At 41.2% G+C, this 576,716-nt stretch overlaps 1 protein-coding gene across 2 annotated transcripts; it reads right to left on the reverse strand.

Moving 5' to 3' along the window:
* Positions 1-73,520: 73,520 nt before the first annotated feature.
* On the reverse strand, positions 73,521-432,607 carry LOC136862788 (ly6/PLAUR domain-containing protein 6). 2 transcript variants are annotated; one of them, XM_067139046.2, is made up of 4 exons: positions 432,414-432,607; positions 94,985-95,068; positions 87,634-87,764; positions 73,521-73,685 (listed from the first exon to the last, which is right to left on the reverse strand). In XM_067139046.2, the coding sequence occupies exons 1-4, from the start codon at positions 432,595-432,597 to the stop codon at positions 73,677-73,679; spliced, it is 408 nt and encodes a 135-aa protein (XP_066995147.1). In that variant the 5' UTR covers positions 432,598-432,607; the 3' UTR covers positions 73,521-73,676. The 2 variants fall into 2 exon arrangements, with proteins under 2 accessions (XP_066995147.1, XP_066995146.1); XM_067139045.2 differs by lacking the exon at positions 73,521-73,685 and adding an exon at positions 74,885-75,569.
* Between the last annotated feature and the right edge of the window lie 144,109 nt (positions 432,608-576,716).

The following is a 576,716-nucleotide window of genomic DNA, read 5'->3' on the forward strand; positions in this document are numbered from 1 at the left end:
AATATGAAAAATGAAATACTTTTTTTCCCCGTCTTCTTCGTGCAGAGCGCTACATTATGTCCAAATAACAACTCATCTTCTATACCAACTATCTAATTAATTTCAATCCGTATACATTTTTCCACCATCTGAAGCACATAATCTTAAACGGAAAACAGCCGAGCGCATCGTATTCAACTTCCTCGGTAAACAATAATTTAGTCTGAGCATGTGTGGGCAACTACATACTTCTGACTTACCTCCCAGAGGCAAGTCAGTGCAGGTAAGTATTCCAGAAGTCTGTGCATGTATGGGGCCCTATATAGGACAACGACATGGATTGTGATGGATGGTATGCTGCTACCCCATTTGTATGTCTTTTCATCGGAGCCCATTGCCCATAATCCCATAAATATGACCATTAACTCGGCGAACATCAAGGAGTTTGCAAACAAATCTGCTGATGTGACCAAGAGGAATTTAAAGGTCTCCTAGAACTAGCAATGGTGCCAGTTATACAGGCACGTACTAAAATTATTCTTTTGGTTGACTCCTGGGCAGTCAGTATAGATGATGAAATATACAACACTGACAGCTTTGCTGGGTGCACCACGGTAACCTCAAAGGACATTCCCCCATTAACCCATTAGTGCATAGCATCCAAAAAATTGGACGTCATAAAAAATAAAATTTTGTGATATTTATGCATGGTTTTAAGCTTGCGATACTTTCTGGTGCTTCAGAAAGGCTGTAGCTAACAACAACCAAGAATACAGCATTCTTTATCCTGGCTATTCATTGTTGAATCATACTTATTGCGAGCATGGCAGCAAGATAGTACAGAGTTTTGTGCAATAGTCGAGATTTTTATTTATGAATTAACAAATATTTCCAATAATTGCAAAGTTTGGAATGGACCATATTGTTGACACTCCTATGAATCTGCTGACACACAAAGATGTCAATTATATGTTATTATTGATGTGATAGAGGCTTCTAAATATAGCTGCTTTGAAAATCGGATGCTATGCACAGGGAGTCCTACTGTATCAGACATTTGTATTCCCTTACTAGTTTGATCGTGAGTGAAATATTGGACATTTTAGAGGAAGAACCAACATTTGGAGAGGAGCAGCACATCAAACCCCCTGATGACGGATGTGAAACGGTTGATGATAATGACATATGAGTACGAGGGTAATCTAAATTATGTTGGAAGAAATCTACTTCTGAGTAAATGTGAAGGGAAAATTGCTTCAACAAACTATGAAAAAGGCAAGGCTAGGTCCAGTGGTAGTCAAAATATTACTGAAAGTTTACAGATGGAACTGAAAAACCAGAAAACCGTGCAGAAGGAAGCTGTCATACATAAGATTGGGCCAGTACCCCTGTTTCTGATATCCCAGATAGAAAATTCAATAGCATTAGTAGGTCAAATTGTAACACAAAAGAAGCAACTCCAAAGTGGACAAAATCACAATCTAAATCTCATTTGGTGACTGACTGTTTTCCTCTCCTTCCCCTTGAGATGATGCACAAAATTGTGAAATTCTGCTAGACTTCTTTCTCTGCCAGTGGCTATAGGATACCTTTCCAAGTGTGTACAGTAATGTAAAATGAAAGGCTGAAATAATTTGGACTTGGAGAAATTTTAGTCCTACCTCTCATTGACACAGGTGGAACTGAATCAAACATGGGGCATACAATATTCTTTGACAACTACTTTACAATCCTGAAATTGGTAAGACATTTGGCTTCAAAGGGAATAAGTGCAACAGAGACATTTCAAGAAAACCAGAGAGAGAAATCCCCCTTCAAAAAAAATAAAAGGACAGGAAAAAGAAGAAGGGGATCATACGACTGCAGGAGTTTTGGTGGTGCGTTGCTGGTGCACTGGAATGACAACAGTGTTGTCACTCCTTGTATGAACTACAAACTGATAGAGATAAGCAGTGCATCAAGGTGGTCCAGCGTGAAAAAATAAGCAAAGTGCCTGTACTGAAATGAAATCTGTTCAAGCCCTATATTGGCATCTGAAGAGTGGATCAGCTTGACCAGTTTGGGCTTCACCTGAAATACTTCTGTGGATATCATAATCAGTAAATACATATCTGTAAATAGCGTATACAGTATTGGATAAGTCTTTAGTGGAAATTGTAGATCTACTTTACAGTGTAAATAGGATAAGATAATCCAACCCTCTAATGCTACCTAGCCTGCAACATTATTGTACAATATAATGCTCTAGTAACTAGTGTTGTTTTACTGACCTGAGTGCATAGCATCCAATATATTGGACGGCCTGTGAAAATAAACTTTCTGATTGGGTTAATGCCCTTATGAACGGCTACACTTGCTTTATAATACCAGGATATCCTTCAATTATTGTAACCAGAGAAGATTGTTCCTTCCATGATACGGCCGTTGACATGCCATCAACAATAACCCAGTTTTATTTGCGACAACACTGTGATATTCTCTTGTAATGTATATTTTAATATAATCAGTGGTGGGACTACCAATAGACAATGGAATTTTACATCACCTTTATTCAACACAAGTGCAGTTTTGAATTCAGCTACATCAAATTCATTTTCAAGTTTCATTAATCTTGTGATCTACTAGTTTTTATCTCAAATCCACTTGACCATTATCAAGTGTCTATTGTTTGGATTTTTAAATGTGTATATTAGTGTATTTTATGTCTTTGTATTTGTAGTTTTAACTCAGGAGGTTTAATCTCCTTTTGTTTATGATGAAACTGTGTCTTTCTAATTCCAATTTTTATGATGAATAGCTGAAGACGACCACTATGTATGGTACTGTTTGAGAATAAAACTATGTATTGATTAGGTGGAGAATAAACTGAAGTTTATGAAGTACAATAAGTCATATCCATCAGTATGGGCCTAACCATGAAATTTATTGCATATACTTTATTACTTCATCTGGATAGTGCTATCTCGCACTCAGAACTGTAATATTCTGCAGAATGTCTAAATATTGGTTCGATGTTGCACGGTATTTTATCTGATGAAGCACTCCAGCCCCATCAAATGATATCCAACCCCAACATGACACAGATATGCGGCCACTGGATGAACATTTGGTGATAGATATATCTTTTGTTGTATTGGGCTCACCGTGGCCTGTAAACAAGAACCAGCCCGACCTGTGCCAAAATGAAAAAAGTCTCGTTAGAGATCACATGAACCCAGTTAAGATTTAACTCCATCTTGGCAATGGAGAGAGACTGTTGGCAGCTTTCCTGCAATGGAGTTATGCTTCTCATAATGTTTTACTGACCATGTATGGACATCCAGGAAAATTGGTCACCTGCATGAGCTACTTAGAGTTTAAGAATGTGTTTTCCTGTGAAGTTTCAACTATCCTGTCGTCTTCTTCTCTAGTGAAAACCTGCTTTAAACAACATACATAAATGTCCCCACACCTGCCATTTCTGAGCAGCCCTAGGCACAATGCCACACTGAATTGCTGCCTCACAAATGCTAAAATTGCCATGATGGATGAGAGTCAGTGCTTGCTCTCTTCATGTGTATGAATAATGTGCCATGTCAGAATGGAGTTAAGCATTTAGCATTGAAGTTAGCTTGGTGAAAATTGGTGTATTCATTGCCTGACTTCATCATGGTGTATTTAATTGGTAAGAAAAAAAAAAAAAATGTTCACACTGGGGTTTGAACCTTGGCTGTCATGGTAGGCATGCCTACAGCTGACTCACTGTGCTATGCAGAAGCATGTGATTTGCTTATAATTTCATAATGCTGTATGCAATTGCATGTCACTAGGAGGAGAGATAAGGGAGAGGGGAGATGGTAGAGTGACAGCAAGTGACACAATGGGTGAGAACTATGGGCTATGTTGCAATATGCATCCAGCTGACTGTACAAAGCAGAACATAGCTAAAGTGGACTTTCTTATATTTCATGTCCCCAGAGAAGTGATAAAATTTGATTGTTCTTCTATACATAATGTTTCATTTTGGTATGGGCCTACCTATATGCATGTTCCAGTTTATCATCATATGATAACATAGAAAACAGACTCCTGAGAAGAGCGCCTACCGAATTCGTAATGTAAGAGGCTGTGGGGAACATTTCACTTACTGACTTGCCAGCTACAGTAAACCCAACATTTGAATAGAACTGCCTTTTTATTCTGTACGGAACTTTACATTGTCATTTCGTGCAATGCCATCCATAGATGACAATATGTAGAAAGGCACTCGATGTATTTATTTCAATAATGCTGTCATGGAAATCATAAAGAAGACAGGCAGTCTACATGATTTCACCGGTGTTGCCTAGTGTGATGAGGTCCAGCTGCTGCCCTCTAGATTCCTGACGTAGTTTCGCCACACTAGCCCCCCACGGATTCGAGGTAGTCACGGCTGAAAGTAGTCCGGGAACCTAACTCTTCGGCCGGAGCGAGTTCGAGGTGCCAAGACGCAGGATAGTGAAGCACTTTTAGGTGCCGGTGATGCTGCGGCTATGTCGTTGTGGAGAGTGTTCTCAGGGCTGATGAAATGATCCTGAGTGATATTTTGTCCAGGTAATGGTGTGTTATCAACCAGAAGGAAAGCAGGTTTTATGCGATCATTGCGGACAGGCTTGTCTTTTATCTGCACAGTCAGTGTCCTATCGCTTCGATCTAACACTCGATGTGGGCCAGCGTATGGCGGCTGTAGCGCACCACGGACCGTGTCATCACGTAGGTAGACATGAGTACAAGTGTTCAAGTCCCTGAAGATGAAGGTGGAATGTTGATCATGCCGTGATGCTGGCAAAGGACGTAGTTGACTCATTTGTTGGCGGAGTCTGACTACGAAGCTTGAAGTGTCCTCAAGGCGGTTGTCTGTCATGGCCTAAAGCATTTCTCCTGGAAGTCGAATTGGTTCTCTGTAGACTAGCTCTGCCGAGGAAGCACCAAGATCTTCTTTATACGCACTTCGGATACCAAGTAAGACAATTGGTAAGGCTTGCAGCCAAGACATATCAGGATGGCACATGATGGCTGCCTTGAGTTGACGGTAGAAACTTTCAACCATTCCATTGGCACAAGGATGCCAGCTGGTTGTTCGGGAGCGTGAGGTTCCGGTAAGAATCCCCAGGTTTCAGAACAACTGAGATTCAAACTGTCTGCCTTGGTCGGTCGTAATACGGTGTGGTGATCCAAAGCGAGAGATCCAGCATGCTACAAAAGCTTCGGCGACGTCTTTGGCTGTGATGCGTTCCAGTGGCCAGACTTCTGGCCAGCGGGTGAATCGGTCCACTGCTGTCAGACAGTATCAGTAATTTCCAGCAGGAGGGAGTGGGCCGATGATATCCAGATGGACGTGCTGGAAGCGAGCAGACGTTGGGGTAAAGTTGCCAATTGGAGCGTTGTTATGGCACGTGACCTTCGAGCGTTGACATGCCTGGCAGGCTTGTGCCCATGTACGGCAGTCTTTTTGCATGTGGGGCCATACGAAGCATTCCCCCTCGTGTGTGCTTCTACAATTGTAGGCAGATAACCTCGGTTACCCTCTTCAATTGGAAATCCTCTGCATGGTGAGGGGGACTAGTAGCCCCTTTCTTGCGATGCCAAATGGAGCCCTATTGGGTAACCATTCGGTATACAAGGAGGAGGAAGCTAAAGCACCACCCAACCCTAAGGTGTAATGCGACCTGTGCCAATGGGGTGCATGGCACATGCGAGATGTGTCTTGAATGGAGCCTTCGAGATACTTGGCGCCCTCTCGAAGTAAGTAGCCTTACCCGGGTATGCGGGGCTCTGCCTGGGAGGACATTATATTTCCCTAGCTACTCGTGGGACCTACATGAGAGCTTCTCTGGGGCCTCCGAGAGAACACCAGTTCAACAATAACCAATGGGGACTCTTCGGAGATACCCTCGGATAGTACGACCTCGACAGTAAGAGAGCTCACTGTAGAGGTGGGCAATCTTCTAGTCCAGAATAAGAAGAAGAAACAGCACTCCGGCGCTGAGAAGAGGAGGTATAAGAAGGCCTTAAAGGCCCGGGAGCATGCCAAAGAGGGCCTAACTCCTGGAGCTGAGAGGCCTTCTACCGCCACGATAGTGACGACTGTGGGGGGATCCAAGGGCACAAGAGGCGGGCCCCTGAAAAGGGCTCTGCTTCTAGGGCACAGAGGACTCCACCCACCAAGATGCCAGTGGGGAAACGACTTCTGTTGGGGGCAACCCCAGAAGAAGATCGGCAGGCCCACAAAAATCCCAAGGTGGAGTATGCCAGGATAGCTAAAGCTGGGTTCAGGATGGCCATAGTGCCTGCAGGATATCCTGACCAGGTGCTAACTGAGAAACAGGTGGAGTCTATGGAGGAGGCTATCACCAATCTGATAGGTGAGGTTCCAGAGCAGGGCCCCATTAAGCCTCAGTTCCTGGACTGCTATCTGTTGAGAGGTGCGGCCATCATTATAACAGAAAATGACAAGACTGTAGCATGGTTTTCTAGTCTTGTTACAGACATGCAACTGTGGGAAGGAGCCAGGCTCACAATTGTGGGCATGGATAAACTCCTTTCCTATAGAGAGTCATGGTCCGGATACCAGGACAACCAAAGGACAACAACGTCCTTTTGGGAAGAATGGCACACCAGAACCATGGCTTAAATCCCAACAGATGGAGAGTCTACGACCGCAAGCAGGAGAAGAGAGGTGTCTGACTTGTGGTCAGCATGGACTCCAGAGATGTGGAAAAAGTGGTAGTGAAGAAGATCTTCTGCGGGGTGCATGTTGCTACCTTCACCCTGGTGGAGGGCAAACGCGACAAGCAGAGGACCAACCTCACCACAGACAACACTGAGACTAGCAGGGGTGAAGAGTGGGAGCCTGGGTAGGAACCAGGGCCAGCCAAGCCTCAGGATTCATCACGGGAGACAGAGCTGCATGTTCCGGAGATCACATAAGGTAAAAAATTGCATGAAAGTAAGGAATACAACATACAACATTGTATAGTGGCCTCTAGTGTACTTATATGAAGTATCCAGAAAGGCAGGTTTTCGGTCGCCCTGATACAAGAACCCTGGCTTAGCCAGGGGCATATCACGGGACTAAAATGTGCAGGCTTCACTGTATTCAGTGGAGTGGCGGAGGAGAAGCCTAGAGCATGTATACTAGTTAAGGATCATAATGCTTGGGCTATACCGGGCTTCATTACTAGAGACCTTGTAGCAGTTCTAGTGAGATATGAAGAGGGCAGACAGCCAAGAGACCTGGTTGTCTGTTCTGCATATTTTCCAGGAGATTCTGAATCTCTACCCCCACCGGAGGAGTTCAAGAGACTGGTGATATACTGTAGGAAACAAGGACTTAACCTCATAGTAGGTTGTAACGCCAATGCTCATCACAGTATTTGGGGAAGTAAATACACAAACCGAAGGGGAGAGCATTTCATAGAATTTCTATGTACAACTGATCTTGAGATCATGAACATAGGTGATACCCTTACCTTCATCACTAATAGGAGTGAGGGGATCATAGATCTTTCCCTGGGTTCCATGGGAATCATACAGGAATTTAAAGACTGGAAAGTTTTGTTGGAGCCTTTCTTGTCAGATCATAGACACATTGTGTTTCATATAGAGGGCTCCTTCGAGATCCCATCTTACAGAAACCCTAGACGAACCAATTGGACGTTTTTTAGGGAGGACGTGAGGAGGGGACTGGAAGGAAGACCCTCAAATATAATTAAGAACAAAGAGGAGCTGGAGCTCAGTGTGAGTTTTCTCACACAAACACTAGTTACCTCTTATGAATTAAACTGCCCAGTCGTTAAGGCAAAAGGAGTAACAGGAAGCTTCAAGTGGAACAGTTATCTTGAACACCTGAGGAGAAACATGTGAAGGCTCTGGAATAAATACAGGGAACTTCAGGATCAAGAAAGTCTAGATTCTTATAAAAAATCACAAAGAAAGTACAAGTCAGAAGTCAAAAAGGCTTCTAAGAAATCTTGGAGACAGTTTTGTGACTCCATCGAGAGTCAACATGAAGCACCAAGGCTTCATAAAATTTTAACCTTGGATGGAAGGGCAAGGCTGGGCTCATTGGAGTCACCTTCGGGTGGATATACATCCACAGAGGGGGAGACCCTGAGCTTATTGCTTGATGCCCATTTTCCAGGTTCAGTACTCACAAATAGTGAAGCAGAATCGAGCGGATCCTTCAGACCCAATAGAAGTGGCTGGGAGATTGTTACCCCAAGAAGGGTGAAGTGGGGATTAGAATCTTTTACCCCTTATAAAAGCCCAGGAATGGATGGGATCTTCTCAGCACTTCTCCAGGAAGCAGGTGCAGTCCTTATACCATACCTGGTCAGAAATTTTAGAGCCTGTCTCACTATGGGGTACGTGTACTCCTTGTGACACCAGGCGAAGGTAGTGTATATACCTAAACCTGGGAAGGTCTTCATATATTAGACCTGAGACCCATTAGTCTAACGTCTTTTCTTCTTAAGACTTCGGAAAGACTGGTGGATAGACATATCAGGGAGAAAGTATTAAGAGACTGTCCCCTGCATCCTCATCAACATGCATACCAACCAGGGAAGTCGGTTGAGACGGCACTACACCAGCTAGTTTCTAGGCTGGAGAGCGCCTTGGATCAGCAACAACTTGCTATGGTGATATTCCTAGATATAGAAGGGGCCTTTAACTACACATCTTTGGGCTCCATAGAACTTAGTCTAGAGAGAAGAGGAGTGAGCAGGATGCTCATAAAATGGATTATGACCTCACTGCAGGGCCGTCAAGTTCTGTTTACCCTCAATGCAGTAATGTTGAGAGCTAATATATACAGGGGGTGTCCACAGGGAGGAGTATTATCACCAACATTATGGTGTCTGGTAGTGGATGAACTACTTACCAGGTTAAATGTTGGAGGAATTTACGCCCAAGGCAATGCAGATGATATTAGCCTGATGGTGGCGGGAAATTTCCCCAGTACAGTTTCAAAGCTCATACAGAGCTCCCTACGTAGGGTGGAAAGATGGTGCCACGACACGGACTTGTCGGTTAATCCCGACAATACGGAGCTCATGGTATTTACCAGGAGGAGGAGGCTAGACGGACTGTCAGAGCCTTTCCTATTTGGGAAAAAATTAGTTAAGACAACCTCAGTTGAGTACCTTGGGGTAATCCTTGAGGCAAGACTGAGTTGGAAGAAACATATAGACTATAAGGTAGATAAGGCTCACAATATTATGTGGGCCTGTCACAGGGCCATCGGAAAGACTTGGGGCCTAGGACCTAGGGTGGTCCAGTGGCTCTATATTTCTATTGTACGGTCCAAGATCACCTTTGCATCTTTGGTCTGGTGGCCAGATTCGGAGAGTAAAACTGTGACCACCAAGTTAAACAGTGTCCAAAGACTTGCGTGTCTAGGAATAACAGGGGCACTGGATACCACACCATTATGTGCAATGGAGGCCATCCTAGGTCTTCCCCCCTTACATTTATATGTTAAGGAAATAGCGGGAATGAGTGCTTACCGCCTCTGGTCACTCGGAGGATGGTCCTTCAAGAATCCGAATAGAGGTCATGCTTCTTTTCTTACAGGGCTTCACCAGACCTGCCCTATGACAATGATGATCGGGGACCTGATGAAGCCTAGTTTTAATCTGAATTATAAGTTCACAGTGGTTATACCCACAAGGGAGTAGTGGGCCGCAGATGCTGGGGCCCGTCTTAGGTCTGGGGGCTGTACATGGTACACGGATGGCTCGCAGACAGAGACGGGCACAGGCGCCGGGGTCTGGGGACCTAAGACATATTCCCATAGGTAAATATGCTACTGTTTTCCAGGCCGAAGTGTATGCAACACTGGCCTGTGTTGTATATATATGGAACATGCCTGGACATAGAAGATGCATTACCATTTGCTGTGATAGCCAGGCAGCGTTAAAGGCACTATGCACAGTTAGAACAACATCAAATATGGTATGGGAATGCCAAAGGATGCCAAAGGATGTTAGATCAGCTGTGTGAACTTAGCTCAGTTACCCTATCATGGTATCAGTGGAAATGAAGGAGCTGACAAACTAGCGAAACAAGGCTCAAAAGGTCCTTTCATAGGACCAGAGCCCTTCCTACGAGTGTCACTCCGAAGCGTGAAACTGGTAATATCCCAGTGGACAAACCACTCTCACTTAGACATTTGGAAGAGGATAACCATAGCAAGGCAGGCATGTGAACTTATCAAAGGGCCTAGCCGAAGTTATAAAAAGGTCCTGATAAATTTGAATAGGACCAGAATGCGAATGGTAGTTGGACTGTTGACAGGACACAATACCTTACAGAGACACCTACACATCATGAAAATCAGTCAGGATCCGATGTGTAGAAGATGCGGTAGGGAGGAAGAGACCTCCGTGCATGTGTTGTGTCAGCGCGAAGCTCTTGCAAGCACTAGACATCAATATCTTGGCTCACATTTTGTGAGCCTGGAAGACATGAGGAATGCCAACATCCGGACACTGGTACCCTTTATAGAAGCACTAGGGCTGGATTAGGCAAAACCATTTAAGGGACACAAAGGGTCTTCACAGACCTACATGTGGAGCCCTGCGAAGGCAGGGCTCACCCATTCTTTATCTATCTATCTATCTATCTATCTATCTATCTATCTATCTATCATACGAAACGTTTTGATGCTAAATGGGCTGTCGCTCTGGCACCAGGATGACTTAGACCGTGGAGAGAGTCAAAAGCTTGTCTGCGAAAAGGTGCAGTGTTAAATGGTCTGGGTCAACACGTTGAAGTGTCACAGAACAAAGTGGTGTTGGTTCCTGGTATCCAAAATTGCTCCAACCGAAGTGCTGATTCGCGGTTCAACAGATCAAGGAGTTCTGCATCCCCTTCCTCTGATCGTGCCAAAGCGCTGAAGTCCAATGTCCTAGTGGCAATTCTGTTGATACGAGATAGTGCATCTGTGACTACATTGGAGGAGCCTTCAATGTGCTGAATGTCCATTGTGAACTGAGTGATGAACGATAACTGCTTCAGCTGCATGGGTGTAAGTTTGTTGCTACGTTGCTGGAAGGCGTAAGTCAGGGGCTTGTGGTTTGTATAGATTGTGAACTGCTGGGCTTCCAAAATGTATCTGAAGTGCTGCACTGCTTCATAAACTGCAAGCAACTCTCCGTAGTAGGCTGGCCAATCGGTTTGCTTCGGAGACAGTTTCCTAGAGAAGAAGGCTAGAGGCTGCCAGGCATCGTCCACGTATTGCTGGAGGCTAGCTCCAATAGCGCTTTTGGATGCATCTGTGAACAATTCCAATGGTGCTTGCAGATCAGGATGCACTAGGAGGGTAGCTTGAGCGAGGCTTTCCTTACAGGCGGCAAAAATGTGTTCCATTTCTGGTGTCCAGGGTACCTGTTGAGAGCCGCATAAACTGGATACAGCAGCGTGGAGTGGAGCCTGGTACTGGGAGGCCGAGGGAAGGAATCGGCGATAGAAACTGATCATTCCCAGGAAACGTCTGAGATTATGTGCAGTTTTCGGAAGAGGAAAATTTGTAATAACAAAGTTTTTATTCTAATCCACCTGTTCAATACATAATAATGTTGTCACATTTAAAATATCTTCATTAATTGACAAGTTATTTGTGGGACATGTTTCGCTCCCTAACAGAGCATCATCAGTCAGATCTGAATCTCGAAGAATGGTTATGTTCGAAAACAATGACTCCAGAACTATTGAAACATTTTTTCACAAACTTAAATCTACTCTATTAGAATATCATAAAATACATAAACCTTGATCATGCCTTAATAACATAACAGATTTCTATCATACCTTTTTAAATCTGCAGATTTCTATCATACCTTTTTAAATCTACAATTTCAATGTATGGTCACCAATGTCAACAAGAGCTATTTATACAACAGCACTCACCGTGGTCAAATGACAACAAGTATTTAAATTTCATGAAGATCAATATTATCCTGTTACAAGTACAATTATCAAATCGACGAGATTTTTGAATCTTTATAGACTCTTATCCTTAAGGGATATAAAACTTCACCAGACATCATTGCAAAGACATTTTCAAATTTAGTTCTTAAAATTGAATTTCAAGTCTTTCTAATATGTTAGACATGCTACTTGTTTTAAGTATTTTAGAACAACTCATTCTACCGCAATTTTAATACGTCTCTCCTACTAAACCCAAATTATTAACACATGTCCCCAAAGTTTCTGGATTTTATGATACTCTAGTAAATTAAGTTTGAGTTTATGAAATAATTGTTTAATAGTTCTTGAGTCATTGTTTACAAACGTAATCATTCTTCGAGATCCAGATTTGGTTGATCCAGTCACAAGTTCATATCAAATCGACGAGATCTTTGAATCTTTATAGACTCTTATCCTTAAAGGATATAAAACTTTTTTACCAAATCTCATTACAAAGAAACTTACAAATTTAGTTCTTAAGATTGAATTTCACCTATTTCAAAGATGTTAAACATGCTAATTGTTTTACGTATTTTAGAATAACTCATTCTACTACAATTTTAATGTATATCTCCTACTAAGCCCATGTTATTAAGGGATGATCAAGGTTTATGTATTTTATGATATTCTAATAGAGTAGATTTAAGTTTGTGAAAAAATGTTTCAATAGTTCTGGAGTCATTGTTTTCGAACATAACCCTTCTTCGAGATTCAGATCTGGCTGATGATGCTCTGTAAGGGAGCAAAACATGCCGCACAAATAACTTGTCAATTAATGAAGATACTTTAAATGTGAGAACCTTATAATGTATTGAACAGGTGGATTAGAATAAAAACTTTGTTATTACAAATAACACATTTCAATACGGATTAAAACATGAGATTAGTCACTTGCAAAGAGGAAAATTCTGCAGAGCTGTGATGCTTTCCGGCAATGTTCATGTCCCTGCGGCGGAGACTTCGTATCCGAGAAAGGTGACTCTTGGAGATGCTAAGACACTCTTGGTAGCATTGATGAGGGTGCCATACTCAGAGAGGTGGTGTGAGAGAGCTCGCAGGTGGCGCCTGTGTTCTTCAGGACTCTTAGAGAAGACCAAGATGTCGTCGACATCTGCAAATGTGAAATCCAGACCTGATAGTACTTAGTCTATGAATCTTTGAAAGATTTGACCAGCATTGCGTAGTCCGAAGGTCATGAAAGGAAACTCAAACAGTCCGAAGGGTGTTATGATTGCGGTCTTTGGAATGTCACTTGGGTTCACAGAAATCTGGGTGTAGGCCTTCACTAGGTCGAAAATGGAGAAAATAGTGCATCTGCAAAGCTGATGGCTGAAATCATGGAGATGCCGAGGTGGATACTTGTCAGGGATGGCCTGTGAGTTTAAGGCACGATAATCTCCGCAGGGCCGCCAGCCTTCGTCCTTTTTCGGTACCAAATGGAGCGGTGACGACCAAAGGACCCTCAGAGTGTCGTGCTGTACCTTCCAGAAGCATGGCATCAAACTCCTTCTTAGCAATCTGGAGACAATCCGGGGTGAGATGAGGTGGTCCTGGTGTAGTGCGGATGAAATATACTGTAGAATGGCGTGCTCCTCGCGGGGCTCCAGATGGACGAGTGAGGTCAGGAATTTCCTTTAAAATTTCATGAAACGTAGTCGGTACATTGAGAGCCTTCACACTGGGTTGTAGAGAGTTAGCAGTTTGGACATTCACTGATAAGCCTGTGATGCCTTCAACCAAGCATTTTTTATGACAGTCTGGCAGAAGGTGATAATAGGCGAGGAAGTCTGATCCTATGATGGGAAGTGTGACGTCGGCAACAACAAATTTCCATGAAAGTTCTCGTTGGAGTCCGAGGTTCAGTTTCATCTGCATAGTCCCGTATGTGTGGATTGTGGAATTATTGGCAGCTGCGAGTTCATAACTGGTCTGCTGACGACGCCCCTTCAGGAATTTATGCGGGAAGCAACACAAATCCGACCCAGTATCGATCAGAAATTGATGTTTACTGCTCTTGTCCATGATAAAGAGGCGGTTTCCATCTGTTGGGCAACCATTTACTGCCGTCACTGGTTGCCGTTGGAGTTTGACGGGAAGCTACAAGGTGTTTCGCACTTCTGTGCCTTTTTGGGGAAGTGGCGATGGTACCAGCAGATACCTTGTGCACCGGCTGTCAGAGAAGACCTGCGGCTGTTGCTAGGATGGCTTGGCTGATCCCGGGAACGAGAGTGTGCGCAGAAGGAAGTTTGCAGTGCTGCCATCTGGTGTGAAAGTTCATCTATCCTCTTCGCGAGCTGGCTCACCTCACTAAATGGTGCTGTACTCACGGCGTGAACAGTGGCGTGAAACCTCAAGAATTTTGTTGGCCAAGACGGCAACCTTATCTAGCGGCATCTCACTCTGTGTTTGTAAAATGGCCTGTACTTGTGACGGCAGGTGCTGTATCCATAACTGTCTTAAGAGGTTATCTTGTACTTGTGTGCTGCCTGCGAGAAACCTAAGGTGTTGTAAGAACTGGGTTGGCTTTCGGCACCGAGCTCATCCTCCATGAGCAGTTGATGAACGCATTGCTCTTCTGATAGGGAAAGACACCGAATGAGTTTGGTACGCAGATACGCATACGCATTTGGCACCGGAGGGTTGGTAATAATATCTTCAACTTCGGCGGCATAGCGACTGTCCAGCTGGAAAACAATGTACGCGTATTTTGTTGCGTCTTGCGTGATACCAGATACATTGAACTGCGCTTCTGCCTGAGCGAACCATAGCACCGGCTTGTCTGGCCAGAAAACAGGTAATTAAACTCCAACACGATTCACTACTAACCTCTGAGGGTGGTGATTGCGGCGTTTGCTGTTGAAGTTGCTGTTGTAGGAGGCGATTTTGCTCTTGTAATTGCTGTAACTGCTGTTGTAATTGCTCCATTGCGACGGCGGTAACTAGCATGCGAATAGCACTGACTTTATGTAAAAAACTGTATCACACTATATTAATCACGTCGGGGTCACCAAATTTGGGGAACATTACACTTACTGATTGCCAGCTACAGTAAACACAACTTTTGAATAGAACTGCCTTTTTATTCTGTACAGAACTTTACATTGTCGTTTCCTACAATGCCGTCCATAGATGACAATATGTAGAAAGGCACTCGATGTTTTTTTTTCAATAATGCTGCCATGGAAATCATAAAGAATACGGGCAGTCTACACGATTTCACCGGCGTTGCCTAGTGTGACGAGGTCCAGCTGCTGCCCTCTAGATTCCTGTGGTGGAGGGATGACGTAGTTTCACCACAAGGCTTTAGGAAAACTTACAAATCTCACTTCTTTGAAAAGGAGGATTTGTCACACACTCAACTTTGAAGGACCAGGTTCTATAGGCAAGAATGCACGCACACCAACACTTTCTTGCCTGATCAGACAGCTGATCTGCGTGACAGTTACTCAAGTGCGAACTGTTGTGGAGGGAAGTTGTTACTCAAGTTTTCTTCGCTCGTTAACAATGTTGTCTAACTTTTAACTACAGACAACTATTTTCTTTTTCATGTATCCGGGGAGTGACATTTCACTGTGTCACTATCCTGCTTAACCCAGGAAGGATGGAATTTTTTGTTTTTCTCTTAACTGTTTGATTTGATCAAATCTGAAGATATTCATTGAAGGTAAGCCAAGAAAGTCTATTTTAATGTAAACTGGCTCTCTGGGTTGTCAATACCATAATTGCCGTGTACCATACATAACCACATGTCTGTTATGAAAGCAGATTTTGTTAAATTTGGTAATACACTTAAGTTACATAATTATTGAATGTTAACCCCATGTGGTCTTTTATCTGGATGAAAAATAACCTGAAAATGTATTTGCAGAAAAATATAGCCATATAAAATATAAAAAGAAGGTAGGCTGTAGGTAAGGATTCAGTCTGGAGATCATCCTGGGTTCATGTTAAGAGGACTCAAGGCATTTTTTAGGTCTTTTACTTTGCAGGAAATCCTCTTCATGGGAAACATCGCACTGTTTATCGTGTTCATGGCTGAAAACTATTTTGGTTAATGTGCGCATCTGTTGCCTTGTAAGATTGTTTGCTAATCCCTCTACATCCTCCCCTGCAGAGTGCTCGTTAGCTACATCCACTGGCTCAGTGTATATGTCCCTTATATTTTAGTCATTCTCTTCCAGGTGTCTGTAATTCTTCCTCCAAGAGCGTAGTCAGGTGGAGGGTTACTGGGGGTTAGAACACCCCCCACCCATGGAAATTTTACAAAAAGAATATAAACATAAACTAACAATAAACAATAAACTAAATAAATATTCAGAGACATAATTGTGGAACCAACAGATCTGTCAAATTTATTTTCTAAGAAGCCTCGAAAGTTGGATGTTAGATTGTAAACTGAACATGCCATTCACAGTATAATTGTTGTCCTTGATCATATTGTTCTTGTTCTGTATTTTAATGTAAGATTTTCTTGTGAACTGCAGTCTGAACATCAGCATAATTCACTTGTATCAATGTCCCTATAATGACAAGTCACGCATGCGCACACTTTATTGTGTTCTGTCGTAATTTTGTAACTGTAACTACCCAGCCATTGGCTGATCCTGGCTATGCTACTGACTTCCTCCAAGGTGAGGCCAGTGGAAAACTGGGAAACTAATTAACAACTTACCATGCTTGAATTTCTCAACACACTGCAATGCTTGAAACTCATAATAAAATCTATACAGGTTATGCTCAAACATTTGTAATAATTCACTTGGTATTATAAAAATAAAGAAGTAACAGAACAACAAGAAATGTTTCTGTAAAGGATGTGTACCCGCATATTTCTTCTCCTCCTACACAGTAGCAGCGATTGGGAATTAGAAGTGGGGTGGGGGGCAGTAAAATATACAGACAACAGAAAGTAGCCGGGTTGAGGGATATAGAGGGCAGGAGGGGGGGGGGGTTTACACACATCAAAACTGAAAAAAAAAAAGCTCCAAAATGGTCAGTTTTTGATGCTCTTTGAGCAAATTTCGACAGAGAGGTAAAGGTTGACAGTTTGCCAACTTAAGTGTGGCAATAATAGTTTTTTGAGATTTTGATTCAGTACTATACAATAAACGTTTCACCCAAGAAAGAATATTACACACGTATTACAATTAAATAGAAGTTCAGAGTGATTATAAAATTAAAATATCATTTAGTATTTGACTACACTCTAAGAAACTAACAGACAACATTAAAGAGACTGCCAGACTGACGAATGCACGCGGCAAGCAAGTGAATCGTACATCAGTGTCCATGACCTTGGCAAAAAATATACCCCTGTTACCCTTCCTCATAGCACATGCAAAGTGTTCACTACCTTCTGTGGCGCTATACAAATCGTTTAGCCGCGACGAACGACAATTTGTGCATATTTTTGATACTAATTTTGTTAATAATAACAAATTTGCACAATTTTTTAAATAATTCGTATAATTCCTAGTTTCAAATGCCTAAAATGGAATAAAAATGTAATGTTTTCTCTACAAAGTTGGGGGGAGGGGGGGTACTGCCCTCCCCCTCGCCCCGCTTAGTCGCTGCTACTGCTCCTACATCAAGCTAATGGGAAGTTGTAGTATTCATTGATATTTCTGACATTCCCTTCTTCTACTACTAACACATTTCATGTGTTCAAAATTTTGTGTCAATAATGCTACTTACTTCAGATGAGCAGTCGTTATCATTTCATATAAAGATCATGCCAAATCAGAGCACAGTTGATTAAACATGGCACACAACACAGACATGTTAATTGTACTGAATTATTCTTAAAGGATTTGTCCTCCACAACATGAGAAAATAAACACTCTCTGCCTTTCAAATGTTTTCACATGAGTTTTGAATAACAGTAAATAAGATGTTTTGTAAAATATCATGTGGTCTGTAAAACCCTATCAGAAATAATTCACTGAATCAGTATTGTAATTTCATATGAATGCTTATTTTACATTCTTAGTTTGTCTTTTAATAGTAACTAGTGATTTGTTGCCTCTGGGAGAAGATGGCACATTTCTTGCTCTATTTTCCTGGATAATATCATTGAAGTTTGAAACGGTTTTCAGTTAAAACTTCTATGTGTCATTTCTATGTGTCATTTCTGACATTTACAGTAAGATACAAAAGTTGAAAACTAGAAAAGCAGCTGGAATTGATAAGGTTTCGGGGGCAGGGGCGTATTCTCCTTGAATGCAAGGCATTCATTGCATGCGTTATGATAACACAAAGAACTGTCTGATTTACGATTTTAGGTTGTTTCAGGTCAAATATTAATGATTTCATCTCTCAGAAGTTCAAAAGGTCCGCGCAACTGTACTAGTTCCGTTGCTTGATTACGTGTGGTGCTGGTGTAGTCTCGCCGTCTACTCCACTCTCGGAAGAAAGAGACAGCAAATGCAGGAGTTAACGACGTAAGGCATTCAATCTTAAAATTGCATTCAGTGGCAGACGTAGTTCTGAAACCCTCCGAACGATGTCGCTGCAATTGAAACTTGGTCAGAATTTGTCACCCCATACCCGTGCTACCCTCTGCCATCTGTTAGCAACTTGGAGAAAGTCGACATGTTTACAGCGAACGGGACACACAGATTACCCCCTAGCGAGAACCCAACGTGACGAAACTGACCAATGCCACTGGGGTGACTTACCTCCAGTGCTTAAGTTGTGGCTAACTAGTGAGTTAATTCATTGTGTGTTTTGCTGATTAGTGAGTTCATTCTGTGTGTGCTGTTCCTGTGCTATTCGTCGTTTTTCGGTGTTTTATTATATTTTGCGCAATGTGGTATTAACGATGGATGAGTCTAAAACGGATATAATTGTAAATCAGTTTGAAAAGCCATTTACTGGCCGTTCGTTTGATGAAAAGATGCAAATAGTTAAAGCCTCTACCTTCCCTCGTAAATTTCTTCTTCTTCTTCTTCTTCTTCTTCTTCTTCTTCTTCTTCTTCTTCTTAATCTGCTTACCCTCCAGGGTTGGCTTTTCCCTCGGACTCAGCGAGGGATCCCTCCTCTACCGCCTCAAGGGCAGTGTCCTGGAGCTTCAGACTCTGGGTCGGGGGATACAACCGGGGAGGATGACCAGTACCTCGCCCAGGCTGCCTCACCTGCTATGCTGAACAGGGGCCTTGCGGGGGATGGGAATATTGGAAGGGATAGACAAGGAAGAGGGAAGGAAGCGGCCGTGACCTGAAGTTAGGCACCATCCCGGCATTTGCCTAGAGGAGAAGTGGGAAACCACGGAAAACCACTTCGAGGATGGCTAAGGTGGGAATCGAACCCACCTCTACTCAGTTGACCTCCCGAGGCTGAGCGGACCCCGTTCCAGCCCTCGTACCACTTTTCAAATTTCGTGGCAGAGCCGGGAAGCGAACCCGGGCCTCCGGGGGTGGCAGCTAATTACATTAACTACTACACCACAGAGGCGGACCCTCGTAAATTTAAAAAGAGATAACAAGAATTGTGTACGCACGTTCAATCCAGAAACTTACAGTAAAACTGTTTGGCTCGAGTTCACCTACATGTAATTAGGGTGAGTAGAATTGAAATTTACTTAATACATTGTGTTAACTGCATGGTTACTAGTTGCATGCCTCAGTGGAGATTCCAGGATACACCACTGTTCGGGGGATATACTAAAGACAATGGTTTGGGGTATAGTACCATATGTGAAGTACTTACTTGATTATTGTTTGCATGAAGGAGCTATACCAAATGAATGGAGAGTTGCTATAGTAGCCCCTGTGTATAAAGGAAAGGGTGATAGACATAAAGCTGAAAATTACAGGCCAATCAGTTTGACATGCATTGCATGTAATCTTTGGGAAAGCATTCTTTCAGATTATATAAAACATGTTTGCAAAATTAAGAACCGGTTTGATAGAAGGCAGTTTGGGTTTAGTAAAGGTTATTCCACTGAAGCTCAACTTGTAAGATTCCAGCAAGATATAGCCGATATCCTGGATTAAGGAGGTCAATTGGATTGTGTTGCGATTGACCTGTCTAAGGCATTTGATAGGGTAGATGATGGGAGACTACTGGCATAAATGAGTGCAATTAGAATTGACAAAAGAGCGACTGAATGGGTGGCTCTGTGTCTGGAAAATAGATCTCAGAGAATTAGAGTAGGCGAAGCTTTATCTGACCCTGTAATAATTAAGAGGGGAATTCCTCAAGGCAGTATTATTGGACCTTTATGTTTTCTTATATATATAAATGATATGTGTAAAGAAGTGGAATCAGAGATAAGGCTGTTTGCAGATGATGTTATATTTTACAGAGTAATAAATAAGTTACAAGATTGTGAGCAACTGCAAAATGACCTCGATAATGTTGTGAGATGGAGAGTAGGCAATGGTATGATGATAAACGGGGTTAAAAGTCAGGTTGTGAGTTTCACAAATAGGAAAAGTCCTCTCAGTTTTAATTACTGTGTTAATGGGGTGAAAGTTCCCTTTAGGGATCATTGTAAATACCTAGGTATTAATATTAGGAAAGTTCTTCATTGGGGTAATCACATAAATATGATTGTAAATAAAGGGTACAGATCTCTGCACATAATTATGAGGGTATTTAGAGGTTATAGTAAGAATGTAAAGGAGAGGGCATATAAGTCTCTGCTAAGACCCTAACCAGAGTACAGTTGCAGTGTATGGGACCCTCACCAGGATTACTTGATTCAAGAACTGGAAAAAATCCAAAGAAAAGCAGCTCGATTTGTTCTGGGTGATTTCCGACAAAAGAGTCGTTTTACAAAATTGTTGCAAAGTTTGGGCTGGGAAGACTTGGGAGAAAGGAGATGAGCTGTTTGTCTAAGTGGTATGTTCCAAGCTGTCAGTGGAGAGATGGCGTGGGAGGACATCAGTAGACGATTTAGTGTGAGTGGTGTCTTTAAAAGTAGGAAAGATCACAATATGAAGATAAAAATGGAATTCAAGCGGACAAATTGGGGCAAATATTTGTTTATAGGAAGGGGAGTTAGGGATTGGAATAACTTACCAAGGGAGATGTTCAATAAATTTCCAATTTCTTTGCGATCATTTAAGAAAAAGCTAGGGATAGGGAATCTGCCACCTGGGCGACTGCCCTAAATGCAGATCAGTAGTGATTGATTTCTTTCTTAATCCGTTTACCGTCCAGGGTTGGTTTTTACCTCGGACTCAACAAGAGATCCCACTTCTGCTGCCTCAAGGACTGTGTTCTGGAGCGTAAGACATTGGGTCGGGGGAAATAAACTGGAGAGGAGGACCAGTGTCTCGCCCAGGCGGCCTCACCTTCTATGCTGAATAGGGGCCTTGTGGGGGGATGGAAAGTTTGGAAGGGATAGACGAGGAAGAGTGAAAGAAGAGGCCGTGACCTTAAGTTAGGTACCATCCTGGCATTTGCCTGGAGGAGAAGTGGAAAAACATGGAAAACCACTTCGAGGATGGATGAAGTGGGAATTGACCCCCCCCCCCCCCTTCTACTCAGTTGACCTCCCGAGGCTGAGTGGTCACTGGTGAAAATTATATTAAAGCTGTTAAAAGCCTGAAAAATAGATTTGGTAGAGATGATCTACTTGTAGAAGTGTATGTTAGAGAATTGTTGACTTTAGTTTTGAAGAATGCTTCCTCTGTAAATGATTCCACTTCATTGTGCAGTCTCTATGACAGTCTAGAATCACAAATCAGGTCACTTGAAACTTTGGGTGTCACTTCAGATAAGTGTGCTGCTATGCTATATCCTCTGGTTGAATCGTGCTTACCTGAGGAACTGCTGAGGGTATGGCAAAGAAGCAGTACTTTTGTAACCACTGGTGGTGGTAAAGATAGGTTAGAAAACATTATGAAATTTGTGAAACTCGAAGTTGAATCTGAAGAAAGAATCAGGTTAGCAGTAGCAGGGTTTGGTATTCACGATAATGGTTACAATAATGCTCAGACAGTATTGTCATGTAATAGCCTGCCACTGCTACTGAGTTGCTAATAAACAGCAGGGTAGAAGATAAAAGACAGGGTTGCATTTTTTGTGATGGCTGGCATGAGGCTTCAAGTTGTTTTAAGGCCCAGAAGCTCAGCCTACCAGATAAACAAAGGTTACTGAAAGATAAGGGTGGTTGTTTTCGTTGTTTTAAGAAGGGTCATTGCATAAACAGATGTAAAATTGCTGTGAGATGCTTGGTTTATAGCAAGAATCACAATGTTTTAATGTGTCCTGATGTACCTAGTAACGGAAAGAAATATTCTAAAAATAGTTCTGACTCACATAGTTCAGACCACAAACATAAAGATCAAGCAAAAACAACCGCCCTAAGCAGTACCACTAACCGCCAAGTTCTTTTGCAGACCTTAATTGTAATTGTTAAGGGCCCTAGATTTTCTGTCTCAGCACGAGCTCTGATTGATTCAAGATCACAGAGATCCTATGTCAGGAAAGAGATTATGGAAAAATTGGGTTACACACCACTGAGGAATGAGACTATTAAACACAGCCCCTTTAGGGGTGTAAAAACTAACGTGAAAGAACATTTATGTTATAAAGTAGAATTATAAAGTTTGCAGGGTGAATTTCAATGTAATTTTGAAGCTCTGGATCAGTCTGTCATATGTAATGGTATTCCTTCAGTCGAAGAAGGGCCGTGGTTGACAGAGATTTCACAAGCTAGTATTTCTTTAACTGATGTAGAAGGTAGGGATAGACCAGTCGACTTACTAATTGGAGCAGATGTAGCAGGTAAATTAATGACAGGGAGGCTCAAAATGTTAGACTCGGGACTAGTGGCTATAGAAACCAAATTAGGTTGGACGGTGATGGGTAAAGTACCGTGCCAATCGGCGAACAACTCAGCAGTAGAGGTTACCTCGCTGCTCATCAATGACGTCAGTGACCTCTGGAAGTTGGATACAATTGGTATCTCAGATTCGGCCATTCAGAAGTCCAAAGAAGAGAGAGAATTTGAGATCCAAACAAGTTTTCAAACATGCATTGAAAAAACTGACGATGGACGCTATGAGGTACCTTTGCTTTGGAAGGAGGAGCATTTACCTCTTCCAAATAACCGAGATTTGGCATTGAAGAGACTTGAGTCCACGACTCGAAAACTGCATGACCAGGAATTATTTAATCTCTACGATGATGTCTTGAGTGAGTGGGAACAGCTTGGAATAATCGAAGAAGTTCCTCCTCAGGTATCTATGGTTTATGGGCACTACTTACCACACTGGGCTGTAGTGAAGGAAAATAGCACCACTAGGGTGTGTCCTGTATTTGATGCCTCTGCCAGGAAGGGAACCTCGCCCTCCCTCAATCAGTGTTTAGAAAGTGGACCTAATCTCATTGAACTCATTCCCTCTGTCTTGCTCAAATTTCGAGAAAGAAAGTTTGGTGTAACAGCACGTATAGAAAAAGCTTCCCTGCAAATTAGTATTAGAAAAGAAGACAGAGATAATGTCCGCTTCTTCTGGTGGGATAAAGAAGACCGAGAAAAGGTTAGAGTTTTTCGACACAAACGGGTGGTGTTTGGATTGAGATGTAGTCCATTCATCTTGGGAGCGGTTCTCAATTATCACATTAACGAAACAATGCAAAGCCCTCACTATAACGATGGAATCATGTTGAAACTGAAACAAAGCTTGTATGTTGACAATGTGGTCACTAGTGTTGAATGTGAGTCTGAATTAAAGCAGTTCATCAGTGAAGCCAGTGATACTATGAAACTTGGGAAATTTAATTTAAGTGGATGGCAGTCCAATCACTGCAGATTTGATTCCACTGCAAAAGTTTGGGTGTTAGGAATGTTTTGGGACACTGGTTCGGATATTCTGACTTTAAATTTAGAATGGATGGAAAATTTTGCAGTAGGTGAGGTGACAAAACGTACTATCCTTTCTGTTGCTCAAAAGATCTTCGACCCAATTGGTATAGTCAGTCCTGTATTAATAATTCCTAGGCTATGGTTGCAGAAACTTTGATGAATGGGGTGTCGTGGGACGAGGAGACTGATGCTGGTACTCAAACTGAATTTTTGACGTGGTACCAACATCTTTCACTTCTTAGGAACTTAAAGATACCACGTTGGTTCTTTTATGTAAGAAGGGACAGTAAAGTAAGTATCCACACCTTCTGTGATGCCAGTGGACTAGCCTATGGAGCGGTTGTATTTATAAGAATACAGAATAATGATGAAGTGAAGGTATGTCTTCTAGCTGCCAAAGCACGAGTAGCGCCTATTAAAGCTGTCTCCATTCCTCGATTGGAGTTGATTGCTGCGGTGGTAGAAGCCAGATTATGTAAATCTGTGCGAGATGGGCTTACATTGAAAGAGATTGACTTTTATTTCTGGACAGATTCTTCCATGGTTTTGACCTGGATCCAAAAACAAGACAATTTGACAGTGTTTGTAAACAACCGAGTTCGGGAAATACGAAGGCTGACTCTTCCCGAATCCTGGAAACACGTGCCTGGTCACCAGAATCCTGCAGATCTTGTCTCGAGAGGGTGCCGGGCAGACAAACTGTTAAGTTTGAAATGGTGGGAGGGACCGGATTGGCTGAAAGAACCTCCATGAGATTGGCCTTTGGGAGAGATAGTTGTGAATGAGCAGGTGATTCGTCAAAAAATAGACAAGTTGACACAGGTGGTGAACTGTCTTATGAAGGAATCAGTTGTCTGTGAATGGTGTCATACACCCAAGGAGACACACAACAATCAATGCAAATATCATGGTTTTAGCTGGTACTATAGGTATTTTTCAAGCTATGATAGAATCGTACGAATGATTGCGTGGATGAGGAGGTTCATCCATAACTCACAGAAAACAGGATCAATGAGGAGGGGAGAATTATCAGGTGAAGAGATTTGTATGGCGGAAAAAGTAGTAATACGTCTGACACAAAAAGAGTCGTTCATCTCAGAGGATGACAAATGCCTCGCTGCTTTAAAGGTATTTAAGGTTGATGAAGGGATTCTGAGACTTAAAACAAAACTAGTTAATAGGCAAGGTAAGGAATATTTTTGTGCCCCCATGATCCTGCCAACCTCTCATCCAGTGGTTCACCGGTTAATTATGAGTGAACACAAGAAGAACTCGCATGTCGGAGTCCAAACGCTTATTAACATTTTGAGGGAACAGTTTTGGATCTTGAAAGCCAGGAAAATCATCCGAAATGTACTCTCAAAATGTGTGGTATGTTTAAGACAGGTGGGACATAATCTGAATGCCCCTACAACATCACCGCCAATGGACCGAATTAAGGATTCAGCTGTATTTGAGGTGGTAGGAGTTGATCTTGCAGGGTCACTCTACCTGAAAGGTGCTACCAAATCCTGGATTTGTTTATTCACATGTGCTGTCTATAGGGCAGTACACCCTGAATTATTGTCTGCATTGTCAACAGAGAACTTTACGCTGGGGTTCAGACGATTCATTGCACACCGGGGGAGACCCGCAATAATGTACTCTGATAATGGTCGGAACTTTATTGGAACTTCGAATGAGCTCAGGAAGCCATTTTTACTCTCTCGCATCATGATGCGGCTTGGCCACTGCTGCCAACCCTGTGCATCCACACTTATCCCACCATAGCATATGTACATTGAAAACACAACACCTTCTGTGCTGAATAGGGGCCTTGTGGGGGGATGGAAAGTTTGGAAGGGATAGACGAGGAAGAGTGAAAGAACAGGCCGTGACCTTAAGTTAGGTACCATCCTGGCATTTGCCTGGAGGAGAAGTGGGAAAACATGGAAAACCACTTCGAGGATGGATGAAGTGGGAATTGAAACACCCCCCCCCCCCCATATTACTCAGTTGACCTCCCGAGGCTGAGTGGTCCCGTTCCAACCCTCGTACCACTTTTCAAATTTCGTTGCAGAGCCGGGAGTCGAACTCGGGCCTCCGGGGGTGGCAGATAACCACACTAACCACTACACCACAGAGGCGGATCTAAGTGCCATTTACCTCATTTAAAAAATTCATGAGGTGAAAAAAATCTCGTAACTTCTTCTTAGGACGCCTTCTCTCCTTACGAAGATTGGCGATCCAGTTGATAACGATTAGGCCTACTCGCGAAACAGCGGCTCGAAAGATATCAATAGGAGTTCGTCCATGCCACAGCATAACACCAGATAACTACCAAAAGAAGCAGGTCATTTTGGCCTACTAAACATTCCTTAAAAAAAGAAGAAAAAAAAAAACAGTGAGAGGGAAAATTACTGCAAGTGAAGAATAGTAGTGGGCGAACGTGGGGCTGTTCTTCGAAAGTTATCGTAGTCTTCAACATCATGGAACTACTCAGACATGACTCAACCTACTCACACTTCTTTTCTAGATAGTAAATCCATATTTAAAAACCAAAACAAACCCCATGGTGCAACAGCCCTGAAGGGTCTTGGCCTACCAAGCGACCGTTGCTCAACATGAAGACCTGCAGGTGTCGTGTGGTCAGCACGGCGAATCCCCTCGGCCGTTATTCTTGACTTTCTAGATCGGGGCCGCTATCTCACCTTCAGATAACTCATCAATTGTAATCACATAGCGTGAGTGGATCTCGAACCAGCCCTGAGATCCATGAACAAATCCATGACCTCGCCGGAAATCGAACCCGGAGCCTCCGGGTAAGAGGTAGGCACGATACCTGTACACCGCGGGGCCGGCGTTAATCCATATTCAAATCAGGAGATAATCAATCAAAGCTAGTAACAAGGAAAGTACCATACATACATAATGTGTAAATATAACCGACCGTTTGGCGTCGTTGAAGATGCATTGAAGGATTTGATTGATCACTTTGATATACTAACAATTTGTTGGTTGTTTTGATCCACCTTTTCAATACAAATTACAGTTTGTGTTGCTAAGTTGTAATGTTACAACACTAATTTACCGGGACATGTTTCGCTTTTATTCACAAGCAATCATCAGCCTATACAATTGCCTCAAGGTTTGTCATATTTGAATTGTTGTTACAAATTTCATTACATTGAATGCAAATCTAATTTCAGTGATAACAATATTTAAAACACAAGAATAATATACACATTAAAAATTATGACAATATGATTTGCAATGTTAAAATGGAGTAACTCTTAATTCTAAAACACATTGACGTCCAAAACACAGTTTTTACAATTTGAAAATTTGGCTAAAATTGTTTGCAATGTTGAAATAAAATTGATTAAACTATAATTTTGCATTAAAATTTGAGTCATAAATATAAATATTGGATGTTAATATATAGGAGCCATAGTTTCTGAAGTGCATTGGTTTCTAGAATACAGTAACATTTTCAAATTGTAAAAACTGTGTTTTGGACGTCAATGTGTTTTAGAATTAAGAGTTACTCCATTTTAACATTGCAAATCATATTGTCATAATTTTTGATGTGTATATTATTCTTGTGTTTTAAATATTGTTATCACTGAAATTTGATTTACATTCAATGTAATGAAATTTGTAACAACAATTCAAATATGACAAACCTTGAGGCAATTGTATAGGCTGATGATTGCTTGTGAATAAAAGCGAAACATGTCCCGGTAAATTAGTGTTGTAACATTACAACTTAGCAACACAAACTGTAATTTGTATTGAAAAGGTGGATCAAAACAACCAACAAATTGTTAGTATACAATAGCATAGTTCAATACGGGTCTAATAATGAGATTAGTTACATGTAATGATCACTTTGAACCTATATACACAATACCTACTCCTAAGCACGGAACAAATAACATAAACAAGGAACTGTGTGAAGAAGTAGAAAGAAGAGTAAAATATGAGCTTGAACATGCAGATAGCTTACCGGTACCTAATAACTTTAACATCCTGTGACGATTATCAACGTATCGCTGTTCACTTCATAGACCAGAGCTATAAACTGACGATGTTTGGAAAGGCATTCAATATTATCGCTAACGTCCACACACATCCGTATGTGCACGTACATGCCTGCACTACAATGGGCAATAATGGTGTTTTAATGCTGATCAGCAGATACGGAAGTTTCACCATCTGTAACAGGGTATGCTGGATTTAAAATAGTGATAGGTCGAGTTAGCTGAGAAAGATTCCATCCCCTGCTTTGAAGACAGGCATGGCTTGAACAATTCTGTAAGCATCATGAAAACTTGTTGTGAAGGACTACTCACTACGGTGACTGGACAAAGGCTAAACTTGCATTTCAGCATTAGGCAACTGATTAAATAATCAGTTTTGATTTTTCTGTTGTTTAATGATATTATGTACCTAAGTCTCACTTGTTGGTTCAAGGATGGTCGAGTTAGGGGTTACGTACCAGAAGCGACCGTGCCGCATGCGACCAATCTGTCAATCAGTCGCCGCTGACCTGTATTTAGGGAATCGCCGAAGTGGCAGATTGCCTATCGGTTGTTAACCTAGTTTTTCTTAAATAATTTCAGAGAATTTTGAAATTAATCGAATATTTCTTCTTCTTAATCTGTTTACTCTCCAGGGTTGGTTTTTCCCTCGGACTCAGCGAGGGATCCCTCCTCTACCGCCTCAAGGGCAGTGTCCTGGAGCGTGAGACATTGGGTCGGGGGATAGAACTGGGGAGAATGACCAGTACCTCGCCCAAGCGGCCTCACCTGCTATGATGAACAGGGGCCTTGTGAGGGGATGGGAAGATTGGAAGGGATAGACACGGAAGAGGGAAGGAAGTAGTCGTGGCCTTAAGTTAGGTACCATTCCGGCATTTGCCTGGAGGAGAAGTGGGAAACCACGGAAAACCACTTCCAGGATGGCTGAGGTGGGAATCGGACCCACATCTACTCATTTGACCTCCCGAGGCTGAGTGGACCCCGTTCCAGCCCTCGTACCACTTTTCAAATTTCGTGGCAGAGCCGGGAATCGAACCTGGGCCTCCGGGGGTGGCAGCTACTCACACTAACCACTACACCACAGAGGCGGGCCATCGAATATTTCCTTTGGTAAATTATTCCAATCCCTAACCCCCTTCCGTATAAACGAATATTTGCCTCAATTTGTCCTCTTGAATTCCAACTTCATCACTTCATATTGTGATCTTTCCTACTTTTATGAGCACCAGTCAAACTTATTCGTCCACTAATGTCATTCCACGCCATCTCTCCATTGACAGCTCGGAACATACCGCTTATTCGGGGAGCTCGTCTCCTTTCTTCCATCCCCCTGTGGGTGGGGACAGTAGAATAACACCCACTGTATCCCCTGCCTTCCATAAGAGGCGACTAAAAGGGGCCCCAGGGGCTCTGAACTTGGGATCGTGGGTTGGCAACCACGGGGCCCTGCGCTAAGTCCTGGCATTGCTTCCACTTACTTGTGCCAGGTTCTTCATTGTCATCTATCTTATCCGACCTGGCTTGGTCAATTCTTGTTCCTTTCCGACCTCGACGGTATTAGAGCACTCGAGGCCTTGGGAGTCTTTCATTTTCACGCTCTTTGTGGCCCTTGTCTTCCTTTGGCCGATTCCTTCATTTTTTGAAGTGTCGGATCCCTTCCATTTTTTCCCTCTGATTAGTGTTATATAGAGGATGGTTGCCTAGTTGTACTTCCTCTTAAAACAATAATCACCACCACCACCACTACCACCACCTCCTTTCTCCCAAGTCTTAGCGTAACGGTGCGAGCAAGAGACCTGAAAATTATAGCATTGTGACCCCCCTCCCCCATGGCACTACAGTCCTTGAAGGGCCTTGGCTTACCAAGCGACCGCTGCTCAGCCCCAAGGCCTGCAGATTACGAGGTGTCGTGTGGTCAGCAGGACGAATCCTCTCGGCCGGTATTCTTGGCTTTCTAGACTGGGGCCGCTATCTTACCGTCAGATAGCTCCTCAATTCTAATCACGTAGGCTGAGTGGACCTCGAACCAGCCCTCAGGTCCAGGTAAAAATCCTTGACCTGGCCGGGAATCGAACCCGGGGCCTCCGGGCAAGAGGCAGGCACGCTAAGCCTACACCACGGGGCCGGCTATTGTGATCCAAGATCCTGTGTTAATTTGGCGCATCAGTTACCTTCCATGGTGTATAAACTTGTAATATGTGGTTTGATTATGTAACATGATCTCACGAAACTTCAAAGTATCTGAATAAATGCTACCACTTCTTATGATTAACCTTGAACGTTTTCACATTTTTTTATCGCATCACTTTTAGTGCCGGGAGGTCCGTGGACATGTTCGTCTCGCCAGGTCTGTAGCTCCTTTCCCCGGTACACACCATGGGACTGAGCTACTTTTACTACTGTGTGAGGGTGTTGTCCGTGGGTGTAATTGTAATTGTACGGGAAGGAAGTGGTCGTGGCTATGAGAGAGGTACCGCCCCGGCATTTGGCTGGAAATAAAAATGGGAAACCACGAAAAACCATTTTCGAGGATGGCCGACGGGAGATTCGAACCTAGCCGTCTCCCGAAATAGCCGTAACAGGCAGTGCCGTAATGCACTGAGATAACTTGTTTGGTAACTTCTCCCAGACATGGAAACACAGCTCTATATATGGGCATGTTGTAGGATAAAACGTAAACGCATCACCATATGTCTCCGTTGTAAAAAAAAAAAAAAAGAAAACCAGTTTCCCGCAGTAAATTCTTCAAAAGCAACTTAGGAAGATGCTGTTCTGTCATTTTTGTTTCGCGAAAATCCAGGAACTGAACTTCATGATCCCCAAGAGCTGTGTTTATAGATAAGGTAACTGTAAAAGAAATATAATTAACGGGCTGAGTGGCTCAGGCGATTGAAGCGCTGGCCTTCTGACCCCAACTTGGCAGGTTCGATTCTGGCTCAGTCCGGTGGTATTTGAAGGTGCTCAAATACGTCAGCCTCGTGTCGGTAGATTTACTGGCACGTAAGAGAACTCATGGGGGCCTAAATTCCAGCATCTCGGCGTCCCCGAAAACCGTGAAATTACTTAGTGGGACGTAAAGCCAATAATATTATTATTATTTACAAACATAATCTTCGTTAAAATATAACTGAACGTGTGTTATTGTAGTAGTCAGTATATAATTACCTGATTGTATTTCCCCTCGCATTTATAGAGTTTTGACCTTAAAATATCTCTTGCATTATTTATGACCCATCTGTGTTTTCTCTTGGGGAGGAATATCTCTATTTATGGCATTTCAGACCATACATTGTACTGATTCAGTTTTCAACGATGAGTTCTTGAGTTGGTTTCAGATATTACCTTTGTGTGTGATATAATGTTGTTGTTATTGTTGTTTGAGCCATCAGTCCATACACTGGTTTGATGCAGCTTTCCATGCCAGCCTATCTTGCGCTAACCTTTTCATTTCTACGTAACTACAACATCCTACATGTGCTCTAATCTGCTTGTACCCACACTATTCTTACCGCCTACACTTCCTTCAAAAACTGTCTTAGGATGTGTCCTATCATTCCATCTCTTCTTCTCGTCAATTTTAGCCAAATCGCTCCTCTCACCAATTCGATTCAGTATCTCTCCATTCGTGATTCGATCTATCCATCTCACCTTCAGCATTCTTCTGCAACACTGCGATTCAAAAGCTTCTTTCTTTCTTTCTTCCTTCCTTTCTTTCTTTCTGAGCTAGTTATCGTCCATGTTTCACGTCCATAGAACCAGACTCCAGATGAAAGTCTTCAGAAATTTATTTTCTTAAGAGAGCTCTTCTTTGCTTGTGATAGTCTGCATTTTACGTCTTCCTTACTTCTGCCATCGTTAGTTATTTTACTACCGAAATAACAATATTCACCTACTTCCTTTAACACTTCATTTCCTAATCTAATATTACCAGCATCACCTGCCTTTGTTCGGCTATACTCTATTAATTTTGTTTTGGACTTATTTATATTCATCTTGTACTCCTTAGCCAATACTCCGGCCATAATATTCAGAAATTTCTCGAGATCTTCTGCAGTCTTAGATGAAATAGCACTATCAGCGGCAAAACTCAGAGTTTTGATTTCCTCTCCTTCGATTGTGATTCCCTTTCTAAATTCCTCCCTGATTTCCTTTACTGCCTGATCTCTGTAAACACTGAAAAAGAGGGGGGGGGGGCAAACTGCAGCCTTGCCTCACTCCTTTCTGGACTGTTGCTTCTTTCTCAAAGCCCTCGATTCTTATCACTGCAGAATGACTTTTGTACAGATTATAGATAATTCTTAGATCTCGGTATCTGATCCCAATCACCTTCAGAATCTCAAATAGCTAGGTCCAATCATCATTATCGAATGCCTTTTCTAAATCTACGCCATGTACGTGGGCTTGTCCTTCTTAATTCGATCGTCTAAGAACAGACGTAAAGTCAGGATTGCTCCCCGTATTTCTACAGTTCTTCCGCAGCCAAATTGATCTTCTCCCAACGCAGCTTCAAATTGTCTTTCCATTCTTCTGTAAATAATACGTATTAAAATTTTGCAGGTATGAGATACTAAACTAATGGTGCGGTAGTTTTCACACTTGTCAGCACGAATTTCTTGGGAATAGGAATAATAACATTCTGCCGAAAATCGGATGGCACTTCCCCTGTTTCATACATCTTACACACTAGATGGAATAGCCTTGCCATGCTGGTTTCTCCTAAGGTAGTCATTAATTCAGAGGGAACGTCATCAATTCCAGGTGCCTTGTTCCTATTTAGGTCTCTTATAGCTCTGTCGAACTCTGACCTCAAAATTGGATCTCCCATTTCATCAGCATCAGCAGCCTCTTCTTGTTCCAGAACCAAATCATCTAGGCCCTACGTCTTTGCCTTGATATAACTGTTGGATATGTTCCTATCATCCTTCCGCTTTGTCTTCTTTCCCTAGAAGTTGTTTCCCATCTGAGCTCTTAATATTCATAAACCTGGATTTCCTTTCTCCGAAGGTTTCCTTGATTTTCCTGTATGCAGCATCTACTTTTCCTAGTACCATATAACCTTCAACATCGAATCTCTGCCTAATAATAATGAAGTCTATTTGATACGTTCCAGTGTCTCCAGGTCTCATCCATTTATACAGCCGTCGTTTATAGTGTTCGGACCAAGTATTAGGAAGGACTAAATTATTATCAGTACAGAATTCAACTGTAGTGAATACTTGTATCTTCTGGCGCAGGGGCTCTTGCGTATACATGGGCTCTTATGGGACTAACTTGCCTGAGCTGCACTAGGCTCCTGAGGCAAGAAGGTGACTGGCCCAGGGGCTCTTGCACATACATGGGCTCTTATGGCACTTACCCGGTGAGGGTTGTGCTTTTCGCGTAGCTGCCTCGTTTAGACTTAATTAGAGGGCTCCCTCAGAGGCTCACAACTTGTAACTTATGACCTATTAGTTTTATCAACCTAACTTTCGGGGACTGAGGCAAGGGTTGCTATGCGAGATGGCTGCCATACTCTATTCGTATAGACCTAACTACAGGGCTGCCTCAGGGGATCACAACTTGTAACTTATGACCTATTAGCTGTATCATATAGGCTCTTATAGAGAACGCTGGCCTAGGGACTAATGCGCAAGATGACGTCCGCGTGCAACTTCCTAGTACTAGGGCCTCCCGAGGCAAGATGGTTGCTATACGTTATATGAGACTAACTTTAAGGAGATGGACCAGGAGGTAATGGTGATACATTGTTCTTCTAGGCCTAACTCTACAGAGATACCTCAGGGGCTCACAACTTGTAACTTATGACCTATTATTTTTATCAGCCTGACATTCGATGACTGAGGCAAGGGCTGCTGTGCTCTATTCGTATAGACCTAGCTAGAGAGCTACGTCAGAGACTTACAACTTATAACTTATAACCTATTAGTTTTATCAGCCTGACATTGGAGGCTGAGGCAAGGGCTGCTATGCAAGATGGCTACTATACTGTATTCTCATGGATCGAGCTCTAAAGAGCTACCTCAGAAGCTTACAACTTGTAACTTATGGCCCATTAGGTTTCTCGTCTAACTTTTGGGATTGCATGTGATAAATTTCATATTTGAGCCCGTATTGTAAAAAAAGGTATCAACTTGTGAAAATTTCAATTTATAATTCCACCTTTACAATACTGTAATCGTCTTTATTAATAAGACTACATTGAACTATATTAGATGATACATGTTTCGTCATCTTATGGGGCATCTTCAGTCACACATAAAATCATTGAAAATATGGTAAGGACACATTAAAATTAGTGAATAAAACGTCTGTAAATCTTGTGACGTGGTGTATTAGCGTCTTGTCAATCTTGAATCCTAAAATACCACAACATGAACATGAAGTCCAGTCATTGCACAAGTTAAAATGTCGTTACATGCGTAGAATTACACCAGTATAATACAACATGAGTGGCTATGCGTATACAATTAACCCTGTAGTTATCCTGATATTATGGAATGACGCAAGTTGAACTTGATTGTGTTGTTGATAACAAGGACCTCCTTCTCCGTTCTGCACTGTCCACTTCACATCAAGTGTTGAAGCTAACTCTTGGGAACTGAGGCAGGGGCTACTAGACAAGATAGCCGCTGTACATTGGTTATATTAGACTAACTTTAAGGAGCTGGGCTATCGCTCATCCTTCTAACCAGCTGCCCTTCATAACTTTAGTCTTACAGAAGTCTAGCCAGTACTCTACTCCCTCTGCGAATGCGTGATCACATAAAGGACAAAAGAGCTAAATGGCGAAAGGTTAAAAGGGGCTAAATGGCTGAAAGGGTCAAATGGCACAAGGGCTTATATTATTTAGGGTGCCTCTCCTCTCTTTATCCGGGCTTGAGACTGGCACTAGGGCGTGCCCTAGGGCGGAGTTAATACCCTTAGGAAAGGAAGAATGTTGGAGAAGAGTCTGTACCAGTAGAGGGCTGAAGGGCAAAAGGGTTTACATTATTTTCTAATATTTAGGGTGCCTCTCCTCTCTTTATCCGGGCTTGAGACCGGCACTAGGGCGTGTCCTAGGGCGGAGTTAACACGCTTAGGGAAGGAAGAAAGTTTGAAAAGAGTCTGTACCAGTATAGCTACTCGATCCACTATATGATACAGAAGGATAACTTAGGTGAGGGTGAGGGCTGGAAATGTAGGAAGGTGTTTAGGCTGCTGTACTGTCGAGAGAGAGTTTACAGGTAAGGTCTTCACTTTGAAGAGCTATTACTCTATAATACCTGCACGACGCAATTCTTGCTCTATTTCAAAAATATCTGCGTTATACTCTGTGTAACCAGCATCTTGGTAGGCTCTTAGCAGTTGCAAACGTTTTACGAATAGGTTGGGGTCTTTACAGTATCTTACGTCTTCATGAGGTAACAGAAGCTTGTTGTGAACGTTGAGCCTGCATGCAGACAGTTGATGTGTAGGGACTTGTTTTGGTGTAGTACTTGCTTCTGCAGTAGCGTTTCTAGGTACAAACTTAACTTGTTTTGATAGCAAAGAAGCGTTGACGTTTTCTTCTACTTCATCACATTTTTTTTACGGGGGGCCCCCGTAGCCCGCTCCCCCGGCGTGGCAGTCGACACAATTTACATTGCCTCCGACTTGCTATTAGTTCTAAGTAGAAAGAGATAGCAGGGAGAGTGGGAAGTGATACAAGGAGTATCTGCCTGTTTCCATGTTAAACACGTTACCAGGAGAGTTTGTTTTGGTAGGATGGTGTTAAGGTATGGCATTGAAGGGTCAGGGAAAAACCACATAGGCAGAAAGTAGAAAGAGCCTACATGTAAAACATGACATCTTTTGATAGCACATGCAAGGATGTGGGCTGGAAAAGTCCAGAGGTTGTGTTAGGAGCATGTGTCATGCAATCATAACCATTTACCTAGCTTTTGTCAATTATTATGGGGAATCAGTCCTTCTTGTCACTGCCTGGTGCGGCTCGGGTCCGCTGGTGTCTGGGCTTTGGGCCACAGGTTAGTCCCTTGGTCCAGCAGCCAGCAGTCCCTGGTGCCAAGTCTCCTTTTAAGGAGAAGGGGAGTAGTGCCAAGCCTTACTTATTGTAGGGGGCATCTTCTTTCTCGCCTGATGACGTCCCTTCTTTGCGGTGTTGGTGGCACACACTTGTCTCTGTAACTATATACACACATCCTGTCATATATACATTAATACTTTTCTTCTGTAGACTGCGCGCCGCTTTTCCGCTCTCGTGTCCTGTAAAACAAGTACAAGTAAATTAATAGTTAATGAGATTAGCAGGGGTGGTTTTTCCGTTCACTCCTTTGTCACTGGCGGTGGGGTTGGATTGGATCGTCTCTTATTATGGCTGTGTTGCCTTCGTCATATTGTTCTCTCAATCCTCCCTCGCTTGATTCCCTGTGGTGGCTAGATCTGCAACATAGTAATAATATAGCATAACATAATCTAGGACAAGGATATAGGTAGTAAACAGGCATGTACATATATACAGGTGTTGTGGTGTGTGTGCGTAATGTTAAGAGGTACGGTGTAGTGAGTTGGTGTCAGCTTAGGAGGGGGGAGGGGGTGGTTTTGGGCCCCGGCCTCCTAACCCTGTGGCTGAACAGAATGTGTTTCGGTGTGGGGTATTTGGTGTATAGGTCGACGTCATAGCGTCCTATTCCTCTGACTAGTGGGTTGACCTTTCTACCCCATGACTTCGTGTACATTCGGAGTGTTTATTTTCGTATATGTTGCCTTATCGAGCTGACTTTCGCAATTGCGCGTAGGTAGAGTATTGGTGTGTCATACGGGAGTATAGCCGCTGCTCGAATGCATTTGTTTTGTATTAGTTCCAGCTTATCCAGGTTCGTCATAGCAGTGTAGCCCCAGGCGGGGGCTGCGTACGTTATTATTGGCCTAATTAGGGCCTTGTACATGCTGATTGCTACTCTTTTGTTAATACTGGATCTTTTATTCAGTATAGGATAGAGCTGTGACAGTCGTGCGTGTGTTTTCCGCTGGATCTCTTTAATTTGGTATAGCATGGTTAGTTTTCTATCTAGGACTACTCCTAGATATTTGACCTTGTCGTGCCATGCTATATCTTGATTAAATAGTTTGAGCGGTTTTATATTGGCTGGCCTATGTGTGCGTCTGTTCTTCCTAATGAACATCACAGCTTGGCATTTGTCAACGTTGACCTTGATACGCCATTTGGTTAGCCACGGCTCGAGGGTTCGCAGTGCTACTTGTAGTCTCTTTCGGGTGCATGCTAGCTGAGGGTGTTGTACTGTGATAGCAGTGTCATCCGCGTAGAGGTGCGTGGTAGCGGGTTCCGCTGTCGGCGTGTCATTCGTAAATAGGATGAACAGGATTGGGCCTATTAGTGACCCCTGGGCTACGCCCACCCTGATCGGTCGCGTTCTTGACAGTGTGTTGTGGACATCTACTTGGAACTCTCGGCCTTCCAGGTATGATTTAATTAATCTTATGTACCATGGGTGGAATTCGAGGTCTATTAATTACACTAATAGGCCTTCATGCCAGACTTTATCGAATGCCTTCTGGATATCGAGGAATACCGTGCCTGTGTCCCTCCTCTTGTTTAGTCCGATGGTCGCTTGTTCTATGTCCCGTGTAAGCAGTTGCGGGGCGGAGTGGCCGTTCCCAAAACCGAATTGTTCATGTCGAATGATTCCTCTTTCCTTAATATGTGCTATTAACCTTTTCAGCATTATTTTCTCGAATACTTTGCTGAGGGCGTCCAGGAGACTGATGGACCTGTAATTATTAGGGTTAAACTTGTCCTTGCCTGGTTTGCCAAATACAAGGATTCTCGCCTTCTTCCACTGTTCCGGATAGTACTGCAATTGAAACATTGCATTGTATATTTTAGTGAGTAATGCGAGGGCTTTCGGTGTTAGCTTTTTTAGTATTATGTTCTGAATCTCATCTGGGCCGGGTGCATTCTTCGGGTTAAGGTGATCTATTATCCACTTAATTTCGTGGATATTAGTCTTCTTAACCTCAGGCTTGGGTGCGTGTGCTAGGAATTCCGCTACCGTGGCCTCTGTTTGTCTAATGAAGGAGGTATTTGACGGTTCGTCATTGGGCGTGAAGGCTGCTTCCAGTGAGTCAGCTATCACCTCGGCTTTATCATGGTTTTCGTATACTGGTCCATTAGGTCCCTTGATTGTTGGGATCACGTGTGGTTCTCGCGTGAAATATCTCGCTAAGTTCCACACCGGTCTGGTATTAGTGTCAAACGTACTCAGTTTGTTATTCCAGATCCGCGACCTATACTCCATTAGTTCGATTTCGATTCTGAGTTCATTTTTACGTATCCGGTCTTCATCGCGATGGTATCAGGCCCATTTGCGCTTGTGTTGGTTGCGCTGGCGTATTAGATCTTTAATGTGGGCCGGCATTTCAATGTTAGTGTGTTGTCTGGGTTTGTGTACCGGGATGCTCGCAGTTGTGGCTGCCCGGATCGCATTTATGAGTGTTTTTAGGGATTCATCCGTTTGGGTGGGTATGCCGATATGACATTGATAAGTGTTCCTCGCACTGGCATGGCAATTCCGCATGCCTCCAGCTCGACCAGCTCTGGTAAGTCTAGTTGCATATGTTTAATGTCCTTCCTTACCGAACTGCCACTCCTCCGACTCTGTTAGCCTTGTCGCTTCTGTGTAATTTATAGCCTCTTATGGTGAACTTCTTCCCCGGTGGGAGGAAGGTTTCTGTTAGGAGAGCTACGTGTATGGTGTTCGCGGCTAGGAAGGCTTCGAGTTCATATTTCTTAGACCTGACGCCCTGGCAGTTCCATATTAGAACTCGAAGCTCCTGCGTGTTGTGGAGAATGAGAGCATGTTGGCCATCATAACCCCGGTAGTTATGGCTGCCGTGAGGTTCAGGTTCGGAGAAGGTTTTCAGGATTTCTCCTATCCTTTTCCCGAACGCCTTTACTGCCATGTTTCCCTCTGGCTGTTGTACCTATGTTAGTGTTACAGGTGTAGGTGGTGAGATGGGTGTGACTGTTGTTGTGCGGGGGGCGGGGGTTGGGGGTGTGTGAGTCGGATGCTGGTTTATTAACGGCAGATTCCTTGCGGGGGTTGGAGATGGCCTGGGGCGGGTCCTGGGACTGCTCCGGGGCAGCGTGCGTGGGCTTAACCTGCTTTAAGTTGGGTCTTGTTGTTAGGGCCTTCTTCTTTCTGTTTTTATTTCCGGAGATATTACTTTGAACAGAGATGGGGGGTGCTTGGGCTGAGGGCCCAGGTTTGTGTGTACCCTCCGTCCTTGGGGGTTGCAAGGTTACTTTGCCTCCACCTGATGGGTCTAGTTTGCCTGATTGGCCTTGCTTTTGGCCCTTGGTGCCTGAAGGGCCTGTAGCTCCTGAAGGGTCCTTTTTGCCTGAGGGGCCAATTTTCTCTCTACGTGAAGCGTCTATGCCTGATGGGCCTGCTTGGGCTTTAGGATTGCCACGCTTGTTACCCTTTGGCCCTTGATCAATAAATTTGATCAATAAATTTGATCAATAAATTCAATTCAAATTTGCCTTGATAGGCGGCTTCGTAGTCCTTGCGGCTGGGAGATTCTCTATAATTAGCCGCGTGTTTCTCCTCGCAGTTGGCGCACTTAGAGTACGCTGGATCATTGCCGTGGGGGCAGTCGCGAGACAGGTGGGAGGCGGTGCATCTGCGACATCTGGGATCCAGCTGACATGTCGCCCCCGAATGCCCATGCCTCTGACACACCCCACATTGGAAGCCAGAGGCTTGCGGGCGGTACGGTTCGACTGTCACCAGCATGTTCTTTAGCATCCGCATTTTCCGCAGGTTATCCGCTCCTGGGGAATCCGCCACGGCAACTAGGAAGAGGCAGCCTTTGGCTGGCCTGTTTCCTGTTCGCATCCTGTATATAGTAAGAGCGTTGATACCCTGGGCTTGCATGGCTAACCAGATATCACCTGGCTCATATGTGTTATTGGGCGTTCTCACCACAAATCACTTTACTGTTGTGTTGGGCAATATCTGTACAAACTTGATATTAAGCCCTTTCAGCACTTGTATAGCGATTTCTTAGCTTTCAAAGCTGGACATATGTAGCCGGACCGCTTCATGCGCGTTTATTCTCGGCTTAGAGAAATAATAATTTTTCTGCTCATGTGTCAGTTTTTTGAGAAGCTCCATTTCAATATGCTTGATGTTGTTACTGTACACCGTAAGGGGTGGGGGTCGACCCCTTACGGGTGGCTGGTTTACTTGTTTGTGCTTGTTGAGGTCTTTTCCGTTGTGCCTGTCTCGTGTTTGTGTCTGGTGGTGGCATGATCGAGTTGAATGAGGTGTCTGTGGAGCTTTCGGCTCGGGTACTCGGTTTCCGACCCCTGCCTTGTTGGGCCTTGCGGCTCAGAGTCTTGGGGTCCTTCCCTTCCCCCTCCCCCTTTTCTCCTTCTCCCACTCTTAGCCTCCCTGAAACCGTCTTCCTGGTTTCCCGGCTGGGCGGCTGGCTCCGAGGTTTCGGTCGCCCCGCGGTTGCACGGCTCCTCTCCCTCTGAACCTTCAGTGTCGGCATCGTGGGATGTGCTTGATACATCAATCACCAGTTTTGCCTCATCCGAGTCAGAGTCCGATTTGCCGGGTTGCTTTGGTGGGGGGGGGGGGGACTTTACGTGGCGCCTTCCGCCGAGTCCGTCTTTTCTTGTCCTCTTTCCTTCCCTTGGGCGCCGCCTCATCGCTCGGGTTGGCGGAACTGGGTCCCGCTTTCCCGGCGTCCGGCTGGCTTGCCACTAGGTTGGGTTTGGGGCCAAGGTTTGTGTTGGGGGGAGAAGTAGTCTCCTGTTTGTGTTTGAGTGTCTCCCCAGTCACTGGCTCAATGGAGTCATGTGACTGTTCCTTCCCGAGTGCGAGTTCTGGCACTTCAGGGTCGAACCCGGGTTCCCGTTCACTCGCACATAACGTCAAGCCTCCTGGTTCGCTTTTCCCGCGCTGCGCGCTCCTTTCTCGGGGCTCAGCTCGAGAGCCACGCGGCCGAGTGGGCAGCAGCTGCACAGGTATATGCTTACCAGCGGCTACTGACGGGGTGGTCATGAGAGTTGTCCTGGTTGTGGTGGTGGCTGTTGTAATAGTAGTGGTGGTGAGCGCAAAGTACTGCGTGGCGCACCCCGTTACGTGAGCGTCCTGTGTCAGGTTTACTTGCACAGATTCAGTGGTGAAGTCTGTTCTGTACTCCTCTGACGCATTTCGTTCACTGCTCACCGGGGGCACGCTGTGATGGATCGCCACCGGTCCCCGCTCGGCCAGTTCCTTGGCCGTAGCGGGGGCCGTTAGCGCTGAGCTGCGCTCTGTGGGCACCCATCCAAGTACTGACCAAGGCCTATCTTGCTTAACTGCGGTGATGGGATTTTCACCGGAGTACTCAGCATAGCATGGTCGTTGGCAGCCTGTGATGGGCTCACAGGAGACATGTTAAGTACATATTCCTTCATGCAGACCTGTAGGCTCGGTATGGGGCTGATCAGCCCCACCCTTCTAGTAGTGGTTGGCGGAGGGTGCGCTGTGAGAACTGCGCTGTACCCTCCGCTGGTGGGCTGACGGCCATGGAGTGAGTAGATTGCCGTGAGGACGGCAGCCCCTCACTCTCCGTCAGTTCTTGCAGATCGTCGTCGCTGTCTGTAATGGCCCCAGACTCACTGGCAATTTGCTCTTTCCCAAGCGCATTTTTGCTCTTTTGGAGATGAGTCCGGAGCCGTGTGTTTTTGTGTGGGGGCATTCGAAATCGAGCTAGTGGACGCGGGATGATCCGTTGTTAAGCGGTTCCCTGGGCCACAGAATCCCTGCCTAACCCTAGGTACCGAGAAGCGGTAACCGGTGGGGGCAGGTAGTGTAATCTCTCGAAGGTCTCAGAAGGTCTCGGTGAGAGGAGAGAGACAGCGGAGCGAGAAGCACATACGTGTTCTCGCTAGCACAGTTAAACTCGTCCTCCTTAACACAATTTTTTTTTTCCACTTTCTCTCTCCTTGCCAGGCGCTCAGTACTTTCAAGTGCTAACCAGGCAGCTGTACTTATTAGTACGACTTCGAAAGAGCTTTTGTCTGAGCTGAGCACTTCTCAGTGCTCGCTTATTCTTATTCTCTTTCAGGAGGACCAGGATGAAGAAGACGGACGTGTGGCGATCGTCGGACTACTGCTGGGCAGCGGAGGACTTCGAGTCGCCTGCACCCGAGCCGGAGCCGCAGCAGGGGGAGCCGGATATCGAGGTGGAGACGGAGCCGTACAGGGACGGGTGCGACCCCCCTGATGGTTTTTTCTTCTCCGAAGGCCACACCGATCCGGAGTACGAGGCGCTGCTCGTATACTACAGGCCGGGGCGCCCTGTAACTTCTGAAAGGGGCCTTGTCCTGGACAGAATGCGGCGCCCTCGCCGAGGAGGCAGGATCATCTCGACAACCATGGCCATCGAGAGCTTCCTACCAGGAGGCCTCATTATCAGGCATCACGACCAGGAGCGGATGCGCGACGCAGAGAAGGAGCTTTCTACTCTGTTCCAGGTCATCCGTCTACCAGGGAGGGACGGCGTGCCAGGGATGAACACCGGCGCAGTCAGGGCCGCGACGGAGACCAGGGAGACGCCGAGGAGGCTAAGGAATAGGGCGGTTAATACCGACCTAGTCCTGGCCACCCAGCCGGCGACCAGCGACGCCATCACGGAGGTGGGGCATGACGCCCCCTGGCGCCGCGACTGTGCGACTTCAGTGGAGGAGGACGCCCCCTGGCGTTCTGAGGCTGCTGTCCAGGCCCAGCCTGACAGCACGTCTGTCGAGCTGCAGACCTCGATGTGCGCCCCACAGGACAGGGAATGCACTCAGGCGTTAGCACCGACCGACGCCGCCGCCGCCGCCAGCCAGGAGAAGGAAGAAGACGGCAACGCAGCGGAGCCATCAGCTACCCTGGGGTCACCAGGCCGGGAGGAGGGCCACCAGGACGAGGCCTCTTCCCCCGCCGAGAAGCAACCCCCGGGACCGACCGACGCCGCCGCTGCCGCCAGCCAGCCGAAAGAAGAAGATGGCGACGCAGCGCAGCCACCAGCTACCCCGGGGTCACCAGGCCGGGAGGAGGGCCACCAGGACGAGGCCTCTTCCACCGCCGAGAAGCAACCCCCGGGAAGAAGAAGAAGGCGACGCCGCACCAGGAAGCAGAAGGCGTCGCTGGCTCACCAGGAGAGGACCGCCAAGCCGCAACCCAGGACTGCTCCCAGGACAGCAGTCAACCGAGGAGCCAATCAGGAGAGGACCTCAGCGGGTAGCGGCAGTCAGGTGAGAGTAAAACGTCCCCCTCAGCAGCTCTTGCAGTGTTTCCGCTGCCTGAGGTGGGGCCACCGTCAGGTCAGCTGTGGGCTCGAGGTGAGGTGCAACCGTTGTGGTGGTGACCACCACTACACGGCCTGCGCAGCACTTAGAGACGCGTCGGTGTGCGCCAACTGCTGGGGGGGGCCACCCGGCCTCCCATCGCAGTTGCCCTGTCTACCGGGCCATGGCGCGGGCAGAGAGGAAGGAGGCCCGGCGCCATGACCCACCCCCTTCCAGGAGGCCCCCGCCTCGGCGGGCTTGGCTTCACTCTCCGGGATCGGAGACTGGGTACGAGGTACCCCAAGGAGGTGGAGTCGTGCGACAGGCCCTAGTGGTACTCGACGCATGGCTCCGCAGCCGGCAAGGACCGTGCTAGTCACAGCAGTGCCCAGACGGACTGATCCCCAGACGATGGAATGGCGAGGAATTGGTTTATGTTTTGTGCATGTTACCTGTTCCTAACTAACATAACCTCTGGTCTTTTTCCAGCCCACATCCTTGCATGTGCTATCAAAAGATGTCAGGTTTTACATGTAGGCTCTTTCTTCTTTCTGCCTATGTGGTTTTTCCCTGACCCTTCAATACCAAACTTCAACACCATATACCTAATACAATATCGCCTGGTAGCGTGTTTGACATGGAAACAGGCAGATACTCCTTGTATCACTTCCCACTCTCCCCTGCTATCTCTTTCTTCTTCTTAGAAATAATAGCATGTCGGAGGCCATGTAGATTGAGTCGTTGGTCACGCGGGGGGAGCGGGCATCGGGGGCCCCCCCGAAAAAAAAATCCTTAACACAAAATGCGTAACCTGTCTTATATACATTATACAGGGTGGGTGGGGAGATTAGAAGGGATAGTCAAGGAAGAGGGAAGGAAGCGGCCGAGGCTTGGTTCATATGGGCAATATGTTGGCATATTTCTGATGAAATCGAGTCTCCTGCGTCGATTGATACCTTCACCTCCTTACCGGTTGCCCTTCCTTACACCCGTCAAATTCGGCGGCTTAAATGCCAAGGAGTCAAATATCTCTAAACGGACAATTTTTTTGGTAGACAAAATGCCAAAGGGCCTAAGTAGCAACCGAACCGTTGGACCTATTTCGCTATAACTTATGCCATATTGTTCTAGATAGCGAGATCAGATGGGAGGTTTCGTAGTTAGGGGCCACGAGAATTGTCCCTTTTGCTTTAGAATGCACCGTTTTCGAGATATTTGACTCCTTGGCATTTAAGCACCCCAAATTTGACGCGTGTAAGGAAGGGCAACCGATAAGGTGGTGAAGGTATCAATCAACGCAGGAGACTCGATTTCATCAGAAATATACCACCATATTGCCCATATGAACCAAGCCTCGGCCGCTTCCTTCCCTCTTCCTCGACTATCCCTTCTAATCTCCCCACCCACCCTGCGTAATATATATAAGATAGGTTATACGCTCTTTGGTGTTAGTTTACTGATAACCGTCAAGCTGTTCAGATCGTGGTAAGTCCCCTCGTCCTAAAGCTACTATAGGCTACTTTTCTAATCTACACAACTTTTCTATTACATTGTATAAGTAGAGAGTATCAGGTGTCTAGTAGATTTAGTTAGTTTCTTTTAAAGAATAATGTGTTAGCAGAAGATAAAGTTCATTATGGAACAACCCATTTCTAACTATATTTGCAAAGAGTATGGCAAAAACATTTCCCCGGGGCTATCGCAAGAGACGTCATGAAATACAGTATCTTGTAGGACAATTTTTCAATGCAAACATTGTAGGAGAGAGTTCAAGAGCGCTTACAATGCCCAACGTCACGAAGCTGCGTGTAATGCAGCTTCATCGAGAAGAAAATATAAAGAGCTCAACCGCATTCAAGCAAATACTAATTTATTTTTAAAAAGCACACCCCTGCGATAGATTTTTAATTCTCCCTTGTTATCTAGGCCTGCTACAAGTTCTGTTACTAAGCACACATTTCGACATAAAGAGAAGCATGATGATGATGAGGACGAGGATGCTGATGATAATAATGATAATAAAGGAAAAGAAGAAGAAGGAGAAGAAGAAGAAAAAGAAGATCTCAATGTTTCTTTGCAGTTAGAGCTTTATGATTTTACTTCATTTTCTAAGCCTACTAAACGTCTTGTCGCCGTGCAAACATCTCCAGAAGGAGAGATGTACCAATAGTACGTCGTCCCTGGTGCCAATATGTTCCTTTCACGTAGTCTAGACCCGAGTAACTCGGCAGATTCCTTTGCAAGGCCAAGATCTCAAACGAAGTCATTTAATGCACTTTGCTCGAAGAGTCTCGGTTCCATTTCAACACATTCAGGGGAGAAATCACAGTCAGAGTTAGTGCCCACCATTTCTGCGTCAGATTCAGAAGAGGGACAATCCTGTAAATGTTCTGGACGATGTGGTACTGGTGTATCAGGGCCATGAGGATCGGGTAAAATTGCAGATCACCGAGCTCGATAGCTGCAGTCGGTTAAGTGCGGCCCGTATCCAGTATTCGGGAGATAGTGGATTCGAACCCTACTGTTGGCAGCCCTGAAGATGGTTTTCCGTGGTTTCCCATTTTCACACCAGGCAAGTGCTGGGGCTGTACCTTAATTAAGGCCACGGACGCTTCCTTCCCATTCCTAGGTCTTTCCTGTCCCATCGTCGCCATAAGATCTATCTGTGTCGGTGCGACGTAAAGCAAATTGCAAAAAAAAAAAAAAAAAAAACTACCGATAGGAGCAAATACAGTAGAGACTATACACGACACTGAGCGAGATATCGAGGGACAGCTATTGAAGCTCACTCTAGCGGATAGACCTGAACGGTATTGATTCTGTCATAAGAGCACGTGCATTTTTGGGTGAAGTTTTTGGCGTTATTTATGCGTTCTCAGTGAGTTGACATAATTAAATAGTAGCGTGTGTCATTCCTTGATATCTCCTCTCAACATGAGGGGAAAGGTATGTGCTGTGTTTGGCTGCAGTAATTACGAAGTAGAGAAAAATGCGCGGTAGTTCTTCAGGTTCCCTCGTGACAAGACCATGTAAGTAATATTGTGTTTGCATATATATTCTTCCAGTGACAGAGATTTTTATAGTACTTCATAATCTTCTGACCTGCTCGACCCATGTTTTAACGGGCTTAAAATATAATACGCATATTTTATTGTATAGTGTAGCAGTTAACCTTCAATACCGATGTGTTGTAGGTGTGATCTGTGGGTTTTGAAATGTCACAGAAGTGATTTGGATAAAGTGTACAAGAAAGAAGGGACGTTACGCTTATATAAGAATTATAAGATCTGTTCAGATCATTTCCAGGCCAGCGACTTTAAAAATCCTCGACTATACAGCCAAGGGTATGTTACATTTTTACTCTAATTGTACGTAAATATTCCTCAAAGCATCACTATCGACAACATTTTCAAACTTTTCTTTCTTTTATCCCTCTTCTCAGATTAAAGCCGGCATTTTATAGATTTTCTTTCTGTTAGTAGGCGTCATGTTAAGAGGAAAATTGTCCAGCTATTAAATGTTAATTCATTGCATCATATGTGTAAGGAATGTGCCGATATTTTTATTGACAAATGTCTTAATGTGATGATACAATGTTTTTAAATGAGGAAAAAGACAAATCCAACCGTAAGATTTCAGGCAGGTATGTTAAAGCTAAAAAAAGTAATGCATAAATGAAAGATCAAGCCATTTCACAGCAGTCCATTTCACACCTTGTTTATATGTCTAATTTCAGTCTTTAAATAATAACCTTTTAAATAATTCTTCATTCATTTATCCAGAATTGCTTTAGCAACTTCGAAGTTAATGTCTCAATACCACTTTCTTTCTAGACGTAATTTATTTATCCATTTCCGTATATACATTTCCATTGATATTTGAATTTAGCGCGATTTGTTCAGGTCAAGTCACTAGGAGCGCCACCGTCGAATTGTCTCCCATTTTAGCAAGGCGAAATCCGTATTAAGTGTCGTGTATTGTCTCTACTGTATTTGATAGGAGGCTGACGTATTTGAGCACCTTCAAATAGCACCGGACTGAGCCAGGATAGAACCTATCAAGTTGGGGTCAGAAGGCTCAACCGTCCGAGCCACTCAGCCCGGCAGCAATATGTCAGAGGACACGTAGACTCACGTCTTGAGATTGAGCATTACAGGGAAGTGTGGTTAGAGTTACATAGGCCCTATCATTGAGTCACTGAAAATAAAACTTTTAATTTATGAATTAATATTTTCAACTATAAACTATATATAAACAAATCCACTATAGACAATACTGGACACTTCCATATTTTCCTCTGCCTTACTGCGAGACCAAGGTCAGTGTAGGGAGGTCGAGACACGAATGTTGCTTACGGATCCGCCATGCTGAGTCTTTAAGTGAGCGTAAGCAAATGCAAGTGTATTCGAATATTTTTTTTTGTTGGTGGTTTTACGTCGCACCGACACAGATAGGTCTTATGGCGATGATGGGATAGGAAATGCCTAGGAGTTGGAAGGAAGCAGCCGTGGCCTTAATTAAGGTACAGAAGAAAGAAATGCATTGTGTGAATATTTGGCTACACTATTACCATTGGAATCACATGTGCCACTTTTAGATGAATGGTATAAGACTTGTGGTAATTACATGCGAACCGGTTTTTATAGGCTTACATAATATTTACCCACTGTAGGTGGGGGTCGTAGAATAACCATGTCGTCTCAGAACTCACGAGTATCAAAAATTGCAAATTCCAAGAATTGGATTAGTAAGAGTAGGTTTCTTTACCTGAGCCAGTCTCAAAACGTACGACCCAGGCCAAGTTTTTTCTTGAAGGGATAAATGGCCACCCTACCACATAACGATTGCAGATATTCGAATATTTAATCGGATCGTGTGAAAGGTCCATTGTTAGCGACAGCTCGAACTGCGTACCCTCGTGTACTTGGCAACTCTCTCATGAGGAGGTGGGTCTGTCGTGTAGCCTCGCACTAAGTATGCGGGAGATGGAGTTGAGAAAACCACGGACGCCATGGACACGCGCTGATAACTGTTCTCGGCCTTCGAAATTAAGGCCTAGTTGCATAAGCCGCTGTAAAGTTTTGTATTTTTTAATATATTTTATTTTTATATATTTTTATACTTAATATATTTTAATATGTTAGCTGATTCAATATGCTTAATTTTACTCAATTTTTTCTATTACTTACCGGCAGACGCGGATGACATTCTTTTATAACAAAACCATACTGTTTCGCCCGACTTGTTTTCTCGCTGCTCATAAAACCTATAACCGCTGTACGCTAAAGTAGTTTATCCTTTCGCGAAGTAATGAATTCCATGTTGTACACTGCTCGATGACACCAAGCAGAATAACTGAGTAAAGATCGGTGGTACACTTGGAATATTTGGTCTGTGGTAGGATGATAATTCCTTTCTGAAAGTCGGTGGACAAATATGTGTTGGAGGAAGGGCAGCGTCAGTCGCTGTGCACCTCATCCCAGACACCTGCTGTACAGCGCGGCGTCGTGAATTTTGAGATTCATTAGAATGTAAATTTAGGTACTAGTTTGTAGTTGTGTTTTGATACTATTTTCTACTAATTTTAGCCCTCAAGTTTTGAGACGTAACTAAAACAACACCCGCGGTATCCCCTGATTGTCATAAAGGGTGACTAAAAGGGCGCCCCAGGATCTCTTAACTTGGAAGCGCAGGTTGGCAACCACGGGGACCTTAGCTGAGTCCTGGCATTTCTTCCGCTTACTTGTGCAAGGCTCCTTACTTTAATTTTTCCTAAGCGACTTCCTTTGCGTAGCTAACTCGACAAGGAAACACCAGTATTATTATTATACAGTTCCTATTACCTTTGTTGCTTCTTTACAAAAATCATTGTTTGAAGGGCTTCCTAGAACATTTTGAGGACTTGGATGGATTGGGAATAGTTTTGGGATTGAATTCCACTTGAATGTTTCCGCCTGTTCTGTTGAAACTGCCATTCATCAAAATGATGTCAGTAGAAACTACATAACGGAACCTATAAACAAATCGTTCATCCTTAAAATATGCTTCTTCAGGAATAATTGAAGTGTAATAACTTACTAACTTCGAACAAGACGAAATTCTGCGTAAATTGGCATTTATCACGCCTGCAATTTTGTACCGTACCTAATGAGCTCGCCATTGCTTATCACTGGAAAGCGAAACACTCTAATCCCGACAGTCGTCTTGTTTTGACAGTTTGGCATAGGGCCTAGCGCAGTATCCCATTTTCCTTAAAAGTGTAAATATATTTCACATTATCACATCGGTCTCGCCCACATTATAACGATGCTTAAGAATCAATCAATCAATCAATCAATCAATCAATCAATCAATCAATCAATCAATCAATCAATCAATCAATCAATCAATCAATCAATCAATCAATCAATCAATCAATCAATCAATCAATCAATCAATCAATCAATACTGATCTGCATTCAGGGCAGTCGCCCAGGTGGCAGATACCCTATCTGTGTTTTCCTAGCCTTTTCTTAAATGATTTCAAAGAAATTGGAAATTTATTGAACATCTCCCTTGGTAAGTTATTCCAATCCCTAACTCCCCTTCCCATAAATGAACATTTGCCCCAATTTGTCGTCTTGAATTCCAACTTTATCTTCATATTGTGATCTTTCCTACTTTTAAAGACACCACTCAAACTTATTCTTCTACTAATGTCATTCCACACCTTCTCCCCGCTGACAGCTCGGAACATACCACTTAGTCGAGCAGCTCGTCTTCTTTCTCCCAGTTCTTCCCAGCCCAAACTTTGCAACATTTTTGTAACACTACTCTTTTGTCGGATATCACCCAGAATAAATCGAGCTGCTTTTCTTTGGAATTTTCCATTTCTTGAGTCAGGTAATCCTGGTGAGAGTCCCATACACTGGAACCATACCCTAGTTGGGGTCTTACCAGAGACTTATATGCCCTGTCCTTTACATCCTTACTACAACCCCTAAACACCCTCATAACCATGTGCAGAGGTCTGTACCCTTTATTTACAATCCCATTTATGTGATTACCCTAATTAAGATCTTTTCATATATTAACACCTAAGTACTTACAATGATCCCCAAAAGGGACTTTCACCCCATCAACGCAGTAATTAAAACTGAGAGGACTTTTCCTATTTGTGAAACTCACAACCTGACTTTTAACCCCGTTTATCAACATACCATTGCCTGCTGTACACCTCACAACATTATCGTGGTCACGTTGCAGTTGCTCACAATCTTGGAACGTATTTATTACTCTATACAGAATGACATCATCTGCAAAAAGCCTTACCTCTGATTCCACTTCTTTACTCATATCGTTTATATATATAAGAAAACATAAAGGTCCAATAATGCTGCCCTGAGGAATTCCCCTCTTAATTATTACACGGCCAGATAAAGCTTCGCCTACTCTAATTCTCTGAGATCTGTTTTCTAGAAATATAGCAACCCATTCAGTCATTCTTTTGTCTGCGGTAGTCCAATTTCACTCATTTTTGCCCGTTGTCTCCCATGATCCACCCTATCAAATGCTTTAGACAGGTCAATCGCAATACAGTCCATTTGACCTCCTGAATCGAAGATATCTGGTATCCTACATGTTGAGCTTCAGTGGAATAACTTTTCCTAAAACCGAACTGCCTTCTATCGAACCAGTTATTAATTTCACAAACATGTCTAATGTAATCAGAAAGAATGCCTTCTCAGAGCTTACATGCAACGCATGTCAAACTTACTGGCCTGTAATTTTCATCTTTACGTCTAACACCCTTTCCTTTATACACAGGGGCTACTATAGCAACTCGCCTTTCATTTGGTATAGGTCCTTCAACCAAACAATAATCAAATAAGCACTTCAGGTATGGTACTATATCTCAACCCATTGTCTTTAGTATATCCCCCGAAATCTTGTCAATTCCAGCCGCATTTCTAGTTTTCAATTTGTGTATCTTATTGTAAATATCATTGTTATCATATGTAAAGTTTAATGCTTCTTTAGTATTACTCACACCCTGTATGTGGACATTATCCTTGTAACCAACAATCTTTACATACTGCTGACTGAATACTTCTGCCTTTTGAAGATCCTCACATACACACTCCCCTTGTTCATTAATTATTCCTGGAATGTCCTTCTTGGAACCTGTTTCTGCCTTAAAATACCTACACACATCCTTCCATTTATCACTAAAAAATTTGTATGACTGCCAGTTATGCTTGCCATCATGTTATCCTTAGCTGCCTTCTTTTCTAGATTCAATTTCCTAGTAGGTTCCTTCAGTTTCTCCTTACTTCCGCAGCCATTTCGAAATCTATTTCTTTCCAATCTGCACCTCGTTCTAAGTCTCTTTATTTCTCTATTATAATAAGGTGTTTCTTTACCATTTCTTACCACCTTTAAAGGTACAAACCTCTTTTCGCATTCCTCAACAATTGCTTTAAACACATCTCAGGGCCTCTTTACATTTTTATTTACCGTTTTCCACCGATCATAGTTACTTTTTAAAGACTACCTCGTGCCTGCTCCATCAGCCATAAGGTACTGCCTAATTGTCCTACCTTTACCGAACTCGATGGCTGCAGTCGCTTAAGTGCGGCCAGTATCCAGTACTCGGGAGATAGTAGGTTGGAACCCCACTGTCGTCAGCCCTGAAAATGGTTTTCCGTGGTTTCCCATTTTCACACCAGGCAAATGCTGGGGCTGTATCTTAATTAAGGCCACGGCCGCTTCCCTCCCACTCCTAGCCCTTTCCTGTCCCATCGTTTCCGTAAGACGTATCTGTGTCGGTGCGACGTAAAGCAACATACATACATTATCATTATAGACTGTTATGCCTTTCAGCGTTCAGTATGCAAGCCTCTGAGAATTTACTAAACGTCGCCACAATCCTCGATTTGCAACTAGTGTTGTGGCCTCATTTAGTTCTATACATCTTTAAATCGTAAGAAACCGAGTCTAACCATCGTCGTCTTGGTCTCCCTCTACTTCTCTTACCCTCCATAATAGAGTCTATTATTCTCCTAGGTAACCTATCCTCATCCATTCGCCTCACATGACCCCACCACCGAAGCCGGTTTATGCGTACAGCTTCATCCATCGAGTTCATTCCTACATTAGCCTTTATCTCCTCATTCCGAGTACCATCCTGCCATTGTTCCCACCTGTTTGTACCAGCAATCATTCTTGCTACTTTCATGTCTGTTACTTCTAACTTATGAATAAGATATCCTGAGTCCTCCCAGCTTTCGCTTCCGTAAAGCAAAGTTGGTCTGAAAACAGACCGATGTAAAGATAGTTTCGTCTGGGAGCTGACTTCCTTCTTACAGAATACTGTTGATCGCAACTGCGAGCTCACTGCATTAGCTTTACTACACCTTGATTCATTCTCACTATATTACCATCCTGGGAGAACACACAACCTAAATACTTGAAATGATCGACCTGTTCTAGCTTTGTATCACCAATCTGACATTCAATTTGTTGAATTTCTTACCTACGGACATCAATTTAGTCTTCGAGAGGCTAATTTTCATACCATACTCATTGCACCTATTTTCAAGTTCCACGATATTAGACTGCAGGCTTTCGGCACAGACTGCCATTAAGACCAAGTCGTCAGCATAGGCCAAACTGCTTACTACATTTCCACCTAACTGAATCCCTCCCTGCCACTTAATACCTTTCAGCAGATGATCCATGTAAACTACGAACAGCAAAGGTGAAAGATTGCAGCCTTGTCTAACCCCTGTAAGCACCCTGAACCAAGAACTCATTCCACCATCAATTCTCACTAAAGCCCAATTGTCAACATAAATGCCTTTGATTTTAATAATCTATCTTTAATTCCATAGTCCCCCAGTATGGCGAACATCTTTTCCCTCGGTACCCTGTCATATGCTTTCTCTAGATCTACGAAACATAAACACAACTGCCTATTCCTCTCGTAGCATTTTTCAATTAACTGACGCATACTGAAAATCTGATCCTGACAGCCTCTCTGTGGTCTGAAACCACACTGGTTTTCATCCAACTTCCTCTCAACAACAGTTGGCACCCTCCCTTCTAAGATACCAGTGAATACTTTGCCTGGTATACTAATCAATGAGATACCTCGATAGTTGTTGCAATCCTTCCTGTTCCCTTGCTTATAGACAGGTGCAATTACTGCTTTTGTCCAATCTGAAGGTACCTTACCAACACCCCACGCTAATTTTACTACTCTATAAAGCCATTTCATCCCCGCCTTCCCAATATACTTCACCATTTCAGGTCTAATTTCATCTATTCCTGCTGCCTTATGACAATGGAGTTTATTTACTATCCTTTCCACTTCCTCAAGCATAATTTCACCAACATAATTTTCTTCCTCCCCATGAGCTTGGCTGTTTGCAACACCACCATGATGATTTCCTTTTACATTGAGAAGATGTTCAAAATAATCCCTCCACTTCTCCAGTGATTCCCTGGGATCTATTATGAGTTCACCTGAATTACTCAAAACACTATTCATTTCCTTTCTCCCTCCCTTCCTAAGATTCTTTATTACTGTCCAGAAAGGTTTCCCTGCTGCTTGACCTAGCCTTTCCAGGTTATTACCAAAATCTTCCCATGACTTCTTTTTGGATTCAACAACTATTTGTTTCGCTCTGTTTCTTTCATCTACGTACAAATCCCTGTCAGCCTCGGCCCTTGTTTGGAGCCATTTCTGATAAGCCTTCTTTTTACGTTTACAGGCTGCTCTCACTTCATCATTCCACCAAGATGTTCGCCTTTTCCCATCTTTACACACAGTTGTTCCTAGGCATTCCCTTGCTGTTTCTACTACAGCATCCCTGTATGCCCCCCATTCACTTTCTATATCCTGAACCTCCTTACTGTCTACTGTTCGAAACTTCTCACTAATCATATCCATGTACTTCGGTCTAATTTCCTCGTCCTGGAGATTTTCTACCCTTATTCGTTTGCAGACAGTTTTCACTTTCTCTACCTTAGGCCTAGAGATACTTAGTTCACTACAGATCAGATAGTGGTCTGTATCATCGAAAAATCCGCGAAAAACTCGTACATTCCTAACAGATTTCCTGAATTCAAAGTCTGTTAAGATATAGTCTATTATGGATATGGTAACCCTAGCCTCCCATGTGTAGCGGTGAATAGCCTTATGCTTGAAGAATGTATTCGTAACAGCTAAACCCATACTAGCACAGAAGTCCAGCAAAAGCTTCCCATTCCCATTAGCTTCCGTATCTTCCCCACATTTACCAATCACCCTTTCGTATCCTTCAGTTCTATTCCCAACTCTCGCATTGAAATCGCCCATTAGCACTATTCTATCCTTGCTGTTGACCCTGACCACGATGTCACTCAATGCTTCATAAAACTTATCAACTTCATCCTCATCTGCACCCTCACATGGTGAATATACGGACACAATTCTTGTCCTAATACCTCCCACTGACAAATCTACCCACATCATTCGCTCATTTACGTGCCTAACAGAAACTATGTTGCGTGCAATGGTATTCCTGATAAAGAGCCCTACCCCAGACTCTGCCCTTCCCTTTCTAACACCCGTCAAGTACACTTTATAATCTCCTATCTCTTCCTCATTATCTCCCCTTACCCGAATATCACTTACTCCTAGCACATCCAGATGCATCCTCTTTGCTGACTCAGCCAGTTCTACCTTCTTTCTTCCATAAGCCCCATTAATATTGATAGCTCCCCATCGAATTCCATTTCGTTCGCCAAGTTGTTTCCAAGGAGTCCCTCGCCTGTCAAATGGGAGTGGGACTCCATTACTCCCATAGGTCCGAGGCTTGCTTAAAGTGTTCTGAGCTCGGTAAATTCATGAAGCAGGATGCTGCCCTACTTGCACATAGTCCAAGTGAGGATCTCTCCTCTAACGGGTTATGGACCACCGGTGAATTGTATAGTTCTAGCCGCCTGAGCACAAGGAGGGCCACGACTCAGAATATGTCCGAGATGCCCACTCCCATTCCATAGCAACTGGTATCCCGACTCTCAGGACCACTTGCTAGGCCACTCAGCCGTTGCCCATGGTTCACGAACTAGGACGTGACTACAGTAACCCACAAACATGAACCATGACGTAAAACTACTAGCAAAAATATAAATGTCCTACTTTTAAGATCTGACCTGCCTTTCTAACACATTTATTTTTAACTACGACAAAAACATCTTCAAGATGACTAATGCCATCTATTACTTCGGTTTCTCTATAGAGCTCATCTTGTTTTACCAGCACCACATCCAGGATTTTTTCCCTCTAGTTGGTTCCATCACTTTCAGACTAAGCTGTCCTTTGTTTGCCATTTGTTGGTCATGCTTCCTGTCGGTTGCATTCCCGTCCCAATTGACAGTTGGTAAATTCAGATCTCCCGCTACAATCACATTCCTTTCCATGTCGTTTCCCACATAGTTGATTATCTTATCAAATAATTCTGAATCCGTGTCAGCACTACCCTTTCCCGTTCTGTACACTCCAAAGACATCAAGTTGCCTATTATCTTTAGAAATGAGCCTTACACCAAGAATTTCATGCTTCTCATCTTTCACTTTTTCGTAGCTTACAGATTGTTCTTTCACCAGCATGCATACTCCCCCTCCCACCATTACTATCCTATCTCTGCGATACATTCTCCAGTTCCGGGAGAAAATTTCTGCATCCATTATATAATTTCTCAGCCATGATTCAACTCCTATTACAATATCTGGTAAATATATATCTATTAAATTACTTAATTCTATTCCTTTTTTTACAATACTTCTACCGTTCAACACTAATATTTTTATGTCATCCCTGCTTGACTTACAGATCTCTGTACCCTTATCACCGCTCCCTAGACAACCCCGTTTCCCTGAATGTACCTCGCTATTACCCTTCCAAACAAATTTCCTATCTTATACGTACCACTGCGTTTTAAGCAAAGGCCACCTGAGCGCAGATCCCTATCTCCTACCCACCCATTAGGATCTAGAAATTACATTCCCAGTTTCGCACATACCCACTCTATAGTCTCATTTCAATCCCCAATCAGCCTCCAGTCAGTATCCCTCCTTCACTTAATATGGTCGTCGCCGCAAAAGATTGTGGTTTCGTGTCCAGACCTTCCTACACTGACCTTGTGAGAGGCGTGTTGATATTGGTGCATCTGGCGGCCAGACCTTGTACAACACGCGGCTGACTTGCAACTACAAAGGTTGCACGTTCATACTGATAGAAATAGTGAAACTCAATAATGATTTTTGTTTCATACGCACCGTAATGATTTTTCTTATTTTCTTCGTCAAATAACAATATATTAATACACTAAGCTTTGTCAATAATGACATCTCTAACAGTCTATCTCCCTATGTATGAAAACGCATGTCCTGACTGAGTTATCATCGCCGAGCCAAATATTCCAACGTAATTTTTTGCGTATGCATGTTCTTCTTTGCTTTAATGTTTCTTCCTCGATTCCCGTTCTTTTCTTTTCATTTTCTTCATTCATATAACATTTTATTAAAATATTCAATTCTTTGCCAATAAGCACTTACCTAGAAGTTTGACGTACGTGAGAGAGTAGCAACCACAATTTACAGTATTCTTCAGTTTTAACTTCACAGTGAGTCTACTGTCAGAAATACAGTAAATAAACAAATTTTGTTATACAATAGGTCCTATGTGTGCAGATTCATTGTGAAAAACGGAAAGCAGTTCAGTAATACCTCTCTATAACGGACACCTTCCGGGCCAATTTTTTTAGTCCGTTATGAAGGTGTGTCCGTCTGAGAGAGGGTATGAATTCGGTGCCATTAAACATAAGTTGAAACGAAATAACCCATGTATTGTATGCGTTAAAAACTCTCGCAACTAATATTGTATATAGTATTGTGCAATGTACTATACTATACTCGCATGAGAAAGTTTTAGATGCACTGCTGCAGCTGCGATGTATCAAAGAGACAAAAGCACTTCTATAGAAACATCTATTGAGCACACTGTACACTATTACCGTTCACCATATTAAAATTAAGAACAACATACGGGTTTTTGAAACTTTAAATCAATATGTACATGTAGCAATCTCTAGTAAAACATTAGCACTTTAAAAAATCCTTGCCATGTAAAGCAGATTGCTGAAACTGCTCATTAATGTTCGTTTGTTTTGTCCACTTCGGTTTATCAATATATTTTCACTATGTGTAATTAAATCCTGTGTCATATTTACACCTTTGTCATCGTCTAGTTTAAAATAGAATTTTTCAGTCGCTTAACAAAGCCACGACCTCACTGTACAAGGTTGTTGGCAGCAAATTAATTTCCATATTTTCTTCAAAGTCATCATTAACATCGCCTTCATTGCTGCTTTCTTCAGAGTCTTCATTTTTGTTCTCTTTGGATTGACTGAATAATGGCTTTCGTGTCTCCAGTCTCACACTCTTTTGGAATATCTGAATCAATTTCGATACATGTGTGCACTTCTACCCTGTAACCTTCTGCATTAGATAACTGTAATGTTGCGTCCATGTTGTCAGAAAAATCAGATTATATTTCGAGATGTCCACCACTAGCAAGAGATGCAGCTTTCAGAAAGCAGTTACGAACTATTGAAGCCGTAACGTTTTTCCATTCATTGGTTATCCAAGAAATAGCTTGGAGAACATTCAGTCGCTTTACCAGTGCTTGAAGGGTTACTTCATTCCCGTTCATTCCTGATACAATGTGCTTCAACAAACAGTTTGCATATAACCTTGAAGTTCTGGATCACTCCTTGGTCAAGCGGCTGAGAAACGTATGTTACACTTGGTGGGAAAAAGACGATCTTCACATTTTGCACCTTAATTGTATCCGGATATGATGCTGAATTAGCGAGGAATGATGACACTTTTCGCCTCTGGCATATAATTTTTCTGTCCAATTGTCTTTGCCACTCCTTCATTATTTCTCTGCTTTCCTATTCGCTTTCCACTCAGTGCCAAACCTCGTAATGTCCATGTTCTTGAAACACCTTGATTTTGCAGCTTTGCCTATCACAAGGGGTATCTCCCCTTCTTCATTCATACTTGCACATAGCTAGACCGTAAGACGTTCTTTCACAATTTTTCCACGAGTACAACGATTTCCTTTGAAACACAAAGTTTTGTCGGGTAAAACACTTTTATCGACATTCAAAATATTTTCCGGAGAAATCCCATCTATGATTGAAGGTCATTTTTGCCAGTTTTCAACAATCTCCATATTAACACTAGATAATTCTCCGCAAATCGCTCTGAAGTTGATACCATGTCGCTTTTTGCGTCTTTCTAGCCAACCCTTCGAGACTTTGAAATCTCCAATACCTAATTCTGCCGCGAATTCTAACGCTTTCACTTGTACCATTGGTCCTGACACAGGGACATTCTGACTTATTTTACCGAACCTCTCTAGCGTTGCCTTGTCGATGCGAGCTCCATTACCACTTTGAAACTGTTTAATTGGCTGTTCGTTGCAATTTAAATGCCATTCTTTCACTAGTTCCTCTTGATTTTTCACAATTGCAGCTGCCTGTGTCTTTCCGATTTTGAACACTTCTGACAGTTTACGCACACCACACTTCTCACGTTTATGATAATCTGTTATGCCTACCTTTTCCTTTAGAGTTAAAAACTTCCCCGGAGCCATATCAGATTACACCATCTTACTAACGTAAAAGTGAACACATCAAACAGTAAAAGTACGAATTCCAGCGCTGTCGAGGATCTCAGATCACACAACTTCCGAGAGTGACAGCATAGCTTAGTGTTGCCTTCCAAGAATATGTAAAACAACCACCCCAAGTTACGGTACCTGCAATTCTCCGTATAAGAGGTGTAAATTACTCATACACAACATGGGATTTAATTATGGACCTAGAAAATCGTCCGCTAGGAAGGGATGTCCGCCATTGAGAGATGTCCGTTAAGGCAGGTTTTACTGTATTTTCAAACTGCTTCAGGGCAACATGCACAGCATTCAATTTATCACTCTTTCCGGCTCCTTGGCTGAATGGTGAGCGTAATCGCCTTCGGTTCAGAGTGCCCTGGGTTCGAATCACGGCCGGGTCGGATATATTAACCTTAAATGGCTATTTCCCATGGCTCGGGGACTGGATGTTTGTACTGTCCCCCAAATTCCTCCAACTTACACAAAATGCAATCCTTCACTACAAAACCACGCAGTTCCCATACACGAAATATGTCACCCATCCTCGTTGGAGGGTCTGCCTTACAAGAGTTGCACCAGTCGAGCCGAAATTGTCCTCAGACACTCCCGCCAATAAAGCCGCGCGATAAAAAATAAACCTATCAAAGTTTACCAATCTATTTTTACATTCCTCATGAGGCAATTCTGCACATATCCAGCTGCATACATATGAATCTGCACATTGCTGAACAATATTGAGAGGGATATCACCACTTCCCGGTTCTGGATTAATTACTGAAGATGTACTGAAGATTCTGTAAACCAGACTGTAGAACTAAAAACTTAGAACGAAAGAAAGCAACATATCTAACACATAACCTATGAGTGCAACTTTTAGCCGGACTGAATAACTCGGACGGCTAAGTGCTGGTCTTATGAGCCCAACTTGGCTGGTCCGATCCTAGGTCAGTCCAGTGGTATTTGAAGGAGCTCAAATACTTCAGCCTCGTGACGGTGGATTTACTGGCACGTTAACAAACTCCTGCGGGATAAAATTCCGGCACCCTGGCGACTCCGAAACCCGCAAAAGTAGTTAGTGGGACATAAAATCAATAACGTTATTTATTATTGCAACTTGTAGGTCATTGTCTACCTTCAATTTAAAAAATAATCTAAAATAAGGCCTAATGGGATTTACTTACACTTACGTTGTTTTGTCTGGAGGAAAAGGGAGGAAAGATTTCGATAACTTCAGAAGTTCAAAGTTACTACAGCCAAAAACAGCAAAAACCTTGCAAGACATGGTTCAGTGCTTGTCTGTTTGTAATTTCAAAACATTTTTGTTCACGGATAAATTACGTTTTCACGAAATGCTTCGTCTTAACACCAGTCCAAGGACAAATTTTCGCATTACACCAGCTGATCGGTATCACTACTACACTCCGTCTTCCTAATGCAATGTCTGACCGCTAGCTGCTCTGGCAATCAATGTCTTGCGATATCTCGCAAGTTGGCACGTAATCTCTATGGTATATTTGATATAAATGACGACATAGTTACCCATTTGTCAAAATAAAATCAAACTTATTTGGAGCAATTTTAATAGCCAGTTGCCGAAGTTGCCGATTCCCGACAATGGTCCCAATTTGTCTAAAGAATTTTGTAAGATTTTAGAGACTTTACCTGTAGAATATGTCGTATGCAAATCTATCTGGGTTCTAATGCCCAAAAGTGAACGAACAGTGGAGAATTTAACCAGTTATTTTTGCGCTACTGAGAGGGCACTACGTAGCAGGAGCTCCAGTGCAACATATTTGGACCGTAAAAAGGCTCTCGCCGTTTCTAAAGGCAAGTATAAACCTAAATTTACTTGTTACTATTGTGAGAAAGAATGTCACGTAATTACGAGATGCATCAAATGGAAAAAAGGAGGATAGACCATCCAAGAATAAATCTGAAACTACTTCCGATAATAATATGGTGCTACACTGTAAGTAGTAGGGCTAGGCGGGTTCTAAGTCACTAGAGTCAGCATTTCTTTTTTTGCTATTGGCTTTACGTCGCACCGACACAGATAGGTCTTACGGCGACAATGGGACAGGAAAGGGCTAGGACTGGGAAGGAAGCGGCTGTGGCCTGTACTAAGGTACAGCTCCAGCATTTGCCTGCTGTGAAAATGGGAAACCACGGAAAACCATCTTCAGGGCTGCCAACAGTGTGGTTCGAACCCACCATCTCCCGAATACTGGCCGCACTTAAGCGACTGTAGCTATCGAGCTCGGTCGTCAGCATTTTTCTGCTGAGTCAGCAACCGCGGTTATTGACCCCGGCCAAGGTCATGGACCCCATCACGTCGTGACCACGTGACCGTGACGTCACATTGTTTGTAAACAAAGCCACTGCTTAACCACGTGCTTTTTGACAACTCTCAAGGTGACAGCTGTCATCTTGACGGACCCTAAACTCACTTTTTAGGACAATAGCACATCGCTAACCACACTGCTGCCATCTTGACGGGACTGAATCTTATTGCTGCCTATTTATGCTCGCAGGGGCAGGAAATTTAAAATCCACGTGCTTTTTGACAGCTGTCCAAAGGACCGTAACCTCACTTTTAAGGACAACAGAACATCGCTAACCTCACTGCTGCCATCTTGACGGGGCTAAACGTTATTGCTGCCACCTTATGCACGTAGTGGCGCGGAATTTAAAATCCACATGCTTTTTTGACAGCTGTCAAACGGACCCTACTTCACTTTTGTGGACAGCTGAACACTAACCTCACTGCTGCCATATTAACAGGGCCAAACCTCAATTGCTACCACCTTATGCACATAGGGGCGTGGAATTTAAAATCCACGTGCTTTTCTGACATCTGTCGAGATGACAGCTGCCATATTTTACTACTTGGGCGCGGAATTTAAAATCCAAGTGCTTTTTGACAGCTGTCAGGACCTAACCACGTACACGTGTTGAGCATGTAAACGTATCTAACCTCAGTGCTGCCATCTTAACAGAACCAAATCTCACTGCTGCCATCTTAAGCGTGTAAGGGGGCGCGGAATTTAAAATCCACATGCTTTTTGACAACTGTCAAGTCCTTTGAACACGTGGACGCGGAATTTAAACAAATGAACGTGGCTAATTTCAGTGCTACCACCTTGACAACGTCAAACCTCACTGCTACCATCTGAACTATGTGGGGAGCGCGGAATTTAAATGATCTTTACCGGACTTAGCCACGCTGCGGAATTTGTTTGAACGATCCTAAAGCCAGGTGGTCTAATCTCAGAGTTTTAAAGCTAGCTGCCCTTCTCGACATGCCTCTTCCCGTTACCATCTACGAGGGGTCTAAATTTTAAGGCAAGCTGCTCTCCTCGAAAAAACGCTTCCCGACATAGTTTTAAGGCAAGCTGCCGTTCTTGATAAGACCCTTCCCGACATAGTTTTCATGCAAGCTGCCCTTCTCGACAAGACCCTTCCCGACATACTTTTCCTGCAAGCTGCCCTTCTTGACAAGACTCTTCCGGACATAGTTTTCATGCAAGCTGCCCTTCTCGACAAGACCCTTCCCGACATAATTTTTATGCAAACTACCCTTCTCTTCAATAACCTTCCCGAGCTCCCCCTCTCGACAAGACCCTTCCCCGACATAGTTTTCATACAAACTGCCTTTCTCGACAAAACCCTTCTCCGACATAGTTTTCATGCAAGCTGCTCTTCTCGTCACTATATTAGTGGGGGCTATAGTTTTAAAGCAAGAGGCCCTTCTCGACACTATCTTGGTGTGAGGGCTCTAAGGACCAAAGTTTTTATGACAAGATGCCCTTCACGACATGACACCATCTTAGAGTGCGCTATAGTTTTATCAAGATGCTCTTCTCGACACTATCATAGAGTGCCGGCCTAAGGCCACTGAGCTAGCTAACTGCCCTTCTCGATTGTCGGAGGAAAACTCAAAACTACACCGTTGCTAGGGCTTTATGTCTCCATCCGACGCATGACCTCCTGAACAAGATAAAACATGTTGTTACAGAGGATCAGAAATGATGTAGCCGACTACCGTAGACCGTGGCCATAATTAAGGTACATCGCAGCATTTGCCTGGTGTGATAATGAGAAACTAAAAATGGAATGGCGCTATTTTGTCTATCGGGGCACATCGCTGCTGTCTTCCGCATTACTCCCTAGGCGCGCAGCTGTACCATCATACTCCGCCATGGATTTGAACGCGGAGACCCACCGAACTGAAGACTGCAACGCTGTTCATTCACCAAGATGATGGGGCAGCCCACTCTCATCGGAAGGGTCTGCTTTTTAACGCACAAAGTTGCACACAGCCCCATCTTACGCATTACTCCCTAGGCCGTCAGGGTCCGAGTTCGATTTGTGACCATTATTCCGCTATTGATTTGAACCCCGGAGACCCACTAAACTAAAGAATGCAACGCTGTCGTTTACCAAGGTGATGGGCCAGCCCACTTTCATCGGTGAGTCTGCCTTCTTAACGGTCTCAGCCTGTCAGCACAAAGTAGATGCACAAGGTGCGCATCTTGTGCGTTACTCCCTAGGCCGTCAGGATCCGAGTTCGATTTGTGACTATTATCCTGCTATGGATTTGAACCGCGGAGAGTGAAGACTGCAACGCTATTTATTTACCAAAGTAATGAGCTTGCCTACTCTTATCGCAGGATCTTCCTTTTAAAGTTCTCAGTCCGGTAGCACAAGGAAGATGCAGATGGTTGCCAACTTGCGCATTACTCCCTAGGCTGTCAGGGTTCGAGTTCGAATTGTGACTATTATCCTGCTATGGATTTGAACCGCGGAGAATGAAGACTGCAACGCTATTTATTTACCAAAGTAATGAGCTTGCCTACTCTTATCGCAGGATCTTCCTTTTAAAGTTCTCAGTCCGGTAGCACAAGGAAGATGCAGATGGTTGCCAACTTGCGCATTACTCCCTAGGCTGTCAGGGTTCGAGTTCGAATTGTGACTATTATCCCGCTATGGATTTGAACCGCGGAGAGTGAACACTGCATCGCTGTTCATTTACCAATACGACGGGACAGCCCACTTTCATCGGAGGGTCTGCATTTTTAACGGTTCAATTTCCCTTTCATATTTAAGTATTATTAATCTCAGGTAAACCGGGCGAGTTGGCCGTGCGCGTAGAGGCGCGTGGCTGTGAGCTTGCATCCGGGAGATAGTAGGTTCGAATCCCACTATCGGCAGCCCTGAAGATGGTTTTCCGTGGCTTCCCATTTTCACACCAGGCAATTGCTGGGGCTGTACCTTAATTAAGGCCACGGCCGCTTCCTTCCAACTCCTAGGCCTTTCCTATCCCATCGTCGCCATAAGACCTATCTGTGTCGGTGCGACGTAAAAGCCCCTAGCAAAAAACAAAAATCTCAGGTAAGCTAAGAAATGTGTATGCGTGCGTGTAATTTTATTATTTAAGTTTGTACTGTGCAGTGTGATAGTGGTCGTGATTACTGATTTTACCGTGAAAAAAGTTTCAACACCTCAACGCGTTCGAAAACCGATTGCATCTATGACCTCTTATCTTAGGAGCACTTGTGTATGCGTGTGTGTGTGTGTGTGTGTAATTTTATTATCTAAGTTTTTACGATGCAGATTGACAGTAGCAGTGATTATTGTTTTTACCGTGTAAAAAAATTCCAACACCACAGCGCCTTCGAAAATCGTGTAGGGGAGGAAACATAATGCCAATACTATTGCAAGTAGAAATAGAGCATCTATGAGCTCTTATCTTGAGAGCACTTCCTGCCTGTCGTTGGGCATCTTATTTTTCAAGCACCTACAGTATTCTCTGCCTGTTGTAAAAGACGACTAAAAGGAATTCGCAACTTGAGTATCCCCTACCTTTCGTAAGTGACGACTAAAAGGGGGCTCTGAACTCGTGTGTCCCTTACCTGTTGTAAGAGGTAACTAATTATCTTGGAAGTACTTCCAGCCTGTCGTAAACGACTGAAAGGGATTTTCAATTCGAGTATCCCCTGCCTGTCGTAAGTGACGACTAAAAGGGGGGCCCTGAACTTGAGTATCACCTGTCTGTTGTAAGAGGTAACTAATTATTTTGGAAGTACTTCCTGCTTATCGTAAGTGACGACTAAAAGGGGCGCTGTTATCTTGAGAGCACTTCCTGCCTGTCGTTGAGCGTCTTATCTTGCAAGCACGTACAGTATTATTTGCCTGCGGTTAAATACGACTAAAAGAGATTCTCAACGTGAGTATCCCCTGTATACCGTAAGTGATGACTACAAGGTGGCTCTGAACTTGTGTATCCCTTGCCTGTTGTAAGAGGTAACTAATTATATTGGAAGTATTTCCTGCATATCCTAAGTGACGACTAAAAGGGGCGCTCTTTCATTGAGACCTTCCTGCCTGTCGTTGAGCATCTTATCTTGCAAGTACCTACAGTACTCTCTGCCTGCTGAAAAAGACGACTAAAAGGGATTCTCAACTTGAGTATCCAGTGCCTATCGTAAGTGACGAGTATAAAGGGGTTCTGAACTTGTGTATCCCTTGTCTGGTGTAAGAGGTGACTAATTATCTTGGAAGTACTTCCTGCCTGTTATAAGTAGAAATACAACAGTCAGCAACTTATTATTTAGCTCTTCGTAAAATGTAAAACCACGGAGGACTTTGGCAACCAAGCGACTGCTGCTCAGCCTACGAATGCCTGCAGATTATGAGGTAATGTGTGGTCAGCGTACATCGCTCCTCATCACGATACGCCACATATGGCCCTGCGGTTAAGAGCTTACAGCAAATGGTAGGTCTCTAGATGACTTTGTCGCGATTGAATCCCGAGCAAATAGCTGCACGGTTTAGGTCACGTAGCTATCATCTTGAACCCCACTGTCGACAGCCGTGAAGATGGGTTTCCGTGGTTTCTCACCAGGAAAATGCTGGGGCTGTACCTTAATTACGACCACGGTCGCTTCCACTGCGCGTTGCTATTAGCTTACATTCGTCGATAGCGGGTTCGAACCCCACTGTTGTAGTCGCTAACCTACAGACTCAGCTATGTACCCTGTAGTCGTCAACTGCATGCATTTGGGCATCGATTTGCAAAGCAACAGTTTTCTTATCTTTCATTTTTGTATATGGATACAGATAGTTTTATTTATCATATTCGGAATGCAGACGTCTACGATGTCATGCGAAACCATTCTGAATACTTTGACACTTCGTCCCTTTCACCATGTAATCAGTTTAACATTAAACCACTGAACAAGAAAGTCATAGGTCTTATGAAAGATGAATGTGCTATGACTATTATGGCAGAGTTTATTGGTTTAGCACCAAAAATGTATGCCTATGAGACTGAAAATTCACAATCTGTGAAATAAAGCAAAAGGCGTACGTTCAAGCGTAGTTAGACATTTACATGTTCAACACTATTGCAATGTACTATCAACTAAAAATTCCGCTTTTCGTACGCAGAAAAGAATACAATCTCATAGACATCATGTTTTTACAATTGAGCAGAATAAATGCTCATTAATGCCATTTGATGATAAACGTGTATGGAATAGTGTACCATGGGTGTTCATCAATACATACTGTAGCTCCGTTTGTTATGCCATGTGTAAATCATATTCATTAATGTATATACTGTAATAATTATGTGCAAGAAGGGGAATCAAAAATCAGTAATAATAATGTCAATAACAATGATAAAAATAAACATTACAAAATGCTATATTGTTTTATTTCGCTAAAATAGATTATCATCACACATCTATTCCTCTTCCTTTGCCTGTCCATTTATGATTATTTGACCAAAAAGCCTGTAATTCAAAAGGTTAAAAAAGTATTACCTTCTCCTTACCGCATCCTCCTCCTATCGCTCAGACGTATTTATCAATCGAAAAGGAAAAGTGTGAATAGGGGTAAAAGAAAGTATTTCCTTCTCCTTACCGCATCCTCCTCCTACCGCTCCCTCCTCTTCTTTTATCGAATAAAAAGGAATTAAAACATTTATGCGTTAGAAGAACAAGAGGGCAGCGGTACACCATGCTTTCCCGTTTAATAATGTAAGCATATCTGGTAAAAGGTAATGTTTGTCTAATCCACTTATCCGTTATTCTTCGCATACAAGACTGTGAGATCGACATTAGTTTGCTCTTTAATTGTATTAATAACAAAATTATTATTTCTGGCAAGAACCCCTGGTATGATCTGTCAACGTACTAGCAGAAAGATTAGGATCCTTTCCTTTTTAAAACAATTCCGCGTCTGCACATGGCTAAGTCCCCTAGTAGAGTGAGGTTATAGGGATCGTTCAAAACTCCAAGTGCATGTGGTTAGGACTTGTCAGCTGTTACTTTTTGTTTTTAAATTTTACGCTCCTATGTAGTTAAGATACCAGCAGTAAGGTTAGCTTATGTAAATTTCACGGGCAGCTTTCATGAAAACTATGTCGGGAAGGGTCATGTCGAGAAGGGCAGCTCGGGGATGTATTTGCCGGGAGAGGCTGCTCGGGAAGGGTCTTGTCGAGAAGGGCAGCTTGCATAAAAACTATGTCGGGAAGGGTCTTTTCGAGGAGTTTAGCTTGCCTTAAAACTATATCGGGAAGGGTCTTGTCGAGAAGGGCAGCTTGCCTTAAAACTTAGACCCCTCCAAGATAGTAACGGGAAGGGGCATGTCGAGAAGGGGAGTTAGCCTTAAAACTCTGAGGTTAGACCGCCTGGATTTAGGATCGTTCAAAAAATTCCGCAGCGTGGCTAAGTCCTGTAAAGATCATTTAAATTCCGCGCTCCCTACATAGTTCACATGGTAGCAGTAAGGTTTTGCACTGTCAAGATGGTAGCACTGATGTTAACCACTTTCATTTGTTTAAATGCCGCGTCTACGTATTTAAAGGACTTGACATTGTCAAGAAGCATGTGAATTTTAAATTCCGCGCCCCCCTTATATGCTTAAGATGGCAGCAGTGAGGTTTGGTTCTGTTAAGATGGCAGCATTGAGGTGTGATACGTTTACTTGCTCAAAAAGTGTACGTGGTTAGGACCTGACAGCTGTCAAAAAGCACGTGGTTAAACACGTGGCTTTGTTTACAAACAATGGGACATCATGGTCACGTGGTCATGACGTCATGTGGTCAATGACCTTGGCTAGGGTCAATGACCTCGGATGCTGATTCAGCAGAAAAATTGCTGACGCCAGTGATTTATAACCCGCCCAGCCCTCCTACTACTGTATGTTACCAATAGTGAAGTATTCTCTGCTGCTTGTGACAACGAAAATTGGTACGTAGACAATGATGCTACACATCACGTATGCAACAAAAAGTCTTTATTTAAATCCATGGAACCATTCAATACACCTCATAAGGTGACAACAGCGAACGGCATCAGTGTGCCAGTCGTCGCTTTTGGCAATATAGTTGTCAAGACTTATAAAAACGCTATTCAGAGAGAACTTACATTTTCTAATATTTGGTATGTGCCAGAAATGTATAAAAATTTATTTTCTGTTTTATTTGCCCAAGATAAACAACCTGGCAGTAAGTTAATTTCTACAACCGAAAGCTGTTATTTTCAAGTTAGTAATTAAAATACATTAACTGGTCCCAAAATGAGCAATGGTGGATTATATAAGCTCAAGTTATCTAGCGTTAAGCACGTAAACTCTGTGAAAACTAATGAGAACTTTTTCAGCTTTACCACGAACGCTTTGTACACCAGAATAAGAAACACGCCAAAGATGTCATAGGACGAGAACTGGGAATAAATGTAAAGGTCGATTTTGAAATCTGTGACGGCTGCATCTATAGCAAACACCACATACTTAAGTTTGGAGAAAGGCAGAGAGCTGCTGCACCTGCTGAAGTTATTCATGGTGATGTATACGGTCCATTCGAAGCATCATTTTCAGGTTTTCGTTATTATGTATTTTTCAAAGATAACTTTACGAGATTTCGTTACATCTATTTTATTAATGAAAAATCTGAATTCTATGATACATTTTTGTTAATGCGAAAAGTATGTGAGCGTGCCGGTGATAAAGTCAAGTCATTTCTCAGCGATAAAGTTGGCCCAGTTGGACAATTCCGAAATTGAGAAAATTTTAGATCATAACGGTATCCAACCGCTTCTTACAATGCCTTGTTTTAGCGAAATGAACGGTTATATTGAACGAGACAACCGAGTGGTTATAGAGGCGGCTCGATCTATGCTACATGCCCATGGCAATTTGCCTCAGGCGTTATGAGCTAAACTTTGTAATACAGCTGTTTATATTTTAAATAGAACAGGCCCAACAACCGTTAAAATTAAGACTCCGTTCGAGCTATGGCTCGGTAAGAAACCTAGTCTTAAGCATCTTAGAATAATTGGACAAAATGCCATTAAAGGTGTGTTAGTCGGATATGACTTTGGTGGTTACAGAATATAGAATAAAACCAAACAGATTATAAGGTCTAGAGACGTTATCTTTAATGAGAAGCCCTTAACACAAAAAATCAATTTCTTTTACAGATGAAAATTAGGAACCTCAATTGCCAAATATTTCAAAGGGAGAAACAAAACAGGAATATAAAGAAAAATCTGGTAGTCACTATGTTGCAGAAAAACTTCATAATCAACCAGCCGAACCAGATGAAGATTTTTCATGAAACTGCCAATGACCTATATATGACTCTGAGAGAGAGAGAGAGATAAAGTAACATCCCTTGAGCGATACGAAGAAGTTGTGTCATTCATTAAGACAGAGATTTCTGACACTCCGGAGACTTATCAAGATGCTGTAAGTTCAAAGGATTCTAAAAACTGGCAACAAGCCATGGATGCTGAAATGAAGTCACTGTTATAGAATGAAACATGGACACTTCGAAATCCTCCTAAGATAAGAAAGCATTATCCTGTAAGTTGACTTATCCTGACGGAACTATTGAGATAAGTCGTAAAAGTTTTTGTTCCCAGGAAAAGGGCAAACTATAACGAAACATTCAATCCCGTTGTAAAGATGAGTGCAATAAGAACCATCTTAACACTGCAGCTAGCAATAAGATGTCACTTACACTATTTGATACCTCTTCTACTTTTGCCTATGGAGATCTTTATGAGGGCGAAGAGATTTACATTCAGCAACTTGGAGGATACAATTATTGAACAAACCAAGTTTGTAAACTGATGAAGAGCCAATACGGCTTGAAACAAGCTGCAAGATGCTGGTACAAGATATTTGTCGATTTTCTGAAGAAGCTCAGAGTAGTCAATCCCTGTTTATTGACAATAAATGAGGGTAAATATCAACTTATCCTAGCACTCTACGTCGACGACGGTGTTATCGCATCAACCAGTAAGACAGAATTAGATGACATTCTGGAAGCTCTGAAAGGTGAATTTAAAGTAAGTCACAAGAATCTTATTTCCTGGAATGGAAATCCCTCAAGAAGCTAGTGGTTTTACGTCGCACCGACACAGATAGGTCTTATGTCGACATTGGGATTGGAAAGGCCTAGGAGTACGAAGGAAGCGGCCGTGGCCTTAATTAAGGTACAATCCCAGCATTTGCCTGGTGTGAAAATGGGGAAAACACGGAAAACCATCTTCAGGGATGTCGACAGTGGGATTAGAACCCACCATCTCCCGGATTCAAGCTCACAACCGCGCGCATCTAACCACACGGCCAACTCGCCCGGTCACTCAAGAAGAAGATGGCACAATTAGATAGTAAACCAAAAGAATTATACAAGAAGTTTTATGAAGAGATTTGGTGTGGAGAATTGCAGACAAGTTTCAACACCCATCATCGGTTTTCCACCAGATAGTTCTGAACCACGGAGAGAAGAATAGAGATTTCCTTATCGTCAAGCAGTGGGTGCACTTATGTATTTAAGGGCATCAACAAGATCGGAGACTGTATTTGCTGTCGGGGTCGTCTCACGTTCACTGGAAAAAGCAACTGCTGAAGACATAGTTTTCGTCAAACGAGTACTTTGCTACTTAAACCGATCTGCGGAACTTGGGATTGCGTATAGACCTGAAGTAAGTGTTCTTGACACTTAGAGCGACGCAGACCTTGGTGGAGACATTAATACCGGTCGCTCTCCATCGTGGATCATAGCTGTGCGAGTGAAGATGCGTGCGAAATAGTTTGGCTAAGGAGGTTTTTGGAAGAACCTGGGAGTCTTCATGAGACTCCAGAACTCTACGTCCATAATGAAGCAGCTATGAAACTAGCTGAAAATCCCGAAATGCACTGACGGATGAAACATATTGGGCTTCGCCATTTCTACGTGAGGGAAGTTGTAGGCCTACTTGAGGGGGTGATAAGTATTGAACCTATATCGACGGACAGACAATTATCTGATATGCTAAGTAAACAGGATACAATCCTGCTTAGTCTTTCTGCAATATCACGGAAATAATAGCCACCTTCTCGTAGCCCTATCACATGGCCTCGTTCAAACTCAGTAAGCTGATGATATTGCCTTCTTTGTCCCCTTAAAGGCATGTTTGACACGCACCTATCTCATAAAGTCAACACCGGATGATGACTAACTGTCACGAAGTGAACAGCGCAAATTTAGGGCAAACTTGCCTTGCAAGGCCATAATGGCACTGCTAGCACCACTGACCTTCGACCAGCATGCAAATCTGAATAGGTGTCATCTTTCACATGCGCAAACACGCCTCCCGAATTTGATTTATCTAGCATAACTCCTTCTTGGTGCTGGGATTTCATTTTCCGCCAGTGTAGGTTTCTTAAATGAATTTGGGAACGTTGCTACAGAAGTTTTTCACTAGTATGCTTCAATTATTCCGTTAGTTCGTAGTAAGGATATATGCCCATAACTAATCACGTAAACAGTATTTTGAGCGATATATATATCAATTATGTTTATTCTATTCTTTACGCCACGATAAGTTCGTTTGTTGATGATGCAACGCACTCGGCTGTTAGTCCGGTAACTGATAAGGTTAATGCCCTCAAGTGGTGTTATATTATTCCATTTCTCTTTTACTACTGAATATACCTGAGTCATATAAATTTGTTCCTGTCACTATGGGCACTTTCCTTGTAAGTGATACTAGATCATGGAGGAATTTTTAAAAATGAATTTGCTGTACGTCTCACAAACACAGATAGGTCTTATGGCGACGATGGGATAGGAAAGAAGTAGGAGTGGGAAGGAAGCGGCCGTGACCTTAATTAGGGTACAGCCCCAGCATTTGCCTGGTGTTAAAGTGGAAATCCATGGAAAGCCGTCTTCAGTGCTGCCGACCGTGTAGTTCGAATCGAGTATCTCCCGAATGCAAGCTCACGCCTGCACGACCCTAACCGCACGGCCAACTCGTTCGGTGAGGAAATCTGAACATTTAAGGACGAAAACCTTAACAGGATCTTTGAAGTTAATTAGAAAGGATCTTGAGATGCTTTCAAATCTGTTGTTGACATTTTGTGAGGCTATTCCAATAGTTAGGTTGTAATATATCACTGAAGATCCACATTCTTCATTACTAGGGCCCGGATGTTTATGCAGTAATAGGTTAGAATGCAAACTTACTGAAGCGAGTAATAAGTAGTCTACCCACACGACGGTCATGTTATGAGGTTTGCATAAACTTTACTGGTTCGGCGTATTAGAACCCCTAGAATTTATGTTTCTCCCACTACATTACGTTAGAGCGGGCTAGTCGACATTTCCTATTAACAAAATCATTTAGTAACAAAATTACTTAATAGGAAATGTCTACTAGCCCGCTGTAAGGTAATGTAGTGGGAGTAACATAAATTCAAGGAGGTTCTATTGGGCCGAACCCCTAATGTTTATGCAAACCTTATGGCATTACCGTCTTGCGGGTAGTCTCTACTTGTTACTCGCTTCAGTAATTTTGCATTCTAACCTATTACTGCATAAGCATCCTGGCCCTATTCCTTACCATCTAGACTTCTTTTCGAGCAACAGTGTGGTGCTTTGAGTGACGAGCATGGAGAGCGCTTCCACCAAGGTATTTCAGCGATGAAAGGAAGGTACTGGGGATACTGGAACGCATCGATAATTGAGGCTATTGCTGGATTGTGATACGAAATGTCCCAGAAGTAGACTATAAAATCAAGAACAAAGAAACAAAAAACAGAAATGCTCCAGTGAATAAGTGAAGGGGCAAGAGTTTATTGTGAAGAACTCCATGCATGCATGTATACATATATATCTTGAAACCAAGAACTAATAAAAGTGTTCTGATGCCATATTCTGGTTGCTCGATACCTTTTGGTTGGTGCTAATGTTTACTGTAAAGGAAATACGCCTTTTTATTTCTTGTGGACCAGTGTAATTCATTGTCTAGTTTTATGAATACCTCGGAGAAGTTAATTGTGGAACTATATAATGTACTCACCTGAATATCCGTTATTGAGTCCCTTGGATTATGGATGGCAGTTTCTTGAGCCATTTTCTGAGGGTAATTGTAGGATATGAAAGGTATTTGAGTGGAAGTCAGGGTTTAATTTAATTCGGAAATGGTAGTGAAGTGCTTCATTTCTTCGGATCCTAAATACCATTTACATATATTTTTTAACAATTATTGTAATGTTTTTCAAGTTATTTTATAGAAACTTCTTATGTTGTTTATTAGTTTACAATACTCTGTACATAAAGGAGAAGAGGAAAATAGATGAACCCGTGAAAGTTCTTGTTAATTTTTCTGCTTTGACAAACAGAGATACAAGCTCGTGTACGCAGACCTGATGCTCTTAATTCAAAGAATACCAACAGCAGAGCCTGTCCTTTAGCAGCAAACTTCTTCTTCTCCTACTTCTTATCCAGCATATTCATCTTACAGAGGAACTGATGACTTTCTCTGATTATTTAATCTGCAAATGAGATAAGACAGGTTAAATGGAATAAATTACTGAGATGAACTACGCTTAAGGCTCAAATGAAGGAGTAAATTAAGAAATCTTGGCTGCTAACTTTAAGAACTGTGATATTTTGGCATAGTTTCTTTGAGCTGTACTTCTTGTTTCTTGTTGAAATCAAAATTTAACTCTGATACAGCTCCAGTTAAGCGTTAGGATGTAGAGTTAAATTTGAGAATATGTACTTTTGTTTAATTCCATTAGGTGGACATATGTGTCTATTTCTTCGATTGTTATCCTATAACCTTAATTGAATCACTGTAAATTAAAAATCCTCAATTCTAATGGTCGGCGGGGTTCATCAGAACGAATCGAAGCTCAATGTTTACTGCTGTTTAGTAACATCATCCTATTTTTGACCGATTCCCTTCATCACGTGTATCAAACGCTACATTACTGATATTTGTATCAGCATCTAAACTAATGAATTATATTTATAAATTTACTATACCACAATTTCATGTGGCTGAATAAAAAAATTACTGAAAATTTGTAGATGTTATGAATCTAACAATGAGGCATTCTTTCTACATTTGCAGCAATAAATGTATTTATTATCTATGAAACCTCAAGTATACCTGTGTATATTTCACTGCCGCGGAGGTTTTCTCTCCTTAAAGTCGAGCAACGGTAGAAGAGGACAAAACTCCTAAATTTCTTCACTCTTTATATGTTGAAAAAAATAGTTCCCTTCCTTTCTTTGACAAAAAGTACTCATATCTACAACTAAACTGAGATAAAAGTCAATTGCTTTTGTTCATAACACTTATTCCCTACTAACTGACAAATTAAAATGTATCTCCCCAATACTCATTCAGATATCTCTTTAAGTACTTCAGTCAGGAAGTTAAGTACATCTGATACTATTTGAGTGAGGATAAAATATTTACACGGCGGAGAAAATAACAATTACTCGTTGCAAATGCACATATTGATATATATTACCTCAAATTCTATCTTAAGTTGATAAGATAAACTGCATAATGCTGATCGTATGGGTAATAAGAATTCGCATTGTTTTCTGCACACACAATAAAGCTCTATGTTTCACAAATTATCGGAGAACATAAGAAATACAACTTGGCTCCAGGTTTGTTGAAAACATTATTTGATCAACACTTCATAGAGAATAATCAACACATACTAGGAAAGAAACTTATTTTAATGTAACATTATACATTTGTTATAGATATCTGTAGCTTCAGCGAGCCTTTATAAAGGTAATACATTGTATATAATATTCTTATTAAATCTTTTGTTACGGTAACCGAATCCAAGGGTAGATGCTTTAAAATCTTGATGTCATTTTTAAAAGAATAGTATATATGTGTTGACTCAGTAGAAAAGGGATCTGTGGAACAGGGTAAAGAGGAATGCCTAACACACAGCCACAATGAAATTCTGTGAAAGGACGAGACACACTCACATAAAGCTAGATGAATGAACACCTGAGTTGCTTGATTAAACTCCCTCGGCATAGCAGAATTAGTGACCACAAGCATGAATCTAGCAAATTAAATGTTGAAGAATTTCTCCCCGTCACAATTAAAATTAATCCAGCAGTTAATATTCTGTATATGATATTTTTGGTCTCATTGATGCCAAAAGTACAATACACCAGGAAGTTTTCTTTTAAATTGAAGCTACTGCTAGGAAAGTGGCCAGTAGTGCTGGTAGTCCATGAAGGCGATTGCTTCGGTTGCTTGCTGGAGACTTCTTTTCCGGTAGGTTCTGTTTCTGATGACGGGCGCGCGTTCTCGTGTCGGACAGAACAGCATTGCTGTGGTTAGTGGGCACGGCAACATTGCAGTACATCTCATCGCAGCATGACACGCACACCTGCAACAGGGTGTGATATATTCATTTAGAGTACTTCAAAATTATACACGAAAGAGGGAATCGCTTCTATGCAGGCAACGAACATTTTGAGCATCATTAGCCATCAAGTTTCACCTTTAGAACAATATCATAATATGTTTTGCTTAAAATGTACAGTATAAAAATGGCTATGCCTATCTCATTTCTCAGAAGGTTTTGACGTTTTCAGATTTACTCCCATTGTGTGTATTGTTTCCACTAATTAAACAAGATTCACCGACCGTTTAACTGGAGCCCGGGAAAATTTATTCCCTTTCATGAATGTAGATTAGTCAGTTATGTTGTTGAGCTGCTTAATTTCATGTTATAACTCATTCATTTTTGTAGTCCGTAGTGAAGATTTATGCCACTTCTTTTCACAATAATAATAGCAATTATGTTCCCTTTTCTTCTTCAAGGTTTCATCTATCTAGGGAGCCTATTATCTCTGTAATAATTGCTACTAAAAATATAAAGTATCAGAAGAGCTCCTGTGATGTGAAATCAAGTCATTATTATCTTTAGATATGACTCGGTAACTTCTGCTAGAAATTTGGAGAGCATATCATTAGTGTGATAATTTGACTGTTCGTAGAGATTTGAGTACATTGTCAGTGACCACATCGGATATTATGACCTCAAATATATTTTTATTTTGGACATTTCTGTTAAAAGTTCATAGATATTCTAATAACATTAGCATAATAGGGCCTAAGAGAAACTTAGTGTGCACTTAGTGTGCATTCGACGACTGGTAGTTCAGAAAGAACATTTCTAACGATACTGAGCTAACTTTTATAATGTATTTCACTCAACATTTTTGGCTTTAGAACATATTTTGTTCTCTCGTGAGGTATGAGTTAGGTATATACAAGCAATTCTTATTAAATTCGATAATATAAGGAATATGATGGGAAGTAACTGCGGAAATGGCGACAAGTGCGTTAAATCATGCTCTGTGACAGGACTAAGAGTTTCATTCGGAAATCCGAGATTCGAATCCTGGCTCTGCAAATGTCTGTCTTAAGTATGGATTTTATCAGGCCTCATCTTTGCTCATCATAGACAAAGCTTGGAAAATATCTAATTTCATGCCCTGGGCACCTATCTAAATACTTGACCAAGCTACAAAATCATGGGCTATTTTTATAGACATCACCTCAGACTTCTTTGTAGCAAATTATGAGAGAGGTTCTACACATGGAAGTGTACGAGGGATTGCCAACAACGGTTTGCCAAGACACTACCGCGAGGCAGGACCAGCACTACCAGTTCTACCACCACAACCATCACCACCACCACCAACACCACAAAAAGCATTGACTCGTCCTCTAAAGCAACATCAGCAGTGTATTCAATATTTTGAACTATTGAGTCGCAAACTAAATCTATGATGGTCAATCCGGTTCGGTGGCATACTTTTAGCATGCTGGCCTTTGATTAATGGCATCCCGGGTTCGATTCCCATCGGGGGGGGGGTAATTTAACCTTCACTGAATATTTCCTCGAGCTTGGGGACTGGGAGTTTTTGCTATCTTAAGGATTAAAATTCATCCTAGGTAGGGCCTCTTCCTTTCAGGTGCGCAGTGAAAGGGAGTAACTATGGAACTCACCCAACAGATTGCTAATAATTAATGTATTCCCGATGAGAAATGACTGTACTGTTTTGACGGAAGGTAACATTCGCACGCCAACAGAACATAAATCAATAATTCATGTGCATTTTTCATAAACGTATAAAGCATGATAAAGAATGACCTTATTATGTTGCTTGTCTGATTGGAAAATATACAGGACGTATCATTGTATAAAATGCTGTCTACTGAACTGGGAAGTAGTTCCGATTTCTGATATAAATTGAAAATCACGAACGAGGTGATTACCGAAAAACGTTCACACTTTTCATTATTAAAATAATGAAAACAAATTTTGCAGGTTCTGAAGGCTGAAACAACCAGTGTGAATTTTTCAATCCTCAAAGGCAGTGAGCGGATTTACATTTAGAGTGTTTCGGATAGCACACAAGTAGACTGATAAACCGGAAATAAATAATGGAATATATGAGAGGAACAGAGGAACAGAGTGAGGGTGGAGAATCACATTCTTGGTCAAAAACCAGCAGAAATTTTAAGTTTTGCCCGTAAGTTTAGTTATTTTATCTTCAGATGACTCGTATAAGGATGGTTTCTTAATTGGTGATCTCACGTAGCATACATTTATTGGTACAAGATTACATTCGTATTTCACCAAATATAGAGGGTTGGTTTCCTTGGGTGGACACGTGTTAATGAAACACATGGAGGACATTTAATTCTCTTGTACATGGTAAGCAATCTAATTCTCACCAATAATCACACATACACACTAAGAAGGACAAGTTCTGTGCCTCGAAATATTGCAACGATTTTCCTCCAGGTATTAGGGTGAGATGTATTCAGCTCCATTAGCATCTGATGTGTTATCAGTCGACCTACATCGATTTTCTTCTGCCGCCACTACGGCATAACAACTCTATGGCCTTGGCCTCCTCAAGGATATTCTTCCATTCATCCCTCTAGGACGCCTTCCCTTCGCCTTCTCGTTTCGTTAACCTCTCGGAGTTTATGCTAAATTCCTTGATGATCTTAAATAACAGCACTAGGTTGCCTGTAGAAGTACCTTTTATCCCAAGTATTTGACTTTCTACATCCATCACACCTAACCAGGTTCTTTTACACTATTCCGTCATCACTTAGTAAATCCCTATCCGAACACCATTGTATTTCTACCCTTCTTGTTCGTCCTCTCTCCCTCGTGCTGTTGCTACATAAAGTGATGTTATGTTAGTCTTAATATTTCAACCCTCTTATCACTTTTAGTATTACCCGATGCCTACCAACGATATATGCTCTTATATTTTCACAGACCGTCTTCGCTCTATACATTCACTTGTAAGTCCTGTAATTAGTTTGGGGAATTTATTTACCGTTGTGTCCAAAGTTTCAGTTCTCTTTTTTATTCTCCGTACTTCCACCCCGCTTGCAGCATAACATCAAATTTTAGGAACGTTATAACCATTATTAAACATTTTCCCTTTTAAAATGTTTACGTTTGTCAATGCTGCACGATTTTACTGAATAGTAATTTCAATCAATTTTAGATCAATCACTGTACTTTATTCAAAATTTTAAGCTTGCTTCTGCTTGGTCACAAGACAGGTAGAATAGCAAAATTATTCAACAATGTTCTTAGAAGGGTTTATATCTTAGTAACCTACAAGTTTTAACGTTTATAAATCAAGAACAGACAACGTATTACCAGATCTGAATTAGATGAGGTTAAGTTCACAAACGTTTTTATACTTCTTATCTATTATTTAGGTGCCGGCATTTGATAGACCGCTTATGCAAATTCTAGTATATTTTCTCTTGCTCTTTGTTATCAATACATGGAGCATTTATACATAACAAAACGTTATTTTCTGCTTACATCGGAAGTTATTGTTTATTTATGTTAGTATTTTATTACCTATGTCAGGGATTTATGTATTTACTTTGATCCGCTTTGTTCATGACTTTATGAAAAGTTTGAGATGACTCAATTATTGTGTTGTTCTTGTCGGTTCATGCTGCTGTTGTTTCAATCTCTTGACATTCTTTAATTCATTGTATACAAATTCTTCACAGGTGGTTTGCTGTAGGGAATCTCCACAATATTTAACGTTTAACGAAGGTGACTATGAAGGAATACATAAGTTTGATGTTTGTCCATTGGTCAACTGTTCTATGGCTCCGTGGCTAAACCTCGCTACTTTCCTCTCAACAATAAAAATACTGACTAGAAAGTATTTACTAAGAAAGGGGCATTTCCCAATCAAACGTTAATACTATTTTCGAATAAATCCTACTTCTCAGGAAGAAATTTGGAGCTTCTTCGTTTCACCAGTAAGTGGTTTTGCCATACAATGTCATCCCAGTTTAGAGACATTCGTTCTCTCACTGTAATAGCTAAATCTTCTGGCATGTTGAATATACTAACCCTGCATCATAATATCTTCATGAATTTAGCTTATCAGACCAGAAGTAAACTATGTAGATGTAGTAGATGAAATATATTTTGCAGCTTAAAATGTAAATTTGTTTTGATATATTTAACAGAAGTAAAATTGAAATTGGTGCTAGCAAACATTGAAGTAAGCCTTGATTAGGTTTGATCATCATTCCATACGCTTAAGATGATTTGAGATAATGCTTGCCATAATTATCTTTGCATCTGTACCTGCTGTTATAGATAGCGTCAAAGTGAGGAAACATTAATTAGTAGTTTCAGATTTAGCATAACAATAGCATTTTCAACCAGAATTATTGTCGTTTGAACGAGTGGTGAATGCCAATAATAATGAATTTCGAGTACTTGTTATTTTGGTTAAAGATGCCTGCAAGCGAGTTAACATCGAATAAGTGCAGGGATAGTGAAACATATTTGACGTGTGAACCACGCTATGTACAAAATATTTTCAGCACTTCACTCATTCTTTGTCGAAATAATAAATGCAGTTCTTAGTTCTCTCAGACCTCTCTTTAGTAATTAGTTAGGTTTCTAAGTTCAGTGGTTGAGATATGTTACTGTAACAATAAGTTGAAAATGTATAATATAAATAGCCTTTTCATTCACTTGGGGAAGGAATGGGTTTTAGAAATCTTCATGAGAGAATCGCCTATAACTGATCTCAAGATACAACAATCTTGAATGAATCTCTCAAGAGTATCTCAGGCAGCATACTGACATATCGACTTATTCAACAAGAATTCTCAGAATATATTATTATGGAGGTCTTCGAAGCGGGTATGGATCACACCGATTAGAACACACAATGACCTACGTGAACAAGCAACTGCGTGAAGACGTACATTGTCAAATAAGATATGCTGGTGGGAGCTCCCAATTTCAGACTGCAATACGATTTCCCTGGACAGTACATAATTGCATTTTCAGTGCTCTTTGATATTGAGAGTACTATTTAAATTGTTCCTCTTACAGTTTTATCGAGAAATATGAAGAAGCGGAGATTCAGTTGAGTCCATGTTAAATAAAGTAAAATAAATATTTTATATCATATAGTAAGATACGAAGAATTTTGTACATAATATTACGTGTGTATTTCTTGCCAGATATGGGCTATATCAGGGTGATGTGCTCACATATTGAGAATGCTAGGTCTCATTGGTGCGGCTTCATTAATGTTAGTCGGTTTACAGTTACCGGACAGACTGGCCGCTGGAAATATCTCACAGCTTTCCAACTATAGCCCTTGTATACATGACCTCTTCCAAAGTACTTAACTATGTAAAAGTCTCCAATTATTGTCGATATCCATGGCTGGCCTTTGGTTCAAGGGGTTCTGGGTTCGATTCGTGGCTGGATCGGGGATTTTACACATAATTGGTTAACTCCTCTGGTTCGGAGACTGGGTGTGTGTGTGTGTGTGTGTGTCTTCAACATTAGATTTAATTTCAATCATCCAGTTGCCTGAAATGGAAATGCAGTTAACGCACTTCAAATACGAATCGCTTTGCGAACACATACTATTTTTGATTCTTGTCTCGATGTAGGTTCTCCCAGACATGTTGAGCATAATGCGGACACTATACAATCTGCCGTAGCTATCACCGAATTGATACCATTGCTACCTACGTGCTCTTTAAGATACAGCACTCAAATGGTGTGTTTATGCTGCATTTTCATTATTACTATACTGTTGTACTTTCCGTGCCAAATGAGCAATTTTGTATTCACGTAGTTTCCAGCTTAGTGTTTGTAACAATTACTCCGTCTTTCGACATGTTGAAGCTTTGTTGGAAGCTATTATGTAAGTCATAAATTTATAGTCGATGTCTTCCTTGATGAAAAACAGCTGACCAAGTTTAATATTTATAAAATTTGTATCAGTTTTAAGTATTAATTTCTGTTCATGGAATTTCTGGTAGATTTTACATTGAGATATCAATGTATTCTGTGTTTTTGAAAGTTAAAAATTAATGCAATAACACCAGAATGTTATATAAGTTTATAAGATCCTCGAGTATTATTTTGTAAAGGATATTTCTTTTGTGATATTCTGTGGTCCGTTCATAACTTTGCTTGCAAGTTGGAAAGTGAGCTCACTTGATCTTCATCAAGGAATTTAACTGCTTACCCCCTGTATAATAAAGCTCTAAAGCTCTTTAGTACGAAATGTACAGATATAATTTGCGGGACCTCAGAGTTTCAATGAAGAATGTTTCAGATTAGTCTGCCGTAGGTAGGTATCACCGAATTAATACCATTGCTACCTACCTACGTAATCATTAAGATGCCATACTCAAATGGTGTTATCATACAGATAATTAAGTTATAGGAGTTATTTATTTGTGTTTCAGAAGTCTGAATAAATATTTACTTTTTATATACAAGTCGTCTTTCTGATTTCCTTACATACCGTAGTCCTTCTATATTACTCGTTTACAAAAATTTCAGGTGAAACAAACAACAAATTTTCCTCATATCTTGCTTGCAGTGGGATATAACTATTTCCCTTGCTGTTATTCTAACTACCCAAAAAACTTTGCCTTATTAGAGATATGTCCATCCATAAAGCACACTGACAGGCTCATATTTATAAGACATCGTGGTCTAATATCTCGTGTTATGACAAGAGAGATCACAAATCACATACTTAATATTTCTACCCTCTTATCACTTTTAGTATTACCCAGCGCCTACCAGCGATATATCCTCTTATATTTTCACAGATCATTTTCGCTCTATATATTCACTTGCAAGCCCTGTAATTAATTTGGGGAATTTATTTGCCGTAGTGTCCAATGTTTCAGGTCTCTTTTTTTATTCTCCGTACTTCCACCCCGCTTGCAGCATAATATAAAATTTTAGGAACGTTATTACCAATATTAAACATTTTCTTGTTAAAATGTTTACGTTCGGAACCTGTTATTATCGAGATTAGAGCAGAATTATTCAGTTTCTCGATAGTCAGTTTGCACGAATATGTTGCATTGTTCTCTGGAATTATTAGGATTTCAATTTCAAATTGTTGGCTTTGGCTTATTTAGCCATACATTTCGTAGTTCATTACGTCTTAAAATAATAATTTAACGAACTCTTGTGGGATACAAAACTCTTCGGAATATGGACTTCGAACATATAAGATACTTCGAATTTTTCGTAAGCTTCAGGAATTTCTATTTTTTCCCTAACTAGATAGAAGTGCATATACTGTTGACTTGTAGTTTAGCCTGTGTTTATGCTGCATTTCCATTACTACCATACTGTCAGTGTTACCGTGCCGGGCAAGCATTTAAGTATTTACTTAGTCTCCAGTTCAATGCTTGTAATAATCACTCTGTCCTTCGGGATGTTAGAAGGTAGGATGTAAGATATAAAGGCATATTTGATTTCTTCTTTGTTTAAAAACAGCTGATCAAGTTTAATGTTTGTAATGTTTGGATCAGTTTAAAGCAATGATTTCTGGTCATAGAATTACTTGTCATGGTTCTTTAAGAAGTACTGCTTTGTCACTGGCCTGAGTTCGATGTTATCAAATGCCCTCACATATTTCACTGTTCGTTTGAACTTGTTTCCTTCTCAAAACTCTGTGACTCCCGACTCCCATTTTCAGTTGGTTAAATTTTGATAATACGCATTTACAATTAATCTTTAAATACAGTTACAGCAGATATGGTGCATTTTCCTACAAATTATTCAAGCGATTTATTTGTACAAAATTTGCTAATTTTGATGAATAGTTGTTGGTAGATGTACACAATATGTACAATCAGAGAAAAATGTTTCAGAATGAGGCATTTAAGTTGTAGTACGACATGATCACTGAATGCAATGACCTCTTCCAGTCTGTGTAGGACCCGTAGCCCACTAGTGGATCTTCCTCTGGGGCATTTCTGTATTATGCGGCGTACTGTTTGGAGTACAGCACAGTCCTTACAGAAACTGCTTGTGCTTCAGATACTTGTACCTTCCTTGAACGGCACGGTATCAACTCACTTGTACCTATATCTATCCTTGGAAACAAGGCACTTCAGCAGATGGATTTGCTGATTCAGCGACTGATTTTTACGAACATATATCACACTCTATGTTTCACACTGTTGTTTTTGTAGTCATATCAGCGATACGTTGACGAATAAGTATACTTCAACAACTTTGGTAAAGGCCCCACTCAGCATAAATGACAGGAGATATGTCATCGTGAAGATAAATTGTTTCGCACGCAGTATAAATTATTCTATTTCCGTTGTTATTAGATCTTTGCATGGAACTGATTATAACCTGAAACTTGAGGTGTCTTACCTGTACAGTTTTTAGATTAGTTGTATTTATTTTTATATTCTTGGGAAACATAATCTTGTGCAAAATATTCCACCGATTTTCCACTTTTACCCGTCGCTTTCACTATATAATACTACTTTGTACTATGATGATGTTCAAATGTTTATCTACACCCCACACTGTAGAAATACTTGAAGCTGAACACTATGTTTTATTTGCCGACAATGTTAAGAAATCTGCTTTATTATTAACCTTTTTTTGAAGAAAGAAATACACATTTAATGATACCCAGCAGAAGCTTATGAAAATAAGTATTATTTTTCTTACGTTTTACGAGGGCTGTAAATAAAGTAATGGCAATATTGATAGAACGCAATATTTAATGAACTAACAAGTACATTTACATTACATTCCTTCAGTGTAGTCGCCCGTAAAGTCTATTACCTTTTGTCAAATGTGGGGAACCGTTGTGGACCGTTTGCAAGGTACCCTGTTGATGAATGCGACGGAGCGTTCTACTGTGCGGAGTGCAGTTGCCACGTCAGGAAACTTGCGGCCTCGGAGGGGTTCCTTCAACTTCGGAAACACGTCGAGGCACAAGGACTCATGTCTGGTGAATACGGAGAGTGATACAAGACCTCCCAGTCCCACCGTTGAAGTAAGAGCTTGACATTGTTTGCGACATGACACCGTGTGTTGTCATGGAACACGATAGGGCGATCGTCTCGCAATAAACATGGGCGTTAGCGCCGCATAGCCGGACGCTGTTGTCGCTCCAGAAATCGGCAATAGTAGTCACTGTTGACAGTTTGTCCCTCAGGCACAGCATGCGTAAGATTAACACCCTCGTATTCCTATGCCACAATCAGCATAAGCTTCACCCCACTGGCTTCCTGTCAAAATTTCTGTGAACGTGGCGAACTTGGGTGACGACATTCATTCGATTGACGCTCTAATTCAGGCTCTTAAACTCGAGCCTACGTCTCACCAGTGGCGACAATACCTGCAGAAATGCGTCTCCTTCATTGCTGTACCTGTCCAAGTGGATGCCAGCCAGTGCATATCGGTGCTATTCCTGTACGTCGGCGAGATGATGTGGAACCAACGGGACGCAGTTTTCCTCATGTTAAGACATTTCTTCAGTATGTGCCACACCGTTTGATGACTGAGACAAACCTCATTTATCATTATCATTCCCGGACTGTCCATCGATGGTCTACGGAAAGGAGACCACTCACGATGTCAATCTGATCTTGAGAAATGGCCGGCCGACCTGTGCGGGGCAAATACGAAGTCTCCTTCCGTCCCGCACGAAACGCCTTGATCCATTGTGCAACCGTCCTATACGGTAATGTATTCTCGCCACAGGCTTCAGGTAATCCTCGATAACATTCTGATGCATTTTGCCACGGGCAACCTCGATTTTAACCCCCGAACTCTGATCACCTTTTGAAAACATGCTTTAGAGCGGTGAAATAGACACTCTTCACTTCAACGCCACACAGCAACACCACTGCCACTATACATCGACAACAGCGCCACCTATTTGCGCATGCTCGATCTCCTGCGTGTGTCTGGACTACATTGCCTCTACTTTATTTAGAGCCCTCGTATATTGGGGCATCTATATGTTTAAATTTGCTATGAATATAGTACGTTGAATAATGATATAGCGTAATTTATAGATATTATGTTAATTTTATCAGGATGTATGTAATATCTTTCTTCTAACATTTAATATACTTATAAGAAATGTTGTAGAGTGGTAAGTTGCAAATATCTCAATATTACAGCGAGCCAAACCGGGAATCACAGGAGTTATGTTTGTTATGAGGGAAATGACATCTACTAAGGTTCCTCACATGTTATTTGCATGGAAAATAACTAATGAAAAGTAAAATTATAAATTGAGATTGTTTAAAGTAACGGGCATGCATGCAATATGTAACACGAGCCATTCATTTCAATGCACCCTGGACACTTGCTTTCACTCTGTATTAAATCTGAAATCATATTGACATAATCAACTGCAGTACTGTAATAACATTTTTCACATTGCGCAGTTCTAACCTGCAGTAGTTACAGTGGCAGTCACTTCCTGTTGACTCAGAAGTCTTAAAATAATTAATAAAGATACCTAGAGTTCGCTGAGATATAAACACAAACAGGTACCATTCTGAATGTTTGCTATTTGCTTTACGTCGCACCGACACAGATATGTCTTATGGCGACGATGGGATAGGAAAGGCCTAGGAAGTAGAAGGAAGCGGCCATGGCCTTAATTAAGGTACAGCCCCGGCATTTGCCTGGTGTGGAAATGGGAAACCACGGAAAACCATCTTCAGGGCTGCCGACAGTGGGGCTCGAACCCACTATCTCTCGATTACTGGATACTGGCCTCACTTAAGCGACTACAGCTATCGAGCTCGGCCATTCTGAATGAATTCTCTAACGTCATATGTTAGATATTATTCATCAATAGAATTTCAAGGGAAGTGTGTATGTTTTCACTTCCTATAAACTATGGTACTGATTCAGGATAGATAATATCGAGAGAAATACGGCTCAAAATCACTGTATTATAAATAAGAGGCGTGATCTGAGCTAAAATAATTCAGCACGGAAAATCCAAGCTTATCAACAAGTAAAAACATTCTTTGAAGGACAAAACTAGCATATAAGGGCCGAGAAAACAATCAAGCAGGATGGTTGATAGAAGTTTTATTGAAATACGAGAAATGCATTCAATTCTGTGTACGGATTTTTTGTGCAGCGATAAATGGAATTATGTTTTTACTGACTGCTAACTGGCCAACATTTATAGTAATTTTTAAATTGATGAAGGATAATATACTGAAGCTGTGGAAAGCTTCAAATTATTGAGAACTATTTGAGTGGAGAATTCATTCTAGACGGAAGATCTGAAAACCAGCACGAGGAAACAACTTAGGGCTGTCTCCTATCACAGAATTTGGTGTCTAATATGGCATAAATATGAAGTAATGAAGGTTAATGAATAATTAACAAGGCTTATTATTTCTATAATAATATGTGCTGTTGAAACCTAATCAGAGACATCGAAGGATGAACATCTGATATAGGCATCAAAAGTGAAATTTCTGAGAAGTTCTTTTGAGTGATAAAGTGAGAAATTAAGATATATGAAAGTAAATAAATGTAGAAAAGTTGAGTGATGAAAAGTGAAACAAGATGGTCTGGAATATTCAAAGACAATGAGGAAAGAGTGCTGAAATAAGCTATGGAAAAATTAATATTGAAAGGGAAGAGAAGGCCGAGAAAGACCCAGATTACGCCGGATGGAGCAGGATAGTGAAGATTACGACTTAATGGCGCACATGCAAAAAATGACTTTGTAGGATAAAATACTGGGTAATATACAGTGGTGTTCATTGGGGGTCAATCTGTGGTGCTCATTTCCGGACGAGGTCGGAGCTGCTTCCATAAGGCTTTATTTTAGGAGAATTTGTTAAAATGTCCATGATTCAAATAGAAAAATGAAACCTCATAGGTGCATTGAACTTGGTCTTTATCTAATGATCTCAAAAGTACCTTTATAAATGGGTTAAGCATATATCCTTAACTTCTTACATACATGACTACAGATACAGAAATATTATTATCAAAAGGAAAATTATTTTAAAAATTAGTTTCAATTCGTTTTAATAATGTAGTGAGGAACGTTGGAGAACAAATGATGCATCACCTTTTGAGAGTCGATGTCGAGACAGCCGACCCTCTGTGGGGAACACTCGTACTGGTCCGCACATTTCTTGTTTACTATGACGCTCTCTCCATGTGAGTCCATGATATGAAGTGTGTGGCAGAACTCCTCCCCTGGAACACACACCACATCACGTATTACCTTATTTGATGGCAAGGGGCATCATAGTCATCAGTCTGTGTTATATATCCTGTCAGATAGCCTGTTTTTTGTGTCTATGTTCATAAGTACTGTTCCAATTATTTATCCTATACCCCCCTTTCGATATTATTCAGCTATTGTACGTTTAAAATACAATTATACTCGGCAATGCCAGGAAGGACTGTTTGTTTACGTCCGGTGGTCTCACATCTGCTCTGTCGCCAGGTGCAGCCGCTCGTGATATACTGTATCAGTCAGTCGGTCAGTCTATATTGAAACAGTTGTTCCTTTTACTCTAACATCGCCAGCCCCTGAACGATCAACATGCGTTCCATTCTGAATTCATCCTATTGTTTTTGAACTTGAAAAACTCATAAATTCTTCTCTAAAATTCATCTTGTCCAATCGGTAACGCGAGACTCATGTGATGACCGTATACGTTGCTCGCCCCGCTGTCCTTTACCTACTATGATAAAAAGAACCAATAGCACCGTCTTACCCAAGTGTAAGTTAATCAAAGCGATCCATACGTCATCACACAAGTCATGTAATGTTACGGGAGGGCATTGTACGATATATGAAGCATTGTAGGTGATTGTATGTACAGTCATGCTCAGTAGTCATATCCATGATATTCCATATTTACGAAAATCTTTTTATATTTTTACACATACTCATATTTTTCTGAACCTTTTACACGATCAGTAACTAGTATGGGGAGTTTTGAGTGGTACGATTGTCACCGTATTTCAAAATTATTAGGAATTTCTGGAGATTTGTTGTCAAAAGGAAGAGAAGTAAAATGTACACAGAAGAGCTTTGTGTAAAGAGACAAAACAGATGAGTTCTTTGCAGCAGAGCTTGGAATGCATGCACCAATAAAGTTACAATTCGACAAATGTCAAAATATTTGTTTGTAAAGAACACACAAAATTCCCCATATTAGTTGCTGATTGTGCAAAAGGTTCAAAAAATAGCTGTCTGAGTAAAGATATACATATTTCCGTAAATACAGAATATTATGGAGAATACATCGCAATAGCTAATAATGCAGTTCAGTTTTTTATTTTTTATTTCTTTCGTGGCGAAACCACAAGGGCTTTCGCATTCCCACTTACAGTTTACACCCTTGAGAGCGAGTGTGAAATCTAATTTTGTTTCCATTACTGAAAGGTGGTGTACAGAAGGGAACCAGTGTATCCATTTCAAAGCATATTCAATGATAACGAATATGATTGTTGGTAACATCACTCTCAATCAATCAGTGCTTACAGTGGAAAAGCCACTTGAGTGATACAAGACCCTACCAGAACCATCGATTTCACGAATACGCCATCATTCGTATGATTAACAATGACGTTCTTTAAGGGAAGAACACAGAAATGAAATTCGAACCAGGGATTCGTGTTGATCTATAGTAGTAGTAGTAATAATAATAATAATAATAATAATAATAATAATAATAATAAGCTTATTTGTGATTTGTATATATGCCATAATTTTCGGTGTTACCTAGTTTGCGTTAATACAACTTCGTCTTTTCGGTCGTGATAAATTTTTTTTTTGCTATTTGCTTTACGTCGCACCGACACAGATGGGTCTTATGGCGACGATGGGATAGGAAAGGCCTAAGAAGTGGAAGGAAGCAGCCGTGGCCTTAATTAAGGTACAGCCCCGGCATTTACCTGGTGTGAAAATGATAAACCATGAAAACCATCTTCAGGGCTGCCGACAGTGGGGCTCGAACCCACTATCTCCCGATTACTGGATACCGGCCGCACTTAAGCGACTGCAGCTATTGGCAATTTCATTTGACTCGACGCTGTTTTTCTATTGTGTAATTGCATCACTGCACAGCGGAAAATAGCCTTACAATATTACAGTACAGTTGTTCATGCGAGTGTGGGTTAGTTCCGAGGAACAATACACGCCTGTCAAGGTGAAAACCAGGATTCGAGTCCTGCTCTATCGCTACATTTTAAAATACTTTTAGAGTGTTGTGTCAACCAAATAAGTGTTCATTTCTATTCATTGAGAAATCTGCCATTGTACTTTATGTTAGTTCCGAAAAGGATTGTTTTAGGCATGATTTAATACCTCGTCCAGTATCCATCAGCTTGAACAATTTGTCGGAGACGACGTGGCATTGACTCAGCAAGTTTCCTAAATTATTCCTCACCGAGGGCGATCTCCTCCCATGCGTCCAACATAACGTTCCACAACGCATCATGCGAACGCGGGGAGGTTGAGGCCAGAGTTTCTTTAAATGGCGTTTTAATCTTGCCCACACATGCTCAGTGGGGTTCAAGTCTGGAGCTTGAGGGACCCAAATAAGCAGTTCAATGGAGTCCTGCTCAGAAAACCAGACATGAACACGACCACTCGTGGGGATTTGAGGATTGTTTTTCATGAACTGTATTACCTCATCTGGATAGCACTCTGTCACACTCGGAACCATAATATTCTGCAGAATGTCCAAATATTGGTCCAATGTGAGACGGTGTTCTATACGATGAAGCACTCCAGCTCCATCAAAAGATATCTAGCCCGAACACGACACAGACATGTGGCAACTGGGTGAACACTCGGCTATAGGCAAATCTTTCGTCGTATCGGGCTCCCCGTGGCCTGTAAACACGAACCGATGGGACTTTTGCAGAACTGAAAGAAGTCTCGTCAGTAAAGATCACATGAGGCCAATTACGATTTCACTCCATCTTGGTATCAGAGGGAGACTCTTTATTGGCAGATTTTTTGCAGTGGATTTCGGCTTCTCGTAATCTTTTACGGACCGTGTAGAGACGCTAGGAAAATTGTCGTCTGCATGAGCTCCCTTGGGTTTGAGAACGGGTTCTCCCGCAAAGTTTCAACTAATCTGTTGTCTTCTTCCCTAGTAGAAAACCGCTTTAAACCAGTGCCCAGTAGATGTCTAATGTCCCCTGACACCCGCCACTGCTGTATCCATCTCTGAGCAGCTCTAGGTGAATTGCCACACCGAATCGTTGCCTCACGAGTGATAAAATTGCCATGTTGAACATGAGCGAGCACTTGCTCTCTTGACGTGTGTAAATAATGTGCCATGACAGAATGGAGTGAAGCATTTTGCCATTTAAGTTAGCTCAGCCAAACTTGGTGTGTTCATTGCCTGACGTATTCACGGTGTATTAATTCGGGGACAAGAAAAACACGTTCACGCTGGGATTCGGTCCTTAGCTGTAATGGTAGCCTACAGCTGACCCACTGTCCTACGTGGGAGCGTGACATGTGTTTATAATTTCACGGTGCTGAATGCAAGTCCGTGTTACGAGGAAGCATGAGAAGGTACAGGGGAGTGTGAGAATGACTGACGCAATGATGCAAAACGCCTTCAGCTGCCTGTACCAAGCCAAACGTAGCCGAATGGACTTTCTTATATTTGACGTCTCTAGAGATACGTCAAGTTTGTATTGTTCCTCTGTACGTATTGGCGTGTGGTGTGCTGTAACAACCAGAGAAAAAATATAGCCCATTTGAAAACACTGTAAATCTCTTTTTAATTTTTTTTACAATTTGCTTTACGTGGCACTGACACAGATAGGTTTATGGCGACGATGGGATAAGAAAGGCCTAGGCCTGGGAAGGAAGCGGCCATGGCCTTAATTATGGTACAGCTCCAGTATTTGCGTGGTGTGAAAATGAGAAACCACGGAAAAGCATCTTCAGGGCTGCCGAAAGTGGGGTTCGAACCCACTGTCTCCGGGTACAAACTCACAGCTGCGCACCCCTAACCACACAGCCAACTCGTCAGGTATACTTTACATCAAGGTAGGTACGCGTCACTATAGTTTTCAAGTATTTGTCCGATAATGAAAGACACGTTGCATATTTTCAAAACAATTCTGCAGCAGCACACACTACTGGGGATCCTTGAGAGTAAATTAGGTAGCCTTGTGATAACGTTAGCGCCAGAGTTATGACCACACGTTTCATCAGTCTTACCGTGTGCGAGTTGGCCGTGCGCGTAGAGGCGCGCGGCTGTGAGCTTGCATCCGGGAGATACTAGGTTCGAATCCCACTATCGGCAGCCCTGAAGATGGTTTTCCGTGGTTTCCCACTTTCACACCAGGCAAATGCTGGGGCTGTACCTTAATTAAGGCCACGGCCGCTTCCTTCCAACTCCTAGGCCTTTCCTATCCCATCGTCGCCATAAGACCTATCTGTGTCGGTGCGACGTAAAGCCCCTAGCAAAAAAAAGTCTTACCGTGAGTGACATGTACTTGTGGAGAACCGTAAGAAACAGAGCCCGCGGGGGTAACGGGGGTAACTCTAGTTTTGTATAAACATTTAAGGAAAATAGGCCAGAAATTGCAAAAAATAAATGCAAAAAGAAAAAAGGCTGTTGAGCAAAAGCAAAGTCACCTCCGTACAGGCCATGAAGGCCTTTGGAGGAGTGGAAGGTAAAGGCTTCCACCATTGTTAACCTCGGCACGTGATGGGGTAGAGTGGTTAGCTCTACCCCCGGCTGCCTTTGCCCCCTGGAATTAACCTGGTACTAATTTTTGGTGTAGGCTGAGTGAACCTCAGGGCCATATGCACCTCCGAAAGTGGAAATCTAATTTCTTAAATTTTACGACTTCGTGACGGGGATTCGAACCCACGTCCTTCCGGGCGAACCGAGCACGCCTTTACAGCCTCGGCCAGGCAGCCCCTAAAACCTTGCAGGAACACATGGTTTCAGACGTACACCACTACGAACATCTCCTTTAATTATAAATTATAATGATGAGATGTATGCAAGTGCATCTTGTTTATTCAAACTGGTGTGGCCTAGGTCCATCGTGGACTGCGTTCAGGTGTGGGCGATAGCAAGGATGACTACTTACACTGCCTTTACTATTGTAATAAAGACCAATACTAATTTTATGTAACCGGGCGAGTTGGCCGTGCGCGTAGAGGCGCGCGGCTGTGAGCTTGCATCCGGGAGATAGTAGATTCGAATCCCACTATCGGCAGCCCTGAAAATGGTTTTCCGTGGTTTCCCATTTTCACACCAGGCAAATGCTGGGGCTGTACCTTAATTAAGGCCACGGCCGCTTCCTTCCAACTCCTAGGCCTTTCCTATCCCATCGTCGCCATAAGACCTATCTGTGTCGGCGCGACGTAAAGCCCCTAGCAAAAAAAACTAATTTTATGTAAACACCTATTTAAAACATAGAAATTCACCACTCCTCTGTTGTTTTTGCTTTGAAATCAATGTTCAAGGAGGATAAACGACACTTGCACGTTTGTGACATCTGACTGACCTGATACGTTCACTAGTCTATTTAGATCCAGCCCTTACCGAGCGTACAGGACCCAGAAGCAAACACACGTTTCCTTTTACTTAAGATGCAAGGCAAACTGACAACGCACGGCTTCTTAGAACCAATCATTTACTTCTGAAGTACGGCATCTAAGTGTTGGAAAATACCAGGGTTCTGACAATCGAAACTGAAATTGAAACGTGTGAATTTTAGGCAACACACATGCAGTGAACAATCTTATTCTTCAAACTTAGGTGTACTTTGTGAATGCCATAATACAACTAGGGTTGCTAATTCCAAAATACAAAATACCTGAGATTTAAATTTTAAATAAATGTTACATCATGACACAAAGAAATATGCACTCTGAAATTGTATGCCTGAAATTTATTTTTTTACAAATAATTCAAATTAAACATGAATACAGAATATAATTAAAAATCTTACAGTGCCGCAGAATTTGACTATATCTCTAAATTATACTGTACTTGTACTACCCTCACATTCTAGGGAAGGTCTTTAGTATATTTGTCAAAATCACTGCATTGCCTGTCGAAAGTAATGACTACCAAAAGTTCAGATCTGACTAATTCAAGTTCATTCAGATTCTCACTTTTTCCACACTTGTTCCATAGTGCTAAACACTCTATCAGGGAACTCTTTGTTAGTATTGACAACATAGCCCGCACTGTACATAATAAGTTGTTCACTGAATCATACTCCTTAAAACGATGTGTCAACTGCTGTTCGACTGCCATTTCACAACTAATGTTGTGAGCTACATTTTTCAAAATCGAAAATTCTTCATACAGGTGTACTACATGAAATAATGAGCCAAGAAAATTGCCGCAATCACTAAGTCCTCAGATAAAATCAAGTTTGAAAAATGTCTGAAGAATTGTCTTCAAAATTGTTCATTTTTCCAGGTAAGTGGTACATGATGTTAAAATCGTATCTGCATTTTCTTTGAAAGATAGTTTCAAACTTCTTGAAGCCTGATTAATTTTGTATCCAAAAAACTTGTGATTGATTCGACTGCTAAGTTTCCCTCTAAAGTAATGAATTAAGTAATGTATTTCAATAACAGCTTCTAAAGTAGATACCTGTGGGTGAAAGAGAATCATCACATTGAGGAAAACCACGATAAACTTTATCTTTCTTTCTTAATCTGTTTACCTTCCAGGGTCGGTTTTTCCGTCGGATTCAGCGAGGGATTCCACCTCTATCGCTTCAAGGGCAGTGTCCTGGAGCTTCAGACTCTGGGTCGGGGGATACAACTGAGGAGAATGACCAGTACCTCGCCCAGGCGGCCTCACCTGCTATGCTGAACAGGGGCCTTGCGGGGAGATGGGATGATTGGAAGGGGTAGACAAGGAAGAGGGAAGGAAGCGACCGTGGCCTTAAGTTAGGTACCATCCCGGCATTTGCCTGGAGGAGAAGTGTGCAACCACGGAAAACCACTTCCAGGATGGCTTAGGTGGGAATCGAATCCACCTCTACTCAGTTGACCTCCCGAGGCTGAGTTGACCCCGTTCCAACCCTCGTACCACTTTTCAAATTTCGTGGCAGAGCCGGGAATCGAACCCGGGCCTCCGAGGGTGGCAGCTAATCACACTAACCACCACACCACGGAGGCGGACATAAACTTTATCTCACATCTTAAATCATCTCGTCGTAACCGGAGTTTTGGCATCCGGCTTAAATTTCGAACCAGAGACCGGAGAATTGCCCTGAAATCCAGAATATCAGGTTTAAAACCGGACAGTTGGCAACCATATATACAATACTTTTCACTTCCAACGTGAGATCTCATGGTAAGTGTATGGATTGTTGGATTAAACTTAAGGACTAAAGAGAGAAATATTTACAGTTTGTCAATGATAATAGCTCATAGTGAAGTGGAGACTTACCTTGTGGACAGGGCCTGTCGATTGCGAAGCGGTTGCAGACCAGGTTGTCCGACACATTGACACAGGTGTAGCAGGTGACGCCCGCTGTGAATCAAACAGAGCATTCACATTAACTTGAACACCTTGCTGAAGAAATGAATCATCATAATACTTCTCAAATCCTAATCAATTTGATGATTGAATTTAGACAGAATTCTATTTAATACCACATTCTCAAAGCAACAGTTGTAAGCTCTTTCCAGGTATAGTACATCCTACTTGCAGTCTGTTATTTGTCCGGTATTTCAAAAAATACACACCTCAAGCACGGATCATCTGACACTGCACATAAATCAGACTACTGTAAGGCGGGCAGGGTATCTGTGCATAGAATGATCGCTGAGGCTCCTTGACTGCATCGTCAGCGTAGTAGACGTCACATCAGAGGGCCCCAGGTTCGATTACCGGTAGGATAGGAGATTTAACTTCTGTGACTCGGGACTGGGATTTTTTAAAATCTTTTAACACATCTTTTCATGTACACGCTACACACCACACTCCAACGATCACAGAAACATGTAATAGTGAATGCAATCCTCCACATAGAATTGGTATCACAAAGGGCATCCGACCGTAAAACTGAGCCAGATCCACATGAATTACCGACACCAGGATAAAGGTGAAGGTATGATAAAGAACCCTGAAAGGGGGAGGACAATTTGACGACGATATCCCCAATTAATTTGTTTAATAATCACAATTTTCAGTTGCTGCCAGACGTAAAGACCAAATTTCCAATGGCTTCATATAATATAATAATTTTATGTGGTTATTGCTGGCCTATTGCATCCCTTGTAAGGGAGACCCTCCGAAATGTTTGGTGGCTTCTGCCGTGCACGTGAAACTGCATGCTAATGTGTAGGAGGATAGTGTTGTAAGTTTCAAGGTTATTGGGATCAACATGAATACTCAGCACCTGAGCCAAGAGAATTAAAGATTGAAGATTAAATTCCCTCGACCAAGCCAGGAATCGAACACGAGGTACAAAGGATTGTAGGCCAAGGCGCCATGGAAACGGATGATGGATTAAGGAAGTCTGACAGGATGTAAAGAGACTTGGAATGGAGAACTGGTGGACAGTTGCCAAGGACAGGGAAGTCTAGGGTAAAGTTCTGCGGTAAGCCAAGACCCATACTGAGCTGTAGAACTGCTGCTGCTGCTGATGATGATGATGATGATTATGATGACACATATCAAGTAAAAAAGATGTTAGTATCATAAGAGTATTTTGGATTTTCTGACACTGCAACGAATTCTTAGGATGTAATTTACAAGATCAAGCATATATTGTTTAGCCTTTATTTAATATTTATATTAATACGGGCGATTATAAATATGTCTCTGTGCCTAGACCTAGTGTTTACAGTGCACTACGTCTTCTGGTATGGGTTAGAGAAATTTGGTTACTTTCATTGTTCTGTCTCTGTCTTATCCTTGGCTTTGACATTATGAAAGTGACAGGTACAAGCGATGCTAGTAAAGTCATTCCATATACAGCCAGTCCCTGCTACGAATGGTGTGAAAATGTTGCTCATAGGGTCGGTTGATGCATGCATTTCAGTGGTCTTGGCAGACTGATATGTGATAGCAACTTCTGGCTCAGTGAGGACAGCAGCGGGAAACTACCTCACTCCTCATTTCCCTCGTAAGCTAATGGTGGAGCTGTTGAAGATCCAAACAGCCTTCGGGCTGAGGACAGAACATACATACATACATACATACATACATACATACATACATACATACATACATAGCTACATCAATACGGGAGTAAAATCTGGTAATCGTATTTTAAGGGAGTATTCCAAAGATTACATGAGGTTGTGTATCTATTGTAATATTAATACAGATCCCTTGTATTCAATTAGTTGTTGAACTTAAAATTAAATAAGAGAAGAAGTTTCAGCGGTTGAAAAAATAAGTGGCCTACAATATTATAAAGGTACGGTTTGTCCCAGTCTGCTATTTTTGAATGCTTGCACAGTGGAAACGGACATTAAAAACTAAGAAGTGGATCCTCAAAACGAAACATAAATGTTGTTTTTGTAAAATAGCTATTAAATGTAACGTCACATAATGTGGGGGTTCAAGTGCTCCTGCGATCACATACACGACACGCTACTGTATTCAGACAAGCATCTACAAGAGTCTGTCACATTGAATATAGTTGCTGAATCTGCTACGTAGGCGAGACCAAGGGTCTAATTTCTACCAGACTCAAAGAATACTGTATATCCGTCACACCAAGGACCAAGACACGGAAATTTCAGCAGCAGCTGAGAATTATTCCGAAACCAAATAGAACATTTAATTTGATAGAACTAAGATTTTTAGCACCTGTGCCCCGGAATCTCGAAAGAGAAATCTGCGAGGCTATAAAAATAAAGAAACACCTGAACACCACGAATTTTGAAGAGGGCTACAAAATAGCAATTCTTGGTTTCATAATTATCAGTATGCATGTCAGACCATGCGAATACAGGACGACACCCCAAGTTAGAGAATAGTGTTGGAAATTGCTCTACTGAGAACCAAGTGAGAGGTATGTACCAGATGTTCCAAAGAGAAACAATATAAGGTGAGGAACAGTGACCATCTAGGGAGTACGGGTACATCAGTAGCCGTGATAAAGAATATTGCACTGTATTCGAAACGTTGGCAACCTGCGCATAAGGTACACAGAACAACAACACTGTCAAACTAGGAGTAAACAACAATTAAAAAGGCAGATAGTATTTTGGGAGCTGGTAGTATCTAGACCCTCCTGGAATCCTCACCTCCATCTAAATCAGGGCCTCTCAAACGCCCAAAATCTCACGCGTGCAGATAGAGGCGCAAGAGCTCCGTGCACTGTGCATCGCTGCCGCTCGGCATGGCTCGGATCAACGCTTCGTCTCTGGGCTACTCGGCTAAGCTCGGCTCAACTCGCCTATACTCGGCTCAAGTCAGCCAGGATTTGAAGCGCTACGGCGCAAGTGGGGCAGAGGGAGACCAAAGACTTTAATATTACTTAGGGAGACAGGCGGAGCGAGCGAGAGAGGCGTGAGGAAAGAGAGAGTAAGCGCTATTGCTCCAAATCGAGGAGTGGGGGGTCTGCACTCTGGTCAACCAAGCCAAGTCGTCTTTTGCACCGTGCACAGTGCATGCACCACGCGCATGCACCCTGAGAGGCCCTGATCTAAATTGAGCCTTACGAGGGGTTGCCGATCCTAACCCAGATGAGCTTCGTTCACCCACAACGACGTAAATTCGATTTTCCGCCAGAGTGTCGAGAAATTGAGAAAACGAGTCAACCACTCCTAGAAAGGGTCACCAGTCTATAGTTCACCGGAAATGAGTTATAGATTAATATATTTGGGCAAAGGTGGCCAACCATAGAACTGACCACTATAATCCGTATAGTGCCGTGATTATTTCTCCCGAATCCTTAATGGCCTGTACGGAACGTAAACCCAAAATACAGTATGAGTTACAACCTGAGGCCTGACTGTTCTTCAGTTCTTCCCTGAGGCGTTCAGAATTTAGGATAAGTTCACTAGTAACAAATAACGAATTTTGTTCATGTTTTACAACAGTAGAGACAAAATCGGACGAGAACTGATGTATTCAACATGGTATGAACGTTTGTTCATTCATTTATGCATGAACACGATGCAATCATGGAACTATTCATTCGATTCAATTCATTCATTCATTGTCCAGCGCCGGGCTGAGTGGCTCAGACGGTTAAGGCGCTGGCCTTCTGACCCCAACTTGGCAGGTTCGATCCTGGCTCAGTCCGGTGGTATTTGAAGGTGCTCAAATACGTCAGCCTCGTGTCGGTAGATTTACTGGCACGTAAAAAGAACTCCTGCGGGACTAAATTCCGGCACCTCGGCGTCTCCGAAAACCGTAAAAGAGTAGTTAGTGGGACGTAAAACAAATAACATTATTATTATTATCATTGTCCAGCTCCATGGCTAAATGGTTAACGTAATGACCTTTGGTCACAGGGATCCCGGGTTCGATTCACGGCAGGGTCGGGAATTTTAACCATAATTGGTTAATCTCTCTGGAACGGGGGCTGGGTGTATGTGTCGTTTACATAATCATTTCATCCTCATCACGACGCGCAAGTCGCCTACGAGAGTCAAATCAAAAAGACCTGCATCTGGCGAGCCGAACTTGTTCTCGGACACTCCAGGCACTAAAAGCCATACGCCATTTCATTCCTTCCTTCCTTCCTTCCTTCCTTCCTTCATTCATTCATTAATTATATTCAATTCATCTATTCTTTCATGCAACTCTCTCCCACGTTGGTGATTATCTGTGACTGGGTGAGAAGAGGGTTTATTCATTCACTCATGCATGAGCACAATTCGGTCATGAAATCATTCACTCACCAGTTCATATAGACACTCGATCATTCTTTCACTCATTCAATTCATTCAAAATGTATGTTGTATAATTTTACGTAGGATAACTCTATAAAGAGACAAAAATAATCACTAATACAACTGAGGGAGGATAAAATACTAATTTGTCCTAGACTATATAACTTTGTTAACGTTTAGGACAAAACAAGTAAAAACATTAAAAAACTACAATTTGGAAACTGGATTGAAATAAATAAGTTTAATTGTAATATTTAATGTAGTAACAGGGAAAAGAATGCTTGTATCAAAACACACTTACCGAGATCGATACCCGCAGTCGCTTATGTGCGGCCAGTATCCAGTATTCGGGAGATAATGTGTTCGAACCCCACTGTCGGCAGCCCTGAAGATGTTTTTTTCAGTGGTTTCCTATTTTTAAAACGGGCAAACACCGGGGATTTACCTTAAGTAAGGACACGACCGCTTTCTTCCCACCCGTAGCCCTTTGCCGTCCCATCGTCGCTATAAGACTTACCTGTGTCGGTGCGACGTGAAGCAAAATTTTATTTAAAAGACACCACATTTTGGATTACAATAATTAATGATTAATTCACCCCCCCCCCCGGAGTTTCAGGTGATCCGAAACTGGGGGATGGGAGTATTCTGTTCTAGTGGTAAAATCAATTAAAAACAGATAACTCAAAAATGGTCGTCACTAATTTGTATTTGAGTAAAGTTTAAGAGACATATATTGCTGAACGAGTAATTTCTGGTATGCTGCACATTTCTAGTCCAGATAAAGCGCTGGGAGAAGGTGCTCGTGTATGTTTGTTTGTGTTGTGAATCGATGACTGACACCCTGGAAAGCGTATAGTCAACAGCAGGCAGGCAGAGGTGGACCCGTAATGTGGATTCGACTGGAATAATCTTGCATTTCTTATTTTTACCTGGGGTCGTGTAGTTCTCGACTTCCGGAGGTGCATATGGTCTTGAGGTTCACTCAGCCTACACCAAAATGAGTACCAGGTTAATTCCTGGGGCCAAAGGCGGCCGGGCGTGCAGCTAACCACTTTAGCACATCAAGTGCCGAGGTTACGGATAGCGGAAGCCTTTAGCTTCCACCACTCCCAGGGCCTTCATAGCCTGTACGGAGACGACTTTGCTTGACTTTACTTTCCTCACGTAGTTCACAGATTAACGAGGCTGAGGAATTTCTGTGTCTGGCAGGTGGAGCATTTCAGAAAATCGGAAGTGATACAAGAACGTCTGAGAGAATGCTGCAACAAGAATATTAAGGACGGATGCAAGAATGCTATTTTAAACTCCTGTTGTTTATCCTTTCGTATGTAACCTTTTGTAAGATTCCGAGGTGTTGAGGCAAAATAATCTGAAATACAGTACAGTTTGTTACATTTAATAAAGGTACTCTTAGCACGACGAAATACACGCCTATTTGCCACGCCAATGCTCTTGTAGTTACGCAAGGCCAAAGCAACAGTCCAATGATCATTTTAAATGGACTGTGTATGCTACTGGAATAGCAACTCAGGCATACCTAACTACCCGCTATCACTTCTGTAGAAGGGATACTACTACCTGTAACTTTGTGCTCAAGAATCATTCTCCTGTTTCTTATGAGTTATTTTCTAAAATTAAAGTCACTATTATATGGCTCCCTAATGTTATGACTATGGCTCGGAAGAAAATGCCCGTAGAAAGACCTAAAATTACCCAATATAGGACCTAAAAACGGGCAAAAAGGACGAAAAATTTGATCCAAATTCATTCATAATTTTAGTTTTAATTACATATTTAATGAAGGAATATAATGTTTTAAAATGCAAAATTACCGGGCGAGTTGGCCGTGCGGTTAGAGGCGCGCGGCTGTGAGCTTGCATCCGGGAGATAGTATGTTTGAATCCCACTATCGGCAGCCCTGAAAATGGTTTTCCGTGGTTTCCCATTTTCACACCAGGCAAATGCTGCAGCTGTACCTTAATTAAGGCCACGGCCGCTTCCTTCCAACTCCTAGGCCTTTCCTATCCCATCGTCGCCATAAGACCTATCTGTGTCGGCGCGACGTAAAGCCCCTAGCAAAAAAAAATATGCAAAATTCTGTTGGTCTGCAACATTTCTTTCTTTCTTAACCTGTTTACCTTCCAGGGTTGGATTTTCCCTCCAACTTAGCGAGGGATCCCACCTCTACCGCCGCAAGGACAGTGTCCTGGAGCGTGAGACATTGGGTCGGGGAATACAACTGGGGAGGATGGCCAGTACCTCGCCCAGGCGGCCTCACCTTCTATGCTGAACAGGGGCCTTGGTGGGGGATGGGAAGATTGGAAGGGTAGACAAGGAAGAGGGAAGGAAGCGGCCGTGGCCTTAAGTTAGGTACCATCCCGGCATTTGCCTGGAGGAGAAGTGGAAAACCACAGAAAACCACTTCCAGGATAACTGAGGTGGGAATCGAACCCACCTCTACTCATCTGAACTCCAGAGGCTGAGTGGACCCCGTTCCAACCCACTTACCACTTTTCAAATTTCGTGGCAGAGCCGGGAATCGAACCCGGGCCTCCGCGGGTGGCAGCTAATCACACTAACTACTACACCACAGAGGCGGATGGTCTGCAACATACAGTGCAAAATATATGAGCGAAATACTTCTTCTTTCAGATGTTATATAGTTTTCGATTAAGAAAATTAAAAAAGAATTCCGTGTTTGTTAAAAAATGTACTTGCAGAATTTAGAATGAAATGATTTTTCCACCTAGAATGAATTCAGCGAACCCGCAATGGACATTCTGGAGAAATAAATTAATGTTTCTTCTTCGCTATTTGCTTTACGTCGCACCGACACAGATAGGTCTTATGGCGACGGTGGGATAGGAAAGGCCTAGCAATGGCCTTAATGTACAGTCCTGGTTTGAAAATGGGAAACCACGTAAAACGATCTTCAGAGCTGCTGACAGTGGGGTTTGAACCCACTATCTCCCGATTACTGGATACTGGGCGCACTTAAGCGGCTGCAGCTATGTAGCTCGGTAAATTAAAATTAGTATTGTTCCGCGGTATCTGTGGAACAGCAGAGGTGAAAGAAGGTGCCGGGATGAATGGGTCTAACTACCAAATCAAAGTTAATTTTAAAACTTTAACAACGGTTATATTTTCTGAGTTCTAACAATTAATAACAAAAAAATCTAACAATTTTTGATTAGGTGAAGAAACAAGACTAGGAAGGATCCAAGATTTGAGAATTTAAACACCCTTGGGCTACAAGCCCCTGGTTTTACAAGTTTCAGCCCCTAGCTCCGCATTACCAAATACAAATTTGTTCAAAGGGCAGAAATCCCCTAAAACATGGAGCACCAGCTCCGTCATTTACAATATCAAGCCTCCTTGAGGCACTTTTACAACACATAAAAGAGCTGACCTGCTCTCAAATTTTCAAGCCTATTAAAGGCCATACCAGACTTTACAATTAATTGCCATAAGGCACAACTTACAAACATGACACGGGGGTATCTTGTACCCAATCTACTGGGCCTTAGCAGAAAAAGAACAGGTTAAGAAACTGGCCCGAAAAACCAAAAGGAATGGAGGCGAGTATTTGCGCTCCTACACAAGTATTCTTAAAACCCAAAAGGCACTAGGCCGATGACACAGGGGCTATTCCCAACGTATGGAGGTGACCCGTATAAGAAGGAAATTTAAACATTACGGAAGAGAAAATTTCAGTTACCAAAACGTAGTCACCTCAAACCAAAATGAAGGGGAGCTCGAGAGGGTAAATCACTCTCTATCCCCGAATTACAGTTATATATTTAATTAAGTTTTTACATAAGCCGGCAGAAAATTACATATTTAGGAAATTAGGTTACATTGTAAATGTTTCGGACCTTTCCCGCGGGTTAAACTGCTGAGCTAGCAAGAAATAAAGATGTTAAACGGCCATTACCTTACTGAAGACCTGTTGCCTGCTGAAAGAGGCGCTTCCCGCCTCCTGCTTTACGTCCACACACTTAGATGTTGATCGAGTGGCCGAGAGACGAGAAAATCCGCAGTTTATAAACCCTCGGGGAAGGTTCGAGACCTTTCATGAATGATCAAGACACACCCCCAGGTTTTATTGGCTACATTAAACAGTTATACACAAATTCGAAGAAGAAATACGGGATTGGCTGAAAAATAATTACAGAAATTATTGATTGGCTAACTTCAAAACTGGCGGAAGGAAAAGCTAAATATTGACAACCCACAAAAGAATGAACGAAATTTAGTAAAGAAACAAAATTTATGAGTACAAAATTTCTTCAAAAAAGTTCCTTCACTTCGCACCAGGGTGCATGATCATAGCTTTTCGGCAGTGACATCTATGAGAGAATGTCCAAACTTCTTGATAAATAGTAAACAAAAACAAGTCGAAATTCACACAGTGACATCTTCAGAGGAAAGGTGAAGTAGGTCCAGTTTCAAGTTCACTGTTTCTTTAAGGCGGAAGATTTAAATGTGTGACATAGAGGTGTACCACCCGGTACAAGTATAACTGGTATCGTATTTGACTTAACCACACTAGGGTTACAGAAATTGAAATTCGGAAACCTTACCTCAGTTGGCTTTGCAGTTTTTCACAAAAGTCATCTCCAGGTTCTTAAGTGTAAAGGATTATCGGTTTTCAGACAGCACGTTGCAAAACAACGGATGTTAAGGGTTCATATTTGAAGCAAATGAGAACTTTCTCTTCAAAAACACTTGCATCAAGATGTTCTCCTTTCAGTATTTCACCTATCTTGCACATGATTTGATATACTCCTGTTTTTTTTCAAGCATTTAATTCTTATTTTCATTTCATTTTCTCTCGTGCTACAGAAAAGATATTTAACATGTAATGGAGGAACTAATGGTGATTCGAATTGAGAAAGAGCAGCACAAATGTAGTCGAACGGAGGTGAAGTTGAAAAAGATGCCGTTAAGACCTAAAAAAGCTAAAAAAGGACCTATAAGCCAAAAAATGCCGAAAAGACAAAAAAGGAAAATAAAACCTACCATTTTCTGGCTTATAGTGACCCATATATAATGTTGGGCCTTGTCTTCGGACACTATCCCATTGGGATTACTTCCATAGCCAGGTCATAAAAGAGCTTCTCTAATATTCGTTAGAAAATGGGAAGTGTAAGACAAGTAAATACATATTATTTGTCCGGATTGGACCGTCCGTAATTTATGCGCATAGTGTAACTACGATACCGACGAAAAGTATACACCGTATTTAGTTAAACAGTCCGCGGAAGCATTACCGCAAGAATATAAGACAAGTATAAGCACATGTATAATTTTTAGCACTTTCTATTATTTTCCTATGTATTCACTGAATTTTTACGGCCACTTATGATGATCCACAATAGCTTTCTCATCCCATGCGGTAGAAAACCCCCTACTCGTTATGTTGTCTGTTCGTCATATCTTCCGCACAGTTTCATCAGACACATTGATGATCAAGTGTGATATTGATGAATGACCGCATGGCACTCAACCATCTGCACATTCACTTAACTATTTCTGTTCTTGCTGTTTGGAGATATCATCCACTACATTCACGGTATGCCTTTGCTGGCAGGACCTAGTCTTTACAGTGCACTATGTCTTCTGGTATGGGCTAGAGCAATATTGTTACTTCATTGATCTGTCTCTGTCTTATCCTTGGCTTTGACAATATGAAAATGACTGAGGTATGAGCGATGCTAGTATTGCCATTCCTTGTGCAGCCAGTCCCTGCTATGAATGGTGTGAAAAGGTTGCTCATAGGGTCGGTTGGTGCATGCATTTCAGTGGGCTTTGCAGACTGATATGTAACAGCGACTTCTGACCCAGTGAGGAAAGCAACGAGAGACTACCTTACTCCTCATTTCGCTAGTACGCCTCTTCAGTCATGCCTAGTCCATCTATGACAGCTGATGACAGAGCTGTCGAGGATCCAACCAGCCTTAGGGCTGAAAAGTGAACATAGTCATACACATTCACGGTCACAAGCTCTCACTCTACAGGTTCGAGAGATTCTGGCCACAGAATGCGAATGATTGAGAGCACGACCGTATTTCTCCACTTATTCAGCAACTTCGCTATTTTCCTACTAGGCTAGGTTCTGTTATGCCAGCCAGTAGGCCTACAGTTATGAGCTACCCGGCAGTGTAGCGTGTATACACATTTCAGTGGCATAATATGTGCATTTGTTTGCTGCCGTTGAATTACTATTCATGTATGGAGCTTTGGGTCTCAAATGAATACACGCCTTTTATCGGTGCGTAGGAATTTTTCTTATGACCGGAATAATTGTGGTGCCTATTCGGCTTCGTGCATTTATAGGTAATGGTCTGAAACTGGAACCAGAGCTACCGGTATCCTATTGCTATTTAGTTGGAGCTGAGGCAAGAAACCATGGAAAGGCACATTTTAAATGCCGCAGAGTGGAAATTTAATCTAATTTTTTACCAGTGTATTTCCGAGATTGTGTATGTACTGTTTCCGGCTCTTAATATTGGCTTAATTTAGAGGTAGAGCATGGAATCACGTGGGAAGACACCGTGCTAACTCCTCAACCTTCAGAACATCACGGTCCAGTAATTTCCTTTGGACAGATTCTGAGGCTCGACCCAGCCAGAAATGTACAGTTTTTGATTCGGATTATTTTCTTAAATACATTTTAACCAAATGTCACACGTTCTAGGTATCAAGTAAAACACATTTAAAATGTGCTATAAGCAATACTACTTGTATGTTACATGTTAAGATTACAAATTATGAACAATAAGTCTAGATTAAACCTGTTAACGTATTTACGCGATTAATACCCGCACCCTAATTTTAGGAAGGTTCATTTTGAAATTAAATGAACTAAAATTCCTTCCATCGAAAGGATAACGTACTCATAAACAACGCATGGGGACTGTTTCATTCCATACAAAGCATAACTGTACACTTTTGTTTCTCATTCCCGCCAGTTCTAACCATGACGTTGGGCACACCATTTTTGTTTACACTGTAATAAAGCGGCATTTCGAAGAAAATTGATATCTGGTCTGCGTTACCTTTTTTTTGAAAGTATTTAAGAGTTTTTCTTGCGTAAATTGGTCACATATTTGTGGAAATTCACAATTTTATCTTCATAATCTGTTGGAAGGCGCTGCGCGATGGTAGGTTTTCTTCGAAAGACTATAGCCATAACGATCATAAAATCGCGAAAGCCATCCACGAATAGCTTTGAATCTCGCAACACATAGTTCCTTTGCAATCGATAGGGTTTTATGTCGGCATATTTCACTCGTAACGGCATGTTTGAATTGTCACTTGTCTTCGATATACGCACATAATCTTGCTTCAGCCTCAGGAAACTTTGCTCTGTGTACACGAAATGCCCGGCGATTGCTACGGTACTAGTTTGCTGAAGCTCTAATAAATTTTTTTGCCAGTCACGAATACAGCTCTCGTCCACGTTGTATTTTCTTCCTGCTGCACGATTTCCAATTTCTTCTGCATCTTCTATTATCTGCAGCTATTCTTTAGCTGTGAGAGACCTGTAGCGTGTACCTTTATTTGCCATCTCGAACAAGTGATTCACTTCAACTGACACTCACAGATGAATGACACCACGGCCCGCGCAGATTTGCCAACTGTGTTTGGCAGAGTCTCGTTAGATGGATCTTATAAATCCGCAGTTTTTCTCCAAATACCACTAGAATTTTAAACTGCTATAGCCTACTTATTGAGAAAAGGGGCGTGGTAGAACATACGCGATCACGTATTAAATGACATGACAGTTTACATTAATTTCCAAATTATACAACATGCAAAATAGGCGCATTGCACCATTTCCAGACACTTTGACATTCTAGATGGCGTGGCCTGGAGGTTAAGGGCCGGCTGGCAGCATACCAGACTGGAAGCGCTGTCATCATCCACTGACAGGCCATCCAGATTGGGACCATATAGTATGCTTCTGACTGAGACACAGCGGCTCCCCTGTCATCTGAAGTAGAGCCGCAAAAAGCGAGACAGATGATTACACCGGAATGACTCCAATTTCCGAAATTCCTATTTTCAGCAAAATAAGAAATAAAGCCATGAGGCATCATTATGCAGACTTTTCATTAGCATTAAAATATAAAATCTTGCTTACTAATACATATTTAGGGTTGTCAGTACTATACTGATAAATAAAATGGTATTTATTATCAGTGGTATTTCCGGCTAGATTCCAGCTATTCATACGTTAGAACCCGCCAGAAAACCCGCCAGCCAATGTCGCTAACTTAAGATTAAAAGCCTCCAGATCTAGCGGGAAAACCGCTGAATATGCAACGCTTGGGCCCACCCACAACTACATACGTTTTCCATCATAGCAACCCCGTTCAGATTCGTGTATATTCGTAATAATTCGCACATTAAATACCTTTCAGTTGCCAGGCATTTGTTATCTCCTCGTTAGCGGTGAACTACAGTAATGCCGACATCGAAAAGTAGGTGAGCCAGGAGCGTCTTGCCAATAAAATAAAACCCGCACCCCAATTTCTTACTTCATTTTTTTAAAAATATGCGAGGTTATTCGCGTAAATGCGGTATATAGCCTGTATGGAGCACAAACTGACGTTCTTCTCTGGACAGGATAATTATTTTTTTCCTAACATATATTTTAAATATTCATTTCCCAATTCTAATTTAAAATTTGCTGTGATTCGTAGACGTAAGGTTACCATCTAGCTGCTTGTCATAAGATAACTCGGCAAGCCGCACAACATCTTCTCAGACGAAGGATAAGCACTGACATCGAATGATCAGTTATATTTGTTGAATACAAACTGAAATGAATTTTGATGAGTTCTCCGTTTATGAGTGAAGTTATCACCATACAGAACATGAAGGCACCCTGGAGGAAATGATGGTAAAGGTTTCTACTGCGCTTAGAGGGATAGAGTGGTTAGGCGTATGCCCTTGCTACCCTTATCTAAAGGAATTAACCTAGTACTCATTTTTGGTGGATGCTGAGTGAATCCCAGGGCCACAATCTCTCCATAAAGAAAGTTCCGTCTCTATTTTAAAAAATCCACGTCCTTCTTGGTGAGCTCACCTTTACCACCTCGGCTAGACAGACCCCACAGCTTCATAGCTTATGAGTATCAGTGAGTAAATCTTTGTCTTCAGATCTGTGTTTTTCTCCCTCCCACCCGACGACAGGGAACATATTCGTATTTGTTTCTACCCTCACTCCAACTACATATAATACATATTTTCTTGGGGACTTTTACCTGGCAGGTTCTGCATCTACTTTGTGGTCCTGTTTGGTGTTTATTGCGAAAACATCCCGTGGCTCTGTACGATTCATTCCAGAGCCCACTATCGGATCGCCGCCGTATGGTTAAGAAATCTATACCCAGCATTGCAGTGGTAGTCATAGAGTGATAGAACAGGGAAATTTACTCATATAGAAAGATGTATTAGAAATATTGTTTGTGTAAATAAGACGGGAAGAGAAATTGAGCAGATAGCAAAGTTAAGATTATTTTCTATCCAGGGGTTTAATTCTAAGTAAATAGCACTTTTTTCATTCTACACTGTGAGACTGATAAATAACTCATAATTAGTTGTCCACCAATATTCAAACAAACGTCTTGTGTTACTGGTTATCTGCCTAACTGATCAATTGAAAAGGTGTGAACTGTGAACAGAGAATCAAATCTAAAAGAGAAGTCGTGTGGTCTCATGGCTTGGTCACTGTCAAGCTCAAACCTCGCTTTCATTATTACTGAGGAATGCCAGAGGGCACAGGCTCGGAATATGGAAATGAAGGTTTGGTATTCATAATGTAGTTAGTCGGACACATTCGGAAAATGTAATTCCAGCGACAAGCATCACGAGAGTGAAGTATTACTTTGTGAATGTTGGGAGAGAGAGTCAGATTAAAAGTGGAATTTACACAGACACTCTGTTTAACAGCACAACTTAAATATAACAGCCAAAATCCTTAGAATTCACGTACTGTACTGGTTTGTAAATGAACGTTTCAAACAAGCTCAGTCCTAAATTAAGAATTGAAGGACCGGGCGAGTTGGTCGTGCGTGTAGAGGCGCGCGGCTGTGAGCTTGCATCCGGGAGATAGTAGGTTCGAATCCCACTATCGGCAGCCCTGAAGATGGTTTTCCGTGGTTTCCCATTTTCACACCAGGCAAATGCTGGGGCTGTACCTTAATTAAGGCCACGGCCGCTTCCTTCCAACTCCTAGCCCTTTCCTATCCCATCGTCGCCATAAGACCTATCTGTGTCGGTGCGACGTAAAGCCCCTAGCAAAAAAAAAAAAAGAATTGAAGGGTCCACGAGAAGAACACGTTAAATCCATTTTTTATTTTTTCCGATATTACTACCATATTGTGGCTCTATGAATGTAGTTTCAGTCCTCTGTCCAATAAAGGGAAGGAACTTGTTAAGTTCCTAGATATGAGCGATTTTTAAAGCCATACACAAGGGAAGAACATGGTGTTACAGTTTTAATTATACTCTGCTGTAAAATTAGTAAAACGTGCCTTAGCATGATCTTCCTTGGCTCATATAATTGTATTTCAGTTCTATGTCCTTAACCACTGGTGGACTCAAGAGACGGCGGACTGATGCAACATTTCTCTGGAGGGATGTTTCAGCGTGCCAGCAAATTCACTGACACATATATATCTCACATTTGAGCTCTCTTAAGTACCAGCTGACTGTACAGAAATGAATACTGGAACGAGAGAAAAAACTAATTCAGTTGAGTTACATAGAAAATCTATCAACAACATAATAACAAACGATATTTTTATAAATCGTAGTTCACGGATTGCTGTTCCTGAAGCAGGGCTTGTGCTTCATATGCTCGCTGTGTAATCGCAATAGAATACACTCCTCTTGTATGGTATCCAGATGTGACTATGATGACTTCAAATACTTCTTCTTCTTCTTTTTCAGAGCTACAGCCCTGGGTGGGTTATGACCTCCCTCACAGTAGTGTCCCATACTCCCCTCTTCTTTACATTCTCTCACCATATTTCTACCTTTATCCATTTAAGGTTTTATTGCACATCCTTCGGCCACTTATCGTAGGTCATCCTCTTTTTCTTATTCAAGTAATCCTTCCATGCACAACTTTTTTCTTTAGGCCATTCTATCTGCATGCCAGCAGAAAGAGATTTCACAATCTTACAATATCTTCTCCTATTACGATTTTATTGATTTCTCTGTTATACCTTAGGCTCCTGCTGTCTTATTCTCTCCCAGGACTGAAGATCTTCCTCAAGATTTTTCGGACGAACACATGAATGGTGTTTTCATCAGCGCCAGACATAATCAAATGAATCTTCCCCATACGTCACAACCGGTCTATCAATATTTTATAAAGCTTCAATTTGGTGATTCTGGACAACGGAGTTGATATCAATAACCACGTAAAACAGGACGTTGCTTGCCTGCTACAGTTTGTATTTAGCATGTACTGCATAACAGCAAGGATAAGAGAACCACCAGAACTACATTTTACTGTGATTTGGTGGTTAGCTGACGAGTATGGTTGTCTTCTTCAAAACTCAGTTTTTGTATGTTTTTAGATGGCTGTAGAGGCCAATCTTGGAGCCGCAGATTCTACTGCACTGTTGATATATATTTGGTCTGGTAGGAAGAACTCAGATCACTGGCCAAAAGCAATGCATTCCTACAGAATCAACATATTTTAATCTATTACTCTAATGAAATAAAATGGCGTATGGCTTTTGGCGCCGGGAGTGTCCGAGGACATGTTCGGCTCGACAGGTGCAGGTCTTTCTATTTGACACCCGTAGGCGACCTGCGCGTCGTGATGAGGATGGAATGATTATGAAGACAACAATACACCCAGCCCCCGTGCCAGCGAAATTAACCAATTATGGTTAAAGTTCCCGACCCTGACGGTAATCGAACCCGGGACCCCTGCGACCAAAAGCCAGCACGCTAACCATTTAGCCACGGAACCGATCTATTACTGTATTATCATTTTTCAACACGTTCCAGGACTAGCCACATTACAGTACCCTGGAAGATATGGAGTGAAAGCGTTTACCAATCTTCTATGTTTCATTGTGTAAGTTAGGCTATTTGTTCAGGATGCTGAGCGAGGTTTCTATGCGGTACAGAATGGCTGGCTTTCAGCTCTCAATCGGGAGATGGTGTATTCGAACTCCAAAGTCGGCAGTCCTGAAAATGGTTTTCCTTGGTTTCATGTTTTAACTGCAGGCAATTATCGGGGCTGTACTTAATTAAGGCCACCGCCACTACCTTCGCACTTCTAAACCTTTCCAATCGTATTGCCACCGAAAATAAAATTGTAGTCTACTGATGTGACGTTAATTAGTTAGTAAAAAATAATAGGACAATACGAAACGAGACTTATTGGAGGGTACTTTCATAGCCTCAGAATTGGTTTTGCTGTGGTGTCCGGGCTTGAAAATTTGAGTAGCGCATTTAAAATTACTATTTACTCTCTCAAACATAAATAGATGATATTTAAGTGAGCTAATTTCAGAGTAACAATATAAAAAAAGAGATCGTCAAATTGTAATGCAAATTTTACTTCCTAGCGTCTTTTTCGACAATCTGCTTTACGTCGCACCGTGGCCTTAATTAAGGTACAGCCCCAGCATTTGCCTGGTGTGAAAATGGGAAACCACGGAAAACATCTCAGGACTGCCGACAATGGGGTTCGAACCCACGACGCCGCGAATGCAGGCTGATAGGTGCGTGACTTAAGCCACGCTTCATTTCGGGATGTTGAGTAGAAATCTCTTTCTAACACATTTTGAAGAGTTACTGAAAGCGAAAAATAACGAGCATGCTCTTTATGATTAAATTTGAACTTCTGATTGTACTTCATGAGCCGGTCCTGCGGTCTAGGTTAGCAAGCCTGCTTGCTCGCATGGCAGGGCCATAGTTCATCCTTAAATTTGTCAAAGTGAACTTATTAAAATAGTTCAGCGAGTTATGCGATTTGCGATGAATTGAATCGGGTTGTTTATTTTCAGTAATTTTTGTTGTTGCAAGCGTGCTTTTCTGTATTTGAAGTATTTTGGACTATCAACGAAAAAGGTGTCCGGCTCCATGACTAAGTGGTTAGCATGCTGGTCTTTTGTTCAAGCGGTCCCGGCTTCGATTCTTGGCAGGGTCGGGGATTTTAACTTTTATTAGCTATTCCTTCTGGTTCGGAGTTGTGGGTGTTTGTGCCGTCTTCATTATTAGAAATCATTCTAGGAAGGGCCTCATCTTCACAGACGCGCAGGTCGCATATACGGCGTCAACTCGAGAGACCTGCACCAGGCCTCTCCCGAGGCCACACGCTATCATTACTAACGAGAAAGTTATGATTTGCCATAGTTCTGGATATAGTGCGTTCAGTAGTCTACAAAATTTACATTTGGAATGGTAGAGACGAATTTCGACTTCTTTAACGTAAGAAAACAACTCTATTACTGGAATTTAAAAGTACTTAATTGCAGAAGGCTTATGTTAATGCTTTCATCGGCGGATAAAACAACCTCCGCGGGATAAAATTGCGGCACCGCTATGTCTCTGAAGACCGCTGTAATTGGTCGAGGCATCATCTGATGTTTTACATTTTACACATCTAAGAATCCAGAAGGTGTTTTAATGAGTTTAACAACCAGTAACATTAGGATATCTATGAAACAAATCAGAATGTTTTCCTTACTTGTTACACTCTGCGATATTCAAACGACTGATTAACATTCACCATTTCATTGGTTTTCGGTACCCAGAGGTCCATCTAAATCACACCTTTACTCAAAATTACGAACAGTACGTTAAGGTGACCAAAAATATTGTAACACAAAATAGAAACGATGCGGCTCTACAACGCTGGAGGACCTTGAGCCACCTATTTGGCCTGCAGTTACTGGGGTGTCACATGGTCTGTGTGACGACTCCCTCATCTGTATTAATTGGTATTATCGAACGGGTTCATTGCTCTCATATCAGATAGCTCCTCTTTTGAGTTCATGAGACTGAGTAACCCTTATTCAAGGATTGAAATCCGTGGACTAATCGACAATTAACCCAGGCATCCAGATAAAAAGGCAGACACGCTTCGACTATACCATGGAGCTTGTAGCATTGCAACACATTACCATCAATATTATGGAAGATCTGTCATTGGTCAGCCTTCTCGCCTTATCATAACTGAATCGCATGCCATCTTGGTCTCAAGAGCAAAGACAAAGGTATGATACTTAGCAGTCATGTCAAAAAAAAAAAAAGAAACAATCCATCACTGCTACCTCAGTTAAAGATGTGTCAAGCAGTGTGTACCATTCTAACATATTAGCATTTTACACACTCAAATTTTTTACCCAATCAGGTCTGTTCAGCTGATCTAAAGGAAAAGTTAATATTAAATTCACCCACAGAATCCATGCACACTACACAGTGATCGTAAGTGCTCATAAGTGTTTACAACTTGCTCATATACAAATCACACAGGCTATAGTTAGCCCGTATTCAGTTCATATCTTTGGGTATCCATCCGATGCCAGGTTATGAAAGGCCAGTTGAGGCCATGTATAATTTATGCTAATTTAGATAAGGATAATATAACAGGGAGCAGTAAACTCCCAAATTGAGGTGTGTTCTCAGGAAACTCCTGTCGGAGCAGTTTCAATTCATAAATATCAGTGTAACTTTTATTTTATTATTTTAATTTTGGTAACTTTCAATTTAATTAAAGAAAACTTGAACACTGCTCAGAGTTACCTTATGTAACGATTACCGTATTTGACATTTAAAAAGATGAAATATAACGAAGGTTATATTTAATCAATATTGCACACCTTTGATGTCAACAATCAATTTCAAATTAATTAACCATTTTAATTGATGGTGATCTGGTAAGAGTATTTAATTAAGAGATTTATGAAGAATTGTTGCTTAAGGCATAACCTAACTGTTGGCTGCTGTTCTAAAATTTGAGTGACTTTAATGATTTTGTTGTCCATTTAAACGTTTGGGAAATTATACCAGCAGTACCGGCGATTACTAGTACAAGTAAACTATGAACAAGAGATAACTAGTATCCTAAAAATATTCTTCAAAATTATCAGTAAATACTCACCAACAAACTTGTTAGTCAACGGCTCATAACGCAGATAGTAGTTGGATCCAAAGTTAAGTTTTGGCACGGTATGAAATGAATAAAATTTTGAAAGAAAAACACCAAAATTTCTTTCTCTAAACAATTCAAATTTAATTAATAATTCATTTGCAATAACTTTACAATTGATTGAAAGAATAACCTAATTTTTCCTCCTTTTAAAAAACTTACGGTGCACCGTTTATGGCAAATTAAATTAAAAAGACAGAAATGAATTAAATAAATTAAGACTGGATAGAGTCAAAACAAGTTCCACTGAGATGAGGGACGCCCTCAAATTAAAAACCAAAATCAACATTAATGAATAAATGAATTAAAGAAGAAAAATTATCACTTGGCAGAAGCCCCTAAAATAAAGTTTTCCAGCAGATTAATTTAATTTTTTTTACAGGATTTCTTGCTTTTAATTTATTACCGGACTTAGTGATAAGAGGCCACGAGATTCCCTCCAAGAAACCAGATATCAACGGGACTGCAGGAACGGTAAAAAGAACGTAGACCGAATGCCAGTCCAAAAACCAAAAGAGGCAGCAAGGTTAACTTTAAATAGGTCACCAAGACGACCCCAAAATTCACAATACTTCACCAAAAGCACAAAGTAGCTCCAAACTAGGGGCAAAACCCGCACAAATTAATCATCAAACACTAAGATTTAAGAGTAAAACACTCAAACGCAAGGACCACGCCCACTTCAACACAATTACGTATATCGGTAATACAGAGCAAATGCACTCCAATCACTAGGGCCTCGCCCACTTTAACACAATTACATATATCATAAATACAGAGCGAATGCACTCCAATAAATTAAAAAACCAAAGGGTAAGAGAAAACAGCTAAAACTTCAGGCCACTCTCAAATTATCACTTCAATTTCTTCTTTTTAATAATTCCAACAACTCATCCCCATGGGCGACGGTTGCCATGGAGACAACCAAATAAGAGCTACAGAACCATAAAAGAAAAACATATTTTACATACGGAAAGGAAAATCAGAGAATGAAAATTAAGAGAATAAGGAGATTCAGATTTCCGGAGAAAATTGCGTGGTCTCAATCTTTACAGCGGACGACTACACATTAGCAAAACTATGTCTTTTCTTATTAATAACATATCTTTTACATGATCCGAAATATAGATAAGATTTACAATGAAGCCATTTCTCGCAGAAAAATGCAGAGACATAAACAGGTTTTGATAGAATTCTTTCTGCGGTACGGAGGTTGAAAAAGTGCAGTCTGTAAGCCGAATACTTTTCACGTTACGAAATTTCCAAGTTCATTTGAAATGAAGATCTATCAGAATTGGTGTTCGTAGGACGGAATAATATCCACTAATTTAATTAAGATTTTGAGACGAGGCAATCCAGCTCCAGGAGGAAAAGAAAATAATAATATCTTGAAGTAGATAACTTACATTTTGTCCTTGAGTATAAGCTAACGCATGGCGTCAGCCGGGATCTTATACTCACAACTATTAAAGGTAGAATTAGTAAATAAGTTGCAGACGTCCACTCCCAGAAGAATAATTAATCATCTTGAGGGCATCAGCCCCCATACTTTATGAATTACCCAGGCATGCAGTGGTATTTTGATGCTCTAGAAATGAGCCATCGCAAGACATATCCAACGTCCCTGATGGACGACAATGCACTGGCTTCACGCCAACAAGCTACGCGAAGCAGAACCTAGCTGGATAGCGAAGGAGCCTCGGGAGAGGGACTCGCTCTACAGCTGGTCCAACACTGGACCAGAAAATTACAGAGATGGGAGCAGAATACATCGTATATGAACGATGGAATATAACCCCGCGGGCGGAGAAGATGCAATTAAATTTAGCGACAGAAGTCGCACAAGAAATACAATTAAAAGCGAGTTGGAATAAAATGCCAAAGCGATACAGATTTCAATGGCAAGTTAGCCAGGCCAAAAATGTGGTCGAGAGAAGCTTAAAAAACGTGTCCCCACTGGGACAGAAATTAATTAATTTCACGATTATAATAAATTAATTAGTTAAAATTTAGTCTGACCCATTCTTATTTAGTAGCAATAGTACCCGTAGTCTTTGATTCCCCTATGCACGAACTTACGAAAAGAATCCTGTGGCCGATGACCTAGCTGTTAGGCCCCTTTAAACAACAAACAAACAGGAATCCTGAACTAAACGGTCCCAAGCAGATGAGAGTCTCCGAGCGGTAAGTATATTTTTTTACAGAGCGCCGTATTTTCTCGGTGGATGCTTGCTATGAACTTAAAGATCTGACTTTCTTCGTCTAACACAGGCTTTAGTTTTCCAGTATTCTATCCATGTTTACCCCGTCAAAAGCTTGTTTGTAATCAACGAATGCTGCATATGCATGGCTTTTGGGTTTAGCCAGGGCTTCGCTTATGAATTGGAGTACGTGTCCCACCGCTTGTAGGGTTGATCTTCCGGGAGTAAAGCCGTACTGTTCCCGAGGTATAACTGCCATTATGTTGTCATGGATCTTTTTGAGTAAGATATTGTTCATTATCTTGAATGGTGCACATTCCAGGGTTATGGCCAAATCCAATCCAAAGGAATCCAGCAAACAAACGGAGTACTCCAGGGAGATCCTATAAGCCCCATTATGTTTAACGTACTCACCCATGATGTGATACAAAGGATATAAACAGAAAAGTGAGGATGTGGTTGTACGCTGATGACATGATCCTGCTCTCAGAAAGAAGAGAGCCCCTGCAAGAAGCCATAAACAAATTGGAAGCGTGGTCCCAAGAAAATGACCTAGTTATAAATAGGGAAAATACAAAAATAATGAAATTCAGAAAAGGAGGAAATTTGGCAAACACTGACAGATTCACTTGCGGGGAAGAAGTACTAGAAATAGTCAAAAGCTACAAGTACCTAGGACTCACACTGCAAGTGACAGGACATGCCTTTTCCAAGCACATTGAAGACAGAGCTGTAAGAGCAATAAAGGCGACTTTCGAGATAAAGAAACTGAATCTACTATCCGTCACAACAGCCCTGAGACTATTCGACATAAAGATTACTCCCATTGCCTCATACGGCATACAGCTTATATGGAACCACCTCACATACTCAAATCTGAAGCGATTAGAGGGAATTAAAACAGCCTACCTGAAAAGAATGCTCTGTGTCTCAAAATACACGCAAAACAAAATAACGTATATCCTGGCAGACACAACCTTCTTTATAGAATACCTGATGAAAGCTCATAGTCTGATACCAACACCACAAAGCACCAGATTCCTAGAAGACAGGCGACAGAAAGCGAGAGACATCAATCCCGGACTCTTCACCACCCCAGCGATGACAAGCAACGAATGGAAAAAGGCCAACTACCAACTGCGCCATTTATATACGAGAGTGGCAGCCCACGGACTACATCACCGAATATGTTCAACCAAGGGATACCACAGCCCCACCGACGGATGTCAGTGCACCATATGTGGAGGACCATGCAACACGTATCATATCATTGAGTGCAAAGACAGGACATTGACTTTGTCACACTATGCTAATTATGCTATTTTCGTTTAATTAATTAATACCTTGTACACAGTGTGTTTAATAAAATTATATTATTACAGAGCGCCGTGGCAGAACTCTAGACTGGATTACCGCCGCTTCAACGTTACCAATGGTACAATATGCCACCTAAATGGTAAGAACTCCTCGTCGGCTATTCTCGTCACTTTTAAGAACATGTGACAGTGGTAAAGGCAAATATAACGGTGATGTGCAAAGAACTAACCTAAAAGTGTTTTGCAGTGATATATAATACGTATCTCCTTTATTTAGGAATACTCTACCAAAGAACAATGAGTTGTTTTGATGTAAATATACTTTTCACTTGTACGAATTCGCGAAGATAAAGGAATACTGTGATTATCGAGAAATTAGTTGCAATAACATCTTTGTAGTACTACTTGATTCTTGAGTTTATTACATGCTACCGTGAGGAACTTTTCTATCTTTTGATCACTACTCTAGACTGTATTAACTCTCTGATGTAATAATATAAGCCGAACATCACGTTCTATAAAGAAAGCACATTACAAATATTGTACATGGCAATTTTAAAGTTAAAATCCAGCATGATTATTGCAACAAAAGAACCAAGAGTAAATTGTAGATCGATTTCTAAATATACAGAAGAAATGCCTACAATTTTATGCTATCTTGAGGCATTGCTGAATATGTCAAACGAGTACAGAGACATAAAAAACATGTTTCCCATGAAATTGCTTTTGCGCACTAGAACTGAGTATCGACCGATGCGAATGGAATGCTTTGATAAAGCAAATTAAGTTCTCGGAATAAATGCTGAAAGCGAAATAGTATAGAGCGTGTTAAGGAAATATACGGAGCTTGTTAACACAGGGCTGAGGACGCAGTTATGAAAGGTTCTATGAACATCGACAAAATTTTGATGAGCATACATTGTTGTATCAGATAATTAAGAATTAAAAGTGAAATTGGGATTCAATACCAGTGGTTGCGAAATGGCTGTGCATTCAAAAAAATATATACATGAAAACTACCCCTTCTCTTGGTGGAATTGGTGGAATATATTTCTATGAATTGGTAAAATATGCTCCGTCGTTATCTGTAACATTTGCTCCTGATGGCCTAAAATTCCTCAATCATGAACGGGCGCATCTGCTGTGCAGTATGGGTTGTGAAGCTGTAAGTTTATATTCAGGAAATGGTGGATTCGAGACCCACCATCGGAAATCATGAAGATCATTTCTCGTGGTTTCCAATTTTCACAGCAGGCTGTACCTTAATTAAGACAATGGCCATTTCATTTTCAATTCCTTCGCTTCTGTATCTCATAAGCACTGAAAACATACCTGAGTTAATGTGACGTTTGAAACTAAAAATAATTATGTCTGGTCGACTGAAAGAGGACATCTTTCGGAGTGTGCAGTTTAGAGCTGAGTATTCATGTTGTGAAACTGTGATCTTTAAACGTAGTTAAAGCGAGAAGTGTCAGACATAAACTACTGTTAGAGTGCCATTGGATTATGTTATTTTATACGTGCAGCAGTGTATTGCTACTACGTGACAACGTGAGATATCTCGTACATGAAGGTGCAATGTCGTTGACAATTTAATCGCAAAAGTGTCTTGGTTTTGATCTAATATAATATGTTAGACCAGTCCGGCCCCGCGGTGTGGGGGGTAATGCGTCCGCCTTTCACCCGTCGGCCCCGGGTTCGATTCCCGGCCGGGTCAGTGGTTGTTAATTGTAAATGATTAATATCCCTGGCCTGGGGACTGGGTGTTTGTGTCGTCCTTAACGTTCCTTTCCACACATTCAATACTTAACACTTCCGCAATTACACTTAGACGCAGCTTCCTCTCATATGGTGAAAGTAGTGACAAAAGATCTCCAGAGGTCGACGCCACGAAAATATATCATTAAAAATATGGTAAGCCTATGTTAAAGTGGACAGATTTTAAGACAGGACACCTTTGTGGGCACACGGTCCATTGGCTTCCTCCTGTCGCTATTTATTACGATTTGTGAACAGCACTGTTGCTTTTTACCTGAATAATTAGTGCGGGTCTTCGTCTGAATCTAAATATGATGATGATGATATGAAAAATGTATTTTATCGATAAGATTCATCATATGTTACGCAGGTATTCGTTTTTTAATGATGAACAAATTGTGATGACTGAAATTCTTCTTCTTTATTTGCATGACTCGGACTGCGACTAAGAAGTCAGTCCAAACAATCATTATGGGCATAAATCTGGACTCACGTCAGGAATTCCCAAGTTATGATAACGATGTGCATCTCAGTCTGGCATTGCTTTCAGTTACTTGTGTGCCAGACTTCTCTTTCCGGGTCAACGTAATTAGTTTTCGGGGTTCAGAAAATACTTCATTTTCTCGCTTTCATAACATTTTCTTTCTTCAAGTTGTCGTATCTCTTCATATTTCTCGTTCGAATAATATTTTAAGGACTAATAATTTTATTTGGCCTCCTAAAACACAAATCACTTCCCTCTCAATTCCCATAAACCACAATGACAAGAAGGTCAACGACTTCCTGTGATGTACCAACAATGTACTCTCGATTTTGTTATAAGAAAACATCAGTAAATATTCGTTATCATCGATTTGTACAGCAAGTTTTCTTCTGTCTGCAATCGCCATCAAGACAACCGAGACCTGCCGCCCACTACCGTTTTTGCTACAATTTTAACGTTACATTAATGTCCTCAACGAAGGTACACGTCCGGCATTTTCCTGCTGTGAAAGTTAGCATCCGCGGAAAGCCATCCTCAGGGCTGTTGACAGCGGGGTTTGAACCCGCTATATCCCGAAGGCAAGTTTACAGGTACATATCCTGTACCGTATAGCCACCTCTGATGGTCAGAACTCACTTTAATGTTCCTGAACTACCAGTCAATCAGTCATCAATGATCTGCATTTAGGGCTGTTGCCGAGGTAGCAGACTCCCTAAGAATTGTTTACCTGGCCATTTCTTAAACGTTTTCAAAGAAATTGGAAATTTATCGAACATTTCCCGTGATAAATTATTCCAGTCCTTTACTCTTCATTCTATAAATTAATATTTACTGCAATTTGTCGTCTTGAATTCCAATTTTATTTTCATATTATGATTTCCCTACTTTTAAAATCTCCGCTGAAGCTTATGCGTCTACAATGCCATTCCACACCATCTCTCCACTGACAGCTCGGAACATACCACTTAGTCGAGCATCTCGTCTCCTTACTCCCAAGTCTTCCCAGCTCAATGTTTTCAACATTATTGTAACAGTCACTAAGAGCAAATAGTGCTTCTTTCCTTTGGATCTTTTCCAGTTTTCGTATCAAGTAGCCCTGATGTAGGTCCCATACTTTGGGAAATTTACTATAATTTGGGTCTTACCAGAGACTTATACGCACTCTGCTTTACATCCTTAATGAAAATGAAAACCTACAACCTGTTTTCCAGTCATTGATCGGGTCAGGGATGGAATAAATGAAGCAGATATAGGCTATTAGTACGATGGGGTCGCCACTCCCAAAGTGATTCATTAATGACTGATAGATGCTATGAAATGAGAATGGAGAGTGTTGCTGGAATGAAAGATGACAGGGAAAACCGGAGTACCCGGAGAGAAACCTGTCCCGCCTCCGCTTTGTCCAGCACAAATCTCACATGGAGTGACCGGGATTTGAACCACGGTATCCAGCGGTGAGAGGCCGACGCGCTGCCGTCTGAGCCACGCAGGCTCTACTTACATCCTTAATACAAACCCTCTCATAACCATATGAAGAGATCTGTAACCTTTCTTACCAACCTCGTTAATATATGATTATCCCAATTATGATCATTTCTTATATTAACACCCAGATACGTACAGTGATCCCCATGTGGTACAATCACCCCATCAACACAATAATTAAAACTGAGAGGAATTTTCCTCTTGGTGAAACTTATAACAAGACTTTTCATCCCGTTTATCATCTTACCATTTTCCACTGTTCACCTCAAAACATTGTCTAGGCCGCCTGCGGTCGTTCACAATCCTACAACTCATTTATTACTCATCATCATCATCATCTGTTTACCCTCCAGGTTCGGTTTTTCCCTCGGACTTAGCGAGGGATCCCACCTCTACCGCCTCAAGGGCAGTGTCCTGGAGCTTCAGACTCTTGGTCGGGGGATACAACTGGGGAGTATGACCAGTACCTCGCCCAGGCGGCCTCACCTGCTATGCTGAACAGGGGCCTTGTGGAGGGATGGGAAGATTGGAAGGGATAGGCAAGGAAGAGGGAAGAAAGCGGCCGTGGCCTTTAGTTAGGTACCATCCCGGCATTCGCCTGGAGGAGAAGTGGGAAACCACGGAAAACCACTTCCAGGATGGCTGAGGTGGGAATCGAACCCATCTCTACTCAGTTGACCTCCCGAGGTTGAGTGGACCCCGTTCCAGCCCTCGTACCACTTTTCAAATTTCGTGGCAGAGCCGGGAATCGAACCCGGGCCTCCGGGGGTGGCAGCTAATCACGCTAACCACTACACCACAGAGGCGGACCATTTATTACTCTCTACAGAATAACATCATCCACAAATAGCCTTACCTGTGACTCCAGTTCTTTACTCATATCATACATACAAGAATACAAAAAACATAACAGTTTGTGTGCCTGTTTTCTTTTTTTTTTGCTAGTGGCTGTATATCGCACCAACACAGATAGGTCTTATGGCGACGATGGTATAGGAAAAGCCTTGGAGTTGGAAGGAAGCGGCCGTGGCCTTAATTAAGGTACAGTCCCAGCATTTGCCTGGTGTGAAAATGGGAAACCACGGAAAACCATATTCAGGGCTGCCGACAGCGGGATTCGAACCCACTATCTCCCAGGCAAGCTCACAGCCGCGCAACCCTAACCGCACGGCTAACTCGCCCGGTGTGTGGCTGTTACCAGCCTGGTGAAGCCCTTAATCTCCAATGAAGGTGGGCAGCGTCTGCTCTATATAGGAAACTACGTGTTAGCGTGGTGGAGGAGGATAATGTTGTTTGTGGTGTGTGAGTTGCAGCAATGTCAGGAACAGCACAAATACCCTGTCCCCGGGCCAGAAAGCAGGTAAAATCCTCGGTCTGGTCCGAAGTCGAACCCAGGGTCTGTTAACCGAAAGCCAGTATGCTGACCGTTCATCCGAGGAGCTGAAGACCGGTGCAGGAGAATTCATTATTGAAACCAGTCATCATTTATCTCTATTTCCATAGAGAAAAGACTCTGCAAACTTAAGCAACAAGACTTTGAAATTCAGAAACTGAAATATGTTAATGGACCTTTGCGTTACATGCCGTTTTCCAGTTAGAAACTGTGTGTGAGAATTACAATGCAGGATGTAACAAAAAGACAGGGCCGAATTTCACGACTGGATTCTTTATATGCAGAGAATAAGATTAGATTCTGTCAATATGGGTCCGAAAATGCTTATTTTCCAATTTGGGACCGATGGGCTACATGACAGTCCCCTTTAAACAACAACCATATTCACCACAATCAATTTTCAAGTTATGTGACTTTCAAATATGCCGGGCTGAGTGGTTCAGACGGTTGAGGCTCTGGCCTTCTGACCCCAACTTGGCAGGTACGAGCCTGGCTCAGTTCTGTGGTACTGAAGGTGCTCAACACGTCAGCCTCCTGTCGGTAGATTTAGTGGCACGTAAAAGAACTCCTCTGGGACTAAATTTCAGCACCTCGGTGTCTCCGAAAACCCTCAAAGTAGTTAGTGGGACGTAAAAACCCAGAAAATTAAGATTCAAGTATGACCTTTGTGTCTCCCGATATGCTTTATTTTTTTTGGATTTATGTTACAATTTGTTATTAAATCTAGCGTTCAAAATGATCAACCTCTTTCCGAATGCAGATCTCAGTTCAGGAGGTGTTCCAACGTTTCTCTCATGTTTCCCTCATAGAGGGCTGATATTACGTCATTTAATTCAGGCGAGACAGATGTGAATTATATCACTGTCTCAGATTTTATTCCAGCTACTGATGGTTGATCAGACAACTTGATAACTCAAAAATGAGCATTTCCGGGCTATGGCCTAATTTTCTTCCCTTCATGTGAGGAATTTACTCCTGTAATTTTGCCCCATACTTTTTCTACAAGTCCGCCTCTGTGGTGTAGTGGTTAGTGTAATTAACTGCCACCCCCGGAGGCCCGAGTTCGATTCCTGGCTCTGCCATGAAATTTAAAAAAGTGGTACAAGGGCTGGAACCGTGCCCACTCAGCCTCGTGAGGTCAACTGACTAGAGAGGGATCGATTCCCTCCTCAGTCAACCTCGAAGTGGTTTTCCGTGGTTACCCACTTCTCCTCCAGGGAAATGCTGGAATGGTACCTGACGTAAGGCCACGGCCACTTGTTTCCCTCTTCCTCGTCTATCCCTTCCGAACTTCCCATCCCCCAAGAAGGCCCTTGTTCAGCGGAGCAGGTGAGGCCGCCTGGACGAGGTACTGATCCTTCTCCCCAGTTGTATCCCCCGACCTACCGAGCTCGATAGCTGCAGTCGCTTAAGTGCGGCCAGTATCCAGTATTCGGGAGATAGTAGGTTCGAACCCCACTGTCGGCAGCCCTGAAAATGGTTTTCCGTGGTTTCCCATTTTCACACCAGGCAAATGCTGGGGCTGTACCTTAATTAAGGCCACGGCCGCTTCCTCCCCACTCCTAGCCCTTCCTTGTCCCATCGTCGCCATAAGACCTATCTGTGTCGTTGCGACGTAAATCAACTAGCAAAAAAAAAAAAGTATCCCCCGACCCAAAGTCTCACGCTCCAGGACACTGCCGTTGAGGCAGTGGAGGAAAAAACGAACCCTGGATGGTATAAGCCTTTTAAGTGATTTTTAGTCTGCATCCTCAATCAGTTTTTATTGTTTTCTAATGCACTTCTTTTTATTCTTATTTTGATATGATATTTCTAGTGTTGATATAATTTCTTGTACTATAATATTTGGTCTTCATTTAATCATCTGCTTCCGAGCGAGTTGGCCGTGCGGTTAGGATCGTGCAGCTGTGAGCTTGCATTCGGGAGATAGTGGTTTCAAACTCCATTATCGGCAGCCCTGATTTCCCATTTCACACCAGGCAAATGCTCGGGCTGTAACTTAATTAAAGCCACGACCGTTTCCTTCCCACTCCTAGTCCTTTCCTATCCCATCGTTGCCATGATACCTATCTGTGTCGGTACGACGCAAAGCAAATGGTAAATAATTATCTGTTGTAGTTATGTCGTCGTTATGTAGCCTAATTTACGCTTCAATTTAATTTCGTTGTTATGCAACTGTACGTAAGCACTGTCGACGGGGTATCTCCCAATTGCAATGTATTTGTTACCACCACCACCACCACCACCACCACCACCACCACCACCACCACCACCACCACCACCACCAACAACAAAAACAACAACAACAATAATAATAATAATAATAATAATAATAATAATAATAATAATAATAATAATAATAATAATAATAATAATAATAATAATAATAAACACTGTATCTGAGGTACACACGCCTCGTGTGTTTAAAATAAGCGCCTTTTAGAAGGCCATCTATAACATAAACCCTGAAACTGCTAGTAGAATAACTTTGAACGTTTTTCGTCAGAGGTCTCTACTGTCAACCTAGGGGCTCCCTCTGATGAGAGGATGGACAAATAAATTCAAGATAAATTTGATATTCATTAGTTGGTAAAACTGAATTGTTTGTAGATTATTTTAGGTATTCTAAAGTTATCAACACTTCTATCTCTTCCCGCCAACTTAAGATTGTAACCAATAGGGATTTTTTTACATTTATTGAAGTAACCAATGAGAACATTTTTATATTTATTTGACTGTCCAATAGAAATTGTGGGTGTGTCCGGGCTTCGACCCAGAGAAATCTGGAACCTACCCCTCCGCTATGAAAGCTGGGACATTTGGGCCCATGTTGTCTTTTCGATCGCTTCAGTGAATAGGTTTAGAGTGTGTTCGTAGCGGAGGAAGGGGGAAGGAGCTGCCTCGCCCATCGCCAGGAGGTCCACCAGCCCATGGTAATGGCAGGCTCCGTTTAACCATGTAATAGTCTATGAAAGATAGTCCGAGAAGAAGGTATCAAATTTCTTTCGTAATGTAACATTTATTTCTCAATGTAAATTCTCAACCACGTCTGAAGAACTTAACCGAACTTAGGGATCAAAGAGTGCGGTACCCTTTCGTATTCCCTTTCAACTTGATATCGAGAAGACTATGACTTTTTAATCTTTAAAATCTACCTCTTAATTTTTAAATTAAAACTTTTTCTCCGCAGTAAAGGCTTAGCCTCTGTAACTTCGGGTCATAAGTCCACATAGGGTTTTAATGATGTTCTGGTGAATTGCAAAGGAGTGCAAAAGTTCGCCTCCTAACAATTTGATTTTCGACCAGCAACCTTAACATTTTGTTTTTAAATAAGGCCACGTAGAATGGGCACTTGTTACACCTGTTAAAGTCAACTTCTATTTTTTTTCATTTTGTGTCGAGGTAAATCAAACTGTTGAGTATATAAGACAGTGTTTACTGTTTGGTTTTGTTGGATGTAGGAAGGTGCCTTAATAGGCCTGGAACTTGTAATTTTAGAGTATAATCTCCTAGGAAGTAATTGTGTAGAGCAAAGACACTCGTCCTACTGCTGTAAAATTTCGAGCTCAGTCTCCTTGATTAAAGGGAGCAATGTTGCTCTTCTTAAATTGGTAACTAGGGAGCTTCAAGCTTATGTTGTTAAATTGTTGTTGATTTTTCTAATATTGTAACTCTAGTTCACGAACTGGACCTTGTACCTGATTAATTGTTATTTTCTTAGCAAAGTGTTATGTTTAAATTTTGAAAAGTAACAGTAGATCAAAGGAAGAAATATTTTTTTAAAGTTTTAAATTAATCGTGCATCTTTTCTATATCCACCCCTTCATGACCGCACCTTCTTTCACCTCTGCGTTCCACATAATCCCTGGAACTATAATACTGATAATAATAATGATAATAATAATAATAATAATAATAATAAAAAAAATAATAGTGTTCTTCCTTTACTGTTTTACCCACACGGTTATGGGAGAACGTCTGCGAACTGTGTGCTATATGTGGCCTTGGCCCTGTTTTACGGCCGAATGTCCTTCCTCACGTCAACCCTATAGCTTCTGCGGCGGTTTGTAGTGTTATGTGTTGTGTCTATATGAAGAGAAGTGTATTGGGGCAAGCAAAAATACCCAGTCCCTGATTCAGACGAATTAAGCATACGCGATTCAAATTCCCGACCCACCCGGGAATCGATCCTGGGACCCTCTCAATTGAAGACTAAATTTACTATGCTAACCATTCGGCCAAGGATAATAATAATAATAATAATAATAATAATAATAATAATAATAATAATAATAATAATAATAATAATAATAATAATAATAACAATAATAATAATAATAATAATAATAATAATAATTTCGTGGGGCTATTTCTAGCAGAATGCAGCCCTTGTAAGGCAGACCCTCCGATAAGGGTGGGCGGCATCTGCCATTTGTAGGTAACTGCATGTTATTGTGGTGGAGGGTAATGTTATGTGTTGTGTGTGAGTTGCAGGAATGTTGGGGACAGCACAAATACCCAGCCCCCGAGCCATTGGAATTAACCAATGAAGGTTGAAATCCCCGATCCGGCCGGGAATCGAATCCAGAACCCTCTGAACCGAAGGACAGTACGCTAACCATTCAGCCAACGAGCCGGACATAATAATAATAATAATAATAATAATAATAATAATAATAATAATAATAATAATAATAATACCCGTGTGGGGATTTACCGGTTACCTCCATCGGGCGCGTCCCATTGGAATTGGGGAAGCTCGCTGGCTCTGCCGCCAGCAGAGTCATAGGGTAGTAGGGAAATAAAATACCACCGTGAAAAAAAACTGGTCCCTTGCCAGGGTTACGGCGAAGACTGGTATATGACCAGAAGCCAGAAAACATCTTGAGGCAACCTCTAGGACTAACAACCCTAGTTGTAAAAGGATGGGTACCCGTCCAAAGCAAAGTCAAGTCAAAAAGCATGATGGCACAACATTTCAAGAAACATACCCCAGGGGGTAAATCTTCGGATAAATCCCTCGTCGTGAACGCCACGGCGCACGAGTCTCGTTCGGATTCTGGGGGAGACTCGACATCATGCAAGAGACGAGTCGGAGCGTCTCGGTGTACCCCGAAGAGTCAAAAACTCAGGCCAAAATCTAAAACCTCTCTAGCAACTTTCAACATAAATTCACTTACACAAACTGGCAAGCTGAAAACCCTCACCAAAGCTCTTCACGAAAATCAGATATCCATAATGGCCTTACAGGAAACAAGGTACCCAGATGAAGAGATTTTTGAATCCGAAGGCTACCGATTTTTCAAGAGCAAAGCGCAAGGAGGAATCCTCAATGGAGCTGTGATGCTTGGAACCGCGTTTGCTGTTAGAACCAAGATCCTTAAATCGGTTGCAAATTTCAAACCTGTGAATGACAGATTGTCTATACTCACAATGAAATGCGCGAACAAAACCTACGCCCTAGTTAACGCACATGCTCCTACAAACGATAAGAACAAGTCTGATCCAGACGAAGTTGATAATTTCTGGGACCTACTGGATGAAAAATTGAACAAAATCCCCAAACAGCATGTCAAGCTTCTTTTGGGTGACTTCAATACCCAACTAGGTCGTGAGCAGAAGTACAAGAAAATTATAGGAAATTACCCTGCTCACAAAAGAACCAATCCCAACGGCAAAAGACTGGTGACCATTTGCGAAAATCACAACCTGCAGGTCATGTCGACCCACTTTCGCCATCTACCCAGAAAGCAAATGACTTGGCGTTCTCCCGTCCAAGCTCTCGGAGAGCTTCAAATTGATCATGTTGCAATCTCCAGGAGAAACAGCCCTGAGATTTTGAATGTCAAGGTAAAGAAAGGCATCAATGTGGCCTCAGATCATTATATCTCTCTTATCAAATTCAAACCAATTCCCGCAAACACAAGGAAGACAACCAAACAGATCTCACGCTTCGACAATGATAAACTTCGGCAAAGGGTCGAGGAGTTCCAGGAGAATGCTAGACCAAATGACTGTGACTTTAACAACGCCAAAAGTCTCCTTGTTGAGGCCGCCAAAGACGTTGCAGAAATCAAGAGAAGCAAAAAGCATGCCTGGTGGAATAGTACCTGTGAATCAGTCCTCCAAGAAAGGCTCAATGCGTGGAAACAGTACAACTCTACGAAATCAGAAAATGATTGGGAAACCTACAAAACCCAACGTGCCCAAGCAGCTAGGGTGTTCAGAACTGAGAAACGTAAATACGAAAAATCTCTCACTGAAAAGATAGAACAAAACTTGAGGAAGAATGAAAGCAGAGAGTACTACAGAGCCTTCAGACGCAAACTCACTGGCTATAAACCACCATCTCTATGCTTTGAGCGAACGGACGGCACACTGGCGACGTCAAATGAAGAAAACTGCAGCATTCTGGCAGATTACTTCAAGAATTTACTTAATTGCTCTAAACCGCAAAGCGCCATTGAGACCAAGGAAACCTTACTCAGGTACCCAGATTCCAGACCACCCGAGAGAGATGAAATCAAGCCCCACATTGCTCGTCTCAAAAATAACAAAGCGCCGGGGGAAGACTCAGTAGTAGCAGAACTATGGAAATATGCCCCAGAAGAATCACTTGATATCTTGCAAAAGCAAATAGAAGAAATTTGGAACAAGGAGACCCTACCCGAAGATTGGAAAATAGCTTTGATCCATCCATTACACAAAAAAGGCAGCATGAAGAACATCAACAACTACAGAGGAATATCTTTGCTACCCGTGACTTACAAAATTCTATCACTTGCCATCCTGGAGCGTTTGGAAGCACAAGTCGAACATCAAATAGGTGAATACCAAGGAGGGTCCAGAAAAGGTCGCTCAACAGCTGAACAGATCCAAAATCTCAAAACGATCATCAGATATTGTACGCTAAGGTCCAAGCAGTATGTGTCTGTCTTTGTGGACTTTAAGAAAGCGTACGACTCCATTGACCGGGAAGTCCTGCTAAACATCTAAAATGAATTTTGAGTTGATTTGAAACTGCTGGCATTAATTAGAGCCACCCTGACCGATACAAAATCCAAGGTGAAGTTCCACGGATGTCTCTCGCACTCCTTTGACATCAAAACAGGAGTCCGACAAGGTCATGGGCTATCCCCGATACTCTTCAACTGTGTTCTTGAAAAGATCATCAGAACCTGGCGGGTGAGATTACAGGAAGCCAACTACAGTCCATTGAGAATAGGAACCAAATCCAAGGGGATCGCAACAGACTGATTAGCATTTGCCGATGATATTGCTGTTCTCTCAACCGACATAGAAACCGCTAGAGCTCAAGTTGAAATTTTAAAGGAAATTGCCGAACAAACTGGTTTGCAGATATCGTTTGAGAAAACAGAAGTAATGATTAACATCAAAGAGGCTCCACCAAAACTCCATACAAAATACGGGGACATCACCCGAGTAGACAAATTCAAATACCTGGGTGAGATCATCATGAAAAATGGATTGGACAAAGAAGCACTTCAGGAGCGAGTACGCAAACTGGAAATAGCCTACCACACATCCCGCACAATCTACAACAAAAAATGCCTTTCCCAAAACACCAAGATACGTCACTATGAAACAGTTCTGAAGCCAGTAGTTCTATATGCAGCCGAAACCCTGTCTCTAAATGCCAACAAAGGACTCCTTGAAGAACTGGAGAAAAGAGAACGCGAAATTGTGAGAGGAATCTTGGGATCAAAGTACAGAAATGGAATCCATCAAATGAGATCCAACAAGGAAGTCCACAGCAAAATAGAGAAAATTACCGACACAATCAGAAAAAGACGGGCACGATTTTACGGTCATCTGAAAAGAATGGACAGAAGAAAGTTAACTAAAGAAATCTTTTACTTTTTTGATTCAAACCCCAAAACCACAATTCCCTGGTTTAGAAATACCAAAGAAGACCTGCAAAAGCTACATATCTCATCTGAAGACGCCTTTAACAGAGATCTCTTCTGCAAGAAAATATTGACGAACGGGCTAAACCGAGACGAGCAACCGAAGAGAAGACACGGTGCCCCTTGGACAGAGGAGCGTAAGCAGGCCCACTCACAATGAATGAGGGAAATTTGGGCTCTAAAGAAGGCCAAGTTCAGTGTCAAATGCAACAAGACTTAACGTGGTCCTTGATGGCCCCAGCGAATTATATAATAATAATAATAATAATAATAATAATAATAATAATAATAATAATAATAATAATAATAATAATAATAATGATAATAATAATAATAATAATAATAATAATAATAATAATAATAATAATAAGTGTCTATCTAAAGATTTAAAAAAAGGCACTACACTACAGTGGTGAAACCGGAATGCTTATATACAAGTGAATGCCTCGTACTGAACTATAGATTAGATAAACTTGAGGTACTAGAAAGGAGAATCATGAGAAAAATCTTAGGCCCTGTGAAAACAACAGAAGTATGGAAATTAAGATCTAATGATGAAATATACAGGAACATAGAAAACATAACAGAAACCATAAGAGAAAGGAGATTGCAATTTTTCGGACATATTTACGGAATGGATGATTCAAGATTAACAAAAAGGATTTTCAAGTACCTTTGGGACAAAAAGGCAACAACTAGCTGGATTCAAGAATTAAAAAAAAGATTTAGAAAGAAATAGACTAACATAAGAGAAGAAGAAATTATGGACAGAGAAATTTTTAGAAAGAGGGTAGTATGAAAGGTTTCCAAGGAAGATTGAACAAGAGGCCTGGTGCGAAGTGGTCCGAGGACAGAAGGAAAGAGCATAGTGAAAGGATGAAAGAATATTGGAAGGAGCGGAAGAGAAAACAACAAAGTATGAAGAACTGAATTGAAATTGGCACGTGGTCCTTACCGGGCTTCATCGGAAAGGAGAAGAAGAATAGTTCTGTTATCTAAATTTCTGATTTTTAAATCGCACTACCCACACATTTTCCTGCATCAGTGGTATGAGTAAGCCCAAATCCATTTCTGGTGAGACATAGTATTTAAAATTCACTATGTCTTCCGGTAAGGGTGGAACAAAGTTGTTACCAATAACCTGTCTCAGTCTCACCCTCGGCTTAAGCGATATGAAAGTGACTGAGGTACGAGCGATGCTTGTAACATTATTCCTTACAGAGCCAATCCCTTTTCTGAATGGTGCGAAATTGTTTCATAGGATAGGTTGGTGTGTCCATTTCATAGGGCGTGGCAGAATGATATGCATAATAACACTTTCTGGCTCTGTGAGGAAAGCACTACATCACTCCTCATTTTCCAATTACGTCTCGTTAGTGATGTCCAGGTTATTTACGACAGCTGATGGTTGAACATTTGGGAAACCAACCAGCTTTTGGAATGAAGACTCAGCGTAAAACAATACTAGCATGATTTTAACAGTACGAATCGACACAGATAGGTCTTGCAGTGAAGATGGGATAGCAAATGTCTAGGAGTGGGAAGGAAGCGACCGTGGCCTTAATTAACATACAGCCCTAGCATTCGCCTGGTGTGAAAATAGAAAACCATGGAAAACCATCTTCAGGGCTGCCGACAGTGGGGTTCGAGCCCGATATCTCCTGAATGCAAGCTGATAGTTACGTGACCTATACCGCGTAAACACTTGTGCGGTACTAACGTATTTGCAGCTGAAAGATCCCTAAGTACTTGGGGACCATAATCGGAAGTGGGTTGTTATAATGGAAATTGTCATGATTGAAATAATATCATAAGATTAAAAACATGAGTTTCACCATAAGACCTATCTGTGTCGGTGCGACGTAAAGCAATATAGCAGCAGCAAAAACACGAGTTATGGAAGTTCTTCTTTCTTTCATAGGTTCACAACCAAAAGCAATGAATGAGTTTAGACTTTAAACTTCAACAATTGTTGGTATAATAGTAAGATTTATGACGTAACAAATATTTCATAAATTAATTACATTTTCCTTCATTCATCTTGTAGCCCAATATGGAGGACGATGTTGTTGTTGGTCCCATTACCGGTTGGTTGGCCGCACTGCAGGAAGAGTGGCGGAAGTTCAATCGAGCGCTTCCCACAACTCGCGCTGCGAGCGAGGGCTTGAGAAAACGTGCACAGGTAGTGGTTGATGCTGCTGTATACTTATAGAAAAAGAACGTTCCCCTGCACCACAAACTGTAGAAAAGTAAAATTCTTAAAATATATTGAGCTCCCAAATTGCTGGGTTTTCAATTCTCCCTCATAAATAGCAACAGTATTTGTTATGTTATTTGTTTACATCCAACTAACTATTTTCCCGGTTTGTGGGGAAACAGTATATGTTGCGTCATCTCTATGTTTTATAGCAATCCAAATCGACAAGTAGCTTTCTCAACCTGCCAAAAACAACTGTCCATTTTCGTGCTATGTAATGTATTATTAAAAAAATATATAACTAATCGTTGCGTACATATTTAACTTCTCTTCAGTAACAATAATAATAATAATAATAATAATAATAATAATAATAATAATGATAATAATAATAATAATAATAATAATAATAATAATAATGTGACGAATGGATAGGAAAGTGCTAGGAGTGGGAAGGAAGCAACCGTGGACTTAATTAAGGTACAGTTACAGCATTTGTCTGGTGTGGAAATGGGAAACCATGTAAAACCTTCGTCAGGGCCGTACCATACTCGGTAATCAACTTGTACTAGTTTTTTAAACAATGTGCTCTCCGAGCAAGCCAGGATGCCAATGGGGAAGAAATATTTAAAATCTTGTTTACTACTGGATATTCATGATACACTACTTGGCAAAAATAAGTTGAGCACCCGAAGGCGTGGTCCAATATTATCCCATTTCGGTATACATACGTACCATTAATGTATTAGTAAATGATTAGATTTACAAGGATCTGTAATGTGTAGAACGCCCATGGCACCGTCCTGTTGTTGATGAGTTGTTACCAGTCAACTGCTGTGAATCAGACTGTTAAGCAAGACGTACAGAGAGGACTACGTACAGTACGAAACACCCGCGATGCCTCGCAGACGCCTACCCACCAACTGACAGCATTTGACAGAGGCCGCATTGAGGGACTGCAGGAGGCTGGTTGGTAGTATCGTGCAATTGCCAGGCATGTGGCCATTCAGATGTCACAGTGGCCCGATGTTGGACTCAGTGGGTACATGAGGGCACCCTGTCACATCGTGCAGGTTTGGGTCGACCAAGAAACACCACCCCGTATGGTGCGCCAAGCATTGCGGGATCCCATAACTTCGGCACCCGCCATCCGCGAACATGTACTGGAGACTCAACAACATTCTGTGAGCTCCCGCACAGTGTCTCGACGATTCACATCCGTCGGATTGGTGTCGTACCGCCCCGTGCTTCCGTTGCCATTGACACCAGAACACCAACGCCTGCGTTTGGAGTGGTGCCTTGCTCGGGAGGTATGTACAGGGGACGACAGGTGTCGCATCATGTTCAGTGATGAGTCCCGCTTCTCCATAACCTCCGATGACCATCGTGTGCAGGTTTGGTGGCGTCGAGGGCAGAGGACAGATCCTGACCATATTGTGGAAAGACACACAGGCGTAATCCCTGGCATCACGGTGTGGGGAGCCATAGGATATGCGTTCAAGTCGTCTCTAATTGTGCTTCGGCAGGTTTTGACGGCACTGCGATACGTCACAGACATTCTGCGTCCGCACGTTATACCCCTTATGGCACAGCACCCTGGGACAGTGTTCCAATAAGATAATGCACGTCCACATATAGCACGTGTGTCTATGGACTGCCTAGAGCATGTTGAGGTCCTCCCGTGGCCAGCAAGTTCCCCAGACCTATCCATCATTGAACACGTGTGGGTTTACATTGGAAAGGGACTTCGTCCCAGTACCAACCTCCGGGATCTGGAGGGACAGTTGCAACAACTGTGTACGAAGTTGCCTCAGGAGAAGATCCAAAGGCTGTTGGACACCATTCCGAACCGCATAAGGGCATGCATTGCGGCCAGGTACGGGCGCAACACCCTACTGACCTGGCGCCAACATTCCACCTGTAACTGCCAACGGCCTTGTCTCTTTCATCCCATATTGTAATCATTTCATTAAAGGCATATGTTCTTTCAGTATAATTATGTAGTTTCATTCACTTTCAATAACTCCTTCTAGGTGCCTAACTTTCTTTTGTCAGGCAGTGTATTTTTTGAAATAGATTACTTATTGTGACAGCCTTAAATTTTAATTAATCGTATAATTTGAGCCTTGTTGTTTTTTGAAAATAATTTCTTGTCTTTGGAAAATCATTTAAGGCAATATTTACCGTAATGTTCCTTTCAGATGTTCTATTTCGTGTAGCCTATTATACCCGGAGGTGTTCCGTGAACAACATATCATCATTGCGCCTGCGAAAACAACTATGCGATAATATATTTGGAGAAATAAGGGCCCGCAGCACATATATTATGAAGAGCGAGAAAATGAAAACCTACAACCTGTTTTCCAGTCTTAGACCGGGTCAGGAATGTAATGAATGAAACATATATAGGCTAGTATTACAATGGGGTCGCCACTCCCAAGGTGACTATTAATGACTGATAGATGTAATGAAATGAGGATGGAGAGTGTTGCTGGAATGAAAGATGACAGGGAAAACCGGAGTACCCGGAGAAAAACCTGTCCCGCCTCCGCTTTGTCCAGCACAAATCTCACATGGAGTGACCGGGATTTGAACCACGGTATCCAGCGGTGAGAGGCCGACGCGCTGCCGTCTGAGCCACGGAGGCTGAAGAGCGAGAATTCCTTGATAATATTCGCACAATATTAAACGTTACGTGACAGAACCTTACCGGCCAAAGTCCTAAGCTAAAATATTTCACATAGCGATTTTTTCAGGCACAACGACGATATATATATATGATTATACATTGCGCTATTGTACATATTTTTCCCAAAATGCAGAATGCAATTTCCCTCTGTAGTTCAGTATAGGATGTCAGTTACTGAGCCATAAAATCTCAGGTTCAAACATAGCAGAAGCGGTTTCATCCTTGAAGGGCGAAAACAAGCCCACTCAGCGCTCATTGTCGTACGCTGTCGCCATATAAGAGATCTCTAGTCACCGAGCAAGTGTCTGCGTGGTTTGCGTCATTTAGCTATGGGCTTGCGTTCGGGAGACATTGGATTCCTATCCCACTGTCGGCAGCCCTGAAGATGGTTTTCTATGGTTTCCATTTTCACACCAGGTAAATGTCGGAACTGTATATTAATTAAGGTCACGGTCATTTCCTTCCCATTCCGAGCCCTCTCCTGTCTCGTCATCGCCATAAATTCTATCTGTTTCGGTGCGACATAAAGCAAATTGTAAAAAAAAAAGAAATACAAATTCTATACTGGCACATTCGAGGTCTACCCGCCAAGGTCAAAGAGGTCATCTCCGTACAGGCCATGAAGGCCCTTGGAGGGGTGGAAGGTAAAGGCTTCCACTATCTGTAACCTCGGCACTTGATGGAGTAGAGTGCTCAGTTCTAAACCCGGCCGCCTTTGTCCCCATGAATTAACCTGGTACTCATTTTTGGTGTACTCAAGGTCATGTACACCTCCGGAAGTGGAAATTTCGTTTCTAAAATTTCTCGAATTCCTGGCCTTATTAAAACTCAACTATAATATTATTGGGTTTAAGTACCACTAAACACTTTCACGGTTTTCAGAGATACCGAAGTGCAGAAAATTATGTTCCACTGGAGTGTCGGAGTACTTCCGAATACCACTGGACTAAACTGGGATTGAATCTGCCAACTACCATCTACAATGTGAGCCTCCCAGCTCGGAAATGGAAATTCAGAATTAGGTCACCCCTTGGATAATAATAATAATAATAATAATAATAATAATAATAATAATAATAATAATAATAATAATAATAATAATAGTTTTTACGTCTTACTAACTAGGCTACTTTTACGGTTTTCGGAGGCGCCGAAGTGCCGGAATTTATTTCCACAGGAACTCTTTTACGTGCCAGCAAATCTACCAATACGAAGCTGACGTTTTGAGCACCTTCGAATACCACTGGACTGAGCCAGGATCGAATCTGCCAAGTTGGGATCAGAAGGCCAACGCCTCAACCGTCTGAGCCACTCAGCCTGGCTCACTCCTTAGGAGTTCTAGTTTCTCAGCCATCCTTCAGAACGGAAGAAACGTCATATCAACCTGTATATGGTACATTTCACGTCAAGTCACACAAGAAAGGGCAACAAATTAACTTCGGCGTTTCTTAACTTTCAATTTGCTTTACGTCACACCGACACATGGCAACGATGGGATAGGAAATGGCTAGGATCAGGAAGGAAGCGGCCGTGGTCTTAATTAAGGTACATTCCCAGCATTTTCCTGGTGTGAAAATGGGAAACCACGGAAAAGCATCTTTAGAGCTGCCGAGAGTGGGGTTCGTCACCCAATATCTACCGAGTGCAAGCTGACAGCTACGTGAGCCAAAACACGCAGCCACTCCCTCCGTGTTCAGTGTTTCAAAAATCACGGTACGATAATTTCGAAATACATGTGGAAAGGCTTCAAAGCCAAGACAATGTAAATACTGTAAATATACGTTCCCAACTGCAACAGCGCTCATGGAAAGGTAAGGTGAATAATAATTAAATGATAATAATCATCATAAGTAAATAATTTCTGTTGTTAACGATATTATTCAGATAATCATTAATACGCTAATTTTGTTTCTATTCCACAATGGAATGAACATCTGAATTCACCAATGCTTTCAGTTTCGGCAGTTGAATAAATCTACGCTGTCAGATTTTTGTGGCTGTGAATGTACTGTATGTGTATGAAAAATCAATAAAGACTTACTCTGTATGGTAAGGTTGAGCTCCCACAGGAACCACGTAGGTACTTAACAAGCGGGTAACTATGCAGTGCATGTTCAAATGAATTCCGTAGACTGCTTTCGTTTTGGATTGCGTAAGTTCAGGCCGAGTTCCGAAAACTGGACGAATAAATTCACTTTCATACAACTACAGGAAAATCCCCAAGTTTTATGAACGCAGTCTGTTTCCTGTTTTTAAGAGGAAACCGTCCTGCGTTTCAAAATATTTTATATTGTGGGGAAAAGCTGTCAAATTTAACCATGTTTTCAGAACATGTTAATAAATAACTGAATTCCTAAGACAGTCATTATGGTATTATATGTAGTATCCGGCCTATCTTTGTAAATGAAAAATGAATGTCTTTAATAGTTTTTTTGCTAGTTGCTTTACGTTGCACCGACACAGATAAGTCTTATGGCGGCGATGGAACAGGAAAGGCCTAGGAATGGAAAGGAAGCGGCCGTGGACTCATTTAAGGTACAGCCCCAGCATTTGCCCGGTGTGAAAATGCGAAACCACGGAAAACTATCTTCAGGGCTGCCGACAGTGGGGTTCGAACCCACTATCTCCCGGATGCGAGCTCACAGATGCACGCTCCTAACCGCAGGGAATAGTTTGTTAATGACATTTCTGAGAAAAGTTGAATATCGGAAAAATGTACAAAATGAAAAGTTCTGAACGGAGGAAGCTAATATTGTGCAGAAATGAATATCTCCAACCACTTTATTATTCTAAGATATTTATTCAACATTAAAAAATACATATTTTGCTATCCAATTTCATGCGGTAGCTCTGCCCGTATTACGGTGACGCATATTACTTTATTATTATTATTATTATTATTATTATTATTATTATTATTATTATTATTATTATTATTATTATTATTATTATTACTGTGACATGAAGACGGTCCCTCCCTAGTCAGGCAGCACTTTAAACATTTATCTGTAGTGACAACTTGTGAAGATACGTTGAACTCTATCCTAGAATGCAGTTCTGAAGCCTACTGATAGATACACTTAAGAAAATGGAAATTGCAACACCATGAAGGCATTGATCGTTTGTGTTGATTTTCAAGATATAGAACGATGCCATACAGGTATATAAACTATCAAAGTTTCGGACCCATTGGATTGTTTCTATAGGTCTCCCCAAGTGATTGGTCGCGGAGGAATAAACTCCAGTATACGGACTCTGGTGTAGCGTAGTTGACTTGCAGTCTGTGCAGTGAAGTGTTCCCCGTCAAACATGCCTCGACGACAGAGAATAGCACGCTATCAACAACTGGCGCCGTTTGAGAGGGCTCGGATAATTGGGCTGTGTGAGGCTGGATTATCGCTAAGGACTGTCACTGCACGTGTTGGCCGACAGGCATCTTCGGTAAATCGTTTATGGCAGCAGTGGTCAAATGAAGGTACCCACACTCGTAGACCTGGCTCAGGCCCAGCGCGACGGACAACTGTGAGAGAGGATCGCCGCATCATTCGGATGGCCCGGATGGAACTCCATGCAACAGCAGCGCAAATTCGAGCAGCTGTGGCACCCCACGTTACACAACAAGCAGTTGGTAATCCCCTGCGTGCAGCTGGCTTACGAGCCCGTGTCCCTGCAGAAGGTGTTCCATTGATCCCACAACAGCGACGTGTAAGGCTGGCCTGGTGTCGAGAAAGATCGACGTGGGTCGACGAATGGCAAAGGGTCGTCGTTAGTGATGAATCGCGCTTCTGTCTTGCCCGCAGTGATCGCCGGAATCGTGTGCACCGATGTACCGGAGAGAGGGGCCGCCCAGATCTTATTGTCGAGAGGCACACAGGGCCAACACCAAGCATTATGGTCTGGGGAGTTATTGGCTTTAATTTGAAATCACAATTAGTGCTTGTTGAGGGCACTATGACTGCTCGACAGTACGTTGATAGGGTACTCAATCCAATGGTTGTCCCTATGATGGCGAACATTGCTAATGGGATGTTTCAGCAGGACAATGCCCGGGTTCACACTGCACGCATCTCCAGATAAGCTCTCCACGACATCACAACCTTAGAATGGCCCGCCAGATCCCCGGAACTCAGTCCTATTGAGCATGTGTGGGACATGATGGGTCGACAACAGGCCAACCGTCCTCAGCCAGCCACTACTCTGAAACAACTGACCCGTGCAGTGCAGCAAGCATGGACCACAATTCCTCAGGAAGCGATCCAGGGCCTTATTGACTCCATGCCTCGACGAATTCATCAATGTATAGCAGCTCTTGGTGGGCACATCCTGTATTGAGTGTTGTCCAAACTTATGGTCAGAGGGACCTGAAAGTGTAATCATTGAATCACAACCAAACACTCGTCCTGCTTGTTCAATTGCAGCAATGTAGCACCACTCGTTCTGGGTGTTGCAATTTCCATTTTCTTCAGTGTATACCATTGTTTGAGGTTGCCACTTAGGAGCATTCATTTAAAGAGGAATAGTTAGGGGTTGGTGCCTCCTCGTCATAGGTTAGTCCTGAGGGTTCATCCTACTGATCTTTATTCAACCAATCGTAGCCTAGTCTGCCAGTCTGTTCGCTCATCGGCTGAGGTTCACACCTCACTTAAGGCAGGTGGCGTGCTGGGACAACAAGTAAGGTAGGCTTCTTCATCCTGGACCATGTGACTCTACAAACCATCATTGGCCAACGTATTAGAATGTAAAGGTTAGGGTTTTGCCGTATCTGCTTCGGTTTTAATGTGGGGATTTTATTAACTTAATTTATTTTTGTATCATGTAGGTTCAGTCCGGTTGTATCTGAAGGTGTTCGTGTCGGTAGATTCACTGGCATGTATAAGAACTCCTGCGGGACACAATTTCGGCACCTCGGCATCTCTGAAAACTGTAAAAGTAGTTAGTGCGACGTAAAGCAAATACCATTATTATTATTATTATTATTATTATTATTATTATTATTATTATTATTATTATTATTATTATTATTATTTTCATGTAGGTTTTCTAAATTCTTCAAGCAGCGAATGTAACCGCCCTAATATGTGTTGTGTTCTAAAAGGAAGCACAAACGTTGACCCTCGCTTCCCTTTTCTGTATTTTGGTTTCTTGTGACTAGGATTTCTAAAATTTAACCGTGTCCTTCACTTTTCTGCAGTTAATTCCCTTTCCCACTACTCACAAGGTAGTATAGGGTTATCGTCTGTTTCACTGGGCCCCATGCCCCATTAGGTTTTACTCTTATGTGATACCATGGGATTGCTTGGGTGGTTTCAGCGTCCGCTTTTCTTGGTATTGACCTATTTTCTAAATTTTCTTTCTGATTCTTTTTTGAATTTAACTTGTTCTTGGCCTACATTGTTGCAAGAATTTTGCTGTTGACTAGTTGAGGATTCTTCCCGTTCATGTGTGCATTATCGTTGGCTTCCCTGATAAACGAAATGGCAACGTGTGTCAGTAGAGTTTGTGCTGCTATGTGAAGGCTTGTGGGTCTCGAAAATTGATTATGAGCTCAATTCTCCCTTGTTATTAATGAAGCTCTGAGAGCATTCGCCCTGTTATGAAGTTACGCATCTTGTTATCAATTATTATTTAAAGTGATCTATCACTCACCATTGTTATCCAATGTATTGCTTTGCTAAAGGAAGGAGAAACAAAAAGTGAAAGTAAAAGAGAGATATAGAAAATATATTAGTGTTTTTCTTTATTTAGTCATTTATTTGTCCAGCCCTACGGCCCTGCCAGCTCTTCCCCCACTCTCATGTGGACCACCGTAACAATTCTTCTACCGGGCGAGTTGGCCGTGCGCGTAGAGGCGCGCGGCTGTGAGCTCGCATCCGGGAGATAGTAGGTTCGAATCCCACTATCGGCAGCCCTGAAGATGGTTTTCCGTGGTTTCCCATTCCCACTTCCAGGAAAATGCCGGGACGGTTCCTATAGTCAACATAGGCCACATCCGATTCCTTCAACTTCCATCCACCTCCTTACACAATTTCATTCAACGTCACTCAATTCATCTTCATTAACTGCTAAGTGTGGTTGGCATCAGGAAGAGCATACGGCCGTAAAAACATGCCAATTTAATATCACCTACTCTTCGAGCCCGTACCAGGAAACGCGACTAAGGGGTAGATAGGCATATTATTATTATTATTATTATTATTATTATTATTATTATTATTATTATTCTTTATTTGATGATGATGATGATGCTAGTTTTTAAAGGGGCCTAACATCGAGGTCATCGGCCCCTATGGTATGAAATGAGACGAAATGAGATTATAATTTAAAAGTACAAAATTCATCCACTAACCAGAATTCAAAACGTGATGATGAAGAATGAATTGATGAATATGAATTTAAAACAGTCAGTGGATTTGACCCGCAATGCCTTACAATTCCAGAAACAATGTTACTGACCAAGGGACTGCTTCCAAAGCACAATCCTGAATCGATGATGCTTGTCTAAAGGGGTTCAATATCCATGTCAACGGTCCCTCATAATGGCACTTATCGCTAGTAAAGCAGAACCATAGTATTTCTCAAATTGCGGTACTAATCAAAGGTAGCGTAAACTCATGGTGTTCCAAACATCATGGTACTACTCACAAGTATTATACATCGTACAGGTAACGCAGACCTCTGGGGTTTCTCACATAATGTCGCCACTCATAGGCAACGCAAACCCATAGTGTTCCCCAACTAGGTGTACTAAATACGGGCGCCGGTATGCCCATGGTGTTCCTCACATAGTGGGTACTAAACATAGGCAACGAAGACCTACGATGTCGCTCGTATTTTGTTACTAACCGGAGGCAGCGCCCAGACCCGTGGTGTTGCTCACAAGGGTTCGATTCACGGGTACTGGGAACCCACAGTGAACCCCGTTGGACTGCTACGAATCACAAAACTATTGAGTACCTAACAGAGTGGTACTACTCACAAGTGAAAGCGACCCATGGTGTTCCCCGCGTGATGGTACTAATTACAAGTAGTTTCATGGTTCTGAGTCAATCATCCCTTGGTCGCCCCTTTTAGTCTCCTCTTACGACAGGCAGGGGATACCGTGGGTGTATTCTTCGCCTGTGTCCCCCACCCACAGGGGGTAGACAAAGAGAAAAAAGAGAAGGAAAAAGAAGGGAACCGTCACTTCGAAAAATGAAGTAACGGACGAAGAAAGGCAAGGGCCACGAAGGGCGTGAAAAGGAAAGACTCCCTAGGCCTCGAATGCACCAATACCGTCGGCGTTGAGTTGACCAAGGGAGGTCGGACAGGATAGATGAAAGTGAGGAGCCTGGCACAAGTATGTGGAAGAAATGCCAGGACTCAGCTAAGGGCCCCGCGGTCGCCAACCCACACTCCCAAGTGGAGAGCCCCTGGGGCCCCTTTTAGTCGCCTCTTACGACAAGCAGGGGATACCGTGGGTGTATTCTTCAACTGCGTCCCCCACCCACAGGGGGTTATTTTTATTTCTTAATATATTTACCCTCAAGGGTTGGTTTTCCCTCGGACTCAGCGAGGTATCCCATCTCTACCGCCTCAGGGGCAGTGTCCTGGAGCGTGAGACATTGGATCGGGGATAAAACTGGGGAGGAGGACCAGTACTTCTCCCAGACGGCCTCACCTGCTATGCTGAACAGGGGCGTTGTGTGTGTGTGTGTGGTGGTGGGGGGGAGTGGAATGGATAGACAAGGAAAAGGGAAGGAAGCGGCCGTGGGCTTGAGTTAGGTACCATCCCGTCATTTGCGTGGAGGAGAAGTCGGAAACCACGGAAAACCACTTACAGGATGGCTGAAGTGGGAATCGAACTCAGCTCTACTCAGATGACCTCCTGATGAGGAGTGGACACCGTTCCAGGCCTCATGCCACTTTTCAAATTTCGTGGCAGAGCAGGAAATCGAACCCGGGCCTCCGGGAGTGGCAGCTAATCACACTAACCACTACACCACAGAGGCGGACATTATTATTATTATTATTATTATTATTATTATTATTATTATTATTATTATTATTAATATTTGGAGAGCCTCCGTGGCTCAGACGGCAGCGCGTCGGCCTCTCACCGCTGGATACCGTGGTTCAAATCCCGGTGACACCATGTGAGATTTGTGCTGGACAAAGCGGAGGTGGGACAGGTTTTTCTCCGGGTACTCCGGTTTTCCCTGTCATATTTCATTCCAGCAACACTCTCCATTATCATTTCATCGCATTTATGACTCATTAATAAAAATCACTTTGGGAGTGGCGACCCCATTGTAATAACAGCCTATATATGTTTCATTCATTACATCCCTGACCCGGTCAATGACTGGAAAACTGGTTGTAGGTTTTCATTTTTTCATATTATTATTATTTGCTAGTGGCTTTACATCGCACCGACACAGATATGTCTTATGACGACGATGGGATAGGAAAGGCCTGGGAGTGGGAAGGATGCGGCCGTGTCCTTAATTGAGGTACAGTCCCAGCATTCGCCATGTGTGAAAATGGGAAACCACGGAAAACCATCTTCAGGGATGCCGACAGTGGGATTCGAACCCACTATCTCCCGGATACAAGTTCACAGCCGCGCGCCCCAAACCGCACGGCTAATTCGTCCGGTATTATTATTAGTATTGTTCCAAGAATGTATGGTTTGTACTTATGATTTGCCAATACTGCCATTGTTCTGACAAGAAATGTGTTTTCTTCAGACTTGATATGGTAGACTTTCAACATCGTTCCAGAGATTTAAGATCCACCACATTACAGACTTGTGTGTTGTACCGGAGAGCTTTCTGTACAGTTTATAAAGTCAATAGTCGAGATCTCCCTTCTCACCCTGCGTGACAGACAAAGGACGTCGGCCACACACAACCACAGTATCAGGGACTCTGTGAATAGCGTGTTTGTGTTGGTAAACTTTGTTGTCCTTATCTCTAGCCAAGTGCCAGAGAATCTAGTAGTTAGCCGGCTTAGACCCCAAAGGGTACAATTAACTTACGTAAATGGGAGTTTTGGCGTTCACTTACTGAGTGATGCATTAAACAAGACATGAAATGCCGAGGGCTTAGTTGTGACCCATGCTTCATATTCATGGTTCAGTGGCCACGTGGACTTCCAGACGGGAAGAAGGAACTCACCACCAAGTGCTCTTAATAGGCGGAGAGAAGTGAAATAAGGCATTTGGAATAAAGATGAAAGTGCATATTTTAGTGTATTTTTCTTTGATAGTGCATGTTTCATAGTTTTTCATGATTGCATGCATATTTCAGGATTTTATAGTGCACTAAAGTCTCGTCTTTAGTTAATACAAGCAATCAAATACATATACGTTTACAATTAGGCAGCAGTAGGAATTTATGCTAGAATAAATTCCTGATTGTGATCTTCCACTTTTATTGTTCATAGTTTACACTGATCGTCTTCTAAGAAGTATAAAGTGTTAGGGAAGAATTATGTTAGACGGTAATGTATTAAGCAGTTTGCCGACTACTTAGTCTTAATGATAGATTGTTCTGAAAGCCTGCAGACTAACATCTTGGAACTTGAAAATAGGTGCAGTGAGCATCATGTGAAAATTGGCATTTCCAAAACACAAGTGATGTCATTACCAAATAAACCTACGAAAATTGAATGTCAGATCATAAATACAAAACAGAAACAGGTATTTAGGATTTGTATTCTAATAATAATAATGTTATTTGCTTTACGTCCCACTAACTACTTCTACGGTTTTCGGAGACGCAGAAGTGTCATGCAGTGCCAGTAAATCAACCGACACGAGGCTGACACATTTGAGCACCTTCAAATACCACCGGATTGAAACAGGATCGAACATGCCTAGTTGGGCTCAGAAGGCCAGCGCTGTACCGTCCGAGATACTCAGCCCGGCGATTTGTGTTCTCCCAGGATGGTAGTATAGGGAAGTGAGATTGAATAGAGATACAGCAAAGCTAACACAGTGAGCTCGCAGTTGTGACCAACTTTATTCTGTTTGAAAGAATTCAGCTTCCGGACGAAACTATCTGTACACCAGTCTGTTTTCATCGGACTGAATTGTCTTTACGGGAATGAAACAACAACTACTACAATCACCACTGAACTGCATTTAGGACAGTCGCCCAGGTGGCAGATTACTTGTCTGTTGTTTTCCTAGCCTTTTCTTAAATGATCGCAAAGTAATTGGAAATTTATTGAACATGTCCCTTGGTAAGTTATTCCAATCCCTAACTCCCCTGTCTATAAACGAATATTTGCCCAAATTTGTCCTCCTGAATTCCGCCTTTATCTTCATATTGTGATCTTTCCTATCACATCACTCAAACATATTCGTCTACTGATGTCATTCCATGCCATCTCTCCACTGACAGCTCGGAACATACCACTTAGTCGAGCAGTTCGTCTCCTTTCTCTCAAGTCTTCCCAGCCCAAACTTTGCAACATCTATGTAACGATACTCTTCTGTCGGAAATCACCAAGAACAAATCGAGCTGCTTTTCTTCGATTTTTTCCAGTTCTTGAATCGAGTAATCCTGCTTAGGGTCCCATACACTGGAACCATACTCTAGTAGGGGTTTTACCAGATACTTATATGCCCTCTCCTTGACATCCTTACTACAACCCTTAAATACCCTCATAACCATGTGTAGAGAAAATAGCCGACCCTGTAATAATTAAGAGGGGAATTCCTCAAGGATGTATTATTGGACCTTTATGTTTTCTTATACACTGACTCACAGAGCAAATGCAACACCAAGAAGGAGTGGTCAGAACTTTATGCCAATTACAGGGTAGACTGACGTCACTGAGGTATGCTCATGATGTGAAGTGCGCCGCTGTGCTGCGCACGTAGCGAACGATAAATGGGACACGGCGTTGGCGAATGGCCCACTTCGTACCGTGATTTCTCAGCCGACAGTCATAGTAGAACGTGTTGTCGTGTGCCACAGGACACGTGTATAGCTAAGAATGCCAGGCCGCCGTCAACGGAGGCATTTCCAGCAGACAGACGACTTTACGAGGGGTATGGTGATCGGGCTGAGAAGGGCAGGTTGGTCGCTTCGTCAAATCGCAGCCGATACCCTTAGGGATGTGTCCACGGTGCAGTGCCTGTGGCGAAGATGGTTGGCGCAGGGACATGTGGCACGTGCGAGGGGTCCAGGCGCAGCCCGAGTGACGTCAGCGCGCGAAGATCGGCGCATCCGCCGCCAAGCGGTGGCAGCCCCGCACGCCACGTCAACCGCCATTCTTCAGCATGTGCAAGACACCCTGGCTGTTCCAATATCGACCAGAACAATTTCCCGTCGATTGGTTGAAGGAGGCCTGCACTCCCGGCGTCCGCTCAGAAGACTACCATTGACTCCACAGCATAGACGTGCACGCCTGGCATGGTGCCGGGCTAGAGCGACTTGGATGAGGGAATGGCGGAACGTCGTGTTCTCCGATGAGTCACGCTTCTGTTCTGTCAGTGATAGTCACCGCAGACGAGTGTGGCGTCGGCGTGGAGAAAGGTCAAATCCGGCAGTAACTGTGGAGCGCCCTACCGCTAGACAACGCGGCATCATGGTTTGGGGCGCTATTGCGTATGATTCCACGTCACCTCTAGTGCGTATTCAAGGCACGTTAAATGCCCACCGCTACGTGCAGCATGTGCTGCGGCCGGTGGCACTCCCGTACCTTCAGGGGCTGCCCAATGCTCTGTTTCAGCAGGATAATGCCCGCCCACACACTGCTCGCATCTCCCAACAGGCTCTACGAGGTGTACAGATGCTTCCGTGGCCAGCGTACTCTCCGGATCTCTCACCAATCGAACACGTGTGGGATCTCATTGGACGCCGTTTGCAAACTCTGCCCCAGCCTCGTACGGACGACCAACTGTGGCAAATGGTTGACAGAGAATGGAGAACCATCCCTCAGGACACCAGCCGCACTCTTATTGACTTTGTACCTCGACGTGTTTCTGCGTGCATCGCCGCTCGCGGTGGTCCTACATCCTACTGAGTCGATGCCGTGCGCATTGTGTAACCTGCATATCGGTTTGAAATAAACATCAATTATTCGTCCGTGCCGTCTCTGTTTTTTCCCCAACTTTCATCCCTTTCGAACCACTCCTTCTTGGTGTTGCATTTGCTCTGTCAGTCAGTGTATATACAAATGATATGAGTAAAGGAGTGGAATCAGAGATAAGGCCTTTTGCGGATTATGTTATTCTGTATAGAGTAATAAATAAGTTACAAGATTGTGAGCAACTGCAACGTAACCTCGATAATGTTGTAAGATGGACAGCAGGCAATGGTATGTTGATAAACGGGGTTAAAAGTCAGGTTGTGACTGCGTTGTTGGGGTGAAAGTTCCTTTTGGGGATCACTGTAAGTATCTACGTAGGTGATAATATAAGGAAAGCTCTTAATTGGGGTAATCACATACATAGGATTGTATATAAAGGGTACAGATCTCTGCACGTGGTTATGAGGGTGTTTAGGGGTTGTAGTAAGAATGTAAAGGAGAGGGGATATACGTATCTGGTAAGACCCCAACTAGAGTATGGTTGCAGTGTATGGGACCCTCACCAGGATTACCTGATTCAAGAACTGGAAAAAATCCAAAGAAAAGCAGCCCGATTTGTTCTGGGTGATTTCCGACAAAAGAGTAGCGTCACAAAAACGTTGCAAAGTTTGGGCTGGGAAGAATTGGGAGAAAGAAGACGAGCTGCTCGACTAAGTGGTATGTTTCGAGCTGTCAGCGGAGATATGGCGTGGAATGACATTAGTAGACTAATAAGTTTGAGTGGCGTTTATAAAAGTAGGAAAGTTCACAATATGAAGATAAAGTTGGAATTCAAGAGGACAAATTGGGGCAAATATTCATTCATAGGAAGGGGAGTTAGGGATTGGAATAACTTACCAAGGGAGACGTTCAATAAATTTCCAATTTCTTTGAAATCGTTTAAGAAAAAGTTAGTAAAACAACAGATAGGGAATCTGCCACCTGGGCGACTGCCCTAAATGCAGATCAGTATTGATTGATTGATTGATTGATTGATTGATTGATTGATTGATTGATCTGTACCCTTTATTAACAATTATATTTATGTGATCACCCCAATGAAGATCTTTCCTTAGGTGACTTCTTTGCTACATTCAATTTCCAAGTAAGTTCCTTCAATTTCTCCTTACTTCGACAGCCATAGCTAGTGGACACTGGGTATCTTCTTCATTAGACGTAACGGACATGAAAGTAGCGAGAATGATCGCTGGTTAAATCAGGTGGGAATAATAGCAGGAAGGTACTCGGAATGAGGATAAAGGGGCTATGTTTGGAACGAACTCGAAGGATGAAGTGGTACACATAAGCCGGGTTCGGTGGTGGGGTCGAATGAGGCGAATGGAGGAGGATGGGTCACTAGGAAAGTAATGGACTCGGTCATAGTGGGTAAGAGTAGTAGAGGGTAACCAAGCCGACGATGATTAGACCCAGTTTCAAATTATTTAATTATTAGAGGTACGGAATTAAACGAGGCCAAAGAGCTAGAAACAAATAGAGGATTGTAGATGTGTTCAGTTAATTCACAGAGGCTTCCGGACTGAACACTGAAAGGCGTAACAATATTCGGAATAATGAAGTATGTATTGCACCCATAAGCGAATTTACGTAATTAATTTATGAATTAAAAGTTGAATATTTCGCATATGGGATACTACAGCAGGCTGTGAGAGCTAGCAGTCACAAAGGAACATTCTGGCGCCAGTTAGTCGGCAAGGAAATCCTCGAAACTCTTCTTAGAGCACGAGCAACTTGTAAACCGCCCTGAGTACTGCATCCAATAAATTTTATGGTACCGCCTAGGAGTGGCAACTTTCTACTTGGTTCTCACGAGAAAATCACGCTTGGAGGCTTGACCTACTTAGCAGGACAAGGGAGACAACGATAACACCCACCAACCCTTGGGAGAAAATGGAAGCATCCACGCTGCGGAGAGCGCGAAAGTCTCAGCCAATCACAAAATTCCAAATTTGAATGTCCTGTCATAGCGGGAATCTACAGCCAGTATTTCGCTATTTGGAGCCCGGTGTAGTGGTGAAAAACAGTGTCCTGACTTCTTAATAATATTTGAAAATTTATCGGTGCGAAGGTGTGTTTAATTATTGGCTAATTAATAAAATTTTAACTTCACACGGAAGAGTAGTATCGCCCAGGAAATGAACTGTCATGGCGGGAAGGAATCATTCGCTGGAAGAAAATAACGCCCGTGACGCGCGCCGTCGTGTGGATTATCCCGTGATCGTTTCCCACGGCGCAGTATAACAAGTAAGTCAGACCGAATTTAGGAAGATTTTGTACATAATTTTTGAAGCTTTAACCTACGGATGTATGATAAAGCGTTCCCAAGTGCTAGATCACTACGCCACATCCCTTCCACAGAACTATTTTCAAGGTGGGGGGGGGGGAACTCATTACAAAACCAGCGAGCAGAGTGGTGAATCTTCAGTGACTGTGTGTTCAGTGTGTTTCACTGGGGTTAGTGTGTTCACTGTGTTTAGAGTGTGTCAGCTAATTCAGTTAGTCAACTTTGAACTTTACTTTTGTCTGGTAAGAAAGCGATCAGAGACACTAGATGGCATCCGAGTGAGCCATGTATTTTACTTGGGAGAGTAACATTTCAGAAATGAACACTTTAACAAACTTTACTTTACTTTGAATTTATGCAGAGATAACAGGCAATAGCTACACTTTCAACACTTGGCTTAAATGAACTCACATTACTAATCGACAGGGACAAGTCCATGTTTCAGCGTAGCTGCATAAAACCTTTCTAATCCACGTGTAGTTTGACATTTGTTGGAGAGCTATTTTATTCTTCATTTTTGGAGGATGATCAGCATAAATTTCTCCACATCATTGGAAACTGTACTTTAGATTGCTTTTACCACTTACAATAAACTGTTATGGCAAGCGAGATGTTTTCGGGGAGAAACTAGTTAAAGCAGACAGGGAGCAGAATGTCTTTTCATTAATGAAAGGCCGCAATGTTAAAGACCTTGAGCAAACTGTTATGTTCCGAAGAGGTGAACAACCGGTAAGCCACTAGGTAAACAAACTGAGAGAGCGGTGTGGAGACCAGCAGGTGTTTTTCAGCCAGGTAGCGGAGAGGAAACTTTCGACTTCACGTCGGGAGTCTATGCAGAGCTAAGTGCTAGAAAATGCGTGTGTTATGTTAATGTAAGCGTGTGTAACGCCATGATAAAAATGTATCAAGTTTGCGTGTGTGAAAATTCGGAATACCACATCAGCTTCAAGATGGAATTCTAATTCATCATGACGGAGCCCGGAGGGTGATACAAATGCCTCCAGCACCCAGGTATGAGCATCTACAAGATAATGTATAAATAAATATGTAGGACTGTGACTAGTCGATGATCAAATGTAGCTTAGACTGTTAGGTAGGATTGTAAATAATTCACATTTTAATAATAATAATAATAATAATAATAATAATAATAATAATAATAATAATAATAATAATAATAATAATAATAATAATAATCATAGTGTTTGCACTTTTAGCTAGGATTATTTTGCGCACTTTCTTTATGTAGATGTGTTGTGCATAATTATTGTGGATTATTCTGTAGTATGTCACTTTGACAGTTTAGGATGCTATATTATTTGATCTCAATGAGTGTAATGCCGATTTATAATAATAATAATAATAATAATAATAATAATAATAATAATAATAATAATAATAATAATAATAATAATAATGTTATTATGACGTTGGTTTTGAGCGATATTTCTGTTGGAGTTGTGATCTTGTAGACGCCGCCTTGTTGATTTTAATGCTTATTTTTGCTATTTTTGCGCATTCAGCTTGTTTTATGTTGTGGAATCATCATTCAGATGACCGTTTCTGGTAGTCCTTATACCGTGTATTTTTGCGACGATATTTTTTTTTCGGTGGACGCGAGTATTTATTTCTGTGTAATTGCGGTTGCACATTTTTCAATAGCTGTGTTTTGAGAGGCAATCTCGTCATTTTTAGTAAACAGTTAGTGACAGGAGGCCATTGATGAGTCAGCTCTGATATTTTGTGATATGTGAAGCAGAGAATGATCTAGAGATCGAGCTAAATGAATAATATCCCTGATGATCTACGTTGATAATGGAAATGTGATATTTGGACCATGTCATGAACTGTCGTAAGAAATAGAGATGTGCACGACAGATATTTCGCCCGCCGGATACGAGCGAGGCCGTATTATGAAGTACTACGTAGAGGATAATGATGAGTAAATAGAATTGAGAGATCAATAATTTAACCAAGAGTGTTAAATACGTAACGACATGGATTATGATTGTAGGCAGAGGCCTGTATTTTGTTTCAAATAGTTCCAGGGAAGGTAGATGCTCGGCAAATATGCTAGCCGTAGTAAATGTGAGCAGAGCGACGAATCAATGTGCGTTTTGATAGTCATGTAGAGTCATGGATGACATGGAATAGCAGTAATTATTGTCCATAAAGGTTAAATAGTGTCATGGCCAGACATTTGTCGTCTGAGGTTAGAGATTGCCGTCAAATTCACAATATTTTGCTACTCGTAGCAGGGTAAATTTTTCCGTAGACTCCGATATTTTGCGCATTTTATCCTTATTAATTTTCAGTAGGCAGCGATGTTGGGATCTAGTTTTGTTTATTTGTTATTCTTTCTGAGTGTACCTTTTATTACGTTTATTTGTGGAATGTGATCGTATGTGAATTATTTGCATTTGATTTGATGTAAATAGATAGGTGTAGCTAGGCTAGCTTTGATTGCTGTATTTTCTTTTGTTGGAGCAGTGTTTCTCCATTAACAGATTTAATTATGTAAATAAGATTTCATGTGTTAGGATAAGAGATCATCGATTAGTTCATAGTAGTAGTGGTATGCTCATACCAGGCATTCAGTAATTACCAAACCTTTAAAATCCACTACATTTTTAATTAGGAAATGAAGCGATCTTTAATAAACCAGTTGTATAAAACTGCCGCAATGAATGAGGTAAATAAGATGGGGTCTGCCTCCATCTAGTGGTGGTACCACAAATTATGAGTTCGTAATGAAATACAGTCAGCGGCAAATTAAGTAAAATTTTAATGTACAAGGATCGCTGTCATTTGAAGTGTAAACATGAGGCACTTGGCCTAATTACTTTATATTTAAAAGAAGTCTAGACTATCACAGTCATGCAGGTGAAATTTAAATAATTAAATGAGTGATTGTAACATTCAGGTTCATGTGTCAATAATTTCCTTTTCAACCACGAGTAGTTTTGAATAAGACAGTGGTTATGTGGTAAATGAAGTACGATGTTCATGGCTGTTTTCTTTGAATTATTCCTTATTTCTTACACATGGTTAGTGCAGTCCACGATTATTTTAAAGTTGGGTGTTCCCCACTGAGTCACATGTGTTATAGATTGGATAAATACCTCTGAGTCAGTGTTGATTTGATGACGTAACTAATTAATTAATTATTCAACTATACAAATTTATTTTGAGTGACATTTCTATGTAATACAATTCAGTACTTCAAATGAGGTGATATTTCTGACCAGAGTTTTAAATTTATTCACATCATCGTCTTCAAGACAGTGTCAACATAACCTGGAATATTATTAATTTTGATTGACCTTCAGTCAGTTTTATTAAGCAGATAATTGAGTTATTGTAAGGCAGATCTTTAATCTTTTTTTAACATTTCTATTTCATTACACTTTGTTTACATTTTTCACCAGTTTATTTTCATATCTTGGCACTTTGCATTTTATTCAATAAATCAGTTTGTTATTTAAATTTTAATTTAGTCTTTGGGTACCCTCATTTATAGTTAGTTTACCCCAACTTTTCATTTCCTCACTCCCTGATCGACGTGTGGCCTATCTTCGGGGATATACGGACGGTCCGCGACTGAGGAAGAAGAGTCTACATGCAGCGGTGAGTATCATTTAAATGTCATTTATTACAGGAGCAGCCGGCGCACAGAAGAAGGAAGAAATTCACCGCAGTTGTTGCCCTGAAAAGGGCACAGTATTTTTTTTACAATCTAACCCCACTGTCGGCAGCCCTGAAATTTGTTTTCGGTGGTTTCCCATTTTCACACCAGGCAAATGCTGGGGCTGTACCCTAATTAAGGCCACGGCCGCTTCCTTCCCACTCCTAGCCCTTTCCTGTCCCCTCGTCGCCGTAAGACCTATCTGTGTCGGTGCGACGTAAAACAACTAGCAAGAAGAATTTTTACCGTCTGCTTTAATTCGAACCGACACAGATAGGTTTTATGGCGACCATAGGATAGGAAATGGCTAGGAGAGGGAAGGAACCAGCCATGGCCTTAATTAAGGTACAGCGGGCGAGTTGGCCGTGCGATTAGGGGCGTGTGGCTGTGAGCTTGTATCCGGGAGATAGTGGGTTCGTTTCACTGTCGGCAGCCCTGAAGATGCTTTTCCACGTTTTCCCATTTCACACCAGGGAAATGCTGTGGCTGATCTCAATTAAGGCCACGGCCGCTTCCTTCCAATTCCTAGGCCATCCCTGTCCCATCGTCGCCATAAGACCTATCTGTGTCGGTGCGACGTAAAGAAAAAAATAAAATAAATTAAGGTACAGCCCTTACACTTGCCCGGTGTACCTTAATTAAGGCCATGGCTGCTTCCTTCTCACTCCTGCCCTGTTCTCGTTTTTAATGGCTCATCACTGCTGCCAACTAGGCTAGTTATATATTGAAATCACGAAATATAACCTTCAACAGACTAACTTCAATGTAAGTATCAAAAATGGAGGTTCAGTTACCCAAGTGAATCTTCTTCTTCTTTATCGGTTTACCCTCAAGGGTCGGTTTTTCCCACTGACTCAGCGAGGGATCCCACCTCTACCGCCTCAAGGTCAGTGTATTTGAGCTTCAGACATTGGGTCGGGGGGCCGGCCCCGTGGTGTAGGGGTAGCGTGCCTGCCTCTTACCCGGAGATCCCGGGTTCGATTCCGTGGTTTTTTACCTGGACCTGAGGGCTGGTTCACCTCAGTCTACGTGATTAGAATTGAGGAGCTATCTGAAGGTGAGATAGCGGCCCCGGTCTATAAAGCCAAGAATAACGGCCGAGAGGATTCGTCGCGTTGACCACACGACACCTCGTAATCTGCAGGCCTTCGGGCTGAGCAGCGGTCGCTTGGTAGGCCAAGGCCCTTCAAGGGCTGTAGTGCCATGGTGTTTGGGGTTTTTGGGACGGGGAATACAACTGGGGAGGATAACGAGTTTCTCGCCCAGGCGGCCTCACCTGCTATGCTGAACAGGGGCCTTGCGGGGGGACAGGACTGGAAGGGATAGATAAGGTAGAGGGAAGGAAACGGCCGTGGCCTTAAGTTAGGTACCATCCCGGCATATTTGCCTGGAGGAGAAGTGGGAAACCACGTAAAACCACTTCCAGGATGTCTGAGTTGGGAATCGAACCCACCTCTACACAGTTGACCTCCCGAGGCTGAGTGGACCCGGTTCCAGCCTTCGTTGTACCCGCTCAAAGCCTGAGTCCCAACCAGCATTTATCTCAGGAAGTGTTACGGTCCGAATCTATCGCAACTAATACACAATAAAAATATATATTGAGATATAAGATCTCAAACTAAATGTAAGGGCGCCATCCAATCAGTACTACAGGGTTGAACGGGACACTCTAATCTTTAACTTTGAGGCTCATCATAAAACACACAAATTATATATATATATTCAGATCAAAGGGAAATTATGAAGGCTCCGTCCTAGGAATGGGGACGGATATTTAAACGGTCACCAAGGGTTTACTATTCTACAAGAACAAGAACCTGGAACTGTTTCCTTGCAAATGCTAAAGGAGCATTTTATTTAAGTAAACAAATTAATTTTTACACACAATCAAAATCTGTTGACCCTTGATTTGCCGGTAATTTGGCAAATTATTCCTGAAAAATGATTACATAATATTTATTACTTTTAACCACCCTTCCATTTGGGTGGTGGAACCGTTGATATCTGAAGGTATCAGATTTACCTTCGTTAACACCATGACCATATTTGGTCGTGGACCAATTACCTGTTGGCTAAGTAGGCGCGATCACATGGACCATGTTATCGCCTCCACTTTGATAGAGATGAGACCAATCCGGGAAACTACAAACTCTCCCCGGGTTCCTAACCAAGATATGCTAATCGTTAGTTGAAGGACGCGACAAAGGGACTCTAACCTAATGGTCCAGATGTAGGGATTTGCCTTCATTTTACAACTATTAACTTAACTCATTATTCACAACAACTTGACATTATTACGTTAATTCGCCAGCTGACTTCCCTAGTATCATTCATCATCAGCCTCCGAAATAATAAATAAAAATAAAAATAATAAAAAATATTATTATTATTATTATTATCAACATTATTATTGATAGTGGGGATCGTGATTATCGTAACCCGTAATCATACTCGCTATAATACTTCAAGTTCTCGCTCTTTTTATTCTCATCTGAAATAAAAAGAGTAGCTTCCTTTTTATTCTTCTTCTCCTACTTCAAATATTCTCGTTATTATTATTATTATTAGTTAAAAATCTCAAATTTTTCATTTCAACTCCCAACATCATCATTATGTCCAAAATATAAAAGAAGTAAATTCTTCTTCTTTTTCAAATATGTATTATTATTATTATTATTATTATTATTATTATTATTATTATTATTATTATTATTATTATTATTATTATTAATTTAAAAAAATAATTTCGCTTGTTACACGGTAGTCCACTCTATATATGTTTAACGCATAGCCCCTTTTACAATTCCGATTTATTTTGGCACTAATCAATCCAGACATGATTTACTTGGAATATTATTATTATTATTAATATTATTATTCTTTCGAGAATCTTTATTTTTATTCCCCATCTTTATAACTTAGTCACATACGTTCTGTCCCAAACAGAAATCGCCAATATCTGAATTCACATCGGTCGGGACATAATAGTGTTCGAACCCGCAACCTTATTTTCGTACTGTCGTTAATTCATGGAGACCATATGCTCCTAAGACAATTCTCAAATCCCCTAACACCTCACAGTTGGGCAAATACCTCCAATCTCTGCAAGTGTTAAATTATTCTTTCCTTTTCCATTTTGAAGTCCATTTATCCATCGGAACTCTTCAAAACCTTTTCATTAATTAACCCTTGGTGTGTGGACTCTATTCTGCCACTCAATACACCTGTATAGAAATACAACCTCTATGCAGGCCTTAATATCCATCTATTTCTTCATCAACATCAGTACAATTCACTTTCATTTCGGGCTGGATTTCTGTCCCACACAACTCCAAATCTCAACTTTTGGCTCAAATCATTCTGGGCCTCAAACATAGTGTGACCATATTATCAAAATGCCTATCTCGTTTCTACCATATTTATTTATGAAAAACGTTAAATCAACAATTAATGTTAAAATCGGATTCAATGCCCAAATAAAATATTCATGCCACATAATACACTGACTGACAGAGCAAATGCAACACCAAGAAGGAGTGGTTCGAAAGGGATGAAAGTTGGGGAAAAACAGAGACGGCACGGACGAATAATTGATGTTTATTTCAAACCGATATGCAGGTTACACAATGAGCATGGCATCGACTCAGTAGGATGTAGGACCACCGCGAGCGGCGATGCACGCAGAAACACGTCGAGGTACAGAGTCAATAAGAGTGCGGCTGGTGTCCTGAGGGATGGTTCTCCATTCTCTGTCAACCATTTGCCACAGTTGGTCGTCCGTACGAGGCTGGGGCAGAGTTTGCAAACGGCGTCCAATGAGATCCCACACGTGTTCGATTGGTGAGAGATCCGGAGAGTACGCTGGCCACGAAGCATCTGTACACCTCGTAGAGCCTGTTGGGAGAAGCGAGCAGTGTGTGGGCGGGCATTATCCTGCTGACACAGAGCATTGGGCAGCCCCTGAAGGTACGGGAGTGCCACCGGCCGCAGCACATGCTGCACGTAGCGGTGGGCATTTAACGTGCCTTGAATACGCACTAGAGGTGACGTGGAATCATACGCAATAGCGCCCCAAACCATGATGCCGCGTTGTCTAGCGGTAGGGCGCTCCACAGTTACTGCCGAATTTGACCTTTCTCCACGCCGACGCCACACTCGTCTGCGGTGACTATCACTGACAGAACAGAAGCGTGACTCATCGGAGAACACGACGTTCCGCCATTCCCTCATCCAAGTCGCTCTAGCCCGGCACCATGCCAGGCGTGCACGTCTATGCTGTGGAGTCAATGGTAGTCTTCTGAGCGGACGCCGGGAGTGCAGGCCTCCTTCAACCAATCGACGGGAAATTGTTCTGGTCGATATTGGAACAGCCAGGGTGTCTTGCACATGCTGAAGAATGGCGGTTGACGTGGCGTGCGGGGCTGCCACCGCTTGGCGGCGGATGCGCCGATCCTCGCGTGCTGACGTCACTCGGGCTGCGCCTGGACCCCTCGCACGTGCCACATGTCCCTGCGCCAACCATCTTCGCCACAGGCGCTGCACCGTGGACACATCCCTATGGGTATCGGCTGCGATTTGACGAAGCGACCAACCTGCCCTTCTCAGCCCGATCACCATACCCCTCGTAAAGTCGTCTGTCTGCTGGAAATGCCTCCGTTGACGGCGGCCTGGCATTCTTAGCTATACACGTGTCCTGTGGCAGACGGCAGCATGTTCTACAATGACTGTCGGCTGAGAAATCACGGTACGAAGTGGGCCATTCGCCAACGCCGTGTCCCATTTATCGTTCGCTACGTGCGCAGCACAGCGGCGCATTTCACATCATGAGCATACCTCAGTGACGTCAGTCTACCCTGCAATTGGCATAAAGTTCTGACCAATCCTTCTTGGTGTTGCATTTGCTCTGTCAGTCAGTGTATCTCCATGTTTAAATTACTTTAATTTGCAATCATTCTATCCAACTAGGCCCGTGCCTTTATTCTCAAAGATTATTATTAAACACGCCTATACACATTACCCAATATTAATGTAATACTTCGACACTTGTACAGATTATTATTTTGTCCACTGGCGAACTTCGCGATATTTACAAACAAATCAATGGACTTCATTCCGTCCCACCGCAATTTAAATCACTTGGCAACCCTACCTCTGGATTATCTTAAACATGCCTTAATATCTATAAAATTTCCGATAACGGAAAAACACTTTGGAAGGACTTCTAAATGAATATTAACATTACGTGGAACGTGCTCCATATCATATCAAACAACTCAAGCACTTGAATGAACCAATCAACCCTACTCTACTCTATTTAATAATCAAAATTATGATGAGTGCTTGATCAAATTATGTACATATTAATTTGTCCCTTTGTCTATCTATCTTTGAATTTATAGAGCCGGAAACGGCTCGTTTCCCAATTAAGTTAAATGATAAATGAATATGATTTCCTCCCCCTAACGATAGCAATCTACAAATATTTTAAAAGGTTACTCATCTCTGCCCTTGTAGTCTGCTAAACCCAGACAAGGAGCCTAGCCCCTCCGGTTTTTAGCACTGCATTCCACTGGTATTCATGCCAGCTTGAAGAATTAATCCTTGACCCTTTTCAACTTTACATATTTTGAATAAAAAACAAATAAAATAACTGTTGCACTCTGGAATAATTTCCACCCTAAATTCTACTCACAAATTTTACACTCTCGGCCTTGTATCTAGCCCACTTAATGTAGATATACATTCTTCAATCCTTTCCCGGACACTAGGAACATGGGATACCTCGGGATCCCCTTTTCAACGGCCCGTGCGCGCACTTGATTTTCGGTCACGCGTTCACACAGCTGACCAGGTATCAGTTTATAATCGACTGTTTACTAGGTGAAATACATCAAACACTCGTGATCGTTCTCACACCACGTACTCCCTAATTTATTTAGTAGAATCTCACACTCCTATTCGTAGGTTTTAATTTAACGAGTTTTGAATATTGGAACTCTTCCTGCTAGTAGACTGTTCAAGACTGTAATATGAACCACTACATGTCACGAATTACTGTGCTACGTAACATTCTAATACTTCGAACACTTCTCCACGAGTACATATACACATGCTCCCTAGCGTAATCACGGCTCGAACAAAATATCAGAAGTTGTCACGCACTCCAGGCCTGGTATCAGCCCGAGCACTTTGTCAGAAGTAGTTGTCAGTCCTTGTCCACGACCTCATATTTATACTTGTATCCCCTCTCTTCCGAGTTCACCGGAGGTCATCTTAGGACGCGCAGTCCCGATCTCTTCATACGACACTTTGCGGTTTGGCCCGTGGCTTTAATGTATGATCCAATGATGTAATTATGTTCTCAAATGCTCTATACCAATTCTCAACTATTATCGTTCGCTGGTAATGGATATATTTGCGAATTTAGCTGCCGTATCCCGGCTCGGGATTTCGCGCTCTTTTGTGGCGTCCCTGGCCGGTAGCCAATGAACGAATAGCGTCCATGAATTCTCAGAATTACACCATGCAATCTCCCGCAATTATTAACTTTTTATAAGTTTTATAATATAGTAAGGCTCCTAAATTCCACCTTATTATAAATTAATAACTCACTTCCTTCTATCAATTTAATCCGCGGAGTTAGCCTCGCTAGTGCTTTTTACAATACGAAGTTGTCGCCTTGCTTTGGTCAAGTGAATTTTTCCATTGGTCCACACCAACAACGGGACCGGGACGGCTCATATTTTTTTTTCCAGTGCCAACCCCGCGTTCAACTCCCGCTAGTACATGGAGATACCCTGCCATCATTTCTCAGAAATTTGCACCCGGCTCTTTGCGCTGTTGCCACTACCTATTCTGCCCGGGGCTATGAAAACTTTGGCAACAAATACTCCTCTCTCTTTCCTCGTCGTCACAATTTCTGAGAATTCTAATTCTGTCACTCATTGTGTTTCTTAATCTTATTGGAAAGAACAGTCCCTGTAGGTTTCACAACATCCTCTCGACCTGGTCTGTACTTATAATATACGAAGTACGATCTTCTCGCTTCTGAAATTGAAATATATATTCCTTCATAAATAATTACAATTGCAAGACGCTTATCAAACCCCCACCAGGGCGCATTATTTCCCTCGCTACGTTTAAAAATTTTGTGCATACATGAAATTTTTAATAACTTTGGTATCACTATAGCGTCATCAATTGTTTTCTGACATCCTTCTAAACTCAATCAGTTCCTTGGCTTCTACAATCTCGTTTCGTCGTTGATGATTCTCCTTTTGAAGTGCCTCGTTCTCTTGCTCTAATTGACGAATCGTTGCTATGAACTCCAGGACGTCGCTGTGTGGGTTTCCACATTCTGAACATGGTCTGGCTATTGATGTAGGCCGGATCATTTGGACATCTACTTCCATGGCTTCTTCTTCTCCTATGGCATCTTCTTCTTCATCTCGTTCCTCCTCTTCTTCTGCCTCGTCTTCTTCGTCTTTTCCGTCTTCTCCTTCTGAATCCGCCTCGTCTCCTACTCAAAATCTCTTGTTTTTCTTCTGGCCCCTAGTTGACGTTCGTTGAAGAACCTAGGGTCATTTGGATTCAGCGAGCAACCACCTTCATTTTGAAGCATCGGTGATCTGTCCGTGCAGGACGCGTTCCTATCCCCTTTGCGAACGCCATTAGCCTCTTTACTCCAATAATTTTCAAGATACCGTTTCGATTCCTGCTCCAGCTCCTCCATGTTCTGTATGGACGCCTCTATGTAGGGTTTCTCTTTATCACGATCCCACACACTACATGGCCTGTCTTGCTTTCCGCCTTGATTCCTTATGGCACCCTTCCTTTTCCTGTTGATTTCATCAATATCTCTCCTACTCTTCTGCTGTCGATTTTCTGATTCATTATATGCATTCTGACGATCTCTATACTGGGTTGGGTTCCGTCCTGGGTACGGTTAAGGCCGACTGACATTCCTCCTTCCCTCATATCCACGGATATCCACGGTATCCCCCATCTCTCTGGAAGTTTCCCCGGTACTGCGGTCTTCCTTTCTCCTGAAATGCCCCTCAGTTGTTCCACGGTCTGTGCTGCCAATTTTGCTCATACGTTCTCCCCTTAGAAGTTGTTAGTTCACGACTAGTGTTTGTGCTCTGGTCTCTAGTGGACTCTGTTTTGGGGCTTGTGCCCATTTCAATATTGTTGACCTGCGGCTCTGACGATTTTGGTGCCTACCATTTCCGTGATGGGTCGTCTGGTCAAGTTGTCTTAACAGACTTTCCGCCTGTACTGCAGTGCGTACATTAGAAGCAATCAACATTCGCTGAATTTCGAACGGCAACTGTTTCGCAATAGCACTTATGGGCTCGGTCTCACAGACCGGATTGTCCAACTCGCGCATTTTATAAAATTGTGCGGTGAAGTACTCGGAGTACTTTGTTGGCGCAGAAGTAGAGTATCGTCTCGAGTATAACTCTAACCTGAGTTTCTGCTTGGATTCCATACTCCAATACTTCTGTAAAAAGGCTTGGCGGAACCCCATGAAGTCATCAAAGGTGTAAAGAAACGCCCTGAACCAAATCGCTGGCGCTCCGTCCAGAAATTTTTCCACTGTCCGCAGTTGTTTTTCGGCAGGTATCCTGTGCTCTTGGATGTAATTTGTGATCTCACTGATGAACCATTTTGGCGTGATTTGCCTTCGAGAATCGAATTTGGGCGGTTTGTCATCTGACATCCTAATAAAATGAATTATAGGAGACGTCGCATGGTTCGCAGAGGCCGACGATTATCCGTCTCCCATGTGGAGTTTCGAACCTGTCGAATCAGCTGCCAAGTTTTCCTCCTTCATCCTGTTCAACCCTCTTTTCTCTGGGGTCTCGAACTCCCTATACTCTAGGTTAAAATCTCGAGTACCGGACCTATCCTCGTGCGTCTTTAAAATTTCAACTTCCTTCCTCAGTTCATCTATTTTATCCGCGTTGACATCCGCAATGAACTTAGTCTTAAACTGTCTCTCCACGCACTCTTCCAGTTAACTGCCTAATTTTCATTCCAACTCTTCGGTTTCCTGCTCCCGTATTTCAAGCGCTTCGGTCGTTTTGATCAGCTTATCATTTATATCTTCACAAGCCTCCAACCTGTGATCTAAACTTTCGATCCGGACTCCTGCATCCACTAATTTGGTTGAAACCTCACGATTATTTTTGAGGGATTCAACTTCTGACTCCAGAACCGAAACCTTCGCTTCCGTACGTTGGTAGTCAGTACGTAGCGTTTCCACGTTTTCCACTATCTCGTCAGTTTTCCGTGCGGCTTGAATGATATGGCCTTGGATCTGAGACCTAATCTCCTCGCGTCCTAACCGACACTCCTCTCGAATCTTGTCATTCTGTGCCTTTGACTCATCACGATCAGCTGACATCTGGGTCGTAATTTCATTGAGTCCTGCCACGAGCCTTTCCCTGATCTCGTTACGATTCTCCAATGCTTCGGACATAACTCGCTCTACCCTCTCAGTCACTCGGATAAGTCTTGAATCGTAATGTTCTTTCACTTCCTCCTTCGTCTTATGACACGCTTCGCGTACCTGGTCTAGCCCTCGGGTAAATTCCCGTTCGTAATTTTGACACGCGGTCCGCACTTCACTTATTTGCTCCGCTAATTCCATTCTAATATTATCACAAGTGATCCGCATTTCTTCAAATTTCTGTTCCATAGACTGTTTTAAGGAATCATTATTTTGCTCCATAGACTTATTACTTTGTTCTATTGTAACAGTAAATTTGGTACTTCGGTAGAGATGAGACGCAGGGCGTGTACCAGTCGCTGAAGTGCATACAGAGGGAGAGGGTTTGTTTAAAAGAAATCTTAAAAACTTTTGTTCCAAAGTTTATTAAAAGATTGAAATTAATATCACCTCTGTACAGCGTATACAGTCGAAAATTTTCCTCGTCCTATGGCTGGCGATGTCCTTGGATTCCGGCAGCTCCATTTTCCATAGCAGCGAACCACCATTCGTCCCCCGATGGAAGTTCTAGAAGATCTATTCGGTGCTTTGTAGATCCATGGCGTCGAGGTAGTCCTTGTAAATGGTGAACATGAATGAACATCGTTCAGCTCTGGGCGAGTTAGTGCAAAGGCTGCTTCTGCACAGATGATAGAGTGTTTATAAATGCTTTTAAAAAAATTCAAACACAAATGTCTCGGTGAAATGTCACTTAACTTTAACACGTGTCAAGTGAAAGAAACATTCACAAAATAAAGTCCACTCGGAACTGATTTAAAGTTACTGAAAGTTTGTTGCACCTATTACAACGTGAAGTAAGTTCATTGAAGCACTGTTCAATTTAAATGAAATAAAGATGTTCCGCTCGTGAATCAAACTCGTTCACGTGTTGAAACCAAAAGACGAAATTAACTGAGTACTGACAGTCCTTGGTTTTGACTGTCCATAAACTAAATGTACACTGTTCATTAGAATGGAAATGCACTGTTCATTAAAATAGAGATGCGCTGTTCACACCTGCACAGTTCACAGTTCATGACCACAGTTTACGGATTGGTAAATTAAATTTGGATTAAACACAGTTTATAACTTAAAGTATCGAGTCCTCGGCAAGGAGCAATCAGATTCAAGTCCATAAAATTTCAATTCCGAACACTCGAAAATGTTTGCGGGTCTCGGACACTCGTATAGAGTAACAGTTAATAAATAATGTCCAGACGATACACAATTCACCTCACGTCCTATCGGAGTAAAAGGTTGTCACAATATAAGGAAATCTGAATAAGTCCACACTCAACGTGACTATATTAAAGTCCACGAACTTGAAACTTAGCAGCGGCTTCACGCTCGATTACCGCACCCGCGAACTGACGGTGCGAATACTACAGTCTAGTGTGCTTATAGAAATCCCGGCCACAAACTGGTATCACATTCTGCAGCGCACTGCTGCTCACTATAACATGCTGCAACACACTCACACTCACTGATCTGCTGAGCGAAGCAGCACGTATTTATATTTGATCCGAAACTCGTAGAACATTCTACATCAATCCAGGCTTCGTAGTGCAGCGAGGCATGCTGTGACGTCACCCGCTCACTACGTCACACGCGCGCAGCTGTTGCTCGCTGCATAGTCAGTTCTTCGTAAGCGGCCCGGAGCATAACACGTAAGTTTAAGATTTTTATGACGGGGACTTAGCCTGTACCGCCGTTACCGGTACATCTCCCCCTCCTCCTGGGGAAAAGAAAATTCGATAGGATTTTCTTTTAATGATATTCTCTCCTGAAATATTTCTTTAGGTTGGCTGCATTGTAAATGCCCTCGATGCTTCCATCCAGTTTATTAATTTTGTATGCCCCGTTCTCGAGAACCTCTGCAATCCTATATGGTCCTACATAAAGCGGGCAAAACTTTGCATAAATGCGAAGTTCGGGATGTGAAACAGCTGGTTTTCTTATCAAAACATAATCATTGACCCTAAGTGGTTGTCGAAACGCGCGGTTTCGGTATCGGTTCTCTCTGATTCTAGCAGCGTGTCTGAGCTTTTCCCTTGTTGCGTCCACGCGAGTCTGATGAGTAATTGCTGGATCTTGAGGTGATGGTAATACTTGGTCCCATGGCCTGTCAGGCATGACATCTCTATGTACAGTCATGGGGATGTCCTGCGTAGACTCATGAACAGTTGAATTTACACATTGCTGCATCACGGGTAAGACTTCGATCCATTTCCAGTGTTGAGTTCTGCAATACAAACGGCAAAACCTTGCAATCTCGCGCATGATTCTCTCAGCGGGATTAGCCTCTGGGTGTCGAATAGAATTCATAATGTGTCTTATACCGAGTTCTTCAAGTACTGTTTGGAACTCCATAGATGTAAATTGGGGTCCATGATCGGTGAGTAGGAACTCCGGTTTTCCCATCTCTGGAATAATGTTTTTCTTGATCCTTCGGAGGATGTTTCCAGCATTAGCCTTCTGTATGGGCAGTAGCGTCGTATACTTAGAGAAGACATCTACTGCCACCACAATGTGCCTGTTGCCGCGGTTCGCCTTGGGGAGTGGCCCGTATAGGTCTAAAGCCAATATTTCACCAGGTTTTTCGGGAAGAAGTGGCTTTGGAAACTCCCTCAACAATCTATTTCATCGGCAGGCAAAGCATCGCTCATCTTGCCTCCGGTTTCTATGAATGGGGTACCCAGGCCTTGGCACTTCAAATTATTACAGTCTACCAGCTGCAACTCTACAGAGTCGATATTAAAAAATCGTATGACGTTGGCAGGATAATCAATAATTCCCCCATACTTGGCTAGGAAATCTGACCCTAGGATGACGTTGAATTTCATCGGCGAAATGACTAGGAATATATGCTCGAACTGAACACCTTCAATGTCAAATGTAACAAAAGCTTGAAATTTACATTTGATATGCCTGTCCGGTACTATCCCTTTAATTTTAATCTGTGCGACTGGTATCAATAAAATGTCTTCTCCTCCCTTCAACATTTCAATTAACCTCTCAGACATTAATGAAGCTTGAGCTCCAGAATCGATTAAGGCAGTTACATAAAGGGTATCCAAAGTAATATTAATAACTGGAAGGCTTCGTTGGACATTCGGTGTTGTAGGAGTGGGATCTTCATACAAGAGATCTGAGTCATCCAAGTACCAGTAATTAATATTAGTGACACAAATTATTTCCCCTCTACTACGGTTTTCAGGCAATCTTATTGTTGTGTTGTCGAAGTTTTTTTTTTAATTGCGCCTGTCGATTCGAGGTTGGTCGCAGGCGTCGTGTTCTGTCTTCTGGCATGCTCTTGATATTCTAAAGAGGTAGCGCCAGGTAATCCTTCATCCCGGTTTCGATTCTGGATATATTCGCGAGTTTCTCTCCATCTTCTTTCGATCTCGGCTCTCGGCGAATCTCCATCTCGAGTAAGTGACTCGGTAGGTTTCTTCCACGTTTGATTACGTCTATAAGGCGCACTTTGCCTGTATGGACGTCTCCTGAATCGTCGGAAATGAGATAACGGATCTCTCCGTGGTTCTACTTCCTCACGGGGTTCGGGATTCGATCTCGGCGGGTTATTAACTTCGACATGGTTAGTTGCAACTTCTTTCGTCTTAGTAACCCTAGGTAGATTTTGTGTATGTGCAGTGTCAAGTTTCCTTAATAAATCATCAAGTTGTTCTAGGTCTTGAACATTGGCTGCCACAAGAATTTCTTGTACATGCGCCGGAAATTGTAAAGTTACTACCTGTATTAACTCCTGTTCTGGCAAAGGAGGATCAAAGAATTGCATCTTCTTTAATTGGGAAATGAGAAAATCTGAATATCGTGAAGAATTAATGGCTGTGTTGTATCTCCTAGAGTACAATTGTAACTTAATCAAATGTTGAATTTCCGAATTCCAAAACCTCTTCAACAAGGCTTCCTTGAATTCATCATAGGTTTTAATGTTAAATTTAAATGCTGTGTACCAATTTAGTGCTTTCCCCTCCAATAATCTAGAAGCTATCCTCAATTGATGATCGGATCGTACTTTATTCTCTTGAAAGTACTCTTCAATATTGAGAAGGAATTCTTTCGCTGTGTACTCTTCTTTTCCGGAAAGTTTTGCAGGTTTATCGTCTGACAATTTTAAGACTGTGGAAATGCTAGAAGTATCTCCACTAGACCCTTGACACTGGTGTGTAGATACCTCCTTCTCCACCTGAGAGATTCTATTACCAATCGTCTCTATTTTTCCTTGTAATTCGACCTTGATATTCTTAACTTGCCCACGGATGGAGTTTTCCACGCTCTGGACTTCCTTTTCGAGGTCCTGCTTCACTTCATTTACATCGCGGCCTATGCGAATGATTTGAGTATGTGCGCTATCTAATTGGTTTTTTACATGCTTATCTGTTTCCTCCTGCCTTGTTTTAAGTAAATTGACCTCATTACTTATTTTCTGAAAGTTAGTCTTAAAAGATTCATGGATGTTATCCTGAATAGAGGCTATTTTTGCTTGTGCCTGTGATAACTGACCATGAGATTCTTTAAATTCTGCCTTTAAGCTTTCAACTTCCTTAATCAATTGATGTGAGGTGGGAAAAGAAGCTTTTAAGTCTTCAACTATTTGTAGTTTAAGGTCCTGTTTTACTGTTTCTAAGTCACGGGTGAGGCGTTCGTTTATTTCTGTAAACTTAGAATTAATCTTCGCATTAGTTTCTGAGAATCGTTTTTCAATCTCAGAACCAGCTTTAGTAAGCCTATTTTCCAAATTAGCATTAACTTCGGTAAACTTGGTATTAATTACTTTAGTTACTTGTGTGATACGACTTTCTAAGTTGGCTGTAGTTGCGGTACTGGTCTCATTAATACGAGATTCTAAAGTGGTACCTAATTGAGCAGTTGCAGCATTGGCCTCATCAATACGAGTGTTAATCTCAGTAATACGAGATCCTAAAGTAGTACCTAATTGAGTAGTTACGGCATTGGCCTCATTAATACGAGCTTGTAAATCGGCACCTACTTGAGCAGTTGCGGCATTAGCCTCGGTAATACGAGCTTGTAAATCAGCACCTACTTGAGCATGCGATTTGGCGATACGTTCATTTAAGCTAATCTTAAGAGCTTCAATAGCAGCTAAAATGTTTTCCATTTTGATGGTAATGTATTTAACCCAAGCAACAAGAAAATCATAAATCACTTGAAAAGAATTCAGATATCACAATTATTGTCCAATGGTTAAAAGTTCATGTTCAAAGTCATTCAAAGAGAAAAATTTCCAAGACATTTAACACACAAAAATGATCCCATATCATTGATAACACTTCTTATTATAGAGAAGTTAAATCTTGTTAGAAAGTTCACTGTGATATTAATAGTTATTCCACATAAAGCACTGGAAATGTATCTGAATTAAATTACTAAGTCACACGATTTTAGTGCGATTTTGTCTATCACTGCACTTCTTAATTATTACTAGTACTTCAAAATTGAGCTTAGAATGGTTAAGTGTCAATTTAATGTCTACTGCACTCATAATTACGTTCTGATATTGCTGAAGCGCTAATTTCTAATTTTACTGCACTCCAAATCGGCCCCGATACGACTGGGGCGCCAATTTCTACCCCTCTCCTCTGTAACAGTAAATTTGGTACTTCGGTAGAGATGAGACGCAGGGCGTGTACCAGTCGCTGAAGTGCATACAGAGGGAGAGGGTTTGTTTAAAAGAAATCTTAAAAACTTTTGTTCCAAAGTTTATTAAAAGATTGAAATTAATATCACCTCTGTACAGCGTATACAGTCGAAAATTTTCCTCGTCCTATGGCTGGCGATGTCCTTGGATTCCGGCAGCTCCATTTTCCATAGCAGCGAACCACCATTCGTCCCCCGATGGAAGTTCTAGAAGATCTATTCGGTGCTTTGTAGATCCATGGCGTCGAGGTAGTCCTTGTAAATGGTGAACATGAATGAACATCGTTCAGCTCTGGGCGAGTTAGTGCAAAGGCTGCTTCTGCACAGATGATAGAGTGTTTATAAATGCTTTTAAAAAAATTCAAACACAAATGTCTCGGTGAAATGTCACTTAACTTTAACACGTGTCAAGTGAAAGAAACATTCACAAAATAAAGTCCACTCGGAACTGATTTAAAGTTACTGAAAGTTTGTTGCACCTATTACAACGTGAAGTAAGTTCATTGAAGCACTGTTCAATTTAAATGAAATAAAGATGTTCCGCTCGTGAATCAAACTCGTTCACGTGTTGAAACCAAAAGACGAAATTAACTGAGTACTGACAGTCCTTGGTTTTGACTGTCCATAAACTAAATGTACACTGTTCATTAGAATGGAAATGCACTGTTCATTAAAATAGAGATGCGCTGTTCACACCTGCACAGTTCACAGTTCATGACCACAGTTTACGGATTGGTAAATTAAATTTGGATTAAACACAGTTTATAACTTAAAGTATCGAGTCCTCGGCAAGGAGCAATCAGATTCAAGTCCATAAAATTTCAATTCCGAACACTCGAAAATGTTTGCGGGTCTCGGACACTCGTATAGAGTAACAGTTAATAAATAATGTCCAGACGATACACAATTCACCTCACGTCCTATCGGAGTAAAAGGTTGTCACAATATAAGGAAATCTGAATAAGTCCACACTCAACGTGACTATATTAAAGTCCACGAACTTGAAACTTAGCAGCGGCTTCACGCTCGATTACCGCACCCGCGAACTGACGGTGCGAATACTACAGTCTAGTGTGCTTATAGAAATCCCGGCCACAAACTGGTATCACATTCTGCAGCGCACTGCTGCTCACTATAACATGCTGCAACACACTCACACTCACTGATCTGCTGAGCGAAGCAGCACGTATTTATATTTGATCCGAAACTCGTAGAACATTCTACATCAATCCAGGCTTCGTAGTGCAGCGAGGCATGCTGTGACGTCACCCGCTCACTACGTCACACGCGCGCAGCTGTTGCTCGCTGCATAGTCAGTTCTTCGTAAGCGGCCCGGAGCATAACACGTAAGTTTAAGATTTTTATGACGGGGACTTAGCCTGTACCGCCGTTACCGGTACACTATAGACCTATTAGTTTGTTCGATAGACTGTTTTAAGGATTCATTATTTTGCTCCATAGACTGTTTTAATGAAGATTTGGACTGTTCTACCGACCTATCTAACGACTTAAGTTCAAGAGCCATAGCCCTCATCATCTCCGCCAACGTGAGCGATTCTTCCTCTCCTACATGTCCATCCTGGGATATCTCGCCCTCTACATCAGACATTATGAATTTATATAACAACAACTTAGGGCCGAACGGCTCCTCGCCCTACAGTGCTACGTTTAACAGTTGGTCAAGGTCCTATCATCTAACGGTTCAATACTCGAATTACATTTTTATTTTCTTACCACAATTTATATTTAATCACTCGCATCAATCAACGAGTAGCATAAGGACAACAAATCTTGCTTGGTTCCATCCAGATAAAATACGTGTCAGACACATATAGAAAAATAATTTTGAAACTGTAATGTCAAACACCACCTAGAAATTTTGACATAACACAGCAGTCTCGTAGCTTTAAATCTGAAATTATTAAATTCTCGTCGACACAGTTCCAGTTCTCATTCCTGTATTAACTTGGAGTTTGGTACTCAGTATAAATGTTACCATATTCTCCTTGTTCTTACAATATACTCCTACTGCCCTTTGGTGACCAAAGTGTGGAGCCTCCACATTAGCAGATAGAAAATCGCATCAGAATATTTACAAAAACATTTATTTACTAACTGATGAGCCCAACAACCTACTTCTATTGTCCTATCAGTGAGCCCCGTCCGGAAATTACTATTAGCCTATGCTATGTTAATAAATTTCTGAACACAATGACAGAATAAATAAATTAAAAACAAATGAAATGTAAACACCAAATTTAATAAAAAAAGTATTATAATAATGGGGTCATCTCGTACACTAGATGATACCATCATTATTTAGATTTACCTTCCTAGATCTGAATAAATGCTTCCCAACAACGCATAACCGTGATGCGATCTATAATTAATTCAAATACCCCGATTGGGTTTAATCATGATGTAATCAGCCTAAATGTTTAAGTCCCACGATTGGGTCTAACTATTATGCCATCCATCCCTTAGTTGTGTGACATGATGTTGTCGCTAATGCAACAAAGTTCCGTTTTTTTTACAAATGCTAAAGTCAAACACTGCTCAAGCATGATGCAATCAGCCCTTTTACGTTGGGCGCCATGATGTTCCCGCTCAAAGCCTGAGTCCCAACCAGCATTTATCTCAGGGAGTGTTACGGTCCGAATCTATCGCAACTAATACACAATAAAAATATATATTGAGATATAAGATCTCAAACTAAATGTAAGGGCGCCATCCAATCAGTACTACAGGGTTGAACGGGACACTCTAATCTTTAACTTTGAGGCTCATCATAAAACACACAAATTATATATATATTCAGATCAAAGGGAAATTATGAAGGCTCCGTCCTAGGAATGGGGACGGATATTTAAACGGTCACCAAGGGTTAACTATTCTACAAGAACAAGAACCTGGAACTGTTTCCTTGCAAATGCTAAAGGAGCATTTTATTTAAGTAAACAAATTAATTTTTACACACAATCAAAATCTGTCGACCCTTGATTTGCCGGTAATTTGGCAAATTATTCCTGAAAAATGATTACATAATATTTATTACTTTTAACCACCCTTCCATTTGGGTGGTGGAACCGTTGATATCTGAAGGTATCAGATTTACCTTCGTTAACACCATGACCATATTTGGTCGTGGACCAATTACCTGTTGGCTAAGTAGGCGCGATCACATGGACCATGTTATCGCCTCCACTTTGATAGAGATGAGACCAATCCGGGAAACTACAAACTCTCCCCGGGTTCCTAACCAAGATATGCTAATCGTTAGTTGAAGGAAACGACAAAGGGAATCTAACCTAATGGTCCAGATGTAGGGATTTGCCTTCATTTTACAACTATTAACTTATTATTCACAACAACTTGACATTATTACGTTAATTCGCCAGCTGACTTCCCTAGTATCATTCATCATCAGCCTCCGAAATAATAAATAAAAATAAAAATAATAAAAAATATTATTATTATTATTATTATTATCAACATTATTATTGATAGTGGAGATCGTGATTATCGTAACCCGTAATCATCCTCGCTATAATACTTCAAGTTCTCGCTCTTTTTATTCTCATCTGAAATAAAAAAGTATCTTCCTTTTTATTCTTCTTCTCCTACTTCAAATATTCTCATTATTATTATTATTATTATTATTAGTTAAAAATCTCAAATTTTTCATTTCAACTCCCAACATCATCATTATGTCCAAAATATAAAAGAAGTAAATTCTTCTTCTTTTTCAAATATGTATTATTATTATTATTATTATTATTATTATTATTATTAATTTAAAAAAAATAATTTCGCTTGTTACACGGTAGTCCACTCTATATATGTTTAACGCATAGCCCCTTTTACAATTCCGATTTATTTTGGCACTAATCAATCCAGACATGATTTACTTGTAATATTATTATTATTATTATTATTATTATTATTATTATTATTATTATTATTATTATTAATATTATTATTCTTTCGAGAATCTTTATTTTTATTCCCCATCTTTATAACTTAGTCACATACGTTCTCTCCCAAACAGAAATCGCCAAGATCTGAATTCACATCAGTCGGGACATAATAGTGTTCGAACCCGCAACCTTATTTTCGTACTGTCGTTAATTCATGGAGACCATATGCTCCTAAGACAATTCTCAAATCCCCTAACACCTCGCAGTTGGGCAAATACCTCCAATCTCTGCAAGTGTTAAATTATTCCTTCCTTTTCCATTTTGAAGTCCATTTATCCATCGGAACTCTTCAAAACCTTTTCATTAATTAACCCTTGGTGTGTGGACTCTATTCTGCCACTCAATACACCGGTATAGAAATACAACCTCTATGCAGGCCTTAATATCCATCTATTTCTTCATCAACATCAGTACAATTCACTTTCATTTCGGGCTGGATTTCTGTCCCACACAAATCCAAATCTCAACTTTTGGCTCAAATCATTCAGAGCCTCAAACATAGTGTGACCATATTATCAAAATGCCTATCTCGTTTCTACCAAATTTATTTATGAAAAACGTTAAATCAACAATTAATGTTAAAATCGGATTCAATGCCCAAATAAAATATTCATGCCACATAATATCTCCACGTTTAAATTACTTTAATTTGCAATCATTCTATCCAACTAGGCCCGTGCCTTTATTCTCAAAGATTATTATTAAACACGCCTATACACATTACCCAATATTAATGTAATACTTCGACACTTGTACAGATTATTATTTTGTCCACTGGCGAACTTCGCGATATTTACAAACAAATCAATGGACTTCATTCCGTCCCACCGCAATTTAAATCACTTGGCAACCCTACCTCTGGATTATCTTAACAACATGCCTTAATATCTATAAAATTTCCGATAACGGAAAAACACTTTGGAAGCACTTCTAAATGAATATTAACATTATCTTTACGTGAAACGTGCTCCATATCATATCAAACAACTCAAGCACTTGAATGAACCAATCAACCCTACTCTACTCTATTTAATAATCAAAATTATGATGAGTGCTTGATCTAATTATGTACATATTAATTTGTCCCTTTGTCTACCTATCTTTGAATTTATACGAGCCGGAAACGGCTCTTTTCCCAATTAAGTTAAATGATAAATGAATATGATTTCCTCCCCCTAACGATAGCAATCTACAAATATTTTAAAAGGTTACTCATCTCTGCCCTAGTAGTCTGCTAAACCCAGACAAGGAGCCTAGCCCCTCCGGTTTTTAGCACTGCATTCCACTGGTATTCATGCTAGCTTGAAGAATTAATCCTTGACCCTTTTCAACTTTACACATTTTGAATAAAAAACAAATAAAATAACTGTTGCACTCTGGAATAATTTCCACCCTAAATTCTACTCACAAATTTTACACTCTCGGCCTTGTATCTAGCCCACTTAATGTAGATATACATTCTTCATTCCTTTCCCGAACACTAGGAACATGGGATACCTCGGGATCCCCTTTACAACGGCCCGAGCGCGCACTTGAATTTCCGTCACGCGTTCACACAGCTGACCAGGTATCAGTTTATAATCGACTGTTTACTAGGTGAAATACATCAAACACTCGTGATCGTTCTCACACCACGTACTCCCTAATTTATTTAGTAGAATCTCACACTCCTATTCGTAGGTTTTAATTTAACGAGTTTTGAATATTGGAACTCTTCCTGCTAGTAGACTGTTCAAGACTGTAATATGAACCAGTACACGTCACGAATTACTGTGCTACGTAACATTCTAATACTTCGAACACTTCTCCACGAGTACATATACACATGCTCCCTAGCGTAATCACGGCTCGAACAAAATATCAGAAGTTGTCAAGCACCCCAGGCGTGGTATCAGCCCGAGCACTTTGTCAGAAGTAGTTGTCAGTCCTTGTCCACGACCTCATATTTATACTTGTATCCCCTCTCTTCCGAGTTCACCGGAGGTCATCTTGGGACGCGCAGTCCCGATCTCTTCATACGACACTTTGCGGTTTGGCCCGTGGCTTTATTATATGATCCAATGATGTAATTATGTTCTCAAATGCTCTATACCAATTCTCAACTATTATCGTTCGCTGGTAATGGATATATTTGCGAATTTAGCTGCCGTATCCCGGCTCGGGATTTCGCGCTCTTTTGTGGCGTCCCTGGCCGGTAGCCAATGAACGAATAGCGTCCATGAATTCTCAGAATTACACCATGCAATCTCCCGCAATTATTAACTTTTTATAAGTTTTATAATATAGTAAGGCTCCTAAATTCCACCTTATTATAAATTAATAACTCACTTCCTTCTATCAATTTAATCCGCGGAGTTAGCCTCGCTAGTGCTTTTTACAATACGAAGTTGTCGCCTTGCTTTGGTCAAGTGAATTTTTCCATTGTTCCACACCAACCACGGGACCGGGAAGTCTCATATTTTTTCTTCCAGTGCCAACCCCGCGTTCAACTCCCGCTAGTACATGGAGATACCCTGCCATCATTTCTCAGAAATTTGCACCCGGCTCTTTGCGCTGTTGCCACTACTTATTCTGCCCGGGGCTATGGAAACTTTGGCAACAAATAATCCTCTCTCTTTCCTCGTCGTCACAATTTCTGAGAATTCTAATTCTGTCACTCATTGTGTTTCTTAATCTTATTGGAGACAACAGTCCCTGTAGGTTTCGCAACATCCTCTCGACCTGGTCTGTACTTATAATATACGAAGTACGATCTTCTCGCTTCTGAAATTGAAATATATATTCCTCCATAAATAATTACAATTGCATGACGCTTATCACACCCCCACCAGGGCGCAGTACCACTTTTCAAATTTCGTGGCCGAGCCGGGAATCGAACCCTGGCCTCCGGGGGTGGCAACTAATCACACTAACCACTACACCACAGAGGCGAATCCAAGTGAATCACCAATCTAAAGATATTTATAAAGTCTGCTTTCAAGCTCAATGAGGAATTTAGGAAATACACACACTCCCTCAATGTAATGTTATATATTTCTGCCTTTATTTCCATATACGCATTACTATAATCGTATTCTTCGGTGTTTTCCTGGTGTAAATTATTCAGCTCCCTTCTTGAAATTTGCCATTACTTGTCAGACTGAAGCGAAACCAGGCTGTAATAATACACACACGCAAAATTTATTACAGTCCGCCTCTGTGGTATAGTGGTTAATGTGCTTAGCTGCCACCCCCGGAGGCCCGGGTTCGATTCGTGGCGCAGCCACGAAATTTGAAAAGTGATAGGAGGGCTGGAACGGGGTCCACTCAGCCTCGGGAGGTGAACTGAGTAGAGGTGGGTTCGATTCCCACCTCAGCCATCCTGGAAGTGGTTTTCCGTTGTTTCCCACTTGTCCTCCAGGCAATTGCCGGGATGGTACCTAACTTAAATCCACGGCCGCTTCCTTCCCTCTTCTTTTCTATCCCTTCCAATCTTCCCATTCTCCCACAAGGCTCCTGTTCAGCATAGCAGGTGAGGCCGCCTGGGCGAGGTACTAGTCATTCTCCCCAGCTGTTTCCCCGACCCAATGTCTGACGCTCCAGGACACTGCCCTTGAGGCGTTAGAGGTGGGATCCCTCGCTGAGTCCGAGGGAAAAGCCAACCCTGGAGGGTAAACAGATTTAAGAAAGAAAGAAAATATATTACATGTACTTATGCCGTAATTCAATAAGAATACACAAAGGTTAAGTTTGCAAACCGTATCAAAGTCGCGACAAGACAAGGTTGAGTTCAGTGTTGCCAACTTAGCGGATTTTCCGCTAAATTTGGCGGATTTAGAAGACTGTCGGCGGAGAAATATATAATTTAGCGGATAGCGGATTTTTCGCGGAATTCTAGATTTATTATAGCGGAATTTAGTGTTTTGTCCATTTTACATTTCTTTAAAAAAATTACTCCAATCTTTCTCCGAGCTATTCCGTATTTCTTGTCTGGAGCTAGCAGTCACATTAGGAAAACATGTTATTTGGATTTGATGTTATGAGATCAGGGTGTCATAAATTTATAACGCGTATGAAAGGGTCCTTATCTCTTAGTTGACGAATGGCGACAGATAATGAAGAAGCCACAATTCTCATAGGTCCCGGGGGACCAGTGAGGGTTTATAGCCCGTCGACCTATTTAAAGGCCTTGAGTGCTATTTCTTGGTAAATGATATCTGGGATTGAATTGATATGATAAGTTTGTGGACTATGAGAGAGTAGCATTTATATTTATGCTATCTTGGAAGACCGTTTAATGTTTTTTTTGCTAGTTGTTTTACGTCGCACCGACACAGATAGGTCTTACGGCGACGATGGGACAGGAAAGGGCTAGGAGTGGGAAGGAAGCGGCCGTGGCCTTAATTAAGGTACAGCCCCAGCATTTGCCTGGTGTGGAAATGGGAAACCACGGAAAACCATTTTCAGGGCTGCCGACAGTGGGATTCGAACCTACTATCTCCCGAATACTGGATACTGGCCGCACTTAAGCGACTGCAGCTATCGAGCTCGGTCGTTTAATGATCTAGCCTTTTAAGTGTGTGTCTCGTGAGGTAAGGGATTCACCTAATTTTCACCCGGCACTAAAACGCCTACAAGTTTTAGCTCACCGGCTCGCGGGCAGGGAGTTAATCGCAGTGAAACTCACAGATCAGGTGAGTTCAGACATTTACTATTATTATTATTATTATTGTTATTATTATTATTATTATTATTATTATTATTATTTATTCCACATTTGTATTGCCCATTATTTGAGATCAAATTTCTTAGCGGAATTTTAGCGGATTTTTTGGTACTATTTAGCGGATCTTGAAAATATAAGTTGGCAACACTGGTTGAGTTAATTTAGGTTGGTAACGAAATTTCATTCCATTTCAAATGAACTGATCTTTATAGAGGAATTAACGTTGCTTTCCATTTCGGAGGAGTTCTTGCAGTGTTTTTCTTGCCTCTTATACATTCTAATTGAATTCCATACATACGAATTAGACGAAATGAGACCGAATTAATAAAATGCTCCGTTCGTCATTTAACACCAACTACGATATGAAATGCGTTGTTCGAGCATGCCACAATTCTACTTACCTGACATTACCGGGCGTCGTTGTTGGCAAGATGTATGTTTGCTGGTATGGGCAAGAAATATGTTTGTTACTTTCATTGACCTATCTCAGTCTCACCCTTGGCTTTGACAACATGAAAGTAACCGAGGTATGAGCGATGCCAGTAATGCCATTCCTTATGCATCCAGTCCCTGTTATGAATGGTGTGAAAATGTCGCTCATAGGGTCGGTTGGCGCATGCATTTCAGTGGGCTTGGCAGACTGATATGTAATAACAACTTCTGGCTCGGTGAGGAAAGGAACGGGAAACTACCTCACTCCTCATTTCTCTAGTATGCCTCTTCAGTGTTGCCTAGGCTATATATGACAGCTGTTGGCAGTGCTGTTGAGGATCAAACCAGCCTTCGGACTGAATACTCAACATACAACATACGTACATTACCGGCTTCATGGCTAGCGTGCTGTCCGTTGGTCACAGGTGTGTCGGTTGGGTCGGGAATCTTAACCATAATTGGCTAATTCCTCTGGCACGGGGGCTCGGTATATGTGTCGTCTTTATCATAATTTCATCCTCATCACGACGCGCAGATCGCCTACGGGAGTCAAATCGAAAGACCTGCACCTGACGAGCAGAACTTGTCCTCGGACACTCCCGGTACTAAAAGCCATACGCCATTCCATTTCACCGAAACAGATTTACAATCCTACAGATAAAGAAAATATGCTTTACTTATACCTGCAAATGTAACATTTGTGATTTTCACAATACGGCAGTGGTAGTACGTATAACCTCGCAGGTCACTACCTAGTGCCAACATGGTGGATTAACTGGAAGAAGACGTCGTATCGGCAAGTAGGGTCCCTAAACTGTATGGTTAGTTACACTGAATCGAACCCAACAGTTAGATAATATCAGGTTTTCCTCTTATCGCTGGCACTAAATATTAACAGCCTTAATTCGCACACTGAGAGTAACAAAGTCACAACCCAAAAAAGCTAATTTTTACAGGAGAAAGCTCTGAATGTTTTTTTTGTAGATCAAATCAGATTGGTCATAAAGCAAAGTAACTGCTTATTAAAATTAAGCCGGTTTATACACTTGTTACTTTGGTATACATACACTTTGATTTATTCAACTGTATGTGAGGTAATCTGATTTATATTAATAAAATTTGCACTTGTGGCCTAATAATAGCAGGATGATCTATGGCTAAATGGTTAGTGTGCTGGCCTTCGGTTACAGGGGTCCCGGATTCGATTCCCGGCAGAGTCGGGAATTTTTAACCATCATTGGTTAATTTCGCTGGCACGGGGGCTGGGTGTATGTGTTGTCTTCATCATCATTTCATCCTCATCACACGACGCGCGGGTCGCCTACGTTCGTCAAATCGAATGACCTGCACCTGGCGAGCCGAACATGTCCTCGGACACTCCCGGCACTAAAAGCCATACGCCATTCCATTTACCAGGAAGCTTGTACAAGCACTAACATTATTTCGAAAATATAAGGGAAGATATGAATACCAACTTGCATAAATTGACACAAGCACTCAAGCACACTTTACACTATAACATTTACTACATAATAACTTAACCAAAACCAATTTTGTTGTATTCAGAGTACAATCATGTTATCAACATAAATCTGTTTGTCTTCTTCGTTTTGATCCTCAGCTTGTAGGCTATGAAACTCTAGGAATGACACCTGTTGAAAACAAGTCATAGACATGAATAAGCCTGTTCCGAAAGTGGCAAACTTGGACGCCCCCTTGTTTTCCTCTTACATGTACTGTTTTAAAGGCCTGTTCTTCGTAATCTGTTTTATAGAATAGAACATTTGGTGAATCCTTTAACTCGATGATTTTGAAGGAATTCAATGTAAGTAATAAGTAATAAGTAATAAGAAAATTGGATTTACATTGTAGCAACAACGACCCTCTACTCAGAAATATAAGTGTAATAAGGCCAAAACATAAGATACGTCCTTGCACAACAGTAAGTTGATACGGAATGTAAGTATGATATAGCCATATGTCAAAATGTGACTGTATTGTCCTTACTACTAAGAACAAGAAACCAAAATGTTATAAAGGAATTTTGTGTTCTCAGAGGGAAAAATAAAAATGCATGTATGGCCATTTTATGCTAAATAGAACATAAATAGATGATATTAGTACTTGAATAAAATGGATTCTTTTTGAGATGTGGCCTTATTATTCTCGCTATGCGAATTCTAAATCGACCTAGCAATCCATCGTGTGCCTGAACAGATAGCGACTTAACCCATACCACTTCTATACAGAATTTATCTGTACAGGATCACAGTATTATTATTATTATTATTATTATTATTATTATTATTATTATTATTATTATTATTATTATTATTATTATTGTACCGGTTGGTACACCCCGACCCCGCAAATTTAAATTGTGCGCCTAAAAAGTATCCCCTACAGGAGAAACTCTGAACTTTAAAATCTGTATTAAATCAAAGGTTTCTTGGAAGATGTCACTACTGTAAATTTTGAAGTGTTCTGAACTGTGTCTATTTCTATTTGTGTTTGTTTGCTCTGTAGCAAGAAGTGTGGACATTCTCTTCTAGATGTCACTACATAAAAACTATAACTGTGCACCCTGGTGCGAAGTGAACGAACTGTTTTTGAAGAAATTTTGTATCCATAAGTTTGTTCTTTGTTAAATTTCTTTCTTTTATTGTTTGGGTTGGCAATATTGATCTCTGTTTCCGCCAGTTTTAAATTCAACCAATCCTAAATTTTCTAAATTAATTTTCCACCAATCCTAGATTTCTTCTTCAGTTTTGACATGTAATCTTTAGCCGACCAATAAAAGGTAGTGGGCGGGACTGTTTTATTCACGAAAGGTCTCGAACTTTCCCCGAGCGTATGAAACTGCTGAGGTTCATGGCTCGTCGCCACTTCATCGACAACTTGCTTAGTGTGTGATTATGTAGCAGGGGGCGGGAATCGCCTCTTTCTTCGGGCAGCAGTTCATCAACAAGGTAATGGCCGTTTAAGAACTTTATTTCTTGCTAGCTCAGCAGTTTTAACCCGCGGGGAAGGTTTGAATCCTTTTTAATGTAAACCTTACTATATTCATGTAAATTAACCGCAGTTTGAGATAGAAAGTGCTTAACCATCTCGAGCTCCCACTCATGTTGTTTTGAGGTGACTGCGTTTTCATAACCGATTTTCTTCTCTTCTTAATGTAATAAATTATTCTTCTACGAGTCACCTCCCTAGTATGGTATTAGCCCCTGTATAACTGGCCGAGTGCCACCTAGGTTTTAAGAAGTTTCATGTAGGAGTGCAAGCTACGCCTCCAGTCAATTTGGTTTTTTGGGCCATTTAATTAACCCAAAGCTTTATTTTCTTCATGTGAAGGCCCTGTAGGTTGGGTACAAGATACCCCTGTTTCACTGTATGTGTGCCTTGAGGGCAGTTAGGAGTGAAGTTTGTTGTGGCTTTGATAGGCTTGTAAAATTGAGAGCGGGACTGCTCTTTCCAAATTTGATCACTGCGTGCCTCTAGGAGGCTTGACATTCTAATTAGGGGCAATTGCTCCTTGGTATGAAGGGGTTTTCTGCCCTTAGGTAATTTGTGGTTGTGAGCTGAGGGCTCAAGGAATGTAAAACGGGGCTCGAAGCCCCAAAACTTGTAACGTCTGTAATCTATAATTTCTTAATTTGTTGATTTGCTACTTGGTACCTGTTACGCTTTTTTTATTTGTTGCCATTTGTTGATTTTGAAAAGAAAATATAACTTTTGTTAACGTTTTGAATTAACATTAATTTGGTAGTTGAGACCTATTCCAGCCCGCACCTTCTTTCACCTCTGCTTTCCACGGATAACTCCGTAACAATTATTATTATTATTATTGTTACGGAGTTTTCCGTGGTAGTTAGAGGTGAAAGAAGGTGCGGGGGAGTGAACAGGTCTCAGGCTACGAAATTAAAGTGAATTCAAAATTTAACAAGGTTATATTTTCTTTTCAAAATTAAGAAATAACAAGCATGGCAGGTACAGAGTAGCATAGCCACTATTCGAGAATGTACAATTACAGAGTTACAGGATGGGCTGCGAGAGCCAAACCCACAATACATGAACAATTAGCTCAATCTTACGATATACAGAAATTCAACAAAGGGGCAGAAGACCCCAATCATGCCCCGGAGCACTTGCTCCGAATTACACAGTAAAGCCTCCTCGAGGCATACAACACTCAATTTTCGAGAAAGAGCCACTCGCTCTCAACATTAAGCCTATTAAAGGCCACACCAAACTCCACCTTCAAGTTGTCCTCTAAGGACATAGATACAGGGGTAAAATACCCAACCTACTGAGGCCTATTAAGTAAGAAAAAGGTTAATTACATGACCTCAAAAATAACCACTTGAGAGGAGGCGATCTGCGCTCCTAATACATTTGTTTAAAACCTAATCTGGCTCTAGGCCGCTAATGCAAGGGCTAATCCCATACTACAGAGGTGACTTTAGAAAAGAACAATTTACCTTACATTAAGGAAGAATCGGTTGTGAGAAATAAGTTCACCTCAAAGCAATATGAGTGGGAGCTCGAGAGAGTTAAGCACTCTCTATCCCAATATGTAGCTTTAAAAGAGAATAGGTGCTAAGAGTAGTTACATTTTAGGAAAAGGTTACATGGTGGAAACGCTTCGGACCCGCCCCGAGAGTTAAACTGCTGAGCTAGCAAGAAAAGAAGTTATTAAAAGGCCATTACCTGGTTATTGAGCTGCTGCACGAAGAAAGAGGTGCTTCCCGCCCCCTGCTACGTACTTTACACACTGAAAGATGGTACAGAAGTGGCCCAGAGACCCTAAAATCAGCAGTTTATATACTCTCGCAGAAAGTTCGAGGCGTTTCAGGAAGAAAAACACCCGCCCACAATCATTTATTGGCTAGGGTACAGCAACATATCCCCTTTGGAGAAGATACACCTGATTGGTTAGAAATTAATTTTAAAAATTCGGGATTGGCTAAATACAAAACAAGGGGAAAGAAGGGGGTATACAGCCAACTCAAACAATAACAGAAAGAAATTTAACAAGAAACAAACTTTTGAAATAAAAATTTCCCCAAAAAACAGTTCTTTCACTTCGCACCAGGGTGCACTATTATTGATCTTCAGTAGTGTCCTCTAGAAGAGAATGTTCACACTTCTTACTACAAGCAAAACAAAAATACGTCGAAAACAACACAGTTCAGAAACTTCAAAATTTCCAAGTAGTGACATCTTCAGGGTAACTTGAAAATTAACACATAAGACAAAGTTCAGACTTATTCCAGTAGGGGAGTTTCAACTGGCGCAAGGTTTGAATTAGCGGCGTGGAGGTGTACCCCCCCCCAAAAGTCCCATCCAGGGGTGACACATGAAATTCGTTAAAAACAAGGTCCAATATATGATGTTGATATGGAGATTAATTGCAGAAGTGTTTATAAAAATTTTCTAAATTTGGTCTGATCCAGTTTCAAAATTCTTGTAGTAACTGTTGAAGTAATGTCTTTATGTTTGTAGAAGTTGAATTCAGAAGTAAATCATTAGTTTTTAAAGTTGAGGAAAAATTTTCTAAGTCCACCAAATATTGCAGTAGAATTCCCAAGTGTAGTAATTGCTGATAGTAAATGTCCATGTAGTTGATTAAAGAGGATGGCCAGACCAGCCGCTGCAGTTTGTGTCCAGAGGAGGCCGCTCGGACCCCTCAAGTACCCTGAGATATCGCTCGCCCGCACTATGGGAGGAGTAGTGGTGTTGAAGCACGCCGCGCCCGCGGTAAACATATACAGGCTGCGGGCAAGTAGCAGGTCGTGCGCCGCACATCAGCCTTGGCCGGGAGGAGGGCTCCGGCTCGCCGTACACTGGTCGACCTCGCTGGAGGAGAGGGGGCCCTTCCTCTATTCCAGTAGCGGTACGGCGCCGCGCGGCTGCGGGGGCACTGAAACATTAAAGCTCGGCGGCAGAATTTCTGTTGGACCAAAATGATTTTAGGGTATATTCATTGTGGTGAGGTTGAGGGGCCAGCGGCGTGGAGATATTTATTTAATTCCCATAAGCCACTGTGTGTAGTGGAGCAGGAGACGGGAGCGTGGTAATGGCCGTGGTTAGGACAGAATGGCAGTTTAATGGTTCGGGGCAGGTTTTACAAAAATGCTTACATATAAAACAAAATATTATAGAAGGGGCAGAAAGCCTTCAAAGTGAAAACCTTCAAAAAAATATAACCTTCGTATTCCTTTCAAATTACATGAAGCAAGTTAACACAAAATTTACACCGGTTTCACCTGGGACAGGTGAACCCTAAATATCCTCTCGGTGGCTGGATTACTTAATAACAACGTAACCGGCGTAAGGAAATCGAGAATTATGCACGGCCCATGAAATCTGGGGGCAAGCTTGCCCGCGGGAACAAAATTCTTGACCATCACTTGGTCGCCTACCTTCAAATTGGTGGGTCTCCGTCCACGATCATATCTTTCCCTAACCTTTTCATGAGACACTTTAAGATTGGCTTTAGCCTTCTTCCAAAGATCTTTGATATTATCCGGATCTATTGTCTCGGGTAGAATGTCACTCAGAGACCAGAGGTTAGAGAGCGGCGTGTTGGGAACAAACTTGAACATCAAAGAGGCTGGAGTAAATTTATGTGATTCATGAACCGCCGAATTCAAAGCAAAAGCTAACCAATGCAGGGACGTGTCCCACCTGGAATGATCTTCATGATGATAGGCAATAAGCGCGGACCTGAGATTACGGTTAACCCGTTCAGCCAGAGATGGTTGAGGGTAATAAGCAGAAGTAGTCACATGAGAGATGGACAGGTCAAAGCAGAATTTACGAAATAGATTAGATGTAAACGCCTTAGCATTATCAGACACAATATATTGACACGGACCAAAAGAAGCAAAGATAGAATTTAGACAAGTAATGGTGGACTGAGCGGTAGCCAGCTTAGTCGGAAATAACCAGGAAAATCTAGTAAAACCATCTACGCATACAAAGATGAACTTGTTGGCATTTCCCTTCGACTGGGGTAAGGGTCCTACATAATCAATATACAGGCGTTCCATGGGGCGCGACGCTTGATGCGAAGACAGAAGGCCTACCTTGGTGGACATGGTTGGTTTACTAAGCAAACAAGATTTACAAGCTTTTACTAGTTCACGGATTTCACCGTCCATACCCTTCCAGATGAACATTTCACGAATCTTTTCACGGGTTTTAAAGGTTCCAAGATGCCCCCCTAATGGGGTCTCATGATAATACTTGAAGATCATAGGTACAAGAACAGCTGGAACGACAACTTTCATCATCTTATCATGCCTCGATGGGCAACATAAAACACCATTCCTCAGAACATAAGGGACGACATGTTCCCCAGAAGAAAGGGTTTCCATTATCGGAGCCAGCGTCGGATCTTCACGTTGGTATTTCTCGATATCCCTAAAGAGCATGGGAGCATCTGTTAAGATGGCATTAACATCAGATAGCATGGACTCGGGAGGTGAAGAACTATCGACCGGATCATGGGTCTCGACCTCGTTGGAAAACATACGGCTGAGTCCATCAGCAACAACATTTTCGGTACCTCGGATATGCCTAACATCAAATTGGAAGGCAGAAATACGGATGGCCCAACGGGCTATACGACCAGTACGACGCGGCCTACCTAAGACCCAGCTTAAGGCTTGATTATCTGTCTCCAGGTCGAATTTGACATGTTCCAGATAGAGACGGAACTTTTCTAAGGCAAATAAGACTGCCAAACCTTCGAGCTCATAGATGGAATACTTGGCTTCTTGAGCCGATAGAGTCCTAGATGCATAGGCGATGGGTCGCCTCCCTAGTTCAGTCTCTTGAAGAAGGACTGCAGCTACTGCTGACGACGACGCGTCAGTTTGGACGATGAATTTCTTTGAGAAATCAGGCATAGCAAGGACAGGGGCATTACAGAGAGCTAATTTAAGATCTTCAAAAGCGGCTTGTTGAGAAGGTCCCCACTCGAATTTGATGCCTTTCCTACGAAGAAGGTTCAAGGGCGCCGCTCTATTAGCGAAGTTAGGAATAAACTTCTTGAAGAAATTCACCATACCAATGAACCTGGCGATACCTTTAACGTCCTTGGGAGGTTTAAAATCACGGATGGCCTGTGTTCTGGAATGATCGACGGCAACACCATCAGGTGACACAATATGCCCTAGGAATGACATAGAGGGCTTAGCAAAGGCAACCTTGAACAACTTGACAGTTAACCCAGCCTCACGAAGGCGATTGAGAACTTCTCGCAGATGATCTAGATGTTCTTCAAAGGTCTCCGAAAATACGACGACATCATCCAAGTAGTGATATAAGTACTCAAATTTGATGTCGGAGAAGACCCTATCTAGTAGCCTAGTGAGTACAGCTGCTCCCGTGGGGAGCCCGAAAGGCACGCGGTTGTATTCATACAAATTCCAATCCGTGGCAAACGCTGTAAGATGTTTAGACTCTTACGCAAGGGGAATTTGATTGTAGGCCTGATTCAGGTCCAAGATAGTAAAGAACTTGGCCTTACGAAACCATGAAAAACAAGAATGAAGGTCAGGAAGGGGCACAGATTGTAACACCACCTTCCGATTGAGAGCCCTATAATCAATGACAGGCCTGAAGCCCCCTTGGGGTTTCGGGACTAGAAAAATAGGCGAAGAATACGCCGACTTAGAGGGCCTAATAATACCATCCTTCAACATCTGATCGATGATTTCTTTCAGAGCCTTCATCTTAGGTGGAGATAGCCTATAAGGTGGAAAACGGACAGGAATCGAATCCGTGACCTCAATTTTGTATTCAATAAGGTCAGTAACACCAAGAGTATCAGAGAACACCTCTGGAAACGACTGACACAACTTACGAATACTATCAGCCTGCTCCTCAGGTAGATGTCTAAGGTCTAACAACATCTCATCCTGGGTAGGCGAAATAGATGAACATGATGCAGAATTACATTTTAACAAGGGGATTTTACAATTGGAAGCAAATTTGAAAGTGCACGACCTACTCTGAAGATCGAGCACAAGACCAGTGTAAGAAATGAAGTCAGCTCCCAATATAATGGGGCAAGACAAGTGCTTAGCCACAAACAATTTGATTTTCCTTGTAAATTTAAAAATACGAATTTTGACATTTACAGAACCGAGAATTTCTAATGGAGATGAATTAGCCGAAACGTATTGAACAGGAGATGAGCCATAGTCAGGTAGTTTACAAACAGATTTCAATTTTGAATACCATTCAGCCGAAATAATAGAACAAACACTGCCTGAATCTAATAGAGCTGTTATAGGCTCATTATTTAACTCAATTTTGAGAAAAGGGACCGGTGCGGGGGTATCCGCCGCAATCCTAAGACACTCTTTGGGGCATTCAAAAGACGGATCTGAATTTTCGATCTGTTTACCAGGGGCTGAGCCTCGGAAAGATGGATTAGTCGACTCAGCCGAAGCCACTAGTCACTTTTTATTATTGGCATTGGTGGAATTTGCACCAGAGGTTGTGCAGGAGGGGGTGCTATTTGAATTTGGACAATTCTTGGCGATATGTGAGAAAGCCCCACATTTAAAACAGCCTTGTGATGAACCAGCTCCATTCCTTGTCCCACTAGACTTGATTGATGGACACTTATTGCGAAGGTGGTCAGGCGACTCGCAAGCATAACATTTACGAGGTATGACTGATCGGCGAGGTGGAGGCCGAGTATTACTAAAAGAAGGCGGGGGTTCTTTCGCGACACGCAAGGAATCGGCGTATCTAACTCCTTCCGCTGAGACGGCCAATGCTTCAAGTTCAGAGAAAGTTTGCGGGCACGCCGCGAAACACAAATATGACCTATAGGATGGTGAAATGCCTTCCACAATAGCTTGTACAATTTGATCCTCAGGGAAGTGAAGAGCAAACACCCTAGTATAGAATTTAATATCTTGGATGAAATCTGCCAAGTTTTCATCCAAGCGCTGTACCCGATAATAGTACTTCTGAATAAGGGAGGACCTTGCCCTAGCCGGGATGAAGTTAGCTAGCAAGTGGGCGTGGACATCCTCAATAGATGATTGCTCGGCAATGGCTCTAACTATTTTGTCTGAGAGAATACCTATTGCATAGGGATAGATGATTTACAAAATCTGACCTGGGGAAAGAGAAAAAACAAGGGCATGATCCTGAAATTCGACTAAAAACCTTAAGAAAGAAATAACTTCACTGGTAGTGTTAACCGAAAACTTCGAGATACCTCTGAGCAACATTGCCAATGGATGAGGCAAGCTGCTGAACCCAGGTGACATAATAGGTAAAGGTTTCAGTGGCAAGGACGTTAATTCAGAACGTACATTATTCAATGAGTTACGGCGTTCAGACTCGTTGTCCAATGGGGCAGAGGTTGTTTGAGCCGCAACGGTTTTCCTATTAACGTCTCCCTTAGGAGGCTCTTCCTCACTACCTCCATCCACCGTAGTGGGTTGATCAGTTTTGGGAGGAACTTCCCCAGTTAACAATTGGGTAACCTTACTGGATAATTCAGAAATACTTTCAAGCAACGTATTAGCTTCCTTCCTCTGAACGTCATTCAACTTCAGAGACAACAGATCGTTAACTCTATTTGAAAAATGAAACAGCCTGGCTTGCACACGCTTAATTTGATTAGGAGAAGGATCATTTTCGTCAAAAAACTAACTACAGATGCTAGCCCAGTAATATTCTCGAGGATCGTGGAAAGAGAGTCGTCAATTTCTTTCTGTCCCAAAGTGGGGATAGAAATGGGCAAATCAAGGGACTCTCTAAGCCTGTTTGTGTCTACTGCAACCGTGCCTCCAGATTGCACATTTCTGATAGTTAACTCATAGATCAGCTCCTCCTTGCGCAAATAGTTAAGATGGAGAACATCACGAGGGCCGGGCATGATGACAGAACAATTTTGAAAAAGGAAAATTTAAAAAATTCCAGCAACTGAGACAATTGTTAGAGTTCGAATCAAGGTAATGTTTAGCCGTCAAAAGGGGCTAAATTGAGACCCATTCAACCACGCTCTGCTACCACTTGTTACGGAGTTTTCCGTGGTAGTTAGAGGTGAAAGAAGGTGCGGGGGGGTGAACAGGTCTCAGGCTACGAAATTAAAGTGAATTTAAAATTTAACAAGGTTATATTTTCTTTTCAAAATTAAGAAATAACAAGCATGGCAGGTACAGAGTAGCAAAGCCACTATTCGAGAATGTACAATTACAGAGTTACAGGATGGGCTCCGAGAGCCAAACCCACAATACATGAACAATTAGCTCAATCTTACGATATACAGAAATTCAACAAAGGGGCAGAAGACCCCAATCATGCCCCGGAGCACTTGCTCCGAATTACACAGTAAAGCCTCCTCGAGGCATACAACACTCAATTTTCGAGAAAGAGCCACTCGCTCTCAACATTAAGCCTATTAAAGGCCACACCAAACTCCACCTTCAAGTTGTCCTCTAAGGACATAGATACAGGGGTAAAATACCCAACCTACTGAGGCCTATTAAGTAAGAAAAAGGTTAATTACATGACCTCAAAAATAACCACTTGAGAGGAGGCGATCTGCGCTCCTAATACATTTGTTTGAAACCTAATCTGGCTCTAGGCCGCTAATGCAAGGGCTAATCCCATACTACAGAGGTGACTTTAGAAAAGAACAATTTACCTTACATTAAGGAAGAATCGGTTGTGAGAAATAAGTTCACCTCAAAGCAATATGAGTGGGAGCTCGAGAGGGTTAAGCACTCTCTATCCCAATATGTAGCTTTAAAAGAGAATAGGTGCTAAGAGTAGTTACATTTTAGGAAAAGGTTACATGGTGGAAACGCTTCGGACCCGCCCTGAGAGTTAAACTGCTGAGCTAGCAAGAAAAGAAGTTATTAAAAGGCCATTACCTGGTTATTGAGCTGCTGGCCGAAGAAAGAGGCGCTTCCCGCCCCCTGCTACGTACTTTACACACTGAAAGATGGTACAGAAGTGGCCCAGAGACCCTAAAATCAGCAGTTTATATACTCTCGCAGAAAGTTCGAGGCGTTTCAGGAAGAAAAACACCCGCCCACAATCATTTATTGGCTAGGGTACAGCAACATATCCCCTTTGGAGAAGATACACCTGATTGGTTAGAAATTAATTTTAAAAATTCGGGATTGGCTAAATACAAAACAAGGGGAAAGAAGGGGGTATACAGCCAACTCAAACAATAACAGAAAGAAATTTAACAAGAAACAAACTTTTGAAATAAAAATTTCTCCAAAAAACAGTTCTTTCACTTCGCACTAGGGTGCACTATTGTTGATCTTCAGTAGTGTCCTCTAGAAGAGAATGTTCACACTTCTTACTACAAGCAAAACAAAAATACGTCGACAACAACACAGTTCAGAAACTTCAAAATTTCCAAGTAGTGACATCTTCATGGTAACTTGAAAATTAACACATAAGACAAAGTTCAGACTTATTCCAGTAGGGGAGTTTCAACTGGCGCAAGGTTTGAATTAGCGGCGTGGAGGTGTACCGACCGGTACAATTATTATTATTATTATTATTATTATTATCATCATCATCACCACCCCATCTACACTTACTTTCTAAACAGATCCAGGTGAGGAGCGCAATGAAGTGAAACGGTACTGGAATTTAATTAAGTCCCCCCACTCCAGAGGGCTGTCCTCACTGTTACATATGGACGAACATTTTTCTAGTTTCCAGTTTACAGTCGTCCTTCGCTTGTCAGCGCACTGCTGAAAGTAAGGTTATATGGAGAACGCTATTCGTGTAAACGTAGTGCGAAATTCAAAGTGCAGTGTTTGCTTGCGAACTTAAACTTTGCACGACGTGTAATACTCAAAGTATTTGCGTAATTTTTAAGTCAATACTTGATGATGATGATGATGCCTTTTGTTAAAAGGGTCCTAACATCTAGGTCATCGGCCCCTAATGGCACGAAATGGGACGAAATGTAAGGACAAATAAAAATCCATAATCCCTCACTGACCAGAATTCAAAACGTGAGGACGAAGAATGAATGGGTGGATATGAAGTTAAAACAATCAGTGGATCGACCCGCAATGCCCCACATTCCCAGAAACTAGCGTTAAACAATAGTATTACTGACCAAGGGACTGCTTCTAAAGCACAATATTGAATCGATGATGCTTGTAGTCTAAACGGGTCCAAAATCCAGGTCATCGGCCCCTCATAATGATACTTATCGCTAGGAAAGCAGAAACATGGTATTTGTCATGTTGCGGTACTAATAAAAAATAGCGTAGACTCGCGGAATTCCACACATTATGGTACTACTCACAGGTAATGTAATGCACACATGTAACACAGACCTATGGTGTTTCGCACATTGTGTCGCTATTTACAGGCAACGCAAACCTATGGTGTTCTTCACATAAGTGGACTAACCACAGGGACTCGTACTATCCCGTGGTGCTCCTCACATAGTGGGTACTAACCATAGGCAAGGCAGAACCATGGTGTCGCTCACCCATGGTGTCGCTCATATAGTGGTACGAATTACAGGTAGGCCTACTGTAAAATGCATCCTGAGCACACACTGTCGCTACTAATCGCAAACCTATTGTGTACCTAACATAGTGGTACTACGCGCAAGTAATAGCGACCCATGATGTTCCCTGCGTGGTGGTACTAATTACAAGTAGTATCATGGTTCTAATTTGATAATCCCTTGGTCGCCCCTTTTAGTCGCCTCTTAAGACAGGCAGGGGACACCGTGGGTGTATTCTTCATCTGCGTCCCCCACCTACAGGGGGTTGTGTGTTTGGTCCGCGAGAGGTATTTTATTTCCCTCAAGTCCACCGGCAAGCCGGTTAGGACCCCCCTATCCGCCACCTGGGACGCGCCACGTTGGAGTATCACCTCTCCCCCTGCTACTACGCCAGTGTAGTAGGTTCGTGGTCAATGCTTGAGGGCTTATAAATATTTGGTGTTGTGGACTTGTAATAATTTTTGTGTTATGAATTGTTATTATTTTTATAGTGCATAACTTTAACTTGCGATATCTATTACTTCGTCTGCTTAAATAATTTATAAAGTCAATACTTGAGAAGTTCAGTATTTCTGCGAGGTTAAATATTTCACTTACGTCGATTCTTACTTCGAGTGTTTAAACGATTATTAAGCCAGTGCTCGAAATTTATGCTTAAGAACGTATATTCTTTCAACAGCGTATTTTCTGCGACAAGTGTTATTTAATCTTCAAGAGAAAGCTTGGTATTCATGGATATTTCTTCGTTGTGACATTTACGAACTTGTATTTACTTTGTGGTGTTAACATCGAACTTCCGTCATTTTCTATGCCAAATGTATATTAATTTGCTCAGGTGATACTTGGAGATTCACTTTTATTTCTTCTCGCGTACATCATTAAAAAGACTCATATTTATTTTCGTGACATCAATGGACTCGTGTTCATTTCCACTGCTAGTTACTCAGTGACTTGACTTTTAATCTCCGCTGGGTGTAGAAAAACAAGTAAATTAAAATTTTTCGTTCTCATTTTTTACTTGCGGATTCTTCTGCAGACACAAATGTTTGAAATTATATTTCTTCGTTCTTATCCGTACTTGTGGACACTTCTACAGGGACAAGTGTTCCCATTTTTACGTGTGGGCTCTTCTAGTGATACGAGTGTTTAATAATTAACTTCTTCGTTCCTAATTTTATTGTGGACTCGTCTGCAGAGACAAGTGTTTAATGATTCAGTTTCATCGTTACTTGTATATTCTACTGAAAAGCGACAAGTGTAAATATATAGATTTTCAACAACAGACCTTCCGGCGAGGGATCACAACATAATTCATTCAGTGACTTGTCACAGAATTTCATTGTGCCTATGGTAACTAGTGGTGCTGAGATGACTTCATGTTACCCATGGTGATGCTGAAAGGACATTATGGTTCCCGTGGTAACTGGCGATGCTGCAAGGATTTCATGGTGCCTATGGTTATTGGTGATGCTGAGATAATATAGTATTTCCCATAGTATCCGGTGATGGTGAAAGGATATCGTAATCGCCATGGTAATTTGTGAGGCTGAGGAGATAGCATCGTTTCCATGGTAGATGGAAACACGGTGAACGTGTTCAGGGTTGTACGTATCCCTTTTTCCGCAGAAGACACCAAGAAGGTATTTCGCATATTGTATTCTGAATGTCTTGCATCTGGGAGATAGTGGGTTCGAACCCCACTGTCGGCAGCCCTGAAGATGGTTTTCCGTGGTTTCCCCATTTTCACACCAGGCAAATGCTGGGGCTGTACCTTAATGAAGGGCACGGCCGCTTCCTTCCCACTCCTAGCTCTTTCCTATCCCATCGTTGCCATAGAACCTATCTGTGTCGGTGCGACGTAAAGCAACTAGCAACAATAAAAAAATAAACTGAATGTTAATGTTCCAGAGTATACAATGGCACAAAATTCACGAACGTTGCAAAGATGATCTTAAAAGAAAAGTGAAATCACTCTTAAATTAAACTGAAATGAGCCTTCTAATTGTACGGATCATTGTATCTCCTCAGCAATCATTGTATCTCCTACACGGCTGAATAAGGCCTCAGTAATCCCAGAAGAGAGTCGGCCACAGTCTGCGATTGTCTGGCCACGATGAAAGGCACCACACTGCAGATGAGCTGGGATGCGGGTGTATACAAAGTTCTCGTAGACCGCAGGCCCACGTTCCATTGCTCTCTCTGTTACTCCAGTGAGAATTAATAAAGAAAGGACAGAATAAATCTGGGTTGTTCTGGCTCAGGATGATCAATTACAACGTAGTTGCCAAGAACATTTCGATGTAACCCGTTAATTCAATAATAATAATAATAATAATAATAATAATAATAATAATAATAATAATAATAATAATATATCCAAGTTAGAATGTGAATATCCTGACATATGCCGTCATTTAGACTGCCTGGATGTCAATTTCGACTTTCCGATTTACTGTACGAGTTGGGAGAGGAACATACATGAAGAAAACACCTGTAAAAGGGAAAATGACACACCAACGGAAAGATTCATAATGATGCTAATGAAAAGCATTTGAGACTATTTACATGAGTGACTAATTTACTAGTGTAACTGTTATTTGGTCCGTCTCTGCGGTGTAGTGGTTAGTGTGATTAGCTGCCACCCCCGGAGGCCCGGGTTCGATTCCCGGTTCTGCTACGAAAGTTGAAAAGTGGTACGAGGGCTGGAACGGGGTCCACTCAGCATCGGGAGGTCAAACGAGTAGCGGTGGGTTCGATTCCCACCTCAGCCATCCTGGAAGTGGTTTTTCGTGGTTTCCCCACTTCTCCTCCAGGCAAATGCTGGGATGGTACCTAACTTAAGGCCACGGCCGTTTCCTTCCCTCTTCCTTGTCTATCCCTTACAATCTTCCCACCCCCCACATAGCAGATGAGGCCGCCTGGGCGAGTTACTGATCATTCTCCCCAGTTGTATCCCCGACCCACAGTCTGAAACTCCAGGACACTGTCCTTGAGGCGTTAGAGGTGGGATCCCTCGCTGAGTCCGAGGGAAAAGCCAACCCTGGAGGGTAAACAGATTAAGATTCCCATTGTTAGTGAACCTTGGTTAACAAGAGACATTTTGTCGCGAAGTTAATTAAATCAGCTTTTAGGGCATGAATATAAAAACCAGTAAATGACAACTTATTGGCCACAACTCCACACTATCCTCTGGATAATAAGAAAAAAGAGCAACCTTGCAACCTTCACTTTAATATTATGGAACTAGTCTCAAGGCATATTCCGTAGCATAAGAGATCTATTTCAGAAGGCTACCTAATCATAGGTATGTTGAATACTCAGTCCGACGGCAGGTCGGATCCCCAATAGTTCCGGAATCAGCTGTCATAGGAGGCTTAGGTGACTGTGAAAACGAGCATACTAGGGAAATGCGAGAGAGGTGATTTCCTGTTACTTTTTTCACTGAGCCAGTCCACCAGTCCCTCTGTCCGACTCCATGGATGACTAGTCAGGATCTTGGCCTACGGTCCTAGGGTCCCAGGTCCTATTCCCAGCCGGGTCGAGGGTTTTTAATCGTAAGAGGTCAATTCCCCTGTCTCGTGGCTGCCCTCTAATATAGTAACCCTCAGTTTTTTATACAGGGCAGACGTCACCCACCCTGGCTGGAAGGTGATTATTGGCTTATTTATATTGCTAATGATATATTTTAGCATTTAAAAGCTAAGAATTCAGCGTGTTGAAAATTTAGCTGAGCACTTTCTAGCATGATTAATATAAGCATTCATTTATAGGAAGGGGAGTTAGGGATTGGAATAACTTACCAAGGGAGATGTTCAATAAATTTCCAATTTCTTTGAATCGTTTAAGAAAAGGCTGGGAAAACAACAGATAGGGAATCTGCCACCTGGGCGACTGCCTTAAATGCAGATCAGTCATTGATTGATTGATTGATTGATTGATTGATTGATTATTTAGCATTTTGTGGCGTTTTACGATGGAAGATATATTTTCAGCTGGAGAATTGGATGATAGATATCAATGTATCTACTGCTGAATTTCCTAGATTTTCCAGTTTAAATTCGAGAAAATTACTAAACGAACACGTAACAGTGAAGTGAAATTGTAAACACTATATAACACGTAAACTGATATGGATATGCTTACTCATAAAATAAAATGAAATATATCTACATGCTTTTAGAAATCTGTATTTAAGGAAATCCATTATTTTAATTTGGCATTTGAACACGCCCATTAAAATTTAAAACAAATTATTTCAATTTTATTTTCATTAAACTTTTTAGTCTGACATTCTTCAAAGCACTTCTCAGGCACATTCCAAATGCATGTACCTTTTTAATGACATGCCAGCCCTCCGGCCAATCTGATATTTCTGGCAGTACGGGGAACTGAACTCGAACCTCCGAGGACCGTAGCTAATATCGCTAACCGTTACAGTACGGTATTTAGTAAAAATATCACTATTCAAGGTAATGTGTGAACTTCTGTCTTTTGATCCTATGTCAGCCTTCTGATTATAAGACAATGTTGAAAGTATAATACAGACAGTTCATCATAGGGAGTAGAAGAGAAATTGTTAAGCTCGTAATTTGTTTACTATTGGCCGGTATAGGGACTTCTTGACTCGTCCACTAGAGGCAGCACCGTCGCTATTTGAGGCTTGGTATCTGTAGTTGAAATATGTTTGTGTTCAGTTTCAATAGTGTTGTTCTCTGAAGGCAAGAACCCAAGAGTCTTGTATTACTTTTAAGTGAAAATGAAGAGCGTGTGGTTCGGAGAAGACACTCCAGAACTCGGGAAACAAACTCTCAAATCATATTTTGTGTTCATGTTTGTGCCCTTATTGAAAACTGGGTTCAGACCTTTGTTGTTTATGCAAGCCGAAATTTTACAACTGGCGATTATTGTCACAAATTTGAATCCAACTGGATCAAACTGGCGCCAGAATGATTGGTTTCTTCTAAGACGGAAGTCAGTTTAATAGAAATAAACTAACCCTTTTGATGAAAGTAGGAGACCTTGGGCCTTTTAAGATGCTGTACATAAGTGTATCAAAAGGCAAGTATATTACAATAATGGAGTTGCAGACTTTAAATTCCATAGACAGGTTTTTGAAATGGATAACTGGCATAAATTTGCAAATTTGAAAGTTTGCCACGAAACTAACATCTGCACATATCGTCGCTGCACCGGCAAAACTTCGTATCCCATAATGCTCTCCCTATCCATTATTCTCCTTAAGACTGGTCACGCCTCCCAGTCACATATAGGTATGCAGAACAATTTTCATTGTGTTCATTTCCCTATGCAGACGGGTAAACGAAAATGAACCTTAAATGCATTATAGGCTACTATAGGATTGCGTAAATAAGTCATTCAAATAAAAAATCCTACAGCGCGGTACAGTAAGGTTCAATTTCCTTTACACATTGGCATACGAATATGAACACAACGAAAATTGTTCTGATGGACTGCATATCCATATGTGGCTGGGAGGCGTGACCTGTAATGGATAGGAAGTGCATTGTGGGATACAAAGTTTTGCCGGTGCAGCATCGAGATAGATTCCACTTCATTTCAACGTATGGGTGGAGACTTGCTTTTTAGTTATTTAGTAATTCTGTTGCAAATGGTATAACCTTTCTTAGACCGATAATATAAGATAGATTTTAAGACAGTGAACTGACAGAAACATGCACTCGGGAATTAAATTATCTAATAGATGTATTAAATACTACTACACTAGCAAGGGCTCTTTATAAATGTTCAATAGGGAATGAGTCATTAATTGAGGGGAGAGATATTTATTATTTATTTATTCCTCACTTACATTTGTGGCGAAGTTAGGGCTCACGGCCCTCTCTTACTCTTACCCACTTAAAACAATAACATTTAAAAATGCAAACTTAAAAGTAAAAGTGAAAGTAACATATAGTAATTCTACAAAGAAATAATACTATGGACAGACACACTAAGACTAGGCTACAAATCAGTACAACAATTAGAGTGATACTACTAATAATAACAATATAAAGAGGACATATATTAATAAAAAAGACTGAAGTGCGTAATAGATAAAAGAAACCCCATTTACACAACATACACACAACGACGCACAAAACTCAGTTACAAGTTCCCAGGAAAAAGAAAATTGGCAGGCAAACTTGAATTTATGAGAGGAAGTAACGTGCCGAATATCCGTTGGAAGTGTATTCCAAAGTCTCGATGCAGTGACTAAAAAGGAATGACTGTAAGGAATTCGTTCGATTTAGTGGAATTTCAAGAAGGGAACCAGAACGGGTACTAATTTCATGGAATGAGGAAAGGAAACGAAAATTAGAAGATAGCTGAGTAGGAGTGTTCGTCGAGAGCAGTTGGTAAACAAGTATCATTAGGTGAAAATTCCTTCGTTCATTTATGCGTAGCCATCCCACTGTTCTGAAATAAGGTGTAACATGAGCGTCATATCGCAGTTGGAAGCAGTGGCGTATTCTGGTATCAAGACGTGGGCTACCACTAGACTTAGGCTACCCCTTTTCGATAGTTGGTTTAGGGAACATCAAGCCTTAAGCATTTTGAGCTGCAGCCAACGGAGCTGCCCGCTGTGTTGTCAAGGCTGCTTCACAAGCTACTGCCCTGGCCTCTGCCACAGCTAATACTCAACAGCTGATCAATCGAGTTGGTAGCCTAAGGTTTAGCAAATTGAAGTCCAGCTTTGAGGCTAAATGGATAGAATGCTTACCTTTGGTACGACGGCCCCGGTTCAATTTTCAGAATCAACCCCCTCATACTGTTAATTCCCCTGGCTTGGGAACTGGGTGTTTATGACGTCTTCGCCATTCATTTAATCCTTATTAGGTCACCACCAAGCCTATGTAGATGCCATGCACCATTATTATTATTATTATTATTATTATTATTATTATTATTATTATTATTATTATTATTATTATTATTATCATCATCATAATCGTTAAATAACAATGTTGAATTCTACAGCGGCCGTACCCATTGTTCAATGGTTAATTATTTTCCTCGGAAGATCAGTGGTGGTATCCGACCCATGATCACGGGTTCGATTCCAACCAACAAAAGAGAACACTAAACCTGAAAGATTGCGTTTCATTTTAGCAGATCTACCAATAAAAAGAAAACTACAATAGTCCTATGACAGCAGCCCTGCAGTGTCTTCCTACAAGGATGTAGAAGTAGACGGGAGTGAAATACCAGCACTCCGTTGTCTATCTTATTTAAGACAGAAGGATGAGGTGAGGAAGTATATACGATGAGTAACGTATGGTGATAGTTAGCAGTAGCGATCTGACGGACCGAAGCCTAGCACAGCTATCCTCCGCCGGTCCCCGCACCTGTAGGCAGACAGCAGCAAGCCGCTTGAGGGGAGTCGATGGGAAGGAGCGAGAGTCTGGGCTGCAATATCAGTCTCCGAAGCCTTGCTCTCAGAAATACGTGCGACGTGTTTTCTCATTCCTTTCAAGGTTTGCAAATGGAACAATGTGTCAGATACTTACAATATAATGTGCTTCAGATTTCCATCGCTCGCATTTGTGGTTTGGGCTCTACTGATAGCCTTGGTAGCCCTCAGTATACGCCACTGGTTGGAAGGCATATCGTATGCATGAGATTTTTGCTCGTTGAAGTCGCAAAGCTTGTTCAGCATTTAGATTGACTAGTACCGTATCACAGTAGTCTCAAATCGGGAATAGTAGTGCTTCGATTAATTTTAATTTAAGGTTTTGAAGAAAAGCATTCTTGCGACGTTTCAGGGGTAAATGAAATGGCTTGTAGTGCCGCGAGTGTCCGAGGACAAGTTCGGCTCGCCAGATGCAAGCCTTTCGATTTGACGCCCGTAGGATGAGGATGAAATGAAGCGATGATGAAGACGACACATACATCCAGTCCCTGTGCCAGCGAAATTAACCAATTATGGTTAAAATTCCCGACCCTGCCGGGGATCGAACCCGGGACCCTTGTGACCAAAGGCCAGCACGCTAACCATTTAGCCATGGAGCCGGACGTTTCAGGGGTTATATGATGTCAGAAACAATAATTCTTTTCCTTCAGAAAGAACTCCTGAATCCCTAAGAGTAACACTTGAGAGCATCTGGAGGTGTCCGAGTATTTGTGGAATAATGGATACCGGTACCGATATGTGCTCACAGCAAAATTTAATCACGATCCGCTATAACAGCACTTCAGTACATTACGCTTGTTAAGTTGTGACGATCACCCTTCAACATCATATTTTCTAAATTTACAGATATTTAAATCTATTTATATTCTATCAAAACTTGCCCTGTCATCAGGTAGTTATTGTAAGCCCAAATCTGTATTGCCACTGACATCATTCGTCAAATGAGAATACTGGCTAAGTAGGCAGAAGATAATTTTTTTTTTTGCTAGTTGCTTTACGTCGCACCGACACAGATAGGTCTTATGGCGACGATGGGACAGGAAAGGGCTAGGAGTGGGAAGGAAGCGGCCGTGGCCTTAATTAAGGTACAGCCCCAGCATTTGCCTGGTGTGAAAATGGGAAACCACGGAAAACCATTTTTAGGGCTGCCGACAGTGGGATTCGAACCTACTATCTCCCGAATACCGGATACTGGCCGCACTTAAGCGACTGCAGCTATCGAGCTCGGTGAAGAGACAAATAAGGCTGCAGTACAATGAAGAGCAATCTCCAAGCAGTCCTTGAAGACCCTTGGAGGGGTGGAAGGTAAAGGCTTCCTCTATCCTGTGATGTAGTGGTAAGTGTGATTAGCTGTCACCCACGGAGGCCCGGGTTCGATTCCCAGCTCTGCCACAAAATTTGAAAAGTGGTACAAGGACTGGAATGGTGTCATCTCAGCCTCGGGAGATCAACCGAGTAGTGGGTATTCGATTCTCATCTCAGCCATCCTAGAAGTGGTTTCCCGTTTCTTCTACAGGCAAATGGCAGAATGGTACCTAACTTAAGGCCACGGCCGCTTCCTTCTCTCTTCCTTGCGTATCCCTTCAAATCTTCCCATCCCCCACAAGACCCCTGTAGAGTATAGCAGGTGAGGCCACCCGGGAGAAGTTCTGGTTCTCTTCCCCAGTTTCATCCCCGCTCCACTACACTGCCCTTGAGGCAGAAGAGGTGAGATCCCCCGCTGAGTCCGTGAGATAAACCAAACCTGAACTGTAAAATGACTGACTGACTGACTGACTGACTGACTTTAGAGTGTGTCCTGTACATATCGTCTTCTAATGTTCCCAAAGATTAAGAAAAACACAAGTCGTCTGATCGGGGGATCGAGTGAGTCATCTGTTATTACTAGTAATTATTCTATTTTCGAAATTTTCGTGAACTGCCTTACGGTGAAACGCTGGCTTGTACAGTATGTGCAGTGCCACTGGAAAAACGTAACGTCACCTTCCGTCACAGTTAATTCAGCAAAAGGGTGTCAAAATGATTGTCTGATAAAATCATCCCTTTTTCCTTTTTTAGCAATACTGTTTCAATTTTTTCTTGGCTACAGTTGCAGCGTGAGCTACCTTCTGCATCTTTTTTGCGTGTGCATGTGCGTGTGTGTGTGTGAGAGATAGAGAGAGAGAGAGAGAGAGTGTGAGAGTGAGAGTGGAGTTTTTTGTTTTGTTTTTTTAAATGCTGTTTGTTCGGGGCGTCGACCCATGTGGATTTTTGCCCTTGGGAGTGGACGTTACTGATGTAATTGTCACAACTGTCCTACTTCGAGGAGGGACTGATTACAGTTTATAAAGAGGATTTCTTTTCCGGGAAGTAGCATGGAGAAGAGTCAGATCAAAAACCAAACACTTAATTATTAGGAAATTTGACTCTCACAACATTCCACTATCGGTGTCCAAAAGTCTGCATTATCCAGGATGGTCGTCAGGGTAACATTTTTCTTTTACAATTTGCTCTTCGACGCACCGACGCATGTAGGTCTTATAGCCAAGATGGGATAGAAAAGACCTAGGAGTGGGAAGGAAGCAGCCGTGGCCTTAATTAAGGTAGAGCCCCAGCAATGCATGGTGTGAACATGGGAAACCACGGAAATCCATCTTCAGGGCTGCCGACAGCGGGGTTCGAACCTACGATCTCACGGATGCAGGCTCACAGCTGCTCGCCCCTAACCGCCCGGTGGGCAACATTTTGAAATGCAAGAAAATGAGAAGCAGCCCCAAATGACGACAACGCATAAGGAGAACAGAGTTAAATATGTTGGAAAACATGTGATGTGACCTTGAAGGGAGAATGGAAATGAGTGATCTTCAGCGATGAAACGAAATTCTATTTTGATGGTTCTGGCGGCTGGTCATACAACTACTGATATGGGGTGGATCCGATTATCGAGGTAAATAATTCTTTCTTTTCCTCAAGCTGTACAAAAGCCAAAGACTATCAGAAACTGCCTGAAGACCATCTATTACAAGTTTCGGAGGAGAGTGCCACAGAGTCCCGCGTATTCCTACAAGCTTCGATCAATCGTGTCAAGTCACCGGAAATGGTTTCAACGTAAAAGTATTAATGTAATTAATTGGACAGACCATAACCGTACTGAAAATATGTGGGGAATAATTTGCAGGACTATATATATGAAGAAGGGTAGCACTATGATAAATTCAAAGAACTGAAGCCATCTATAATTTCTGCATGGAAGAACATTTAAATTGCTGTGTTACAGAACCTTGTGGAAAGTATGACCAACCGTGTATTTTAGATAGCTGTCAAAGGACATTAATATAGTATCATTATGCAACAGTGTGTTCGACTATCCTTCCCATGTTTCCCATACTGGACGCGCCCAATTTGGCAAAATTATCAATAACACAACTTGAGCGCCCTAGTTTCTTAGCAGTTTGAAAACTGGAGACGCCCAACTCCTTTTGAGGGCGAATATTTGCTTTATACTAATTTCCTCCACTTTACAGCACTCACTTTTAGGATATACAAGTGATTTTTATGTCTAACCATGAGTTCGATTTGAAAGAATTAGTGCCACTGAAATTACAATGTTTACACAGAGGACGCTAGTGTTCATTTCTGTTTACTCGCTCCTCTCATCTATCCTTGTTCGTCTCCTTGCTCATTCTCTGGTCTTCTTTACTCCTAAGTAAGTCTCTGATTGGTTGTTCTCACCCTCATCACTGTGCACGGAACTTTCTTCCGTAATTAGAAAAAGGAAAAACAAAGCTCTGGTGGTCATGGCTGAAGTGAAAGAAAGGTACGGTTCTCTTAACTTGGGCAGATCGAGAGTGTTTGTCATGTCATGTAAATTAGCAGCTGCTTTCAACATTGCAAGTATTTATTCGGGCAAGTGTTCCACCTAACTGATTATTTTGATGTTTGTATGTTGCTTAATCAGCGTAATTTATCTTTCTACGGTTGATTTTCCAATGAGTTTTATTGATGGTTTTATTTACTTAAATTATTCCAAAATATTATTCTACATTTCTCTTGTTAAATGTTGGATGGAACACCAACCATTAATATTTGTTGAAAATTTACTTCTTGTACCATCAGATGCGTGGTTTGTTGTATTGATGGTTTTCTTCGGTTACGAGAGACGATTTTCGTTCTAGCACATTTGTTTTGAGTACTTAAGTATGCCGATTGGAATTTAGTCAGTAAAATTCATTAGATGTGTCAAAATCAGCAATTTAAAGAAAGAGAGAAAGTTCTTAAGGATTTGCTGCCCTTAGCCAAGGGATTTTTTAAATGCTATTTATTCGGGGCGTCGACCTAGAAAGATCTTTTTCCCCTACTTTGCACCATATTTTATGAACCTGCGTGTATTTGGAAATTGCGGAAGTGTAAAATGTTGAATGTGAGGAAAGGAATGTTAAGGACGAACAAACACCTAATCCCCAGGACTGGGATATTAATCATTTTCAATTAGAAACCCCTGACCCGGCCAGGAATCGAACCCGGGGCCGCCGGGTGACAGGCTGACGCGTTGCCCCCTACATCGCGGGGCCGGACTAGCCAAGTGTTACTATGATACACAGCCCTATAATTAGTTTAGTGGTAAACAATGATACAGTAAAATTTGCTTAGCTGTAAAGGAGAAATCCAAAGGCAGCAACCCTGGGGATGAAGTGCTTGATGCAGGGCCGAGTGGCTAAGACGGTTGAGGCGCTGGCCTTCTGACCCCAACCTGGCTCGGTTCGGTGGTATTTGAAGGTGCTCAAATACGTCAGCCTCGTGTCGGTAGATTTACTGGCATCTACAAGAAAACCTACGGGACTAAATTCTGGCACCTGGGCGTCTCCGAAAACCGTACAAGTAGTTAGTGGGACGTAAAGCAAAATAACATGTTTATTAAGTGTTTGATTATATTGTTCAGCACAACCGTACAGGGGATGGTGTACAATGTGCGGAGTGTATTTTAATACAATTCGGCCTGGTTCTTGTATTGTGAATGAGCATTTCAAAAATAGTAGTTGCGAACAACTTAGATGAAATGAAATATCATTTTCAAGTAGAAACGACGAATATTATGATAGTCATGGCATAAATGTCATCGTGATAGAACTCATAGTTTGATAAGAGAATTCTATTATCTGGATGTCTATCTTACAGAGAAGTGCAGAAGTGATTTCCTCGTACTTCAAGAACAACTGCTCGTCGCAACCACAAGCATTCAGGAGTAATTGCGAAACAAGTTGGATACACGTGTTTTTTGTTTTCTGTTTTATCTTGAAGAGGAATGAGAGGTATTGGGCACGAGGGAAGAAACACAAGTTGCTGGAATTTGCCGACCGAGAAATGAGCTTCTCTCCACGAGGGCTGAGGCAAGCGAAGAGCAGAACTACAAAGAAATCTTAATATCTCCTGTGACCAAAATAATATTTTCTACGGGTCCGAGTTCTGAAGGTACACTTTTATGAACTGTTGAATTAGCCGTGAATATATTTTTCCCTTGTAATATGTAATCAGCTGTTGTTTATGAGTACTTAGGTAGCATTTGTTTCAATGGAATTCGAGTATAGGGAAATTCAGATAAGGAGAGAGTACCTCGAATGTGAGAGAAGAAACTACTGGGAAAAATACTCGAATGTTCGTAGAACAAGTAACCGTTGCTCCTTATAATCACCCTTTTAACAGTCACGTGGAACCATACCTCCTCAGGTTATAATCACCATATTAACAGTCGGGTAGAACCGTAGCTCCTCAGCTTATAATCACCATATTAACAGTCACGTAGAATAATAGCGCCTCAGCTTATAATCACCATATCAACAGTCACGTAGAACCATAGCTCCTCAGGTTATAATCACCATATTAAGGTTATAATCACCATATTAAGGTTATAATCACCATATTAACAGTCGGGTAGAACCATAGCTCCTCAGCTTATAATCACCATATTACGTAGAACCATATCTCCTCAGCTTATAATCGCCATATTAACAGTCACGTAGATCCATAGCTCCTCACCTTATAATCGCCATATTAACAGTCATGTTTTGCTATTTGCTTTACGTCGCACCGACACAGATAGGTCTCATGGCGACGATGGGATAGGAAAGGCCTAGGAATGGGAAGAAAGCGGCCGTGCCTTAATTAAGGTACAGCCCCGGCATTTGCCTGGTGTGAAAATGGGAAACAACGGAAAACTATCTTCAGGGCTGCCAGCAGTAGGGTTTGAACCCACTATTTCCCGGATGCAAGCTCACAGTTGCGCTCTCCTAATCTCACGGCCTACTCGCCCGGTAAAATAGTCACGTAGAGCCATAGCTCCTCAGCATATATTTGCCATATTAACAGTCACGTAGAGCCATAGCTCCTCAGCATATATTTGCCATATTAACAGTCACGTAGAGCCATAGCTCCTTAGCTTGTAATCACCATATTAAAATCACGTAGAACCATAGCTCCTCAGCGTATAATCACCATATTAACAGTCACGTAGAGTCATAGCTCCTTAGCTTATAATCACTGTTGTATACAAGGAACTTGGTATAAAAGGCACAACATAAAAGTTTATTGCTTCAATACATTTATACAATATGTACATGAAATAGAACGAAACTTTTCTTGAAGCTTGTTGAGTCGCATACGTTTAATGTTAATATAAGGCAGTAGGCTGAGTATTATTTACATAGGTACAAATGGAGATTCCTATATACATTCAATTTTGTCTTGATGAGAGAGTCTGTTCAAATGAGAGAATGTTCTTGATAGTCGAAAACTATCGGTCATGTATAATAACAAGTGGAACTTGTAGAGAGAGTTCGTATTAGCAGAATACTAACCGGAGGCGTATAACTTGCAAGGAACTTGCGTCTAATGTTCATATATATATAGCAGAATGCTATGATTGGAGTCGGAGCACTGTAGGGGACTTGAGTGAGTAGCAGAATGCTTGCATAGGGTGCTCGACGTGGCTACGGGATGCAGGATGAATGAGGCAATGTCCAGAGGTGAAACCTCACGACCAGGAATCAGTCCACCTGTTCAGAACACATTTTTAAGAGGGTACCTCCGTGTCTGACTTGCGGTGTAGTCTGGACGTTGGACACTGTGGGAGTCCTGGAGAGGCGAGAAACGTTGCTCCTTTCATAGCGCTGGCTGACGTCACCGACGATCACGTCAGTGCACTGCAGCCTGCCTCGTGGTCTCTGGAAACGTCCATGTTCGGCGGGCTGCGGAGCTTGTAGGCGCGGAGCTTGTAGGCGCGGAGGACACACACAACAATCACCATATTAACAGTCACGTAGAGCCATAGCTCCTCAGCGTATAATCACCATATTAACAGTCACGTAGAGCCATAGCTCCTTAGCTTATAATCACCATATTAACAGCCACGTAGAGCCATAGCTCCTTAGCTTATAATCGCCATATTAACAGTCACGTAGAGCCATAACTCCTTAGTTATAGTCACCATATTAACAGTCACGTAGAGCCATAGCTCCTCAGCGTATAATCACCATATTAACAGTCACGTAGAGCCATAGCTCCTTAGCTTATAATCACCATATTAACAGTCACGTAGAGCCATAACTCCTTAGTTATAGTCACCATATTAACAGTCACGTAGAGCCATAGCTCCTCAGCGTATAATCACCATATTAACAGTCACGTAGAGCCATAGCTCCTTAGCTTATAATCACCATATTAACAGTCACGTAGAGCCATAACTCCTTAGTTATAGTCACCATATTAACAGTCACGTAGAGCCATAGCTCCTCAGCGTATAATCACCATATTAACAGTCACGTAGAGCCATAGCTCCTCAGCGTATAATCACCATATTAACAGTCACGTAGAGCCATAGCTCCTCAGCGTATAATCACCATATTAACAGTCACGTAGAGCCATAGCTCGTTAGCTTATAATCACCATATTAACAGCCACGTAGAGCCATAGCTCCTTAGCTTATAATCACCATATTAACAGTCACGTAGAGCCACAACTCCTTAGTTATAGTCACCATATTAACTGTCACGTAGAACCATAGCTCCTTAGCTTATAATAACCATATTAACAGTCATGTAGAGCCATATCTCCTTAGCTATAATCATAATATTAACAGTCACGTAGAGCCATAGCTCCTTAGCTTATAATCACCATATTAACAGCCACGTAGAGCCATAGCTCCTTAGTTTATAATCGCCATATTAACAGTCACGTAGAGCCGTAGTTCCACAGCTTATAATCACCATATTAACAGTCACGTAGAGCCATAGCTCCTTAGCTTATAGGCCTAAGCACCATATTGAATATTACGTAGAACCATAGCTCCTCGGCTTATAGTCGCCATATTAACTGTCACGTGGAATCGTAGCTCCTCAGCTTATAATCACCATATTGAAAGTCACGTAGAACCATATCTCATCAGCTTATAATCATGGCATTAAAAATTCACATGAAGCTGTGCATCTCCTGACGTCTGGTACAAGATTGACAGCCGCGTGGGAAACTTATCTTTTAAACTTATTACTATTATTAGTCACACGAAACTTCGATTTTCTGGTGTGATAGTATCGAAGTAGGAAAATAGAACTACATCCAGGATAGAAGCTGCAGTTCTAGGTTTCCAATTTCCCATTTCAAACCTATGAACAATGCATCTGCTAAAAGCTATAGTGGGAAGTGAGTAATACGTTCGGAATAATATTTTTCAAGATATTTCCAAGATAAATAGGCTGCAAAGTGTAATTTGGTGCCTTGAAAAGTGACATGGGACGTTTGTATTAACTACTTCATCTCCTTCATTAATTTGGGCTGCCGTCCTCACACACTATATTACGTGGGACCGTTCCTACACAAATTAGTTTTCATGGCACTGTTAGCGTCAGCTTCGTGTTCATGCGGTCAGCTATAAATCACGTTGTTTGCGGCCATGTGGCGAGATGGACTATACATAACATGTGTCAGCGAGATCTAATATGGGGCCAGATTCTACGCAAATAATGACGGATTATCTTTAATATCAAATATTTCAAAACAGCAGCGGCACATTGCTTTGCTCTCAATTAGGTATCCGAGTTTGAATTGGGTTTATTTTAAAACGAAATTAACTCTTATTGCTACTTGGGCACTAATTTGTCTTCGTGGTCATATGGGGAAAACAAAGTAAAATTTCATGCTATTCAGAAAACTAATGGAAAGTAGAGACGTTCGTGAGGTTCACGAAAGCCAACACTACATATTTATTTAAATATAACATACGGTGTCAAGTATATGGGAATATATACAATGCATCTGTTATGTAGTCAATACATTTCGGTATAGATTCTTCTCTTATTCTAGGAATTTTTTTAAACTTTGACTATAAAGAATTTAGTATGTTACAGACCACCGCTCTTTCAGATGTATTATAATTAGCAGATAAATTAGAATATTTGCAAGGAACGAAAAGAAAGAATGAGGAATTTACTGAAAATTTCAAATTATATGGGGCCGATGACATAGATGTTAGGCCCCTTTAAACAACAATCATTATTATCATCATCATCATCAAATTATTACACAAAATAACCTCTTTTTAGCGAGTTGTTGAACGTCGCATTAACTCAGAAAAGTTTCCGGTGACGACAGAAAAGGGTAGAACTGGGAAGTAAGTGCCAGTGTCATTAATTAAGGAATAGTACCAGCGCTTGCCAGGTGTAAAAATGGTGAACTATGGAAAACCATCTTCAGGGCTGCCCATGGTGGGGATTAAACCAACTAGCTCTGTTCGGGCGTGGTTTCACGAACATGCAGATGAATTTCAACGACTCCCCTTGCCCATGCAATCACCTGGCTTGAACAAAGATTCCGGTGCATTTTTTCTCCCCATTATCACTGACGGAGCTGAGTGCTGTACTACACGACGAATTGTACAGAATTCCTCTAGGAACAATTCAGGAGTTGCGTGCGTCCATTTCGCGACGAATCGCTGCTGTATGACAGGATAAAGATGGCCTAATGACGTATTAATAAAGTTTATTCAGGTGTTTTCATTAGTTTCATAACCATCTGTATGGACGAAGTGGACGAAAAGTCGCTTTCCCCAATATTAGTTCTTAGACTGTATACCTGTACATGTACACAGATGTGGGTTGCAACCATTTTCGTGCGTCAATTGTTTTTTGATGTAATGTTTTGGTATTGTTGTTTTTTGTTTGTTTGTTTGTGTGTGTGAGTTTTGTGTTAGGTTGCGTCCGTACGTAGTGACTGTTTCTTGGAATGAATCGCAAATCAACCACAGATCAAAGTGTACTGAACCCTTGGGCTTACCCATCCATCGTCGGTCGTATGCCTCAGCTGCTCCGGTAGAACAATCAACTCTTGAATCTTAGGGCGTTCCGGATTGTTTCTTGTCACTTCGTCGACCGGAGAGCATAACTACTTCAAATAATGGGCAAAATGTGCTTAGTAAAATGTTTAATTCATGATAAATAGTATTTAATGAACAAATAGTCTGACTCGTTGGCTGAATAGTCAGCGTACTGGCCTTCGGTTCAGAGGGTCCCGGCTTCGATTCCCGGCCGGGTCGGGGATTTTAACCTTCGTAGGTTAATTCCATTGGCCCGGGGGCTGGGTGTTTGTGCTGTCCCCAACATCCCTGCAACTCGCACACCACACATAGCACTATCCTCCACCACAATAACACGCACTTACCTACACACGGCAGATGCCGCCCACCCTTACAAGGGCTGCACTTGGCTAGAAATAGCCACACGAAATTAAAAAAAATGAAAAGGTATAAGAGAGAATTTATGTTCCTTTTTAACAAGTTACTTTACGTCGCACCAACACTGATAGGTCTTATGGCGACTCTATGTTACTTAAAGTTTGTCACAAATCATTAGGCACATCCCATGATGTATACGGTGAAAGCATCGTGAAACAAATTACAGTGGAGTTTTACAATGTTCTGAAACACCGTAAAATATACGGACAGCTAAACCAGACAGAAACGCAAACACCTGAAAATCGGGTAACAAACAATAACCCACACGATCCGTGGAAAATCTGACCTTCAAGAAATAGAATTCCTGATTTACATTTGATTAATGTTATCCACCAGTCGATTATCCTATCGGATATCGGAACATCACCCGAATGGATCCTTAATCGAACCAAATGAACTTGCAATTGCTCTAGGTCGGTTTTAAGATATTTCGTCGCTGTTCGGGCAAAAGGTCATATCTCACAATGCTCTCCCTATCCATTATTTTCCTTAGGACTGGTGACACCTCCCAGCCACATGTGGGTATGCAGCCCATCAGAACAATTTTCGTTGTGTTCATTTTCGTATGCTAACTTGTAAAGGAAAATGAACCTTAAGTATACTGTAGAAGTACGTAAATAAGTCATACAATCATACATTCCTGGACTGCTATACGGTAAGGTTCAGTTTCCTTTACACATAAGCATTGGAAATGAAGTCAATGAAAATTGTTCTGATGGACTGCATATCCGCATGTGGCTGGGAGGCGTGACCAGTATTATTGGAAATAATGGATAGGAAGAGCATTGTGAGATATGACCTTTTGCCCCTTAACAACGACGATTTTATCTCAAAGCATGGTGCTTATTACAAGTTAATAGCAATTATCAGAATATGAAATAAAATTACACCATGTGCTGTCATCTCATGACAACCTTAACTTACGATTGAACCTGGATGCTGACATGTGCATCACCCTAAACAGGTGTTTGGAGGAAACCAGCAACGCTTGACCCGGGAGGATCCGACGGTACCTGTTCAGAAGGAACAGAACTGCGAAGTGCAGAAAAATATTAATTCAATACGCGTTTACAAGAAACGCTGAACACTGAAGTTAAATAAAAAAGTGGTCAATCATTTGAAAAATTTTACTAATGAACCAACTTTAGGGTTATAAAACATTTAACGTCGTGAAGTTAATTCAAATTACAAGTTCACCTTATGCTACAAAAAAAAAAAATTATATTCCTTCCATCTACATATCTACATCTACAATTACAGTTCTGTCTACATCCACTTGTCCCCTTAAACTACGACCATAATTAATAATTGTATACCAACGTCTTATATAAGCAAAACAAAGAGCGTACGAAAATAAAATAAAATATCCGTAACAGCTGAAGAATGAAATCCGCATTCATAGTGTATAAATCGACTACAGATCAAAATACCAAGTGCCAACACAATTGCACTGCCCTAACCTATCGCACACATGAATACAAAAACCCATAAAAATAAATAGGAACATAAAAGATCGCCGAATTTGAATAACCGCGGATCAGTGGTAGTGATCAGTCTTCATTAGCTAGGCTTTCACATGGGATAGTCCGTACATTAAAGCCGCCACTGGTGCAATACTGCTTGGGAAGCACTTTACAGCTGAAACGTGGCCTGAACAACAACTGCTAATATCTTCCTTGACTGAGTCCACTACTACAGACCCTACCATCGTCCAAGCCGATCCATGAAAGCACCTAACCCGCAATACGAACTATGTACATGGCGCCCCTATCCTATCGTCTAAACGCTAAGTGTCTGCATGTCGCTAACACTATTAAATGAAATCGAAAATAACCTGTAACTTGTAATTTGAATTAACTTCACGACGTTGAATGTTTTATAACCTGAAAGTTGGTTCATTAGTAAGACTTTTGAAGTGTTAACCGATTTTTTACTAAACTCCAGTGTTTGGCGTTTCTTCAACACGCGTATTAAATTAATATTTTTCTGCACTTCGCAGATCTGTTCCTTCTGAACACGTAACGTCGGATCCTACCGGAAGGAAACTCTTGCCTAATAATTCCACAAATTTCTATTAATTATTTCCTTTTAGGCCGAAATCTCTCTAAATCCTGGTTGTTAAACATAAATGTCATTATACATTTCTGAAGTGTCCAGAAATGTCCCGTTCTTCTCGAAGTCCTAATTACAGTTTGCAACGAGAAGCAAGCAAGGAACGTGGATCTAATGTTGACTTAGGGCAAAATGGATGCACACTTCTTCCCATGTGTGACTCTACACATTCCCGCGGCGATACTTTTGAACGCGTAGGATTATGGGCTCAGAGTTTACGAGTTACAACGTTGAGGGAAGTACAGTAAGAACACAGCATTGTTAATAGTAGACGTCCATATTATTACGTGCCAGCCCCGTGGTAGCTCCCTTCGGTATTTCCAGGAAGGGACTGGTGACACATGCGACCTGGATTGTCCCAGCCGGCCTGAGGGGTGGGGCCGGCCTTTCCATGTATTGTTCTCGGCGGCCGGCTTACCTGTGAGTTCCTTGGAGATTGAACGGGAATGTACTGCCTGAAGTGACATCGTAAAATTTCTGGATCATATCACGCGAGCTATAAAAAGGGAGCCTAGTCGCAGACAGTGAGTCAGAGTTGGACTCCGTGCGGGAGTCAGTGTTAGAGTGACTGACAGTTGAGCTCCGAGGTTGAGCCAGTGCGACACTCAGTGAGTTGGGGTTCAGTGGCTGGGCTGAGGGCGACAGAGGTGCTGGCTGTCGCTAGTGTCCTACCGAGGTTTGAACCAGGAGTTGTTGTTGTGGTGTCGGAGAGACCAGTGTGTAGGCGAAGACGACAGAGCGAAAGATTGTACTGTGTGTAATTCTGTGGACTGAGGATCGCCGTGAGCCAGCGAGGAAACGCGCTATCGTGAATGCGAGGATAAATGGACCTGGGTTAATGTTCGCTGTTGTGAGTATGGTCCTGTTGTTGAATACTGTTGAGCTGTTTAATCGTTCATTGCATGGGACTGTGTGAAGTACATCTGTGGAGCCGAACCAACGAAAAGTCGTCGCGTATTGTATAGCCAGTGGCACAGAGTTCAAATCCAGCTGTCTACGCACAGCGTCTGTATGAGTTGATTGACTGGACTTGGGGAAGTGAAAGTGAGGCTTAAGGGAACCTGGGATACATTTTCTTATTTTCCACAATTTTTGAGCAATCACGATGAAATTAATATAGAATATGTAGGACTATTGTGGAAAGAATATATCTTAATTTCAACTTAATATCCTTAGTAGTTCATGAGATATGATGTACTTTGTGTTTATGACACTCGCGAAACAGGCAATTTTCAAAAAGTTCCCTGCGGGATGGAGTTTTACCTGAGAGTTTGAAAACTTGTGTAATGATTCTTCCTTATAATACAAAACAACTCTAGGATGGAATTTTCGATTCACCCTATGTTGCTCAATTAACTCCTGTTTTAATTTTTAAATTTTATTTAATGTAATTTTCCACTAATTTTCTGTACATTTTGCCTCATAAAATGAGTATGTTGAAGAAGATTGCAAAATCCATCCTACAATTTCTTTGTTAGGTCACATAGAAGCTATATACCGACTTTGGTAAATATAGGTTTAGATGTGACCCGCATGGAACACTGCAGGTTACAAAAAATGGTGTTTTGAGTTAAATGAATTTTAGTTCTAAAACCATTAAAAATTTTCATAACGGCCTTTCCAAATCTCTTAAAATTCACCAGCACTATAACTCCTACCCTCCTGTTTCTTCTTGGCTTCCTTCCTGTGTACCTTGAGGATTTTCAGTTTTTTCCTGGCTGTTTTCTTTTGTTGTGTGACTGACCGCTGACTGTAAAATTTTCTTCTTCCATCTCTTTGTGTGGCAAGTTTGTTGGATACTGGTGAAAGTTTATAATTCCTTATAGCCATTTTCATTTCTTGTGTTGCACTACATCACATGTTGCATTCTGCAACTGCATTAGAAACAGCTATTCCAAGTCGTTTTGAGGACAAAGAGGTCTCTTTTGGGCACTTTTTCCATATACATGCATGAAGACTTTCATTGCATTTTGAGTAGCCCCTCTACAACATCTAGACAGAAGTTCTGTTGATGCCAGCCTTTGGTATACAGGCACAATTTTCAGCAGCATTGCAGTTGTGAATTTAACTGACATTTTTTGTGGGTTTTGAGGGGTTTGTCCAGTTGCAATACTCTTGTTGTAGAAGCACCATGATTCAGGTCTTTGGGAGCATTTCTTATGCTTAGGATCTTCATCTGTGGAGGAGTATGGTATAGTGGTGCATATATTGCAGATTTCATATTATCTACTGAGAGAATATTTGCACATATTGCCTGCCTATAATAATTTGTGAACTTCACAATAGTTGCTTCTTTCAAACTTCCAGGTGCCCTTCCACCAAGTGTAGTTCCTTTTACATTCCACTCTTTCACCAAATTCCTCAAACCAGTCCCCATCCTTTTTGCAACATGGTTAATGCACTCTTCTTTCTTCAATTGTACATCTGGTTGATATACTGCTTCATTTAAAAGGCGGAGAAATGTTTTGGCATCCCCATTAGAAAGCACAGTTGTGTAGTGCATGCCACATTTTTCCACTGATTTATTCCATAAAATATCAGCTGCGAATACTTCAATTGCTACAGATGCTCCCTCATAATTCCTGGAGCATTCCCCACATGCTTTATGACCTTCCAGCCATACATTATGTTCTGGAGAATGATCACCCAGTTCATGAGCAGTTACAACACACATGTGACAATATTTAGATAACACATGGTAATCTATTACTAATCCACTCAGAATGTCAATCACTATGCCAATGCCATAGAGAGATGTATGGCCATGCTTGTGCCATGTTCCATCAACTGATACAACAATGCCAAGCACTTGTTTATCTACATTGGATGGATCTACTTCCTCATGATTTGATATAATATTCACTAAAATATTCCCACAACCTTGCTTGCAATTCACAAAACTGACCAAAACAAACCCAATAGTAAACAAGGAAGTGTATAGGCTGATGTCAGGCTGTCCACAACCTTATTAAATATATGCATTTGATTACAACTCTCAAACATATTAAAATACTACTTCTAAAAACACATAATTTTTTCAAGTCAACATGTCACTAGAATGGATATAATTGTAAACATGTTTTAAAATATAAAGTTTTATGTTGACTAAATTGTAGGTTCAAGTAGTTCATTACATAGCCACCAGATGGCAGTATATATTCCAATATTCAAAAAGTGTCATCTCAATGCCACTGTAAAGAGGGAATTAATAGTAACAGAAGGGACACGGATAGCCGAACATACAGAGGAATGGGGGCGTGGTGGAGAATTAAATGACCGTGCAGAGTCATTTAAAAACGGCCGTAACTACGCCCAAAATAGTCACAGCGACACAAAACCACATTTGTTACGTAGAATTCAAATTTCGACAATTTCATCCATTTACCGAAAAAAAAATGTGTCCCCGGTCCCCTTAAGCGTCCCCAGTTAGACGAGCAGGCTGGACCTCCTACTGTGTGTACAGAAGAGAGGTTTGTAAATAGACTGTAATTGGTAAGTGTGGCCATTTACAGCTGGTAAGAATTGTGTGTGCTTAAGTATGTGTGTGCGCATTTATTAGGTCATCCTGAGATAAATTAGAGTAATGAAACGGATGGAGTTTCATATGTGTAACAATATATTCAACCGCCATCACACTAAGAGAATAGAAACTTGAACGAACGATTGGAGCAAACGGGTAGAGTATGGACCTACCAAGAAGCGGACGACTACGAACTGATAGAACGGAAGAAGTTGCTGATCGCAGAGCGTTATATCTTTAGTCTATCTAAATTGAGACGGTGGGATTTGCTACCATGTGACGGTAGCAAACAGAATAAGATAAAAGGAAAACAAGGAATAGCGTATATACTCGTATATTTACTAATACGACTTTGGACCAATTGGGCTCAAGAAATATCTTCTCAAAACAGCAGTGTGTACCCCTAAGATAGCGTGCAGGAAGAGTAGATGCTTCCGTGGATAGTACAAATTAATATTAAAAAAGAACTTTTTTGACACAAATTTCAATTCACATTCACCTCTTTTCTTCCTGAATACTAATGGTGGAGGGGGGAAGGGGAGGGAAAAACATCATAGCAGGCAAACTATTGCGTGTATTACTCAATGCAGCAAAGTACAATTAGAACAAGAGAAAGCACCTAGCTCAACTTTCCAATATTGCAAGCTCATAAAAGATGATTGCAGAGAATTGCTTACACCCTTAATATTTAACACATTCTTTTCAAGAGATATCAAGTACTTGAACAAAGGAACATTAATTACAATAAATTATTGAATTGGCCGACTCCTTGGCTGAATGATCAGCGTTGAGGCCTTTGGCTCAGAGGGCACTGCGTTCGATTCCCGGCCGGGTCGGGGATTTTAATCGCGTCTAAGTAATTATTCTGACTCGGGAACTGGATGGTGTTCGTTTTAACACTTCCCTCTTCACATTCATACAACACATTGCACTACGACACAACACACAAAATCGCAAAAGTGATTACATCTTTCCATGTTGTTGGTGACAGGAAGGGCATCCGGACGCAAAACAGTTCGCACCCGCGAGCCCACAGGTGTGAGAAAAGTGGTAGGAGAAGGAAAATGAGGAGAAGGCATTCTTGAATTACATGAGAAGAGCTTAAATAGGATCCGATTTGCAAAGAATTGGATAAAGTAGTTTTTCCTCGACCATGGAGAAGGAGCTAAATATTAACTATTGAAAAAGTGTCCAAACAGGATACAAAATTTCACCTGAAATCAGTTACTATCATTCAGAGCGATTTATCCTAAGCAACACAAGTAAAAGGAAACATTGTGCGCAGTTCATTTTGAAGAAATGCAGAGAATTTTACATAAAATTAAGGAAAGATTTGAACTGCAAACTTTTAGAGTCTAATACAAAGTACTTTCATAACGTGAATTTTTCGCAAAGTAGCCCGATTCTGACATATGAATTCAATGACAAAACATTCTTCGGAAGGTTCAGTGCTCACAAAGGCTGTCCAGTGAATGTGTAGTGATTAAAACGTATCTAGACAGGTGGACTGAGTGGTTTCACCCCAGGACACTTACGAATTCCGCAAGCCCTATCTCCTGCTACATGCTTGCCGAGAGCACAGCCGAGGATTCTGTTTTCTCCGCCAAAGGTCTCGCCCGTAGTCCAGAACAGCGAACTGGATCGTCATGTCTCATCAGGCAGTCACCACCACCAGCGACACCTGCACCACCACTACATCGACGACTTCTGTTGCGTCAGCTACCCTCGACTCCACCACCTTAACCTACTATGCTGCCATCATGTCCTCATTCACAGATTCCAACTACCAGGCGAGATTTCTACCACGAGTTTCATCTCCAGCGTTGGACGCCAACGGCCTTCAGTATAAATGGTCCGTCCCAACCACCCCTCCAGAAGATGCACAACCAACCCGGCGCTTGGAAGTCAATCAGACAAACACTCATCAGGTCAATATTAATCAGTCTCCCATCCCCCTTTGGTAACTGCATCTGAACCTCCTCTACCTCCCACCAGAGAATAATTTCGTCTCAGGAGCCCGCCGTCCTTTCAACAATTCACGCTGTCTTCATACCCCACCAAATGGTAACCTCGGCTATCTTTCTGAAAATTCAACTCAGCAATTCCGCTCCCCACGCAACACCCTTTCCACCCTCCTTAAATTTAATATGTGCCGTGAAAAGTATATAGACGTAAGTCCAACCACCAACGGCGTTATCATCAAGATGAAAGGAGACCTCGCCGCCCAAAAATTCACTGTCAATCGGAGCAGGTCACCTTTGTTCCACCGGTAAAGTTAGCCGTGCGGGTAGAGGCCTGAAGCTGTTAGCTTGCATCCGGGAGGTAGTAGGTTCGAACCCCACTGTCGGCAGCCCTGCGGATGGTTTTTCGTGGTTTCCCAGTTTCACACCAAGCAAATTAATTAAGGCCACGGCCGCTTCCTTCCTACTCCTTGGTTTTTCCTGTCCCATCGTCACCATAAGACCTATCTGTCTAGGTACGTCGTAAAGCAAACTGTAAGAAAAAGAAACTTGGTTCCACTGCTCCCTTCAAGCTTGTATCACAACCAGCGCCCAAGATACAGTATTATCCCCGCCACCCAGGCATAGCCTATTAAGCTGTGTGGTACGTGGTATAGATCCAACCATCACCGAGGAGGATATCATCACCGAATTAAGCTCCGAAGGCATACCAGCTCGTAAAGCCTTCCGAATCCAGAGCGCATCAGGCCCAACTTACTTGGTGAGAATTTTCTACTGCCTGCCACCGCAGATATCGACAGGGTGGTGGCTTCGGGTGTGTCCATCTACCGACGCTACTACAAAGTTGAACCTTCAGGTGCCTCTCCACCGCAACCTACTCGCTGCGAAAGATGTCTGATGTACGACTCATACACGACCAACAAGTATCGAGCTATTAACCTTAAGTGCGGGCATTGTTTGCAAGAACATCCAACCTATAAATGCTCTAACACTGAGCAACACCCCGTCTCTAACTCCTGTGGAAAAGTTCACGCGACCTACGCCCGCAGATATTAAGGTCACCCCCCTCCTCCTGACAACCCCGAACTCGTCACACTTATCCGCATACTTAATTCACCCACCAGCCCCAGTCGTTCTCTTTTCCCCTCTCCAACGTCGAGTATTCAGTCCGATTCGTCAGCATTGCTCTCTCCAGTATTCACCCCTACCACCATCCTCACGTTCTAACACACCTACAAGCTGCCGAAAACCAAACCCCTAATGTCCACTTTTAAACTTCTCATTCCGGCCTAAATATTCACTTCCATTTCATCCCTTTGGAAACTCTTGTCTGCTGAAACCTGTCCCTCAATTCCCCTCCGTCCCAAACTCACCTCTTCAGTGAACATTGCAGCATCCAGTCAGAAAACACAGAACAGTGATGGGGGAGATAAATTCCGGCACCACATAGTTGGCAATATCCAATCCTTCTTCGCCTTCTAGAACGATGATCTATCGATTTCTTACTACTTTGTATTATTTCTGTCTTTCATATTAAGTCATGTAATTTTTTCCCAGACCGGAATATAAGTACTTTTAATGTAATAACGCTCATTCTCCAGACCGCAAGAAAGAAAAAAGTGAATAAAATGATAACGAGAATGAAATAAATTTGAAAACCCCTTAACCAAGAGGCCAAACCCTCTGCCCTCTCCTCTTTCTTCACATCCTTTAGCCACCTCCTTCCTCCATCGCATCTCCCCAACCTGTCCGCATCTCTTGACCAGAAAGAGGGCGTAACTCTCTAGGTGGCCCGCCTCGCCACTTCAGGGTGGGGAATGAGAACTCCTTGATGATGAAGTTAAAGGATCCTTCGTGGTGCAACGGATGTCTACACCGCATGTCAGTCACGTGTGGCATTCCCTTTTAAAAATCCTTCTGAATAGATGGACCGATAAAAATCCAGGAGGTATAATCTCGGGACAAGCCCATCGTCAGCGAATACGGTATCTCAGGTGGATTACTCTGCAACCACTTGGTGGACCCCATCCGCTGTCAACTCCATCCAATCATCAGGGAGATAAGTCGTCGTCATTTTTCCATACTTGCCTTATAGTCCGGCCACCACCACAGCAACGACTAGCACCACCAAGGCCATCACCACACTACCACTTGCCGACATCAGTCAATCAGCAATCGTCGCCATAAGACCTATCTGTGTCGGTGTGACGTAAAGCCCCTAGCATAGCATATATATACTGTATATCAATCAGCTGCAGTTGCCTTGCACTTGGCAGTAATATTTAGTTACGCAGCGCCTAAATACCAAGTCAGATTTATTCCTGTGATACCAACTCCACAATAGGACAACACAATATTCAATTTCAATGTAAGAGGCTGGCTCCAGAAGAAGAACACGCTCTACGGCTTCTGGCAGTGGACCCGGGACCGTCACCTCCGAGAGACAAGGCAGGTGCACCGCCGCCACCACCACCATCACCACCACCACCACCACCACCACCACCACCACCACGACTCCCTCTCAGCTCAAATTTTCCTCTGTATCCGTCACTAGACGTCTCATCGTTCCCTCCCGTTTGCTTCAACCTACCCCCTTAGGAACACATTAATGTTTACTTTCCAACTCTTCTCCAGAATTCCAATCTCCAAACGCCATTTTCTCCACCCTGCTCATATTTAACATGCGCCGAGAGGATATAGCGCGGGCTTCCGAAGAACGGCAACTGGAGTCATCATTCAGGTCAATGGGGATGCTGCTGCCAATCAACTCACCACTGCAATATTAACTCACACCCTCGGATCAAGCACGCCCTTTTCAACTCCTCCCACCTCTACCCAGGAAATCTGCATTTCTGCGCTATAGACTTCTCAGCTGTGTAGTACGAGGTGTAGAACCCTTTATTACTGAAGAAACCATTATCCCAGAGCTCAACGCGGAAGGCATCCCAGCTATGAAAGCATTCCGGATCAAGAACTCAACAAGTCTCACCTACATGGTTCGAATTCTTCTGTAATCACCCGAAGATGTAGACCGAGTATTGGCCAGCGGAGTCTCCATCCACAGGCATCACCGTAAAGTTGAACCATCTCGTGCTCCACCTCAGAATTCATCAGGTGTGAGTGCTGCCTCGTGTACAATAATCATCCCACAACTTAGTGTACAGCCAAGACTCCTGTACGTGGACACTGATATCATCAACACTTTACACTCAAATGGCCTACACAAATCAACATCCCCTCCCGTGTTACACCTGTGGGGGTAATCACACAATGTGATCTCGCCGCTGCAGACGCCGTCCCGCACCTCCTCTAAACCAGCCAGAACACATAGCCCCCATTGAAACAATTGACACACACACACTGCCCAACCGTTCCCTTTTCCCATCACCTACGGTAGAAGATCTAATCCGTTTTCCCACTATTTAATTACTCAATATTCATCCCTACAACAGACCCTTAATTCTTACTCACAAATCGCAACAAACCAAAGGTTAAACCTTAATTTCTAACTACCCATTCCGGCTTAAATTCTCACTTCAACTTCATACCTTTAAAACCCTTCTTTATACATGTTCACAGACATATCAGTTCAAAACATAAACCATAGTATTGCATATTCTACAAATGTTCAAAATCATCGATGTTGACACACACATTCTGTTAAAAGTAGGTTTGTAAGTGTAACAGGAACATAATATGTCTAATTATAACATATTTTGTTAGGTATTATTAGCATTGTCCGCCTCTGTGGTGTAGTGGTTAGCGTGATTAGCTGCCACCCCCGGAGGCCCGGGTTCGATTCCCGGCTCTGCCACGAAATTTGAAAAGTGGTATGAGGGCTGGAACGGGGTCCACTCAGCCTCGGGAGGTCAACTGAGTAGAGGTGGGTTCGATTCCCGCCTCAGCCATCCTGGAAGTGGTTTTCCGTGGTTTCCCACTTCTCCTCCAGGCGAATGCCGGGATGGTACCTAACTTAAGGCCACGGCCACTTCCTTCCCTCTTCCTTGCCTATCCCTTCCAATCTTCCCATCCCTCCACAAGGCCCCTGTTCAGCATAGCAGGTGAGGCCGCCTGGGCGAGGTACTGGTCATACTCCCCAGTTGTATCCCCCGACCAAGAGTCTGAAGCTCCAGGACACTGCCCTTGAGGCGGTAGAGGTGGGATCCCTCGCTAAGTCCGAGGGAAAAACCGAACCTGGAGGGTAAACAGATGATGATGATGATGATTATTAGCATTACGTTACGTAAATTGATAATATCTGTTGATAATGGTGGGGAGCGGGTACATTGAGTGCATCAAGGTTACAGAGTAAAAAATTAACGATGAGAAAATACGAATGCAAAACCAAGTTATAAATCAGTATGTGCCTAGAAACCAAAGCACTGAGCCCAAGGTCACGCGCAATAGAAAACACCACCGGGCGAGTTGGCCGTGCGCGTAAAGGCGCGCGGCTGTGAGCTTGCATCCGGGAGATAGTAGGTTCGAATCCCACTATCGGCAGCCCTGAAGATGGTTTTCCGTGGTTTCCCATTTTTACACCAGGCAAATGCTGGGGCTGTACCTTAATTAAGGTCACTGCCGCTTCCTTCCAACTCCTAGGCCTTTCCTTTCCCATCGCCGCCATAAGACCTATCTGTGTCGGTGCGACGTAAAGCCCCTAGCAAAAAAAAAAAAAAAAAAAATAGAAAACACCAGCCAAGTCGTTCGTGGCGCACATATAGTATTCGCAAGCTCGAGTACCAGACGACATAGGAAAATAAAGCGAAGCATATAATCAGGATAAACTCCAAGGCTTCAGCAGAATTAGTACAGGGATTTTCTGGACCTTAGCCCAGGAGATACATCGTGGTAAGTACATAAGAAAAAAAAAGAAAGAGGAGAAGTAGGGATAACACAACAGCTCAAACAACAATGTTCAAATCACAAGATGTATTAATAAAACCACCAAAGGGAAAACATTTTTACAATCAAGAAATTCTAATAATTAACAAAATCAAATTACAGTTATTGCTCCATTTGCTCCATTCGAAAAGTTACATGGGACTCATCAAGGGAAAAGTTGATTTGAGATTGTGACTAGAATTTTCAAAATTGCTATGTCAATACAAAGAAAATTCTTTAAGGGACGATCATTAGACCGTGACCAGACCTAGGTATAACCGTATAACTGTAAATAACATATACACCTGAGGAAAGAGTTTACGGAATAATAAGTAGATTCGACTGGATATAGAATATCTTATCGACAACTGAGAAGGGATCTAACAGTAATCTTTACACGTTAAAAGAGAAAAAAGCACCATAAGTACACACTATGTACAAAATAGTTAACAATGCGTAAAGGCCACTATTACAATTTAGAACCACGTAAAATTTATGAAATAGGTAGGAGGTCAGAGGAACAGAAAAAATATGTAAGGACAGGAAATGGGAAGCAGTGTTGACCGGAAAGGCGAGGGTGAAAGAGGGTAAAAATCAGGCTGCTGTATCTATTTGAATGATTTTGAAATCACACGCACACAGGATGTACACAATGTTCCGTATCAGAGAGGAAAGTTCGCCCAAGCACAAGTCCTTTGCACAACATATGACCAAGTCTAAAGGATTTCAAGTTGTTTAAACAAACAGTATGACGTGCCCAGAATGGGCCAGAGTTCGAAAAATACGTAAGTTAAGGCCTGAGGGACCAAGCAGTGAAGAAAATCCAATGTATCAGAATAACATAATACAGGTCTGCTCACCCTGCACTGAGATGAAATGATGTCACGTAGAACGAAAATTATTTAAAATCGCCTCAGACCAGCCGTGCGAAAGAGTTCCTGCTCCCGCCGCTTACATAAACAGAGTATGCCTGACCGATAGTAGTAGCAGCCGTCTCATTGGAGCAGGCGGGGCCTGCTCCGTGAGGATTGTAGCCCATCAGCCTATTGAGGCTTTGAGTGCTGTTTCTGGGATTATTGTTGAACTATACCGGACTGTTTTGGGATAATGATGGCCGAGTTGTAATAGCTACTGACTGGTCAGAATGTGACCAGGTGGTCTGACCGATGATTGCTTTTTTTTTTTACGGGGGGCCCCCGTAGCCCGCTCCCCCGTCGTGACCATCGACTCAGTCTACATGGCCTCCGACATGCTATTAGTTTCTAAGAAGAAAAGAGATAGCTGGGTAGAGTGGGAAGTGATACTACAGGAGTATCTGCCTGTCCCCATGCTCAGCATGTTACCAGGCCAGATGTGGTGGTGGCTATCAATAGTGGTGTAATCGGGTAATAAGGGTCACCATAGCTCAATTGGTAGAGCAACCGACGCGAAACCGATGATTGCAAGGCAGCGGCGACTTCGGAGCGTAGCGTAGCCGAGAACATACGAGAACCAGGTGACGTAATAGAGTGCACGCCAGGAAGGCGGAACAGCAAGCAGTCGCTGGTGAGGCGAGTGAGCAGACAGAGCACAGTGAGTCCAGTTGGAATATTCACGGCAGCACGGCGGCGAAGTAGGCAGAATGTAAGATGAAAGATGAACATAGTAGCTGTGATTTAGGGAGCACGTAACAATTTACAAACGTCACTGTGTATTTCCATAATAGCGCATCTAGGCGTAGGAGTTAATGGAAAATTTCTTGCAAATACCTCGTACTTTGTTAAACTTTAGATTTATAAACGTAAAACTAGGCATAGAGGGAAAAGTAAAAACATGTAAAAATACAAAATTAAATATAAATGGGTTTGGTAAATCACGTTATGTATAGGAGATAATCATGACCAAGCAATCATACAATTCCTTTTTCGATATTGCCAATGCTTAAAGTTATTACACACATAGCGAAGAGGCCGAAAATCTCCTTCCATCTCTTCCGTTTTTCACGTCCCTTTTCCCACCTCCCTCCGCCAGAACATCTCCCCAACCCGCTCGCATCTCTTGTCCAGAGAGAGGGCATAACCCCCCTGAGTGGCACGCCCCAGCCCTCCAAGATGGGGAATGAAGACTTGTTCGTCGTCGTAGTCAAGCTGAAGTTCAAGGATGGGGCAAAGTGAACAGAGTTGCACACTCGTTACCATACATCTACCTCGCTGGCACGGAGATGTCGGCGTAGTGGCAAACACGAGTACAGCTGTTCACTGAGGTCCAAGTAGCTGGTGCGGTTTCTTCACTCTTCTCAGCTATCGAAGCATACACAGTTTTGAGATTGTTATTCAGAACTTACATAGCACAATAGGTAGCCGGAGAAGGGATCGGAGATAATGAAATAACTTTCACTGAACCAGTGACTAAGCCATGGCATGTTCTGGATCCGTATGGCGCAGACAACGTGCCAAGGGATGACGAGGTGGCGTCATCGCTGAGGCCATGCTCAAATTTTGGTGATCAGTTCGCTTGCAGACGGGTAGAATAGGAGTTCGTAAGATGTAATACGGGATGAGTTAAAGTTATTGGTGAAGTTCAAAATCGTTGGCGGATGAACGGTGAGTAGATACCGTTGCAAAGTCCTCCGGAAGGAGGCTTTTCGAGCTGGGGATTGATCGTACCTGTTTAATTATACGATCCGAATCTGAGACCATATCGACCAAAGCTTTTGCAAGCGCTAAATGAAGATGATACGGACCGTCATTTAGAATTCAGAGAATGGCTTCATATTTGAAATGAAGCCGATCCTGACTTTTGGGAAAAAATCTATGGACCGATGAAGTCAAATTTACGCTAAACGGCCGAGTGAACCGGCACAGTTTTGTTTACTGGGCTAGTAGAAAATACAAAAGAATTTAAAAGTTCTGGTGTAAATCTTTGGGGTGACATTTGCAGTGAAGGTGTCATAGGACAATTCCGTTTTGAAAGAACGTTTTCCAGTAACCATCACTTTCAGATATTACAAGAGGTGATCTTTTTCAGAAATTGAAAACAGCCCTTGTTTCGCTGATATGTACCTGATATGGCAACAAGATGGAGCACCATCTGATTTTGATGTAGGAGTGAGGAACTTCTTGAACCAACAATTCCATGAATGGATTGGCCATTGTGACGCAGCATAATGATCACCCATATCATGCCACCATGTGATTTAATTCTAAGAGGTACCCTGAAATGTGATGTTTTTGCTCAGAAACCGTAGGATCTGCATCAGTTGCAAGAGATGATCGAAATTATACATATAACAGTTAGGTTCTTCAGTCTGTCAAAACTAATTTATTTATAAGTAAAATTTGGAAAAATATCCGAAAAAGAAAATATATAATAACAGATTATACCTGAAAAAGAAACAAATTAATTTTTTCTCAACTTTTCTTTTTCAGGTATAATGTGTTAATTATGTTATCTTTTTCGGTTATTTTCTAAATTTCATTTATTCGCAAATTAGTTTCGACAGGCAGAAGAACCGAAAATTTTAAATTACTGAAAAGGAAATGGTTTCCACTATTTAAAAAGGAAGAAAACAGATGATCGAACAGACATTCGTGAAAAAAGATCAAATACTTGAGTTATGTTCTCCCATCGACTCGTTGGCTGAATGGTCAGCGTACTGGCCTTCGGTTCAGAAGGTCCCGGGTTCGATTCCCGGCCAGGTCGGGGATTTTAAGCTTCATTGGTTAATTCCAGTGGCCCGGGGGCTGGGTGTTTGTGCTGTCCCCAACGGCCCTGCAACTCACACACCACACATTACACTATCCTCCGCCACAATAACACGCAGTTATCTACACATGGCAGACGCCGCCCCCCCTCATCGGAGGGTCTGCCTTACAAGGGCTGCACTCGGCTAGTAATAGCCACACGATATTTAATTTTAATCTATAAACCAGTGTGTAAACGCTATCAATTTTGCATCGAGAAACATGGCCTCTATTATGAACAATCTCTGCACCAAAATATGTATTAAAATGTAAATTAAATGTAAGGAACTGTTTGGGAAAAAGTGACTTTTCACCCACCCTGTATGTATGAATGTAAATTTCAGGACGATTTTATTTTGTGAACGTGTCTCAAATGGCACCTTTCTTGTGTAACTTCGGTTGGCACATCAATGTGGTGTATTTCTACAGTAGAATTTCGTGTAAGTAATCCGAAACTCAATTTAGAGATCCTGTAAAGCATACTTGGCACATCGATCATTGATGGTATTCGAGATTGAATTACGAAACACTTAGAATTATGTGAAGTGTACTATAGTAAATTATATCAACAGCGCAACAAGTGGATTGCCTGTCGGTCTCCGACCCATCCTGTGAGTGAAGTACCAACTAATTATAAGTAACTTGAGTAAACTTGCTCTCCAACTTACAGTACAGGAATAAAATTTATCATCAAATTTGGAAGTTTCTGGATGCAAGTTGCACATCCAATTATGAAGAGGGTGGAGAGGATTTTTGCGGAGGGAAAGAAGGTTAACACACAAATAAGAGTGAAAGGCACGTCAGTCAGTAATAAAAGTAGCTTCTTGAAGAGTAACAATTCAGTTACTATTTTTTTTTTACTTGCTTTACGTCGCACCGACACAGATATGTCTTATGGCGACGATGGGATAGGAAAGGCCTAGGAATTGGAAGGAAGCGGCCGTGGCCTTAATTAAGGTACAGCCCCGGCATTTGCCTGGTGTGAAAATGGGAAACCACGGAAAACCATCTTCAGGGCTGCCGACAGTGGGGCTCGAACCCACTATCTCCCGATTACTGGATACTGGCCGCACTTAAGCGACTGCAGCTATCATGCTCGGTTCAGTTACTATCAAGGAAATTATTAACACCACAAGAAACCTTTACGGAGCATAATTTTATTCTGGTTCTTTTAAAACAATCAGAAAGGAATATCACCCAAGATATTACTCAGGTGAGACAGGAATTAAACTAAATTTCTATTTTACCTCTGTGTTAAGAATTACGAACATCACACGTGAAAAATTATTGAAAGTCCAGTCTCTAATATTTCAAAAGTTGTTTCTCCAAGAATGAAGGTGGCATCGTTATGGCTGGATTATGACTGGACTGACAATTAAGATTGGACACCACTTCCAAAACACAAAAAAAAAAAAAAAAAAAAAAAAATACTGCCCCAATCAAGTATGAGAAGAATCTGAGAAATGTGGAAAATAATTAAACGTAATGTGGAGTTTTTGTATTGGAAGTCTGCTTCTGGAACATTCTTTACGTATACCTGGGCCATATACGTTCTTGAATGAAACGAAACAGACAAATATGTATCAGTATTATAAAGGAAGATGCATGATCATCAGATCAAAATATTTATCGAGGTAATTCAACCAAGCATAGCTCAATTTGCTGCTTAAACTCTCATGTTCCCTGTCTGTATGTCATGCATTCACTTGAGCTAAGAAGGGACTATCAATCAATGTTAAGAAAACTTGAAACCGATTTATACGCCATCCGAAAGAGCACACTGAAATACTGTATGTAGAACCCTCGAATATTATATCCTATCGTGCATGTATTACTATTATTACTATTGTTTTGCTATTAATATTATTTGTTTTATTTGTATTTGTAAGTACTGTATAAGTTATGTACATGTATACTCGTCTAGTGGTTAAGTGTAAGAGAGGGCCTTGAGCCCTAACTTCGCCACCAATAAAGGCATTATCTATCTATCTATCTATCTATCTATCAGGGCGGTAAATATGTGCGGATGGGGGTCGTGAGTGTCCATTCTGAGTGAAGTTATCGGTCGTATAACATACCCGCTTCAACAGCGTACGTCACGAGGTATACGCTATGGGCTACGCGCTGCAGATGGCACTTCTAACAGGTGTTCATAATTATGGGATTCACCTGCATACCGTACTAAAGTACACTGCACTATAATCATAAAAAATATTACCTTAAACATGCAACAAATAAATAAATAAATCGACAGAAAAAAATTGCCACTGAAACAAAATTTGATGCATACACGAATTATTTTACGAAAGATTATTAACTGAAAAATAAGAGTACGTTTTGATGAAAATACTGTTTACCTCATTTCATATATTGTCTATGAGGACTTTGTACATAGAGCAATATTTACCTATATATATTGTTTCACAAATCGTAACAATATTCTGTTTCAAATTTTCTGTTGCTGCTACGGCTCGTTAATACACTATAAATCGCCGAGAAAGACGTCCATAGATGTTATGCTGAGATGGTCGTATTACAGTCCTGTCTAGTGTAAGAAGTGTCTACGGCAAAAACGAAATTTTTCACTGCCCCGATCCACAAACTGTAAATCATTACAAAAAAAAAAAAAAAACAGTTTCAGTTTGTATCGAAGTACAATAGTTCCCTCTCTTGCCGTAATTGTCATAAACATATCTGTATTAGCCTCAAAGGTAGGTATAACTTTCACTCTCTCCACGCTTAATATGACAGGGTCTGGCAGTTCGTCTTTGCTCATACGGTACATGTTCTGACATAGGAAAGAATCAGCTTTAATATACTGAATGATCACTCACACTTGATAATAAAAACTAAAATGTTCAGTATTATTAGCGTCGCAATGGACAGGTGGAGGAAAATGCGTTCAACTCCAAACTGCACTACCTGGAATGAGTTACTCAAATGATGTGGAGCTGGCTCTCTGTGCCAAGGTTTACGGGTTGGCGCAAGTTATCTTCATATATTGTAGACTACATTATATACTTAGGTCCTATCATGTATATTAACTCATGTATTGTAAGTTAGGTTATGTTTATCACTTGTAAATAATCTTTTGTGTGTTCCAAGCGCTCAGGAAATGTCCAGTGTGTTGACGTAAGTGAACTCTGGAACTTTGATGTACTAAGGACCATTGCGTAGTATTCTACGTGTTTCTAGCTATGCTTACGTTTACGCTGTAATGACAAACTTGTTTCTGGATAATTCTAGAAGAGGAACTTAGCAAGGTTTCCTAGATTTTAATTGTGGAACCCTCCAATTATCTTGTATTAATACTGCTGTATATTGTAAAAAAGCAGAATTATCCAGACTCAGATTCAGATTATATATAAAGAGTGTTGAGAGAGTTCAGTGATTTAAGTCGGTATTCTAGTGTTGCTACTAACGAGCTATCGTAGATCAGCTATATCCACACCGCGACGGCGAGTCAATCGTAATCTACTGTATATTTTGTATGAGTTCAGTTCAGTTATTCAGTTGATAGTTGTGGTGTTATTTTTGCTAAATGGTTGCATCTACGTCAGAGATGATCTTTAAATTCACCATCCTCATGTCGGTAGATTTAGATCACGGAGATAAAGCTCCTGCTAGACAAACATTCCGGCACGTCGGTGTCTAAGAAAACCTGAAAATTAGTTTATGGGACGTAAAACAAATGAAACGACTATAGCCATACTGCACTAGGAAACTGCGAAGCCCTTCAGGCCTTAAAATTTTGTTGGTCGAGCCGAAAACAACATTTACACAGCCTTTACCATCGATGTCCACGCAGGTTATGAATTTCAAACCGCAGAAATGATATTTTTCAGCTTTTCCCATCTACATCAAGTGCTCTTCCATTTTCAACTGGAAAGTTCGTTTCGAATCCATAACATTCAGTGTTCCCCATTTGGAGTTAACATAAGAACTTTGGCTTTTCAACCGATCAATACGTGGTAATTTTTTGCAACTTAACTCTGGGTGGGTTATCAGTGGACCTTTATATTTTCTTATATATGTAAATGATGTGAATAAAGAAATGGAATCAGAGGTAAGGCTTTTTACGGATTATCTTATACTGCATAGAGTAAGAAATAAATCAAAGGATTGTGAGTGATTGCAAACAAGACCTCGATGGGCAGCAGACAATTGTATAATGGTAAACGGGGTATAAAGTCAGGTTAGAGTTTCGCCAAGAGGAAATATCCCCTCAGTTTTAATTACAATGTGATGGGGTGAAAGTACCTCGTGGGAATCACCATAAGTAACTAGGGGTTAATAATAGGAAGTACCTTCACTGGGTTAATCACATACACGAGATTGTAAATAAAGTTTAAAGATCTCTTCATATACTATGAGGGTATTTAGGGGTTGTAGTAAAGATGTAAAGGAGAGGGCATGTAAGTCTCTGGTAATATCACAATTAGAGTATGGTTCCAGTGTATAGGGCGCTCACTAGGATTACTTGATTTGAAAATTGGAAAAAATCCTTAGAAAGGCAGCACGAGTTGTTCTAGGTGATTTCCGACAAAAGAGTAGTGTTGCGAAAACTTTGCAAAGTTTAGGCTGGGAAGACTTGGGAGAAAAGAGACGAGCTGCTTGACTAAGCGGTATGTTCCGAGCTGCCAGTGGAGAGATAGCGTGGAATGACATTAGTAGACAAATAAAGTTCAGTGGTGTTTTTAAAAGTACGAATGATCACAATGAAGATAGAGTTGGAATAAAACAGGACAAATTGGGTCAAATATTCGTTTATAGGACGAGGAGTTAAGGATTGAAATAGTTTGCCAAGGGAGAGTGATGGTCGATAAATTGAAATTGAAATTATTAAAAAAGACTAGATAAACAATTGAAAGGGAATCTGCCACCTGTACGACTGCCCTTAACACAGGTCAGTGGTAACTGATTGATGATTTTAACTATGCAAAACACTCGTTAAACGAAAAAAAAGCAATAATACGAAATGTTTACCGTCAATTGTTTATACAACTAAGAAGAAACTGAAAGAAAAGACGTAATCGAGTTTGAGAGATGATCCAAGAACAAATTTCTGAGCCGATAGCTCACCCTGAGACCTATGACAAGAAAAAAGAAAAATAGACCGCCATAGCGTTGGTTTAAAAAAACAATTTTTTCAACGAACGCTCTTCCTTCAGCTCTTTTGCACCCTTCTGGGATTGGCGCCCAAAGCACGCACCCCTCTTGTCCAACAACAGACACACTTCTACCTCAATCTATCAGCAGCTTGCACGTGTGAAGTGTGTGGTGAAACAACTATGGTAGGTTCATATCTACAGAGAATTTCAAGCGTGTCTCATGGGGATTCGTCTCCGTTTAAAAGTACAATTCAGTTGTTAATTCTATCACGCCAATTTTGTAATATACTGTGAACTACTGATCTGGATAGTTACTTAGCAGCTTTGAGCTTTTGAATGGGTAGAACTTATCAGTAATTCTAGCAAGAGGTTGTGAGATTTATAGCCGCATTTTCGAACCTATTAAGCTCTTAAATAATATCATGTGTAAGGTAAGTTATGCAACTTTCGTTATTCAGTTATGTTGGGCATTTTAGTTGAAGCATTGTCCTTCAATAATCGAGATGTAGGCTCATTCAGACGGTATTTAAGGGTTGTTACAGACGATAAACATGAAATGGTAAACCCGTCAATATGGAAATGAACTCCTCAGGTGCAAAATGCAGATAAATTGGCTTCAAGCAATACTGTGCGAGTTGATGAGTCCTTGAGATTTATTTAAATTTTAACATACGGAGTTTTTAAAATAGCCGGCTCCTCGGTGTAGAGCATGCCTGCGCGGAGGCCCCGGGTTCGATTCCCGGCCAGGTCAAGGAATTTTACCTGGATCTGAGGGCAGGTTTGAAGTCCACTCGGCCTACGTGATTACAATTGAGGAGCTATCTGACGGTGAGATAGCGGCCCCCGTCTAAAAAGCCAAGATTACGGCCGAGAGGACTCGTCGCGCCGACCACACGACACCTCGTAATTTACATGCCTTCGGTCTGAGCGGCGGTCACTTGGTAGGCCATGGCTCTTCGGAGCTGTTGACTCATGGGGTTTTGAGTTTTTAAAGTGAATAGTAGGCGTGGCACGATGACTCTTCTCTGCTTTTGCTGGAAGTTTTTTAAAATGCACATCTAGTCTGACTCCAACATTCCTGTCATAATATTAGCCTATATATCTCAAGAGTTATGCCAATGTAAGTTAGAAACTCTGTTTCTATGGTATTTTCCCAGTTACAAAGGTACACAGCTACCATCACACTAAATTTGAGGATATCCAGCCCCACATACATTTCTTCAGAACACCATCTCCACGCCATCCTATTCAAGCATTCATTACGTTACTACTTGAGGCCATGAAAAGTAGGCAACTTGGATGGATTGTCTCATACACCCGTTTCACTGCATGGAGGGTGTCTGCTCATACTCTTCAAATACTTTTTTTACTACTTGCTTTACGTCGCCCCGACACAGATAAGTCATATGACAACGATGATATAAGGAAGGGCTTGGAGTGGGAAGGAAGCGGCCGAGCATTTGCCTGGTGTGAAAATCTGAAACCACGGAAAACCATCTTCAGGGCTGCTGACAGGGGCTCGAACCCACTATCTTCCGAGTGAAAGCTCACAGCTGCGCGCCCCTCACCGCATGGCCACCTCGCTCGGTCTCTTCAAATTGGTTCTGCAGTCTTTGATAGCTGATGGACATACCAACTATCACTACCTGCAGCGCACCTCTGACGAGTGAAATGATAACGCTTCACGTCAATAGAAGGGTTGTGGAGAAATACGATGAGGGTCCATAAAATTACATTCTTAATTTGCAGTATGTCGGAATAAGTTGTATACAATGGGACGCGTCAGGGAATGGGACGCACCTCTCTAAATCCCCTCCCCTGGTAGCAAGCATGCTGTAATCTGCTTCAATCTAACGTTAATGCTAGTCGATTGTCAGCCTGAGTAGCGTATGTTTCTTGTGCTCTGCAGAAATATTCATTTTGTTATATCATCATGTATTAGAAGAGTTGAATTTATATTAGGGTACGTACTGAACAACCCACTTTTTTCTCGAAAGTCTTAAATTTTCTCAATGTGATATTCATTATTCCTTGGTCGGTTATAAAATGGCAGGGCAGAATGTGTGAAAGGTGTCTAGGGGGGTAATCGCGCGCGCTCTGCGTCTCATTACACCTCCGGTGCGTACAATTTGCCCCCTCTAAACAATATACAACAATTTAATATTTTACCAGAGATGTACATGTATGATACGTGTATACTCTGTTAGCGAAATACGTATATATGCATACAATTAAAACTAAGATTTTTAATTTCAGATGGTTCGGAACCATAAGAGGACTACAAATAAGTCTTGCTGGACTGAGGAAACGTCAGCTGCTGAAGTTGCTGCTGTTAGAACTGGACGCAAAGTGCGTGAGGTTGGGCGTTAATTTGGTATTCACGGGGCAACTTTAAGGAAGCGTTTGTAATGTGGTTTAATGAGAGGACGGAAGATGGGAAGGAAAACTGTCTTTACTGAACATCAGAGAAGGAACTCTGTTCTCATCTTCTTCAATAGGCTAGGCTATTTTACGACATGACAATGATTGAACTACGTCGTATTGCCTAAGAATTTGCGGACAGAAACAATCTTTTCAACAATTTCAACAAAATTACTAAATTAGCTTGTAAGGACTGGGCGCAAGGTTTCTTGAGAAGAAACCCAAAAACTCAGTCTGCAGAAACCCGAAGCAACTAGTGTAAACAGAGCTTTATCATTTAATAAAGCAGAAGTTGACAGACTTTTTCATAATCTCTTGGTTGCCTGTGAAAAACATAAATTTCCTCCGTCACGTATTTATATCTTTGATGAAAGCGACATTTCGACGGTCCAGAAGCCACCTCCAATAACTGCCCGCAAAGGTCAAAAGCAAGTAGGGACAGCGACCAGCTTAGAACGAGGAAGAAATACGTTGTATTACAGTATGTTGCCCCATGAGTCCTACAGGTAATTATATACCACCAATTACTATATCCTGGTGTGAGAATGTCCACTGAAATAACACGGGGAGGCCCGCCAGGAAGCACGTATGTTTGCACCAAGTCTGAAGTACTGCAGAGTGAATCGACTATTCAAAAGAAGTCTCGTTTCAGATTCGCAGATATTCATCCTATTAAAAAAATCCCATTTGAGAAAAATATGAGAGTCCATGTAGTTTCAAGAAATAGTGAGTGTGGTGCAATATTGGTTGGTAATATTCGAGGTGAAACGTACAATTCCTACAAAAGCGTTGAAAGAACTGCAAATAATTTGTAGAGAACCTCGTATAATTTCTTATTGTGATGTTTATAGTAGAACTTGACTTAAGACTGTTATTACCGAGACAATAAAGAGCAGAATTAAATCCATCCCGTGCCTGATTTGGTTGTGGGCAAGTCTGAACATCCAGAAAAGATAGGCAGTGAACAATTGCGTGTGTGCAGGGAGAAGTTCAAAGACCTACACGACTTGAAGAAATTCATCTCTAAAAGAACAGAGTCATTCTATAATAATTTGACAACCCCAGAATTACCAGACGACGACGACGATGACAGCGTAGTTAATAACTAAGGCATTTGCTCTCTTGACAGGTAAGTAAACTTTATTGTAGCATAAGCCTAACATCACGAACTTCTCAACCCATGAGATTTTCATTAAATGAAGTCATGCCAAGGAGTTAAGTAAAAATAACTTATATTTTAAAAGATTTTGTGTCAGAACATGAATAAAGTAGACTGTTATTGATTCACTTACGAATAACATAGGTCCCATTGTCTCGAACAAGATTGCATTCTTAATCTATTGTCATTTTTTCACAGCGAATATAATCATGAGGTATATTATAGACCATTACAAGTAGTAACATTTTGTTTAGTTATGAATGTGGTAGGTTATATTTAAAATTTAAAGTTAATTTTTTTCTCGAAATTACATTTTGTGGTCCCTCATCATTTTTGTCTAACCTTTCAAAGGGTTTAATGTTGTCCAACTCACATTTATCGTAACATCAGGCCGTTTGCGTTTGAACAGAGAACCATAGAGATACGTTCTACACTTCGTCATAGAAAGCCTCAGTCAACTTTTCACTGTCACCTGATATCAATCAATCAATCAATCAATCAATCAATCAATCAATCAATCAATCAATCAATCAATCAATCAATCAATCAATCAATCAATCAATCAATCAATCAATCAATCAATCAATCAATCAATCAATCAATCAATCAATCAATCAATCAATCAATCAATCAATCAATCAATCAATCAATCAATCAATCAATCAATCAATCAATCAATCAATCAATCAATCAATCAATCAATCAATCAATCAATCAATCAATCAATCAATCAATCAATCAATCGTCACAGCACTTTCGTAACTCTGCTCTTTTGTCGGAAATCACCCGGAGCAAAACGTGCTGCTTTCCTTTGGATCTTTTCAAGTTTCGTATCAAGTAATCCCGTTGTGGGATTCACTGGAACTCTACTCTAACTGGGGTCGTACAAAAGATACGAAAGTTCAAAGCTGGAAAAGAAGCTGGGATTGATAAGATTTCTGGGGATAGGTTGGATGTAGTGCTGTATCTGAAATACTTATCTGATTACTGTGGTCATGAAGGAGCTATACCAAGTCAATGGAGAGTTGCTATAGTAGCTCCACTGTACCAAGAAGTGTCTGATAAGACCCAAATAAGGGTATGGTCCCAGTACATGGGACCCACGCCAGGACTACTTGATACCAGAACTGACAAAGATCCAAAGGAAAGCAGCACAATTTGTTCTGAGTGATTTCCGTGAAAGGATAGTGTTACTTTTAGCAATAATAATATTAATTTCGTGTCTATTTCTAGCCAGGTGTAGCCCTTGTAAGGCAGACCCTCCGACGAGGGTGGGTGGCATCTTCTGTGTACAGGAAACTGCTTGTTATTGTGGTGGAGGATAGTGTCGTGTACGAGTTGCAGGAGTGCGGGGACAACATAAACACCCAGTCCCCGAGCCATTGGAATTAAAGCGACTGCGCTGACCATTGAGCCAAGGATCCTGACCACTTTGGGCTGGGAAGACTAGGGAGTGAGGAGACGAGATGTTCGACTAAATTGTATGTTCCGAGCTATCAGCGGAGATATGGCGTGGAATGACATTAATAGACGAATGAGCTTGGCGGAGCTTTTCAAAGTAGGAAAGATGAAAATAAAGTTGGAATTCTAGACGGCATATTGGGTGAATATTCATTTATAGGGCAATGAGTAAGGTATTGGTATATGCTATCAAGGAAAATGTTGGATAAATGTCCATGTTCTTTGAAAAAAATCAAGAAAAGGCTATGTAAACAATTGACAGGGAATCTGCCAGCCGGGCGACACCCCTAAATACCCTGACACTTACTTTCATTTACAACCTCGTTAATGTGATTACCCAAAGAAAATTCTTCCTTTTATTAACACTTGGATGCTTACAGTGATCCCCGTGACAAATTTACCGGGCGAGTTGGCCGTGCGGTTAGGGGCGCGCAGCTGTGTGCTTCCATCCGGGAGATAGTTCGAACCACACTGTCGGCTGCCCTGAAGATGGTTTTCCGTGGTTTCCCATTTTCACACCAGGTTAATGTTGGGGCTGTACCTTAAATAAGGCCACGGCCGCTTCCTTCCAACTCCTAGACCTTCCCTGTCCCATCGTCGCCGTAAGACCTATCTCTGTCGGTGCGACGTAAAACAAATTATGAGTCAATTTCACCCCATCAACACAATAATTAAAACTGAGAGGACTTTTCTCATTGGTGAAATTTACCACCTGACTTTTCATCCCTTGTACCATCATACGATTGTCTGCTGTCCACGTCATGATATTGTGGAGGCCTTTCTTGTAGTCGCTCACAATCCTGTAACTTATTTACCACTCTATACAGTGCAACATCATCGCAAAAAAGCCTTACCTGTGATTACAGTTGTTTACTCATATCATTTATAAATGTTACACGAGAACACGCGAGACCCCCTCTCTTAATCATTACAGGACCAGATAATACTTCACCTACTCACATTTTCGGAGTTCTATTTGATGGAAATTTAGCCACCGATTCCACTACACATTTGTCTACGGTAATGGCCCTCAGTTTCTTCAACCTTCTGCCATGATCTACCCTATCAAAATTCTTGGATAGGTCATTTGACCTCTGAGTCACTGCTATTTCTTGTTGGAGTGCTACACGTTGAGCCTCACTGGAATACATACATACATACATACATAGATACATACATACATACATACATACATACATACATACATACAGCATTATAAACCGTTATACCTTTCAGCGTTCAGTCTGCAAGCCACTGTGAATTTAGTAAATGTCTCCACAATCCCCTATTTGCAGCTAGTGCTGTGGCCTCATTTAGCTCTATACCTCTTATCTTTAAATCGTTAGAAACTGAGTCTAAACATCGTCGTCTTGGTCTACCTCTACTTCTCTTACCCTCCATAACCGAGTCCATTATTCTCTCAGGAAACCTATCCTCCTCCATTCGCCTCTCATTACCCCACCACCGAAGCTTCATCCGTCGAGTTCGTTCCTAATTTAGCCTTTATATCCTCATTCCGAGTACCCTCCTACCATTCTCCCACCTGTTTGTACCAGCAACCATTCTCGCTACCTCATGTCTGTTAATTCTAACTTATGAACAAGATATCCTGAGTCCACCCAGCCTTCGCTCCCGTAAAGCAACGTTGGTCTGAAAACAGACCCATATAAAGATAGTTTCGTCTGGTAGCTGACTTCCTCCTCACAGAATACTGCTGATCGCAACTGCGAGCTCACTGCATTTGCTTTACTGCACCTTGATTCAATCTCACTTACCATATTACCATCCTGGCACAACACACGTCCTAAATACTTGAAATTATCTACCTGTTCCAGCTTTCTTTGACCAATCTGACATTCAGTTCTCTTGGATTTCTTACCTACAGTCCCTCGCCTGTCAAATGGGAGTGGGACTCCGTTACTCTCATAGTTCCTAGGCTTGCTTAAAATGTTCTCAGCTCGGTAAATTCATGAAACAGGATGCTACTCTACTTAAACATAGTTCAAGTGAGGATATCTCCTCTAACGGGTTAGGGACCACCGGTCGATTGTATAGCCCTACCCGCCTGAGCACAAGGAAGTCCATGACTCAGAATATGTCCGAGATGCCAACTCCCATTCCCTACCAACTGTTATCCCGAATCTCAGGACCACCTACTAGGCCACTCAGCCGTTGCCCATGGTTCACGAACTAGGAGGTGATTACAGTAACCCACACCATGACCTTTTCCAAATCCGAACTCCCTGCAATCACACCAGTTAGTTATTTCGACAGCGTATCTAATATATTCAGGAAGAATTCTTTCCCAGAGCTTAAAAGCAACACATTTCATGTCGATGGGCCTGCAATAATACGCTTTATGTTAAACATCCTTTCCGTTGTACACTGGGGCTACTATAGCAAGTCTGAATTCATTTGGTGTAACTCCGTGATGCAAACAGGAATCAGATAGGTATTTCAGATAGGCACAATATCCCAACATATTGACTTTAGTATATCCCCAGAAATCTTTTCAATCCCAGCTGCGTGTCTAACTTTCAACCTTAGTTTCTTTTTGTAAATGTCTTAAACACCATACGTAAATTTCAGTACTTCACCAGTATTTGTCACCTGTTCTACGTGAACATTACATCCAAGTATCTTTATACACTGCTGACTAAATACTTCTGTTAAGTCCTCACATTTACATTCCCCTCGCACCTGAACTTTCCGTGGCACTCAATGAGCCAGTCAGCTCTAGTCAGAGGCTTACCATCAATCTGACCAAAATGGGATAGAACAGAAATTACTACTAATTCTACGATAACTTTACCTGATGATCATGGAAAACGCGGAGGATTTTGAATGAATTACGTCGTTGAAGCACTTCCAACAACTTTCTGAGTGCCCATTCTCAGCAACTGACTCCTGGGACAGGAAGATACATTTACTGTTGAAAACAGGAGTGAAGTCGGGTGTTTCATTTCAACTGTTGCTATCGTTACGAAATGGACGTTAAAATTGAACGAATAAAATTTATGGAAATCTCTCTTGATGAAACGTAGGGATGTTGTGTGATATGGTACGGACAAGCAAGACAGGTTAATGTAAAATAGTCTAATGGTGAAACGGTTGGAGTCCTACAAGGTACTCGGATGAAAGTAACGATTGAGAGTTGCAATTAGCAACTAAATTTGACAATTGAGGGGCTATGCGGGGAGGAGAGAGAGTAGTGGGGTCTCTAAAAGCAAACAATTTCGAGCGAGAAGCTGACTAGCGTGCGCACTCAATGTGTGAAAAAAAAAACTACGGGCATCAAAGAGCGATGAAGCCTGTAGGAGTGGGTTGTCAGATTGTTCTGTAGTCGAAACGCTTCTACGCTTCCGACAGTTGAACACATACCACATTGCGTCCAATCCTCTCAGAGCTTAGGAGCAATGCAATACATCGTTAACAGTACTACCAGTCTATTTGTGAATTTTTTTTGTGACGATCCTCCATCTTAGACAAAATTAAGTATGAAATTATATCTTTACTTGGGAGATAAAGTACACTATGTCATAATAACATAATTTTGCAGGAGGACATTTCTAAATGTTGTGGTTTTATCTTCACCACTATGTCGCTGGATTTTAGATCATAAACAACAGAAGTGTGATGCCTTATCATTTGTACGACGTTAATCATAATTGAACATAATAAAACTATTTAATCATATTATTACAAACACACGAAAATAATTGAAACTTAATGACATGGTGTTGTTCACCTCTCACAGACTATCACGTTGGTTAACTTCAAAACTTTATCCTTTCAACAAGAAATAAGTTAAGTGGTAAATACATTTAAAACTGAAAGCTTTAAATTGAAATAATGTAACTCACAGTACTTAAACTGTATCACATGAGGAGTGGGGGGGGGGAAGCCTGAACAATTCTTGAGTCTGAACCCAAAACAGGTAGAACAAAATCAACCACTAAAGAGTATCTTGTTATTTGCTAGCAACGAAATACGTTTGCATTAATAGCGGATAGGTTAAATCGATGTTGGGAAAGATCATTTCTCCTGTTCAAGCTCACGCGCCTGAAATCAGGAAGCTCTCTTCCCAGGAACATGCAAATGTATGCACCTTGAAATGAGAAAGTGACCATAATCCACAGCCATCATCCGATAGCGAATAGCAGCAAAAAGAAAGGTGGAAGGCTCTGCGATCTATCCGTGACGTGTGTCGTTCGGGCTTTGGAATCAGATGCTACTGAGAAAAATAGACACGTGTAGGTTCCCATATATGGAGGTCTGTTTCTGGACGACCTTGACATGTCATCAGAAGGGAGGACCGTTTGATTTCCCGGGCAGTTTCATCAGCTTGTCAACCATCCAGAGGCATGCGGCAGCTACTCCTCCTATAAAAGAATACTTGCCCGAATTTCTCAGCACTCAAATGTATTCGTCTACTAATATGATTCTATGCCATATCTCCACTGATAGCTCGGAACATACAATTTAGTCCAGCATCTCATTTCCTCACTCCCAAATCTTCCAACCCTAAGTTGTCTGGCTCCTTGGCTGAATGGTCAGCGCAGTCGTCTTCGGTTCAGAGGGGCATTTTCAGATGTCTAGCACAATCAAATTTGTTCTTTTGCATGGTTGTCAAAGAGGAGTATAGCAAGTACTACGGACTGGTGACATATTCTCTTAGCGACGAAGTGGGAGTGGGAGCAGATAGCCTTTACACAAGAGTGTGCAACATCGCTGGTGAATACTACAATCCCTGTCTCATTTTACAGTGACATCTACGTCGTATAAGTTAACATTGACGTGAATATCAGGGTAGCTATCACATATGACCGTGTTTCGGCAATAGTAGTGATTGGATGGTTATTGAATGTGTAGTGTTCGTTGAAGAAACAACGGAGTACCGTCTTTCGGCCTGCTCACATTGATTTGCATTTAGGGCAATCGTCCAGGTCGCAGATTCACTATCTGCTTTTCTTAAATAATTTCAAAGAATTTGGAAAATTATTGAACATCACCCTTGGCAGATTTTTCCAATCTCTAACTCCTCTTCCTGTAAATTAATATTTACCCCAATTTTTCCTCTTGAATTCCAACTTTATCTTTATATTATGATCTTTCCCTCGAACACAATATATGCCGAATGCTTCATGATATTATTTGTCATCCATCAATAATTTGTGTTACCAAAGGGGAAGCCAGCTTCATCAGTGCCGCAGTGTTGGTAATATAGATAAACAATTGTAACAACTGTGGGCAAGTCTACCGCTGGATAACATACGCTACCAACTTGACTCCGAGTACGATTGTATCTCAATGTATCGAGGTACGAGGAAGCCTGACGAGGTACATAAGGTGACTTATTCTGCACCCTAGGTGGTTGGAACATTTATTCGACGCAAAGATATATTCGTTTGTCTGCACCATCACATTCCTAAACTTTCGTTTGAATCCAACGATTCTCTCCTGTTATGCAAATGTTTATGTCCACAAGAGTACTTAATAAACCTCGGTAAAACATTTAATGACGATTAGATGTATCCTGAAGTGATATAATATTTCATTGACTTAATCTGAAAATGGTAAGACTCATGGGGTTTACCTCTAGCATAATAATACCCCAACGTCCTTGTCGTGTATGGTGGACTCAGAATAATAACAATACACACCAAAATATAGCGATTTTTGCAAGGTAAAGGGATTTAGGGTACGCATATCTAAGCGGAGCGCTCCCTTTCAGAACTTGGGGGAGACAAGTTGCGACTAAATTAATGGTAGGGCGAAGGCTCGGGATCCTGATTGATCTAACTTCCTAACTTGATTGAAGCCCGCTAGCGACATGCTAATCAAGTTACTGTTACTGTCAAGTCAGCTGGGACTAACGTCTCCTCTGAACTCTTCCTCTTCAGATTATGGGATGTGGAGGCCATCATCTTCCCTATTCCTTTTATTATTTTTATTTTTATTATTATTATGAATAATAATAATGATTTTAAATACATCAACGAACTTACAAGGAAATGCACTGCCTGCACGATTACTGTATTCTACATTGATTTTGGGAATCACTTTGATTAAGGCATGTCTTAGTAATGAATTCCAGATTTTACCTAAGTGCAGGATCTAACACACTGCTACAATGTTTATACTAACACTGTCGGTAGACCTGAAGATGGTTTTACGTGTTTTCCCTTTTTCACACCCGGCAAATGCTGGGGCTGTACCTTAATTAAGGCCGTGGCCGCTTCTTTCTCATTCCTAGGTCTTTCCTATTCCGTCGCCGCCATAAGACCTGTCTGTGTCGGTGCGACGTAAAACAAATGGTAAAAAATGTTTGTATTAGGCGGATGGCGAACGCCGTACCTTCTACTTATAAATGTCCCGCAAGCACAAATGATGAATGGGATGTCTACCAAGTGATTTTCACACGGGCGCTACTGCCTGCAGGTAGGTTACGTCTGAGTATGAAGAGATAACAACCGGACGGTCGCTCGGAGCATGTCCCTCAGCGCTACCCGTCTAATGCAACCCCTTGCTTTAGTAAGCCTCGCTTTCGACCGCATAGTACTAGGCTGGAGTATGGTACAGCAGCACTACATTTGCTGTCTGCATATCGGCAATGGCTAGTATGTTCAGCAACAACGAATACACATACATCATTTTAATCTATGGAGAATCTGGCCGGAATGTAGCCGAAGCTAGCAGCTGGTATGCACGGGAGTTTCCAAACAGACGTCTGCTTTCTACACATGTATTTCGCCGATCAATATTAGATTTTGTTTCTTACGAACGACTCTTTTGTAGAGTGGAATGTCTACACGTGTATAAATTGAAAAGTTATTAAATTTTCTTTTCTGCACCTTTGGCGAATTTACAAATGCACCCTGTTACATAACGTGTATAGTAAAATGACTGCTATTTGTTTCACAAAATCCGAAATACAGCACGTTGTAGCGCTCTTTCGAAAACAAGTGATTAGTGTATGCGGGAAGTTGAAAGTACGGCACTCGCGGGCCGCCTGGTATATACTAACAAAGAATAGATATGGCATACCTGCATGTGACGTGGAATACATACATACATACATACACACACATACATACATACATACATACATCCATCCATCCATCCATCCATCCATCCATCCATCCATCCATACATACATACATACATACATCTTCATTGTGGAATGTTATGCCTTTCAGTGTTCAGTCTGCAAGCGTCTTTGAGTTTACTGAAGTCCACCACAATCCTCTATATGTGACTAACTTTGTCGCGTCGTTTAGTTCCAACCCTCTTATCTTCAAATGATTAGGAACTGAGTCTAACCATCGTCGTCTTGGTCTCCCTCTATTTCTCTTACCATCCATGACCGAGTCCATTATTCTCCTAGGTAACCTATCTTCCTCCATTCACCATACATCACTCCATCACCGAAGCAGGTTAATACGTACAGCCTCGTCAATCGAGTTCATTCCTAACCTAGCCTTTATATCCTCATTCCGAGTACCCTCCTACCATTCTTCCCACCTGTTTGTATTAGCGATCATTCTCGCTACTTTCACGTCTGTTACTTATGACTCATGAATAAACTATCCTGAGTCCACCCAGTGTTCACTCCCGTACAGCAAAGATGGTGGGAGAACAGACGGGTTTAAAGATAGTTTCTTCCGGGAGCCGACTTCTTTCTTACAGAATACTCTTGATTCCAACTGAAAACTCATTGCATTAGCTTTTCTGCACCTAGATTCAATCTCTCTCACAATTCTACAATCATGGGAGAACACACATGCCGAATACTTGAAATGATCCACCTGTTCCAGCTTTGCATTCCCAACCTGATATTAAAGTCTCTTAGGTCTCCTGCCTACTAACATCACTTTACTCTTGGAAGGACTAATTTTCAAACGTTATCATACTCATAGCACCTATTTTTATGTTCCAAGGATTAGACTGCAAGATTTCAGCACAGTATGCCATTAAGACCAAGTCATCGGCATAGTTCAAACTACTTACTACGCTACCACTAAGCTGTGTACCTCCCTGCCACTTTATACCTTTCACTATATCATCCAAGTAAACTAAAGGGTCTTTTTTCAGGGGAATATGCACGGAAGGCTATACCGCGATCGGGTGACTCATTTGCCGTGAGATATATTGCTTCATGACCGGCTAAGATGATCTAAAGCAGTACGATAGCGATAACCATTGCTTCACAGCAATAGTTTAGTTCAACATCTGTGGTATTGGTAGCGTGCTCAATGTGTTCGCTTTAAAATTGCGTAGTTTCTGTAGGAATACTAATCGTGTGTTTAACGAGTGATGTACTGTACACAGTAGAACAGCGTGTATTCATTGTGTTGTGCTACACGAAGCATTCTTCTTGTACAGAGTGCCGCTTTCGATTAATTCGCGAATTTCCTGGCATCCTCCCTCCCCATAGGAGTACGGTACGTAAATTAGTAAAGAAGTTCCATACTACCGGGTCCATTCTTAAGAAAAATTCACGCAGGAGACGAACCGTTTTAAGAGAGGAGAAGCTTGACGAAATAGGAGCTCTCTTGGAATGAACTGCACCAAAAATCCCTGTCGCGTCTCGCCGTACAAGCTAATGTGTCATTATCTTCTGCCCACAAAGCAACAAAACTGTTAAAAGCAAAAAGTACAAATCCACCCCTGCCCAATGTTTAAGAAGACCTGACAGTTTCGCTAGGGTTTGGTATTGTAACTGGTTGCTTCAGTCAGTTCACGATGGGTATGGACCCAGAACTTTTATTTTATAGTGATGGAGCATGGCTACACTTAAGTGGCTATGTAAATGGTCAAAACAGTCGTGAGTGAGACAGTGGAGTAAGCGGATTTGCTGAGTAGAGTGCTGAACATGGGCGATTCACTAGTGCAGTACAGGGCAGCTAGGCTATAGGAAGGTGGAATAGAGGAGTGAAATGTGAAAAAGTGAGAGGAGAGATGAAAAATGTGCAGCAAATGGGTGTATTGGTAACCATGTTGGTAGCCGCAGTAATAGCAACCTTATTGGAAATAGGCGGAGTTGAGCCACACCCGGGGCCTGGACCAGTTGGTGCAATCGGATGGGAATAATTCGAAATGATTAAGGAACTGATCAAAGAAGCATGTCAGGACGAGCAAACAAGAGACCTAATTAAAGAACAAGCCAAGGAAATAAATAAGGAAATACAAGAGTTAAAACAGTGTGTTAAAGAGGAGATGAATGTGATAAAAGAGAGTGGCCCATAACACGGAGGAAGTAGAACGACTGAAGACCAAAGTCAGGGATTTAGAGGAGGAACTGAGGCAAGTAAAGTGGTCCGAAAACAGGACTAACCAAGAGCTCAGGGAGGAAAAACCTTTTTACTTATGGTGTGCCGGAAGGAGACAACGAAAGCAAGGTGGAAATGGTATTTAAAGTGGTAGAAGTAATACAAAGCAAAATGTAGATAAACGTTAGTGAGGTGGACATAGACGATGCATATAGAGTGGGGAAAGTGAAGGGTAGAAGACCGATCAAGGTTAAGTTAATATCAAAATGGTCAAAACATTCGCTACTTGTGTGCAGAAAATCCCCACCAGCTGCACATCCGTCCACTTCATGATGTAAAGATAGGAGTTTGGTGCGCAATAAGTGCTCACAGAATTATAGGGCATATATTTTTCCGTGAAACAATAAATGCTGATCGATATATAGACCTCATTCTCGGACCATTCTTTCAAGAGCTGACAGAAGAAAAAAGAAGGAATGGTTACTTCATGCAAGATAATGCGACAGCACACACTGCTAATCGGTCTATGGAGGTAATACGGGAAGTTTTCGAAGATCGTGTGGTTATTTAACCCCTAGATCTCCTGATTTAAATCCCTGTGATTATTACCTGTGAGGGATGCTGAAGGGAAAAGTGTATGTGAGCAATCCTCACACAAGAGAATAACTAGAAGAGCACATTACACAAGTTATTTCGAACATCACCCAGGCTGAGATTCGCCGAGTGTCTGCAAACCTATTTACGAGGCGTCAGGCGTGTTTGACAGCTGAGGGACAACATTTTAATAATAATAATAATAATAATAATAATAATATTTGTGTTACGTCTCACTAACTACTCTTTTACAGTTTTCGGAGCCGCCGAGGTGCCGGAATTTAGTCCCGCAGGAGTTCTTTTACGTGCCAGTAAATCTACCGACACGAGGCTGTCGTATTTGAGCACCTTCAAATACCACCGGACTGAGCCAGGATCGAACCTGCCAAGTTGCGGTCAGAACGCCAGCGCCTTAACCGTCTGAGCCACTCAGCCTGGCCGGACAACATTTTGAACATCAAATGTAAGCGCGCATTAAACCGGCTAGCGACGGAGTGTCACTGCGCCAGGCATGCCGTGAGTGGTGCCGCGGAGCGAGTTAAAGAAAGACCCTGTATGAACAAGGGCGAAAGAATACAGCCTTGTCTAACCCATGTAAGTACCCTGAACCAATAACTCACCTACCCTCAGTTCTCCTTGCAGCCCAATTGTCAACATAAGTACCACTGACTGATTTTAATAATTTACACTTAATCCCATAACCCCCCAGTACGGCAAACATTTTTTCCCTCGGTACTCTCTCATTTGCCTTTACTAGATCTACGAAACATGAACATGACTGTCTATTCTTTTGGTAGCATTTTTCAGTTACGTGGCGCATACTGAAAATCTGAATATGAAATCTCCTCTGTTGTTTGAAACCCACTGATTTTCATCCAAATTACTCTTAACCACTGATACTACCCTCCCTTCCAAAAAGTCAGTGAACAACTTGCCTGGTGTACCTCTATAGTTGTTCAATACTTCCAGTTCCCTTGTTTGTAGATATGTGCAATTACTGCTTTTGTCCAATCAGAAGGTACCTTACTAACACTCCATGCTAATCTTATTACGCTGTAAAACCATTTTATGCCTGCCCTCCCACTATATTTTTCCATTTCAGGTGCAATATAATGTATTCTTTCTGCTTTATGACGATGAGGTTTATTTACCATGCTTTCCACTTCCTCAAGCGTAATTTCACCAGCTTCGCTGTCCTCTTCCCCATGAGCTCCCTTTTACGTTGAGAGATTTCCAAAATATTCCCATGGAAATTAGAAACACTCACTTTATGAATATCAAACCAATCTTTTATTAATATCAGGAAAATTACATTAAAGTAGTTAGTGGCACGTACAGTAAAGCAGGAAAGTTGCGGTCACATTACAATTCTGTAAGTCTTGATCTTTAAAATTTGTAGAAATGTCCGTCAATTACTCCAATCACTGACCGCGGTAGAAAATACCACTTTCGCCCTTTTTACATTCACCTTTTCAAAGCTGGATGGTGCGAGAAGTTTCCGAGTTAAAAATGGAACATGCTTAATAATTTCCTCTGACTACATTTCATACACTTTGATGACATATTCTCCAGTTATTTATTCACATCCATCCGTCATTTGCCGTTCTAGCAGTGTGTTTCTAACATTCTTCAGGAAATGGCGTTGGTCGAAAGCCAGAAACAATGTTCTGCCTTGGTCTTGTAGATGACCTATTCGGAGCTTTATTTCCTTTCCGTTCGATAATCTTCTCATCATATTTGCGTTTGTATTATGATTATCAGTAACTAATCATGCAATCACAAACGTACAACCCTCCACCTGTTTTATTACCGACAGTGTTAAAGCTTGAAGATCTACACCGGAAAGTCTTTTGGAGAAAATTATGCCACAGGAATTCTGTTTACGAGTAGATAAACCGCATACTAAAAACACAATAAAATGTTCACGAAAACTGCCCTGCTCAGGTCGTATCTTGGTGAGTGGACACCTCTGGGGAGGCATTTTTTGTCTTTGGAGCTCCGACAAGTTGAGAAATGTCTTTGCGACCAAAACATGTGTCGAACTTCCTATCATACTGTAACTGTTGCTTGAATGACATTTCATCAACAATTAAAGAATCATTTTCTCAACGTCAATTATTCGTTCAGATTCTAATGAAAGCCTCTTTTTAACACGATGCGTCACGCCTGTCTCACGGGATGTACCTCCAATAGGGCGACTAAATGTAGGCTACTCCTCGATGGAAATTTAAAGAAGTTATTCCTAGCATAAATGTACCCTTTTGGGGAAATGAATTCCCATATCACACAGTGATTTACGGCGTATTCTGGCCATCTATGTGATTTCTTGCCATAATTTACAACTTACTCTAAAATAAATGCACATTCTGTGTTTGTAGGATCTTTTTTTTTCTAGTTGCTTTACGTCGCACCGACACGGATAGGTCTTATGGCGATGATGGGAGAGGAAATGGATAGGAGTGGTAAGGAAGCGGCCGTGGCCTTAATTAAGGTACAGCCCCAGCATTTGCCAGGTGTGAAAATGGGAAACCACGGAAAATCATTTTCAGGGCTGCCGACAGTGGGGCTCGAACCTACTGTCTCCCGAATACTGGATACTGGGTTTGTAGGATCACGCTCGTTATTGTTAAGAATACTTTCCGGAGATGCATGATACTCATTATCATATTGCTGCATTTGTCCCTTCTGGTATTCCAATTCCATTACTAGTTTCTTTATCTTCATGTTGGCACGCCACAGCTTTAATCGAACAGAAGACACGTGCTTTCCCGCTCGAATAAATTTATTTTCATCGCTGTTTTCCATCTGAACTTCAGCAGACTTGCTAACATTATCTCACAGCTCAATCATTTACCCTTCACTTGATGTTTGAGAAGATTTGAATAGCACTGCTTCAGCAGTAAAACCATTGCTTTCAGCTGCAATATCTACTGTTTCGTCATCTCTCTTTCTTTTCTCTCCACGGTTCCCGTCATATCTAGTTACTGTTCTTCGTTCAGGATTATGTTCAGGAACATTGAGAACGGGATAATCTTCAAACATTCTATGAAAAGCATTGTTTCTCATCTTCTTAGTTTTCAGTCCGGGGTGAAATTCAGATTTAAGAAAATGCACTAAATTATCTTTAGAAATGGCATTAAGCCTTTTCTGTTTGAGGTCTGGATGACGTGGGAATTTGTGGAATGAAATCCCTTTAGTTTTCCCGCTCTTAGTTTTGCAGTGTGAGACAAAACAATATACCATTTCGGTTGTCAATCACCTACAACAATTCAGAATTATGGATAATTGATACACATTGCAAGTGCATGCAGAATAATGAAAGGTAAAGAAAACCTCAGTTAATACAAACTGCTACGGGCACAATTTAGAATCACGAATTCAAACAATTAACTTACCGAAAGATGCAGATTCAGCTTCTAATATGTACCAAAACGAACTAAAACCAGCGCAAACACTTCCAGAAACACCACTATATATTTTACAATATCAAAACATCTGTAACATCAGGAGCATTGGATGCTGACTGACAAGAACAAGTTGTTTTTGCCACGGTCAACCGACCAGCGATCCTTGTGGAGAGAATGTCAGTTATGGAGCCCTAGCCGGACAACATGGAGAGCAGGCTAGTGGGAAAGTGGAGGGCATAGCAGACGCCGATGGTAGCACGGTGCTAGTAACAGAGTGCTCTAGCGGAGTTCCGAGAATTAATACGGTGAGAGTGCGTTCCGCTGTAAGACTTGCTTATAGTTACGGCAAAAATATCGTTGCACCTTGTCAAGATAAATATGAAGTAATGCTATGGAAGTTGTAATACTGTACATATCAAAATACATTTAACCTTGACATTGTCACAGGGCGAAATGAATAACAATATTGTAACTACCTCATATCTATGAATCTGTGAAAACTCAAATTTCGCGAGTGAGATTTCCGGTGAAATTGACTGTGCTTTTGACAAGCTATTGACAGCATCCAGTAAGCAAATAAACAGGAATTCAGTTGGAATAAGTAGATAACACACCATGTTGCTAAGCGAAGTTCTGATAAGATAGATTTATACGAATGGATTATGTACAGGGTTTCTTTATTATTGGTGGCAAGAAATTTGCTAGCACACAAGCTACGTAAACAATGTCGCTGATATACGGAAACAGATTTTTAGGAATTTTTTTCAAGATTTTGAAATTTTTCACCTTCTGTATGCATCTATCAGCATGAATTCGCACATTTGCTACACTCTGAGTTTGTAACACTTCATCTTCTGTAAATCTCCCATTGTGAAGAAAAGGCGGCATAACAAGTAAAGAATGAGGTGACTGTGTTCTAAAACCTGGGAATCCCTTGTCGGCTAATATAACGTCCCCTTCACTCAAAAGATTTAGGAAGCCTGAATTGTTAACAATAAAAGTATCATCAGTTATTCCACCATAACAAGCGGAAACAAAAACAATAGTTCCGTTTGGGGCACAGCTAATAAAAATTTAAATGTATAACATGACTTGTACGAAGAATACATGTAACATCTCTCATCTATTCCTGCTGGCGTTTCTGATTTCATTTCTGTGCAATCTATTATAACTCGTGCGTCAGGATAAAATGTTTTAAAAGCGCTAGGCAAAGTATTTTGCAAGGCTAGTTTGCTAGACCAGAAAACAAAATTAGAAGTACGTTTCTTGACTAGTTCGAGAGCAGTAAAATATATTCGCGCAGCAGTAGTCCGATGTACACCAAATATGAGTGCCAAGGAAGCAAAGGTCCAATTTCATTTTCATTAAAAAGAGTAAACAAACATCGTTATTACGTACAGTATATTTATAGACACTTTAGAAGCAAATAAAGAAAGTAAAGAACTGAATGTTTGAAATGAAACACTTGTTAAATCCTTCAATTGTGCCTCATTTTTTATGCTCTGGTACCCATGAAATTCCCTGCATATATCCAGTGGGATGTTGGGACCACAACTTTTATCCACCTTCTCCGAAATACTTGGAGGTACTGTGCTTGAGTTGAACTGTGTGCCTACATCATTCCCACTAAAAAAAACACAAGTGGATTCGAAAGTCGTTACTTCAAACTCAAATTCTGCTTGCACCGACTTATGTAGTTTTTCACACTCATTTTTCACAATAAATTCATGAGTTTCCTGATTAGAGGACGTATGTATATTTGAGCATTTCATTCGTTTACTCACTCTTAAAACCGGGATGCATCACATTCTCTTTTCGGTTTCTTCTTATAGCTCTCATGAAACACAGTATATGATGGATGATTTTCAATATTACTTGGCTTTCCTCCAACAAAATGTTCACTGCAAATGACAGAGCATTTGGTGGGTTCATATGGAGTTCCATCTGTTCTGAAATGCAGGGAAACATTTATTATTACTATTATTATTATTATTATTATTATTATTATTATTATTATTATTATTATTATTATTATTATTATTATTATTATTATTATTATTCGGCGTAGTCAAGACACGTGCACATGGAAGGACATGAATGTAAACATACGAACCTGCTGCAATGCATAATTGAAATGAAATGTACTTTTTCAAAGTGTACTTAAATAAACGTGTTCAGGACTTGGCATACCTGGTATGTTTGAAATGTGTGATATGAAATGTGTGATTAACGTCAAAAACGAAATAAGGTAGCCTACTGTACTTTATCCTTCCCACAGCCGAAATCCACTTCCTGCGTCTGTCCGATTCCCATGGACGACAGGAAATGTGTGAAATGTAATTCCTTTTCCATGCGTGTTTCTTTGCTGCGTGTTGTGGCAGTTCACTGCACAACAGTTTCTATTTGATACACTACTACTACCACAATTTCACACCCACAGTTAAACAGCCTGGACTGACCGCTCAAGACAAGATCACCAAAATATAACCGATTTCTTCCGCTAGAGGCGCTATGAGCGGCCGTGCACGCTCCCTATAACCATGTCGGGCGAATACACATCCAACAACTGTCTCATGACTGACAACAAACAGAATGCGTCATCTTAATTCTGCAGTTGAGAAAGTGAACTTGTCACGTCGAAATGGAGGAGGAGGAGGAGTAATACTCAACCTCAGGAAGATATGCCTCGAACACACAGAAAACTTGCGAAGGTACTTTCATACAATGCGAGATCAAAATCTATTTGCAGCTATCAGTTGTGCCGATGATAAGTTTTCTCCACTCAATCTTAAAAGAATATCAACTCCTCCTCCAAAATTTACCAACGTAGAAGAACTGCAGCATGCCTGGAAGCAGAACGAACTCCATGGTACTTATCGTCACCATGTAAGTCAACCAACTGTTGACAGAATTAAATCCACTCTCTGGCTAAAACACGGCTACGTCCACGGAGAAATAGAAGGGCTCTTGATAATAATCCAGGGTAGGGTCATCCGTAACTACAGACGTTTATTTTAAAGGAAGAAGTGTACGACAGATGCAGGAGACGCTGAGAAACATATTGTGGGTGCATGTAAAGCCATGGTAGGTAAAGAATATACGCATCGGCGTGACGAGGTAGCGAAAATTGTGCAGCAAGAACTAGGAATCAAGTCGGGTCTTCTGAATCAGAATGAGTACAGATCATCTGATGTGCTCGAAAGGGAAAGGTTCAAGCTCTACTGAAATCTATCCTTGCAGACAGACAGGAAAACATCTGCTGAATATGAAGGTTCGTTCAGATCATAATGACCACTAGACCTATGTCAAGAAGATTGAAAAGTACACTGACCTCCCAGTAGAAGTTCAAAAGCTGCGTGAAATGGAGCTAGCAACAAGTGAGGCCTTTTGTAATCTCCACCATAGGACTTGTGCGGAGTAAGTTGCAACAACACGTAACTTACATGATCTGGATACCGTCTATACACTTCCATAAATGCAGAAAACTGACATTCTGAACACCTGCCACATGACAAGGACCTTTCTATCACGGCGAGTGAAATGTCAATAATAATAATAATAATAATAATAATAATAATAATAATAATAATAATAATAATAATAATAATAATAATATATGTGAGGCAATTAGTCCCGTATCCTGATAAGCGTTCGGGGTTGAGGCGGATTAAATTACTGTATGTGTCATGTATTTCTGGCTGGGTGCCCTTCCTGTCACCAAGCTAAAGCAGGTGAAATGAATTATGGTGAATTAAATTGGATAATGAGGTGAAAGGAACAGTTCCGGCATTTACCTGGAAATGAAAAATGGGAAACTGCAGAGAACCATTTTCAGGATAGCCGACCGTGCGGTTTGAAGCCTTTTATCTCCCAAATGCAGAATGTTTGGTTCTATACACCTAGCGCGTTAACACGCACGGCCTACTTCATAATCAGAATATTTATTTATTTATTTATTTATTTATTTATTTATTTATTTATCATTCATATAGGAACAACATGTAAGGCAGAAAAGAACGAGCTCAACGTACTTCTAAGTGTTCAATAGCCTGTATCTGTAAGTACCATATTTTCCTTTGTTCATTTATAGGGCCTGCCTAGCTCACACTCGGCTCACCCAGAGAGACGTAGGTTCGTTTGTCTGCAAGGAAGGCAAAAGAACTAGAAATAAATGTATATGTATATTGCAATTATAACAATAACATCTATAGGCCTATTTGGAATATAAGAGTATCTCCTAGCAAAATCCGACTTGATATTACCGATACTTTGCAACATATGTCCGAACACCACGCAACACTCCCAATTAGAATGTATTTCGAATTTATACGAGGATGATAACACTCTATTTCTATGCATTTATGAGCGATTTAAAAAAATAGTGCGCAAGATACCACAAATTAAATAAATACATTCGCATAATAGCAGTCATTCAGTGGTAGAGTGCCAAACTCCTGATACTAAGATCGTGAGTTCAAACCCGGCAAAAATAGTTGGATTTTTGAAGGGCGGAAAGGAATCCATTCGGCACTCCACGTCGTACGATGTCGGCAAGTGAAAAGAACTCTGGTGACTCATTTAGTGCTTACCCGATTTTTTTAAATTATAGCTCAACTATAAATCGCCCCAGAGAGCGACATTTCTCGGCCCTCTGGGAGAGTAAAACGGTACGTTGAAATTGACACTGAGGTAGCCTAGATGACGCCAGATCTAAATGCCTACACACGGTAAATGAGCCCATACAATTATTATTATTATTATTATTATTATTATTATTATTATTATTATTATTATTATTATTATTACAACTTCCTTTACATCGCACCGACACAGATAGTTCATATATCGACGATGGGATAGGAAAGGCTTAGGCGTGTGAAGAAAGCGGCTGCGGTCTTAATTAAAATACAGCCCCAGCATTTTCCTGGTGTGGAAAAGGAAAGCAACGGAAAACCATCTTCATGGCTGCCGATATTGGGGTTCGAACCTACTATCTCCCGGATGCAAGCTCACAGTTTATTATTATTATTATTATTATTATTATTATTATTATTATTATTATTATTATTATTATTATTCACATAATGTTGTTTCATGACTGATCTCACCAACTGGTTTGGGATATGGATAACTCCTATAAGGGTCAATTTAATGCTAGCCTGTGGCGTTGTAGTTGAGGTTGAGATTAAAATGCCAGCAGCTTTGTGGGCGTTATTCGTTAGAAAGAGATTGTTCAATATCCGCCGCCTGAAAACAAAGGCACAAAGGCTTTACTTGTGCATGTGTTTGAATAACAAATGAGGTATGCTTTTCTGATCGAAGTTGTTGGGGAAACAGATTTTACAAGAAACAGGATAACATGGATGTTCACTTTCATTTCCAAATAAAACTGATCAGCAGATTTATCTTCATCCTTTAACTGGCCAGCTGAGCAGCTGTTAGTCACTGACAATGTGGGGTCACATTGCTGCGCACTCAGATGCATTCATTGAAAACTCAAATGCGAGAAGCCTTGGCAACAGATTGTGAGAAAATATGCTATAATAATAATAATAATAATAATAATAATAATAATAATAATAATAATAATAATAATAATAATAATATACATCCTACCATTTGCTTTACGTTTACGTCGAGCCGACACAGTCAGGTCTTATGGCAGCGATGGGACAGGAAAGGGCTAGGAATGGGAAGTAAGCGATTGTGGCCGTAATAGCGGTGCAGCCATGGAAACTATGGAAAACCATACTCAGGGCTTCCGAGAGTGGGATTCGAACCCGTTATCTCCCGAATGCAAGCTAATAGCTACGTGACCCAAACCGCGTGGCCACTAGCTCGGTAATAATAATAATAATAATATAATAATAATAATAATAATAATAATAATAATAATAATAATAATAATAATAATAATAATAATAATAATAATAATCATAATAATAATAATAATAATTTATACGCTATTCAATAAATACATTTATTGTGATATATGAAAATTAAAATAAAAACCTACAACCTGTTTTCCAGTCATTGACCGGGTCAGGGATGTAATGAATGAAGCATATATAGGCTGTTATTACGATGGGGTCTCAACTCCCAAAGTGATATATTAATGACTGATAGATGCTATGAAATGAGAATGGAGAGTTTTGCTGGAATGAAAGATGACAGGGAAAACCGGAGTACCCGGAGAAAAACCTGTCACGCCTCCGCTTTGTCCAGCACAAATCTCACATGGAGTGACGGGGATTTGATTCACGGTATCCAGCGGTGAGAGGCCGACGCGCTGCCGTCTGAGCCACGGAAGCTTATCTATATATATAAAATAACTTGTCCTGACTGACTGACTGACTGACTGACAGATTCATCATCGCCGAGCCAAAACTACTTTACATAAAGAATTGAAATTTTGGGGATACATTCATATTAACACGTAGGTGCTCGCTAAGGGAGGATTTTTGGATATTCCATCGATAAGGGGGTAAAAAGGGGTGAATTTTTAAGAAGAGGATATCTATATCTCAAAAACTTAAAAGTTTACAGACGTAAACATTGGTATTTGGAATCTCCTTAAAAAATAAGGAAACACGTATTTTTTTCGGAAAATCCTATTAAGAGGGGTGAAAAAGGGGGAAAATGGGTTCAACATCTTTTATGAGGAGACTTATATCTGAAAAACCGAAGATGTTACAGACATGAAAATTGAAATTTGGAATCTACTTTGAAAATAAAGAAACATATATTTTTATGTTTTTGGATAATCCGATGTATAGGGGTGAACAGGAGAATTGGGTGGATTAAAAAAAAGACTATATCTGCATATTATCTCAGACACGTAACATATTACAGATTTGAAAACTGGTATTTGGAATTTCCTGTAAAAGAAAAGAAACATAAATATGCTGTTTCGGATAATCCACGTAATGGGGAACTGAGAAATGGGGTGAATTTTTAAAATTAGAGTATCTACAGTACGGTAGATGTTGCAGTCGTGATAATTGGTATTTGGAAGCTCTTTTAAAGAAACGAGTACTGTTTGTTTTTGGAAAATTCATTGGAGTGTAAAAGGAAGTAAAAAAAAAAAAAATGAATTATTTTTCTGGAGAAACGTATATATCAAAACTGAAGGTTAAAGATGTCGAAATTGGTATTTGGAATCTCCTTTAAAAATAAAGAAACACGCACTTCTGGGGAGGGGAGATCAAGTTAACGGGTAGGAAGGGTGGGGTTGAAAAAGGAGTTGAATTACTTTTATGAGGATAGTTATATGTAAAAATCTGAAGATGTTACAGGCATAAAAATTTGTATTTGGAATTTTTGTTCAAAGTAAGGAAACACGTAATCTTTTGTCTTTGGAAAATCCACTTAGGGGGGGTGAATTAATTGAAAAATTAGTTGAATTCTTTGTATGAGTTTACTTATGTCTCAAAAACTAAATATCTTACAGGCGTGAAAATTAGTATTTGGAATCACCTTAAAAAGTAAAGGAACACGCATTTTTGGAAGGGGGAATCAACTTAACGGGCTGGGGTGTAAAAGGAGTTGAATTCTTTTTATGAGGATACTTATATCTCAAAAAGTGAAGATGTTAGAGGCATGAACATTTGTATTTGGAATCTTCTTTCAGAGTAAAGAAACACGTATTCTTTTGTGTTCGGAAAGTCCACTTAAGGGGGGTGAATGAATTGAAAAATTAGTTGAATTCTTTGTGTGAGGATACTTATATCTAAAAAAATTTAAAATGTTAAAGACGTGAAAATTGGTATTTGGAATGTTCTTTAAAGATAAACACGCATTTTTGGGAGGGGAGAATCAACTTAACGGGTAGGAAGAGGAGTGAAAAAGGAGTTGAATTACCTCTGCGAGTCCGCCTGCGCGGTAAAGGGGGCAACGCGTCAGCCTGTCAACCGGCGGCCCCGGGTTCCATTCCCGGCCGGGTAGGGGTTTTTAATTGTAAATGATTTATACCCCGGGACTGGGTGTTTTTGTCGTCCTTAATGTTCCTTTCCTCACATTCAACACGTTATACTTCCGCCATTTACATTATAAACGCAGGTTCCTCACATGTGGTGCAAGAGTTAAGTTTGTCGCTTAACAAGTTCGTGGTTAGCTTGTTGAGTTGTTAAGCTAGGTCCTCACAGGTTCTCCACGAGTCTGAGTATATCTTATTCCAAATGAAACGAAGATGTCCAATATTGTATTTATTAATTGACTAACACTTATTACATTTGAAGGTTTAAAGTCTATTTACAAGTTCTGAGGCCTGACGCCTAACAGCCAACTCAATTAGTTGGTAGTTCTTAAGTGACTACATTACAAGAGACCTTTTCCATTTGGAGTCCAGGGTTTTATGTGAATTAGGGCAGTCACGTGTCAATCCCTCTGGGTGGGATGCATTGTCTTCGTACTGGTTGATTACCAGGGAAGAGGGGGATATGTGTAGCAAAGAGTTAGGAGTTTAGGAAGGGGTTTCTGATGGCACCAGGGAGTGGGGCACATACGTCACGGAAAGGTTTGGGCTGATTCTGCCAAGCCTGAGGATATGTGTCAGGATATGTGTCATCCTGGACTCTGAGTTGTTATTGAAACTTACTCACATCTTGACTCACCAGTATTGGTCACTAGTTTACCTAAGGTCTGTTGAAACTGCTTGACACTCATACAGTATGCCAGCAACAGTAATAATAATAATAAAAGTAGCTTTTAGAAGCCGAATACACTAGTATTAATGGGTGAGGGTTCTATTCCCGTTGAGGGATATAACTCCTCCCCCCTTATTTTCATGTTACTGTCCTCAGTAACATTTACATTTTTCTTATTCCTAATTTTTACAGTTTTACATAATTTATACATTTTCTTTCTGAACATGATTGTAATACTTCCTATTATTAGTAAAACAAGGATGACATTAGTAGACACAAATGTTTTATATCAATAGAGGTTGTACGGATGGGTTTTAAGTCCAGTTTCATTTTCTTTACATCTAAATGAGAAATATGAAACGTAATTTCATTTTTAATTAAAGGTTCCTTCTGGATACTTAGGAAAGGATAAGTATGGATGTAATTAGTAGGTTTTTGTTGTAAAGTTATTCCCATACTGGAGATAGGGCAAGATTCATTGGAATAAATTACCTGTGGTCCAGAAATCTGGATGGATTTCTGGGATTCTGGACATGTTTGTAAGATTACCTCTGGGTTTCTTGTAAAGAACGGAAAATATTCTTTGTTTAGCGGTCTAAATAATTTTACATCATTCTTTACAGAAGCAAATTCACATCCTGCAGTATTTGTTAAGTTGTAATTTGTGATTCTGGTGTTATAATATAAACATACGTATGATAGGGTGTTCTTAACACATGGTACGGTAGACCATTTCAAAATTGGACCTTGTAGGTAGTATTTTTCAGATGGGACAAGTATAACATTATTAATGGTGGGTACAGGGGTTATATCATATAATTTATATTGATTTCCATCCGTGATTGGCATGGAAAGGATTATTATCATTTCTTCGTCCAGCATAAGGACTTGAGTTTTTGACATTTTTAGGTTTTCATACTGATTATATTGATCAGTGTGGATCATACTCTGTGTAGGATAGATTGATAACAAATGTTTGACAATGTTAGTTAAGTCTTTTCTTGATAGCATTTTTACATTTGTCATCTCGTGAAATGAAAGACTAATGGTTTCTTGAAGCATTCGTATGATTTTTCGGAATTTGTTAATACACAGTAACACGTATTGGATGTTTTCTAGTAGATTTATCTTGAAGTCTTCTGTTCGAAGTATACCTTGAATTACCTTCATATTGTCATTAACATGATTCATTTCATCATAAAATTTTTGAGCAATTGAATTTGTAAATGATACTAGTTTATTTATATGCTTAATTTCATTAGAATGACTTGGTTTTAAAGTGTTTAATTGATTTTGTAAATTATCTAAATCGTCCTGGTCTAGATTGCCAGAGATGAACTCAATTACTTTTCCTAGTCCGTTTATTAAACCTCGTTTAGTTCTGTTAGAAATATTGGGTATTAGCTTATTTAATTCTTTTTTGGTATCTTTGGTTATTTCAGTTAACTCGTATATTAAGTGAGGAAAAGTATTATTGCTTTTCAATACAAGACTAGAGACAGCATCATCAATAATTCTATATGATTCTTTTAAGGTAGTAAGATTGAAATGAACCATGAATTTATGGTACTTATCGATTACCAATACAGATCCCATGGGGTCCGCATAAAATTCTGATGTGGTTATGGGTTTGGTGTAGATGGTGGCATATCCTGGTAGGAATCTGGAACGGGAAGAGATTTCCTTTTAGGTTTAATGTCACGGAAATTTCTGACATGGGTTTTGCCATTTTTCATTTTACAATATACTCGGTTGTTTTCGATTTTGGTTATTGTGCCTTCATTATATAGGTTGTTGGACTTCCTATTTCTGGTTAGAGGGTCTAGGACATATACCTTTTCACCTATTTGATAGGAGTGTTTGAAAATGGGGTTTGCTGGGTCAGATTTATTCTCATTTAAGATTTTCAACTGGTTTCCTTGTCTCTCAATATATTCATTAATTTTTTGAGACGAGGAGAAGATGTGATTTAGTGCTTTGTAATACGGGCCATATAGAGCATTGAATGGTGGCTGTTTGGTTGTGGAGTGAATTGAAGAATTATAATTTGTGATCGCAGTGGTTATTAGCTGTGGGAGTGGAGTGAATTTATAATGATCTCTCGAGATTCTCAGTTTTTCGACGAGGGTCGAGTTCAGTCTTTCTACCGGGGAGTTAGACGATGAATTCAGAGGTGTAGTGGCAAGATATTCAATGTTAGTAGCTTTACAGTATTCTGTAATTAAGCTATTCTCAAATTCTCCTCCCTGATCATGGGTAATTCTCTTGGGATATCCATGGTGTGAGAAATACACTTGCAGTTGATTCAGAACTGCCATGACTGTGCCATTGGATAGTAAATACGCTTGTCCGTATTTAGAGGATACGTCTAGTGTAGTTAAAATGCGGTTCTGTTCAAAATGAAAAGTATCAATATGAATCAGAGCGAACGGGTGGTCGGCTGTAATAGGGCCTTGGTTTGGTACTTCGTTAGGGTGTCTTTCATATTTATTTCTCTGACATAAGTTACATTGGTTAATTAGATTTCTAATTTGTTCTTTCAAATGTGGCCAATAGTACTTGGTTCGAAAATGTTCAAATGTTTCAATGATACCATTGTGGTTTATTGAATGGTATTGTAATATCAACTGTTTCTGAGTCTCTGAGCTTTCAATATCTTCTAGAAATTTAGATGTCCTAATGATTATTAATTCTGACGTAAATAATTTCTGACATACCCTGATGAATGGGATTTCGAGTGTTACGTCGTCAAAGTAGGCGGCATATCTGTTTGACGTGTTAATAATTTCGAGTAGGTGACTGTTTAAATCTTGTTGGAGGTTTTTCTCTGTCACTATCATGATATGGCGGGTATATTTCTTGAATAGTTTTTGTTCAAGGATTTTGGGAAAGTTACCATATTTTATGATAAGTTGGTTACGGTTTTGATTCAAATTTCTCTCTGACGTTTTTAGAGTGAAAATGGGATCTTCTTGATTTGAATGTACAGTTTCATTGTCCATTTCATTCTGGTATGTATCATCTCCGGGGATGGGTACATTAGAAACTGTTTCATCATTTACATTTACTTGTATTCTGGAAAGAGCATCTGCGACATAGTTAGTTTTCCCTTTAACATATTTTATGTCAAAGTCAAACTCTCCTAATTTCATTTTCCAGCGGTAGAGTCTTGAACTGGGATCCTTTAGGGTGAAAAGCCATTGCAGTGGACGGTGGTCACTTTCCACATGAAAGTTTCGTCCCCATAAGTAAGGCTTAAAATGATTACTACTTTCTACGATGGCAAGCAATTCTCTCTCTATGGTGGAGTAGTTTCTTTCAGCGGGGTTTAAGGTTTTGGAATAATAGGCATTAGGGTGTCCTTTCTGTGTGAGAACACTCCCTATGGCAAAGTCTGAACTGTCTGTGGTTAACACGAATGGTTCTCCGAACTCTGGGTAAGATAAGACTGGAGCATTTATTAGAAGGGTCTTTAGTGTTTCAAATGCAGATTTGTACTCTGGGTTTTCTGCATCGATTTTTGATCCCTTCTTTAGGCAACGGGTCATTGGATATGCTACTTTAGCAAAGTCCTTTATAAATTTCCTATAGAAAGCCGCTAGTCCTAAGAATTGTTTGATTTCTTTGGTGGTCTTGGGAATAGGGTAACTTTTGACTGCCTTGATTTTTTCGGGATTAGGTTTTACTCCGTTCTGTGAAACAACATGACCTAGGAAGGCTACTTCCTTGTGGAGAAATTCGGTTTTATCGAGCTGTATTTTCATATTTACTTCTCGTAATTTCTGCATTACAAGGGTCAGGTGTTGTTTATGTTCCTCTAGGGATTTGCTATATATGATGATGTCATCCATATATACCAGACAGAATTTGAAAAGAAAGGGGCGTAGGACATTGTCCATTACGCGCTGAAAGTTCTGCGTTTCTGAGCCCGAATGGCATTCTGCGGTACATTAGATGCCGATTGTCTATAGTAAAAGCAGTTTTTTCTATAGATCTAGGATCCATTTCAATTTGATGGAATCCTTGGGCACAATCTAAAGTCGAGAAATACTGGCAGTGACCTAGGTTGTCTAGAATTTCTTCTATTCTAGGGAGAGGGTATTTGTCTTCAATGGTCTTCTTATTCAGCTGTCTGAAATCTATGACTAATCTCTATTTCTTCTGTCCAGAAGCGTCTGGCGTCTTGGGCACGGCCCACACGGGATTACAATATGGAGATTCGCTGTTGGTGACTATTCCCTGGCTAATAAGTTTTTCAACTTCTTCACTTAGTACCTTCTTTAGTGCGGGAAGATATCGGTAATTTCTCTGATATACCGGGTCCTCGTCAGTAGTTCAAATAAAATGCTTTACGGCGTTAGTGAATGTTAAATCGCACCCGGGATAGTAGAATACATCCGAGAATTCAGAACATATTTCTGATATGACTGTACTCTCTAGATCGTTCATATGTTGTGTGCGGAGATATTCTTGAATATCGTGGTCTGAGATAGAATTTATTTCCAGTGGCTGTATTGTAATGTTCTCTAAAGGTTCAACTAACACTGGTTTGTTAAATTCTTGTTTTAACTGTGTTTCAATAGGGTACATGACCTGGTAGTTTTCTGCATGCAAAATTGCATCTGCAAAATATATTCCTTCATGTTCAAACTTTGGAATATATACATCCTCTTGTTCGATATTGACAGGAATCGCAATTTTCTGCATGTCTGGTGAAGGTTGAAAATTTACTTGCTTGTTGTTCGAGTGGATATAGAATGGTATGTCTTTGTTGTCTAATGTAACTAGGTTTGATTTATAATCTATTTTTGCACCTAGTTTAACAAAATCAGCTGTTCCGATTAGCGCGTCGAAATATTCGTGCCATTTCATGACTCGAAAATCTACGGGCGTGTCAATTTCATATTCTGAAAAAATGGGGAATTGTATGTTTTCTTCACCCATTGTTTCCGAATGAACAGATTGTATGCAGAATGGTTCTCGGAACAAATATTCTGCAAAATATTCATGTGCTATTGATGGGTTCATTATTGAATGACAAGCACCACCGTCTATCAAGATTTTGAATCCAAACAGAGTAATGAACGGCAGTTTGGGAGCGTTTCTTATGTTATTTAGGTCTTCGCTTGAGATGGCGGGACCAAGTGAAAATCCTGACTCTGTTCTTGGTTTTCATAATTATTCTGAGGTAGTGATGAATCGACCGTGTCGTATTCGAACTCGTATTCGTGGGGTTGAGTTTCCTGAGTATAGTCTGATGACTGTGCCTCCTGAAAATATTCTGGTGGTACATAGTCACATTCGTTAGTCTCCTCTGCGTGTGTATTTACATTCCCTCTGATGGTAGATACCCCTGACATAGGTGTTGGATACCTTTGATTATTGGTCGTGAAGCGTCGGGCAAGGTTATTTGGTGTAGGTTGTTGGTTCTGTGGTCTGGCAGTTGGTGGGTTCGGACCTTGGAAGGGTCTGAAGTTTGGTTGTTGGTTAGGATTTCTGAATTGTTGGTTTGATTGGGTAGCGAAAGGTCGCATTTGAGGAAAGTAATGGTTCTGTGGTCTCGGATACATAAATGGATTGTGAGTGGCATGGCTTAGTGGTTGTGCCGTTTGATTGTTCCTGTTAGGTGGTGTCTGCATGAATGGCTTGTGACTGGCACTGTTATTGAGAGGATATTTCGGTGTCCCTCTCAATTGAGCCATGTAACTTTCGTGCGCTCTATCATTGTCATAGGTCCTACAGTGTCTTAATGCTTGACTTAAGTCTGCAACTTGAGCATACCGTAGGTACGCCAGGTACGGTTCTAAAATACCTGCTTTAAAAGTGTTTAGACTCAGATCATCTAGTTCTCTCAACTTGAGCTCCAAGATCTGGTCTCTGTAGTTCAATTTGCATAAACTTTTACATTGGAGGACTAAAGTGTCCAACCTGTCATGATAATCTGTGCAACTCTCGTTTCTCTTTTGGAAACAGTTGGAAATTTCCTGTACTAATAATCTCTCATCTTTGACATCACCAAATTTTCTAATTAATTTCTCCTTAAACTTCTCATAACTAGAGTTCGCATCGAGATCCAAAATACTACTAGCTTCTCCTTTTAATTTGGATGTAAAGACATTAAATAAAAATTCATTAATAACATTTGCGTTGGGAACTGTAAGGGCTCTCTTGTGAGTATTTATAAAACTATCGCATCTCGCTATGAAATAGTCTAAACTACAAGATGCGCTTCCGTTAAATTCAGGTAGCAACTTAATTTGGGCATATTCAAATTTTGAAAGCATTTCTGTCTCAGTCATTGTAGTGACTTTATTTGACTGATTAGTTGAAATAATTGAAAATTATTATTATTATTGTTACCGTGTTTTTGTGGTAGTTAGAGGTGAAAGAAGGTGCGGGTGTGAACGGGTCTCAAGCTACGAAATTATAGTGCATGTAAAATTAACAAGGTTATATTTTCTTTTCAAAATAAAGAAATAACAATCATGGCAGGTACAGAGTAGCAAGGCAATAAAAATACAATTACAATATTTACAGGATTTGGGCTTCGAGCCCCAGCCTCACAATTCTTGAGCAATTAGCCCAGTTTTACCCCAAACACAAGTTTCAACAGAGGGGCAGAAAACCCCATTCATGCCTAGGAGCACTTGCTCCAAATTACACAGTAAGGCCTCCTTGAGGCGCGCAGAAAACAAAATTTTCGAGAAAAGAGCAACTTGCTCTCAAAATTCAGGCCTGTCAAAGGCCACACCTAATTCCACTTTCAAGCTGTCCTCTAAGGACATATACACAGGGGTAAAATACCCAACCTACTGAGGTCTATTAAATGAGAAGAAGGTTAATTACATGACCTCTAAAATAACAATTTGAGAGGAGGCGATCTGCACTCCTAATGCATTTGTTTTAAAACCTAATCTGGCTCTAGGCCACTAATGCAAGGGCTAATCCCATACTACAGAGGTGACTTTAGAAAAGAACAATTTACTTTACATTAATGAAGAATCGGTTGTGAGAAATAAGTTCACCTCAAAACAAAATGAGTGGGAGCTCGAGAGGGTTAAGTACTCTCTATCCCAATATGTAGCCTTAAAAGATAATAGATGCTAAGAGTAGTTACATTTTAGGAAAAGGTTACATGGTAGAAACGCTTCGGACCCGCCCCGAGAGTTAAACTGCTGAGCTAGCAAGAAAAGAAGATATTAAAAGGCCATTACCTTGGTGTAGAATTGCTCCCCGAAGAAAGAGGCGCTTCCTGCCTCCTGCTATGTACTTTACACACTGAACGATGGTACAGAAGTGGCGCAGAGACCCTAAAATCAGCAGTTTATATACTCTCGCGGAAAGTTCGAGGCGTTTCAGGAAGGAAAACACCCGCCCACAATCATTTTATTGGTGGATAACGAAAACCCCTACACAATATGAAGAAGAAACACATTATTGGTGGAAAATTAATTAAAGAAATTCGGGATTGGCTAGATACAAAACAAGGGGAAAGAGAGGGGTATACAGCCAACTTAAACAATAACAGAAGGACATTTAACAAGAAACAAACTTTTGAAATAAAAATTTCTCCAAAAAAAACCAGTTCTTTCACGTCGCACGAGGGTGCACCATAGTAGTTTTTCAGTAGTGTCCTCTAGAAGAGAAAGTTCACACTAATTACTACCGGTAAAACAAAAATACATCAAAAGTGGCACAGTTCAAAAACTTCAAACTTTCCACGTAGTGACATCTTCTGAGAAACTTGAAAATTAATACCGTCAATAAAGTTCAGACTTCCTCCAGCAGAGGAGTTTCAATTGGCGCACATTTTAAATTAGCGGCGTGGAGGTGTACCGCCCGGTACAATTATTATTATTATTATTATTATTATTATTATTATTATTATTATTATTAATATTATTATTATTATTATTATTATTATTGCTCTTGCTCAACTAAAAGAGATGAATGATGTTATTACTGGCAATATTCAGGCATTACAAATAGGTACTTTAAATGTAACTCACAGGCATGAAATGATGATCAGCATGGACTGCATTCTCCTTGAGCTGTGTAGTCGGTTGGACTTCCTTCTGCGTTGTCGTGCTATCGAAAGGCCCCTCTGCGGAGTTATCGGTACGCACGTACAGCGATGGCGGTTGGTTGCTGTCGAAAGGCGCTTCTGGAGCGTTGTCGGCAAGCTTCCTTCCTTCAAGCTGGCGTGGTTGGTTGTGGTCGAAAGGCCCCTAGTGAGGTTGTCAGTTCCACTTCCTTCTAACTGGCTGGTTCAAATGGAATAGATGACTTCAGTAGTTTGCGGGAAGATACTGGCTTGTCGGACAAGTAGCGAAAGGCGATTCTGGATCGTTGTCTGAATACTTTGTCCAACTAGCACGTAGATCTTGTGGCGATCGTGTATCAAATCCCGGCCACAAGCCCCCAGTTAAGTTTGTCGCTTAACAAGTTCGTGGTTAGCTTGTTGAGTTGTTAAGCTAGGTCCTCACAGGTTCTCCACGAGTCTGAGTATATCTTATTCCAAATGAAACGAAGATGTCCAATATTGTATTTATTAATTGACTAACACTTATTACATTTGAAGGTTTAAAGTCTATTTACAAGTTCTGAGGCCTGACGCCTAACAGCCAACTCAATTAGTTGGTAGTTCGTAAGTGACTACATTACAAGAGACCTTTTCCATTTGGAGTCCAGGGTTTTATATGAATTAGGGCAGTCACGTGTCAATCCCTCTGGGTGGGATACATTGTCTTCGTACTGGTTGATTTCCAGGGAAGAGGGGGATATGTGTAGCAAAGAGTTAGGAGTTTAGGAAGGGGTTTCTGATGGCACCAGGGAGTGGGGCACATACGTCACGGAAAGGTTTGGGCTGATTCTGCCAAGCCTGAGGATATGTGTCAGGATATGTGTCATCCTGGACTCTGAGTTGTTATTGAAACTTACTCACATCTTGACTCACCAGTATTGGTCACTAGTTTACCTAAGGTCTGTTGAAACTGCTTGACACTCATACAGTATGCCAGCAACAGTAATAATAATAATAAAAGTAGCTTTTAGAAGCCGAATACACTAGTATTAATGGGTGAGGGTTCTATTCCCGGTGAGGGATATAACTCAAGTAGGGGCAGAAGTTCTTCCTAGGTCGACACCGCGAACAAATGGCAAGAAAAAACTTATATCTCAAAAACTGAAGATTTTACGGACGTGAAAATTAGTATTTGGAATCTCCTTTTAAAATGAAGTAACAAGCATTTGTTGTTTTTTCGAAAAATTGACGTAAGCGGTGCGGGGTTGAAAATATATATAAAGAGTTGAAATACGTTTATGAGGATACTTTCTCTTAAAAACGGAAGCTGTTACAGAAATGAAAGTTGGTATTTTGCATTTCTTTTCAAAATAATGGAACACTTATTTTTTGTTTTCGGAAAGTCTTCTTAAGGCGGAAGAAGGGTGGAAAGAAGTGAAGAAGAAGAATAAGAAGTTGAATTACGAGAATACATTTATCTCAAAAACTGAAGGTGTTACAGACGTACAGGCATGAAAACTGGTATTTGGAATCTCCTTTAAAAATAATGAGACACGTATTTTTTTCGGAAAATCCAGTTAAGGGGCTGGAAAGAATTGGAAAAGCGGGTGAATTTATAAAATGAGTACCGGTATATCTACATTATTGTAAAAAACATGTTAGAGGCAAAAAACTTAGTATTTGGAATGTCCTTTAGAAATACACTGACTGACAGAGCAAATGCAACACCAAGAAGGAGTGGTCAGAACTTTATGCCAATTGCAGGGTAGACTGACGTCACTGAGGTATGCTCATGATGTGAAATGCGCCGCTGTGCTGCGCACGTAGCGAATGATAAATGGGACACGGCGTTGGCGAATGGCCCACTTCGTACCGTGATTTCTCAGCCGACAGTCATTGTAGAACGTGTTGTCGTGTGCCACAGGACACGTGTATAGCTAAGAATGCCAGGCCGCCGTCAACGGAGGCATTTCCAGCAGACAGACGACTTTATGAGGGGTATGGTGATCGGGCTGAGAAGGGCAGGTTGGTCGCTTCGTCAAATCGCAGCCGATACCCATAGGGATGTGTCCACGGTGCAGCGCCTGTGGCGAAGATGGTTGGCGCAGGGACATGTGGCACGTGCGAGGGGTCCAGGCGCAGCCCGAGTGACGTCAGCACGCGAGGATCGGCGCATCCGCCGCCAAGCGGTGGCAGCCCCGCACGCCACGTCAACCGCCATTCTTCAGCATGTGCAAGACACCCTGGCTGTTCCAATATCGCCCAGAACAATTTCCCGTCGATTGGTTGAAGGAGGCCTGCACTCCCGGCGTCCGCTCAGAAGACTACCATTGACTCCACAGCATAGACGTGCACGCCTGGCATGGTGCCGGGCTAGAGCGACTTGGATGAGGGAATGGCGGAACGTCGTGTTCTCCGATGAGTCACGCTTCTGTTCTGTCAGTGATAGTCACCGCAGACGAGTGTGGCGTCGGCGTGGAGAAAGGTCAAATCCGGCAGTAAGTGTGGAGCGCCCTACCGCTAGACAACGCGGCATCATGGTTTGGGGCGCTATTGCGTATGATTCCACGTCACCTCTAGTGCGTATTCAAGGCACGTTAAATGCCCACCGCTACGTGCAGCATGTGCTGCGGCCGGTGGCACTCCCGTACCTTCAGGGGCTGCCCAATGCTCTATTTCAGCAGGATAATGCCCGCCCACACATTGATCGCATCTCCCAACAGGCTCTACGAGGTGTACAGATGCTTCCGTGGCCAGCGTACTCTCCGGATCTCTCACCAATCGAACACGTGTGGGATCTCATTGGACGCCGTTTGCAAACTCTGCCCCAGCCTCGTACGGACGACCAACTGTGGCAAATAGTTGACAGAGAATGGAGAACCATCCCTCAGGACACCATCCGCACTCTTATTGACTCTGTACCTCGACGTGTTTCTGCGTGCATCGCCGCTCGCGGTGGTCCTACATCCTACTGAGTCGATGCCGTGCGCATTGTGTAACCTGCATATCGGTTTGAAATAAACATCAATTATTCGTCCGTGCCGTCTCTGTTTTTTCCCCAACTTTCATCCCTTTCGAACCACTCCTTCTTGATGTTGCATTTGCTCTGTCAGTCAGTGTACATGAACTTGTTCCTTTTTGTTTTCGGAAAAGGTACTTAACAGGTGATGAAAAGAAGTGAAAAGTAGTTGAATTATTTTTTATGAGGATACTTATATCTTAAACGCTGAAGATGTTACAGACGTGAAAATAGGTATTTGGAATCTCCTTTAAAAATACAGAAACATGCATTTTCTTTTTGGACTCGAGAGAAAACTGTTTCACACATATCGCATGGTCGTCTTAGTCCCAAAAGTAATACCACAAACATGGTTTACAAAGAATTTCTGGGGTAAATGAAACTCAGTTTTTGGGTGAGTTTTTATAGTTTAGGTATTTTCAGATAATGTCTTAGTTCAATGCCAAGGAACGATTACTTTGTTCAAATTACGAAATCCACGCGAGCGAAGCCGCGGGCAATTGCTAGTCGTGATATATATGAGATCATATTTTCAACAAACAAAATCATATGGGCAAAACTAACTATAAATACCTTGTTCTTTGCTTATCGTAACAGTAACGTAAAATCAGTGTGATCGTTTGTAGTTCATATTGAGAACAAGTAATGTTGAAGTAGATCTAGTACAAGATGTAAGCGTTTCTTGGAAAGATTCAAGAAACAACGTCCTGTTTTCTCGTTTCTTGTGAGAGGCTGCAGTCTGTTTTTCCTTTCTCGCTCGAAATTCCATTAGTTTAGGCAGTTTCCACATACTGTATACAGTCTTATTAACTTTCAAATTATGTGACTATGTACTGTATGGTGTGGTTAAGTGTAAGAGAGGGCCGTGAGCCCTAACTTCACCACATAAAATACAGGGTGTCTGAAACCTTTTGGGTCAAAGTGAAACAGGTGCTAGGGGGTTAACAACCGGTTATATTGAAATAGGGAACCAATGGTCGGAAATGTATTTTTTTTTTGTTAGTTGCTTTACGTCGCACCGACACAGGTAGGTCTTATGGCGACGATGGGACGGGAAAGGGCTAGGAGTGGGAAGGAAGCGGCCGTGGCCTTAATTAAGGTACAACCCCAGCATTTGCCTGGTGTGAAAATGGGAAACCACGGAAAACCATTTTCAGAGCTGCCGATAGTGGGGTTCGAACCTACTATCTCCCGAATACTGGATACTGGCCGCACTTAAACGACTTCAGCTATCGAGCTCGGTGGAAATGTATATTTATTGTGTTGTGGACATGCAAAGGGCAGCAGAAAAGTTTTGCAATAAGCAAAAACTATTGGCTGGACACCCCTGTTATGGTGAGCGATGGAAAGAGGGGTGAAAATCGGTCCAGAAGACAGCAAGGCGCGACCTTCACACCAGTTGTTACCAAGCAGTGGGATTGAAAGCAAGGTAAGATGACAGTGCGGTCTAAAGGTGAATATCGCGCAATTATCCGCTACAATTTTGCTCGTGGATTAACTGTTGACCAGTGCCTGGAGGAAATGACTCCTGTGCTTGGGAAAGGCTGTCCACATCGAACAACAATTTTCCGCTGGGACAAAGTGTTCCAGAAGGGAAATTTTGGTGTTGATCATCGTTCTGGGCGACCGTCTGAATCAGTGACTGAGGAAAACATTGAAGCTGCGAGGAAAATGTTGCAGCAAGAGAGGCGGTTGACATATCGGCAGGTAGAAGAGACCATCCACATCCCTGCATAAGCTATTCATTCAATTCTACACGACCATCTCCATGTTAGAAATGTTTGTTCCCTTTTGGTGCCCCATTCACTTTCGGAGGAACAGAGGGCACATCGAGTGAAATGGCGCCGAAAAATACTAAACCAGTTTGAAAATGGGACTTCGCGTAACGTCAATAGCATCGTTACAGGCGACGAAACTTGGCCTTATTATTACGATGTCCTAACAAAGTCCGAGAACAAGGTGTGGCTGTTTGAAGATGAGGGTACTCCTGTGACTGTGCGAAAGTCAAGGTCAGTGAAGAAAAAGACGATTGCGGTATTCTTCACTAAACGGGGCATCCTGGCTCTGGTTGTTCTAGAAACACAAAGGACAGTTACTGCGTAGTAGTACAGTGAGACTTGTCTGCCTCAGGTCATCCAGGCTCTCACGCAGCTCCGTCCAAGGTCACGTCTCAACACTTGGCTCTTGCATCACGACAATGCTCCAGCACATCGTGCTAATGCAACAAGGGATTGTCTTGCCAGATCAAGGTTGACTGTGCTTGATCACCCTCCATACAGTCCTGATCTTGCCCTATGCCACTTTGCATTCTTCCCAGAAGTGAAGCTGAAGCTGAAAGGGTGGTGTTTTGCATCCGACGAGGAGCTTCTGGCGGCATGGGATCAAGGGTATGAAAATGTGACTGAAGTAAAGTGGCAGAGTTGGTTCAGTGACTGGTTTCGACGTATGGAGAAGTGTATTGAGTGTGGTGGAAATTATTTTGAAAGTCTAAAGCGTTCACTCACATTGCAAAACTTTTCTAGTGCCCTTTGTACACAGCGTACACAACATAACAACAACGTAGCTCAAAATTGTTCAAAGTGACGACCGCCAGTCTCAATGCATATATTGTAACGGCGCAAGCAGTTCTGCCGCACTCTCGCAAAGATCCCGGGTGTCTGTTGTAGGCCTACATTAGAGATCTTTCGTATCATGTGGCCAGAAATATTTATTTCAGGCAAGACATCAGTAAAGCCTTCAAAACCACCCAGTACCTGCTTACACACTATCTCTCATTGGTCACATCGATTAGACGCGTAACACATGCAACACATCTGAAGAGTGAGGGGAGGTGGAGAGAGTGAAGTACTGGATATCTAGCACAAACGAAACACATGCGGAGGGAAAGGTACTTGCTTCCCTGACTGCCCGCACGTCCCCCTGGCTCGACAATGAAGAGAGAGGGGAATGAGGGGAGGAACCACTCGGCTCGTTGAAGGTAACAGACGTACTGTGTATGTGAACTCATTGAGGGTAAAATTCTCCAGTTTCTTTGTAATTCTTGTGTGCGAAGGCTGGCTGAAATTTTAGCGGTCTCGATCATGACTTCATTATCAAATGCCATCGCGCTCAACCATTAAAAGAAAGAATAACCCTTATTTTCGTCAATATAGGTCCTGTTAAACGAAACTACTTTAACACTTGCATGCACTGTCAAAATAAGAATTAATATACTTTGCACTAAAATATGCACGGATATAAAGTATGAACGCAAGAAATTAGGATGTTTCATTTAAAGACCCAGGGCCTACACTTTTACTGACATATTATACGATTCGTTTTTCTTAATATAATTATGAGAAATGGGATAGAAAATAAATGGGACAAAATGACGAATACAAATAAAAGACAGAGACAATGCTTACGTTTAAAAGACATGTAAATGAAGAATATTGTTCACAATCCAAAATATAAATAAATAATGATGGGTAAGTTTAAATAAATAAAAATAATATATTCTCATAACATCGTAGTAAAATGACTTAAAGAAACAAAGGAGTGCATTTTGTAAAAAAAAGGAAATAAATAAAATGAATGTTTCCTGCACACGAAAATAATTGTATTTGTATAGAATGCAAAGTACAGTATAATCTTAAACAGTGCATTAGCGTTCCACAAAAATAATAATTTTCTAGCCATTCAAATCGTTGGAGGAAGCTAATCAGAGAAAAGTGGAAACTGAATGGTCCTTCATTACTTTGTTAATACGAATGGATTTTCATTTCCGGCTTCTAAAAGAGCTGTCTTGCCCTCTAGCTGCCTTCTCAAGTTGCCCCGATTTTCTGCGAGTTTTAAGGCCCTCCTTGCCCTCTTCCTGGTATCTTCTAATCTAAAATCAAACTGTATGTTCTAGTAAGATGGTAGAGTAAAAATACTGAACATTTATAACAGTCGCCGACTACTGAAGCATTTTAACGTCTATATGCAACTCCATTACTTTAGCAATTTGGAAATATCCATATTCATGCGAGCCTGATCGTGATCAGTATTCGAATAGGTCGAGGTGTTTTGTGCTATTTGGTATTGTCGAAAATACTTTACAAGTCCATAAGTTATTCACAAGGGAAATCGTGCTAAGTAGGTCACTCTTTTCCTATCCTTTCTTTTGTTTTCACGGACTGCCATATGGTATAAAAATATTCCTTCTTATTATGACTATTCTTCTACCTTTATAAAGCCGTTGAATTTTAAATAACTGCTCAGTTTATTTCCCGAAGGGTGTATTATTATTAATAATAATATAATATTTTTACTCAACAACCAAAATAAAAATAATCTGGCATGAAAAAAATTATGATCATCAAAGACGCAAGGATGTTTAGAAAGCCATTCCTATGGAGTTATTGTCAGCGTTGATCAAACATTTAAATGCCGTAGGTATTGAGGCGGGATTAAAATGTGCAAATTTCTTCACAATTAAATTACAGTTAATTAATTGTTTTCCTTGATCAGGAGAAGCCAGTATAGCCAGAATGTTTAACCATACAAACAACCTGATCATTACCCAAGAAAATGGTGTCGGGAGGGATCTCTGAGTGCGTAACGTGACAGGCCTCACCTCCTGGAAGACGAACACATGTAACGTTGCCTCGCTTACTTCCCCTTCATCCTCAGGGTTGGCCAAAATTGACGCCCAAACGTTACCTGTTTTCCTTTCTGCCCGGAATTCTTGTAATCAGGAGTGAACACTGGAACAGGCAGCGGATGATAAACAGCGTGCACCACGAACCTACTACACTGGCGTAGCAGGGGGAGAGTTGATACTCCCACGCGGAGTGTCCCAGGTGGCGGATAGGGGGGTCCTAACCGGCTTGCCGGCGGACTTGAGCGAAATAAAATAGCTCTCGTGGACCAAACACACACCCACCTGTGAGTGGGGGACGCAGACGAAGAACACACCCACTGTATCCCCTGTCGTAAGAGGCGACTAAAAGGAGTGATCAAGCGATGATCGAATTTGAATCATGCGACTATTTGTAATTAGTAGCATCACGCAGGGAACACTACGGGTCGCTTTTACTTGCACGTAGTACCACTATGTTAGGTACACAATAGGTTTGTGATTAGTAGCGACAGTGTGTGCTTCCGGATGGTTTTTTTTGCTAGTTGCTTTACGTCGCACTGACACAGATAGGTCTTATGGCGATGAGGGGACAGGAACGGCCTAGGCATGGGAAGGAAGCGGCCGTGGCCTTAATTAAGGTACAGCCCCAGTATTTGCCTGGGGTGAAAATGGGAAACCACGGAAAACCATCTTCAGGGCTGCCGACAGTAGGGTTCTAACGCACTATCTCCCGATTACTGGATACTGGCGGCACTTAAGCGACTAAAGCTATCAAGCTCGGTCCGGCTGGGTTTTACTGTCCCTGTGATTAGTACCACTATATGAGCGACACAATGGTTCTGTCGTGTCTATGATTGGTACCCACTATATGAGGAACACCACGGGATAGTAGGAGTCCCTGTGGTTAGTACACTTATGTGAGGAACACGATAGGTTTGCGTTGCCTGTAAATGGCGCCGCAATGTGGGAAAAACCATAGGTCTGTGATACATGTGCGCATTACATTATCTGAGTGTAGTGCCATAATGTGTGGAATACCGCGAGTCTACGCCACTTTTGATTAGTACCGCAACATGACAAATACCATGGTTCTACTTTCCTAGCGATAAATACCGCTTCCTTCCCACTCCTAGCCCTTTCCTGTCCCATAGTCGCCATAAGACCTATCTGTGTCTGTGCGACGTAAAGCAACTAGGAATATATATATTTGTGTCCGAACGTGCACACTTTTTTTATTACAAATAGTGCTTGTTTATGTATTTCAGGGATAAAAGTAACAATGCTAAGACTGGATATTCTACAACCCGGACTTCCGGTATTCTTCGACGCACGTAATATAGCCTGCATAACATTGCAAATGGGAAAAAGAACAGTGTTACAATATCTTTGTTCTGAACTATCATGTAAGTCAAAATGGCAGATTTAAACTTTCTACTCTACAATAATGAAATTTATATCGTTCAAAATTATATCAATTATCAAACAAAAGATTTGATTTGGAAATTGATAAATGTTCAATTCTATTTTAATCTTTCGTACAGACTATTTTTGTCTCGTGTGAAAGTGGGAATCAATCAGAAACCTTCTCCAGGGCGGCCGAGAGCCTGGTTCCAACCTAACATCTCCCGAATGCAAGCTACCAGTTAAACGGCCGGAACCGCGTTGACTACTCGCTTGGTGTGGATAAGTTATATCCTTCCGGAAATATGAGTCATAACGTGCCGGTATTACATTACTAATTCTCTCAAAGTTAGCGAACTTAGATCACCTGCTAATTGAAAAGAACAACGTTCGTCACAAGTGGGAACCGAATATAGGAAGAGGATTAGGATTTATGTATTTGATTTACAGAGTTTCTTTTAACAACTATGATTACTTTTGTAAATTACACTACGGTGTATAAAATTATTCAGTTTATTTCCACTGAAATTGTGTAGCGAAAATAATTGGAACAGCCTCTTTGTGGAGTAAAATGCAATGTACTCTAACAAAAGTAACTCCAATAAACGAAAAGTAAAGAAATGAAAAACAAAATCGAATTTTCAAGTTTAAAAAATATCAGTTAAATGCCATATTTACAGCTGTTTACAAGCTCGTTTAGTTTCGGTATTCTTAACTTGTAAAGAGTGGAACGAATTCTGAACGTGGAATCTTTTTCAATTATTGAACCCCCCCCCCCCCAAAATACCTCATCACGGTCAAGTACCTGTTCCTGACATATCTAAACATGACCTCATATACTTAGCGCACTCACTTCGCGTGCCTAAGTACCGACCGAAAATTTGTAACGTTTAGAGGCTTTAAAAGCAGGAATTTAATACAACTGAGACAACTTGCACTAATCTGCCCCTGGTATGACATAATGATAAAGAGCGACATTGACGAGAAAGTGGACATATTTAATTCCATGAATATAATTTAATTACATGAATTGTGCAACAAACACGCAGCGAAGCGTAATGTGACAATAACACGTCCGCCCTGTCCTTGGCTGACTACTGAAGTTAAGACTATGATGAAAGAAAGAGACGCACTACACCGACGCTATAAGCGGAGTCAACCAGCTGACGTACATGAGCAGTACCTTGTTCTTCGAAACCGAATTAAGATTGTAATTCGAATTAAGATATTTAATCATTTTCAGCATTTAAACAAAAATATCAACACTGGTTTCACATGGCGACAACTTCGGTCACTAGGTATTGGCAAACCACGTGCGAAGCATACTGATCCCGAGGTGTCCCTTGATGAATTAAATACATATTTCCCCACGGAACGTCTCACTCCTGACACACCGACAGTATAAAACACCATTGACAATATATTAAGGCAACAATCTCCAGTCCGTCCAGTATTTGAATTTGATACCGTTACAGAGTATGAAGCAAGAAGGGAAGTTATGTCAATTAAACCTCACGCAACAGGAGCTGATGAAATTCTCATTTCATTCGTGACTTACATAATCGACATAATACTGTACTTTATTACGTATTTATTTAATACCTGCTTTACTTGAGGCAATATCCCAATTAAATGGAAAGATGCGTTCATTGTGCCAGTCTCAAAAAGCTCTCCTGCAAGCGATACATATGACTAGGGCCCGGATGTTTATGCAGTAATAGGTTAGAATGCAAATTTACTGAAGCGAGTAATACGTAGAGTCTACCCGCACGACGGTAATGCTATGAGGTTTGCATAAACATTACGGGTTCGGCCCATTAGAACCCCTAGAATTTATGTTACTCCCACTACATTACGTTAGAGCAGGCCAGTCGACATTTCCTACTAAGTAATTTTGTTACTAAAATAATAATTTTGTTAGTAGGAAGTGTGTACTAGCCCGCTCTAACGTAATGCAGTGGTAATGACATAAATGCTAGGGGTTCTAATGGGATGAACCCCTAATGTTTATGCAAACCTCATAGGATTACCGTCGTGCGGGTAGACTCTACTTATTACTCTCTTCAGTAAGTTTGCATTCTAACCTATTACTGCATAAATATCTTAGCCCTACATATGACTACCGACCTGTCTGCATTCTCACAGCACTTTCCAAGGTTCTGGAGAAGATAATGCATAAACAAATAGTTAAATACTTGGAGAAACATTCTGTACTTGATCCCTTACAGTCTGGTTTTAAGAAAGGACGCAGTATTGCAACAACACTAATCAAAATCACGGATGACATTAGACCGGCTATGGACGAACGAAAACTGACTATATTTATCATTCTAGACTTCAGCAGTTCGTTTGACACTGTAAATATTGTATTGTATTTATTCATGAACATAACAGGCGTTCAGCCCCAAATACATGTTCACAATAAAATAATCCAACCTAACCCCCACGTTCAAAACAACAAATAAAATAATCGTAACACAAAAGAAAATAATAATAACTTAAAAACCAACTGGCCTACGGTTGATTCCCTCGGGAAACCGTTAGCCTTATCACATAAAAATATAAAATACCACTTTTCTTGACCCAATTCCTCATTGCTGGTCCCATACTACCCTACATAGAAAGGGAAAAGAAAAATCATACAATCAAGTCTCAACCCTGGTCTCCCTCCCACTTAACTTAAATACCACTTTTCTTTCAACACATTAATACCGCTCGTATTGCAACTTATCCTTATTTACTCATGCTTGATCTCATTTAAAACCCAAGCCACACTCAGCATTAAATTTGCTATCGCAACCATCACTCATTACGTGTCCTTGTGCATTCAGCACATACGTCATCTTCATTGTTCTCTAGCTTACTCACTGTCCAAACCATAACAACCAACATTCCGCAATTGCATTCCAATCCACCATACACTACATTTACCAACCCGCATTTACTCTTACAAAATCCACCTACTATACCGAAAAGGTATATCAAAATAATACAACACACGCCACCAAACCAAAATTTACAAAATGACACCACTTAATAAAATCCCCCCTCCAACTCCAAAAATTTCAGCACTCATACCAAACACAAAGGCAATAATACCACCTCCCAACTCCAAAAATTTCAGCAATAAATAAAACCATCTCAATACCAAACCATCTTCGTCTACAAAAACCCAACACTCATTTACCAACACCACATTTCATTTCAATAGATAATAAAATCACCTCTACAACTCCAAACATTCATCAATACAACTACCATTTAATATCAACACATTACCTCATTACCACCTCTCACTCTCCCTAATTCAGTAATCAATGATCCGATTACATCAACTTACTAACACCAAACACAAATACAATAATACCACTTCCCAACTCTAAAATAATTCAGCAATAAAAAACCATCTACATACCAACTCCCTGATTCAGATACCACCTCTTACCCACAATTTCCATCTCAGATCCACCTCATATACCTTCCACAAAACACCACCAAATCAAATTTACAAAATCTAAAATTTACAAAATAACACCACTTTTCACCCCGTTTCAACAATGGTCCTCAGTAACTTCAACCATTATATACCGCCACCTCTCCAACACCTCATTTCAGTAATATGACACATCATAACTTAATCATAACCCATAATCATAAATACCAAGCCCTCAATATCTCAACATATCAGTTCTCCATCACCACATTTCAACCATCTTATACCACCACTTCTCCAATACAACATTTCAGCAATAGCCCTTAATAACTTATCCATCTCCGCCCTTTCCAAGACCACATTTCAGCAATATAGCACCAGCCCACCTCATATACCACCTCTCCATCAAAAAAAATTTCAGAAATAAATAATCAGATTAAATACCAAACCGTCTTCACTTACAACTTACTCATGAATACACCACCACTTCTCCATACTTCTCCAACACCACATTTCAACATAAACCACCTCTACTTCTTCGACAATAACACTCACCTTCTGCCATCCACCATATTATATCACCACTTCTCCAATACCACATTTCAACAATATAACACCTCCTAACTTAATCATAACACATAATCATAAATACCAAGCGCTCAATAACTTCCAACATCACATTTCAGCAATATAACACCTACTCCACCCCATATACCACCTCTACTTCTTCTAACCATTACATTCACCTTCTGCCATCCACCATCTTATACCACCACTTCTCCAACACCACATTTCAGCCCTATAACACATCATAACTTACATACCACTTCTCCATCACCACATTTCAGCCTTCACAAATAAATACCATCATAAGTTCCAACTCCACCAACACCACCTCCATCTCTTACTTCTTCGACAATCATGCCCTTAATTACTTACTTACTCACTTTATTATTGTTCATACCAACTACCATTCAATACATATAACACTCAAAATACCAAACACTCATGTACCATCTCTTCACCAACACCACATTTCAACCTCCACCATCCAAAACTCTGCTCCCTCTCAACACTCACTTGTTTAGCATTAAATAAACATCCTACCAAACACAAAAGCTATTACAACTACCATTCTATACCAACTCCTCGCTTCATATACCACCTCTCAATCTCATACCACAGACAAATACTATTGCCTCCACATATTTACCAAATAACACCTCTACTCAACACTACATTCTTACATCTAACAATCTCTATCTTCACTACTCACTAAACTATTGTTTTTTACTTCTAGTGACTACACCCCTCTCATTTCTACCTGTACCCCACATGTCAGTCAGATTTCTATACCTTCCTGCTTCTCTACCACCTCTCTTAGCCCCCAATTTATCACTATCTTCACTCTGTTGTGTACCTTTGCCTCCAACTTCAGCTCTCATCATCTCCGTAAATTTTCTGCCCTTGCCTCTTTCCCAACTCAGATTGAGACACCCCACGGTTGCCTCTGACGTCACCTTTTTACCCTACCCTGCCCTTACTTCACTGATTTCACTCCCCTGCCTTTCTTCTTCACTTCTTATGGTCAACTTCTCACTTGTCATCTCTTCCTGAACTTGGGCTTCTTCACAGTTTATGATCACATTTTCACTTGGCACACACTGCACACTGTTACTGATATCTCGCCTCACTTCCCCACCTTTCGTTGCACTACTCACTTTTTCTTCGTCTTCTTTTATCCTCCTGTCTAAGTCAATCAATCTATTTACAGTCCAGATTATCTTCCAATTTCTGCCTGCTACCACTAGTTCTTGCCCTTTAATAGTCGCTCTCAACCCTTGATTTATTGCACGAATCTTGTGTTTTCTGAGTATTTTCTCGTTCCTAATCGCCTCCCATCCCATGTCTCTCTTGATCCATATTTTCTCTCTCTGCACATTACTCGCATTTCTTATCACAGCATCAGCCATCAACGTAGAAAACAGTTCTAGTTTGATAGGCCTGTTGCCCCTAATTTTTCCCACCCTCTGCACATCGTCTATATCTACTTCACTAAAATTAAGTTTCAATTTCCCCTGTATTAAGTCCACTACTTTATAAGTTGTAAGTACTTTGTCTTCTCTCAACTCCTCAGTCACACCATATATAAATAAGCACTTCCTTCTTCGATATAAAGTATTGGCTTCCACTTCTACTTTCAGCTTCAAGTTCTCCTCTTCTAATCGTCCTATTTTTTCCCTTAATGTTACAACTTCTTCGGTGTTATGTCTCACTTGTGCTGTTATATCTTCCGTTTTTTCTCTTAATCATACCTCCATTTTTCCAAACTCCCTGGTTTGTTCTTTAATCATATTTTTAATTTGCTCAAAAGGGCCAACTTCTTCCACCACCTCTCTTACGGCTCTTTTGAATGCGCCCATATTTTCCCTTTCCTCATTTCTACTAGAGGTCGGGCCTGGGTTCAGGTCGACCCCCCCAATGCATAGCAAAATTATAGTCACGGCCGCTGATAGCAATAATTCAACCTTTTCTCTCCAAATCCATTTTACACCCTCCTAATTTCATTTCTTCTTTCTTCATTTTTCCCTGCCATCTTCCTACCGTCACCCTGTACTGCTCTACACTAATCATTATCGGCACACTTCTCCACAACCTTCCTGCACTCGGCACTTTCACCCACACCTCCCACTCCCGGGACCCTCCACTCAATGCGACCTCACTCGTCCGTAGCTTAGGCAAGACTGACACTGTAAATATAGACATACTGTTAGCCAAGTTACAAAAACTTCACATGGCTCATTCTGCTATTCAACTCTTGGGCTCATATCTCAAAAATAGACGACAGCGAGTTGTATCAAACATGACGACTACAGAATGGAGGACTAAGCTATCTGGCATTCCCTAAGGGTCTATTCTTGGACCTCTTTTGTTCTTAATCTTTATTAATGAAATTTCTTCTCATCTGAATGACTGAAACTGTCACGTTTATGCTGACGATCTTCACATATACACACACATATCAAAGTCTCCGGCATTGCCAAAGCAACTCGACTGTAAATTCAATTAGCTTGTATGCAAAAGAGAACTGGCTATTAATTAACCCGAAGAAAACGCAATCAATCATAATAGGACATTCTAGGCTTTTAAATACGCTTTTAAATCACACAACAGCCTACTCTCATGCTCTGGCGGTGAAGCTATACATTTTCAGAAGTCTGTAAAAAACCTAGGCGTTATTATGAATGATACATTAAACTGGAATGACCATATAACAAGTGTCTGCAGAAAGGTATATGCATCTTTTCACCACCTAAAAATGAAACAATCCATTCTTCCCATAGCATGAAAATAAAAATTCAAACTCTCATTTTTCCAATAATTTATTACTGTGATATCGTATTAACCGATGCAACTGTAGAACCAACTATGAAACTTCAAAGGGCAATGACCTCTTGCATACGATTTATAGTTCATTTGAACTTTATGACACATATTTCCCCTTGTTATGAGAAGCTATTCTGGCTTAAAATCGATCACCTAAGAAATCTACATACTGCGACACTAATTTTTTGACTTCTGAACTAATCTACACCTGAATACCTATCTTCATATTTTAAATTCCTCTCATCTACCCATGGACATAATACCAGACCGACTTCTCCCCTTATGATACTGGTTAATCACTCATCTGTGTGTACACTGTCGGCCTCGGGATCTCAACATCACGGGTTCAACCCGGCAGAAATAGCCAAATTCTTGAAGGAATAATGTAGTTCAACAGGTACTCCTTATAATAATAATAATAATAATAATAATAATAATAATAATAATAATAATAATAATAATAATAATAATGAAATGAAATGAAATGTCGTATGGCTTTTAGTGCCGGGATATCCCAGGACGGGTTCGGCTCGCGAGGTGCAGGTCTTTCTATTTGACTCCCGTAGGCGACATGCGCGTCGTGATGAGGATGAAATGATGATGAAGACAACACAGACACCCAGCCCCCGTGCCAGTGGAATTAACCAATTAAGGTTAAAATCCCCGACCCGGCCGGGAATCGAACCCAAGACCCTCTGAACCGAAGGCCAGTACGCTGACCGTTCAGCCAACGAGTCGGACATAATAATAATAGTAATAATAATAATAACAACAACAATCAGTGGTGTATTAAGCATATTTAAGTATCGCCAGATTGAACTGGAATCGAATCTGAGAGTTCCAGATTCATACCTACAATTCTGTCAGATATTACAAAGATATTTGCGATTGCGTGCTCAGTGATGTTTGACTGGCGTTAGTGTTGCCTTTGTACGGAAAGTGTAGTGCACAGACTTCGCTTTTAAGTCCTTCAACTCATTCACCTGTTTCCTTGTCCTACATGTTTTTATTATTTTACGTCACACTAACACAAATGAGTTTTCGGCGACGATCGTTTTAGAGTGGGCTAGGGTTAGAAAAGTGATGTCCGAGGCATTAATCAAAGTACAACCTCGACATTTGTCAGGTGTAAACATTGGAAAACTATCTTCACGGCTGCCGAAAGTGAAACTCGAACCTACCATCTTGCACATTCTGTATATGCTTATACAGCATGACAACTCGGCATGTAATTCTTTCACTGAGATGCCTCCTATAATTTTCAAATGTACACTCTCGAAACATGGATATACTGTATATTCACTTAGAGGGAGAGAGAGGACTGTACGAAGCGGGGATAAATTCTTTCAGAATGAGTGATTGTAGTCCAATAGGCATTTGTCTTACCAAGGGGAAGATGATAATGTCGACGACGCCGAGACTCTTTGTCTCCCATCTCCTGCCGTTATTATCTTGGCTGCATTATTCGATTTGAAAACTCCCAACTCTTTTCACACGGGTCCTATTGTAAAGCTCATAGCTGATAATGGGGCAGTGGCGCCAGTCTTTCTCCCTTACTCCGTTCGCCCTGCCCGCTCCCTTAGTTGATGTCACACTGACGGGAGTTCACAAGGGACAGATTCTGGAAAGCTGTACTGTACCTTGTCTAAAAATATACGTAACTTGGCAATTGTTTTTCCGATCTTAAACTAAGTGAATGTTTGTAATAAGTAACGTTGCCGTTTGAAACGAAGTTGTTGGTTAAGGTATATAAATTAAACAGGTTGAAATCTGAGCTCCATAAGAAAATCACATCTTAGAGGTTCATGCCTAGTGCTTAAGTATTTATCGACCCAGCGACAGGGAATTGGTAAGTTTGATGGATTATCTTTCTATTCTTCTTCTTCTTCTGTAGCTTTTTCCTCACCCTTAAAGGTCACGGGTACGAAGTATGACGCACATATACACTTTGCCCTCGACCCGCCGAGAATCGAACCCAAGAAACGGTCCATTCTGTCAAGGGACCAGAATATCTTTCCATTAATCTTATTATATTATTTCGATAATTTAAAATAATTCTGTTGGTTGTAATTTGATGAATAACCTCTGATTCTTCTTCTTCCTCGCCGTTTTCAAATTTATTGAGACCGGTACTTGATGTAGATTTGTTCTAGTTTAACGGCCGGAAGTCCTTCCTGACGTCAACCCTATGTGAGGGATATATTCACAATTGCATGTTTCTATGGCGATAGGTAGTGTGATTTGCTGAGTGCAGGCGCAGATGTGTATTAAGCAGTGACAGCTCATGAGTTCATGTGATGGGGAGGCGAGGGATAATAAAATTAATTGCACACACGTATTAGTTGTACCAAATTAGAGTGTAAGTGCATGCTAACAACTAATAACAAAGCTTCTGTTTACCGCACAAATCTCCCCGCTTATTACCCTTTGAAGGAACCATACAAGCACTCTCGGACCACGTACATCACATGGCCTGCGAGGCCAGAATGAGAGTGGCCTCTGCTGAATTTAAATGCGAGCAAAGTCGGCTTACTGGTTTCCATGGCAAGGATGACGTTACGCTCAGGGCCTCGAGCGGTCTGGCCGCATATCTACACCGTCAATTGCTCTCACATTCAGAGCTTTACTCCAGAGATTCACAGCTGGGTGCCCGTTGAGGCTAGCCCACTGCGGCCGGGCTGGCGTGACGTAAATGTGGGCAGCTTACGTAGCAAGCACACGTCACAGTGAAGCGAGAGAGCGAACGCACTTTGCAGCAAGGGAACTGTGACGTTCGATTTTCAATACGAAGCTCTACTCCACTAATCAGCGAAATGCTGAATGGGTTTCAGTATTTAAGAAAAACACTATAATCGCAAGAAAATCTATTTTTTCAAGATATTCCTGTTTGATTTATACTGTGCTCGATGTAAACAGTCAGTTTTATTTTCTTATATTTATATATTCAAAGAAAACTAAACCGTTATAATTTTTGTGTTACAGTTTAAAAAGGTACATGGTTTAAGTCTACAAGCTACGATTTACAATTCTTTGGATGGGAATGACAGTATTTCCATTTCTTAAAAAGTTATACATTCAGCAAAAATTAATATATTTACATAATTCAACAAGTTTACTGCTTGATTTCGCACAGTGTTTTTGTTTTGGTTTGAAATTCCCTGTCCACTGAATTTGAAAATAGTATTTAAAACTTATCAGGCGTCCGATGATAATAGTTAGCCTCTAAATGGCGAGGGAGGCATAGATGTTTACTACCCAAGATTAAAGTACAACAACAGTGTAAATGCATCTGCCAAATAGATAACATATACAGTACGTCTTCAAATAAACAACCTAATGGATGTCATTCCCGGTAAACACGATTGGATTGTTGGTGAATTTATCAGACAATTTAAACCCAAGCAACCTCAAGCCACAGCTTATCCACCTTAATTCTGTATTACATAGAAATGCTTCTAAAGCACCTCTTAAAATTTAATGGTGAAAATTGTAGTTCCCTACGTACATTACAAAAATTTTTGAGGTTGTAGGCCTAACTCTTTATTGTATCCGGTCAAAATACGTAAACTGCAATGAACATAATTAACTCATTTCTTACAACGTACAATGAAAATGACGTGGATTTCTGGCCTCGTTCTTTCATTATTTTCTGCCTCCATTTCAAATTCGTGTATTGCCGCAGTGATCGAGTGTGACTGGGAGAACTTTGTCCTACCTTCACGGCTGGTGACGTAACAACAACGTCACTGCGGCTGATCAGCATACGCTCATCGCCTGCGTGCCCGCGCTGGGACCCCGCGGGACGAAATGCCCAGTGTGAGCACCTCTGCTTTACACCGTAAACCAGCGTACATACAACGTTAAAATACATCAAATAATTATTCCCGTACGTCTCGCACCGTACATATGCAAATATTACTTTATTATTAGCTACGCGACAGGAATCCAAACAAAAAGGTATGAAATTTGGCCGTGAACTATTGACGAGAAATAAATTAGGTCCTCTGTTGATTCACATGGAAATCTAAATGCTTCTGAAATACAAGTATAGGAGGCCCGGTATCTCATGCCTCCGCTCAGAAAGCGCCGCTGGTATTAAGACGATCACAAATGTCCAGCACCTGAACTAAAGGAATGAACCAAACGTGGCTAATATCCCCGATCCGGCCTAGAATCGAACCCAGAACCCTCTGAACCGAAGGCAAGTAGGCTGAATATTCAGCCAAAGAACAAACATGTGTGTGAACTTCAGTTGGATACCTGCTGCAGCTATAGTTTTCTTTCTTATTCCTTTACGTGAAGGGAACGCCCATCTAGTAGATAACAACAGTGGATGAAAATGCAGAGATTACGCTTATCCATTTGATGTGTTCATGTTGTCCTTGCCTCCTCTTTCTGTTGGCCCCCTCTTCCCGCACTGACCTCTCCCTGTGTTTATCCCATTATTTTCTATTCCTATTCATATTCTTATATTCCTGTTGATCGCTTAATATTCCATTCTGAAACGGCATTAGATGATAGTGACTACGTGCATGAGAAAATACAGTTTTGATGTGAGAGTCTTTTATTTAAAGAAACGACGGTCAGGTGATAATACCAGTTAAAATTATAAAGCTAATAACTAAGCAAGTGGCTGCACGGTTTGGGTCACGGAGCTATCAGCTTGCATTCGGAAGATAGCGTGTTCGAACCCCGATGTCGGCAGCGCTGAAGGTGGTTTTCTTTGGTTTCTTATTTTCACCTTAATTAAGGCCACGGTCTATTCCTTCTCACTCCTAGCCCTTTCCTATCTAATCGTTGCCATAAGACCAATCTGTGTCGGTGCCACGTAAAGGACATTGTAAAATAAAAAATAATAAGAAATAAGGTTTCCGTGACTCACTTCGCTCTGTAAGCGAACTGCTCTTTCTCTGTATGATTGGCTTTTCAGCCTGAGGAACTCCAACGCGTCTCTTCTCGACATTGGATGTGTGGTCAGTAAAGCCATGAAATAGAATTTTCAGGATTAAATGGAAAAGAAATATCCATTATGTGCCAAGAAGATTGTGTAGAGGTGGAAGGAGGACCAGAGTACTCAATTTCATGTTGTCACCGGAGAGGCGGAGGTAGGTCTCTTGGTTTCCGGTCGCCAGATAACCTGCTTTCGGCCCGGATATATGGATTAGAGAATAAGCCGATTGTCAGCCTTACTAGGCTTAAACTCCCATCCGCAAGCTTAATGGGTATTTTTTTGTAACTTTGCCACCTCTTACAAACGACTGACAATCAACGGCGAAATATTAAAGAACAATGCTGCATGGATGTATTATTATTATTATTATTATTATTATTATTATTATTACCGAGCGGAATGCTAATGCTCTACGACTATGGAGATAATCTCTGTATTCGGGAGACGCGTGGGATCGAGCCCCACCGTCGGCTGTCCTGAGAATGGATTTCTGCGTTTTCCCATTTTCACTTCCCGGCAAACGCCGCGATAGTTCCTATTCATAGGTTACAAACGATTCTTTCTCCCTCCTTCCCCAATTTCATCCACCACCACTCATTTCATCTTCATTAGGTTCTCAACTGAGGTTTTCGTCAGGTAGGGCATCCGTCCGTGAAACGTGTCATATAGATTCATCTCACCTCATTCGCAACCCGGAATCAAGAAACGGGAGTACGGGATTGATGCAAATTTTATATGTGAATGATCTGTATCTTACCTGTGACTGGTGTTAAAATGAAACTTATACACTAGAATAACTGTTTGTAAGAAACTAATATGTTCACTACTGATTTCACTGCCTGTGGACGACCTGCTCACATAACAACATAATAGGAATACATTCTTAAAATCTCTTTGAACTGTTCAAAGATGGAGCACGAGGGTTTGCTAGACTCCTGGATTCTTCTGCCATCTACTGGCAAAACTTTGTAACCTTTCGAACTGAAGCAACGTAGTGATACAGGAAATACGATTTATCACGGCGTTACTTGATATCACGGAGTAACATGACTCTACCCTATTAGTAGCAGTGGTTACGTGCCAGATGCGACCGTGCCGGATGCGACCCGGCCATTATCGTGCCAATAGCGACCGAGCGGAAAAGAATCGTGCCGCATGCGACCCATCAATCACTTACAATTGATCTGCATTAAGGGCTGTCACCAAGTGGCAGATTGCTTATAAGTAGCTAACTTGGTCTTTTCTAAAATAAAGGTCTGACACCGTTGTTAGCAGGTTCGGGTGCCGTTGGTCGAAAGAAAAATATAATAATGTTGCTGGCTTTACGTCCCAGTAACTATTTTTATGGTATAAGGAGACGCCGAGGTGCCGGTATTTAGTCCCGCAGGACTTACTTTACGTGCCAGTAAATCAAACGACACAAAGCTGACGTATTTGAGCACGTTCAAATACCACCGGACTGAGCCAGGATCGAACCTACCAAGTTGGAGTCGGAAGACCAGCAACTCAACCGTCTGAGCCATCTGAGCCACTTAGCCTGGATGAAAAAAAAATCACCATCAGAATGTTGGCCGGCAGGGTAGGAAAGTTGTTGGTAGACAGTTTCTAATCTCTAGATTGCATGCCAAAAGCCTGGATTCAAATCCAAACCTTTTTGCAGTGTTCAAATGGAGTGAGGGGATATGATGCTGTTGATGGTGATTCGGCCATCGGATGGCGACGTAAAGTATTGAGCAGACCCCTTGGTATTATTCGAGAGGAGTAGGCTACGTGCCGAAACCGGGTTTCATCTCTCCTTACTTCATTATCATAATCGCACATCCAGACGCGCAGGCCTCCCAAGGGAGTCAGGTCGAAATACCTGCACCAGGCAAGCCGAACACGTCCTCGGATACTCCTGGTCCTAATAGGACACGATAAGTTAATAGGCCTAAGTCGTAAATAATTTCAGAGAATTAGGATCTTTCTTATTGCTAGTGGCATTACGTCGCACCGACACAGACAGGTCTTAAGGCGACGATGGGATAGGAAAGGGCTAGGAATGGGAAGGAAGCGGCCCTGGTCTTAGTTAAAGTACAGCCCCAGCATTTGCCTGGTGTGAAAATGGGAAACCACGGAAAGCCATCTTCAGGGCTGCCGACAGTGGGATTCGAACCCACTATCTCCCGGATGCAAGCTCAGGGCCGCGCGCCTCTAACCGCATGGCCAACTCGCCCGGTGGGAAAAGACGTAAACGCATCACCATATTTCGTGTTGTTAAACGAGTTTCCCCCAGAAGTGTTATGTAAAGTAGGGGCAGAAGCTGCTTATAGGGCTTATTGAAATGGCATTGCACTTCATTTAGCTTACCTTATCTTGGGTGATGACACAACTTATCAAATGACAATTTGCTTGTCAACGCCGGTCGCATCCGGCACGATTACAGATTATGCGGTCGCTAGTGGCACGGGTCGCATGCGGCACGGTCGCATCTGGCACGCCACCGTAGCGGTATCGTCGTCGTCACTAATCGTAAGAAATGTATTACGTGATACAACGGGGGGTGCTGGTCAACGTGATTTTCTCTGAAGCCAATTGGGCACAAACTGTTCCACCTCCTCGTTGGCTGTGAAGCCCTCTCCAGCAAGAACGCCCTTCAGCGGCCCAAACTTGTGGAAGCCACACGGTGACAAGTCTGGACTATAGGGTAGATGTGGCAGGACAGTCCAGTGCATTTGTGCGCATGTTTGCTAGGTTAGTCTTGCTGTGTGGGGTCTGGGGTTGTCATGAAGGAGCAGTACAGATCTGATTGGGATGGTGCGCATTTTTGACCTGTAGGCAAAGCGAACCTGACGAAGAAGATTGCAGTAGTTGGCCGCAGTAACATCCTCGAGGAAATGAACCAGAAGACCGTGGCCAAAACCTTGCCTGCAGACAACCGCATCTTGGCTTTCACCGGTTGCCCCTCGCCACGCCTCCGCCACTATATACGAGCCCTTTCTGACGTGGGAGTGTAATGGTGGAACCAGGTCTTATCACAAGTGACAATTCGTCTGATGAAGGCGTCACTTTCCGCCTCGTGCCTTTTCAGAAGCTCGCGAGAAATTGCAAGCCCAGCCTTCTGCTTCTCATTCAGCAGCCTCGGGACCCAACGAGCTGAAACCTTTCGGAATCCCAGGTTCTTCCGGATGATTGTCAGAACACTCCCATCCCTGATTTGTGTTCGCATAACAATTTCAATAAGCTCTTGAACAGCCGCAATGTTCTGCGCTGTGATGCTGGTGCGGGCGCAGCGTGGGTGAGGCATGTTTTCAACTCGCTCACGTCCGTCCTTGAATTCATTACAACAGCACTTCATCAGTGCCCATGGGAGAGCTATGTCCACGAACTGTGCTTGTAACCAGCGACGGATTTCAGCAGCACTAACATTTTCTCAGACGAGAAATTTGATGATGATGCGTTGCGCAAAACGCAGGTGTACCTCTCTCTTACTCATCGCGAGAGCGACAAGCGATTGAATACAGCATGGACCGTGATGTGCTCTAACGGCCTCGAACCACATGCGCAAAAGCAGGTGCCAAAATAAAAAAAAGCTCGTTTATATTTGACTTAACGTAATAGTAATTTTGTGCCGGCCTCCTGGTGTAGGAGTAGCGTGCCTGCCTCTCACCCGGAGGCCCCGGGTTCAATTCCCGGCCGGGTCAGGGATTTTTACCTGGACCTGAGGGCTGGTTCGAGGTCCACTCAGCCTACGTGATTAGAATTGAGGAGCTATCTGACGGTGAGATAGCGGCCCCGGTCAAAAGCCAAGAATAACGGCCGAGAGGATTCGTCGTGCTGACCACACGACACCTCGTAATCTGCAGGCCTTCGGGCTGAGCAGCGGTCGCTTGGTAGGCCAAGGCCCTTCAAGGGCTGTAGTGCCATGGGGTTTGGTTTGGTAATAGTAATTTAACATAGTAGGGCATATGCAAATATAACTACTATCATAATTCTCCTAAAATACACAGAAACGAGCGACTCGGCACAACTTATTAAAATATCTTATTTCTATTGAAGATGAAATAAATAGTTTGCTATCCATTTTCTCTTCAGTGAAGTTGTTTACATTGCATCTTATCGAGTGAATGTCCTCACTCTACATCTAAAGGAAGCTAGTGGTTGTGGTGAGAACATTTTCGTTACTAAAAACAAGAGCTTTATACCCAGTTGCGAAGCTGGTATTTACGGTTAAGGTACTTATAATACATCTAATTTAAAAAAAATCTAGTCCACTATATACACAGATAACTAACAAAAAAGCAAAGTCATCTCCGTACAGGGCATGAAAGCCCGTGGAGGAGGGGAAGGTAAAGGCTTCCACTATCCGTAACCTCGGCACTTGATGGGTAGAGTGGTTAGCTATACACCCAGCCGCCTTTGCCCCCAGGAATTAACCTGGTGTTCATTTTTGGTGTAGGCCGAGTGAACCTCAGGGCCATGTGCACCTCCGGAAGTGGAAATCTCGTTTCTTAAATTTTACGACTTCCTGACGGGGATTCGAACCCACGTCCTTCCGGGCGAGCCGAGCACGCCTTTACCGCCTCGGCCAGGCAGCCCCTAGATAACTAACAACCAACAACATGTCACGAAAATACAAATAAAATATAAGAATGAAATTTAAAAAATGTGATCACATTATTTCTAAACTTTCTGCTCCACTATTTAGAAATACAAGGCCTAACCTCATTTAAAAGTTTGGTACTCTATTAAGCGCTCATGAGTCCTATCTGGTTTCATACAGTATTTACTCTTGGTAATTATAAAGAAGAGTCCGCCTCTGTGGTGTAGTGGTTCGTGTGATTAGCTGCCACCTCCGGAGGTCCGGGTTCGATTCCCGGCTCTGCCACGAAATTTGAAAAGTGGTACAAGGGCTGGAACGGGGTCCACTCAGCCTCGGGAGGTCAAATGAGTAGAGGTGGGTTCGATTCCAATCTCAGCCATCCTGCAAATGGTTTTCCGTGGTTTCCCACTTCTCCTCCAGGCAAATGCCGGGATGGTACCTAACTTAAGGCCACGGCCGCTTCCTTCCCTCTTCCTTGTCTATCCCTTCCAGTCTTCCCATCTCCCACCAAGGCCCCTGTTCAGCATAGCAGGCGAGGCCGCCTGAGCGAGTTACTGGTCATACTCCCCAGTTGTATCCCCCGACCCAGAGTCGGAAGCTCCAGGACACTGCCCTTGAGGCGGTAGAGGTGGGATCCCTCGCTGAGTCCGAGGGAAAAACCAACCCTGGAGGATAAGCAGATTAAGAAAGAGAAGAATTATAAAGAAGAACTTCCACAATCTTGTAGGATTTATCCATTTTCAAATAATAATAATAATAATAATAATAATAATAATAATAATAATAATGTCCGCCTCTGTGGTGTAGTGGTTAGCGTGATTAGCTGCCACCCCCGGAGGCCCGGGTTCGATTCCCGGCTCTGCCACGAAATTTGAAAAGTGGTACGAGGGCTGGAACGGGGTCCACTCAGCCTCGGGAGGTCAACTGAGTAGAGGTGGGTTCGATTCCCACCTCAGCCATCCTGGAAGTGGTTTTCCGTGGTTTCCCACTTCTCCTCCAGGCGAATGCCGGGATGGTACCTAACGTAAGGCCACGGCCGCTTCCTTCCCTCTTCCTTGCCTATCCCTTCCAATCTTCCCATCCCTCCACAAGGCCCCTGTTCAGTATAGCAGGTGAGGCCGCCTGGGCGAGGTACTGGTCATACTCCCCAGTTGTATCCCCCGACCAAGAGTCTGAAGCTCCAGGACACTGCCCTTGAGGCGGTAGAGGTGGGATCCCTCGCTAAGTCCGAGGGAAAAACCGAACCTGGAGGGTAAACAGATGATGATGATGATGATGATGATAATAATAATAATAGCTTTACGTCCCAATAACTACTTTTACGGTTTTCGGAGACGCCGAAATAGCGGAATTCAGTCCCGAAGGATTTCTAACGTGGCAGTAAATCTGTCGATTTGAGGCTGACGTATTTTAGAACCTTCAAATACCACTGGACTGAGGATCAAACACGTCAAGTTGGGGTCAGAAGGCCAGAGCCTCAAGCGTCTGAGCTACTCAGCCGGGCATCAGTTTTCTATTGAAGTTTATATTCAATAGAGACTTAATTTTCTTGTGTTGTTATTATTATACGGGGGTACACCTTCTCCGGCCAGTTAAACTGCGTGCCTTCTATAAGTCCATCTGTGTAAACAAACTTTTTTGTTTGCTATTTGCTTTACCTCGCACCGACACAGATATGCTTTATGGCGACGATGGGATAGGAAAGGCCTAGGATTGGAAAGGAAGCGGCCATGGCCTTAATTACGGTACAGCTCCAGCATTTGCCTGATTTGAAAATGGGAAACCACGGAAAACCATTTTCAGGGCTGCCGACAGTGGGGTTCAAACCCACTATTTCCCGATTACTGGATACTGGCCGCAATTAAGCGACTGCAGCTATCGAGCTCGGTGTAAACAAAATTGAACTGGTGTATGACAAGATACTTTGATTTTCAACTGCTAGATGTCTCTACCCCACGTTTAATTACTCCATCTAGCGGGTAAATTATTGTTATTTCATAAAGAAATTTGTATTTTTGACGTTTGTTAACCTGGTTCTTAGGATTATTTTATGTACCGAAGTTGTCAACACTTCAGCTGGTTCATTCTTCAATAGTAATCATCCTATCAGAAACTTGTAAATATTTTTCCTAGACAATTAAAAATGGGGGTATGTACAGGAATCCAGAATAGCAATAAAGAGTTCTGGAAGCTTTCCCTCAAAAATACTATAAAAGCTGGGCGCTTTAGGGCCGTATTGTCTGAATTGCTCCAGCGTGAGGAGGGTGTATTGACATGAACCAGGAGGCATGGGCCGCGGGTGGTGTTCGGAAGGCCCAGCAACTCAAGGTAATGGCAAAATTTTCATAAACATGTGATAGCTCCTGCGGATAGCTTGAGGAGAATATTTCAACCCCTTTTATTTATGTAAAATTGTAAATTTGGTGGTTTAAATGTAGAATTTTCGGCAAGTCTGAGGACTCTATTCTATTCCCTACTGAGAAATATGTAATGTAAGTGAACAAAGAGTGATCACCCTCTGTTGTTTCCCATTCAACTTTTCATGGGGTGAGTACAGTTTTCAGAACCTCTAAATTCCTTTAAGCACATTCGGTGTTGATATTTCTTTCTTAGTCACCCACTGTAGAATGGGCTTAGCCTCTGCGTCATTGGGCCATAAGCCCACTTAGGGTTTTATTTATTTCTATAAGGAGGGCAAGTCTTTCGCCTCCTAACCTTTTATTCTATAGCCGGTCATATTTAACCTTTTACTTCTACGCTAAGGCCACTTGGGATGGGCAATTATGCTCCTGTAAGTTTATTGTTGTGAGAAGAATTGTTTTTAGTGTGAAGTTCCCTTGATGAATAGAAAGTTATAAACTGTTGATCAATAGATAAGCCCACCTCGGAGCTATTTGGTATAAAAACTTTAATTGAGGACAACCGATGGACTGTCAGGTGTAACTTAGTATGCCTCTGCAAGGCTGGACTCTAGTACCTTTTGGAGCTCAGACTCCCATGCCGTATAAATAATCAGAGCAAAACATGCTCTTCGTAAAATACTGTTCCTATCAAAAGCAATGATGCTCTTTTCTATGTAAATCAACCAAGCTATTCGCAATTGTAAATTTTGTACCTGATTTTCGGACTTTAAGTCATTGTTATTGCTAGAGCTAACGAGCTCATTACTGTTGTTGTTATTCATTCAGGTTTTAAATTAGAAAAAGGAAAGAAATAAAATTTCAAAATTTGTTGCTTTAAGTTATCATCATCATCATCATCTGTTTACCCTCCAGGTTCGGCTTTTCCCTCGGACTCAGCGAGGGATCCAACCTCTACCGCCTCAAGGGCAGTGTCCTGGAGCTTCAGACTCTTGGTCTGGGGATACAACTGGGGAGAATGACCAGTACCTCGCCCAGGCGGCCTCACCTGCTATGCTGAACAGGGGCCTTGTGGAGGGATGGGAAGATTGGAAGGGATAGACAAGGAAGAGGGAAGGAAGTGGCCGTGGCCTTAAGTTAGGTACCATCCCGGCATTCGCCTGGAGGAGAAGTGGGAAACCACGGAAAACCACTTCGAGGATGGCTGAGGTGGGAATCGAACCCACCTCTACTCACTTGACCTCCCGAGGCTGAGTGGACCCCGTTCCAGCCCTCGTACCACTTTTCAAATTTTCGTGGCAGAGCCGGGAATCGAACCCGGACCTCCGGGGGTGGCAGCTAATCACGCTAACCACTACACCACAGAGGCGGACTGCTTTAAGTTATGCTCTAGTTAATTCCTTGTCCACCTATTCAAACCAGGTGCTTCCTAATCCTTTCTGAGCCACGGATACCCCGGAACAATTATTATTATTATTTATCTATCGTTTCACTTACATAAACCTTTTATTAAGGGTCTGTTTTTATTGCATGTGCCTTTTCAGTCTCTTCACTATTTACTTATATATAGACCATTCCTCCAGCCGGTATCTTTATTTATTCCCATTATCCGTCAGATCATCCCACTTTGCAGTCTTTGGTTTACATTATTTATCTGGATGGACATATTTACAAAGATGTTTACATTTTCTGCAGTTAAAAATTTATAGTTGTCCTTCCACCCCTTTTACTTTCACTTTGAGTGAGAGTTTCTTAAATAACTTTCCACCGGGCGAGTTGGCCGTGCGCGTAGAGGCGCGCGGCTGTGAGCTTGCATCCGGGAGATAGTAGGTTCGAATCCCACTATCGGCAGCCCTGAAAATGGTTTTCCGTGGTTTCCCATTTTCACACCAGGCAAATGCTGGGGCTGTACCTTAATTAAGGCCACGGCCGCTTCCTTCCAACTCCTAAGCCTTTCCTATTCCATCGTCGCCATAAGACCTATCTGTGTCGGCGCGACGTAAAACCCCTAGCAAAAAAAAAAAAAAACTTTCCTGTTCATCTTCATGGATCAGCCTGTCACTATACCTAGTTTTAGTCCAAAATTTATAACAATTATGTTGTTGGTTTTACTTTCCACTAACTACTTTTACGTATTTTGGAGACACCAAAGTCTGCCCTACAAGAGTTTTGTCCCGCATGACTACTTTTACATGGCGGTAAATTTACCGCCTGGAGGATGATGTATTTGATCACGTCAACTTGAGCTCCTCAGTCCGGCTCCTGACAGTTCGTGCATACACAAGTACGTGGGAACCAGTTTCTACCAACCTTGTCACATTAAGTTGAATACACCTTATGTCTCAATTCGTATAATTTCAGTTATGATAATTTGGTGTGGCTTTTGCCGACCTGGTGCAGCTCTTGTAGGGCAGATCCTCCGGCAAGAGTGGGTGGAGTTTGACCGTGTATAAGAAATTGCATGTTATTGGTGGAGGATAGAGTCGGCTATGATATGTTAGTTGTTGGGATGTTGGGAACAGCACAGACACCCAGACCCTGAGTGAAGGAAGTTAACCATTTATGATTAAAATTCCCCTATCCAGCCGGGAATCGAACCCCTGGACCTGAGGACCCAAAGCCAATATGCTGCCCACTCAGTCGTGGAGCTGGGAAGTGTACAGAATGTATGTTGGGTATTCAGACTGAAGGCTGGTTTGATCCTCCACAGTTCCACCAACAGCTGTCATAGATAGCCTAGGCATCACTGTAGAGGTGTACTAGGGAAATGAGTAGTGACGTAGTTTCCCGTTGCTTTCCTCACCGAGCCAGGAGTTGCCATTACATATCAATCTGTCAAGCCCACTGAAATGTATGGATGAGTGATATTTCCACATCATTCATAACAGGGACTGGCTGCATAAGGAATGGTATTACTAGCATCACTCATACCTCGGTCACTTTCAAATTGTCAAAGCCAAGAATGAGACTGAGGCAGGTCAATGAAAGTAACAAATTTATTCTAGCCCATTCCAGAAGACACAGTGCACTGTAAGCACTACCTCTCACCAGCAAAGCAAAGTATACAGAATATGTGGATGTTAAGATGGTAAAAGTACGAAGGAAGTGCACTTATATCACTACATGTAGTATTTAGGCGAGCATGTCGAAATACATAATCTGTTGCTCTCATGGAAAGTAGAAATTTCGACTTAGTTCTTTCCTCGATTGCACGATTCAATTGTCATGATCTCCTTATCACTGCCAGTGATTATTGGACGGTTTTTCTTCGTACACCCTACATGAACAAGGTGCCGACACAGAAATCACAAACGATTCAGGGCTTTTAAAGGTGTTCTTCGATGGCAAGTGTAAGATTAAAGGAGAATGATCGACACATTCTGTATTAAGAACTGGTGTAGGTGGATTAGGATAACAAGCAGGAGGCCAAGTTACGCTAGAAATCATTCTCAGCTTCGACTCACTCTTCTTTTAAGGGCCACAGCCCCAGGGATGTTTTAACAGACTCCTATAACGTGGAAGATTTACTGAAACTCGTAAATTGTGTACTAAACAATGCGAGTTAGAATATGGAGTAGTGAAGCTGTCTCCAAGGGCAGTGCGTTAGAGCGCTGGAATATTGCTCCCAGGTCGAACATGAGACAATTGGCGCTCACACCTCTCTCACTTTATGGCACAACACAGCGTCCAACACGTAGGCAAGTTTATACACACATTTACTAGTTGCTCACTTGACTGTCACTTGTCTAGGGGTTAGCAAATTACCTTAAGTTCGATGCCCCGCACAACCACGAAGTCAAGGCTGATTCGAGAGAGCAGGATAGGACTACACTAAATTTAGTAACATAATTGAGGAAAGAAGTGAGTCATTCACATTAGCGTTCACCATAGTCATGGTATTTGGAGATTCTCACTTGAGCTCCAGCTAAATATCGGAATGATACTAAAATATAATCTATGGCCGTTGCCCTTCTAATCCTACCCAGAAACAATTACGACCAAGAACACCACAGAACCACAGGTTACACTACAGAATTCTCTAGCGCGAGAGCCTGCATCAGTCTTGATAAGTTATGGTTTGTATTGTGAAAATGAGGGCCGAGAGCGTGGGGACCGGCGGCAAACGACAATGCCAGCGGGCTGGCGAACAAAACAGTAGCCCCGTGGAATTGTTGAGGCTAGCTAAGCCCCTTTCGAAGATGCTGGAATCGGCCTACAACGGAGCAGCTATGACGGTAGAGCGCTAGTCTTCTGAACTCAAGTTCGTGGGCTCGATCCCAGCTCAGTCTAGTGATATTTGAAGGTGCTCAAATGCGGCAGTCTCGTGTCGATAGATATTCTGGCATTTAAAAGAACTCATGCGGGACACGTCGGCGTCTCCGAAAACCGTAAAAATAGTTGATGGGACAAACACAAAAGAAATATCATTGGAATGATATCCATAAATTTCACCACCTTCCTGTATTTTGGAACTACTTTAGTCTCATTATTATTTTTTATTTATTAATACAACTTCCCCCATGAGGAGGCTGCCACAAGGACAAAGTATGTCGACTACATAGTATTACAATTAATAATATCACATATTAGGAGGGGTGAAATGTCTAAAACCATAAATACTATTTATAAATTGCAACGATCTATACTGGATGAATAACAATTATTTTAAATCTCCTAGTCTTCGCCTGAACGAATATAAGGAATATGACCGAAAAAGAAATATTAATTCCGTGTGAATGGTAATGTGAGTGTGGGATGATCGATTATAGATGACCTAAATTGATGGATATGGTAGTTCTTTTCTGTTTGTGTCGGGAATGTCCGAAAACGTTTTGTTATAAGGTGTGCTTATTAGGAAGCTGTACAGAAACCGAGCGAGTTGGCCGTGCGGTGAGAGTGGTGTAGCTGTGAGCTTGCATTCTGGAGATAGTGGGTTCGAACCCCACTGTCGGCAGCCCTGCAGATGTTTCGTTTCTTAGAGGTGAATCTTCCACGGTGTACAGACAACAACAACAACAACAACACGGTTCAACCCGAAAAATAAACTAAATAGCCCTGAAGATGTTTTTCCGTGGTTTCCCATTTTCACACATTAGGCGTAATTAAGGTCACGGTCGCTTCATTCCCACTCCTAGCCGTTTTCTACCTCATGGTCGCCGTAAGATCTATCTGTGTCGGTGCGACGTAAAGCAAATGTTTTTTTAAAAAAGCTATAAATAACAATATCAATATGTAGGTACATAGCGGCAAAATACTAACGGAATAACCAATGTAAGTTGCGTTTGTTGAATGTGGAAATAAATTTGCGATGGAAAACAGAGTATAAAGATATATTTAATTCAGAAGATGGAGTTTTGACATGTTGGGTTTTACAGTCGTGTACGTTATTCACATTTCACAAAGTTTGGATTATTTATAAGCTTTACGCATACGTTCATAACAGTTTTCATTCCACGTCAACAATGCTTTATAAACACTTACAGGGTGACAGTGGGGTGAGGCGGGAATAGTAGTCATTGACATCACATTCTTTGGGTAGTGCATAATTATAACTGAAATGTGTCACATTCAGAAAAGTTCTGGCAGAATGGAACGGAAAAATCAAGTAAGAGACAACAAAAATTTTTAACCTATTTATTTGTTCGAGACGGCTCGTGGCGTGGGTTACCGTAGAGACGTCCTAGTTCGTGAACCATGGTCAATAGATGAGTGGCCTAGATGAGATTCGGATACCAGTTGCTATGGAATAGGGGTGGGCATCTCGGACATATTCCCTGCTTGTGCTCAGATGGTTAAGACTATAAAATCCACCAGTGGTTACAGCAGAGATTCTCACTGAGACTATGTGTAAGTAAGGGTAGCATCCTGCTTCAAAGAAGTTCTCAGAACTTTTTAAGCAAGCCTCGGACCTATGGGAGTAACAGAGTCCCATTTCCGTTTGACAGTTGAGGGACTCCTCGGAAACAACTTGGCGAACGAAATGGAATTCGATGGGGAGCTATCGATATTAATGGGACTTATTGAAGAAAGAAAGTAGAACTGATAAAGTCAGTAAAGAGGATGGATCTGGACGGGGATAACGAGGAAGAGAAAAGAGATTATGAAATGTTCTTAACAGGTGTTAGAAAGGGAAGGGCAGAGTGTGGGGTAGGACTGTTTATCAGGAATACTATCGCACACAACATAGGTTTTGTTGGGCACATAAATGCGTGAACGATGTGGGTAAATTTAGTAGTTAGTGGAATTAGAAAATTATTTCAGTTTATTCACCATGGAAAGGTGCAGATGAGGATGAAGTTAACAAATATTATGAAGCACTGAGTGACATCGTAGTCAGGGTTAACAACAGGGATAGAGTAGTGCTAATGGGTGATTTCAATGCGATAGTTGGAAATAGAACTGAAGGGTATGAGAAGGTGATGTGTAAATGTGGGGAAGATATGGAAGCTAATAGGCATGGGAAGCGTTTTCTGGACTTCTGTGCTAGTATGGGATTAGCAATTACGAATACATTCTTCAAGCATAAGCCTATTCACCGCTACACAACATGCAAGGGGAGGGGCACCATATCCATAATATACTATATCACTACCGACAGTAAATTCTGGGATTGTTTGAAGATACAGGCCAGTATCTGATCTGTAGTGAACTAAGTATCTCTAGGTCTAGGACAGAGAAAGTGAAATATGCCTTCAGATGAATAATAGTATTAACACTCCAGGGCGAAGAAATTAGACAGAAGTACGTAGATATGATTAGTGAAATGTTCCAAAGAGACAGTAAGCAGGATCAAGGTATAGAAAGAGAATGGGTGGCATACAGGCATGTTATATTTACGAGTAAACGCAATCTGAAAGCATCTACGACCACGATAAGGGAAGATATCACAAGTGCATGGTTGGCCATTCTGAAGGCAACAGTGCAACGTTTCCAGCTGCGCAACCTGTGGACGGTATCAGGAGACATCATCATATTTGGGTAGTGCATATAACTGAAATGTGTCAAATTTAGAACAGTTATGGCATAAAGAGATGGAAAGTCGAGTAAGAAAAAACGAGGTAGTTCGTGGTGTGGATTACTGTAGACACGTTCTAGTTCGTGAACCATGGGCAACGACTGAATGGCCTAGGCTTAGGTTAATGGACAGTTTGATCAACTCGTGTATGAATCGTCAGTTAATTCTGCGAGGCCTCAAGGACCTTCCCCAATCCCAAGTTTGAAAACCACTGGATATTTATCTGGTCCTGTCTACGCACTATTATAACAACGTACAACTTCCATAACACACATTTTACACGTATGAAAATACATTGTTGAATGCAGATCTTCATAGAAAGATCATATTGTATGTAGTAAGACATAAAATACTGTCTAGTATTTGTTAAAATGTCTAGAAAGCCAAGAATAACGGCCGAGAGGATTCGTCGTGCTGACCACACGACACTTCGTAATCTGCAGGCCTTCGGGCTGAGCAGCGGTCGCTTGGTAGGCCAAGGCCTTTCAAGGCTGTAGTGCCATGGGGTTTTTATTTGTTAATATATTAAGGTACTTTTTTCTTACAATTTTATGAAAACAAGTCCAAAATAATGTACGTTCAAAACTTTTTGATGCAGGCTGTGTTTCCTGTTACATTGGGCTGTTCATTAGGGTGAAGTTCTCCTAAACGTTTTGCAAGATGAATGCCGGGCCTGGTTTCGCAATGATGTTAAATAAGAAGTAGTGTCCTCACCGGTCTCACATCGCCTCATTAACTCCTCTGATAAGGATGACGTCAGGAAGGACATCCGGTCGTAAAATCTCGCTACGAAGACTCATCTCGCTTCATACCTGACCGGTAGAGAAACGGGACAAGGGTTAGACATACCCTAGTCGCCGATGCTCTCATTTTTTTTAAATTTTCATTTTTCATCTGACCATTTGGTGGGGGTGGGAATGTAAAATTGTGCGGTTGCCGCTACGAATTCAACACTGCCAAAGATCTGATTGCTTCCCTTCATTATGAGAGTTCGTCCAGGAAACAACTATTCATACCAGGTGGCCGGAAACAACGTGAACCGTGTATATGAGTGTTAGAACGCTGGTCATACTGATAAGTAATTTGAAAAAAAACCACGTCGATATCTCGCACCGTTGTCTGTTTATCTATCTATATAAATAAAATTGTAGGGGGTCCGCTGTCTGTAATTTCTTCTGTTTTGCCAATTTTTCAGATATTTATCCGTTTTAGGTCAACTCAAGACCGAATCGGTGGTTTTTACGTTTCGTGTCTGTTTGTTTGTCTGTTTGTCTGTTTGTCTGTCTGTTTGTCTGTTTGTCTGTTCCACCATCACGTCGAAACGGCTGGATAGATCTCAACCAAACTTCATATTTAGAGTATACTCATCCCGGGGAAGGTTTCGATATTCATATCGTTTTAAAATCTTTGAATACATGGGGGGTTTATAGGAAAACCAGAATGGTTTTTCCACCATCACGTCGAAACGGCTGGATAGATCTCAACCAAACTTCATATTTAGAGTATACTCATCCCGGGAAAGGTTTCGATATGCATATCATTTTAAAATCTTTGAATACACGGGGGATTATAAGAAAACCAGAATGGTTTTTCCACCATCACGTCGAAACGGCTGGATAGATCACAACCAAACTTCATATTTGGAGTACACTCATCCCAGGGAAGGTTTCGATATGCATATCATTTTAAAATCTTTGAATAGACGGGGGTTTATAGGAAACCCTGAGTGGTTTTTCCACCATCACTTTGAAACGGCTGGATAGATCTCAACCAAACTTTATATTTAGAGTATACTCATCCCGGGGAAGGTTTTGATATGCATATTATTTTAAAATCCTTGAATAGACGGGGGGTTTATAGGAAAACCCGAATGGTTTTCCTCCATTTTATCTTATACTATTGATTTTCAGTAAACTTAGTTTACCGTACGTGAAACGTCTCTTCATTATAAACAACTTTCGTTATGTTCATAATTTACCTTACTCCTCACATGACGGAGAAATTTACAATTTTCCGCTGGTATCATGCTCTGCATTGAGTGACCGACAGACCGACAACGAACCTACAGGTTACCATGGCAACGTCTCTGACTGCATGCCAGCAGGGAAGTAACGTATTGCCATTTTCCTCATCATGCTTTTAAATTCGTGGTTGTTCCTTGGGTAGAAGGCAAGAGAGGCGTCAATCGGCCTATCTGCGGGATATTGGCGGAATATCGTTGGATGTTATAACCGCCCTCGAATAGATTAAGTAATAACACCATTAGTCATCTTCTTATTATTTGTTTACCTAAGAATCACTGGACCTAAATTTCTCCTCTGTTACCGCTTTATTATATCCACAACTCGCACTAGCATAATTTATTGAGGGGCATTTGATTTTCCAATACATTCACTTGGCATTCACATATTTGTCGTTATCCGGCTGTCCTCAGTTATAATCCATTTTCTATTACTTTCAACTTTCTTAACTGTATTATTTTCTTCCTTAATTACGCCGTATGTACGCGTGTGCTACAAACTACTGGATGTATTTCCAGCAAGACTCACATTTAGAATACACCTGTCCTTGATAGGTTTTGGGCAAATATTGTTTCTAAATCTCTGAACTGACTGGGGGTTTATACGAAACCGAAACAGTGATTTTGCACTTCCACAAAATATACACAACCAACGTTAATTTAAATCTACCTGCCTTGGTAGAAATTAATTTCTAAACCTTTTTTCTCATGTGCATCATTTCGATACGAGGAATAATAAGGGAGATATCATTAACGGACCGTTTTTTTGTACAAGTCCCATCGGACTTAACTCACGAGCGGGTGCGTGTAAAGCGTATTCCTTACAACTTGAAAACTACTGAAGACATTCGAACCAAACTTTGTATTTAGCATCCACCTGTCCAAAGGTAGGTTTTAAACTTAAATAACATTTCATGTTCCGGAATGGACTGGCGGTTTATAGGGAACCTAAATGGTTATTTTACTCTTCCACAATATATACAGAACAAGACCAACCTGACGAAATCGACCAAGCGTGATAGAATTCCACCTCTAGACGCTTTTTTTTTCATGTGCATTTTTTCGTCAGTAGGATTAATAAGGGAGATATCATGAATGGTCACTTTTGCATGTTAAGTCCAGCGCACATAGCCCGAAGGGTGTTTTACATGGAGCAGACTCCTTATCTATATAAATCAAATCGTAACGACTGTGTGCCTCTACACTGACTATTTTGGCGAAATTTTCGTACAGCTTTCCGTTTAAGGGGTAATAATGATCATCTCCATAATTTTTGGTTTAGTTTCCTGAAAGTCCTAATTTTTACCCGCCTCGCCCAAAATCCAGATTGTGGCATAATCTGCCAGAAGAAAAAGAAGATAATTGAAATTTGACAAAATTATACGTTTTAGCCTGTAACGAACGGAAAACATCCTAGATCATTAAATTTTTCACTTTTTATCCCCGAAGAATATCGAAATATGCAGGCAATTTTAATGATGGTGCAGACCTTCGGAAATTCCTATCACATAACGGATTGCACAATCTCCGTACAATTTGGAATGATCTACAACCTTGGTCTTATGACTTTTTGCCGTATCTCTATCCCTTTTACGTTTTTCTTTATTAATCGATGTTAAGTCAATTTGGAATTTTCACATGCATAATTCATTCTTTCAATTACTTATATCAAATACAGAATCATCAAACTCTTGGCCCACTCAGTAGCCATATGTGAGCCAAATGCTATGTATGTAGCTGTCACATAATTATCCGAAAAGTAATGTAATGTGAGATAATCTTACAAAACCTTTACCCTGTTCCACGTTTCTAACTCAATCTGACCCAAGAATAGATGACATATCATAGGACCAGACATTTAGGCCACTACATCCGGCGTGTCTTATGGTATAATCCTTTGTCGATATGACGTACGTTTAGTAGCAGTTAATCTGTAAATGAAGGTCTTCAATATTGTAAACACGCATATACTTTCGTATGTCGATCTATATATATTCACTGATGTCGATTTGTAGCGATCGAGAAAGGGTGGGTCTGCTATTGTAATCAGTACTCCCCACACCGACTTTGACTGGCAGTAGGAAAGGGTTCCTTCTCCAACTCCTGTGTAAGGAAGGCCTACAATTGTAATGAATAGTTCCCTTCTCGATGTGACTTGCAGAAGGCAAGTGAGCATGCAGTTTTGTTTAAAACTCCCCTACCCGATTGTGTTTGGCAGTAGGCAAGGGTGGCCGCCATTATAAAGAAATGTCCTCATCTAAAATGTGACTGGCATTAAGCATAGTGGCCTGCTATTTTGATGGAAACTCACCAACTTGGTGTGACTGGCAGTAAGCTGGCTGGCAGTAGGAAAATGGGCCTGGCATTATAATGATAACTGCAAGACTCAATTTCGAGTGATAGTAGGGTAATTGCCTGCCATTATAATAGAAACTCCTCAACTGTAATCTGTCTGGAAGTAGGAAAAGGGGGCTGCCATTTTAACGGAAACTCCCCAAATCGATTCTGTCCGCGTAGTAGGCAATGGGGCCTGGAATTATAATGTAAACTTCCCAACTCGATTGTGAATGGCAGTAGGCAAGTGAGCCTGCCGTTATATCACAAATCCGTAACAAACACTTTGCATTGGAAACAACGTACGGGGTCCTCCCCATGCTCTTTCTCGGATAACGCTAAGAGACATGCAATTCTAAAACAATCTTATTTACTCCATGTACACTATTTACTTCGATATTCGAATACAATGTAGAATACCGTAGCGAAGCACGGGTACATTCGCTAGTCTATATAAATAAAATTGTATCTGTTTGTCTGTTTGTCTGTTTGTCTGTTCCACCATCACGTCGAAACGGCTGGATAGATCTCAACCAAACTTCATATTTAGAGTATACTCATCCCGGGGAAGGTATAGATACGCATATCATTTTAAAATCTTTGAATACACGGGGGGTTTATAAGAAAACCAGAATGGTTTTTCCACCATCACGTCGAAACGGCTGGATAGATCTCAACCAAACTTCATATTTAGAGTATACTCCTCCCGGGGAAGGTTTCGATATGCATATCATTTTAAAATATTTGAATACACGGGGGGTTTATAGGAAAACCAGAATGGTTTTTCCACCATCATGTCGAAACGGCTGGATAGATCTCAACCAAACTTCATATTTAGAGTATACTCCTCCCAGGGAAGGTTTAGATATGCATATCATTTTAAAATCTTTGAATACACGGGGGGTTTCTAGGAAAACCAGAATGGTTCTTCCACCATCACGTCGAAACGGCTGGATAGATCTCAACCAAACTTCATATTTAGAGTATACTCCTCCCGGGAAAGGTTTCGATATGCATATCATTCTGGAATCTTTGAATACACCGGGGTTTATAGGAAAACCAGAATGGTTTTTCCAGCATCACGTCGAAACGGCTGGATAGATCTCAAAAAAACTTCATATTTAGAGTATACCCCTCCCGGGGAAGGTTTCGATATGCATATCATTTTAAAATCTTTGAATGGACGGGGGGTTTATAGGAAGACGAGAATGGTTTTTCCACCATCACGTCGAAACGGCTCGATAGATCTCAACTAAACTTCGTATTTAGAGTATACTCCTTCCGGGGAAGGTTTTGATATGCATATCATTTTAAAATCTTTGAATACACGGGGGGTTATAGGGAAACCAGAATGGTTTTTCCACCATCACGTCGAAACGGCTGGATAGATCTCAACCAAACTTCATATTTTGAGTATACTCCTCCCGGGGAAGGTTTCGATATGCATATCATTTCAAAATCTTTGAATACACGGGCGGTTTGTAGGAAAACCAGAATGGTCTTTTCCACCATCACGTCGAAACGGCTGGATAGATCTCACCCAAACTATATATTTAGAGTATACTCCTCCCGAGGAAGCTTTCGATATGCATATCATTTTAAAATCTTTGAATACACGGGGGGTTTATAGGAAAACCAGAATGATTCTTCCACCATCACGTCGAAACGGCTGGATAGATCTCAACCAAACTTCATATTTAGAGTGTACTTCTCCCGGGGAAGGTTTCGATATGCATATCATTCTGGAATCTTTGAATACACCGGGGTTTATAGGAAAACCAGAATGGTTTTTCCAGCATCACGTCGAAACGGCTGGATAGATCTCAACCAAACTTCATATTTAGAGTATACTCCTCCCGGGGAAGGTTTCGATATGCATATCATTTTAAAATCTTTGAATACACGGGGGGTTTATAGGAAAACCAGAATGGTTTTTCCACCATCACGTCGAAACGGCTGGATAGATCTCAACCAAATTTCATATTTAGAGTATACTCATTCCGGGGAAGGTTTCGATATGCATATCATTTTAAAATGTTTGAATACAAGGGGGGTTTATAGGAAAACCAGAATGGTTTTTCCACCATCACATCGAAACGGCTGGATAGATCTCAACCAAATTTCATATTTAGAGTATACTCGTCCCGGGGAAGGTTTCGATATGCATATCATTTTAAAATCTTTGAATAGACGGGGGTTTATAGGAAGACAAGAATGGTTTTTCCACCATCACGTCGAAACGGCTCGATAGATCTCAACTAAACTTCGTATTTAGAGTATACTCCTCCCGGGGAAGGTTTTGATATGCATATCATTTTAAAATCTTTGAATACACGGGGGGTTACAGGGAAACCAGAATGGTTTTTCCACCATCACGTCGAAACGGCTGGATAGATCTCAACCAAACTTCATATTTAGAGTATACTCCTCCCGGGGAAGGTTTCGATATGCATATCATTTTAAAATCTTTCAATACACGGGGGGTTTATAGGAAAACCGGAATGGTTTTTCCACCATCACGTCGAAACGGCTGGATAGATCTCAACCAGATTTCATATTTAGAATATACTCATTTCGGGGAAGGTTTCGATATGAATATCATTTTAAAATCTTCGAATAGACGGGGGTTTATAGGAAAACCAGAATGGTTTTTTCCACCATCACGTCGAAACGGCTGGATAGATCACAACCAAACTTCATATTTAGAGTATACTCCTCCCGGGGAAGGTTTCGATATGCATATCATTTTAGAAACTTTGAATACACGGGGGGTTTATAGGAAAACCAGAATGGTTTTTCCACCATCACGTCGAAACGGCTGGATACATCTCAACCAAATTTCATATTTAGAGTATACTCATCCCGGGGACGGTTTAGATATGCATATCATTTTAAAATCTTTGAATAGACGGGGGTTTATACGAAAAGCAGAATGGTTTTTCCACCATCACGTCGAAACGGCTCGATAGATCTCAACTAAACTTCATATTTAGAGTATACTCATCCCGGGGAAGGTTTCAATATGCATATCATTTTAAAATCTTTGAATAGACGGGGGTTTATAAGAAAACCAGAATGGTTTTCCTCCATTTTCTCTTATACTATTGATTTTCTGTAAACTTCGTTTACCGTACGTGAAACGTCTCTTAATTATAAACAACTTTCGTTATGTTCATAATTTACCTTACTCTTTACATGACGGAGAAATTTACAATTTTCTGCTGGTACCATGCTCTGCATTGAGTGACCGACAGACCGACAACGAACCTACAGGTTACCATGGCAACGTCTCTGACTGCATGTCAGCAGGGAAGTAACGTATTGCCATTTTCCTCATCATGCTTTTAAATTCGTGGTTGTTCCTTAGGTAGAAGGCAAGAGAGGCGTCAATCGGCCTATCTGCGGGATATTGGCGGAATACCGTTGGATGTTATAACCGCCTTCGAATAGATTAAGTAATAACACCATTAGTCATCTTCTTTTTATTTGTTTACCTAGGAATCAATGGACCTAAATTTCTCCTCTGTTACCGCTTTATTATATCCATAACTCACACTAGCATAATTTATTGAGGGGCATTTGATTTTCCAATACATTAACTTGGCATTTACATATTTGTCGTTTTCCGGCTGCCCTCAATTATAATCCATTTTCTATTACTTTAAACTTTCTTAACTGTATTATTTCTTCCTTAATTACGCCGTATGTACGCGAGTGCTACAAACTACTGGATGTATTTCCACCAATACTCATATTTAGAATACACCTGTCCTTGATAGGTTTTAGGGCAAATATTGTTTCTAAATCCCTGAACTGACTGGGGGTTTATACGAAACCGAAACAGTGATTTTGCACTTCCACAAAATATACACAACCAACGTTAATTTAAATCTACCTGCCTCGGTAGAAATTAATTTCTAAACCTTTTTTCTCATGTGCATCATTTCGATACGAGGATTAATAAGGGAGATATCATTAACGGACCGTTTTTTTGTACAAGTCCCATCGGACTTAACTCACGAGATGGTGCGTGTAAAGCGTATTCCTTACAACTTGAAAACTACTGAAGATATTCGAACCAAAATTCATATTTAGCATCCACCTGTCCAAAGGTAGGTTTTAAACGTAAATAACATTTCATGTTCCGGAATGGACTGGCGGTTTATAGGGAACCGAAATGGTGATTTTACTCTTCCACAATATATACAGAACAAGACCAACCTGACTGGAAATCGACCAAACGTGATGGAATTCCACCTCTAAACCTTTTTTTCATGTGCATTTTTTCGTCAGGAGGATTAATAAGGGAGATATCATGAATGGTCAGTTTTGCAGGTTAAGTCCAGCGGACATAGCCAAAAAGGTGTTTTACATGGAGCAGATTCCTTATCTACATAAATCAAATCGTAACGACTGTGTGCCTCTACACTGACTATTTTGGCGAAATTTTCGTACAGCTTTCCGTTTAAGGGGTAATAATGACCATCTGCATAATTTTTGGTTTAGTTTCCTGAAAGTCCTAATTTTTACCCGCCTCGCCCAAAATCCAGATTGCGGCATAATCTGCCAGAAGAAAAAGAAGATAATTGAAATTTGACAAAATTATACGTTTTAGACTGTAACGAACGGAAAACATCCAAGATCATTAAATTTTTCACTTTTTATCCCCGAAGAATATCGAAATATGCAGGCAATTTTTATGATGGTGCAGACCTTCGGAAATTCCTATTACATAACAGATTGCACAATCTCCGTTCAATTTGGAATGATCTACAACCTTGGTCTTATGACTTTTTGCCGTATCTGTATCACTTTTACGTTTGATTTTTCTCTATTAATGGATGTTAAGTCAATTTGGAATTTTCACATGCATAATTCATACCTTCGATTACTTCTATGAAATACAGAATCATCAAACTCTTCACGAAAATTGGCCCACCCAGTAGCCATATATGAGCCAAATGCTATGTATGTAGCCGTCACATAATTATTCGAAAATTAATGTAATGTGAGATAATCTTACAAGAACGTTACCCTGTTCCACGTTTCTAACTCAATCTGACCCAAGAATAGATTACATATCATAGGACCAGCCATTTAGGCCACTAAATCCGGCGTGTCTTATGGTATAATCCTTTGTCGATATGACGTACGTTTAGCAGCAGTTAATCTGTAAATGAAGGTCTTCAATATTGTAAACACGCATATACTTTCGTATGTCGATCTATATATATTCACTGATGTCGATTTGTGGCGATCGAGAAAGGGTGGGTCTGCTATTGTAATCAGTACTCCCCACACCGACTTTGACTGGCAGTATGAAAGGGTTCCTTCTCCAACTCCTGTGTAACTGTCATTAGTAAGGAAGGTCTACAATTGTAATGAATAGTTCACTTCTCGATTTGACTTGCAGAAGGCAAGTGAGCATGCAGTTTTGTTTAAAACTCCCCTACCCGATTGTGTTTGGCAGTAGGCAAGGGTGCCCGCCATTATAAAGAAATGTCCTCATCTAAAATGTGACTGGCATTAGGCATAGTGGCCTGCTATTTTGATGGAAACTCACCAGCTTGGTGTGACTGGCAGTAAGCTGGCTGAAAGTAGGAAAATGGGCCTGGCATTATAATGATAACTGCACAACTCAATTTCGAGTGATAGTAGGATAATTGCCTGCCATTATAATAAAAACTGTAATCTGTCTGGAAGTAGGAAAGGGGGGCTGCCATTTTAACGAAAACTCTCCAAATCGATTCTGTCCGCATAGTAGGCAATGGGGCCTGAAATTATAATGTAAACTTCCCAACTCGATTGTGAATGGCAGTAGGCCAGTGAGCCTGCCGTTATATCACAAATCCATAACAAACACTTTACATTGGAAACAACGTACGGGGACCTCCCCATGCTCTTCCTCGGATAACGCTAAGAGACACGCAATTTTAAAACAATCTTATTGACTGCATGCACACTATTTACTTCGATATTCGAATACAGTGTAGAATACCGTAGCGAAGCACGGGTACATTCGCTAGTTAGGTGCTAAAGTTAATCACTCAGATCGCTTCACAGGCGAATTCGATTGGGATTTAGGAGGCGGTATTGCCTTACTCGGGCTTGAGAGCCATGTCGATAAATTAGCACCAAACACTAACACACCGTGAGTTTCAGCCAATGCCACCGTAGCGTGCTTGCTGTTGGCCGAGCCTTTTTCAAGTTCCTCCCCTGGAGAAGTTTATTTCTTCTATTGGCATTCTCAAGCCGGTCATAAGGTACGTGCATGTTTAGCAACAGTGCCTTATATAGCCCATCTGAAGTCGCTCGCGAAGCGATGTGATTGGCTAACTTCAACAGCTGATAAAATGACTACGGCGCGAGATGTCTAATTATATTTTTACAATTACTTATCAGTATGACCAACCCTCTAAAACTCATATACCCGGTTCACATTGTTTTCGACCACCCTGTGGAATCCGGATTGATTTGCATTCATTATTAGACCTGCAGATATATTATCTTCCTCCCTAATAGGCCGAACTTCCCTCACAAATTCATGAGCTAATTGTTCAGTATCATCATCTTTCACCGGTCACTTGCTAATATTTTGGGTTATCTTTTGGCTAACGACAGACACTATTTCTCTTTTTGAACTTCATCACCACGTGGTGAAGGCTTTAAGATGAAGAGTGTTGTTTGAATCAATTTACTACTTTACATTCATCAAATGATTCTCTATGTACGACCATGTATAACCGCATTTTTTCTCGTCTTACTGAAATTAAATGTTCAAACACCTCCCGGTTTATGCTGTTCTGCATGTTCCTTGTGCCTCCGTGACATTATTTTACCGTGTTTTCAAAGTCTTGCCAGCCAGTCTTGTTCTTTATTTTTCTTTTCTGTGACATGGCTGTTTTAAAATTAATACGAGGTATCATACCGACTGCTAATGTCGTAGGATATGGATGAGAAGGCTCAACCTTACCATCCTTTTCTCTTGGCTGCTTCATCCGTAACTTGTAGGCATCAGACATGGGCAATTTTGTTTTATATTTCCTTGGAAGTGATTTTCCATAAGGGGATGAACTGCTACTTTTCTGTATATAAATCGCTGTTGATATTGATTCATCCTTGAAACCACTACTCCTTTCATCATCTGACACCTACTCGTGGATTACAAGTGTACTGACTTCGTCTATGGCAACTTCTTCAAGGGGCTGTCTCTCTATTTGTTCGAAAATAACACGTTCTTCTCTTGTAGATGTGTGTTCGGTGTGTTCAGGAGTACCAAAGAAATCCACCCACAATTTCTCAGTTACTTCTCGTCTCACTCTACCAGAAGGTCGTACACCACAAATGACAAATAAGCGTACATTAACGTCTCAAACCCTAGAGAGTAACCGTAACTGACAACTCTTCTGTAAAGGGCGGGCAGAAGAAAGCCGAACACCCGCTACAGCGTGAACATGAAATGGTTTTATTCAAAAGCAATTACCAAAAGCGGTAATACTTTTATCCCGCTGGGAGACGAGACGATCAATTCCAGTTTTTTAGAAAGAGCTAGGTCACTGACGGATCCAGAACCGCACACACTCTTGCACGTCCTCGTCCGAATGAAAGCGACGTCCACGAATGCCTTTCTTCCTCCCCGATTCGTCGGTTTTCCCTGATAATCCGCTCTGTTACATCAGGAGTCATAGCTCGATGAGCCCGTCCTGGGCGTGCATCGTCTTGCAGTGACGTGCGCCCTTTTCGGAATCTCCTATGCCACTCGTGCACACTCGCCATGGCCATGCAGTGTTCACCATACACAGCAGACATGCAACCATGGCAACCAGCAGAAAACGAACCATACTTCTCTGCTCTTCTTTGCTTGCCTCCATTTCTACGGATGGACGAACACACTAGACCAGTGCGTGCACCAATAAAGACATAACCAACAACTGCGTGCACCTGTGGGTTGTTTATATCTAGTTCTCCTGCCACAGCAATCGCAGTATCGACACGTAACAACAGTGTTGCCACCTTTCGCGCGGAATGTGTGTTATGGCGGGTGTTCGATTTTCATTGACCGCCCCTTATATTGTCTCCGGTCAGCAGGGAAGTAAGAGTAGACGGAACATGCACAACCATCATCCCCCTTCTCCATCCCCTTCTGTCCGTACTAGTTTTCCATAGGAGGTAAAATTCTGCAAGCTGTTATGACCCTTGATACATATTTTAAAAAAACAGTCTCGTTCTGTTCTCCGCGACAACTACAAGGACGAGGGTTCGATCTTGGCTCAGTCCGGCGGTATTTGAAGGAGCTGCTTTGGTACAAAATTTCCGACATCATCGTGTCCGCGAAAATCGTAAAAGTGTTTAGTGGGACGAAAAATATATCTTCTTCATCCACCGCTTTTCCCACAACTGTGGGGTTGCGGGTGCGAACTGTGTCACACATGTGGATTTGGTCCTGTTTTACGGCCGGATGCCACTCCTAATGCCAACTCTATATGGAGGGATGTAATCACTATATCGTATTTCTGTGGTGGTTGCTAGTGTGGTGTGTTGTCTGAATATGAAAAGAAGAGTGTTTGGGCAGACACAAACAGCCAGTCCTCGAACCAGAAGAATTAATCAGACGCGATTAAAATCCCCGACGCGGCCGGGAATCGAACCCGAGACCCTCTGAACCGAACGAATCAATGCTGACCATTCACGCAAGGGTGGGGTGAAAAACGTACACCGGTATACAGGGCCATTCAGCTATGTTGTCCACTTCAAATATCTTCGGCCTCGTTAAAGATATAGATACCGAGCTCGATAGCTGCAGTCGCTTAAGTGCGGCCAGTATCCAGTATTCGGGAGATAGTAGGTTCGAACCCCACTGTCGGCAGCCCTGAAAATGGTTTTCCGTGGTTTCCCATTTTCACACCAGGCAAATGCTGGGGCTGTACCTTAATTAAGGCCACGGCCGATTCCTTCCCATTCCTAGCCATTTCCTGTCCCATCGTCGCCATAAGACCTATCTGTGTCGGTGCGACGTAAAGCAGCTAGCAAAAAAAAAAGATATAGATATTCTGTTTTCAAATTCGTAAGTTCTATCAAGGGTTCACGAAACAATGTCCAATTCGTTTCCATCACATGCGTAATTACTGAGAAACTGGTAGCAATATTGTTCTTTTAAATGGGACTATACAAATTTCACCCCATAGAACAACTAAGTATCGAGCGGTAAGTTTAGTGGTATGCTTATTTTGCAAATCAGACGAGTACCTTTGTAGATATTTGAATGGTTTCGTCTATCCAGGCATTAAAAAGAAACGCGCCACTCCCTGTGATGTCGGGCGTGTGGTTCTCCTACGTGACTCACGCCTTGTTGATAAACAAACATACTGTTGGGAGATCAGAAGAATGCATATGCCCGGTGAGGCACAGGGAGAAAGGGTGTACGCCAGCCAAGCCTGTGACGTAATCGTTGCCATAGTAATCCCGTTACTACCCATAGGAATTAATTTTACTTTCCTACTCTAAAGTAGTAGGTCTTGGCGCTATCAGTTGCAATCCAGCCGTCTAAGCTTTCATTGCCATTGCATTATTTAACGTTATTTCGAACTTCTTTCTCGGTTCTTTGCTATTTATCCGTTGTTACGGATGTTGCCTTTTTATTTCTGTGTGCGTAACTGTTTTGTAAAGAGTCTGTAATGTCACTCGTTAGCAAGAAGGGAAAGACAGCTCATTATGAAGCTGGAGGATAGATAAGGAACTTTATAAACTAGTGTGATTAGGATGTTACACAGGAAAAAAATCACGTACTTGGTGAAAGAGAGTAACTGGCGAGCTGAGAATTACAGCGAGGTATCAGTTTGAAAGATCTCAGCTATCTGTAAAGAAGGCCTTCCTGCTGATGCGAGTTTCCACTGAGTAGACTGCTCTAGGTAAAAAGAGGCCCAAAAGTGTCGTATAAGACGTCGTAAACGACTTCTATTTAATGCAGAGAATTGTACCCATAGCAACTACGCTACTGATGGCAATTAAAGAGAAAATAAAGCTTCCGTGGAAGGCGCACACTTAAAGAAATGTGTTGCATAATATGAGGTTCAAGAGGAAGAGATACGCCAGTAACACGAAAAGACTAATTGGTCCACAAATATTGTTTATTGGTGAGGTAACTATTTAAGAGGCATGAAAATTTGCACTTCTCAGAACAGGAACATCATTTATATCAATGGATCTGAGGTGGAGAATAATTTTATATTTAATAAATGTTGGACCGAGCGAGTTGACTACGCAGAATGGATCACATACTGAGGGGTTGCATTCGGGAGATAGTGGGTTCGAACCCCACTGTTGGATGCCCTAAAGAATGTTTTCCGTGGTTTCCCATTTTCACACCAGGAAAATCCTGGGGCTCTACCTGAATTTTTTTTGCTATTGGCTTTACGTCGCACGGACGCAGATAGGTCTTATGACGACGATGGCATAGGAAAACCATCTTCAGGGATGCCGACAGTGGGGTTCGAACCCACTATCTCCCGAACACTGGATAATGGCCGCACTTAAGCGACTGCAGCTATTGAGCTCGGTATGTACCTGAATTAAGGCCACGGTCGCTTCCTTCTCAGTCCCATCCCTTTCCTATTCTATGGTCACCAAAAAACCTTTGTGAGTCAGTGCGACGTAAAAAGTACATTTAAAATTTTGACAGAGTGAAAGTATTCATGGAGTTACAACCGACAGGAACTCTTCAAACTGGCTGATGCTCGTCTATATCGGTTGTAAGAGCAGGTCAATCGATGGTGCAAAGCTGGTATTTAGAGCTATTTTTTGCTAGTGGCTTTACTTCGCACCGACACAGATAGGTCTTATGGCGACGACGGGATAGGAAACAATCTTCAGGGCTGCCGACAGTGGGGTTCGAACCCACTATTTACCGGATGCAAGCTCACAGCCGTGCGTCCCTAACCGCACGGCCAACTCGCCCGGTGATATTTAGAGCAGGAAATGTCCTGGGGTATTACCATGGCCAAATGAATGGGGTAAATTCTTTTAATTAGGTGAGTGAGTAATTCCTTCCTAGTCTGCCCTCTAGACGTGTTACAATAGATGACGATGCGCCTTGCTACAGTACTGAAGGAAACAAAGAGATGTTTTTTCAAGGAATGAAGGAACTTCAGCTTTTTGAACTGACCAAGGAGTTAAAAATCGAGGAAAATTACCGGTTTGATGAGTTACTGAGATTGCATGGACACATGGTTCTACGGTTGCCACCCGGACTCATTGTCATCGAGCTGGCTGGACTAGAATCGAATGAACTGCACTAAAGCAAAACATTACGGGTAACACCACATTAATGCAGCTGCAGGAAGTATTGGCGAATGCTATCGCATCGGTAACACCCGTCGACTGGGAAAAAATCAATCAACATGTTATCAAACTGATAAGAGAATTCTGCGAGAAGGATGGTTGTTAGGAGATGCATTATAGACAGTTCTTTTTTTACAATTTGCTTTACGTCACACCGACACAGATAGGTCTTATGGCGACAATGGGACAGGAAAGGCCTAGGAGTGGGAAGGAAGCGGCCATGGCCTTAATTAAGGTACAGTCCCAGCATTTTCCTGGTGTAAAAATGGGAAACCACGGTATACCATCTTCAGGGCTGCCGGCAGTGGAGTTCGAACCCACTATCTCTCGGAAGCAAGCTCACAGCTGCGCGCCCCTAACCGCTCGGCCAACTCGTCCGGCAGACAGATTCGTTTTACGCTTACTAGTTGTAGCAGAGCACTACATGATTTACCTTAGAGAAAAATCAGACAGGTTCGTCCATAATTCATCTGAGTGTTCACATGTTTTATCAGGCGAGACATTGAACTCTGCAAAGTGCCAGTGAATGTTTTCGTGTAGCAGATACGTGTCAATCGGGCTAGGTAGAACATTAAATAGAGCAGGAAGTTCGTGCTTGCAGCCACATTCCTCATTCTTGCATTCTTCTGATCTCCCAACAGTACCTCGTCTTTATTTCGAGCGGGCCCGGAGAAACAACAGTATAATGAATAGCATTTCGGAGTTACAAAGCTTTAGTTTGATTGGCGTTGAACCGGAAAGAGACGAGAAAACACGCTGAAATTGTAATACTTCAAGTGCATTCTCCTCTTCATGAGTGCACAGTACATGAAATCAATAATGTCAAAATACAGTCAATGGCATGGCCATTGGAAAGAATGGATGAAACATATAAATAACGGAGAACGTTATTGTTGGGCACTATGGCCCTCCTCAAGGCCAACATGTAAGATTAATACACCTTAGCAACCGACAGCGGTCGTGTTGGGAATAAATTACCGCTGGTATGCTATAGTATACACCACTGTTTGGACGAAATCGTTCAGGTATTTCCAGGTATATTCAATTTTAGGAGCATTGTTTAATTCTCCCTTCAACCACTTCCATCGAGCAGGGAAATGTACAGTCACTTGAAAAGTTGTTGAGTGCTTGTATTATGTAACAGTCTTACTAATAAAAAGTTCTTATACAGTTGTTTAATACCTATATAGTTATACATAGAATAAATCCTGTATAAACGTTGCATATTTTTCTTACTAATAAACGTGGTATACGCATTGTTTATATTTATATATACTGCATGTATACACTCGTAACAAGCCGTAGGAATCTCTTTTTGTTCACCACCTTTGTGATGGCTTTTGCTGGTTATCTAGGGGAAAACCCTCTCGAGAAGCCGCGTCATAGCACGAATAGATATAATGGCAATGTTCGAATTAACAAGAACAGAACAGTAGTACACATATTTAAGCGGTATATTATTCTCAGTAGTAATAACTACGTCACTGATAATAATTACCGCATTCCGCTCCCATGTCCGTAGTGTCTGAGAACTTGAAGTTCGCAAGATAAAAAAAACCACCTCTTTGATCTTTCATTATTTCTGACTGTGTTCATGACAATTCGAATATACTACTTCGTAAATCGATATTTCATTTTAAAATTTTCGTCATCAGGGAGAAATATGTAACACCGTCTTTTCCAGTCTCCATAAACTCTGTATGTTCTGTCTTCTTTGTTAAAAATACTGTGGAGTTCATCACCGTTATTTTTTTGTGTGCTTAATGGATAATTCGGATACCTTACCACGATTATGTTATGTTACTGCGGACAGTAAATGTCACTAAATTAATTATACTCTGATCACTCCTTGTTCCTTCTCGTCACTCGCTGCTATACAACGCTTGTACAAGTGGCCTGGTCTGTGTAAGCAATTCAGTGAATAACTATAACAGATGTATATACAGGAGGCTTGCACGGTTTATTTGTAACAAATTGCACACAAACGATGCATCAAAGAGACTGACTTTATGTAGTGATTATGTCCGTTTACATTTAAGCACTTTCTATGGAGTTTTGACTAGCTTCGAAATGCGAAATGTGATGGATTTTCAAGGGTCGAAATATGTGTGGTAAAATCCACACCAGCACCACCACTTACGTCAGTAGCCTCAGATAACAAACAACATTAAAATGCAATTCTTTCTTTATAATTTAAAGTGTTAAATACATTTATTTGCTTTAAAAACATCGAAGTAGAATGTGAGAATTACAAGTTGAAAGCGGCGGGCTTGTAATAGCAAGTCTATTTGTATATAAGTTATGGGAAAATGGTACAGCACAGCTTGAAGTACGTTAAAATATATTAAATTACATTAGATCTAAAAGGATTGGTGTATTGAAACTCAAGATTACGAATACACAAATGAAACGGAATTATTTCTGTAAGGGTCGATGCGGGGATTTCTATTCACTGCAAATTAAACTGACGTTTTGTCTACAAGTTCTGAAAGAATGATTATTTTTGTTAGACTAAAATGCCTTCCCATGTTAAATAAACACCTTAGAGATCACCAGCTCAGTGTCTGTATGTATCCAGAGGCCGATGACCTTCGATGTTAGGCCCCTTTAACCAATAAGCATCATCATCATCATCATGTATGTATTCATGGAAGTGTGTTTGTGTGAATATCGTGTATTCATTCCGATGCTAGGCTGATCGGTATTACGATATTCAACGGAGGAAGGGGCCAAGATGGTGTGTGTTTGTGTTGAAATGATTTCTTGCTGTAACTTTGAAGATGGGTCAGCTTTAGTTCGAAAAGTTTCGAACGAAACTTACTTCAAATTTAATTTTGAATATTTTATGTCATGGCAGCTTTCTTGATAGAGCCGACCCTGACAGGCATAATTGCGAATAAGCTAGCAAATGGTACTGTTATCGGTTTTGAAACTGCGATTTTGAGAATAGCAGGCCGACGCTCTACCATAAATCCTCTCGGGGGAATCCACGGAACTTATCAACAACAACAATGCACTGACTGGCTATTGCTAACTAAGCGCTGCTCTAACTCATCTGCTGACACTCGCCGCCGCTAGATGGTATTACTGCGGAAATTGTACCGAAAACAAACCATCATCGACGGATATAGCAACTAGTGGGCTAAAAGATTCCCTGTAAGAGCTAACCATATACTGGGGATCCAGGGAACACATCAGCAGCACACAGTTTACAGAAAATCTACAAGAGAATGTCCCAAAGCTTTAATATGAAGTGGCAACGACAACTATTGAGGAAATCAGTCGCGAGAGATCAAGAAAAATGCTGATATCGTAATTATGTCATTAATGCCTAGTGCCCTAGAGTGCCTTAATCGTATTTGAAAGTAATAGCAATGTCTTCAATTGCAAATGTATTGCAGAATCGTACAATATAAGATGTTTTGATGTAATTCGGCTAAAGACGTTTTCTACAGTAACAAGCACAGTATTCGTTTATCCGTCAGCTCATAAACATATTTGATACTTTACAATACACTGCTGCATATTCTGTACTTTCAGCAGCACAAATTAAGTTGTTGTTCCTTCGTATGCTTAACAATTTTCACTTTTATGTTATCATATACATAATTTCATGAAAAAGTTGATTTATGCTTCCCGACATAAATTATTATTATTATTATTATTATTATTATTATTATTATTTGCAGTTAAGCATCATATGAAGGCCAAAGGTTGACTTTATGTCATTCAAGAAGAATATTTCGTAGGCCATTGTGTCAACCTGCTTTCATTCAATTAGGATACCTGGAGAATTCTCTCCAGACATTGGACCTGTATTTTTTCGTAGTCTTCTTAGATTTTCCTCGGAGAGTTTGTAAAGATTAGCTATCTGTCGTTCGTTGCATGCAGCCGATGTCAATTTCATAAATAATGTTCTCAAAATAGACGATGTAATATTGATAGGAATGATACAGATTACTAACCGGGTAGCGCTGAAGTTACTCATGGGTTGAATCAACATATAGTCATAACTTTTGTGTCAACAAATATATTTTCTTTTCCTTTGGCAGTTTCCAAAGAACACTGTGGAAAGTAAGGTGAGCACTGATTGGTTTACGGAACGTATTGGTGTCTTCTTTACAGTCCATTAGCTTGGCTTATTCCGAAATTTAGAGCCTCCGTGGCTCAGGCAGCACCGCGCCGGCCTCTCACCACTGGGTTCCGTGGTCCAAAACCCGGTCACTCCACGTGAGATTTGTACTGGACAAAGCAGAGGCGGGACAGGCTTTTCTCCACGTACTCCGGTTGCCCTATCATCCTTCATTCCAACAACACTCTCCAATATCATTTCATCTGTCAGTCACTAATCATTGCCCCAGAAGAGTGCGACAAGCTTCGGCAGCCGGCATAATTTCTATCCTAGCCGCTAGATGGGGGTATCATTCATTACATTCCTGAACTGGTCGAATGACTGAAAACAGGCTGAGGATTTTCATTTTTCATTCCTAAATTTGGTGGCCTCCGATTTCCTTTGGGGTATATCAATAAAATATCTATGGTCGATAAGGCAGCAACCAATGAGGACCTTAAGAAAAATTTTCGAGGGGAAATTGATGCGTACAGCCAGAAACTATTGACAAATTTATGACATATACTCTGAAAAGAGTCCGTCTTATTGAGAAAGCGAATACCGTATATTGTTTCAAGCAGTGTTTACACGTTATCAAAAGATGTATGTAATAGTCTTGGCAAAACCTTATGTATTTACTTGAAAAGGAAAAAAAGAGTACTCATACGGTACTTCTGCGCCACCCAGTGTATTGCTCTCCGTATCGTCTAGTGTCTTATTTTAAGATGGCCCACATCAAACGTAGTAAGCACTTTCGAATGTTTTCGTATTAGTATAATGATGTATTTTAACTAGTAAATATATTCTGAAAGTAATTTCAACTCTGATGATTTAAACAGTGAGACGTAGGTGAAAGGAGAACTTTACACGCGTTTTCGGAATAGTCCTATGGTGCAAAATACCTTTCAGAGTTTTTTATTTGAAACAGAATGAACACGTGAATAACATGTGCAATAAAATTGGTAACACATCTAGTAATTGTGAATACCAGTGCAGTTCGTTTCTATTTTTGCGATGTATGAGCCTTTGAAGCTATGAAGGATTAACTCTGCATTTCTGTGATCGGTTTAGTGTATACATTGAAAGCAATAAACGGCGAGTGTTTATCGCTGTTAAATATTCAATGTTCATAGTTTATAATTGCTAACATAACTCCAATAACCAGCGCAATTCGTCGTTGTACTCCATTAACAAACACTGTGAAATGCTTCAAAATACTGTTCATCAGTTATAAAAACCAATTCGGAACAATTACCGATGAATGATTACTTACCTTCAGAACGTCGAGATTTCGTTAAATGATGGAAATTGTGTTATGGTGTTGATAACATGATATCTCAGATTTAGCTGTTCTTATGATGAATTCACACTTTAATCAAGGTATTATCAATCCTGATAAGCCGACTTCTTCTCTTATTTTATTTTTCGCTCTGAAAAGACGATGGTTATTATACTCTTCGACAGGGAAATTACGTACCAAGAAGTGCTTGTTATTATGCTGCAAAATTCGGCGTGCAGTTCTATCTCAAGCAGATAGCCAAATGATTAGCGTGCTGACGTGATTAGTTGAACGGTCTTGCAACCAGAGGGCGGTGAACCTGTTGCAACCCGTGGCCTATATAAAAACACGCAGAGGCTACTCGCACGTAAACATGCGATGCGTTGAAGGAAGGAGATGGCTACACTCACCAGGAACAAATTTCCCTATGTACTTTTAAATAATCACCAGGAGCATTTGCCACGTTACCTTTGACTACCACTTCCTTTTTCAGATTAAGATGGTTATCCGTGGTTTCCCATTTTCACACCAGACAAATGTTGAGGCTGCACTTTAATTCAGGGCACGGCCGCTTCCTTTCCTCTCCTATCCCATCGCCGCCATAAGACCTGTCTGTCTCGGTGTGACGTAAAGGAAAGAGTAAAAAAAAGAATACTTTATCTGGTTTTCTTTGTTCAAGAGAGATGACAGCTCATTTTTGGAGGATCCAGAGATCATCGCAGAACGAGCGCTGGTGATATTCGATGAAATGAACGTGAACGACTTCGAGTTAAGTCGGCCCACATAGCCAAGCGCTACCGCTGTAATATCGTGAGGAACGTACGACAGCAGAAACGATGGCCTGCATCATCCGCAATACGAGCAGGTTGTTGGAATACTGCGATGGTGGTGACTTGTCCCAGGGCAGAGAGACATTCCTGCCTTGGCCAGTGCCCATTGAACACGATGATCCTTCTCTCATCAGGTACTAAAATGAAAAGTTCCCATGGTTCCGGGTGATCCCATTGTCTGGTATTATAAACAGATCCGAGAACGACTGCGGGCGAGACGTCGCGCGCAAATGGCTCACCTACTTGGCACGAGCTTTGAAGCAGGGAGACCAGCTGTCATCATTGCCGAAGAAGACGACCACCATCGCCATACAGATGGCAAGGAGGTAAGAGATTGAGGTACAAGTTGATGGGTATCGAATCGTGCCCCTTCGTTTCTGTGGGGACCATGAACACAAGCACCGCTTTGGATGGGGACGCACCCTGACGTTACGACGGAGAGACTCAGGCCCTGCGACGTTGTTTTGCAACGTGGACGCAGAAGACGAAGGCCGTCTACTAGGAACGTCCATAACCAGTATGGTCTAATAAGAAAGGGCTTATCGCTCGAGCGCAGACAAGGTCAGCACCAAGGACAGCGGACGGCTGCACGGATGTGCAGGAGATGCCCTCTGGCGTTCTGAGGCAGCCACCCAGGTCTTTTGGCCTGCCAGCACTACCTCTATGACGCAGACAACTCCCTGTGCACACCACGAGCGATCAGAGAACCGGCACCCGCCGCCGCCAGCAAGGAAGAAGGAGCGACAGCGGGAGAGACCGTGCCCTCATGGCCCTTAGGCCGTGATACGGGGCGTTACCAGCACCAGGCTCCAGCTAGGAATACAGTCCCCGCCACCGAGCAGCAGAGAGTGATGCCAAGAAGCCGCCATCGCACCAGAAAGGTGAAGCCACACGGCTTCTCAACACAGTCGTGTTACATAACGTGTGTAGTAAACTGGCTGCTATTTGTTTCACATCCGAAATACAGCACGTTGTAGCGCTCCTTTGTAAACCAGTGACCAGGCATCCCGTTCATCATTACTGCATGCGGGACACTTAAATGTAGAAAGTACTGGGCTGAACGACAACCTATAGTCTATAAGTGTACATTATAAGCAGTAAGGTCTCCATATCACCATATCGGATCTTGTTTGTAATCTACTGCGTACAGCGGTTGGTAAAGATAAGTTATTTAATTGAACAGCCTATCAGTAACAAAGGACATTTGCATGATTCATTCAGGAGATTGTCTTTGCTAGCCCATTCTTGGGTGTCATAGATCAGAGTAGGATGTCTCCGTAGCAAGCTATGTTAGGAAGTGCGGTCATCTCACGGAATGGCAACCATGGATTCAATACATGGGAGCCCCAGAGGCAGTAGGAACGGAATCTTGTATAAGAAGACACAGGACGAGAGAAGAGGTCCATTATCCGTTGTCAAGTACCATCGTCAAGTGCCAATTTTATTGTCAAGAACATGTACGTATCCCTCTGTCCGAGAATGTTAGTGAATATCATCGTTGCTCTGGTAGTACTTCGTATTAGCTATTGATACTGTAACCGTTCATCACTATGCTATAGGCATGTTAGGAGGTTTAGTCAATCTTAAATGCCGTTTCTCGCAACATTCTGCGACATATCATGTCGTAATTAGCAGTTTACGTTCCGAACCGGGATATGAGTTGCGATACGCAGGCCCGAAGGGAGCAGTTTTCTGTGCTGTATCGAGAAAAGGATAGCGTATTACCGCGGAAACTTGAAATCGCGCTCTCACTCGGTGCGAGAGAGGAGGAGAGATGACGCTATGCGTGGAAATGTATGTTGTCAGAAAATGGGGTGAATTAAGGTGTGCTAACCCCCAAGAAATAAAAATCCTTACTGATTCAACACCGCATTAATTGGTGCCAATTCACCATATTTAACTAAAAAGAAGGTAAAGAAGAACACCTTTTTCTGAGATAATCTATGAAAATTTATAAGTCAGGGATCATTCGAACCGACGTATTTAATGCAAATTGTTGATACATATAAACGGAATACTTTAATAGTGGATCGCTAATGACGCATGTCATATAGTGGTGCGCAGACTGAAGCTGTGTGCTAAGATATGACAACGGGAGGAGAAAAGTGGGAGCACTTACGAGATGAACCATGACGCGTGAATTTATAAAAGGGCTCTTTTGAGATTGTGAACGACCCGCTGATCGGATGTACTTAAAATTGGATTAGTATAAAACAGGGGTCACGAGCTATAATTTGATTACTTTCACGTCGCTGAAAGATTCCGTTTACCGGAGCCAAATCTCGATTAGGGTTGTGGTTTACCACCTCTCCGACCACTCAGCCCAAACACTATAAATAAAACCCGGACCTAGATGCAGTATTCCATTGTAATTTGTGCACGTGTCAGTAATGAACTATGGATATCAGTGTATGAAGTGCTGTGTCGAGGAAAACATATCAGCGCGGAGTATATATCGCGAAATAAGCCGTGTGGCACGAGATAAAGTTCAGTAGTGATTAATAGAGGTGTTATTTCAACATTGAATCCCTTAAATATTAGTGACTTCAGTGCCGGCTTATGATGAAATCATCAGAGAACGGGTAAACGCATCAGGTGGTTTAGAAGTAGTGAGACAGCCGATTACATCCAGTAATTAATAGTGGCCGATTTAAAAGCATTTAAACAGTGAGTGAACGTTCAGTAAAATTAAAGAACGGTATTCGTGATAGGAAGAACGTTTGCATACTCCATGGACACTCGTGGTAACAATTAGTCAGACTGTGTGATTAAAGGGGAAATGAATAGTGATTTATACAAACTAACCACTATTTAGGTTAATCCATTTGAATTTATAAGTGTATCCAATCACCAGTACGTTCTTTGAAGACACATAAATAGTGTTCATTAACTAATTTTCACATGTTTGCCTGTATGTTCGTGAGTGATCGTCGAACCCAAGAATTGGAATAAGCGAAAATCGCGCCTAAGTGCCAGCATTCATTTCTTCAGGGAACGTCTAGAGATTCCAACAACAGAAGGCCACAATTCGGGACATGGACGATTTAAGGAGGAAGAGGAATCAAGGACTATTTAAGAGTGGAGCTGTCGTCATGAAGGTTTAAAATCCCAGATGTACCCTGGAGATGGCAGCAAACCACATGCAGTATTTGATAAGTACATTTTTTTGAATATATTAAACCACGAGATTTGCATGCTAGTATCAACTTTTATTTGTAAATAAAAATTTATTTTATATGATTAATAATATTAAATGTAGGGAACACTATACGCGTGTGACTGGAAAAGATTATTTTATTAAGTTAATTAGGATTTCTTCTGTGATTTAAGGATAATCACTAATATTTCAGCGGGCTTATTTCCCCATGGCTTGACATCGCGACCTACACGCACACATTCTCCCCGTAGGTGTCTTTAATGTGGATTATTCGCGGAGGTTCACGTGCCCAAAATCCAACATTCTGTTTGTTCACAACACCGTTTACGTAAAAATAAGCATCGTCCGAAAACTGTGTGTTGTGTAGCACTGCCTTTTGGTCTTGCTCGATTGCCCACCTTGGAAACTGTATTCTCCGCTCCTTATCTCTTGCAGTAAGCTTATGCGTCACAGTCATCTTGTATGGGGTACAAGCGAAGCTCGGATTGAATAGTTCTTTGTACAGATCGGCGTGAAATTCCAAACTCGGCACTGGCTCTTCTTGTTGATTTACTCGGACTGCGAGTCAAAGCCACTCGAACTGCTTCAATGTTTTGCGGCGAACGTACGGTACGTGTATATGGCCTCTTACACTAAAAAAAAAAAAAAAAACAGATCCAGTACCTGCAAATTTGTGATGTAATCTGCGTATTGTCTGTGGGCTGGGAGCCCACCGTGTGCCGAAATGAGCACGAAACCTTCTCTGTGTCAATGTAACACTGCTCTTCGCAGCTAACAGTAACACAATCTTCGTCTTTTGTGCGACAGCCAACCGTCCTTTGTCCGCCATCGCGGGAAACTGAAATGGAGGACTCAAAACGGAAGCGATGAATTCGTAACGACATCTGGAATAATTTCCATGAACTGCACGAAGTTGAACGCACAATTTGAAAGCTATTGCCCGAATAGTATACTTGTAGGATCAACATTCAATCGGGTGACTTATCGTGCGCCATCCTGTACTTACCAGATATTGTAATAGGAGTTGAATCATGGCTGAGAAATGATATAATGGATGCAGAAATTTTCTCACGGAACTGGAGGGTGTATCGTAGATATAGGATAGGAATGGTAGGAGGGGGAGTATTCATTCTCGTGAAAGAATAATTTGTAAGCTACGAAAAAGTTAAAGATGAGAAACACGAAATTATAGGTGTAAGGTTCATCTCTAAAGATAATAGGCAACTTGATGTTTTTGGAGTGTACAGACCAGGAAAAGGTAGCGCAGATGCTGATTCAGAATTATTTGATAAGATAATCAGCTATGTGGGAAACGACAAGAAAAGGAACGTGATTGTAGGGGGTAATCTCAATTTACCAAATGTCAATTGGGAAGGTAATGCGAACGACAGGAAGCATGACCAACAAATGGCAAATAAGTTAATATGGGAAGGGCACCTCATTCAGAAAGTGAACCAACTAGAGGGAAGAATATTCTGGATGTGGTGCTGGTAAAACCAGATGAGCTCTATAGAGAAACCGAAGTAATAGATGGTATTGGTGATCACGAAGGCGTTTTTGTGGTAATTAAAAATAAATGTGAAATAAAGGAAGATATTAAAATTAGGACTATTAGGCAGTACCATATGGCTGATAAAACAGGCATGAGGGAGTTTTTAATAAGTAACTATGATCGGTGGAAAATGGTAAATAAAAATGTAAACAGACTCTGGGATGGGTTTAAAGCAATTATTGAAGAATGTAAAAACAGATTTTTACCTTTATAGGTTGTAAGGAATGGTAAAGACCTACTTTATTATAACAATGAAACAGAGAGACTAAGAAGGAGGAAAGAAATAGAGTTAGAAATGGGCTGTGGAAGTAAAGAGAAATTGAAGCAACTTACTAGAAAATTGAATCTATCAGAGAAGTCAGGTAAGGATAACATGTCGGCAAGCATAACTGGCAGTCGTACAAATTTTAGTAAAAAATGGAAGGGTATGTACAGGTACTTTAAGACAGAAACAGGTTCCAAGAAGGACATTCCAGGAATCATTAATGAACATGGGGAGAGTGTTTGTGAGGATCTTCAAAAAGCAGAAGAGTATTCAGTCAGTAGTATGCAAAGATTGTTGGTTACAAATATAACGTCCAGATAGAGGAGGTGACTAATGAAAAATAAGTATTAAAATTTACCTATGATAACAATGACATTTAAAATAAGATAAAAAAAGTAGAAAACTAGAAAAGCGGCTAGAATTGATAAGATTTCCGGGGATATACTAAAGAAAATGGATTGAGATATAGTACCATATCTGAAGTATTACTTTGATTATTATTTGCATGAAGGGGCTATACCAAATGAATGGAGAGTTTCTATAGTAGCCCCAGTGTACAAAGGAAAGGGTGAAAGACATAAAGCTGAAAATTACAGGCCAGTCAGTTTGACATATTTTGCATGTAAGCTTTGGGGAAGCATTCTTTCTGCATATATTAGACATGTTTGCGAAATTAATAACTGGTTCGACAGAAGGCACTTCGGGTTTAGGAAATGCTATTCCAGTGAAGCTCAACTTGTTGGATTCCACCAAGATATAGCAGATAACTGGGATTCAGGAGGTCAAATGGACTGTATCGCGATTGACCTGTCTAAGGAATTAGATAGGGTGCATCATGGGAGACTAATGGCAAGAATGAGTACAATTGGACTAGACAAAAGCGTGACAGTATAACTGGACCTTTATGTCTTTTTATATATAGAAATGATATGAGAAAAGAAATGGAATCAGAGATAAGGCTTCTTGTGGACGATGTTATTCTGTATGGAATAATAAATAAGTTACAAGACTGTGAGTAACTGCAAAATGACCTCGAAAATATTGTGAGACGGACACTAGGCAATGGTGTGATGATAAACGGAGATAAAAGTCAGGTTGGGAGTTTCACAAATAGGAAAAGTCCTCTCAGTTTTAATTACTGCTTTGATGGGGTGAATGTTCCGTTTGGGGATCATTGTAAGTATCTAGGTATTAATATAAGGAAAGATCTTCATTGGGGTGATCACATAAATATGATTGTAAATAAAGGGTACAGATCTCTGCACATGGTTATGAGGGTATTTAGGGGTTGTAGTAAGGATGTAAAGGAGAGAGCATATTTGTCTCCGGTGAGACCCCAACTAGTGTATGGTTCCAGTGTATGGGACCCTTACCAGGATTACTTGATTCAGGAACTGGAAATAATCCGAAGAAAAGCAGCTCGATTTTGTCTGGGCGATTTCCGGCAAAATAGTAGCGTTACAAGAATGTTGCAAAGTTTGGGCTGCGAAGACTTCGGAGAAAAGAGACGAGCTGCTCGTCTAAGTGATATGTTCCGAGCTGTCAGTGGAGAGATGGCATGAGAGGACATCAGTAGACGAATAAGTTTGAGTGGTGTCTTTAAAAGTAGGAAAGATCACAATATGAAGATAAAGTTGGAATTCAAGAAGACAAATTGGGTCAAATATTCGTTTATAGAAAGGGGAGTTACGGAATGGAATAACTTACCAAGGGAGATGTTCAATAAATTTCCAATTTCTTTGCAATCATTTAAGAAAAGGCTAGGAAAACAACAGATAGGGAATCTGCCACCGGGGCGACTGATCTAAATGCAGATCAGTAGTGATTGAAGTGAAATAGTAAATTTTTAGTGCATGTGAAACACATATTTTAATGGAGAATTGCACTTTAGCTACATTTAGAATTTCTTCTTAATGTTACTAACTGGTAAGAATCGTCATAATAATTTTGAATATAGATTATGTGTTCGCTTCACAGGGTGATGCATGTGTTTTATAAATCCCATATTTATATATATAAAACTAGCAAGGTACCCGTGCTTCGCTACGGTATTATACTGAAATTTAGATTGAATGCTTATTGTTTTATATATAATCCGCCGAAATTCGCGATCTGACTCGTTTTCTGAGAGAATCCGCCAAAATTCGCGATCTGACTCGTTTTCTAATAGATTACGGCAAGTTTCCTCCCATTTTTCAATCTTTCTTTCCAGCAAACGATTTCGTACTTCCCAGGCTAGGTCCAGGTATTCTACCCGTTCAATTGGATCCCTAAATCTTTGCCATCTTTTCCTATAAGCATTTCTAATATGGATCAAATCCTTCAGGAGATCCAGCGTGGTGTCGTCTTGGGTGCCTTGGCGATACTGAACTCGCGGCCGGACTGCATTCTTAGTCATTACCCGTCCAGGACCAGTTTCCAGCGCGGTCCGCACATTTGACGACGGCCCAGAACATTATTATTATTATTATTATTATTATTATTATTATTATTATTATTATTATTATTATTATTATTATTATTGTTCTGGACCCCACAGCAAGATGCAAGACCGCTACTTGGCGGTACATTACATCTGCTGCCATTGTCATTGTTGATAATGTGACCACCACCATTGTCGCGCGTAGGCAATTGTGCGGAATTTCTGGCGATACGAATGACATACTTCCGTGCATTATTGACCTTATTATAGAGGTGAACAATTTGACGGTCAAACTCATTCCTATCGTTTATTTAAAATGTGTTTATTTTTTTATTTATATGCCAGGAGAATCTACTGTGATCTAAGAACGTTCTCCGAAGGAAAAGATGGCTCTTGAAAACGAACCCAAATGATAAAAAATGATCTGTTTATGATCAGAATAAGTACATCAAAAATCTACAGCCTGTTTCTAGTCATCCGACAGGGTCAGGAATGGAATGAATAAATACCCCATCTAGCGGCGACAATAGGAATTGTGGCGGCTGCCGAAACCTGTCGCACTCCTCTGGGGCAATGATTAATGAATGACAAATGAAATGAAAGGATATTGGACAGTGTTGCTGGAATGAATGATGACAGGGAAAACTGGAGTATCCGGAGAAAAACCTGTCACGCCTCCGTTTTGTCCAGCACGAATGTCACATGGAGAGACCGGGATTTGAACCACGGAACCCAGCTGTGAGAGGCTGGGGTGCTGCCTCCTGAGCAACAGAGGCTCCTTATAAATATATTATGAACAGTAAAATCAATTGGTCTCACCTCCTTTTACACCCCACCGCCGTTAAGTTTATTTAGACCCCCCCCCAATAAAAACTAAAGGAAGGCGTGTTTCTTTATGTTTAAAGCAGATTCCAAACACCAATGTTCACGTCTATTACCTTCAGTTTTGAGATAAACATAATTCACTTATTTTTACTTTCACACCCCCCCCCTAAAGGAATTTTTCGGCAAAAAATACTTGTTACTTTAATAGTAAAGGATCTTCTAAATACCAATTATCACGACTCTAACTTCTTCAGTTTTTGATTTATGTATCCTCATGAAAGGAATTCAACTCCTTTTCACTCCCGCCCCCCAAGATGATTCCCCCCGCCAAAACGGGTTTTTCTTTGTTTTTAAAGGTGATACAAATACCAATTTTCACGCCTGTAGGCCCTAACAACTTTAGTTTTTATTAGATGTAAGTGTTCTCATACAATTAAGTCAATTAATTTTTCAATTCTTTCACCTCCACCCCCATTCATTGGATTTTCCGAGAATACGTGTTTCCTTACTTTTAAAGCAGATTCCTAATATCAAATTTCACGTCTGTAATATCCTCATTTTTGAGATAATAGTAGCCTAATTAAAATAATTCAACACCATTTTCAGTCACTTTTACCCCCCCCCCCCCTACACCCAAGTGGTACTTCCGAAAACTAAAAATACACGTTTCTTTATTTTTAATAGAGATAAAAAATACAATTTTTCACTTCTGTAACATGTTAAGTTTTTTGAGATATACTGTATAAATTCTCATTATAAAATTTCACCCCCTTTTTAGTTCCCCTTAAGAGGAGTTTCCAAAAACAAATAACTTATGTTTCTTTACATTTACAGGAGATTCAAAATACAACTTTTTTCGTCTGTAACATTTTTCGTTTCTTAGATATTCAGTAGATATAGTCTTTCAAAAAATTCATCCCAATTTGTCACTCCTGTTTAACTGCCATTAATTGGATATTCCAAAAACAAAAAAATATATTTTTCCTTATTTTTAAAGGAGATCCCATGTACAAATATTCAGTTCTGTAATATCTTTAGTTTGTGAGATATATGCATCCTCATTAAAGCCTTTCAACCCATTATTCACCCTTTTACATCCCTTCTATTGGGATTTACAAAAAACAAAAAAATACATGTTCCTTTATGTTTAAAGGAGATTCTAAATACCAATTGTTACATCTGTAAACTTTTAAAGTTTTAAGATGTAGATACACTCATTTTAAAAATTCACCCCCCCATTGTTTGGATTTTCCAAAAGCGAAAAAATTCCTGTTTCTTTATTTTTCAAGTAGATCCCAAATATCAATTTTCAGGCCTGTAGTATCTTCCGTTTCTGAAATATAAGTAGCCTCATTAAAGGCATTCAACACATTTTCACCCTTTTCCACCCTTCCTATTGGGAATTTCCGAAAACAAAAAAATACGTGTTTCTTTATTTTTAATAGAGATTCTAAATACCAATTTTTACATCTGTAAACTTTTAAAGTTTTAAGATGTAGATACACTCATTTTAAAAATTCACCCCCCATTATTTGGATTTTCCAGAAACGAAAAAAATCCTGTTTCTTTATTTTTAAAGTAGATCCCAAACACCAATTTTCAAGTCTGTAATATCTTCAGTTTCTGAGATATAAGTATCCTCGTTAAAAGCATCAACCCATTTTCACCCCTTTTCACCCCTCCTATTGGGATTTTCCAAAAACAAAAAAATACGTGTTTCTTTATTTTTAATGAAGATTCTAAATACTAATTTTTACATCTGTAAACTTTCAAAGTTTTGAGATATGGATACACTCACTTTAAAAATTCATCCTCCTTTTCACCCTCTCATTAATTGGATTTTCCAAAAACAAAACAATACGTGTTTATTTTTAAGAGAGATCAAACGTACCAATTTTCAGGTCTGTAATATCTTCAGTTTCTGAGATAAAAGTACCGGTATCCTGATTAAAGGCATTCAACCCCTATTTCACCTTTCTCACCCCTCCTATTGGGATTTTCTGAAAACAAAAAAATATGTGTTTCCTTATTTTTATACAAGATTATAATACCAATTTTTACATCTATAAACTTTTAAAGTTTTGAGATATAGATACACTCATTTTAAAATTTCACCCCCCTTTTCACCCCCTTAGCGACGGAATATCCAAAAATCCTCTCTTAGCGAGCACCTACATCTTACTATGAATGTATCCCCAAAAATTTATTTCTTTGTGTCCAGTAGTTTTGGCTCGGCGATGATGAATCAGTCAGTCAGTCAGTCAGTCAGTCAGTCAGTCAGTCAGGACAAGTTATTTTATATATACAGATAACTTGTCCTGACTGACTGACTGACTGACTGACTGACTGTCTGACTGATTCATCATCGCTGAGCCAAAACTACTGGACATAAAGAAATGAAATTTTGGGGATATATTCATATTAAGATGTAGGTGCTCGCTAAGAGAGGATTTTTGGATATTCCGTCGCTAAGGGGGTGAAAAGGGGGTTGAAATTTTAAAAAGAGTGTATCTATATCTCAAAACTTTAAAAATTTACAGATGTAAAATTGGTATTTAGAATCTTCTTTTAAAATAAGGATACACGTAACTTTTTGTTTTCTGAAAACCCCAATAAGAGGGGGTGAAAAACGGTGAAAATGGGGAAAAATGGGTTGAATGCCTTCAATCAGGATACCGGTACTTATATCTCAGAAACTAAAGATATTACAGACCTGAAAAATGGTACTTTTGATCTCTTTTAAAAATAAAGAAACACGTACTTTTTTGTTTTTGGAAAATCCAATTAATGGGAGGGTGAAAAGGGGGTGAATTTTTAAAATGAGTGAATCTATATCTCCAAACTTTTAAAGTTTGCAGATGTAAAAACTGGTATTTAGAATCTTCATTAAAAATAAAGAAACACGTATTTCTTTTGTTTTCGGAAAATCGCAATAGGAGGAGTGAAAAGGGGTGGAAAAAGGGTTGAATGCCTTTAATGAGGCTACTTATATCTCAGAAACTGAAGATATTACAGACCTGAAAATCGGTGTTTGGGATCTCCTTTAAAAATAAAGAAACACGTATTTTTTGTTTCTGGAAAATTCAATTAAGGGAGGGGGTGAAAAGGGGGTAATATTTTAAAATGAGTGTAGGGGCCTATCTATATCTCAAAACTTTTAAATCTTATAGATGTGAAAACTGGTGTTTGAATCTCCTTTATAAATAAAGAAACACGTATATTTTGTTTTCGGAAAATCCTAATAGGAAGGGTGGAAAAGGTTGAAGAAGTGGTCGAATGCCTTTCATGAGTCTACTTATATTTCAGAACCTGACGATATTACAGACCTGAAAATTGGTGTTTGGGTTCTCCTTTAAAAAAGAAACACGTATTTTCTGTTTTTGGAAAATCCAATTAATGGGGGGGTGGGGGTGAAAAGGGGTTGATTTTTTAAAATTTGTGTATCTATATTTCAAAACTTTTAAAGTTTATAGATGTAAAAATTGGTATTTAGAATCTCCTTTAAAAATAAAGAAACACGTATTTTTTGTTTTCGGAAAATCCCAATAGGAAGGGTGTAAAAGGGTGAATAATGGGTTGAATGCCTTTAACGAGGCTACTTATATTTCAGAACCTGAAGATATTACAGACCTGAAAATTGGTATTTGGGATCTACTTTAAAAGTAAAGAAACACGTATTTTTCGTTTTTGGAAAATCCAAATATTGGGGGGTGAAAAAGGGGGTGAATTTTTTAAAATGAGTGTGTACACATCTTAAAACTTTAAAATTTACAGATGTAAAAATTGGTTGTTAGAATCTCCTCTAAAAATAAGGGAACACGTATCTTTTTTTGTTTCCTGTAAATCCCAATAGGAGGGGTGTAAAAGTGTGAAAAATGGGTTGAATACCTTTAATGAGGATACATATATGTCAGAAACGAAAGATACTACAGAACTGAAAATTTTTACATGGGATCTCCTTTAAAAATAAAGAAACACGTATTTTTTAGTTTTTGGAAAATGCAATTAATGGCGGTTAAACAGGAGTGACAAATTGGGGTGAATTTTTTGAAAGACTATATCTACGGAATATCTTGGAAACGTAAAATGTTACAGACGTAAAAAGTGGGTGTAAATATAAAGAAATATAGGTGATTTGTTTTTGGAAACTCCACTTATGGGGAAATCAAAAGGGGTGAAATTGTAAAATGAGAATTTTTACAGTATATCTAAAAAACTTAACATGTTACAGAAGTGAAAAATGGTATTTTTTATCTCTATTAAACATAAAGAAACGTGTATTTTTAGTTTTCGGAAATATCACTTGGGTGCAGGGGGGGGGGGCAAAAATGACTGAAAATGGTGTTGAATTCTTTTAATTAGGCTACTGATATATCAAAAATGAAGATGTTACAGACGTGAAATTTGATATTTTCAATCTGCTTTAAAAGTAAAAAAACACGTATTATCTTAAAATCCAATGAAGCGGGGGGGGGGGGTGAAAGAATTGAAAAATTAATTGGCTTAATTGTATGAGAATACATACATCTAATAAAAACTATAGTCGTTACAGACGTGAAAATTCGTATTTGGATCTCCTTTAAAAACAATGAAAAACGCGTTTTGGGCGGGAAACCATCTTGGAGGGCGGGAGTGTAAAGGAGTTGAATTCCTTTCATGAAGACACATAAATCTAAAACTGAAGAAGTTAGAGTCGTGATAATTGGTATTTAGAAGATCCTTTACTATTAAAGAAACAAGTATTTTTTGCGGGAAAGTTCACTTGGGGGGGGGGGGGGAGTAGTGTGAAATGAAGTGAAAAAAAAGTAAATTACTTTTATGTGGATACTTATATCTCAAAACTGAAGATAATAGACGTGAACATTGGTGTTTGGAATCTCCCTTAAACATAAAGAAACAAGCCTTCTTTTTTTTGGGGGGGGGGGGGGTTGGCGGTAAATAAACTTAACGAAGGTGGGGTGTAGAAGGAGGTGAGACCAATTGATTTTACTGTTATTAATGTACTTATAAGGATCCTCCGTTGCTCAGGCTGCAGCGCGCCGGCCTCTCACAGCTGGGTTCCGTGGTTCAAATCCTGGTCACTCCATGTGACATTCTTGCTGGACAAAACGGAGGCGGGGCAGGTTTTTCTCCGGATACTCCGGTTTTCCCTGTCATCAGCCATTCCACCAACACATAATAATAATAATAATAATAATAATAATAATAATAATGTTCCGGACCGTCGTCAAATGTGCGGACCGCGCTGGTAACGGCTTCTGGACGGGTAATGACTAAGAATGCAGTCCGGCCGCGGGTTCAGTTCCGCCAAGGCACCCAATATGACACCACGCCGTATCTCCTGAAGGATTTTATCCATATTAAAAATGATTAAAGGAAAAGATGGCAAAGATTTACGGACCCAACTGACCAGGAGGAATACCGGAGCCTAGCCCGGGAAGTACGAAATCGATTGCTGGAAAGGAAGATTGAAAAATGGGAGGAAACGTGCTGAAAAATAATAGAAAACGAGTCAGATCGGGAATTTTGGTGGATTCTCGCAGAAAACGAGTCAGATCGCGAATTTCGGCGGATTATATATCTAAAACAATAAGCATTCAATTATAAATTTCAATATAATACCGTAGCGAAGCACGGGTATCTTGCTAGTAATAAATATATGATCATTGAAGATGTTCAAACCGAGGTGTAATTTGTGAATTATATAGATACGCGAGTGAAATAGAATTAGTTATATGACTTGTGGGAATAGAGTCTTCTATGTAAATGAACAAAATGGATTTGAGATGCAGTAGCGTGATAATGGGAAGGATAAGACTTGTGAAATGTTTGAAATGACGGAATGACAAAGAATTAGAATAATGATGGCTGTTGCGATGTATTGAATTAGGCTGTATATATGGCCGGAATAGCAAGAAATAAGAATTGGTGGCGCTTAAATAAATGTGTACTCGGAAACGAGCCAAGATGAGAAGAAAGAAAAGAAAGAAAGAAAGAAAGAAAGAAAGAAAGAAAGAAAGAAAGAAAGAAGTAGAAAGTGTCTTTGTGGCTGCAAGGTAGGACACTGGCCATTACCAGAGGAAGACAGATTTATGGCGTAAGGATTTGTCTGGGCCGAGGGGGCCGAGTAGTCTCCAAGAGTCTCAAACATTTGCCCTTGTAAGTTTTCTTTCATTTGCCACTGCAACATCAATCCCATGCTAATGATACATTATGAGTAGCGTTGATATTCTTATGATTCTGCGAAGGACGTATTCCTCGCCATTTTTATGTATCAAATTAGCTCGTGATAGGAGTTTCAGATTTCGTACCTCGGAAGCTGGAGATCGTGGGTTCGGCCCGCGTCAGAACGATGGATTTAACTTGATACTATATGGCTCGACTAGACCATATCTTCAAGATGTATTGTTTGCTATATGTTTAATATTTCTCTGTGTAATGTATTTATGCATTTCATTATTCTCAAGTGTTTATGCTGATGGGTAGAATAGCAACGTTGTGTTAATCCACTTTGAATATGGCAGGGTCAGGTAAACCCAGGATACGTGTATGTGTTCATTATAATATGTAATTGATGTCGTCATATAGACCATGTGTTTGATATACTGTACGGTGATGCAATCTCGTGCGTGAAAAATATGTATTAATCAATATGCATAAATTCCGCAATCATGACAGTAACTAATAATATGATTTAATGAGAGAATGCCATCCTGACTTCTGGTCAGTCCATTCAAATAATAGATACCATCGAGTATCATTGCTTGGAGATAAATAAATTTGCGTACGTGAAATGTGTATATAGTATTAGTGCGCGTTAATAAAGTGATTTAAAGTATGCCAAGCGATAATCACAACAGTGTATGAACTGAGAAAGGCGTTGAGGCATACTGTATACAAATGTTTGATTTACTATTGATTTTTTTATGTGTAATAATATGGCATTATCGCATGTATTTATGGTGTGGTTCTATCAGTTTAATAAAATGTTTAGTAAATATTGGGAACAAATCTCTTCTCATTTAATAATATTAATGTATTCCTCTTACATTATAGAGAACTCTACTTTCGTTATATTTAATGTAGTGCCCATTTTTCTTTTACTAACATTCCATTACCCGTATGCTTCTGAGCTTTAGCCATTGACGCAATGAAAGTGGGGAGGATGGGACTTCGAGCCCAGGGAAGTGATTTTCCGAAGGTTCTCATCCAGAAATTCCATTTATATATTTGTTTGTGAAGCCGAATCATGTAATTGTTGTCCTGATGTACGCAGGATGGGTACAATACATGATACCATTGTGCTATCTGGACTGTTTTTCGACGTACATATATCTTGTTTTCTCAGATAATGTGTGTCACTGCAGGACTTTCTACAGCATGCTAACATTGGTACACGGTATGTTACCAACTTTTTCAGGGAGATGTGTGCTTGAATATCCATGGCCCGTCTGCAAGGCAAACCAGCAGCATGTGTTCGCTAATGTGAAAGACTATTTAAACCAAGTGATAAAATCAGTCAGAATTATAAGGTACAGAATTGAGTGAAATAATTCAAATCAAGAGACCATGTGTCGATGGTAAAAATTCTGGAACTTGTGTTTTATACACAAAACACTGCAAGTGAAGGATGTTTTCTGCACTGTTTATTAATTTGCTGTTGCTCTTGTTACATATGGTAGTTTATATTTCATTGCGTTTCTTAAGTACATTTATTACAATCCAGTTTTTAATGTAGGCCTATACAGTAGAGGGAGAAACTTACAGCCCTTTTATCAATGTCCATAAGTGTGATTACATTTTGCTATATGTGAATTGATGAAGTGTTCCTGTACAGGTCATGTTTGTGTCAGAATATAGTATATTTTAGATTAGTGTGGAGAAGTTATTGTAGGAACTACGTGCAATCCCACCCGCTTAAGGCTCGTAGCTGTTGTACCAGTACAGTCTCATGTAGATGCCCTGAGAGAGAAGATAACATTTATCATTTTCTATCCAAATTCGATGGATCCATTTTGGTGAACTCTGACACTCAAATTACGGACAATGCAAGTTATTATTATTATTATTATTATTATTATTATTATTATTATTATTATTCCTTTCTTTCCTTCTTTCTTTCTTAATCCGTTTACCCTCCGCAGTTAGTTTTACCCTCGGACTTAGCGAGCGATCCTACCTCTGCCGCCTCAAGGACGGTGTCCTTGAGCGTCAGACTTTGGGTCAGGGAATTTAAAACAAAAATGCTATTTGTTCGGGGCACCATATGTGAGGAAACTGAGTGTATTATGTAATGGCGGAAGTGTAATGTGTTGAGTGTGAGGAAAGGAATGTTAAGGACGACACAAACACCCAGTCCCCAGGCCAGGGGAATTAATCATTACTATTAAAAACCCTTGACCCGGCCGGGAATCGAATCTGGGGCCGCCGAGTGACAGGCGGACGCGTTATCCCTACACCGCGGGGCCGGACTGGGTCGAGGAATATAACTGGGACGGAGGACCAGTACGTCGCCCAGGGGGCCTTACCTCCTATGTTGAACAGGAGCCTTGTGGGAGGATGGGAAAATTAGAAGGGACAGACAAGGATGAAGGAAAGAAGCGGCCGTGGCCTTACGTTAGATATCATACCGGCATTTGCCTGAACGAGAAAGGGGAAACCGTGGAAAACCACTTCGAGGATGGCTAAGGAGGGAATCGAACCCTCCTCCTTTACTCAGTTGACCCCCCGAGGCTGAGTGGACCCCGTTCCAGCCCTCATACCACCTTTCAAATTTCGTGGCAGAGCTGGGAATCGAGCCCGGCCTTCGGGGTTGGCAGCTAACCACGCTAACCACTACACCACGGAGGCGGACGTTATTATTTTTACAAATTTAAATGACATAAATTTTTAAACAGCACCAAGTTTAGGGGTAGGCAGTTATTAAAGTTGCAAGTTCTTGCTGTGTATATGATTATGGTGTGGGTAACCACTATCCAGGGAGTGAATATCTCCAGGAAAGTAGTCCATAGGCCTTCGTCGTAGATTAGTTGGAGCGTGACTTCTTGTGACCAGGATAATCACTCTGAGGTCAATCTCGTGGCCTCATTAGAAAGGAATGGGGATAGGGCTACCGGCGCTGAAGATGAATGACGTGTGGTTAATGTAATAGCTAGGAGGAGTTAATATCTTGGTGTTCACAGGCCAAGAAGGCCATGCTACAGTGAATTAGGTAGTTTGCTGGTGGCCACGGACAAACTTGAAACACGGAGTTAAATCGACTTTACACCACGACAGTGTGTTCACAAGTCTCAGCCTGGCATACTTCGAGAGTATCTTAGTTTTCCCTTGTATTACACAGGCTTCCATGGACATTAGAACGAGCGACCACCGAGCAGGTTTGAATCCCGAGGAGTCATTTACATTCATGTTTTAAGTTTGTAAAAAATTTGTACTCAAGTTTGGACTTGTTTGGGAACTTGATCATACTCGAACGAATATTGTCTGGATAATTTGGCTTTCTTGACTAAAAGTCCCAATGAAATACAGTTCCGACACAAATCTTTTGCGAAGCCAAAAACGATTCTTGTTTAACATAACATAGCAATATTTTAAGAGTAATATTCAGTTAATTTATTTTCGCCTCATATTCAGTAGAATAAGATTCAATTTAAGCTAGTTAGTGGATACTGAAGTACTGACATAGATATTCTTCAATTTTTATTTTGATGTTTTTCTGTTATTGTTTATTACCTATTTATCTAACGATTGTTTCATTAATTGCAATCGCAATTGTATTATTGTTTACTCCTCATTTGATTTTAATATTTTTTATTATATATTACTGATTAACAAGATACAAAAAAACTGTGTGTGGTTAAGTGTAAGAGAGGACCAAGAGTCCCAACTTAGTCATTTTATAAATAAATAAATAAATAAATAAATAAATAAATAAATAAATAAATAAATAAATAAATAAATAAATAAATAAATAAATAAATAAATAAATAAATAAATAAATACATAGGCCACATCCATTAAGTGCCACAAATGCAGCAGTTTCCAACATGACTTGCTCTGGAACAGTGAACATCATCCCCTATTATAAATATCACGGTGATTTCAATTCAACTTCTGCGAGCGAATATCTTTTCAACTACCCTTTAAAAAAAATATGGAATGATCGTGTTACAGGTATATTCTGTCAGCTTCTTTCCGCAGATAAATAAGGTGAAGAGTGACACTGTTGGCATCTCATGGATATTCTTACATGAATTATCTACAAGTCTCTAATATAAACCCAGACAGAACGCACGGTGTTTGTACTCTGAGTTACGGCAGCTGAAATATAGGAGGCGCACGCATAATTCTTGACCTTGCAAGCAGCCTGCACCTGTTCGACCTGACAAGCATGAGTCGCCAGTAAGAATCTTAGCTGTTAACATAGTCAGAAAGTTATAATTACAACACCGTACTTTCGTATGTAAAACGATGCATTTGTTCAAAACTTTCCTGGTGAAGTGTCACTTTCACGAGCACGGATTCACGTAATTGTCAATAAATTTGAAACTACTGGCTCAGTGCTCAATAAAAAAAAATGCGCGCACACGAAGAGTTTTAACAGAGGAAAAGCTAGATGACATTGGTGCGAATCTTGAACGATTACCGAATAAATCACTCATAAATTAGCACAAAGTCGCCTCTGTGGTGTAGTGGTTAGCGTGATTAGCTGCCACCCCCGAGGGTCCGGGTTCGATTCCCGGCTCTGCCACGAAATTTGAAAAGTGGTACGAGGGCTGGAACGGGGTCCACTCAGCCTCGGGAGGTCAACTGAGTAGAGGTGGGTTCGATTCCCACCTCAGCCATCCTGGAAGTGGTTTTCCGTGGTTTCCCACTTCTCCTCCAGGCAAATGCCGGGATGGTACCTCACTTAAGGCCACGGCCGCTTCCTTCCCTCTTCCTTGCCTGTCCCATCCAATCTCCCCATCCCTCTGCAAGGCCCCTGTTCAGCATAGCAGGTGAGGCAGCCTGGGCGAGGTACTGGTCATTCTCCCCAGTTGTATCCCCCGACCCAAAGTCTGAAGCTCCAGGACACTGCCCTTGAGGCGGTAGAGGTGGGATCCCTCGCTGAGTCCGAGGGAAAAGCCAACCCTGGAGGGTAAACAGATTAAGATAAGATAAGATAAGAATTAGCACAAAATTTGCATAACAGGTAGGGGTTTCGGTTTCTTCTGAACACAGAGCTACAAAGCTGTAACACATCAAACTGTACAGGTTCACACGGGTCCATTATTTAAAACCTGCTGATCCAGCCACAAGAGTGAGATTGTGAGTGGTACCTTGCATCATTGAGTCACCGTTTATTCGACCCACAGCTTGTGTTATTTCCGGATGAGGCCTGGTTTCATCTTAATGGTCGTGTGAACAGTCATAACTCTCACTGTCAGTGTGCAGAAAATCCTAACGGTGTTCATGAATTAAGATTTTTGTTTGATGTGCTGTTAGTGCAAGACGAATAATTGAGCCTATTTTGTTCGAGACAACAATGAATGCAGAGAAGTACCAAGACGATATTTTGATGCCGTTCTTCAATCAGATGACGGAAGAAGAAAAATCGTGTGGGTGGTTCCAACAAGATTCAGCCGCTGCTCATACAGCAGAAGATTCCCTTCTTACAATTTCGGAAGTATTTACAGACAGGGTGATTAGTGCTTGTCTATTTCCCCCACGTTCTCCAGATCAGACAGTGTGCGATTTTTACTTGTGGAGTAAACTGAAAGAAAAAGTGTATCGAACAAATCCTCACACAATGGAGGAACTGAAAGAAACATCACGAAATAAATCAGAAACATTACAGAGGCAGAGCTCACTCGCGTCACCCAGAATGTGGTTACCAGGTACAATGCCTGTATAACCCAGGATGGACGACACTTCCGGTATCTTTTATAAGGTAAGATTTCATATAAGATTGTATACACGCTTAAAGCAGGACGACTGCGTGCGACATAAGTTCGGCTGAGGTAGCCGCCGTAGCGCAGCGTACAAACACTGTGTGTTCGGTCTGAGTTTATATGTGACACCCTGTATTTACTTGCCAGGATTCTGAAATATCTACCAGTGTTAATACTACCTGGAAGACCGACGAGTTGGCCGTGCGGTTAGGAGCGCGCAGCTGTGAGCTTGCGTTCGGGAGACAGTGGGTTCGAACCACACTGTCGGCAGTCCTGAAGATGGTTTTCCATGGTTTCCCATTCTCACACCAGGTAAATGCTGGGGCTGTACTTTAATTAAGGTCATGGCCGCTTCCCTCCCACTCCTAGACCTTTCCTAGCCCATCGTCTCCATAAAAACCTATCTGTGTTGGTGTGACGTAATGCAACTTGTATAAAAATCTAATCGGAAGAATGCATCAATAAGTGAGTGTATATTTATATACCGTGAGACACATTTTTATTTAAAATGATCTATTAGTAGATTTTCCTCCTTGTTGGCCAATCAATGTTCAGTTTTTGACAGGCTGAATTACCTAATAACTTCTGAAGAATAAAAAATAATAATAGCCTCTTGAATGCTGCCGTTTCCCTGGAATAATTGGACTAGGAATATTTGGAAAACCACGTGTAGGAAGCGACTAGTCAGGAAACAGAGAAATTTAGTTACGAGACTTCCACCTTTTAAGGTTTATTAACGTTAATATACTGAGACACAGGTGACCAAGCATGAAGCTGAACACTCCATCGCACTTGCTATCCAGGTTTCAAAAATGGGTGGAAGCCTTTACCTTTCAACTCCTTATAGTGTAAGCGAGGAGGCCCCTACTCAATGCCCTGTGAGGTTACAACAGAGTGCCCTGCCGCCTGATATTTCGGAGCGGGCGCTGTGCTGACAGGAACGTTAACAGTGTTGGCCCGTTGAATTTGTGTTAATTGTTGTTCATATTTGAGCAAATTAATCTTGGACTAATCTTAACTTTTAATACGCTAAGCGGCCATTTTAAACTTCCCAATCTTGAAATTCAATGGTTCTTATTTAAGTGTTTTGTTTTTTATTGAAGAAAAAAGTGGCAATTTACGGCGGTACATAAAATTCAATCAGAAGTGGTTTTTCTCTTCCAAATTCAAAACAAAAATGATGTGTTTTCCCCAGTTTCCTCAATTTAGAACCATAAAACCAAAATTTATTCAAGGTGGGAATTTTGAAATGACAGCGCGGTATAATTGATTGATTGCAAACGAAGTCTTTTCAATATTAGTCAAATTCATTATTTTATAAATGCTATTCTACCAATTATATTTTAAACATATTCAACAAAAGCAGGCTCTCCGCAAACAATAGTGTTAATGGGGAGTAGTTACTTTGAGAGACTGTCGTCGTAATGGAGTGTTAGAGTAGTGTTGTTGGATTTCAGAGCTCTTGCCGTTGTTTAGTGATTGGTGTTGAGCTGCGTTGTGTAGTTGTCTTGCCGAGTAATGTGTGTTGAGTAGTTCAGTGTGTGAAGCGGTCACATGAGTTGATCGTACAAGTTATCGGCCTTGTCTGGAGTCGAGCCAAGGTAATAGGAGTCGTGTCTCGTGCAACTCAATATATCTGTGTTCGAACCTGTCTGCATAGAGGTGCTGAGTGGAGAGACTGGTGCATTCGAAGCCAAGTGAAAGTCGAGATCTGTCAATCAATATTACGGAACGATCGCACGTTCCAATTAAGTGCCGGCCAGCCGGAGACCTACTGCGAAGACAAGAGACTTTTCTAAATAGCCACTGATTAGTAAATTGCTGCTATTCGCTGTCAAGTATAATTGTGTGTATGTTAATTGGGTTAACTTCGATTAAATTAGTCCAATGAAACAACCAGTGCTTGATTCGTAACAATATTTTATAATTCCACGACATTCGCTCATATTATAATACACATGCCGGCACCGCCCTCGAATTTCATGTGTCGCTGCACTCTAATAAACAACAAAGTCTCGGTATATGGTCATAAGCACAGAATGTGCTGACCTCGCCTGCTGCCCATTTTTCCTCGAGTTAATCCTAACCTTAGTATAGGTTTTGCTTTATATGTGGGTTCAATTCAAACATACCTGTTTTCAGGTCCAGGAACACAGTTCGGGCTAGGTCAGGGGAGGCTTAGTTTCCTACTGTACCCTTCTTTGAAACACCAAGACTTTCTTCCCCCTCCTTGAAGTACGGGATTAATGAAATCAATGTTTGTGTCCATTACTCTGAATCATCAAAGCAGGTGTACAGAAAGACATTCCTAATTTGTTGAGGAGAGATCGGTCATTGTCAATAAGGCTCACACCTGATTCAGCGATAAATGATCGATACACGCAATAATTCTATATTGTCCGACTCGTTGGCTGAATGGTCAGCGTACTGGCCTTTGGTTCAGAGGGTCCCGGGTTCGATTCCCGGCCGGGTCGGGGATTTTAACCTTCATTGGTTAATTCCAATGGCCCGGGGGCTGGGTGTTTGTGCTGTCCCCAACATCCCTGCAACTCACACACCACACATAACACAGCCCTCCACCACAATAACACGTATTTACTTACACATGGCAGATGCCGCCCACCCTCATTGGAGGGTCTGCCTTACAAGGGCTGCACTCGGCTAGAAATAGCCACACGAAATAATTAATTAATTCTATATTTCACTGTAAGACGAGATACGATCGAGCTTGTGAATTTTCCGGTGTATGTTTCATCTATATCAACTCCGCGTAACTCATATAGACAATCAGTAGCATGTTCTGTACTAATTTAAAAGTGACCGGTTACAGTAGTTTTAAAGTTATTGCAAATCTGTATGTTCTATCGAGTAGTTGTATGAGTAAGAGGCCTTTTATAAATCAGGGTGTACCGGGCGAGTTGGCCGTGCGCGTAGAGGCGCGCGGCTGTGAGCTTGCATCCGGGAGATAGTAGGTTCGAATCCCACTATCGGCAGCCCTGAAGATGGTTTTCCGTGGTTTCCCATTTTCACACCAGGCAAATGCTGGGGCTGTACCTTAATTAAGGCCACGGCCGCTTCCTTCCAACTCCTAGGCCTTTCCTATCCCATCGTCGCCATAAGACCTATCTGTGTCGGTGCGACGTAAAGCCCCTAGCAAAAAAAAAAATCAGGGTGTCGGACAAGGTTGTCCCTTATCATCGGTACTTTTTAAATTTACACTGGCATATCTGTCTTGTTATTGCAGCCTTCGGTCTTCTCCTTCATTTTCTTCTCATTATGCAATTATAGCGCCAGGATCCAGCTTTGATCCTTTTTATCCACTCCTCCCGAATCCTTGCCAAATCTTCCACTATTTCCACTTTCTTTTCAATTGGACTTGCGATATTCCATGTAACAGTTCTTATGTTCTTGTCCTTTTCCTACTGTATTATCGTCTTTAAATCTGTCCAGGTTTTTTTCTCTTTGAATCAGGATGTTGCCCCTTCCGACGAGGGTTTTGCTATAGATGCTGAATGGTGGTGGTGGTCGTGGTGGTGGAGAATTGCCCCTTATTGCCTCCTGGTCACCATATCCCAGATGGTGCGCGGTTTGTACAGGCATCTTCTTCTCACCCATTCAGATAAGTTTTCCTGCTAATACTCGGGTGGCTGATGGCAGTGTTTTCTTACTGGACAGAGGGTTATCCGTACCCCCATGCCTCAGACTAAGATTAAAGGGCATTTTTATAATTCACAACATCCTGCTAGATACTATTTTGTTTACCGTCGACGAAGTAACTGTGACAAACTGAAGAAAGCTGTAAATGAGCTGCATAATGTACTAAGCTGATTTAACTTTAAACTGTCAAATATTAGAACTAAAGTGATGGTTCTTGAAGGGAAGAAACCTGCAAGTCCAATGTCACTGTTTCAATAAAATAATATAATTGAAATATTTTCAAGTTTTATTTTTTGGGGGAATGCCACTTCCTCCTCTTCTTCTACTTCTTCTTCTTCTTCTTCTACTACTTCTTCTACTTCTTCTTCTTATTCTTTTATAACTTTCCCATACGCTAATGTGTCGCACATATGAACTTGCCTCTGTTTTACGGCCCAAATGCCCTTCCTGTCGTCAATCCTACGAGGACGATATATTCACTATTGCGTATTTCTGTGTTGGTTACTAGTACAATGTGTTGTTTGTGGTTATGAAGAGGAGTGTGTTGGTACAAAAGCAAAAACCTAGTCCCCAAGTCAGAGGAATTAATGACACGCGATTGAAGTCCCCGATTAACCGGGAGTCGAACTCGAGACCCTCCGAATCGAAGGCCTCGACGCTGGCTTATCAGCCAAGGAGCCAGTTTGGGTTTGTTATTCACAAGAAATGAATTTCAACATAAAACGGAAAAAGTTTCAATGGATGTGTAGTAAAACGGATATTTCGAAACAAAGCAAATCCAAAATTGTAAAACGTTGACAGTTACTAATCTGTCATACAGAGCTGAGAACTGTTCTCTTAAGAAAAAGGATAAGCACAGGAATCTCTTTGCAGAAATGAAGTTCTTATTGTCAATGGCTGGTTATTCTCTCACAAGGGAACATCGGCAATGGTTAAGTCACCGATCGCGATGAAACTTGGAAAACACATTGAGATACACGTAAAAACGATGTCGGCATCAATTTTGGGTGCCAATATTCATTAGGGCGTTAACTACGGGGCCTAAAAGTTGTGACATTTCAAATTCCGCGCTATTAGCGATGAATACCTGCTGGCCAACGCTAAGCTGGCACACTGCGTATCTGGAGACACGCCTCTTCACCTCCTCCCCTCCACGCTCCAATTGGTTCGCCATGCACGTTTCCCTTCTCCCCGCGCTTGCCGGCTGTGGTGGCGAACCTATTGGAGCGGGTAGGGGAGGAGGTGCAGAGGCGTATCTCCAAGTACGCAGTGTGCCAGCTTAGCATGTGCCAGCTTAGCATTGGCCAGCAGGTATTCATCGCTGATCGCGCGGAATTTGAAATGTCGCAAATTTTAAGCCCCGTAGTTAACGCTCTAATGAATGTTGGCACACAAAATTGATGCCGACATCATTTTTACGTGTACCTCAATGTGTTTCCCAAGTTTCATCGCGATCGGTGACTTACCCATTGCCAATGTTTCCTTGTCAGAGACCAGCTGGAAAAGACGGACACAAGAAACTAGTTACATGTCCTTCACCTTGTAAATAAGATTGAAAAAAAGGAATTTGTACGGAAATTAATAACAGAATGCCGATACGTTTATTACAAGATAACTCAAAAGATATAAAAGTGACACAGGCCTCCTACCTTGTAGATGTAAAGAAAAAAAATATCTGTAGTAGGAACAGGGTAAGGAGTCTAGGCCCTGAAATACAGGAGAAGGAGTCTTCTAACAAATCCCTCGAGTTATAATTTTCGAGTAATGAAATTGAAAAATGTTTGCAGTTCGTACATGAGGAAATAAAATGTGCTCCAACTTAAGGGACTGGATCACAGTAGACGCCTTCTTAACTGACCGTCTGATTAGCCGGCCGATTCGGTGAATAAAGTTACTTCCAGTTTCTCACGGACGCGAGCGCCCGCGTTGTCGCCCACTCCGCCCCGCTCCCAAACAAGATGCAACTTGTTGTATAAACCTTATCGCGTACGATAGTGGTTACAGATTTTGGTCAGTTTTAAAAAAGTTTAATGACAGAATATGTGCTTTCAAGTTTACTTTGGTGAATAAGTGATAGCGTTATGAAGTGAAAAATACAGTTGCAGGACCATGAACTGGGTGCAATATTTTGTATCATGGCCAAAAATTAAGTTGGTATGCATGTACAGTACTCTTAAATTTTTTTTTTAATTATTTAAATGATTTGTATAATGTGGATGAATTTCATAAGCCGAATATATTTCTAAATACTGTTTACAGGAAGGTGAAATATCTTACATGAAATTATAGTACTATTAATTGCTGGGATGGCCCTTTATTATAATATTGTTGGTTTACAGGCCATTTCTTTTCTCCGAGCAAAGATCTGTTCTCGAACCACTAGGTTGGTGGAGGGTGGCGTGGGGTTGGGGGTGGGGAAAACGGCATCTGCTGTCTCCTTCAATTGGGAAATTTTAAAACGTTCACGTTGAAATAGTGAAAAAATTGCAGTGTTGGTATAATAATTCCACACATCAATATTCATACAAAAAAATTGTAACTATAAAATCTTTAGATTCTTTTCCTCGAGATCATTCTCAATACACATAAATTAATTTTGATGATCTTTGCATCAAAATGTAAGTTTTATACGCAATAAGCTTGAACACTATGCATTCAAAAGAAAACCGTGTTCTGTACCTGTAAATATTTTGAAGTGACTTTTCGGGTGCTCAGAAAACCCAGTACCTATCCAGCATTAATGATATGCTTCGAAATCAACAGACCTGAATTATTTATTTGAATCTGAGTGCGATAGGCCTTATATACTGGCAAATCTACCCTGTTAATGTTAAGGACTGAAATGAAATGGCGTATGACTTTTAGTGCCGGGAATGTCCGAGGACATGTTCGGCTCGCCAGGTGCAGGTCTTTCGATTTGACTCCCGAAGGCGACCTGCGCGTCGTGATGAGGATGAAACGATGATGAAGACGTCACATACACCCAGTCCCCATGCCAGAGAAATTAACCAATGATGGTTAAAATTCCCGACCCTGCCGGGAATCGAACCCGACACCCCTGTGACCAAAGGCCAGCACGCTAACCATTTAGCCTTGGAGCCGGACATGTTGAGGACTAACATACTGTTATGCAAAACTTAAGGGCGAAAGAAAGTTTCGCATTTTGTGTCCCTGCCAAGTAACACGGCTCGATGAAACTTGAACCATACATAGGAAGAACTGCTACAGTATGCTACGGTAGGCATCTGAAAGCAATATGCGATGAGACGAACAGAAATGACTCTTTTCTACAGAGACAGTAAATTACACGTAAGTCACTGCGACTCATGATGGTCCCCTGGACATCAATAAAGAAGGGACATGGTTCTTAGAAAGGTGTGTGATCACCACGGACAGTGATGCATGTTCTGCAACGTGTTTCCATGCTGGCCACAAGATTGGTAAGGAGTTCTTGTGGTAGGGCGATCCATTCCTCCACCTGCGCTGTTCGATGCGGTCGTACATTTCTTTTCATCCATAAAAATGTAGTCAGGGTCGAATGAACCCCTGAAAAGACGCACATGGGGAAGGAGTACACTGTCAAACTAATGTTCATCGGTGAGTGTATCCCGTTCAAAGATGTGGAGGTCGGTACGCCCATGCAACATTACGCCTCCCCACACCATAATACTAGGACCACCATAATGATCATATTCGACAATGTTCCTGGGTGCATTACGTGTTCCCACCTCTCGCCAGTAGAATCACTACTCAGACTGAATCTGCTCTTATCTGAGAAGAGCACGCCACCCCACTCCTCGTAGGCCCAGACCTGATGCTCTTGGCACCATCGCAAACGGTGCCCATGTGCGGGTGCCAACGGAACACCACGTAATGAGCGTCGGGCAAACAGACTACACACATGGAGTCGCCGTGCCACTGTGGAGGGTGAGATTGGCTGCATTGCAGTCCTGTTGAATGTGATTGCAATTGCACCCGCTGTTTGTATGATGCACACTGTAGCGGTCATCTTCTGTTGTAGCTGACCGTGGTCGACCCCCTCCCCTCCTTCGGGAGCAATGCCTGTGGTTCGGAATGCTCTCCATGCACGTGAAACAATGCTGTGAGCAATACCAAAATCCTTGGCTACACACGTTACTCTTCGTCCTTCTTCTAGTTTCGCGATGATTCTTTCTCGTGTGAAGTCATCCGAATGTTGTCTCCGGGCCATGCTGTAGCACCATAACAGTTCGCAGATTGACTCAGACTGTCTTGTCCCGTTCCTTCAACTGCCTCGTTTTGTGATGTCAAACCCATTTGGCGACTATCTATGCACGTGTAGGAGACCTCTGTTACCGCAGTTTCATTCATTTCCACCGAGTAGTTGATATGTTATGTTGCTTTATCTATCTCGTCCTTAAGTTTTTCACAGCAGTATAGAATAATGCAATGAGTACCGCAATACTCGTATTTAATGATAAAAATTAGACTGGACATGTTTTACAAAAATAATGTAATTTCTCATGTTAGAATATAAAATTCACTCAATAATCCCTTCAAAGAAATTTTTTTTCTGCCCCAAATTGCAGTTTGCGTGAGCGAGTGAGGGGTGACACTTTGCTAATCTCCCGGGTAGTCACACTACAGGAAGTTTCATTCAAATTTGTTTGTCCAAGTAATTCTGTCTGTCTGTTAGGTCATCAGCCCAGAGGCTGGTTGGATCCTGAAACAGCACCTCCAAAGGTTATGCGGTTATAAGGAAACCGCAAAAACCAATGGCAGCACCAAAATGAGGCGTACTAGGCAACATGAGGAGTGAGGTAGTTTGCCATTGCTTTCCTCACTGGGTCAGAAAATACTATTGCAGCACGACTGACCCTATGAGCAGAACCTTTCATAACACTCAGATGCACTAGTCATGCTCTGAATGTCATTACTCAGCACTACCCATACCCCAGCAACTTCCATATTGTCACAGTCATGGATGTTGACTGGGACTTCGGTGGAAGCTACACTTTACTCTGGCCTGTGCCAAGAGATGGATGCAAAAGTACTGTATCCATCAAGAAATGACAGCAGGCAGTCCAAGTAATTACGTTCTGTTATTTGCTCGAGTTCTGACAAAGTCTGACATCATCATTAGCTCGCCTGTCCCTTGCTGCTATACGTCTCGAAACACTTCACATCTTGAGGTGAAGGATCTGCGTTTGTGAGTGTTTAGCCACTCTGATGTATGCTTAACATGGCCGTTTAGAAATTATAGATATGTGTTGAATTCAGGGTATTATTATTATTATTATTATTATTAGTATTATTATTATTTATTCTTTATTATTATTTGAAGGTGAGCCTCCGTGGCTCAGACGGCAGCGCGTCGGCCTCTCACCGCTGGATACCGTGGTTCAAATCCCGGTCACTCCATGTGAGATTTGTGCTGGACAAAGCGGAGGCGGGAGAGGTTTTTCTCCGGGTACTCCGGTTTTCCCTGTCATCATTCATTCCAGCAACACTCTCCATTCTCATTTCATTGCATCTATCAGTCAGTAATATATATCACTTTGGGAGTGGCGATCCTATCGTACTAACAGCCTATATATGCTTCATTCATTACCTCCCTGACCCGGTCAATGACTGGAAAACAGGTTATAGGTTTTCATTTTCATTATTTCAAGGTACTAAAATACGCTAGCCTCATATGTAGGTAGATTTATTATTGCGTAAAAGAACTCTTGTAGGACAAAATTCCGGCACCCCGGCGTTACTAAAAAGTCATTACTGGGACGTAAAACCAATAAAAAAATCTTCTTCTTCTCATTATTATTATTATTATTATTATCGTCGTCAAGTCAGGGATTTCTATGCATCTGAGCTACCCTGTCTAAAAACCATGAATACATGCCAGAATTACTGTAAAGCTTTAATGATGGCAGTGCCTGAAATACGATGCCGCGTTCCTGACTCTGGTCACAACATTTTTACAGGTGCCTGGCTTGAATCCTTGAACTGCTGCCGGATTAGTTGTCAAGTACGGGAGTTATTTTGTTCCAATGCAGTAGATAGTTGAAAATGCTGCCTGCGCATACATTTTATTCCTAACATATCCATAACGTACAGTTGTCCAATAGAAAGCTGAAAAACTCTCCTGTACAATTATGATAATAAATAATAATGTTATTGGTTTTTGTACCACTAACTACTTTTACGGTTTTCGGAGATCCCGAGGTGCCGGAAGTTTGTCCCGCGGGAGTTCACTTACGTGCCGGTAAATCTGCTGACATGGGGCTGACGTATTTGAGCACCTTCAAATAACAACGGACTGAGCCAGGATCGAACCTGAGAACTTGAGTTCAGGAAACCAGCGCCTTAACCGACCGAGTAACTCAGCCCGGATGCATAATTATGGCAAAAGTAACAAAAATATCATTCACATGGAATCACGATAGATCAATTAACACAATTATTTTAATGAAATAAAAATGTATTTACATTACTTTAGCACACAGAATGGAATTTTTAGGTTATATATTATTTTGATAACATGATTTTTGTAAGCTTAGATATACTGTCTTCCGTGTTGTTGCTTGTTGTTTTAAGGGGCCTAACATCGAAGGTCATCGGCTCTGTCTTCCTTGTACATGCAGCAGTTTCCATTATAGAACTTAGAGAAAGAGAAGGCGAAGCATTATCTGTTCCTGTTTTCCTGTAAGAGAGGTATTCTTCAAGGCAGTATTAGTGAACCTTTATAATTTCTTATATATAAATGACGCGAGTAAAGATATACAGTATAGCTATAGAGCAATAAATACATTACTCGAGTGTGAACGACTGCAAGAAAACCTCAACAATGCTGTGCAATGGACAGCAAGCAATAATATGATGATAAAAATGGTGAAAAGTCAGGATGTGAGTTTCACAAAGTGTGAAAGTCTTCTACGCCTTAATTACAGCGTTGGTGGGGGTGAGAGTTCCTCATAGGGGTCACTGTAATTACTTAGGTGTTAATATAAGGAAAGATCTTCATTGGGGTAATCACATAAACGGATTGTAAATAAAGGTTACAGATCTCTTCAGACGGCTATGAGAGTATTTAAGGGTTGTAGTAAGGATGTAATCGAGAGAGCATATACAGTAAGTCTCTGGTAAGGCCACAATTAGATTATAGCTCCAGTGTTTGGGACCTTCACCAGGATTACTTGATTCGAGAAATGGAAAAAATCCGAAGGAAAGCAGCTCGATTTGTTCTGGGTGATTTCCGACAATAGAGAACCGTTACGAAAATGTTGGGAAGTTTGGGCTGGGAAGACTGGGGAGAAAGGAGACGAGCCGCTCGACTAAGCGGCATGTTCCGAGCTGTTAGTAGAGAGGATAAAATAATAATGTTATTGTTTTTACGTCCCACTAACTACTTTTACGGTTTTCGGAGACGCCAAAATACCAAAATTTAGTCCCGCAGGAGTTCTTTTACGTCCCGGTAAATCTACCGACACGAGGCTGACGTATTTGAGCACCTTCGTAACCACCGGACGGAGCGAGGATCGAACCTGCCAATTTGGGGCCAGATGGCCAGCGCCTCAACCGTCTATGTCACTCAGCCCGGCCAGAAGAGAGATGGCGTGGAACGACATTAGTAGACGAATAAGTCCGAGCGTTGATTGTAAAAGTAAGAAAGAGCACCACAGTTCGAAGCTAAAGTTGTAGCCTAATTCAAGAGGAAAAAATTGGGCAAATATTCGTATTTAGGAAAAGAGGTTTGGGATTGGAATAATTTATCAAGGGAGATTTTCTATAAATTTCCAAATTCTTTGAAATGATTTAAGAAAGTACTAGGTAAACAACAGACAGGGAATCTGTCAGCCGGGCGACTGCCCTAAATGTCTGTCAGTGGTTGCTTGCTTGCTTGCTTGCTTGATTGATTGATTGATTGGTTGATTGATTGATCGACTGATTGATATTTATTTTTAGATCTTCCAAAAATGACACATCTGACACAATTTGCACCTGATTGTTCATCCACCGGATTACCAGAAATTTCTGCAATTTCCGAGGCACTCTGTTCATCATCATCATCATCATCATCATATTTCCCTCGCTGCTTTTATCTATTGTCTATTCATCTACTTCCCCAAGGTAATAGCTGTCAATATCGGTACTGTCATACAAATCTTCGAAAATCAAGCACTTAATTTCAGAGTCGTCAATGTTGGTAGCCTTGTCGCTTTTCAGCCTTCATAAAAAAATGGACGCATTTCCACTTCTCTAGCCGTATTACCACCTGCAAGTCGTCATTTGTTTCTTAAGGAATTTCAAAATGAAAGCCATATAACACTCCGCAGCCACCGCAATTTGAAATCGGTGCCATCTGACAACTGACTATATAACTACGTCTGAGTATAGAGACTGTCTCTCTGGGAGATGTTTACACTTGATAGAATATCACACCGTCTTCCAGGAACATGGTCCGCAGTAGTAGGGTTTTTATATCCTTAAAAACGAGCTAAGAAGGCAAATGGTGCAATGCCAAAGCAGTTTTATGTTTGAAACCTATGCATACCTTGAGATGGATTGCTAGAGACTGGTGTAATCTAAAAAGTTTTCAAAACGGTCGAATGTCATATCTAGGTTTACCAGATGCATTGGACGGATTGTAGGAATGAATGCTCTAAGATGTAGGATATTTTACTCATCACGGGGAATAACAAGATCAGTCAAAAAAGATAAAGTTCTCAGGGGAAGCATTTTTATTTATAAACCAAATGTTGTCAAACCATTCTGAGTTAAATGAAACAGATTTAAAAAAAATTGTTTTGGTTTGATTTTGTTTAATTCGAAGTATCAATGAAGTAACTGCTTTGGATCTTTAATGAAAGTGACTTGTCCTAAATCTTCTGATGCGGACCAGCCAAAACCAAAGTGATTTAAGTCACATTTAGGTATTCTTAGCTAGTAATATTTAACAGCTCTGTTTAGCCAAGGCAGCTGTGTAAATTCATTAACAATAATTCATTTACAAGACAATAATGTCCACATTCACAATACCAACATATAAAACCACAAGACACAAGACAAACTGACTTAATTGGTTGAAGTCACTTTTGTTAACAATATACAGAATATTACCAAGATAACTCAACTTATCTGGTTCTTACCAGTGACTGTTTTGTATTCTTAAATAATTTCGAAGTAAAATTTGGCTATTTCTTCATTATTATGAAGAAATGACTTATCTTGTTAGTATCAAAATATAGAGAGCATTGACATTAGTAAGTTACTACAAAAATTTAAAAACTGAACAAAAAAACGTATTCGGTATTTCTCGGGATGAGTGATAAAAGAAAAATGTATGCCATCGGGAAATTATACACTAAAAGCAAAAATAAATGGAAATAAACAATATTTAATTAATTTTATTCTCACATTGAATATACCAAGAGCGGAATCAGTTTCACGTTTATTTTAAAACGCTATTCGTGTTTAAGGGACATGCTGATTTGTTGCAAAATGTCTTGTCTGCTTAAAACATAATCATAAAACTCCGTGCAGTTTAAGTGTTTGAAGATGCATTTAACTAATAGTGTACACTTCACAGAGTCTATCTATAGCCTGTTTCCTTTATCGGTCCATTGAGCGAAAATCAATGTAAACAAGGATTCTACGTTCCCCTCGAGTGCAGGAAGAGTGAGCAAAAATTCAACAGCTCAGAATGACAGTGTTAAAATATATCTACAAACAATTGTCCATGCGCTCACGCTGCTCGCGAATTTATTCTTTCTTTCGAGACAGGAAAATATAATTTTAAACCATTGAATGCTCTGAATTTCGCAAATGAGTGCATCTAAAAATTTTAAATCCTTCCGGACGGTGGACAGAAGGTTAAATTGTAACGCTCGTCATATCCATCTCAGACTGTTATTTGAAGAGCAAGGCACATTGATGTCATGGTCTAAAAGGAAACGAACAACTGCTAGCAGCGATCATAACTGGCAGTTTTTACAGACCTGAATTACGGCAAAGAGAAGAACTTGCCTTTCCTCTACGGAATGAGTAGGTGATATTAAATGAAATAGGTACTCCTCCAAGATCATTGCTCTCCTAATTACACTGCCAGTGCCAAGAATAACTCCACTTCTTCAGTCATTCGAACAGCCGACACGTATCATGGGGAGTGTCATGGTAATTCAACAGCTCAGATTGAGAGTATTAAAATAAATGGAAAAACAATTATTCAGTGTGGTGTAACGTACGATAAAGGAGAAGACTGACTGGTACGTACCATACTACTGGCTATAACATTCCCTCAACCAATACTCCTTCTTACTGCAAATAAACTACAGCACTCCTGTAAACTGGAACATGTCACCATGTCACTTCATTACTTTCCATAACATTTTAACGAGAATGAAAAACACTAATATGGTTACAAATTAGCGAAAATTACTATCGTACCGTTAAAAAGAAGAAGCGATCATGCTCATGGGGAAATCTTGGATACATTATTTTCTGAAGTCAGTGTCAAATCGACTCATTCCCTTCACACTGAGGCAGTTCAATTATGCCCAAAATATGTATTTCGACGATGAAACGTGCTGGGTCTTGATTGAATAGCAAGTTTGTTTTGAGCGTAAGGTTGGGATTCTCACGGTGTACGAGTCTCAATAGAGTTTATAGTAAATGTATGGTTTAGAGAAGGAATCTGGTTTTGTATGAAAGAGATCGTTCTTACTTCAGGCTAGCGACTTCAGAATCTCGTTTACTACTTTTATACCTTTCCCACTTTATGATGGAAGAAGAACATACATGTGGAGTTTCCTCGGCATGGCACTTGAAATACGTATAAGTTAGTGTCCAAAATTAAAGCTATAAACAGAAATTTTTAAGAACAAAACATCGTATTAGGCACAGTGAAATATAAAGTGAACACTGTAACATAATTTGTTGATTTATCGTTGATGTAAGAATAGTCAAAAACCACCAATGTTTGCTTTGTTTCAAAATGTATCCACTGTCACAAACGCCAGAATACGCGATACTTCTTCTCATTAGGGCGTGTGATCTACTCTAGCAGTAATGCAGGCCCGACAACGACGTGGCATTCTGTGAATAATGTAATTTATCCCATTTTGCGGTATTGGACCAGGCTATTTATGATTCTGAAGATGATAGGGATCAGATACCGAGAACGAAGAATTATCTACAACCTGTATAAAAATCAGTCTGCAGTGATAAGAATTGAGGGCTTTGAAAAAGAAGCAGCTATCCAGAAAGGAGTGAGGCAAGGCTGCAGTTTGTCCCCTCTCCTTTTCAATGTTTACATAGAACAGGCAGTAAAGGAAATCAAAGAGAAATTTGGAAAGGGAATCACAGTCCAAGGAGAGGAAATCAAAACCTTGAGATTTGCCGATGATATTGTTATTTTATCTGAGACTGCAGAAGATCTCGAGAAGTTGCTGAATGGTATGGATGAAGTCTTAGGTAAGGAGTACAAGATGAAAATAAATAAGTCCAAAACAAAAGTAATGGAGTGCAGTCGAACGAAGGCAGGTGATGTAGGGAATATTAGATTAGGAAACGAAGTCTTAAAGGAAGTAGATGAATATTGTTACTTGGGTAGTAAAATAACCAACGATGGCAGAAGTAAGGAGGACATAAAATGCAGACTAGCACAAGCAAGGAAGAGCTTTCTTAAGAAAAGAAATTTGCTCACTTCAAACATTGATATCGGAATTAGAAAGATGTTTTTGAAGACTTTTGTGTGGAGCGTGGCATTGTATGGAAGTGAAACATGGACGATAACTAGCTCAGAAAGAAAGAGAATAGAAGCTTTTGAAATGTGGTGTTACAGAAGAATGCTGAAGGTGAGATGGATAGATCGAATCACGAATGAAGAGATTGGTGAGAGGAGATCGATTTGGCTAAATTTGACGAGAAGAAGAGATAGAATGATAGGACACATCTTAAGACACCCAGGACTTGTTCAGTTGGTTTTTGAAGGAAGTGTAGGTGGCAAGAACGGTAGGGGTAGACCAAGGTATGAATATGACAAACAGATTAGAGCAGATGTAGGATGCAATAGCTACGTAGAAATGAAAAGGTTAGCACAGGATAGGGTGGCATGGAGAGCTGCATCAAACCAGTCTATGGACTGATGACTCAAACAACACAACGCCCATTCATCCTGTACAACTAACCTTAGCTCTTGGAGAGTGCTTGGTGGAGTCGAACGTGAAGCAATTCTTCTTCCGAATGCATCCCACACACGTTCTTCGGGGTTTAAATCAGGAGAGCGACCAGGTCGGCCCATGCGAGCAATGTCTTCAGTTTGCAGGAGAGACATCAACCAGCTGTGTTCTATGAGGGTGTGTATTATCATCCATCAGTACAAAACCTGGGTCCACAACCCCTCGAAACAAACGAGCATGAGGGGATAAGATCATGTCATGATACCTGATGGCCGTAGAAACTTTACTGGCTTACCAGTACAATTTCATGGAGAGGTGTTCGAATGGTTATCGTAATGCCCCTCCACACTATCATTCACCCACCTTCATTTTGGTCACTTTCCACAATATCTGTAGGTCGAAACCGTATTCCAGGTACTCTCCAGATGCAAACCCGATGTGAATGATTTTGAGGACCGATCGGGCCTCATTCGCAAATAGAACATGGTCCAATGTTCGGTTGTCTGGGTGACATGTTGTTGACTGCCCTCTAGACGTCTTCTTCTGTGCACACGCGTCAGGGGTACACATACAGCCGGTCGCCGAAGCTAAAGGTCTCTCTGCTAAGACTTCTGCACACTGTTTGCTGTAAGGTCAGATGCCAACTGCCGTGCAGTCCTCCGGTTGTACCATCTAGCCCTATTGGTCAAATAACGGTCCTGTCTTTCGCATGTCACTCTTGGTCAACCTTGTTCTAGTCTTCGGGACATATTTTTGGACTCTAAAATGTTGTATCACATCCGAGAAACAACAGATCTATGCAAATTAAGCCGTCTGGACACTCCACCCTGTGACTGTCCGGCTTCCATTCGTCCAATCGCCCTCCACCGGAGTGAGACATCCAGGCGTCTTATCTGTGTCGTAACTGAATGTTTACACAGTGAACGTGAAGTTCGATTAATACGGCAGGGCACACTACGTACACCTGTTGACAGGGGCACTGTCGTCATAGCATTCATGGCTGTACAAAGATAGCGATGCCATCTTCTGGGCAGAATCCGGGTTTAGCATCATTTTTTTCACGCGTCACTATCACCCGATCGTAGTATGTGGTCAAATGGGCAGAGGGGAAAGAAATTCCGCTTGTTGGTTTAACTTTGAACACTAGTGTACATGGAGGATTAAAATTGGATATTTCTTTTACAGATTATGTAAGAGTGAATACAAATTTAAGGTACTCAAACTAATCAATTAAACTGATGTGACCTTCGAATTTTTAATCAAAATTTCCGGGACCTACTGTTTTATTACGTCTGTTGCTATTCCTTGATTGATGGAATATTTTTACTTCTTCCTTTTCGCACAGGCCAGACTGAAATATAACCTCCATCGATGTTCCAGTCCCATTTTTGGCTGTGAGAGTATGAAAGGCTCTGGTATATGGGTGGTGCTGAATAATACAATTCGAATCACTACTAGTGCATCTGAGTATTATGAAAAGTGCTGTTCTTAAGTTCAGTCATGCTGCAATAACACTTTCTGATCCAGTGATGAAAGCAATGGCAAACTACTGTACTCCTCATTGTGAAGAGTACGCCTCATATTCGCACCGCCATCAGATTTGGTGGTTTCCTTATAACCACATACGCTTGAGGATCTAACGAGCTGATGATCTGACAGGCAGACTGTTCTATGTGGTGAAATCTAACTCATAGGGAAATATCTTTCCATTTCAAAATTGTCAAATATATAGAGAGGAAACCCAAACGGAGTTGTTCTTTTAAATAAATTGGCAACTATGTCACTGAGTCTTTAGGACCGTCGACCAAGATAGCTTATGGACATAATAGCTTCGACTTTCACGGCCGGCATCACAAGGAAAGAGGAAGAGAATTTCTGGTTTGAAGTCCATGATCCAATAGGGTTTATAATCTCTGATGTTTCACTGAATACTGTGCCCGACATTTTGAAGGGTGCATTTTCACCAATGGTCAATAATACTAACTGAATCACGGGCCAAAAGTCCAGAATATTTCCCCTGCTATCAAAGCTAAATGGGTTTGAACATTGGTCGCTGTTCGGATAGATTCTGGGGACCAAGATATCGAGTTCAATCCGGGCTGAGATGAGATGCATTTGAAGATGTTTAAAATGCGACAAGTCTGTATTTATATCAGGTAGGTTCTTTAGTCTGCCAAAACTAATTTTGAATAAATAAATTTATGAACTACCTGGAAAAGAAAACATATGGTAACAGAATTATACCTGAAAAAGAAACAACTTAACGAAAACATAATGATATGTTTCGGTCTTGAAAGAACATCATCAGATTCTATCAAATCATACTCAAAAAATACATAGAAATATAGAAACATTTATGTTTATTTCTGTTTAAATCCTTAAAACTTGAAATTTGGAACTTATCTTAAAGAAGTTATCACTTATGTCCACTCTAGCATAGAATGCAAGTTGTTGTAATACCGTTTCTCTATCGTTGGCGTGAGTCCAGCAGGCTAGTCAGTCCGTTAACCACCGCCACGCCACGCTCCCCGCCGTGCCTAGGTCAATGACACGCTGAAACTTTACTTGTATTTGTTTTATTTTCAATGCTCCCTTTATTATTATATCGAATTAAAATGGTTTTTCGGAAATAATTCTGTTACAATATGTTTTCCTTTTCAGGTAGTTTATAGATTCATTTCTTAAAAATTAGTGTCGGCAGACTGAATAACCTCGCAGTTATAAAATAACTGAGTAGAAACTGATATAAGTTGGCTTCAGATATCACAAGCAATTCTATGCTGCTGGCTTCTATTATGTTTAAAAATTCCTGTGGAATAATTACTGAAACCACGGCATCCTTAAATATCTCCACCAATTGAAGAGAGGTAGTAGTAGTAATAGTAGTAGTAGTATGGGCTGCATAGCTGTTAGCTTACATTCAGGAGATGGTAATTTCGAACCCGACCATCTGCAGATCTGAATGCTGTTTCCCGTAGTTTCTCGTTTTCACACCAGACCGGACTTCAATGAAGGCCATGGTCGCCTTCTTCCCAGGCTTAGGACTTTCCTATCCTATCGTCGCCGAATGGTACCGTCACTCATTCCAGAACGGGTTTCCTCTATTTTAAATGCATGGAAAAGTGAGGATAGAACATCCACTTACTTCTTGATGCTAGCTGAGTTACAGATATAGAGAGCGTACTCCAAAACAAATGTGCAGTGCATTTTCTAATAAGTTCAACGTGCATCGTAAGTACGCAGACCGATGTCATTTACATGGAACATTATAAAAAAACTTGTTTACATTTTACCATGTTTGAAGTTCTCGTGAATGAACTCACTATATGCACAATGAAGGTATCACGACTTCGGACATCATCTCCATGTCGGTTAAACAAATTGATTCTCAAGGGTGCGATTTTTGTAACAGTTAACGCCGTGACCTAGCTGCCGTTAAGGCCTTGGCGTACCGAGACGAATACTGCCAAGCCAGATGCTTGCAGATAATGGAGTGTCAAGTGATATACGTGACGACATTTTCAGACTGGATTGGGTCTGATGCATCTCATATCAAGCAGCTCTTCAGTTTGTTTCTGGAGGCCGAGTGAGCTCCGTTTCAGCCCTCAGTCGAAAATAAGAAGCCATGCCTGGCTGGGATTCGAAGTAAGGGCTAACAGATAAGAGGCAGGCAGGCTACCCCTACACAATGGGGCTGGCCTAAGTATAAGGTAGGTGATTTTAAAAACGGGGTTTCAAACTGGAATGCTTCTTTTCTGTCAGATGAACAGCCCTCTGATCTCAATACGTGTAATTCCGTAATGAGTTCGCTGAAGACATAACACTTTTGCCCATTCATGTCCGATTGCTGATCGACTATATAACCATTGGTAAAGGAGCTAATTAGAATGACTATTTCATCAGTGCACCTTGAAATCCACTCACTACCAAGCTATACACATCTTCTTTCACTTGACTGTTTGTCTCTCGCAGGTGTAGCTTTATTAATGGCCTAAACGTGAGGTAGCGGATATTCGTCAACATTTACCGGCACAGCCAATACTGAGTCCTGCCTAGTTACACGTGTTGTAGGGCACTCGTTGGCTGGCATGTTATTCATGTTAGTAATACTCGCGCCACCTGTTACAATGCAGTGTGTGTTCTATTGCCTTACTAATTTATCCTTTCACTGTAAACCGTCATCTCGAATTGAATCGGTCATTTGAGGAACCTCACATATCCTAAGAGATAACTCGTAATAAATAAAACTGATTAGACACCATAAGATAAGAATGAGAATTAAACCAAAATTGGACATCTATAGATAATAATGAACAGGCATGTGACGTTTTTCCATGTTTTGCTTTGTCTTACCTCATAATACAAGAATCCAATAATGAGTCAGTTATTACCAAAAATGGACACGGGACAATTGTCCACGTTCTGCCTGTCTTGCCTCATAGTACATGAATCCAATGATAAAATAATTGTTACGAAAAACAAGACATGTGATGTGTGTGTCATTCCACACATAGCTGATTATTATCTTATCAAACAATTCTGTATAAGCGTCAGCGCCACCCCTCCCAGGTCTGTACATTCCAGAATCAAGTTGCATATTATCTTTAGAGACCAGCCTTACATCTAGAATTTCATGTCTCTAATCCCCAATGTTTTCATAGCCTCTAATTCTTTCACTAGTATGAATACTTCCCCTCCTATCGAAACACTCCTGTCTCTACGATAAACTCTCCTGTTCCAGGAAAGAACATCCGCATGCATAATATTACTTCTTAGCCATGATTCAACTATGATTAAAAGCTCTGGAAACATATGTATATCAAATTACTTTATTACTTTCCTTCTGCAGTTGAACAACTTTAAGCCATCCTTACTTGCCTTTCAGTTCCCTGTGCTCTCATCACCGCTCCCTAGTTCATAACGTTGCCCTGAATGTACCTCCCTATAACCTATCTAATCAAACCTTCCAACTTATACGTACGACTACGGTTCAAGTGAAGGCCATCTGAGCTCAGATCCCCATCGCCTACCCTCCAGTTAACATCTACAAATCTCACTCCAATTTTCCGGCATACCGACCCCATAGTCTCGATTAAATCCCCGATCATCCTCCAGTCAATATCCCTCCTGCACAGCATCTTACTGATAAGAATATCTGCTCACTTACACTTTCCTCGCGCTGCATTAATCAAATCGCAGACATCCCCAACTATCCCTGCTTGCCTTGCGTTGTTGGTTACAACGTGAAAAACTACCACCTTCTCCTTTCCCTCATAGTCATTTTTGCTTTCTTCATCATCTGTCTCAAACCAATTCCTGGATAACACTCTACACATGTTCTTTTTTCTCCACAATCTTTCCCTAGATCCCTAGCAATAGGGTCTCCCGTGATTAGAACCTCATCCCAGTCTACCTTGTTAGATCCCCTACCCTCCTGACCCTTATATTCCCTGACGGCTGCATAATCTACTTTCCCCTCCCTTTCCTCCGGTTCATGACCATATTCCACCTTCCTCTTCCTTTACTCTACTCTGCCTTTCCCTTTCCTAGTTTTCCCTTCTCCTCTAACTTCTCCCTTCTTCTGTAACACTTTCCCGTTCCTCACCTTCCCTCTGCTGCTTTATCTGCAGTGACTCATTTAGATTTCTCACTGATACCACCGCCGAACTCTCCCCCCTTGTCCTTCAATTTACTTCCTCTTAAAATGTTAGCCAACCTGTCTTTCCTAACTCCTCCCCTTCCTTCCCCTTGAATCCTGTAATCTGTGCATTGTTTAAAGGAGACCTACCTCCATTGCTTGTCTTACATTAGAAACAATTGTCTCCCTCAAACGCTCTAATTCTTCCCTCATTGTGTTTAGTGCTCACTCACACCCACAGTCCCTCCACCTGCATTCTTCAGTCATTCTTTAGTCTTCTTCACGGAAGTATGAAATATGATGAAAATCAACAAAAATATGTATTCTGCAAATATAATACGAAGGAAAGAAATACTCTAAAGTATGCAAGATAGCACGACCATAGAGAAAGAAAGAAAGTAAGATAGCAGCTAATAAAATAACTAGGCTACGAAACTACTTGGGCTTAGCCTAATAATAAAATAATATGGATAACAGAGTAACTGAAACTATATAGGCTAAATGTAGTTTAAAGTAAATGCGTAGACAGATTATCATTCTTTATTCCTCATGCCCAACTAAGTAGTGCGTTTGAACTTATTAGCACTTTTTGGTTTTCTTCTCTTCCCAGTATCTCTTCATCTGCTCGCTCTGTTCCTTTTTACGTTGTTCAGTCCATCCTGTATTTAGTGTGGTGGGCTTTAGAAAAAAATTGTGTTTGTGAACTAACATTCCGAATTTTATTCTATCTTGAATAGTTTCTTCATTAATGTAAATTGCATTTAGGTCTTCGCTGATTTCTTTCAGACAATTATTGTAATTTTTTTCATTGATAAGGCTAAAAAATTTTCTTTGTGAGCCTTTTATTATCCATTCTATATAAGTGACCTCCACCTGCAGCAGTTAATGGGTGGGTAAGTAGCTCATTAAATGTTGTTTCCGGTCCCAATCCCGAATGAAGGAGGAGGGTTGACGGCAGGAAGGGTATCCGGTGGTAAAAATTACTGCCAAAAATCAAATAGCCAGAACACATCTTGAGGCAACCTCTAGGGCTCAAAACCGTAGCTGTAATTTTGAGATCGACTAGGGTTGATCTCCCCATAACCTTCAACGGATTAGCATGATGGGACAAACAGCTAACAACACAGATGATGATGATGATGATGATGGTGATTATTATTATTATTATTATTATTATTATTATTATTATTATTATTATTATTATTATTATTATTATTATTATATCCTAATGCGTTCTAACATAAACGCAAAACACCGTTAAGCGGAAGGTTTATTCAGTGATTACAATGAAGTAAGCAATATACTATCTCTTCAAATAACTACACTACAGTTCAAAACAGCACTTAGGTGCATCCTAATTGCCACGTATTCGAAATACTCTTTTTCCAGTTGTTGGCCAATCATGATTGCAAGGTAAAGGTATTTTATTTATTCATTCTTCATCCATTCATTCATTCATTCATTCATTCATTCATTCATTCATTCATTCATTTATTCACTGTACATATATGACAGGCAGTCGATGTTTAAAATAACATGAATATATTTGTTAATATTATTTTGAAAAATGTTGATAAAAGAAGAAATTATACAACCATTTCATGAATGAAATAAATTTTCAGTTAGCACGTAACGGATTGTGAAATGTAATTCCTAACGGTTTACTTGTTTGGTAGCCTTTTTCCCAATTATCTGGGGTCAGTGCTAATGTGGATTAATTTAAGTTTACGACTGAACGCTCTCCCTGATTCCAACCCTGTATACAGGGCTGTATTCACCATTGCGTTTGTCTATGGTGGTTGGCATATTGATATGTTGTATGTAAATCAAAATGTGTATTAAAACGGTCGCAAGCACCCTGCCGACGAGCTAGAGGGATTAACCAAACGCGGTTAAAATCCCCGTCCTCATCGGGAATCGAGCCTGGCGCCCTCTGAACCGAAGAACCCTATGTTGACCATTCATCCAAATAGCTGGACTCATTAACACTAATGGTATGACTATATATTTCATTATGAAGCTTAGCATACGGTTATTAGGGTCCACGTTCTCAATTGTGGTTATCATAATTTCATAGCGTATTTATTCTTGTTACAGACGGCTGCGTAGAGTACTTGGTTGGACGCTCACCTCTTATACACTTGTTTGCGGGATCGAGTTTGAGCACAGTTATTTGATATTTAATGTTGCTTAAATCTTAGGGATATATGACAGTAGATTTATTGGCACATTCACGATTCCCCTTCCGGGACAAAATTCTGGCCCTCAAGAGACTATTAAGACTGATAGGAGTTTGAGGGACTTTAACACGCGAGAGGTCGCACCCATGGCAGTTTGTCGCACTTTATAAATATTTGTTAATACTGTAATTTCGTTGATAGCCGCTGTAGGGCTTAGGGGTCTTGTTTCATCCCTTCCCTCCCTTTCTCTCGCCTAACGTTGATTATCGTCAGTGTATTGCCGGTTGCGTTCCGGTGTAGTTTAAGTTTTCTTTCGCTCTGGCATATGCCGCGGCAAATTGCCTTCATGCGACCCCTCGCGTTTTAAAATAGGTTACTGTATGCTAGTTTTATTATTATTATTATTATTATTATTATTATTATTATTATTATTATTATTATTATTATAGCTCCATTGATGGATCTCTGATAAAGTGTCGTCTTCTGAATACCAAAATTGCGGATTCGAACCTGTTACATGTAATCGGTTGTTGAATGATGGGAAATAATCCTACGACGCACAGCGGGGTATTTGGTCGATTTAGGCGGCCGAAAGTCAATTTCATGAATCTTACTGTATATGGAAGAAATATGCATCGTAGCAAAGCTAGAAGGTCAGGAAACTACATGGCTATTCGTTTGTGATGATTCAATAGAATGCGTCAACAGGCCATGCAGTCAAAGATAGTGTATCTGTTGAAGTGCACATACTGCAGCTCATCGCAACACTCTGCTGGAGTCCGCATTTTGTAGCGAATATTTCAGCTTCTGGCTTCAGCGTGAACGAAATAATTATGGAGGCTGATGAAGGGGGTAAGTATGAATACATTTTGTTAAAATTAGTTAAAACTTTAGAGTATTTAAATAAAGTACATTGTTTTAAAAATGCACCGTTTTCACGTTAATATTTAAACAGATGTTTAAAAACCTTAGGTTGATAGTTATACTCCACAATTTTTACAGACATTTATTTTTGGCCTCACAGAAATTAAGATGTTTCTACTGCACTACTCCATAACAATTAGCCGTGCCGTCTCGTGCTTTTATTAATTGATATAGCCTCATGAATTAACTTGGGGAAAATACGGATTTTTTTGCCGTTAGTTTATTTCTGATGTGAGTTGTTTTAATTTTGTTTTAGAGTCACCAGGCGTTAAGATAATGACTCGAAGGTACTTATTCAACATTATTCAGCAGAAAAATTTACCGGATTTGAACGGGAAACTGATATTTTTGGAAAATTATACATTATCTAGGGAAAACTGCTCTGATGAACAAAGAAAGGAAATTTAAAAAATATTTTCCATTTTCAAACGTGAAATGAAAAGAAGATGGACCACAGCACACAAAAAGGAAGACCGATTTATGAAAAAACACAGCGTCTGGCTCGAAGGGACACTCGCGTTTCCTAAGGTAGTGACTACATCGGCACGACCAACGGAAACATTTGAAGACTTAAGTGACAGAAGTAAACGGAGAAAACAGAAGTTTCGGAAGTACTGTGTTATGCTGCCAAGCTTAAATTAGGAAGTAGTAGAAAGAGATATGCGTCCAAAGTATCCAAGGAAATTGCGTCTTCCCCAAAACGGGCCACTAAATACAAGCATACTTTCCATAAAGCACAGAAAGGAGGAAACGTTCCATGAAACCCATTGCAAGCTCTATCCATTTTTGGCGTGGCAGGATTTTCTAGAAGACAGTACGAAATAATGAGGGATTCTAATAAAACCTTCTGTCCTTGCTACAGTCTACTGCGAAAGGATAAAAGGGAGGGCTGTCCAGGAAAAGAATCTTGCCAAGTAAGTGAAACACATGTTGAAATCAATTTATAATGTATATAGGATCACATCGTTTTACGATTGCTGAAATACCTACTATAAGAAGCTGTACAGCCTTTAAGGGAGGAAGACAGGAACACTCTGGTGCTGATATGTAAGTAGAGGTTTGATGGATCACAACAAGCCCAATATAGAAAGAAATAAGAAAGAAGTGATTGTGATTGCGCTGCTAATATTTTTCACAGTTGTCCGACTCGTTGGCTGAATGGTCAGCGTACTGGCCCTCGGTTCAGAGGGTCTCGGGTTCGACTCCCGGCTGGGTCGGGGATTTTAACCTTACTTGGTTAATTCCAATGCCACGGGGCTGGGTGTATGTGTTGTCTTCATCATCATTTCATCCTCATCACGACGCACAGCTCGCCTACGGGCGTCAAATAGAAATATCTGCACTTGGCGAGCTGAACCCGTCCTGGGATATCTCGGCACCAAAAGCCATACGACATTTCATTTTTTAATTTCACAGTTCTTTTGTTCCATTACAATATTTTCTAACACAAAACTGTTGTGGCGAAACACGTCACCTTCTTAACCTCGCTATTGTCGACCAATCAGGATAAGATATATTAAAGAATCCTAAGACGTCAAAAATGAAGAAATATACAATACAAAAAATACTTAATAGTTTCATTACAAGAAACAAAGGTCATGTTGTGACTTCCCCTCTCGGAGAACAATCATCGAACGAGAAATGCAACCATTCAAGCTAAGGGCGCCAATCTTTAAGTTGAGGACTTAAAGATAAAAATTTATAATCAAGCTTGGACGGACTCTTATCACAGGGGTGGGGTGATAGTGCACTAATCATTAAGTAGGAGAATTAGAAATCAAAAGGCTAATTAAGGCAGATTGATTAAAGTGAACTAGAAAAATACTATTTATTATATTTAATATAAATGACGACGGTTTAACGAGAACTGAATTTAAAATAGAAAATGAATTTAACAAAAAATTGAATGACTCTACTTCGCGAAAACTTGCAATATCTTTAACTCGCTTGCTCACCATGTTGTCTTGTTCTGCTGGTCCTTGGAAAGCTTCCATCCTTGTAGCGGGAACATCACCGGTCGTCTTTGAGATCTCTTCATCTGCAGCTAAGTACCATTCCTGCCTTGCAAATTGCACCCACCACTAATTGGAAGATGACTTCAAAACTAACACTCCCTATTATGCTTTATCCCATATATTGGAGATAAGCCCTAAGTCATAGTTAGAAGAACCACCTTGGGTTATATGGAGAGGATACTCAATTAAGAATCCTTCCAACTTTACTGAAAATGTGCTCTGAAGTTTCATTTCTATCTGGTTTAATACTACCTATTGACTTAGACTGGTTCAAACCGGTCTCGTAGCCGAGCTGTACGTACTTCCTGATGAGAGTGGCTATACACCTCATTCAGAATTTCTAAGTATCGAGACGAAGAATCAAGTAGAGAATCAAGTAGAATAATGTAGAATAATATCGATCAGAATAATGTAGAGAGAATAAAGCCAAGAGCTCCAACACGCCCTTTTATAACCTTCTCTCGCGCTAATTACAGGTCGCTACACGTGGTCCAATCAGATGACACGTCTCTCCCCACTCTAGATATTAGAGTTGACGGGTCTTAACCATGATATTAACTGTTCTTCTATTAGTCCTTTCACTCAGTATCCATGGCAACATGACGCTCCTTTGAAAATATAGGCGGTGATCAGTTTAAATAATTCTGGTCGAAATACGGTAGCATCGTTAGAACGCTTGAACACGTGCTCGCTTTTCCCAGAACTTGGTGTCTAAATTTGTCCTTCCTTCTTCCTCGGTGATGTGGCAAGATAGAGGAAATCTACTGCAAGTTAATTTTAACCGACTGTCGCAAGAATCTAAGTGAATATTAGGATATTCAGCCCTCGTTTACAAGTTGTAGTTACAAAGTAATGAAATGATAGTGAGCAAATGATTAAACATGAATTATAATACAATTACATACCAAAATAAATATCATGACGTTAAATTCCTGAATTAATTACACATAATAAAAAATTAACATAATTACCCTGTAACGTCTGGAACGTTACAATGTTAGCAGGTAGGGATTTTTCCGTCAAACTTAGAATGATGTTCACCATGGTTGATGCTAAGGTGTGTAATACTATCACTCAGACTTCAACAATGAAATGTTACATCTGCGGTGCAACATCTAAAGACATAAATAATTTAACACTCAAGCGGAGTGTTAAAGAAGGAACAATAGAGTTTGGGTTATCGGTTCTGCACGCCAGGGTACGTTTATTTGAAAGTATTTTGCCTCTATCATACAAACTGTCGATTAAGAAATGGCGGTTGAAATTGGAAAGGGATAATTAAACATTCAATAAAACTTCAGAAACAAATTGGGACTGATAGTTGACGTACAAAAAACCTGGATTTAGTAATACTACTGATGGCAATACTTGTCGAAGGTTTTTCGTGCACTCAGAAAGTAGCTGATGAAATAACAGGCATACATTTAGATCTCATATACAGCTTCAAAGTGGTCCTAGAAGTAATATGAAGTACATATAAAACTGATATAGATAAATTTATTCAATATGCAATGGCTACTGCAGACCTGTATGTCCAGTTATATCCATGGCATGTGATGAAACCTACAGTTCACAAAATCGTCATTCATGGCCCTATACTGATAAACAATGCTCTACTTCTAATAGGTAAGCTCTCTGACGAGGCTGCTGAAGCACGAAATTTTCGCTTCTATCGCGAACGATATGCAAGCAAGTTCTCCAGAGAATTCCATGTAATCCGCTTAATCAACTTCTTCCATGTTCCGATCCTCTTTTGACTGGAATGAGGCCACTACGTAGAAACAGGACAAAACCGTTATTTTTTTTTAACACTGGAGATGCTACTTCCACCTGCGCCAAGTGAGCCCACCACTGCAGGTCCTCTTGAATTCTCAGACGAAGAGGAGGAGGATGTATGTTCTGATGAACCTTGGTTGTCATCATAACCCTTCAGTTATCGCAGGCATGACACTCAGAGGGACAAAGAAAGGTAAATTGTACATTTCTAGTAACTTATACCATTGTGCTGCAACTCGTGTGCTTTAAGAATAATATAAAATTATTATACCATTGCATAAATAAAATCATATGAATAATTCAGTCCATCAATATGTTAAAACCATTTTTTCTACCCGCACATGCCCTCAGTTACTTAAAATTTAAATAATTACACATAACGGAACGTCTAATTTCAGTTAAGCAATAAAAATAATTTGGGCCGCCTAAATCGCCCAAATACCCACTCTGCGACGTGGACATGTGAGAGATCTCTAGTGACACATTCGATGTTCAAATGTCAAAACTATAGAACTCAGTGATATATTATCCATCATATTTTCGGTCTCTCAGAGTAAAACGGATCGTCTATATTGATACGAAGGCAGTCTAAATAGCGTCAAATCAAAATATCTGCAACATGGTAGGTGAGGCCATTTGAATATTGTTCTTCTTATTGCTGTTATCAAAGCAAGCAAGCAAGCAAGCTTATAGCTTAATATAATAATAATAATAATAATAATAATAATAATAATAATAATAATAATAATAATAATAATAATAATAAAAAACCGGGCGAGTTGGCCGTGCGGTTAGGGGCACGCGGCTGTGAGCTTGCATCCGGGAGATAGTAGGTTCGAATCCCACTGTCGGCAGTCCTGGAGATGGTTTTCCGTGAATTCCCATTTTCACACCAGGAAAATGCTGGGGCTGTAACTTAATTAAGGCCAAGGCCGCTTCCTTCCAACTCCTAGGCCTTTCCTATCCTATCGCCACCATAAGACCTATCTGTGTCTGTGCGACGTAAAGCCAGTAGCAAAAAAAACTAATATCCAGTCATGCGATCGGGTCAGGAATAGAATGAACCCTCTCATGCATCTTGGCAATGCAGTGAACGGCTATTATTGGCTGATACGAGAGCTCAGTAGCAATTTATCCGTATCCCCTGTTCCATGAAGTCCACTCTGGTGGATGTGCTTTATTCAGTGCTGCGCTCCTATGGCGGAACAAGGAACTGTTGGAGCAGCAGGCGCCTTTCTTCTACAAGTGTGTGACCAAAATGGCGGGGTAGAAGGATGGCTGTGTACATGGTCCCACAATAATGACAAAATCCTTCTATGGAAGAAGCAAAGATACGGTAAGAAATTATGATACCTTACATCATAGTATATATGGTGTTGTGAGACATTTCCTTTATTCAGAAACTTCCTCACTGTATGTGTACTGCGCTAAACGTTCATGTCTACTGTGGTGGACGGTATGCATGAATGGTCACAACCATGTGCATGGCTGTATGCACTGTGATGTATGCCATGCATGCGCAGTACTCGGGATTATTCTGATTTCTGTAGTTAGTATTGAACCCATAATTCTACGATGAAAAAATATTTCCAAATATTTATTTCAGCTACGAACAACGTTTTTGAGGGTAGCTATGTTTTTATTTCAAGAGCCTCGCTTTCTCGTGGGAACGAACTTACCGTGACGAGCGAGCCGCGAGCTCGTGAAATGCCGGTACACTTCGGTGGACCTCGGGTAATGAATAATCTATCGATTTCGAACAATCCTTCATAATGAGAGATTTTGGTGACATGGCAAATCCAGGAATAAAGGATCTAAATTATTTATAAACCGTATGTGAAGATAGAATCTCCAGGGCAAATATAAATGCAGTTAAGCCTGGAGGAAAGTTGGGGTCCTGCTCGCAGATCTGCGACACGTGGCGAGGTCATTTTCCTGAAGAAAAGTCGCGAAACTGCATGGCAGAAAAATTCATTACGCCCGTTGCAAGAATGGGAAAAATATAAAATTAACACCATGGTGAATTATAAGTCTGTACGAATTTATGGAATAAATTCCAAGAAAATTTGTCCAGTGGATGTGGAATTAGCAGATTGCGCAATCGAGCGTCTTAGAGAGGGTGGCGTCCCTCCCGTAAGGTATAAAAGAAACCCCCCTCCACCTATTTTATACATTCTGTCTGATGGTCTGAACGGTGAAGCCCACGTCACTCGTCTGCAAGAAAGTGCGGGGTTTCATTCTCAAATTAACTTTTTATATATTCCTGTCAATGGTTCAAGTAGAATATTAAATGGAAGGTGATAGACATTTTCCTGAGCTTCTGCCGATGAAAACTGCGAAGGTTTAGATATCTGGTTAAAATACGTAGCTGAGTTTCTCTCCGTATTACAATTGTGTGTGTTTGATATTGTCAAGGAGAAGTCTGGAGGCTAGCCGTGAGGTCTGATTTTTGTTATCTATTTCAAACCACCTGGCCATCAGTAGCGTGAACGAAAGCCGGGTCCTGGGAAAACAGTGGCAGTCGCCAGTTGAGAAGGGTGCGCGGTGCATGTTAAAACGCGAAGAAAGTGTGTTATTTGCGGTGTTAACTGATAACGAGTGTAAAATTGAAGTTATATATATAAGAAGATGATGTCAAATGTAGCCATGAAAGGCTAAGCACGGGGGCAGCTGGCTAAATGTGGCTGGAATCTCCAAGACGACTATGAGTACAGGTCTGTGGCTATATTTTATCCATGTTGTAGTTAGAATTTGTTTGTCCCAATAAATTTTCAGTGCGTGCGTCGAATAAATATTTAATAATGTTCAGGCGAATGTGTTACATTTCTGGTCGTCGTGTGAAACTCTTCAGGGATGTAAAATTCATTTCGAGAAACTATAAAATGTGAAGTTTAAGTAATGTGTTGATATTCTTTGAGATAGTGTTCAAATTGATTAAAGTTAAGAAGGTGATAACGATAATGTGGTCGTAGTGAATGTCTTAATTTCAAATATCGTATGAATTCAGAAAATTTTGTCGTAATAATAATAATAATAATAATAATAATAATAATCATAATAATTATAATAATAATAATAATATTTACCGCGGTATAAAATTTGTCTATGTTAAAAGTGTATTTAACAGATATGTTCAATAAGATTTGTGTTGTCTCGAAATCTAGTGAAGTCTGATAAAGTCATGTTTTTTGTGGGAAGGTAATTTTGTGACATCGTGTATGTCGGTGATATAGGAAATCACGGTGTGTTATTGTATTCTTGAGGTACGAAAGTTGTAGTAAAAATAAATAGAAAGGATTCTTATAAAAATTGTTTGTCACGGGAGGATTGAGGTAAAAAGTTTTGAAACAGGGAGAAATGGATTGTGCCGGAATGATATGTTGAGATAAGAGTTGTATAGATGTTGAAGGCAGAGGAAGCCTGTATTTCATGTGTGATGCCGCCGCGAGAGGCGATGAAGATGAATTTTTGAGACAGGCTATATTTGTTGATGGCGAAGAGTTTTTGAGACAGGCTGTATATTAAATGCGATATTTCTGAGGCGGGCTGTAGTGATATACTGCTAACAATCCGGGACAGATGACCGGGTGAAGGTTGGTTCGAAATGAGTGCTCTCTGACGCACATTATGATTTCAAGTTAAGATCTCCCAGTGAAAAACAATTTCTGTTGAAAATTGTAGCTCTTGGCAGTTAAGTCCAAGTGACGACTATGTAAAGTCTGCATAATGAACATTACAGGCGACCTCAAGGGTAAAAGAGCATTCTGAATACACGGTTGGTGTGATTTGACTGTTATAACAAATTTCCATTCAGTAAATTTCATATATTATGAGACGATAATTTATCATTAAATCGGAAACATCGTGGGATGAGGTATTGGACGTTATTAAAGCGATAGTTTGGCTGTGTAGATTCATTGAATTTCGCTTTACTGGATAGTTTACGGATATGGTTGTTTGGAATAGTGAGATGGTAGGCGAAGTTTGGGCCTCACCCTAGAATTATAGTGTGGATTTTTGCGGTGGTGATGATTACTGTTTTGGCGATATTCACGTATTGTTAAACGTGTGCTGAAAGTCATTATTATTTTTCCCAAACTTCACTGCGCATGTCGTCATCGTATTGGAGTTGTGGATTGTTTGCCACGCGTTATTTAGTTTCAATTTCACGTTTTATTAACAAGATAGGGACTTAGTTGCATTTCCCGACCTGCATTCATTCAGTGGCAAGATTTGTTTCATTGTGTGCTATAGCTTGACAAAGATTACAGCTAAAATATCTAAGAGTGTGTTTGAAGTTACGATTTCGCCTGACATTCTAGAGGAAACGTAGAAAACCCAGTTTCCGCACGACAATAGATTTAGGACGTCACATGTTATCCTAGGAGTATACTGATGATAAGACGTCCCAGTTTTCGCTCGACGATAGGTTTAGGAAGGTGTGTGTATGTACATAGAGGTTAGTGTTAGGGTGTGTAGACATAATGTAGGCCCGACAGTGGGTTCAGAGTGTCGGCTGCATATACTCAAGTCTTAGATTAGGTGCTTTGCGAAGTGACTTGAGCGATGGTAGTGTCTGCAGTAGTGTATGCAATGCGAATAGTGTTCGCTAAGTAATATTGAGGCCATGTTTGGCACAGCCCTTACCAGATGGAAGGGGTTTACCTAAAATTAAGGAAACACTAGTGGCATGAACGTGATGGTTGTCCAATATTGGGTACTGAGCTAACGGTAATTAAATATTACTGCGGTTTGCCACGTGAGTTTGAGTTCATTGAACTTCAGTATTTTATTTTAGTTACGGACTTAATTGTTATGTCGCTCTGGCGTCCGACTGCTTTGCTAGTGCACGTGTTGACACTTAGTCTATTTATGTGAGACTTGAGTTACGAATGCGTGTTCGATTCGTCAGCCGGGAATATATTTTATTTTCAATTTTTCGTTCTTTCATTTTTATAATACGTAGTTGATGGTGGTCGATCAATAACTTTGTAGTTAGTTTGTTGGGACAAACAATAAGTAGATGGATCTCTAATGGTAGTCGTTGTTGTAAAGGAAAGAATTCCTAGATTTTTTGATTTCATTTTACCATTTGGACTTGTAATTTTATTAAGCGTAACGTAACCGTTTATAACCTGAAAGTTGGTTTTATAATAATATTTTTAAAGTGATTTACCACTTTTTATTTAACTTCAGTGTTTGGCATTTCTTCTAAATGCGTGATGAATAAGTGTTTCCTGCATTACGCAGTTTTGTTCCTTCAGAACTACGTAACGTAAGATCCTCTCGGATCGAGTTGTTGTTGGTTCCTTCTGAACAGCTGTTTGGGTGATACACGTTTCAGAATCGGGATTATTCTATAACTTAAGGGTGTCACGAGATGACAATACATGGTGGAATTTTATTTTGAATTATGAATGCTGCGGTTAACTTGTAGTGAACCCCATGCTTTCCAATAGTCTTTCGCAACCTATCCAAAGCAACTGATAGTCAATTTGGTTCGATTAAGGGTCCATTCGGCGGGTGTTCCCATATCCGCCAGGGTATTTGACTGGTGGATAACCTTAGTTAAGAGTAAATCTGGAATTCTACTTGTTGAAGGTCAGATTTTCCACGGATCGTGAGGATTAATTCTCAGTTATCGTTTGGATCAATAGGTGCCCGATTTTCAGGTTACTCTTTATTTTTCTAGTTTTCGCTGTCCACTAATCTGTGATATTTCTACTTTCCTCCGAAGAAAAATCTTCAATACTGTAATTAAAAAAACTAACGCCATGCAATGTGACTGCGTTTGAAATATTAAATAATTAATTTTTTCTTGATCAATGATTTTATATAATTACAATTTTGCATTTAATTGATTCCATAAAAGTTAGTAAGCACATATTTGCTCCTCATTTCAAGTAGTTAGGCTCTCTTCTGGACCCCATCGTTTTCTTAAGATCGTGACCGAAATATTCCCGCTACGACCCCAAGATTTAAGAGTTCGATATTGCTCTACTACAGCAGCTGTGGCCAACCAACGATGGAATGGTAAGTCAAGGGTTCAGTATGGTATATCCGTGTATTTTACATTTATTTTTAATACCGTAGCGGTACCTATACTTACAATAATAATATAACAATAGAGAAATAATGATCATATTTGCTTACCGATTTGTAAAATCATTATTCAGTTACTTTCAACCATCATATGTTTATTACATTATTATTATTATTATTATTATTATTATTATTATTATTATTATTATTATTATTATTATTATTCGTGCAGTATTTTTATTATTAGTACTTTTCTAGTATTACATGTCTTATTTCTTTTGTTGAACTAATAGTACTTAAAACTATATTCATACAATAAATGGAGTTGTAAATTGTAATAAAATAAATAAATTAGACATTAGCAAAACTGACAACATTGGCCATTGCACAAAATCTACGATATGCGAGATGTGACTGATCGCGGTAACACATGATGGTCTCCAAAAACCGTAAAAAGTAGTTAGTGAGATGTAAAATCGATAATAATAATAATAATAATAATAATAATAATAATAATAATAATAATAATAATAATAATAATAAATACATAGTTACAAAAAACGCATAGAAATATATTAATTGTAATATATTGGTAACATTGCTGTAGAAATGTTGGCAATAGTTATCATACAGTATTTTACAGCGGTCTGCGCATTGACAAAGAGATCATCTCGAATTGCCCGTTTTCATTTCCATTAACACTCAGGATAGTAACGACAGTAGACAAGCAAAGCCATTTCTGCATACCACCAAAAAAGTAAACGGTCCGATTCCGTGACTGAATGGTCAGTGCATTGGCCTTCGGTTCACAGGGCCCCGGGTTCGATTCCCGCTTCTGATTAGTTCTTATGGCTCTGCAGGTGGGTGTTTGTGTTCGTCTTAATACATATTCTCATTTAAATTCAACATATTACACTGCCAAACACCAATGAAGCATGCAATAGTGAATTCATACCTCTGCAAATGGTTAATGTTTGGAGAGGCATTCGGCCATGCGAGAACTGGGATTAATTTGCATGTTGTCCCGACGTCAAGTTATTAGGAAGAAGAAGAAGAAGGCAAATTAAGAGTTCAAAGTTTTCACTATTTCTGACAACGAATGTATGTAGACCATTCATGTTTAACAAAGTAATTTTTTTTTTTTTTTTTTTTTTTGCTATTTGCTTTACGTCGCACCGACACAGATAGGTCTTATGGCGACGAGTAATGTTAATTACCAATCAACTAGAGAATCAATATGCTTACAATCACTCTACTTTGTGAAGTATGTAAATATATGGGAATTGTAACACTACATTAATGATGTATCTGTCGGTGTTTTTGTTTGACCTTTTAGCGGTCTCTTTGTAGGTTGCAACTAGTTTATCTACCTGAAATGCTGTAGAAGAACCTCTTAAAAAAGTTCACTCCATTTGAAAGAAATATGGATTTGTTCCGTCGAACACTTTCAACACTACCATATTTGAACATGGATCCTGGCTGCGAACTGGGTCTTTCTGCTAATTTTTAACACGTTATAATGGAACAGCGAAACATATTACATGCCTGATTTTTGTACCGTATGAAGGTGTCAACCATCCAAAATGAAGATGTTAATCAACAAGTGAATATCTGAAGTAATTTAATTATACTAGTCTTATGAAAAACATGAACAAAAATAGTACGGAAAATTGTTTTTACATTGAGGTTATACCAATAAGCTTGCTCAAACAATAAAAATAATCATTAAATGCGACTACTTAGGCCACAAATAAACACAAATGCAGTGGAATAAAATATTCACCTATTTAGGAATAGTTTGTTTTCGTATGGTAGTCCTGAAAACATTGGACTATACACAGTCCTACTTTGCACTCCTTGCACCACCATCTACTCTCTTTTCTGACGCGCTTACCACTTTCCTTCTTGCCCCTGTCTGAGCATACCTTGCAATAACGAGTAGCATTCACTTTATTGTTCGTTAGAGGAACCTTTTCTGGAAAATGGCGAGCAAAAGTCCTGTCAACACTGGGGGAGGGAGTAGGTTCCAGCCTTGTGATGTCTCCTCCTCCTTTAGCTGCTAACCGCGAACTGATCACTCTCATGTAATCCACAAGAGATATCTTTGATTTTGAGATCTCTTTATATAGAATGAAACCATTCACAATAGTAGAACCAGATGCCGACTGGAAAACAGGTAGCTGTGGTTGGTCATCTGTTTCTGACCATTCATCATCAGGTTCAGATGATCTAGCGGATTTTCCCAGCACAGGTGAATCATCAGCCTGCGTCTCTTCGTCTAAACGAAAGAAATAAACCCATATTTCTGTAGGCGAAGTATTAATATCGTTTGTATTCGGAGTAAAATTATACAGCTAAACACTTACGTTCCAAAGTGACGTAATAAATAAAAATCTTACCTGAACTATCGCTTGATACGTTATCCGGTTCGTAAGCAGGGTCGTCATCACTTTCCTCCATCTCTGAACCCGCTTCTCCCGATAAAATATTCAAAATATCACTATCATTGAGCCGGCGTGAAGACATGTTTACACTGTAACACAGCTGACAGAGTGACAGATTTGGCGCGCGCAGCACACGGCACACCGAGTGCTTCGGTAGAGGTCACGGCAAGGAGAAAATACCCTGTTTATCGTTTCAGTTCGAAATTCCCGATAACTGCTGCATTCTAGCGGTCACTAGATGAACTATTACCTCCAACCAAGGGACGGGAACCGTACGTGATACGTGCAGCTGGATATAAACACACGAGAAAATCACGCCCGTATCACATACGGGCGCCGTCCAGAAGCAGGAAAGCAGCGCACCCGTGTCCCGTACGGGCATAGTGTTGAAAGTTGGGATTGGGGAACTCTGTACTTTTAAAAGCTTGAAAGTGCTTCAGTATACTTCTTTAAAGGTATTGCACTCACCTCTTATATACGTCGGATGTATTTTAAATATCTTGGGATCCTTCTCGCGCAACTCGAAACTTGCATCAGCTCTTGAACTCTTCGTACGTCTCAGAACTCCCCTTACTCCTTAATTTTTTTTTTTTTTTGTCGGCCGGGTGGCTCAGCATCTCTACTCCAGCTACTTCGCCGACTTCAAAAAAGCAAATTGGCTGACGCCTTGTTGGAAGTTAGCCACCCCTCTACCTACTCTTTTCTCCTCACCATGACAACCACTACCACTCCTACCACAACAACAACCACCACGACCTGCGCACTTCGCATTCCCTACCTTCCTATCACAACGGTTACGTACTCCCATTCTTCCCCTCTTCTGACTACGACCCTTCCTCTGCCGCCATACCCTGATCCGCCCAGTTACCTGTACATCCCTCCCCGCTACTTCAACCGTTCGACCATCGCTGAAGAAACCTCTGCTACGACACCAGTCATACAGCCTTCACCTCCAGCAGACACCGTGCGCCATTCAACATCACCACTGCCAGATCGCACCACTATGCATAGTTGTGTCTTACGCGGCGTGGATCCTGACATCTCAGATCGAGAGGTTATCCAAGAACTTAATCTCGAAGGCATTCCTGTGCGTCGTGCCTTCCGAATTTGGAACAACTCCGGACCAACCTATCTCGTCCGTCTCCACCTGCCTACGGAAGAAGCAGTCCAACGTCTTATTACCAGCGGGGCACGTATCTACGGTCGTCAACATCAAGTGGAACCTTCACGCTCCCCTCCTAGAACCCCCAACAGCCCACGTCTTCGACCCCGGCCAGCCCCCTCATATCGAACTCCCTCGCACGTTCGTCCACCAACTCAATTCTCCTTCTCGCCACCCTTAACAGCCGACCTTCTCAGACTTCTCATCACCTCCTTGTACAATATCTCCGCAACCTTACACCTACTAACCTTTCATGGCAGCCCTAGTACACTTCTCTGAATTTTCACCCCTTCCACACATCCCTGGTATTTAAATAACATCCGAGCACACCTCCTCAACCATTAATTCCACTTACCCTCCTCCTTACAATATTGGTCCTTCCCCAATTCTTTCAACATCTCCGGCCTGGGAGACAGCGACACTGTCTAGGGGCCCGCCTCGCCCGAAGGGCGGGGAATGAAACACGTTGCAGCAGCAGCAGCAAATATCTTGCCCAGGACCGGGATCTCCAAGAGGCTTTTAACATTCAAGAGCTCTGGTTGGGGACACGACGACTGCTCTCCTCTGCTTCAACGCAACGCATATTTTTTCTTCGGCCGGGTGACTGCTCAACTTTACTTATCACCCTGCCGAGACAACAAAGCATATAGGCTGGCACCACGTAGGAGGTCGGCCTTCCCACAATGCTCTACACCTGCCTTGCCCGCAACGTTCCTCTCGTCTTCTCAGACCAAGATGTCCTCGCTGCTCTTCGTCCGGCGGGTGCCTATGGTGCCTGCCGGGTAGTCGACGACGAAGCTCAACCACTATCCGATGTACTTCTCTATTTATCCACTCCAGCCGACGTCTCTACCATCATCAAGAATGGCGCACGCATCGACAACCATCTCTATACAGTTGAACCTACTCCAGAGGATCTTTTGGCTGAGCTACCGGACACCGACGACCCTCCGCCTGGAACCATCGATCCGCCCGCTACGACCACACCACCTCCCTACTGCTCACCCCCGCCCCCTTTGTCCTTCCCTCCTGTTACCTCTGCCACTACTCTAACCACTGCTACCTCCACCATTACCACCTCAGTTCACACCTCCTCTTCCCTTCCTATCACTACTACTGTTACCACTCATCCTTCCCCTCTCATGACATTTCCTTTCCCCTTACCTCCCTCCACTGACCCCACACACCCCCAGCGCTCATCACTTCCGTCATCTGAAGAGGGATATTCCCATCAAGATACTCCTGGCAACTTGGCACAGCCACCATTGGTCCCACCGCCTTCCACCAGCACTACCACCTTTAGCTGTGTCGTCTGCGGTGTGGAGCCCAGTCTTCCATCAGCATCTATCATCCAAACACTCCGCCAGACAGTGATACCAGTGCGCCGAGCCTTTCGGATCTATAACTCCGCTGGACCCACCTATCTCGTCCGCCTTCATCTGCCGACTGCTGAAGACGTTGAACGCCTCATCGCCACCGGGATCCACCTCAACGGCCGTCATCATCGCATAGAACCATCTCGCTCACCTCCACCACCTTCATCTCATCCCTCCACACCTCGAAGTAGTCCCCGGCCGGCCCCACCTCCCCAACCACCTCCTCCATCATTTCATCCTTATCTCTTCCCGCCCCCACCTCCTTACTTTCCCCCACCTCCCTCTTTTGATATCCTTCGCCTTCTTCTAACTTCGCTTGTTAGCTTCTCCTCCTTTTATAACACCCTTGCCCTTCATTTATTTTCCTCTCACCTTGTATAACCCCTCTCCTCTTTGTTCACAGCTCATTTTGACATAATCACAACTGTATTCTCACTTCAATAAAGAATAAATACTTAGGAATAGACGCAATTCCCCTCCCATCTCCTAACTTTCCACATCCTTTACCCACCTCCTTCTTCCATCACATCTCCCCAACCCGCCCGCATCTCTTGGCCAGAGAGAGGGCGACACCCTCTAGGTGGCCCGCCCCACCCCTTCAGGGTGGGGAATGAAAGCATTTAAGCAGCAGCAGCAAATATCTTGTGGAGGAACGATCACATCACATCGACCACAAACCTCTCGGTGTGGACACCTAGATTTCCACATCAACGCTGCACTTTTTTGGCTGGCCGGGTGCCGTTTCAACTCTACCTTGTACCTCGCCAGCGCCAATAAAGCACATAGGCCTGACACCGCAAAGGAAGTCGGCCTTCCCTTCAATATGCTCACCTGTATTATCAACGGTGTTGATCCAACCATTTCGGAAGATGATATCACCAGCCACCTTCGCTCCGCCGGCATCCCCGTGGAATTTGCTTACCGGTTGCTGGACGGCTACACCTCATCAGCATCACCGAAGATCCTTCTCTACCTACCTACGTTTGACGCCTGGAAGCGCATCATCGCCACCGGAGTGACCATTCACCACCGTTTTTACCAAGTGGAGCCTACTCCCAAATCTATACTAGCTCAGCTCTCCGCCGACCCAACTATCCTGCCCATAGTAAACGCGCCTCCACTTCAGATATCGCAACAGCTGACACCGCCCTCCTCTTCGTCTCACTACGCAACTATCACAACCTCGACCTTTACGATGTCGGCATTTACCCCCTCCCATAATCTCATCACTACAATAACGACATGCCATTCATCGCCCATTATGATATCATCCCCTCCTCTTTCCACCAGCACCGAGCAATCTCATCTCCAGCCACTCCCTGACACTCCCTTGGACTCCACTGCAGCAGCGCAACCGCCGCCTCCACAATCATTCCACGACAACGCCGCAGCTGCCGCCGTTCTACAATCAACCCATCACACCAAGTATAGCTGCGTGATCCGCGGAGTCGATCCTGCCCTTTCAGCTCGCACAATTCTTCACCAACTGCAGGCAGAAGGCATCCCTGTCCGTCGAGTTTTTAGGATTCAGAATGCATCTGGCCCGACATATATGGTTCGTGTCCAACTCCCGACATTTCAAGATGTTCGACGGCTGATTACAACTGGCGCATACATTTACAACCACCGCTACAGAGTCGAGCCTTCAATCTCCCCACCCCAACCAGTTCGACATTCCCCCAGCAACACTCCTCGTCGCCCCCGGCCAGCCCCATCATTTCAACCTAGTACACCACTTCCCATGCCTAGTTTCCTTCCCCTCACACCTTTAACGCTATACCTTCTCCGATTCCTCACCTCTTCCCTCTGCAATCTCACTACAACTTTGCACATCCTCACCATCCATCTCCAACCTGGAACCCTCGTATAAACTCCTCATCTCGTGTACATCTTCTATGACTTTGTACCTCTTTACAACAAAGCTATGTATTAAAAATAAAATAAACACTTAGGCAAAGGAAAAATTCCTCTCCCATCTCCTTCTTCTTCAAATCTTTTTACCCCCCTCCTTCTTCCTTCACATCTCCCCAACCCGCCCGCATCTCTTGGCCAGAGAGAGGGCGTAACCCTCTAGGTGGCCCACCCCACCCCTTCAGGGTGGGGAATGAAAACTTGCTCAGACAGACAAATATCTTGGATGGAACCACACATCGATTCTGTATTTTTTTCGGCCGGGGTGACGCCTCATCTATAACTCGCACCTCGCCGAGCCCAAAGCACAATGGCTGACACCACAATTGGAAGTCGGCTATCTTCACTTACGTCCTTGGTCCCCTCCAACCTGGTCTCTTCGAAAATGGCATCACCACTGCACTTCCCTCGACCGGCCTACATATATACTTCACGTCGTCCCGCCCTGCTGATGGACCCAGCGCCTGCTCTGTCTACAATTGTTGCACTGCCGTTGTCATCGTCTTATTCTTACATCGTCTCAGCTGCCACCACCACTACCATCACACCTATCACCACTATCGTCTTCGTTTCTGCCGTCTCTACCGTTCCTGCCACCACTACCATTCTGTCTCATCCATTCCCAGTCATGACATTTCCTCCTCTTCCTACTCAACACCATGCTCAACGGACCAACTCACAGCAACTCAGACCACCAACTGATGCAACACCAGCACCACCGTCGACTCCGTTACCACCGTCTACAACCGTACCAGCAGCAGCCGCCAGCCAACTGTCATCACCGCCGACAACCTCATCCACTACTGCTGTCTACAGCTGTGTCGTTCGCGGAGTCGACCCTCTCTTTCCAGCAACAGAAGTTCAACGTCACCTTCGTCTTCACTCCATTCCAGTCCGAAAGGCCTCCCGCATTTTCAACGCCTATGGCCCTACGTACTTAGTGCGTCTTCAACTATATACTGCAGCAGCCGTCGACCAACTCATAGCCAACGGTGCAACCCTCTACGGCCGTCTTCATAAAGTCGAACCTTCTCGTTCTCCTCCCCGCTCTAGATACCTCATCCCTACACCACATCGTCATACCCGGCCAGATCATCCTTCCCTTCAACCTACACCCTACGTCCGCCCATCTTCTCACTATCTGAATATCGCTTTCCCCCCACCGCCGACACTTGAACATCAAAGATACTTCACAACCATCCTCTACCACATCGTCTCAACACTTCAACACCTCACCCTTCCCAGCAACTTCCAAACCGCCACACTTGTGTAAATCTTCACTTTTCCCATCCTCCTCAAACTTCACGCCTAATGCCCATCCTCTTTCATTACCAGCAGCGTAGCCCTTCCTCCTTCAATCTGTCAAATCGCTCACCCACCCTTTTCATTTATTCCATCTCTCAGTTCTCTTCACCTCTCTTGGCACAAGTGAGAGCCTCACTCTCTAGGGGGCCCGCCCCGCCTTCGAGCGGGGAATGAAAACATGATAACGTAAAATATCTTGTTAATTCCTGTGTTGCGAATCTAACTGAGGCAGATAGTCCAGAACACATGGTAATTCAAGAGAGTCAAAGATACCGGTAAGTTGCCTATGTACAAGTGGCAAACTCTTAAGTAAAGTAACAAATTTGTATGTGTATATATTTATCGTCGGAGCAATAATAAACGAAGTATTTACGTAATTAAATATTTATCTCCAGCGGTTTAATGTCGCACCACCTCAGACAGAATTTAGACAACGACGAGACAGGGCAGGACTTGAACTGGGAAAAAGTGACCGTGGCCTCAATTAAGGTACACCTCGGTGTGAAAGTGGGAAACCACGAACAAACTGGGGGTAGTCTGTCACTGTTGTAACGTCGGCAGGGTTTTGATGGTTTCGTAGACTTACTTATTCAATTGTTTCGCTGTTTCAGCTAATCTCCAACTGAGCGCACGAGTCAATACAGTGCCATCTTATAACAGAGTATACATGTGACGTCACATATTTAGCACACATTTTGCGTAGTTTGAAACGCTTTTTTTTCGTGAAAACTACGTTTCAGAATTTCAATTTCGTTTTTCGCAACAGGTCGTCTATATTGACACGAAGGTAGTCTAAATTGTGTCGCTGGGCGAGTTGGCCGTGTGGTTAGGATCGCGCAGCTGTGAGCTTGCATCCGGGAGATAGTGGGTTCGAATCCCCGGTCGGCAGCGCTGAAAATGGTTTTCCGTGGCTTCTCATTTTCACACCAGGCAAATGCTGGGGTTGTACCTTAATTAAGACCACGGCCGCTTCCTTCCAACTCCTAGGCCTTTCCTATCACTTCGTTGCCATAAAAACTATCTCTGTCGGTGCGACGTAAAGCAAATAGCAATAAAATAAATAGTGTCAAATCAAAATTTTCTGCAAAATGGTAGGTGAGGCCATTTGAATATTCTTCTTCTTATTGTTGTTATCAAAGCAAGCAAGCTTATGGATTCATTAAAGAAGAAGAAGAAGAAGAAGGCAAATTAAGAGTTAAAAGTTTTCACTATTTCTGACAACGAATGAATGTAGACCATTCATGTTTAAGGAAGTAAATTTAATAACCAATCAATTAAAGAATCAATATGCTCACATTCACTCTACTTTGTGAAATATGTAAATATACGGGAATTTTAAAACTACATTAGTGATGTATCTGCCGGTGTCTGTGTTTGACCGGTAAGCGGTTAGGTTAAGACTCCACACTTTCTCTTCCTGCGGTACGCATGATAAAATTGACGTGCGCAGGACGACGTAAAACTTTATTGATATTCTCTGACATAGGTATCTGTCAATTGAGAAGTTAATCGTAAGTAAAATACTTGCGCGTTGTCGTGGAACGTAAGCCTACGTTAAAACCATCTTCATGGATACCGATAGTGGGGATCGAACCCGCCATTTTGCGAATGCACGCTAACAGCTACATAGCGATTTAGAACATCTTGAGTCATCTCTCCCAGGCACCTACATAGCAATTGTAAGGTAAGTCTGTGCTACTGTGGGGTATATAGTATGAATCTTTCCTAAGTCATTGACTAACTTTTGAAACATATAAAACTGCATTTATATTGGAAAATCTGAATATCTGCATTTAAAATGGAAATTATGAAAATTAACATTCATTAAATAAAATACACACTCGTCGGACCTTGTACTCACACTTACTTGTTACCTGCTTACTTACACATACGTTATTTGAAGGGCGCCAGCTACCACTCAGTGCAGCAATAATAGAATGAGACTCTTGACTATCTCTAGGGTGTGGGGTAATAAGCTTACGTTTGACAACATACCATATAATTTCTGGGAAAAGGAGATTGGCGTTCGGTTTCCCCATTAATTTTGAGGTTAAGATATTTTCCTGTCAATGAAATAAAACTATGAATTCGTTTGATAGAACAATATATATTCTTTAAATACTATATATCAAAAAATAGTGAGTCTTGTTGCGATAAAACAAATGAGAATATGAAATTATGACATTGCAACTGAAAGAAACTAGGCATGAATTTGAATTCTTCTTGACCGGACATTTAACAATTTATACGAAATATTTCCCTCACTGATTCACTTGACTGTACCTTCAACACTTTGAGTGTAATTACGACGTATTCCTTTGATCTGGTGTTTACTGTAGATGTGTCACGCCTAACTTGGTGATACATCCTTGTGACTGCTTCTTCTCCATATCATCTGACTACTTTGTAAGTCAATATGGTATCACCTCATGGCAGGTCCAGGGTTGCCTTCTCTGACTCCATGGTAAGCCCTTGCGTCCGTGTCTTCAACTAAGTGAACGACCAACTTTGGCCTCACTCTCTCAATGACCAATGATTAATGGCTCACTGAGTCTTCTCCATCTCTCGTTCACACTCGTTGACTGACCGACTGAGGCCTCTTCATCTCGTAGACTTCTTCACTGTTCAGCTTCCGTTTAACTAATGACTGACGCTACAATATGCACCCACCTTTTATAGACGTTGGTTGACACAGCTACGTAATCTCCAGAAATAACAATGACATACTCCCACAACGCCTCAAACTGTTGCATGTAATGGTGAAATCCCCCGGGGCGGCCGACTCTCTGAGCGAAATGCTAAAAGCTCACGATGACGTAGCCATGACGTGGCGATGACTTAGCAAAATCGCCAGTATAGCACAATATAACGTCACATCCAACATCTGATACATCGAAACTCTCACTGTACAGCTTTTTAATGTTAATCTACATATGCGTATATATGCATACACTCAATTATAAACAATAATTATAACAAAATAATAGTAATCTCATAGATAAAATAATAATAATACGGACATAATAATAATAATAATAATAATAATAATAATAATAATAATAATAATATACATATTATCTTGTAACGGGATTTGAACCGTTACAATAGTAACTGCATTTATTTAAATATAGGGCCGAAGCAGATATTCGGCCCTTGACTGAATAGCCAGCAACAAAGCCGTCTGCTCGACGGGTCCTAGGTTTGTTTCTCGGTCGGGTCGAGAATTGTAACAACGTATGGGTAATTTATCTGGCTCAGGGATAGGGTGTTTGTGTTTGTCTCAATTCACTTCGCTTCATGTGAACACAACACACCTCGCTACCAACACACCCAGAAACACGCAGTACTGAAACACATCCCTCCAAACAGGATCGCAGTCAGGAAAGGGATCCGGCCGTAGTGCAGGGTTATGTCTACACCCGCGATCTCACCAGGGTGTGAGAAAAAACGGCTGATTGAAATGCAGTAGATGTCTGGTAAATTAGAATATGCTCATATCATCGAGTTTCCTACCGATTCATATGGAGAGATATTGGGAAATGCGTCATGTAACGACTTAAATAACGGCTATTAACTAGCACAATGGAAATTCTTTCTTTCTTAATCCGTTTACCCTCTAGGGTTGGTTTCCCCTCGGACTCAGACTTTGGGTCGGGGATACAACTCGCGAGGAGGACCAGTACCTCGCCCTGGCGATGACTATCAAGGAAACCCTTTCTTTAATGTGAGTGAGATTTGTTACGACGACTTGAGAAGGAATGTTTTATTTAGCCACACCAAAATGACATGTCCAATCATATATTTAGCATCTGTTTTGGGGTGTCAATCTTTACTTATTTGAGCATCGCATAGACGGAGTGTGGTGCGGGAACCCGAGGTTAGGGAAGTAATGTGTGTGGGAGGAAGAAAGAATGAGAGCGTGGAAGGTGAACTGGCCGGCCGTGCCGCCCCTACTCCTGTCTATGCGGTGCTCAAATGAGCAGACTTTGGCACCCTAAAACAGGTAATAGATATACGATTGGGCATCTACTTTTGATATGGCTGAACAAAGTATTCCTACCGAAGTCGTTGTACCAAATCTCAATCACATCGGAGATTTACAGATGAAAGCGTTCCCTTATAAGCCTACTAGACAAAACTATGCTAAGTTACAAGTATGATTTAGTCGACAAATAAGCAAGTGATTCCGAACGTTTTGACACTTTTAGAAATTCAGAATATGTGGGTATTTAAAGCAATCTCTAACACTAATCTCAAATGTGAGTAAACTGCTTTTGTCAGAGAATGTGCTGCAGTAGTGAAAGCTATACAACTTCACCCAGAGATATATATACCTGATAAACAGGTCGAATTAATACAAATGTAAAGAAGGAGTCGCAATTTCAGGACACAGATATATCGAGTGAGAATATTTTAAACGCAAGCCCCTAGCGAAAAGTGTTGTCAACAGAAAAACTTCTATAGATGGCAAAATGCTAAATGGCTTAAACTCAGCTAGGTTAAGTTTAAAAAGAAGATATTCGAGGCCTCGAGTACACAAAATACTGCATACTCTTAAATTGCGGAGTAAAATGTACGTGCTATGTGTTTGGCAAAATAGAGTTGCCAATGTTGTATCCAAATGGCAGGAATAATAAAAGAGGTTATTTTTCGACCTGCTAATATATTTTATGAGCTCATCATCCCTTCTATAAATCAGATAATGGAAACTAAAATGTTTCTAAACGTGAGAATGATGTAATAATCTTTCGGTTTTGGTGACATTTTATGAAAGCACTCTATTGAATGTCTTACTAGGTAACCCTACTCTGTTAACGTACTTGTAACATTGTAATTTAGCTCAAATCATAATGGAGCTATTTACGTGCACGTTTCTTGTTGATATTTGCTAAAATAATTTATTACCGTGATTAACCAATGTCTGCTGTATGTAAAGTGATTCTGCGCCAGACATGACTATTGTTTTCCTACCCACATTAAATCGTATTTGGAAAACAGTTTTTCTTCCGGCAATTTTTGAGTCTACTGGCATTCTATGGAAGTTTTAACGGCATCATTAACGTTTTGCTTCAATATCACAACATTGGGATGGTGTAGACTGGTCACCTCTGGCTTATTACCCTTCATTTATAACATTCAATATTTTTTTTCTTCCAGACCTACAATTATCCACGATTTAAAATTAAAATTGCTATTCTCCATTATACATCGAAATTGACCCTTTGAGTTGTGAGTATCCCATTCTCAGTATTTGTTTTTCCAAAATTTCAGATTTTCCTTAACTGTATGATATTATGCATTCTTTCCTTACACTATAACTGCATGTGATGCCATTATTTCATGTGAAGGTTAAGACTTCACACTTTCTCTTTCTGTCGTACGGGTGATATAATTGACATGCGCAGAACGACGTAAAACTTTATTGATCTTCTCTAACATAGGCATATTTCTGATGCGGTAAATTTCATCAGAAACTATTTTTGCTGCCGACTCTCCGAAATATTGCGGTCATGGTAACAATCCTTCCCGGTACGGTGTATTCGATACTATTCTATCCAGCCCGAAAAGTAAATAAGATAATGATGATGATGATGCTTGTTGTAAAGGGGCCTAATGTATAGCTCATCGGCCGCTAATAATATGAGATGAGACGAAATGCAGTGACAATTAAAATTCCAAATGTCATCCACTGACCAGATTTCAAAACATGATGTTGAAGAATGTATGAATTAACATTAATAAAAAAAAATATCAGCAGATCCAACTCACAATAATGAAAGTTAAAATAATTCCAAAATCCATCAACTGACTAGAATTCAAAGAGATGAAGATGAACAATGGTTATGAACTTAAACAATCAGTGGATCCGACCCGCAATGCCCCACCAATTCAAAACAATGATAAAAATTGAACAAGGGACTGCTTCCAAAGCAAAATCCTAAATTGATGATACTTGTTTAAAGTGGTCGAAAACCCAGGTCACCGGCCTCTTATACTGATACTAATCGCTGGTAAAGTAGAACCGTGGTGTTCCTCATGTAGCGGTACTAATCACAAGTAACATAGACTCACTATGTTCCTTACATAGTGGTACTAATCACAGGTAATATAGGCCTACTACTCACAGGTAACGCAGACCTATGGTGTTCTTCACATAATGGCACCACTCATAGGCAACGCAGACCCATAGTATTCCACATATAGTGTTACTAACCACAGGCGTATCCTAGACCCGTGGTGTTCTTCACATAGTGGTACTAATCATAGGTAATATCATGGTTCAAAAGCCATCACCCCTTGGTCGCCCGTTTTAGTCGCCTTGTACGACAGGCAGGGGATACCTTGGGCGTATTCTTCAACTACGTCCCCGACCCACATGAGGTAAGTAAATAAGAATTAGTAGACATACTTTATATCCAGTGCCCTTATTCAAGAAATTTCTTGTATTTTGGACGTTAAACATATTCTTTAAATTAATATTTTCTTGGTGAAGAATCTACATTGACTCCCGCGGGAACATTTCTTAAGGAGCTGAAGTGTAGGGACAATGAGACAAACACAGTCGTCCCCTGATCTTTTCTGTTGTGCACAATTACATTACAGTAACAAAAAGAACAACGGACTCTTCGGCAGCTCCATTAATAATTATTACTTACAACCCCTTCCTGACTTAAGCAATTGGTGCTACCGAGCTCGATAGCTGTAGTCGCTTAAGTCCGGCCAGTATCCAGTAATCGGGAGATAGTGGGTTCGAGCCCCACTGTCGGCAGCCCTGAAGATGGTTTTCCGTGGTTTCCCATTTTCACACCAGGCAAATGCCAGGGCTGTACTTTAATTAAGGCCACGGCCGCTTCCTTCCAATTCCTAGGCCTTTCCTGTCCCATCGTCGCCGTAAGACATATCTGTGTCGGTGCGACGTAAAGCAAATAGCAAAAACAAAAAAAAAAGCAATAGGTGCTGGCATCTGTCTTTGGAAACAGAGTTTTCATAAACCATTTTTCTTCGGAGGAACAATGTGACAATTGACTTGATTTGAAGTATAAAATGATACGTTTATTCTTTGACGCCTAGAACCAATTTTCTGTGAAATGAAGGAGGGTTCTGTATCTTCAGATGACCCACTCGTTGGATCAAAACTGGCATATCTACTCCGAGATACCGAGCAGTTTTCTTGTTAAATCTCTCGTTTCCGCTCCACTACATATATTGGGCGAAGGGGAGGAGTATAGGATTTGTTTCACAAGCTATTGGATCCGTGTATTCGACTGTCTGCGGACTTGCTGTCTCGTGGAGACCAGAGAAAACTGCAGTTGTCAAGACCAAGGGATCTCAGAGAAAGTCACATAGTGCACGAGGCACATGCCATTTGCTACACTGTACACAGTAATATTCGCACAACACCAGTTTTCGGGGTAAGATATGGATGCAACATCAAGAAGTCATTGGACCTTAAATCTAATGTGTACAGTATAATTAATTTCGTTACTAACTCATACTGCTTCAAATAAACACTTTAAAATATATCCCTACATGAAGTTCTCTTCAGGGAAACTTCAGATAACGATCAAGCTCTAAATTACATCATTAAAGTAACTATAATTGTACTACAACAAATAAAACTCGTGAAAATGATATGAATAAAATGAATAATTCAATTTGTGAAAACAGGGCGAAGGAAAAATAAAATATTTTCAACTGTGTTTAGAATATAGGTTACTGCAGACTGTAGGTTTATATAAGTTCTTTTATTATCTGTTTTACGTCGCACCGACAAGGATCGGTCTTATGGCGACGATGGGATAGGAAAGACCTAGGGGTGGTAAGGAAGCGGCCGTGGCCTTAATTAAGGCACAGCCCCAGCATTTGCCTGGGGTGAAAATGGGAGACCATGGAAAACCATGTTCAGGGCTGCCGACAGTGGGGTTCGAATCCACTATCTCCCGGATGCAAACTCAAAGCTGCACGCCCCTAACAGCACGGCCAATTCGCCCGGTTTTAGAGAATGTATGGTGAATAACAACATGTATATATAACTATATACACTGTATTACTACTACTGCTACTATTAATACTACTACTATCCATCTCCGTAGCGTCCTCGCAGGCCCGGATTCGATTCACGGTACTGCTAGAGATTTAAGAATAGCAGGCGAGCTGGTATGTAGATAAAATCGTACGCGCAGCTCACCTCCGTTGGGGTGTGCCTGAAAAGAGCTGTACCACCTCGGGGCGAAGACACGAGTTACTTTACTACTACTACTACTACTACTACTACTACTACTACTACTACTACTACTACTACTACTACTAATAATTTCGAGTGTCGAGTAGCTTGGTGCAGTCCTTGTAAAACAGACCCTTTGATGAGAGTTGATGACGTATACCGTGTATAGGAAATTGCGTGTTAGTGAGGTGGAGGACAGTGTTTTGTGTGGCCATTGTAGGAGCCATTTCCCGAGCGAAGGGAATTAACCGTGTAAGATTAGAATACCTCGACCCAGAGCACCGAGGAGAGAAGTTCAATACACTGAGCACTCGGCCATGGTGCGGGACGTACATATAACAGGGTAAACACGTAACATTACCAAGGCGCAGTTCCAATTTACCGTACGGCTTCTTCTACCACTTTCTGCCACACTTGTGGGGTTGCTGGTGCGTAATGTGTTGGACGTATGGATTTGGCTCTGTTTTAAGGCCGGATGCCCTTCCCGGCTCCAGTCCTATGTGGAGGGAAGTAATCACTAGAGCCCGGATATCCATGCACTATCAAATCTCAAAATATGCATGCATTAATGCACTATAATATGGCAAAACATGCACAATAAACCGGAAAATATGCACTATCAAAATTCAGTTTCTCTTGAAACTTTGTACAACTACCGTAATTTCTGCCAATGGTCTTAATTTAAGCTCATCCTTTTATCTGTCAGCATATTCTTAAACACAGAAAATGATCTTTCTACGTCAGCAGAAGTGACAGGTGCACACTTAAATGTAAACATTAGGGACAAACTATGGTCAAATTGTACGTATTTTGCATTTTTACCACTATCTGTCTTATACAAGCTTGACGAATTCAAAGTCAGGATTTGTACGGATAACTTTGTTCGCAGCTACTTTTCCGTGCGATGATTGCAGACACTTCTGAATGTCCTCAATAACTGGTAACGATTGCCTGCTGCGATAACGAAGACGTGTGAGGGGTAAGAGTTCCGGGTAGGATATTCCATGATCACAACAGAAGAGTGTTCAGTGCAAAATCAAGGTTTGTGAGCTGCTACATCAGTACCGTAACGCGGAGTCATAGAAGTGTGATACAAGAGATACAACACATGACCCGTCAATGAGTAATGCACAGTTTAAGGTTCAGTTTATAGCAGTGTATAACTGGGACACCTTTATGCCTAAGAATTACAAAGATCGACGTGGGGACTTCCGGCTTACGTCAGTGTTTACTCAAGCAACAGACAAGAAAGTGCTTTGGTAATTGGATTATAGGACCTCTGCCATATGTACTGACTTTGGTTGTCAGATAGGATGCCAGGAATACATTCTCCCCGTCTCTCAGTAATATGCATACTGTATAATGTAGAAAAATGGTCCCAAATTCTGCAAACCAACATTTATGAAAGGCATTATCATGCAACTTAACATTATATATGCGCCAAAGTCAGAAGAAATGTCATACTATGCAATATAAACGTCCAAATATTCGCTATTATATCCAAAATCTTCAAAATATGCATTGTACAAGACTTTTCTTCTAAAAAGGCCAAAACATGCAAACATGCACGAAAAAAGAACGGTTATTTTGGAATCGTTAAGCCATAAAACGAATATTTGCAAAGACTGAGAAGTGTAGCTAGCTTATTCAAAAATATGCATTTGCATGGAAATCCGGGCTCTAGTTATCACTATTGCGTGTTCCTGTGGTGGTTGGTAGTATGATATGTTGTCTGAATATGAAGAAGAGAGTGTTGGAACAAACAAAAACACCCCGTCCCCGAGCCAGACGAATTAAGCAGATTCAATTCAATCCCCCGACTCGGCCGGGAATCGAACCCGAACCGAAGGCCTCAACGCTGACCATTCAGCCATAGGGTGGGACTCCAATTTACTGTACGGCAACTTACAGTATTTCGTCCATACCTATTGCAATCGTACGCTAATAGAATTTGCGTCCATCTGTTATTAGAGACATACGTAGTCGAAACGTATTTAAAAAGAAATGCTAAGAGATTCAGAAAATGAGTACATAATTTAACTTCCCCTTTCCAATGTTCAAGTAAATAGGTTGGTCGGAAATAATGTGAACCGGGTATATAAGTGTTAGAGGGTTTGCATACTGATACATAGCTTAAAAAAAACATAATTCGGTATCTCGTACCGTTGTCGTTTTATCAATTGCTGAATTTGGCCAATCAGATCGCTTCGCGGGTGAATTCAAGTGGGCTTTTAGATGCGGTGTTGATAAATCTGCACGCGAGTTGAGACCGGCTTGACCGGGCTAGTTGGCCGTATGGTTAAGGCTACGGCCGCTTCCTTTCCACTTCTAGGCCATTCCTAACCATCGACGCCGTAAGTCCTATCTGTGTCGGTGCGACGTAAAGCAAATTGTAAAAAAAAACCGGCTTTAGAGCCTTGTCTAGAAATAAGCGTCAAACAGGACCACATCGTGGATTTCGGCCGGTCTCTCCGTAGCGCGATCCTGTCAGCTCGGAGGTCCGTGTGATACTCCCTCCCCTGGCGTAGTTCTTTCCTTCGATCGGTGCTCTCAAGCCGGTATTAAGCCGCGTGTACATTTGGAAATACCATCTATTATAAATTCAAATCTAGGAAAACAACGGATAGGGAATTTGCCACCTGAGCGACTGCCCGAAATGCAGACCAGTAGTGATTGATTGATTAATTGATTGATTGATTGATTGATTGATCGATCGATTGATTGATTGATTGATTGATTGATTGATTGATTGATTGATTGATTGATTGATAGTGTTTCTGCACTGCTGTAATCCAGTCACTCAGCATGTTATTAAATGTCTAATTACACTCCAGATCTTTCTATATTTCATCAAATGACAGCTTCAAGGAGGAAAGAGCAACTCTGGTAGGTTATGCAATTATAACAATCGATAGTATTTGCAAAGGAATCATTTGGTTAAAAATGCAATCAGCACAATTTCACAAGAGATTGTTTCTCTTCTAAGAATCCCTATTATTTGAATTTTGTCAAGACAAAATTGTACGTAACAATACGTAAATTAAAGAGTGTAAACTGATAGTTTAGTGGAATTACGTTCACAGTGATGTCCAATATACACTTCGCAGGCGGAGTAAAATTTCTGCCGAAATCGTAGCACAGACTACGTCATAGTGGCCTATATAAATTTGAAAATAAAATGTGATGTATCTGTGTACGTTTACTGTAACTGGGGATATTTGCGCTCTGTTGTACCAGATTAATAATATAAAATAAAATGAAATTAAATCAATATGATTCTACATATCCTCTGATGTTGTAGACACGTACCCAATCACCAAAAGGAATTAACAACTCGAACGACTTTTCTTAGTTACTAAATGCTCCGTTAGCTAACGAGTAATGAGAAATTAGCTGTTCAGCACTCGTCGTAATTAACAGGCTAGTTTTTGTAATTGCAGGAGTAATGCCATCTGGCGGAAACCGTAGAAAAGACAGAGCACGTCTTGAAAGTCAGTTATTAATTAATTAATTAATGTCTTTATTTATTTATTTATTTATTTATTTATTTATTTATTTATTTATTTATTTATTTATCGTGTGGTTTTTAGTGTCGGGAGTGTCTGAGGACATGCTCGGCTCACCTGGTGCAGGTATTTATATTTGACGCCCATGGGTGATCTGCGTATCTGGATGTCGAATGATGATAATGAGATAGGGAGAGAATGAAACCCGGTATCGGCAAATAGCCTTCTCCTGTCGAATAACACCAAGGGGTTTGCTCAAAGCAGTACGTCCCCATCCGTTGAACGAATCGCCATCAACAGCGTCATATGTCCTCATTCCATATAAACACTGCGGAGAGGTATGAAATCAAATACAGGCTTTGATGCTTGCTTGTTGTGTAAAGGGGCCTAACATCTAGGTCATCGGCCCAAATTCAGGCTTTAGGCATGCAATCTAGTGATTATAATTTGTACAACACCACATCTCCTACCCTACCGGCAAATATTCTGATGGTGAAAATCGACGTACCTCTTCCTTGTCCGTCCCTTCCAACCTTCCCATCCCCCGACAAGGCCCCTGTTCAGCATAGCAGATGAGGCCGCCTGGGCGAGTTACTGGTTTTCCTCCCCAGTAGTATCCCCTGACCCAATGTCTCACACTGCAGGACACTGCTCTTGAGGCGGTAGAGCTGGGATCCCTCGGTGAGTTTGAGGGAAAAACCGACCCTGGAGGGTAAACGGATAGAGAAGAAGAAGTAATCGAATTACATTTTTTAATTTTTTTTATCAGTATGACAAACCGTCTAAGCTGCCCACGTTGTTTCCGAGCACGCTGTATTTGGCATGTACTATATGCATTCGATACCTCCCACAGACCTAACACTTTATTGAAGCACAACGTGGTCGTGAAAAATATCCAATTCGAATTACCTTCAGCGGGTACCTAGCCCACTCTACAGTTGTTTTGACAGTAGTGCTATATTTCCCAGCCGAGAAAACACAATCGGAAAGGGGACCATAGCTCAACCGTGGAGCACTGGGCGCGAATTACGAAGGTTAGAGGTTCGGTTCCCAATGGTGTCCTGTAGGTCACTTTTGCTCCGTAGTCAACATCTTTTTGGCATATATCGTATGTAAACGACCCGTTCTAATAAGACGAAAGCCTATTTAAAATTTTACCACTGCTCAATTTTGTTGCTAATATCCGAAGTTTCCTTCCAGATGGGCCCGATTATTTAAAAAAAGACTGGTTTGAGGTACTGATAATGGATACTCAGCTGAGGAGAGTAGTAGGTTAATTTCCCACTCTTGTCCATCATAGAAGTGATGTTTCCCGTTCCGTTCTCGATCATGTCCAGCATATAAGCAATGGCCACTTCGTTACCAAAATTACCCTAAGTTAGAAGAAAATGCACATACCAGAGCGGATCACAGCCATACAAATTATCAGGCGAAGTTTTAAAAGTACACATTCATGTTCACCTAGATTCCTCTAGTTCATCACAGGAAGCAACAACAAGATTGATTTCTTTCTCTCTCGCTTTCTCTCTCTCACACACACATAACTAAATAGAACTTAAAACCCGCCCCTTCTGTGGGTTGCATACTTTTTGTCATTAACTTACGCTGTCCATTACCTGTCATTTATCGGGGTATAACAGTTTTTCGCTTCCTTATTGATCAAAGATGTACTGTTATTAGACGGAACTGTTCTGTTAATGATCCTCTAGATCGTCACAATGAGAATACATAAAAGTAACGGGCCTGTATTGCGGATTCCGTAAGTGACCTCGTCACACCATGTAATGAGCTTGGAAGCCTGCCGTGCGGGTGGTCATTACCAGTTTGCTGCAATGAATTTTGGATGTAAGATAGGAGAAAATGGCAAGAAGGAGAAAGAGAGAAAAAAAGTGCTCCAGAAATACCAAGCGAGAGGAATCCAGGAGAAAGAGGAACGAAGGGGGAAAAAAAAGGCAATGAAGATAGGAGGGTGAAATTAATCGAATGGCCAGAGAAGGTAAGAGCTTATATGTGTCCTACCCTCAGAGATGAAGAGCTATGGCTGCAACAACAAATAAAAACACGACGAGCTACCCACAGCTTGTAAACGCTCGACATTGGAGTTTATGTTCTTTGGGGACATTAAAAGAGGTGACATGGACTCTTATTGTTTGAAAACTTCCGATTTATATGAATTAATACAAGCACCATTGCAGCTGTTGTTAATCTTCAATTCGGAATAATACGATCCTTTTCTATGTACTCACTGATTTCGCTTAAGTACACACCATTCCCACCAATCGGTAAACACTATATTTTTCACGTAGTAACTCATACACTTATGTTCATAAAAACAGAACACCTTGAAAGACTAGAGATAAGAAGTTCATATTCACAGGACATGTTCATTAGTATGTTCTGCAGAAACTATTAGCATTTCAGGCACCTAGGTTCAGCATGTGTCCTAGTAGACACTGGATCTTTCATGGGCACTGATAACTTGTTCCATGCGTGATGGCAATGACGCGTGTAAGGCGCGAGTGGCGTCCTAGGTTATAGGCATCCAAGCTGCATTCACCTGGTTCCACAGTTCATCTTCGGTGGTTGGCACTGGGTCAAAGCGCCGCAACCGTCGTTTCACCATATCCCACGCATTTTCGATTGGCGACAAGTCCGGTGATCGGGCGGGCCAGGGCAAGAGTCTGACATCTTGTGACAACAAGAAGGTACGTGTTCGTGCAGCTACATGAGGTCGCGCATTGTCTTGCTGAACTTGCTGAAATATGGCGTCTGGAGTGTCGCGCAGAAAGGGTATAGCTACGGGTCGCAGGATGTCATTCACGTTGGTCAAACTGGTCACTGTGCCCCGGACACGCACCAACTGTGATTTGTGGTTGTACCCAATAGCACCCCACACCATAAGGCATTGATTTGGCGCTGTATGTCTTGCGCGAATGCAGTCAATGTGATGCCTCTCTCCCTGTCCGCGGCGAACCAAAATGCGGCCATCATTTTCAAACAAACAGAACCTGGATTCGTCCGAAAACACTATCGGCTGCCATTCCTGTCCTCAGTGACGTCGTTCCATACACCATTGCTGTCTAGCATGTTTAAGCACATTTCTCAAAGGTAGGCGGAGAAGTGGACGACGCGCCGGTAACCCAGGCCATAATAAACGCCGACGGATTGTCACTCCTGATAGTGTACGATGTGTTACACTGTTCCACTGTTGCGCCAGAGCCGAGGAGGACGCATATCTGTCCTGCAATGCCATTCGGATGAGGTGTCGATCTTCTCGGGGAGTGGTCTGGGTGGTGCGACCAGACCCATCTTGTCGTGTTCTACGGCCTTCTGTAAACCATTCTGTACACACCCGTTGCACTGCCGACACATTTCGTCCCACACGAGTAGCAATTTCCCGGATTAACGCATCACGTTCTCCCATGCCAATAATGCGCCCTCTTTCGAACTCACTCATTTGACGGTACGGTTTTCGCCTACGTCTGCGAGGCACCCTGCACGTCTACTCAAGTCACACTATCCATTATCTTCGGTTTATAGTGACAACGAGAGCCGCAGTCACATTTTACCAGAAGGTTGTGGTGCGCCGAGATATCGATGTGGATCTTGAACCTGAGGATCGATATGGTTCAAATGCTAATCATTTCTTCAGAACATACTAATGCACATGTTCTATGAATATAAACTTCCTATCTCTAGTCTTTCAAGTCGTTCTGGTTTTTATGAACATGAGAGTATAATTAACGAATTACGTATTTATGAATATTGCAGTGCATATAACATCGCACTAACTTATCAGGGCTTTCAGTGACGTGGGAGTAGGAAAGTTCGAAGACGGCTGAATATGGCCTTAATTAATGTACGGCCCAGCACCTACCTGGTGTGAAAACAGGACATTATATACACCTAAAAAATTGGAATTTTGTGGGTTTAGCCACGTTATTTGGCAGGGCATGTGTAGTCCTGTCGTAAGTGGTAGAGTGCACGGTATACTCACAAGTAATTCAATTGCTTGTTTCAGATGTCACTGCCTACTCTCTGCGTTGAGCCTCGCGTGAACTATGCCATTTAAGATGAACACTAGTAATAGTGTATACAGTGCAGTGCGAGCTTCGGTTAGTGTTTACGCTTCATGTAAAATGCGTATTTCCCAGTTTTACAGAGCCAGGACTGTGGTATTGATTCAGGGTGGATATACACAGGAAACAGTATCATGCATCGTAGTGGGTTACCCAAAGTGCAGAGTCAAAAACGTAGGAGAGGTACCGTGAGACCTATGATGTGACTGATAGACTGATGCAAGGTCGACCGAGGGTGACTACTCCACGTCAAGATCGACCAACTTCGACTGTTCAACAATTACGAGATTACTTTTTGGGGGCAAACGGGGTCCGTACATCTGCACAAACAGTACGCAATCGGCTATGCATTGCCCAATTAAGGTCATTTCGATCGATTCGACGTGTTCTATGGGAGAATAGTCATCACGTTGAGAGGAGAAGATGGGCCATCCGACATCTTTATTGGGGGTTGGATGAATGTCAAATTTAGAATGTATATAATATATAATAAGTCAATTAGGTACAATGGAATTAAAAATTAAAACTACTACAATAATACAAATAATAATCTAAAAACCTAGAATAAAATTGAATGAAACTAAATTATAGCCTAACTAACAACAACAAAAAATGTTTACATGTCTGTACTTAGTAATTTACAAAAAACATATTTTTGCAGAAATGTATTTTAGACCAGGTTGGACTGAAACAATAATTTCCTTAGCTTAATTTTAAATTTATTAATAGTTGAATATATGATTTATTTCATGAGGTAGTTCGTTGTTTTTTAAACAAATAATTATTCAGACTCTTTTTTCCATATAAGTTACTGTACGTGATTGGCAGGTATAAATATTCAGATTTTTGCATGTGTCATGCTGATGTATAGCTCTGTTATATTGTATAAAATGATTGTTATACATTTTACTGTTAGGGTTTTTGAAAATATAAACAACGACATTGAACTTAATCTCTATTTCCAGAGGTAGTATCCTAGTTTGAACATAAGGAACTTTAGTTGGTGTTAAATATGGTCCTCCTGACAAATTTCTAATGGTCCTATTCTGTAGAACTTTCAGTGGTTTCAAATCTGCCGTATACCTGTTACCCTAAATGAAAATCATATAAGTTATGTGAGAATGTATGAAAGAATAATACAAGGATATCTGTCCAGAAACTATATGACTCTTTTTAATATGCTATAAGATTGCCCAATTTATAATTTCAGGGCTGTACAAAAATTTCTTTCTTAACAAAAATGGCACTTTTTTGAGACTACCTAGCAACTACAAAAATGCATTTATTTTAATATTTCTTTCATCGAACTATTATCATTAGTGTTCTTGATGTCCCCTACCAAATGCATTAGTTTATCACAATTACATAAAGAATTATAACACATTCTTTCAAAAATTCAAAAATTCAAAAACGAGTTTTAATTTCTTCGTACTCAGTTTTTGAACGGGGATATATTTTTTCTCAGTTCTAGTACAGGACATTCCTAAATTAATTATCTTCAATTTGGGACCTTTTTGAGGTAGATATCTGAATTATAACTCGACTTATTGTTGTTCGAACCTGAAAAGAAAACATAATTTTTAGTTTTGAGTAACTTAAGTTTAAAGTTTTGTATTATTTCTTTTTACCTGAAAGTACTAGAATTCTCCCGTTGCATAGGTGGGACCTTCCTCTTCAAGTTTCTTGTCCTCTTTCAGCTTTCTTCTTCCCCTGAGGTACCTCCTTTGCTGTCTTTGTTCAGCAGTGCTCTGAAGCTGACTTCTGCGTACACGTGCCTCATCAGCTTGTGGCACTGCTGATGCTGAGTACATACCAGGCACAATCTTCATTCTTGTAAAAACCTCTATTTCAACTTTGTTTCCACAATGAAAGTGTAAAACTGCATCCATGACACCCAGTTTGAGAGTGGACAGCCCCACATATGTATCTTTTCTACACCTCTTCCATACCGTACCGTTTAATAACTCATAGATATTTTGAGCCAAACCATGATGATCACAGAGCCTTTCATACACACGGTCATTGTATGTAGGACTTCTAGTGGTATTCCTGCTTTATGCTTATAATTGTCAAGTAGATTGCCAGCTTTGGCTCTTTGGTATGAACACCAACTGTCTGTTCCTATAGGGCACCTGTGATGGGAAGGCCTATCTTTATGGGCAGTCAAATGATGCAATGTTGTCCATATAGCATTTGTCATATCTTTTATGAAACTGTATTTGGAATGCAAATCAATTCGAAAATAATTCTGACACTTGTCTATCAGTGCTCCAGTTAATTTGCCTCTACCACCCATCTTTTTGTTAAGTTGTACAAATTTTCTAAGAGCTGTACCTAAACGCTTTTGGTAGTGACCAACACATTCCAGTTTATTGACTTCCCTACCATTGTATGGATTGGAATCACACACTGCCTTGTAACTTTTGGAATCCCCATACCCGTAGAAATCTACATCCTCCAGACCTCTACTCTCACTTGAGCGAGAAAATATTGTTACTGTTCCATATTAGGTGAAGACCCACTGTAATTTTTGGCACAGACTGCAGCATGATCAGCTTTCCAACCTAAATAGGATGGGGAATGCTTATCATAATTTGAATGCTTCTTACATCCAATACAGTTTCTGGACATTATCTCCACAACGAATATACATCCAAATGCACACAGGTAAACAGGCAACGTGGCAGTATTTTCACTCAAAACGCGCAGTTATGGAAACCATGGAAACTCCCATTACCAAAGAGTATTACTGCTGTATACAAAGAGAACGCACGTGGAGCCATCCATGGAGAGCTATTCTACAACAAGGAGTGCCAATCATGAATTAAAACATCGAAAGGAACCATGAAATTCTCCGTGCAGCGATGCCACGCCCACCTCAGACCGAGACACGACTGCACTGTTCCCTTTAAATCAATTTTCTGAGCATATTTATGCACAAAACATGTAAGAACTATACATTTTCTTAAAGTAGAAGAATTAAGCTTTCATTAGGAAACAAAAATGAAAAAGTGAAAATTCCGTCCAAATACGTCATTTCAAACGTATATGAATACCTTAACAATATCTTAACTTAAAACCATGTTTGAACTTAACAACATGTTAACTTAAAACTATGTTTGACTTTAACAACCTGTTTGTATTTGACAACGTGTCGATCTTGAGAATGCGTCGGGATGTAGTAATACTAATTCAAGAAGTATTTAAAGCAAGTTCAATGTTCTTGTAAGATGTCAATTTGTCATTAAGCCAGTAGGCATTGTTAAAAAAATTAAGCCAATTGGCATTTATACGAGTCAAATCAAATGCTATTTAAATGAATAACTGAGGACTTAATTTGTATCAAATGAAATTCATTGTGAGAGAACTTTAATGATAAATTAACTGAGATGTTGTGATTGAGTATTTTAAAGGTAATTTTTTTTGCTACTTGCTTTCCGTCGCACCGACACAGATAGGTCTTGTGGCAACGATGGGACAGGACGGGGCTAGGAGTGTGATGGAAGCGTCCGTGGCCTTAATTAAGGTACAGCCCCAGCATTTGCCTGGTGTGAAAATGGGAAACCACGGAAAACCATCTTCAGGGCTGCCGACAGTGGGGTTCGAACCTACTGTCTCCCGAATACTGGATACTGGCCGCATTTAAGCGACTGCAGCTATCGAGCTCGGTTTTTAAAGGTCAAAGTGATATCATACAGACAGACACTTTAATCATGAGAACAGATATTAATAACTAGAACTGATTTTTAGTTCAGAGATATATGAGGATCTAAGGTGACTTATTTATTATGCAATATTCTATTAACATCAGTTGTTGATTTTTTTCTTTCCCATGCTCTGATTGTGAATAAAGTGTCGTTTATTTTAATTCTTGTTGATTCAGTTTAAAGCGGCTTTCCCAAGGATAGGTATTCCTTGAAAATCCCTTTCCTCTTCTCGAACATTCATCAGACACACGGACTTGCACACCTGGTAAAGTCGCATGCGATCTGCTAACTAATAATAATGTAATTGGCTTTACGTCCCACTAACTACATTTTATACGGTTTTCGGAGGAGCCGAGGTACCGGAATTTAGCCCCTAAGGAGTTTTTTACGTGCCAGTAAATCTACCAACACGAGGCTGACGTATTTGAGCACCTTCAAATACCACTGGACTGAGCCAGGATCGAACTTGCCAAGTTAGGATCAGTAGGACAACGCCTGAACAGTCTGAGCCACTCAGCCCGGTAGATCTGCTGACTGGTATGTGCACAATATATATATCACAAAGACAGTCGTTAATAGGCCTGAAGATATATAATGAGAATGAAGATAATGCAGATTGTGGAAAAGTAGTACTTTATTATGTGTACACTGCTGAGGACACGATACGAAGTACCGGGCGAGTTGGCCGTGCGCGTTGAGGCGCGCGGCTGTGAGCTTGCATCCGGGAGATAGTAGGTTCGAATCCCACTATCGGCAGCCCTGAAGATGGTTTTCCTTGGTTTCCCATTTTCACACCAGGCAAATGCTGGGGCTGTACCTTAATTAAGGCCACGGCCGCTTCCTTCCAACTCCTAGGCCTTTCCTAACCCATCGTCGCCATAAGACCTATCTGTGTCGGAGCGACGTAAAGCCCCTAGCAAAAAAAAAAAAAAAAAAAAACGATACGAAGTGATGTGAATCCTTCAGTGCACTATTTCCTAACAATGTGGTTCATTTGTATCCTGAAGACTTCCAATGAACTGATTGACACAAATAATAATAATATAATAATAATAACTGAGTCCATTATAGTTCTGCATGGCATTAAATATATTATCCTACCTACTGAACACAAGCGGGTATGGATTTAGCATTAAGAATTAAACACAAGCGACAAGAGCTATACAAAATCAGCCACCTACTCTATATGGATGACATTAAGCTGTATGCTTCTACCAAACCCTATCTCCAACATCTTGCCTCAATTACCAAGACCTTTTCTTCAGATATAGGCATGCGGTTTGGATTGGAAAAATGCAGAACCCAAACTGTCATCAGAGGATCCTACTAGCACAAGGGATATCTTCTAGTTTAAGCAACGAACCCATACAACAGGTGGAGAAAGAAGAAATGTAAGCCTACAAATACATCGGATTTCATCAGAGAACTTCTATGAATCATGCCGACATCAAGCAATACATAGCACGCCTCACCAAAGTATTATCATTGAAACTGACAGCTAAACACCTTACCAAAGCAGTCAATACGTACGCTGTACCACTGCTCACATACTGCTTTGAAGTCACAAAATGGGCCCAAACAGAACTTCAGAAGTTACAAACGAAATCAGCAGTCTCACTCACTCGATGCCATGTGCGTCATCCTAAATCTGCAACACTTCAGATATCAGAAGTTGTTAGAGGCATCTTCTCCATTGTAAATTTACACAGCAATTAGATATCAAATCTTCGAGAATATTTCCACTCCAGAGCCGAAGCATCGTGTCTTCATCAAGCTCTTCGCAGAGCTGATATAAACTACACACCTCTCAATCTATCGTCGCCAGAAATGCCTGTATCTGCCCCATCTACAAAGGAAATGAATATAGCCGTATGGAAGCAGAAACCTCTTCACGGGAAATACTCTCACGAACTGGATCTGCCTCGTGTCGACAAGTCTGCGTCGCATGCTTATCTGACCTATTCTGGTCATTTCCCAGGAACAGAACGATTTGTTTTGGCCATCCAAGATCAAGTAATTCATACACGCAACTACCATAGATTCATCATGAATGATCCAACAGTTGTCACAGACAACTGCCACCGCTGTTCCTAAGATACAGAGAACATACATATGTACATTTATGTACTGTATGTTGTAATTATTTATGTTGTAAATAGTTGTAGATATCTGTATAGTTTCAAAATCAAGAGGGAGACTCTTGCTTAGGTCGAGTCAGCCCATTATGTTACCGGCACAAGCAGAAATTTCCTAAATGGATGTAATAAATAATAATAATAATAATAATAATAATAATAATAATAATAATAATAATAATAAACCGAATTGAGTGACTCAGACGCTAGAGTGCTGCCTTTCTGAGCTCAAGTTGGTGGGTTTGATCCCAGCTCAGTTCGGTGGCATTTGCAAGTGCTCAAATGCGCCAGCTTCATGTCGGTACGCTTACCGGCACGTAAAAAATCTCGTACTGGTACCCCCTCGGCATCTCGAAAGAAGTAATTAGTAAGACGTAATGTCAAATAACTTCTTTTTATTATTATTAGCGAAAATTATTTAGCACGTGGATTTGTCTAAAATGTTTAAGATAAAACTTCCCATTTAGAAAATTTTTCGAAGGTCAAATGCAGTTTGAACTATTTTCAAGTTATTTGTAATCAACGTCAAACGAATATGATAACGGGCAGTGGTGATTACGCTTATGTGTGTATGAACCTCTGGTTTCTTGAATTGGATTCGAGTCACGCTCACGTTGGTGAGAAGCTGGAATCGATGTCGCCAATATATAACTGTCGGTCTAAATGTGCATTAACATGATAATGATAATCACTTATGTTTCGATTTTAGTTTCTGGAATAATATAGAATATAATGGAATGAAACATTCATGAATTTGAAATAAAATTGTGACAGAGATGAGATCCGTAAAAGAGCAATTTGTTGGAGTACGTTCATCAAACATCAACAAGCTATTGAATGCTTTACTTCAAAGAAGGATTGTTATCCAATATTTTATGCAAAACTAAGTGCTCATGACTGCATGGGACTACGGTCAAGCTTGTATGAAGAGCTGTGTTTTTCACTTTAGATTGCTGCACATGGCTGTATGAATTATATGTCGAACATCAATGGAAACTGAACGATTTGAGGTAGGGTTACGATTAGCACTTTAGTCTTAGACAGGCTTAAATGGGTAAATTGGCTATGGTTTACATAACCTAGAGTGATAATAATGTACATGGTCCCGGAGAGAATCAATGTTGCCTACAAGTTAAATTTCAATCTCAACGAGAAATTGTGACGAATAGAGTGTAATGTTACTAAAGAAGTCCGTAATATGATAACTAGTCAATAGATTAAATATAAAGATGGATGAATTCAGGATATCTTATTCACAAGCTCTCAACAGAGACTAACATTATTTTAGTAACATATTCCTATACTAAAATAAGCTATCACTTTAAATCTAGACCTTTCAGCTCAGGATATGTGCTGGTGGCTTTTAAATCGATAAGTCAGAATTCAGGTAAACATTTAACGAGATGTAGTCCCTACGTTGCAGATACAGCAGGTTCTTAAATGTATAGTCGAAGGTCTGTTTGAAGTATCGGTAAAATATCCCGTATTAAAGGATCGATAAACACAAGCATTTACAATCTTTTCTTGTTTCATTCATTATAATCGTAACGATATCGTGTAAGTAGAAACATCGCGTCGAGTCGAAAATACGTAGAACAACATTTATATAAATACACTTATAATTTTGTCTGTACACTTCAAAATTTGGCCTCATACCTCATAATTATCTCGGATGGTATAAGAAAATTCAAGTTAGTTCAACGTTTGTCTGCAAGTCTGTCTGTCTGTCTATCTGGATATTTGTGTGAACATCACTGGAAAATGGCTTGACAGAATTTCTTGAAGCTCGGTATTTAAGGTCGGGGACATGAGAAGAGTACACTAGGCTAATTATTATCTGATTAGTATACAGTGGCGCAGCGATGTTAAGGAGCCGGAAACGGGAACGATACATTTTCTCATTTAACATGTGCTGTATCGAAAAACTTTAGATTATAAAAGATGTATATCATATATTGTAATTTCCGAACGATTACGATTTGTGAATTTTTAACTCGTGAATAACGGCGACATTCACGATTATTACATTTTTCACCAACTTCCATTTATCTCCGGAAATATTAGTTTTGTCTAACACGTGTAGATAACAACAATTATAAAACATATAATTTTTACATCTGATACGTTATTAGCGAACGAGCTATATTAATGGAATTATTCACGAATTTAGATTTTTATAGTAAAGTCCATCAATAGCGAGCATCGCTGACGTGGAAATACACTGACTGACAGAGCAAATGCAACACCAAGAAGGAGTGGTCAGAACTTTATGCCAATTGCAGGGTAGACTGACGTCACTGAGGTATGCTCATGATGTGAAATGCGCCGCTGTGCTGCGCACGTAGCGAACGATAAATGGGACACGGCGTTGGCGAATGGCCCACTTCGTACCGTGATTTCTCAGCCGACAGTCATTGTAGAACGTGTTGTCGTGTACCACAGGACACATGTATAGCTAAGAATGCCAGGCCGCCGTCAACGGAGGCATTTCCAGCAGACAGACGACTTTACGAGGGGTATGGTGATCGGGCTGAGAAGGGCAGGTTGGTCGCTTCGTCAAATCGCAGCCGATACCCATAGGGATGTGTCCACGGTGCAGCGCCTGTGGCGAAGATGGTTGGCGCAGGGACATGTGGCACGTGCGAGGGGTCCAGGCGCAGCCCGAGTGACGTCACCACGCGAGGATCGGCGCATCCGCCGCCAAGCGGTGGCAGCCCCGCACGCCACGTCAATCGCCATTCTTCAGCATGTGCAAGACACCCTGGCTGTTCCAATATCGACCAGAACAATTTCCCGTCGATTGGTTGAAGGAGGCCTGCACTCCTGGCGTCCGCTCAGAAGACTACCATTGACTCCACAGCATAGACGTGCACGCCTGGCATGGTGCCGGGCTAGAGCGACTTGGATGAGGGAATGGCGGAACGTCGTGTTCTCCGATGAGTCACGCTTCTGTTCTGTCAGTGATAGTCACCGCAGACGAGTGTGGCGTCGGCGTGGAGAAAGGTCAAATCCGGCAGTAACTGTGGAGCGCTCTACCGCTAGACACCGCGGCATCATGGTTTGGGGCGCTATTGCGTATGATTCCACGTCACCTCTAGTGCGTATTCAAGGCACGTTAAATGCCCACCGCTACGTGCAGCATGTGCTGCGGCCGGTGGCACTCCCGTACCTTCAGGGGCTGCCCAATGCTCTGTTTCAGCAGGATAATGCCCGCCCACATACTGCTCGCATCTCCCAACAGGCTCCACCAGGTGTACAGATGCTTCCGTGGCCAGCGTACTCTCCGGATCTCTCACCAATCGAACACGTGTGGGATCTCATTGGACGCCGTTTGCAAACTCTGCCCCAGCCTCGTACGGACGACCAACTGTGGCAAATGGTTGACAGAGAATGGAGAACCATCCCTCAGGACACCATCCGCACTCTTATTGACTCTGTACCTCGACGTGTTTCTGCGTGCATCGCCGCTCGCGGTGGTCCTACATCCTACTGAGTCGATGCCGTGCGCATTGTGTAACCTGCATATCGGTTTGAAATAAACATCAATTATTCGTCCGTGCCGTCTCTGTTTTTTCCCCAACTTTCATCCCTTTCGAACCACTCCTTCTTGGTGTTGCATTTGCTCTGTCAGTCAGTGTATTATTAAGTCGGGATAATAACGAATTGAGATAGGTGCGGGTAATATGAACCGGATATTGAGGTTCTTTTTTTTCTGCTATGGGCTTTACGTCGCACCGACACAGATAGGTCTTATGGCGACGATGGGATAGGAAAGGCCTAGGAGTTGGAAGGAAGCGGCCGTGGCCTTAATTAAGGTACAGCCCCAGCATTTGCCTGGTGTGAAAATGGGAAACCACGGAAAACCATTTTCAGGGCTGCCGATAGTGGGATTCGAACCTACTATCTCCCGGATGCAAGCTTCACAGCCGCGCGCCTCTACGCGCACGGCCAACTCGCCCGGTTATTGAGGTTCTGACCGTGCGATAGAGAAGTGGGATTCCCCACGTTACGATGATAAGGCGCCAAATTATGATGGAAAGCCTACGAGATTACGAGAGATCGCACGATGCAATCGGAATGAAACTCAATTAGTAGATAAAAGAATTTATAGGCTACAAATTGGGTGTTCACTCGACTCTGAGAAGTAATATAATTTGCGGAGCGATCTTTCAGAAAGGGGCGAAGCTTACCATTTCCACTGCCAAAAGACCAGATCCCTATAAATGAAACGGCCAGGCTAGGCTCTGCACTCACTCACTCATTCACGACTCAGTCATTCATTCATTTGTGTATTAGGACGTAATCTTCATGGTTCATAGTAGACCAAGAGTTGTGCAGAGATATTGAAGAATAGTAGGCGCTATTCAAATTTGAAGAGTAGTGTTCAAGTGAAGTCGTTTTATATCAGGCAGTTTTACGCGGAATATAATCCGATCGTACGGGACGAAAGCAGGATTGTTGTGTGCGAGTGTAGGTGTTTGTAACTCCTATATTTACATATTCGCATATTGTGGGAATGCAGACTGTTAACAAACAGTGGCGGCTCACGTGAATATACTTAAAGAACGGGCCAAGCTTGCGAGAAATCACGCTTACGTAAGTGAGACGTAAACATATCTTACGAATGATTAACCTGTCGTAATCAAGAAAATTGCAGTGTTGGGAGACGTCATACGAGAAAATAGGAAACGCTAGATTAACCCAGGGAGTTCCGTCTAGTTAAACACGTAATGCTCACATAGAGAAAACTATATTCTTGACTAGTGCCGTGTGACAATAAAGGGAAAAGAAGTAGCGATTTCCAGGAACTTCTCCGCTGCTTGGGTAGACTACTTGAGTTAATGAGTGAATCTATTCTTAATAATTAATTTTGAATACATACAAAGTGGGAAGACAGGGATGAAATGGCTTCATAGAGTAGTAAGATTTGCATATAGTGTTGGTAAGGTACCTTCAGATTGGACAAAAGCAGTAATTGCACCTATCTATAAGCAAGGGAACAGAAAGGATTGCAACAACTATCGAGGTATCACATTGATTAGTATACCAGGCAAAGTATTCACTGGCATTTTGGAAGGGAGGGTGCGATCAGTAGTTGAGAGGGAGTTGGATGAAAACCAGTGTGATTTCAGACCACAGAGGGGCTGTCAGGATCAGATTTTCAGTATGCGCTAGGTAACTGAAAAATGCTACGAGAGGAATAGGCAGTTGTGTTTATGTTTCGTGGATCTAGAGAAGATGTTCACAATACTGGGGGATTATGGAATTAAAGGTAGATTATTAAAATCAATCAAAGGCATTTATGTTGACAATTGGGCTGCAGTGAGAATTGATGGTAGAAGGAGTTCTTGGTTCAGGGTCCTTACAGGGGTTAGACAAGGCTGTAATCTCTTCACCTTTGCTGTTCGTCGTTTACGTGGATCATCTGCTGAAAGGTATAAAATGGCAGGGAAATGTAGCAAGCAGTCTAGCCTATGCTGACCACTTGGTCTTAATGGCAGATTGTGCTCAAAGCTTGCAGTCTAATATCTTGGAACCTGAAAATAGGTGCAATGAGTATGGTATGAAAATCAGCCTTTCGAATACTAAATTGATGTCAGTAGGTAAGAAAATCAACAGAATTCAATGTCAGATTGGTGATACAAAGCTAGAACAGGTAGATAATTTCATATATTTAGGTTGCGTGTTCTCCCAGTATGGTAATATAGGAAGTGAAATTGAATCAAGATGTAGTAATGCTAATGCAGTGAGCTCGCTGTTGCGAACAACAGTATTCTGTAAGAAGGAAGTCAGCTCCCAGACGAAACTATCTTTACATCGATCTGTCTTCAGACCAACTTTGATTTACGGGAGCGAACGCTGGGTGGACTCAGGATATCTTATTCATAAGTTAGAAGTAACAGATATGAAAGTAGCGAGAATGATTTCTGGTACAAACAGGTGCGAACAATGGCAGGAGGGTACTCGGAATGAGGACATAAAGGCTAATTTAGGAATGAACTCGATGGATGAAGCTGTACACATAAACCGGCTTCGGTGGTGGGGTCATATGAGGCGAATGAATGAGGATAGGTTACCTAGGAGAATAATGGACTCTGTTACGGAAGGTAAGAGAAGTAGAGGAAGAACAAGAGGACGATGGTTAGACTCAGTTTCTAACGATTTAAAGATAAGAGGTATAGAAGTAAATGAGGCCACAACACTAGTTGCAGATAGAGGATTGTGGTGACGTTTAGTAAATTCACAGAGGCTTGCAGACTGAACGCTGAAAGGTATAACAGTCTATAATGATAATGTATGTATGTATGCATACAAAGAGTATTCCACAAACCATTTTTCCCCGTTTGTCATGTGTATGTGAGAGTGCATCGAACCCACGAGGGGCCGATCAGAACGTGCTGTGCACCTGAATCTCCAATATTAGGAATCGTCCAGAACGCGCCTGTGTGCTTGCGATCTTCAGAGACCACTCAGAACTTCCATGGCAGTTTGCAGGTCAAGCCATCATGAACGGGACCAAGCAGATGACGAACCGAGGACTTTCCGTTAACAAGGCTGCAGTGATGGCAGCTTAAACACCTCATATGTGCCTTCCAATGACAGACGACTACAAGCAGGGGCGTTAAGTATATTTCAGTTTTTAAGCATGAATTTCATATACGTTAAATGTTTAAAGGTATGTATATAAAATTTTCTATTGAATGTAAATATATAAAGGATAGGTGAGCGTCATAGGCGTGTTATGAAGGAATTGAAGCTTTTTATTAATAGGTTTTCTACGGGTTTGTCTTCTGTGATTGGGTGATCACATTTTTCTTCCTCCCCCTTAGATTAATGCATGATTTAGCTCTAAGGTCCTAGTTTTTGTTGTGGGTGAAGCATTTGTAAATGGGATTAATATTTCAACAAACATTCTGAGTCACTACATGTTTCATTAGTCCTTATGAGTCGTCAGAATATTTCAAGTTAAATTTGTTTTAATGCTTCACCAGTAATGCAGGTTTTATCCCGCTTTGTAGTATTAAATATATATATGTATATATACTGACGTCGGCACCGATCCAAAATGCTAATTCTGCAAAATTCAAAACGCCCACGCTGTGTCTGAAACACCCTTGCTCTACTACTGAAGTGATTTTTTTTATTGGAAACAGCGCATAAAGACAATGCCACAGCTGCTTTGAAGTATTTGTGGATCCTGGATGCGAATGCAGACTTCGAGCTATCAATCACAAAGTATTGTTTAGTGGTAAGCAATACACAAAGACGATTGGCAGCAGTTAATGAAGAAACACCTACAAGGGTCTCTTTTGAATAATGCAATTATTGTAACAAAAGCTTGCGCCAAAGTGGCCACATGTATCGTAGTAAGTTTTTCAGAATATAAATACATGAAGAAAAAACGCATGGTGAATTTTTTTCAACAAATAGAGGTACAATTAGTAATATTTTCAAACACTTAGTAGCATAAACTTTGGTGGTTATATTGAAGGATCCGAACAGCCTCCAACCTGATGACTTAACGGACAAAGTACTTTGGGTGTGTATTCTTTCAGAATGGTAGCATAGTAAGTGAAATCCAGCCAAGGTGTAGCAAAGCTGCGACCAAATGCATTTAGTAAAAATGCTGAATCTGGTTATGTAAGTGTCACTTGACAGTCATCGTCGTCATCATCATCATCAATTAGTGTAACATTTAAAAACGAAGGGAAAGGCCTGATCATATTGCCATTTCTAAAATATACGTGATCTTTTCTGTTTTCGTTAACATCCATTAGTATTTATATTATCGAATTTTAATAACAGCGAGTGAAAGTACCAGATTGTATTTATGCAGATTAGTGGAGCGGTCAGTACTGTCAGCTGCACATATACTGCTCGCTCAAAAATTCAACTCCTTTCTTTGTGGTTAAAATAATTCAATTAACATGACACTCAGGGCACTATTGCATCGCAAAAGTGGAAGTCCATCTTGATGATATTGTGTAATAAACTGTCAATAGTGATTTTCCCTTATGTTCACATCTAATCCTAAGGCTGTTCGTAATTTATATACACTACAATTAAGTGAAAATATTTGTTCTAGATATTTACAGAATATCTTAACACTTTTCATTATTTGTATTTTGCCACATACGTATAAAATACGTAAGTAATGAGGAACGCCGTCAGTGTACGTACGTTCTGTGTATGAGCACGATATATTCATCCGGTGTACAAGGGACAGGTTTCAAGAAGTCTGATATTCACACCAGCCGGGACAGTAGGAAGCGGAACCAATGTTTCACCTTCTCCCTCGACTATACCAGTGATCATATTCTCCTATTTGCAACGAGTATTAACCTTAACAGCCCGGTTGTATCACATGGGGTACATTGGATAAAATCCAGTCCTTCCATGAAATATGAGCTGTTTCGTGTCTGTGGTATCGTATGCTATTCGGACCTTTATCTTCACTTCTTTGTCTTAGTCCAGTCCTGTGTTAGTATAATTACATTATGCGGTACAGATGAAACATGTCTTAAACTCATAGACTGTAACCTTAGTCATTCTATGGCAAAAATGAATTTTTCAAACACTCATTAAAAGCAAAGTCATCTCCGTACTGGTCATGAACGCCCTTGGATGGGTGAAAGGTTCCACTATTCGTAAACTCGACACTAGGTGGGGTAGAGTAGTAAGCTGTATGCCCGGCCGCCTTTGTCCCCAGGGATTAGCCTGTTACTCATTTTTGGTGCAGGCTGAATGAACCTTAGTGCCATGTGCACCTCCGCAAGTGGAAATCTCATCATCATCATCATCTGTATCTGTTTACTCTCCAGGTTCGGTTTTTCCCTCGGACTTAGCGAGGGATCCCACCTCTACCGCCTCAAGGGCAGTGTCCTGGAGCTTCAGACTCTTGGTCTGGGGATACAACTAGGGAGTATGACCAGTACCTCGCCCAGGCGGCCTCACCTGCTATGCTGAACAGGGGCCTTGTGGAGGGATGGGAAGATTGGAAGGGATAGGCAAGGAAGAGGGAAGGAAGCGGCCGTGGCCTTAAGTTAGGTACCATCCCGGCATTCGCCTGGAGGAGAAGTGGGAAACCACGGGAAACCACTTCCAGGATGGCTGAGGTGGGAATCGAACCGACCTCTACTCAGCTGACCTCCCGAGGCTGAGTGGACCCCGTTCCAGCCCTCGTACCACTTTTCAAATTTCGTGGCAGAGCCGGGAAACGAACCCGGGCCTCCGGGGGTGGCAGCTAATCACGCTAACCACTTCACCACAGAGGCGGACAAGTGGAAATCTAATTTCTTAAATTTTTCGACTTCCTGGTGGGCACGCCTTTATCGCCTAAGCCATGCAGCCCCCCAAACACTCATAAGCATACTGGAAATTTATATCTTTATTTTTGAAACTTGAGGAGGTTTGGCGAAAAGATCACCAAGATAATGAATTTTTTTCTGAACCTGGCCAAGGCACAAAAGTACGAAAAATGAGAGTTAGTGTGAGTAAAAGCTTACAAGGATTCATATGAATTAAGGAGGATGGCAATCCAACATGCAAAGAATGAATTAACTAGGTTTTTGCGTTCTTTTTTGATAGCATTTAGTATTAATAATAACAAAATAATAATAATACAAACATAATGTTATTTGCTTTACGTCCCACTAAGTGCCTTTACGATTTTCCGAGGCGCCGAGGTGAAGGAATTTAGTCCCGCGGGAATTCTTTTAAGTGCCAGTTAATTTACTGACACGAGGCTGACGTATTCGAAGCATCTTCAAATACCATCGGACTGAGCCAGGATCGAACCTGCCAAATTGGGGTCAGAAGGCCAGCGCCTCAACCGTCTGAGCCACTCAACCCGGCAGCATTTAGTATTTTACCTAGGTATCATTGACCTCATAGTATAGACGCAATATTCCCAGCAATGTGGGAAGTAATTGGGGCATGGGTAGTACACCCCGAAACAACACGAAACGTTCCTATGGTAGATCGTTTACGAGTTATGCCTATTTATCTTATCGGCAGGGATGAAGGGGATATTTCGTGTTAATTTTAGAGTCGGGAATTCTGTATTAAGGTCTCGTATCATTTAATTTACCATCTAATCAACACGAGTCCGATAATGTCTGTGCTTCCTACTTGACTAAAGTAATAGGCTATAAGAATTCTCTAATTGATAACGTCATGCACGATTCCTAACAATACCCGAAAATGCAGTGTTCAGTACCCGAAAAGCCGTCTAACTTGTGCCACATTTTAAGAACTTCTTGATCACAAAAATTGCTGCGGCTACTCGAATTGGGATGAGGCAGGTAGGGTCATTTCCAATGTACTGTATGTTTAACCCTTAGTCGCGTTTACTGAAGCGGGGTCGGGAACGAGGTCAAATGAAATTGTATGGTATGTTTTTACGGCCAGATGCTCTTTCGAACACCAACCTAAGTTCAGGAGTACCGAGCTCGATAGCTGCAGTCGCTTAAGTGCGGCCAGTATCCAGTATTCGGGAGATAGTAGGTTCGAACCCCACTGTCGGCAGCCCTGAAAATGGTTTTCCGTGGTTTCTCATTTTCACACCAGGCAAATGCTGGGGCTGTACCTTAATTAAGTCCACGGCCGCTTCCTTCCCACTCCTAGCCCTTTCCTGTTCCATCGTTGCCGTAAGACCTATCTGTGTCGGTGCGACGTAAAACAACTAGCAAAAAAAGTTGAGGAGCTAACGGAGATAAAAAAAATAAATAATGGTGGATGAAATGGGGACAGGAAATAGAAGTAATCGGCTGTGGCCTATGACCAGGCATTGTCCCGGCATTTATCTGGAAGTGAAAATGGGAACTTACAGAAAAAGATCCTCAGAACAGCCGACGGTGGGGTTCAAACTAGGGCAGTTTTCGATAATTGCTGTAAAACTTTGGAATATATATAACTCGTACACGATCGACCACAGGACGTAGGTTTATAGGGACCTTTTGTGTTTTTTTGGGGGCTATTATCCACATCAGGATTTCTTTCCAGATTTTTCGGAACACACTGTATAATGCCATCAACATTTCTAGAGAAATGCCACAGATTTCTTCTCAGGACCAAGGATTATAATCACGATTTTGCAACCATGTCCATAAAATGATGCGTTCAACCAGAGTGCGGGCACCGTCCTCTGTGATGCTAATTCTACCATTCTGCCCAACTGTACATTTTCCAACATACCCATGTATTTTATATTTTACTCCTTCTCATGCGAAAGTAGAATTTTTTGTTTTGGCCCCAGGTAAGGTTTCCTTAATAATTTACAATTTGCTTCACGTCGCACCGACACAGATAGGTCTTATGGCGACGATGGGATAGGAAATGGCTAGGAGTTTGATGGAAGCGGCCTGGCCTTAATTAAGGTACAGCCCCAGTATTTGCCTGGTGTGAAAATGGGAAACCACTGAAAACCATCTTCAGGGCTTCCGACAGTGGGGTTCGAACCCACGATCTCCCCAATGCCAGTTCACAGCTGCACGCCCCTAATCGGACGGCCAACTCGCTCGGTAAGGTTTCCTTACTACCACACGTGTATTTTCTCAAGATTTCTCACATTAATTTTCAGAATGAAAAATCTAGCCCCTTTTGTTCGGATTTCTCTTAAACTAATGATATTGTACTTATGATAATGATATCAGCGAGCGGTAATCCTTCTGCTTCATATTAATTTCAGAAAAATGCTGCAGTGGCATCCTATCGTAAGTTCCGAGGCCGTTTACACTACACTTGTCTCAGGTAATTTCCGGAATGCACGTTAATACAGGCACCATTCACAAGCATAACAAATACACTGGTATTGTAATGATTATTATAGGACCAAATTGAGATGTATTTGTTAATAATAATAATAATAATAATAATAATAATAATAATAATAATAATAATAATAATAATAATAATAATAATCATATTTACTGAAGGCGATAGTATAAGATAATGAAGTTCGTTGCGATTTAAATTTATGCTTTATCCGCCAAACTCACCAAATCTGATGTGCGTAGCTGGAATTTCTTTTAAGAGACTCCTTCTAGCCATTGATATTGTCAAAGTGATGAATATCTTACATGTAAATCACTTTAACTTCACGTCGTTTAACCAATGACCTTCGCTAAATTGAGCCATTTTCGTGCAGTTATGTTTGTTTCCAAGTCTTGTGCTAGTTGCTTTACGTCGCACCGACACAGATAGGTCTTGTGGCGACGATGGGACAGGGAAGGGCTAGGAGTGGGAAGGAAGCGGCCGTGGCCTTAATTAGGGTACAGCCCCAGTATTTGCCTGGTGTGAAAATGGGAAACCACGGAAAACCATTTTCAGGGCTGCCGACAGTGGGGTTCGAACCTACTATCTCCCGAATACTGGATACTGGCCGCACTTAAGCGACTGCAGCTATCGAGCTCGGTGTTTCCAAGTCTAAAGTAACGTTCATCATATCTGTCAGATGTTCTATTCTGGCATGTTTAGATAGCTGAGCATGAAAATCAGTGTACCCTACACATAAAGCCATCAGAAATATTCTTCCTCTTTAGTTATGCACTGGAAACGATGGTTAGATACTTAAGAACATACAAACTTCGGAGGATCTATTATTTTTTCAAGCGAGTGATATTACAGAGAAAGTCTGTTCTTATAAAGAATGCGCATAAATTTGCATCCGTTAAATGCAAAAAGGTTTTACTTTTTCACATAACCCAGTGATGATGTGCTGGGAGATTCAACATTGCTCCAACTTTCCTTCACATTAAGTTGTTGAACACCTCAGAATAAGACCAAATAGTAATACATCCCACATTTGTATTATTCGCGCAACTTTTAGTGATACCTGGGCTCCCTAGTGCTGAATCGTTAGACCTCGGTTATCTTCGAGATTCGTATTGGCAATCTTTGAAACACAAACTATGAATCGCTTATGCATCGCTGTGGGACATCTGGCGTACACCTTACGTACTAGTACTGTTGTTGTTTACACAGCAAAGCCAAACTATAGAATTCATGCTAGGAACAAGATTTTTTTTTGCTAGTTGCTTTACGTCGCACCGACACAGATAGGTCTTATGGCAACGATGGGACAGGGAAGGGCAGGGAGTAGTAAGGAAGCGGCCGTGGCCTTAATTAAGGTACAACCCCAGCATTTGCCTGGTGTAAAAATGGGAAACCACAGAAAACCATTTTCAGGGCTGCCGACAGTGGGGTTCGAACCTACTATCTCCCGAATACTGGATACTGGCCGCAGGAACAAGATTCGCATCGAGAAATGTTATATAATGTGTGTGTGACACAGTTGTTGGCTTAAGATAATAAAGGTTTAGAAAATTGACATTGATCGATCATATTACCGATTCAATTCAGATTTCATTTCCATTCAGTTGGCAGTATTACCGGAACCGGGAGATCTCCCCCCTTACTCCTCACCCCTGTAACACAAAATATATCACTAAAAGTTGCGCGTGTAATATCTATAGCAAAAGCAAACTCATTCTGAATCATTCTATTATGATGACTTTGGTAACTGATTTGAAATTGAATATGATAAGAGAGAGCAAATTGATGTAATGCCATAGATTTGGAATCTCATCAGAACACCAAGTATAGTAACTTATGACTGATCTTTTCCATGCCTTGTATAAATAACGACATTTTACTAAATTCTCATTTATGATATGTCATAGGAGATCACGCGTATTTCGACTATTTTAGTATGTCAATACCAGTGCACTTGCGTAAGGTAGGGCAGTTTGTTAGAAGAGTCTACACCTGAATTTACAATCACAATTTCTTTGAAGTGTGTGGTGTTGCGTCACAAAAAGAGATGAGGCATACACGAACTTGAGTGCTTTGTGGTACCTATCAACAGTTCGAATATTCCTTGAAGAAACTTTACTGTTGATAGATATCAGTCTTCAGCAAACTATATCAGTTCTTATTAAACATTTCTTTATGCATTCCATGGAACTTTATCATACGCCTTGACAGTGAATACGCTGACAGTGAATAACTGACTATGAGAATTACTGCTGTTTAAAGGTGCCAAGCATCGAGGTCATCGGTCCCATTTGAGCAATCAACATTTGAATATTAGCATAAGGCAGTTGCCCTGAATGTCAGTGTAATCAAAGCCTTTGAAAATTGCCTTTGCTTGCCAATGAATACACTTAATCCATACGTCAGTTTACACCAAATGGAGAAAATGTTTAAAGCTGGATACGTTAGTAATAATTAAAATTTAAAGAATCACTATTAGTTATATTACTTTATTGAGGGTGTATTTTGTTACCATTCTCACCTACAGTATTTAACGTACCTATTACAATGACGAAGCATTGGACATAGCATTTAGGAATGACTGTATATGAATATACTGTAACTTCATAATATTTACAACACTGCAGGAAGGGACGAGTTGGTGACCACATTATTGTTTCACATTTCTCACTCATTGCCTCATTATCATATAAAATTATAATTTAGGATCATTTATCCATCAGCTTATGAACTGTGCTCATTTCTGGGGTAGACTGAGTGAACCCCAGGATCTTGCACAAGTTAAGGCTATTAAGTACCATGGAACATGAAACAAGGTACTATCCCTGCACTCGTCTGAAGAGAGTCAGAAAAATCCAAGAGAAACTGACGTTCTGTGCAGCTTACCCTATCCCCGAAGGGCATTGATCATAAAGCCTACGCTTAAGTAAGATTTACGTTTTCAGATAAGGAGGGTGGATTTTCCTAATTTAACTGGCTCCACACCATAAAATAAAATTAATAAAAATTCATCTTGGATGTGTGATAGCTGTGAGAAATCGTCAGAGGTTTTCCGACAAGGCTGGCGTGGTTCGAATTTCGAGCACTACATGTGGGAGTTTCGAATCGAATTCCAAGAATAACTGAGTCACGTAAGTACTAGCTCGTTCACTTCCTTTAAAATACGTCCCTGGTTTGAGATGAATAAATACCGCCAGAGGAGGAATGCTTCGAGAAGATCAGATATTCTTTGTGCTGTAGTAGTAAGGTGAACTTATTATTATTATTATTATTATTATTATTATTATTATTATTATTATTATTGAGCTTTCAAAGGATGTCTGTCCTGATGAGTTACGGTGTCATCAAATATATATTTATGACGTCAATGATGTCGATGAAACAATGAGTTCATACGGAAAAATAGTTACCAGTGTAGAATTCAGTAAATTTTTCAATGTTACTATTTAGTTTAAATGTAGACAATTTAATGAAATACGTAGTTCGGTTAAATAGTAATTGAATATGTGAAAATCATACAGAATTTCCGATTCTTCTGACGACTTGGTGGATATATCATAGGCTGAACAAATGATAATGATGATAATAATAATAATAATAATAATAATAATAATAATAATAATAATAATAATAATTATTATAATGTAGTTAACCGTCTCTTCAGTTGCTGTTGACTTTATGAGACGCCAGGGTACTGAAATTTTTTCCTGCATAATTTTTTCGTGCAAGGAGCCAACGACAGGTGCTGTAGCAATTTAAACATCCTGAAATGCCACCGACCCCAGCCTGAATAGAACCCGCTATCTGGGAAACCGATAGATATTAAATAATCGAGTACACAATTGAAGTGGTGATGGATGAACAGAAATGTGCAAAGCATGGTCTTTGCTGGACGAATATAACCTACCTAATTCAATTCACGTTGGAAGTATGTAACGTTAGGGTGAATTCTATTGTACGTGGCAGCAGAGTGACGTAGTTACTAACTTCTCGCAAAGGTGGCTGTGGGTCATATCCCGGTCAATGCCCGTGGGATTTTTGAAATGAAATATCACATCCCCGTGGTACAGATTCCATGCACACCTAGATATCCCGTGGCTATGATCACGATTTCAACAACAATGTAAAAGTACCTGCTCGCTTTTCCTAGGACTGAATGCTGGACAGAAATCTGTAATTTGGAGCAGATGGAGTAATTCAAGTGTTGTGTATTTTGTTCTCAAACGCGAGTTTTGAAATTCACCATGATGGAATTTAGTTGCAAGTTGCTGTTGTCAATCTAAGCCTCACATTATTCTTGTGTATTAATATAAAAGTTGGAAAGTCCGGCTGGCTATCCATTCACCTCATTTGTTCAAATCTGCGAAATGACATGCTGGATTTATCGATCGATATTTGAAAAGTCGAATACGAACCATGAAGGGGTGGGCGAGGAGGTGCTATAGATGTTGGGACCAGAACACTCCTCTCCCTCAGCTAGTTCATATTTCTGAAACCTCAGAGCCGTGCACTTGTATCTATTTTACGAACATTGTTCGGAAAATGAAAACACTAAAGGTAAGTTTTAGGTTTGAAAAACAATAACATAGGCCTACGCAATAATCTGCGTAGAAAATGAAATAGCAACTGCCTATGTTAATAACCTCCAAGTGGTAGGTCGTAGAGTGGACGTTTTACGTAAGAGGCAGTTAAAGTTATCGCAAAAGACCGCTGTGGAAGAAATGACAACTCCACTGGAAACGTTGAATAATTCTATAAGTTACGCAAATCTGTGTTACAATTGTTTCGCAGGAACGGTTACTTCCTGCTTCGTACTTATTTTTAGTTCTTCCTGTTACCAGCAGTCCACACTTCACTTTTCTTCTTGACTGTTCACTTATTTTCTTTAATTCCTAGGTGGAACGTTGGGCCCAAGCAAAAATTTCTCCAGCTTGTTCTATCTGCTGCCAGTGCTTTCACCTCTCTCCGTGTCTTCTCGAGTCCAGCTGTCTCTCCGTCTATGGTTCTCTTCCAGGTGATCCTCGGTCTGTCTTGGCTGTGACTACTTTGCAGAAAATGCCTGTCTTTTGATACTTTCTAGCGGTCTTCTTATGGTGTAGCGGGTAGCCCATCCACCTCCATTTCCTCCTCATTATCTGTTGCTGTGTCCGACTCGTTGGCTGAACGGTCAGCGTACTAGTCTTCGGTTCAGAGGGTACCGGGTTCGATTCCCGGCCGGGTCAGGGACTTTAACCTTAATTGGTTAATTCCTACGGCACGGGGCTGGGTGTATGTGTTGTCTGCATCATCATTTTATCCTCAACACGACTCGCAGGTCGTCCACGGGTGTCAAATAGAAAGACCTGCACCTGGCGAGCCGAACCCGTCCTGGGATATCTCGGCACTAAAAGCCATACGATATTTCTTTTTTTTTTCATCTGTTGCTGTATGGGAATTTGAGTATCAGACATCTTTGTATATACTGTAACTCTTTCATTTCTTGCTTCAAATTTATAGTCCCACTAGTGGGTGTAAATTTTAACTTCACGAAATATATACTTTCTCCACTACTGAGCGTCAACATAAACGTTAATAAAATTGATATTAATTATATTAATACTCGTACCATAACTGGATGTAATTATCACTTGGCGAATTCCAATGAAATAAAATTTAAAAATTCATAAATAACTGACTAAATAATAATAATAATAATAATAATAATAATAATAATAAGAAGAATATCAATTTGCTCAAAGTGCAGTTAAATGAGCACCAAAGGTCAACATAGGATCCCTCAATTTAGAATATTACTAACGGTAGAGTATAAAAGATTTCTCTTAGGTTGTGTTCATAAAAGTTGTAAAACGGTTACTCTGTTGACTGCGCCTTGCCTAATAACACTGCAAACGATAGAAACTGGTAGGAGCATGCAGACAAAGGTAACATACATGACTAACTAAATGTCTGACTCTAATATATTATCAAAAAAAAAAAAAAAAATACAAATTTTACCAATGAGAATCAGAATTTCTGTATGAATCAGATCAGTCTTAATACATATTACTGCCGGGCGGAGTGGCTCAGACGGTAGAGCGCTGGCCTTCTGAGCCCAACTTGGCAGATTCGATCCTGGGTCAGTCGGTTGGTATTTGAAAGTGCTCAAATACGCCAGCCTCGTGTTGGTAGATTTACTGGCACCTAAAAGAAATCATTATTATTATTATTATTATTATTATTATTGTCCATTTACTTTCTACCTTTGTAAAGGATAGTTACTCACTGCAGAATATAGTTACTTCCTTGACTGGTTTTGTAGCCTCACGTCCTGAAACTCTTGAGCTGTCCCAGATTCGACCTCTTTGTGAAGACATGTCCCCATACTTGCCTTGTGTTACCATCCTCTCATGTGTAGTAGTGGGTGCCTGTTTTCCATGCCTGATAAGCCTAGCAATTGCTGGAAGGAAGTGCCGTCCACCCTAACGCCCTTGATGATACTTGTCAGGCTATTACCACATACACCAGCAAATTGATACTAATTCGTATGCGATGATTTTAAAACAGTAACCGAATTGAGACAAAGTCCACAGTCCACCCTTCACTTATTCCCTGAATAAAGAACACTGACAACGTAACTGTCTTACAAGAGTTTGTTGCTACTGGCACAACGGATTTCACACAAACTTTGTGAAGTTCAAACAAACAAACAAACAAACAAACAAACAAACAAACAAACAAACAAACAAACAAACAAACAAACAAACAAACAAACAAACAAACAAACAAACAAACAAACAAACAAACAAACAAACAAACAAACAAACAAACAAACAAACAAACAAACAAACAAACAAACAAACAAACAAACAAACAAACAAACAAACAAACAAACAAACAAACAAACAAACAAACAAACAAACAAACAAACAAACAAACAAACAAACAAACAAACAAACAAACAAACAAACAAACAAACAAACAAACAAACAAACAAACAAACAAACAAACAAACAAACAAACAAACAAACAAACAAACAAACAAACAAACAAACAAACAAACAAACAAACAAACAAACAAACAAACAAACAAACAAACAAACAAACAAACAAACAAACAAACAAACAAACAAACAAACAAACAAACAAACAAACAAACAAACAAACAAACAAACAAACAAACAAACAAACAAACAAACAAACAAACAAACAAACAAACAAACAAACAAACAAACAAACAAACAAACAAACAAACAAACAAACAAACAAACAAACAAACAAACAAACAAACAAACAAACAAACAAACAAACAAACAAACAAACAAACAAACAAACAAACAAACAAACAAACAAACAAACAAACAAACAAACAAACAAACAAACAAACAAACAAACAAACAAACAAACAAACAAACAAACAAACAAACAAACAAACAAACAAACAAACAAACAAACAAACAAACAAACAAACAAACAAACAAACAAACAAACAAACAAACAAACAAACAAACAAACAAACAAACAAACAAACAAACAAACAAACAAACAAACAAACAAACAAACAAACAAACAAACAAACAAACAAACAAACAAACAAACAAACAAACAAACAAACAAACAAACAAACAAACAAACAAACAAACAAACAAACAAACAAACAAACAAACAAACAAACAAACAAACAAACAAACAAACAAACAAACAAACAAACAAACAAACAAACAAACAAACAAACAAACAAACAAACAAACAAACAAACAAACAAACAAACAAACAAACAAACAAACAAACAAACAAACAAACAAACAAACAAACAAACAAACAAACAAACAAACAAACAAACAAACAAACAAACAAACAAACAAACAAACAAACAAACAAACAAACAAACAAACAAACAAACAAACAAACAAACAAACAAACAAACAAACAAACAAACAAACAAACAAACAAACAAACAAACAAACAAACAAACAAACAAACAAACAAACAAACAAACAAACAAACAAACAAACAAACAAACAAACAAACAAACAAACAAACAAACAAACAAACAAACAAACAAACAAACAAACAAACAAACAAACAAACAAACAAACAAACAAACAAACAAACAAACAAACAAACAAACAAACAAACAAACAAACAAACAAACAAACAAACAAACAAACAAACAAACAAACAAACAAACAAACAAACAAACAAACAAACAAACAAACAAACAAACAAACAAACAAACAAACAAACAAACAAACAAACAAACAAACAAACAAACAAACAAACAAACAAACAAACAAACAAACAAACAAACAAACAAACAAACAAACAAACAAACATATGACTGACAATACGACACACTGCCAACAGTCATGGCCCACAGTAAATGAGTAAAGAATCCGTCCAAAATGAGTCCATAGTAAATTGAGTAAGAAATGAGTCCAAAATGATTCCTCAGAAAATTCTTGTGTTTTTCTTTTTTTTAAAAATGCTATTTGTTCGGGGCGTCGACCTATAGAGATCTTTTGCCCCTACTTGCACCATGTGACATGAACCTGCGTGTAATTGGAATGGGGTAAGTGTAGAGTGTTGAATGTGAGGAAAGGAACGTTAAGGACGACACAAACACCCAGGCCAGGGATATTAATCATTTACAATTAAAAACCCCTGACCCAGCCGGGAATCAAGCCCGGGGCCGCCGGGTGACAGGCGGACGCGTTTCCCCCTACACAGCGAGGCTGGACCCTTAGTAAATTAATACAAACTGAGTCTCTTAAATTCGGGGGACCCCCGAAGCCCGCATCCTCCGCGTTTCGATCAGCACAAATGTACATCGCCTCCGATATGGCGTTAGTTCTAAGAAGAAAGAGACAGCAGGGAGATTTAGGAAGTTTCATACTAAGGGAGTATCAGCCTGTCCCCATGCTATGTACGTTACCAAGCCAGATGTGGTGATAAGGTATCATAGCAGTGTAATCAGGTAATAAGTGTCAGGCCAAAAACATATAGGCGGAAAAGAAGATACCTACATTTAAACCCTCCATAGGTTTATATATCCTGGCATATTTTCCGTTTTTCGCCATTTCCAACTTAACTTCATTATAAATTCCGTTCCATGTGAATTCATGTTTCCCTAACCAGTTGCCTGAATAAACCCCGACTCACAACTTTCCGGTCTGTAGTCTTCACCTTTCCCTAACTACGTTTAATCTCTGTGCACACGCACTTCAATGTATTTCCCAGGATATTCCTGGCCATGATTTTACTCAAGCTTAGAGCCAGTCTTTTTTTACACAAGTAGGCTGAGTTGAAATGTCCCAGAAAATGGCTATCTGATCCTTACCACGTACAGAGGTTTGACATATAAATACACGAGATGCCGTACTTAAATATTATAACCCAGGAATTTACATTATGAGACTAGACATTCATTATGGCATTATAATAATATGATTGCCCGGCTATTTTCCAACATCATAAACTATTATACATTACTATTATAAAACATACCTAAATTGCTTTGCGTGTGACATGGTACATGTTACCATACTTTTCATTGATTTTGGAAATGTCTTTGATTCTGTCAACGGTAGGAAAATGTGGAGGGCCATGGAAAAGTTCGGAATCCCACAAAAAAAGTCCGCCTGATACAAGCAATGTACGATGGGTATACTTGTCAAGAAGGACATAATGGGAAGCTGTTCGAACCTTTTTCTGTGAAATATGGAATAAGACAAAGACGTCTCCTGCCGCCAATCTTTATCATGACACTGGATTGTATGTTGACAGAGGCAACGAATATAAAGTGGAGCATTCATTGGGGATTAAATAATCGATTGGGACTATTAGATTATTGGATGGTCTGTCTTCTTGGAGAATGTTTTCGAGACATGGAAATCAAACTGCTTGATTTAAAAGTAGAAGGTAAAGAAGTAGACTTAAGGATAAAAAATCAAAAGGAATAAGGAAATGCGCGTAAACCATCGCAGCAATTCCAGCCTGACTCTAGATGGAATTGATATAGAAAGGATAGAGGAATTTTGTTACTCAACAAGCATGGTAAGCCAGGATGGAGGTTCCTTTAGAGACGTGGTGAGTCGTATAAATAAAGCGAATGGAGCTTTTGCACAGTTACGACCAATATGGAGATTCCCCCCACATCCGCATAAAAACGAAGTTAAAGATATTCAACTCAAATGTTAAATATGTTTTACCGTATGGAAGAGGTACATTATGAGAATATGGCGCCCAAGGACTATCTCAAACAAAGACCTTTGGGAGGCCACTAGTCAAAGTCCAATACTTGCTTCACTGATTAGAAATTTTGTATGAGAAAGGGTTGTTATTTCGCCTTAAGGTAGAGTGTGTTATAACGCCTAAATCTGACATCGAAACATGCGAGGAAAAACTTGTCCACCATCTTGAACAAAGCCAGCATACGTCACTGCATAAAGCTTTTTGAAATTCAGAGACCTGTGCAAGTACATTCACAATGACTAAAGCAATCAACCATCAATCAGTCATCAATGATCTGCATTTAGGACGCGTGTTGTAACCAAGGTTGAAATTTACAAACACAACTTTATTTTGCTTCACTTTATAATATTTACACAAATAACTGAAATTTATTTTGAAGCAAAAAGGAGTATTGAATCTTGAGAAAAGTCTGTCTTTATACAATATGTACAGGTTTGCAGTCTTTATATACACTTCTATCTTGAAAAGATAGTCTTTGTGAATTGACACGTTGATAGTCGAGAACTATCTGGCACACTAACATAAATGTTCATGAGAGTCCTTGTTTGTTGAAGTGCCTGAATTCCTAAAAAGCAAGTTCAATTGATTGAAGAAATTCCACCTAGCGAAACTAAGGGAGCTTGCATAAGTTAGGGAATGAAAATGGCTTGTAAAAGAATTACGGGACTTAGGCAGCGGAAACAAGTAAGGGAGCGGTGACCAGAGGTGAGACCTCGTACTGCCAGAAATTCAGTCCACCTGGTCGAAGCACATTTTCAAGAGGAGTAGCCTCCGTGCTCGACGTAGGGTGTATTCTGGAGCTGGACACCGGGGCAAGTGGGCAAGTGAGCTGGCAGGGAGCTCCTATTTATAGTACACTCGATGGTCAGGCACGCGCACTGAGGGCTGCGCGTCGAAGCTAGCAGAATGATACACAGGCGCGCGTGCAGCTGGCTGGCGGAGCGAGAAGGGAGCGCCGGGCATACAACAACGCGATTGCCCAGGTGGCACTCAAGCTTATTCTTCTACGTATGTCATTCCACGCCAGTTTACCACTGACAGCTTGAAACATACCTTACAGTCGAGCAGCTCGTCTCCTCACTCCCAAGTCTTCCCAGCCCAAAGTTTGCAACATTTTCGTAACACTACTCCTTTATCGTAAATCACCCGGAACAAATTGTGCTGCTTTCCTTTGATTTTTTTCTAGTTCACGGATCAAGCAGTTCTGGTGAGGGTCTCATACACAGGAGCCATACTCTAACTGCAGTCTTACCAGAGACTTATACACCCTCTCCTTTACATCACCACTACAACCCCTAACTACTCTCGTCTCATAACTATGTGAAGAGATCTGTGACCTTTCTTAACTACCTCGTTAATGTGATTACCCCAATAAAGATCATTCCTTGTACTAACACCTAGGTACTATCACCCCCATTAAGACAATAATTAAAAGTGAGAGGACTTTTCCTCTTGGTGAAACTTAGATCAGGATTCCGACACCCCAAGATCTGTTAAGGTATAGTAACGTTGCAAGTAAGCTTAACTGTCGATATCGTGCTCATAACCATAGGACTTCCAGATTTACGTAGTTTCCAAACCACAACGTCGTGATATTTAATTTGAGAAATTCCACATGTACCGCTGCTACCTAATTGGAAAGCCATTGACTATGTCACTCGGCTATCATGTTCTATAGACACATTTGATGTACAGTATACAATAGTTTTTATCCTTAAATTGTAATCTAATCCTAATTATTATTCATCATTAGTATAATATGTCTATATTAAAATAATTATGAAGATGGAAATCAGCACACTAGTGTTCGGATTATAAATTCAGTGCTAATCTGTTGTGATTAGCAATAGTATTATGAATACAATTAAGAGATGACATTAATAGTGAACTAAAGTAGTATGGAATATATTTACTTATCACCTACAGGGTGTCCCATTTACAGATGATGTAATAGAAAATTAAATATTAAATAATATGTAGCTATACAAATATGTGTATGTTGTATGTTCAGTCTTCAGCCGCCGGGCTGAGTGGCTCAGACGGTTAAGGCGCTGGCCTTCTAACCCCAACTTGGCAGGTTCGATCCTGGCTCAGTCCGGTGGTATTTGAAGGTGCTCAAATACGACAGCCCCGTGTCGGTAGATTTACTGGCACGTTAAAGAACTCCTGAGGGACTAAATTCCGGCACCTCGGCGTCTCCGAAGACCTTAAAAAGTAGTTAGTGGGACGTAAAACAAATAACATTATTATTATTACAGTCTTCAGCCCTAAGGCTGGTTGGATCCTCAACAGCTCTGCCATCAACTGTCATAGATGGCCTAGGCATCACTGAAGAGGCGTACTAGGGAAATGAGGAGTGAGGTAGTTTCCCGTTGCTTTCCTCACTGAGCCAGAAGTTGCTATTACATATCAGTCTGCCAAGCCCGCTGAAATGCATGCACCGACCGACCCTATGAGCAACATTTTCATACCATTCATAGCAGGGACTGGCTGCATAAGGAATGGCATTACTAGCGTCACTCATACCTCAGTCACTTTCATATTGTCAAAGCCAAGGATAAGACAGAGACAGATCAACGAAAGTAACAAAATTGCTCTAGCCCATACCAGAAGTGCATTGTAAACACTAGGTCCTGCCAGCAAGGCATTATACAAATATACAAATGACTATCTTCACTTTCCCAATGTTTTATGTAGGTTGTACTATTGGTAAACTATTGCTATCGCAACAGTTACTAACAGCCTTACAACAGTACTAGTTTTATGCACTGTCAATACTGATATACTGAACTTGCCTTACTTCAGTATTATGTGGCAGGTTAGTTTCAAATCATAGCACCCCCCTCGACAAAATCTAATGTTCAATGTATTTGAAGTGGACTTCTCAGATGAGTTCTCCCCTCCTTTGGAGGAAGTCCCAATTTTCAGGTACGTTCTATTTAATTTTGCCTAGAGTATGCCTAGTTCTTACTTACCTTCCGTTTCCGCGTCCGGCTTGCCCGTGTGATCCGTGGTCTTCTGCTGCTGTTGCTGCTGCGGGGGCGGCGGTAATGGAGGCTCATTGTTGGGGGAACTTGTGGTGGCTGCTGGCTGAGCTCTCTGGTGCAATAACGCGACGACGAGACAACTTAGCACCCAGCCGCACTGCACACTCAACATTGCACAACCACCTGAAACACAAGACCATATACTCAATCTCTTTGTGTTTGGATACCCATAAGAAGCTGAGAGCCGTTCGTGATTGCGGTTGAAAGGAAGAGGGAAAGTGTGGGAGGAACACAATCGACCGGAGTGAGAACACTCTCAGGGTACGTACGTAACTATGCCCCTGTCGTTACTTGTGAATAGTATGTTGTATTTCTGTCATGTCGGACTATCAGCTAAAGTAAGAATGTAAAAGGCACGCTGTGATTGTTGTGATACACACACAGCACAGGGATGTTGAGATTGCACGGTTTTCAAGTAGTGAAGTAGTGAATAGTGAAGATAAATATTATAACCAAGTTGTCTGCCTATTCAATATATATATATATATAATATATATATAATATTTAGTACATGTTTCGCCTCCTAAGGGACGTCATAAGCTATAAGAAATTAACATTAATATATCAGAATACAAAATAGATATTATTAAAATTGAAAAGACACATTGAAATAGTGATGTATGGTTACGACCCTTAAAATAAGATCTTAGAAATTTTGTTAAAATTGTAAGTGATATGATCGATAAAAACAGTGGAATTGTCCATTGTGCTCTTGACAATATTCTTGGGAAATAACAGTTGTGCTTTATAAAATCTTAAATGATCAATTGTTGGGAATAGCACAATTGATTTACATCTCTTGATGAAAGATTTGTTAGATCTTTGATATGCATTCCTTAGATAGTATATATATTGAATGTTTCAGATACATTATATATTGTACCGTATTGTATTGAATAGGCGGACCACTTGGTTATAATACTTAAGTTTATCTTGAATATTCACTACTTGATTATAGTCAATAAGGGGTTAGTATTACTTGAAATGAAGCTGTAAAAGCTTGTTACATATAATTGCACGGTTTTTGAAAGTCACCTCGTCATTTGTGCACAAATTTCGGAAGGAGTTGGGAGCCTTCGGCGGGGATGTGTCACATGTAGTTAAGCACTAACAATATGGCAAGATGGCAAAATTTCTGCTACTGGGCACATTTGAATTGTAACTTTGCTGCAATATGGATGGTGATAAGTGAATGTCGCCGCTCGTGTTGGAGTGAGTTAGAGTGATGTCTCCACAGTTTGAGAAGGTTCAGGAAGACGCAAATGGATGTTGATGGACAACAAACCGGATACCCAAGCAAATCAATTCGCAGTGAGGATCAGTATTTGTTGCTTTCAGCACGTCGTAGATAAACAGCTTCTGTCACCTCGTTCCGCCATCGGAGTGAATGTGTGAGAATAGAATGTCTGAAATCGGCTGGACGACAGACTGCCAGAGCATGAAAATACAGGACGAATCCTCAAGTTACATAACAGCATTGGTAACTCCCACCTGACTACCGAGCTGATGTACCGTACGTTCCAGATGTTTCAAGATGCTTAAGATATCCGGAGGGATTTGAGGCTATTTATGGCGAGGCACACCACTTTCACAGTTGATCTTAGCTGCCCGAGGGGACTGATTATCTTGGATCGAGTAGGGGGTACATCAATTACCTTGACAAAGAATATTGCAATAAGTTCGAAAAGTCACTAAACTTTACACAAGTTACATAAAACTACTACACGGTTCAACTCGGAAGAAGCATTAAATAGCCATACTATGCATCATAACTTGTGAACACAGATAATGACCACGGGGCCCCACTGAGCCTGGTGTTGCTTTCAGCTACTCAGACAGGGTCCTTTCTTTAATCTTTCCTATTCAATCCTCTGGTAAAATATTGTGCTCTTTTGATCACAAAAGTAACATATTTATGGGGCCTATGGAAGCTGTCATGATACTTCCCTTCATTAACCCTTACTTTCAATCGTCAAAGGGTCGGAACTCAATACATGTTTGTCCTACGATTATGGCTAATACAACGGTTTTGCCCCATTAAAAGGACAATCAACGTTCTCCATTGTAGGCCTCTTCCCACCTCTGTTCACTGTGAACAAATTATATCAAAGCCTCTTTCCTGCCACGGCGGGCATCCGACTAGCGAAGAAGCCTCAATCAATTGCTGAGAGTCCTCTAGAATATTTGAAGTAATATCCGGAGAAAGGCTTCTGAAGACGACTGGACGACTAGGATAAATGAAAGTGAATTTCAAGTGGTATGTTGTCGGCGGGCACATCATTAAACAAACGTACCACCCTGTCATTTATGAGCTACCTGCTACCGCGACCCGCTCAAAGAATGGATTTCATGAGAATAATTTCGTTGATGGAATGGGAACCATGCATTATTCATTTCTGTCATGAAGGCACATTTCAAATGTAAATACAAACTTTCAGCAGTGAAGAAAGGTGTCCAATTTTTCAAGTTCTCTTATTTTATATAATAAATTATATCACGTGCAATGCCACAGCTTGCACAAGGGAACATTTCCTAGAGTATATTATGTCCACTAATTGATTATACAATTACCTTTTATCCACCTCGTAGCTCGCAGCGCAAACATATATTATTATTGAGTAAGGAAAATGTAGGTCATGCTATATCTGTCTTCTATACCTTCCATTTCTTACTTCTTGATTACTTTCCTGCTGTTCTTAATTTTCTAGAAAAACAAATTCTGTTCCACATAGAACAGAAAGATCGCTGGAGGAGTGCAAAGGGAAGAATATCACTTTTAATAAATTTAATATGCGTTAAAGTGGTTTGTTCTGCGACCGACCATCGTTGTTCTAGAAATTAGCCTACAACTCACTTTTGTTGTAGCCAGGAAGAATATTGAGGTCATTGTTAATTCCATATTGCTTGTCACTTGAAGATATTGTAATTTAAATTTGTTCCACAGTAATAATAATAATAATAATAATAATAATAATAATAATAATAAAATCTAAAAGTACTTAGAGGGAATTATTATTTTCATTATTATTATTATTATTATTATTATTATTATTATTATTATTATTATTATTATTATTATTATTATTATTGTCCGGCTCCTTGGCTGAATACTTGCCTTTGCAGCAAAGGGATGGCTTTCCATATTTTGCATTTTCACGTCTGGTTGTAGGTTACCTTAATTAAGGCCACGGCTCTATCGCATCGTCGCCAAACTCTGAGTCGGTGCGACGTTAAACAACAACAACAATAATAATAATAATAATAATAATAATAATAATAATAATAATAATAATAATAATAATAATAATCCGGGAGATAGTGGGTTCGAATCCCACTGTCGGCAGCTCTGAAGATGGTTTTCCGTGGTTTCCCATTTTCACACCAGGGAAATTCTGGGGCTGTAACTAAATTAAGGCCATGGCCGTTTCCTTCCAACTCCTAGGCCTTTCCTATCCCATCGTCGCCATAAGACCTATCTGTGCCGGCACGACGTAAAGCAACTAGCAAAAAAAATATCAATAATAAGAATAATACAAATTGTTTAACATGTTCAATTTTTATAGGGGTTGTACCTTAATTAAGGCCATGGCCGCTTCCTTCCCATTCCTAGGCCTTTCCTATCCCATTGTCGCCGTATGTCCTATCTGTATCGGTACGACGTAAAGCAAATAGCAATATATTATATATATATATAGGTTTGCAGGAAATCAGAGTGTCTGGTTTCTGCTCCGGGAGAGTTCTTTAACATACCGGAAGCCATCGACCTCAGCAGAGATTGAACCCGCTCACCTGGGAAGAGAGGAACGACGACAAACTAATTGCACTATTGAAGTTGGAGGAATCTAGTTTCATCTTCCGCACGTAAAACTGTAGATCTATCACTCGGAATCATGTTTGCCGTTATTTAAGAGTGGGATGGAGGTACTCTGAAAACACTCCATAAAATCCGGAATGATAGAGTGGTACATAAGTAATTATTTTGCCTGTCTGCATTGAAAAAGTTCCCTAGTCTTCAATTTTCACAACGATGGCAACGGTAACATGTTAATCTTGGAAAAAGTGAACACTTAGCAGGAAAAATGTACACATCTGTGCGAGGCATTTGTAAGTCACTACTTATTACCATCATAAAATTAATATAAATATTCATACATAAATTACAAATTCTTTAGCTGAGTTTCTAAATTTGGATGAATAACGAGAAAATCACACTTCAATTATTTTAATTATCCCACCATACATATTTATTTCTTTACTTATTGTAGGTTTACCGCCTACAGTTCTTACCTAATTGATCCCAGTTGATTAAGGAAATATCTATAATAATAATAATAATAATAATAATAATAATAATAATAATAATAATAATAATAATAATAATAATAATAATAATAATAATAATAATAATAATAATAATAATAATAATTGGCCAGCCTTGCATTTATAGTTTATAAATTGTGAGCTTTTCCATAGGTCTCCACATGTAACATATGTAATTGTAAGACAATCTTTTATAGTACCGAATGTAAAGGCAGAAAAAGATGCAAACTTTATATGATACTATACAAAGGAGACGTGAGAGTTTGCACTTAGCTTGCCCAGGTATACCTCTGCTGATTCTATCCAGGAAGGCTATTTTTGAAAGTTCTGATAGAGTTAAGAACGGTGAAGGAAGCGACTGCTGAAGAATTTCAAGCGTGTCACATGATACATTACTTTCACCATTCTAATATTTCAAAAGTTTTGATGCTAAACTTCTACCAAACCTTGAATATATTTCCATCTTTCCTCGATGTTTCATACAGATCTGTTTTGTTTCGTTTAGTTAAGAAGAAAGAGTTTCTTTACAAGAACTAAAATTCGGCATATGATCTGACACTGGGGTCGTATTAATAAGTGATACAGAGCGGTTGTCTTGGAAGTTTGACGTAAGACTGACAGCTTCTAAAGACATGGCTAACACCTGGGAATATGGTAAATAATGTTATTGATTTTCCTTCGCACTAACTACATTTACGATTTTTTGGATAACCCGTGGTATCGAAATGTTTTCTACCGACACGAGGCTGGAGTATTTGAGTACCTTCAAATAACACCGAACTGAGCCAGGATCGAACAGCCCACAAGGGCGGCGCTCTACAATCTAAGCTGCTCAGCCCGGTAGGGAATACGGTCATTATGGTGTGAATGAGGTAAATTACGGCAGCCTCTAGAGATAACGTGAAATGTGTTGGACGTTTAATCTACCCATTTAACGCTCACATTATTTTCTCTTTAGTTTGCGTACATGAACAGTGGCTAAATATTTAGACACTTCAATAAAGTTGAATATGCTTGAGAGAAACCATTGATATTGAGCCTTATTGAATTTGGTGATGTCTGCAGATGTTCAGTGGCTTAATATTTGGCCACTTTCAGTTCTGTGTGTCATTTTCTTCACTGTGCTGCCATTTGGGATGAAAGTGGCTAAATATTTAGACAATGAGTTCTTGCATACCTAGTAGTATCACATGTGTATATTCTCAGTTTGTTGCTATATATGGAGTGTTTGTGGAGTGATTGCTATATTATATCCCAGTATATCCCGATATTCATAATTTAATATAAGTATAATGATTTTTGACTGATGTCAATAATCCATGTGCAGCTAATAGCTAACAGTGCACATATTTAGCCACCAGCCTATTGTCAATAGAAACGAACAGTGGCTAAGTATTAAGCCATCAGGTTCTGAAGTTCGTTCGAAAGGGTAATTAATAATTAATTTCGTGTGGCTATTTCTGGCCGAGTGCAGTCCTTGTAAGGCAGACCCTTCGATGAGGGTGGGTGGCATCTGCCATGTGTGTTATTGCGGTGGAGGATAGTGTTATATGTGGTATGTGAGTTGCAGAGATGATGGGAGCAGCAAAAACACCCAGCCCCCGGTCATTGGAATTAACCAATGAAGGTTGAAATCCCCGACCCGGCCCGGAATCGAACCCGGGACCCTCTGAACCGAAGGCCAGTACGCTGACCATTCAGCCAACGAGTCGGACTGTTCGAAAGGGTTTTATGAAAGAACAGTATCAAATCAAATGCTATCCAACCAAGAGTTACCCCTGCTACAAATAATGTTCTTCTAATAAAGAATAAAATTTGATCACTCAGGGAAAATTCAGGTGGCTAAATATTTAGCCACTGACCTATAAAGAGCTATACTGGGAAGATCTTAGGGTAATAACTTGGTCGATGATATTACAGAAACACACGAACTTGTCCTGAAGTCGCGTAACTCTCGTAATTATACCATCAGGTCTAAAAGGCTACACAGATCAAGAAAAATAAATAAATAATGAATTTCCACCGTTGACAGCTGGTAACGAACAAATATCATCGCTATTGATCATCCGACATCAGTAAGCCTTGGAATTACAATGATCGGCCCAGCTCTGATTGTGAGTGGAAGGAGAGTTGCACTGTGCGAGCCGTGCTGGGCAGTAGTCGAGATAATTGCCACTGAGGGTGCTGCCGCTGGGAGAAAGAAAAGACCCAATCTACTATTCCCATGGTCAATTCTTTCGCAACGCCTGACATTTTCGCTCCACATTAACTAAGCTCAGCGGACCAAACATTAGTCACGCTAGTCGCCCGCACAGATGGATCGTTAAGACTGTACAGATGGCGAAGCGAAGGAGTCCCTTGCTCAACCGTACGCGCACCGCCTCTACGTTAGTATAAGGCAGTAGTGATCAGTGATAAACTGATGTTTCAAGCGGACAGTGTATGTCAATATGGCTGATGTAAGGATGTGACAGAGTGGCAGAAAGGGGCAATCGTGTTTGGCCGTGCCATGGCCATACGGTGCGTGAAGTTGCTGAATTTGTTCGTGTATTCCAGTGAACTCTTCAGCGTGTCTACAAGCAGTGGTGTACTACACGTGGCCACAAAGCAGGACGTCAGAATTGTGGTCGGAAAATGATCCTGGCTGAGAGGGACCGGAGGAGCGTTTTACGGCTTGTAAATCAAAATCGTTTTAAAATCTGACAGGAATTGCTGCAGTCAGTGAATGAAGGTTCATTCTAACCTGTTAGCGAGAGAACATTGCGACGGGGACTGCATGCAATGAACATTTAGAGTCGGTCACCTCGCAAGAGTCCATTGCTCACACAGACATATAAAGCTGCGCGCCTTAAATGGGCTTGAAATCATCGAACTTGGGCAGTTGCTGACTGGCGGAACGTAATGTGGTCTGACGAATCACGTTTTTGCTTGTTTTCCAATGACGAACGTCGTCCAGTGCACCGAAGGCCAAATGAAGCATTTCATCCTGGATGTGTGCAAGGTCAGGTTCAAGCCGGAGGTGTATCCATGATATTTTGGGGGTGTTTTTTGTATCATGGATTGGGCCAGCTCACTGAAGTGATCACTAACATGAACCAGCATGTTTATTTAAACATTCTGGAAGATCAGGTGCTGCCTTTCAGTGAAAATCTGCATGATGAGTATGCTATTGATACCCCGAATTTTCAACATGACAACGGCAAAGTGCATCGGGCTGGACGCATATTTGACTGGTTGTTTGAACGCTCCCCTATTATATCTCGACTGGCCTGCAAAATCACCTGACTTGAACTCCATTGAAAATCTGTGTGACATGTTGAAACAGCGGGTAAAGCGCCGACATCAGCATCCCTGCAATTTGGTGGAATTGCGCAATCATATCCTTAGCGAATGGCTTAATCTGGATGCGACGCACCTGCACAACTTTGTGGACTCACTTCCTAACCGAATAGAGCCGGTTATCAAGCCTAGAGGCGGAGTTACACGGTATTAAATGATGCTTGTAAGGATTTCTCCAGGGCTGACTAATGTTTTTGTCCGGTGAGCTTAAGTTTCTGAGACAATTATTAACGAGGCAGTTCTTGGTCTATCGAAACGAGAGGGAACTTGGTGGATCGAGAACACCGATATCAAGAAATGATCATATGACATCTACAGTATATCCTAGATCCAACAGCTAGTTTCCAATCTCATGATGAACAACGAAAGAACGTGATTATGTGAAAGGAAGTAATATACGAACATTTGTTTCAAATTATGAAGAAAAATTCTATCTGGATGAGACAGAAGCTATCATCTTAACGTTGAGAAATATTAGGCCTTGTTCACGCCCGTAGAGAGTTCTAACTACCAAAAGGCTTAGTTTCAGACGTCGCCAGGGTTGCTGTCAGGGCTCACAGAACCGTTCGTATTGGACCTGACGATACACCATACATATGTTGCAAATTTATTTTAATGATCGTTTTTGTATAGGTTTATGATATCAGTCTCATTTTCATTCATCTAACAATGTGTGCTTTTTATTATCTAATTCGATGTAAACATATTTTAGTCAGTCTACTGTATATTTACCTTGTATATTTTTGTTAAGATTTGCCAGTTTTGTAATCTTGATACCTACTGTAAACACGCAATAATAATAACATAATAATAATAATACGGAAGAACTAACAATACGGTTTTCGAGGCAAAGAAGAAACAAGCAGTGTAAGACGAATTAGTAAATTGGAGAATTTATGAAGCTACAGTATCACGCTATGAGGACAGATACCATCACTGCCTAGCGTCACTGACTTCATGACTCGAAAAAAATTTCTTGACTTCTTGTGAATTTAATCAGAAGATTCAGTTTAAGTAAAGATCTCAACTGGATGGTCTCTAGGCTCGAGGCTCTGTAGCTATGTTCAGAACCCACACATACGGAATATGTCATCCTTACACCCGTTTACTCTACAGTCGTGTCTACGAACGGTATATGCGAAAACAATGTCTTGAAAATGTGCTGCAATCCAACTGACGAGCCCGCTGTCCACTGGGTCGAAAAAGCTGGTAATGTCTAAAGAGCTTGAATACTTTACATAATATGCAAACCTTTTCATTATACCGGGTGAGTCCACTGCGCCTGACGTTTCTGCTTTTAGACTTCCCAACGAACGTCAGTGGGGTGATGGTCGATTTTCCTTTGTCACATACAAAGCTACAGTCGCCTTTAAAGCACTTACTGCGTCATCACTGCACGACTTTCGCAAAAACATGTATGCGACAAGTATTTACACAATACATCAAACTGTCATACGGTTATGTAAAATGTACGTGCCGATTATATGCTTTCGATTTGTTCTGAATTATCGTTAAATCGATGGCATATTGATAGAAAACGTGTGTGTTTTTGTGAAGCGGGACGTAGTCTTACACCAAGTAAGATTTCTGATAAACTGCACGCAAACTGGACCGTGGTGTAGTGGACTAGCCACGGACGTGTTGACGCATGTTGCGTTGGTAGGTGGGTTCGAATCCCACGAGCGATAACTATTTTCATTCACATTTTAAACTTCGAGGAAATTTTTTTTTGTTGCAAGCTGCTTTACTTCGCACCGACACAGGTAGGTCTTATGGCGACGCTGGGATAGGAAGGGGCTAGGAGTGGGAAGGAAGCGGTCATGGCCTTAACTTAGGTACAGCCCCAGCATTTGCGTGCTGTGAAAATGTGAAACCACGAAAAACCAGTTTCAGGGCTGCCGACAGTGTGGTTCGAACCCACTATCTCCCGGATGCAAGTTCACAGTTGCGTGCCCCTAATCGCACGGCCAACTCGCCTGGTGAGGATCAAATAAGAGGCCCTTCGTGTCACATTCGACCAATAACATGCATGTTGAATGTGTAGTGGCCTGACACTTGGTGTAGCCCAGCAGTCCTGGTCATTTCTTCGCTATGTATGCAACAGATGATTATGTTGACATGTTCCTCACCTACGGTGAAGCAACACAGGAAGCACAGCGCCTGTACCAGGAAAGATTTCCACACAGACAACAACCGAACGCAAATACCTTTAGAAGGATGGAGCGACGCTTGCGTATAACTCCGTCACTTTCCCGAACATGTCCTGTGAGAGAGGCACCAGTTACGTTCGGTGAAATTGCTGAGATGGTTTTGGACATTTTCCGGGAGAATCCTCACACGAGTACCGGGCAGTAGCACAAGAGGCCAACATCAGCCAGTCGTCTGTTGTAAGGATATTGCATTGCAGTCTTTTTGTCCGTATCACCTGCAACTACACCAAGACCCCCACGGATGAGATTTCGAAACTCGTGTTGAATTCTGTGCGTGTATACTGATGCAAGTGGAAAATGATGCAGCGTTTGTATCTCACATTTTATTTACGGACGAGGCACGATTTCATAATGATGGCTCCATGAATCGTCATAATATGCACTACTGGAGTGTTGAAAATCCCCACTGGGTAAGGCAAACAGCATTTCAGGCACGTTGGGGAGTAAATGTCTGGTGTGGTATACTGGGTAATCACCTAATTGGACCATATTTCTTTGAGGATTATTTGACAGCAGCCCGGTACCTACAGTTTCTTCAAGACCAACTACCATTGCTGCTAGAGGTTGTGTCCCTGGGTGAGCGTGTAACCATGTGGTATCAACATGACGGAGCTCCCCCTCACGTGTCAGCAGATGTTCGCAACTACCTGACTATTACACATCCCTGTCGATGGATAGGAATGGGAGGACCTGTCACCTGGCCTACTAGATCGCCCGATTTGACGCCACTGGACTTCTTTCTATGGGGCTATTTGAAGGATGTAGTGTACGCTCAGCAGCCGGAAACCTGAAAGCCTTCGAAACCTTATTACGGAAGCCTGTGAATCCGTAATACCTACAATGCTACAAAGAGCCCGAATGGCAGTTCAACGGCGTGCTGAAACGTGCGTCACTACAGAAGGCTATCTATTCGAACACTTCCTGCGCTAACAGGCTGTTGCTCAGTCAAGCGGATTCAAATCCACAACCATTCTATCCTCGTCTAGCCCTGCTTATAAAACATCCACATAAGCAGCACTAATGGGCTAGAACAGTGCTAAAATAAATAAATAAATAAATAAATAAATAAATAAATAAATAAATAAATAAATAAATAAATAAATAAATAAATAAATAAATAAAATAAGCCACGACGTGAGGCTTACATTGGCTCTGTGGATGATTCTGGAAGTACAAATTGCGAATAAAATGTACAGGCTCAAGGGGGATTCGGACCCACCTACCGAACGCAGCTGTAATAACAGCACCGCACTTACACCACGGCGACTCCAGCGAGTAGGTTTCCAGAAAGCCTACTAGATGGACTACTATTTCCGCTTCACAAATGCACACACGTTATCAGTATGCCATCGCTTTTAGCGTTCATTTCATACCCTACTGAAAGCTCATAATTGGCACGTACTGTTTACATAACCGTAAGACAGTTTGATGCATTGTGTCGCCTGTCGCACACGGTACATGTTTTTGCAAAGGTAATGGTGCAGTGAGTGACTAAAGGCGATTGTTGCTTGGTAAACGGCAAAGGAGTGATGTATCCTCCTCCATCCGCCTCATACAACCCCACCAACGAAGCCGTTTTATACGCACAGCTTCACCCATAGAGTTCATTCCTAGCTAGAGAACAATAAACCATAACGACACCAGTGACGTTCGGTGGAATGCCTAACAGCATAAAACGTCAGGCGCGGCTGACTCACGCGGGATACTCTTATGCCTTTTAACGTTCAGTCTGCAAGCCTCTGTGAATTAACCAAACGTCCCTCCAATCCTCTATCTGTTACTAGTTATATGGTCTCGTCTAGTTCCATACCTTTTATGTCTAAATCATTACGAACTGAGTATAATCACCGACTTCTTGGTCTTTCTCTTCCTCTCTTACCCTCAATGAACGAGTCCTGGGTGATGTATCCTCCTCCATCCGCCTCATACAACCCCACCACCGAAGCCGTTTTATACGCACAGCTTCACCCATAGAGTTCATTCCTAGCTTTGCGTTTATCTTCTCATTCCGAGTGAACAATAAACCTCAAAGACTGCATATCCTTTTAGCAGATCTACCTATAAGAAGACAACTATATACTTCTATAACAGCAGCCCTGCAGTGTCTTCCTACAAGTATGTAGAAGTAAGCAGGAGTGAAATACCAGCGTTCTATTATCTATATAATTAAGTCAGAAGTACACTGACTGACAGAGCAAATGCAACACCAAGAAGGAGTGGTTCGAAAGGGATGAAAGTTGGGGAAAAAACAGAGACGGCACGGACGAATAATTGATGTTTATTTCAAGCCGACATGCAGGTTACACAATGCGCACGGCATCGACTCAGTAGGATGTAGGACCACCGCGAGCGGCGATGCACGCAGAAACACGTCGAGGTAGAGAGTCAATAAGAGTGCGGATGGTGTCCTGAGAGATGGTTCTCCATTCTCTGTCAACCATTTGCCACAGTTGGTCGTCCGTACGAGGCTGGGGCAGAGTTTGCAAACGGCGTCCAATGAGATCCCACACGTGTTCGATTGGTGAGAGATCCGGAGAGTACGTTGGCCACGGAAGCATCTGTACACCTCGTAGAGCCTGTTGGGAGATGCGAGCAGTGTGTGGGCGGGCATTATCCTGCTGAAACAGAGCATTGGGCAGCCCTTGAAGGTACGGGAGTGCCACCGGCCGCAGCACATGCTGCACGTAGCGGTGGGCATTTAACGTGCCTTGAATACGCACTAGAGGTGATGTGGAATCATACGCAATAGCGCCCCAAACCATGATGCCGCGTTGTCTAGCGGTAGGGCGCTCCACAGTTACTGCCGGATTTAACCTTTCTCCACGCCGACGCCACACTCGTCTGCGGTGACTATCACTGACAGAACAGAAGCGTGACTCATCGGAGAACACGACGTTCCGCCATTCCCTCATCCAAGTCGCTCTAGCCCGGCACCATACCAGGCGTGCACGTCTATGCTGTGGAGTCAATGGTAGTCTTCTGAGCGGACGCCGGGAGTGCAGGCCTCCTTCAACCAATCGACGGGAAATTGTTCTGGTCGATATTGGAACACATGCTGAAGAATGGCGGTTGACGTGGCGTGCGGGGCTGCCACCGCTTGGCGGCGGATGCGCCGATCCTCGCGTGCTGACGTCACTCGGGCTGTGCCTGGACCCCTCGCACGTGCCACATGTCCCTGCGCCAACCATCTTCGCCACAGGCGCTGCACCGTGGACACATCCCTATGGGTATCGGCTGCGATTTGACGAAGCGACCAACCTGCCCTTCTCAGCCCGATCACCATACCCCTCGTAAAGTCGTCTGTCTGCTGGAAATGCCTCCGTTGACGGCGGCCTGGCATTCTTAGCTATACACGTGTCCTGTGGCACACGGCAACACGTTCTACAATGACTGTCGGCTGAGAAATCACGGTACGAAGTGGGCCATTCGCCAACGCCGTGTCCCATTTATCGTTCGATACGTGCGCAGCACAGCGGCGCATTTCACATCATGAGCATACCTCAGTGACGTCAGTCTACCCTGCAATTGGCATAAAATTCTGACCACTCCTTCTTGGTGTTGCATTTGCTCTGTCAGTCAGTGTATTACATGAGGAAGTATATTCGATGAGTAATGCATGGTTGCTCGTTAGCAGTGGCGATCCGATGGAGCGAAGCCTAGCACACCCTTCCCCCCGGTCCCTGCACCTATCCTATATAGAGCAGCAAGCCGCGTGAAGTGAGTCGAGGCGAGAGGGACGAACGTCTGGACTGAAATATCATGTTCCGACGCCTTGATCTCAGAAATACGTGCGACGTTTCTTCTCATTGCTTTCAAGTTTTGTGAATGGAACAATGAGCCAGATGCTTACGTTATAATGTGCTTTAGATTTCCATCGTTTGCATTTGAGGTTTGGGCTTCACCGATAGCCTGGTAGCCCTCATTGATACGCCACTGGTCGGTGTGATGTAAAACCAATGGCTTACCTGTCCTACCTGTATATAATGATATATTCTCATGTGGTGGTTCGATGTGTGGTTTTATGTAGAATCGCCCTAGTTTTTGAACCATGGACAACGTCAAGTGGCTTAGTAATAAACCCTGAGAGTTGGGATACCAGTTGCTATGGAAAAGGAGTGTGAATCTCTGATATGCTGCATTCTGAGTTGCGGTCCTCCGTGTATAGGACAATGCAATCCACCGATGGTCCCTAAACCGTTAGAGGAATGATTCTCGCTGGGGCCATGTGTAAACCGGGTAACATCTTTCTTCACAGATAATTTACCGAGCACGCTAAGAATGTTTTAAATAAGCCTCAGGCATATGGGGGTCACTGAGTTCCACTACAATTTGAAATGTCGGGGACTGCTTGGAAACGACTTGGCGAACGAAATGGAATTCTATGGGGTGCTATAAATATTAATGAGACTCGTGGAAAAAAGAACGTACAACTGGCTGAGTCAGCAAAGAGCATACGTCTGGATGTGTTAGGAGTAAATCATGTTTGGACAAGGGGAGATGACGAGGAAGAGATAGGAGGTTATAAGGTAATCAAAACAGGTGTCGAACGAGGAAGGGCAGAGTAGGTGTGGGATTGTTCCTTAGGGAAAGGATAGAACACAACATGATTTATATTGGACACATAAATGAACAAATGAAATGGATAGATTTAGCGACTGGAGGAATTATGACGGGAATCGTCTCAGTGTATTCACCGTGTGAGGGAGCACATGAGGATACAGTTTTACGAATCAATGAGTAATATCGTGGACTAGGTCAACAGCAAGAATAGCATAGTGCCACTTGGTGATTAATAATTATAATTAATAGTGTTATTGGCTTTACGTCCCACTAACTACTGTTACGGTTTTCGGAGACACCTTGGTGTCGGAATTTAGCCCCGCAGGAGGTCTTTTACGTGCTAGTAAGTCCATCGACAAGAGGCTGAAGTATTTGAGCCCCTTCAAATACCACCGGACTGAACCAGGATGGAACCTGCCAAGTTGGGTTCAGAAGTCCAGCGCCTCAACCGTCTGGGCCACTCATACCGGCAATGGGTGATTTCAATCCCAGAATTGGAATTAGAACTGGAGGATCTTAGAAAGTGATGGGTAACAGTGGATAAGGTATAGAAGCTAATAGGAAGGGGAAGCTGTTATGTACAAAAGCAAATAGTTGTACAAACACGAACTTATTTTTATTGATCCACCAGTTTACAAGAAGGCCTATTTATTCACCTTAAATTGCAATGGAACTAAAGGTTATTCTCGCCGGTGACCATGAAAATTAACTATGTACATTATTTACAAAATGATGCTTATTAGTGGGAATGACTGTTGTCAGTTCCTGAGTGTGCTTTATGTCACAATACTATTCTCGTTGCCAGAACACTAATATTAAGGGAAGGCCTATCTTAAAACACACGAGATCAAGAGTAAGGAATTAAGTCCTCCTGTAAAGTGTATAATGGGACATAGAATAGGTCACGAGTATGCTGGAGGCCAGGGCCTCTCAGGGTGCATGCGCTTGGTGCATGCACTGTGCACGGTGCAAAAGACGACTTCGCTTTGTTGACTAGAGTGCAGACACTCCTCGATTTGAAGCAATAGCGCTTACTCTCTCTTTCCTCACGCCTGTCTTGCTCGCTCCCCCTGTCTCCCTCTTCAACACTTGCCCGTAGCGCTCCAAATCCCGATGCACAGTGCACGGAGCTCTTGCGCCGCGATTTGCACGCGTGAGATTTTGGGCGTTTGAGAGGCCCTGCTGTAGGCAAAGAGGACTGCAGTGAGAGGGAGAAAGGAATGGCTGCTTCCGAGGTTACGCTTGAGCGTGCAGAGGTGGTACCTCAAGACCTGTGTCAGTCCACCTGTCCAGACCGCATTTTCAAATAAGGGACACCCGAAGTGGCTGGAGTACGGTGAAGACAGGAAGCTGTACGGCAGTGTGTCGCAGCTCATCCTGCATGCCAATTTATACTGAAAATTGGCGTGATGTACTTATCCAGCGCTGCACTCCGCCGTATTGACTCTAGATGTAGGTGCGCGGCGCGCAGTTCGATAAGGGCACGACAACACGCTCCCCTCCTAATTATGCCGATACGGCGCAAAAAGCCGACGACGTCGACGGCGGTGGCGCTGTTGGAATTGGCAGCTGGCCAACTTACACAATTAAGCAGCTGGAAGCCTTGGAAATGTGGTCGCGCATAAGAATGATAAGAATCCTTCGGGCCCAACATATTAGGAACGAACTGGCTTAACACACGAGCTCACAGTAAGCGAGGACAGCTGATGACAACGAAATGCAGAAATTTCGTCGACCTGGGATTTGTACATCGTGATGAAAAGTACAAAGTCCTTCAGCTTATTTTGAAAGGCAAAATTGAAAGACAGTTAAAAAGAGGGAGAAGGTGGACATTTTCCCTCCTTGATATGAGAAAATGGAGAGGAATAAAAACTACACATGCCGTAGAAGACCGAGAATTACTAGCCTTAGTGTTCGCCGGTGTGCGGGAACCTGTGAATGGCATTGAGAACCAGAAGAAATAGAAGAAGAAGAAGAAGAAGAAGAAGAAGAAGAAGTTATTTGCAAATCTAAACTATTACAGATATCCCAATAATAAGACGTTATAAATTAAAAATATAATTTGATTCTCTCTACACTATACAGTATTTAGGGTGTTCCCAAATCCGTGGGAAATAATCGGGAAGGGGGAAGGAGGGAGGACCTAATACACTCCAGAACAAGGCGATAGGTCCCTATAACCATATGCCCCATCACCTAAAACCACTCAACAGAACGCAAGTGCCCATCGTGTTGATCCATGTTACACTGACTTTACAACACACTATTCTCCACAGAAAATTATAATGGACTACGCACCCTAAATAACTGGCAGTTACTAATGTCTGCGAACACACTCACTGTTAACCTCCTACGCAAATAAAGAACGAAAATGAAAACAAGCTCACAGAATCAACAACCAGAAAAAAGAGACATAATCACACTAACACATTTTAGTACACAAACTAACCGAACAGGTTAGCTCAGTGTGTTGTGGCACGGCCAGTTATTGCTGCTAGCTCTGTACACGGGGGCAGGTGAGTTCAAATACCCGGTCGGCAATCTTGGAAATGGTTTTCCGTGGTTTCCCATTTCACTTCCATGCAAATGTCAGGATGGCATCTTTCTCAAGGCCACGGCCGCTTCCTCCCCATTTATCACCCATACGATTACACCTACACCCACAGACATCACCCTCACATAGCGGTACATGTGGGTCACCCCCAGAGGCGTACTGGGAAAAACAGCTACAGAGATGGTGAGTCGATCATGTTCTAGGACATTCCCGGTACTAAAACCCATACGCTAAAAAAAGTCCTACCGAGTGAGTTGGCCACGCGGTTCGAATAGCAAATCTGTGAGCTTCATTCGGGATATGGTGATTTCGAATCCCGTTGTCGGCAGCCCTGAAGATGGATTTCTGTTTCCCTATTCTTACATCATGCACCATAATTAAGGCCACGACCACTACCTTCCAAATCCTAGCCATTTTTCATTCTTGGGTTGCCGCAAACACTCGATGTGCTTGTGCGACGTTAAGCCGCTAGAATAAACCTGTCCTCGGAGTAGGTTGCTGAGAATGGCCGCGGAAAATTCGGTGGTTGCTTTCGGGAGACAGTGAGCTCGAATCTCACTCTCAGTAGCTCCGAAGCTGGTTTTCCGTTGTTTCCCATTTTCACACCAGGGAATGCTGCGGCGGTACTTTAATTAAGACCACAGCCACTGCTTTGCCAGTCCTAGTCCATTCCTATCCCACCGTCGTCTGTGTTGGCGAGGCGTAAAATAGATAGAAAAGAATTTGGTTGAAAACGTTCCAACGAGGAAATTCACTTACTGTTACACTTAAGAAAATGGAAATTGCAACACAATGAAGGCATTGGTCGTTTGTGTTGATTTTCAAGATATGGAACGACGCCATGTAGGTATGTAAACGATCACAGTTTCAGACCCATTGGATTATTGCTACAGGTCTCCCCACGTGATTGGTCGCGGAGGAATCAACTCCAGTATACGGAATCTGGTGTAGCGTAATTGACTTGCAGTCAGTGCAGTGAAGTGCTCCCCGTCAAACATGCCTCGACGAGAGAGAAGAGCACGCTATCAACAACTGTCGCCGTTTGAGAGGGCTCGGATAATTGGGCTGTGTGAGGCTGGATTATCGCTAAGGACTGTCACTGCACGTGTTGGCCGACAGGCATCTACGGTACAACGTGTATGGCAGCAGTGGTCAAATGAAGGTACCCACACTCGTAGACCTGGCACAGGCACGACGGACAACTGTGAGAGAGGATCGCCGCATCATTCGGATGGCTCGGATGGAACCCCTTGCAACAGCAGCGCAAAATTCGAGCAGCTGTGGCACCCCACGTTACACAACAAACAGTTGGTAATCGCCTGCGTGCAGCTGGCTTACGAGCCCGTGTCCCTGTAGAAGGTGTTCCATTGACCCCACAACAGCGACGTGAGAGGCTGGCTTGGTGTCGAGAAAGATCGACGTGGGTCGACGAATGGCATAGGGTCATCTTTAGTGATAAATAGCGCTTCTGTCTTGCCCGCAGTGATCGCCGGAATCGTGTGCGCCGACGTACCGGAGAGAGGGGCCGCCCAGATCTTATTGTCGAGAGGCACACAGGGCCAACACCAAGCATTATGGTCTGGGGAGCTATTGGCTTTAATGTGAAATCACAATTAGTGTTTGTTGAGGGCACTATGACTGCTCGACAGTACGTTAATAGGGTACTCAATCCAGTGGTTGCCACTATGATGGCGAAAATTGCTAATGGGATGTTTCAGAAGGACAATGCTCGGGTTCACACTGCACGCATCTCCAGATAAGCTCTCCACGACATCACAACCTTAGAATGGCCCGCCAGATCCCCGGACCTCAGTCCTACTGAGCATGTGTGGGACATGATGGGTCGACAACTGGCCATCCGTCCTCAGCCACCCACAACTCTGGAACAACTGACCCGTGCAGTACAGCAAGCATGGGCCACAATTCCTCAGGAAGTGATCCAGGGCCTGATTGACTCCATGCCTCGACGAATTCATCAATGTATTGCAGCTCGTGATGGGCACATCCTTTATTGATTGTTGTCCAAACTTGCGGTCAGAGGGACCTGAAGGTGTAATAATCGAATCACAACCGAACACTCGTCCTGTACGTTCAATTGCAGCAATGTAGCAACCACTCCTTCTGGGTGTTGCAATTTCCATTTTCTTCAGCGTATAAAACAAAAGCGAAATCTATATAATTCTATGGAATTATTGTTCCATGATTTTACTAATACTTGATATATTTCAGTGTACTCCCACTCAAAATAAATATCCGGCTCCATGGGTGAATAGTCAGCGTCGAGTCATTCTGTTCATAGGGCCACGGGTTCTATCGCCGGTCGTGTCGTGGATTTTACCCTTAAATGATTAACTCCTTTGGCTCAGAAACTGGGTATTTGTACTGTATCCAGCGTCCCTGAAACTCAGACACCACAATAACACCGCAGTCATTTATATACAGCAGATGCAACCAATCCTCTTCGGAAGTTCTGCCTTGCAAGGCAAACAAATTAATTTGAATACCGTATTAGAGTTGCAGGAATTCATATTAGTATTTATTATTATTATTATTGTACCGAGCGGTACACCTCTACGACGCAAGTTCAAATCTTGCGCCAATTGAAACTTCTATACTGGAGAAACCCAGAACTTTACCACCGAACTAACTCTACTGGTTATCAGAATATGTCACTGTGTGTTTTTGATTTGCTTTTGATTCTCATTGATTAAGAAGTGTGGACTTTCTCTAACAGATGTCTCTGCCAAAAACTATGGTAATACACTCTGGTGCAATGGAATGAACTTTCTTGAAGAAATTTTGTAATCATAACTTTGGTCTTTACTAAATTTTGTTCTGTGGTTTGTAGGTTGGTAATATTAACCCTTTCTTTCCTCCTGTTTTGAATTTAACCAATCAGTAATTTCTGTAATTAATTTTCCTCCAATCATAGCTTTCTTCTTCAATATTCCATGTGTAATTCGTAGTCTACCAATAAAAATTGAGAGGGTGTGTCTACTCATTCTTGAAAGGTCTCGAATTTTCCACGAGGGTATAAAAACTGCTGATTTTCTTGTCTCCGGGCCACTCGTATAACATCCAACTCTGTGTGTGAATATGTAGCAGGGGGCGGGAAGCGCTTCGTTCTTCAGACAGCAGTTCTTCAACAAGGTAATGGCATTTTAACATTTTTATTTCTTGCTAGCTCAGCAGTCTAACTCTCGGGGAGGGTTCGAAACCTTTAATATGTAACCCATCTCTTTACAATGTAAATTCCTTTTCAGTCTAGGGAAAAACTACAAATCTCTTTTACTTGTAAAGCGGAGATAGAGAGTGCTTTACCCTCTCGAGCTTCCCTTCATTTTGAAATTCAGGTGACTACGTTTTCATAACCGTTTCTTCTCTTCCTTAATGTATTAAAGTTTTCTCATACGAGTCACCTCCCTAGCTTGGGATTAGCCCCTGTGTACCGGCCTAGAGCCACTTAGGTTTTAAAATGTGTATGTAGGAGTGCAAGTTCACGCCTCCAGTCCTTTCTGTACTTTGGGCCAGTAACTTAATTTGATGTTTTATTTTCTTCATGCGAAGGCCCTGTAGGTTGGGTATTATATACCCTGTTTCTTCGTGTGCCTTGAGGGCAGATAAAAGTGACGTTTGTTGTGGCCTTTAATAGGCTTGTAAAATTGAGAGCAGGTCCGCTCTTTCTGGTATTATTAAGCGGAAGCAAGAGCTCCATGTAATTAAGGGTTTTCTGCCCTTTGGTAAATTGTGGTTGAGCTGAGAGCTCAGAAATTATACTTGGGGTTCGAAACCCAGATCTTGTAATAATCCCCTAACACTTGTGATTTCTTTGTACCTGATTTTGGCTTGTTGTTGACTTGTTACTTGTCGAGTTTTGAAAGTCTATTTGAAAATTGTTAAGTTTTGAAAATATAACCTTTATTGAAAATTTAATTCATCTTTCGGTCTTGTAGTTAGACCCATTCCAGCTCGCACCTTCTTTCACCTCTGACTTCCACGGAAAACTCCGTAACAAGTGGTAGCAGAGCGTGGTTGAATGGGTCTCAATTTAGCCCCTTTTGACGACTAAGCATTGTTTTTGATCCGAACTCTAACAATTTTCTCCGTCGCTGGAATTTTTCCATTTTTCTAAATTTGTAAAGTGTCTGTCATCATGCCCGGTCCTCGCGATGTCCTCCATCCTGGCTATTTGCGCAAGGAGGAATTAATCTATTAATTAACAATTAGAAATGTGCAATCTGGAGGCACGGTTGCAGTAGATACCAACAAGCTTAAAGAGTCCCTTGATTTGCCTATTTCCATCCCAACTTTGGGAGAGAAAGAGATTGACGACTCTCTCTCCACGATCACTGACAATAATACTGAGCTAGCATCCGTAGTTAGTTCTTTTGATGAAAATGATCCTTCTCCAAATCAACTTAAACGTGTGCAAGCTAGATTGTTTCATTTTTCTAATAGAGTTAACGATCTGTTATCTCTAAAGTTGAAGGACATTCGAGGGAACGAGGCTAGTGCTCTTCTCGAAAACCTTTCCACATTGTCCAGTAAGGTTAGTCTATTCTTAACTGGGGTAGTCCCTCCCAAAACCGACCAACCCGCTACGGTAAAAGTAGTTAGCGAGGAAGACTCTTCTAAAGGAGAAGAAAATAGGAAATCAGTAGGAGTTCAACAAAACTCTGCCCCATTAGACAATGAGTTTAAACGTCGTTCCTCTTTGAATAATGCACCTTCTGAATCAGCTTCTCCGCCACTTAGGCCTCTACCTACTATGTCACCTGGCTTCAGCAGTTTGCCCCATCCTTTAGCAATGTTGCTCAGAGGTATTTCGAAGTTCTCCGCCAATTCCACCAGTGATGTTATTGCGTTTCTAAGATTTTTCGTTGAGTTTCATGATCATGCTCTTGTTTTTTCTCTTTCTCCGTGTCAAATCCTACAAATCATTTACCCTTATTCCATTGGTGTCCTTTCAGACAAGATAGTAAGAGCCATTGCTGAAAATCATCTGTTAGCTAACTTTATTCCGGCTAAGCGGTTGGATGAAAACTTGGCAGACTTCATCCAAGATATTAAGTTCTACACTAGAGTATTTGTTCTCCATTTTCCAGAAGATCAAATTGTTCAGGCTATTGTGGAAGGAATTTCACCATCTTACAGGTCATACTTGTGTTTTGCGTCGCGTCCGCAAACTTTTGCCGAATTAGATGCTATGGCTGTCTCAGCGGAAGGAGTTAGATACGCCGACACCTTACGTGTCGCGAAAGAACCCCCTCCATCTTCTAGTAATTTTCGGCCTCCACCTCGCCGAACTCCCCCATTCCGCATATGTTATGCTTTTGTGGGTCCGCAGATCATCTGCGTAATAAGTGTCCGTTGATCAAATCTAATGGGACCAGGAATGGAGCAGGGTAATCCCAAGGCTGTTTTAAATGCGGCGCCTTTTCCCATATTGCCATGAACTGCCCTAATGCTAACAGTACCCCCTCCTGCTCAACGTCTGGTGCAACTCCCACCAAGAATCAGAAGTGACTAGTGGCTTCGGCTGAGTGGGCAGATTCATATTTTCAAGGCTCAGCCCCGGTTAAATCCGACGAAAATTCAGGGAAAAATCAGAACTGTTCTACATTCCCATTTGGATGTCCCAAAGAATGTCTTAGGATTGCGGCGGATACTCCCGCACCGGTCCCATTTCTCAAAATTGAATTGAATAATGAGCCTGTAACTGCTCTATTAGATTCGGGCAATGTGTGTTCCATTATTTCGGCCGAGTGGTACTCCCTATTGAAATCTGTTTGTAAACTTCCTGATTATTGTTCGTCTTCGGTTCAATGTGTTTCGGCAAACTACTCTCCATTTGAAATTTTAGGTTTTCTAAATGCTAAAATTCGTATTTCTAAATTTACTTGGAAAGTAAAACTGTTTGTGGCTAAGCACTTGTCTTGCCCCATTATATTGGGAGCCGATTCCATGTCTCACACCGGTCTAGTGCTCGACATTCAGAGCAAGTCGTGCACTTTCAAGTTTGTCAGTAATTTCAAAATCCCCTTTTTATCATGTAGTTCTGTATCATATTCATCTGTTTCGCCTACCCAGGATGAGATGTTGTTAGACCTTAGACATATACCTGAGGAGCAGGCTTATAGTATTCGAAAGTTGTGACAGTCGTTTCCAGAGGTTTTCTCTGATACTCTCGGTGTTACTGACCTTATAGAATACAAGATTGATGTTACTTATTCGATCCCTGTTCGGTTTCCTCCTTATAGATTATCTCCCCCTAAAATGAAGGCTTTGAAGGAAATCATAGATCAGATGTTAAAGGGTGGTATAATTCGGCCCTCTAAGTCGGCGTATTCATCGCCTATTTTCCTTGTTCCGAAACCCCAAGGTGGCTTCAGGCCTGTGATTGATTACAGGGCTCTCAATCGGAAGGTGGCGTTACAATCTGTGCCCCTTCCAGACCTTCACTCTTGTTTTTCATGGTTTCGAAAGGCTAAATTTTTCACCATCTTGGACCTCAATCAGGCTTATAACCAGATACCTCTGGCGGAAGAATCTAAACATCTTACAGCGTCTGCCACCGATTGGAGCCTGTACGAATACAACCGCGTGCCTTTCGGGCTCCCCACGGGAGCAGCCGTGCTCACGAGACTGTTAGAGAGGGTCTTCTCCGACATCAAATTTGAGTATCTATACCATTATCTTGATGATGTCGTATTTTCTGAGACCTTTGAAGAACATCTAGATCATCTGAAAGAGGTCCTGAGTCGCCTTCGTAAGGCAGGGTTAACGGTGAAGTTGTCCAAGGTTGCCTTCGCTAAGCCTTCCATGTCATTTCTAGGGCATATTGTGTCGCCCGATGGTGTCGCTGCAGATCATTCTAGAACACAGGCCATCCCTGATTTCAAACCTCCCAAGGACATCAAAGGTATTGCCAGCTTCATAGGCATGGTGAACTTCTTCAGGAAATTTATTCCTAACTTCGCTAATAGAGCGGCGCCCTTGAACTTACTTCGTAGAAAAGGTGTCAAATTTGAGTGGGGGCCTTCTCAACAAGCCGCTTTCGAAGACCTCAAATTAGCCCTTTGTAATGCCCCTGTCCTCGCTATGCCCGATTTCTCTAAGAAATTCATCGTCAAATCGACGCGTCGTCGTCGGCGGTAGCTGCAGTCCTTCTTCAAGGGACTGAACTAGGGAGGCGACCCATCGCCTATGCCTCTAGGACATTATCGGCCCAAGAATCCAAGTATTCCATCTATGAACTTGAAGGTTTAGCAGTCTTATTTGCTCTAGAAAAGTTCCGCCTCTATCTGGAACATGTCAAGTTCGACTTGGAAACGGACAACCAAGCCTTAAGCTGGGTGTTAGCTAGGCCGCGTCGTACTGGTCGTATAGCCAGGTGGGCTATCCGAATTTCTGCTTTCCAGTTTGACGTTAGGCATATTAGAGGTACTGAAAATGTTGTGGCTGATGGACTAAGCCGTATGTTTTCTAATGATGTAGATCCCCTTGAACAGGAAGACTGTTCTTCACCTCCCGAGTCCATACTACCTGAGGTTAATGCCATTCTAACGGATGCTCCCATGTTGTTTAGGGATCTTGAAAATATCAACGTGAAGATCCGACGCTGGCCCCTATCATGGAAACCCTTTCTTCTGGGGAACATGTCGTCCCTTATGTATTGAGGAATGGTGTTTTATGTTGCCCGTCGAGGCATGATCAAAAGACGAAGGTTGTGGTTCCAGCTGTTCTTGTACCTATGATCTTCAAGTACTACCATGAGACCCCATTAGGGGGGCATTTAGGTATCTTCAAAACTAGAGAAAAGATCCGAGAAATGTTCATTTGGAAAGGTATGGACGGCGAAATTCATGAATTAGTAAAAGCTTGTAAATCTTGTTAGCTTAGTAAACCCACCATGTCCACTAAGCAAGGGCTCTTGTCTTCTCATCAAGCGTCGCGCCCCATGGAACGTCTTTACATCGACTACGTAGGACCCTTCCCCCAGTCAAAGGGGAATGCCAACAAGTTCATCCTTGTGTGTGTAGATGGCTTCACTAGATTCTCATGGTTATTTCCGACTAAGCTGGCTACCGCTCAGTCCACCATTTCTTGTTTAAATTCTATCTTTGCTTCTCTTGGTCCGTGTCAGTATATTGTGTCTGATAATGCTAAAGCCTTCACCTCTAATCTCTTTCGTAAATTCTGTTTTGATCTATCTATCTCACATGTAACAACTTCTGCATACTATCCTCAACCATCTCTGGCTGAACGGGTCAATCGTAGTCTGAGGTCGGCTCTGATTGCCTATCATCACGACGATCACTCCAGATGGGATACATCTCTGCATTGGTTAGCCTTCGCTTTGAATTCGGCGGTTCATGAATCCCATAAGTTTGCTCCAGCTTCTTTGATGTTTAAGTTTGTTCCCAACACGCCGCTCTCTAACCTTTGGTCTCTTAGCGATATTCTACCTGAGACAATAGATCCAGATAATATTAATGATCTTTGGAAGAAGGCTAAGGCCAATCGTAAAGTGTCTCATGAAAAGGTTAGGGAAAGATATGATCGTGGACGGAGGCCCACCAATTTAAAGGTAGGAGACCAAGTTATGGTCAAGAATTTTGTTCCCGCGGGCAAGCTTGCCCCCAGATTTCATGGGCCGTGCATCATTTTAGATTTTCTTAAGCCGGTCACATTGTTAGTGAGCAATCCAGCCACAGAGAGGATATTTAGGGTTCACATTTCTCAAATAAAACCCGTGTAAAATTCTGGTTAACTTTGTCATTAACATTCTACTGGGAACCTGAAGGTTATACTTTTCTCTAAATCTTAGGCCTTCTGCCCCGTATATTTTTACATTTGGTTTTTTTATCTGCTTTGTATAAATATTGTTAAACCATCTCCGAGGGTACTCTGCTGTCCTCCCAGTACGGCCATTACCAAGCTCCCGTCTCATGCTAAACCACAACAGTGGCAATAAAAGTAAAATAAAAAGTTTCCACGCCGCTGGCCCCTCAGCCTCACCTCCAAGAGAGTACCCTAAAACATTATATTACTACAAAAATTCTGCCGCCGGGATCTTACTGTTTCAGTGCCCCCGCAGCCGTGCGGCGCCGTATCGCCACTGAGGTGGGGTACGGGCCCACTCCACTCCAGTGAGGTCAACCAGTGTACGGCGAGCCGGAGCCCTCCTTCCGGCAAAGGCTGATGTGCGGCGCACCACCCGCAAGCTACTCGAGGACTGTAAACAAACTTCGCATCTGCGGCGTGCTTCACCACGACTACTCCTCTCATAGTAGCGGGAGAAAGGTATCTCAGGGTACTTGAGGGGTCCGGGCGACGTCGACGGAACTTTGGCAGCGGCGACAGGTCTTGCCGTCAAAATTAATCGACGACTAATGTACGTCTTCAGCTACATGGACACTCTATTTCTGCAATTAATCATTTTTTGCTTCAATTAAACTTTGGTGGACTTAGAAAAATATTACTTCCATGAATTAATGTTTTTGTTTTGCAATTCTACTACTGCAAAGAAATTCTAAAACTGGACTTAATCTAGTCCTACCCATCTATATCAAACAACTTAAGAGACCTCCGACAAAAAAAATATTATATTTTCTCCTCTAATTTCTTCTTCAACTAACCAGCAACAAACTTGCACTTTTGTTTTGGATTTTTTTTTCTGTGTCACCCCTTGGAAGGACTATTGGTGGGGGGGGACTTTTGTACCGGGCGGTACACCTCTACGACGCAAGTTCAAATCTTGCGCCAATTGAAACTTCTCTACTGGAGAAACCCGGAACTTTACCACCGAACTAACTCTACTGGTTATCAGAATATGTCACTGTGTGTTTTTGATTTGCTTTTGTTTCTCATTGATCAAGAAGTGTGGACTTTCTCTAACAGATGTCTCTGCCCAAAACTATGGTAATACACTCTGGTGCAATGGAATGAACTCTCTTGAAGAATTTTTGTATTCATAACTTTGGTCTTTACTAAATTTTGTTCTGTGGTTTGTGGGTTGGTAATATTAACCCTTTCTTTCCGCCTGTTTTGAATTCAACCAATCAGTAATTTCTGTAATAATTTTCCTCCAATCATAGCTTTCTTCTTCAAAATTCCATGTGTAATTCATAGTCTACCAATAAAAATTGAGGGGGTGTGTCTACTCATTCTTGAAAGGTCTCGAATTTTCCACGAGGGTATAAAAACTGCTGATTTTCTTGTCTCCGGGCCACTCGTATAACATCTAACTCTGTGTGTGAATATGTATCAGGGGGCGGGAAGCGCTTCGTTCTTCAGACAGCAGTTCTTCAACAAGGTAATGGCCTTTTAACATCTTTATTTCTTGCTAGCTCAGCAGTCTAACTCTCGGGGAGGGTTCGAAACCTTTAATATGTAACCCATCTCTTTACAATGTAAATTCCTTTTCAGTCTAGGGAAAAACTACAAATTTCTTTTACTTGTAAAGCGGAGATAGAGAGTGCTTTACCCTCTCGAGCTCCCCTTCATTTTGAAATTCAGGTGACTACGTTTTCATAACCGTTTCTTCTCTTCCTTAATGTATTAAAGTTTTCTCATACGAGTCACCTCCCTAGCTTGGGATTAGCCCCTGTGTATCGGCCTAGAGCCACTTAGGTTTTAAAATGTGTATGTAGGAGTGCAAGTTCACGCTTCCAGTCCTTTCTGTACTCTGGGCCAGTAACTTAACCTGATGTTTTATTTTCTTCATGCGAAGGCCCTGTAGGTTGGGTATTATATACCCCTGTTTCTTTGTGTGCCTTGAGGGCAGATAAAAGTGACGTTTGTTGTGGCCTTTAATAGGCTTGTAAAATTGAGAGCAGGTCCGCTCTTTCTGGTATTATTAAGCGGAAGCAAGAGCTCCATGTAATTAAGGGTTTTCTGCCCTTTGGTAAATTGTGGTTGTGAGCTGAGAGCTCAGAAATTATACTTGGGGCTCGAAGTCCAGATCTTGTAATAATCCCCTAACACTTGTGATTTCTTTGTACCTGATTTTGGCTTGTTGTTGACTTGATACTTGTCGAGTTTTGAAAGTCCATTTGAAAATTGTTAAGTTTTGAAAATATAACCTTTATTGAAAATTTAATTCATCTTTAGGACTTGTAGTTAGACCCATTCCAGCCCGCACCTTTTTTCACCTCTGACTTCCACGGAAAACTCCGTAACAATTATTATTATTATTATTATTATTATTATTATTATTATTATTATTATTATTATTATTATTATTATTATTATTATTATTATTATTATGAGGATCTATGTGTTCCTCTCTACGTTTAACAGCAACGTTCAATTTTCCAGTTTGCCTTACGAGGGCCACAGCTCTTTACATGATGATATGTAGACTTTAAAAATTCTCGCAGACCAGGAGACGAATATATAGCCTGTCTGTTACTCTTACGACTTCCCTGATATGTCATAAACTGTGCTAATGCGGTTACAGTAACAACGTTTATCATTTTATAGAGCAGAGAAAATTTCATAGCAGCTTTAATAACGTTGCAACCTAGCATTCGTCTCACTGATTTGAAGAAACATTGGGAGTATCATTGTTGGAATGAAGAGAACCGAATTTCGGACAGTAAGTTCATAGCACTGAACGTGGTGCTGAGTTGGGCACGATGACATTTGTGTGCGCGTGAATTAAAGTGGCGTGTGTGGCAGGAGCGTCGGGAAGAAAATGGGGTGGGCGTTAACTCCACATCTCATCTTGTCTGCCTCTGTGTTGGCCCGCGCTCTATCTCGGTTAAACATGCGAACAAATAAACGGTAGTTTAGATCCTCGGAATTTATGTGCCGGGACATGACCTAATGTTTTTATTGCGATGGGAGTTTATAACGTTCAGCCTCTGGTTGCAGTGACTTTAAGCCGATTGCTGTCCTCATGCTATATAATGCATTAGGCATGGGGTGAGAGTGCCGGAGGTCAGCGGCATGAATCATACTTACACCGTGTTTAAATGTCGATTTTAATGTAGAAATATAAGCCAGGATTTCAGTATTTCATGACATGCTGTCATCTAATTCATCTACCATCGCAGTTCAGTATTTGAGAAGGTATTTCATTTAAATTCTGTTACAATTTTGATTGCTACTTCACACCCCGGAATATGATAGAATTTCGAGTTTGTATACTTGCCATAAATAGGCTGCCTAGTCGAGGTGGCAATGGGGTGCGTAGTTCGGTCTGTTCAGCTGGTTCCTTGCGCTCGGGAGATGATGGTTTCAAACACCATTGTCAGCAGCCTCGAAGATGGTTTTCCGGCGTTACCCGTTTTCACACTAGGCTAATGTTGGGACTGTAACTTAATTAATGCCATGGTCGCTTCCTTCCCAATCATAGCCCTTCCCAATTCCAGCGTCGCCAAACCTGTTTAATTTGGTATATAGTTAAACCACTAGCGTAAATAAATAAATAAATAAATAAATAAATAAATAAATAAATAAATAAATAAATAAATAAATAAATAAATAAATAAAATGCTGGAGTGCCGTAAACTTACTTTGAAAAGACGTCGTGAAACGTGGCAGTAAATCTTTTAACAGAAGTTATTCACATCTACAAATGTAATGCAAACAATAAGACGGGCGTGGGCTCGAAATCCCTTCAAAAATCTATTCATATAGAAACGAGATTAACGAGATTTTTACTTGTTGAGAGGCACATCACCCTGGAGTTCACTCAGTTTTGCACAAGAAATTAGTAAGTGGGGGTCATGTACGAAACTAACCAGTAGGACTATATTCCACTTAGTACCGATGTTACGAATAATGGTCACTTTTATCTTTCACTGATGCAAGGACCTTCCTTTAGTGTACAAACATTGCTTCGTTTTGCTTATTATTATTATTATTATTATTATTATTATTATTATTATTATTATTATTATTATTGTACCGGGAGGTACACCTCAACCCCGCACATTTAAAAAAGTGTCTTAAGGAACTCTATCCATCAGAAAACGTGAAACAGTTACTGCATGAAGTTGGGACATTAATCGGAAGATGTCACTCATAAATAACAGAGTATTGTGTTATTTTGAAGTTGCCTAAACTGACTGGATTTATTTGCTTTGTTTTGGTTTACGTCAAGAAGTTTGAACTTTTCTCTATAGATGTCCTCTTAAAAAACTCTGGTGAAAAGTAGAAGAATTTGTGATTTAAAGAAGTTTTGTGTTTCTATTTTTTCGTAACTAAATCAATGTTCATTTATTTTGTTATTTCAAGGTTTGAAACACTTCCTTCTCATTCCGCCAGCTTTTGAATCTGGCCAACCAGAAATTTTATGTAATTATTTTTCAGCCAATAATAGGCTTCTTGTACCTTTTGAATTATCCAATAAAAATGAGAGGGTGTGTCCGGATTTAGTCCAGAGCCTTCTCGAACAATCCCCTCGGGTATATAAGCTGCAGCTTTTCAAGCTACCTTGTCTTATTGATTGTCGACTTACTGAGTGTGTGTGTGTGTTAAGACAGGAGGCGGAGCGCCTCATTCTTCCGCAAGCAGTACGCTAGCCCAGGTAATGGCCACCAGTTTTCTATCTCTGTAGCTATATCCGCCAACTTATCCGAGAGGAAGTCTCTAAGCTTTAACCATGTAACCGTGTGTTTATAAAATTTAAATTACTTCTTGCTAATGTAAAATTTCATAAAGTCTTAAAATGTAAATTGGGGGTAGAGAGTGAGTTACCCTCTCGAGTTCTCCTTCATTTATCTTGAGGTGACTACACGATTTTGTAACTGTTTCTTTTCCTGTAATGCATTAAATTAACCTTCATTCTAGGCACCTAATTAGCTTGGGATTAGCCTCTGTATCATCGGGCCGCGGGCCCAGTTAGGGTTTTATACTTGGTTTTCTAGGAGCACAAATGTACGCCTCCATACATTTTGTGGTTGGGCCAGTAATTTAACGTCTTCTTCTTTCCATGAAGGCCCAGTAGTTTGAGTAATAGATACCCCGTGTACGAAAATTGTAAATTGTAGGTTGGGTCTAGAGAGGCCAGGAATTGTAAGATTTTTGTGTAATGTTGCCTTGAGTAGGCTGTAAGAAATCGGGAGCCAGTCTCCTTTGTTGAATTCGGAGAGCTTATAAACTCTTTCTGGTTTTGTGTGATATTATTAGTGCCTTTGGAAGGCCGTATTTGCAACCTTTGTAGCAAAGTGCTCTTGAATTGGGAGATTTCTCTCCTCGTCTAACTAAACGCAACATTTGCGATGTTGTAAACTTATACATTTGGAGCTGGAAGCTCAGCACTTATAATTTCCAACCCTTGGGGTTCCTTTCTTGTATCAAACTGCTACTTGTACCCGTAACCTTGTCATTTCACTAAGTGAAAATTTGTTAAGTTTGAGATCTGAAAAGAAATATAACCTTTATATTTTAAAGTTTTAAGTTAATCTTTGATATCGTAGATAGACCCATTCCAACCAGCACCTTCTTTCATCTCTCTCTGAACCCCGGATAACCCGGTAACAATTATTATTATGATTATTATGATTATTATTATTATTATTATTATGGCGAAATGAGGGGTGATATACGAGTGGCATCATTACTGGTTTATCGCTAATGTGGCCGCGATTCGTACGGGCCTGTGGTTCAGATTCTGCATAAAACTGGAGGTCACCTGGCTATGACCACGATATGAACAGTGACGTTAAACTACAGCTGGTTTACTTCCTTTCACTTGTAGTCGAAATAGCAACCGAGCCATGAGATTTTTCTCCTCTTTAATTTTTACCTTCGATTCATCATTGCTTGATTGCCAAACAACGTCCATCCTGAATTTCGGCGTTTGCTGAGGTTTCATTCTATGAGTTAGCTTTCGGTTCATGTCAAGTAATCCAATTAATGGGGGGTGAAAGGGGGGTGAAATTTTAAAATGAGTGTATCTATATCTCAAAACTTTTAACGTTTATAGATGTAAAATATGGTATTTAGAATCTCCTTTAAAAATAAAGAAAAACGAAATTTTTTGTTTTCGGAAAATCACGATAGGAAGGGTGGAAAAGGGTGAAAAAGGGGTCGAATGCCTTTAATGAGGCTACTTATATTTCAGAACCTAAAGATATTACAGACCTGAAAATTGGTTCTAGGGATCCACTTTGAAAATAAGGAAACACGTACTTTTTTCTTGTTTGGAAAATCCAAATAATAGGGGGTAAAAAGGGGGGTGAATTTTTGAAATGAGTGTGTGTACATATTAAAACTTAAAAAGTTTACAGATGTAAAAATTGGTATTTAGAATCTCCTTTAAAAACAAATAAAACGTATTTTTTCGTTTTCTGTAAATCCCAATAGTCGGGGTGTTAAAGGGTGAATAGTGGGTTGAATGCCTTTAATGAGGATACATATATCTCAGAAACTGAATATATTACAGAACTGAAAATTTGTATATGGGATCTCCTTTACAAATAAAAAAACGCGTATTCTCAGAAAATCCAATGAAAGGGGGGGGGGTGAAAGAATTCAAAAATTAATTGACTTAATTGTATGAGAATACATATATCTAATAAAAAGTAAAGTTGTTACGGACGTGAAAGTTGGTATTTTGGTCTCCTTTAAAAACAAAGAAAAACGCGTTTTGTGGGGGGGGGGGGAACCATCTTGGGAGGCGGGAGTAGAAAGGAGTTGAATTCCTTTCATGAGGACACATAAATCAAAAAGTGAAGGAGTCGTGATAATTGCTATTTAGAAGATCCTTTACTATTAAAGAAACAAGTATTTTTTACCGGAAAATTCACTCAAGGGGGGGTGGGAGGGAGAAGTGTGAAAGGAAGTGAAAAAAGTGAATTATTTTTATGGGGGATACTTATATCTCAAAACGTAAGGTAGACGTGACCATTGGGGTTTGGAATCTCCTTTAAACATAAAGAAATACGCCTTATTTTAGTTTTTTTTGGGGGGGGGGGTTGGTAAATAAACTTAACGGCGGTGGGGTGTAAAAGGAGGTGAGACCAATTGATTTTGCTGTTCATAATGTACTTATAAGGAGCCTCCGTTGCTCAGGTGGCAGCGCGCCGGCCTCTCACAGCCGGGTTCCGTGGTTCAAATCCCGGTCACTCCATGTGACATTCATGCTGGACAAAACGGAGGCGGGACAGGTTTTTCTCCGGATACTTCGGTTTTCCCTATCATCATTCATTCCAGCAACACTGTCCAATATTTCATTTCATTTGTCATTCATCGATCATTGCCCCAGAGGAGTGCTTCGGCAGCCGGCACAATTCGTACTGTCGCCGCTAGATGGGGCTTTATTCATTCCATTCCTGACCCTGTCGAATGACTGGAAACAGGCTGGATATTTTCGATGTACTTATTCTGATCATAAACCGATCTTTTTTAATCTTTCCTGGGTTCGTTTTCAACAGCCATCTTTTCCTTCGGAGAACGTTCTTATATTACAGTAGATTCTCCTGGCATATGAATAAAAATTTAAACACATTTGAAATAAACGATAGGAATGAGATAGACCGTCCAATTGTTCAGCTCTATAATAACGTCAATAATGCACGGAAGTATGTCATTCGTATCGCCAGAAATCCCGCACACTTGCCTACGCGCGACAATGGTGGTGGTCACATTTTCAACAATGACAGTAGCAGCAGATATAATTTACCGCCAAGTAGCGGTCTTGCATCTTGCTGTGGGGTCCAGAACATCTATAATAATAATAATAATAATAATAATAATAATAATAATAATAATAATAATAATAATAATAATAATAATAATAATAATAATAATAATAATAATAATAATAATAATAATAATAATAATAATGTTCTGGACCGTCGTCAAATGTGCGGACCGCGGTGGAAACGGGTCCTGGACGGGTAATGACTAAGAATGTTCAGTACCGCCAAGGCACCCAAGACGACACCACGCCGAATCTCCTGAGGGATTTGATCCATATTAAAAATGCTTATAAGAAAAGATGGCAAAGATTTAGGGACCCAACTGACCGGGTGCAATACCTGGACCTAGCCCGGGAAGTACGAAATCGATTGCTGGAAAGAAATATTGAAAAATGGGAGGAAACTTGCCGTAATCTATTAGAAAACGAGTCAGATCGCGAATTTTGGCGGATTCTCGCAGAAAACGATTCAGATCGCGAATTTCGGCTGATTATATATCTAAAACAACATTCAATTATAAATTTCAGTATAATACCGTAGCGAAGCACGGGTATCTTGCTAGTTATATTATATATTTTACAAGAAATTACAATTTGCTGCATTTCGATAATGGACTTCTTCGTCTTTGAAAGAAAGTTCATGTGACAATGTGTTTACTGACTATCCAGCTAACATTTCTAAACCGACGGAGTTGGGTACGCGGTTTGAGTCACGTAGCTGTGAGCTTGAATAGGGGAGATGCTGTGTTCGAACCCAACCGTCGGCAGCTCTGATGATGGTTTTTCGTGGTTTCCCATTTTCTCTCTAGGGAAATGCTGGGGTTGTACTTAAGTGTGGCCACGTCGCTTCCTCCCAGTCATATCCCTTTGCTACTCCATCGTCGCCATGAAACCTACCTGTGTCAATGCGACATAAAGCAACTAACAAACACGAATAACAATTCTAATAACTTTGTTACCGGATCAGTGCCGTATGTAAGTGTGTAACGCTGTAATTATTTGGTCTAGTACTGGACTAGGTTTCTCAGAATTTTATTTAAAACACTATCATGTTGTTAACCTGATGTAAATATCAAATGGTGTGCAGGAAAACCATATCCAGACTGGTCACTGCCAGTATCCTGATTCGAAGCTTGAACTGCTGAATGCTGTGCTGAGTGGCTCAGACTGTTTAGGCGCTGGCCTACTGACCCCAACTTGGCAGGTTCCATCCTGGCTCAGTCCGATGGTATTTGAAGGTGCTCAAACAAGTTAGCTTCGTGTCGGTAGACTTACTGGCACGTGAAAGAGCACCGGTGGAACTACATTCCGGCACCACGGCGTCTCCGAAAATCGTAAAAGTAGTTAGTGGGACGTAAGCCATTATTATTATTATTATTATTATTATTATTATTATTATTATTATTATTATTATTATTATTATTATTATTCCTGAATGGTACATCTTGCTAGCCAGGCTAAAAAAGTGTGGAGATTAAGTTCTGAAAGTGTGGGCCTCACCCGGAGGCCCCGGGTTCGATTCCCGGCCAGGTCAGGGATTTTTCTCTCGATCTGACGGCTGGTGCGAGGTCCACTCAGCCTACGTGATTATAATTGAGGAGCTATATGACGGTGAGATGGCGGCCCCGGTCTCGAAAGCCCAGAAAAATGGCCGAGAGGATGCGTCGTGCTGACCACGCGGCCCCTCGTAATCTGAAGGCCTTCGGGCTGAGCAGCGCGGTGACTGGGCAAGCCAAAGCACTTTCAAGGGCGTTAAGTGCCGTGGGGGTGGGTAGGTGGGGGGTTGGAAAATGTCTCCGAGGTATTATGGTAAGGGTTTAGTTTTTAATTTCGTAAACGTTTTGAAGGACCAAGTATTGCGGTGATCAGTCCTTTTCGTAAAATACTAGTGGTATAGGGAAGAGTACTGTACTGACATGAGCCACTTTTCGATAGGGAATTATTAGTGTAGCTATGCAGGAAACCAGTTAAAGACTTCGCTCTGTCTCCGAGATTGTATATCTTACTCTGTATAAGTTCGATAATTCCAGCACTGGTGATACATTTGCAGAACATACGACGTCCTAATCTTCTCATTTCAAATGCAAGCACCCATACAGCTATGCAGACAGGCGGGTGGCAGTGACAGAGGTTCAACTGTGCATGTACTTACCAAAACTTAGTTTTACTGAGTATACATTTGAAGATAGAACTGGATATGGTAAGCTAATATGATTATCGTTGCTCACGTAACGTGCATCAACATTACTTTAATTACATTATTATTATTATTATTATTATTATTATTATTATTATTATTATTATACCTTACCTTACCTATGGCGCGAAGGCCCGTTTTTGGGTCATGGCATCCCCCAGTTGCTCTCCGCCAAACTTGTCGATCATGCGCAGCAAATCTCCAATTCCGTATCTTGAGGATGTGTGCTGCGTCCTGATATACATCATCTTCCCGTCTGTTATGTGGCCTTCCCACAGGCCTTCCTCCTCCAAAGTCTCCTAAGAATACTTTTTTTGGGATTCGGTGTTCTTCCATCCTAATTAGATGAGCTGCCCATTTAAGTCTCTTAATTCGAATGGCATGCGACAGGGGTGTCTCCCCATACAGGGAATATAGTTCATTGTTATATCTAATTCTCCATTTGCCTTGTACGCATATGGGTCCATAAATTCTCCTTAGGATTTTCCTTTCGAAGGAATCTACCTTCTCCACGGCTTTCTTTGGGAGGGTGCACGTATCACTTCCATACATCTCTATACTGCGAATGAGGGTTTCGTATAGCATAAATTTTAGGGTCTGGTTTATATATTATTATTATTATTATTATTATTATTATTATTATTATTATTATTATTATTATTATTATTATTATTATTTTCGTTTCAGCCATCTATGGCCTACGATTACGCAACTTCATTGTTTTCTCAAGTTCTTTCTCGTTCCTCTTTCGCCAGTATTCCTTCATCCGTTGGCTTGCTCGTGCTCGTTCTTCTGCCGAGAATACTCTATTCTTCCTCGTTTTCTCATCAGGTAGGTCCTTCACCTCCGTAACTCTCTGCCTGAAGACTTTTCTGTTTGTTATATCTGCCGTGATCCCACATTTTCCTAAATCTCGGTGGACTTCTTTTACCCATGGGACTTGTGTCTTCCTGTTCTCCTGGAAGGTGAGGATCCTGTTGGCGAGTCTCTCCGATCCCATCCTTTTAATATGTCCGTAGAACGTCAATCTCCTTTTTTTCATTGTGGTGGTGATGATTTCAAATTATTGGTATAGTTCTCGGTTTGGTCTCATGCGAAACGTAAACTTGTCTGATGATTTTATGGGTCCAAGAATCTTTATAAGGAACTTCCTTTCTTTCTTTTCCAAATCTGAGAGTCCCTTAGTGGCTATTGTCTCAGCTATTATTATTATTCTTATTCTTATTATTATTATTATTATTATTATTATTATTATTATTATTATTATTATTATTATTATTATTATTATTATTATTATTATTATGCAGCCAGTCCCTGTTATGAATGGTGTGAAAATGTTGCTCATATGGTCGGTTGTTACATGCATTTCAGTGGGGTTGGCAGACTGATGTGTAATAGCAACTTCTGGCTCGGTGTAGAAAGCAACGGGAAACTACGGCACCTCATTTCCCTAGTACGCCTCTTCAGTGTTGCCTAGGCCATCTATGACAGGTGACAGCCTTAGGGCTGAGGACTGAACGTACATACATACATACATACATACATACATACATACATACATACATACATACATGCATGCATGCATGCATACATACATACATTCATACATACATACATACATACTGAAACCGTACAGTGTCCTGTACAGTTCATTGACAGCATAGGTGCCTTTCTACCCTATTCAAATTCAAACGTCGCGTCATTTGTAGGATGATGGGCGAGGGGATCGAGCGGCGTGTGGCCAGAACGAAACCCGCGAAAGATCGCCTGGAAAACAAAGGAAAGGTTGGGCTGGGGCCAAGCCCTCGTGAAAAGGCCCTCTCAACTTGCAGACAGAGTTAGAGATACGACGCGACGCTACGGTAGTCTAATACGCCCAGAGGTGGGGCCTAGTTTCTCAGGGTTCCACACTAACAGAAGGAACTTCCGGTTATTATGCACGTTCCACGGATGCCAACGTCGAATTTTGGCGCATAAAAATTATATGGTGTTTTGATCCAGACATGGGAAAATTATGGGAGGCACACCAATGAATAGAGCTGAATTTTCTGCGTATCCCAGACTGAAAATATGGAATACTTTATTCAAGGGGCGAAATGAGGTCACTAGATATCCAGCTGTAATGTATTACTAACACATGTGAATATAGAGCGTCCCCCAAACTAAGAATCGCGCTCAAAGATGACTCCACCCACCAAGGGACGCTAATGAAATAATTAATGGCGGGAGCCTAATTACGTGAGAACTGCCGATCGCAGTTAGATTACACCTGGCTCAAATGAGAGAGGAAGTAGAGGGTTACAATACGTACCATTTAAATGTCTTGAATTCCCGGGATGAAAGGAGCGGGTGTCTTTCATGAACCGTGACATGCCTACACCCCCAGTCTTCCGGCGTGAAAATAATAAAGGCTGGGTTGCCCCTCGCTGAAGACAGTTCCTAGAGGGTCGATGAGAGAGGCAGTGTGTTACATTGTGTTCCAGTTTTCACAGTACCGTCCGCAATCAATTGACCGCTTACTAAGACAGAGTTATTGTGTCCGTCGCGGCCGTGAATTATAAAAGCCTTGTGAAGTGTGGGTGGGAAGTCGAGTAATAGCCAAGTGAGCCTAGGCAAATGTCTCAGTGCCGCGTGTCAATTAATTAAGCTGCGAGCATAATTTATGAACGAGTAGCGGGAGTCGGCTATGAACAATGCCGGCCTAAATGAGTACGTGGTATCATCCGAACCGCTACTCTGAGTCAGGGTTCTCAAGTACTGTGAGCCACCCGATTCATTAGAATGACCTGCCTGCTTAAGAAAATACATTGTGAAAATTCTGTGTGTGTGCCACTGTAAACAGAGGAACGTGTGACGAATTGTGGAGTGTCAACCTTTTGGATTACTTTAAGATTGTAGCAGTGAACGAGCAAACCAGGATGACGGACTTGTGCAGACCAGGGTCAAAGGACAACACGCTCGTCTCCAGCGCCGACGTAATGTAGCAGTAGACCCTACCATGGGTCTCCCGTGGAAGGAAGGACGGCCACCAGATAGATGAGTTTATGTCATATATAATTTCTTAGCACGATAAAGTATAACCGGGTCATAGGATGAGAGTTTTCTTTTGTAATACCTAAATGTTGCAAATAATGCATGTCCTAATATGGAAATTTTCTGGTTCTTTATCATGATAATGTAAATTCAAGGGAGCTAACTCCCCGGACGACCCATTTCTTCCTTAGTGATTAGTTTTTCTTGAGGAGTTATTATTAGTAATATAATATGTATAATATCCTTGCAAGTATGGGAAACAAGGATAGAAGAGTATTTCGAGTTCCCCTAGGGGTGGTTGGAACAATAGTTTGATGAGCAGGGAAGACCATGTCCATAGGTTGTTAGTTAAAATCCAATATGGCTATCGTGTACGCTGGGGGAGCTCATGGGTCAGTTAGACGATGCATGCGTAGCTGATACGTATAATTATGGCATGAACAGCAAGAGAGAAGAAGTACCGACTGAGAGAGGTACAGAACTGTGTTATTTAGGGGAATTATGTGAGGGACAATATGCAAGTTCCCGTAATTCTTAATTATTTGACCAGAATTGTCTGGAGTGTTTTTTATCTGTAACCAGGGTGAGACACAGAGAGTCTTTAATGGATGGTCAAAATATACATACACACATTTTTTTGCGATGTGCGAAGAGAATGAGAAGGGTCGACAGAGGAATCATGAGAGGAATTATGATAAGCGATATGAGATGTAGTGAGAGGGCCGAGTGCCCGGATGGTTTACGATGAGATAATTCGGAGGCATTATTATGCGTGGGTCGTCCATTCAAGGCCCGTAAGGGTACAATACGTACATACATACATACATACATACGTACATACATACATACATACATACATACATACATACATACATACATACATACATACATACATACATACATACATACATACATACATACATCATTATTATTATTATTATTATTTATGGCATGTTACACATTTTGTTTCCATTCTGTACTTCCTGTCTAAATATTCATACAGTGACAAAGTTTTACAGACTATCTAATTTACGATTTTAATCCTAATTTAAAATCCTAATTCAAAATAAATACATTATGTTTATAGAAAAGATTTTTAATTCGAATATACTTTAATTGCGTGAGTTTGTTAAGTTTGTTAAGAAGATGAACATTCTCTGGCATATTGCTTTTCAACTCGTCCATTTACAGAACATTAACCCCTTTAATCAAATTTAATCACTTGGACAAACAATTTTACTATCTGTAACAAATTCAGAAAAGATATGTCGATCTTAAGTAAAATGAAGTTTTCTTTTAACGAGAAGGTAATTGATAAGTTTACTCCCTAAATGCCATTAAGTGAGGACTAATTAGTATAGTGGCTTAGAGGCTGACTTTCCACCTATGCTCCAACCTCAGAACTAGCAACGTGAGCTCCAGTAACATCAGAAATAACAGAGATGATCTGAAGAAAAATACGCATATTTTTATGTCTTACAGGGATCCAAGGAACGTTTTTGGATAATAAAATGTTATATTTTTCCGAAACTAGGCTTGCTCGAAACAAACACTCAGTTCGTCACCTACTTAAATAGTTAGTCACTTAATTAATTATTTATGAAATCCAGACCGTCTTTTATCCCTTTCATCACAACCTAGAAATTATAGCCTTCATTACACAACATTTTACTGCACATTCTCCACAACCAATCCTGTCCTCACACTCTCTTTTCAATACCAAGCGAACAAATCCTGGATGTAATAAGATGTTCTCTGTCTCTTCCCATCCAGAAATTAGTTTTCGGAATGGACATCGGGTACATGACAAAGGAGTTTAATTAAGAGGTAAAATGTCAGATCATGATGAGGATTGACCCCATAATCGTTTTATATTCGATCTAAAACTTATTATAGGAACAAATAAAAGAGCTTTTTACCTAAGAATTGCACTCGGAGCGAAGGAGTCTTTTCTTCACGCAATGGTGTCGATGGATCGCTAGACTGGTTCATAATTATTTGGTTTTTAATCGTGGAAGTGAAAATAACGAATTGTGTTATCTGATAATTTTCTTTCGACAAAATGATAAACATTTTATGGTATTAAGGAATGTTCAGTAATCCTCTATTTTATTCGTAAATTTCAGCCATACTACCAGCAATATTAAAATCTCTTGCACGTAGGACTGGGACAAATTTGAGATTCCCAAATCATTTCTATTCGATGAATTCTCTGAAGGAGGAGAGAGAGGAAAGGCACGTAGCAAAATGTCCGCTGATACACATGTCTATGCCGTGGTTGTGGTAAAACAATCGAACTGTTCTTATGCAACTTCCTACTTGTAACAAAAGGCGTGTGAAATCTTGAATTATTTCGATGATAATCAACGTCCTTACTGTTCGATAATTCTTAACTCCTCTGTTGAACACTCGTAATTTCTCCGAATATTTGCAGCACACATCTCAGATATTTAATTTTATGAAAGCAGGCTTTAGTAAAAGTTTCTGAAAGTAGAAGTTTCCGATACAGAACATGACATCCTCTGCACAAATATTTAACATCATTGTTTCGTTCGGTGGCGCCGTAATCTTACACTAGGATTGCTCCCACACTACAGTGTATCTGTAAAGAAAAAATCATTTTATTTCTCCTTTCCCCATTCATTCAAAAATGTTCCGTTTCGTCGTTTCAGGATCATGTGATATTGGATTATTTCTTAACTGCTCGGGAAAAGATTTAAAGTCAAAGTACGCAACTTTTCAGAACAGGCAATTTAATGTTTCACATATTAATGAAGGGTTGAATTCACCCTCTAGAAAACTAATTTTCACATATTGATGATATAGACATGGATACTTAACATTAAATAACGTAATATTTTAAGTGATTATTTGGAAAGGAAGAAAATGTGACTTTTAGCGTACTAGTTGGGCCAAAAACTCACAGTGAACTGTACTGTTTTGGCATAGTTCCACACTGAATTTTACTTCACTAACCTCATCAAAAGAATCAAAATAGGCAAAGCTCTTTTTTTTAGCACGATTGTCAATTTGTTGCTGTTTTATGTGTAACGTTGGAATTAGTAGCAACTAACTGAACATCACAAAAGTCATCCTCGTAAGGGTAAATACCTCAGGCTCCTGTGGTCTTCAAGTTTTTGAAATAGGAATGGTGGAATTCTGCATGAAGTAATGGATGGGGGTCCAAGAAATTAATTTTCTTTTTCCTTTGACACGGGCAAGGTACCTGATACAACGCATCGGGCACTAGATCCACGGCTGTCTGAACCCTGCATACATAAGAATGATCCTGAAAAGCTCTTCTTCATTTAGTGTAGTTAAATAATTCCCGTATCCCTCTTATACTATCAGTACCTAGGGATTTCTGAAGACTAGTATGGCCATAATAATATAAGTAATTTAACATTCTTTTTGTCGTAAACGAAATTTAAAACAGAGTTTTCTACAACAACGAAGACGAAAAATTTACACGTTTACGTATACCCTTAAACATCAGGCTGTAGAGCACACATTGGGCTAACGTGATAGGGACATTTTAATTAGGCCATTTTAAGATTTGCACTCTTTTTCCAGAACAGTCAAGATTTACAGTATTATATCATCGCCTCTCAACAGAGGCTCAGTATACTCCCCTATGATACAATTATAGTAATATAACAGTATACATGCAGTATCTAAATATACAAGAAATTAGGTCTATATAGACCATTGACATGTCGCTTGTGAATAAGCACTCAGATGGTGAAATAAAATATTTCATGATAGATTAAGGATTATAGTGAACATGCCATCTCGGAGGCTCGTAGGTAGTCTGTAGCCCTGCGAAAGTCCTTGAAGACTTGGGAATAGTGCTAAGCGTATCGATGTGGAGGACGCTTACACGTGTTGTATTTCTCCTTGAAGAATGGGATTGCTGGGTCATACTTAGCCTTCTATTGATCGTTGAAAAATACCCTGCTCAAGGCGGATTGGAGGATCGATTATATATTAGTCCACATCTGGAAGTTTGATACAGGTGAATTTGTTCACACGACGTGCAGAGGCGTTTGCAATAAGGCCAACAACATCTTCGTGAACTTCCTTGACAAGCTATATGAGTGATCAAAAGAACATCATAACATGAACCGTACCCGAGACCCACCAAATTTTCATGAACTTTATGTTTTGGAGCTTTCAGAGTATCCCCTAACTCCCGGGTTCTTCATTTTGGCTTTGCCTCAGTGTGCATCTTCTAGAAGTGGCCCAATTCTGAAGAACTTCAACAATGATGAAACTTTCATCTCGGTATCGCAAAACACCTCCGAACCATTTATTACTTATTATTTTACTCAACAGCGATTTCACCCTCGTTTTATAAGAAAAACAAGTACTTACATGAGAATGATTCATAGCAGAATTCTGTTATTGTTTTTGTTAAGAGTGGTTTCTCAGGAAAATTTCAGTTCTGTTTTGGAAGATGATCAAAATAAGCGATAAACAACCCAGTCTGTCACACACACAGTCCACTAACGGCCTTGGCCTTCCGTGATGACTTCTACTTCTGCAGATATTGGAATGTTCCTAGGTCAGCGTGATGGCATCCTTGGATTTCCAGACCTGGTTTATAGCCGTTTTTGCTCCTCATACCAGACAGATTCTTAGATGACCTGAAGAGGCTGAATGAATCCCTGTTCCAGTCCTCGGTCCTTGTACAAGCCGCGAATCCGACCCAAGGTTAAGAAGTGTGTACCCTAACTCTACAGAGGTTGTGACACACGCACGGAGTGACACTTGCACTGAGATGGAATTTAGTGACACTTGCACGGAATGATCATTGATGTGGGAAATCGCAGGTTAGCACGAGAGTAAAGGTGGAGGGGTAGAGTTGCTCTAATTGGGGTTCGAGACAATGGGAAAATCCTTCCGACTATGGAACTGCTAAGCAGAAGGGAAAGAGAAGGTAAAAAATGTCACTTAATATTACTATTTGTTCACTGTACGTTGACGATTGTCTGTAAGTCCGTTAAGTGACTTTGAGAGATTTACTACTACTACTACTACTACTACTAAATGTTTTCATCCCTCCCTTGAAGGGGGCGGCGGGCCTCTTAGGGAGTGACGCTGTCTCTCAAGCTGGGATATTTGTTATTGCGGAGGAGATGCTCGGAGAAGGTGAGGGGATTGGCGGCCGTGGCCTGTACTAGGGGAACTGTCCCGGCATTCACCTTAGTGCAGAAGAATGGAAAACCACAGGAAACCATTCTCAGGATAGCCCACGGTTGGGGCCAGCCGTAAGATGCAGTCCTTTCTCGTCTCCCGAATGCAGAGGCGTAGAGCCACGCTAGAACTGTGGCCACCCCTCCTCGGCTCGGTTGGGTGGTCAGAGTGCAGAGCTGTTAGAACCACGGACCAGCCGTGGCCACTTATTGGCCGAGACCCACTATGCATCTACCAATCGAAAGATTTATTTGTTTTTTAGTTTTCATTCCCCGCTCAAAGGGCTGGACGGGCCCCCTAGATCGTAACGCGATCTCTCGGGCCAAGAGAGGTGAAGATAACTGAGAGATGCAATAAATGAAAAAGGTGGGTAAGCGATTTGACATATAGAAGGAGAAATGGCTACGGTGCTGTTAATGAAAGAGGATGCGCATTAGGCGTGGAATGTTTAAGGGAGATGGGAAAAGTGAAGAGTTACACAAGAGTGGCGGTTTGGAAGTTGCTTGGAAGGGTGAGGTGATGAAGTGTTGAGACGATGTGGTAAAGGACGGTTGTGAAGTATCGTAGATGTTCAAGTGTCGGCGGTGGGGGAAAAGAGATATTCAGACGCGGAGAAGATGGGCGGACATAGTGGGTAGGTTAAAAAGAAGGATGATCTGGCCGGGTGTGACGACGTGTTGTAGGGAGGGGATGTCTAGAGCGGGGAGGAGAACGAGAAGGTTCGACTTTATGAAGACGGCCGTAGAGGGTTGCACCGTTGGCGATGAGGTGGTCGACGGCTGCTGCAGTAGATAGTTGAAGACGCACTAAGTACGTGGGGCCATAGGCGTTGAAAATGCGGAAAGCCTTTCCGTCTGGAATGGCGTGAAGACGGAGGTGACGTTGAACTTCTGTTGGTGGAAGGAGAGGGTCGACGCCACGAACGACACAGCTGTAGACAGTAGTAGTAGATGTGGTTGTCGGCGGTGATGACAGTTGGCTGGCGGCTGCTCCTGGTGCGGTTGGAGATGGTGGTAACGGAGTCGACGGTGGTGCTGGTGTAGCATCAGTTGGTGGTCGACGTAGATTGCTTGGGGGGGGGGGGGGAGGAGTTGGAACACTGATTGAACGAAGAGGTAATGGCATAGAATGAAAGGCGGACGTAAGGAGTGACGGATGGAAGACGTAAGAGTCGTCACAGGATACTAGGAAAAGAAAAAGGCAGATGTCATGGTGGTTGTGATGGAGGTGGTGGTAATCGTGGTGTAGAAGGTAGTGGGAAGGATAACATCCAACGAGGAGCCGGCCAATGTGCTTTGTTCGGGTCGGCGGGAGTTTGCAGTAAAGATGGATAACCACCCGGCCGATCAAAATAACAGGAGTTTCTTCAACAGAGATCAGCGTGGTCCGCTTCAGAGATGCGTTGTGTGGATAGAGATTTATTCAGTTGCTTCATCCTGAGTTGCGTTCGTTGTAGATTTCGTGGAAGACAGTGAAACGGATATCAATACAAAGTAGACTACACGAACGAGAAGAATGTCACTTATTGGCGTTGTGTGAATTTTGAGAAGAAGAATTGCAAAGGGCGGATTAGAAGAGCAATTCCATATTTGTGTGTCAGATGTCGCAGCAAGTGAAGAACCTAACTTAACCTAACTAACTGCTGTACATGGCTCCCCTCCGTTAAATAGAGCATTCAAATATCTGGCATCTACATTGCCTCTGTGAATCAGTGGTAGAATGTCGGCCTCAGGATCCCAAAACAGCTGGTTCAAAACCGGAAGTGGTAGTTGAATTTTTGAAGAGCGGGAAAAGTCTGTTCGACACTCCATGTCCTACGATGTCGATATGTAAAAGATCTCTGGTGGCACATTTAGTGTTTAAATAAACCCCAACCGGGCGAGTTGGCCGTGCGCGTAGAGGCGCGCGGCTGTGAGCTTGCATCCGGGAGATAGTAGGTTCGAATCCCACTATCGGCAGCCCTGAAGATGGTTTTCCGTGGTTTCCCATTTTCACACCAGGCAAATGCTGGGGCTGTACCTTAATTAAGGCCACGGCCGCTTCCTTCCAACTCCTAGGCCTTTCCTATCCCATCGTCGCCATAAGACCTATCTGTGTCGGTGCGACGTAAAGCCCCTAGCAAAAAAAAACCCATGGCACTACAGCCCTTGAAGGGCCTTGGCCTACCAAGGCCGTTGCTCAGCCCGAAGGCTTGAAGATTGCGACGTGTCGTGTGGTCAGCACGACGATTCCTCTTGGCTTTCGAGACCGGGACATTTAGTGTTTCTTTCTTTCTTTCTTTCTTAATCTGCTGACCCTACAGGGTTGGTTTTTCCCTCGGACTCAGCGAGGGTTCCACCTCTACCGCCTCAAGGGCAGTGTCCTGGAGCTTCAGACTCTGGGTCGGGGATACAACTGGGAAGGATGACCAGTACCTCGCCCAGGCGGTCTAACCTGCTATGCTGAACAGGGGCCTTGGTGGCGGATGGGAAGATTGGAAGGGGTGGACAAGGAAGAGGGAAGGAAGCGGCCGTGGCCTTAAGTTAGGTATCATCCCGGCATATGCCTGGAGGAGAAGTGGGATACCACGGAAAAACACTTCCAGGATGGTTGAGGTGGGAATCGAACCCACCTCTAGTCAGTTGATCTCCCGAGGTTGAGGCTGAGGCTGACCAGTGCAGTATTTGAGGCTGAGTGCAGTTCATTCTAACACTGAGTCTCGGTAACATAACTGAGAAGAGATGCGCATTAAAATTCTACAATCAGTACTTCTAAATGTAGGCTTACTTGGTTTCCCTCTTCAACTCCATCCTATTATCGGAATGGTATCTAACATATAACCTAGGGTGCTTCCTTCCAAATGTTAGAACACAAATAACTACGAATAGGCAGCATCTGACATTTCTTGGCAATTAACGCCGACAATTAAATTTTAATATATACAATCATTTCTCTTTGTCCCAAATTCATTAGTCTAAAATATTTACTTTAAGTTTGTTGTTGTTGTTGTTGTTGTTGATGATGATGATGATGATGATGATGATACTCGTATTTTGTGGAGCGCATTATCCTGGTCATTGGCACATTTATGTTAAGGTAGCTACTAGATTGTTATATTAACTTATGTATTTTTAAATATATATTTAAGTATTATTTAGCTATTGTTTAATCCCTTTTTCGACTAACAGCCCACGTTCCTTCACGACTTCTTTTCCTTGCTATTGATTATTTTGTCGCACCGACTCAAACAGGCCTTATTCGACGATGCGATAGAACAGCACTGGAACTGGAGGGGAAAGGACCATGGCCAAAACTTAGGTACAGCCCCAGCATTTGCCCATTGTGAAAATGGGATACCACGGAAAACCATCTTCAGAACTGTCGACAGTGGGGTTGGAGTTGATTATCATCAAATTTAAAATAATACGCCAAGGATCTCAAAATTGTGGGTGATTAAGTGTAGGAGATTGCATTCATAAATAAATAAATAAATAAATAAATAAATAAATAAATAAATAAATAAACAAATAAATAAATAAATAAATAAATAAATAAATAAATAAATAAATAAATAAATAAATAAATAAATAATGTACTTCCAAGTTTTCGAAATACTCGACTCCCCGCCCGACTGTGCCAGGTTCAAATCCTAGCAAATTCAGCTGAGGTATCTACTAGAACAAGCACATGGGGACAAAATATGCATCCGTCTTAAAACCTCGACCAAGTCATGAATTGAGCCTGAGGACTCCACCAATCCATATAACCGTAGTCTTGGGCGCTAGAAACAAAACGAAGGAAACACAAAAATAACACTTAGATAGTAATGAAATGGCGTACTGCTTTTAGTGCTGGGAGTTGTGAGGACATGTTCGGCTCGTCAGGTGCAGGTCTTTTGATTGGACGCCTGTAGGCGACCTGTGCGTCGCGATGAGAATGGAATGATGTGGACGACACATACAACCAGCCCCTGTGTCAGCACAAATAAACAATTATGGAAATAATTCCCGACCCTGCCGGGAATCGAACCCGGGACCCCTGTGACCAACGACCAGCACGCTAATTATTTAGCCATGGAGCCGGACACTCAGATAGTAAGGGAAGCAGGCACATTTCTACATTGAAAATCTTGCTAATATAAGGAACAGTTTCTAGACAGGCTCCCTATTACGCTTAATAAAACCTCATGGTCTTCATAAGATTATCAGTGTTCACACCAGAACATTGCACGCAAAATTTCCTTCGGTATGCTCTGCAGTGTCAGCATTTACCGTTACATGTGGGAAGTCTACCAGCACCTTATCGGATCTCAAGCACGCATACGAGCACGTAAAAACTGTGCATAACAAAGGAATTGGTTTCTCTTGAAATGGGGAAGGCTATTTCGGTTTGGGAGGAAATGACTGGTGTGGAAGGGAGGGTCGGTCAGTGATAGAACGAGCACAAGAGAGAATGAGACCTCGCCACACACGGGTGGTTTACATCCCTTGACTTTCAACGTTAAGGGCTATAAGCTACATGTAAGAAAGTCGTCAACAATAGATACAGATTCACCGAGTGAGTTGGCTACATGGTTACGGTAGCGTACCTGAGAGCCTGCATTCGGGAGATGATGATTTCGAATCACACCGTCGGCAGTACTGGAAATGATTTTTCATGGTTTCCCATTTTCATAACGGGAAAATGCTGGAGCTATGCGTTAATTAAGGCCAGGGTCCCTACCTTGCCTATCCTAGCCCTTTTCTGTCCTTGCGTAACTGAAAAACTTCGACTTCTACTTCTGGAGAGAGCATGGCCTCGAGATTCACTCAGCCTAAAAGAGAAGTGCGTACCCATACCAGTGTAATTCTTGGGGGACAAAGAGGACAAGATATAGGGCAAATAATCGCCACAATTTTAATAATATCTTTGTCTTCATCTTGTGTTCTCTATCTTGATGTTGACAGATGCGTAAAAAGAAAAACAGTTATTGATTTACCAAGCGATTTGGCAGCGCAGTTCGGGCGCGTGCCTGTAAGCTTGACTTCGGGAGATGGGCACCCATCGGTGCTTATGAAGATGAATTTCTGTGGTTTACCATTTTCACATCAAGCAAATTAAGGCCATGATCGCTTCCTAGTTATTTTCTATCCCATCGTCACTGGAAACATATCTGAGTTAGTAGGACGTTAAACCATTAGCAAAAATAGAAACGTTTTTGGTTTACGATAGAATTGACGGGCTATCGTGTGCAACAATTAGCATGTTGCCTTTACCTTCCACTTCTCCTGACCTCATATGGATCTTTGTGAAGCTCAATAGATAAATTAGTTCATGATCTGGATTTCCATATTATGTACATATATATTTTTCACCCAAATTGCCTTAACTGATATGGTGGAATATATTAATTCATTAGATTCTGTGTATTAATGTAACATTTGACAACTTCAGCAAGGACTGCATATTGGTCACATCCCACCAACGTTGAATATTTAAGCCACCTTAGAAGAAATAAGGCACGTTCTGTTGGAGATTGTTAAACAATTATGTTATAAATGCACTTGCCTGGGAACTTCAGCCCGCTGCACCTAGGGAACAGTCGTTCACCACAACTTGAGAACATTCTTTGGAAATTTTCCACGCAACTCTGTTAGACAGAGAAAAGATATACGTAAAGAACAGAGGATAGCTGAAATCTTTGGAATTAGACGAGTAGATCCCCGAAGAAAAATGGTGCAACCAATCAAACTGCTTCATTCTTAACCACCGAAATTCCCGCTGGGAATATTTTAGTCGATCTCGTGAATTTGTGAAAGATTGCACATCAAACGGGCTTCTAATAACTGTATTATACAGTAATTCGAGATAGAGTGAAGATAATATTTGGTGGACCCAGTTAAATTAATTACATCGTAGGTGGAATAATAATAATTGTGCCCAACTGATCACCTGTGGATATGGGAATTAACAATAGTAGCGCAATCAAGACCGGGCGAGTTGGCCGTGCGCGTAGAGGCGCGCGGCTGTGAGCTTGCATCCGGGAGATAGTAGGTTCGAATCCCACTATCGGCAGCCCTGAAGATGGTTTTCCGTGGTTTCCTATTTTCACACCAGGCAAATGCTGGGGCTGTACCTGAATTAAGGCCACGGCCGCTTCCTTCCAACTCCTAGGCCTTTCCCATCCCATCGTTGCCATAAGACCTATCTGTGTCGGTGCGACGTAAAGCCCCTAGCAAAAAAAAAAAAAAAAAAAAAGCGCAATCAAGCAAATGGCTGACGTTAGTTTGAACCAACGGCAAGTGAATTATACAAAACGGTACGATCGTACTCGTACCGTGATACAATAAAAATAAGGAACCAAGGACACCGGTTAATAACTTAGTGAGACCATTGGATTAACTTGTGACGCTCCGTAATATCACCAGATGTTGAGTTAGAATCACGTAGTCGGACCGAAGGCTTATACCAGACGTGAAACGAACCAGGAGCGCACTTTTCATCGACACCACTTTGTCATCAGCACTCCAGTGAGTACACTTCAAACATTAATTGAAGCCCATCGTGCAGTACAATACGTTTGCGTGTTCAACCGAATTCGAGGGAACGCCAAATGACCGACTATTCAGATCTTGCAACAAGATAATTGAAATAATAAGTGAATATTCATAAACTATATTTATTCACTTGCCTTGGGGGAAAATGGGATCTGAGTAGAGGACTTTCTTAACGTAATAACTTGCTATTGTCTAGGACAGTGTTGATATCATGAGTCAATGGGAGAAGTACAATTAGTCGGTTTGTTTTAACACAGTGAGGAGGACAGACTAACATTCCGCAAAGGCTAACGGAACACTGAGCAGGTAAATCCCTTGTGTGGTCAACTGTATTTCAAGTGCGGGAGCATGTCCTTAAGGTCATTACGGACATTCCTTTGACCTAACCAGCGGAGGACAATAAATGCAATTAGGAAGAGTGAGGATAATTCCTAGCCAGCCGTCAGAAAAGGTAGCAAATTTGACCAAGATTTTAAGAAGACCAGTTTGCTGCATATCAGACCAGCTGATAGGAAGTTAGGTAAACATAGGACAGTGTCACAAATAACGCTGCTAGAGCTAAACCACCGTTATCCTAATTCTTTTTTTTTTTGCTAGTTGCTTTACGTCGCACCGACACAGATAGGTTTTATGGCGACGATGGGACAGGAAAGGGCTGGGAGTCGGAAGGAAGCGGCCGTGGCCTTAATTAAAGTACAACCCCAGCATTTGCCTGGTGTGAAAATGGGAAACCACGGAAAACCATTTTCAGGGCTGCCGATAGTGGGGTTCGAACCTACTATCTCCCGAATACTGGATACTGGCCGCACTTAAACGACTGCAGCTATATCGGTATATCGTAATTCTACTATCTAAATACACTCCTGAAGGAGAAGACATCCTATCATATCTAACCTGTAGTATTTAACACAGCAGCAAAATTACGTTCAAAATTGAGTATAATTTCTAATTCAGATGCTGAAGGAACCTGTCATTCAAATGACTGAATGTCACAAAATGTTCTACTAATTTCCCTCGTTACAGTGACTATAGTAATATCTCACCGTTGACGATGTGCGTGACCAAGTCCAATTTCCTCATATCATGGTCACTTTAATCATTTAAACAAGCCTGAAACGTCGCTTAACTTCAACATCGAAGAAAATCAGATTCAAAAATGAATAGGCCTGAAAATACGTCCGGCTGAAAGATCCTCATTGCATATCCAATACTCATCCTTCCATGACAAAAATTACGAATAAGAAATATTTCAAAATTTTTGGACAGAAGTAAATAAACATAATTTAACCTCCGTAGCAAATGTTACTGTGTCATGGATAATTATTACTATTATTCACTGGTGTAAATTTAGAGTATAAAATGATTGGGTATCAATTTAACTCTGCTGCATATCAGAATACACAATCTGAAATCAAGTCAGTATCGATTAAATATTCACAGTGCGTCTGGATGTGAGTACGGCGGTCGTATCTCATGTATTCGAGCATCTCTATTAACCGTCTACTGCATACTGTTGCCTTTAGGCAACAAATAACTTTACGCCTGTATAAATGGATAAATATTGTAGACAGAGGTAGTTTTACGGCACACCTTCAACTGTATTGTCAATTAAACACATATCCCAACTCTTAAAAGAGCTGTTTATAGAAGAAATAGGTATTTCAGCGTGAGGCACGATGTGGTTGTGGGGTTGTTGACTCACAGTGGGCTGATTAACGACACACGTACGCAAAATTTAAGACGTCACTCAAATATTCTTACCCATCGCGGTCCTACGGTTTTACGTGGAATCCTAATTATAGACGGACCCTATTCCTATCCCAATAAATTACACAAAAATAATTCTTCGGGTTTCCTACACTTCAGTGTTTTAGATGTACCAGCAATTCTTAACTGGGGCTAATAGCTCAACACTCGTATGTGATGTGGATTGCCTACACTGAACATCCCGGCATTAACACTACAGGATTTCAACAACGTGATCCACAATCCTTCATTCCTCCCCATTTCGCAAGACTTGAAACACTCGGTAACACAAATTCTCGACACGACAATAATATGGAATATCTCTCTCCTGGGTGACCCACAATGCTTTTACAGAAAACACTCTGTGACAACTAACTATCTCTCCCCGTATATCTGAGTTAAAGTTTCCAAACCGAAACTCACAACTTGACTTACAAAATTGTTACCGTTACTTTCCTCTCATCAATTCTACACAGATTTCAACAGACTTTGGAATAGCAATCCCTGTAACAAATTTTATCGGTCTCGCCTCGTAACTTTCCTTCAATAAAATTTTACATCGTTTAACAGTACGGTGTTCCTTTGTGCCAACTCTAACTGAATAACCACGGATTACGTTTACATGAATTTTATCTTTACACCGAAGAGAATTTTGTGAAAAATTAATATCTTCACTTTGACAAACCACAAATATATAAAACTAGCTGACGTACCCGTGCTTCGCTACGGAATTTTACAGTGTATACAGAAGTCTATGTTAGGTTGTGAACACGTTGTGAGTAAGAGTGTATTAAATTGCATAGCTCATAACCTTACCCCAGAAATGCAACGTGGAAGTCACTAAACGTCTTTTCTCATATGAAGACTGCGTTAGGGAGATTTTCATTGTAATTGTAGGCCCGCTTGCCTACCATAAGTCACAATCAGGTTGGGGAGTTTTGATTATAATGGCAGGCACTCAGTCTGCATCTGCCTTTCTTCATTCTCAGAAAGACTATTTTAGTGGTTTTCCCAACTGAAATCAAGATAGATCATTAAAGTGATGTTAATAGGAATGGTGCGATTAAAAGCAATGCGTTCATATGAAATACTCGATCAAATGAAAAACCACACATTTTCTCGCTCTTAAGGAACAGTACTACGCTGCCGATCGAACAGTCCAAGGTTCCAGAGTTGAAATGACCAAGGCGCAGACTGCCATGGGCCGTGAACACTCTTTGTCCGTTATCGGTGGGGAGAGGGTCGAATAGTGGCGACTCTCAGGGCAAATCTATGCACTTTTACTAATCTGTTTCCTAGGAGTACCGATGAGTCGGAAAGTATCAATTCACTACACTGGTGGCGGAAAAATCTACCTGACTTGTAGGCAAATTTTTCCTCCAAGCCTGAGGAGAAACCGCCTCTTCACTGCTAATTTGGAATAAAATGAATGTAGAATTTAACAGATATGAAGAAGAAGAAGCTTTTCTTAAGAAAAGGCTCTTTTCAGGGTTGAATTTTGAGTTATTTAGTGAATTGTGCTGCTATAATTTGGAATAGCTCTAATTGTTATTCTAGAGCATGCCATACTACTACTACTACTACACTACTACGTGAGCCACTGCCTTATGTATGCCACTGCTCATTCAAAACAGCGCGTCAGAGTAGAGATCGAATAGCTAGACTACTATGATGTACCAATGTGTGTTACGTACCAGTTGTATCAGAAAATGTATTGTAACGTAATAATGTCAAGTGGTTGTAAATAATAAGTTTGTTATTTGTAAATTGATGGCAAATCCCTACATCTGGACCATTAGGTTAGAGTCCTTTGTCGTTTCCTTCACTTAACGATTAGCATATCTTGGTTAGGACCTCGGGGAGAGCTTGGTATTATCCCGGGTTGGTCTCATCTCAATAAAAGTCGGCATATTATATCGACGTAGGCCTCAGGGTACATCTATTTCTTCATCAACCTCAGTACGACTCATTTACATCTCATGCCAGATTTTTATCCCGCACGAATTCCAACATCAAAATTTGGATCAAACCACTCTGGGCTTTCAACATAGCGTGACCATCATATACAAGTTCCCCTATTGCTTCTAAACAAATATTTATGATTATTATGGAGTTCAAAAACGTTAAATCAACAATTAATGTTAAAATCAAATTTACTTCCCGAATTAAAGTCTTCCACGCCACATGTTATCACCACATTTAAATTACTTTAACTTGCAATCATTCTATCAAACTAAGCCCGTGCCTTTATTCACAAAGCATTATTATTAAACTCATTTACACGTTACCCGGGTTCATTTATCACTCCGATACTTCTAGTGATTATTATTTTTCTGTCTACTGGCGAAACTTCGCGGCACAAATCATCATTGATATTTACAGACAATTCAATGGACTTAATTTCGTCCCACAACAATTAAATTCACTTGGCGACCTCAACCTCTGGATAATCCTACAACATGCCTTAATATCTATAAAGTTTCCGATAACTGAAAAGAAACACATTTGAGCACTTCTGAAAATCTTATATTTACGTGAAACGTGCTCCTATATAATCACGAACAATTCAAGCACTTGAACAAACCAATCAACCCTAACCTACTCTATTAAATAATAAAATTTATGATGAGTGCTTGATCTAATTATGTACATATTAATTTGTCCCTTTGTCTATCTATCTCTGAATTTATACGAGCCGGAGGCGGCTCGTTTCACAATCAAGTTACCATTGTGAAAGAATATAATTTCCTTTCGCTAACGTTAGCAATCTACAAATTTATATTAATGGTTACTAATCTCAGCCTTGTAGGGTGCTAAACTGGACGAGGAGCATCGCCCCCACCCAGGTTTAGCACTGCATCTTACTGGTATTCATGCCAGCTTGAAGAGGTAATCCTTGACACTTTTCAATATTACATATTTTAAATCTTATAAAACAAATAACTTTTTGCACTTGGAATAATTTCCACTCTAAATTTAACACTTGAATTTTACACTCTTGGCTTTTTATCTAGCCCACTTAATGTAAATATACATTCTTCGTTCCTTCCCCGGACACTAGAAACATGGGATACCTCGGTATCATCTTCAACGGCTCGGCGCGCACTCGATTATCCCGTCTCACGTTCGCGTGGCTGACCAGGTATCAGTAATTGACTGTTCACTTGGTGAAATTGCGTCGAACACCCGCGACCGTTCTCACGTAAAATACTTCCTATTCTTGATATAGAATCTCACACCCCTATCCGTAGGTTTTGATTTAATGAGTTCTGTAAATATTCGAACTCCTGCTAGTAGACTGTTCAAGACAGTAATACGAACTAATTCACCCCATGTATCACTGTGCTACGTAACATACTAACACCTAAAACAATATTCCACGAGTGAGAACACACACGTACTTGTGTAATAACAGCTCCGACAATTCTCCACGAGTAAATCCGCACCCTGGCGTAGTAACAGCTCGAACAATTCTTCACAAGTCCATTTTTTCCGTCTCCACTACCATGTATTTATATTCATCTCACCCCTCCTCCGAGTTCATGAGAGGTCATCTCAAGGCGCGCAGTTCCAATATCCTCATACGGCTATTTGCGGCCCTACCAATGGCTTAAACTACGGATCTACTGGTGTAATTATGATATTATAGCCTCTATGCCAATTCTCAAAAAATATCGTTCGCTGGTAATTAATATAATCGTGAATTTAGCTCCCGTTCCCCGGGCGGGGGATTTCGCGCCGTTTGTAGCGTCTCTTGCCTGCAGCCAATCAACGAATAGCGTCCATGAATTCTCAGAATTACGCCAGTCAATCTCCCACAATAAATAACTTTTAATAATGTTATTATATGGCTAGGCTTCTAAATTTCACCTTATCTCGAATTTATAGTCCATTTCCTTCTATAAATTTAATCCGTGGAGTTAACGTTGCTAGTGCTTCTTACAATACGAAGTTGTCGTGACTGCTTCTGCCCGGCGAATTTTACGATTGGTCCAAGCTTACGCGGGACTGAGAAGTTTCATACTTTTTTCTTTTTAGTACCAACCGTGTGCCTAGCCCTTGTTTGGTTCACTGGAGTGACCCTGACGTCATTTATAGGAATTCTGCCCTCGACCCGTCCATTGTTCCAAATATAACATCGCCCGCGGCTATTAAACTTTTCCACTGACTCGGAAATAACCCTGCCTTTCTCTTTTCCAACACGTCACAGTTTCTGAGAAAACTAATTCTGCTGGCCATCGTACTTCCTAATCTTAGAGGAGACATCAGTCTGTGGTAGGTTTCACCATACCATTCGAACTGGCCCATCCTTACAGTATATAAAGTAAGATATTCTTGCTTCTGAAAATGAAATATACATTCCTCAATAATTAATTACAAGTGAATGACGCCTATCACACACACCCCCCCCCACCAGGGCGCATTATGAACCAGAGGAATGGCATGCTAAAGATTAAAGTTTTTAACTCCCTGGCTATTCCCGCCAATATTCAGTCAGGCTGCTATACCCGGTACGCAGCAGTGATCCCATCTATCGGAGTTGAGAGGCAGCATAAGAGACAAAGAACATCACAACAAACATTGGTCCATGTAATGTTATTGTTGATCAATGTTATGCGCTTTCGATATTGTAGGCCTTCACATTTAGTTTTCTTCCGACTTTGAAATACCACTTTTATCATAGTCGGTACGTAAAACTGAATAAAACATAAATGACCGGAAATTGTATTCTCTATAACTTTTGTTATGTATTACTTTTCGATAGGACCAATGACATAGGTATTTAAAATTTACATTTTAGGCGCCTTCACCTAAACTGCAATTTCATCTATGGTGAATACAATTGTTTATAGTTTAGACTGTAGTTTCTTATTCCCCGACTCCATATACCGATTTTCATTAAATTCTGTTTACCTATTTTTCGTGGCTCGGCGTTTATATGGACTTAGCAACAAAAATACAAATTCATAAATATCTGTGTTATAATAGCCAGTACGGTAAAAATGTATGAGACATAAATGGTCGGGAATTTTATATAACTTTGGTTATGTAGTATTTATCGATACGATCGCTAATAATATAAATATTTGAGAATAAAATTTTAGGCCTCCCACTAAACTACCATTTCACTCAGCGTTAATTAAATGATTTATAGCCTATATAGTAGTGGCTCATTCTCCGACTTCGCATACCAATTTTCAATGAGATAGGACCACTTTTAATGCAAATATTTAAGAATTAAATTTTAGGCTTTCTCCTAAACGACCATTTCACTCAGCGTGAATAAAATTATTCATAGCCTAGATTGTAGCGACTTATTCACCGACTTTGTACACCAGCTTTCTATCAAAATGGGACCTCTAACAACATAAATATTTCAAAATTAAATTTTTGGCTTTCCCCTAAACGACCATTTCAATCAGCGTGAATAAAATTATTTATAGCCTAGATTGTAGCGACTTATTCTCCGACTTTGCAGACTGATTTTCATTAAATTCTCTTCAGCCGTTTTCTAGTGATGCGTGTACATACATACATACATACATACATACATACATACATACATACATACATACAGACAGACAGACAGAAACTACGGAAAAGTAAAAAGTGCACTTTCTTGTTACTGTGGACATGACCGATACAGAAATACCATTATTTTCAAATTCTGAGCAATGTACAGACAAAACTCTTATTATATATACAGGTTATTCACCTAACATGTTACACGGACATAATTTCTAATCCATGAAATATATCAGCATTCTGTTTTCATATTCGTAAATGGTACGCAGGGTCCTGTAAAATTACATGCTACTTGGTCTCATGGGGTGATTAAAAACCGTTATATTGATACTAACTCCATATTTTAAAATGGAACGGCACAAATTCATACAGCTGATTTAAAAGTTCATCTGCGTACAAGTTCAAATATGTAAGTATTTTCAAAATCGGAAAAATTACTTTTTGAGATATAAGTAAGAACAGCATGCGCTGTTTTGCATGCGGCATCAGACGGCGTGAAGTCGGGCAAGGACATATTGAGGCGGAAGCAGATTCCTGGGAGGGAGTTCAGCCACAGAATGGATACCAGGCATGTAAGCACCTCGTACACATGTGATGGGTTTGCAAAGTTTGTATGACAGGCGAACACATGACAGGACAGGGAGGGCTGATGTGTTTAAAAGGAATAAAAAAAAGTACTTTGCCTCGAAAGGAACATAACGAAAGCTATAATTGTCACTGGTTTTAGTGTACAGTTCATACTACTCTATGAGTTGGGAAATAAACATAACACAAAACACCGGAAGAGCTCCTTCTAGAAAATCAAATATTCAGAGCTGATCGTGCTGAGATGGCAGCAACACCATTATTTATGGTTTATTTTACACGCAGTAATCTCCGCAGTGCTCCAGCGCGACTGTAGTAGCGTGCATTCGGGAGAGCGTAGGTTCGAGACGTGCCTCGCCCAACCTGAAAGTGATTTTCATGGTGCCCCATGTTCAACACCAGGAAAATACCGGATAGGTACCTTTGTGATAGCCCACGGCCGACTTCCTTTCCAAATTCTTCCCTTTCCCATCCGTGGAAAAAAACGCTAAACTGAGCGCAACCTATTACATGTCAAAACAAAACAATACAACTTTAAAATCCCTTCCCCGTTGTGTGTTCGCCAGTCATACAATAACGTTGCACACCCAGGGTATGTTACGGTACATCCCATTAGGTTTACAGTACATGCCTGGTATCCGTTCTGTGGCTGGAATGAAGGCCAGGAAGCAGCTTGCGCCTCAATATGTCCTTGCCTGACTTCACGCCGTCTAATGCGCCATGCAAAACCGCGCATGCTGTTCTTATTTATATCTCAAAAAGTAATTGTCCGATTTTGAACTTACATATTTGAACTTGTACGCAGATGAACTTTTAAATCAGCTATATGAATTTGTGCCATTCAATTTAAAAATATGGAGTTGGTTTCAATATCCTGGTTATTGATCACCCCCATGAGACTAAGTAGCCCGTTATTTTACAAGACTCTGGATACTATTTACGAATATGAAAACAGAATGCTGATATCTTTAATGGTTTAGAAGTTATTTCTGTGGAACATGTTAGGTGAATAACCCTGTATATATATATATATAGATAAACGTACGGAAATGATACTTTGCTTTAGACATTATATTCGTTTCTCAACCATCAAATATACTACTCTATAACACTTGACACGCTTGTTTCTTGACTTTACCGATGCAAACTCGTGTCCTCATCCCGAGGTGGTGCAGCTCTTTTCAGGCACAACCCCGTTGGAGGTGAGCTGCATGTACCATTTCAACCACATGCCCGCCCTCCTACCATTCTTAAATTTCTGGCAGTACCGGGAATCGAACCCGGGCCTCCGAAGACGGCAGCTAATAACACTAACCGTTACGCTACGGAGGCGGACACTTTCCCGATTATCCAAGAATATAAACAAATGACCTTTTGTTCTATTCCTCCGACATTTTCACGAAATAAGAGGGTGAACAAAATGCGTCACAGGTACACACACATGAAAATGGTGACATCATTAAATAAATAAAAGCATTTTATAAATGTGGTAATTCACATACCTGTATCCGTACGTCGTGTCCCATCATTACAGATTCACTAGCCTCCCATTCTCTTTATCTAGCCATCTCGATAGAGAGAATCTTTACAAAACATATTTTTCCTTTTTTAATTTTTATTTCCATTCACCTTAAAATAATGACACAAACAAAAAATAACCTTCACACGTTCTCTTCCTTGCGCGGACCGAACACTTTTGTCTAACCACCGACCCGCACACGCAATACCTTAGATTACAACTAAATATTTACTGCTTCAGTTGCAGGATTTGCAGGATCGAGGCATAAGAATGACCGTCTGTCGCCTGTCCCTGAATTTTCTTGATGATTCCACATTTGAAATACCGCCGATAACCTTTATCGGAAGAATACTCTAACCGGCTGATTTACGTTACTCCACTTTTCGGCAATTGCCGTCCTATAACACAAACAGTTTAACTCATAGTTCACAAAATGTTTGCGATTCCGTACTTTTAAAACCTGTCTCCATTTGGATACGATGTCACAGCCACCTTCGGCCAAAACCTATCTTCCCGTTTGGAACTTAGTCTTCAAACGCTGGATTGTAAAGTTATTCTCTGAAATACGTTGAGTCGCCTCGAATTCACTGGACAAAATGCGAGATTGCAAATGTTACACCGTTCCTTTATGCCATTCACTCCCACTCTCATGCCATTTGCATTTACCATCACTTTTTTCTACCCCATAAAATGTATTGATGGCAAGCCACGATGTAAGACATCGTTGTTTAGTTTAGTAGCGGTGTTGATGATAAGCATTTACGGATATCTCTTAACCAATTGGATTGTTAAATTACCTCATAAGATAGGCATTATATTTAGTCGATGTAACAGAGTTCGAAGGATCAGGCGCATCTTTTGACAAATTTCCTTCTGGAGCTATTTAGCGGTCTAAAATCTTCACCATTAATGACCAAATTGTTTCGCTAACAATGTCCTAACCTTTACTACGGCAGTTTCATCGCCATCTCTTCTTAAAATGTACTTTTTATTAGAACAAATAGTCCAACTTATCCATGCCCCTCTTACAGGTGCGGGTGACGTAATTTCTTTAGCGTGAGAATGAGAAACACCACCTGTTCCTCCACGTGCCGTCTCTGGTCAGAGATTAAAAAATGTAGTTAGAGCTCGTGACGTGTAATTTATATGGGACCTCATGTAGTGACTTTAGGACTCTGGTTCCTTATGACACAAAGGTCATGAGTTCTGTATATAGAGCAGTAAAGTACGCTAGCCAGGAGAAATACACGTGACAGCAAGTGATATTCATTAACCATTTCTCCCCGTATAGTGAAGAAACACCATCGATGCTAAAACGTAATGTTTCGAGAGATAAAGTTGCGCGAGGCAAACTTAACAGAGTACGGCTAAGCTAGAACGGAAGGAGAAGAGCACTTCTACCTGTGATTCAGATAGCGCGTGAAGAAGCGAATATGAAGGGGCAAGGTCGATCGAACATGGCAAGGGAAACAGAAAACCTGCGTCTATCTGACGTTATTCTACCACGTTAAACCATAGATCACTTCAGTAGTGTCCACCTGTACATCTTCGTGGTGTAATGGTTAGCATTATTAGCTGCCGTCCTCGGGGTCCCAGTTTCGATTTTCGGTAATGTCAGAAGTTTACGTTTGGCAGGAGTGCTGACATGTAGTTTAAAAATACATTCAACTCACCTCCATTGGGTTGCGATGCTTATTGTTTAAAGGGGCCTGACAACTAGGTCATCGGCCCACTTCCATTGGGGCCTTGTCTGGAGGGATATGTACCACCTCGGGACGGGGATATTCGCTTACTGCAGAAGTGTGTATATCTGTCACTGGGTGAACTCAGGAACATTGTTTGCAAGAAAATAATAATAATAATAATAATAATAATAATAATAATAATAATAATAATAATAATAATAATAATAATAATAATAATAATAATAATAATAATAATCGTCGTCAACATCATCATCTTCGTAGCCTTACCCCCAATTAACTGGGATAGGCACTTAGTATAGAATTAGCCTAGTTTTTTTTTTTGCTAGGGGGCTTTACGTCGCACCGACACAGATAGGTCTTATGGCGACGATGGGATAGGAAAGGCCTAGGAGTTGGAAGGAAGCGGCCGTGGCCTTAATTAAGGTACAGCCCCAGCATTTGCCTGGTGTGAAAATGGGAAACCACGGAAAACCATTTTCAGGGCTGCCGATAGTGGGATTCGAACCTACTATCTCCCGGATGCAAGCTCACAGCCGCGCGCCTCTACGCGCACGGCCAACTCGCCCGGTTAGCCTAGTTTTACGGTGGGATGCATTTCCTGACGTCAACCCTATATCGAGGGGATTGCATGTTTCTGAGGTGTTTCATAGTGTGACGTTCAAATGAAGGTGTGAGATGAACATAAATCCCAGCCACTGAGCTGGAGGAATTAACCAAACGAAGTTAAAAATCCCCGTCCCTTGCGGGAATCGAACCTATGGCCATCTGAAACGAAGGCCACTACGCTGATCACTCATACAATGAGCCGGACAATAATAATAATAATAATAATAATAATAATAATAATAATAATAATAATAATAATAATAATAATAATAATAATAATAAGTAACTCATGCCCTCGTTCCGAAGTGGTGCAGTTCGTTTAAGGTACGCCCCCCAAAGGAGGTGAGCTGCAACTAGGCCTACCATTTAACAACATGCCAGTCCTATCATTCATAAAATACCTGACAGTACCAAGAATCGAACTTGAGCCTCAGAGGATGGCAGCTAATGACGCTATCCGTTACGCTACGGAGGCGGAAATAATAATAATAATAATAATAATAATAATAATAATAATAATAATAATAATAATAATCTTCCCGGCTCCAGGACTGAGTGGTCAGCTTATAGTTCTTTTGTCCGTGGGGGACCGAGTTCGATTTCCGTCCGGGTAGAGGGATTTTAATCATAAAACGTTAGCTTTGTTGGCTCGGGACTGGGTGTTTATGCTGTCCCCCAGTATTTCTGCAATTTATATATTGTGCCCTTATCCTCGCCTTATGGGTGCAATATCACACACAACACTTTTCTCCATCACACTAACACGCAGTTCACTAGGCTATATACGGCAGACACTTCCCGCCCCCACCGGAGGGTATGTCTTGCAATGGCTATACCAGGTAAGCAGTAGCAACACGAAATAATAATAATAATAATAATAATAATAATAATAATAATAATAATAATAATAATAATAATAATAATAATGGCTTTACCACCAACTAACTAAGTTTATGGTCTTGGGAGACACCGACATGTTGGAATTTTTTCCCCTGCGTGCCCTTTCACGTGCTACTATATCTACCGATATAAGGCTGTCAGTTGATAACCTTCAAAACCTTGAAGGCCAGTAAAACGAGAAGACGGCATGCCAAGTTGTTTGAAGGAAGATGATGGTGTTGCTGTTAATTTATGTGATAGAGACAATATGATATTCAGTGTGTCGGTTATGTGGTCACTTGCATTACGGCAGGGTCAGTACTTGTCTACAATTGTATATATTTTAAGGCTGTCGTTCGGAATGACATAGCAGGAGTACATTTTAGTATTCTGTTATTAGAATAAGCGTGAAAATTCCAAGACATTCAGTAGGTTGCTATAGCACAGACATTGGATATGGAACATCTGGTATGGGTAGACCTCTCCCTTGATTCTGAGCCTCCTTCTGTTTAATCTACGTATGTCAGCGTATATTGGAAAAATGATCAGAGATCCTGGTGAAATTGGATAAAAATTAAGAGTGCTGAAATTGAAACAATACATTCACGGCGTGCGATATTGAAAGGATGATAAACAATTAATTAAAAGAATATACGAAAATTGTTACTACTGTAGAAAAAGTTTTCTTTCGAGTGGGAAGAAACATTCAAGGGGATTTGTTTTATTTGTTGTATCTGTCCCATTCTCTATATGTTCATGAAATGATATGACGAACAGACTGGAATGACACAAAATACGGCGAGGATTTATTTTCTGAGTGAGTTGGCTAAGCGGCCACCTTAGCAAGCCCTGGAGATATGATTTTCCGTTGTATCATACTTTTCAGAACTATACTTTTTTTAGACCATGGCCGCTTCCTCGTAAACCTAGCCATTACCCACTGTAGTGTCGCAAGAAACCTTTCTGTGTCGGTGTGACGTTGAGAAAATGGGAAAAGTACTATATTTCCCCACTAAAAGCTAGGTCAATATATTATTCTTAAACTCGCCACCGTTTCGTATGGAGAGGTTAGCTATATGCCTCGCCGTCTTTGCTCCCCAGGAATTTAAATGGACCTCGCTTCCGGTGAAGGCTTAGTGAACCTCAGTATCATATCCTCTCCAGAAGTGGAAATCTCTTATCTAAATTTCTCGATTTCGAGATAGGTAATTGAACCAACGTCCTTCTGGGTGAAACGACAACGTACCTATAGTTATTGCCATGGTTAGGCAGCCCTTTTCTCTCCCTTCTCATTAAATATATTTATTTTGAACTATATTTTATTTCCTTCTATATAATGCCTCTTTGGACTGAGGGTATAAAGGAAATGTCAAGCCATTTCCCTCACTTTTCATATTTTTCAGTTTAGAAAAGTATTACAGATATACGTATAATTACGTACGTGATCTGATTCTTGTTAAATGCTGAGCCAGTGAATGAAGCTCCAACTATCGTCCAGGTACAGTAACGCATCGGCTTGTGGGTACTGTAATATATCCGGAACGATGATAAATGGATGACTGTGAAATTCAGGGGGTGTCAAAGCCCGCCCGCAGTAAGCCCGGTGCCGGTGCTAGAAATACCTGTGCAAGAGGGCATAAGTCGCTTCCCCTTTGCCGCCTTGTACTTCCCCACGTTGCTAATTCAGGGCTGCGTGTGCCTACCAGTGACCTGTTTTGTTCTACAAGTAATGGTTGAAACATTCAACTGCATAGGCTGTGGTGTAAGGATTGACACGTTAATTTGTTAGTGTGTGTTTGTATATACTGTATCGATGCTTGTTGTTTAAAGGGGCCTAACATCTAAGGTCATCGGCCCGTATTCTGTATCAGCATGGTTGCGTGAAGAGATGTTACTTGTATCACATACTATTTTCTTTTGTTTAATTCTTAAAAAAATATGATGTTTTGGTTCAGAAGCGGTATGCGGTATTATTCTGCTTCATACTTGTTCATAGGAATGTTAAGCATGTTAAGCCCCTAAAAAATAAATGCCTTTTATTTTGTGCTTATGGGAACCTTTAAACTAGTTATTAATTTTCCTGCCACGATTATTACAAGGCATGTTGTTCGGCACATTTTGTGCAAATGCCGTCTTTAACACATTTAATTATGCTTGTCCTTACATGAAAGCATATGGCCCTGAGGTTCACCCAGCCTACACCAAAAATGAGAACCAGGTTATATCCTGGGGGTAAAGGCGGACGGGTGTAGAGCTGACCACTCTACCCCATCACGTGCCAAGGTTACGAATAGTGGAAAGCCTTTACCTTCCACTCCTCCAAGAGCCTTCATGGCCTGTACGGAGATTAGTTTGCTTTGCTTGCTTATATGACAGAATATATGCGTGTATTGCATTGAGTACTGTGGTTATAAACGTGTAGTGTACACCCCTCCAGGTTTGAGCTATCTGATAATAATAATAATAATAATAATAATAATAATAATAATAATAATAATAATAATAATAATAATAATAATAATAATAATACTAATAATAATAATAATTGTACCGGGCGGTACACCTCCACGCCGCTAATTCAAAATGTGCGCCAGTTGAAACTCCTCTGCTGGAGGAAGTCTGAACTTTATTGACGGTATTTTTCTACTTTCTGAGAAGATGTCACTACCTGGAAATTTTGGAGTTTTAGAACTGTGTCATTTTTGATGTGTTTTTGTTTTGCTTGAAGTAAGAAGTGTGAACTTTCTCTTCTAGAGGAGACTACTGAAGATCGACAATAGTGCACCCTGGTGGGAAGTGAAAGAACTGTTTTTGTTTTTTTTTTTTGGAGAAAATGTAATTTCAAAAGTTTGTTCTTTGCTAAAGTTCTTTCAGTCATTAGTTAAGTTGGCAATATTAACCCTTTCTTTCCCCTTGTTTTAAATCTAGCCAATCCCGAATTTCTTAACTTAATTTTCCACCAATAATGTGTTTCTTCTTCACCTTGTGTAGGGGTTTCTCTTTTTTCTCCAATAAAGTGATTGTGGGCGGGTGTTCTCATTCCCCTAACGCCTAGAACCTTCCGCGAGAGTATATAAACTGCTGATTTTTGGGTCTCTGCGCCACTTCTGTTCCATCTTTCAGTGTGTAAAGTACATAGCAGGGGGCGGGAAGCGCCTCTTTCTTCGGCGACAGTCAACAACCAGGTAATGGCCGATTAATTACTTCTTTTCTTGCTTGCTCAGCAGTTTAACTCTCGGGGCGGGTCCGAAGTTTTTCCATTATGTAACCTTCCTTAAAATGTAAAGAAACTTATATCTATTCCATCTTTTAAACTGCATATCGGGATAGAGAGTGCTTAACCCTCTCGACCTCCCAATCATATTGTTTTGAGGTGAACTTATTTTTTAACCTATTCTTCGTTAATGTAATGTAAATTGGTCTTCTCTAATTCACCTCTGTAGTATGGGATTAGCCCTTGCTTTAACGGCCTAGCGCCAAGTAGGTTTTAAATAAAGTGTATTAGGAGTGCGGAGAGCCTCCTTTCAAGTTGGTATTTTAGAGGCCATGTAATTTTCCTTTTTTAATTAATAGGCCTCAGTAGATTGGGTATTTTACCCCTGTGTTTATGTCCGTTGAGGACAGCTTGAAGGTGGAGTTTGGTGTGGCCTGGGAGAGGCTTACAGTTGAGAGCGAGTGGCTCTTTTTTTTTTTGAAAACTGAGTGTTGTATGCCTCGAGGAGGCTTTACTGTGTAATTTGGAGCAAGTGCTCCAGGGTTTGATTGGGGTCTTCTGCCCCGTTGTTGAAATTTGTATATCGTAAAGTTGGGCTAGTTGCTCAAGAATTGTGTTTTCAGGGCTCGAAGCCCAAATCCTGTAAATACTGTAATTGTACCTTGTGGTCTTGCTACTCCGTACCTGCCATTCTTGTTATTCCTGAATTTTGGAAAGAAAATATAACCTTGTTAAATTTTACATTAACTTTGATTCCGTAGTTTGAGACCCGTTCACGCCCGCACCTTCTTTCACCTCTACCTACCACTAAAACTCGGTAACAAGTGGTAGCAGAGCGTGGTGGAATGGGTCTCATTTTAGCCCCTTTTGACGGCTAAACATTGTTTTGTTCCGAACTCTAACAATTTTCTCAGTTGCTGGAATTTTTTTGATTTTTTTCAAAATTGTTCTGTCATCATGCCCGGCCCTCGCGATGTTCTCCATCTTAACTATTTGCGCAAGGAGGAGTTAATCTATGAATTAACTATTAGAAATGTGCAATCTGGAGGCACGGTTGCACTAGACACAAACAAGCTTAGAGAGTCCCTAGATTTGCCCATTTCCATCCCCAATTTGGGAGAGAAAGAAATTGACGACTCTCTTTCCACGATCACGGAGAATACTACTGGGCTAGCTTCTGTAGTTAGTTTTTTTGATGAAAATGATCCTTCTCCTAATCAAATTAAGCGTGTGCAAGCTAGGCTGTTTCAATTTTCATATAGAGTTAACGATCTGTTGTCTCTAAAGTTGAATGACGTTCAGAAGAAGGAAGCTAGTACGCTGCTTGAGAATATTTCTGAATTTTCTAGCAAGGTCACTCAATTGTTAACTGGGGAAGTTCCTCCCAAAATTGATCAACCCACCACAGTGAATGTAGGTAGTGAGGAACAGCCTCCTAAGGGAGAAGCAAATAGGAAAACCATTGCTGCTCAAACAACCTCTGCCCCATTGGACGAGTCTGAACGCCGTAACTCGTTAAATAATGTACGTTCTGAATTAACTTCCTTGCCATTGAAACCTTTATCTACTATGCCACCCGGGTTTAGCAGCTTGCCTCATCCATTGGCAATGTTGCTCAGAGGTATCTCTAAGTTTTCCGTTAATACCACCAGTGACGTAATTTCATTTTTAAGATTTCTAGTTGAATTTCAGGATCATGCCCTTGTGTTTTCTCTTTCTCCATGTCAAATTTTGCAAATTATCTATCCTTATGCAATTGGTATTCTCTCTGACAAAATAGTAAGAGCCATTGCCGAGCAATCATCAATTGAAGACTTCCACGCCCACTTGCTAGCTAACTTCATCCCGGCTAGGGCAAGGTCCTCCCTTATTCAGAAGTACTATTATCGTGTACAGCGTTTGGATGAAAACTTGGCTGACTTCATCCAAGATATTAAATTCTATACTAGGGTGTTTGCTCTTCACTTTCCGGAGGACCAAATTGTACAAGCCATTGTGGAAGGCATTTCACCATCCTATAGGTCATATTTGTGTTTCGCGGCGTGCCCGCAAACCTTCTCTGAACTTGAGGCATTGGCCGTCTCAGCGGAAGGAGTTAAATACGCCGATTCATTGCGTGTCGCGAAAGAACCCCCGCCTTCTTTTAGTAATACTCGGCCTCCACCTCGCCGATCAGTCACACCCCGTAAATGCTATGCTTGCGGGTCGCCCGACCACCTTCGGAACAAGTGCCCATTGCTCAAATCTAGTGTGACAAGGAATGGAGCTGGTTCATCACAAGGCTGTTTTAAATGTGGGGCTTTCTCACATATTGCCAAGAATTGTCCCAATTCGAATAGCACCCCCTCCTGCTCAACTTCTGGTGCAACTTCCAACAACAATATAAAGTGACTAGTGCCTTCGGCTGAGTCGATTAATCCATCTTCCCGAGACTCAGCCCCGGGTAAACAGATCGAAAAATCAGGGAAAAGTCAATCTTCAAATCCATCCCTTGAATGCCCCAAGGAGTGTCATAGGATTGCGGCGGATACCCCCGCACCGGTTCCTTTTCTTAAGATTGAGTTAAATAATGAACCTGTAACAGCTCTCTTAGATTCAGGCAGCGTTTGTTCTGTTATTTCGGATCAATGGTATTCTAAATTGAAATCTGTTTGTAAACTACCTGACTATGGCTCATCTCCTGTCCAATATGTTTCGGCTAATTCTTCTCCATTAGAAATTCTCGGTTCTGTAAATGTCAAAATTCGTATCTTTAAATTTACATGGAAAATTAAATTGTTTGTGGCTAAGCACCTGTCTTGCCCCATCATATTGGGAGCTGACTTTATTTCTCACACTGGTCTTGTGCTCGATCGTCTGAGTAAGTCGTGCACATTCAAATTTGCGTCCAATTGTAAAATTCCCTTGTTAAAGTGTAATTCTGTATCATGTTCATCTATTTCGCCTACCCAGGATGAGATGTTGTTAGACCTTAGACATCTACCTGAGGAGCAGGCTGATAGTATTCGTAAATTATGTCAGTCATTTCCAGAGGTGTTCTCCGATACTCTTGGTGTTACTGACCTTATTGAATACAAAATCGAGGTCACGGATTCGATTCCTGTCCGTTTTCCACCTTATAGGCTATCTCCACCTAAAATGAAGGCATTGAAAGAAATCATCGATCAGATGTTGAAGGACGGTATTATTAGGCCCTCTAAGTCGGCGTATTCGTCACCTATCTTTCTAGTCCCGAAAACCCAAGGAGGCTTCAGGCCTGTCATTGATTATAGGGCTCTCAATCGGAAGGTGGTGTTGCAATCTGTGCCCCTTCCCGACCTTCATTCTTGTTTTTCATGGTTTCGTAAGGCCAAGTTCTTTACTATCTTGGACTTGAATCAGGCCTATAATCAAATTCCCCTTGCCGAAGAGTCTAAACATCTTACAGCGTTTGCCACGGACTGGAATTTGTATGAATACAACCGCGTGCCTTTCGGGCTCCCCACGGGAGCAGCTGTACTCACTAGGCTACTAGATAGGGTCTTCTCCGACATCAAATTTGAGTACTTATATCACTACTTGGATGATGTCGTCGTATTTTCAGAAACTTTTGAAGAACATCTAGATCATCTGCGAGAAGTTCTAGATCGCCTTCGTAGGGCTGGGTTAACTGTCAAGTTGTCCAAAGTTGCCTTTGCTAAGCCCTCTATGTCATTCCTAGGGCATATTGTGTCACCTGATGGTGTAGCAGTCGATCATTCTAGAACACAGGCCATCCGTGATTTTAAACCTCCCAAGGACATTAAAGGTATCGCCAGGTTCATTGGTATGGTGAATTTCTTCAGGAAGTTTATTCCTAACTTCACTAATAGAGCGGCGCCCTTAAACCTTTTTCGTAGGAAAGGCATCAAATTCGAGTGGGGACCTTCTCAACAAGCCGCTTTTGAAGATCTTAAATTAGCTCTCTGTAATGCCCCTGTACTTGCTATGCCTGATTTCTCGAAGAAATTCATCGTCCAAACCGACGCGTCGTCGTCAGCAGTAGCTGCAGTCCTTCTTCAAGAGACTGAACTAGGGAGGCGACCCATCGCCTATGCATCTAGGACCTTGTCGGCTCAAGAAGCCAAGTATTCCATCTATGAGCTCGAAGGTTTGGCAGTCTTGCCTTAGAGAAGTTCCGTCTCTATTTGGAACATGTCAAATTCGATCTGGAGACAGATAATCAAGCCCTAAGCTGGGTCTTAGGTAGGCCGCGTCGTACTGGTCGTATAGCCCGTTGGGCCATCCGTATTTCTGCCTTCCAATTCGATGTCAGGCATATCCGAGGTACCGAAAATGTTGTTGCTGATGGACTCAGCCGTATGTTTTCCAACGACGTCGAGACCCACGAACTGGCCAACAGTTCATCACCTCCCGAGTCCATACTATCTGGTGTTAATGCCATCTTAACAGATGCTCCCATGCTCTTTAGGGAGATTGAGAAATACCAACGTGAAGATCCGACGCTGGCTCCGATAATGGAAACCCTTTCTTCTGGGGAACACGTTGTCCCTTATGTTCTGAGGAATGGTGTCCTATGTTGCCCTTCGAGGCATGATAAGATGATGAAAGTTGTCGTTCCAGCTGTTCTTGTGCCTATGATCTTCAAATACTATCATGAGACCCCATTAGGGGGGCATCTTGGAATCTTTAAAACTCGTGAGAAGATTCGTGAAATGTTCATTTGGAAAGGTATGGACGGTGAAATCCGTGAACTTGTAAAAGCTTGTAAATCTTGTTTGCTTAGTAAACCCACCATGTCCACCAAGGTAGGCCTTCTGTCTTCGCATCAAGCGTCGCGCCCCATGGAACGCCTGTATATCGATTATGTAGGACCCTTCCCCCAGTCGAAGGGACATGCCAACAAATTCATCTTTGTATGTGTAGATGGTTTTACAAGATTTTCCTGGTTATTTCCGACTAAGCTGGCTACCGCTCAGTCCACCATTACTTGCTTAAATTCTATTTTTGCTTCTTTTGGTCCGTGCCAATATATTGTATCTGACAATGCTAAGGCTTTTACATCTAATTTATTTCGTAAATTCTGCTTTGACTTGTCCATCTCTCATGTAACTACTTCTGCTTATTACCCTCAACCATCTCTGGCTGAACGGGTTAATCGTAATCTCAGGTCTGCGCTTATTGCCTATCATCATGAAGATCATTCCAGGTGGGACACGTCCCTGCATTGGTTAGCTTTTGCTTGGAATTCGGCGGTTCATGAATCACATAAATTTACTCCAGCCTCTTTGATGTTCAAGTTTGTTCCCAACACGCCGCTCTCTAACCTCTGGTCTCTGAGTGACATTCTACCCGAGACAATAGATCCGGACAACATCAAAGATCTTTGGAAGAAGGCTAAAGCCAATCTTAAAGTCTCTCATGGAAAGGTTAGGGAAAGGTATGATCGTGGACGGAGACCCACCCCTTTGAAGGTAGGTGACCAAGTTATGGTCAAGAACTTTGTTCCCGCGGGCAAGCTTGCCCCCAGATTTCATGGGCCTTGTATCATTCTGGATTTTCTTACGCCGGTTACGTTGTTATTAAGTAATCCAGCTACCGAGGGGATATTTAGGGTTCACCTGTCACAGGTGAAACCAGTGTAAATTTTGGTGTTAACTTGCTTCATATTATTTTGAAAGGAATATGAAGGTTATATTTTTTGAGCTTCACTTTTAAGGCCTTCTGCCCCTTCTATAAAATTTGGTTTCATATTTAAGCATTTTTGTAAACCTCCCCCGATTTGTTAATCTGCCATTCTGTCCTTACCACGGCCATTACCACGCTCCCGTCTCCTGCTATACACACTGTGGCTTGCTTCTATTAAATGCCATGGATATCTGCACGCCGCTGGCCCCTCAACCTCTCCACCAAGCCTGTGCCCTCAAAAAAGATGATGGTCCAACAATATTCTGCCGCCTAGCTTTAATGTTTCAGTGCCCCCGCAGCCGCGCGGCGCTGTGCCGCGACTGGGTTCGAGGACGGGCCCCCTCGACCCCAGCGAGGACGACATGTGCATGGCGAGCCGGAGCTCTCCTCCCGGCCAAGGCTGATGTGCGGCGCACGACTTGCTACTTGCCCGCAGCCTGTATATCTTCACCGCGGGCGCGGCGTGTTTCAACACCACTGCTCCCCTCATAGTGCGGGCGAGCGGTATCTCAGGGTACTTGAGGGGTCCGAGCGGCCTCCTTTGGACGCAAGCTGCAACGGCCGGTCTGGCCATCCAACTTAATCAACATCAACTACATGAACAGTTACTATAAGCAATGACTACACTTGGGAATTCAACAGCAATATTTGGTGGACATTGCAAAATTTTTCTTCACTTTCAAGTATTAAAAGTTTATCTTCTGAATTCCACTTCTACAACCATAAAGACTTTACTTCACCTGCAACAACAAAATTTTGAAACTGAATCAAACCACATTAAGAGAATCTTTTAAATTTTTCGGCAATTAATCTCCACATCTACATCAAAACTTGGACCTAGCTTTCAAACAAATTTCATGTGTCACCCCTGGAGGAACCTTTGGGGGGGGGGAGGTCTGTACCGGGCGGTACACCTCCACGCCGCTAATTCAAAATGTGCGCCAGTTGAAACTCCTCTGCTGGAGGAAGTCTGAACTTTATTGACGGTATTTTCTACTTTCTGAGAAGATGTCACTACCTGGAAATTTTGGAGTTTTAGAACTGTGTCATTTTTGATGTGTTTTTGTTTTGCTTGAAGTAAGAAGTGTGAACTTTCTCTTCTAGAGGAGACTACTGAAGATCGACAATAGTGCACCCTGGTGGGAAGTGAAAGAACTGTTTTTTTTTTTTTGGAGAAAATGTAATTTCAAAAGTTTGTTCTTTGCTAAAGTTCTTTCAGTCATTAGTTAAGTTGGCAATATTAACCCTTTCTTTCCCCTTGTTTTAAATCTAGCCAATCCCGAATTTCTTAACTTAATTTTCCACCAATAATGTGTTTCTTCTTCACCTTGTGTAGGGGTTTCTCTTTTTTCTCCAATAAAGTGATTGTGGGCGGGTGTTCTCATTCCCCTAACGCCTAGAACCTTCCGCGAGAGTATATAAACTGCTGATTTTTGGGTCTCTGCGCCACTTCTGTTCCATCTTTCAGTGTGTAAAGTACATAGCAGGGGGCGGGAAGCGCCTCTTTCTTCGGCGACAGTCAACAACCAGGTAATGGCCTATTAATTACTTCTTTTCTTGCTTGCTCAGCAGTTTAACTCTCGGGGCGGGTCCGAAGTTTTTCCATTATGTAACCTTCCTTAAAATGTAAAGAAACTTATATCTATTCCATCTTTTAAACTGCATATCGGGATAGAGAGTGCTTAACCCTCTCGACCTCCCAATCATATTGTTTTGAGGTGAACTTATTTTTTAACCTATTCTTCGTTAATGTAATGTAAATTGGTCTTCTCTAATTCACCTCTGTAGTATGGGATTAGCCCTTGCTTTAACGGCCTAGCGCCAAGTAGGTTTTAAATAAAGTGTATTAGGAGTGCGGAGAGCCTCCTTTCAAGTTGGTATTTTAGAGGCCATGTAATTTTCCTTTTTTAATTAATAGGCCTCAGTAGATTGGGTATTTTACCCCTGTGTTTATGTCCGTTGAGGACAGCTTGAAGGTGGAGTTTGGTGTGGCCTGGGAGAGGCTTACAGTTGAGAGCGAGTGGCTCTTTTTTTTTGAAAACTGAGTGTTGTATGCCTCGAGGAGGCTTTACTGTGTAATTTGGAGCAAGTGCTCCAGGGTTTGATTGGGGTCTTCTGCCCCGTTGTTGAAATTTGTATATCGTAAAGTTGGGCTAGTTGCTCAAGAATTGTGTTTTCAGGGCTCGAAGCCCAAATCCTGTAAATACTGTAATTGTACCTTGTGGTCTTGCTACTCCGTACCTGCCATTCTTGTTATTCCTGAATTTTGGAAAGAAAATATAACCTTGTTAAATTTTACATTAACTTTGATTCCGTAGTTTGAGACCCGTTCACGCCCGCACCTTCTTTCACCTCTACCTACCACTAAAACTCGGTAACAATAATAATAATAATAATAATAATAATAATAATAATAATAATAATAATAATAATGTTATTTGCTTTACGTCCCACTAACAACTTTTGCGGTTTTCGGAGACGCCGAGGTGCCGGAATTTAGTCCCGCAGGAGTTCTTCTACGTGCCAGTACATCTACCGACACGAGGCTGACATACATGAGCACCTTCAAATACCACCGGACTGAGCCAGGATCGAACCTGCCAAGCTGGGGTCAGAAGGCCAGTGCCTCAACCGTCTGAGCCACTCAACCCGGCAGCTATCTGATAACGTCTTGGGCTAGCGCTCGTAACAGCTGTTTCTCGTGCACGCAGAGCTGTCACTCAGCTCATGACCTTGACATGCCTGGTGAAATTGTTTATTGAATTAGGTTGGCACGGCGAGTTGTCCGTGCGGTTAGGGGCGCGCAGCTGTGAGCTTTCATTCGGGAGATAGTGCGTTCGAACCCCACTGTCGGCAGCCCTAAAGATGGTTTTCCGTGTTTTGTCCGCCTCTGTGGTGTAGTGGTTAGCGTGATTAGCTACCACCCCCGGAGGTCCGGGTTCGATTTCCGGCTCTGCCACGAAATTTGAAAAGTGGAACGAGGGCTGGAACGGGGTCCACTCAGCCTCGGGAGGTCAACTGAGTAGAGGTGGGTTCGATTCCCACCTCAGCCATCCTGGAAGTGATTTTCCGTGGTTTCCCACTTCTCCTCCAGGCGAATGCCGGGATGGTACCTAACTTAAGGCCACGGCCGCTTCCTTCCCTCTTCCTTGCCTATCCCTTCCAATCTTCCCATCCCTCCACAAGGCCCCTGTTCAGCATAGCAGGTGAGGCCGCCTGGGCGAGGTACTGGTCATATTCCCCAGTTGTATCCCCCGACCAAGAGTCTGAAGCTCCAGGACACTGCCCTTGAGGCGGTAGAGGTGGGATCCCTCGCTGTGTCCGAGGGAAAAGCCGCCCCTGGAGGGTAAACAGATGATGATGATGATGAATTAGGTTGACAAGGGAAACCAGAGAACTCGGGGAAAAAACCAATTCCACCACTGCTTATTCTACTACAAATATCAAATATCATCGATTCCCGGCCAGTTTAGGACTTTAGCCGCGTCTGATTAATTCCTATGACTCCGGGACTGGGTGTTTGTGTTATTCCCAATACACATCTTTTCATATTCACACAACACTTGGCACTACTAACCGCTACTGAAACATGCAATAGTGAATACAGTACATTTCTGCACAAGGATTTGACGTCAGGAAGGAAAGACAGAACTGTGAGACAATCACTAACACCGGACCACCGAGCCATACGAATTAACCATACATGTCTACCCATTAGCCGAGTTTCTTTATACGGGATCGGGGATGAGGTAAGATGAATTTATATAGCATGTTTTACAGTCGGATGCCCTTCCTGACGCCAATCTCAGTAGAAGGAGTTAATGAAATTAATGATGACGAATGAAATTGGGTAGGGAGGTGGGCAGAATCGGCCATGGCCTAGAAATTGAAACTGTCTCGGCGTTTGCCTGGAAGTGAAAATGGGAAACCACAGAGAACCATTTTCAGGACAGCCGACGGTGGGATTCGAACCCAAACGACTCGCGAATGCAGAGCTTAGCTATATAGCCGTAGCACGTTAACACGCGTTGCCACTCTCATACGAATTAACCACATGTGGCTAAAATCCCGGGCCCAGTTGGGAATCGAATCAGGAACCCTTTTAAACGAATGCGACGATGCTGACCGTTCAGTCAAGGAACCGAATAATAATAATAATAATGATGATGATGATGATGATGGCGCGTGGCCTCTTGAGAGGCCTGGTGCAGGTCTTTCGATCTGACGCCGTATGGGCGATGTGCGCGTATTTGTGGATGGGGTCCTATCTGATATGAAATCTAATGCTGAAAAGGTCACAAATATCCAGCCCCCGAGCCATATATATTAACTAATGAAAGTTAACACCCCCGACCCGACTGGGAATCAAACCCGCGTCCTCTTGAACCAAAGGCCAGCATACTAACCATTTAGCCATGCAGCCGGACATGATAATGTTATTTCTTTAACACTCTTTTGATTACGATGAATGTTAAGAGATGCCAGGATGTCGGATACCTTTCTCAGCAGGAGTATCCACGTTTAACGATCCTCAAATGTAAAAGTACAAGTACAAGGACTAACTCAGGTCGACTGTCCAACTTGTGATTTGTGTTACCAGGTGTACCTGTGCGCATCCAGTTGTGGTCACTCAAATTAGTCTCAAATTAAAGGTTAGCGATAAAGCCGGGCCTAGATTACGGCGCCATATTAATTAAAAAAATCCAGCTATTTTCTTTCCTACAGTGAAGGCGATGTCTACAGAAAACTTTGGGAGAGCCAGGATCACTAGGTCACGCGACGTTCCGCATTATTTGTGTCTAATGTTTAAAGGTAAGACACCGGGGAGCTAGCAACTGTAATTTACGAGCCGTGACCGGCCTTACTCGTCGTAATCCATATTCAATAGAAGGAGACGGCGCGGCGATAAGGTAGAACTCCCTCCAAGCTGAGAGTCCAAATCGAACAGCTATTGGATTTACACTTCTATCTCGCCGCGCTTCGGTACTATATTCGAATAATTCCCCCCAGCAGCGTATCGTTTCGACCGCCTCCGGCCAGCTTCAGGCTAATGCGATGTCACATCAATACGGTTCCTCCTATACGAAAATTTGTGCTTGAATAACTACGGCAAGGAAATTTGCATTCCGATAAATTCTAAAATAATTTCAAACGAAAAAATGTCCCCTGCTTCCTACAACAGTAATTGCTATTCAACAGCTAGTGGTACCCATTCATATGTAAAAAAGATCTCATCCATTTCCTAACAATGAGATTCATTCCATTAGGATTGTATATTACGTAGCATAAGTTTATAGAATAGAAATAATAATAATAATAATAATAATAATAATAATAATAATAATAATAATAATAATAATAATAATAATAATAATAATAATAATAATAATAATAGTAATAATAATAATGTTCATACAATTTCCACTTTCACTGGTAATGGCCTTAAAAGACACCAGAGTGTGAGAATTTTATTCCATCCCAGTTATCCAACACTGGAACTAACTATACTTGGTGAAAACACAATAATGTGGCCGAGAAATGGAACCATAAACCTTGTGTTCCGAAGACCAGAATTTAGCCATGAAATGCTACATACACGTGCCGAAAAACTGTAACAGGTCGCTGTCGCATTTAAACATCATCTAGTGCCATCGTTTGACTTCAGCGGGAATAGAATCCACTCTCTTCAGAAACGAAGGACAAGGGTTTGGAATCGTCATAATAGCTTGGATAATTTGTTTTAACGATAAATTGTTGTCATGGCCTCATGCGAGGGCTTGGGATATCTTTAATATCAGACCCGTGTACTTAATATGTGTAAAGTTAAGCCTGTTAGCCTCTTTTCTCTATAACAAGTTGCTTTACGTCGCACCGACACAGATAGGTCTTATGGTGACGATATAAAAGGAGAGGTCTAGGAATGGGAAGGAATCGGCCGTGGCCATAATTAAGGTACAGCCCCAGCGTTTGCCCGGTGTGAAAAAGAGAAACCACGGAAAACCATCTTTAGGGCTGCCGACAGTGGGGTTCGAACCCACTATCTCCCGAATGAAAGCTCACAGCTGCGCTCCCCTAACCGCACGGACAACTCGCCGGGTTCGTGGCATAGTGAATTTGCGACCAACAAGGTGTGTGTGTTCGCAATAATAATAATAATAATAATAATAATAATAATAATAATAATAATAATAATAATAATAATAATAATAATATTAATAATAATAATAATAATAATAATAATAATAATAATAATAATAATAATAATAATAATAATAATAATAATAATAATAATAATAATAATAATAATATGCGTAGTCAACAGCATCTACACCATAATAGCTACTTTATTTCATTCTCACGTGTGAGCCAGATATTGGCTCCGTTATGTCATCCTGGCAATTATTATTATTATCATTATTATTATTATTATTATTATTATTATTACTATTATTATTAAAATTCTGTGGGGCCATCAAGGACCACGTTAAGTCTTGTTGCATTCGACACTGAACTTGGCCTTCTTTAGAGTCCAAATTTCCCTCATTTTTTGTGAGTGGGCCTGCTTACGCTCCTCTGTCCAAGGGGCACCGTGTCTTCTCTTCGGTTGCTCGTCTCAGTTTAGCCCGTTCGTCAATATTTTCTTGCGCAAGCGATCTCTGTTAAAGGCTAGTTATTTTAAGTCATACCGACACAGATAGGTCTTACGGCGACGATGGGATAGGAAAGGCCTAGGAGTGGGAAGGAAGCGACCGTGGCCTTTTATAAGGTGAAAATTGGAAACCACGGAAAACAATCTTCAGGGCTGGCGATAGTAGGGTTCGAATCTACTATCTCCCGAATACTGGATACTGGCCGCACTTAAGCGACTGCAGCTATCGAGTTCGGTTCTGTTAAAGGCGTCTTCAGCAGAGATATGTAACATTTGCAGGTCTTCTTTGGTAATTCTAAACCAGGGAATTGTGGTTTTGGGGTTTGAATAAAAAAAGTGAAATATTTCTTTAGTTAACTTTCTTCCGTCCATTCTTTTCAGATAACCGTAAAATCGTGCCTGTCTTTTTCGTATTACGCCGGTAATTTTCTCTATTTTGTTGTAAACTTCGTCGTTGCATCTCTTTTGATGGATTCCATTTCAGTACTTTGATTCCAAGATTCCTCTCAGAATTTTGCGCTCTTTTTTCTCCAGTTCTTCAAGGAGTCTTTTGTTGGCATTTAGAGACAGAGTTTCGGCTGCATATAGAACTACAAGCTTCAGAACTGTTTCATAGTGACGCATCTTGGTGTTTTGGGAAAGGCATTTTTTGTTGTAGATTGTGCGGGATGTTTGGTAGGCTATTTCCTGTTTGCGTACTCGCTCCTGAAGTGCTTCTTGTCCAGTCCATCTTTCATGAAGATCCCACCCAGGTATTTGAATTTGTCTACTCAGGTGATGTCCCCGTATTTTGTATGGAGTTTTGGTGGAGCCTCTTTGATGTTAGACATTACTTCTGTTTTCTAAAACGAATTCTGCAGACCATTTTGTTCAGCAATTTCCTTTGGCAATATCATCGGCAAATGCTAAGCAGTCTGTTGTGATCCCCTTGGATTTGGTTCCTATTCTTAATGGATTGTAGTTGGTTTCCTGTAATCTCACCCGCCAGGTTCTGATGATCTTTTCAAGAATGCAGTTGAAGAGTATCGGGGATAGCCCATCACCTTGTCGGCCTCCTGTTTTGATATCAAAGGAATGCAAGAGACATCCGTGGAACTTCACCTTGGATTTTGTATCGGTCAAGGTGGCTCTAATTAATGCCAACAGTTTCAAATCAACTCCAAATTCATTTAAGATGTTTAGCAGGACGTCCCGGTCAATGTAGTCAGTAGTATATAAAGTGGGCTTCTACCCCAGGGGCAAGTAGGAATGATGGCGGCTATACACGGGCTCTTATGGGGCTAACTCCTGGGAGCTGGCCCTGGGGCTACTGTGCAAGATGGCCGCCACGTGCAATCCACTTCTAGCTACGCGCTATGACCTCTGACACTTTCAGACAATAGGATGTCGTCATCTTATGGAATACTTTTGAAAGAGGCTAAGCTGTTAGTCTATTGAAATTCTCTGGCTAACACTTGCAGGACACTCTATTCTGAGGTGGGGGAGTCGATCATAGTAAAGCTTCTCCAGGGGCATCATTGCCTTAGGTAGGAGGCGAGCAACCTGTGCTGTTGTTGTGTTTGCATTGGTAAACTAGGGGTCTTTAGCTGAGTCTGGATATGTTGCGTGCTAAGCCGTCGTCTATTTAACCTCCTTGGTAACTCTTGCAGGACACTTTATTTTTATGTGGTGAGGTTCTAGCAGAGTAAAGCTCCTCCATGCGCATCCTTGTTTTACGTAGGAGTCGAGCAACTTGTGGTGTTGTTTGTCTGCATTGGCGAAATTGCGGGGATTTAGCTGAGTCTAGACATGTTGTGCCCTAACCTGTCGTCTATTTAACTTCCATGGCTAACTCTTGTAGGGGACACTTCAGCCCTAGGGGAGCAGAGTAAATGTCACTTCTAAGGATTTGCACGTGGAGTTGACATAAACTCAAAACTAAACAGCGTATGTGCAATTCAAATATCCTCACTTTGATTGAAATGTGCGCACGATGAAGGTGTACTGACTACAGTAAATGTGGAGACGTGCACATCTCAGCAGAAAGAAAAATGACTTTGCGAGCTAAGCTGTATTTTTTCGATCTGGTGTTGTAAAGGAATGCGACTGTGTGTTATGACGCAAGACACCTAACTTGAGAGAACGCAGAGTCTTCAGCTGCAGGTCAAAGCTTGTTCGCAGTGACGTTACTACAACTCTTGCTACTATGATGACGTTACTCTACTTAGATCTTAATTTTTTATGAGATAGGTTGGAGGGGGAGAATTTTATTAATGGTATACTGCTAGTCGTAAGGGTGACTAAAAGTGATGGTCTAACTCAGGGGAGAGCTGTGCTAGGACACAGCGGTAAATAGACATACACAGAGCCTTATAGAGGCATCCTCTAATTTCTCCTTCTTCTTCTTTACCTATTTAATATCCAGGGTCGGTTTTTTCTATCGGACTCAGCAAGGGATTCTACCTCCACCGCCTTAAGGGCAGTGCCCTGGAGCTATAGACTTTGGGTCGGGGGATACAACTGAGGAGGATGACTAGTACCTCACCCTACCTGGTCTACGCGTTAACCTCTTAAGACCCAACTGCTTACTTGATTATGGTTTTATGGAGAAAGCAAGCCTAGGGGCTACTGTGCAAGATGGCGGCTATACATAGGCTCTTGTGGAGAAAGCTGGCTCAGGGGAGACATAGGACTTAAGGAGACGGCCTAGGAGCGATTGCCCAAGATGGCGGCTATACACGGGCTCTTATGGAAAAAGCTGGCACATGGGCACATGCGCAAGATGGCGGGTAAGAGGCGGGTATGCTACCCCTACAGCACGGGACCTAAGAACAACTGTGTGTAAATATGGAAAAAAGTGAACATCTTGGTGGAATGATGACGTGAGGGCAGCTTGTAAAAGTAAAAGGAAGGCGTATGAGAAGTGACTCCAAACAAGGACTGATGCAGACAGGGAATTGATCGTAGACGAAAGAACAAGTATAAGGACATGGTCTTCTGCGTAAAGAAAGTGCTTGTAAAGTCAGGGAATAGAATTCAAAGTTTCGTGAACTGCTTCCAACTTTGTCTTTACCTCCTCAGACAGTTCTAACTCGATGAGGCTCCGGGTTAGATGCTATGCCACACTATACGGAACATTTCAGTGAAAGTGAAAACAGTTGTATATTCCTTAAATACGAAAGATGCAGCCAGCATTGCGACAGCACAGGAATATTTTACTAAAATCGATATCCAAGAAAAAATACAGAACATTCCTAATCCTTTCTTCAAATTGATGATGATGATGACGCTTGTTGTTTAAAGGGGCCTAACATCTAAGGTCATCGGCTCTTTCTTTAAATTACATGATGCTGAAACATAGTTGGAAGCTCGAAATAAATCTTTACAATATTCACTTTCTATGATAGACGAAATTTCAGTGACATTGTTTTCAGTAACTCGTGGTGTGAGGAAAAATTGCTTTGGGCAGGCTCAGTCAGGTATTACATTTCACTATTTGCTTTACGTCGCGCCGACACTGAGAGGTCATATGGGTACGATGGGGTAGGAAAGAGCTAGGAGTGAAAAGAAAGCGGCCGTGGTCCTAATTCAGGTACAGCCCCAGCATTTGCCTGGAGTGAAAATGGGAAACGACGAAAAATGATCTTCAGGGCTGCCGACAGTGGGGTTCGAGCCCACTATCTCCGGATACTGGATACTGGCCGAACTTAAGCGACTGTAGCTATCAAGCTCGGTCGATCATATTTTAATCACATGAATACTTAGGCTTACATGTTAGAATCTATTACGTTCAAAATTAGTGTTTTTTAACATTTCTTCTGTCATGGACCCCTTTAAAAATATGGACTCCGTCCCCTTAAAAATGAACATGAGCAAAACATCGCAGGCAATGAGAACATACTTTATTTTGTTGAGAACTAATTGATTCATACTTATACATATCTATATATATAAAATAAGAGTTTTGTCTGTACATTGCTCAGAATTTGAAAAGAATGTTATTTTTGTATCGGTCATGTTCACAGTAACAAGAAAATGCATTTTTTACATTTCCGTAATTTCTGTCTGTCTGTCTGTCTGTCTGTATGTATGTACACGCATCACGAGAAAACGGCTGAAGAGAATTTAATGAAAATCGGAATGTAAAGTCGGGTGTTGAACCGCTACAATCTAGGCTATAAATTATTTTAATCACGCTGTGTGAAATGGTAGTTTAGGGGAAGCCTGAAATTTAATTCTCAAATATTTATGTTATTATTGGTCGTGTCTTAATGAAAATCGGTAGACAAACATGTTAAATAAGTCGCTACAATATAGGCTATACACGCTGAGAAACATGGTAGTTTAGGGGAAGGCCTAAAATTTAATTGTCAAATATTTATTGTATTAGTGGTCGTATCTTCACGAAAATTGGTGTGCGAAGTCGGGGAATAGGTCGCTATAATCTAGGCTATCAATAATGTTATTCACATTGAGTGAAATGGTAGTTCAGGGGAAGGCCTGAAATGTATAATCTATATATCTATATATATATAAAATAAGAGTTTTGTCTGTACATTGCTCAGAATTTGAAAAGAATGTTATTTTTGTATCGGTCATGTTCACAGTAACAAGAAAATGCATTTTTTACATTTCCGTAATTTCTGTCTGTCTGTCTGTCTGTCTGTATGTATGTACACGCATCACGAGAAAACGGCTGAAGAGAATTTAATGAAAATCGGAATGTAAAGTCGGGTGATGAACCGCTACAATCTAGGCTATAAATTATTTTAATCACGCTGAGTGAAATGGTAGTTTAGGGGAAGCCTGAAATTTCATTCTCAAATATTGATGTTCTTAGTGGTCGTGTCTGAATGAAAATCGGTAGACAAACATGTGAAATAAGTCTCTACAATATAGGCTATACATGCTGAGAAAAATGGTAGTTTAGGGGAAGGCCTAAAATTTAATTGTCAAATATTTATTGTATTATTGGTCGTATCTTCACGAAAATTGGTGTGCGAAGTCGGGGAATAGGTCGCTATAAACTAGGCTATCAATAATGTTATTCACATTGAGTGAAATGGTAGTTTAGGGGAAGGCCTGAAATGTAATCTATATATATATATAAAATAAGAGTTTTGTCTGTACATTGCTCAGAATTTGAAAAGAATGTTATTTTTGTATCGGTCATGTTCACAGTAACAAGAAAATGCATTTTTTACATTTCCGTAATTTCTGTCTGTCTGTCTGTCTGTCTGTATGTATGTACACGCATCACGAGAAAACGGCTGAAGAGAATTTAATGAAAATCGGAATGTAAAGTCGGGTGATGAACCGCTACAATCTAGGCTATAAATTATTTTAATCACGCTGAGTGAAATGGTAGTTTAGGGGAAGCCTGAAATTTCATTCTCAAATATTGATGTTCTTAGTGGTCGTGTCTGAATGAAAATCGGTAGACAAACATGTGAAATAAGTCTCTACAATATAGGCTATACATGCTGAGAAAAATGGTAGTTTAGGGGAAGGCCTAAAATTTAATTGTCAAATATTTATTGTATTATTGGTCGTATCTTCACGAAAATTGGTGTGCGAAGTCGGGGAATAGGTCGCTATAAACTAGGCTATCAATAATGTTATTCACATTGAGTGAAATGGTAGTTTAGGGGAAGGCCTGAAATGTAATCTATATATAAAATAAGAGTTTGTCTGTACATTGCTCAGAATTTGAAAAGAATGGTGTTTCTGTATCGTTCATGTTCACAGTAACAAGAAAATGCATTTTTTACTTTTCCGTAATTTCTGTCTGTCTGTCTGTCTGTCTGTCTGTCTGTCTGTCTTTCTGTCTGTCTGTCTGTCTGTCTATCTGTCTGTCCGCCTGTCTGTCTGTACACGCATCACGAGAAAACGGCCGAAGAGAATTTAATGAAAATCGGAATGTACAGTCGGGTGTTGAACCGCTACTATCTAGGCTATAAATTATTTTAATCGCGCTGAGCGAAATAGTAGTTTAGGGAAGGCCTGAAATTTAATTCTCAAATATTTATGTTATTAGTGGTCGTGTCTTAATGAAAATCGGTAGACAAAGATGGGAAAAAGTCGCCACAATATAGGCTATACACGCTGAGAATAATGGTAGTTTAGGGGAAGGCCTAAAATTTAATTGTCAAATATTTATTGTATTAGTGGTTGTATCTTCACACGAAAATTAGTATGCAAAGTCGGGGAATAGGTCTCTATAATCTAGGCTATCAATTATGTTATTCACACTGAGTGAAATGGTAGTTTAGGGGAAGGCCTGAAATGTAATCTATATACAGAGTGAAGCGAAATTCGCGCACTCGGGCGTCGCAGTGCGACTCCCTACATGCCAGCAATAACAAATGTCTTTCACAAAAGTTCGTCCTGCGAGTATATCAGGCAGAGAAAGGACGTTGAATAGTGGCAATCTGGCAACACTGTAACCACATGTACGGTAAGTACCTCTGTCAGCAACATGTATTCGCGCTGAGCAGTGGGTGCATTGGATAGGGTTTTGGGTTGGCATGCAGGTGGTAGAGGGTTCGATCCTGGATAGAGGCGCAATTTTTTGTTTACTAATTTCCATCGGACATTACATAATGTAATACATGTATCCTACATTTACAATATTTTGTAACGCTGAACACAACAAATACCTTGCTAGGCCTACTGGTAACGTAAGCCCTTACGAAATACAATGGACTTGAACGAGGCAAGAATAACAGTTGCTACTAATCTATGAGATCATTGGAGGAGTGTATAAAGAAAACAGGTTTCGCATTTAGTATATGAATTTGTGCGAATAAATTCACGCCCACGACGTGGAAAGGACGTCTTTCAAAGCTGACCAAGGGAAACGATTGTTCGTCCATTTGTAGGATCGTAGTATGTAAGTGCAAAGGGTTTCTAGAGGACCCGCTGCAATGGCTGTTGACGATTAAGTTGCCAGATACCATACCACCTGGACTACATTTATGAAATAAAAATAATACGCTTCAACCCAGGATCGACCCCTCGACCTCCTGAATGCTAACCCAATCCTGTAACCACTGCACCAACTGTACAGCGCAAATAACACGTGCTGACGGAGGTAGTTACCCTACATGTGGTTACAGTGTTGCCAGATTGCCACTCTTCAACGCCCTTTTTCTGCCGGATATACTCGAAGGACGAACTTTTGTGTGAGACATTTTTTTATTGCTGGCATGTGAGCAGTCGCGCTGCGACGCCTGAGTGCGCGAATTTCGCTTCACCATGTATATAAAATAAGAGTTTTGTCTGTACATTGCTTATAATTTGAAAATAATGGTATTTCTGTATCGGTCATGTTCACAGTAGCAAGAAAATGCATTTTTTACTTTTCCGTAATTTCTGTCTGTCTGTCTGTCTGTCTGTCTGTCTGTCTGTCTGTCTGTCTGTACACGCATCACGAGAAAACGGCTGAAGGGAATTTAATGAAAATCGGAATGTAAAGTCGGGTGATTAACCGCTACAATCTAGGCTATAAATTCTTTTGATCACGCTGAGTGAAATGATAGTTCAGGGGAAGGCCTGAAATTTAATTCTCAAATATTTATGTTATTAGTGGTCGTGCCTTAATGAAAATCAGTAGACAAACATTGGAAATAAGTCACTACAATATAGGCTATACACACTGAGAAAAATGGTAGTTTAGGGGAAGGCCTAAAATTTAATTTTCAAAAATTTATTGTATTAGTGGTCGTATCTTCTCGAAAATTGGTATGCAAAGTCGGGGAATAGGTCACTATAATCTAGGCTATCAATAATGTAATTCACACTGAGTAAAATGGTAGTTTCGGGGAAGGCCTGAAATGTAATCTATATATATAAAATAAGACTTTTGCCTGTACATTGCTCAGAATTTGAAATGAATGGCGTTTCTGTATCTGTCATGTCTACAGTAACAAGGAAATGCATTTTTTTACTTTCCCGTAATTTCTGTCTGTCCGTCTGTATGTATGTATGTATGTACACGCATCAAGAGGAAACGGCTGAAGATAATTTAATGAAAATCGTCATGTAATGTCGGGTGATGAACCACTACAATCTAGGCTATAAATTATTTTATTCACGCTGAGTGAAATGGTAGTTTAGGGGAAGGCCTGGAATGTAATTCTTAAATAAGTTATTTATGTCATTAGTGGTCGTATAGATAAATCTGTATATATCAATCTCACAGCTGCGCGCCCCTAACCACACGGCCAACTCGCCTGGTCGTACCGACTGAAACAGCCTGCCTGTATATTGGCGGGAAGTAGCATGCCATTCCTCTGGTTCATACATTTTCTGATATATCTGGTTCGTAACACACTGGTTCATCATAGTATTCGAGCTATTCAATCCCTACTCGGAGGCACTGATTGGAATGAGTAGTGTGCATGTTTAAAGGAATAATGACAGAGGAGTGTTCACGGCAGTCTGCGACCTGGTTATTCCAGCTCTGGAACTTCGGACTCTTAGATCGACACCGTAGTACTGTTCGTTGAAAGTGAGAAAGTGTGCGGTGTTTCATTTGATGGAGTATTTTTTTATGATAACATTGCTTTCAATCGCTACATTCCTACTGACGTTTTTGTAATGACCTATGTTGGATTAAGTTAGGAAAACCACCAAGTCAGTCTTTCTGAGAATCCCGTAGCGAAGCACGGGTACATCAGCTAGTTATGAATAAAGTAAAAATTTTAACCAAAAATTATATTGTTCAGTCTTTATCATGCAAAACTTAGTGTTCACTCCATAAAAAGGCGAAAGGCAGGTGCAAATTGAAAGGACAATCTTTAATTCCGATCTAAAGGTTATTTCAGGGAGAATGTTTTTGCTGTTGTTGTTGTTGTTGTTCGACATGAATTAGAAGACGACACTATAGAATGGTCTTTTGCAAGGCAACAGGCTTGTCGATTTCGAATTTCTGTTTTGATAGGAAAATATCTTCAGATACCATTCTGCCGTTGACGAAGAAATTATAATGAACATAAATTTTAAAGTTTTGTTTGACTTTCAATGTCACTAGAAAGCCTATCCACGGATCCCCAAGGGATCCAAGGACGTAAAGTTAGAAACTTCTATTCTAAATAATAATGATACACCGAGGCAACTTTCCCTCTCTGACGAAATCAGCCTGGTTTTGATAAGAAAGCCCTATAGTTCCCTTTAAATTTCATATACATTTGTTGCTCTATACTGTGTTTAATCGAAAAGTTTCGATGTACTTTCCTGGCTGACGTACTGGAAGGCTTTTCCATATATAGTTCTATTAACTTCATCAACTTCATTTTGAGAGTCGTCTGAAAGTAATCCAATTTTCGTTTCATTGATTTTTAAAATGGTTGACAAATATATATTTTTTTAATGTTTGAGTGATCTAAGTGTTCTGTGTACATCTATCTGAAAGTTATAAATTGGGTCAATCGTTTAAAATTTCCAAACCTATGTAATATTAGTGCTAACTGGCAGAAGAAGAAGAATACTAAGAGGGCTTTAACAAACTGGACGACAGAAAAGTAAAGATATACAAGCATGCAACGTTAGCGTGGTCAATTATTCCGTCACAAGGTGTACTGATGCCTTTGTAGAACTCGGCGAACACACTCAAGTGTTGTACTACACTTAGATTATTTCGGTCTCAACTGCTTCAGTGTGGCGTGAGGACAAAAGCTTGCAAGACTTCCACGTTACCAGTTCATGAGTGGAATCAATATCAAACCACATTAAAACAACGAGCACTGTACCAACAATGTAAGTAACCACTTCCAGTAATTGGAAGATAATTATCCACCACATTTCCACACAGCAATTGTAGATATTCACCAGGCTCAGGCAAGTGAGGTAATTATAGGAATACAATCAAAGAAAGAAGGCCAGTGAATAGTATGCAAAACAAGCAAACAATAACTATACTTCTTATTTTTGAGGAAAAGGCTACAATTTCGAAAAATAAAATAAAAATATTGTACGTCGTTCATGTATTCATTTCGAGACTAAATGTAATTCTTGCTAACTAATAAAACTGAAAAATTACCTTTCCAGAGTTATAATAAACATAAAGGAAATTGATACACGTGGTTTGGAAAAATCTATCCTTTACACTTACAGTACTAAATAGTCTGAAGGTACTAGAATAGACAAGAAAAGACACAATGAACTGGAGTTCTGGGCATATCTATGGAGAAGGAATATCTTCGGAGATATGGTCATGTTCTGCGGATGGATGAATTTAGGGAATTAAAAATTGTAATTGAAGCTCGACCAGAAGGAAGCATGTGGAGTGGGGGCGTCGAAGACTAGAATGGTAGCAGTATGTTGCGAATATTGCATTAATCGGAGCGAAAACTAACGGTGGCTAAGAATAGGAGGACGCACAGCAAACGGTTGAAGGACTCGAGTGTTGAGTAAGGAAATTAGTGCATTTATAATCTGTTGTTTGTTTATGGCATCATTATCATATAAGCATATTGTGTCATCTACCTATCTGCTCCATTGTAAGATTAGTTTAGAATGTTGTTTGGTTAAGAATGTTTTTTGAATTTTATTTAGGAAAATGTTTGGTATTATGCATGATAATGGTGAGCCCATAGATAGCCCTCCCCTTTGACCATAGACTTTGTAGTTGAATGTAAAACTGTCTTAGCTTAAGGCTGTTTTAAGATGGTAATTATTTGTTCGTTTCTTTTAGATACTTTTCTTTTAGATAGTTTTCTACAATCTAACTGATTCTTCTATTGGTACATTAGTGTTCATATTGGTGACAATAGAGGATACCATTCTTGTGTTATCTGTTAATTTTTTGTGATTTAGTTCTTGGTTAGTTCTTGGTTGTTTATGATCGACCTATTTTCTTTGAGATTTTTTTCTTTTAGCATTTGGTTGAGTAGTTTGTTTCCGTTATAACTTAGCACATCGTCGAAGTTGACTGTTGGTCTTTGTATACTTTGGGTAGGTTGTTGCTAGGGGCTTTACGTCACACCGACACAGATAGGTCTTATGGCGACGGTGGGATAGGAAAGGCCTAGGAGTTGGAAGGAAGCGACCGTGGCCTTAATTAAGGTACAGCCCCAGCATTTGGCTTGTGTGAAAATGGGAAACCACGGAAAACCATTTTCAGGGCTGCCGATAGTGGGATTCGAACCTACTATCTCCCGGATGCAAGCTCACAGCCGCGCGCCTCTACGCGCACGGCCAACTCGCCCGGTACTTTGGGTAGGAATCTTGGAGTGGAGAGTATGGGTTTTCTGATTATAGGTCTTTGCTTGCAGGAACATATCCGTACCACAAAGGGAAATAATAAAAACCGTAGCCACCAACGAGCCTTAGAACTCTAATTATGGGCCTGCAGATCCGTTACACCTAACATGCTCCTGCAAGTCAGAGTCTCATTTCAACGGCGAACCCAAATGTGCATTCTTCAACGAGGTCATCATTTCGAGCACATACTCCGTTAGCGAACTTTTAGCCTATTCACGTACCTCAAGTCCATTCCACCGGCCATACTATTCTAATCGAACAAGTCGTGCGGTTTAGGTCACGTAGCTATAAGCTTGATTCGGGAGATAGTGGGTTTCAAACCCCACTGTCAGCAGCCCCGAAGGTGGTTTTCCGTGGTTTCCCATTTTCACACCTGGCAAGTGCTGGGGGCTCTACATTAAGTAGAGACAATACGCGACACTTCCGGATTTAGTCTTGTTAAAATGTGAGATAATTCGCAAGTGGCGCTCCTAGTGGCGTGACATGGAAATTTGCGCTAAATTCAAATATCAATGGAAATGCATATACGGAAATGGATAAATAAATTACGTCTAGAAAGAACGTGGTACTAAGATATTAACTTCAAATTTGCTAAAGCAATTCTGGATAAATGGATGAAAAATTATTTCACAGGTTCTTAAAGGTTATTAAAGACTGAAATTAGACATATATTCAAGATGTGAAATGGACTGCTGTGAAAGGGCTTGATATTTCATTTATGCATTACTTTTTTACCTCCCGATAGTATCACCACTTGACGAAGGCATATTTTGCCGGGTGTTTTGGAGGCTTGCTTGTTCAAATGATCCGTAGAGCTATGCCGGCGGGAGCATATGCTCCTGGTAGGGCCACCCAAGCCGGACAGGTCTAAGGTGTTGATCCAGACTAAGAGTGATGCCCTGGTCCTCCAGGTTGGGAGTTGGTACGTGGGGCTAACAACTCCACTACCACAAAACAACATATTGTTCAGAAACCAAATCAAGATAACCGGACGGTCCCAAACTTACGACGACTAAAGCAACTAATCTGAGGACCGTTGGAGTCAGGAGGTGGCGTAGGCGTGCTGAAGACCGGGACGACTGGAGAGCTGTGGTCAAGGAGGCCAAGGTCCTTAAAGGAGCGTAGAGCCATGGAGTAAGTAAGTAAGTAAATTACTTTTTTAGCTTTAGCAGTCCTACCTGAACTTTCACGGCTAGATTTGTCTTTTTTCTCACATAAAACATTGTATCATCACATTAAGGCACTTGTCAATAAAAATATCGGCACATTCCTTACACACATGATTCAATGAATTTACATTTAAGACCTGGACAATTTTACTTTTAACTTGAAGCCTACTAATAGAAAGAAACTATAAATTTAGCCTATAAGCAATTTTCCCTATAAGCAATACTTGCCATTACATTACGGTAAAGCAAATTTGAATCATCATAAAAACAAAATATGGTACATTTTTTAAATCACCCATATTTTCTTCAGTGCTTGACAACACATTACGGCATTCCAAATGGAGTAACATGCATTTTCCTAAATTAAATAAAAAAGCGCATATCACACCTACTACAACACATCGGTACTGAAGGTTAACTGCTGCACTATACAATAAAATTGTATTTTAAACCAGTTAAAATGTGGGTAGTCGAGGTCATAAATTTAGGAAGTACTATACAAATCTCTTTATAACTGGTATAATATATTTGCAATCACAATATTTACTTACATTTTCTTGTCACGAGGGAAACGGAAGAAAGACCGCGAATCCTTCTGCAATTCATAGCTATTGCAGCCAAACATAGCACATACCTTTCCACTCATACTGAAAAGAGATATAAAGAATGGCACACGCTGCTATTTACTTATGTCAACTTAATGCAAAATCATAAATAACGCCAAAATCTTCACAAACAAATACACGTGCTCTTATGTCAGAAACAGTAACTCTAGGTCACTCCGCTAGACAGAGCTGTAATCGCTGTCCCTCGGTATCTCCCAGAGTGTCGTGTATTGTCTCTACTGTATTTGCTTCCATCCCACACCTAGCCCTTTAGTGTCCCATAGTCGCCATAAGACCTGGGTCGGTGCGACTTAAGGAAAAAACATAAGAATGAAACCATACTGTTTACATCCAGATCTGATCATCAAAAAATCCTTTTCAGGGCCACATATACATCCAGTGTTGAAGATATTTATGTGAGACAACATACCCGCGATGTAAAAACTAAATTAAAGCAGCATCTCCGGATATTCGAACCATCTCGCACATTATCTGGACGCTCATGAATTCACTGCCGCTTCCAACTGAGCTAACGACAGCCCTAGGTGGTCAGCGGAAGATTGCACTTTATCCAGTACACTTTCTCTTTTTTTTTAGAATTGGCTTTACATCGCACCGATAGAGATAGGTCTCATGGTGACAATGGTGTAGGAAAGCCCTACGAGTGGGAAGGAAGCGGCCTTGGTCTTAATTAAGGTACAGCCCCAGCATTTGCCTGGTGCGAAAATGCGAAACAACGGAAAACCATCTTCAGGGTTGCGGACATTGGGGTTCGAACCCACTATGGTATCTCCCGGATGCAAGCCCATAGCTGCGCGTCCCTAACCGCACAGGCAACTCATCCGGTCCCGTTACGCTTGTCGTAGACCTAATGCACTCTTACACGTTTATAAAGGTTCCGTTCGCTCTAGCAAATTGCTGAAGAGTTCATTCAGGTGAGCTTCTATTCCCAAATATATGGCATAAGGCCCTCTCAGCTCTACGGAATGTACTCAAACACATCCGTATTATGTGCAGACCCGCATGGCCCAACGTTTGTAGGTTGTTTACAAAATGCATATATGCGAAATGTGGCCTAAGCTACATTCAAAGGGGAGGAAGACTCACACTGTATAAAGAAAGAGGAAATCAACAAACAACTGTACACAACCATTTGAACCTAAGCAACTTTTCGCATCCCACTCAAGTGACATTCTATACTATTTCTTCACGCGATTATGTTACAATATAAGCAATCAAAACAAACGATTATTGACAACAAAATAATTAATCTATGCAATAAACAAACTATACCAGGAAACAATAACCACAACAAACTCACCAAATAGATCAAATACCACCTTTTCAAATGAGGGAATATATTTACTAGAAAAAGGTTGCAAGTTAACTACTACGGACGCCATACAAGAAACAACTAATCACTGAAGTGGAAATTGCTTATGGAAGCATATTAGTACCGCAAAGAGAAATAAAAGAAATATTGTAGTTACCAAAGAAGCCATACAATATTTAAACATGGAAATTCCGTTAAATAACCGAATTGCACAACTTAATGCTCGGCATTAATATAATTAAGAATAAAATAAAAAATGGGAATCTAATCACAAGAACAAATAAAGGAAACAAAACAGTCATAGTTAAAAAAGACGAATACCTTGAAGAAACAAAAATCATTAGCAACAAAGGAATTCATGAGTTACAGTGTGACTCAACAAATACATTTCAAACGCGATAAAGCATGCGATCAAGAAAACAGACCTCATTCTCACATAACAGGTAAACGAAACACTTGCAATCAAAAATCACAAACCCCCCACACAAAGACCCTCCCCAGCACACACAAAGACTCACGTCTCCCATCAGATCAATAGTAAACTTCAAAGGTGCGCTAAGTTATACTGTAAGCAAACTACTCAACCAAATGATAAAAGAAAAAATCTCACTCAAAGAAGACAGGTCGATCGAAAACACCTAGGAAAAAACAGAGAGCCCAAGAATGGTATCCTTTGAAATCACCAATATATACACTAATGTGCCAATGGAAGAATCAATTAAAATTATAGAAAACTTTTCACTGCAAGAAACAAACGAAACAAATAACTTTCATAAAACAACCTTAAACCTAAACAGTTTTACATTCAACGACAACATCTATTTCCAAAAGTAAGGGTTATCCATGGGCTCACCATAAAATGAAATGAAATGTCGTATGGCTTTTAGTACCGGGATATCCCAGAACGGGTTCGGCCCGCCAGGTGCAGGTCTTTCTATTTGACACCCGTAGGCGTCCTGCGCGTCATGATGAGGATGAAATGATGATGAAGACAACACATACACCCAGCCCCCGTGCCATTAGAATTAACCAATTAAGGTTAAAATCCCCGACCCGGCCGGGAATCGAACCCGGGACCCTCTGAACCGAAGCCCAGTACGCTGACCGTTCAGCTAACGAGTCGGACGGCTCACCATTATCATGTATAATACCGTATATTTTCTTAAATAAATTTAAAAATTATTACTTAACAAACCAACATTCTAAATTAATCCTACACTAGAGCAGATATGTAGATGGCACAATCTATACATATAAAATAACATGTCCTGACTGACTGACTGACTGACTGACTGACTGACTGACTGACTGACTGACTAACTGACGTATCATCGCCGAGGTAAAACTACTGGACAGAAAGAAATGAAATTTTGGGGATACATTTATATTAGAGTGTAGGTGCTCACTAAGGAAGGATTTTCGATATTCCTGGGGTAAGGGAGTGAAAAGGGGGTGAAATTTTAAAATGAGGGTATCTATATCTCAGAAACTTGAAAACCGAGCTCGATAGCTGCAGTCGCTTAAGGGCGGCCAGTATCCAGTATTCGGGAGATAGTAGGCTCGAACCCCACTGTCAGCAGCCCTGAAAATGGTTTTCCGTGGTTTCCCATTTTCACACCAGGCAAATGCTGGGGCTGTACCTTAATTAAGGCCACGGCCGCTTCCTTCCCACTCCTAGCCCTTTCCTGTCCCATCGTCGCCGTAAGACCTATCTGTGTCTGTGCGACGTAAAACAACTAGCAAAAAAAAAAACAACTTAAAAGTTTACAGACGTAAAAATCGGTATTTGGAATCCCCTTTAAAAATAAAGAAACACGTATTTTTTGTTTGCGGAAAATCCCATTGGGAGGGGGGGGGGTGAATATGCGGGGAAAAGAGGTTGAACACATTTTATGAGAAGACTTATATATCAAAAACTGAAGATGTTACAGACAAAAAAATTGGTATTTGGAATATGGAATATCCTTTGAAAATGAAAAAACACGCATTTTTGTGTTTTTGGATAATCCGATATTGGGTAAACAGGAATCACAAACGGGGTGAATTTTTAAAAGGACTATATCTGCAAATTATCTCAGATACGTATCATAGTACAGATTTGAAAACTGGTATTTGGAATTTCCGGTGAAAGTAAAGAAAAATATTTTTTCGGAAAATCCACTTAAGGGGAACTGAAAAACGGGGTGAATTTTTAAAATTAGCATATCTCAAAAACTGAACATGTTGAAGCCGTGAAAATTGGTATTTGGAATCTCCTTTAAAAATAAGGAAGCACGTATTCTTTCGTTTTCGAAAAAAGCACTTGGGGTGGAAGAATTGAAAAATGATTTTAATTATTTGTATGAGAATATACTCATACAGTATATACCAATAAATCTAAAGACGTTACAAACGTGAAATCTGGTACTTGGAATCTCCTTTAAAAATTAAGAAACACGCATTTGGTGGGGGGAGAATCAACTTGGTAGGGGGGATGAAAACGGAGATGAATTCCTTTTACGAAGATACATATATCTCAAAAACTGAACATGTTACTGTCGTGATAATAGGTATTTGGAACCTCTTTTAATGAAACGTGTACTGTTTGTTTTTGGAAAATTCACTTGAGTGGGGAGTGTGAAAGGAATTGAAAAAATGGAATTATTTTTCTGTAGAAACGTATATCTCAAAACTGAAGGTTACAGACATGGAAATTGTTATTTGGAATGTCCTTTAAAAATAAGGAAACACGCATTTTTTATGTGGGGGGGGGAACCAACTTAATGGGCGGAGTCTGGAGTGAAAAAGGAGTTGAATTCTTTTCATGAGGATACTTATATCTCAATACCTGAAGATGTTACAGGCATGAAAATTTGTATTTGGAGCTTTCTTTCAATGTAAATAATCACGTAAATTTTTTCTTTGGAACATCCACTTAAGGCGGATGAATTAATTGAAAAAATTGTTAATTCTTTATATGAGGATACTTATATCTCAAAACTAAAGATGTTACAGACGTGAAAATTAGTACTTTGATTCTCCTTTAAAAATAAAGAAACATGCATTTTTGGGAGGAATAAATTTGGGGCGGTGGCGGTGAAAAGGGGAGTATAATTCCGTTTCATGAGCATACATATATCTCAAAACTGAAGATGGTACAGTTGCGATAATTGACATTTGGAAGCTCCTTTGTAAATAAAGAAACAGGTATTTTTGGTTTTCGGAAAATTCACTTAAGAGGAGATGGTGAAAGGAAGTGAAAAATGTTAATTATTTTTATGGAGAAGCATACCCCAAAAACTTCAGGTTATGTATTTGAAATCTCCTTTAAAAATAAACACACTTTTTTTGGACACGGGGGGGGGGGGGGGGTCAACCTAACGGGCTGGGGTGAAAAAGGAGTTGAATTATTTTTATGAGAATACTTATATCTCAAAAACTGAAGATGTTAACGGCATGAACATTTGTATTTGGAATCTTCTTTCAAAGTAAAGAAACACGTGTTCTTTTGTCTTCGGAAAGTCCGCTTATGCGGGGTGAATGAATTGAAAAATTAGTTGAATTCTTTGTATGAGTATACTTATATCTCAAAAACTAAAGATGTTAAAGACGTGAAAATTTGTATTTGGAATCTCCTTTAAAAATAAAGAAACACGCACTTTTGGGGAGGGGGAATCAACTTAACGGTTGGGAAGAGGGGGCTGAAAAAGAAGTTGAATTACTTTTATGAGGATGCTTATATCTCAAAAATTGAAGATATTACAGACGTGAAAATTAGTATTCGGAATCTCCTTTTAAAATAAAGAAACACGCATTTTTTTCGGAAAATCGACGTAAGGTGTGTTGGGTTGAAAATAAGTGTATAAGGAGTTGAAATATGTTTATGAGATGCATTATCTTAAAAACTGAAGCTGTTACAGGCGTGAAAGTTAGTATTTTGAATTATCTTTCAAAATAAAGAAATACGTATATTTGTTTTCGGAAAGTCCACTTAAGCCGGGAGAGGGCTGGAAAGAAGTCAAGAAGGAGAAGTTGAATTATACTTATGAGTATACATTTATCTCAAAAACTGAAGGTGTTACAGACGTACAGACGTGAACACTGGTATTTGGAATCTACTTTAAAAATAGCGAAACACGTATTTCTTTGTTTTCGGAAATCCAGTTAAGGGGCTGGAAAGAGTTGGAAAAACGGCTGAAGTTTTAAATGAGTACCGGTATATCTACATTATATGTCAAAAACTTAACATGTTAGAGACAAGAAACTTGGTATTTGGAAACCCCTTTACAAATACAGGAACATGTGCCTTTTTGTTTTCGGAGCACGCACTTAAGGGGGGGGGGGGGGGGGTGAAAAGAAGTGAAAAATAGTTGAATTATTTTTATGAGGATATTTATATCTTAAAAACTGAAGATGTTACAGACGTGAAAATTGGTATTTGGAATTCCCTTTAAAAGTAAAGGAACATGTATTTTTGTTTTCGGCGGAAGGTCTGATCAAGGGGTTGAATCCATTTTATGGGGATACTTATATATTTCAAACAATGAAGGGGCTACTGATGTGGGAATATGTATTTGGAATCTCCTTTAAAAATAAGAAACATGTATTCATTTTTTCGACTTGAGAGAAGACTGTTTCTCACATGTACAGTTCTATGTCGCAGGGTCGACTTAGCCTCATGGTTTAAAAAAAATTCTGTGGTAAATGGAACTCACTTTTAGGGTGAGATTTTATACTTTAGGAATTTTCAGATAATGTCTTAGTACAATGCCAAGGAACATTTACTTGGATCAAATTACGAAATCACGCGAGCAAAGCTGCGGGTAATTGCTAGTTATATATAAATTATTAATTAAACTAAGGGAAAACACCGGAATAACCGCACATGAAGGACATACACGTATTGACCTCAACTACGTTAACAAGACCACGTACGAAGTAACTAATGTTAGTCTTCAGAGAAAACAACACCCTCCACAGGCATAAAAGCAAATGCTACCTTTTCTCAAAATTAGAAGTTTATGAACTCAAATGTCAAAATCCGAACTACAACGCCACATACATAGTCCAAACGAAACGTAATTTCCACACGAGAATCAAAGAACACAAAAGTGGGATTAGTTGCAATCAGCATTCAACCTTCGGCGAGCACCTATACGACAACACACTCTATTTTACAGACATCAACACAGGTCTAAACATTTTACATCGAAAATAAAATATCTGAACATTAAAGAAGCTATAGAAGATTAAATTGTAAAGAGTACAAATAAACAAAACTCAACGGTCACATACATTTCAAAAATTAGCTCTCCTTGCACTATACAAATCATTTTCGAAATATAATTTCACACTTTTATCATTAATACTTAATCAATCCCATAAAAATCTGCTCTGACGCTAAAGGTATGAAATATAGATTAGAATATTCTTATCTGTACTAGGTTCTGTGAAGTTTGCCAGTGCTCACGCCACTCCTTAATTCCGTTTCGCGCTTTCATTTCATAATAGTCTATCTCCGTATCTAAATGGTTAGCGAGCTGACATGTGGTTCATGGGGTCCTGTCAGGTCAGTGATTTTAACCTTCATTAGTTAATTCCGGCGGCTCGGGGTTGGGTGTGTGAAACGTCCTCAGCATTAAAAATCATCATAGATAGGGCACCATCCTCACAGACGTGCAGGTCTCCTAAAAGGCGTCAACTCGAAAGACCTGACCAGGCTTTTTGGAGGCCACTCGCCATTATTATATAAATGATTATCATGTATTTACTCCTTAATACATAAAAAGAGGCATTATAAAATGATCAAACAGTCTCCCCTCCTCTATTCACTGAACAGAGTTATTGGCTATAGCATTCCCCTCAATCAAAGTATGAAGGCTTTCACGGCCGGAGTCAGACTTTAATAAAATATTCTCCTCAATCCCCTACTTTCCCTCCCCTCTCTACAGAACAGAGTTATCGCCTACCGCATTCCCCCCAACCCGTATATAGCAACCACAACTGGAGCAAGGGAACTGGCTTCAGTCTAAACGTAGTCGCTAGAGGTAACGGACGATTAGCAGCTTAGGTTAAGTACAAAATACTTTCTCGATGGTTCCAAGGTGACCGTGACGTGTAGCTTCCACCGAAGTCCCCGTCAACATCCATGGCTGTGACAGTATGGAAGTTGCTGGGGTATGAGTAGTGCTGAGTAATGACATTCACAGCATGACTAGTGCATCTGAGTGTTATGAAATGTGCTGCTCATAGGGTCAGTAGTGCTGCAATAGTCCTTTCTGACCCAGTGAGGAAAGCAATGGCAAACTACCTCACTCCTCATCTTGCCTAGTACGCCTCATTTTGGTGCTGCCATTGGTTTTTGGGGTTTCCTTATAACCGCATAACCTTTGGTGGTGCTATTTGAGGATCCAACCAGCCTCTGAGCTGATGACCTAACAGACAGACAGTCCACATTATGTGTAAGTGAACATCGGTGTATCACCACTATACGTATTTATCTGATCTTTGATTATAAAACAGCCTGCATGTGATGAAATCTCGGCCTAGAATCATTCTCAACACCACCATAGTAGTAGTATGCGCGGCCCGGATTTCCATAATTTATCCCATGTAGCCAAGCTGATTAAGTAACAGAGTAGCGAGCAACCGTGTAACGACTGGTAATTTAATATTTCACATTACAAAGGTCGTTAATGAAATATAGATAACAACGATCGGAATGCAGCTAGAGTTCGTTGGATTTATACTGCGGTCGCTCGTGTTGATGCATTTATACTGCAGTAACATATGTGTGGTTTTCACAGCACCTGATGGCAGACAACGGGATCTCTTCCTATGCAACTCCGCAAAGCGAATTAGCTGCCTGTTACGATGTTCAAATGTCATTCTGTTCGAAATCATATTCAGGGTTGATAGATGCCGAGTATAACAGTTTAAAATTAACCAGGACAGCTTCACACCTCTTTCGCTAATATTCATTCAGCCCATCGAAATATTAAATTAGTACAGTTTGCTTCCTCACAATCAAACGGAAATTCATGAGGCGTGTGGAACTGGAAACCCACCCGATCAATATATATATACTGTAACGGTTCAAATCCCGTTAAACGCATTCATCTATATTATTATGATTATTTTATTTGTATTATTATTATTATATATATATAATTCGCTGGGGCCATCAAGGACCACGTTAAGTCTTCTTGCATTTGACACTGAACTTGGCCTTCTTTAGAGCCCAAATTTCCCTCATTCTTTGCGAGTGGGCCTGCTTACGCTCCTCTGTCCAAGGGGCACCGTGTCTTCTCTTCGGCTGCTCGTCTCGGTTTAGCCCACTCGTCATTATTTTCTTGCGGAAGAGATCTCTGTTAAGGGCGTCGTCAGCTGAGATATGTAGCATTTGCAGGTCTTCTTTGGTATTTCTAAACCAGGAATTGTGGTTTTGGGGTTTGAATCAAAAAAGTGAAAGATTTCTTTAGTTAACTTTCTTCCGTCCATTCTTTTCAGATGACCGTAAAATCGTGCCAGTCTTTTTCTGATTGTGTCGGTAATTTTCTCTATTTTGCTGTAGACTTCCTTGTTGGATCTCTTTTGATGGATTCCATTTCTGTACTTTGATCCCAAGATTCCTCTCACAATTTTGCGTTCTCTTTTCTCCAGTTCTTCAATAGTCCTTTGTTGGCATTTAGAGACAGGGTTTCGGCTGCATATAAAACTACTGGCTTCAGAACTGTTTCATTGTGACGTATCTTGGTGTTTTGGGAAAGGCATTTTTTGTTGTAGATTGTGCGGGATGTTTGGTAGGCTATTTCCAGTTTGCGTACTCGCTCCTGAAGTGCTTCTTTGTCCAGTCCGTTTTTCATGATGATCTCACCCAGGTATTTGAATTTGTCTACTCGGGTGATGTCCCCGTATTTTGTATGGAGTTTTGGTGGAGCCTATTTGATGTTAGTCATTACTTCTGTTTTCTCAAACGATATCTGCAAACCAGTTTGCTCGGCAATTTCCTTTAAAATTTCAACTTGAGCTCTAGCGGTTTCTATGTCGTTTGAGAGAACAGCAATATCATCGGCAAATGCTAAGCAGTCTGTTGCGATCCCCTTGGATTTGGTTCCTATTCTCAATGGACTGTAGTTGGTTTCCTGTAATCTCACCCGCCAGGTTCTGATGATCTTTTCAAGAACACAGTTGAAGAGTATCGGGGATAGCCCATCACCTTGTCGGACTCCTGTTTTGATGTCAAAGGAATGCGAGAGACATCCGTGGAACTTCACCTTGGATTTTGTATCGGTCAGGGTGGCTCTAATTAGTGCCAGCAGTTTCAAATCAACTCCAAATTCATTTAAGATGTTTAGCAGGACTTCCCGGTCAATGGAGTCGTACGCTTTCTTAAAGTCCACAAAGACAGACACATACTGCTTGGACCTTAGTGTACAATATCTGATGATCATTTTGAGATTTTGGATCTGTTCACTGTTGAGTGACCTTTTCTGAACCCTCCTTGGTATTCACCTATTTGATGTTCGACTTGTGCTTCCAAACGCTCCAGGATGGCAAGTGATAGAATTTTGTAAGTCACGGGTAGCAAAGATATTCCTCTGTAGTTGTTGATGTTCTTCATGCTGCCTTTTTTGTGTAATGGATGTATCAAAGCTATTTTCCAATCTTCGGGCAGGGTCTCCTTGTTCCAAATCTCTTCTATTTGCTTTTGCAAGATATCAAGTGATTCCTCTGGGGCATATTTCCATAGTTCTGCTACTACTGAGTCTTCCACCGGCGCTTTGTTATTTTTGAGACAGGCAATGTGGCGGTTGATTTCATCTCTGTCGGGTGGTCTGGAATCTGGGTACCTGAGTAAGGGTTCCTTGGTCTCAATGGCGCTTTGAGGTTTAGAGCAATTAAGTAAATTCTTAAAGTAATCTGCCAGAATGCTGCAATTTTCTTCATTTGATGTCGCCAGTGTGCCGTCCTATCGCTCAAAGCATAGAGATGGTGGTTTATAGCGAGTGAGTTTGCGTTTGAAGGCTCTGTAGTACTCTCTGCTTTCATTCTTCCTGAAGTTTTGTTCTATCTTTTCAATGAGAGATTTTTCGTATTTACGTTTCTCAGTTCTGAACACCCTAGCTGCTTGGGCACGTTGGGTTTTGTAGGTTTCCCAATCATTTTCTGATTTCGTAGAGTAGTACTGTTTCCACGCATTGAGTCTTTCTTGGAGGACTGATTCGCAGGTACCATTCCACCAGGCATGCTTTTTGCCTCTCTTGATTTCTGCAACGTCTTTGGCGGCCTCAACGAGGAGCCTGTTGGCGTTGTTAAGGTCAGTGTCATTTGGTCTAGCCTTCTCCTGGAACTCCTCGACCCTTTGCCGAAGTTTATCATTGTCGAAGCGTGTGATCTGTTTGGTTGTCTTCCTTGTGTTTGCGGGAATTGGTTTGAATTTGATAAGAGACATATAATGATCTGAGGCCACATTGATGCCATTCTTTACCTTGACATTCATAATCTCAGGGCTGTTTCTCCTGGAGATTTCAACATGATCAATTTGGAACTCTCCGAGAGCTTGGACGGGAGAACGCCAAGTCATTTGCTTTCTGGGTGGGTGGCAAAAGTGGTTCGACATGACCTGCAGGTTGTGATTTTCGCAAATAGACACCAGTCTTTTCGCCGTTGGGATTGGTTCTTTTGTGAGCAGGGTAATTTCCTATAACTCTCTTGTACTTCTGTTCACGACCTAGTTGGGCATTGAAGTCACTCAAAAGAAGCTTGACATGGTGTTTGGGGATTTTGTTTAATTTTTCATCCAGTAGGTCCCAGAAATTATCAACTTCGTCTGGATCAGACTTGTTCTTATCGTATGTAGGAGCATGTGCGTTAACTAGGGCGTAGGTTTTGTTCGCACATTTAATTGTGAGTATAGACAATCTGTCATTCACAGGTTCGAAATTTGCAACCGATTTAAGGATCTTGGTTCTAACAGCAAACGCGGTTCCAAGCATCACAGTTCCATTGAGGATTCCTCTTTGCGCTTTGCTCTTGAAAAATCGGTAGCCTTCGGATTCAAAAATCTCTTCATCTGGGTACCTTGTTTCCTGTAGGGCCATTATGGATATCTGATTTTCGTGAAGAGCTTTGGTGAGGGTTTTCAGCTTGCCAGTTTGTGTAAGTGAATTTATGTTGAAAGTTGCTAGAAAGGTTTTAGATTTTGGGCTGAGTTTTTGACTCTTCGGGGTACACCGAGACGCTCCGACTCGTCTCTTGCATGATGTTGAGTCTCCCCCAGAATCCGAACGAGACTCGTGCGCCGTGGCGTTCACGACGAGGGATTTATCCGAAGATTTACCCCCTGGGGTATGTTTCTTGAAATGTTGTGCCATCATGCTTTTTGACTTGACTTTGCTTTGGACGGGTACCCATCCTTTTACAACTAGGGTTGTTAGCCCTAGAGGTTGCCTCAAGATGTTTTCTGGCTTCTGGTCATTTACCAGTCTTCGCCGTAACCCTGGCAAGGGACCAGTTTTTTCACGGTGGTATTTTATTTCCCTACTACCCTCTGACTCTGCTGGCGGCAGAGCCAGCGAGCTTCCCCAGTTCCAATGGGACGCGCCCGATGGAGGTAACTGGTAAATTATTATTGTTATTATTAGTTTTATTACTATTATTGTAACTATTCTTATTATTTGATTCAGTTCTGTAATCTTATTTCGCTATGTATTAATTAATTGTCGCTTGCTTCATTGTAGTTAATTTATTGTGTGTATATATATGTGTGTGTATATTAACTTTAAAACCATGTAGAGTGAGAGTTGCTGCCTAATATCAGATATGGATATGTTTTATGAAACCTTTTGCCATTGCAACGTATGGTGTAATACTGCTACCGTAACTATCGAGTAATCGCTCTGTCATTGTATGCTTTTAGCCATGAGATCATATTTAGGGAACTCCTAGTTCGCCTGAGGCTATTTTAACACAATATGTAACATTTGTAGCTGGGTGGGAGTGACATCATAGCTATTTTTAGCTCTGACGTGGGTCAGTGAGTCAGGGAGATGAAGAAGAAGCAGTCGCATGGATACGTAATCGTCAGTGACCAAATGGATTATAAGTTCGGAGTGTGTTTCGTGTATCTCTTCGGTCGAGTTCTTGTGTCAGTTCGATGATAGCCGAATATTGAGTCGTCGTAATGCAGACTAACAGTTATCAGCGAATTAACTGTAAAGTTGATGGTGAAGTGTGAATATAATTTCAAGTCAAGCTATATCTCGTTTGTGAAACTAAAAGGATACATCACCAAATTAGGCTTGAAATACCTACAGCTGATACCAACTCAAAGGAATACTTCGTAATAACACTCAAAGTGTTGAAGGTACCGTTACGTGATCCAGTGAGGGATGAATTTCTTGTACAGCTTTTAAATATCCGGCCAAGAGGATTTCAAATTTTATGCCTAGAGTTTCCTTCAGTTATAATGTCAGAGTTTTATATTATCTTTTGAATTATCGCAGTGAATCTCACTCGTTAAAATCAGCATTTAAAGAATATATTTTTTTTTAGAATCAAATACAATTTATTGTTTTATTTCAACGGTAGATCAGATATACTTAAATTTTAATGGGGCAACCGAACGCCAATCTCCTTTTCCCAGAACCTATATGTTATGCCGTCAAAGTAAGCATATTACCTCACATCCTACATATATTCAAGACACTCATTCTATTATCGTTACATTGATTTGTAGCTGTCGCCCGTCAACAATTGTAAGTTATGTGTAAGTAATCAGGTAAGTACTAAGTGTGAGTACATTTTAATTCAGTTTCATATTTTTAAATCAGTGAGTAATAGTCACAATACCAACACAACGAAATTGTAACCTGAGTGAACCTCAGGACCATGTGGACCTCCGGAAGTGGAAATCTCGTTTCTTAAAGGTTTCGACTTCCTGATGGGAAGCGAACACGCGTGCTTTCTGGTGAATCAAACACGCCTTTACGGTCTCGGACAGGTAGCCCTTATAAGTTATGTTATAAAAGATGTGCGACAGTGCCTTCCAGTAATTACAGGCCGTGTTATATTGTATCAAGACAATTAATATGAGTTTAGGAAATGAACTTCGAACTCACAATTTTCATTCAGAGTCAATTGGGTGAAAGGAAAGTAATGCAGTTTTACAGCCATAATCGTACTCCTTGGGTTACATTCTCGCCTACTTCGGGATTTTCATCCTGGACTAAGGACTGGAAAGGAATTCACTCAGCCTTGTGAGACTAACTGAGGAGCACTGTAGTACGAGTGCCAGTGGAGCCGATCACGAGAGGCAAGCAATATGGCTGAGGATGACGTTCCACTGACAACTTGACACCCAAACATCAGTAGGTCATCTGGATAGGTAACAATCGTCCTGGCAGGGCAAGTCTCTTACTGTAAAGTATACGCCGTGCGTTTCAGTAATAAATAAAATGAATAATAATAATAATAATAATAATAATAATAATAATAATAATAATAATAATAATAATAATAATAATAATAATAATAATAGCGCCCGTTGCTTTTTCTTGATGGTTGCAGTATTTTGGCATCCATCTCTTTTTATAGGCCAGTACAAAATGTTGCTTCCATCGAGGTCTCAGTCTCTTTTATGGCTGTGTCAGTATGTAAGCTGCTGAAGTGCGGATGATGCTTCGTAATGACATTTGGAGCATGGGTACTGCGATCGGATACTATGAAAGGTGCTACTCATATAGGGCCAGTCATGCTACAGTAGCATGTCCCTGCCCAGCGGTGAAAGTAATGGCAACTATCTCACTTCCCATCATGCCTAATACGCCTCATTTTGGCGCCGCCGGGTATGTATGCAGTTTCCTCATAACCGCATGGGCCGATGACCTTCGATGTTAGGCCCCTTACAACAACAAGCATCAGCATCATAACCGCATAACCTTAGGTGGTTTTATTAGAGGATCGAAATAGCCTCCGGGCTGTTGAACGAATGGAAAATTAATAACAATTATTATAATTCTCTTTAGTGTATTCGGCTCACATATGTGTCGAGGCCCCTTTCCATGATGCACTTTCAAATGCTTCTGTTTCTGACTAGTCTGTGTTTAGTTGTACCTATTCCTTCCTCGATCTCATCCCTGTATCTACTTCTTTCTTTCATTCTATTACTTTCAGTCCAATCTATGCAGGCTATTAACCAGCAGTTGTTCCTTGACCGCCAGACATGACCAGCTTCTTTATTTACACTCCCTACAGACTTCAGTGTTGTTTTTTGATTGGGGTTTACCTTCTTGTATAGTCGTTTAATTGTACGTCCTTCAGTGTTATGCCCATGAACTTCCGATACGTTATTTTCTGTTCCACTCTTAATTTGCCTTTGGCATTTAGGTAGTGACCATACCGCAGGCTCATGGATCATTACAGGAAGAATAAATTGATCAAAGAAGTTTGCTTAGGGTTTGGGTGGGATCTTGCTGTTGAAAATGACTAATAACTGATGGTCAGAAATCTAGCACAGTCTGATTTTTTTCGTAACTCCTTGATCCTGAATTCAATCCATTTGAATTCCTTGTCTTAGGTAAACATTGAGCTATAATTCATATACCGTTCGATTTGTTTAATGCGTAGTTGTTCTTGTACTTTTGTTTCTTTTAACCTTCCTTAATATATTGTTATTATCTGTTTGAACATTGAGTGAGGGACTGCTACAGCTAATGACTGCTAGATATTATTCTTATTATTGTTATCCTTATTATTATTATTATTATTATTATTATTATTATTATTATTATTATTATTCTTTATTATTTATTTTACTCTGCATGTGAACATGTATAGGGGCGAAGTCGCCTGTTATGTTCAATAAATGTATGTATGTATATATTGTTATTATCATAACCATCATCATAGACCTGATTAGGCTATTCATGTGTTAGGGGCTACGTAACTTATTCCCAAGATCAAGCTAAATTTGTGGCTGCCCAGAGATTTGTGATAATAACAATATCCTTAGGAACTCATCAAGATGTCCGCGGAATGGAGCTCGGTCAATGCATGTGAGATTTTCGAAATTCTACGTCATCTTTCAGTGTTTCGAATTCCATGCAAATCTATAAATCTCGTGGTTAATGATCAGAAGATATACAGTATCATGATACTGGAGACTTCCTTTCTATAGAACAGCCTGAATTCCATCTTTCTTCTAAGTAATATTATAGCTAATGAGAGGGAATTTAGCAGGTATATAGCCTGTGAGGCAGTTGCCGGGTTGCCTCCGGATAAGCCTGGTGAAGGTCTTTTGATTTGACTCCCGTAGGCGACCTGCGCGTCGTGATGAGGATGAAATGGTAATGAAGACGGCACATACACCCAGTCCCCGTGCCAGGGGAATTAACCAATTATGGTTAAAATTCCCGACCCTGCCGGAATCGAATCCGGGACCCCCTGTAACCAAAGGCCAGCTCGTTAACCACTTAGCTATGGAGCAGGACAAACTCGTGTCCTCATTCCGAGGTGCTGCAGCTCTTTTCAGGCACACCCCGATTGGAGGTGAGCTGTATGTACCACTTTAACCACGTACCAGCCCTACTGCCATTCTTAAATTTCTGGCAGTACCGGGAATCAAACCCGGGCCTCCGAGGACGGCAGCTAATAGCACTAACCTTTACGCTACGGAGGCGGACTGTGAGGTAGTAACTCAGCTACATATATACATTTATTTCCAGAAGTTTAGTGTGGCCGGATGCAATATGGGGAGGGGTAGAGTGTTCCAGCCCGAGATTACTTCAAGGTCAGTGAGGACAGGTGAGTATATGCACAACCATGTGGTACACAACTAATTGCGGACCTCCACCACGTGCATTTTTTGTATGAATAGTGACGGGGTCTGACGACTGGCGATAGAACTTGCGAAATATTTTTAAGGACCCTGTGTATTCTATTACAAATTTCAAGTGTGTTCAGATAACACACTTTCATTTGAAAACATTGTTACGATACGTTGGTAGGATGTCCGTTAAGTGAATAAATGACCACCGACCTCCATAGCGCAGTAAGTTAGTTGTTTCTTTCTTTGTTCCCAAGTAAACGGCTTCTATACGGTGTTATTTTAGGGTGTTTAAATAAGACAAATCCATGTCGTTGGCTTCCGGCAGAGGAGAAGATTCCTACACACGTAGATTTATTAAAACGCATAGCAATTTTATAGACTTTTTACAATTACTATTCATATATTATTATTATTTTTTATTATTATCTTTATTATTATTATTATTATTATTATTATTATTATTATTATTATTATTATTATTATTATTATTATTATTATTATTATTAACGTAAATAAACAAACAAAATGAGCTACGTTTTAGCTGAAAACAGAACTAAATTATTGTATAAGACAATATACACGCATATGCTTCAATTTATTTATTACAACACTGTGGCGTAATTTTATTCAAGCGCTCAATATAGTCGCGGGGAATGAAGGGAGGAACCCTGGATGGCCGTGCCACAGACTGGGAGAACCCCGTAGCTCTTCGGAAGGGACGAATTCCTCTTGTTGGACCTGAGTCACGAGCAGTGATTTCTATCATAGTCGCGTCCCCACGTGAACAGCAAACTTTGGTGGGGGTGAGATATGAACGAGGGGATGCACAAAACAATTGTCACAGGTTGACAAACTTCTCTTTTCCAGGGCTGGAATCACCTGAATTCTAATCAATTAATCCGTCACTAAGCTGAATTGTACAGATCTGACACAACACATAGTTAAGGTGATAATTATAGAATAACAGGAGCTGATAAAACCGTTTACTTGTGCCATGCAAATATATGTGCGTATTAACGTTAGCATCTGGCGAGCACTCACCAAGGAAGAGGGTTTGCTTGGCGGTACTTTCCCTTGAAGCCCAAGACCTTGTGAAACTATAAAAGCTGAGTAGACAAAGGAAGCGCGCTCCTATTGCATTTTGAACGGCGACAGAGATGTGTCGCGACCGCGAGCAGATAAGACAATAACTTTGTGAAGTTTATGTTAGACTTGAACTAAAATCGTTGTGATTTAGCCCACAAGAGCTAGTGACGGTCTGTATATATAAGCAATATACGGCGCGTACGCGAAGTGTGAGATTAGACTGTGCGATTCGTTACTATATAACCGCTGACAAGGACAGATAGCAACTGGGCTCAGTTCCCTTAATTTAGTGCCACGTAGATCGGACTTATATCTAAGAGGCGGCTGTAGCTGATTGTTAGCCTACACTAAGGTTGTGATCGTACATTCGGGCACACTAAGCGGAGAAGATGATGGCGCTAATTTAGTTCAACAGTTCCAGATACAGCCCGACATCAAGAAGACAGCAGCCATGAACTACCCAGGAGTCGACAAGAGGACCTTCATGCCTGTGCTGTGCGTCGTAATCATGGGCTAAGTCCGCATGACATAGTGGCATATGCTATGTATTACATGCTACTACTATGCTGTATCTACATAAGATATGTGACGTCCAGTGCCCGGATATGCTGGGTTCTTGACGCGACAGCTCTATCAACTTCAGTGTCATGTGATTCGCCGCTAATGGGGAGGTTGCCGCCAAGTTAAGTCCTTTTGTTCTTTAAGCATGTGAAGTGGTAGCTAGATTCATTGGAAAGGCCATTTTAAGTATGTAAATTCACTCTTAAATGCAAGCCAGAGTGGCATTTGTGTTGTTCATTTCAGTGAATTTAAATACGTTTAGGCCTGCATGCCTGCTAAGACCCCGAGCTGTATTTTGTAAATATTTAGATGTTAAATAATGGAAGAAATACATTAGATATAGGTGTGTGTTACTGTTAGTTGTATTTTATTCCAGTTTATGTTGAGTTAAGATAGAGTTGTATGGGTAGATTCTTCGTGAAAAATCTAGTGGACTGTACGCCACCGGTGTAGAACCGAGAGAGCGGATTAGACTAGAGCCAGTGTAGGCTACGACGATTTGTTGCATGATGCACGAATTTCAGCCGTAAGAAGGTGAAAGGTGAGACTTTGCAACGTCGAGAGTAGAGTAGGTCTTTAAGTGTGGTGGCAGGCAAATTCATGTATATGTACCGGTCGTCGAACAGAGGTTTATTTATATGTGAGGCTAGAGAATTGCCTGTGGATATTTACTGGGGCTGAGATGCTAAGAGATAGGCTATGAAAGCCGTGTTGTTATATCTGGAGCTGTGATGGTGATGGGATAATGAACCGGCCTGTTAAATGTGAAATTATGTAAGGCTGTCAGAAGTATTTTCTGGCCAGATTTGTATGCTTATTTGTAGCACTGAGATGTTGTTAAGGCCGGATGTGCCATTCATTCTTGCCCCAGGTAGCTGGCAACCCTCGACTCAGCTGTATGCTGGTCAGAGAAGGGTAGTGAAGTTTTACAAATCGTCCCGTTGTGTTTGTGAATTGCCTAGCCACAAAGATCTAGTTAGTTGTTATTTCTGTTGCCCATCAGCTGATTTCCCTGCCGAGCTACATGCTACTACTATGCTGTATCTACATGAGATATGTGACGACCAGTGCCCGGACATGCTGGGTTCTTGACCCGACAGCTCTATCAACTTCAGTGTATATACTTTGGGTGTGTTATTTTCCAGGGTTTGTTTATTTTCATATTGTGATTTTGTATTTTGTGTCCAGTGTGTCATTTCTTTGTTGCAATGTTGTGATTTGTTCGATAATGGGGAGACATAGCCCGATGGCTATTTTTGTGAAGAGAGGTTCTGACCTTACTGTGATCATGGGTTCGCATCCGTATTGTAGAATCTGTGAAAATTTTTGAAGGGTGATTCAGATGCAGTACTGAAGAAGTATTTTACATGTTTGTGTTCGAGTGATCGGAATATGTATTGTGTGTACGTTAGGCATTGCTAGTGGATCGGGTATTACTGTCGCATATCATGAACGGTTTAGGAAATCGAGCCCTTGGGCAAAGAACTAGAGATTTAACAAAGCGCGCAACCACAATAGGTGAATTTTTCCATATTCCATTTCATGTGAAACTTTCTTAAAATCTCGGGTTCGTTACCCGCATGGTTTGTAAACGATTTGTTTGATAACTGTAATTTATGTAAAAATACGTGTGACTTTCTTTGATTGACACAACGAGAGGTCGGTTGTTTTATTTGATTTTTTTATTTAGTATAGTTTCTTTTCATGTGTTTAGTATAATAAATCAATTTTACCTGATTTCTCGAGTTCTCACTTACTAGATTTACGTACGTAATACCTGTCCATATACTTAAGTGCATTTTATAAGTTAGATATATTTTTTATTTGCTATTGACCCTACTCGGACGCACCACGCGCTTCTAACCCTGAACTAGGCCGAAATTAGGACAGGATACGGTACAGTACCTTCTATTTGGTTTCTCTCATTTATTTGGGATCAAAACTTCATGTAGATTAAGCCCAGCCCAGTTTTGCGGCAGGGTGTCTTTCCTGACGACAACCCTACATGGAGAGAAGTATTCACTATTGTATGTTTCAGTGAAGACTGGCAGTTTGTTGTATTGTGTGCATATGAGAATGTGTATTAAAACGAATAAAGCACCCAGCCCCGAGTGCCACAGGAATTAACCAGACGTGGTGAAATCCTCGGCCAAGCCAGGAATCTAACCCCGGGCCCTGTGAAACGGATAGCCCTACGTTGACCATTCAGAGCCGGTAAATATACACGCAAGTGTATATGTGTTTAATGACCAAAGCCTACACAATATTAACCTACACTGTTGTAATTCTAGCAAGTAAATTATACTTATAATCTTATGAAATATCTTTTGATAGGGTAATTTCTAACTAATTACTATTGAAGTTCCAGGCGCATAGTGCTGTAAGGTCCAAAGTAAGCGGTTAATTGCCAGTCACCAGTCACTCTGACGAGTCAAGTAAATACCCATCCGCGGAGCATCTCCTCCGCTTAATAATAGCATCAGTTGGCCTTTGAACCTCATCTTTCATCTCATACGGTCTTCATTTTCCGCGCTCTGTTTAACGTCATGCAGAGAATAACCCCGTTATTTGAAGGAGCGGAGGGAATATTCCCAACTTGTTTAAAGGAAGACAATCCGCTATCCTACGCCAAAAATATTATTCATGAAACAATTTCTCTCATCTTTCTGAATCCAGTTTTCAGACAGCTTAAACATCGTTAGGCATAGACACCATATAATCTTGCCGAAGAATATATTTTACTTTTAAAGAAAACAATAATGGCTTACCACATATACCTACATGTCTTTGGATGTGAGTGATAAGGAAGATGTACTGTATATTGTACTGATTATACTTAAAATTCTTAAATTTACAAACAAAGTTTTATGAACACTTAGAAGTGATATCACGTATAGGTATGAACCGAAATTGAGTAACGTTCTAAGTATTATTGTTGAAGTCTGGCTCCTTAGGTGAGTGGACAGCTCACATGAATTCGGTTCAGAGAGTCCAGGATTCAATTCCCGGCCGGACTGGAGACATTAATTGCAAATGGTTAATTACTGTATCTCGGGTACTGGGTGTTTGTGCTCGTCTTAATACACTTCTCCTTGTCTGTATACAACTCCGAACACCACAGAAACACGAAATAGTGAATACAACCCTCCACATAGGGTTGACGTCAGGAAGGGCATCTGACCATAAAATTGAGTCAAATTTTCAACAAGAGACGACCTCAACCAATCGGGAAAAGTTCAGAAGGAAAGAGAAGGAATAGTATTACTGGAGAATAAAACATATTTCGATTCAAATTACTTTTAAGGAGAACAAAATATTTCATTTGTTTTCCTAGTATAGAATGATCAGTCTGGAGAATGTCCGGCTCTGTGGCTAAATGATTAGCAAGCTGGCCTTTGGTCTAGTGGATTCCGGGTTCGATTTCAGGCTGGGGTAGGACCCCATCCTCACAGACTGACAGGTCGCCTATACGGCGTCAACTCGAAAGACTTGCACCAGGCCCCCTCAGAGGCCACACGGAATTATTATTACTCTGGAGAATGCATGTTAGGAAATGAGTTTCATATAGAAAATTTAAATAATCTTTAGACTTCTGCATCTACTAGGTGTTGAAAAATGCCAGCCAACAACCAATGGGCCAACTAACGTCCAGACGAGGGCAGCGGCTCAAATGCTTCGAATGGAGCTCCACGATTTCTTAAGTCACAGTTATGTTGCGAAAACCAATTTTACGGTGTCTAGTAATCATGATAGGTCAAAGAAACGTAGAAAGCAGCTGTCAATTTTTTAAATAAATACAATAATCTCTTCACTCACAACGTCATTTGAATGTAAAAATCGAACTGAGGCAAAACAGAACAACCTTGGAGAGTCCCACCTGATAAATTATGGTGGTAAAACTACATTGCTCCACTTTCCCTCCGTAGACTGAATAAAAATCACGAATTAGAGGGCTTCCGGTCGTAAGAATTAGGCTTAAGCCATATTAGTATCGACATGAAGATTGCTCTATAATCTAAGCGTACCAGTCGGGATTTAGGAAAGGAATGAGAACCACAGATAATACATTTATAATTAAAACCATTATAGACAAATGTTTAAAGAAAAAAGTGGGAGATTATATATATTGTAGCGATGGGTCTCCAAAAAGGTTTTGATTCAGTGAGCAGGCGGGCTGTTGTTGCGAAGCTGCCTAAGAATAGAGTTGTTAAAGAAAATGATCTGGGCCGTAGAAGAATTATACACAGAGGTGATATGCACCGTTAAAAATAAAGGAAGACTTGGCAGTAGGAGAGATACACTCAAATATTGGATTTACGCAAGGATGTAAATTATCATCAATATTGTTCAAACTTTTCATTAATGAGGTATTAGATAATCAAGGGAAGGAGCATAGAACATGCCCATGTATGGATAATAAAGAAATTCCTGGCCTAGTTTTTGCAGACGACATCCTTCTACTCTCTCTTATACCAGGCAGTACACAAAACAGTCTTAATAAAATTGCTGAACATTGCAGAGTGTGGTATATGAAAAAATATTAATAAAACAAAACTAATGATATGTAAAAAGGAAATAAATTAAAGAAAAATGAAGTAGGCCGGAGATTAGAGGGTATAGAACTGAAAGTTGTCAGTAAAATATCTAGGAATTATAGTGACATCGAATGGGAAGTGGAATAAATAAATAAGACGTACTAAAATGAAAGGGTTGGCCGCTTTATACACCACAAGGTGTTTAGAGAGGAAGATGCCGAATACTGAATACATGTTACATAAAAACATTTTAAATGCACTAGTGATTTCAAGAGCATTGCATGGGGAAGGAATATGGGGCACTGAAGTAGAGAGAAAAAATAGATGTAATAAATAATAAATTCTTAAAAATAATTACGGAGGTTCCAGATTGCAGGGCCAATTGTGGAGTTAGAAGACTATGTGAAGATATAATAATTCAAGCAGATATAGCCAGGAAAAGAGCCTCCGTGGCTCAGACGGCAGCGCGTCGGCCTCTCACCGTTGGATACCGTGGTTCAAATCCCGGTCATTCCATGTGAGATTTGTGCTGGACAAAGCGGAGGCGGGATAGGTTTTTCTCCGGGTACTCCGGTTTTCCCTGTCATCTTTCATTCCATAGCATCTGTCTGTCATTAATAAATCACTTTGGGAGTGGCGACCCCATGGTACTAACAGCCTATATCTGCTTCATTCATTACATCCCTGACCCGGTCATTGACTGGAAAACAGGTTGTAGGTTTTCATTTTCATAGCCAGGAAAGTAATAAAATATTGGTTAAGGTTAAGAAGGGGAGAAGGGAGGGAAATACTGAATTTAGGATACAAATAACAGATGGAACCCTTAGGAGAAGATTACAGGCTAACGAAAGTGAAAAGAATGCTCGACAGAATAGGAATGGGAAACTACTTGAGTACAGAGATGCACTGTAAAGATAAGGCATTCAGTAAGAAAGTAATGGTCAGAGAGAAGGATATTGAGAAACAGACGGCTATGGCAGAATGTGGAACTAAAAGGACACGGATGCAATTTTGTAAAATTATACACAACATGGCAATACGGAGAGAAAGGCTTCTTAACACAGAAGTGAGAAGAATGGTGCGGTGGCTAATGGGAATTTATAAAAATAAGGGTCAGAGAGAGAAATAACGAAAATCTGTGTCTACTCTGTGGAGAAGAAATGGAAGAAGCGCATCTGTTATGAGTTTGTAGGGCAACCGAAGCACAGAGAGTAAAATACCTGGGAAGTGAATATAAAATAAGAAGACTATATGCTACAATTGCTAAAATATTAAATAAGGAGTGGATTGCACAGGGAAGAATAGCAATGTTTTTGTATTTTAAAAAGTATTTGTGAAAAGGATATTAAAAACATCAAAACGAATAGAAACGAGAATAATGAAGGATAAGTAGGAAAAGAGGCCTGCGTGTCCTATAATAATGAATATACTTACTAGTAGGTTAAATATAACATCAAATGTAGTAATGTATAAATGATTCTATTGTCGTGGCATTACCTTCTATTCATAATTCAGCCGTTAAGTAAGGCATATTGTTAATGGTAGGATACTCCAAAAAGACTTTTGACACAAAAGCAAGCATTAAATAAGCTAAGGAATGATACATGTTGTCCTAGACAATATAGCATTGTTAACGTCTAGGACAAAATAAATTACGTTTAGTGTAGTAATAACCAAATAATTATAAGAGGAAAGTGTAATGCATGCATCAAACTTTAATGAATCGCAATAAAAAATTGCTCTCTCTCTAGTTTCAGGCGATCCGGAGCTAGGGGATGGGAGTATTCTATTCTAGTGCTGACATCAGAAGAAGACAGCATAGAGCTAACCATTCTTTCCCACTTTGTCCTGATCCCCTTTATCTCCGCCAGTGAGTATTGGAGGGAATCTCTACTACATTCTGTACATCGTGTATTTTTTGCGTCCATGGTCTTACAAGAATGTAGTCATGACACGGATACAGCGTTAAATCTAATTCGTTATATGCTACAACCAGTAAGATCCATTCCATCTAGATAATAGGTAGCTTTATTACGTAGAATTACTCGAAATGTATATTAAATTAATTTATATTAATCAACTGAAGTACAATCACGGTTTTAAATCTTGTATTTTCATGTATTACGTCCGTTGCTGCTGTTGTCATCCATGTCTAAAATGTCATAGCATGTCATTAAGATGGTATATGTGGTTCTAATGAGCATTTCCTGTATTTGCATAGAGTCTGTATCTATGAAAAACCTTAAAATCGAAAACATGAAGTAAGTCGTTTTTCTAAGAAACAGTGAAATACACTGACTGACAGAGCAAATGCAACACCAAGGAGGAGTGGTTCGAAAGAGATGAAAGTTGGGGAAAAAACAGAGACGGCACGGACGAATAATTGATGTTTATTTCAAACCGATATGCAGGTTACACAATGCGCACGGCATCGACTCAGTAGGATGTAGGACCACCGCGAGCGGCGATGCACGCAGAAACACGTCGAGGTACAGAGTCAATAAGAGTGCGGATGGTGTCCTGAGGGATGGTTCTCCATTCTCTGTCAACCATTTGCCACAGTTGGTCGTCCGTACGAGGCTGGGGCAGAGTTTGCAAACGGCGTCCAATGAGATCCCACACGTGTTCGATTGGTGAGAGATCCGGAGAGTACGCTGGCCACGGAAGCATCTGTACACCTCGTAGAGCCTGTTGGGAGATGCGAGCAGTGTGTGGGCGGGCATTATCCTGCTGAAACAGAGCATTGGGCAGCCCCTGAAGGTACGGGAGTGCCACCGGCCGCAGCACATGCTGCACGTAGCGGTGGGCATTTAACGTGCCTTGAATACGCAATAGAGGTGACGTGGAATCATACGCAATAGCGCCCCAAACCATGATGCCGCGTTGTCTATCGGTAGGGCGCTCCACAGTTACTGCCGGATTTGACCTCTCTCCACGCCGACGCCACACTCGTCTGCGGTGACTATCACTGACAGAACAGAAGCGTGACTCATCGGAGAACACGACGTTCCGCCATTCCCTCATCCAAGTCGCTCTAGCCCGGCACCATGCCAGGCGTGCACGTCTATGCTGTGGAGTCAATGGTAGTCTTCTGAGCGGACGCCGGGAGTGCAGGCCTCCTTCAACCAATCGACGGGAAATTGTTCTGGTCGATATTGGAACAGCCAAGAAGAATGGCGGTTGACGTGGCGTGCGGGGCTGCCACCGCTTGGCGGCGGATGCGCCGATCCTCGCGTGCTGACGTCACTCGGGCTGCGCCTGGACCCCTCGCACGTGCCACATGTCCCTGCGCCAACCATCTTCGCCACAGGCGCTGCACCGTGGACACATCCCTATGGGTATCGGCTGCGATTTGACGAAGCGACCAACCTGCCCTTCTCAGCCCGATCACCATACCCCTCGTAAAGTCGTCTGTCTGCTGGAAATGCCTCCGTTGACGGCGGCCTGGCATTCTTAGCTATACACGTGTCCTGTGGCACACGACAACACGTTCTACAATGACTGTCGGCTGAGAAATCACGGTACGAAGTGGGCCATTCGCCAACGCCGTGTCCCATTTATCGTTCGCTACGTGCGCAGCACAGCGGCGCATTTCACATCATGAGCATACCTCAGTGACGTCAGTCTACCCTGCAATTGGCATAAAGTTCTGACCACTCCTTCTTGGTGTTGCATTTGCTCTGTCAGTCAGTGTATTATTTTATGACATATATCATTTAAGAAAGAAAATCCACAGCCTTTTTCCAGTCATTCGACTTGGTCAGGAATGGAATGAAACAAGCCCCATCTAGTGGCGAGGATAGGAATTTTACCGGCTGTCGAAGCCTGTCGCACTCCTCTTGGGAAAGTTATTAATGACTGACACCTGAAATGAAATTATATTTGCGAGTGCTGGATCGAAAGATAACAGTGAAAATCGGAGTACCCGGGGAAAAACCTGTCCCGCGTCCACTTTTTCTAGCACAATTCTCACTTGGAGTGACCGGAACCCAGCGGCGAGAGACCGGCGTGCTGCCGCCTGAGTCACGGCGGCTCACAGATTCATCATTATTCCTTTTGCTGTCCCCAACATCCCTGCAACTCACACACCACACATAACACTATCCTCCACCACAATAACACGCAATTACCTACACATGGCAGATGCCGCCCACCCTCATCGGAGGGTCTGCCTTACAAGGGCTGCACTCGGCTAGTAATAGCCACACGAAATTAAATTATTATATCATTATTCCTCTGAATATTGAATGTTAACAGAAATGGTAATAATAAGCTTTCTATACCATATATTCCGTCTAGCCTATAAGAAGTTAGTGGAAAATACGTTGATGGAATTACTAGTGGTAAACCTGAACTAGATTTTGTTTTGGTAGAAATGTAATGACACTTCCGCACAGGTCATTAAGGACCTCGAAGAGTTGAAAAAAAGGTTTGAACTAATCGTAACGTCAGTGCTAAGTGGGAAAGAGTTGTTGTTTTATTCTTCCCTCGCCATTTCCCAGTTATCTGGAGTCAACACTAATATGGATTTAGACCAGTTGCCGCACTCCCTACTATGTGGAAGGATGTACTCACTGTTGCGTGTTTCTGTGTTGGTTGGAAGAGAACAATGTGTCGTACGTATTAAGACTGTCACAAATACGCAGACCCCGAGCTATAGCAACTAGCCAAACGCGGCTAAAGTCCCCCGGCCCGGCCGGGAATCAAACCCAGGATTCTATGAACCGAAAGCCACTATGCTGACCATACGGCCAAGGAGCCGGACGGATGCTGTGGCCATACAAAACAAACAAATATTAGACACCAGGAAGTTGAAGTTCCGAAAAAATTTTTTATTAAAAACTAATGTCATAAAGGTCACACGTAAAGGTCATGTCCGATGATTCGAGAAGCCAGTTCCAATGGTATGCTTTACCTCACTCACACCTGAAATCGTATTTTTAAGTGATGTAAATTGGTTACTGAGCAAGTAAAAACGTCGGAAGTATCAAACATTCATCTTATACAAAATTAACAATAAATATAAACACATTGCTCACTGGATGGAATTAACCATTATGCCACCAGAATTCTTCTTGCCTCATAATAACGTGTGCGAAATATTTACAGTGAACTGAGCTCCCCTGAGCCTGGTTGTTCAGCATAACACCAATAAAAAATCTACTTTTGCATTCTTGAATATCATATTAGGAGTTACATGGCTCAGTAGACTGATTTACAGGCTGTTCCTTATTCCTTCGTTTAATGTTCTCGTTGTCTTGAAAATGATGGATGATACGTTCAAGACGAGAATTTATTGAAAACGTACAATTTGAAATGGTCCCTGCCTTAAGGCAGCAAGGCAGCATTAACCGGAAGAAATCGAAAGAAAAAAAAAAAAACAATAAAAAAACAGTGTTTCTTGTAATTTTATTTAGAAGGGTCTAATGCACCTCTGTGTGATATTTTGGAACAAAATTTAAATTTCCCCATTATTTTGAGCATTTGAGTCTGTGCATTGGTCAACTGAGAGAATCGACTGAAGTGTACTGATTCTGCAAGTCATTTATGAGGGGCATTAATCGGTAAAATCGGAAATAATATCTTTCTGCCGTACCGGCCAAGTTGGCCGTGCGGTTAGAATCGCGCAGCTGTGAGCTTGCTTCCGGGAGACAGTGGGTTCGAGTCCCATTGTCGGCAGCCCTGAAGATGGTTTAAAGAGGTTTCCCATTTTCACGCCACGCAAATGCTGAGGCTGTGCCTTAATTAAGACCACGGCCGCTTCGTTCCCACTCCTAGGCCTTCTCTATCCCATCGTTGTCATAAGACCTACATGTGTCGGTGCAACGTAAAGCGAATAGCAAAAAAAAAAAAAAAATCAAACATGTAATATTATTTAAGAGTGTCTAACGGACCTCTACTTAAAATTTCAGACCAGAGTATTAACACGTTCATGTTATTTTTTGGCATTTGAATCTGCACATTCAACATTTCAGTGTAGCAAGAGTTAATATAGGCCTACTTATTGTGCCGGTCATTTTCTTTTATACATTTTATTACAAATTAGTTTTGCTCAGATACAATGCACCTTTTCTCTGGAACCATTTCTCTATTAACTTGAAATTTTTCTTGAAGGTATTTTATGTCCGTTCAAACACTCTCAATAATTTCAAATGTCAAGGAGATGTTTACTTTTATATAAAATAGTTCTAATCTAAGAATTTGATGATGACTTTAAATTTTAATACAAATAATATTAATAAAGAATAAGTAAGTAAATTCAAAAGTAATTGATTCTGATTGTTAAAGCAATCTATAAGAGAATAAATACAGAGGCTCAGACAATGGATTTGTTGCTTGGCTTTAAAGATTCATTGTTTTTAGTGAAGTAATAAAATATTTATAACAAATTATTAAGAATTATTAGCAACATATGATATAAAACACACTATTTTGCGCATCATGTGAAAGGCAATTCCTTGTTTAAGTTACGGTATGTTACAATTTTTGCTTTATATGGCAAATTAATTTGTTAAAACCGGGCGAGTTGGCCGTGCGGTTAGGGGCGCGCAGGTGAGAGCTTGCATCCGCGAGATAGTAGGTTCGAACCCCACTGTCGGCAGCCCTGAAGATGGTTTTCCGTGGTTTCCCATTTTCACACCAGGCAAATGCTGGGGCTGTACCTTAATTAAGGCCACAGCCGCTTCCATCCCATTGCTAGGTTTTTCCTATCCCAATTGTCGCTATAAGACTTATCTGTGTCGGTGCGACGTAAAAGAAATTGTATAAAATAAAATTATACAAAATTTATTTTGTTGTTGTTGTAACTTTCTGAACGCGGCTGGTTAACTGGGGCGGTAGAGCGCGGACCTTCTGAACTCAATTTGGCGGGCCCGATCCCGGCTCTGTCCGGTGGTATTTGGAGGTGCTCAGAAACATCAGCCTCGTGTCGGTAGACTTACCGGTACGGTACAGAAATCCTGCGGCTAATGAACCCGGCACCTCAGCGTCTCCGAAAACCGTAAAAATAGTTAGTGGGACGTAAAACCAATAACATTATTATTAGCATTTCTGAGTGATACCTGACCGGGCGAGTTGGCCGTGCGGTTAGGATCGCGGAGCTATGAGCTTGCATCCGGGAGATAGTGGGTTCGAACCCCACTGTCGGCAGCTCTGAAGATGGTTTTCCGTGTTTTCCCATTTTCACACCAGGCAAATGCTTGGACTGTACCTTTATTAAGGCCACGGCCGCTTCCTTCCCACTCCTAGGCCTCGTCTTTCCCATCGTCGCCATAAGACCTATCTGTGTCGGTGCAACGTAAAGCAAATAACAGAAAAACAAAACAAAGTTTGATGACTGGTTAACACCCGTGAATACCAGCACACGAGAAATGGTAACAAACGACGACTTGACTTACGTAACATACTCCCACACACTTCAAATGATCAAAAAAAACTGTCGTTCTCACTCGAGAAAATCTGGGTGATCTACTGGTTTAGATTCTTCCAGATAAAACAAACAAAAAAGAGACAAGATTACGTGACTTCTCCTCAGTGGAGTAACTATGATGAATAAAGTTCAGAAGTTAAAGAGACGTCATATTTATTTCGTGAGCTCATTTTATCCGAAATCTGAAAAATGAGTGTGAATGACGGGTCCCTAGCCCCTTTTTAACAATTTTATGTTACATATAATTGCATATTTTGGCAATTTTTCTTGTTTTGCTCATAATTTGCTCATTTTAGTGATATAAGGTCACATTTGATTATAATTTCAGCATTTTTGTTTAGGTACGGTACGTGTTATCTGCGTGGAGTTTCAAACACAGGATTTCCAAATCAATCAATCAATCAATCAATCAATCAATCAATACTGATCTGCACTTAGGGCAGTCGCCCAGGTGGCAGATTTCCTATCTGTTGTTTTCCTAGCCTTTTCTTAAATGATCGCAAAGAAATTGGAAAATTATTGAACATTTCCCTTGGTAAGTTATTCCAATCCCTAACTCCCCTTCCTATAAAAGAATATTTGCCCCAATTTGTCCTCTTGAATTCAACTTTATCTTCATATTGTGATCTTTCCTACTTTTAAAGACACCACTCAAACTTATTCGTCTACTGATGGATACATTTTCTTAATTTTTCCGGAACAGCAGGTTTGGAAGTTAGTTTTCTGTGGTTTCTCTTTTTCACACCAAGCAAATATTGGAGTTGTACCTCATTCATCCCACCGTCGGCAGCCCTGAAGATAGTTTTTTGTGGTTTCTCTTCAAGTGTGAGTGCGCCACGAGTCACCGATATCTCGTACCGTACTTCGCTGTTGTGCGTCACGAAGCACGTATGACTCATGGGAAGGAAGTAGTTCTGCGGGCTACCGGTGGATGGCGAAAGTATATTACTTCGAAATAATGTGATTGAGAGCTGCAAGTCATCTGAAGTTCTGGCATTTCTCAACAGGGTGATCCACCAGCGTTCGGTTTAGCGGCAATAATCATTGAAGTCCCCACCACCCGTACAGTGCATACCACCCCTTTCTAAGGGTAGGTAAAGGTAGATTTACGGGAGTATAAATGTATATTTAGACAAACAAGATATATCAAGAAATTTATTTGCTTTAGAGGCACTGTGTGAAACATTGTAAAATAAGGTATTTTTAATAGTAGTGTTCTCTATTTGAACCCCACTGTCTATTTTCTTCACTCCTCCAGAAATTTCTGAAAACATTAACACTCCTGGTTTCGGTAATTTTATTATTATACAACGACAATTTGTAATTTGAGCACGCCGAAAACCTTCGATGAGTTAGTGCGACGTCAAACAAGTAACACGTACTTTGAACAGAGTAAGTTCGATTTCATAATTTATTAACTTGTTAAATGAACATCCAGTACACTTGAACGGTTTGTTTGGGCATTCCTCACAGTACGTTCTCTCCTGCTTTCTTTCTTGTCAGCGTCCCTTGATGTGCGGCTTTCCCACTGTGCATTATTGCAAACGCGCATCATCTTCGAACATTTCTGGCTGGTTCTTCCATCTCTGACAGAGCGTATTTACATCTCCTCCAAAGATTGATAGTTCAACCAGGATTCTTGCGAACTGCTCTTGAAAATGAGGTAGTGGCATTTTTTTCGTAGAAGTTTTGGTGTGAGGTATCCAAGCATTGACCAGGGCCGTTCCAAAGATAAATTCTAGGGCTACTTTCCTGTACCATTTTAATCCTTTCTGTAGACCTGAATAATATGAGGACATTTGGTTGCTGAAGTCGACCTCCTTTTTAGCTCCCTTGTAATCAAGGAAAAAATAGGGGCTTCCTGACAGGCTCACTGTCCTGTTTTCCTTTCGAGAGTTTACCAGAGTCAATATCGCTCAGCAGTGTTGGAAGAGATAGAACAGATCGCTTGTCAGCCCACTTGATAACTCGAGTACCGTGCTGACACATCTTACCCACCACCTCTCCTTCTTCATTTTCTGTTTCACTACCAATGGTAGTCCGCGTCTATTGCTACGAAGCAAGGCCAACTAGATATACAGGCCATAAGGCTCCCCCTCCACTTCGGGCGCTACGTCACACTAGTCGCCAGCCGCTTCACTTCTCGCCAATGACTTATAAGCTGATCTGAACTTCGCAGCAGTGAGGCTATCGATGGTGTTGAATGATTTAAACGTGTGTGAACATTGTGAATTATGGCCACGTCGTGTTGTATACCTGGTTGTAGAATAAACTACAGTTCAAAACAGCCTAATATTTCAGTGTTTAAATTTCCTACTGGCGTGTTTCGGAAACAAAAGTGGATCATAGCTATCCATCCCTTCAGCAAGCAAGCTCAGTTGTGTGCATAAAACACTTCGACGAAGTTTCGTAATTAGGGACGATTCCGTTAAAAGACCTGATGAGTCTCTTTTAACTGTAAAACCTAACCATTTAAAACTCTCAAACGATGCTATTCCTAAGTTTTAAAATGTGCCTGCCTATCTGTATAAAAAATCTTCCAACAACGAGCAAAAATCCTATTCAAAGACAAGAAGAATTTGAAAAACGGGAAGAGGAAGGAAAGAAAGAAAGCTGAGGAAGAATATGACAGGATCAAGGACTTCGACGACGTTCAGGGTAATTTCAGTATTAAACGCAAATTAGATTTGGACAAAGTTTCCGTCAACTTTAACAGCCAAAGTCTGTATTTTCAAAATGTATGTGACTGAGGAAAATATTCCGAAAATTGGTACTTCCTTAACATTAAACGAGGCTCTTGATTTTAAATCCATTAAACATGATATTTTCATGAGTTATAACCCTGATATACGTGCATTAGGTGATGGGGGCAAGATATTAAAATGGTCAAATTAGAAAAGTATTTATAACTTCCTGTTTAGACCTGCTCGTAACTCAAAAGTGACTGTCCACGATAAAATAGAATCTGTACACAAAATAATCGATGAAACTGAAAGTGAAGTTAATGAGTGTATCATTACTGATAAATTATAAATTTTTTTAAGGAACAGTTAAATATAGCCTTTGCAAAGAAAGTATCTTACTCCTGTATTCTAATAACATGGTTCACTTCAATATTTTTCGCATTTCCTGGGGCGTAAAAGAAGATAAGACAGTCAACGTTTCTTACAATGCCCCACTTGGTTATTCACAGTCTTTTACTGCAAAACTAGGCAAGGGAAATTCGGGTATTGATGATTCACATTGGAATTACTTGAAAAAAGAAACTAAAATTGTTAAAGGAGCATGACATATTTTGTAACTTGTTGAATGGAGTCTACATAAAACGTGAGCTGAACTATAAAGGAGGAAAGGTTTTATTTTTGTTTTTGCTAGTGGCTTTACGTCGCACCGACACAGATAGGTCTTATAGCGACGATGGGATAGGAGAGGCATAACAGCTGGAGGGAAGCGGCCGTGGCCTTAATTAAGGTACAGCCCCAGCATTTGCCTGGTGTGAAAATGGGGAAACTACGGAAAACCTTCTTCAGGGCTGCCAACAGTGGGATTCGAACCCACTATCTCCCGATGCACGTTCACAGCCGCACGGCCAGATCGCCCGCTAGGAGGAAAGGTAGAGGGAGTTGCTTTTAGTAGTAAAAGCGGAGAAAATAACACTACATTAGCTACAACTGCACAAACTTTTATGTTGTCATCCAGTCTTTAAAAAAATAAAGACGTTGATTTGTTTCCATGTAAGAACCTAATATGACATTTCTTAGAAGAACTAACTTTGCAAGTCTTTAAAGTATTAACAGATAGTCCTATAGCTTATAAGGTAGCATGCATAATTTCTAATAATAACAGGAAAATGTTTGAAAAGCTGTGCAAAAGCAATTTACAAACCACTTTTCAAAATCCATTTGACGAAACACACACACACACAAAATTGTTTGATACTGGTCATTTATTTAAAATCTTAATAAATAACTGGCTTAATCAAGCTGACAACTTATCCTGACTTTGACAACTCTGAGTCAGACAAAAAAATGTCTGAGTCTATCTAGTGCGGCCTTGGCTTGCTCCTGCCCTGTATAAAAAGGTGCCGTACCAGACTCTTTTAGAGCTACAAAATGTAAACCTGTATACTAATGTTTTTACATGAGGATTCTCAGAGAAAAATTCTGACTTCGCTTGTCAACAATGTTCTGGAAAACGAAAATGTTTAAACATGCTGTGATTAAATAAATAGTTTTAAACATTTCGTTGACAGATGTATATACATCTTTTGTAATATATTATTGAATAACAATAGAAAAGTTACCGTAGATAAACTCATCGCTGAGAAGAAGAAATCCTCAGGAAAATAAAAATGTACAAACTGAAACCTTAGGAATTCTTAGGTAATTTTTAAGTTGCAGCTTAATTTCTAAGAAAGGTTTCAGACTTTTGTTGTGAATTGCCATCATGCATTTTCCTAGTAACATTAAAACTTTTTGTATACGTATTATGCGTTCTAATCTTTTAACGATACCGTGTTGAGTTACAAGTGACAGATGTCATCATAATTTTACGTAAAGAAATGTACATGTACTGCCCTTCCAGTTTTCTCCCTGCATAAAACTCGTGTAGTATACAAGCCTAAGTAAAGCCACAATTGAAGGAGTGTTCAATTTTATCGTTAAGGTTGAATAAATGAACAATATCATGGTGAAAGTGAGAGCGGGCCCTACACTGCCATGATGAACGCCAGCCACTAGCGTGACGTCACGGTCCGAGCCTTGTGGCCTGTCTATCTAGTGCGGCCTTGTACGAAGGGTCCCCCACACACAATGTTTCGTTCCTCAGAAGATATCCTGCCAGAGGTATACTGGTGTAGAAATTATCAACATAGAGGATACGACCTTCATTTAGAAATACACTTAGGAGCTCCATTATAACAGAATTACCATGACCCACTCCGCTTTCACTCACGCTCGATTTTCCTGCATAGATCTTCGTTCTAACAGTATAGCCTTATTTCGTACACAGTTTGTACACCTTAACGCCATATTATTTGTGAGTTTTGTTACGAATATACATTCTGGAAAAATAATAATTAATTATGTTAGTGGCTTTAGGTCCCACTAACTACATTTACGGTTTTCTGAGAAGCTCAGGTGCCAGAATTTAGTCCCGCAGGAGTTTTTACGTGTCAGTAAATCTACAGACACAACGCTGGCGTTTTTAATTTAAACATCCAAAAATATATTTTCTATTTTCTTACAATCACAACACAGTTTTCGACTGAAGCTATATGTTCTAGAAAAGTATATTGTTTCTTACAGTATTTTTAAACTTTTCTCTTGCTACAGTATTCCACCCAATCATAAATTTCTTTGTACCAATACAGAGAACTGAGGCAGCTAATTATATGATTTCTTATGGAGTTCTTCGGAAAGCGGACAGTTTATAAGAACTGAAGCAAGGGACGTCTCAGTATGAACATATCAAGAATTTCGACGTTTTTCGTTTCAGTTCTTAAAAAAAGTGATATTTTTCAATGACTCCAAGTGACATTATTGTATTATTAAACTTACGTATAGTAGGTTTGAGGTAATTTAATTAACTGGAAGGTTCAAATAATAAACATGTTTACTTTCCTTTCCGAAAATGATTAAGCAAGTCGTGAAATATCCCTATGCTTTCTAAAGGATTCGAATTTACTTTAAGTTTACCCTGTCCATACCAATGCAGGTAATCAAGTAGTACGGTATGGGACTATGATCTTCAATGTTCAATGTCTAAAAATGAAACAACATTACCAATACGAATATCAATAATAATAACAACTTCTCAAAACTCGTCAAAACACGACGGCCATTGGGATAAATATTTAGTGAACGATTTCCATATATAAAACATTCTTTGTACAATTACTTTTTGGCAGTATTGCAACTTTAAGGACGTCAAGCGTTTGCACTCTTGATATTGCAACATATGCTATGGCTGAAAACTGGCTGAGGTAAATTGAAACTCGCGCAGTCCAGTGTTTCTCCTGGAACTTTACTGACCGTGATACGAAATGCTAAGGAAACTGGAAACTGGTACGACTTAAAATAAAATTGAAATATACTACCCGATGGAGTTAAATCATTTCGAGGGATTGTAGCTCCCTGCCTATTTTGAATATACAGTGCACTGATCGACCTTTGAGAAGCAAAATGGTGGCTATTCCTGTCCACGCTACTAATATAACACGAAGCCCTAAATTGAAGCACTTTTGTATTGCGGTAAGCTTCGGTATAAGTTATATATGTTTTTCTAGTGCGCAAGTGACTCGGTGAAAAATGCATTCTTGACAGTTCTGTTGTTTTGTTGGGGCACATCAAGAATTTCATTAATACAATTGAAAGTTGCTCCTGGTTGACTATGAGCACAATGTCGGACAATCAGAATTGAAAATAGGCATATTAGCAGTTTGCTGATAGTAAAGGTACAATCCTTCGGGTTTCCATGACAGTAAATTATGACTTCGAAAACCGTCAAAAGTAGTAAATGGGACGTAAAAACAATAACATTCAGTAAACTATGACACGGAGAATCGACTCACTTTTCTAACTACCGGAGGGGAAGACGTTCACAGCCTCAGTGTTAAAATTACGGCATGGAGAAAATGACTTTTACATTTCTCTGGTATCACTGCAAGATAGCAAATATAGGGAGAGCTACAAAGAGACAGTAACATTGCGCTGAATAAGTCCGTCTCGACTAGAGTTGGGTCGTTCATGAACTAACTAGTTCATTTGAAAGACTCGCTTATTTGAACTGGTACGAGTTCGTTCAATTAAGTCCGTCTCGACTAGAGTTGGGTCGTTCATGAACTAACTAGTTCATTTGAACGACTCGCTTATTTGAACTGGTACGAGTTCGTTCAATTAAGTCCGTCTCGACTAGAGTTGGGTCGTTCGTGAACTAACTAGTTCATTTGAACGATTCGCTTATTTGAACTGGTACGAGTTCGTTCAATTATTTGAAGAGGTCGTTCACACGAGCATACAACATGTTAAGAGGACGAAGACCAAATCAAGCACCATCTATTGTAAAATGTACGTACTAACTCTCGTCGCTCTTTGGCTAAGATAGCTCATAATAAACTACCTCGTTCATTTGAACGACTGCCGCGAAAGATGTTTCCTTGAAGGTAGAACAAATCAACTACGTCGTTCATTTGAACGACAAAATAAACTCGCTCGCGAATTGCCAATGGCCTGCCATGTTACTGGTCACATCTCCTCACACACTTCTCAACTGGGGGAGGGGGGATCTATAGAAAATTAGAAAGCTTATCTGTCTCACCGTCTCTCATAGATACCATTTCTCCACTTAGACTGGCGGCGGCATTCGGTAGCAGTTTTTCTGCTCGTGCTCATAATAAACTAACTCGTTTATTTGAAAGAAGTGCTGCGAGAGCTGTTTCTATGACATCACCTCATGAACTGCCTCATTAATTTGAACTAGTTCGTTTGAACGACTCAAGGCGATGAACGGCATTGAATGAACTAGTTCAAGCAAATGAACTAACTGGACCCATCCCTAGTCTCGACTAAGCGAGTCTCTGTAACACAACACAGACTGAAATAGCTGACCAGTAAGACGTCGACTGGGCATGCGTGCTTGCCCCTTCCACCTCCCGTCTCGCGTCGTATGTCACAGCGCTCTCACAGTCCAGGTGGCCGTGGTGTAATGGAAGAATAAGAATGTAACATTTTTTCTTTAATAATTTAACGATATACGGCCGCAGATGTTTTCTTTAAACGACACCGCAAATCTACAGACCAAGCGTTTTCATCAGAGTGCTTTACCAAATCAATCCATTCAACTGTTCTCTCAGTCTCAGGGTGACAAACATTGGCCTAATGTTTTAATATATAGATTATTAGAGGTATACAGGGAGGGTAATCTACAGAAAGTGAAAACAGAGAAGATACAGTACATGTAGCTAGTAGTGCATGAGGAGGTATCCATGACTCTATAACTTCGTGTGTAGTCAACGTGAAATACTCCCGACAAACCACGAGTCCACGACTGACCGCTCAGCTATGTAGACGACAGCGAGGAGACGTCATGCCAAACGGCTCATGCGTGTGTGCCAGTGGCGTATACTGAGGGCTATCAAGGCAATCAGTAAAGCCCAAACCTCAATTGAGAATGAAGTCTAAAGTACATTATAATGTAAGTATCTGACACATTGTTCCATTTACAAAACTTGGAAGCGGTGACAAAAAAGGTCGCACGTATTTCTGAGAGCAAGGCATCGGAGACTGATATTGCAGCCCAGACTATCGTCCCTTTCGACTCGCCCCAAGCGGATTGCTGCTGTACTGTATATCGAATAGGAGCGGGGACCGTCGGGGAATAGGTGTGCTAGGCTTCGGTCGGTCAGATCCCCACTTCTAACTACCTATCACCCATGCGTTACTCATCGTATATACTTCCTCATCTTTACTTCTGACTTAATTATATAGATAACAGAGTGCTGGTATTTAACTCCCGTTTACTTCTACATGCTTGTAGGAAGACACTGCAGGGCTGCTGTTATAGGAGCAATATAGTTTTCTTTTTGATAGTAAATATTCTAAAATGAAATGCAATCTTTCAGGTTTAGTGTTCTCTTTTGTTGGTTGGAATCGAACCCGCGATCATGGGTCGGACACCACCACTGATCTTCCGAGGGAGCTAATTAACCAGTGAACTAAGGGTACGCTGTAAAATTTAACATTTTTATTTAATAATAATAATAATAATAATAATAATAATAATAATAATAATAATAATAATGGTCATGGCATCCGTATAGGCTTAGTGGTGGCCTAATGAGGATAAAATTAATGGCGAAGACGTCATAAACACTCAGCCCCCAAGCCAGTGGAATTAAGAGTATGAGGGGGTTGATTACGAAAATTGAACCGAGGCCATCGGACAGAAGGAAAGCATTCTATCCATTTAGCCATAAAGCCGGACTTTAATTTGCTAAACCTTAGACTACCAATTCTACTGATCAGGTGTTGAGTATTGGCAGTAGCAGAGGCCAGGACAGTAGGTTGTCAAGCAGCCTTGACAACACAGCAGGCTTCTGCGTTGGCTATTGACTGCAGCTCAAAACGCTCAAGGCTTGACGTTCAGTAAACCAACCATCGAAAAGAGGTGACTTAAATCTAGTGGTGGCCCACATCTTGATCCCATCATACGCCACTGGTGTGTGCCCTTTAGAACTCCTGTAACGCACATAGCCGGTAATGGAACAGCAGGTGGCCTTGAAGTACTGGCGAGCGCTTTGGCAACTCTGAATGCCACATTTTTCTTCAATAAGAAATATTTTTCGGGACCGATGACCTTCGATGTTAGGCCCCTTAAAACAACAAGCATCATTACAAGCATGCAAGAAATGTTTTATGTTTTTAAGACATTCCGCAAATCTACAGGTCAAGAGCTTTCGTCAGAATTGTTTACGCCGTCAGTTGGTTCAGCCGTTCTCCCAAACTCAGGGTAACACAAAACAACCTAGTGTTTTAAATATTTAAATAATAATAATAATAATAATAATAATAATAATAATAATTCCTTTAGTGGATCAGTCGTAGATTGTTGTCCTTTGGGTACCAAGATTGCAGGTTCAAATCCGGTAAAGGTATTGGGACGTTTGAAGGACGGATGGAAGTCCATTCGACACTCATGTCGTACAATGCCGGCATGTAAAATATATCTGATGACACATTTGGTGTTCAACCAAGAAAAGTAATGTTGAACTCCGTCGTAGGTCGCACAAATAGAAATGGACTCTCAGGTAGCCTAAATGGCGTCAAATCAAAGTGCATGCACGTGGTAACTGAGACCATATGATTATTATTTACGTAATAACAATAAAACAACAACAACGAAAACTTAAATCAAACTGAGCGAGTGGTTGCGCATCGTGAGTTCGAACCCCACTGTTGGCAGTCCTGAAAGTGACTTTCCGTTGTTTCCTATTTTCATACCAGGCAAATGCTGGGTCTGTACCTTAATAAAGGGCACGGTCACTTCCTTTTCATTCCTAGCATTTCTCTATTACATCGTCGCCATGTGTCGGTACGACGTAAAAAGAGTGTGATCACTGGATTCGAAATAAGTCCCAGTTCCATTCCTTATAACGGATCTATGGACTTCCATGCCGCATGTTCTACAATCTTAAATATTAAGCACCGACAACACAACGGCCAGAATAATAACATTTCAAATAAGCCCTGTTCCATTTTTTATAACTCACTTCTTACATATGGAACAGAATGCTCCTATAAGGAAGGAATTGTTGTCTAAAATAAGGGACTCGAGGATTCGTAATATGCAGCTAGTTTTGTGAGAAAGCAGAGCTCTTGCCATGCCAGCGAGACGTACTTCATGAAGCACGCGGTAAATATCGTAGGTAAGAGGCTGCCTTGCTCAGTCCCAAAGTGAACATAAAGTGCTGAATACTGATGAGATCCCAACCCAGGGAACCAAATAACGTCTCTGTAAAAAATTCAATACGAGATCTAAAGGGCCGCCTCAAGCTACCAATCTTCGCAAATGTGTTTGTTGCGCTCTCTTCTCTGTTTTTGTGAATCTCATTCCAGGTTCAGTGCTAGGGAAGTTTCCTGGGATAAAACTGGCTACTTATGTAGCATAGAAATGCGATATGAAAGTAAACGTTTCTAGTAACATTTTATCAACATGATTCATGCTATCAGGCAAGAAATTCACTAATTAAATAATTAATCACTAGGAGTTTGGATTCGGTCACATTTTGGCTTTCGAGGACCATTTGTGGGCACTGATTAGAATTATGGTAATAATGAACCATTTTCCAAATAATTATACGTGCAAACTGGTGTTTCTTAACCCATATACGCCCACTGTTCCATTTTTAGAAGTATAAAATTACCATCCATATTTTTAATACACCTGCTTTTTCTACGGGAAAATTTCATTATTGGTGTATTATGTTGGTAGTCATAAATGTAAATGACAAAGATCTCAACTTTCTAACCACTTCAATTACTGTATCATCGGCTCCATGGTCAAATAGTTAGAGTGCTGGCCTTGGTCAAAGGGGTCCCGGGTTCGATTCCCGGCAGGGTCGGGAATTTTAAGCATTATTGGTTAATTTCGCTGGCACGGGGGCTGGTGTATGTGCCGTCTTCATCATCATTTCATCCTCATCACGACGGGCAGGTCGCCTACGGGAGTCAAATCAAAGATCTCCACTTGGCGAGTCGAACATGTCCTCGGACACTCCAGGTACTAAAAGCCATACGCCATTTCATTTCATTACTGTATCATCCATTCGTACTGAAATTTTGGCGATACATCACTCCATCAGAGGTACGAAAATGTGTGTCTACGGAAGATATAACTCGTGTATTCCAGTTTTCTCTTAAATATTAATTATGTTTCCATGTTTGTTCAATATATGTAATTCAGCTTTCATTCATGACTATTCATTCCTCTGATCTAAAATAGAAAAGTACTACATTATGGTTTAATTCTAAATAGATAATTAAAAAAAAAATTATTTAACATTAAAACTTTAAACAAAGTAGGTAAGGAATAATAACTGTGACGAAGACATTCCAATATTTTCATGACCTGTCCCATTTTACAAGCGCTTTTATGATGAAATCAGATCAAAATATTTAAAAATTCAAAATTTTCTTAGTAAGTGATATATTAAAGGAGTTCGATGGCTTCCTTTTAAAATATCCTATGTCCAAATACTCTTCCTCTCCATTACATTCCTTGAGACTGGTCGCGCCTCCCAGCCACATACTTATGTGCAGTCCATCAGAATAATTTTCGTTTGTTCATTTTCCTATGCTAATGTGTAAAGGGAAATGAACCTTACCATACCGTATTGAAGGGATATAGTTTACATGGCGAATTTACGCACTCCTACAGTGTAATATATTTAATGTTCATTTTCCTTCAGTGTTGGCTATTGAATGTATGATTCGAAGCGGTGTATCGATTTATTCAAAGTGTCCGAATGAATCGATTCACTGGAACGGTGAGCTCACGGCACACGATCCAGCTGACTCGCAACAGACAGTGCTGAGTGGCGCACTCATGGTTCAGTGGGACACAACACACACACGGTTCATTATCGGTACACTGGACATTGGCAGGGAGCCGAACTTCCGCTGCAGCGATACATACAGCGCCATAGCACACTGAGAGAATCGTACGTTACAGCGGACTCTTGCTCTCAGCTCATTTGACAATAATAACCACTTGCATTCACTGTCCTCTACTTACATGGAGGTTTAAATTATAGATGGATTTATTTGCAGTGTTAAAAAGGTAGTCAAAACATAATTCCAAAGTGCCTAGCTAGTAAGTAGGTGGGCTGTAGGGTTATTCTATTTATTAGTTTAATGAATGAGAATTTTTATAACTTACTTGACATGTGACAATTCAACTCAGTTCTCTAGCCTACCCTATGACCATGAGTCATGCTCATGATCACTCGAAAGTGCGGCCAGTATCCAGTATTCGGGAGATAGTAGGTTCGAATCTCACTGTCGGCAGCCCTGAAGATGGTTTTCCGTGGTTTCCCATTTTCACACCAGGCAAATGCTGGGGCTGTACCTTAATTAAGGCCACGGCCGCTTTCTTCCCACTCCTAGCCCTTCCCTGTCCCATCGTCGCCATAAGACCTATCTGTGTCGGTGCGACGTAAAGCAAATAGCAAAAAAAAATGATCACTAGAAACTGTCTGCTTAATATTGGGAAGAACTGCTCAGTATTCTCTCAGTTCGTGTGGCGCATCATTGCAGAAGACCTCAATAACTGAATCACGATATCACCGATGTACGTGAACAGTGAGTAAGGAGCCGACTGACGCAATAGCTTAAATAGAAAGATGTTGAATCAGAAGACCAGTGGGCTACTGTACAGTACTAGCCTGTGCCTGGTGTGATAGTAGGAAACCAGGGGAGACCATCTTAACGGCTGCCGACGGTAGGATTCGAACCCACCATCACCCCAATGCAATCTCATAGCTACGCGACCCAACCGCATGATCAACTCGCTGGGGCACCTTTGAAAATATGTCTTTTTCTATCAGCAGAGGATTTTAGAAATCGTCATATTTTGTCTGCAGTTGTGTGGATTTATACCCTGTTTTATGGTCGATGCCTTTCCTGACGCCAACCTCATGTGGAGGTATGTATTCACTATTGAGTGTTTCTGTGGTGGTTGGTGGTGTGTTGTATGTAGACCAGGAGAAGTGCATGAGGACGAACACAAACACAAATACCCAGTCCCCAAGCTTAACCGTACGCAGTTAAATTCCTCAAGCCGGCCGGGAATCGTACCTCTGAACCGAAGGCCAGAACGTTGATCATTCATCCATCGAGCCGGACAGAGAAGTACACTATATAGTAACATAAGATGTAAACCAGAAATGGATACATCTTGGGGACGTATCTCTTCACTTGCTTCATTTCACACTCAACACACTGCAACATAATCAATCACCTATCAACCATCGCAGAAACACAAGTGAATACATCCCTCCACACAGAGTTGACGTGAGGAAGGGTAAAGATGAGCATCACAGATGGTAGCCTACCAACATGGTGTAGGCCGGGCTGAGCGCCTCAGACTATTGAGGCGCTGGCTCTCTGACCCCAACTTGGCAGGTTCGATCCTGGCTCAGTCCGGTGGTATTTAAAGGTGCTCAAATACGTCAGCGTCGTGTCAGTAGATTTACTGGCACGTAAAAGGACTCCTGCGGGACAAAGTTCCCGCACCTCGGCGACTCCTAAAACCGTAAAAGTAGTTAGTGGGACGTAAAGCAAATAACATTATTGTTTATTTAGCATGGTGTAGGAAATCTGTCAGACAAAGCATAGCTAGGCCTATTAATTGCGAGTGCTAGAGGGAAGATGTAAAGAATTCGGCAGAGTAAAACAAATTGTAAATTTGCAGCGTCTGTGAAAAGTGAAGGATTTTTTGGGGCCGTTAAACTCTTTTTATTATTATTATTATTATTATTATTATTATTATTATTATTATTATTATTATTATTATTATTATTATTATTGTTATTATTCAGTTCAAACTTTGAATTCAGGAGAACAATAAACATGTTTGAGAGACAATAGAAGCGAAAGTATGACCATCCTCGGGATTCGAAACCCTAATTTCCTGCTCTGTTGACGGGTGTGACAGCCAGTTCCACTAGTACGACCAACACACAAAGGAGGAACACTCAGCCCTTTGATGTTGAAATTGGATGTCCTTGAGGACTTTTGCTCGATAAGGATTGGATTACTATGAACGTGCTTGACGATGTACAGAGTGCTAAATATCGACTAACGTCAGAAACTGGTTCACTCCTTGAAACTTAGGATCCGTTTTAAGAGAAGTTATACTCCAAATCCATTTCTTAACGACCTTAGTGGAAGCTTTGTTTTTCATTCGTCATGGTTCTTTTTGTCCATTTTCGTCTTCTTCATTCTTCACGTTAGGTTCATGCCAGGTCACCTGTCATCCACGCTGCTCACAATACTGTGCGCAATAAAGTGCAATCGAGTGCGTATTCAAACATCTTGCTGTTAGTGGACTACCATTGATGTTTAAATTAGGACCTTCGAGAAATGTGTTTCATCTGGTTCATGTGCTTGTCACGTGTCTACACTGCCGGAAAGAAATTAGTACTCCTGGAAAGACGACATCGATTTTTATCCGATGACGGCAGATGCCACCAGGAGGATAGTAGATGTACTGATAATGATTTTGACGTCGTCCGCCAACAGATAGCGTAGTGACATAGCAGCCAGAACACCATCTACGTGTACCCTTTAATAGGGAATGTTTGCAGCCATTTCTCGTTGATCCAGATTATCAGTTACTAACAAATTAACACTCTTCAAAGCACTAATCAGAACAATTCTTCTCTATGCGGCTCCAGCATGGGGAACAGCAAAAGTCTATTACATTAAACGGTTACAGATTCATCAGAACAAATTGCTCAGAACTATAGATAATTCTCCCCTCTATACGAGAAACACGGATTTACACAAGAAATATAACGTCAAAACCATCAAAGAAGAGATCATTGCTCAGGCAAAGAACTTTTACAGCACCCTGCCAGAAACAGACAATCCCTTCATTAAAGAGATAATGGATATGGATGAAAATGTACACTATAAAAAGAAGCATCCAAAAACATTGATTCTTCAATAAATAATCAAAAGTCTAAACGACAAACGACAAACAATACTGACAATTGCAAATCTTATTGTTATATCAACCTACATTAAATGGTATGTTGGTAAGACTGTAACATTAATTTACAATAAGACAACAAGAAACTAGTTACTAATTATGTAAATAATAATCAAACTAACTACTAGCAAAACCAAAAAATTACAGCAAAGTACTCATCCTAAGTATCAAGAAAGAAAGTGCATAAGTTATAAATACTGTAAATAATTGTACAAATAACAACTGCATATAATGCTGTACATACATAATATTTTTTTTTTTGCTAGTTGCTTTACGTCGCACCGACACAGATAGGTCTTATGGCGACGATGGGACAGGAAGGGGCTAGGAGTGCGAAGGAAGCGGCCGTGGCCTTAATTAAGGTACAGCCCCAGCATTTGCCTGGTGTGAAAATGGGAAACCACGGAAAACCATTTTCAGGGCTGCCGACAGTGGGGTTCGAACCTACTATCTCCCGAATACTGGATACTGGCCGCACTTAAGCGTCGCAGCTATCGAGCTCGGTACATACATAATAGATGCCATGTAAATATCCTAGCTTAATACTACTTAATAGCAACATAAAATACTCACATATTGCACCCTGTACAAACAACTCACTAATAATAATAATATCAAGAATTTATATAAAAGTAGCACGTCTAAATGAAGAAATCAGCTCCGCGCCCACAAGTACTGCATGCCCGTAACTCATATTGCCTATCCTAATGGAGCACGACTTGCGGTTATCAAGCCATTCAACACCTCCTATGAACAAAAACATGTCCCTAGTCTCACTGCCTTACAACTAAGTAAGAAGGGTTGCATTCTTACAGGAGTACCCAACCTATACAGGAAATAGAAACTAAACAGCATATTGCTTATAAGCAAAACTTAAACGTTTAAAAGTAGATACTTACCAGTATACATGTAGCACTAGCAGTGACAGATTTATGTTGGAAAACCAGAAGTCAGACATATAGCTGTTCTCTAACATAAACTATTACATAAGAAAAATAATGCAAGATTATGCCGAATACAATAAACTTGCACCAAGCTATTAAACCACCCCTAGGTAAGGGACATAGGACCACACAGGTCGGAGGTCCCACCTTACAAATCCACTGGTGCCTCCCGCGGGCGGCGCTGGAGGGTAGCAAACGAGTTCGGATCGCATTTGCAGCCATAACGCTCAGTGTGATGTAAACTTGTGCAGCAAACAGGTGCCATGCCACGGAAACGGACTCGTGCTTCCTACAGCCAATTGAGCGAGTTTGACAGGGGTCAAATTGTGGCCTTCCGAGTGGCGGGATGGTCCTTTTGGAGAATTGCCACGCAAGTTCGACGTGCTGCGTCAGTTATAAAACGATGCTGGTTGCGATGGTCACGTGAACATTCTAACCCGTAGACGAGGTTCTGGCCACGGCCGCTTCCTTCCCATTCCTAGGCCTTTCCTGTCCCATCGTCACCATAAGACCTATCTGTGTCAGTGCGACGTAAAGCAAATAGCAGAGAAAGAAAGGAACACTCGTTATGCTTACCGGACTTGTCTCCGTGCAATTTTGATCTCATCCCCAGAGTGAAACAACCATTGCGTGGGAGCCGGTTTGGAACACGAGAGGACATCGTCAACATTGTGAAACATGAGACTGGAAAGTTCAAAGATGGGGGGGGGGGGGGCGACTAGTATCCGATGTCTCCCGCATCATTGACACCTAGTTGTGGATAATCTAAGGAACTACTTTGAGGGTTTACTGTAAATGTTACTATACTCTCTGAGTATGAACATTATGTAGCATAAGGATTTCCTGGGTGACAGTTTCGTCGCTTTGTATCCTACACGTGGTAAACCTACTTGGTATTTATCATACATTCCCGTGCACTTTAGGCTCCCCACTCTCATCTGTATATTTCAATTTGTCTAGCAGATCGAGCATCGGTGCCAAAAGACTTATGCCCCAACCCTCGTACTTTTATAGCCCTGTACTGTTCAAATTAATCTTTACCTTATTTCCGTAAGTATAAAGAAAATGTGCCCCAACCCTCGTAATTTTATAGCCCTGTACTGTACAAATTAATCTTTACCTTATTTCCGTAAGTATAAAGAAAATAGCTGGCCCTGCGGTTTAGGGATATTGCGGCTGCCTCTTACCCAGAGACCCCCCCAAGGTCAATTTCTGAAGAGGTCGACGATTTTTCACCTGGAGCTGAGGGTAGGTTCGAGGTCTACTACCTGTAAACAGAGATAGTGGCGCCAATCTAGAAAGCCAAGAATAACGGCCGAGATGATTCGATACACTGACAGTGCGTCACCTTGTTGTCTTCTGGCCTTCAGGCTGAGCGGCGGTCGCTTGGTGGGCCAAGACCCATCGAGGTTGTAGTGCCTAGGTGTTTGATTTGGTTTGGTATAATGAACATCTGTCACTGAGTCGTACCGTAACTTCATTTCCCCTTCGAGCCCCCCCCCCCCCCCAGCCATAGTCACCAAGGTACACAGTGATTCGGCACACGATCACATTTCCGCCAGACCTGCTTCATAGACGTCCGCGTTGTAAACACCCCGCTCCCCCAATCCCTCGGCACAACAGCTCCGAAGGACCACGGCCTACCAAGCGACCGCTGCTCAGCCGGAAGGCCTGGAGATTACGAGGTGTCATGTGATCGGCACGACGAATCTTCTCGGCCGTTATTCTTGGCCAACATCTTACAGTAAGATAGCTCCTCAATTATAATCACGTACGCTGAATGGACCTCGAATCAGCCCTCAGATCCAAGTAAAAATCTCTGACCCAGTTGGGAATCGAACCCGGAGCTTCCGGTTAAAAGGCACGCACGCTACTCCTACACCGCGGGGCCGCTCCCCGTCGTAATGGAATTATTATCGAAAATAATAAATTTAGTTCCCATGAGGAACTCAATATATTCTTTTCTCTGACTGAGAATATCATTATTAAGGAATACAGAGTTTTCAATCTAAAGTCCCAGCATTTCACCCCACTGTGCCACTTAGCTGTTCAGTTGGAATGGCACACTAACTTCTACACAATGATGATATTTCACATCAACTAAAATACTCGATAAGTGCGGACAACTTCTGCATATTCTAGACGGTAAACTTGCATTAAGCATTGTAATATATTATTTCATGTGGTACTGAAGCAAAAGTTGAAGAATATGTGAATTAGTAATACTACTGAGCTCTATACTGCATTTTTTCTCCATGAAGTGTATGAGATTCTAGGAAAAATGTATAGTAATAATAATGCTGGCCCCGTGGTGTAGGGGTAGCGTGGCTGCCTTTTGCCCGGAGGCCCCGAGTTCGATTCCCGGCCAGGTCAGAAATTTTACCTGGACCTGAGGGCTGGTTCGAGGTCCACTCAGCCCACGTGATTAGAATCGAGGAGCTACCTGATGGTGAGATAGCGGCCCCGGTCTAGAAAGCCAAGAATAACGGCCGAGGGGATTCGTCGTGCCGACCACACGACAGCTCGTAATCTGCAGGCCTTCGGGGTGAGCAGCAGTTGCTTGGTAGGCCTAGGCCCTTCAAGGGCTGTAGTGCCATGGAAAATAATAATAATAATAATAATCAAAATGTGATTGGCTTTACGTCCCACTAAGCACTTTAGGAGACGCCGAGGTGCCGGTATTTAGTTCCGCAGGAGTTCTTTAATGTGCCACTTAATATGCCGACACGAGACTGATGTATATGAGCACCTTAAAATACCACCGGACTGAGCCAAGATCGAACCTGCCAAGTTGGCGTCAGAAAGCCAGCGCGTCAACTGTCTGAGCCACCCAGCCCGGCTACGAAAAATTAAATTTCCAGTAATATTCATGATTAGTATGTTACTCTAATACCTTATATAGACGTGTGTGCTTTGTTCAGATCATCTTGTGTGCGCCCCGCTGAGTGAACCTGCCAAGAGCTCATGTGCCATGTAAATTCAATTCAAATTTCCTGTGTATTGTGTCTGTATTTGAAATGCCATTCCTGAGCCTGCCATCGCGTATAGAACCACATATAGCAGCATTAGAATTGATAATGTTACTCCTATATTCAGTTTTTCTCTGTATATTTGTAAGCCCTGAGCTGCAGCGTCCTCAGGCAGTTTCCACACTGAAGTGTGCGTTTCCTTCTTTTCTTTATTTCTGGTCTTCAGACCTGACATTCACAGTGGTTTTTGTGTGAGAAATGTGCTTTATACAATAAACAGTTAAAGAATATTAAATCTACAAGGCTGTTTTTGTTTTTGAATAAGTCAGATTTTCAATAATTGTTTCCAAGGAAAAAAAAGAAAAACCGAAATCGATATTATATACCTAATACACAAACTCACTTCTCTGTATCAAGATTCTTGCTACGTATGAGGACAAAAAATACCAAACTATTCTATATATATGTAATGTTAAGCCTTGAAATCTATATTGTCTGTCAATAGGTACCAAAAAAAGTCCAGTCTAATTGCTAAATCGTACCATATCTAGGTAGCCCATGCGGAGTTACTCCTAGACAATGTGACCTACAGAGCAGTATTCCGACTCACTCTTAACGTATAAAATGAGATTTATTCCTGCAATTCGTTCACAGTCTTTAATGAGGAAAACAATGGGAAAACAGATCACTCCTCATTTCCTTAGAATATCCTTTTTATTTTCTGTGGCAGCTGGCGATCGAACTCTTCGGTATCCTATCAACTTTGGAAGGAAGACTCACTTAATATATAAGTACAAACTTCATGTTCAAGATGTAGAAATGAGTTATTTCTTTTTTCTGCCACTGTCCTACACGATAGTGGCGCCGCGGTTGAGGTCTGTGTCGTAAACATGGTATAGTTTTACGGCCGGATGCTTATTCTGACGCAAACCGTATGTGCAAAGACACATCCAACTATCAGGTGTTTCTGTGGTAGCTGGCAGTGTGGTGTATTGTGTGTGGATGAAGTCATGTGTATTAGGGTAACCACAGACACTCATCACTGTGATAAAAGAATTAACCACGCGGTGCTAAATTCCTCAGCCTGGTAGGGAATTAAATCCCGGACCCACTGCACGGAAGGTTCTGACAGTTCAGCCAAAGCGTTTTATGTAAACATTGGTTAAGTCTAATGTTCATGAAACATTAATTTTCATCATTATTACAAATACTTTAGACTGAACCCTATTCTAGGCCAAAATTCTGGGATTATCTTGTCTCTCAGGACTGATAGTGGTTGTTAGTTAATTCAAAACTAATATTCATTATTAGTATCATTATTGTTATTATTATAATGCCAGGTCAGTGGTACTTTAGTTTTGCTAAGGACAATTATCATGTCGCCAACGTCCAATATTCCATATGGTATATCATAAAAAATTGGACGAATAATTCTTGAAATAATCATTAATTCACTGAGAAGTGACACATGAATGAGATAACAACGTAACCTTTGCACAATTCCTTCACCAACATGTCCACATCAATAATATATTGAACTCTTATTTGAGATCACCTTTATAACTAACAACGATGTACTTACCAGTTAATGCTGAACCTTTAACTACCTTTCTTTAATAAATAGTGAACTCTGCTTAAACGGTCACCTCCACATGGCGGTAACCTCATTCAACGATCATTTTTCTTTGGAACCGATGCATTTTTTCATAAAGAATATATTAATATCCTCTCCTCTAAGCAGTCATCTCACATCGTGATCAGTGACCAGGTACAACTCACAAACTGACCTGAATGAAATGGACGTTCATAACCATTCCGAATACTTTCTTCATCCCTGAAGCTTTCATAGACTAATAAAGTAGCCCGTCTTCCCATCTGGCCATCCGCATAGTACTGCATTTTCTCTTTCCTGGGATGCAATAAATGACTCTCTTCTCCGCAGCCTACCAGTAAATAAAGATCTGAATTACCCTCATCAACGCATGGGATGGCGTTACTGATCAAGCAGATAACAACCGAACGGATTTAAAAACGGCTTTGGTTGAAATTACGTTTGGACGGGATGTACTAATATTTCGGTTATTGACAGTACGGCGACAATACAGTCTGGTATCTGAATACACTTTTAGAATCTTTTGAAACGTGTGCCGTTAAAAAGAGAAGTGCGAATGCTACAAATAAACCATAATGAAAGCATTGTAAATTATGCGAATTAAGGAAACGTCATTCTACAGTATGATAGATTTTTAAAATACCTACTCTATATTGTATATACGTAGTAGAAGTACTGTACTTTCATTGGTCAATTCACAGTATTGTATTGCCTTGCAGTAACTGATATAAATGAAATAAAATTGTTAACCAGTCAATGCACATGTACTATATGTTACGTTTAATGTCAAATGAATACATTGAAATACATTTTATTCTACGAAAGAAAGCTCTAAGGATCATATTTCGCATTCCGAATCGAAGTAAGTGTACTTGCAAATATTCTTTCACAACTCATAATATTATGACAGTTTATTCCATATATATCTATAAATCTATTCTGTTCATTAAACACAACAAAACATTGACTATAAGTAGCAACGAGATCCTCAATTACAACACTAAAATAGCAATGATTATGCTACTCTATAAAAAACTGGCTAAGGATATCAATAATCTGAACTGTAAAAAATTCCAAACGTCATTAAAAGATCACTTAATTAAACAGGTACCTTTGTTCCATAAATGAACCGTAAATAAGAATGCATGTGTTTCCTTATACACTGACTGACAGAGCAAATGCAACACCAAGAAGGAGTGGTCAGAACTTTATGCCATTTGCAGGGTTGACTGACGTCACTGAGGTATGCTCATGATGTGAAATGCGCCGCTGTGCTGCGCACGTAGCGAACGATAAATGGGACACGGCGTTGGCGAATGGCCCACTTCGTACCGTGATTTCTCAGCCGGCACTCATTGTAGAACGTGTTGTCGTGTGCCACAGGACACGTGTATAGCTAAGAATGCCAGGCCGCCGTCAACGGAGGCATTTCCAGCAGACAGACGACTTTACGAGGGGTATGGTGATCGGGCTGAGAAGGGCAGGTTGGTCGCTTCGTCAAATCGCAGCCGATACCCATAGGGATGTGTCCACGGTGCAGCGCCTGTGGCGAAGATGGTTGGCGCAGGGACATGTGGCACGTGCGAGGGGTCCAGGCGCAGCCCGAGTGACGTCAGCACGCGAGGATCGGCGCATCCGCCGCCAAGCGGTGGCAGCCCCGCACGCCACGTCAACCGCCATTCTTCAGCATGTGCAAGACACCCTGGCTGTTCCAATATCGACCAGAACAATTTCCCGTCGATTGGTTGAAGGAGGCCTGCACTCCCGGCGTCCGCTCAGAAGACTACCATTGACTCCACAGCATAGACGTGCACGCCTGGCATGGTGCCGGGCTAGAGCGACTTGGATGAGGGAATGGCGGAACGTCGTGTTCTCCGATGAGTCACGCTTCTGTTCTGTCAGTGATAGTCACCGCAGACGAGTGTGGCGTCGGCGTGGAGAAAGGTCAAATCCGGCAGTAACTGTGGAGCGCCCTACCGCTAGACAA

This window comes from Anabrus simplex, chromosome 2 (genome assembly GCF_040414725.1).
Source record: "Anabrus simplex isolate iqAnaSimp1 chromosome 2, ASM4041472v1, whole genome shotgun sequence".
Classification (NCBI taxonomy): Eukaryota; Metazoa; Arthropoda; class Insecta; order Orthoptera; family Tettigoniidae; genus Anabrus; species Anabrus simplex.

What these genes read in the sequence shown, in the direction of transcription:
- LOC136862788 (XM_067139045.2), bottom strand. Translation starts at nt 432,597, where the DNA reads ATGTTGAGTGTGCAGTGCGGCTGGGTGCTAAGTTGTCTCGTCGTCGCG. An exon ending in GCCGGACGCGGAAACGGAAG is followed by an intron (nt 95,069 to 432,413) that starts GTAAGTAAGAAC and finishes TTTGATTCACAG; the next exon opens with CGGGCGTCACCTGCTACACC. An exon ending in CGACAGGCCCTGTCCACAAG is followed by an intron (nt 87,765 to 94,984) that starts GTAAGTCTCCAC and finishes TGTGTGTTCCAG; the next exon opens with GGGAGGAGTTCTGCCACACA.